Source organism: Orcinus orca, chromosome 3 (genome assembly GCF_937001465.1).
Source record: "Orcinus orca chromosome 3, mOrcOrc1.1, whole genome shotgun sequence".
Taxonomy (NCBI): domain Eukaryota; kingdom Metazoa; phylum Chordata; class Mammalia; order Artiodactyla; family Delphinidae; genus Orcinus; species Orcinus orca.
The window spans coordinates 17,129,989-17,706,704 of NC_064561.1; the positions used below are offsets into that span (position 1 = coordinate 17,129,989).

Sequence of the window (576,716 nt, forward strand, 5' to 3'; positions counted from 1 at the left end):
GCAAGTGGTGCTGAGAAAGTTGGACAGCTGCATGTAAATCAATGAAGTTAGAACACACCCTCACACCATGCACAAAAATAAACTCAAAATGGCTTAAAGACTTAAAGACAAGACACTGTAAAACTCCTAGAAGTGATCATAAGCAAAATATTCTCTGACATAAATCGTATCAATATTTTCTTAGGTCAGTTTCCCAAGGCAGTAAAAATAAAAACAAAAATAAACAAATGGGACATAATCAAACTTACAAGCTTTTGCACAACAAAGGAAACCATCAACAAAATGAAAAGACAACCTATGGAATGGGAAAAAATATTTGCAAATGATGCGACCAACAAGGGCTTAATTTCCAAAATATACAAACGGCTCATACAACTCAACAACAAAAAAACAAACAACCCAATCGAAAAATGGGCAGAAGACCTAAATAGACATTTCTCCAAAGCAGACATACAGATGGTCAATAGGCACATGAAAAGATGCTCAACATGGTTAATTATTAGAGAAATGCAAATCAAAACTATAATGGCGTACCCCCTCACACTGGTTAGAATGGCCATTATTAAAACGTCTACAAATAACAAATGCTGGAGAGGGTGTGGAGAAAAGGGAACCCTCCTACACTGTTGGCAGGGATGTCAGTTGGTGCAGCCACTGTGGAAAACAGTATGGAGGTTCCTCAGAAAACTAAAAATAGAATTGCCATATCATCCAGCAATTCCACTCCTGGGCATATATCTGGACAAAACTATAATTCAAAAAGGTACATGCACCCCTATATTCATAAAAACACTATTCACAATAGCCAAGACATGGAAACAATGTAAATGTCTACCAACAGATGAATGGATAAAGAAGATATGATACATACATAAAATGGAATATCACTCAGCCATAAAAAAAGAATAAAATAATGCCATTTGCAGCAACATGGATGCAACCAGAGATTATCATACTAAGTGAAGTAAGTCTGGAAGAGAAAGACAAATACCATATGACATGGTATCAAATACCATATGATACCACACTTATATGTGGAATCTAAAATATGGCACAAATGAACCTCTCTACAAAACAGAACCAGACTCACAGACATAGAGAACAGACTTGTGGTTACAAAAGGTGGGAGTTGAGGGCAGGATGGACTGGGAGGTTGGGGTTAGTAGTTGCAAACTATTACGTATAGAATGGATAAGCAGCAAGGTCCTACTGTATAGCACAGGGAGATATATTCAATATTCTGGGATAAACCATAATGGAAAAGAATATAAAAAATAATGTGTGTATGTGTATAACCGAGTCACTTTGCATACAGCAGAAATTAACACAACATTGTAAATCAACCATACTTCAATTTTAAAAATCAATTTAAAAAAAAGAGTTAAGTAGCTTGACGGTGATCCCCAGCCACAACTCTCCAAGGAAAAGGAGCATTCATTGAAGGTAGGGAGGACTGTTCAGAGGCTTTTCATTTGTTGGTTTGTTTTCAAATTCCATTTTGAGTTTTTCTGTCATCTTTTCCAATTAAAATAAAATCAAGACAGCTGTGAAAAGATTAGTACCTTCCACCTGGCTCTGAAATCCACCTCCTATTCCCCATGCCTGACACCCACTGCCCCGGTTCAGCCCTGGCCTCAGCCACATGCTCTTCATTCTGGAGTAGTCTTTCTTCTGCTTACCACCCTCCTGTTCATGTTTTTCATGGCCTTCAAAGAAAATCCAGGCACCACAGCCTATGTGCTCCAGCCCATGCCCACTGCTCTCGTTTTCTGCTACACCAGTGCCCCCAACTCACTGCCAGCTGCCATCATCACATCAAATGTTCCAAGTTCCCAAACACACCCATTTATAATGCCGTTCCCCAGCCCAGCATGCTCTTCTTACTGCTTAGTGAATTCTTTTTTTATTAACAATTTTACTGAGATACAATTAACATACCATGAAGTTCACCTTTTTAAAGTGTACAATTCAATGGTTTTTAGTGTGTCACAGAGTTATGAACCATCACCAAAATCAATTTTAGAACATTTTCATTACTCTCCCCCAAACCTCCATACCCATTAGCCTTCATCCCCTTTTCCCCTCCAGTCCTAAACAACCAGTAATCTACTTTCTGTCTCTGTAAATTTGCCTCTTCTGAACGTTTCATATAAATGGAATCATATAATTGGTCTTTTATGACTGATTTCTTTCACATAACATAATGTTTTCAAGGTTTATCCATGCTGTCACATATATCAGAACTTTATTCCTTTTTATTGCCAAATAATATTCTACTGTATGAGTATACCATATTTTGTTCCATTCATCAGTTGATGGATTTTGGAGTTGTTTCCACTTTGAGGCTATTATGAACAAAACTACTATGAATATTCCTGTACAGGCATACCTCATTTTATTGTACTTCACTTTATTGCCTTCAAGGATATTGAAATTTTTACAGATTGAAGGTTTATGGCAACCCTGTGTTGAGCAAGTCTATTGGTGCCATTTTTCCAACAGCATTTGCTCACTTTGTGTCTCTGTGTCACATTTTAGTAATTCTCCCAATATTTCAAAATTTTTCATTATTATGTTTGTTATGGCGACCTGTGATCAGTGATCTTTGACGTTACTACTGCAAAAAGATTACGACTCACTGAAGGCTCAGATTATGGTTAGCAATTTTTAGCAATAAAGTATTTTTCAATTAAGGTATATACATTGTTTTTTTAATGTAAGGCTATTACACACTTAATAGACTATAGTGTTAACATAACTTTTATATGCACTGGGAAACCAAAACATTCATGTGACTCTCTATATTATGGTATTCAGGAACCGAACCCACAATATCTCCAAGGTATGCCTGTACAAGTTTTTGTGTGAACATGTTTTTACTTTTGTTGGGTATATACTTAGGAGTGGAATTGTTGGGTCATATTGTAACTCCATGTTTCACCTTTCAAGGAATTGCCATATTGTCTTCCAAAATGACTGTACTGTTTTATGTTCCCACCATCAGTATATGAAGGTTCCAATTTCTCCACATTCTCACCAACACTTGTTGTTATGTGACTTTTTTATTCTAGCCAAGCCAAGTATGAAGTGGTTCTCATTGTGGTTTTTTTTTAATAGATCTTTATTGGAGTATAATTGCTTTACAATGTTGTGTTAGTTTCTGCTGTATAACAAAGTGAATCAGCTGTATGTATATATATATCCCCATATCCCCTCCCTCTTGAGCCTCCCTCCCACCCTCCCTATCCCACCCCTCTAGGTCATCGCAAAGCACCGAGCTGATCTCCCTGTGCTATGTTGCTGCTTCCCACTAGCTATCTATTTTACATTGGTAGAGTATATATGTCGATGTTACTCTCATTTCCATGATAGCTAATGATGTTGAACATCTTTTTATGTGTTTATTAGCCACTTGTATATCTTCTTTGAAGAAATGTATATTCTGATCATTTGTCCTTTTTTTTTTTTTTTTTTTTGGCCATGCAGCACAGCATGCAGGATCTTAGTTCCCCAACCAGGGATCAAACCTGTGCTCCTTGCAGTGGAAGCGTGGAGTCCTAACCACTGGACCATCAGGGAATTCCCCATTTGCCCATTTTAATTGGGTTATTTGTCTTTTCTTAGTAAAATGTAAGAGTTCTTCAATATTTTAAATACAGGGCCCTATTGTATATACAAATATTTTTACATGTTTGATGGTGTCCTTCACAACACAAAAGTTCTTGACAAAGTACAACTTATCTCTTTTTCCTTTTGCTGCCTGTTCTTTTGTTGTCAATCTGTTTATGTGCTATAGGTCTGTTCAGATTTTCGAGTTCCTCCTGAGTCAGCTTTTGCACTTCGTCTTCCTAGAATTTGTTCATTTCATCTGTCATCTAATTTATTGACAAATAGCTGTTCATAATATTCCTTTATAATCTTTTTATTTCTGTAATGTCGGTAGTAATATCCCCTCTTTTGCTTAGTAAAGTCTTATTCATCTTGTAAAATCCAGCTCTTACTTAGTGAGTTCACCACCTTCCCAACACACACACTCACACACCTTCCTCAGTTTTCTTCTGTGTTCACTGCCTACCTCAGTCACACTGTAGCCAGGGTACCTTGTCATTCAGTGTCACAGTCGGCTTGCTTACACATCAGGAGACTGTGAGTTCTTCAAAGCATAAGACATCCCCACTCATCTCTGAGTATCCAGCTACCAGGGCAGGGCTGGCTGGACGGTCACTGAACTGGATGAGTCTTTGCTGGCATCACAGAAGAGGATACCCTTGGCTTTCTCTGGCAGTGCTGAGGACTCAAAGAGTGGGAGTAGAGAAAGCAGGTGTGAGGGAAAATGAAGTAAGAACTAGTAACGGGGCTCCTTTCCAAATGTGAGTGGCTCCCCAAGCCCTCAAAGAACAAATTCTTTCTAGACCATATAAATTAACTGCTAAGGAAGCACAGTACATGGAAGACCCTAGGGGCAACACTACACTATTAGGTATTCATAGAGTGCCTTTATGCAGCCCTCTTTCTTTCTCCAGAGGTATTTGGCATAAGGGACTTGACAGATAAGGTTTGAAAGTTAAAACCGGTTCCCACTAACACAGTCCCGAGGTCCTTTGGATACTATCACCAGCCATCTGAGTATGTAATAAATACCGGGGCTGAACAAAGCCTGGCATGGCTGTTTCATCAGGGCTGGTGAGATTTTATGGGATCCCTTTGCTAATTAAAATTCACTCTTCCAGACAGCTGTGATCTTTGATGTCTTATGCACCTGAAAAATATATCTTGACATTTAAGCCACACTCTCTGGGATGGTTCTAGTGGCAATAATAAGCCCTAAATTCCAATCAGAATGAAAATGCTAAATTCTATGTTGGGGCTTGATTTAAAGGGCAAGGACACCCAGACTCCTAAGGTTTGTCATTAATCCATCACTACCCAGAGGAACAACCCCTCTCCCTGTCCTTGGAATGACAAGGCCAACAACCCAAGGCCACTGCCCACTCCAGAAATTTGAGGCTATTATCACAACATACCACCTTCTTGCTCCGGACAATTTGGGGTGCTTTTAATGGGAAGTTGGCCTATAGTTCAGAAACTCACTGAGCCACACAAGGTCAGGGGACTGGGTGAGCAGAGCCCCCAGTCCTGCTCCAGGCTCAGTACCAAGACCACGGTGACAACTAGCTGCCACCTCTGCCCAGGGTCCCAAACAGGATCCAAGTGACTGCGGGGAGGAGGCTCCTCGCTTTCTGCCAGATCTCTGTTCTCAGGCTCTCCTTATCCTGGGACCCTGGCCTTCCAGCCACCCACACAGGCCTCCTCCCCAGTCCCTCCCAGGTCCCCAGGAGGAAGCACACGTGGAAAGGAAACACTGTGAGTGCAGTAGTCCTCTTCTGTCTGTGCCAGCCAGGCAGTGCATTCCTGACCAGGAAGGCTTTGAACCCTGTCTGAAATGTGGGCCCCAAGCACATTTTGCCTTCATGCCTTTGCAGTGCTGCTGTTGGACCATAATGCCCCTCCCCATCTGCTCCTAAACCAGGACTACACCCCTCATGGTGGCTTCCCTCACCTGCACCCCAGCAACCAAAGAAGATCAACTACCTCCATTCTGAAGTCCCCCACATCTCTGGTGTAGACAACCCTGATGGGCTAGTCGTGCTCCCACGGTCGCCCATTGCCTGTCCCCCCATGTAGGGAAGGCAATAATGGCTCACGGGGTGGGACTGGGGTCAGGAACACAAGGAGAAATCTGCCCTGGAGGTTAGCTAGACCCATCACCTGCCTCTTGGTCACATCAGGCCCAGGGAACAGGAGGAGCTGGGCTGTCTTCTCAGGTGGAAGAGCAGTTTAAGGAAACGCTGTCTTTGTTCTTCCTTCCTCTAGGAGGTTGCCAGAGAATGCAATTTTTACAGGAGACAGAGTCAAAGGATAAAAGGAAGAGTGAGAGAATGAGGCAGAAGATAGCTACAAAGGAAAGGGATGCTGGGACAGCAGCCCTGAGACAGCCAGTGATGCTCACTCCAAATAAGCTGCTTCCTGCTCCAAGCTCTGTGTCCCATCTGTAACCCATCACCAAGGTTTTTTGGTTTGGTTTGGTTAACAATACAAATGTATTACCTATTCACAAAATTAAATTTATCTTAAAAATATGTATGGAAGCTTGAGGCTGGAACATACCAGGCCGGCCGCCAAAGCCCTTTGTTCCCCTTGGGCCCGGCAGGCACATCTGGTGAGGGTGAGTGGTCTAGGTGGGATTGGAGATGCCCCTGCTGGGTCAACGCCACCAGCTGCAACTAGGGGAAAGCAGGATGAAGTGGTCCAGCTTTTAGGATAGTCGCTGCTGGGCAGATTCCTACGTCCTCTATTTCAGGGATCCCCAACCCCCATACCGGTCCGCAGCCTGTTAGAAACCGGCTGCACAGCAGGAGGTGAGTGGTGGGCGAGTAAGCGAAGCTTCATCTGCCGCTCTCCATCACTCGCATTACCGCCTGAACCATCATATCCCCCCCGCCACCAGGTCCGTGGAAAAATTGTCTTCCACAAAACTGGCTCCTGGTGCCAAAAATGTTGGGGACCGCTGCTCTACTTAATATTCTCTTTAACTCAAGACATTCTGACTCTATCTTGGAGGCTGGTACCAGAAAATCCCACAGCAGAAGACTGTGCCTGAGGTGACAGCCCCAGACTCCACATTTTCTCTCCTCCATTGCCATGCCTGGGTTGGACCCAAGGCTGTTGGAACTGTGACATTTAAAAGTCCCTTGCAAAATATTTGTGACTTTATTGTTAACCACCCCATATTTTTGTTGCCTTAGTAGATTTATTTATTTTCATTGTTTTTTGGAGTATATACAAAGACAATTGATTTTTGTTTATTGATTATATATCCAGCAGCTTGCTAAACTACCTTATAAATTCCAGTCTTCTGTCTCTAAATGGAGGGAGGAGGTCTATTTATACAAGCATATCATCAGACAATAATTACTATTTGGTTTCCTTTTTCTAATCCTTTATGTTGAATTTCTTTTTCTTCTTTGTCTGCACTGTCTGGGACCTATAGGACAATACCAGATGGAAAGAGCACACTGGGTATCCAATCTTATTCCTGATTGGCTAAGAACTACCTCTAGCATTTCACCCTGGAGTGTAATGTTTGCCATATAGTATATAGCTTCTTCTATTTCTAATTTGCCAAAAGTTCATTAGGGTTTTTTTTTTTAATCTATTTATTTATTTTTGGCTGTGTTGGGTCTTCGCTGCTGTGCATGGGCTTCCTCTAGTTGCCGAGTGGGGGCTACCCCTCGCTGTGGTGCACGGGCCCCTCACCACCACGGCCTCTCCTGTTGCGGAGCACAGGCCCTAGGCACATGGGCTTCAGTAGTTGTGGCTCACGGGCTCTAGAGCTCAGGCTCAGTAGTTGTGGTACATGGGCTTAGTTGCTCTGTGTCATGTGGGATCTCCCTGGACCAGGGCTCAAACCTGTGTCCCCTGCATTGGCAGGTGGATTCTTAACCACTGCGCAACCAGGGAAGCCCAGGGTTTTGTTTCTTTTTAATCATGAGCAGCTTTTGAATTTTATCAAATTCTTTGTGTGCATGTATTGAGAATATCATTTGCTATTTTCTCCCTCAGCCTATTAATGTGTTGAATTCACTAGTAGACTTTCTAACTCAACATTGAGTTTCTGGAATATTACAACCTTGACATGCTTATATTAATATATATATTGCTTTGATTCAGTTTGCTGATATTTTACTTAGAAGGGTTTTGCACCCATGTTCAGGAGTAGATTGGCCTATGATTTACTTTTCTTCTAATTTTGTCTAGTTTTAGTATCTCGGTTATTTTAGTATTAAAATTTGAATTGGAGAGTATTTTTTTCCGGATTCTATATAACCCTGAAATGATCTTCTCCTTAAAAGTTTTATTAAACTTACCTCAGTCTGTTGTTTCATTTACAAAGTATTGTTTACTAATAATTTAGTTTCTTTAAATATTATTAGGGTTTTTTTCTTCCTCCTTGAGCCAGTGCTGTTTAATTGTATTTTCTAGATGTTTTTAGAAAGTTCTGGATTTAAGGGCATCAAATCTTCCATGTTATTTTCCTATTGTCTTTGCTTTATCTTGAGTCTATCTCCTCTTCATTTCTGAAATTTTTGGTGTGCATGTGTGCCCTTTTTTTCCAACTTTATCAGGATACATTTCATATACCATAAAATTCACCATTTAAAGTGTAGAGTTCTGTGGTTTTAGCATATTCACAGAGTTGTGCAACCATCTCCACCATCTAATTTTAGAACATTTTCAATATCATTAAGAGAAACCCCATTCACATCAATAGTCATTCCCCATTCCCACTCCCTCCCTACCACCTGAACTGGCTTTTAATATGTTGAATGTTTACATTGGTTCAAAAGTCAAAAGAACATTAAGTGGTATAAAATAAGTATAAAAATATACAGAGAATTCTAACTCCCACACCCTCTTTATAGGTAATCATTTCATTAGTTTTCTATATTTCTTTATGCAAACATAAGGAAATGCAAATATATTTATTCCTGTTTTCCATACTTTCCTTACAGAAAGATAACATAATTTACACACTATCTTGCACCTTGCTTTTTCACTTAGTAGCTAGAACTGCTGGTACTATGTTGAATAGCAGCAGTGAGAGCAGACATCTTTGCCTTGTTCCTGATCTTAAGGGGAAAGGATCTAATCTTTCACCACTAAGTACGATGTTAGCTACAGGTTTTTTGTAAATGTTCTCTTTCAAGTTGAAGAAGTTCTCCTCTATTCCTAGTTACCTAGGAGTTTTTATCATGAATAGATGTTGAAATGTGTCAAATGCTTTTCTATATCAATTGATACAATCTTGTGATTTTGTTGATATAGCAGATTACACTAATTGATTTTGGAATGTTGAAACAACCTTGCATCCTTAGAACAAACTTTATATGATCATGGTGTATAATTGTTTTTATAAATTGCTGAAATCTCTTTGCTAATATTTTGTTAAGAATTTTTGAAATATCTTACAATTCTATATGTCAGTTATACCTCAATAAAACTGAAATTGTAAAATAAAACTAAATTAGCAGAGAAAAAAGAATTTTTGCATCTATATGCATGAGGGATATATACATACTGTCTATATGCATGAAGGATATATACACTAGTCTGTAGGTTTTTCTTTTTCTTTTTTTTTTCTTTTCTATTTTTTTTTCGCATTGTCTTCGTTTTTGTTAGCAGGGTAATACTGACTTCATTAAATGAGTTGGGAAGTATTCTTTCCTCCTCTGTTTTCTGGAACAGATTGTGTAAAATCGGTGTTAATTCTTCTTTAAATGTTTGAAAGAATTCAGGAGTGAAATCATGGTCCTAGAGATTCCCTTTGGGGTAGTTTTTTAATTATGAACTAAATTTTGTTAATAGTGATAGAGCTAATTCAATTAACTATTTAATATTGGGTGAGTATGGAATTTGTGTTTTCAAGGAAGTGGTCCATTTCATGTAAATTGTCAAATGTATGTATTTACAGTTGTTCATAGTATTCCCCTTTCATTCTTTCAATGTCCACAGGGTCTGTTTTATTCCTGATATTAGTAATATGTGTCATCTCTCTTTTTTCTTTGTCAGCCTTGCCAGTGCTTTGTCAATTTTATTGATCATTTCAAAGAACTAGCTTTTTGTTAATTGATTTCCTCTGTTGTTTTTTTCTTTTCAGTTTCACTAATTTCAGATCTTATCTCTATTATTTCCTTCATTCTGCTTGCTTTGGGTTCTTTTTCTAAGTTCTTGAGTGAAAACTTAGACTATTGATCTGAGACTTTCCCTCTTTTCTTTTTTTTTTTTTTTTTTGGACGCGCAGGCTCAGCGGCCATGGCTCACGGGCCCAGCCGCTCCACGGCACGCGGGATCCCCCCGGACCAGGGCACGAACCCGTGTCCCCTGCATCGGCAGGCGGACTCCCAACCACTGCACCACCAGGGAAGCCCTCTGATGTTTTTGAATGTATCTTTTTGTAGAGCCCTTTGGTGGTTGTTGTTGTAAGTATTACATTATACATACATAATTTATCACAGTCTAATGGTATTGCTATTTTACCAGTTTGAGTGAAAGAAACCTTACCTCCTTTAAAGTCCCTTTACCCTCTACTATTTATAGTTGTCTTAAATGTTACCTCTATATATATTGAGACCCACATTAGACAGTGTTATAATTTTTACTTCAACCATCAAAACTAATTTGGAAAAATCAGGAAGGAAAGTCTATTGTATTTATCTATATTTTTGCTCTTTCCATTGTTCTTCTTTTTTGATGTTCCAAGATTCCACCATTTTTCATTTTCTTTCTGTTTGGGGAACTTCCTTAGCCATTCTTTTATGTTAGGTCTGCTGGCAACAAATTCTCCTTCGTCTGAGAATATCTTGATTATCCTTTATTCCTGAAGCATATTTTCATCGGGTTGACAGAATTCTGGGTTGACAGTCATTTTTTTTCAGCTCTTGAAAAATATTGTACCACTTTCTTCTAGTCTCCGTGGTTTCTGGTGAGAAATCTGCTGTAATTTGAATTGTTTTTCTCCACAGGTAATATATTGTTTCTCCCTAGCTGCTTTCAAGATTTTTTATTTGTCTTTATTTTTCAGATGTTTGACTCTGTTGCATATTGACATGGCTTTCTTCAGATTTATCTTATTTAGAGTTGTTTCTTACATCTAGATGTATGTTTTTTACCAAGTTTGGGGATTTTTCAGCCATTATTTCTTCAAATACTTTTCAGTCCCATGCCTTCTCCTGATGACATAAATGTTAGATCTTTGTTATAGACCCACATGTCCCTGAAGCTCTGTTCTTTTTTATCGCTCTGTATTTTCTCTCTGTTATTTCAATTGGGCAATATATATCATTCTATCTTTCTTTTTTAATATGGAGCACTTCATGAATTTGCACGTCATCCTTGCACAGGGGCCATGCTAATCTTCCCTGTATCATTCCAATTTTAGTATGTGTGTTGCTGAAGCGAGCACCATATCATTCTGTCTTTAAGTTAATTGATTTAATTGATTCTTTCCCCTATCATCTCCAATCTGCTATTAAACCCATCCATTGAGGTTTTTGTTGTTGCTGTTATTGTACATTTTAGTTATAAAATTTCGCATTTAGTTCTCCTTTATATCTTCTATTTCTCTGCTGAGGCTTCCTATTTTCTCATTTGTTTCAAGCATATTCATAATTTGCACACTGCAGCATTTTTATGAAGGCTGCTTTAAATTTCTTGTCAGATAATTCTAACATCCATGTCATCTTGGTGTTGGTGTCTGTTGATTGTCTTTTCTCACTCGTGTTGAGATCTTATTGTTTCTTGGTGTGATGAATGATTTTCTGTTGAAACTTGGATGTTTTGGTGATTATGCTATAGGGCTCTGGATCTTACTTAAATATTGTATTTTAGCCAATTGCCTCTGACACTACTCCAGTGGGGAAGGGAATGCTGCCTTATTAATACCAAGTGGGGTAAAAGTTCAGGTTCTCCACTCAGCCTCCATTGACACCCAGGTTGGAGAAGGGGCTCCTTGTTATTGTTGGGCAGGGATGGGAGTTCAAGCTCCTTACTAAGCCTCCAATGAACCACCCTGCCAGGAGGGCAAGGAATACCTTATTACCGCAACCCACATCTGATCCCCTTGAGGAGGCGGCCTCATTACTGCTGAGCAATTGTTAAATTCCTGACCCTCCCTCAGGCCTCCTCTGACAACACCCCAACAAGGAGGCAAAGGTGAAATGGAGGTGGAAGTCCAGGCTCCCCATGTGGTCTCCACTGACAAGCAGGGTGTTGGGGTGGTAATGCTTTGTTTTCACCCAACAAGGATACAAGTCCCGGCTCCTCACTTGGCCTTCTCTGCCACCAAGCTTCTGATGGGGGCATAGATTGAGCTATCTCATTACAGCTTGGCAAGAATGAAGTCTAGGCTTTCTTCACAGCCTTTAACGATGGAGATGGGGGTGAGGCCATCATTTTTTTTCTGTGGAGTTTGGCTGAAGTAAAGTGGTTATTATCTAAAAGTTTTCTGTCTTGCTAGGCTGTCTCTTTCTAGTCCTTTGGCCACAGAGAGCAGGCTTTGTTGAGTCTTTTAGTCAGTCTGCTTTTATCTCTCTACCTTTCAGAGTCTTCTTACATCTGTTTTATAAATAACTTCCAGGAGTTTTAGTTGCACTTAGCAGGAGGAATAGGGAAAATTATATCTACTCCATCTTTCCAGAAGCAGACTGGAAGACTGTTTTAATATCGCCAAATGTATTTTACATTCCGACCGGCAATGTACAAGGGTTGCATTTTCTCCATATCCATACTAACACTTATTTTCTGTTTTTTCGATCATAGCCATTCTAATAGGTGTAAAGTGATATCTCATTGTGATTTTAATTTGCATTTCCCTTATGATTACTGATATTAAGCATCTTTCCATGTGCTTACTGGTCATTTATATATCTTCTTTGGATAAATGTCTATTCAAGTCTTTTGCTTATTTTTGAATTGGGTTGTTTGGGGGGTTTGTTATTGAATTTTAGGAGTTCTCCATACGTTCTGGATATCAGTCTTTTATCAAACTGGTGCTTGCAAATATTTTTTCCCATCCCATTACTTTTTTACTTTGTTGGTGGTATCCTTTGATGCATAAAATTTTTAATTCTGATGAAATCTAATTTGTCTATTTTTTTCTTTTGTTGCCTGTCCCTTTGGTCTCATATCCAAGAAATCATTACCAAATACAATGTCATGAAAATTTCCCCTATGTTTTCATCTAAGAGTTTTATAGTTGGGAGTTCCCTGGTGGTCTAGTGGTTAGGATTCTGTGCTTTCACTGTTGTGACCCAGGTTCAATTCCTGGTTGGGGAACTGAGATCCCACAAACCACACAGCCAAAAAAATAAATAAGAGTTTTATAGTTTTAGTTCTTACATTTAGGTCTTTTATCCATTTTGACTTAAATTTTGCATATGTTAGATAAGGGTAGAGTCCATTCTTTTTCATGTTGATATCCAATTTTCCCAGCACCATTTCACAACACTGTTGAAAAGACTGCCCTTTCCCCAATTGAATGGTCTTGGCAACATTGTCAAAAATAAATTTTTTAAAAGACTGAAATCATGAATTCATAAAAATATAAAATAAATACATTAAAATATTTAATTTAACTCATTGATTAATGATAAAATCAGTAAGATGTTGCAACCAATTTAAAGGAGAATTCAAAGGACAGAGACATACATAAAGCCTGAAATGAATCTACAAATAGATATAAAATTGACCTTTTTAGGGGTGTATGTATTAGTTTCTTACTGCTGCTATCACAAATTGACTGGCTTAAACAACAAATTTATTATCTTACAATTCCAGAGGTCAAGAAGTCTAAAATGGGTGGACAGGTCTGTTTCCCTCTGGAGGCTCTAGGGGAGAATCTATTTCTGCCTTTTCCAGCTTAGGCAGGTTTCCTTCATTCTTTGGCTCAGGCCTGTAGCCTTCTCTAACACTTCTCCTTCTCTAACACTGACCAGTCAAAACGACCCTTATGATTACATTGGGCCCTCCTGGATAATTCAGGAGACTCTCCTCATCTCAAGATCATTAACTTATCACATCTGCAAAACCACTTAGGCCATGGAAAGTAACACATTCACAGGTTACAAGGATTAGGACATGAACATTTGGGGGGGGCATTATTCTGCCTACAAAAATGGGGGGTCAATTGTTCTTCCATCATAAAGAATTAATTTGCATATGTACAGATTAAAATCATTTGCATTGCTATTGGTTATCTTTAATTTACAAAATTATAAAATAGCACAAAGACAATGAAAGGCGCAGACACATGCGGGAATAATCCAGAAGGTAGTGCTTAGTTTTCTATCCCACTCCAAAGCATAGTTTTCCATTGAAGATGCCCAATAATTCTTTTGGCCCATTTCAAAGTCTTTCACAATTTGTACTGATTCTCTAATCTGTTTTATCACTTTATTTCTGTTTCAAGTTCTTTCCTCATTGATAACCTCTATATGTCTTATCATGCTTTCTGCTCTATTCTCCTTTGAGCTCCTTTAAATTTTGTGTTCATTTGTGATTTTGTATTTTCTTCTGCTTCTCTCCTAACTTCCACACGGCCCTAATGTCCACTGACTATCGGCCCATCTCCTCCTCTCGTTTGGCTTTTTCTTTCCTAAGTTCTTAAATTTCTGCTTTGCTGTCTTTCTTCAAAGCTGCAAATACTTCATTGAGGTATTGTTATTATTATTAATGTATGTTGTACGGTCAGGGTACAATTTTCCCCCTCCTTTAGCAGCATTTTTTCTGATGTATTTTCTTCATCTGCAGAATAATTCTGTTGTCCCTTTTCAGGATTTTTCTTACGGTATTCTTATGAATGTGCTGCAATACCTATTATGTTGCTGATATTTAGGTGAGTTCTATTTTCTTGGAGTAGCTATTATCAGGGGAGTCCTGGGTGTTAGTGGGATTGGGGGACATGGCTCCAGGGCTCCCTCCTCTGTGACTCCCAAGGACAGTTTCTTTCACCTATATCTCTGCAGAGCCAGGCCACCAGACTAGAAGGGCTCCCCCAAGCTCACAAATACAACTAAGCAACACACTCCCAGATAACCAGTGGGTCAAAGAAGGAATTGAAAGTAAAATCAGAAAGTACTTTGAGATGAATAAAAATGAAGACACAACATACCACAACTTATGGTATGCAGCTAAAGCGGGCCTAGAGGGAAATTTATAGCTATTACTGTCTGTATTAAGAAAGAAGAAAGATCTAAAATCAGTAACCTAATGGTTTACATTAAGACACTGGAAAAAGGAGAGCAAATCATCCTAAGGAAGGGTGCCTTCCCAGCCTCTGAGCTCCTTCAATTCTTTCACCAGCAGCTGCTGTTTCCAAGGGACACTGAGCCTGCCTTCCAGAGATCTACTCTTTTTCCAAAGCAGTTATCCCTAGGTTGGCCACATCTGGGCCTCCTCCAGGCCCATCCACATCTTCTCTCAACCTCCTCCAGCTGGTTTTCAATCTTTATCACGGCAGCTTCTTCTCAGGGTGAGGCCTTCTCTTTCTAGGACTGCTCATTAGACTCTTCCCCACTCCCCCTGCTTCTCTGCCAGTCCTAGTGCTCCACTGTGAGAGATTTTGGCCACAGTTAAATGCAATTTGAGGCTTGGAGCTTTCTTCTTGTTCTTGGAGGGACAGTAGTCTTGAAGAAGGATCTTACTTCCCTGTTCAGGGATTGAACCTAGCTGCCAGTCCACCAGGGGCTAGAGGCTAGAAGCAAAGTTCCCTGATTCTTACTCCATTTGAAAGCAAAAATGTTTCAAGGAGGCAAAAACTTCAAAACAGGTAAAAAGTTTATTGTTAGAGACAGAGCACAACATATGGGAGAGCACACAGAGAAACAGTTTATTTATTTAAAGCAGAAATACACACCCAGAGAGGAGTGCAAGCGTCCTGAATGAGGAGTGCATGAAGAGGTGATTTAAATCACTTATATAGGACAGTTCTTCTGGGTCTTTTTTTACATTTGGCCAATTATCTTGTTTCTTTTTTTCACACCTGACTAGTCTTAGGACCCTCCCCAAGATGCCTGCACAACTCTTTCCTAAGATGGATCCCACTGCAGAGGCCTATGGGTGTATGTCCATACATATTATGGGGTGGCGCCACCTCCCTTTCTGATCCCCAAGGAGCCTTCCTGCACATGTGCAGACAGGGAAGTTTTCCTTGACCTCAGGGGTGGGCACCTTATCTCTTTACTTTAGCAGAGCTCAGCTTCTGCCACTAGCTTTGTCCTTGAAGTGTCTGGGTGAGAACAAAGCTTCAGTTTTACTCCACCTGACAAACACCAGCTGTCTGGCCCAGGGGCACATCTATCTCCTACCTCACTCTGTCTCCTAGATTCACCAAAGGTGGAGCTTTGTTTTGTTATTGGGGGATGGGGGAAAGTTCAGGGTCTCCACTGTTCTGCCTGGTTTTTAGGACAAAAAGTGTGAAGGTCTGAACCCTCAGAATGGGAGAAAATATTCACAAACGAATGAACAGACAAAGGATTAGTCTCCAAAATATATAAACAGCTCAAGCAGCTCAATATTAAAGAAACAAACAACCCAATCCAAAAATGGGCAGAAGACCTAAGTAGACATTTCTCCAGAGAAGTTATACAGATTGCCAACAAACACATGAAAGAATGCTCAACATCACTAATCATGAGAGAAATGCAAATCAAAACTATAATGAGGTATCACCTCACACCAGTTAGAGTGGGCATCATCAGAAAATCTACAAACAACAAATGCTGGAGAGGGTGTGGAGAAAAGGGAACCCTCTTGCACTGTTGGTGGGAATGTAAATTGATACAGCCACTATGGAGAACAGTATGGAAATTCCTTAAAAAACTAAAAATAGAATTACCATATGATCCAGCAATCCCACTACTGGGCATATACCCAGAGAAAACCATAATTCAAAAAGACACATGCACCCCGATGTTCATTGCAGCACTATTTACAATAGCCAGGTTATGGAAGCAACCTAAATGCCCATAGACAGACGAATGGATAAAGAAGATGTGGTACATATATACAATGGAACATTACTCAGCCATAAAAAACAACGAAATTGAGTCATCTGTTGAGACGTGGATGGATCTAGAGACTGTCATACAGAGTGAAGTAAGTCAGAAAGAGAAAAACAAATATCGTATATTAACGCATGTTTGTGGAACCTAGAAAAATGGTACAGATGAACCAGTTTGCAGGGCAGAAGTTGAGACACAGATGTAGAGAACAAATGTATGGACACCAAGTGGGGAAAACCATGGTGGGGTGAGGATGGTCATGTGCTGAATTGAGCTATTGGGATTGACATGTATACACTGATGTGTATAAAATTGATGACTAATAAGAATCTGCAATATAAAAAAACAAAACAAAACAAAAAACCTGGGCCCCGCAGTGAAAGCGCCATGTCCTAATCTCTGGACCACCAGAGAATTCCCTATAACCTCTCATTTATTTATGGCAAATCAAGGTTTTTTCTTTTTTTTTTTTTAATTTTAAAAGTCCACTAAGTGTATACTCATAAAAGAAATCATTTCTGGAGTAATAAATGTTCTGAACAGCTCAAAATAAATAAATAAATCTAAAGTGAGCCCCCCCACAAAAAAGAAGTGTGAAGGTCTGGAATTACGCTGCTGCCAAACTCCTGCCTGAGCCCCTGCAGGTGTTCCAAGGAGTTTATCACCAAATAACTCAGTCTCGACCACAGCTCATGTGAGAGGGAACAGGGGGCTGTCCTAGCCCATGGTATTGGGGGTACCCTAGGTTACACTAACATGGCTCCCACACCAAGGAACAGAGGCTACTGTCCCCTTGCACGCTCAATGCCACATTTTTACTGGGATTATTGAGCCAGAGTACAATACTTCAGTTAGGTTCTGATGCTAACCACCAAGAGCTAGCATCAGATTCCACAAGCCTTTCCTTACTTCAGACACAAGCTGGATACAAATTTGGGGGTTCTCATGAGCCCCTCAGTTTCAGTCAATTACTAGAATGACTCAGATCTCAGGAAAGCACTAGACTTATAGTTTTATTATAAAGGATACAAATCAGGATCAGCCAGATGAAGAGACACATAAAACAAGGTCTGGGAGAGGCTCAAATGCAGAGCTTCCATAGCCTTCCCCCTGGAATCAGGACACATCACCCTCCTGTCACATCAAGGTGTTCACCAACCAGAAAGTTCACCTGAACCTCAGTGTCCAGAGTTTTTACTGGGGTTTCATTACATAGGGATGGTTGACTGAATCATTTGCCATGTGATTAACCTCAGCCTCCAGCCCCTCTTCCATCCCCAGAGGTTGGGAGTTTGGGCTAATATCCCATGGCTCAAAGCCCCAATCCCATGGTCTTCCTGGCCTGACCAGCCCATCCTGAGTCATCTTTTTTTTTTTTTAAGTTTTTGTTTGTTTGTTTGTTTTTTATTTTGGCTGCAGTGGGTCTTCGTTGCTGCATGTGGGCTTTCTCTAGTTGCGGCAAGCAGGGGCTACTCTTCATTGCAGTGCCCAGGCTTCTCATTGTGGTGGCTTCTCTTGTTGCAGAGCACAGGCCCTAGGTGCGCAGGCTTCAGTAGTTGCAGAGCGTGGGCTCAGTAGTGGTGGCACATGAGCTTAGTTGCTCCGTGGCATGTGGGATCTTCCCGGACCAAGGCTCAAACCCATGTCCCCTGCATTGGCAGGCAGATTCTTAACCACTGTGCCACCAGGGAAGTCCCCTGAGTCATCTTATTAGCCTAAACTCAGGTGTGGTTCAAGGGCCACCATTAATAACAAAGACTCTCCTGTCATTTGGAAAATTTCAAGAGCTTAGAAGCTTCATCCCAGAAACCCAAGACAAAAACCAGACAAATTCTTTATCATACAACATAAGGACTACAAGATAAGTGTGCCCAAGACAGTGAGAAGCTGAAACCTGTCTTCAGAGCAGTCAAGGGGACCAAGAAAGAAGGCCTGGGAAAGAGAGGATGGCATACCAGAGAGATGTGTCCATAAGAAGCTACAAGGGACTTATTCCTCTGGGCTCAGAAGAACAGGCAATTCCAGGCCCAGGAAACAGGCTGATCACTAGGAGAAAATGTCCTTCCTACTTGAACCCCTCTGAGACAACAATGGACCTGCATGTAAGCCAGTGGCTGCCATCTCTGGGCTCCCATGTGATGGGAGGTTAGAAAAGACCTTTCTTCAGGAAAGGAACCAGGTAACCGCTAAGGATCACTGAAACTCACAGGGGCCCAGCACAGTGCCCAGACCTCAATGCACACTCAGTAAACGTTTTGTTAGTCTGTGCTAACCTGCCCCTCCAGCTTTTGGAGTAATGGGGGAGGGTGGAGTAATGGGGGAGCCACTGTTGTATACAACAGGATGCAGCATCAAAATTGCATTGTCTGCAAAAGCCCCTCTGAGCAGAGCTCACTGGCCATCTATCCTCCTTACACCTCCTCTTGGCATGGTCTGGGTCTACTCTCTTCTTCTCCCGCAGTATCAGCCTCTTATCCTCAAATTCCCATACAAAACCCCAAATGAGGCTCCAGGACAACCTCTACTCAACTATGAACTCTCTAAGGGAACCTTAAGCAAAACACCAAGGACCCTTGGTCTCTGCCCTCAGCAGCACAGAAAGGAAGATTTGACCCCCTCCTCCTTCAACACACCTGGGTCTGTTCTTAGCAGGGCCCCCACTGCAAGGGTAGGCTAGGGTGAGGTGTTTCCTCCCACTTTACCAGCCAGACCAGAGACAAATAACACCATCCTCCCAGGGGGTCTTCTGTCTGTCCTTCTGCTGCTCACCCAGCCTGGTTTCTTGGGTACTTGCTCTGGACTTGCTCGCCATGCACAAGCTGATTGGAATTCTGCTGCATTATGCCCCCTCTCTTGGTCCCCTGCCTGTCAAGTCCCCACCTGTGGTATCCTCAGAGTCTGCCCTTCTCTTCCTGTGTCCATGACTTTCACACTCTCCTTAGGTGCTCCTACCCAGTCCTATGGCTTCACATCCTACCCAAATGCTTAAGACCTCTATTTTCTGCCCAGGTCCCTCTCCCATCTGTAGATGGACATACAGGAACTTTTAACTGTGGTTTCCTCTGGGGAGAAGGTCCAGGAGTTTGGGATGGGGGGAACACCCTTTTTACTTTACTCATTCCCTACTCCTTGAATATTTCACGATTCTGTGGTTGGCCATCTATGAAGGTTAGCGTTATGTATCAACTTGGCTAAGCTGTAGTATCCAGTTATTCAACCCAACACTAATTGAGATATTGCTGTGAAAATAGTTTGCAGTTATGATTCACTTCTACAGTCAAGTGACTTTAAGTAAAGGGGATTATCCTTGATAACCTGGATGGGCCTCATCCAATTGGATGAAAGTTTTTAGAGTAAAACTGAAGTTTCCCTGAGGAAGAAATTCTGCCTGTGGATGCAGTGTCAGCTCCTCCCTGATGGTTGCAGCCTGCCATTCCTCACAGCCTGCCCTACAGATTTCAGACTTGCCTAGGCAACTCTACATGTAAGCCTTGCAAAAAATCGACCTCTCTCTCTCTCTCTCTCTTTAATATCTTGCTGATTCTGTTTCTCTGGCAGAACCCTGAATGATACACTGTTTAATACCATTAATTAAACTCAAACTCATTATTCTCGCTCCCTCTGCCCCACCACTGCTCCCACCCAGGTGCCCTCCCACGGTCCTATCCTGATGGACTGCATGGCCTGCCTGGCAGCTCCCCAAGTCAGAAGCCCTGGGGTGTGACCTGACTCCTCCCTCCCATCCCTCATATACCCCGTCAGCCGGGCAGAGGGAGCAGGTGAGGGAGTGTGGTTCTCTCGAATTTGTGCCCACCCCTCCACCCCTACCCCAACCTCTTTTCCCTCTGGCTCTGGCAGTAGCCATCTCACTGGACTCCCTGCCCCCATGACAGCTTCACCCTCCCCATCCACCCACCAGCCAACAGTGGCCTCTGAGAAACCCACTTGCAAGGGAGACAAGGGAGACACCTCCCTTGCACAGCATGGAGTCCACACCCCTAAGCCAGTGAGCTCTGCCCATCTCTCACCACACCTCCTACTTCAGCCACTGCCCGCTTCAGTTCCGTGCCTGGAATGGGCCTCCCTCTCTCACCGCTGCACCTTTTCTTCAACTTTCCCACCTCCTCAACTGCTCCACGGGTCTAAGCCCAAGTTGTCAGGCCTTGGGCGATCACCTGGCTGGTTGCTTATTTCCCTGAATCCCCAGCAAACTCAGTCCCTGGTGGTGAGGGCTTGGGCTGGCTTCACTCAGTTCCTACTTCAGAGCCAAGAACCACAGTAAGTGCTCAAAAAATGTCTACCCAAGGAGTCATCAAATGGACTAATTTACTCGCTCTTCCCTTCTCTCATTTTCCTTTTACTGGTCATGATACAGAACCAAAGAAATGTGTTTAATTAGTTTAGGGGGTTACCAAAGGGAATTTCATTGTCTCTGTTCATGACCTAACTGCAGATGATTTAGGATGAAGAATATTTTGTCTTTGATGAAAACTAAATAAATTGCTTTGACTCATATATGGGCTTAAAATGAGTTTAATATTTTGTTTCCCAGTGGCACTTGATACTAAAATATGTTCCACTCTGTTCAGTGATTCTTCAGTATGTCCAAGGAGAATATGTGGCTTCAGGGCCACTTCTTTAGGGTCTTAAGCAGTTGAGAAGAGCTTTGCTCTGCTCCATGTCCTGGCGGCCCCTGCTGTTTGTGCCACCATGACTGTTTTGGATGGAACCCACTCCATCTTCATTTCCCAAGCCAAAGTCCTGTCCCTTACCTCAAGCCTTTGTCTCCATCCCCATCATGGAATCCTTTTAAGCGTTAACTCATCACATAAAGCCTGGTCCACCAGAACTTACCCCGAGGGCAGAGCCCTGAGCCTGGTGTCCTTGCTGGGCAGAGCCCACAGGGTCCCATGCCTGCAGAGCTGGCTGGTCCCAGACACCACAGGGCTGAAAACATAGCAACTGCAGCCTGCTGACATAGAAACCAGAAGCACTTGCTGAAAAAGCGTTAAGGAACTAGGGCCTGACTTGGACATCCTTCTCCATTTGAGATCCTTCATTTCCCTTCCATGACCCTGAGTTCCTAGTAATCCTGTGATAATGTGTCCTCACTGGAAAATTATGGACAATGATTGAACTGACATTTCTGTCAGCAAGTAACTGCAACACATACAGTCTTCTGAAGTTAATTTTTTTTTTTTTTTTTTTTGCCTTGCCTTGCCACAGGGCCTGCGGGATCCCAGTTCCCTGACCAGAGATCTAACCCAGGCCCCCTGAAGTGGAAGCACGGGGTCCTAACCACTGGACCGCCAGGGAATTCCCTGAAGTTAATTAAATGAAGAGATCCTATGAAACAAAGATGGCCAGACTCTTAATTCTAACCCACGTGCCAATGACATCTGTGAAGAGAATCCCGTGGCCCTTTGGGGGCGACCCTGTCTTTCCGCTGTGGAATGCGTCCTCCTGCCACCCTTTGTTGGAAGTTCAGCCCTCAGAACCGGCCTCACCTCGGAGTTTCAGCCTCCATTCAGAGAGACGTGCTATCTCCCGGTACTTTTCCACCTTCGCATTCTGAATTCCTCCCATTCAATCGCTTAAAGTCGCACTTTTTATAAGCTCAGAACTTTAAGGTTCTCTCACACAAAGACCAGACTTATAAAAGGAGTAACAAAAGAAATTCTAATGCTCCAGGAAATAAGAGGAGCGAAGAGGGCGGCTACCAACAGCAAAGCAGGTGAGCCAGCTCTGAGCGGAAGGAGCCAGCCACCTGGCTGGTCCCCGCGGGCCTCCGCAGCCCACTGCCATGGAAACCGCACACAGCATCGCGGCTTCTCGCACCCTCACGGAGCAGGCGACAGTGTTTGGCAAGGCCACTCAGTGGATAGAAAACAGCTGAGCGAAACCTTGGGAAGCTGGCCTTCTTTTCTCCGGTCTGACACCCTCTCTTCTTATGTCTGGAACGAGGGATTGCCCCATCAGGAGGACCGCCTCTCCCTGGAGGATGGGAAATAATATCAAAAGAATAGCGGATAAGAAATCCTGGTTCAAAGACGCCAGCTGCTCTGTGAGCTTAAAGGGACTCCGTGTTTCGATTATTATGCATTGAATGACAATGATGAGGCCAACCCTTGAGGGGCCAAGTGGGAAAGTGGCCCCTTGCCTCTTCCAGTCAGAAAGCATAATAGAGAAATTACCCCTCCTGACTAATGAATTCTCCCCCGAACCCCCTGCATGTGATGTAACAGACAACTGCTAAATAGCAATATTACACATTTCTTACCATAGCAAGCCACAGCAGGTACATGTAAGAATTAAGAATTGCGGTCTTTAGTCTCTTCCCCCATCCTGAGGCCACTGGAATTAAAATCTGCCTTGACATGGCTCTAACCATCTCCTCCCTCTTACTGTGAAACCTTCAGTGACTGCCTGTTGCCTGCAGGAAAAATCCAAAGCTTTTGGTGTCTGGCAGCCCAAGTTCTCCACAATCTGTCCCTGAGCTTCCTTCTCACTACTCAGCAGCTTGAACATGGACCCCAGCCACCCTGAATTCCACACCATCCCTTAAATATTCTGGGTTCAACAATTCCTCATCTGGCATACCACAAAGCAAATATAACACATTGTCTACTTATGAGCAGCTATAAGAAACTTGTGCTAAAAGAAACCTGGGCAATACTGGAGAACAAAGACAACACTGCAAAGAAAAGGGGAAAAGGTATTATTTGGTACTAGATGACAAGAAAGGATTAGAAATATTCTCATCCAGGAGAAAGAGGTGCTGTCAGACATTGCTGGGAGAGGGGAAGATGTAAAGGGACAGCTCTGAAGGGACAGCTGGCAAAATCTGCCGAAGTATAGGCACAAGTACGTTTTAATGCACCAATCCCACTTCTGGAAATCAATTCTGCAATTACCCCTGCACACATACAAATGACAGACACAAGATTATTCATTGGGGTGTTCACTGTAATTGCAAAAGATTGGAAACATCCCAAGTGGCCCTCAATAGGGGGCTGGCTAATGTACTATGATACATCCACCAAGGGGACTACTAAGAGCTGTGAAAGACAACAAGGGAGATCTCTGTGGACTGATATGAAAAGATCTGCAGGGTATTTTGGTAAGTATATTGCATGTCACCCTTGTTAGGAAGGGAAAATTAAAATACGTATCCATATATTATGCATAAAGAAACATTAGAAGTAGAAACAAGAATCTAATAAAAATGGTTAGCTAGAGGGGGTGGAACATGAGGAAAGAGTGGATGGGGATAACTTTTCATGTCATTTTGATTTTTGAACCCTGTAAGGTACCTCTCATTTGAAAATTAAACATTATTTTTAAAGGATTATACCTACACAAACAAAACATTTTTAAATTCAGGAACCACAAAAATGTGTCAAGTTGGGCTGCACTTGCTGATGATCTATGCAATCTACACATTTTGCATTTTCTTCCCTTGAGGGAAAGCATTTTGTCCTATTGATCTTTGTGTCTCTCAGTCCAAGCACATAGTAGGCATTCAACAAGTATTTATTGGTTAGATGGCAGTTGTTTTGTGGAAACTGACAGCCACAGATAAAATGCCAAATAAGGGCCAGTGCACATGATTAGGACTGTTCACTTTATTTAACGAGAATCTCCATAGTGATGAGAGACAAGTGAGAGAAATGGCTCTGTGGTTGCTAACAGCAGCAGCCTGAGGCCGGCAGGCCCTCTGAGGCAAAACCTGGTCAGCATTCGAATGAGGGGCTAATCGCTGGCTAGAACTTATGCTTTGGGGGGATTTTATTGTAAAGTTTTATTCATTTTAGCAGCAAATGCTGAAAATGTTTAAATATGTATTATCCCTTAAAATGTGTAGCTAAAATATAGGAGATTTGGTTTTCTTGCCATTTTTCCTTTGCTGATTAAAAAAAAAACAGGAAATGAAATCTGGTTTATATATAATTTGTCACACATGTAATATATCCAACTTTGTAAGCACTCCAAGTTTTCATTAACTCTGCTGAAATATATTTACATTAAGAAATCTCTCAGCCCTAGTGTCGTTTGTTTCAACCTTCCAAACTTAGTTGTTTTGCTAAAAATGCAGATCAGACCCAGATGGAGGACCAAGCACCCCCATTTGACCTCCTCCCTAATTAAAATCCCATAAATGACAGAAAAGACTTGTTTAATTAAAAGAAGCAAAAAAAGGGGGGGGAGAGAAAAGGAAAGGAAAAAGAATTACATAATGGTAACAAAGAATCTCCAAACATTTGAGAAAAATCAACACCATAATAAAAAGATATCAAACATAACATAGAAGAACTACAACCAGTCAACAGGGAAAGTAAAGACATTATAATAACTATAATTTCTATCTTCAGAAAGATAAGAGAGGATATTCTACCTGTAAAAATTAATTGCAAATAGTAAAAACTGAAGATTAAGTTCAAAAATAGGGTGTTGGGACTTCCCTGGTGGTGAAGTGGTTAAGAATCCGCCTGCCGATCCTTTTTGACCCACCTCATAGAGAAATGGAAATAAAAACAAAAATAAACAAATGGGACCTAATGAAGCTTAAAAGCTTTTGCACAGCAAAGGAAACCGTAAACAAAACCAAAAGACAACCCTCAGAATGGGAGAAAATATTTGCCAGTGAAGCAACTGACAAAGTATTAATCTCCAAAATTTACAAGCAGCTCATGCAGCTCAATATCAAAAAAACAAATAACCCAATCCAAAAATGGGCAGAAATAGAAATAGACATTTTTCCAAAGAAGATATACAGATTGCCAACAAACACATAAAAGGATGTTCAACATCACTAATCATTAGAGAAATGCAAATCAAAACTACAATGAGGTATCACCTCACACCGGTCAGAATGGCCATCATCAAAAAATCTACAAACAGGGCTTCCCTGGTGGCACAGTGGTTGAGAGTCTGCCTGCCGATGCAGGGGACACGGGTTCGTGCCCCGGTCCGGGAAGATCCCACATGCTGTGGAGCAGCTGGGCCCGTGAGCCATGGCCGCTGAGCCTGTGTGTCTGGAGCCTGTGCTCCGCAATGGGAAAGGCTACAACAGTGAGAGGCCCACATACCACAAAAAAAAAAAAAAAAAATCTAGAAACAATAAATGCTGGAGAGGGTGTGGAGAAAAGGGAACCCTCTTGCACTGTTGATGAGAAAGTAAATTGATGCAGCCACTATGGAGAACAGTATGGAGGTTCCTTAAAAAACTAAAAATAGAATTACCATACGACCCAGCAATCCCACTATTGGGCATATACCTTGAGAAAACCATAATTCAAAAAGAGTCATGTACCACAATGTTCATTGCAGCTCTATTTATAATAGCCAGGACATGGAAGCAACCTAAGTGTCCATCAACAGAAGAATGGATAAAGAAGATGTGGCACATATATACAATGGAATAGTATTCAGCCATAAAAAGAAGCAAAATTGAGTTATTTGTAGTGAGGTGGATGGACCTAGAGTCTGTCATACAGAGTGAAGTCAGAAAGAGAAAAATGAATACCGTATGCTAACACATATATATGGAATCTAAAAAAAAAAATGATTCTGAGGAACCTAGGGGCAGTACAGGAATAAAGACGCAGACATAGAGAATGGACTTGAGGACACAGGGAGGGGGAAGCGTAAGCTAGGACGAAGTGAGACAGTGGCATGGACATATACACTACCAAATGTAAAATCGATAGCTAGTGGGAAGCAGCCACATAGCACAGGGAGATCAGCTTGGTGCTTTGTGACCACCTAGAGGAGTGGGATAGGGAGGGTGGGAGGGAGACACAAGAGGGAGGATATATGCGGATATATGTATATGTATGGCTGATTCACTGTTATAAAGCAGAAACTAACACACCATTGTAGAGCAATTATACTCCAATAAAGGTGTTAAAAAAAAAGAAAAGAAAAGAATCCGCCTGCCAGTGCAGCGGACATGTGTTTGAGCCCTGATCCGGGAAGTTCCCACATGCCGCAGAGCAACTAAGCCCTGTGCGCACAACTACTGAGCTTGCACTCTAAAGCCCGCGAGCCGGGCTTCCCTGGTGGCGCAGTGGTTGAGAGTCCGCCTGCTGATGCAGGGGACATGGGTTCGTGCCCCGGTCCGGGAAGATCCTACATGCCGCGCAGCGGCTAGGCCCATGAGCCATGGCCCCTCAGCCTACATGTCCGGAGCCTGTGCTCCGCAACGGGAGAGGCCACAACAGTGAGAGGCCCGCGTACCGCAAAAAAAAAATTAAAGACCGCGAGCCACAACTACTGAGCCCGCATGCTACTACTACTGAAGCCTGCGTGCCTAAAGCCCGTGCTCTGCAACAAGAAAAGCCACCGCAATGAGAAGCCCATGCACCGCAACGAAGAGTAGCCCCTGCTCTCTGCAACTAGAGAAAGCCCGCGCACAGCAACGAAGATCCAATGCAGCCAAAAATAAATAAATAAAATAAATAAAATTTGAAAAATAGGCAAACTGAATTATACCTTTTAAAAAAAAATAGGGTGTTACCAGAATACCACAGCTCAGAAGAAACTAGTGACATGAATATCAAACCAATGAATTCTCCTAAAGCTAAGTTTGAAGGACAAAGAAATAGAAAATATGAGTTAAAAGTCATGAGATATGAACAGTAGACCCAGAAATTTCAGCATGTGTGTAACAGGAGTACCAAAAGGAAAGAACAGGTAAAATGGAAGTGAAGAAATACTCAAAGAAATAATGGGATGATGGGTGACAATTCAACAGCTGAAGAAAGACATCCATCTTCAGACTAACAGGGTTCATTGAGTGCTAAGCAGAGTGAATGAAAAGTAAAATAGAATTTCAAAAATCTAGACATATTGTGGTAAAATTTTGGAACACCAAGTGTGGAAGGAAAATCCTACTAGCTTCCAAAGAGAGAAAATAGGTTATCCCAATAGAATGAAAATCTGCTTGACATTAGACATCTCCATTATCAACCCTGAATGCTAGAAGATGGTAGGGCAATTTCTCTAATAATCTGAAGGAAAAATCATTTTTAACCTAGAATCTAATACCCAGCCAAACTAGCATTCAAGTGGGGATGCTAAATAAAGACATCTTCAAGCATGTGTCAGTTCATGCTATTTAAAGCTTGCCCCAAAGAATCAAAGAAAATGGAAGATATAGAATCCAATAAACAGTGGAGGGGGAAGTAAAGTAAAAACTTAGAGTTGGTGCACTAGGTTTAACAAAAAGTTAAATTTCAATCTGGAATTAAAATCTCAAATGAGCTCACTGTGGTAGGGAACTGGTTGCAGGGTTAATGGGAGCAGCTAGGAGGGAAAGAAGTGAAATCATTCTCAAAGTTCATATGATACTGGCCGACTGCAAGAACAAATCTTTTACAAAGCATCCAATTATAACTCTCATACTCTGTAAAAATAACTCAATTTTTGATTTTCAATAAATTGCTCTGATTTACTAAATAATTGGACTAGTAAACCAGGTTTGCTCTTTTAAGCTAATGAACGTGTTTATAAATTTTGTCTTTGAACTCACTCAAGGCCAGAAGTAAGGTGGGGAGTACCTCTAAGATATGCATTTAAATTATCACATATCCTTTTCAGTATATCAGATCATGCTAGGTGGAGAGCTGCCTGGGATAGAAGAGAGATCATATATGATCAGGAACTGCACAGGAAAAGTTGTATCCTGACAGGTTCTCTTAAAGAGAGTGTTGAATTGCTGAAGTATGAAAAACTTCTAAAATAACTAATATATATTATATATATTACTAATATATCAACATATTAAGCTTAAAAGAAATCTCTCCTTTGTCCTTTTAAATCCAATGAAGAAGTTCCTTTTAACTTACAACAACAGGAAGCAGGGAGTGGTAAATTGAACTACTGGCCCCAGTTCTTCATCCTCCCTGCATCCACACCCTTGCCACAGTCTCCTAGTGAGTGAGATCCACTTTCCCACCCCTTGACTTTGGGCTCAGCCAATGAGATATTAGCAGCTACGACACAAGCAAAAAATTGAAATGTGTTTGAGTGGTCAGGTGTGCCCTCTCTCAGGCGCCTGCGATGAGTATGTCCCTGTTAGTCCCAGGAGGATGGTGAGAGTCCCAGGAAGAATGAAACGGGGGCACACAAGCCAATTTGCAAACTAATTAGTAGGAAATACTTATTACTGTATGTTATTGACATGTGGGGATGTTTTGTTAAGCAGCATAACTGTGGCAATAGCTAACTGACACTGAACAGGTGTCAGGTGTCACTGCAGCAGATGTAGGGAGTAATTCCTGAGTCACTGCCTATTAACATGACTTCTCCCACTGTAGATAGAACATTCCACTATGGTAAAAAGTCATCACTTCTAGGAACGTTGTGGTGACGATGACACTCTCATATGCTGCTGGTGGGAGGATAAATGGGTTCCTTTTAGAGAGCAATTTGGGCATAGATATCAAGATTCTTAAAAATGCTCACATCTACTGACCCAGTAATTTCACTTTTGAATATTGATCCTAAAGGAGTAATCTTAAATAAGGAAAAAAGCTTTGTGCACAAGGGTAATGTGGTTTATAACAGAAAGAAGAATTTACTGCACATTACTCCACTAAGGTTTTCACATGCATTTTCTTATTCTATGCTCACAACATGCTCTCAGTTGAGACTCAGAGAGATTGAGTCACTTTCTCTTCAAACCCAGACTGCTGTTTCCAGGGCCCATTGTTCTAACCTCCATGCATACTGCCTAAAACAGCCAAAAGAAAGTATACTATTCACTCACATTCTGGATTATTATGCAACCATTTAAAAATGCACAATAATTTTCTTCTTTTCGATGCAATGGTAAATGGAATTGTTTTCTTAATTTCTCTTTCTGATAGTTCGTTGTTAGTGTATAGAAACGCAACAAATTTCTGTATATTAATTTTGTAACCTGCAACATTACCAAATTTATTGATGAGCTCTAGTAGTTTTCTGGTGGCACCTTTAGGATTTTCTATGTACAGTATCATGTCATCTGCAAAGAGTGACAGTTTTGCTTCTTCCTTTCCCACTTAGATTCCTTTTATTTCTTTTCCTTCTCTCATTGCTGTGGCTAGGGCTTCCAAATCTATGTTGAATAAAAGTGGTGAGAATAGGCATCGTTGTCCTATTCCTGATCTTAGAGGAAATGCTTTCAGCTTTTCACCACTGAGTATGATGTTAGCTGTGGGTTTGTTATCTGTGGCCTTTATTATGTTGAGGTATGTTTCCTCTATGCTCACTTTCTGGAGAGTTTTTATCATAAATGGACTTTGAATTTTGTCAAAATCAAAAGCTTTTTCTGCATCTATTGTGATGATCATATGGTTTTTATTCTTCAATTTGTTAATGTGGTGTATCACATTAATTGATTTGTGGATATTAAAAAATCCTTGCATCCCTGGGAATACTTAAGAATAGACCTACCTAAGGAGGTAAAGGACATGTACTCGGAAAAGTATAAGACACTGATTAAATAAATTGACACAAACAGATGGAAAGATAAACCATGTTCTTGGATTAGAAGAATTAATATTGTTAAAATGACCATACTACACAAGGCAATCTACAAATTCAATGCAATTCTTATCAAAATACCAATGGCATTTTTCACAAAACTAGAACAAATAATTTTAAAATTTGTATGGAAGCACAATAAACCCTGAACAGTCAAAACATCTTGAGAAAGAAGAACAGAGCTGGAGGAATCACACTCCCTGACTTCAGACTATACTACAACACTACAGTAAGCAAAACAAAATGGTACTGGCCCAAAAACAGACCCATAGATCAATGGAACAGAATAGAGACCCCAGAAATAAATCCACACACTTATGGTCAATTACTCTACAACAAAGAAGGCAAAAATATACAATGGAGAAAAGACAGTCTCTTCAATAAATGGTGCTCGGGACTTCCCTGGTGGTGCCATGGTTAAGAATCTGCCTGCCAATGCAGGGGACATGGGTTCAAGCCCTGGTCCGGGAAGATCCCGCATGCTGTGGAGCAACTAAGCCCGTGTGCCACAACTACTGAGTCTGTGCTCTAGAGACCGTGAGCCACAACTACTGAAGCCCGCGCACCTAGAGCCTGTGCTCCGCAACAAGAGAAGCCACCGCAATGAGAAGCTCACGCACCGCAACAAAGAGTAGCCCCCGCTTGCCAGAACTAGAAAAAGCCCGCACACAGCAACAAAGACCCAACGCAGCCAAAAATAAATAAATAAATTTATCAAAAAAAAAAAAATAGGGACTTCCCTGGTGGCACAGTGGTTAACAATCCACCTGCCAATGCAAGGGACATGGGTTTGAGCCCTGGTCTGGGAAGATCCCACATGCTGTGGAGCAACTAAGCCCGTGCGTCACAACTACTGAGCCTGCGCTCTAGAGCCTGCGAGACTCAACTACTGAGCCCGCATGCCACAACTACTGAAGCCCACGCGCCTAGAGCCCGTGCTCCGCAACAGGAGAAGCCACCACAATGAGAAGCCCGCACACTGCAAAGAAGAGTAGGCCCTGCTCACCACAACTAGAGGAAGCCTGCGTGCAGCAATAAAGACCCAACACAGACAAAAAAAAATAAAATATTAAATAAATCTTAAAAAAAAGAAGTGGTGCTGGAAAAACTGGACAGCCACATGTAAACGAATAAAATTAGAACATTCTCTAACACCATATAAAAAATGAACTCATAATGGATTAAAGACCTAAATATAAGGCCAAATACTATAAAATTCCTAGAAGAAAACATAGGCAGAACACTTTTTGACATAAATTGTCGGAATATTTTTTTGGATCTGTCTCCTAAAGCAAAGGAAATAAAAGCAAAAATAAACAAATGGGACCCAATTAAACTTAAAAGCTTTTGCACAGCAAAGGAAACCATCAACAAAATGAAAAGATAACCTAATGAATGGGAAAAAATATTTGCAAATGATATGACCGATATGGGGTTAATATCCAACATATTAACGCCTAATACAACAGCTCATAAAACTCAACATCAAAAAAAAACTGATTTTAAAATGGACAGAAGGACTGAATAGACATTTTTCCAAAGAGGAAATGCAGATGGCCAACAGGCACATGAAAAGATGCTCAACATTGCTAATCATCAGGGAAATGTAAATCAAAACCACAATGATATATCACCTCACACCTGTCAGAATGGCTATCAACAAAAAGACCAAAGATAACAAATGTCGACAAGGATGTGGAGAAAAGGGAACTCTGTACACTGTTGGCGGGAGTGTAAAGTGGTGCAGCCACTGTGAAAAACAGTATGGAGGTTTCTCAAGAAACTAAAAATAGAAATACCATATGACCCAGCAATTCTACTCCTGGGTATATATATGAAAAAAACACTAATTCACGAAGATACATGCACCACAATGTTCATGGCAGCATTATGTACAATTGCAAAGATATGGAAGCAACCTAAGTGTCCATCAACAGATGAATGGATCAAGAAGATGTGGTGTATATATACAATGGAATACTACTCAGCCGTTAAAAAGGAATGAAATTTTACCATTTGCAGCAAAATGGATGGACTTGGACGTTCTTATGCTAGGTGAAATAAGTCAGACAGAGAAAGACAAATACTGTATGGTATCACTTATATGTGGAATCTAAAAAATACAATAAACTAGTGAATATAACAAAAAAGAAGTAGACTCACAGATATAGAGAACAAACTAGTGGTTACCATTGGGAAGAGGGAAGCGGAGAGGAGCATTACAGGGGATTAAGAGGTACAAACTGTTCTAAAAAGTACACAATCATTTTTTAAATACTTTGAAAATACATTATGATATAAGGCAGTATATTATAGAAAAAATATAGAAAGCAAATTAACTGCCTTAAATCCTTCTTAGAATAAGGCAGAGTTTAAATACACTAATAAGTAAAATATATATATATGTAAAATTGAACATATGTGCAAATTAAAACTATAAGATATTACTACACACACACTAAGATGTTCACATTAAAAAGATGTATAAATTGATACAAGTATTGTGGAAAAGTTTGACAGCTTCTTATACTGTTAAACATTCTCTTACCTTATGACCCAGCAATTCCACCCCTAGGTATTGACCCAAGAGAAATGAAAACATGTGTCCACACAAATCCTGTACAAGAATGTTGATTGCAACTTTATTCATAATAGAAAAAATTGAAAACAACTCAAATGCTTATCAACAAGAAAATGGATAAACAAATTGTGGTATATTCATACCGTGGAATACTACTTGACAATTTTAAAAAGGAATGGTTTACTGATACAAGCAAAAACAAGGAAGAACCTTAAAAACAGTGTTTTGAGCTAAAGGAGCCAGATCCAAAAGAGTTCATACTTTATGATACATTAATATGAAGTTCAAACCAGGAGAAAAAAAAAAGTTAATCTTTTGGAATAGAAATCAGAATAGTGGTTGTTTGGGGAGCAGGATGGGGGCAGGGGGGAGATGCATACACTGGAAAGGGGCTGATGGGAATTTTTCTAGAGTGATGACAATGTTCTATACCTTGATTGGGGAGTTGGCTACACAGATATATAAATATTTGTCAAAAATCATCTATCTATACACTTAAGATCTGTGCATTTGACTGAACTATACCTCAATTTTAAAATGTATACGTGTGGAGTTGGATATGGTATCCGGCTGAAGCTGAGGGACAGATAGGCTCATCTGTGGAGCTGGACAGCCCCCAACACTCAGCGGGCTCTGGGCAGACAAAGCTCGGTGCTCTCATGAAGAGTCTGGAACACTTTTCGTGGGGTTCAGGGTCTGGGCACATCTCTAGATTTTTCTGAGGGCCCAGACGAATCATAGGAAAGAACTTCAACTGGGCTCACAATCACATTGAAACATGTCTGCTGCATGGTAGGGAAGGAGGCTGAAGAAGGCAGGTGAGCAGAGGGAACAACAGGGCATGTGCTGGTGAGCAGAAGTATCAATAGCAGGAGGTTGGCCCTGAACCCTCCTGGGCAGCCCTGCCTGGAGTCCCATGGGCCCTGGGGAGGCAGGGTGGAGTCCCCCTTCACTGGCTGCTCTGTTCAAGGAACCTCCTTCCCACCTTGGCTTGCCAAGAGTCTTATGTAACTCTGCAGTTCCAGCAATCTATACCCTCTGAGAGGTGAACGTGGGCCAGGCAGGCTTTTCTCAGCTCTGTCATAGGAGAGAGATGCATGGGAAGGTCCTGGGAGCTGGCCCTGCCACAGGTGCTAAAGAAGTGGACACCATGGGGCCCACAAAGAGCCTGAAAATAGCATCAGTGGAGCAGCAGGTCATGGCAGGGGCCCTGACCCGGGAGGGCAGAGTGAGCAGAGGTCAGAGGAGCAGGAACAGGGCACCACAAGACCATGGCCCCCTCACAGGATGGGAGACACCCTCCACACCCCACAAAGGCCAAGAGGGACAAAGGCAGGGGGCCCGAGGGCTGCTGCCTGCAGGTAAAATCACCTGGGGACACACCTTAGCCCGAATGCACAGGTGACAACCTAGAGGCAACTAGGGTTATTCAAGTAAGACCCATTGAAGGCCATTAAAATACTGAGGGGCATGGCCCGCCTAGGATCCTGGGCTGCAGCTTGAGCAGGTGAAGGCTCCGAGCCGCCACATGCACATGTCAACATCAACAAGACAGGACTTGGCTGATGCAACCTGGGACTCTGAGCTTATATCCAGAACACCTCAGCTGTGCAGAAATATGTGCAGAAACACTGGGTCAAAACATGGCAAAACATCAATAGCAATTCTCTCTCATCTCTTGGCCATACCCTAGAACCAGTCCACCCCTGTGTGTCTTCCCATGAACAGGAGACCTTCCCAAGTGGCCTCCAAATGGGTAGGCAAGTCACAGCTATCACAGCAAATAACTTATATTAATTTTGCATATGATCTTAATTTGTATATTTTTGTGATTTATTTTGTCATTGTTATGAGTTTGATTCTCAGGGAGTTTTGTTGTTACAACCCTTGTGTCTTTCATCACAAAACAATGATAATATTTGCTAGACAATATATGGAATTTATTTTTGATTGGTAATAAAAAATGAAATATGTATTTTTTAAAAGTGATTTTCCCTTTCTCTGTAATGTGTTGGTACTTTATAAATTTATAATAAAAGAAAAACCTTGAAATGTATCTATGGACGTGTGATTACATATAGAAGAGAGACTGTCAAATGTTTTTGCCTCAGGATACATTTATACTCTTAAAAAAATATATTGCAGACCCCCTAAGTAACTTTTGTTTATGTGAGTTATATCTATCGATTTTAACTGTATTAGTGAAACTGAGGAGATTTTGAAATATTTACTTATTTATTTTAAAATATCAATAATAAACCCGATACATGTTAATATAAATAACACTTTTATGAAAAATAACTACGTCTTCTAAAAATGTTGTGAGAAGGGTGGCATTATTTTACATTTACAAACCTCTTTAATGTCTGGCTTAGTAGAAGACAGCTGGATTCTCAGATCTGCCTCAGCCTTCAATCTGTTGCAATGTCACACAAAATGGAGTCTCTGGAAAATTCCACTATATACTCCTGGGAGAAACAGTGAAAAAAGGCAAATGACATCTTAGTGTTTTTAGGAAAACAGTTTTGGCAACATTTGAGAACTAATAGAGAGTATAATCACAACTATATAAAAACAGACAAGTAAAAATGCCTGATTAAAAGTGTCATGATGCCACTTGGTGGTATCTCTAATTATTGCAGTTGCTGGCTACCACACTTGTGTGTATGCATGGAAAGTATGGAGTGTATGTACGTGTGTGTGGTGGAGTATGTGCGTGTGTGTGTTCACATAGGTCATATGTGTGATGTGTATTGTGTGTGCATGTGATACAAGTGTGTGGGTGGGTGGTACGTGGTATATGTGAGGTTGTGGCATGTGTGCATGTGTTTCACCTGTATGGTGTGTGTGCATGTATTGTATGTCTAGGTGTCTGTGTGTGCATGCATGTATTTGTTGTCTGTGTATGTACATGCACCGTGTCTATAGTATGCATGTTTGTGGTATGTGTGCCTGCAGTGTGTACTGCTGGGGTGCACGTGTTGTGTGTATGTGGTGTGTGTGCATGTGGTGTGTGTGTTGTGTGTGTACATGGGAGAACAGAATTACTCTTTCACTGTCTTCTGCATATGTGCCTAGCCTTATGTTAGTTGCTCTACTGTTTAAAAAACTCCTATTAAATTGCCTAGCACAACTCCAGGTAGGTAGGTATAAGCCCTCAAGAGACATTCATTGCTGTCCACCAGCTTCGTGAATCAGGCATTATCTCCATTGACAAGGAAGCCTCTTGGAGATAAAGTACTTGCTCAAGGTTCCACACCTAGTGAGTGGTGAGCCCAGGATTCAGACCTAGGTCTTCTGATCAACTAAGAATTTAATCATCTGTACTAATGATTACCTCTAAGTTATAAAAATCATCTACATGGTATGATCCAAAATGTGCTAAAAGGCAAACAAATTTCTGAATGAAAATAGTATGACAGGGGCTTCCTGGTGGCACAGTGGTTAAGAATCTGCCTGCCAATGCAGGGGACAGGGGTTCGAGCCCTTGTCCAGGAAGATCCCACATGTCGTGGAACAACTAAGCCCGTGCGCCACAACTACTGAGCCTGTGCTCCAGAGCCCATGAGCCACAACTACTGAGCCTACGTGCCACAACTACTGAAGCCCACATGCCTAGAGCCCGTGCTCTGCAACAAGAGAAGCCATTGCAATGGGAAGCCCGCACACCACAACAAAGAGTGGCCCCAGCTCACTGCAACTAGAGAAAGCCTGTGCACAGCAACAAAAGACCCAACGCAGCCAAAATAATAAAATAAATAAATTTATTTTAAAAAAATAGTATGACAGCATCACCTGGACATTTTCTCTGCTCCATTATCCTTTCCATTGATGTGTGGGCACATATGTAGGCTCTGTGCATAAGTGAAAAGACATTAACTAGCACCTACTGGGCACCAACTGTATGCACGATATTTTCACATTCAAGTATAAAATAACAAGTACAGGGCTTCCCTGGTGGTGCAGTGGTTGAGAGTCCACCTGCCGATGCAGGGGACACAGGTTCGTGCCCCGGTCTGAGAAGATCCCACGTGCCGCGGAGCGGCTAGGCCCGTGAGCCATGGCCGCTGAGCCTGCGCGTCTGGAGCCTCTGCTCCGCAACGGGAGAGGCCACAACAGTGAGAGGTCCACGTACCGCAAAAATAAATAAATAAATAAATAACAAGTACAAATTCTCAGTCTCAAAGTTACATGTTCAAAACCTAACTCTCTATTTTTCATAACGCAATCTGAATTTCTGATTCCAGTTTCTGTACACCTCATCTAGTCCCCTGAAGGAAAACTCAGTCCCATCTAAGGTCACTCGGACATTTCAGGCAGATTCATCCCACCCTGTCCCCCTTTCCTCAGGTGGAGCCCCGGCTTCAAGGAAATGGATGCCTGGTCCCAGCTCCACCAGCATCCTCCAAGGCAGCACAAGATGGACTGGCATCTGTGCCCACTGCATCCACTGAAGCTCACCCCCAGCCACGGCCACCTGCTGGGGAAGCACTCTTCGTGTTTTGTCACCACTGAGAACGTCCCTGAGGTTCTCTCTCAAGAGACCCAGGCTGTTCAGCTCCTCTCCCTGTCCCCAGCCCTTGGGGTGCTGGAGTGCTGGGACCCTGCAGCCAGCAGGCTTTTCAGGCTCATGGCACTTCTTGCACACACTCACAGCCCACACACAGTCCCGCCAGGCTCCCAGGCAGTGGACTTATCTCTCAGCTCCTACATCAACCTGCCATCTTCCCCACTCAGTTCTTCACACATAAAAATGTTTAGACAAGAGTCCTTCAGGATTAGCTTAAGCAAATCAAAAAAAAACCTTGATTTTCAAATTAGTCTTTCCTCGGTTGTAAGTTCTTTTTTTTTAAAACTTATTTTAGTTTATCTATTTATTTTGGCTGCATTGGGTCTTCGTTGCTGCGCACAGGCTTTCTCTAGTTGTGGCGAGTGGGGGCTACTCTTCTTTGCGGTGTGGGGGCTTCTTATTGTGGTAGCTTCTCTTGTTGTGGAGCATGAGCTCTAGGCGCCTGGGCTTCAGTAGTTGTGGCAGGCGGCTCAGTAGTTGTGGCTCGTGAGCTCTAGAGAGTAGGCTCAGGAGCTGTGGCGCATGGGCTTAGTTGCTCTGCAGCATGTGGGATCTTCCCGGACCAGGGCTCGAACCCATGTCCCCTACATTGGCAGGCGGATTCTTAACCACTGCACCACCAGGGAAGCCCGTAAGCTCTTTAAATCCATTTCGAAACTCAGCTGATTTTGTGTTATATCTGGGTCTGAGACCTCAGTGTCCTACCTTTGTTGGGCCAGGAAGAGGCCTGAGAAAGCCCTCAAGGATCACAGTGAGAACAGTGAGGTAAGAACAGTAATTAACATGCACAGGGCTGGCTGGGTGCCAACTCAACCCAAAACATACACATGGAGAAGTGGAGAAATGTGGAGCCAGACCTTTGTTGGCCAGCTCACTCACCATTCTCTTGTCCCCACACCCCTAGAGAAGGAAGGACTTGCTTCCATGCCTCATGCCAGCTCCCTAGTGCAGCTGGCCAAGAGCCCCCGATCCTCACCAGTGCAGGTCTGGAGGGGCCCACATCCCTCACATGAGTAGGAGAGTAAAGGCCACAGGGATATAAGCAGCAGTTCTCAACAGAATCCCTGGGGAGCTAGTAAATATGCACATTCCTGGGCCCCACCGCCAGAGATTTGATTCAGGGGGTCTCCAGCGGAGCCTGAGCATCTGCATTCCCAACAAGCTCCCAAGTGATGCTAATGTCCTGGTCCAGGACCACAGTGAGAGCACTGATACAAAGGACTCAGTGGCTTGAGGGAAGGGGACAGAGGCCCACCATCAGAGCAGGTGGCTCCAGGAGAGGCAGACTTCAGAGAGGAAACAAAAAATAGCTTTGAGAGAAACACAAGAAACACTGTAATGAGAACGCTTAAGAAGACAGTTATGTCTATATAGGTAGATAGAGATAGAGACAGAAATTAGATATAGATTTGGAATAGATATATTCCAAAATCTTTGTTTTTTCTTATTGTTTCTTTGTGATATCTTCTTGACTCTCCTTAAGAGTTCTCATTACAATTATTTTTTAGATTTTTATTACAATTTTAACTTTATACATTTTTATATATTTGTATACTTTATTTTTAATACAGTTTTTGTTCTATATACATACATACATAACATATATACATACATTCAAATTATAAAATTCAGTAGAGGTAATGAAAAATAAAATGGATGCTGCTGGCAACATAATTCATGATCCAAAGGTCGAAAAGAAGAGCTAACATTATCATGATTATCACTCTCTTGCACACACCCCAAACTCCTGCCCCTCCTCACTTCCTTGAACTTTCTTGATGAAACCTTAACCATGTTAAATCCAACTCTCCAGCAGAAGATGACTGGGAAAATCACAAGCCACATGGACCTGATGGGCTTCACTCCAATTCCAGACCGTGAACCTCAAGAGGCAATTTGTCCTGCCCAGGTCACATTGCATTTCCCTGGTCTGTCCAATCCCCTGTCTCCAGAGGCTGTTTCACACTTACCCCTCTCTTCCTCAACCCCCAATATTCTGCCTTTGCCAGCCCCCTTCCACCAGAATCTGTCCACCTTTTCTACCTTCCACCCACTCCCTGAGATGGACTGTCCAGGCTGCCACCCACAGCCAGTCCCTCCTTACCTATTCAAGTGCCCTGTTCCAACAACATTGCTCTCGGTCTGCTACATCATCAGTTCTCATTCTTTCATTCTACTAGATCTTCTTCAACAGTATATAAAAATGCTGTTACCTCTCCCAGCTGAAAAGAACCAGCAAAAACACCCTAGTCTTTTTTGTTTGTTTTGTTTTGTTTTGGGGGGGGGGTTTTGGCCACACAGCACAGCATGAGGTATCTTAGTTCCCCGACCAGGGATCGAACTCACACCCACTGCAGTGGAAGCAAGGAGTCTTAACCACTGGACCACCAGGGAAGTCCCCAAAACACCCTAGTTTTGAACTTACTTCCACTGCCAACATCTGTCCCATTTCTTGTCTATACTTGTCTCAAACTCCTCCCTCCCCACCCACCATCTCTCTTTAACTCACTTCAACCAGGCTTTTGCACACGGCAGTAATAAATTTCTCTCCTCAAGGTTACAGATCATTTCCACCTAGATCCAATGGCCTGTCCTCATCTTACTGTCCCATCTTGGTCACCCCCTCCTCCTTGTAACATTTTCATCCTTGGGTTCCAGGATACCATCTCCTGGAACTCCTTCCACCCCCTGAACATTTCTTCTCCATCTCCTCTGCTGGCTCCTCTTCCTCTCCATGACCTTCTTTTCCTTCTATCTACTTGCCTTCCCTGGGGACATCCACATCTCCTCCCACACATTTCCAGCAACTAGAAGACCATATGGGACTGGTTCTGGCCAACAGACTGAGCAGAAGAGATGGGTCACTTCCCAGCAAAGCCTGGCATACAACTCTCTAGCTGTTTTTTCTCCTGCTGCAGCTATACAGAGAAATCCTCACGTTGATGTGTGGAACCAAAAAACCAAAGCAGCCTGATCACTGAGTCACTCTATAAGACAGATGTCCTGGAAATGAGCACAGACCTGCATCAAGCTTCATATCATTGAGCAATAAACATCTGTGTGTCAGCCACTGGGATTTGGGAGCTATTTGTTACCAAGGCAGAAGCCTAGCCTATCCTGACCAATAAAGTTACCTCATCCAGTTTTATAGCTTTAAATACTATCTCTATGCCAATAACTCCCAAATTTGTAGATTCAGCCAAATCTGTCTCCTGGATTCTAGACTCAAATATCCAACTACCTACTCAACATCTCCACTTGGGATGTTAGACTTCTCAAACTTAACATATTCAAAACCAAATTCTTGGGCTTCCCTGGTGGCGCAGTGGTTAAGAATCCACCTGCCAATGCAAGGAACATAGGTTCGAGCCCTGGTCCGGGACGATCCCACATGCCTTTGAACAACTAAACCCACGAGCCACAACTACTGAGCCCACGTGCCACAACTACTGAAGCCTGCGTGCCTAGAGCCCGTGCTCCACAACAAGAGAAGTCACCGCAATGAGAAGCACGCGCACCGCAGCGAAGAGTAACCCCCACACACTGCAACTAGAGAAAGCCCGCGCACAGCAACAAAGACCCAACACAGCCAAAAATAAAATAAATAAATTTATTTTCTTTTTAATTATTGATTTACTCTCATAGCATTCCTCATTTCAGCTTGTGGCAACTCTACTAACCATTAGAGTCCACTGCTACCAACCTCCACAGCTACCACCCTGATCCCAGCCACTATCACCTATCGTTAAAGAAGCACCTCCTATTAGGTCTCCTGCTTCTACCTTTACAATCTATTCCTATACAATCTATACCTGTACAGTCTATGCCTAATATGTTAGCCAGAGAGATCCTCTGATTTTTTATGAAACTATACTACAAAGTTTTTTTTACTGAAGTGTAGTTGATTTACAATGTTGTATTAATTTCTGCTGTACAGCAAAGTGACTCAGTTATACACATATATGCATTCTTTTTTTATATTCTTTTCCATTATGGTTTATCATAGGATATTGAATATAGTTCTCTGTGCTATACAGTAGGACCTTGTTGTTTATCCATTCTATATATAATAGCTTATATCTGCTAACCCCAACCTCCCACTCCATCCCACCCCTAATCTCCTCCCCCTTTTATAATAAGTCAGATCAAGTTATTCTTCTGTCTCAAAACACTACAATGGCTTCTCATTTTAGCCAGAGTAAATGCAAAGTCTTAACTGTGGCCTACAAGACCCTACAGGTTCTGTTACCCATCAGAACCCCCATACCCACTCTGTATCAGTCAAACAAGCATCCTTGCTCTTCATCCAACACACAAGGTACACTCCCTTCTTAGGGCCTTTGCACTAGCTGCCTTGTAGAATGTTCTTTCCCCAGGTCCTGCAAGGCTCACTCCCTCACCTTGTTTTATTAACTCTCACCTTCTCAAGAGGCCTACCCTGAGCACCCCATTTTAAATTGCAGATCATCCTTATATCACCACTCCCAACCCTCCTTACCCTACCCTACTTGTCTCCTTCTTCCTTAGTACTCATCATCTTCAAATATTGAATATATTATGGAATCTACTTCTTTACTTATCATCTGTCTCTTCCCACTAAAATGTAAGTTCCATGAAGGCAGGGTTCTCTGTATTGTTCATGATATAACCCAAGTGTCTGAATTTGGGCAAAGAGGAGGTGCTCAAAAATGTTTGTTAAGTAAATACATAAATGCCCAACCCACGCACATATGGTCACCTTATCTTTGATAAAGGAGGCAAGAATATCCAGTGGAGAAAAGACAGCCTCTTCAATAAGTGGTGCTGGGAAAACTGGACAGGTACATGTAAAAGTATGAAATTAGAACACTCCATAACACCATACACAAAAATAAGCTCAAAATGGATTAAAGACCTAAATGTAAGGCCAGAAACTATCAAACTCTTAAAGGAAAACATAGGCAGAACACTCTATGACATAAATCACAGCAAGATCCTTTTTGACCAACCTCCTAGAGAAATGGAAATAAAAACAAAAATAAACAAATGGGACCTAATGAAACTTAAAAGCTTTTGCACAGCAAAGGAAACCATAAACAAGACCAAAAGACAAGCCTCAGAATGAGAGAAAATATTTGCAAATGAAGCAACTGACAAAGGATTAATCTCCAAAATTTACAAGCAGCTCATGCAGCTCAATAACAAAAAAACAAAAAACCCAATCTAAGAATGGGCAGAAGACCTAAATAGACATTTCTCCAAAGAAGATATACAGATTGCCAACAAACACATGAAAGAATGCTCAACATCATTAATCATTAGAGAAATGCAAATCAAAACTACAATGAGATATCATCTCACACCAGTCAGAATGGCCATCATCAAAAAATCTAGAAACAATAAATGCTGGAGAGGGTGTGGAGAAAAGGGAACACTCTTGCACTGCTGGTGGGAATGTGAATTGGTACAGCCACTATGGAGAACAGTATGGAGGTTCCTTAAAAAACTAAAAATAGAACTACCATATGACTCAGCAGTCCCACTACTGGGCATATACCCTGAGAAAACGATAATTCAAAAAGAGTCATGTACCAAAATGTTCATTGCAGCTCTATTTACAATAGCCAGGACATGGAAGCAACCTAAATGTCCATCAACAGAAGAATGGATAAAGAAGATGTGGCACATATATACAATGGAATATTACCCAGCCATAAAAAGAAACGAAATTGAATTATTTGTAGTGAGGTGGATGGACTTAGAGTCTGTCATACAGAGTGAAGTAAGTCAGAAAGAGAAAGACAAATACCGTATGCTAACACATATATATGGAATCTAAGGGGAAAAAAATGTCATGAAGAACCTAGGGGTAAGATGGGAATAAAGACAGAGGCCTACTAGAGAATGGACTTGAGGATATGGGGAGGGGGAAGGGTAAGCTGTGACGAAGTGAGAGAGTGGCATGGACATATATACACTTCCAAATGTAAAACAGATAGCTAGTGGGAAGCAGCCGCATAGCACAGGGTAATCAGCTCAGTGCTTTGTGACCATCTAGAGGGGTGGGATAGGGAAGGTGGGAGGGAGGGAGACACAAGAGGGAAGAGATATGGGAACATATGTATATGTATAACTGATTCACTTTGTTATAAAGCAGAAACTAACACACCATTGTAAAGCAATTATACTCCAATAAAGATGTTAAAAAAAATACATGAAAACTTCCCTTATCTGAAAAAAAGGCTTGAATTTTTTGATTGAAAATGCCAAGCTAAGTACCAAGCAGAGTTAACTTTTAAAGTCATAAGTATAGACATTTCCTGTAAAATTTTTGAACTATGATTGTCAAAAGAAAATCTTAGGAGTTTCCAGGAAGAAAGAACAGGATACTTGCCAAAGACAATCACACACTTCCAACATATTTCTCATAAAGTCCACCATAAATATGCCCTTTCTGAGGAAATAACTCAAGAATAGTCTCATGAACATGAAAATTAAATCAGAACAATGACCTCAAGATAGGAGAAGACAAACAATACAAGAAATACCAGTGAATGATAAATCTAATTAAAAATATAACCTCTTTATGAAATAATTTTACCAAACTGCCCATTAGGAACTGGGTGCTATCTGACCCACCAAATCATAAAATTGGGTGTTCCCAGAAGCATTCCATTATAACATGGAAGTGGTACATGCTAGACAGTCTGAGTGGCTCCAGAAGGCCCAAATAAACTACCTATGGGTCACATCCCACAGGACCTGCCCCTACTGCTTTGCTGCCATGCCTGCAGCTATTCCATGATCTCGTGGGGACTCCCTGTGACCAGAAAATGAAGAGGAAAAAAGCACAATATGCCAGCACCAGCCTGAAGTGGACAGCCACTCAGGGAAAACCCTGAAAGACAGTAGGGAGGGGAGACCTTCCCAAAGGCAGAATTTCAGACAAGGCATCTGGTGGTCCATGTTGTATGGAAGGAAAGATGGCCTACGATATGGGTCTGCAGTGGTTCACGGGAAGTGGCTAACAGATTGGCCAGCTGGTCAGGAACTTGGAATGAAGCAGACTACCTAGAAGACGGCACCCATCCCCTGAAGAGAATGTTCTCATACCCCTTCTATGGATGTCATTCAGCCTCTTCCCCAGCCGCCCAGTGCTTGTCCATTAGGTCTAGGTACAAAGTGGCCATGGAAGCTCTTGTGTAGACTTTCCTTCATAGAGACTGCTCTGGCCACAGCCACTGCTGAGTGCCTACCCTGCCAAAGGCAGATGCAATGATGGCACCACTTCCCAGGGAGACCACTCAGCCCACTCCAGGTGATTACACTGGGCACTTCTATCATGGAGGGGACAGCGATTTGTCCTAACAGAGACAGACACATATTTGGGGTATAAATTTGCCTTCCCTGACCACAATATTCTTGGAGGCTGCCAAAATCATGACACCAAAACTAGACAAACAAGGATGTTTTTTAAAAGGAAGAAAGATGGACAGAGGGAAGAAAAGAAAGAGAAGAAGGAAGGAGGGAAGGAAGGAAGAAAGGGAAAAGAGGAAAAAAAATCTCCTTACAAACCAAATGCAAAATTTCTAAATAAAATATTAGTAAATAGAATCCAGCATTCTATTAAAAGAATAATAGTAATAACCAAGTGGAACTTATTTCAAGAATATAAGGATGGGGCTTCCCCAGTGATGCAGTGGTTAAGAATCCACCTGCCAATGCAGGGGACATGGGTTCAAGCCATGGTCCGGGAAGATCCCACATGCCGTGGATCAACTAAGCCCGTGTGCCACAACTACTGAGCCCGCATGCCACAACCACTGAAGCTTGCACGCCTAGAGCCCGTGCTCCGCAACAAGAGAAGCCACCACAATGAGAAGCCCGCGCACCACAATGAAGAGTGGTCCCCACTCGCCTCAAGTAGAGAAAGCCCGTGCACAGCAACAAAGATCCAAAGCAGCCAAAAATAAATAAATTTTTTTAAAAAAGAAATACAAGAATAGTTCAAGAGTAAAAAATCTCTTCTTACCACATTAACAGATCAGTGAGAGAAATTTCATTACTATCTCGATAAACACAGGTTTCTCCTACTCTCCAAAAGTAGAGCGTTCCTATGAAACCTTTCGTAAAACAAAAAAAGGGGGCAATAAAGCTAGGAAGCGATTACCTTAGGATACATCTTGCTAAAGCATGCACAGAATAAATCGAGATAAAGCACAGATGCTCACAGACATGGTTCACAGCTTCAGCAGCTCCATGCTGAGGTGCTGAGTATCTTTCCCAGGGAGGGAGCTTGGTGGGGCCGCTCTAATGCTCAGGGAAGTGGCTGCCTCTATACCAGCTCGTCTGGCTGCAAAACAAATGCTGAATGCTATTTTTGCTTCTTGACTGTTTTCTAAAAGCAAAAATCCTCTTCAGATTTCTTTCAGTTCAAAGCAAAAACAGGTCTTTGTAATGCAAGTCTTTGCAAAAGTGAAGTGGCGTAAAGCGGGGGATACCTGTGTCTATAAGGCATTTTATACTGGTTGATCCCATTCCTGATTTTATTTTAAAGTTGAAGAATAGAAAGAAGATTGTTTAACTTCATAAAATTAAAAAATGTCTCCCCACAAACCTATAGCAAGAAACAAATGCCATAGCCTGAAGTATTCAATCAGCAAAAGACAAAGATATAAATGTTGGAAAAGAAAAAAAAACTGACAATATTTTGCAAAAGATGTGATTGCCTGCCTAGAAAGTTCAGGAGAATCAATTGGTAAGTGAAGAATTAATAAAAGAATAAAATAGAGAGCTATAATCTCAACATACAAAATATCAATATTTTGCATTTCAAGTTAAGTGGAAGAAAGATGGACTTTTGAATAAATGTGTTTGAATAAATGGCTAACATTTGGGGAAGAAGTTTATATCTTGTATCATATCAGACACAAAAATAAATTCCAGACAGATCAATATATAGATACAAAGAATAAAACTATAATAGTACTAAATATAGGAGTGTTTAGAATCTTGAGATGGTGGGGCAGGGAGATGGATTTTAAGAAAACCCCAAAGACATAAAATAAAAGAATAATATAAGTTCCAGAAACAGAAATCCAAGAAAACTAAGCAGGCAGGATTATCAAAGATATAATCTGAAACCATTCCCAGAAAAGCAGGATACGAGTTTCCAGATTAAAAGTGTCCACTAGATGGAAGAAAGGCCTTCCAAACCATAATTCAAAATCCACTGGGGATGAAATATACAACATGATGACTATAGTTTACACTGCTGTATAGTCTATTTGAAAGCGGATAAGAGAGTAGATCCTAAAGTTTCCATCACAAGAAAAAAATTTTTTCCTCTTTTTTTCTTCTATCTATATGAGATGATGGATGTTAAGTAAACATTATTTTGCAATATATGTTAAGTCAATTTATCACACTGTATACCTTAAACTTATACAATGCAGTATGTCAATTATATCTCAATAAAACTGAAATTAAAAAAATTAAATAAAATTGGAATTTTAAAGATAAAGGAAAAATCCAGAGGCCACAATGGCCCTGCTTCCTGCCAACTTGGCAAACCAAAGCTACAGATTTGCTCCCAAGAATGGAGAAGGAAGCATGAATACCAGGAACTAACCATCCCCCTTCCCCAAAAAAATCTCTGAGAAAGCTCTGAAAAGACAAAAACTTAAGTAAAGCCAGAAGCTGCAGTGAGAAGGCAGGTTGAAGAGAGCTTTTTACTTCATCCCCCAGCCCCCAACCCACCCATTTCCTTGGGACACCACGTCCTCCCTAGAAACCTGTGGTAACTGCCTGGACCATGGGTGCTGCAGATCGTGAGGTGGTGTCAGGGCAGTGTAAAACTCTGCTGAGATAAAAGCTGATGGAGAAATACTATTCCACCATAAAATGGAATGAAAATTTTCCAGCAGTATTGAAACATTATTGATATATAACATTGTATTAGTTTAAGGTGTATAACAATGGCTTGAAATACGTATATATTGCAAAATGATTGCCACAATCAATTTAGTTAAATTTTGACATGGATGGATCTTGAAAACATGCTTAGTGAAATACACCAGACACAGAAGGACAAGTATTACCTGATTCCACTTATATCAGGTACCAAGTGGAATAGAGGTTATCAGCAGCTGTCGGGAGGGGGAAAGGGAAGCTAGTGTTTAATGGGTACAGAGTTTATGCTGGCGATGATGAAAAAATTTGTGGTATAGATACTGGTGCTGGATATACAACATTGTGAATGTATTTAATTATTTAAGGCCACTGACTTCTATGCTTACAAATGGTTAAAATGATAACTGTTATCACATTATAAAATATTGTGTATATTTTATCACAATAAGAAACATATTGCTAGGAAAAAAAGTTGATGAAGAGAGGTGTAGGCTCACAGGGCATCACTCCTCCACTTTTCCACTCCAGTCCCCATGGCTAGAGGATTACAACCTATAGAAACTGCCTCTTCTTGGTGCTGCCTTTAAACATGGGGATTCGAAGGTAAATTTCGGAGCTGAAGAGATGCCCGGTGGTGGCAGCAAACAAGGAGTGATCAGTGGTGGTTCTGTGGTATCTCAGAGTCCATCTTGGGGCCCATCCCCTTTCACTCCTTAATCACCAGTCTAGAACCTCACCTTCAGACAGCACTTCTTCAATCTCATGGCCAGTTTAAATGTCCGATACCCTCAAAATAGCTAGGCATGCAAGGAGTACAATCAGCTCAAAAGGCACCAACAGGTACTAGAGAGAGAGAGAGAGATGGATAACATACATCATCTGAAGCAAAAGTGTTAGAGAGGACAAACAGAGACTTTAAATAAGCTTAAGGAAACTTCAGGGGACTATATTAGCAACAGGAAATGAGAACAAAAAGTACTATAAAAAATAAGTGGAAAATTAGGCATCAAAAATGTAATAGTAGAAATCAAAATCACAATAGATGGTGTAAATAATACAAGAGGCAGTACTGAAAAGAGAATTGGTCATTTGGAATATCAGATGAAGGAGTTCTCCCAGAAGAAAGCTGGAAAGGGTAATGGGTTAGAAAATATTAAAAGGGACAGAAAGAGATTTAGAGGATAGAGGTAGAAATGTCAATATTTAGATGATAACAGACCCACAAAAGAAAGATAAGAAGGAATCAGAAGAAACTCCTGAAAACAAAAATGGATATAAATTTCCCAGAATCAAAGCAAGATGGAAGTTCTTGAATTGAAAAAGTCACAGGGTGACACAGAGGAGATGTAAGGAAAAAACACCATGCTAGATACAGTAATGACATTTAAGCAGATCAAAGACATTGAGAATATTTGCAAACTTCTAAACAGAAGAACAGTTCACCTACTACTGAATAAGAACCTGATTGACATCAGACTTTTCAGTAGAACACTGAATGACACAAAATGAGCAAGTCAAATTTTTCAAAGTAAAAGAAACTTGAACCTAGCCAAAAATCCAGGCAAATTTTACTCCAATACGAGAGAGTAATAAAAAAAAGAAATCATTTCAGGCAAAGGTCCTCAGAGGTTTTCTCACACAATGATTCTCATCTGAAACAAAATTCTGATTTCCTAAATATGACTCAAAATCCAAAACCAATAAGGACAAGACGTATATATTTGATTACATTAAAGTATGAATTGCATGGCAAAAACCACCACAAAGTGAAAAGATAAATGAGAAAAAAACTTGAAACTTATAATACAAGGGATTATTATGGTTAATATATGAGGATCTTCTAAATGTTGAAAAGAAAAAAAATCAACAACCCAATAGAGAAATGGACAAAAGAAATGAAGAGACAGATCACAGAAAAAGAAATGGAAATGCCATTCAAATCTATGAAAAAGACTCAACTTAGCTTATAATAAGAGGAGTGCAAGTTAAAACTACATTGAGATATAATTTCTCATCCATCACGGTAACAAAAATCTAAAAAGTTAACCATACACCCTATTGGCAAGGTTTTGGGGAAACTGTCACTCTCATATACTTTGGGTAGGAAGCCCACATTTTATAACCCTGTGAAGCAGAAATTGACAATATCTAGCAAAATTACATATACATTTACCCTAATAGAAAAAAATATATCCACACAGGCATATTTGGCCCAAAACTTAGAATCTTGAGTTATGGAAAGCCACAACTGGAAGAATTTTTAAGAGAAATAATAAGTCAATAATGCTAACATACATTCTCAGAAACTGAGAGAATGGTAGGAAGTAATAGAATCAATAATTTTAACACACCTCTCTCGGAAACCAATAAACCCAGCAGATAAAAAAAATAAGCAGAGATATGAAAGACCTGCACAATGCTTTTTAAATGTATATGTGTGTATGTGTCTATAGCCACAATAAACAGAATCTTATAATTTTCAAGCACATTCAGAACATTTATAAGAAGTAAACATATGATTGCACCGTAAAGGACACTTTAATAATTCCAAAAATTCAATATCATACCAACTGTGTTCTCCAACCTTAATGGAAATGGAAAGAAAGAAAGAGAGAGAAGGAAGGGAGAGAGGGAAGGAGGAGGAAGGGAGCTGGGAGGGAAAAAAGAAAAGGAAAAACAAAGAAAGAAAGTAAATAATGTATTAGTAAATAACTCTTAGCAGAAAGCAAACTAAGAAATATTTAAAACTCAACCATATGGGGCTTCCATGGTGGCACAGTGGTTGAGAGTCTACCTGCCGATGCAGGGGACACGGGTTCGTGACCCGGTCCGGGAAGATCCCACATGCTGCGGAGCGGCAGGGCCCGTGAGCCATGGCCGCTGACCCTGCGCGTCCGGAGCCTGTGCTCTGCAAAGGGAGAGGCCACAACAGTGAGAGGTCCTGAACTGAACCATGGAGATGTTAAAATTTGTGGGACTCAACTAACACAGTACTTGAAGGAAAATATATATCTCTAGATACATTTATTGTGAAACAAGTAATGTTAAAAATAAATGAGATGAGCATTCAACTCAAAAAGTTGGAAAAAGAACAATAGACCAAATCCAAAGAAATGAGAGGGGGAATACAATAGAGATAATTGTAGATTAAAAGATAATAGGAAAGATTAGTAAAGGAACAGATATTTATAACTTATAAAATGCTAATAATTTTTAAACGTAAACAAAATGGATAAATCCAGAGACAAAATTTAAGATACCAAAACTGCACAAGAGGAAAGATAATTGGAATAAATTGGTAATTATTTTTTAATTAAAATGGTCATCAAAGACCTCCTCCAACTCAAGACTAGACCAAACAAAAACCACCTATTTTATAAGTGAGTCCTTCCAAATTTGCAAGACAGAACTGGTTCTTCTCTTTATACTCATTGTTCTAGAACTGCATTTCTAATACAGTAGCCACTAGCCACTTGTGGTTATGGGCCCTTGAAATGTGGCTAGTATGACTGGGGAACTGAATCTTTTAGTTTTATTTCACTTTAACTAATTTTAAGTTCAAACTAAACAACTGATACTCAATTCCATTATCAGAAAACTTTTTTTAATGTTGTTAAGTTCAACATTTATTAAACTTATTCAGTTGTGGAGTCTTTTTTATTTTTTTTAATTTACATGAAGTTAATTAAAATTTACTGCTTTTGGTGTACAGTTCTGTGAGTTTTGTTACATGCACAGAGCAGTATAACCAACACCACAATTCTGACACAAAACAGTTCTCTTGCCCCAAAACTGTCCCTCATACATCTCCTTTTTAGTTAAACCCTTCCTGCACTCCTCACCTCCGGCAACCACTAATCTGTTTTGTCTTTTCCAGAATGTCCTGTAAGTGGAATAATAAGCATGTAACCTATGAATGTACCTATTAGAAAGCTTTTACAGACGTTTGAAATAACTCAGGTATGTGGATCTACTTTTTCAATTATAAATTTTGAAATCTAAATACAGATCATATATTTCTTATAAAAATATACAAATTAATTACATTTGTTCACACTAGCTTAAACCAACACAAAATTAATGTAAATAAGATATCACACACAATGGCAAAGATATATGTGGTTATAAAAATTATTTATAAATTAACCAAGTGGTACAAGTATGTACAAGACCACTATGAAGGAAATTTAAACACTCTTTTAAAAGACATAAAAGATCATCTGAAGAAGTGAAGAAACACACCAACGTCTCCTTCATATTAATCTATAAATTTAATGCAATTCCATTATAATTTCAGTTGAATTTAATGCAGAACTTAAACTTACTCTGAAATATTTTGATACTAGTAATGGCAGTTTATTCAAACAAAGCTTCCCACCAGGAAAAATTATGATGCAACTTCAAATGTTTCTTAAATCTTCATTAAAACAATTAAGAGATTCTGATTCCAAGTAAGATAGAGTCAGCACAGCCCTCTCTGTCTCTCCCACTGAATGAAGCTAAAAACTCTGGATACAATCTGTGGGGCGGCTCTCTGAGGGTCTGAAAAATAAGTGGTGATGGACAGATTGAAGAATCCAGAACTCAAGTACAAATGATCTGGGGTACAAATGATTGCCTGGGGTTCTTGGCCTCCATAGCTCCTGGTCTGAATTCAAAGGCAGCACAAATCCTGGAACTGGATACTGGGCACCAACAGAAATTGCTCCAAGAGAAGCCCTCCCTTTCTTGTCTGAGGAGCAGGAAGGGAAGCCCTAATGGAGAGAGAGAATGGAGAGTACGCCCAGGTTGGTTGGTTGGTTTTCTATCATGGCCCTGGCCCCAAGTGATTTCAGTCTTGAAGCTGCAGCCCTGTGCTTTTTTATTCCTCTCTCTCCTTCCACCACTTAACCATGAAGGCAGACTTCTTCACAGAAAGTGTGCAGAGAAGGGAGACTGCAGTCCTGGTATTCTAGCCAGAGGACAAGGAAGGGGGCTCCGAGGAGTGAGAGAGTATAGAGGAGATTGTGAATAAGGGTCCCCTAAAGTGGTATATGAACTCCTAGGCTCACCCCCCAAAGGTGCACATGCATGGATCTGACCCCAAACAGGATACCAAAGGCTTTGAGAACTGAATTACAAGTTAGGTCAGTGACCAGGGCTCAAGTCAGCTATGAAAACTGAACAGATATCAGAACCCACAGAGGGCAGGTCGGAACTTGTAATCTAAACCTAACCAAGTGAACTGCCTGCTAAGAAAAAAAAAATCTCCACAAGATTTAAATAATACTCAGAGTCTCATAAGATATTATACTCAAAATACCCAGGATACAATCCAAAATTGTTTAATATTCAAAGAACCAGCAAATTGTGATCAATTTTCAAAAAAAAAGGGCAATTAACACACCAATTCATGATGAACCAGGTGTTGGAATTATCAGATCTTAAAACAGTTATTATAACCAGGTTCCAAGATGTAAGGGCAAGCACTCTTGAAACAAATAGAAGGCAGACTATCTCAGCAGATAAACAGAAGCTTAAAGAAAAGAAGCCAAGTAAAATTTTTATAACGAAAAACTATAATCACTGAAGAAAATTTACTGGATGAGCTCAAGAGCAGACTGTAGAAGAAAGTGGAAAGAATCAGTGAACTTAACAACAGACCAATAGATATTACCCAATCTGAAGAGCAGAAAGTAAAAAAGATTGATATAAATGAACAGAGCCTCAGGGACCTGTGAGACAATAAGACAATACCTAATGGTCTAAAATCCATGTCATTGGAATTACAGGAGAGGCAAAAGGATGAACTGCTGAAAAAATATTTGAATAAATAATGATTGAAAAATTCCCAAATTTGGTGAAAGACCTAAATCTACAGATTCAGGAACCTCAGTGAACACCCAAGCTGGATAAACCCAAAGAAATCCATGCTCAGAAATATAATAATCAAACTGCTAAAAATAAAAGACAAAAAATTTTAAAGCAGCCATAAAAAAGACACACAATGTAAAAGGAAACAATTATCCAAATGACTGGAATTTCTCATAGCAGGTTTATTTGCAAAAACTGGAAATAATCCAAGTGTCCATCAACAGGGTGAATAGGTAAATTTTGGTGTATTCATACAATGGAAAACTGCTCAGCAATAATAAGGAAGGAACTGTTGATGCACACAACAACAAAGATAAATCTCAGAATAATTATGCCGAGTGAAAAAAGCCAGATATAAAAGTGTACATAATGCATGATTCCATTTATATAAAACTCTAGAAAATGCAAACTACCTATAGTGACAAAAAGCCAGGGCTGGGAGGATTATGCAGGAATGACTGGAGAAAGGGATTATAATGAGGCATGGGGAAAATATGGGGGGGGGGGGATGTTCATTATCTTGATCATGGTGATAGTATCAAAGGTATTTGCATTATGTCAAAATTTATATTGTACAATTTAAACATATATAGTTTATTGTATGTCAATTATACCTCAATAAAGCTGTTTTTTAAAGTAATTACTAATTCATTCATATGGATGAATCTCAAAAATATCATGCTGAGTGAAAGAAGCCACACATAAAAGAATACATGCTGTATGATTCAAATGTAAATGACATAACATTCTAGAATGGGAAAAACCGATCTATAGGACCTCCCTGGGGGTGCAGTGGTTAAGAATCTGCCTGCCAATGAAGGGGACACAGGTTCGATCCCTGGTTCAAGAAGATTGCCACTGCAATGAGAAGTTTGCGAACTGCAACTAAGAGTAGCCCCCATTCACTGCAACTAGAGAAAGCCTGCGCAGAGCAACGAAGACCCAACACAGCCAAAAAACAAAAACTGATCTATACTAATAAGAAGGAGGAGGAGAGAATGGTTGCCTGCCCCTGGAGTGTGGGGACAGAGATTGACCAGAAAGGGGCATGAAGGTGATGATAATGTTCTTGATACAGGTTTAGGTTACATGAGTCTATTCATTTGTCAAATCCTACAGAATGGAAACTCTAGATTGGTGCAATTCACTGTATGCTAAAGTGTTTACGAATTAAGTGTCCTGATATCAAAAACTTACTTTAAAATATACTTTTTAAAAAGAGATGAATTGATGGATGAATACGGGGAAATAAGGATAAATGGATCAACATGTGATAAAGCAATATAGCAAAATGTAAATTCTAGAATCTACGTGGTTTGAGGGTGTTGATACTATAATTCTTTCAACTTTTCTGTACATTCGAAATTTTTCATAATAAAATGTTGGGAGGAAACACCAAAAACAAAACTATTTGTGTATCTCAGTCTATACATATATAAGTAAATGCAAAGGAAACAGTCTATATGGACACCCAGAAAGCTTTTAAAAGTGGTTATTGCTGGAGAAGGGAAGGATGGGCGAGACAAAAAGTGGAACTTTTGCTTTTTCGTGTTTTGATTTTTTACAGTGAACATATAGACATGTAACCATGTGTAATTTTTTTAAGAAAAAAATCACCATGTGAGCTTCCCATAAACTCACATTGCAGGTATCATTCTGGCACAGAAGAGCAAATCTAGGGCTAGATGGATGTAGTGGTCCATGCAAGGTTCCCAGAGAGACTGGAGATCAGGAACGAGAACCCGGTCCTGTGATCCCGCAGGTAGAGACCTTGATGGAAAGGCCTCAAGTGGGTTCATCACATCTCCCACAGCCCCTCTCCTTCACAAGTAGCTGGAGTTAACATTTAACACCAGCATTCCTTCACTACTATTCACATGGCAGGAGACACACTCGGCCAGGCTCTCCTGAGCTCTGGGTCCACACGTCCTACGCCATTCTGGACTGTTCCACCTGGATGTCCACACTGAACATTTCTTCTCCCCCACTCCACCACACAGCCACTCACCTGGGTCAGAAAGCTGAGCATATCCTTCAATTCTCCCTCCCCCTCATCCCCATGTCTCACCAATATCCAAGTCCTCTAGACCCTCCTCAAACATCTCTGACGTTAGACCGCTTTTTGTAATCCCCACTGTTTCTGTCTCATTTCAGATCTCCTCATCTCTCACCTGGATGACCATGAATTGTCTTCCAACTAGCCTACCTGTCTTTGATCTCATATGCCCTCAAATCACGCTGCGTGACATCATACTTTAATTTCTAGAGCACAATTCTGAACAAGTCACTCCCCTGCTTTACAAGCATCACTGTCCCTGTTACTCACAGGATAACATCAGCATCCTCCAAGGTCTGCACTCAGGCATTTTTCCAGACCCACCGTTACCCATTCCATCAGTCAAAGCCCACATCCCATTCTTCACAAGTTGCAGGTCTTAGAGCTATTACAGGCCTCTGTGCTTTACTCTGACTGCTTCCTCTGCCTACCCCCAGCTCTGACGGAGGTGAGCAACTGCTCGTCTTTCAAAACTCAGGCCATATTAGCTCCCTGTGCATCCTTTTTGGCACTTCCCCACCACTGCCCAAGAGGGTGACCACTGGCTCCTCTGTGGATCAGGAGGTATTGTGCTCTGCTACCCGTTCTAGCAGAGCCCCTCATGGCACTTCTTGTTTGCCTGTCTCACTAAGGTGGAAATCATCAGTCTTGGTCACCTCCAGTTCTGGTTCTTCTAGGTGCATGATGGGATTGCATTTCCCACACCCCTGAATTTAGGCATGGCCATGCATCCACTCTCACAGATGAAATATGAGCAGGTCACATGAGAAGAGAGCATGGCTCACTTCTGTGAGGAAGCCTTTAGGAGCAGGTCACTTGGTCACTTTTCTCTCTGTTCCCTTCCTCCTGCGGAGGTAATAAAGGAAGTTCCAGAGTTAGGGGCTCTCAGCCAACTGGGAGAACTCTAAGTGAGAAGAACAGAGGACAACTCTGCCAATCGAGGTGGCTGTGTGATATAAGCATGAAATAACAATAACTTTTTGTTGTTTAAAATCACTAACATATGGGGGTAGTTTGTTCTGAGCACTGGGGATACAACAGTAAACAAGAGAAATAGGCTTCCCTTGGAGCTACATTCCAGTGAGGGGAGGAAACAATACCAAAAAAAAATATACCGAAAAAACAGGAAAATGTCTGAAAACGTCATAAGTATTAATATTATGAAGGAAGTAAAACTGTGTGAAGTGACAAAGAAGGACTGGAGGCTGGAAGGGGTATATATTTTAGGGTGATTAGGGAAGGTCTCTCTGAAAAGTTGAATTGAGCTTAGATACGAAGGATGATGATCAAAAGTCAGTAAGGCTAAGCCTGAGAGAAAAATCATTCCAAGCAGAGGGAGAAAAGCACATGCAAAGAATAAGCTTGATGTGTTTAAGCAACAAAAAAATCATGTATAACTTAACAAATCCACATATAATGATACAAAATGGGATCAGAAAGATTCTCAGGTATCAGATCACATAGGGCCTTGTAGACTGTGGTGGCTACATGGATGGAAAAATGGCTATGAATGGATTGAAGGTTGGATGGGAGGATGAATGGATGGATGGATGGGAGGATGGATATGGATGAATTGGAGGACGGATAAAGATAAGCGGGTGGGTAAGAATGGATGGATGGATGCAAACTGTCAAATCCTGGATTGTTAGAAACGCAAATCCATTTTAGACCTCTAGATGGAGCCAAACATTGATATTTGTTACATAGTCGTGTGTGTCTTTCTTTTGGCATAAATTTTAAAGTATTCATGATATTTCTCACTGGGAAGTAGAAAAGCCTTCACCTCTCCTTAGAGCAGAGCAGAGCTTCCAGACTGGTGAAGCTATTGGGCAATTAGCTGTTCAGAGATGCTGATGCTTTTGGTCCCGGGATGACCCAGTGAAGACTGGAGAAGCCAGACTCCCCAAGTGCTACTTCTGCAGCAAAAAGCCCTCCATCCATTTACAATGCTGTGTTGTACAACAAACATTATCATGTTCTAAGTGAGTCATGATATGAAAAAGATTAGGAGGCACAGCCTTAGAGAATGGGAATCTCTCATACTGATAAAGGAGTAAAAAGACCAAAGAGTTTGAGAATACTGGTTCAGGAAATGACCTGGAGGAGCCATCTACCCTAACAAGTAAATATCCATCCTGGACTCTCCATTTCTAAAATAATTTGCATATGGGGGACTTCCCTGGCGGTCCAGTAGTTAAGAATCTGCCTTCCAATGTAGGGGACAGGGGTTCAATCCCTGGTCGGGGAACTAAGATCCCACATGTTGCAGGGAAACTAAACCTGTGCACTGCAACTACTAAGCCCGCGTGCTCTAGAGCCCATGCATCACAACTAGAGAGCCTGAACACCACAACGAAAAATCCCACATGCCACAATGAAGATCCTGAATGCTGCAACTAAGACCCGATGCAGCCAAATAAATAAAAAATAATAATTTTTAAAAATAAAAATAGGGCTTCCCTGGTGGTGCAGTGGTTGAGAGTCTGCCTGCCGATGCAGGGGACACGGGTTCATGCCCCTGTCTGGGAAGATCCCACATGCCGCGGAGCGGCTGGGCCCATGAGCCATGGCCGCTGAGCCTGTGCGTCCAGAGCCAGTGCTCCGCAACGGGAAAGGCCACAACAGTGAGAGGCCTGCGTACCGCAAAAATAAATAAACAAATAAATAAATAAAAATAATTTGCATATGGAATTAAATGATATCATTCATTCCTTCAAGATACGCTTAATAAGCACTCAATCTGTGTCTGCTCTGCCATACAGAAGTGAGTGTTATTGTCAGGTGGTCCCTTTTCTCAAGGAGCTCCCACTATAGAGAGGAGCCAGACAGGCAAACCAAGGATTATCATACAGCAGTAAACAAACTGTGCAACTAGCACACAAAATGAAGTTCAGGTTCACTAGGTATACATCACTTAGAAATACTTGCAGCTGCAAGTAAGAGATTTACTGTGGCTTAAACAAATACAATTATTTACTTGACTATTCCCTCATGCTTGTCACATTATGATGCCAAAATAGCTGCCATAGCTCCAGGCATCATGTCTACATTCAAGGCAGGAAAGAAAGAGCAAGGAAGTGGATAATCAGCTGATGAATACATAGACAGACATGATAAATGTTATAGGTTTTCCCACTTATCAGGAAAAGCAAAAGACTTCCCAAAAGCCCCAATACATCAGTTACAGCTCATTGGTCAGAACTATGACGCATGGCACCCCTGGCTACCAGGGAGGTAATAAACATGAGTATCCCGTGTAGGGCTTAGTCTACTAACAAAATCAGCATTCAACTAGCAAAAAAGAAGAGGGAATTGATATTGGGCATGCAATTAACAGTGCATCTATACTTAATAATCAAAGAAATGCAACTTAAAATGAGACATCTTTCTCATTTATCAAATTGGCCCACTTTTCTAAAGGCTGATAAATATCTAGTGTTGGAAAGATGGAGGAAAGTGAACATTTTCATAACTTCTTGGTAGAAGTGTACAATCTTCATTTGACAATCTACTGCAAATCAAGATTTTTTTAAATGTTAATATTTTGACCCAAAATTCCATTCCCAGAAAATTATCTAGGAGATAAGTACACAAAGGTAGAGTGGTATTTAAATATTGAAAATTAGGAAACTATCCACATATCCAACAATAGGGAATTGATAAAATAAATGAAGATACCTCCATGTAACTGAGCTGGAACTTATGGGAACAGACCCCTCCCCCATATCCTCTGCTTTAGCTCCTCTCTGAAGTACCCAGATAATAGTATCTGATGCACGTGATGAATATTTCCTTAGTTTTTCAGATGTTAAAGTCACCAGGGAATGGAAGCAATTAATTACTTGATGATCATGAGCACATAGCAGCCCCCAGAACTTCAGGAGCCTAAGGATTGATAACATTAACCACCTTGTTACATCAACCAATCAGAGGATTGTACACTATCTGATCACATATCCTGGGATGCCCCTCCCACACCTTGCCTTTAAAAATGCTTTGCTGAGGACTTCCCTGGTGGCACAGTGGCTAAGAATCCGCCTGCCAATGCAGGGGGCACTGGCTCAAGCCCTGGTCAGTCAGGGAAGATCCCACATGCCACGGAGCAACTAAGACCATGTGCCACAACTACTAAGGCTGCGCTCTAGAGCCTGGGAGCCACAACTACTGAAGCCCGCACGCCTATGGCCCATGCTCTGCAACAAGAGAAGCCACTGCAATGAGAAGCCCGTGCACCGCAAGGAAGAGTAGCCCCCACTCACCGCAACTAGGAGAAGCCTGAGCTCAGCAACAAAGACCCAGCGCAGCCAAAAATAAATAAATAAAATAAAATTAATTAATTTTTAAAAAATACTTTGCTGAAACACTTTGAGGAGTTTAGGAGTAACCCATTCTCCTTGCTCAGCCCTGCAATAAACCTTTCTCTGCTCCAAACTCCAACATTTCAGTTTGTTTGGCCTCACTGTGCATCGGGCACACAAACTTTCATTCAATAACATCCATACAATGTTGTGTGATCAATTTTTTTAATTAATTAATTAATTTAGCTACATCACATTGCCGGTATGTGGGATCCTTTTTTGTTGCTGCACGCGGACTCTTCATTGCAGTGCAAGTGCTTAGTTGCCATGCAGCATGGGGGATCTTAGTTCCCCAACCAGGGATCGAACCCGCGCTCCCTGCATTGGAAGGTGGACTCTTAACCACTGGACCACCAGGGAAGTCCCTGTACAATCATTTTTTTTTAAGTTAGGAATTGATATAAATGTTCAGCGTTAAATATGGTAACTTTACCATGGTTATGTAAGAGAATATCCCAGTTCTTAAGAAATATATCCTGAAGGATTTAAGTGTAACAGGTCATAATGTATGTAATATACCCTCAAAAAAGTTCAGGGTAAAAATGTACATACATAAATACAGATAGAGAGACAGCACATGCAAATGATAACGCATATAGAGTGAAATGTTAAGCACTGGTGAATCTGGGTAAAGGGTATACAGTTGTACTCTGTGCTATCTTTATTCTCTGCAACCTTTCTTAAGATTGAAATTATTTCTAGATAAAAAGGTTTTTTAAGTATTAGGATCTGGAATCTCCTTTGAAGTACATCAAAAAATAAGCTGGATTAATGGATGGACACAGGGATAAATACATAGACATGGTGTTATACGTACTCTATGTTTAAATTTTTTCATAATAAAATGTGGGGCAGGGGAGAGTACTAGGTAAATTTATATGATGTTATGGAAAAATGTTAACAAAACAGAAAGCCCATTGTTTTTGAAGTCTCTGGCAGGGGCTTTAAAGCCCACCTTTCTGGCCCTTGGTATTTCCTCCGAAAGCATGAGCTGGGCTGCACTCAAGATTCTCTCCACTGTTCCATGGTGACTGCAAGGTGTCAAGCAGGGAAAGGACAGGTCACTCATTGACATAAGGAGGGCTCTCTCCCTTAGGGACACATTATGCAAATTCATTATGCAAATACTCTGGTTAACTTTTTTATAAGTGAGCTATCTATTTTTAATTAATACGATTATTTTCATAAATAACTGTGATACATAATAAGAAAGTTATATTTGATCTCTGCTCCTGGTTCCCAGCACAGAGCTCTTAAAACTCTTGTAATTTCCTGAATGAAAGAGAGATGGGAGCATCTTTTGTTATTCCTAATAAGCCCCTTTCAAACATACCTGAATTTATGCTAATGAGGTGACCCTTAGAGGATAAGGGCTGGTTGCCAGAAGAACCAACCCTGTGATTAGAGAGTTGGAACTTTCATGCCCACCCCACCCCCACCTCCTGGGAGGGGGAAGGAGCTAGAGATTGAGTTCAATCACCTATGGTCAATAATCAATCATGTAATTGAACCTACATTAAAACCCTAAACAATAGGGTTCACATCAAGGTGCTGACAGGGTAATGCACCCAGAGATGGCATGGAAGCTCCAAACCCCTTCCCACATACCTTGCCCTGTGCATCTCTTCCATTTGGCTGTTTCTGAGTTATATCTTTACCATAAACAGTAATAGTTAAGTGAGGCATTTTCCTCAGTTCCGTCATTCTAGCAAGTTATGAAACCTGAGGAGGGGGTTGTGGGAACTGCCTATTTATAGCTGGTCAGTCAGAAGTACCTGTGTCACTAAGCAAGGGCTCTTATGCCCACAGCACAGAAAGCCAAACTCTGACAGCAGGTGTTTGCAGCAAAGTTAGGGTTTATTTGCAGGGCATCAAGCAAGGGAGTGGGAGACAAGCCTCAGATCCACTCCAACCTGATCTTTGAGTTGGGGTGTTTTTGAAGGGGAAGAACAAAGAAGCTGGGATTAATCATCGTCTTGTGACATTTCTTAATCATAATTTCCGGGGTCAGGATGTCTCCAGTTTGAAATTCTCTAGCCAGGTGGTCCACGGCTTGGGGGTCTGTTAGCTCATCTTGCCCTGGAGAGACAACCTGAGCTTGTACATTAATGATGATATCAGTCTTAGGGGGACTCAGTTCACTGGAGGCCTAGATTGGCATCTGAATTGAGGGAACAGTCCTGTAGGACTGAGCCCTTACCCTGTGGGATCTGCACTAACTCTGGGCAGTTAGTGTCAGAAGTACTGAGAGTAGGAATACTGAGTTTTCCTTTCAGTTGGTTACCCCTTCAACTGCCATACTTTGATACCATCTCAGCAACAGCACCTACATCCCATTCAGTTACAACCAACCACCACAACAGGTTCTACAGTTCTAAACTCATCACCTGAGGATATTTTACCCAAGTCCCTGCAGTTACAAGGCCATTCAGAGAAGCAGAAGCCTTGATAATGTTAAAATATTCACTAATGAGTATATTAATATTATCATTTATAAAATATATTACCACTTATAAAATCCATCCCTACTCAAAGCTCATTTCCTGCTGAACCCCAAAGCATCACACCTCATGTACTGGGCCAATGGCTAGCCAGTCTCTAGCTGAGTGTCAGATGTCTACAATGCAAATCAATTGTACAGTGAAGCTGTAAATCTGCACACGATGCAAGATTTCACAGAGTAAACAAAAGTGATGCTCAAGTCCCACCCAATCCCACACAAAGCCACTGACACATAAGATCGGCAGAAAAGAAAACCAATGCTGCTGATCCAGCAGGAGCTTCAAAACAGAATGGTTGAAAAAAATAGTAAATTTAGAACATATTAAAAGGGAAGAGTGAGCTTAGATGGGCTCAAACATAGAGTAATAATATTGCAAAATAGCTTGTTTTTTCGTATGAGACATCCCACAAAAATATCTAGAAGGACGACAGCATGGTGAATGGGATAATTACTTTTCCACTTTGGGCCAACTAGCTTGAGTACTAGCTACATGAAAAGAGATACAAATAAAATGAAAAGGTAGCCAAAATAAGGTATGGTTTATCTATCGCAGGATTAAAGAGGCCTTGAGAAAAAATATGAGGCCTAAATATTTTTGGACCCTCTTTCTGACTCCACTGTGAGTCAGATGTGAAATGAATAAAGCTATATAATGTGATTTTCTTCAGAAAAATTGTGCAAAAAAAATTAGCACTTATTCATTCTTTACTCATTATAAAAATAGCACATGGTTGCAAACACATTCTAAATTTTGATAAATATATGATAAAGGTAACTTATTTTTGTTTTCATTATTCAAAATAAAATCTCAGTCAAGCCTTTTGTAAGGATTTTTCAGTCCTTTTGTTTTATGGCCACACTGTGCAGCTTGCGGGATCTTAGTTCCCCGACCAGGGATTGAACCCGGCTCCACGGCAGTGAAAGCGCTGAGTCCTAACCACTGGACCACCAGGAAACTCCCTAGGATTTTGCAGTCTGTATGAAACATTGGCTTCTATTTCATATGGATTCACTTTTTTATATATCTTTTTACTTTTTATTATGAAAAGTCAGACATTCAGAAAAGTAGAGAGAATACATAATAACTCTCCTACACTCATTACCTAGATTTCAAAACTGTCAGGATCTTGCCATGTTTGCACCAAATATTTTCTTGTGCTGAAGTATTTTAAAGTTAATTACAGACATCATAATGTGTTACCACTTGATACTCTAAATCAGTTCTAAAAAATAAAGGCGTTTTCGGGCATACCCACAACCCATTATCACATTGAACAAAATTAACAATAATTCCATAATATCTAATATGCAATCCGTATTCAAATGTTCCCAACTGACAAAAAGAAGTCTTTCCAGCAGGTAGTTCCAGTCTCATCAGGGTTGCCTGTTCCACCTGGTCCAGGGGATGCTTCCCCTTCTAGGAGTGTCTCACTGTTTACTACAGGTGCTGTCTCCCTTCTTCCTTTCTCCCCTAGGTTTCCTAAAACCCAGTCACACGAGCTTCATTGCAAGTGCTTAGTGGCCACCTGTGGCTCCTGGCCACCATACAGAACAGCACAGATCTAAAACATTTACATCCAAGGGTTCTATCAGACAGTGCTGTTCTAAAAGCTTGTTTTGTTTGTAGGTAAACACTTACGGCAGAAGACCATAGCCAATGGTGTGTGCTTCATATTGCATTGTTCAGAAAAATGATTTGACCTTAATTGGACATTCTTGGCTCCAGGGTACCAATTATGTCCAGATAGTGAAACTCTCCTAGATTATGAAATGCAAGTCAAAGTGTACAAAATATATACATATGAGACAAAATTAGTAAAGTGCTCCCTACTGATAGGCCAACTCACAATCCCAATGAAGCCACAAGGATCCATCTCTTTGGCTACCACTTTGGTCTCAATCAAGTCACACAAACCTCCTGGGATGCTGCAAAACTCAATCTCTAGTCCACACCAAGGAGAAAATGAGCAATCTGCAACTGCAGCACATAGACAAGACAAAGCCTCCTGCCACAGGGAAGCAAAGGGAGATTTGAAAGCAGGAAGGTGAAAGGATCAGCCCTGGGTCTTGGAAGTCCTTGGCTGAGGTGTCTAGAACAGATGGAGGAAGTAAAGCTGCAAGGCACAAGGAGGGGTGTCCTGGAGAGTGACTACAAACCAGGCAAGAATCCACTCAGGCAGTGGTACTGGGCATAGACGGGCAGGGCCTGATTTGAGAGATGGAGTCTGAGAATCCTCCAAAAGATTTTTTTTTAAGTGAGAGTGATGGCAATGGGCAGAGGAAGGAATCACACTCAGCAGGAGGCAGCAGACCAATGAAATCCAAGACACGAGAAACAAGTCTGAGAAGAGAGGAGAAAAGGACTAGGTCCAACCACACAGAAGGCATTTGTTAAAATGCTCTTCTGGGCATATATCCAGAACAGACAAAAACTCTAATTTGAAAAGATACGTGTATCCCATATTCATAGCAGGACTGTTTACAATAGCCAAGTCATGGAAGCAACCTAAGTGTCCATCAACAGATGAATGGGTAAAGAAGATGTGATATATATATATATATATATATATAAAAAATAGAATATTAGTCATAAAAATGAGTGAAATATTACCATTTGCAGCAACATGGATGGACCTAGAGATTATAATACTAAGTGAAGTAAGTCAGACAGAGAAAAACAAATATTATATGATACCACTTATATGTGGAATCTAAAAAATAGTACAAATATACTTATGTACAAACAAATACAGACTCACAGACATAGAAAACAAACTTATGGTTACCACAGGAGAAGCAGGAGGAGGGATAAATTAGGAGTATGGGATTAACAGATACACATTACATATATAAAACAGATAAATAACAATGATTTACTGTATAGCACAGCAAACTATATTCAATATCTCGATAAGAAAAAGATTTCTGTTATGTTAAACCACAAAGATTTGGGGGTTATTTGTTACTGCAGCATAACCTAGCCCGACAGAATATTAAAACTACTCCCCCCCAAAAGTTTACGTTTTTATGCAAAATGGAATTAGGTTCCAGCCTCTGATCATTATAAACAAGCTTTTCACCTACATGATTGTCCAGCGACACTGGAAAGTAATGAAGGATCCAGACAGTTCTTCCAGACTACCTAATACCCCGTCTACCCTATTCCAGTAAAGACTAGTAGCATCCCCTCAAACATTGTGAAAATTCAAACAGCAAGCCCACAAATTCCTCAGTCACTCCCCACCCCACTCTCCCCACAGAAAATAACTGGCCTCTAGGGACCAGACAGATCATAAAAACTAGTTAAAGGAGCTAGACCAAGACGCCAGAAGGACCTGGCTTCTAAAAGGGCAGCCATTTACAAACAATAAATGCTGGAGAGAGTGTGGAGAAAAGGGAACCCCCTTCTACACTGTTGGTGGGAATGTAAATTGGTACAGCCACTACGGAGAACAGTATGGAGGTTCCTTAAAAAACTAAAAATAGAGCTATTGAGTTGGTCAAAATGTTCTTTCAGTTTTTTCTGTAAGATGGCTCTAGTAGCACTTAGTTGTCTTTAACTTCATTCGAAACAATCGAACATGTCAAAAGTGGTTTGCGAAGTTTCATGATGGAGATTTCTCACTGGACGATGCTCCACGGTCAGGTAGACCAGTTGAAGTTGATAGCGATCAAATCGAGACATTAACTGAGATCAACATTATACCACGCGGGAGACAGCCTACCTACTCAAAATATCCAAATCAAGCATTGAAAATCATTTGCACCAGCTTGGTTATGTTAATCGCTTTGATGTTTGGGTTCCACAGAAGTTAAGCGAAAAAAACCTTCTTGACCATATTTCCGCATGCGATTCTCTACTTAAACATAATGGAAAAGTTCTGTTTTTTAAAACAAATTGTGAAGGGCGATGAAAAGTGGATACTGTACAATAATGTGGATTGGAAGAGATCATGGGACAAGTGAAATAAACGACCACCAACCACACCAAAGGCCGGTCTTCATCCAAAGAAGGTGATGTTTTGTATATGGTGGGATTGGAAGGGAGTCCTCTATTATAAGCTCCTTCTGGAAAACCAAACGATTAATTCCAACAAGTACTGCTCCCAATTAGACCAACTGAAAGCAGCACTCGACGAAAAGCAGCCAGGATTAGTCAACAGAAAACTCATAATCTTCCATCAGGATAATGGAAGACCACACGTTTCTTTGATGACCAGGCAAAAACTGTCACATCTTGGCTGGGAAGTTCTGATCCATCCGCTGTATTCACCAGACATTGCACCTTTGGATTTACATTTATTTCGGTCTTTACAAAATTCTCTTAATGGAAAAAATTTCAATTCCCTGGAAGACTGTAAACGGTACCTGGAACAGTTCTTTGCTCAAAAAGATAAAAGTTTTGGTAAGATGGAATTATGAAGTTGCCTGAAAAATGGCAGAGGGTAGTGGAACAAACGGGTGAATATGTTGTTCAATAAAGTTCTTGGTGAAAATGAAAAAAGTGTCTTTTTACTTAAAAACCGAAGGCACTTTTTGGCCAACCCAATACCATATTATCCAGCAATCCCACTCCTGGGCATATACCTGGAGAAAACCATACTTCAAAAAGATACATGTACCCCAATGTTCATTGCAGCACTATTTACAACAGCCAAGACATAGAAGCAACCTAAATGTCCATCAACAGATGAATGGATAAAGAAGATGTGATACATATATACAATGGAATATTACTCAGCCATAAAAATAAAATAATGCCATTTGCAGCAACATGGATGGACATAGAGATTATCATACTAATTGAAGTAAAACAAAGACAAATATCATATGATATCACTTACATGTGAAATCTAAAAAAGTGATACAAATGAACTTATTTACAAAATAGAAACAGACTCACAGAGTCAGAAAACAAACTTATGGGGACTTCCCTGGTGGCGCAATGGTTAAGACTCTGCCTGCCAATGCAGGGGACATGGATTCGACCCCTGGGCCAGGAAGATCCCATATGCCACGGAGCAACTAAGCCCATGAGCCACAACTACTGAGCCGGCGTGCTGTGACTACTGAAGCCCCGCGTGCCGAGAGGTGCTCCGCAACAAGAGAAGCCACCGCAATGCGAAGCCCACACACCACAATGAAGAGTATCCTCCACTCGCTGCAACTACAGAAAGCCCACATGCAGCAACAAAGACACAACGCAGCCAAAATAAATTTAAAAAAACAAACAAAAAAAACCGTATGGTTACCAAAGGGTAAGGGGGGGGGAATAAATTAGGAGGTTGGGATTAACATATATACACAATGCTATATATAATCAATAAGGACCTACTGTAGAGCACCAGAAGTCTACTCAATACTCTGTAATAACCTAAATTGTAAAAGAATCTGAAAAAGAATACATATATGTATAACTAAATCACTTTGTTGTACACTTGAAACTAACACAACATTGTAAATCAACTACACTGATAAAAAAATTTTTTTAATTAAAAAAAATTTTTAAAAAAGGGCAGCCAACATCCAATCCACCAGTTTGTTGCCATCAGAGAATATACGGAGTTGCGAAAGACTTCTTATGTCTCAAGAGAAGGCCAATATCCAAATTTTAATGTAAAAATTTTTTGATTTCTAAATATCTGCAACTTAATTTTTTTTTTAATTTATTTTTTTAAATTTTTGTTTGTGTTGGGTCCTCACTGCTGCGCACAGGCTTTCTCTAGTTGCTGCGAGCGTCTGGCCCAAGCCACATAGTTGAGTAACGGACAGTCATCACAATTATTCTCGTCTGCCATGTGCTCCTTACTTAATTGGTTTTATTATTTTTATTATTACCACCATTTAACTAATTAATAGCAGAGTCCGGATCTTCTGATTCCCAGTCCACCATAGTGTGCTCTTTCCTGCCAAGTTGTAGATTTTAGTTATTAAAAAAAAAAGTCCTGCTTTCCTGCCTCTCCTGTCCCACAGTTTCGTTACCCGCTCTTTTAGGGCTTGTTCTGAAAACTGCTGCAGAAAAATCACTAAGGAATAGTAAAGTATGAAATGAAAATGAAAAAGAGGAAATAGTGTCACAAAAAAAAAAACTACGGCCACGTGGGCTGTGCCCAAGCCAGGTTGGATGCACCACAACAAAAGGAGAAAGCCCAATAATAACTTCCACGAAAACAAGTCCTCCCAGGTGATGAGAACGTAGGTGCTCCTTATGATTTGCACTTTCCCGAGTTTTTTTAAAATGACACAAAAGAAAGGAGGGCGATAAAGAGGAAAGCCCGTCGCGAACACGAAAAACTAGCAGCAAGGGCAAAGCGCCCGCCCGCGCCGAGTCCGCTGCCTGCCGGGGCCACGTGACAAGACCAAGATGGCCGACGGGGAAGACCGGTCCCGGGCGGGGCAGGAGCCGGGGCCGGAGCCGGGAGAAGAGTTTGAGATCGTGGACCGCAGCCAGCTGCCGGGCCCAGGCGAACTGCGGAGGGTGGCGAAGCCGCGTGCGGCGGCGGAAGGCTGGTCGGCGCCCATCCTGACCCTGGCGCGGAGGGCCACTGGCAACCTGTCGGCGAGCTGTGGAAGCGCGCTGCGCGCGGCCGCTGGGCTGGGCGGCGCGGACGGCGGCGCGGGCGGCGCGGGCGGCGCGGACGGCGCGGCGCGCGCAGGTAGGCTTCGGCTGGGCGCGACCTACGAGCTTTCTGTGGGACGGGTGGTGCTTTTACTGTGGGAGCCAGGCTGGCAAGGGCGCTTAACCGACTCAGCCTGTTAGGTTGTTAAAAAAACATCCTGTTAACTCGCCTAACTACTCGTGGTTTTCTTTATACCGTGTATCCATGCCGAGATAAATACGTGGACGTGGGTGGACTGAGATCGGGGCGACTTCACTTCTAGTTGTGTTCCCCAGGCAGCATTCTTATTCTCACTGGTGAACTTTATACTTTAAAATGTACGAGTTTAAGCTTAGGTAGTCCTTATTAATTTTTAAAGAACTTACTTAAGAAATGAAACCGTACTGTTCTCTGCTTTAAATCTCAAAATGCCATCCTGGCTCACACCTCCAGTTGTTGACGGCGCATCCCGACTCAGCGGGGAGTCAAAGCACCAAGGCGGAATTAAGGGGGTGAGCGTTCCAGGTGAGCTCTACAACCAACTAGCTGTGTCATGCAGAAAAGTCATCACATTTCCCAGCCTGTTAAATAGGAATTTTGTGGTTCACCCAATGATCTCTTATAGTCCTTTTAAGCCTTTGTCATCTATAACAGAGTTTTAGCAAATGAGTGAGAATGGAAACATTAAATGATTATGATATTTAGAGTGTGACTTAGCCCTGTAAAGCCAGATATTTAGAGCTGTGCCAACCAATACAGTAGCCACTACCCACATGTGATGTTTAAATGTTAAAAATTCAGTTCCTCAGTCACAACAGCCACATTTGAAGTGCTCAGTAGTCTACACGTGGCTAGTGGCTACTGTATTGGATTGTGCAGTGAGAACATTTTCATCACACAAAGTGCTGTGGGGCAGAGTTCACTAAAGACTGTGGAGTGCTCTCTAAGAAGCATTATATTATAGTGTGCCTTTGAGGTTCCTTTTTTTTTAACAAGTACTCTTTTTTAATATTTATTTTACTTTATTTTTTTGGCTGCGTCAGGTCTTAGTTGCAGCACTTGAGATCTTCACTGAGGCGCACATGATTCTCTCTAGTTGTGGCGCGCAGGCTCCAGGGTGCCTGGGCTTTGTGGTTTGCAGCATGGGGGCTCTCTCATTGAGGCGTGCGGGCTTAGTTGCCCCGTAGCATGTGGGATCTTAGTTCCCCAGCCAGGGATCCAACCAGCGTCCCCTGCATTGGAAGGCAGATTCTTTACCACTGGACCACCAGGGAAGTCCCTGCCTTTGAGGTTTCTTGATTCCATCCTGTCCAATGTATATTTGATGTAGAAGTCAGCACTGGCACAAGGATAGTGGATTGTGACAGTTTCATTGGTTAAGGAAGATTACTGAGGAAAGTTTAAAATCTGACGAGATAGAAAACAATATTTCTTTGGCGATAGAAAGTAGACTAGAAGGTAACGAAGGAGCCTGTTTAACTCAGGAATCTAGTTGCCACTAGCTCGCTACCTTTACACGCATCAATGGGTGTTTGACTGTATGCCCACCATTGGTGGTCAGTCCTGAGAGTCAAGGCATGGGGTCTTCTGGAGCCTTCTTAGTAAGCAAATAATACATGTTAGCTGTTCGGTGATAAATAAAATGTGCCAGTGCCTAGAACTGTGCCTAGCACAGAATAATAAATATTTGTTGAACAAATGCATATTTGAAAAATACTTGTTTTCTATTTATGGTAATGCTATAAATAATACCCAGCATTTATATTGTGCTTCCTAGGTGCCAGATATTAGTCTTAGGTCTGTACATACATTAGTTCATTTAATCTTCACAATAATCCTAGGTGATCGCTGAACTGGCTTCATGATATGCAATCAATGCAGGCTTCAATCAGTGTGATTGTGCACGGCCAGGTACTCAGAAGTGCCCCATGATAGAAATTCTTACTAATTTTATCTTTGAATTTGTATTAAGTGAAGTCTGATGGGACAAAGGAGCATGTGTGGGGGCCTTGGAGCCGGCTTTTGTGTGGTCCCATCTTCCACTGTCTTCCTGGGACAGGTTCTTGGCCGCTCTGTTCCACTTGAACTGCCCTAGGGCTTCTCCCCACCCCTCCCTGACCACGCTGCATGACCAGTGCTGCCGCAGGGAGGGTTGGGGTTATGCTGTCTGACTCTCAGGGCAGGGCCAGGTATGCACTGGCCTGCCCCGGGCTGGCAGCGCCACAGCACGTTAGGCAGGCACTGGGCAGCAGCCTCTCACCCACCCAACCAGATAGGGACTGCATCCCTGCAGGAAATTGCTGTCACTTAGGGCCATGGGAGGGAGAGGTTGACTTCATGCCTCCGCCCACATAGCCTGCCCCAAGTGGTAGGTACCGTTGTTATCCCCTATTTATAAAGAGGGAAACTGCATTAAAGAGAAGTAATTTGACAAAGTTTACTTAGAAATGGCAGAGCCAGGACTTGAACCAAGCCAGGCTGCCTCTCAAGCCTGTGCTCTTAGTCACATCACCTCAATGCCTTGATGCCTTTAAATAATTTTATAAGTAAAATGCTGTAATATATACATATGGATTTTTAATTAGTCAATTTAAAGAAAATATTAAGTAAATAACTGCCACTCAAATCTGGTGAAAATTGTGAACATGGCTTACTGAGGGCAGAAGTGTGGGGAACAGCTGGGATGAGCTGTTACTCCGAGAGTAACCCAGATTTGAAGCCATCAGGTAGGACAGGAGTGGGGATGGGGAAAAGGAACTGAACCCTGGGTAGCATGCTCTGCAGAGGCCTCAGAAAAGCAGGTCAGGAGAAGATGGCAGCCACCACTCCAGTCAGGGCTGGCTCATTTCATCTCTTTTCCATTGATCTGCTTATCTGCTTACAAAAGCAGTGAGAACAGAGATTATTCAGAGGGAGTGGTGAAGGAGCGGAGACTGAATGTTAGCAGCACTCTTGCCAGATAAAATTTTTTTGGTGATACAGGTTTAAGGAAAAAGCTGTGGAATGTCATGGACTGTGGAATGCTTTGAATACTTGTTTTAAAATGTTATCCCACGTGGGGTCTGGTAGCACAACTTGCCACAATGATTGCATTCTTTGTAGTTATCTTGTTTGGTTTTTTGGTATTTTTTCTAAAGGTAATACACATGGTAAAACAAAAACAAAAATCAAACTGTACTAAAGGACACTCAGTGTAGAATAAGTCCTTCCCAGAAACTGTCCCCAATCCTACTGTGTTTCAGAGTGTCTGTGCATGTAACATGTGCTTTCATCTCTATACACACAGTTTTCACACAAACCACAGTATACACACACAGGGTTCTACATCGTGCTTTTTAAAGTAATGCCTCCTCCTAAAGCAGTGGTCCCCAAGCTTTTTGGCACCAGGGACCAGTTTCATGGAAGACAATTTTTCCACAGACTTGGTGGGGGGAATGGTTTCGAGATGATTCAAGCATGTTACATTTATTTGGCACTTTATTTCTATTATTATTACATTGTAATATACAATGAAATAATTATACAACTCACGATAATGCAGAATCAGTGGGAGCCCTGAGCTTGTCTTCACTTGCCAGTCACTGATAGGGTTTTGATATGAGTCTGCAAGCAATTGTTTATGGTCTCTGTGCAGTCAAACCTCTCTGCTAATGATAATCTGTATTTGCAGCCACTCCCCAGCGCTAGCATCACTGCCTCAGATCATCAGGCATTAGATTCTCATAAGGAGCATGCAACCTAAATCCCTCGCATACACAGTTCACAGTAGGGCTTGTGCTCCTATGACAATCCAGTGCCGCCGCTGATCTGACAGAAGGCAGGACTCAGGTGGTAATGCAAGTGATGGGGAGCAGCTGTAAATACAGGTGAAACTTCGCTCGCTCACCCGCCACTCACCTCCTGCTGTGTGGCCCACTTCCTGACAGGCCACAGACCAGTACTGGTCCGTGGCCCGGTGGATAGGGACCCCTGTCCTAAAGAATGAATAACAAAACTCACTGAAGAAGTCATTCTTTAATTTTTAAAGTATTTAGATATATATTTGTCATTAGGTAGGTGATATGTATTATGCCTTTCTCTGTTGTCTTCCATGGCAAATTTCTTTTCCATGTGTCAGAGCACTTCTTCACAAGTGATATTGCTCCTTCCAAAATGAAGTACAATGACTTTTTCATTTCACATTGCTGAACTCCTTAAGTTAGCCATTGAGATAAGTGAAAATTCCGGAAAATTAGGAAAGTGTAAAATGGTTTTGTCAGTACAGGGTAACACCATACTGTATTATAAGATCTTTCAAGACACCAAAGGGCTAATCAAAACTAAAACTCAAATTTATAAAGAATCTAGTTAATTCTCTATAATTCAGAACCCGATCAAAAAACAAAAAAAAATCTGTAGAATCCACTCCCTGAAGTGAATACTTATTCTCTACACCAAAGGTACAGAGCAGCCCTTTGAGATGTTTGTGGCTGGTAGTTGCATTTTTTTCTCTCCTGCATAGTTTATACTTAAATGCTTTTATAAGCATTTAAAATTTTTTTAGCCAATTACCAGGTTTTCCATAAAAATCCAGATCACCAGCTTCTCCTGAAAACTCCCATCTGGCACATATGATCAATCAGCATTCCTCCAGCAAGAGGGTGGCTGCACGTTCTCTCCAGCTTGTCCTCTCACTGGGTCACTCTTTTATGTTACAGGCCCAGCCCCTCTACAACAGTCAAGGTTGAGATCCCTGATCAGACCATTTACTTGGCAATTCAATAAGTGTGGAATTTTGTGACATTCTGTGTGTTGTGTTGAACTATTATTAACAAAGCTTAGAGATGTGAACAGCTTAGCCAAGGGCACAAAGCTAATAAAACTGAGAGATGAAACAGCTTAAAGATCCTTCCAGCTCCAATTTTCCATGACCCTAAATTGAGCTCAAATGGGAATAGGTGACTAACCCAACCAGGGGATGGATGAGATGGCTGCAGAACACTGCTGTGTTCCCAGGAACGATGGTAGGAGCCACTGCCTTAAGCACTAGTCTTCACATTTTTTGTTCACATGACCCCCCCCCCCAAAAAATCTTCAGCTTTTAAAGTTGATACATAAAATTCTTCATCATAATTTTAAAGTTTAGAATACATTTTCTGGTTTATTGTAAAATTGACTTTTTAAAATAAAACCATGATATCATTCTTTTAAGTGTATCAAGTGGTATATAAATACCTTAATGATTTGATAACACTACCATCCATCTTAAAAATAAATAACAAGTTAATTAATATTTGAAATTTTTACATTTTTCCCTTTTATTCCTTGGACTTGAATTTCCAATCCACTTACGTATGTTTTAAATTTTTTTATTGGTCATCCTATCATACATCTCAGAAAAAAATATGTAAATTAATTAAAATGTAATAAACTTTTCTTGTGACTAAAGCTGAGTATATAAAATATTTTTTCTTGGGCTTCCCTAGTGGTGCAGTGGTTAAGACTCTGCCTGCCAATGCAGGGGACATGGGCTCAAGCCCTGGTCCGGGAAGATCCCACGTGCCACGAGCAACTAAGCCCATGTACCACAACTACTGAGCCTGCACTCTAGAGCCCGCGAGCCACAACTACTGAAGCCCGCGGGCCTAGACCCCATGCTCTGCAACAAGAGAAGCCACCACAATGAGAAGCTCACACACCGCAACGAAGAGTAGCCCCCTCTCGCCACAACTAGAGAAAGCCTGTGCTCAGTAACAAAGACCCAATGCAGCCAAAAATAAATAAATAAAATAAATAAATTAAAAAAAAATTTTTTTCTTCTGGAACAAATTACCATTAGAATTATTAGTAATGCTAAGTTAATTAAAGGAATATAAATATAATTTTATAAGTAATTATGCATAAATTTTTCTTGGAATTACTTCTCTTCATGAGCTGGTGTTGGTTTTTTCATTAGCATGTACTTGTAGATGAGTATATATATTTACTGATAAAATGTGATAGGACTCAGAATCAATTTTATTCCTATTTTTTGATTTTTTATAGATGTGATCCTTGAGAAATCTGGCTCATATAAATAAGAAATAGGAATGGACAGGGTTTTTTTTCCCATTGGTAAATTCTACCAAATTTTTTTTTAAGTTTTATTGAAGTATAGTTGATTTACAATGTCATGTTAATTTCTGCTGTACAGCAAAGTGACTCAGGTATGAAATGGACAGTTTTGTTATAGTAATGTTGTTCAATTTTTGAACTCCTTCTAAGTTATATGCCCCAAATCACATTGATCTAATGTCAAAATTTTGTTCATTTTTGTTCAAATATTCATTTTGTTCAAATGAAAATCACCTTACTTGCAAAAGGATACAACCTAGTCACATTAAAGAAATTTCTCTACCTCTGGGAAGTTCCCAAAAAAAGGCTTTATCAAAACTTATCAGATGATAATTATGCCTTATAATTCTTTCATTCTGTTTAACTCAGAACACTCAAAATGGTTGGGGATATCTAAACATTGCTTATTTCATTACACCTTGCCAATACAATATTTTTTGACAAAAAGTGTTTAGGGAATTCCCTGGTCGTCCAGTGGTTGGGACTGCACACTTCCACTGCAGGGGACACGGGTTTGATCCCTAGTCAGGGAACTAAGTCCCATATGGCCAAAATTAATTAATTACTTAATTATTTAAAAGTTAGTTTACATGTACTTGAAATCCATTTTCATCAAAAACTTGGAGCTTCAGTTTGGCTCATTTAATTTATTGAACGTGTCCATCAAGTTAATGGCATATCCAAGGGATGAGTGTTGAGACTGACTGAAAACAATTATATATATTCATATTTGTGGGGGAAATTTTTTTTTAACTCTCCAAATTCAGGATACCCAGCAGAGGGCTGGAGACCAACCCTCTCTCCCAAGACCGAGTTTAACTAAGTTCAACAAAGCAATGAGAGACTGGAGGCTCTTCATGTTTTGGGTGACTTGATTAATCATCAAAGGAGGTTTCACCTCCATTTGGTGTGTGAGACTTTCTGCACCCCAGGTCAGTGCATCAAGAGGAAGATATGGGGGCTCCCCTGGTGGCGCAGTGGTTAAGAATCTGCCTGCCAATGCAGGGGACACGGGTTTGCGCCCTGGTCTGGGAAGATCCCACATGCCGTGGAGCAACTAAGCCCACGCGCCACAACTACTGAGCCTGCGCTCTAGAGCCCATGAGCCACAACTACTGAAGCCCGTGTGCCACAACTACTGAAGCCCGCGTGCCTAGAGCCCATGCTCCGCAACAAGAGAAGCCACTGCAATGAGAAGCCTGTGCACCGCAACAGAGTAGCCCCCACTCTCAGCAACTAGAGAAAACCCGCCTGCAGCAGTGAAGACCCAATGCAGCCAAAAATTAAATAAATGAATAAATAAGTTTATTTTTTTAAAAAAGAGGACAAGATATTGGACAAGGAATGAATTGTGGTTCTTCTGTAGAGTGGAAGAAGAAAGAGTGCCTGTGAAACTTGAGGATCTAGAAATCGACTTCCTTAAAATATCTGGGCCTGCCTAGCCCTCCACAGGACTTCCTGCATACGTATTCCCATTCGAACAACACTAGACTTCGTTTTAGACCGGGGATTGGTATCTTCTTTGAATAAATCTTTACAAATTGCTTCTGTGGTTATTGGTCTATTCAGGATTTCTCCCTCTTCTTGTTGGGGTTTTACAGTTTCTATTCCCTTTGCCTATCATCCATTTCATTAAACTTTTCAAATTTATAAATGTAATACATAGGATTCTCTCAAAATTTAAAAATAATTATACCACTCCCACCCAAATGCTTTACTTAAAGTCCACTTTTCTTTTTCCACACCATGATGAAAGGTTTAGGCCGATTTTTCTTTCCCAGCAGCTGTCCTCTTGGGTTTTGATGAGAATTTAGAATTTTCAGTCCCAGGCTGTCTCTAGTCTTAATACCTGTATTATAAATTCACAGTCATAGTATCATTCTTTTCGGTTTAGCTACACATATATATGCTCTTTTAACTATTTATATGTCCATATTATTTACTGCCCATGAAATAAAGGTAGACAGGTAGACAGGTAGACAAAGGATTAATATCCAGAATATACGGACCAATAAAACAAAGAAAGTTAAAAGATTTAACAGACAATTCATAGAAGGAATACTAGGAGACAAACATGAAAAGCTGCTTAACATCTGTAATGAACAACTGCAAACTAAAACAATAAGATCCCCACCCCACCCCACCCATTTAAATGACCGAACGATGGCGCAGGTGCGGAGAGAGGGGCGCGCTGGCCCGGGATATTTTTCCTGCCGGGAGTAGGTTATAGTTTGGGGTCTATATTATTAATTTCTCGAATGACAGTTTCCTGGGCTTGAGATGACACTTGGTAAGAATTTGTCATGGATATCTGATATTGACTACAAACTTTTACTCTCAAAGTGACAAGGTTAATGGAGTTGAAAAGCAGCTGAGTTCATTTTATTCTAACGGTTTTATTTACAAAAGAAGTGTAAAACTCGTAATTGTCCACTAATTGTGGACGAAAGATGGGTAACAACGAAAATTTGAGTCTATTACTGAGGAACTGATGCTTCCCCGAAGGCTCCGGCTGGCACTATCAGGCAAAACAACCGGCTCAGAAAGCCCTGTGGCCGGTGTGCGGACCAACCCAACCAATCCCGGAAGCCGCTACCTCCGTCCTGGCTGAAAAGTCAAAATGGCGCCCGTTAGCTCCATGGGCGTGGCCTCGAGCTGGACTCCTCCAATAGGAACGAGAGGGGGTGGAGCACTTTCCCAGCAAGCCTTCTAGCTTGGGGCAGGGCTTCCTGGAGTTTGCGCCCTTCCATTAGTCAAAAATGGAATGGAGGCGTGGGAGGAACCATTCGCGGAGACTCTTGGTAGGGTCGTCGCCGTAGCAACGCGCTGAGCTACCTGGGAGAGGCCTCTAGAGTCTGACCCAAGGCCCCCGCCGCCCACATGCGGCTGTGACCTCCCGGGGTCAGGGCCCGGCTGGCTGCGATCTCCAGTTTACCCGCACGTCCGCGCTCCGAGCAGACCGCCTCCATTGTTCCGCGTCCAGCCTCCTCACCCCGGGCTACACTCAGTCCACTAACGAAGCTGTCCCCGCTTCTGTCCTCCAGCTTCCAAGTGCCAGATGATGGAGGAGCGTGTCAACCTGATGCACATGATGAAACTCAGCATCAAGGTCTTGCTCCAGTCCGCCCTGAGCCTGGGCCGCAGCCTGGATGCAGACCATGCCCCCTTGCAGCAGTTCTTTGTAGTGATGGAGCACTGCCTCAAACATGGGCTGAAAGGTGAGCCTGAGGGCGGGGTCGGGGGCTTGAAAAATTCGGGCTAGCTGCTTCCCAGCATCATCAGTGCCAAACGTTGTTCTGGGTGCTGGTGTTGTTCTTGTGCACACAAGACAAACAGTGCACAAGACAAACAAGGTCCCTGCCCACAAGACGCGACATTCTAGAGCAGCGCTGTCCAATAGAAATGCCATGCAAGCCACATGTGTAATTTCTAATGTTCTAGTAGACACGTTTAAAAAAACGGAGAAGAAACAGATGAAATTACTTTTAGTAATTTATCCCAATATAGCCAAAATATTATCATTTTGACACATATAATCAGTATAAACCTTACTAATGAGATATTTTGCATTCTTTTCTACACTGAGGCTTAAAGATCCACCGTGTGTTTTATACTTACAGCACATCTCAGTTGCACTGGCTACATTTCAGTAGCACTTGTGGCTAGTGACTACCTTGGACAGCACAGTTCTAGAAGAGGAGACAGACAACAAACTCAGAAGCAAACATAATTACAAAATGCTACAAATTCAGGGACGCAAAATAGGTTAAATGATAGAGAATAAAGGGAAAAACCTTTCAACTAGGGTGAGAGGCGAAGGTCTTTCTGGGGAGGTAAAATGTGAGCTGAGACCTAAAAGAGAAGGAGTCAACCTTGCAAATGTTTGGGGCAAGAGCCTTCCTAGAAAGACAGAACAAAACAGGAGCGAAGTCCTGAGGGGGACCAACCTTGGTTTCAGGAAGACACCAGGTAACTGAGGCATGCTGAGAAGGAGTAGGTGAGGTCAGGGCAGTTGGGATGGGCTGGATCACGGTAGGCCTTTATAGGTCAGGTGAGGAGCTGGATTTTATTCTAAGAGTATTTAGAGGATTTTCAGCAAGGGAAAAACAAGATCTAACTTACATTTGTAAAAGAACTTCCAGCTATGTGGAGGACAGATTAGAAAGGTGGGGAGGTGACGGTATTAGGAGCAGGGAAACCCATTAGGAGATTATTGCAGCAGTTCAGATAAGGGATGGTGGTGATGATTTGAAATCAAGAATTGACTTTGGCATAGGAGGGAGAAAGGGCAAGGATTTCACAGGTGATCATTTGACCACTTGTTTTATTTCATGGTCAATAAATACTTGAAAGAAAGAGCCTAGTGGGTATATCAGAGAAACCCTTTCATTAGAGGAAGGGAGAGCTCATTTGGTACCTGGCCTTTCCCAGTCCCCAAGACTGAATCAGAAGGAGTAAGCAGTGCAGCTCCACAGCATTCATTTGGCTTTTGGGAGAGAGACTGTGGGACCCTGAAGACATTTTGCAACCTGTTCTTATGAATAACACTTCTGTTTTCCCTTTTAGTTAAGAAGAGTTTTATTGGCCAAAATAAATCTTTCTTTGGTCCTTTGGAGCTGGTGGAGAAACTTTGTCCAGAAGCATCAGATATAGCCACTAGTGTCAGAAATCTGCCAGAATTAAAGTGAGTGAGAAGTAGTTACATCAATTTGATGTTTTAAGAAAACTTCCTTGTATTTATCAATTTCTCTATTCCTTGCTGATAAAGCGTTTTCTAATTTAGAACAAATTGTAGCAAAAGCTACACTCTACTTAGACTTTAGTCCCAGCTCTGCTGCTCATTCTCCACATAAGCTTGAGAAAATTTGCCCTTCTTGAGCCACAGTTTCCTTTTCTTTAAAATGGGGACAGTGATTGCGTGTCGTACAAGGTCAAATAGTGAAAAGGTGTTGTCACCCAAAGAGCAGTTACAGGAGGAAAAAGAGTTGTTACACTCCTGGAATTGCTGCTTCAGATGCACCTGGGTGCTTTGTGACCACCTAGAGGGGTGGGATAGGGAGGGTGGGAGGGAGACGCAAGAGGGAGGAGATATGAGGATATATGTATATGTATAGCTGATTCACTTTGTTATAAAGCAGAAACTAACACACCATTAAAAAGCAATTATACTCCAATAAAGATGTTTAAAAAAAAAAAAAAAGATGCACCTGGGCAGTTTTCTGAATAATACAGTTTGGAACAGATTTTAGATTCCAGGATAAGAAACATTTGTGGAAAGGCTGGCACTAATGAATTTTGCCTTTTTGCCTTATCTCGGTTTGCCCTTGGGATCCCTATGTATAGGCTCAAAATAAAAAACTGAATGGAACACGAAAACGTGTATCGTGGAATCTGCATTGAGAAGGGGCCCTGGAGATCCTTAGGCCAATGCAAAAGTTCTCCCGGCAGAGTCTTTCACAGGGGACTCAACTGTCCAGCCTCTGTTTGACCTTCTCCTGCAGAGCCAGCTTATCCCATTTTTAGATAATAATAATAGCCACCACAATTAACTAAGGGCCTGCCATGTGCCAGGCATTGTGCTAAGGACATTTCATTATCTCGTTTTATCCTCCACAAATCCCTAGGAACTAAACTGTTGGTGTCCCCATCTACAAGTGCAGAAACTGAGACTCAGAGTAGTTAAGTAACTTGCTCAAGGTCCCTCGGCAAGGGAGAGGTGGAACCAGGAAGAAAGCACAGGTCTGCTGGTCTCTGAAGCCCTCTAAATCCCACTAAGCCCTCTAAATCCCACTAAACTCCATCTTTGCTGAGCCCTGTGCATTCATAGGACTTAAGCCTTCTGTCTCTGTCCCTGGTTCATCCCTCTGGGCCTATACCACCTAAGGTGAAAACCTTTAGCAGGCGACAACCTTTCATATATTTATTTGGTGACCCCCTCATGAGCCTCCTACGTCTTCTGCCTTGTTTCTTCAGGTTTTTTTTTTTTTGTTTTTTTTTTTGGTGGTATTGGGTCTTCATTGCAGTGTGCGGGCTTCTCACCGCAGTGGCTTCTCGTTGCAGAGCACAGGCTCTAGGCACCCAGGCTTCAGTAATTGTGGCTCGCGGGTTCTAGAGCGCAGGCTGAGCAGTTGTGGCACACAGGCTCCGTTGCTTCGTGGCATGTGGGATCTTCCCGGACCAGGGATCGAACCCATGTCCCCTGCATTCTTAACCACTGCGCCACCAGGGAAGTCCCTTCACTTGTTCTTTATGTGGTCCTATTGTCCATTCCCTTCCAGCAAGCTCACTCCCTCAAGCGTACAGCACTAGACTGTGTCTCTGGGTGGTCTGGTTGGATGGAGCAGGGCTCTCCCTCCTCCTGCACTCAGGCTATTTCCACTTAGGCACAGGAGGCATTTTTGAAGTCTTGCTGTGCTAACAAAGAGCTTATTGTCAGCTAAACTCACTGCTTCTGTTCCCTGTGGATGCTAAACAGGTAACTAGCTTAAGTACCAAAATCCTCCCTCTGTCTGCCAAAAAGGAAATACATAGTAGCTCCCTCCTCTTGACGCCTCTGGAGGAGTAGCCTTGTTGGGAGCCATGTGAGAAAAGGCTACTGCTTTGCTCTATAAAGAGCTGCAGTGTTTTTACTATTTCATTAAATAGTAACAAAAGTTCTAAAATTTCTGCAGTATTTTGGAAGTTATGACCAGAATTTTTTTTGAGGGTAGAGACTGTTTGCTCTAAGGTGGTTTGAAACTTGCGTGACGAACTTTGCATCCTGAGAGACATCTCTCTAGAGTTTAATGTCCTTGTCTAATTGAGATAAAAATATCTTTTACAGTATGGCCTATCACCCAAAATATTTCATTGTTTTCATGTCATGGTTTATTATTAAACAAACTGTTACACAGTGAATAAGTTACACTTAAGATTGGCACTTAAACCCAGATAACAGACAAAGCTTGTCTCTCTCTTTTTTGAAAATTAAAAACAACCTTTTTGGGGACTTCCCTGGTGGCACAGTGGTTAAGACTCCGCCTGCCAATGCAGGAAACATGGGTTCGATCCCTGGTCTGGGAAGATCCCACATGCCGCGGAGCAACGAAGTCTGTGTGCCACAACTACTGAGCCTGTGCTCTAGAGCCCATGCGCCACAACTACTGAAGCGCACATGCCTAGAGCCCAGGCTCTGCAACAAGAGAAGCCACCACAATGAGAAGCACGCGCACCGCAACGAAGATTAACCTCCCTTCACCACAACTCGAGAAAGTCCGCGCGCAGCAACAAGGACCCAACACAGCCAAAAATAAATAAATTCTAAAAAAAATAAAATAACCCAAAAAACAACCTTTTTTCTTATTACATAACTTTTTTTTTTTTTTTGCCGTACGCGGGCCTCTCACTGCTGTGGCCTTTCCCGTTGCGGAGCACAGGCTCCGGACGCGCAGGCTCAGCGGCCATGGCCCACGGACCTAGCCACTCCGCGGCATGCAGGATCCTCCCGGACCGGGGCACGAACCTGCGTCCCCTGCATTGGCAGGTGGACTCTCAACCACTGCGCCACCAGGGAAGCCCTACATAACTTTTAATTAAGAAACAAAAAAGGCGCTTCTGTTAGCTTACTACTCAGAAAAAAAACTACAATTAATATCGTGGTCAGTATCCTTTTAGATCCTTTCAGTGCATAGTCGGACAGACAAATAAATAAGATTCTATTTTTATTCCCCTCCACCTCCCCCAGTGGCTTCATTATTGCACTGCTTCTCATGGAAGACAGTTTGGCACTATCCACAAAAACCACCAATATATCTACCCTTTGACCCAGCAATTCCAATTCTAGGAGTTTTATCTCGTAAATCTAACACATGAAAATGACACATGTACAGAAATACCTGTTGCAGCATTATTTGTAACAGCGGAAGATTAGAAACAGCCTAGATAAAAACTAGCTAAATAAATTATAGGGCAGTCCAATACTGAAACACTCTAAAGCTATGAAAAAATGAACGAAAAATTCCCTGTGTCTGGAAAGAATTTCAAAATGACAGATATTCAGTGAAATAAGCAAGTTGCAGAACGGCATATATAGCGTACTAATTTTTTTGTAAACAGGAGAGAAAAATAGAATTTATATTTATTTTCATATGCATAAAAATGTTTTGGAAGTGAACCTAAACTAAGAGCAGTATATTGTACAGAGGTGGGGAACTGGGAAAAAAAAATCAAGTATTAAACTGTACGTACTGTTTTGTGGCTTTTTTTCCCATTTAATATTAGATTTTAAACCTTTTGCCATAATAGTCATCCACATCATTTTTGTATAGCTCCTCCCACTTTGCTCTTTGTGGTTGTCTTCAAATTCTCATTATCCAAACAGTGCAGTGGTGACCACCCCCAAACATACGTCTTTGTGTACCTCCTAAATTATTTCCTTATATTACTAGATGTAGAATTTTGATAACCTACTGTCATTAAATTGCCTGCTAGAAGAATTGTACCAGTTTGCACTCCCACCAAGCAGCACATGTCAGTGTCCATTTTTCCTATCATGCCGACATCAGATGTCTTTTTTTTTTCCTACTTTATTTCCTTTCTTTTTTACTCTGGCTTTACATCATTTATTGAAGGGAGAAGGGGGGAATACAGTCTTTTGTATTGATTAAGTTGGGTGCCCTCTGACCCTTTGAGGCTGATATTGATTACAGCAGTACCTCCAATACTCTCTTGGGTGTTACAAATGCAGTTACTCTGCTTAGAACAGGATCCTTTTTTCCTTAAATAATGTTAGGTCTACAATTGGGAGGACTTTTCTTTTCTTTTAATGTTTAAAACAGATCTTTTCAAAATCACACCTTTGAGATTGGTTGCACAACAACATGAATGTACCTAACAGTACTGAACAGTACAGTTAAAAATGGGTAAGGTGGTAAACTTTATGTTATGTGTATTTTACCACATCAGAAATAAAATTGTACCTTTGAGCTAATGCCCTAGAAATCTTGTGAGACTTCAACTCTTTAACAACTACGTTCTATATTCGTCTTTTGAAAGAAAATTTATCCATTATACAATCTAACCTGGTATTTCCTGACTCCCTGTGAAATTTTATGAATACATGCAAAGTTTTATCTAATTGTTCCAGAAATCAGATGTTTGTGGCTTAAATTTTTTTTCCTATTTTTTTTGGGGGGGGGGTGGTGCAGAATACATGCCCATGATACAGACTTCAAACAGTACCCAAAAGAATGCAGTGAGCCATTTCCTCAGCCTTCCCAGACAGTGCGCTCCTCCAGCCCCCAGGGCAGCTCTATTACAGCATTCTCTGCATTCACCAGCATATGTATGCGTGAACATGTGTTTCTCCTTGGCTAAGTTGGTTTTTTTCCCTTTGTTTTTTGTTGTTATTATTGTTATGCCATAATAGTTTGATTCTCTGTTTGAATTCCAGGACAGCTGTGGGAAGGGGCAGAGCTTGGCTTTATCTTGCACTCATGCAGAAGAAACTGGCAGATTATCTGAAAGTGCTTATAGACAATAAACATCTCTTAAGGTATTTCATCACCTATCTTTGCTTAGCTTTTGCTTCGTAATTAGAACACAGTTCTATATATCATTCAGAATTAAAACAAGAATGTATATTCAGTTTTTATTCAAATTATTATTAAGTGTAACTATTCTGTGGCTTAGTTTTAAAATAGCAGTATTTTATTTTTTGAGCACTGATGTCTGAAAGTCTTTATGAATGAAGATGTATATTTTCATTTTGAAAAGTCATTTTGAAGATAGTTCTTCAAAAATACCTAAGATTAGGCACCCTGACAGCGTACTCCATTAAGTTTCAACAAAATGGTATTTGATTGGGTGATAATAGGGGAAAAATGACTTGAACTAGATTCAGTGGGCAATTTTAAAGTATAAAACCCTGCTTTTTGTAAGGGAACATATCTAGATTACCTGTTTTAGGATTCCACATTCAGTTTGTAAACTTTTATATCTCTTGGCATCAGTAAAGACGAACTGTCTATCTCTGAAATTTATGACTGGGTTCATTTTTTATATTTATAACTCTATAAACAAAAGTAACCATTATAAGAGGAATTTTCTCCAGGATATGATCATTTACAAGGAACAAATCTCTCCAGAGATAATTCTCTTATCTAACTGAAATAAAAATGTCTTTTACAGTCACCCAAAATTTTCCATTGTTTTCAAGTCATGGCTTATTATTGAACATATCTTTTCATGATAAATACTGGTTTCAAATAGTTCATGTACTTTGTACTCTTCTTTGAGTACTGTTATACTGAGTAACTCTGAGGTACAGATTTTGTTCTAAACAATTAATTCTTAGGATAATAAGTTCTCATGTACTCATACACACAATGGTAAATTAGCTAATCGCTGGTGACCAGAGCAGTAATGGATGGAGCCTCACTGTAATGGCTGAGGTGACTTGGAGGTAAGGAAGTAAAAGCAGCCAGTGTTGTTCCATGGGACACAGGGAAGAGGGAAGAGTTTTATCCTTGGATGGGTGGTGGGGGAGGCTGTGGGATCCCACTTTATGTTGACATGAATGTAAGTGTAGAAGTAGTTCATAGCAACACAAAAGAAGGAGCCAGAGTGGACAGGAGGGGCAGAGTGATGTTCAGGAACACAGGAGCCAAGAGATGAGGAGGACTGGGCTCCAGGGTCCAAACAGAGGAGTTAATCCTAGACCAGAGGTAGGAGGAGTCCATTTTAAGCCACAGGAAGAGAGGAGAGGCCAGAGAAGAGATAGCAGCACTTAAAGTGGTAGAGGAAATAGAAGGAAGAAGGGAATTCACACAAGGGAGCCTCTGGCTCCTGATGAAGTTGGCAGCCAGGCCATGAGCTAAGAGGTGAAAAGGCAGAGTAGGTCCAAGAGAAGGGTGGTGAAGGTGTTCTTGTTGTATCAATCTCTTTCAGTGAGTTCTATGAGCCTGAGGCATTAATGATGGAGGAAGAAGGGATGGTGATTGTTGGTCTGCTGGTGGGACTCAATGTGCTTGATGCCAACCTCTGTTTAAAAGGAGAAGACTTGGATTCTCAGGTAAAATGGGAATTTTGACTCCAGATCGAATGCCTTGTCTGGGCCAGGGATTTTACATAGGATCTGCAGACATATGCTGAACCTAAGGAAGGGGCAGATGGCAGGGGGCATCTGGCACAGGGCTGTGCAAGGTGCTGTGCTGGACCAGAGTGGGGAGCAGCTGGCAAAGGTCTTGGGAAAGGGTGAAAAATAGCTTGGGCAAAGGCACAGAGACACACATAGAAAGCATGGCGTGTTTGGGAACGGGAAACAGTTCTCCATGGCTAGAACACAGGATGCTCGATGAGTGAAGTGAAGGTGGAGGCTGGCCCAGTTGTTAGGCCATCAGTGCCATGTTAGAGGCTTTAGTTTTTGTCCCTGGAACTTTGGAACTTAAAAACCTTTGGAGGTATTTAAGCAGTACACTGAAATGATCAGGCCTGGGATTGAGAAAGATCAAGCTAGCAACCATCCAGTTCATGAGTTAGAAGCAGCCAAGAATAGGGAAAGCAAAAACATTGAGCAGACAAGTCTGGAAGCCCCAGGTTGCACGAGGAATGGGAAAATAGACTCGGGAGAGATTTGGGAAGTCAGATGGTAAAATGGAGCACAAATGAAAGTAGGCAGTAAGATGCAGAGTGCCCCATGGGGTGGGACAGCCCTCTTGACCGGGGCTGAGGCCTAAACCTGTGGTGGCAGGGGCAGTAAGTCAGGACACCCTGCCCCACCCTCATCTCCACCTCTTCAGGGCATCTGTAACTGGGCAGTGGCCCAGGCTTCTTCCCACTACATGTTTGGACATGAATCTAAAGCTTCCCCAATCCCTCCGTGACCAGGTCAGCTTTTTTTATTGTAACCTTTCCTCTCTTTTTTTTTTTTCTAGTAGTTTTCTTGTTTTTGCCTGTTAAATATTTTTCAAAAAATACAAAGAAGTTTTTTTGAAAAGAAACAAAATATCACATATAATCCCATTGCACAGAAAGCGCTAATTCAGTGTTACATTTCAGGATACATCCTTGAAGCACATGAAGAAAGGTGTATGTGTGTATTTATATTTCAGAGACAGATGTTTGGAGTTCTCTTTTTTCATTAAACCAAAATATGATTATTCCAAGCACACCATTTTGCAATTTTTTTATTTAATAATATGTTCCACATAGCTCTTGATGTCAAGAGATATAAACCATTTTAAACAACTGATAGTAATCCATTTTATGGATGTACCATAATTTATTTAACCAATACTTATTAATGTAAGTTGTTTCCATGTTACAACAATAATGTTATAAACATCCTCATACTTCTTTTTACTCTTGTCTGTTTATTTTCTTAGGTTAAGTTTTGAGATTGCTGTGTCAGAGTGTACGCATTCTGCATGAGTGTTGTGATTACATGTGAGCATTCTTGGTCTTTTTTAATCTGAAAGAAAAACAACTCTTCATCTCAAATTTATATTTTTGAGAACTAGGAAGATAAACTATTTTTTTCATGTTTTATTTGCCATTGGTGGTTCACCTGTTCATATCCTTTGCCCATTTTTTTGAGTTTTCCACCTTTTTCCACTCCTTTATTATTGATTAAGGATATTTACCATTTGTCAGAATATTTGTTATAAATTTTTTTTCTGCTGTCTTGGGGCTTGTTTTCCCTGTAGACTTTTTTTTTTTTTTGGCGGTCATATTTAATGGACTTTTCCTTTATACCTTCTAAGGTATTGTGCTTAGAAGGTCCTTCCACGTCTAAAAATTAACCTAATTTTTTAAATCACATGTATATTTTTTACATTTAAATGATCTGCCTGTTATTCGTTTTGACATAGTGTGAAGTAGAAGTCTAGATTTCTTATATAAGTACAGTAGTAAACTATTACTACAGTAGTAGTAAAGTTTTCTCAATATCATGTATCAAATATTATTTCCTTACTAATTTGAAATTCCACCTTTATCATGTGTTGAAATATCCATTATGCTCTGAGGCTTATTTCTGGACTCTCTGTTTAGTCTCTGGATCTTTTTATTTCTATGCCAGTAACATAGTCTTTTAATTACCAAAGCTCTGGCAGTTCACCTCCTGCCTACTTTGTTGTACTTCTTTTTCAGATATAGTTGAGGCTGTCCATTCTGCCAGATGACCTTGAACATCATTTTGTCAGATTCCAAAATAAAAATTTAATTGGGATTTTTATTAAGTAATAGATGTGATTGAGCCCCCTGGCCTATTCTTATCTTTAATACCTCTTTTATGTCACCATAAAGTATGAGTATTTGCTATTGCACCCTGAGAGATCCTCTTTCTCATGTTTAGAAAGTACTGTTCTATTCTAGCTTACTTTATATTTTTATTTAAAAATGAACATTGAATGCTATCAAATAACTTTTTTGGCATCTATTGAGATGTCATATCCATTTTTAACCCATAATAATAATTGAATTAATTCTTAGGTTTCCTATTGTGATATCATAAAGTAAACCTTACTTGGCATCGTGTGTTATTCTTTTAGTATACTCCTAGATTTAATGTGTCTGTGGTTTATTTGGAAATTTTGTATTTCTCCTTAAAAGTGACACTGGTCTGAATTTTCCTTTTCTATACTGTCTTTGTCACTTTTCAGTGTCAGAATTGTATAACCTCATAAAATAAACTGGATGATATTCTTTTCTTTCTTGCTTTCTACAACAGTTTATTAGAGCAGGAAATATTTTTCTTTAAAGGTTTGTTAAAACTGGCTAGTATGACAGTTTCAGCTTTATGCAAAAGCTTTATGGTCCTCATGCTTTGACCACTTTAATTTTTTGCATAGCTTTGGTCAATTTATTGGTTTCCTAAGTCTTAGAAAAAGTTTTAGTCATTTATATTTTTCCAGAAATCATTTGTTTCATTCAGATCTATTAGTTGCATGAGAGTATTTTCTTACAGCTTTTTAAAATCTCACTTTTCTAAATTGTAATACTTGGTAGAGATTTGTCTACTGTGTTGAGCTCGAAGAACCAGGTCTTGCTTTTACACATCACTTCTTTGAGAGGAGAGCTTTGTTTCTTAGTCCATTAATTTCTACTTTGGGTATTTTTTCTCATTCCTTCTATTGTTGCTTTTTTTTCCAGTCAAATATATATTTCTTTTAAAATTATTTTTGTATTACAAAAGAAATAAATGCATGCTTGTTGAAAAGAAGTTAAGCAATTACAGAAGAATGTAAAGTGAAAAGTGAAATTCAAGCTCCCCTTCTCCTCTCCCCCTTCAGTCCCAGTCTTGTCCCCACAGATAATGGTAAAAATTTGAGGGACTGTTTCTACTTTTCCTATGCATTTATGTATACATAGGTTTTGTTTTTAATTAAATCTTTTCTGGTTTTCTGTTGCAGTGTAACAAATTAACAGTCACCTAAATGATTACAGTCCCTCATATTTGAGGGATGGCTGAGCTCAGCACGGTGACTCTTAAGCATGCCTGTGATCACAGGCAGTTGGTGGCTGGGGCTGGAGTGGCTGAAGGCATATGCACTCTCATTCTCTGTCCTCTGGGTTGAGAAGGCTCAGGGAGCTGAGGCTGGAGCAGCAGGGGCTTCTTGGGCATCTCTGTCTACACGTGGTCTCTCCACTTGATCTCCAGTGTGGTGCCTCAAGGTTAGCCAGACTTTTCCCATGGAAGCTCAGAACTTCAAAGGTATATGCCCAAGGGAAAGAGCCAGGAGGAAGCTTGTACTGCCTTTGTTAACCTAGCTGCAGAAGTCACAGCATCCTTTCTGCTGCTTTCTGCTCATAAAGACAGGCCTTACTGGCCACCCAGGTTCAAGGGTCAGGAATATAGATTGGTGGGGGGCGCAACAGAGGAGTTGCAGAAAACATCATGTATAGCTTTGGTTTTAACATAAGGGAGGTTACTATAAGGAGTTAATGCTGTACATAGTATTCTTTGAGTTAAAATTTTATCCTGGAGCTTTCTTCATTTCATTACATATTCATTCTCTGCATTCTTTGTTATGGTTGCATAGGGTTCTGCAATATGGCTATAACATGACTGATTTAAATATTTCTCTATTGATGGACCCAATTTTCCTATATTTCAAAGGAATGGCTGCACTTACACTAGAGTGGATGGTGGCAGACTAGGGCTCTCATTCACTCTCTCTGAAGTGCTTTATTTCTGGACAAAGCCCCTGACTTTGAGATTTTGAGGGGTCTTGGAGCCCCTAGTTCCCCACAGCAGCAGAGAATTTTCCCTGAAATACTGGACCTTTTCACCTCAGTTTGGGGGAAGAAGGAGTCAGAGTTATCAGTTAAGGTCACCACTTTAGAGATACAGGTCTCTTTTTTTTTTTATTACTTTGTACCCAAAGAACTTTGTTGATCTTTGTCAACAATTTGATTGTTGAATAAATAAATAAATAAATAAAACTTCAGAATATTCCCTTAAATTCTGATTTTTAGTAAGTTTAGAAGGTGATGGGGTTATTTTTCTTTTGGTTTGTTTGTTTGATTGATTGCTGCTTTAAGCTGGTTAACCTACTGATTGTCAGGTTATCCTAACAATCCTATTGTTTTATCCTGAGATAGGAAGGTAAATACCCTGAATTTTAAAGACTGTAAGGTTTGTGGAAAGTGCGAAAAGTTATTTTTCACTTAAACTGGTACATTTTATTTCGATCAGGTTGGAGTGATCGATTTTTCTCTCTACATTAAGGATGTGCAGGATCTTGATGGTGGCAAAGAGTAAGTTCTGTATTGTATGCTGTTCTTCACGTTTTTAATGAAATTCTGGCAAAGAATGCTCCTTTTTTAAAATTGAGGTATAATTGACATATAACATCATATTAGTTTCAAGTGTACAACATAATGATCTGTTATTTGTATATATTGCAAAATGATCACCACAATAAGTCTAGTTAACATCCATCACCATACGTAGTTACAAAAAATTTTTCTTGTGATAAGCATTTTTAGGATCCACTCTCTTAGCAACTTTCAAATATGCAATACAGTATTATTAACTATAGTCACCATGCTGTACATTACATCCCCAGGACTTACTCATTTTATAACTGGAAGTTTGTGCCTTATGGCCCCATTCACCCACTCCCCCACCCCCCCACCTCTGGCAACCACCAGTCCCTGTATCTGTGAGTTTGGTTTTGTGTTTATTTTAGATTCCACATATAAGTAAGATCATAAGATATTTGTCTTTCACTGTTTTACTTACTTCGCTTAGCATAATGCCCTCAAAGTCCACTCATGTTGTCAGTGGTAGGATTTCCTTTTTTTTAATGGATGAATAGTATTTTATTATATGAATATACCACATCCATTGATGGACAGTTAGGTTGTTTCCATATCTCGGCTGTTATAAATAATGCTGCAGTGAACATGGGGGTGCATATACATTTTCAAGTTAGTTTTCATTTTCTTTGGATAAATACCCAGAAGTGGAATTGCTGGGTCATTTATTAATTCTATTTTTTAATTTTTTGAAGAATTGCCATACTGTTTTCCATAGTGGCTGCACCAATTTACATTCCCACCAACAGTGCACAAGTGTTCCCTTTTCTCTGCATCCTGGCCTACACTTATTACTTCTTGTCTTTTCGGTGATAGCCATTCTAACGGGTATGGCGTGATAGCATACTGTGGTTTTTGATTTGCATTCCCCTGATGATTAGTGATGCTGCATCTTTTCATGTAACTGTTGGCAAAGAATGCTACTTTTGTTTTTGTGTTGTTTGAATTTGTTATTTAGCTATTTTTAATTACAGTGGTAATACATTCCTATTCCCATTGTTTAAGGAATTAGGCTCTGTGGAAGAATAGAGAGTACAAGGCAAATTTCCCCATTAACACTATCCCCTCTTCTCCATCTCAGTCCCACTCCCCCTGCTTCTTCAGAGGAAGCTACTCATGCATGACTCCTTCCAAGCCTTTCTTTACTGCCTTGCAGGTATATATTTTTTGGTAGTGTAATTTGCTTTATTGTTTGGATGTAAATGGAAAGGTACTATTATATATTTAAGTTGCCACTAGACTTATTCTTTGATCCTACTGTGTCTTGGGTGTCTTTTCATGCCACATTGTAGCTCTACCTCATCCTTGTTAACAAGAGCATTAAAAGAAGTTATCCTGGAAAAAAAAAAAAAGAAAAGAAAAAAAGCAAACAATGTATATAACATGCTACCATTTATGTTATAACAAAAAAGACATACACCCATATTTATATGTTGTACTTCCATATACATGGATCATTCTAGAGAGGCACATCGACCTGAAAACAAGGCCACCTGTGGGAAAGAGGTCAGGAGACAGGCATGGGAGGGAGTTTCACTGTAAACCCTTGCGCTGTGTTTGAATATTTTACCACGTACATCTGTTAACCTGTCTTTCACATGTCTTTGTAATGAGAACTCTTCCTTCTCAGTGCCTTGGCAGTCACCTTACCAAGGAAGGGACCAGCGGGAATCCCATTAATGCTTCATGCACCCACAGTACAAGGATTCACTCACTTGAAATTTAAAATACATTCTTAATGTCAAAAAGAACTGGAAATAAACTGATTATCCACTATTAAGGGAATACAGTAAGCCTTTCAACCTGCAGATGTGGAACCCACAGATATAGAGGGTCAGCTGTGCTATGCCATTTGTATAAGGGACTTGAGCATCTGCAGATTTGGGTATCCACAGAGGTTCTGGAACTAGTCCCCCGTGGATACCTAGGGACATCTGCAATTGAATGAATTGTAGAACATCTGAAGTATTCCACACTATGTATTATACAGACATGAAAGAAAAACAAATTTGACCTACTGTATAGTAGATTTAGAGGGATTTCCACAGGTATTATTGAGTGAGAAAAGTATAATACTGAGAAGTATATATATCCCATTTTTTTAAAACCCCCAAATTCTCTAATATATATTTTAATTGCATATACTATATGTAAAAATATAGATAGATATTATGATTATATACACATAGGATACTCAACAAGCTATCAGTATGTGTTACCTGGGAGAGCTATGTAAAGGGCAGAAAGGTAAAAGAAAAAAAATGACTGCACTGACCAGCAAATCCAGCACCTGTGGCATGAACCTGGGTCACATGATCCCATTTATGTACATATGTATGTAAAGAAATTGGTGGGAGGAGCCTAACTTTAAAATGATAAAGTCTTTTTTGCTTTTTTTATAAAGATGTATGAAGTTTTGTTGTGTTGTGTTTTTGCTTTTTGCTTTTTTTTTTTTTGGCCATGCTGCACAGCTTGTAGGATCTTAGTTCTCTGACCAGGGATTGAACCTACCCTCTTGGCAGTGAAAGTGCGGAGTCCTAACCACTGGACTGCTAAAGAGTTCCCAGAGTCTTTTTTTTTTAACCCAGACTAATCAGCTTTGTGTTTTGAAGAGTCTTGTGGTCTTCTTTTCTGAGGCAGCTTCTTTTCCTTCAGTATAACAAGGGCTGCTTCATCTCCTAACTGGAGAGCCATTTACATGTGGCTTTTGGTGTTTCTACCTTGCCTGCCAGTGGCTTTCTCAAATGCTAGGGGAGAGGTGGGAGGAGCGTCTGCAGGGAGGCTCCTCTCCAGGCAGCCTGTTTCCAGTGTGTCCCATGTCTTCCTAGCCCGCCTTGCTGGTTCACTTAGGACCGTGCAGACATTACTAAGCTCTGACCATCTCTTGGTTTCCTGATGACATTGGTACTCCTACAAGGTGACTGGAAGGTTGGGGGACAATTAAAAGTATTAACCCTGAGTAAAAAGAATTTCTCTCTTTTTATGTTCTTTTTAAAAGGCATGAAAGAATTACTGATGTCCTTGATCAAAAAAATTATGTGGAAGAACTTAACCGGCACTTAAGGTAGGACTCCCTCCTTTTTCCAGTGTTGCAGTTCATTCTCAGTGCCCGATAATTGCCTCATGGAACCTTTTTGAGTTGCCATATATTTATAACTAACTTTTTTCCAAACCAAGAAAAAAGGTTGTCGTTCAGTGCTCATGTGTACAGACTGTAGAAGTATGATTTCTTGATAAAGCGCTTTGGGGAATCCTTTGATCTTTTGTTCTGTCTAGTTATGCAAATTAGAGAGTAATAAATTAAACCTCTCCACCCCTTAGCCCACCGCAACTTAGTTGGAAATCACTGCATGGGAAGCATTATTGCTACTGGGAATCAACACACATCCCTCCAACGTTCTGGGCAGGAAAAAGGGGTTGAAAACCACTGGGCTAGACCTTTGAGAACAATTCAATAGTGATAGCAGGTATCTTTATCTTAAATTTTCATTTTAATTGGAAAGCTGCTCCTGTGTTTCATGAAACACTAGTTGTTGCAGGTTTTGATGGAGAATGGATGGAGATTCTCAGCCTAACGTGTTTGGGAAAAATAATTCTCTCTCTGAACCCTCTTTAGAGAGTACACTGTGCACATTAGCAGTTCTCTGCGGGAGCAGCCTCTCTGGCCCCCAAAGCCAATGAAGCAGGCAAAGGAGCTAGTGTGTTCTTCAGAACATACCTAGGGTATGCTGCTCTGAGCCTTCCTTAGGTGTGATGCTGGCTATTATTTTGAGAGTGAGATTCTTAATCCATGCTTAGTTTATTGAGAACTTTTATAAGGAATAGATGTTGAATTTTATCAAATGCCTTTTAGCATCCATTAAGTTAATCATGACTTTTATCCCTTAATCTATTGATGTAATATAGTTTATTAATGGATTTCTTCATAGGGATAAACTCTACTTGATCATAGCTTTAATAATTTAGTCATTCTCTTAACATGTAACTTAACATAGTTGTTCCATAGTTTCCCCTCTGGCATGGTATCAGGGTTATGCAGCTTCACAAAATGAATCAGGAAGCTTTGCCTTGTTTCTGTGCCTGGGAACACCTTCTATTTCGTGAGCATTATTTGCTCCTTGAAAATTTGAAGCTCAAAGCCTGTATGGAGGCAATACTTTGCCAGCTTTTCAGTTTTTCCTTAGCTGTTAATTCATCTAGCTTTTCTCCTCGTGAGGATATATCTTTTTTGGTAATTTATGTTTTCTAAGGAAAAATAGAAATTTTGTTGATATTTTCTAAGTTATGTAGTTGGTACAGAATTGAAAATGGCATACTCTTAAAACTTGTAATTCCTTCCATATGTTTTGTTTTGTTGACTTTTTCATTTTGTGTCAATTTGTATTTTTATTTTTCTCCCACCCAATTCTTGAACCTTGGTTCATTAGCCTTGTCAGGTTTGTTTCTTGGTACCCCCCCTCACCGGCAAAAAGCCCCAGTTTTTGGTAGTAGGGTCTGTTGCCTAAAAGTGCAGGCTCTGGAGCCAGACCACCTGGGTTCATAGGGGTATGAAGTTAAGTGAGTTTTTCAATATAAAGTTATGGTTTCCTCATCTGTAAAACAGATTAACAATAAGATTTGCCTCACAGAATTGTGGGGAGTTGACGCATTTAAAGTGCTTAGAACAAACAGGGCCTGACACATCGTCCAAAAAGAAAACTACTACTGTTATTGTTGTGGTTATTATTATTGTTGTTTGTCAAGTCTACATTAGCTTTTTACATATTTTTCAGTATGAAAGTAGTGCATATTACTTAAAGAATATGTGAAAAATGGGACAAAGTATAAAAAAGATTTAAAAATCACCTTTGATCCTACTACCCAAAAGTACCAATATCTTGTTATGAATATTACTTTAGATATATGACTGCCGGTGCGTTTTGGTTCCCATATATTGTGTTGTGGGAAATGCTGTTTTCTTTCCAGTTGGCTAAACAAGAAATGGGTAGCATATTTGGAGAAAACATTGAAAACTTTTCAGTAAAAAAAAATATATATGTATATACACACACACACACACACACACACACACACACACACTGCTTACATATATATTTAGAATTCTCATCTATGAGTTAATTGGAGACCCTTTGACTCTCCATTTCATATAGGAAATCTAGGAATCTCTATTCTCATTGTTTACAGATTGGGAAAACAGTCAGCTTTTATAAGTTCACATTTACTTAATATTTTCTTTTTTACAGCTGCACAGTTGGGGATCTTCAAACCAAGATAGAAGGGCTGGAAAAGACTAATTCAAAGCTTCAAGAAGAGGTTTGTAACTTATTGAAATTCTTAAAGCAGAATGACCCAAGAAGAGAAATGGTATGGTTGGTATATATGACCAGAGCTTCTCACTGGTAGGAATGGGAATTGCTAACCTTGGGTTGAGCTGCACACAGGACAGACATTCTCAGAATTTCACATCCTCAGAATGTCCGTGTTCTACCCTGGCCGGGGCTCCCATGAGCCAGTGCAACGGATCATGAGCCAGTTCTAAGTGACTTAGGTTTTATCACCTCACAGTGGTCCAGTAGAAGACAAGTCCTAGTTGGAAAAGCCCCACTCCTTTTGTGAACGTGCTATCCTCTTCCTCTTTTCCCACCTTTCCTATGATGTAGTGTGTCTCCCGGCTGCCCAGAAGGCACAGGCTCTTTTATGGGGTAAAAGTACCCTCGTCCCCCCTTCCGTGTCTCGGCCTCTCAGGAGCTTGGAACCAGTCTCCCCACAGTGTGGTCTTTCTCTGCTTTCTCACTAGGAAGAGAAAGAATGAAAGGACAGGAAGAAGGAGGGCTGAGGCTGAGGAAGAAAGCTTGCTGCCAGCTGCCCGGCAGTCTCCTTGGTGGACACATCTTGTCTCCTGTTAGCAGGAGGGGGGTTGCTCAGCCTTTCTGAGGCTTTCCACAGGTAGCGGTCCCTGGCTGCTCGACCCTCCCCACCAAGTCTCACTGGGAAGGAAGAGGGCTGTGAGGGGGGCCGGAGAGTGACCCCCCCCCCATGGTGTGGAGGCAGGTTACAGCCGAAAGGAGAGTCGCAGAGCGCACCTTTGTAACGGAGGACCCAGTTTAAAGCTCACTTTAAACTTCCTGCGCCCTCTTGAGGGGGCAGGCCCGAACAGCTTTCAGGAGAGGAGCTCAGATTTGTAACAGGAGAAAGAAACTCAAAAATGGGCCTCATGGGAGAGACTTCATCACACTTAGAGCTGAAGGACTCGAATTCACCTGGGGGGTGGAGTGGGCCTTTGGGCCTCACTTTGCTCATCTCTAAATTGGGTGATAATTCAACACACTTACAATAGTATTGTAAAGATTAAGTTAGGTTAATACCACATAAATGTGCCTTGTCCAACACTTAGCATGTGGAGGCACTCAAGGAGACCTTAGTTGATTTTATTTTATTTATTTTTAAAATTTTTTTATTTTATTTATTTATTTTTGGCTGCGTTGGGTCTTCATTGCTGCACACGGGCTTTCTCTAGTTGCAGCAAGCAGGGGCTAGTCTTCGTTGTGATGCAGGGGCTTCTCATTGCGGTGGCTTCTCTTGTTGTGGAGCACAGGCTCTAGGCGTGCAGGCTTCAATAGTTGTGGTGTGCGGGCTCAGTAGGTGTGGCTCGCGGGCTCTAGAGTGCAGGCTCAGTAGTTGTGGCACACGGGATTAGTTGCTCTGCGGTATGTGGGATCTTCCTGGACCAGGGCTCGAACCCGTGTCCCCTGCATTGACAGGCGGATTCTTAACCACTGCACCACCAGGGAAGTCCCCTTAGTTGATTTTAGAAAAGCAGATTCACTCTTTGTTCTCCCAGATGAGGTGGCATGCTTTTTTTTTTATTTATAATTTTTATTGGAGTATAGTTGATTTACAATGTTGTGTTAGTTTCAGGTGTACAACAAAGTGAATCAGCTATACATATACATATATCCACTCTTTTTTACATTCTTTTCCCATATAGGGCATTACATAGTAATGAGTAGAGTTCCCTGTGCTATACAGAAGGTCCTTACTAGTTATCTGTTTTATATATAGTAGTTTGTATATGTCAATCCCAATCTTCCAATTTATCCCTCCCCGCCCTTTACCCCCTGGTAACCGTAAGTTTGTTTTCTACACCTGTAACTCTATTTCTGTTTTGTAGATAAGTTCATTTATACCCTTTTTTAGATTCCACGTATAAGCAATATTGTATGATATTTGTCTTTCTCTGTCTGACTTACTTCACTCAGTCTGACAATCTCTAGGTCAATCCATGTTTCTGCAGATGGCATTATTTCGTTCTTTTTTATGGCTGAGTAATATTCCACTGTGTATATATACTACATCTTCTTTATGCATTCCTCTGTTGATGGACATTTAGGTTGCTTCCATGTCCTGGCTACTGTAAGTAATGCTGCAATGAACATTGGGGTACATATATCTTTTAGAATTATGGTTTTCTTCGGATATATGCCCAGGAGTGGGATTGCTGGATCATATGGTAGCTCTATTTTTAGTTTTTTAAGGAACCTCCATACTGTTCTCCATAGTGGCTGTACCAATTTACATTCCCACAAGCAGTATAGGAGGATTGCCTTTTCTCCACACCCTCTCCAGCAATTATTGTTTGTAGATTTTTTTTTTTTTTTTTTTTTTTTTTTTTGCGTTACACGGGCCTCTCTGTTGTGGCCTCTCCCGCTGTGGAGCACAGGCTCTGGACGCGCAGGCTCAGCGGCCATGGCTCACGGGCCCAGCTGCTCCGCAGCATGTGGGATCTCCCCGGACCGGGGCATGAACCCATGTCCCCTGCATCGGCAGGCGGACTCTCAACCACTGCGCCACCAGGGAAGCCCTGTTTGTAGATTTTTTCATGATGGCCATTCTGACCAGTGTAAGGTGATACCTCATTGTAGTTTTTATTTGCATTTCTCTAATAATTAGTGATGTTGACCATCTTTTCATGTGCTTTTTGGCCATCTGCATGTCTTCTTTGGAGAAATGTCTATTTAGATCTTCTGCCCATTTTTCGATTGGGTTGTTTTTTTGATATTGAGCTGCATGAGCTGTTTGTATATTTTGGAGATTAATCCCTGGTCAGTTGCTTCATCTGTAAATATTTTCTCCCATTCTGAGGGGAGGTGACATGCTTTGAGTGAAAGTCTAATTTAGCTTTTGAAACTGAACAACTGGCTTATTTTTCCTTCAAAGGCAAACAGATGTAATAGAAAATGTACTTCAGAGAAAAGTGTATCTCTAACTTCAGGGTGTGCTCTCTATGTCTTCAGAGAGTAGGATGGGAATTAGCTTATGGTTTTTGCCTGCTTTTTCCCTTGCAGCAACTAGCACCTCCTTTCAAGCCTTAAAGTTTCTTACGTGGGCACAGCAGTTATGTTTAGAAACCCCAGTCCTGGGTTCTGAGTCTGAGTGGACCTAGATGCTGTTGACCAAGAGGAGGTGAGGAGTTCAGTGCTTCAGGGCCCCCCGTTAGTGAATGACGCTAAGAGCACAGCCAAGTATCGAGGGCAAATGTCTGGCTTCTTTCTGCTTCTCCAGCCTCACCTTCTCTCACCAGGCTGTCTCAGAGGCTGGGAAAGGAGAGGTTGGTTGGGGTATTTACTCACCTCTCCTGCTAGCCTCTCCTCAGCAGGTACATGAAGGCACCTGCTCCTGTACACTTTAGCCTAAACTACGTTAACTTGTTCAGGGCAAGGAAGATGTTTTCCTCGGGCACATCTTTAATGGTTTGGTTGTGATTCCTCTCCCAGCTTCTTTAATTCTCTCTCTAGTGGTAAGATATCCTTTTGCTCATTGGCTAGAAAAACTAAAAAGAATGAAGAATCAGGGGGAAAAAAAGCCCGTAATCCCTTGGCTAAGTGACAGCTGTATATAGAGTCCCCATCTTTCCTTAAGCTTTTTTTGTTTGTTTGTTTTTGTTTTTCTTAATGATTTTTAACAGTTAAGTTTTTTTCTTTAAAATAGACGTGAGAACTTACTGTATAACCTGCTTTTTTATTTTTATTATATCATAAGTATGTTCTCAAGTCATTAAAAGCTTTTGTAAGTATTTTAATAACTACATATTTCTGTTTTATGCTTTTACTGTGATTTGTTAAACCATTTCTAGTATTGGACATTTAAGCTGTTTCTAATTTGTGTCCATAAATCTTTGCCCACGTGAAGTAGTATGCTATCATTTTTGTAAAACAAGAATATCTAGGGAGGACAGAGATGGCTAGGGGCAGGGGTAAGAGAGATTTTACTGTTTATATTTTTATATCTTTGGAATTTTGAACCATGTGAATGTATCACCTATTCAAAACAAGGATAAAAAATAAAATATCACATATGTGAAAATACATTGTCAATTGTGAAGATGCCAAATGTTAGCTTTTAATTTGAACAGTAAGATTCATTTTGATGTTAAGAAATCTAAAAATCTTTCTTAATCAGCTTTCAGCTGCAACAGACCGAATTTGTTCACTTCAAGAAGAACAGCAACAATTAAGAGAACAAAATGAATTAATTCGTGAGAAAAGCGAAAAAAGCGTAGAGGTGAGAAGTAGGCCTTGCAGCTGGGCGGCATGTTCCCCACTCAGACATGTCCATCAGACATCTCAAGCCCAGAACGTGCAAAGATGCCTTGTTTGACACCAGAAAATCCTGCCGCAGTGCCCTTCCGTGTCACTCTCAGGCCACCCGGACCACTTGGGGTTTCCCAAGTGCACTGCTCCCTTGCCTCTGGGCCTTTGCGAGTGAAAGTTCCTATTCCCTCTTCAGCTTCTCTCATGAGCCTGGTCCCCTGTGGTGCTGCCTCTGGCACCCATCAGTAGGCCTGGACCCTTCTCCCGTGTTTCCATAGCTCTTTGCACCTCCCTCCATTATAGAATCCGCTTACTGTTGTGTAGAATTGCTGGCTTGCAGCTGTCTCACCTGATGACTTGAGAGTAGAGACCATATCTGATTCATCTCAAAATTCACCCAGTGCTAAAAACGTGCTAGATAAATACTGAATGGGGACCTTTCCCACTCAGAACGACTATTCTATTTTAAAGAAAATTAAATTGTTTTCTGCACCTACCTTTTCAAAAATCTATTGGCTTGCTCTCATCCTTCATGTTCAAAGATATTTCAAAATACCTTTAAAATTTTAGCCTTTCTCTATTATGCTTAAAAAAATAGATATTATGCTACTGTTTAAAAATATATATGTTATATTTTTAAATACTTTGTAGTTAGCTTGCTTCTGTAAGCAAACCATCCCTCTGGTGCTCTTGTTTGATCACAGATAACAAAACAGGATACAAAAGTTGAGCTGGAGACTTACAAGCAGACTCGGCAAGGTCTGGATGAAATGTACAATGATGTGTGGAAGCAGCTGAAGGAGGAGAAGAAAGCCCGTTTGGTGAGTTTGCGAGCCTGAGTTACCAGAAAGATTCCTCAGTTTATTCCCTCTATGTTACTTCTGTCAGCACTTTGCACACACATGCTTCAACCTGCTTTTAAAAACAAGTGAGTTTTTATACAAATAAAGTTTTTAACATGTGAAAAAAAATACTCGTGGAGTATTCCTCATTGCCACCTACCTGCTTTCTGTTGACTTGATGCAGAGCCAGTGTTCATTGTAAAATGAGGAAAGGGAGAAACCTTAATCTAGTTACGCTCCAGACAGACTTGTCTGCATCTCCCTAACCTATTCTGACCTTCCGTTTGTATTTTCAGCACTGCCCAAGATACAACATCAGTTAAGTTCATTTCTGTGATGTGCTTTAATAATATTTTCCTTATTAATATCCTTTTAAGGAACTAGAAAAAGAACTGGAGCTACAAATTGGAATGAAAACCGAAATGGAAATCGCAATGAAGTTACTAGAAAAGGACACTCACGAGAAGCAGGACACTCTAGTTGCCCTGCGCCAGCAGCTGGAGGAAGTCAAAGCAATTAACTTACAGATGTTTCACAAAGTTCAGGTGGGACTTGGCTTTATGTCCGCATCACAACCCTGTTTCCTGCTGCTTGTCTACAGTGGTAGAGCTTGTCACGTGCTGCCTTTCCAGTCATTCTTTCCGCAGAAGGAGAGAATAGACACATCTGTGAGGGCCTAGTATTTGCAGACCTGGTCCTAGGCCATCTTACATGTTATTGCATTTATTTTATTTGAGTCTCCCGGCAGTCCCTGACAAAAGTTTATAAAATGGGGGGAAATGTAAGTGACAAGGTAAAATCAAATGGCTAAGTCACATGTCCCTGGTGGCACAGCTAATAAATAGAGCTGAAAACTGAACTGTGTCTCTTGAATCTAAATCTGAACTTTGCCTGTCATATGTTCACTGTCCCCCTGCTGTCTGTTTCTGTCTACTTCAGGTACTAATTGTTTGCCCCAAGAAATGGAGAAGTGGATTAAGGATATTAGTTAGTATTGCCTTTTCAAGCTTTGCCAATAAGTTAATCTTGATGAGTCTCCAAGATCACCTCCCTCGTCATTTCAGAGTGGTGAAGGGGAGCTAGCCCAGAAAGAACCGGTCACGCCAGAGTTTGAAAGACAGCATCTAAACACTGCAACACTTTCTTGCCCAGAAGCTACCCAGAAGGGTACCATTCTGTGTCCTCAAAGCTTTTCCTTTTTTGAAGTTCTCTTTCCTATTTTATTGCCGAAACAGTCCCGCTTCCTTTTCCATAGAGTGGTTTCAGTCTTACTAGTAGTAACATCTATGTCAAAGATAATGTGAGAGCAGACGGTACAAATAAACTGTGCTATTTTGTCCGTCTTTTTAAAAATTATTACGTAATTAATATTTTTGTAATTGCAACAGTGAAAATTGAAGCAAAAAGAGAAAAGGAAGAAAATAGTTTTACCCTCCCAACAAATTATCTATTTTAATTTTTTCATGTTTTCTTCTGGTTTTGGTCAGCATATAGACATACTGTTAATACATGTTAGGGGAAACTAAACTACTATAATAGCTTAAAGCATTGCAGACCAGCAGTTTTGCTCCCCACGGTCATTCAGGGATTCAGACTAATGGCAGCTCCAGCTCTCAAGGCCACTTGAGTTGTCACCATTCTTGCCAGCAGAAGTGGGGAGAAGAGCAAAAGTCCAGAGCCAGGGATTTGTTCTCAAACAGTGAGACAGCAGTTGCACCCACCATTTCTTCTGATCACATAGGAAAGGGCTAGTCAGCATGGCCAGGCTTGGCTGCAAGGGGAGCCTGGGGCTGTTGTTTCTGGGCTGCAGGCCAGGTGAAGGGGAAAGTAGGTGTGGGTAGATGTGGTTGTCACTACAACAGTCGACCCCACTGAGCTACTGGCAAGCCCTGCTTCCTCAGAGTCCACAACCCTGGGTGATGGGCAGCACTCTCCCTCAAGCCCATAGGGCCTGTGTTCCAACTAGAAGACTATCTGTCAGTCACGTTAGCCTGTCCTGCCCAGGATGAACTGGTAGAGCAGAAACAGGATAACCATGATGAAATGCCTATTGGGAAAGAGGAAACAAGGGACACACCTGGCAGTCCCTGGCCCTCGGTGGTCATTGTGTCCTCTGGGCAGGAACCGTGAAGGCTGCCTGGGGTACTGAGGACTCCATTTCTTAGCATGTCTGGCTACCGCTTCTGCCTTCTAGAGAGCATGTCTGCTGACCTCCGTGGCCCCTGAGACCACCATCTTCAATGGCTGATGGGAAGTGGGCTCCCGTGGAGTGGGCTACACAGCTTTGACGGCCAGCTTCTTGCCAGTGTCAGTCTACTGGCCTGGAGGTTGTATAAGGGATCCAACAGTCAGATATTTTTCAGACCAGACTGGTGGTTTCCTGGACAATCCGGTTCCCTCTGTCCCAGCCTCTGGTCTGCTTGCATCCACTTGATCCGTGTGTCAGTGACCGTAGTCTGTTATGAGTAAACACAGTTCCCACACCTGCTCCGTTTCTTTGCTCTGTCAGTCTTTCTCATGTCAGTGACCAGTCATCTGGAACAACAGCTTGAGGCATGAGGAAAGCAGCCTACTCCGATCTTCGCTGCAGGATGTCACAGGGCCATATAGCTCACTCTTCAGTCCTCTCTCTTCCTTCTGAGTCCAGAAGCAGTTGACTTTTCTAACCTTTGGCCTCCGTATCCCTGTCCATCTCTCCCTGCAAACCCCTTGCTTATAGCACCTGTTCACATGGCAAGCCCCACTGCACATCCTAGCATTCTGGAGCCCTGGCACAGTTGCGTGGATTCCATCTTCCAAGTTTGGGCAAGCGACAGTTTGACTAAATGTTTGCCATAACTAACAAGGGTCACAACATCTGCTTTGACAGCACCAAACCCCTGGCTGCTGGGTTCCCTGGGGAAGCACCACCCCCAAGTCCGTCTCTGGTGCTGCTGGAATTCTGGCTTCATACCCTTTTCTCCCTCTGGGCTTCAGATGCAGAAGGTTGAATCAGTCATATCCCTCTGTTTGGGGCACTATAATAAGACATCCTTCCTGTTTTCTTATTTCCTTTTATCCCCCACCCCGACTCCCATCCTCTTTCCTCTAGGCCAGCATTCTTAAGTGTTTATCTTTTTATTTATATTTGTCATTCTAAAACATGTATCATTTTGAGGACATGAATTTTAATTTACACAAGTGGTATCGTGCTGTGGATCACATTCTATTCCTTACTTTTTCTCCCTCAGTGCTACATTCATCCTCATGTATATCTGCTGTTGGCTTCTTAGTGCAGTTTAGCTTCCCAGCGTTTGTACCCACTGTATTTTCTTGCCCATTCCCCCGGTGACGGACAAACGGTTTTCCTCCACTGCGCTAGCACGAGCGACACCTTGGCAGCTAGTGTACCCATCTCCCTCTGAAATCTCTCCGGCAGACATAATTGTAGTGTCCTCCCAGCCAGACACTTCCTTTCCTCCTTTGTGTCCTTGGTTTGCATAAGCCCAGCCACACTGCTTCCTAGAAGGGCTGCGCCAACACACGCTCCCTCCAGCTGTGTCCTGTGGTGCCTGTATTGCGAGGGTACAGTTGACTTAATATTCATTTCTCAGTCTAGTGAGCTTGAGCATCCCTTCATGTTGGTTGCCATTTATGCTTCTTTGTGGCTTGCCTATTCATATTTTTTGTCCTTTTTTCTTTTGGGTTTCCTATGTTTTCCTTGTTGATTAGTAGTAATTCCATGTATGGTCTAAATTTTAGTCCTTTACTGGTTTACAGATTGTAAATATCTTCTCCTAGTGTCATCTACTGTCCTTAAGTCCCTATTTTTTTTTTTTTTTTTTTTTTTGCGGTACGCGGGCCTCTCACTGCTGTGGCCTCTCCCATCGCGGAGCACAGGCTCCGGACGCGCAGGCCCAGCGGCCATGGCCCACGGGCCCAGCCGCTCCGCGGCACGCGGGATCCTCCCGGACCGGGGCACGAACCCGCGCCCCCTGCATCGGCAGGCGGACCCCCAACCACTGCGCCACCAGGGAAGCCCAATCCCTATTTTTGATGTAGTCTAATGTGTTGATTTTTCACATATGGTTTGAAGTTTGGGGGTTTTGTTTTAGAACTCTTTCTCATGTCTAGGTGTCAAAGATATTCCACACTAGTTGTCTAAACCTTTCACATTTAGGTTTTTAATGTATCTAGAGTTAACCTTTGTATATGGCCTTACCTAGGGATCCAGTTTTCTTTTTCTCCATATAGTAAGCTGCTTAAAAGTACCACAAACTGAGTGGCTTTACAAAAATTTGCCATCTCACAGTACTGGAGGCCAGAAGTTTCAGAGTAAGGTGTTGGCAGGAATGGTTTCCTCTGAGGGCTGTGAGGAAGTCAGTCCCATCCGTCTCCTAGATTCTGGTGGTTGCTGGCAATATTTGGGTTTCCTTCACTTGGAGAAGTTATCACCTCCATCTCTGCCCTCAGCTTCACACAGTTTTCTCCCTGTGTGTGTATGCCTGTGCCCACATTTCCCCTTTGTAAAAGGACACCAGTCATATTGGATTAGGAGCCCACCCTACTCCAGTGTGACCTCATCTTAACTAATTATGTCTGCAGTGAGTGACCCGTTTTCCAAATAAGATCCTGAGTGGTACTGGGGTTAGGACTTCAACATAATGGATTTGGGATGGACACACTCGACCCATAACGTAGGTCAAGCCTGCCTACCTTTCCCCCTTTTTTCCCTCTTCTTTTTTTGATTGACTTATCTATTTGTAAATGTTTATCCTTTTTTTCTTTTTTTTAAATTGAACTATAATTAATTTACAGTATTGTGTTAGTTTCAGGTGTAAAGCAAAGTGATTCTTTTTCAGATTCTTTTCTATTTTAGGGTATTACAAAATACTGAATATAGTTCCCTATGCTATACAGTAGGTCCTTATTTATCTGTTTTATATATAGTGGTGTGTATCTGTTAATCCCAAATTTCTAATTTATCCCTCCTCACCCCTTTCCCCTTTGGTAACCATAAGTTTCTTTTCTAAGTCTGTGAGTCTGTTTCTGTGTTGTAAATAAGTTCATTTGTATCATTTTTTTCAGATTCTATGTGTGATACATGATATTTGTCTTTGTCTGTGTGACTTCACTTTAATATGATAATCTCTAGGTCCATCCATATTGCTGCAAATGGCATTATTTCCTTCTTTCTTATGGCTGAATAATATTCCAATGTATATAATACCATATCTTCTTTATCCTTCATCTATTTTTTTATATAAATTTATTTACTTTTTATTTTTATTTTTGGCCACGTTGGGTCTTTGTTGCCGTGCATGGGCTTTCTCTGGTTGCGGCGAGTGGGGGCTACTCTTCGTTGCGGTGCATGGGCTTCCCATTGCAGTGGCTTCTCTTGTTGTGGAGCATGGGCTGTAGGCACGTGGGCTTCAATAGTTGTGGCACGCGGGCTCAGTAGTTGTGGCACGCGAGCTCTAGAGCGCAGGCTCAGTAGTTGCGGCGAATGGGCTTAGTTGCTCCGCAGCATGTGGGATCTTCCCGGACCAGGGCTCAAACCCATGTCCTCTGCATTGGCAGGCGGATTCTTAACCACTGTGCCACCAGGGAAGCCCCTATCCATTCATCTGTTGATGGACATTTAGGTTGCTTCCATGTCTCGGTTACTGTAAATAGTATTGCTGTGAACATTGAGGTGCACGTATCTTTTTGAATTAGAGCTTTCATCTTTTCTGGATATATGCCCAGGAGTGGAACTGCTGGATCATATGGTAATTCCATTTTTAGTTTTTTAAGGAACCTCCATACTGTCTTCCACAGTGGCTGCACCAATTTACATTCCCACCAACAGTGTAGGATTTATTATTTGCAGACTTTTTGATGATTACCATTCTGACTGGTGTGAGGTGATACTTCATTGTAGTTTTTATTTGCATTTCTCTAATAATTAGGCAAGTTGAGCATCTTTTCATGTGCCTATTAGCCATCTGTATGTTTTCTTTGGAGAAATCTTGATGTAGGTCTTCTGCCCATTTTTTGATTGGTTGTTTGGTTTTTTTGATACTGAGCTGTATAAGCTGTTTGTATATTTTCAAAATTAATCCCTTGTCAGTCACATCGTTTGCAGATGTTTTCTCCCATTCCATAAGTTGTCTTTTCATTTTGTTTATGGTTTCCTTTGCTGTGCAAAAGCTTATAAGTTTAATTAGGTCCCATTTGTTTATTTTGCTTTTGTTTCCATTACTCTAGGAGACAGATCCAAAAAAATATTTCTCTGATTTATGTCAAAGAGTGCTCTGCCTATGTTTTCCTCTAGGAGTCTTATAGTATCCAGTATTACATTTAGGTCTTTAATCCATTTCAAGTTTATTTTTGTATATGGTGTTAGAAAATGTTCTAATTTCATTCTTTTACATGTAGCTGTACACTTTTCCCAGCACCACTTACTGAAGAGACTGTCTTTTCTCCATTGTATATTCTTGCCTCCTTTGCTGTAGATTAATTGACCATAAGTGCTTGGGTTTATTTCTGGGCTTTCTATCCTGTTCCATTGATCTATGTGCTGTTTCTGTGCCAGTATCATGCTGTTTTGGTTACTGTAGCTTTGTAGTATAGTCTGATTCTTGATAAAAATTTTAGAATAAGGTATAAATTTCCTTTTTAAAAAATCCAGCTGAATTTCTTACATGAGAATTGCATTGAATTTATAGTTTACTCTCTTTTTGTCCTTTTTCTTCTGTAAGAGTTGCATTTTTCTCTAGGTGAACTCCTCAATTCTGTCTAGTTCTTGTTGCTAGTGTGCTGGGTGCCTTATTTTGGCTGCATCCCCTAGTGAGGTCTTGCTGATGTAGAGAAGTGCTTTTGTGCTTTATAGGTTGATCTTGTGTTTGACAGCCTTGCTCACCACCTAGTTCTAATAGTTTGTCTATTAATCCTGTTGATTTTAGATGTAATTGATCATATCATAGGCAAATAAAGACAGTTTAATTTCTTCACTCTCAGGTTTTGTACACCTCATTCTTTTTTGTTTCTTTTAGCATTGGCCAGGACCTCCATGACTACATTAAACAGTAGTTGGAATAGTAAGCAGATTTGTGGTCCTGATCTTAAAAGTAATGCATGTAAAAATTTCTCCATCAAGAATAATGCTTACTAGATGGTTGATATATAAACTTTACTTAGTTAAGGAAGTTCTTTTCTATTTCTTGTTTGCTCAGAGTTTTCCTCATAAATAAATATTGAACCTTATTAAATGTTTTGGGCTTTTTTGCATTTTATCTGTTGTGATAGTCCTGTTCTTTTTCTCCCTTATTTATGTGGCAATTTATACATTTATGTTCCTGGATTCCTGCTTGATTATGATATATTTAAATATACTCTTGACTCAGTTAGCCAATATGTTATATATAATCTGTGTGTTTATGTACGAGACAGACCTCTTTCTTTCCTTTTACTAGCCTTATTTGGCTTCAGAATCATGGTTGGACTGGTACTATAAAATAAGGTTTCCTGTTCTCTTTCTCTGAAATAACGCTTATAAGATAGAAAGTGTCTATTCTCCAAAAGTTTTGAGAACCCACCCATGTTGTAGGATTCATCTGGGCTGGGCTTTTTGGGCAGAGAGACTATGACTACCATTTCTATTTATTGAATGTTTACTGGCTTATTCATATTTTCCATTTCTTCTCAGACCAATTTTGGTATATTTTTTTCCAAAATGTATCTTATTTTGTTTAGGTTTTCAAATGTTTTTGTTTATAACATTCTTTTGCAGAATTTTTAAATCTCTTTTATTCAGCATTTTCTTTCTGCATTTTTTGTCTTTCTTCCTTATTTGGTCTTGCCAGAGGTGTGTCTGTCCTCATAATCTTTTCAGAGAACCAGCTTTTTTTCTAATATTCTTTATTGTGTATTGTTATTATTTCTTTTTCATTGATTTCTACCCTGACTTTTATTATTTTCTTTCTTATTTCTTTGGGTTTGCTCTGTGGCTCATTTTCAACTTCTGAAATGCATGCTTAGCTCATCTGTTTTATCTTTTTTAATTTCATTAAACATTTTATTTAAAGTTAAAAATTGCCCACAAGTACTGCTTTAGCTATGGCCCTCAAATTTTGATGGAAGCATTTCACCTAAAAAGCATGTTTCTCACATTTGTCATCTCTGAAATCAAGATGCATCTTATTGTCAATGGCATGACATGTTTCAAGTAGCAGTTTTTTCCTTCATAGTGGTATATAAAATTAGGGTGCATCTTCAATATAGTAAAATATTGCAGAGTGTTTTCATTGTCTTTCAGCTCTAAGTATTTCATAATCTCTCTTCTGGTTTCTTTTTCTTTTTTTTTTTACCTCAATAGTTTTTAGTAATATGCTATTCCATTTCCAGATATGAGGTGTTTAGCTATTCTTTTGTTCCTTATGTCTAGTTTTATTACTTTAAAGCCAGACACTACAGTCTATATATTCTTAAGAATTTATCAGGACTTCTTTCTGTCTTCAGCCTTTCTGTATCCTTGTATTTTAAGAGTGTCTCTAGTAGGCACACAGAAACATGTTGCTCTTTTGCTGCCTCCTAGTCATTCAGCATCTGCCATGGTTAAAAGCCTGGACTCAGAAAGTCACATGGTTGTGAGTAAGAACCCAGCTGCACCATATTTGTGCTCAGACCTTTTCCCAGGTGCTTTCTATTTCTGAGCCTCCCTCTCTTGCTCAGAGAAGTGGGGGCTAACAATGCCCACCATGAGAACTCTGCAAGAGTCAGGTGAACTCATGGATGTGCCTGACACATGAGAAGACTCAGTAACATTGAGTCAGATCCGACTCTGAAATTCTTTTTCAAAAAGGGGCATGGACTATTCAAACAGAGGGCTTCAGTACTCCCTCTCTGCCTTTTTTTTTTTCTTTTTTTCTTTTTTTGGCCGGCTGGCTTGCAGAATCTTAATTCCCCAACCAGGGATTGAACCTGCACCACAGCAGTGAAAACACCAAGTTATAACCACTGGAACTCCAGGAAATTCCCCCTCTGCCTTTCTTTATGTTGATGACATGGGAGCCATGGCCTAGTTTGTCTTCCAGGGCTCTGGGGAAGAGCAGCAATTAATGAAACGCTCTTGAAAGTGTTATAAAAAAAGTACAAGAATAGTTGAACCCACTTGTAATCCAGAGCAGGCAGGGGGGTGAGGGAGAAGCAGAAAATAACCCTCTTTCCTTGCTTTTATAGAATGCGGAGAGCAGTTTACAACAGAAGAATGAAGCCATCACATCTTTTGAAGAAAAAACCAATCAAGTTATGTCCAGCATGAAACAAATGGAAGAAAGGTAAACACTTCCCCCAGCAGATATTCCCTAGAAGGTGCTGGGCATTATTTGGGCCTGGGGACTTACTCAGAGTATTTCAAAAGTATAGACAAGTTAGGATGACTGTCCTTCAGGTCCCCAGCAAGGGGACCGGATTCCCCAGCTTTGCCTAAGCATGTATTCATTTAATCAACCTTAGGGCTACATCACATTGTCCTCTCAGGGGGTTAGAACTATCCAGTGAGCTCAGATTTAAATATCAGGTTAGGACTTCCCTGGTGGCGCAGTGGTTACGAATCCGCCTGCCAATGCAGGGGACACAGGTTCGAGCCCTGGCCCAGGAAGATCCCACATGCCGTGGAGCAACTAAGCCCATGTGCCACAACTACTGAGCCTGCGCTCTAGAGCCCACGAGCCACAACTACTGAGCCTGCGCGCCTAGAGCCTGTGCTCCACAACATGAGTAGCCACAACAATGAGAAGCCCGCTGACTGCAACAGAGAGTAGCCCCTGCTCGCCACAACTAGAGAAAGCCTGCACACAGCAATGAAGACCAAACGCAGCCAAAAGAATAAATAAATAAATAATTTTTTTTAAATAAATAAATTTAAATAAATAAACAAATATCAGGTCAGAGACTTTGCTGGTGGTCCAGTGGTTAAGCCTGTGTGCTTCCACTGCAGTGGGCACGGGTTCAATCCCTGGTTGAGGAAGTAAGATCCCTCATGCCGCACCAAAAAATAAAAATTTTTAAAATAAGTAAATGTCAGGTCAGTAGGGGATCAGAATAGGGTCAAAAAATAGACTCGCACAGGGCTTCCCTGGTGGCGCAGTGGTTGAGAGTCTGCCTGCCAATGCAGGGAACACGGGTTCTTGCCCCAGTCCGGGAGGATCCCACATGCCACAGAGCGGCTGGGCCCATGGGCCATGGCTGCTGAGCCTGCACGTCCGAAGCCTGTGCTCTGCAACGGGAGAGGCCACAACAGTGAGAGGCCTCGTACTGCAAAAAAAAAAAAAAAAATAGACTCGCACAAATACAGGTGGCTGATTTTTTTACAAAGGTGCAAAGGTAGTTCAATGGAGAAAGGATAATCTTTTCAGTGAATGATATTGGAACAATTGGATATCCATACACCAAAAAATGAACCTCAATTTAGACCTCACACCTTTAAACAAAAGTTAACTCAAAATGGATCATAAATCTACATGTAAAACTTAAAACTGTAAACTTTTAGAAGAAAAAATAGGAGAAAATCTTTGTGGCCTTGGGTTAGACAGAGGGCTCTTAGACATGACATAAAAACATGATCCATAAGAGAAAACTTGATAAATTGGACTTTATCAAAATTTAAAACTTTGTTCTGTGGAAGACACACTTAAGAGAATAAAAAGACAAGTTATAGATTTGGAGAAAATTTGAAAATCACATATCTGACAAAGGACTTATATCCAAAATACATAAAGAACTCTCAGAACTCCACGAACAATCCAATCTAAAATGGACAGAGGACTTCCCTGGTGGTTCAGTGGGTGAGACTCCACGCTCCCAATGCAGGGGGCCTGGTTTCAATCCAGGGATTGAACTGGGGATCCAGGGATCGATTGGGCAACTAGATCCCACATGCATGCCGCAACTAAGAAGCCTGCATGCCACAACTATGAGCCCGCATTCCACAGCTACAAGATCCCACGTGGCACACTAAAATTCAGTGCAGCCTTAAATAAATAAATAAATAAAAATTTTAAATGGACAAAAGACTTAAACAGACCCTTCACCAAACAGGACATATGGATGGCAAATAAGCACATGAAAAGATTGTCAAGGTAGCAGGATACAAGATTAATATACAGAAATCTGTTGTATTTCTTTACCCTAACAATGAAATGTCAGAAAGAGAAAGTAAAAAAAAAAAAAAAAAAATGCTGTTGAAAATTGCATCAAAAAAAAAAAAAACCTAGGAATAAACCTAACCAAGGAGATGAAAGACTTATACGCAGAGAACTACAAAACATTGATAAAAGAAATTGAAAATTGAAGATGATTCGAAGAAATGTAAAGATATCCCATGCTCTAGGGTTGGAAGAATTAATATAGTTAAAATGACCGTACTACCCAAAGCAATCTACAGATTTAATGTGATCACTATCAAATTACCCATGACATTTTTCACAAAACTACAACATATAATCCTAAAATTTATGTGGAACCACAAAAGACCCTGAATTGCCAAAGCAATCCTGAGGAAAAAGAACAAAGCTGGAGGCATAACCCTTCCAGGCTTCAAACGATACTACAAAGCTATAGTAGTCAAAACAGCATGGTATTAGCACAAAAACAGACATATGGATCATTGGAATAGAGAGCCCAGAAATAAATCCACACACCTACATCAATTTATCTTTGACAGAGGCGGGAAGGATATACAATGGAGAAAACACAGTCTCTTCAGCAAGTGGTGTTGGGAAAGCTGGACAGCCTCATGTAAATCATTGAAGTTAGAACACTCCCTCACATCATACACAGAAATAACTCGAAATGGCTTAAAGACTTAAATATAAGATGTGACACCATAAAACTCTTAGAAGAGAACATAGGCAAAACATTCTCTGACATAAATTGTAGCAATGGTTTCTTAGGTCAGTCTCCCAAAGCAAAAGAAATAAAAGCAAAAATAAACAAATGGGACCTAATCAAACTTACAAACTTTTGCACAGCAAAGGAAACCATAAACAAAATGAAAAGACAACCTACAGACTGGGAGAAAATATTTGCAAAATGATGCAACTGACAAGGGCTTAATTTCCAAAACATACAAACACCTCAAATGACTCAATAACAGAGAAACAACACAATCAAAAAATGGGCAGAAGGGACTTCCCTGGTAGCATAGTGGTTAAGAATCTACCTGCCAATACAAGGGACAGGGATTCGATCCCTGGTCCGGGAAGATCCCACATGCTGCAGAGCAACTAAGCCTGTGCACCACAACTGCTGAGCCTGCGCTCTAGAGCCTGGGAGCCACAACTACTGAGCCCGTGTATCACAACTACTGAAGCCCACGCACCTAGAGCCCATGCTCCACAACAAGAGAAGCCACCATGATGAGAAGCCCGCACACCACAACAAAGAGTAGCCCCCACTCACCGCAACTAGAAAAAGCCCGTGCACAGCTACAAATACCCAACACAGCCGTAAATAAATAAATACAATACAATACAATACAAAAAATGGGCAGAACACCTAAGTAAGCATGTCTCCAAAGAAGACATACAGTAGGACAATAGGCACATGTAAAGATGCTCAACATGGCTAATTATTAGAGAAATGCAAACTGAAACTACAATGAAGTATTACCTCACACCTGTCAGAATGGCCATCATCAAAAGTCTACAAATAAATGCAGGAGCGGGTGTGAGGAAAAGGGAACCCTCGTACACTGTTGGTGGGAATATAAATTGGTGCAGCCACTATGGAAAACAATATGATGGTTCCTTAAAAAACTAAAAATAGAGTTGCCATATGATCCAGCAGTCCCACTTCTGGGCATATATCCAGAAAAGATGAAAGCTCTAATTTCAAAAGATATGTGCACCCCAATGTTGATAGCAATACTACTATTTACAGTAGCCGAGACATGGAAGCAACCTAAATGTCCATCAGTAAATGAATGGATAAAGAAGATGTGAGATACATATACACACACACACACACACACACACACACACACACAATGGAATATTACTCAGCAATAAAAAAGAATGAAATAATGCCACTTGCAGCAACATGGATGAACCTAGAGATTATCATACCAAGTGTAAGTGAGTCAGGCAGAGAGAGACAAATACATGATATCACTTACATGTGGAATCTAAAACTGATACAAATGAACTTATTTACAGCACAGAAAGAGACTCACAGACTTAGAAAACAAACTTATGGTTACCAAAAGGGAAGGGGAGGAGGGATAAATTGGGAGTATGGGATTAACAGATATACACCACCATATATAAACTAGATAAACAACAGGGATTTACTGTGTAGCACAGGGAACTATATTCAATATCTTATAATAACCTATGATGGAAAAGAATTGGAAAAAAAGAATATAGCTGTGTGTGTATATATATATATGTGTGTGTGTGTGTGTGTGTGTGTGTATTGTATAACCAAATTACTGTACACCTGAAACTAATACAATATTGTAAATCAACAATACTTGAGTTAAAAAATAAAAAAAGATGTTCAGCATCATTAGCCATTAGGGAAGTGCATGTTAAAATCAATGAGATGCCACTGCATACCTATTAGAACAGCTACATATTTTTATAATGACAGTACCAGGTGCTGGAGAGGCTACAAAGCAACTGGAACAGTCATACATTACCAGTGGGAATGCAGAATGGTACAACCACTTTGGAAAACAGTTCTTAAAAAGCCAAACATACTCTTACCATATGACCCAATAATCCCACTCCTGGCTGTTTGCCCAAAAGAAATGAAAACTCATGTTCATCCAAAAACCTGTACACAAATGCTTATAGCAGCTCTGTTCATAATTGCCAAAAACTAAAAGCAGCTCAGATATCTTTCATCAAATGAATGGATAAACTGGTACATCTATGCAATGAAATTCTACTCAGCCATAAAAAGGAATGACGACTGATACACACGAAAACTTGGATTGATCGCAAAGACATGCTAAAAGAAGCCAGTCTCAAAAGGTTATATGAAGTATAATTTCATGTATATGACATTAGGGGTGGAGAGAAGGTGTGACTCAGAGGGGCAGTGCCAAGGTGTTTTGTGGGGTGATGGAACTATTCTGTATCACCTGGTAGAATGGATTGTAGTAATGGCTACATGAACTTATGCCTGTGCTAAAACTCCAGGAACTATTCACAAAAAGGAGTCAATTTTACCATATATTAATTTTTAAATGTAAAAGAAAGCCAGCAAGAATATGCAAAAATTATATGGTAAATGTGAGGAATGATCCTTTCCTTACAAAGATTTGGTTCATTTGGTCTAGGTTACAGCACTCAGAGAGGGCGAGGCAGGGGGCCGAGGAGCGGAGCCACAAGCTGCAGCAGGAGCTCGGCGGGAGGAGCAGCGCTCTGCAGCAACAGCTCTCCCAGCTGCTCGAGCAGTGGTAGGAGCCCTGGCGGCAGCAGGTGGCTGAGCGGTGCGGGAAGGACTGGGAAGGCCATCTCCCAATTGGGGCAGCGTCCCAGTGTCCACTTCAGAGGTGGCCCCTGCAAAGCTAGGATTCAGATGAGAAAAGAGACGTCTATTCCCTGTTTCACGAATGAGAAAAACGATTGCAGGGGGTTCAGTATAGTCCCCAGGGCTACTCAGCTGGTGAGAAGGGCATCAGGATTTAGTTGCGGTTCACTTCCTACCCCTCTGTAGCTTTCTATTTGCCCCCAACCCCCCAATATCCTCCATTGTCAGCTGGCTCTGGGTTGGAAAAAGCAAGATAAATGTTGCAGAATAAACGTCTCTTTTCCTCAGGTGTCCATCTCAGTAGAGGGTTCTGTGTGTGTGACCCCAAGTGTTAGAGCCCTTTTCCTCCCTCTCCATTCGCATAACTGTCAAGTGTGTGCCTGTGCCTGCTTTCCATGACATGTTCCTGGTCTTTCCTATGGAGGTGCAGATGGCCCTGCGGGAAAGGGAACCTTATTTCCATGCTTGTTGAAAGGTCTAGATGCTCACGTGGCAGTTCAGATTCCTGTGAATCCCCCGTTTCTTGAGCGGTGACCTGGGTTGTGGATTGTGGACCTCCATGAAAATCTCTCATTGAGACTAACTCAAGTTCATTTTACGAAAACAGCTCAAGTCTAGAGAAAGAGTTGAAATCAGAAAAAGAGCAAAGACAGGCTCTTCAGCGAGAATTACAGCATGAGAAAGACACTTCCTCTCTACTCCGAGCAGAGCTACAGCAAGTAGAAGGATTAAAAAAGGTAAGGCAGACTGTCTTGGGGAGAAAAAGAGCTTCTAGCATCTGCAAAAACTCCTGCTCAAGAGCCTCCCAGTGGGCAAGTGAGCCACGTGCATGACTCGTGAATCCGCAGCTGCAGGGCCAGTCCCCGCTGTGTGCCAGCCGGCTCCAGGCCTGGGACAGGCCTGGGACACTGTTCCCACATCTGCTCTAGGAGGAAAAGGCAAAGACGCATCATAATCCAGTGAGCAAACCAGAGAGACTCGGTAATGAGAACAGTGAAGAGAGTAAAACAGTAAAATGTCCCCACACTGGCATGGCGGGTGGCCTGGGAAGAGAGTGACAGTTAAGCAGACAATTGAATGCTGAACAAGGGCCAGCCATGCAGAGCCACCAGGAAGTGTGAGGGTCTGTCGCAGCAAAGGAGCAGAGAGAAGGGCTGTGTGGCTGAGGTGTGATAGCAGAGGAAGGAGGGCTTGAGCAGAGCCTCAGGCAGCCCTCCTGCACCACACCTTCCCTGGAGGAGGATCCCTGCAGCGCGGGCAGTTCCCAGACCTAGATTTTGTCTCGTTGAGCACGGTAATGGGTACTGCTGCAATTTGAGAGAAAGGCCCTTTGATTTCCATTGGACAGTACCTAGAGCCCCTCATGAGAGAGCCTGCTAGGCCCAGTGTGGGGATTGCTTCCTCAAGAGCCACTCCGGCTCAGAGGTGGAGGAGAGGACTTCTAGAAAGTTCTGCCGCATGATGGAACATGCCCCCTTTACTTCAAAATACTTTGATCTAAGATTTGAATTACACACACCCCTGCAAAAGAAACAAAACAATGTGTCTAACATCACTGGGAAGCCTCAGCATGCCCTTGTGAGCCTGTGTTAATAGGCTCTGGAGCACAGGGCCCAGGAGCAGCTAAGGGGGAACTGCCACCACTCAGGCCTAAGCCCCGCTGCTGCCCCGGGGTCAGCCCTGAAAACCCAAGTTACTTTTCTGGGTCTTTGTCTCTGCCCTGGCTGCCAGCCTTTGTCCTCAAGGTGTGCTGGCCCCAGATTACAAAGTCATCAGCATCATCCCCAGCGAGCTTCACTCCATGGCTCGGGGCCTCCAGAAGGGCTTGCCACTCTCGGGGCCATGAAAGAGATCCCAGATCTTGGCCTTCATCAGCCTTGCTCATTCATTCTCCGGAAATTTTGACCAGCCCTTTCTGAAAAACAGTTTATTCCTAAACTAGCTTGCCCTGATACAAATCTGTCTTTTCATAGAAACTCAGATAGGCAAAGCCTTTTTTGCACTATGAGGGTCTGTTTTGAACATTTCTCGCCCCACGTCACTGTTTGCACTGCAGAGCCACTCCTGAAGTGCTCACCCTTCCAGTTGCCCATTCTGGTGAAACATGAGGGAACCTATGAAATAACCCTGTCTTGAAGAAGGTTAATATAACAAAACTGTTTCTTGCTCTTGAAAAACATTCCAGGGACTTCCCTAGCGGTCCAGTGATTAAGACTTGGCGCTTCCACTGCAGGGGACACAGGTTCGATCCCTGGTCAGGGAATGAAGATCTTGCATGCTTCGCAGAGTGGCCAAAAAAGAAAAAACACAACAGAAAAAAAAAAAGAAAAACATTCCAACCTGCTTGTCACTATGATTACTAAACCTTAAAAAAAAAAAGACTTTCAAGTCTTTGTCAAGCACCTGGTTTGTTCACTTTAGGAGCTGCGGGAGCTCCAGGATGAGAAGACAGAGTTACAGAAGGTTTGTGACGAGCAGGAACAAGCCCTCCAGGAAATGGGTCTGCACCTCAGCCAGTAAGAACCCCACTCCCCTTGTCTGCCGCCTCCATTAGGGCCACTAGGCCTCCCTCCCCCTGGAGAGTCACACCAGCCTACCCACTGCATCACTCAAGCCCCAAACCTGTGTCCTCTTGTCAGAGGAGGGAAGGCCAGTCGGGGAGGCCTGCCAGCTATTCAATGGTGATGCCCCCCCACACACTAAACCCAGGAAGTCAGGCTCCAGGGACACAGCACTGGTTTGGGTTAATTAATTCATCAAGAATATCCTTTGCTAGTGACTGGAACCCTCATGTTCACAAACTTAGTATCTGTGTCCCAAGGGAACAAGATAGGTGATGAGAGGGTTGTGTGTTTAGCTCCAGAGGGAGGACTATGGCTTGAGAATGTAAGCCTGCCACAGTGCAAGTATGGTGACCACTGAACCTCTCTTGAGACTGGATACTCACATCTAGCAGAGTCTGTCTGTCTCCAATGGGTGATGCTGAAGGAGTGCAGACCCTGCTGGTTCTGTCTCCCCTTCAACTTGACAGCTGTCCTCCCTGGTGTGCCAGTCCTGCCAGGTTGCTCTGGACAGTCTGATAGGTCACACTGCAGATTGTGGAACTTGCCCGTTTGTGTGATGATTGCATTTTTAAACCCAGTGTGTAGCTTTTTCTCTTTGAGTCAGGACTTTCGGTTGCCAGTGACAGATATCCAACTCACACTGGCTTGCTTAAGCAAAAAAGTCATCAGGAATCAGTCTCTACCTCCCAGCTCTGTCTGTCACTTACCTCACAGGTGGGTCTGGCCCCCACGGGGGCAGTGTGGCACCCAGCAGAGCTGTCCGTCAGAGAAACGAAAGTTCCTCTTTCCCTATCACTCACACAGAGACCCCAGGTTGACTCACTGCTCCCACCTGAGTCCTGATGCAGGCACAGTGAGCAGCACAGCCCGGGCTCAGGCCCAGTGCAGAAGACACTGTGACCAGAAAAGGACCAGAGATAGGAAATAACGTGAGGATAAACCAGAAACACACTAAAGTAGTCCACACATGTGCACAACCTTAGGATTTTTCTGTCTGGAAAGTTGGAAGGTTTCAAGCAGTGCTCTGGGCTGGCCCACAAAAGTATGAAGAAAAACAAGAAAGGAAAATGTTATGACTCTGGTGGGAATGTGGTCTTTTCAATAGTTTGACGTGAAGATGCTGCCCATTTGCCATCCTCTCCCACTCACCATATCTTTCTAGATCAGCCCAGGGCTGCTGGTCCCTTGTGACCTGAGGGCTGCCTGCCACCTCTCAGGCCGAGTGCCCTGTGCTGCTGCCCCCACCATGGGGAGAGCTCCTGGAGAGTGGGCAAGGCCAGGTGTCAACCCCACACTCAGAGCACAGGCCAGGTCTGAGGGCGTCCCTGAGACTAATGAGAACCAGATGTGGAGGCTGGCGTGGTGCTGGCTTCTTGGATTTGCAGTGGTGTTTAGACAGACAGAGAGGGAGGTGTCCTCGGGGTGCCCTCCCCCCTTCTCAGGTGGCTAGCCCCACTTTTTCTCCTGCCTGTCCTCTTCATGTTGGACAGACAGCAAACAGAGTCAGAGACACACTCCTAGTAGGCCACAGGCCTCAGAAAAGCGGACAGGCTCTGGTCTTGAAAACGCACCCCTGCACTTGGCAGCCTCCCAGCACTGCTGCCTGACCCAGCTTCAGAATGTCCTTCACAGCCGGTTTGTGTAGGTGTTGCCATGTCAGGGATACATACCACGGCAAGGCTAGTGCTTTCTCCCCTCCTCCCTTCTTTTTGCAAGCCAACACCAGATGACAGAGAAGCCTGTTCTCAGATGCCTCCACCAACTACAGGCACAGCTGCCCAGTTTATCTTGGGAACATCTGGATTCTTTTCAAATTGTATTTCCCAGGAAAGTTCTTATATGTTGAGGCTGCCATCTTGACCTTGTCCATCCCAGACAGCCTCTGGCCCTGTCAGCCCACTGGCCTATTTCTGCAGCCAGTCAGGGGACAGAAGGAGCACCTCCAAGCACTCCTGAAGGCCACAGTGGTTTTTCTTTTAAAGGCCTTGATGTTTGGTTTCCTAATCCTTTCCTAGAAGTCTAGCCTGTGTCTCAGAGGCCTGCCTCTCCGGCACTTAGATTAGGCTAATCCAGTGACAGTTTAGGCTAATCTCAGCTTTCAAAAAAAGGCTTTGACAAATACATATGTTTCGTTTTATCTGGTTTAATTCTTCCAGTTTAGACAATGTTCAGTCCTGTCTTTTATGTGGAGAACTAAGGAATTATTCTTGCACTAACAAGAATGGAACAAGGGGACTTCCCTGGTGGCGCAGTTGTTAGGATTCCCAATGCCGGGAGCCTGGGTTCGATACCTGGTCAGGGAACTAGATCCAGTATGCATGCTGCAAATAAGAGTTCGCATGCCACAACTAAGGACCCCGCGAGCTGCAACTAAGGAGCCCACATGCCGCAACTAAGATCCGGTGCAACCAAATAAATATTTTTAAAAAGAATGGAACAAGAACAAACAATCATGCCCCCTGAGCCTGGCCTTTCTAGACAGAGCAGGCAGGCAGCAGGAAAGGGGCTGGTGAGAGGCCTACAGATTCAGGTTCCTGCCATGGGGGAGCCCACGCCTGATACGGGAGCGCCCCCCTCCCCCACCCCGACTTAAAGCACATGTCACACTCAGGAATAGTTGCCCAGAGAAGCCAGAAACATGGGCTTTTATGAGATAATTCTCAATTTTTAAATGCTTGCAGCTATTTCAAAGTCTTTTTAAATCCTTGCCAATTCAAGTTTGTTCTTAGGCCAGATTCAGTCCACAGGCTCAGCCTCAGACTGCACCAGACATGAGCCAATAGTGAGATGACTCTGGGATTATAAAAAGGTGGAAAAAAATAATTTTACAAGAACTCGTGTTATCACACTCCTCTCTTACAAGTCTTGTTGACTTCACAAAGCCAAAAAGTTTTTGTGGGTTTACTTCGAGTTTGAAAGCCCCTCTAGTGAGGCTATGAATCTCTCTTTTTTTTTTAAGGTCAAAGCTGAAGATGGAAGACATCAAAGAAGTAAATAAGGCACTGAAGGTACTGGATTATTAATGTTATTAACATAAGAATCACTACTCGGTAGCTATTAGTCAGCTTGTGCTAATATCCTAGCATGCTCTTAGGTTTTCTCACAAAAATCAGGTGAGAATGTGTGGTTGATTGGTGGTTCTTGTCACTTATTTACAGATAAGAAAATGCTGCTCAGAGCCATGTAACTTGGCTGAGATGACGATGCTGCAAGTGGCAGGGCCCAAGCTGGAACCGAGGTCCTCTGGTTCTGGTTTCTCTGCTGTCAGCTGTAGTTTGACATTAGGCCTAGATCATAGGTACCCTAATGAAGGAAATGAAAAGTGGCAGAAAGAGATCCAGGTATTTTTTTTTTAATAGTGAGAGTAAGACCTTTCCCTCCAAGTGAGGGGCCAGAGGCCCACTAAAGGGCCCTGTGCCATTTCTGGGAACCACTTAAGCCCTGAGCTGGGCCAAGTTTCTGGACCATTTTGGGGAGGGCAGAGTGGCACACACAGCTTAAGGAGAGCAGGAACATGTGGTCCAGGTGACCCCATGCAGTACCAAGCTGGGGCTGAGAGAGTGGAGAGGAGGGTGCAGGAGCTCCTAGCCTTCAGCTTCAGCTCTGCTGTGGCAGCAGTGCACAAACACCCTCTTCACAAGGCACCCTCCAGCGTATGCTAGAGCAGAGATCCTAATGTCTCTGACTACCAGGGCACCTCAGGTCAGAAGCAAATTGTCACAGCAACTAACAGCAGCCTGGACTTGCGGTTCACATCAGTTTACTGTATCCTCCCTTGTATACCGAAAGCTCCTTGGATGTCATTGCTGTGAGCTGTGTATCTTTGTATCCCCTGCACTGCACAGAAGTGTGCACAAAACGTCAGCTGACAGTGCCAGAGGGAGGATAAAAATCATAAAATGGGACTCTAGAGCTGCGTGGAACTAGTGAACCCAAGGTTGAAAGCCCTGGGTGTGGTGCTGCAGCTCCCAATCATAAGATCTGTGTCATCAGGAAAGTGATGGCCAACAAAAGCCAAGGAGCCGTGAAAGTACACAGGGCCCTTGATCCCTGACCACCTCAGTCCCTGAGGCTGAATAAATCACATATCCTAGGTTTTCCCTTAGAAAGACCTCCAAAAGCATCTCTCTAAGCCTCAGTTGGCTCCTGGGCAGAATGGAGACATCTGCCTCCCACGATGCCCTGAGGACTGGGGGTCAGTGTGTATGGAGAAGGGCTTCCTGTCTCCACAGCATGTTGCCTTCTGTCTCACGGTGGGGACTGTTGTCACAGATTTTCTAGTCTGGCTGACAGGGTTGGCCCTTCTTCCTCCTGCCAGTTCAGGAGGCACTTTGGATAATGTCTCAGCCAGGGTTGGAGTTAACCAGATCCTGATTCTGGTTACCTCAGCCACAGGGCATTTATTGAAAGGGGGTGGGTGAGTCTCAGGTTAACGGAAGGCTGGAGAATCTGGCTTGAGGACTGGGGGCAACCTGTGGAGACCAGGAAGCCAGAGGGCGGGCAGGCTGCAGCACATGAGCTCCAGCTGTGGTCAGGGTGGGGACAGTCCCGTGAGGCCACTTCTAGTGGAGAAGAGGCAGTCCCGCAAAAGCAGACCAGGTGCTATTAGGAAGGGACAGCAGATGCTGGGTTGAAGGATGAACACAGCTAAAGGTTCATCAGGAACCAAGCTGTAAAGTGGGATTCTGTGTTGTTCTTTCCTCCTCAGGGCCATACTTGGCTGAAAGATGATGAAGCCACGCACTGTAAGCAGTGTGAAAAGGAGTTTTCCATTTCCCGGAGAAAGGTATGTGGGGTAGCCCTGCACTCGCTCGCCCAGGGGCTGAGTTCGTGCCCTGCCTGGGCTCTCCTTCCTCTGGTTCTGGAAAAGGCCTGTGGGGCTAGGCCCACTGCATTGTGTTCATGCTCACTGGTCTGCTGGCCCATGCAGACGACCTTCCAGCCTGCCCCCTTTCAGGGACCCCAGCCGGTAAGTTACAGGCCTTGTCTCCATCACAGTCCTCTCAATGATTTGGGAGTTGGGGCTGCTTGTTTGCAGAAATGGTCTAAGTGTGTATATCAACTGAAAATTCTTTGGAAGCAATAGGACCAAAATCTAAGTTAGGCAAAAACAGAATCTATGGGGAACCCATGGGCAATTTAAGTCTCAGGACAGGCATCCAGGTGGCACCAAAAGGTAACTGGCAATCTGGGCAGGGCACTTGCCCCCAGTGAATGCCTGTGTAGCCTGTCTTCAGGTTCCGGAAGAGAAGGTCTTGGGCCCAGCCTTTGGTCCAGGGTTGACAGGGCCTTTATTGACCAGTTGGGCAGGACAGGGGCAGGATATAGATCTCACACAAAATAGAGCCTTTACTAAGGCTCCCCACACTGAATGGCCCAGTTCAAGGTCCATTGTCTAGCCTGACTGGGGGAGTAGGGGGCAGTTGGCAGAAGTGATGTATAGAGGGACACACAGGTCCTTGTCTTGGCGTCTGCCATGTGCCCAAGGTTCAAACAGCAGCCCTGTTTACAAAAGCAAGATGCCCTTCTCATGAGGGGCTGGCTAAAGAAACCTTGGGTCACCACCATAGAATGTAGCGATTGCAGAGAATGAACCCAGGCTCTTTAAGTAGCACGGACTACCAACTCAGTGAGTTAAGAGCTGTCAAGTCCAATAAAACACAAAAAAAAGAACCTTAGCTCACCCCTCCAAAAGTCCATGGATTTTACAGGAACATAAATGTAGAAACAAGGTCTACAAGAACCCATTCCAAATTGGTACATGCCTCACTGATACATGAGGGAGGGATTTTAAAGCATTAAACTTTGAAAGGTCGATAAACTAGAGCAGGTGTGCAGACGCAGGCAGCTCAGCATGTTCTGAGCGTGAGTTCTTTTCCATCCTCTAGCACCACTGCCGAAACTGTGGCCACATCTTCTGCAACACGTGCTCCAGTAATGAGCTGGCCCTGCCCTCCTACCCCAAGCCAGTACGTGTGTGCGATAGCTGCCACACGCTGCTCCTTCAGCGCTGCTCCTCCTCCACCGGCTCCTAAGGTGGGGGCATCAGCAGGGCCTGCTTTCTGGACCAGTTGCCAGCCTGTCTTCATGGGCGTGGGCAGCCTCAGAGCAGTGCCCAACTCTTTGGGTCTCGAGGTGGCCAGGGACTTGGGAGGTTAGTTTCCCAAGAGAACAAGATCCTCGCCTGGGCTGCTGTCACTCTGGAACACAACATGTGGGAACCAGAAACTGCGCGCCTCTCCTTTCCAAATTGTATGGATTCAGCTCCTCTGGATTGAAATTCTCCCTTGACACCACTGGCTTTGGTTCAGATGTAACCTTCATGATTTTGCTATTGTCATTTTTCAGTTTCCAAAGAATTAACCTATTTTGCAGCAGACCCACTAGTGAATCAATTCCTTTCCCTCCCCGCTGCCCCAGCATGCTTTCCCTGCTTCAGAATCAAGAAATCTGCTATTTCACACCCTTGTGAATATCCATCATTAGCCCTGCAATAAAATCATTTATTTTTCATAGTCAAGAAATTTGCTGTTTCACACTCTTGTGAATTAATATCCATCATTATTAGCCCTGCAGTAAAATCATTTATTTTTCACCGACTCAAGAAATTTGCTGTTTCACACTCATGAATACCCATCATTAGCCCTGCAATAAAATCATTTATTTTTCATTCTGGTGCAGAAAATGAAGGAGCTGTGTCAGCTTCATAGGATGCCCAAAGCAACCCCCATTTCAGGACGAGGCCCTTGGTGAGGGCGACTGCCTTCGAGGTGAAGACCTGAGCCTGCTGTGTTCTGGGGTGCAGGCTGCTCTGCCCAGTTGAGCCAAGTTGGGCTGATAAGTCCAACAAGCACAGAGAAAGTACCTGTCACCAAAGCCCAAAAGTCGTTCCCTTATATATTTGGGTTGGCCAAAAAGTTCAGAGTTTTTCCTAACATCTTACAGAAAAACACGAATCTGTATGGCCAGCCTCCAAAACTGTGTGCCCAGCTCCAAAGCTGCATTCATTCCAAACTACAGATTTTCACAAGGTTCCAAAGAACCACAATGTTTCTAGAGTGCAAGTTTCTAATTCTAGTCCCTTTTCTTCCTCCAATAAGGCATGTTTTTCAACAAAGATGTTCCTTGTGAAAAACTAGAGGACCAGGGGAAGGAACCCTCCTTGTGTCCAATTCCCCAGACATGGAGTAACTCAGTAAAGATCTCAGGGGCAGCAGCTGAACACCAATGCTCAACAGTGCCTCCCCAGAAAATTATCAAGTACAACACTCCTGTATCCCCAACCCAACTGAAGGTATGCACCCAGCCTTCAGAGAGCATGTGGCAGGGCAGGCAGACTGCAGGGCCCTTCACGCATACCTTCACGCAATGCTGCCATCTACAGTCTGTAAATAATCATTCCACACAATTTTTCAGAGTACACTCACCATACCTCACCCAAGAGGAAACCTTCAGCAGTCACGGCAAGTAAAAATGTACACATGTGGCTTCAAACAGCACAAGCCTATATTCACAGCTCTTAATTCTAACCTCAATACAGCGAACTTTTTCTATTAGAGGGATGAATGAGTGGCAATTCCCAAACTAGTGTTAAGTATCTGAAGGGAATCCTAGAACTACACTTATAAGAACTGCTTACTACTTTCCTAAGCAAATGCCATTTTTATATACGATAATGGTTTCAATTACTGATTTAAACGAATCATTTGTTCTCCTAAAGTACAACTTGGTATTCTACTTCAGAAGCTTTGTAAATAAATGGAATAATGTCGCTCTTAAGTAGTTTTGATCTTGAGGAATGAGGTAAAAATAAAGGTTGAAACCTCAATGTGAAAGTTCTCTATGAGCTAGCTCCTTCTAGAAGATACCCCATATAAACAAAATTCAAAAGATGCCATCAGACTAGGAAAGGGTAGCTCTAGTCAGCCACCCCTTGCCTCTGGCACTTCCTCAGCCATGCTCAAAAGGCTTCCATGGACATGCATAGCATGCAGTGAGGAGACTTCTGCCTCCCCCTTGGCTTTGTGCAAGTGCTTAGCAAGTCAAAGGCAAAAATTCAGATCAGATCATGTGCAGCCAGGCCAGACATACAAGCCCTTCCACAGGGCCCCAGAGCTACGTTTACCTTCAGTTGCACTGGAGGGAAGAGAGGTCTGAAGACATCTACAAAACGGCCACAACTGCCGAGCCTGTCTGCCACAGCCAGAGACGTGGGCCACTGTTCACCTACGCCCCAGGCAGGAATAGATCACCAAGAAACAGTCCACATGACACTGAAGCACAGACAAGACAAAGTGCAGTTTTTAAAAGGAAGATTTATTCAACAAGTTTCACTTAGCGCAATACACCTAAAAGGAAAATCACAATACAATGAAAAGATTTAAATCAAGGCCTCAGAATTTCAAACAAACACCAAGACCAAAATCCTAAAGTATTGGTATTGCGTCTCAAATTTTCCCCATTAACTTAAAAAAAAAGCTTAAACTTACGTGCCATAGAGGTTATTAAATGAAACTAGAATTAACAAACATGCCAAATGTTTCACTTTTAATTGTAGACACAGCTCCTATATTGAGTTTCACAAAAAAGCATGTCTTTCAACAATGCATCCAAACAGTGTTCAATGTAATGTGGTGTAAGCAACATTTAACATAATTCAACTGCTTTAACCTAAATACACCTACTGCTTAAGTACATCCTACAATATAACTTGAGAAAAGCTGAAAATTATTTAACAGTAACAGATTACTCAACCTAGTTACATCCTAAATGAATGTTTGTGTTCAAAAATACTGAACCTTAAGTCTTTAAAACAATCCTGATTTCCACTTAGAGTAAGCATAAACCACAAGTTTGTATTGCAAAACTGTTAAAACTTAAGTTTTGTAAAAAATGTTGACCAAGAGTCAGTGATCAGGATCAATTACATTCCCCATCCACCACTCATACTGGACATGCTAGACATCCCTCCCATTCCGTTCACTCCCATAGATGCTCGGCTTCCACTACTGTAGTAGCTGCTGTTCACTGTTCCTTGGCTGCCTGCAAAGAGATCAATTTGACAAGTCAGGATGAGTATCAGATTATCAGTCAACTAAAATATAGCATTCCAAGAAAAAGTTTAAAAAGTATACGAGTACAAATGGCTGCTGTCCAAGTGGCGAGAAGCATGTTTGGGAAAAGGGACTCCCGACTCCAAACAAATCTCAATTAACCCCTTTTCTCTGCAGTACCAACTTGCCAGACTCTTGTGCTACCATTTAACTGGATGCTTCAGGATCAACGTGGAAAATTAAGTTTAAAGGAAAACTAGTGTTTTTCAAAAATTGCAAAATTACTTCATGTTGTTTTTAAAGCTAAACAAAGCATTTTAAAAAAAAATTTACCATAAACATTCACAATGTGTCCATCGAATGGCATATATGAATAGGGAGCACAGGGGCAATCTCTTGCTTTTCCTATTCATGGCGGGCAGGAAGTGAGACGACGAAGTTGGACTAAAGGCAACTCACTGTGCCCAAAATGGCAGCCTCCATGGAGTTAAATCAGAGCCATTGACTGCTATAGAAAGTGTTACTACAACATATCAGTATTTGCTATTGGGAATTTAAATTATACTTTTCGAGAAAATATTTACCTATGCAATGTTTGATTGAAAATCACTGGAGTTTTCCTGTAAAACTTGGTCTGCAAAAGGATTTTGTAGGGTAAGACTATAATACCAAAATCACCATTCTTTAGACCAATTGAAAAAATAATTAATAAAACCAATCCTAGGTTAACTGACTAGTAAATACGGCCCTAAACCCAACCACCATTCTATTATTTAAAATTCTCCCTCCATCTAAAATGGATTTATTGCTAACAAAAAGACAGAAAAAGTGAACAATTTTATTTAATGTTTTAACAAACGGAGGCAGATGTTTTCTGGCTCGACATTATTCAAAGTTGCAATAATGACTATTTTGAATTCATAGAATACTTCCCCCTCCCAATGATTGATTCTGAAAGTTAAAGCTATTTGAACAGTTATATTAGGATCAAGAGCATACATTTAATAACCCAACTTCACCAAAAAGGAGCCTGAATATTCCCAACTAAAGAAACCTGCCTGAAACTTACTCAAGTATATTAAAAAACACACTTACCATATCCACTCATGCTGCTCTGGCCACCATAGCCGCCTCCATAACCACCACTCAGCTGCTGGCTGGCTGGGCCGCCATAACTGGACTGGTTTGCTGTTAAGTTAAGAGAACATTAGAACCTTGTTCCTTATGTAATGTGGTACCTGGTGGTACCGGGCTTGTAATTCTAATCTATTATTTTCCAGTCTTGATCTTACATCACTATATATAACCCTCTGTGCCCTCCTTCTGCCTACTGTCTATGACCAGACTACCTTTCTATCCATCATTTGAGCTAGTCAAACACTTATAAACCACAAGACCAACAGCATACACATCAGCAGGACTGAATCCACGTTTCCGTAAGTAGAGGCATTTTGACAAGACCTTATGAAAATGTTTAACTGGTTTTAGTGGGATTTTCCCCCATAATTCGATATATTAAGGGTAGGTCAATACACAGGTATCACTAAACACCTGATTATGCCCCAAAATTTATTTTGATCCTATGCTTTTTGCTAAATATTACTTTTAGATTTATACTTCATACTTATAGACAATTCAACTAGTTTCTTTCTGTAGTCCCCTCCCCCCAAAGTACTTCAAACTAATTTGTTATCTAAGTTTTATGTAACAATGATTTAAGGCACACATACTATTCAAATCTAAACTTTTCTTTGCCTAAATTATGCTTAACTCCTTATATATAAATTAACTTATATAATTGACTTATACAGATATAAACGTTTTGGTTTTTAAAAAAACTAACGATATTTACACAAGCCCATGCCTCCCATCATTTGGCTACCATAAGCACCACCGCTTGCTCCTGCTGTAGAATTCAAGAAGAGTTCTACATATCTGTGTTCTGAAATGAGAGAAAAGGCATACAAGGTTAGCTTAAAAAAAGACACTAAAGTGATATTTACACAAACCCATGCCTCCTAGCATTTGGCTACCGTAAGCACCACCGCTTGCTCCTGCTGTAGAATTCAAGAAGAGTTCTACATATCTGTGTTCTGAAATGAGAAAAAAAAAGTTGAAAATGTTTGTTGGTGAAAGAAAAAGATAAGCACTTTTAGTTCTTTTAAGTAGATCTGTGAACTATAAATACTTTTAGTAAAAAAAAAAAATTCTAGCTGCTTCTCTCAGGTGATTTACTTTATGCAAGTTTCAAAAAGCAGTCTTAAACATTCACCTAAATTGCTTTGTCAGTTAAGCATATACCTTATTGTTCTTATCACAAATTTTTTAATCATACTAACTTTAAAAACCCACACCACACACTTTTTAAACATCCCGTAGAACCCTATCATTGGATTACAAATTTTTCTCATCCTTACTATTCCTTTATCGTAATCAGTCACACAACTACCTATAAGAGACCTGAAGATCCTTAAATCACACTTACGCATATTTGCTTTGTCTTTTGACATAGCTGCCACAGCATCTTCATGAGTTGCAAACTCGACATCTGCTTCACCGGTTACTCTGCCATCGGGACCAATTTCAATATGTACTCTCACAGGGTTGAGTGGTGAAAAAAACTAAATATAAGGTATTTCAGAGAATCAAGTCAAATATTGTTACAGGAAACAAAACTTTAACATGCTGCTTCACTTAAGTAGAATTAAGAACCATGTTTTTACTGTTATACTGAGATATACAACTTATGAATTTATCCTACACTTACATTATAAATGTCATTCTCAGTAGCTCTGTAAGGTAATCCCCGCATGTGTACACAGTGTCCTGTTGTGCTCTGGAAAGTAGAGCCACCATCCCCGTATCTGTGATCTGACATTCCTGAAAAACAATAATTGAGGTCTAAATGAACAAGAGTTAAGTATCCCTCAGATGAGAAATTCAATTCTTACCTTACCTCTTCCAAATCTATCTGACCCAAATCCATAGCCATCATTATAGCCATTATAATCATCATAGCCTCCATAACCTGAAAGGCAAGAAGTACAATCACTAAATAAGTCACATAAAGAACAGACCTCGTGACACCTGCGCAACACACATACCTCCACCGTACGCACCACGCCTCATCCTTTCAAAGCCAGCTCCTCTTCCAATGCTGTTATACCCTCTGCCAGCCCCAGGTCTGTCATAGGGACCTGGCCGCTGCATGGCCATAAGTTTTCGTGGTGGATCATAGTGAGTTCTAACTTCAGCTCGACTGCTCTTAAAGATTTCGATATACCTAAAGCATTGTTCAAGAGGAAAGGGAGTGGGGAAGGGAGAGAAAACATTAGTTCATTTCATACAGGTATTCAGTTACACAGAAAACAATGTAGTCATAGCCATGAAACTGACTAATATTTAAAGCCAGATTTCTTATATTTGTACAGGCAATGACCAGAAATTCACTCAATTTTAAGATTTAATGTAAACTTTATAGAAAAAAAATTCACTCCTCTGAGGCAGAGAGCCCAACCTTAGGGGTAGAGAGGAGTACTGTAAATAAATGTCTTAGGAGGGAAAGAATTCCACTCAACTTTCAACATTTCATGTCTTAAATCCATTGGCATTATGTATAGCAAGTGAGCTAAAAAGCCAGCCTCCACCAACAGTCTAGCCCACACTACACATTTCCTTCTGCCAATAAATACCCCAGCCTATGCTTTTAGTAGGAATCAGCATAGGTAAGCGCATGCTTCAATGAAAAATAGTCACAAGCAAAGAGAATAAAACCTTTTGTGACAATTTCTTGAAAGCTATGCTTATTAATACATATGCAGAAAACATTTATACAGCAAGAAAGTTTGTTGCATTTCAACTTTAAAAACAAGATCAGAAAGTATCACATTTTCTTATGGTAATATTAATTTACTAGGTGGAGTTATTACAGCTAAAGCCAGGTTTGCATTAACATTTTTAAAACCATAGTCTCTCAACTCCAGTGACTGGGGTTAATTAGGAATCCTACAAAATTGTAAAGTAGACCAAATTAACTGGGGACAATTTCAAAACCTATAATTTAATCTGAAAGCACTATGGAACTTTGACATAGAAGTTTGAAAATTGTGGCAAAACATCAAGTAATTGGGACTAGGAATCAGATTTTCTTCCTTGATTCTAAGCAGAGAGAATATGGATTTAATTGTTTACCATAAGAAAAGTGACAAATCCAACCAACCATCCATCCCCACCTGTGCCCTATTCTTTCCTTGTGTTTCTTTAGAGCCTTTTCAGCTATTTCCTGTGAAGCAAACTGCACGAAGGCCTCCCCCGTACTCCTCCCCTGGAAGTCCACCGGCAATGTTATCCCATTTGGCACGATTTCCAACCCTTCAACCCAAGGACAAATAACCCCAGTAGGGGGGCAATATTAACATCACAAGCCCAGAAATGATTCTTCTTATAGCTTTAAATACACCAGAATTTTAACTTTAGGTGAACGGTATGCTTTCAACAAGTACTCTTTAAAAAAATTCATTGCAGTAATATGAAGTTCCATTATAACAAACTATTAATTCTTAACACACCCCATGACATGGTATGTAAGAAAAAACTTGCTGAACACAGGATGCATTAAGAATTCAACAATTAAGAATACTTATTTATCTATGCAACTTAATGTTGAAAATTATACAAGAACTTAACAAATTTTCAAGCATTAAAGACAACAGTTTTACTAAATTCAAGATACACCTTTCACCTCATTTCATATTGCAATGTTTTAAAGTTAGTGGAACTTCAGTTTTAAGAAATTACATATTTAAACATTTAATATACAAATTGAAACATTGTTTAGTCATATAATTGACAAACATACAATCTAAGCTTTCAACAAACAACTGATCTAACACAGCACAATCATGCACTCTTATGCTCTAATAGTAGTAAGATTCACTTCTGGAAATTCCGTCTATGAAAAATCCTTTCCGTGGAAACATTCCCAAGCTTACAAAAAGGACTTAAAGCACTTTCCTAGAAGATATGAAATTATGTTCATATTTAACGATGTTGACAGATAGCATTCAATTCTCACCAATTTAGACAAAAACAATAAAAACAGACTTGATTGCAAAAATTCTGGCAAAATATTAGGACTTGATATGTATCTAGTTAAGTCAAGAATTTAACACATACTACACTAAACCATGAAAGGATTTCTTGTTCTTAATTCCAGTTTATCACAACATGAATATTAAGCAACAGTATTTAAAATATATGCTCTAACATTCTGCTAAACATTCAAATACTTTAGGCCCAAAACAATTTCAAAACACTTTCTGTACTTCAGATACAAAGACTACATTCAACCTACACTTATATTAGATTGACTTTCAGTAAGTTTAATTCCCTGGCTAAACCAATTGTTTCCATAAGTTTTTTTATAAACAGAATGAGATCATTAGAGAATTTCTGGTCCCATGACCCAGTGTCTCTTACGATATAGACACTTGCCATAAATTACAACAACCTAACATACTAATCTAATGTTAAGGGATCTTACCTTTAACTTGAAGTACTTAGCTGTACAGCAATGTGAGGAAAGTAGTTAAGTTGTTGAGGACAATCCTCAAAGATCTACTCTGAACTACAATACTAAATATAGGCAGTTAGCATTTTGGAAGTACTTAATTAATCCACCTTTAAGATGGGCTTAAATTATTTGAAGGTCTCCAGGAAAAAGAAAACATTAATTCATCTGCATATACTCACAACCTGTTTAAATACCTAAGCTACTCAACTTAAGGTCTATTCAATCACATGTTGCCAGAGGCTAGCCAGAACTCACTGCTCAGCAACAAACAGGACTACATACCTGAGAAGAACTGAACAATTTCTTCCTTGCTACATCCAAAGGGGAGTCCTCTAAGCCGTACAAAGCCATCATTGGCCGTGTCAGGACTATTTGGACCAGTATGCTTCAACACCCAATCCATTTCAACGTTGTTTGACTTGAATACTGAAAGAGGTGCTTAGAATTAGTCAACTTTGGAAAGTTAGAAAACCAAGTTCAGACTTCCTGGGTCTTTAGATAATCTAGGTAGAGCTGCCATAAACTCTTAGATGACCATTTCCATGCGGTCAAATACCTAAAATTCAGAAGGGATAAGATAGATTTCTATTTGTTTAATGTTTTATTTACTGTTACTAGGGCAATGTAAATCAAACCTTCAACATATCTGTGTCCCATAGTTTCTCTGTCTTTTTTCAGGGCCAATTTGACTTCATCTTCTGATTCAAGTTCAACAAAAGCCTCGCCACTCGGTCTGCCTTCTCTGGTGTAGATGAAACGAATACCTTGAGCCCCATTTTGAATTTTGCAGTCTGGAAAGAAAACAACTGTTAATACAGAATTTAAAACTAAAAACCACCTCTGGGTGATGAAATGCCTATACACACCCCCACTACAAAGCAGAGCATTTGCAAAGCCTAAAATGAGCAAGGTATTACTAACTCCTAGGGTGTCTCTCTCAGTAATTAAGCAGTTTTCCTCTTATGACCAAACTTTCTTATTCCCTAAATATATTCCCAATCCATCGAGAAAATCCAATACTCAAAGCACTTTCTTAATAAAGTTATCTCCAAGTCCTCACTATTCAAGTGTCTATTAAACATCCTTTTTATAACTCCTCAGTAAACTTTTACGTCTGGACCTTGTGATTTTATGGCATTTTCTGAATAAACGTGGTTTGGAGTTTTGATTTAGGGTATTTGACAGTTTTACCTTACTAGCAGCAACATTACAATTTCTTGCTCGTATCCGAATTGCAGGGCCAATACTCACCTGAAAGGGGATCAATGTTACCAAGCTAAAATGCTCCAAGTTGCACAGCTGAAGCCAAACCCAGTCTTGCCCACTGCAAGGTGGCTTCCAGTGTACTTGGTTCTTGTTTTACAGGTCGTTTTCCGTTACACACTAAATTCAGATAGTAAGTCAATACTACAATATCCTTCCAAAACCTGTAAATTTCTCCCAAATATATCTTTCAATCTCATCTTACGCTAATAATGAGAACAAGGACATTTGGCAGACGTTATTCAGGAAACCTACATACTGGGGAAAAAACTACATAGGCAAGAAAACTTTCCTGGGCTTCAGTGTCCTCAACTGTAAAGTGAGCCAGATCAAGAACTATGAGAAAGAGCTCTTCAGTTACAAAATCTTGATTAGGAAAATTGTCTGAAATTAAGAAACGACATTTTATCTTTCCAAAGCAGAATGCCCCTTTTCAAATAAACGCCAAAACTGGAAAGGTGTTATATTTGTTCAGCTGCTGGGCAAAGTTCTCAAGGTTGAAAGGGAAACCCCATCTATCCCCATTTATCCTTTCTAAAGGACATCCACAGAATGACTAATACTTAATAAAGAAAAAAAAAATCCGCCGGAGAGGCCGCATTCCCCCAAGAGGGCCGGGCGGGTGGGGCTTTCGCAATTTCCATTGCGTAACAGCGGCCGGCCGGGCGCGAGCAGGACAGCGGGAACCGCTGCCGCCCGCGCCCCACCAGGGGGCGCCCTGGGCTCTGCCCCCCCACCTCCCACCCCCCACCCCCCACCCCGCCGCCGCCGCCGCCTCCCCGCCCGCCCTGCAGCCCGGGCTGAACTCCCGCTTCCGCTTCAGACTCACCAGAAAAAAACCGCTGCACTTCGTCGGCCGAGCAAGACCAAGGCAAGCCCCGGACCTTCACCACGAATCCCTCGCCGCCTTCGGTGCCCAACATCATCGTCTCTTAGGGGGTCCTGGCGTCGAAACACCCTGCAAGATGAGGATGAGGGTCAGACCTGAAAAATGTTAAAATTAAACAGCCCTCTGATCTCGAAACGCCCTGCCGGCCCGCGACGCCTCCATAAAGGTCGAGCCCGTGCGGACGTTCCGACCCAGGCGACTCCAACACTGAACGCTCAGTTGGCCAGCGGCCGGGTCCCCGAGGCCGCTCTGCGCACCAGGTACCAGTGCCCCAAGCCGAGGGGGCACCCGGCCTAGCGCCAGCGTGGAGGCAAGGAAATGGCGGCGGTCGCTTCCGCTCCGCCTCCTCCGACATCTCACACAATAGAGTCGGCGCGGCCTGCAGGCCTCAGCGGCCCTGCCACGACTCGGCGAACCATTCCTGGTGTCTAACGGTAGCCCGCACCTTGCTAAAGCCCCCGCAGCCTCTACAGAGACCTTGGGACAAGAAATCCTCGCAAAACTGGCATCGTCGGGGGCCGCTAGGTGGTAAATACGGAACACCAAACACTCACCTGCACACACAACTTCGGCGCGGCTGAGACGAAATGGCTAGCGGGCGCCTGCGCAACCTAAATAAGGCCCTTTGAACAAGCTCTGCGCACGCGCAGCTAGGTTCCCGCACCGCCCCCTTGCGTCACACAGACCTCGGGCGCATGCGTAATACTATGAGCTGGCCCACCTCCCGCCAGTAAATTATTATACGCATGCGTATTTGGGTCAGCCCCGCCCACCTCCTTAAACCCGCCGGGCTTTTTTGCGCCTGCGCCTTATCGCGATTATTCGAGCCTTAGCGGTTTGAGTTTCACGCGCATGCGTCTTCCTTCAAACCGTTCGCTCGACTTACCCGCCAGAAGGGGGAGGGGTGTGGCGGCAGTTAGTTCCCTACAGGAACAGTACCGCGCTCTGGGTTGTGATGAGGTGTCCCTAGCCTATTATCCGCAGTCCTAGCAGACCTGAAAGTACAAGTGCTCCCCTCCCTCGCGCCGCCTATACTCCTTTTCTCCCTACAGCCATCCCGTGACAAACTGGGGGCTGCGGGACTGCATACTTCCTGCACCCGAAGCCACCCCCGCGGCGCCGGGAGCATGTCCAAGTCTTTCGTGCCGCCACTAACCTGCCGCCGTTGGGCCTAGGGCCCGGACCCCAGTCCCGTACCCCGCTTTTGCCCTAACGAACTCCCACCCTGCGACCCCAGCTGCCTCGCCCCGGGGTCGGCCGGCTGGGCGCTCGCACGAGAGGGGGGCGCCGGATGCGCGTCTCGTCGCGCCTCGTGAGCGTAGGGTAAGCCGCCGGTGCACGCCGGACTTCGCTCTCCCGAGCAGGTTCCCGCTTAATTCTCCCAAAGTTAAGTAGATACCGTTATGTCCATTCTCCAGGTGGAGGCCTTCAGTTCGGCAAGATTCCAGGGTCACCCCATGTGCGCATATGGCCCGAGACTTGTGATGTTCGTGATTTCCGGCAGCACTGCGGAAACTGGGACCATTCCCGTAGCCTTCCAGTCCTCCCCTTGTCTGATGCCGGCTGTCCTCCCCACCTCGGCCTGGTGGACACATGCAATAAACACAGGGGTACCACAGCGAAGGCCTCTCTGAGTGCCACCATGGGAAGATGCAAGTAAAGCACGTTTTCGCCCCTACAATGGTCTGGAAGTCGATCCGGTTTTAACAGGTTTGAGAAAACTGGAGAGGACATCAATGGAACAGGGAGAAAATGATCCAAGATAAGGTCCCACAGGTAGGTGAGGCCCGATCCTGAAAGGCCATTTAGGCCTTGGCAAGGGTGATAACTCCAAGCACACGAGAAGGCTTTGGCAGGTCTTCAGCAGGGCGCAATAGGACCTGTTTGAAAAGGAAAACTCTGTTGCTGGGTGTGAAGGGGACTCAGACGGGACAATCATGGTGAATGATGCTCCTTGCCCTCAATTGCAAAAAGAGCTAGAGGAAATAGAGGGCATTTTGGCTGAAGTCACCAAGATGTGGGATTCCCAAGTCTTCCAGATTGAAGGTCTATCTCTGAGTGATTCAAAAGCAAAAACAGTTTTTGCTCTTGGGTGCTATCTCTCCAGGACATCACAAAGATATCTCTCAAGGTTTCTTAATAGGTTACAGCATTTAAGAGCTCTGGTTTAATTAAATGACCTAAGAAGGGAGTTGCCTGGCGGTCCAGTGGTTGGGACTGGACCGAGGGCCTGGGTTCCATACCTGTTCAGGGAACTAGGATTCTGGAAACTGCAGGGCGAGGGCAAAAAAAAAATGACCTAAGAACACTAGTTTCTGATTAGATGAGGGAAAAACCCTGATCCCCCTGGTAGTGCATTATAAAGTCATGTTTTCGGGAATTCCCTTGTGAAAGGACTTAGCGCTTTCACTGCCGTGGCCTGGGTTGAATCCCTGGTCCTGGAACTAAGATCCCGCAAGCTGCATGGCCAAAAAAAACCCTAAAAATATACACAGTATATCATGTTTTCGCCCTTTAACAACACGGCTACACTTCTAAGATTTGTTTGTTTGTTTTTTGGCAGCCTGGCTTGCGGGATCTTAGTTCCCTGACCAGGGATCGAACCCGTGCCCTCAGCAGTGAAAGTGCGGAGTCCTAACTACCGGACCTCCAGTGAAGTCCCTAAGATGTTTATTTTTCCTAAAGTTTTCTAGGATTTTCTTCCATAATAAGTAGATGTAATGTATAATCATCATAGAATATTAGATCATTTCCTCAGGATAGATTTCTAGGAGTAAAATTATTCAATGAAAGAATCTGAATATTTTTAGGGCTACTTATAGTAAAAGGTTATCGCACTTGACAACACTCTTCAGCAGCAGGTGAGGGTTCCGTATCCCTTTGTTTTGCTGGCATTGAAATTTTCCTTTCCTCTAATCTTTGCTAATTTAATACTGAGAAAAACCGTATCTCTAATTTGCATGTTTGATTATTAGTAAAATAGAATAAATTATATACAATTAATGCTGATTCCCTCATATAAATTGTCAGTTCAGCTTCTTTCTCCAGTGCTCTTTTGGTCTTTATTAAGACTATTACCTTGGCCATAATTGCCCCAAACATTTTTCTGTTTGATTACCTTTTAATTGTTGTTGTTTTTAATGTTTAGACATACAGAGGTTTTTCATTTTGGTGAAGTCAAAGCCCTGGATACTTTGAGTTTGTCTTTAAGCTTAGCAAGCCCTTTCCTATACACAGAGATGAAGCACATTTATTCATTATCTTTTTCGCCAATTCTAAAGCACATTTTTATCAGTTTAACCTCTCAAAATAGGGATGTGCCTTAAGAACCAGTGGCGCGTCCTAGTTTAATTGGCGAAATTTTTTTATAAGTGGTACATAAAACATGGTGTGTCTTAAAATTGATGACCTCGGGACATCCCTGGTGGTCCAGTGGTAAAGAATCCACCTTCCAATGCAGGGGATGAGGGTTTGATCCCTGGTCAGGGAACTAAGATCCCCCAAGCCACGGGGCAGCTAAGCCTGCACACCACAACTAGGGAACAAAGATCCAACAAGCCACGTGGCTCTGACACAAAAAAGTAATGACCACTAAAAAGAGTCATGATAGAGCTGGAAAGAATGCAGGGAAGTGCCATGCCCATTGGACTGTAAATCGGTACACTAGAGGGCTACTGGCAATGTATATTCAAGGTCTTAAAAATACACATTACCTTGGACCCATACATTCCACATCTACTTTTGCACAGATTTAAATTTGTAAGAATGTTCATCACAGCGTGAAATAGGTAAATTTTAAAAGCAACTTAAATGTCTAATGGTGTATTGAATAAATTATAGTACAACTTTATCATGCATTGTCACCGGGGTCAATATAGCCTCCCAAGGGGGCAAAATTGGTTCTTGACTGTGGGGAGAAGAGTGAATACATCTAGGCTATTACAATGGTTTTTGGCCACGGTACCTAAAAAGATATACAGTATACCTGTGCTATTAACATTTCACATGGGGGAGAATTAGGGAAAAAATTGTCTAAAAAGGTTCCTTTGGGTGACAGTCATAGGAAAAAAAAGTTGAGAAAAACTGACCTATATAATGCAATACTTTGCAGTTTTTTTAAATGGTGACTAGAATTATATTTTTGGAAAGATGTTTACAATATTCATTGAGTAAAAAAAAACAGTGAAACAATAATTATTATGCATTATTATGAAGCAATAATACAGTATGGCTCAACTTCCTGGAAATATAATTACACACATGCATAAAGAAAAATTATACATATATGGAAAAGATATATGTATAATCTTATACATATATAAAAAAAATTTTTTTTCTTTGTATTTCCTCTTTCTTCTTTTTCTTTCTTTCTTTCTTTCTTTTTTTTTTTTTTTGGCCACACACCACTCGCAGGATCTTAGTTCCCCATCCAGGGATTGGGCCCCTGTGCCCTGCAGTGGAAGTGTGGGTTCTTAAGCCCTGTACTGCCAGGGAACTCACTCTCTTCTGTATTTTAAATTGTTTTAATGCTGAACACATTACTTGTAGCTATAAAACTTTAAAATTTTCTGAGTAGTAAGGATTGAGAACGTTTGAATGTGAGTTTCCTCCCATCCTTCTAGCACCACGGCATCAGCTGCCTCCGGATCGTGCTGAGGACCGGGGGACCCCACTTTGAAGCTGGAGACTGGAAGCATAGCGACGGTGGCTCAGTGGTTAGAACCTGGGTACAGAGTCCCAAGCCCATCCCAACCCGGTAAAACATGGCTCGGCCCTTTCAGCTGCATAATTATGGTTGTCTTGAATAAGAACTCCTCCGACGCCTGGTGAGGGCTCCGAAACCATTTAAACTGCTCAGTGTGAATTCTGATACGTACTTTTCCTAAGTGAGATAGAAAAACAAAGGCGTCCCCACAGCCAGCCCAGCATCGCCGCTGAGGGGAGGGGCTGGCGCTCCTGATGGAGTGAGGTCAGCTGCTGGGGTGACCTGGGAAGGGGATCCTAACCTCTTCGGTTCTCTCAGCGCATCTCCTTTAGGCAGAATGTGACAACCATTGGTTTTGAACCTTCAGGGTATTGGCCCTGATTTTCCAAGCTTCAGCTGGGACACTCACTGTGGTTGAATCCTTCGGCCATGTGTTCAAAATGTATTGATGACTAGTGTCATTACTTACCTTTTAAAATGTTTTATTTATTTAATTTTGGATCTGTTGGGTCTTCGTTGCTGCGCGTGGGCTTTCTCTAGTTGCGTCGAGCGGGGGCTACTCTTTGTTGAGGTGCGCCGGCTTCTCATTGCAGTGGCTTTTCTTGTTGAGGAGCATGGGCTCTAGGCGCATGGGCCTCAGTAGTTGTGGCATGTGGGTTCAGTAGTTGTGGCACGCGGGCTTAGTTACTCCACGGCATATGGGATCTTCCCGGAGCAGGGATCGAATCCGTGTCCCCTGCATTGGCAGGCAGATTCTTAACCACTGCGCCACCAGGGAAGCCCCATTTTAACCATTTTTAAGTGTACAGTTCAGTGGTATTAAGTACATTTACAGTGTTGCGCAAATATTTCCACTCTCCATCTCTAGAACTTTTTCATCCTCTCCAACTGAAACTCTGTACCATTTAAACACTTAACTCCCCAACCCTGCTCCTGCAGACCCTGGTAACCTCTATTCTACTATCTGTCTCTAGGAATTTGCCTATTCTAGTACCTGATATAAGTGGAATCATACAATAATTGTCCTTTTGTGTATGGTTTATTTAAGGTAACATAATGTTTTCAAGGTCTATCCATGTCCTCAGTTTCCTTCCTTTTAAAGCTGAATAACGTTCTGTTGTATGTATATAATACATTTTGCTTATCCATTAATTCATTAATGGGTTGGTTCCACCTTTTAGCTATTGTAAATAGTGCTGCTTTGAACTTTGGTGTGCAACTATGTTTGATTTCCTGCTTTCCATTGTTTCAGCCTGTATGGAAAACATTTTGGCAGTTCTTTAAAAAGTTAAACATAGAATTGCCATATGATTTAGCAATTCCATTCCTAGATATGTACCTTAACTATTTTACATACCTCCCAGCAATTCACACAGCTTCCAAGTCTTTCCTCATCCTCACCAACACTTGCTATTTTCTGGCTTTGTTTTTGTTTTTTGACAGTAGATGTCCTAAAAAGTGTGAAACAGTATCTCACTGTGGTTTTGAGAAAGTTTCTGGAAGGTGGCACTTAAACTGGGATTTGACAGGTGATAGGGCCTGGTTAGAAGAGAGTGATTTGGCAGAGGGGAGGCTTTGAGGCTGGGAGACTCCAAGGCAGGAGTGGCAGCCCCAAGGCCAAATGGGCAGGGAGGGGTTGCTTCTACCTGCAGAAGGAAACCACTGAAGGGTCAAGGTGCACAGTGGCACGATCCAATTTATATCCTTCAAAGATTATTCTTGCTTCTGTGCTGGGAATAGTTTCATAAGGAATCCTCCTTCCTCCCCCCACCCCATATGACATTCACCACACCCTGCCTTGTACCCATGGGCAGCACTCTGGCCCAGGTTCCTTCATCCCTCTGTCATCTGATGAATGCAGTTGATCTCCCTGGCTATACTCTTGGCATTTGTCTGGTCACCCTCACCACAGTCAGAATGATTTTTTTTCCTACCAACAGCTTTTCTGAGATATAATTCACATACCATACAATTTTTTTTAGTATATTCACAGAGTTGTCCAACCATCACATTCTAAGTTTAGAACATTTTCATCACCCCATAAAGAAACCCCATAACCATTATCCAGAGTCATCTTTCAAAACTGCAAATCATATCATGTAACTCCCCTGCTTTAAATCCTCAGTGGCTCTCACTGCACTTCAAGTTAAGTCCTTTCTTTGCTGTGGTCTTCAGGGTCCTGCATGATGTGATGCTGTGTACCTCTCCAGCACCTCATTACTTTTCCACCCCCTTTTTTACTCCCCAGCCACACTGACCTCCTTTCTGCTCTTTTCCACCTGTAGGCCTTTGCAGATGGTGTCTTCTCTGCCTGGAGCTCTCTCCCCAAATGCTCATCCTCACTAGCTCCTTCTTCAGGTCTTTCTCTATCAAATTCCTCTATTCATTTCCTTCACAGTGTTTCTGCACTGTGATTATCTTATTTATTTATTTATTTATTTATTTATTTTGCGGTACGCGGGCCTGTCACTGTTGTGGCCTCTCCCGTTGCGGAGCACAGGCTCCGGAAGCGCAGGCTCAGCGGCCATGGCTCACGGGCCCAGCCGCTCCGCGGCACGCGGGATCCTCTCGGACCGGGGCACGAACCCGCGTCCCCTGCACCGGCAGGCGGACTCCCAAACCACTGCGCCACCAGGGAAACCCTATGTAATTACTTTTTATTGCCTGTTCCCCACACTAGAATGTTGGTTATATTGCTAACACTGGATGGAGTGCCTGGCATGTAGTAGGCATGAACAAGTTAAGTGTTGGATGAGAGATGGATTAGGGAGAGGAGGCAGAAGGACATGTGAAGGTCAGTGCACTGGAGTGAGTGAAGATGGGGAGAGCTGCAGGCAGGCAGAAAGGAAGGGGCATGTCAGTAGATCCATTTTAAACATGTTAAATTTGAAATGCCTCCAAGATATCCAAGTGGAGATGTCATATAAGCAGCTCGCGTTTTATGAGTTTAAAGCTAAAAAGAGTAATCTAAGCCGGATGTAAAATCTGGATGTCACAGGATACAGATGATATTTAAAACCTTAGGAATGAATAAAGGGGCTGACCTTTGAGAAGAGGCTCTTAGAGATTCCAACACAAGGTATCACACACATTACAGATTGGGAGTTTGTAACAATGAAAGAATGAGTGAATGAATGGGAGAAAACAGCAAAGGAGGCTGAAAAGGAGTGGCCAGAAAGATGGGCAAACCTGGGAATCATTAGGGTAACAAAGGAAAAAAAAGGACAGGGTTTCAGGTGAAACAGTGTGGTCAACAGCATCAAATTATGGTGAGAGGACTCAGAAGATAGAGGAATGGAGGCCCCAGAATTTAGGTCTCTGGTGCCTTTAGCAAGAGCAGTTTAGGTTGAGCAGAAAGGGTGGAAGCAAGACTAGAAATGCAGAGAAGATTGAGGGCAAATGCAATACCAGCCTACACTTCTTAGAACCTAATATAATAAATGTGTGTTGATTTAAGCCACTAAATTTGTGGTAATTTTTTATAGCAATATCAGGAAACTAATACAGGGTTTAGTCCAGGAAATAAAAAGGATCGTTCATTTTCTTGCAAATTAAGAAGAAAAATCATATGATTACCAAAATCCATAAACACTCACTAGATAGAATTGATGGATAGATCTCTATCCCTAATAAAATCATAAGTTAAAAAGGAATAGAAGTAAAATACTTAAATATGAAAATACTATTTATCAAAACCCAAAAGTATAAAGCAAACTAAATGGAAATATCAAAGTCGTTTCCACTAAAATCCAGATCAAGACAAGGATGCCCACTACTTCTTAAGACTGTGTTAAGAGAGTCTAGCTATACCGTGCAATTAGAGCTGGTTTAAATGATTTTAAAGTTCAGTTGGAAGAACAAATGCCTGAGTAGATCCCAGAATACTGTGAATAGAAGAATGGTAGTGGAGTGGAACTGGCCAAGAAAAGGACAAGAATTCGGAAATAGCTGCAGATATATGTTGGATGGAAAAGGAGGTGATTAATTTGATGACTGGTGCTGACATTATTGGCCATGATTATGGGGAAAAGAAACACAAGCTGGACTCCAACCCAGTCTTTCTCAACTAGGGGGGATTTTACCCCCAACAGACATTTGGCAATGTCTGGTGACATTTTGGTTGTCACAACTGGGGGCTGCTATTGCATGTAGTGAGTAGAGGCCAGAGATGCTGCTAAGCATCCTACAATGCACAGGATAGTCCCCCACACCAAAGAATTATCTGACTCCAAATGTCAGTAGTGCCGTGGTTTAGAAACCTTGCTCTGAAATAACACAAAACACCAAAATACTTTTCTGATGTGTTAAAGATTTCATACTAAATATTTAAATATAAAACCAGATAGCAGAAGAAAAAAGCAAGCATATTTATAATACTTTGGGGTGGAAAATCCTCCCTAAGTCTGGAAACCAAAAAGCCAAAAAAACCACAAAAAAACATACATTTGACTGCACGCAAATTTTTAGTTTTCCTAGTAGAAGATAAAATATATAAACAAATGATAGGCTGAGAAAATATTTATAAAATATGTGAAAGACAAAAATTCAAAAGCCCTAAGTCAAAAGTACCTACAATTTCTAACACCAATAAGAAAACAGGATACGTAAATGGTCTAAAGCTTATGAATAGGGGTTCAACCTAACAAGTGGTCAGAGAAATGCAAAGTAAAGCAGCAGCAGGATTGGCTAAAATTAAAGAACTATTTGTGTCCACAATCCCTTATCCCCAATCCAAAATTCATAAAGTCCTGGAAACCAGAAAGATGGTAAGTTTGAGGCCAGTTCATTTAGCAGCAAGACTTAACCTGAGCTAATATGAGGCTCTTTGCAGCATTGACTCATCTTGCTTGGTGAGAATATTTCTTATATTCTGCTACAAAACCATTAATTAATGAGTTTGATTAGGAGATACTGATTCAGAGTCTGCTGGGAGTGTCATAGAATTTTCTAAAATCCAAAAAATTCTGCATTCTGAAGCATATGTGAGGATTTTGAATAAGAGCTTATAGATCTGTAATCTCCAGGGCTGGCAAGGATGCAGAGTGAGAGAAGCATGCACTGACTGATTTTCAAATATTAAAACAACCTTGCATCCCTGGGATAAATCCTACTTGGTCATAATGTGTTATATTTTTATATAATGTTGTATTTGATTTGCTAATATTTTATAAGGATATTTAAGTCTGTATTCATGAGGGCTATTGGTCTGCAATTTTCTTTTTGTAATGACTTCATAGGTTTCTGTCCTAGGTAATGATGGCCTCAGAAAAAGAGTTTCTTCAGTGTTCCTCACTACTCTGTTTTCTGCAAGTGTTTGTATGAGATTGGTGTTTATTTCTACTTTAATAAAATTGACCAGTGAAATCATCTGAGCCTGGATTTTTCTTTGGGAGAATATTTGGATAACAAAATCAGTTTCTTAACCTGTGTCTCTTTTTAAAAACAAGCCCCGGGCTTCCCTAGTGGCACAGTGGTTGGGAGTCCGCCTGCCAATGCAGGGGACACGGATTCGTGCCCCGGTCCGGGAGGATCCCACGTGCCGCGGAGCGGCTGGGCCCGTGAGCCATGGCCAATGAACCTGCGCGTCCGGAGCCTGTGCTCCGCAACGGGAGAGGCCACGGCAGTGAGAGGCCTGCATACCGCAAAAAAAAAAAAAAAAAAAAAAAACAAGCCCCAAGGCAGATACCTCCCCTGTCTCTCTCCATAGTCAGAACTTGGTCACATTCTCAGCCCCAACCAACCAAGGGCAGGAAGATGGCTCTGCCATAATTGGCTTAGACAAGTCAGGATTTATCCCTGAACCAGGATAAGGGGCACCTTCTCCAAGGGTGGAACCCAAACCGTCACAATTCTGTAGGCAAAGAAGCAGGGAATAGAGAGAATGCAGGCAACCCAGTGTCTGCTACAGAATGAGAAGGGGGAAAAGAAGAAAAATTGAAAGACTGAGGAATTACCCCAAAGACTAAATTAAATCCAGAGAGACTGTCACCATTAAAGAGCAAGTTTGCTCAGTTTCCCTTTAGTAGGAATGGGGCTCAGAAAAAGATGTGCTTGGATTTGAGGATACTTTGACCGGCCGTCCATTGTTCAAGAATGAATTCTGTATTCTCAGGGCTCACAGTCTCAAGGGAAATAGTCTGCTGGCTTTCTAGTTTGTACTGTTTTGTTTCAGAAAGGATTTAGAATGCATTAGTCAAGATGTGCTAGGTTATCCTGCAATAACAACCCAAAATATCAGTGGCTCAACACAGAAAAGTTGATTTCTCATTGGTCATACTACATGTCCATCTTAGATCAGGGGTTCTGCTCCATTTTGCCTCTTTCAAGGACTTAGGCTGAGGGAGCCTCCACCATCCAGAACCACCACTCTGGCCCTTAGAGGCTTCTGCCCAGAAATGACACATATACTTCTACAACAGTTCATTAACCAAATAAGTCACATGGACAAACCTTTCCTCTGGAAGCCAATACAAACATAAAAGAACGAAGAGTCTTGCCCAACATCCACTTATAAAAAAAAGAGTTAAGTCACAACCCACTGCAGTCGCCCACCAACAGTGTGCACTGAGGAGAATTCAGTATGGAGAAAAATAGGGTGAAGAATTCTGTGTCTTGGATATATGGCTCCTAGACAGTTAAGATGCATATCTAAGGAAGAATTTCAGTGATCCCGGATTCTTGCATCTTCCCATACATAGAAAAGCACTAAAATTTTTAACTTGAGAACTTCCCTGGTTGTCCAGTGGTTAAGACTCCCCCACTCCCAATGCAGGGGGCCCGGGTTCAATCCCTGGTCAAGGAACTAGATCCCACATGCATGCCGCAAATAAGAGTTCAAATGCCACAGCTAAGAGCCCACATGATGCAACTAAATACCCCGCATGCCACAACTAAGACCTGGTGCAGCCAAATAAGTTTTTTTTAAAAAGATGTATGCATGACTATATTTCCCAGTCAAAAATTTCATATATATACTAGTTCCTTCCCTACCTCTTCTGAGAAGTTCCTCAGAGCTGTCTGAGAGGCTATCTCCCAGGCTATAGTCCTCAGTAAGGGTACCTAAATAAAACTGAAACTCACTATTTTTGTATGGTGGGTTTTTTTTTTTCCCCAGTTGACACCAGGAATTAAATCTTATGAGCCTGGAAAGAGAAGAACCAGAAGTATCAGTGAACAATTAGTATGACCACCCTAGGTGGGATGTCTGTGTTTATAAACACCCATGGAAGAGGAAATGCCTCTTGCAGTAAAAACAGAGCATGTGCTTGGTGGCATTGCTAAGTTTCATTTAGCCTTTGAACCATTCACCTCAGTGAATACCCTGTCCCAATCAATCAATCAGTCAGGAGACAGGGCAGCATCCCCAGAGAGCATGGCCTTGTCAATAACAGCCACATTACACTAAAGCCCTTGTGTTTCTCACTTTCCATACCCTCCCCACTGGGTTTTCCCCATTCAGGGCTAAGTCTCTCAACTGATAAGACTCTAGTGTTCTGGCCTAGAATTTGATAAATCATTATTTTAGTGTTGAGTTACTTCTGAGTCACATGAGTCTGAGAAAAGTAAGACTTCCCTATGACCCTGGGCTACTATAAAAGAAAAGTGAAGCCCACGGTCAGGCCCAAGGGCTATGCAAAGTCACTTGGAGTGGTATGACAGGGAGTGGGTTGGGCGTTCCCAGTTGAGCAGAGGAACCAATGTTTGAGGTCTAGTCACAAACTTGGGGGGCCAGGGTTGGGAAAGACTAGAGGGAGGTTATGAAAGTTCAGGCCGTTGGGTTCAATGACTATTTCAGGGCCAGACCTCATTGCTGGGTACTTCACCATCTCTGTCTCACTGGGGCCTCTCAACAATCCCAAGTCTCCAAGAAACAGGCTCAGAGATGTGCATAGTCAGAGATCCAGCGAGTGGGCGGAGTGGAACTAGACTCCAGGACACATCCAAAGCCTGTGCCCCTTCCTCCACTCCAAGCAGTGGGAGAGCCAAGGGCACCTGGCCAAAAGGAACGCTTGAGGAGTTGCGAGCTCCTGTGAAGAAGGTGCGACTACACTCCAGGACTGCTGTGAGGGAGAAGTCTCAGGCCTCTGGTGGACCCCAGGAAGAGGAGTCGCCCAGAATCTCAAAGAAGTTTCAGGAGCAGCAACGTGCAAACCAATCCAGAGCCCTATCCAGAGCCAGAAAGATGCCGCCCCTCTAGGAGGCAGAAGCCACTCCAGTCTCCATGTAACCAGCAGGGGGTGCCCCATCCCCACGCTCTCACCCGAAGCCTGAAGCTATGCTGGGCCTGGGGACTTGATTCAGCCCAGGGAAGTCCTTTCCCTGTTAGTGCATTGAAAGTGGTTGGAAACTATTATCCCTGGTTACCATTGTGGAATTGCACTGGGTTAGAATAAGGACCCCTGCTCCTTAAATACTAAACATACTGTTTGACACATTTATAAGCTTGTATCATTTTGATAGAGTGTATGTTCTGTATCTGACTTGGCCTGGGTGCCCCTGAAAGCAGAGCCTACGGGGTATTGATTTAGCAGGTAAGGAATGTGAGCAGTAGAGGAGAGAGCACCAAAATAACCCCTCATTACCAAACTGGTCTCTGCACTCAGTCCCCCAGGACATTCTGGGGCACATCATGAAATGTCTCCAAACCATCCTGGTGGGAAGGAGAAAAGGAATTTATCCATTGGCTCCTAACCCCCTCTTCCAGCACAGGTCTAAAGGGAGCTTCTGTCCAGTTGTACCTGTGTAAAGCCTGCCCAGGAAGTTTTCCCAGTGGGGACTGGAATAAAGGTGAGCGAGGGTAAGAAAGTCTGAAGAGGTGCACATGCGCTCAGAACCCCACCTGAGAAAGGGACCTAAAGGAAGCAAGAAGACCCTAAGGGAACCACTCACAATAACTACCAAGCTCTTCATCTCAGGGCCCTTTATACTAGGGGGAAGTTGGTGTGAGTTTGGAATAGATTCCAGGAAGTGGGATTGCCTGGCTAAAGGGTAAAGGCACATGCAATCTTACTACATGTCAAATCTTCATACCCAGCAGGTTGTACCATTTTTGCATTTTCCCCAACAATTCATGTGAGTGCCAGCCTCCCCACAGCCTTGCCAACGAAATATGTTGGAAAAACTTGGGTTTTTGCTGATCTGACAGGTGAGAAATGACATCTTAGTACACTTTCATTTTGTATTTCTGTTATTATGAGCAAGATTGAGCACCCAGCTTATGCACAAGGATTTTCATGGCACTAGACTCTTCATTGCAATATTAATTACATTAGCTAATTACAGGAAATACAAAACCACAATGAGAGATCGCCTCACACCCATTAGGATAATGACCAGTAAAGCAAAAACAGAAAATAGGAAGTATTGGTGAGGATGTGGAGAAATTGGAGCCCTTGTACAGTGTTGGTGGGCATGTAAAATCATACAACCACTGAGGAAAACAGTATGGTGGTTCCTTTAAAAATTTAGCATGGGATTACCTATGATCCAGCAGTTCCACTGGATGTGCACCCTAAAGAATTAGAAGCAGAGTTTCAAAGAGATATTTGCACACCCATGTTCATAGCAGCATTATTCACAATAGCCGAAAGGTGGAAGCAACCCACATATCCACTGACAGATGAATGGATAAACAAAATGTCGTGCAGCCATACAATGGAATATTATTCAACCTTAAAAAGCAAGGAAATTCTTACGCATGCTACAACATAGATGAATCTTGAGGGTATCGTGCTGCGTGAAATCAGCCAGTCACGAAAGGACAAATACTATATATGAGGTACTTAGTCAAATTCATAGAAACAGAAAGTAGAAGGGGAGGGAGAAATGGAAAGTCATCTAATGGGTACAGAATTTCAGTTTTGCAAGATGAAAAGAGTTCTGGGAATGGATGGTGGGTACGGTTGCACAGGAAGGTGAATGTACTTCATGCCACTGAATTGTACACTTAAAATTGGTTAAGATGATAAATTTTACATGTATTTCATCACAATTTTAAAAGGGACAAGAAACAATCCAAACATTGAATACATAGTGAAATAGATTGTGCTACACTCACCCAGTGGGATACATTGCAACTATAAAAAGGAATAAGGAGTATCTCTATGTCCTGCTGAGGTGCGACCTGCAGGATATGTCACTCAGTGAAGAAAGTAAGGGTGTTGGACTGTAACCCACAGGACTCCAAGTCTTGTAATTGCCCAGCTGTAAGACTAAAGAAAGAGCCCAGAAACATCAACAATTTATTGGATAGGGAATCTTACAAGTCTGAAGCAGAGTCCTGGAGTGGCACCCCACTGTGGGTGGCAGATGGCAGGCAAGACAGGGCAGCAATCTTCACTCCTGGGTGGGGGGGGGGGGAGGATACCATTTATAAGGGGGAGTTGACGTTAGGTTGGCTCATCAGTTACCAGAGAAACCAGTGGATGGGGCAAGGGGCAAGCACTAGGAGGTTACTAATTAAGCCCTATGATTAAGAGGATTGGATAGTCATGTGAGTAGGATGTATGTGAAGCAGGGACTGGTCGAGAAGGGAATGTACAGAGAGCAAGAGAACAGCCATCTTGAGTGGCCTGACCATACAAAAGGGTTTACAGGTTTTACTGTATGCTGCAGTAACCAAGAAAGGTTACTGCACACAGTAACCTCTTAGGCTACACACAGGCCGCACCCCAAGCCATTGACTGGCCTTGTCAATGCAACTGGCCCTGAAATGCAAATATATGTGCTTTATATTTTTCAGTAGAAACAATTTAAATTAAAAAATTTAATATAGGGCTTCCCTGGTGGTGCAGTGGTTGAGGGTCTGCCTGCCGATGCAGGGGACACGGGCTCGTGCCCCGGTCCGGAAAGATCCCACATGCCGCGGAGCAGCTTGGCCCGTGGGCCACGGCCGCTGAGCCTGTGCATCCGGAGCCTGTGCTCTGCAACGGAAGAGGCCACAGCAGTGAGAGGCCCGCATACCACAAAAAAAAAAAAAAAAAAAAAATTAATTAAAAAAAATTTAATATAAACATTTACCTAGATGGGGAGGAATGATCAGGGTAGAGGTGTAGCTAGACATATCTGTATATACCTTGCTTCATGGTTTTTTCTCTGGAAACAAGTAAATGTGTGCACAATTTTTTTTTAATTTAATCAATATAGAGTTAGTTGAATTGATTTCTCTGCAGTCTTAGTAAGCATAGCGTGAGAGGGGTATGGATGGTAATTTTTGAGATTTCTTCCACTAGGGTGGGTATAAAAAAAAAACACAGAAAATAACAAGTATTGATGAGAATGTGGAGAAATTGGAACTCATACACTACTGGTGGGAATGTAAAATGACTGCTTTGGAAAATAACCTGACTTTGTCAAAAATGTAAACACAGAATTAGCATATCCAAGAGAAATGAAAACACACGTCCACACAAAGGCTTATACACAATGTTCATAGCAGCTTTATTTATAATAGCCCAAAACTAGGAACAACCCAAATTTCTACCAAAAGGCAAGTAGATAAACAAATTGTGGTGTTTCCATACAATGGAAATGATGTATACAACAACATAGATGAATCTCAAAGTAATAATGCAGAGCAAAAGAAACTAGGGTTTTGTTTTTGTTTTTTAGTACATACTGAATAATTCCATTTGCATAAATTTCTAAAAAATTAACTAAATTAAAAACTAAATTAAATTAAATTAATAAATTAAAAATTAAAACTAAATTAAATTAAAACTAATCTATAATGACAAAAAGTGTTGTCCTGGGGCAGGGGTAGGAGGGAAGAATTACTAAGGAACACAAGGAACTTTTGGGGGTGATGAATATGTTCATTACTTGATTGTGTTGTTGGTTTCATGGGTATATACATAAGTCAAAACTCATCCAATTATACACTTTAAATATGTGCAGTTAATTGTTTACAAAAAATGGATGAGGTAATAAACAATACTTAAAAACAATGGATGTTGTGTTTGGAGGACATCTATCTAATCAGAAATTTCTTTTTTTTAAATTTATTTATTTATTTTATTTATTTTTGGCTGCATTGGGTCTTCGTTGCTGTGCAACGGGCTTTCTCTAAGTTGTGGTGAGCGGGGGCTACTCTTCGTTGCGGTGCGCAGGCTTCTCATTGCAGTGGCTTCTCTTGTCTCGGAGCACAGGCTTTTAGGAGCGTGGGCTTCAGTAGCTGTGGCACACGGGCTTAGTTGTCCCGCGGCATGTGGGATCTTCCTGGACCAGGGCTCGAACCCGTGTCCTCTGCATTGGCAGGTGGATTCTTAACCACTGCACCACCAGGAAAGACCTGTTGTCGTTTTGTTTGTAGTTTGTTTGCTTGAAAATCAGGAGCCAAATAATTTCCATGCATTGTAACTAGCTGATATATCTCTTAAGTCTCTTTATAGGTCTGCTCACAGCTCGAGGGTTAGGCTCCACTCTCCCACCTGCCTTTTACTTCTTAGGCTACACACAGGCCACACCCCAAGCCATTGACTGGCCTTGTGCTTTCTCTCTGGAGAGCTGTGGGACCACTGGTATGACCCCAGGACATGGATCTCAAGAGTCCAAACCCATCCCCAGACCCTGTTGAATGCACAGAGGCCCCATGACCCTGCTTCCCTTACTTCATGTCAGCCCTGGCTGATTAGAGCTAGGTTGGACATAGACCAGTTGAAAACAGACTGAGTATTTGAAGATATTGATACTACAGTTTTATTAAACTTTTGTAGGTGCAATATATTAGGAGAGGACAGAAAGCAGCAGACACACCACTGGTGTTGGCTCCCAAGGGGGCAGGAGCCAAAGCTCCTGAACTGTGCTCCAGAGGCAGCTGGTGCTGGTCCAGCCCTAGGCCAGTCCTGCTCCCAGGATCCCATGCAAGGCCCCCTTCCTCCCCTGTCAGCACTGTTCTTGGTGACCAAGCAGGCTCTGTGGGCCTTTGGTCCTTGCCCATCCTCTCTGGTCGCCATGGACTTCTGTGGTAATCCCATCCCACACGTGTGCAGATGCACACGGAACACCATGGGCACAGGCTTCTGAGTGATCTGGTTCCTGTGCTAGACACATCTGAGAATCAAAGGCAGGCAAGGCCATGCACAGACAGCCTCCCAGACTGACCAGGTGAGGAGGTCGGTCCTGGTAGGAGTGGCCCCAGGAGTATCAGGGAGGAGACACACATGTGTTGGAACTGGCAGGTGAGGCAGGAGCAATGGTAAGAGCTAAGCTAGATGGGGACAGGAAAAGTAGAGAAATGGGGCGAGGCTGTGAACACTTTCCTCCTGGCCACACACAGGGGAAGCAGGTGATTTTCTGGGAGATACCCCAGATCAGCTACCACCAGACAGCTGGGTCCCCTACAAAAGGCAAGAGGGCAAAGCCCCAACCTAACCAACGCAAGGCCAATGCATTGGCTCTCCTGGACACGTGACCATTGTCTACACCCGCTCGGCAGTCACATCCTGTTCCTCTCCCCTTTTATCCTACATGTATTTTCGAAAGCACTTCTGTCCTGGGATTTGCAGGTTGTTTTGTGGACACATACTGTTTTTCAGATACAGTCTGTTTTTCCTCTTAAGAGCTATGCTGCTTCTTATGCTCCTCTGGCTAATATTCTATTCTAGACCCCAATCTCTACACAGTCACCACTAACCATTTTTTTCTTTTTTTTTATTATGGTAAAATATACATGACATAAAATTTACTATCTTAATCATTTTTCAGTGTACTGTTTAGTTCACATTGTTGTACAATTATCACCACCATCCATCCCCATAACTCTCTTCATCTTGCAAAAGTGAAACCACTGACCATTTTCACTGGCCCATGTTACTGTCCCTGCTGCCATTTATCACCTGGACTTGTGGGGTGAGTTAAGTGCAGAGCACTGTTGCTGCAGGTAGAGGTCCTGGTCTCCCTGCTGCCTGCTGAGCCTGATTCCAGTTCTGGGATTTGCCTCCTGTTATGGACTGAATGTGTCCATAACATATGTCAAAACCCTACCCTGCAACGTGATGGTATTAGGAGGTGGGGCCTTGGGAGATGATTAGGATTAGATGAGATCATGACGTGGAGACCTCATGATGGGATTAGTGCCTTTATAAGAGTCACAAGAGAGCTGGCTTCCCACCTCTGCTCTCTGCCATGTGAGGACACAAGAAGTTAGCCATCGGCAGGAGGGCCCTCACTTGACCATGCTGGCACCCTGACCTAAGATTTCCACCCTCTAAAACTGTGAGGAACTAATTTCGGTTGTTTATAAGTCCTCCAGTCAATGATGTTTTGTTACAGCAGCCTGAACTAAGACATCCACAAAAGGTCTGAATTTGGTTAGTCACTGTCACATTCATTTCTCTGCATGCCATACATCAGCATCTCACACTGCCTTGTCTCCTTGTTGGTATTTGTGGCTGGTACAGATCTTGCTCCATGTTCTTGGGTGTTCAAGAAACATGGTTTTTAACGGCTTTTCAATAACTCAGTTTGTATGTCAAACCTGCCACTCTGCTGCAGTGGTGGAAACTTAACTTCAGTCTATTTGGAGCATTCCTCACCTACCTTTCCTAGGATGTATCTAAATACTGACCTAATACTAAGGAAGGCATTTTAATAGCAAGACTGTCTTTGCTGGCATGTCTCTCATCCTTGTTCCCCAACCCTTTCTATCACTTATTCTCTGCCTCCATTGGCTGCCCATTTATTTTGCCCCTACGAACACTGTGGCCTATTATCATCATTACCACAGGTCTCTGAGAAGTGAGGCCCCCCAAGTTGCCATTCCACTCTTGCTGCAAAGTATGATAAGAATGCCCTCCTGGCTTCTGATCTGTAAATGTCACCATCCAGAATGGTTAAATGCCATTCCCAAATCCCATCATCCCCAATGACACTAGGGAGCCCAGTTCCCTAGCAGCATCTCCTGCTGTCAACCCTGGCATACTGGGGACAACCATCAACACCTTCTCAATGATGCAATTCCCCCCCTCACTGTCATATTCCCTACTGCTTTAGCCAAAGGGGCATCCTCTGGGCATCTCCCAGAGAACAGAGTCAAATGGTGAATCTTCTGGTCTCATGTAATAAACCCATTCTAATATTGTCACTTCCCTGTAGCCTTCAGACCCTTCTTTAAACTCAGCCAAGGCAATTCTGGTGTCTCCACCTCATTGACCCTAGGCCACCATCGTGTCCAATTTTCCAGAGTCATCTAGTAGAACATTAGGACAAGCTCTTGGCAGAACTCTAGTCTTGAGTTATGGGAAATGTTCCATTTCAATCAACTTCCTACCCAGTGTTATATACACCCCCACCCTCTAGATCCACTCCAATGTCTGTTCCCCCAGAGGTCCTGCGGTTAGACATGTCCTGCAACCTTTTGGACGATCAAACTATTTCCTTCTAGAGTAGGGACTGTGCTTCACTGCTTGGGCTATGCTGAGACTCGATCCTAGTTATTGGTCTAGAGGCAACGAGAGGTGGAGCTTCAGAAGGATTAGCATCATTTTATGACATCTACCTCAGGTGAGATCGCTGCATTGTCTCCAGGAAAAATAAAGCTGTTCTCCTCTATCAAGGGAAGGAGCAGCTGCTACTGGCCAGAAGGGTTCAGGGGCTCTGGGGGCTCAAGGTTCTTAGGTATATCCACCCAAACATCCCATGCCAGGCCTTAGGGTCCCATTCCTTCCCCTTAAAACGCTTGACTTTAGTACAGGAAAATTGTTAAGGATGCCCGGGTCTTCTCTGCAGCTCTACTGCCCTTGATTAAATCTTGAGCCTTATTTTCAGCACACTCTGCTTCCTGGCAGCAGAAGTGAGCAGTTCTTTACATGTTGCCTTGGGAGACTTTCCAGCTTTCATATCATGCCCTGAGTTGAGTGGGCTAAGAAGAGCCTTTCATTCTTTCTTCAAAGCTTCTAAGACAGTTTAGAAAAGTTAACCACTTCCATAATCCTTGTAATTACAGCTGCCTCCATATCTTTCGAGTGCCAAAGCTACTACATAAGCCAAACTTTCCCTTCAATTTCTATCTCATTCCAATCCATCAAAGGTAAGAGTCTTATGCTTTAGGACACTAGGGGTTACTACCATCCTTCTCACCAACAGTGGTGAGCGAGCCTTCTGAATGGGGGGTGATCTAGTTCTAGATTCCTTTCCCTATGGCCTGCCTTCTAGTGCTACTTCTTACTAACTGCCTTAGCTTGAATCCCCATAAAAGCAGAGTCTGAGCTTAGAACTTGGGTGCAGTTTATCTGGTAGATGATTCCATGAACTGAGAGAGGGGGAGTGAGGAAAATGGTAGAAGGAAAATTCAACAAAGTGTGTTTTGGTTTCTGTCCTCTACTGGAGGTTGCCCCCAGAAGGCGTTAACTCTCCTGCACTCCCAGGCTATGTCTGTGGGTTGAGAGAGCTCCTGAGGCTTAGGAGAAAGCCCTGAAGCAGAAAGGCCGAGAAACCCACAGTAGACACCTGAAATGAGGCACTGACAGTATACGCAGAGCCATCCACCATAGTTGTGGCTAAAATCAGAGGTGGGCTTATCAGATGCAACCAAAAGTTCCAAAAGCATCTGGTACACCTTCCCTGCCTCCTAGAGGATTAGATACCTATGACAATACCAAAGGCCAAACACCATCTGCTCCTGGGATTCAGGTGCCTGTCTCTTATAGACCTTTGTTCATTCTAGGAATATCTGGAGAGAGCCTAGTAAGTGTTAAGCACTTTTCTAACTAAGATACAGAAAAAAAAAAAAAAAAAAAAACAGAAAAAAACCCTATGGAGGGCTTCCCTGGTGGCGCAGTGGTTGAGAGTCCGCCTGCCGATGCAGGGGACATGGGTTCGTGCCCGGGTCCGGGAAGATCCCACATGCCGCGGAGAGGCTGGGCCCATGAGCCATGGCCGCTGAGCCTGCGCGTCTGGAGCCTGTGCTCCGCAACCGGAGAGGCCACAACAGTGAGAAGCCCGCGTACCACACACACACACACACAAAAAAACCCTATGGAACTTACACTCTAGTTGGGGCAGAGCGGGTGGAGGGAGACTGACAAAATACATAGGAGGTCAAATGGTGACAGATGCTAGAAAACAAAGCAGGAAAGGAGGATAAGTTGTGCTGGTTTGGTTGGGTGTGGGGAGAATGCATGCTCTTTTAAATAAAGTCATTAGGGAAAACTTCACTGAAAAGGTGACATTTAAGTAGACACCTGAAGGAAGTGAAATCAGCAAGACACTGAGAAGGAGCAACTGTGAGGCAGGAGAGAAATCAGAAGAGTGTAGTGTCCTAGATGACAAGTGAAGATGAGGAGGCGTCAACTGCATGAAATGCTGCTGATGGGCCAAGATGAGGATGGAGAATTAGCCAAAGGACTTAACAACACTGGAGGCAATGTCATTCTTGACAAGAGCAGGCTGGGGAGACTTGGAGGTGAGAAATCCAAAGCTGAGGGGAACTAAGAGCAAAGAGGGAGGGGAGGAATTGAAGACAGTGAATATAAGCAACTTTTTGGAGCTTAGTTATAAAGGGAAGCAGAGAAATGAGGCAGTACCTGGAAAGTAATGTAGGGTCAAGAAAGGACTTCTTTCCAAGATGGAAGGATCTCTACTTCCATTTCCCTTCATCTTTCCTCTTGCTGTAGACAAATCTACAGCCTTTTTGACCTCCCTCCTCAAGCCCAAAAAATAAGTTTTCAAAGCTCTGTTCCCCAGAGGGTTCTGAGCTGTAGAAGGTGAAAGCCACAAAGAGTTCTTTGTTCCTACTTTCTGCTCTGTCACACACATACAGCCCCACCCCCACCCCCGGGGCAATGAGCTTGCTGCCTCAGTCAGGGGGTGAAGTTCCAGAGCAGAAAGAACAAAGTCAGATATCTTAAAATATCATTCTGCCCCATTTGATCTGGGTCCTTTATCCACTTGGATACCCCTCCCTAAACATGGGGCTCCCCATCTGCTGCTGATCTGGCAAGGCAGATACTTTTCTCTGTTCTAGAAAATAAACTATTTGTTTGCAAGTGCTCTGGCCAAAGCGATATTCCTTAAACTTTAGGTACTCTTGGATCACCTTTATGATTTTTGCTATTTCCCCATACCACATAGTTTTTATCTCATGTTTTAATGTAAAGCACTTTCCTCCTTAAAAAAAATCTTTTTTTATTGTGGTAAAATTCACATAAAACTCACTGTTTTAAAGTGTGCAATTCAGTGGCTGTTAGAACATTCACAATGTTGTACGACCACTATAGCTCCAAAACATTTTTCATCAATCCAAAAGGAAACCCTGCTCCTGTTAAGTAGTCACTCCTTCCTCCCCACATCCCCCGGCTGTGGATTTGTCTATTCTGGATATTTTATAAAAACAAAAGCATACAATATGTGGTCCTTTGCATCTGGCTTCTTTCACTTAGTATAATTTCTCCATCAGTGCCTTATTTTGTGTTTTTTTCTAGGTATTGTTTTGATTCCCTTCTCATTTCCTTTTCTGTATATTTTTTATTTCTAAGTTATTCTAAAAGGAAATTATATTTTACAACTATTTAAAAATATTTTAATCTATGTTAATATAAAATTATTAAAATACAAAAGAGCACTGCTCAAAAGAAATGTTTTTAAGCATAGTGTCTAATGACATGTTTTGTGTTGTTTTGCTGATTTAATTAGGCCACATTTTTATACACAGTAGTGCTTTAGTAATCCCTAGTCTTTCTCCTGAAAGCAAGTTAGGCCGAAGAAGGACACCCACTTCTCTCAAAGTTTTCACATGACTCTAAGAAAATGTGTTGTAATCCTACCGGACTTAAGTTTCACTGGGTGCTGAAAGGGCCTGTCTACATTCCAAGGGAAGGTTGCAGATTGCAAGGACCAGTGCCATCACCTTTGTTGTGCAGCCACATCACTCACAACACCCTCACCAAAAGCACTTTATATGATACCTTGGGCACAGGGCTCCCTATGCTCCAGGAGAGAACATCGATCTAGAACGGATATAGAAGGAGATCCAAAATCAGACACCTATAGGAGGAAAGGAGTGAAGCTGAGCAGGAGCTGACAGCCACAATTCAGGCAACTGCTGCTGGGCAAAACCAAGGTCCAGCAATGGCTGAGTCTTCTGGGTTTTCAGGAGAACACGGGAAATCTGGATTTTTAATGTGAAATCTCCAAATTCTTAAATGTTGGCAACTCATGCAAAATTGTAAAATAAGGTGGGTCGAGCAAATCCTATCTGTGCGCTGGATTAGCTCTGGACAGTGCTTGTTTGTATCCCCGACCCATAATTCTAGAGAGAGGAAAAGGAAACCCACAACGAAAAGCGACTCGCCAAAAGCCACACAGCCAGAAGGGGGAGGCAGAGCTCAAAGTTTCGAGGGATTCTTTCGGGAAACAGTTTCCAGGTCGTAAAATACACTTTTATCCTGGACTCGGGCTGAAACCCCTCCCGGGATCGCCTCAGGGAGGGAAAGGCCAACTGTAAGGTCACCGACCCCGCCCGCCCAACCGCACCCTCCATCCCTGAGCCCAGGTTTCCCTGCCTCCCGGACTTTGCCCTCCGTCCCTCGGGCCAAGAAAGCCATTGCTACCACTACCTCTCATCGCCGGCCATCCCCGCCCCCTGCTGCACTGTTGCAAGCCTGGCTCCCACTCCGCGTTTCCAACGGGCTGCAAACATCTTCCTCCACCGCCCTATCGCACCCTCCCGAGACGGACTGCTGGCTGAGTCTCCCCTCCACACCAGGCCCGGAGTGATGGTCCCTGAAGGCGCGCAGCGGACCCCCGCGCACCCGGAGCCCAGTCCTGGCCGGGCCCTCTAAGGGCCACAGGAACGAGACCGGGCCTAAGGTGTGGAGCGAGGTGCGCATGCGCTGCACGGGTTTTATTGCGTCACCGCGACTCTGGAGTCAGCGGCTCGGTCAGGAGCGCGCTGCACGCGCCTTCGCGCTTGCGCATTTTCCTCTGCCAGGCGCGCGCCGCAGCGGCAGTGCTTGCCTCGTGGTCTATCTTTTTTTTCCAACAGGTGCATGCGTGCTGTGGTCTCCGTCAGCATGTCCATGAGCAGTTCCTGCTGTAGCTTCAGGTAGTTGTTCTCCTCCAGCAGCACCTGGCTCTTAATCCGCTGCACCTGCGCCTTCCAGCCCGAGGTGGTCGGCGAGGGCAGCTGCGGCCGCGACCGCACCGGCTGGCCCTCTGTGGTCCACCGGCCGCCGCGGAACACAAAGGCCTCGTCGCTGAGGCGCGTGCGCGGTGTGCCGTAGCTGAGGCCTAGCTCTGCCTGGCGCGTCTGGTGGTCCAGCAGGTAGAAGGTGGACATGGAGGAGATGCGGCGCAGCGGAGGGCGCCGCGGCGAGAAGCGCCGCGAGAAATGGTGGGCCCAGAACTGCCGCAGCTGTTCCCACAGGCGGCTCGCATGGCCCGAGGCCGAGTACCCGAAGGCCTCCAGGGCAAGGGCCGGGTGGGCCTCGTCAGGCGCACGGATACCCAGAGCAGAGCCTCGAGGACGCGGGCGACCCAGGCTGCTCCCTTGCCTCGCAAGCCTCGATGTCCAGAATGATAAAGGCGAGCCAGGGGCACTGCTGGAGAGCAAGAGTCTGGGTGAGCAGCCTGCTTGGACGTGCTGCCCCCTCAAACCGCGAGGCCTGGTGGGCAGGGCTCAGGCCCGCAGCTGGCGCTCAGGGTTAGCCAGCTGCTGGCCACTGAGGAGTCCATCCCTGCACACTCGTACTAGCAGAAGTCTCCCCGAAACCCCCTTCCCCAAAGACTACTCTGTCAGGCTTTGGGGATAGATGGGCAGGTGAAGGACCAGAACCCTGCTCTCTGAGTGCTGGGTGGCTGCTGGAAGGGGTTAATAGGCCCTTAAGGGAGGAAGGAATGATAGCAGAGACAAGCAGGTACTTAAAAGATGCACAGGAATTTGACAGGTAGATTGGGGGTGGGTAAGGGAGAGCCGCTAGGCAGAGTGAAGAGCTAGGCAAGGCTCGAATGTTGCACACGTGAGGAAGAGCTTGGGGTAGGATTGGTGTAGGGTATTGAGCTGGAAATAGCAGAAGAGGAAGCTGGAAAGGGGGACCAGGACACTATATGAGGGTGCTGTACAGGCAGGCTTAAAAGTTTAGACTTCCTTCCGTGGGTTAGAGGGCGCTGCTGAAGCATTGCGAAGCCAGGGCTGGATCTACATTCTGAAAAGTATCCGGTGGATGTCTAGCATACCCAACAGCATTACTGCCCTCGTCATTCAGTTATTTTACAACCTTGAACTGACTGGCATCTGCTTTGTGCCAGGCCTTGGTCTGGGTAGAGGGTGCCAGCACAGCCTATGCCTGCCCTGAAGATGCTCCTGGTCCAGCTGGGAAGCCAGATGTGTGCGTGTAGATCATAGTCTGGTGTGGTCAGTCCAGTAGGGGCATGTGCCATGGGCTAGGACCTATGCTTAGGGCTTGAGCCAAAAGGGGTTGCACAGACTGGATGTGACTTTTATCCAAAGCAGACTACATGCTCAAGGAAACTAAAGTCCAGATAACAGACATGTCCCATACTCCTTCTCCCCCCATTCCTGTACGTTCTGATTCTGTTGTGTGAGAAAGAAGACTATATGCTTTCTTTTGAATTCCTCTTCTCCCAATGGAGAGTGAAAAGAGAAGGAACCCTGGGGCAGGGTTACCTCTGTCATGCCTTCATTAATTCAACACACACTCCTCACACATAGCTGGGCAGTACTACCCCCTAGATCTGGCTCAGGGACATGTCTCTTGGAAGCCCAAGGCTAGAACCCGACCCACCCTTGAGGTTGCATCTTTCCAGAGGATCCTTCCCCAATAATCCTCACATGTTGTACCTCACCTGGAGGATGTGTTGGAGGTGCCAAACTGCTGTCCCAGGCCTGGCCCCATCTCTGAACCACTCAGTTGCTGTCTACCGGCTATGACTCACAATGCCTCTAGGCCAGATCAGCTAATCTATAAAACAGACCCCTGGGCTCTCCCCTGTATTCATTCAGCACACTTATTGAGTGCCTTCTCTGTTCCAGACAGTGTTCTTCCAACGTGAGGAAGATCTTCCGTCATCAAGCTATCATTCTTAAGGGGGAGAATGTCATAAGCAGAGCCTAAGATAGGAATTTGTTCTAGGGGATTGAACAAAATAGTCCCTCATGAAGCTAACCAAGGGTGTCATTGGTCAGGTTTCCTAGAAGCAGAGCCTCAGATGAGAATTATTGAGGGATTTACTGGGGAAGTGTTTTTGGGAGAAGGGAGTAAGGGAAGCAGGACAGGGCAGGGAAAAGAGCTAAAGCTAAGCAGGAATGTGGCCTCAAGTGGAGAAGAGCTCTAGCCAGATCTCACGGGGAACTGTAGAAATTGTGCCACAGAGTTAGGTCTCCTTACTGCAAGGGAGCCAATCTTTTGTGCCCTTCTCCCTCACCCAGCCCTCAGTCAGTCATTGTCAGGGGCAACTGTGAGTTTGTCAGCCAACACTTAAGGCACCTATGGGGTGGGTGCACCCCCAGTAAAGGGATTTGTAGGATGTCAACAGCATAAAAGAGGGAGGAAGAGGGCTTCCCTGGTGGCGCAGTGGTTGAGAGTCCGCCTGCCGATGCAGGGGACATGGGTTTGTGCCTCGGTCTGGGAAGATCCCACATGCCACGGAGCGGCTGGGCCCGTGAGCCGTGGCCGCTGGGCCTGCGTGTCCGGAGCCTGTGCTCTGCAACGGGAGAGGCCACAACAGTGAGAGGCCCGCGTACCGCAAAAAAAAAGAGGGAGGATGAGAATAGGTAATAAAAATGAAAGGAAATGGGGCTTCCCTGGTGGCACAGTGGTTAAGAATCCACCTGCCAATGCAGGGGACACGGGTTGGAGCCCTGGTCTGGGAAGATCCCACATGCCGCAGAGCAACTAAGCCCGTGTGCCACAACTACTGAGCCTGTGCTCTAGAGCCCGCGAGCCACAACTGGTGAGCCCGCGTGCCTAGAGCCTGTGCTCCGCAACGAGAAGCCACCACAATGAGAAGCCTGCGCACCACAACGAAGAGTAGCCCCGCTCACCGCAAATAGAGAAAGCCCGCACGCGGCAACGAAGACCCAAAGCAGCCAGAAGTAAAAATAAAATAAATAATTTTTTTTAATGAAAGGAAATAACTAAATGAATAAGAATTTCTGGTTGTGATACATGCCATGAAGAAAATATAGAAATACAGAAAGTGACTTTAGGACAAAATGAGGTGTAGGAACCAATTTAGACCTGGCACTCGATGAAGGCACTTGATATTCATACTAAAACCTGAATGATGAGAGACTCTAGCTACATGAAGACAGGGGCTAAAGGTACAAAGGAGTTGGGCTTGTTTGAAGGACAAGTGCTGTGTTGAGCTGTGGAAGGAAATGAAGTCAGCCCTACTCGCCAGCCACACCCAATCAATTGCCATCACGTTTACTTGGCTTTCCTGACCCCAAGGGTCTCTTGCAGGGGCCTCCTAGTTAATCCAGCATCCTGATGGCTCTAGAAGGGGTCACCCAGCTCCAGGGAGCTCACAACATAGGGCAGAGCCAAGTAGTAGTGCCACCTTCTGGGAAACCTTTTTCTGTAACAGTTTTATTGAGGTATAATTGACACAATAAACTACATATATTCAATATTTATAATGCACACTTTGATATGTTTGGATAATTTGATGTAAGAAATCATAACCAAAATCAAGATAATGAAGATACACATTACCTTCAGAAGTTTCCTCTGCTCCCATCACTATATAGATTAATTTGAATTTTCTAGAATTTTATATAAATAGAATTATTTAGTACGTACTTTTTTTTTGCACTGGCTTTTTTAAATAAATTTATTTATTTTTGGCTGCGTTGGGTCATCGTTGCTGCACGCAGGCTTTTCTCTAGTTGTGGTGAGTGGAGGCTACTCTTCGTTGCAGTGCGCGGGCTTCTCATTGCAGTGGCTTCTCGTTGCGGAGCACGGGCTCTAGGCACGTGGGCTTCGGTAATTGTGGCATGCGGGCTCAGTAGTTGTGGTTTGTGGCCTCTAGAGCACAGGCTCAGTAGTTGTGGCTCACGGGCTTAGTTGCTCTGCAGCATGTGGGATCTTCTTGGACCGAGGCTCGAACCCGTGTCCCCTACATTGGCAGGCAGATTCTTAACCACTGCACCACCAGGGAAGTCCCTGCACTGGCTTCTTGCAGCATAATTATTTTAAGTTGAAATTCATTCATGTTGTTGCATTTATTAACAATTCATTCCTTTTTTGGTGAGTAGTATTCCACTATATGGAAATACCACAATTTGTTTTTCCATCCACCTGTTGATGGAAATTTGGGTTGGTTCCATTTGGGGGGCTATTACAAATACAGCTGCTATAAACATCTGTGTACTACTCGTTGTGTGGCCACGTGCTTTAATTTCTCTTGAATAAATACCTAGGAGTAGAATGGCTGGGTTATATGGTAGGTGTATTTACCTTTTTATGAAGTTACCAAGGTTTTTCCAAAATGGTTGTACCATATCCCTACCATCATTGAAAGAGTTTCTGTTCCTTTTCCTCCACATACTTGCCAACACTTAGTATGTTAAACCCTTTTAATTTTAGTTATTCTATGGGCATCCCTGATGGTGCAGTGGTTAAGAATCCGCCTGCCAATGCAGGGGACACAGGTTCGAGCCCTGGTCCGGGAAGATCCCACATGCCGCGGAGCAACTAACCCCGTGCACCACAACTACTGAAGCCCGTGCGCCTAGAGCCCGTGCTCGGCAACAAACGAAGTCACCGCAACGAGAAGACTGCGCACACCGCAACGAAGAGTAGCCCCCACTCCCTGCAACTAGAGAAAGCCCGCGTGCAGCAACGAAGACCCAATGCACCCAATAAATAAATAAAATAAGTTTATTAAAAAAAATTTTAGTTATTCTAGTGGGTGTGTCTAAATTGTGATTTTGATTTCATTTCTCTGTTGGCTAATAATGTTGAGTGTCTTTTCATGTGCTTATTTGTTACCCTTGTTTTTGAAGTTGTTCTTGTCTTTTGACCTTTTTTTTTAAACTGGATTGTTTGTCTTGTTGAGTGTAAGTTCTTTAACGCTAGATAAAAGTCCTTTGCAGATATGTTTTGCAAATATTTTTTTCCCAGTCTATGGCTTGCCTATTAAAGCAAAAGTTTTTAATAAAGTCCAATTTATCAATTTTTACTTTGACCCTCAAAAGGTCATGCTTTTCATGTCATATTAAAGAACGCTTTGCCAAACTAAAAGTTTCACCATTTTAGCTTTACATTTTGTGTTCTATTTTGAGTTAATTTTTGTTGATAGTGTTCTTTTCATATGGTTGTCAAGTTGACCCAGCACCATTTATAAAGACTAGCCTTTCCTCACTATTTGCGGTTATGTCTTTATTGTTCGTCATGTGACTGTGTATGTATGACTGTTTCTGGGCTCTCTGTTCTCTTTATTGTTCTTTTTTTTTTTTTTGCAGTACGCGGGCCTCTCACTGTTGTGGCCTCGCCCGTCGCGGAGCACAGGCTCCGGACGCGCAGGCTCAACGGCCATGGCTCACGGGCCCAGCCACTCCACGGCATGTGGGATCTTCCTGGACCAGGGCACGAACCCTCGTCCCCTGCATTGGCAGGCGGACTCTCAACCACTGCGCCACCAGGGAAGCCCTTTATTATTCTTTTTATTCTTGTACCAATACCATATTTTCTTAATTATTGTAGCTTACAGTAAGTCTTTATCTGGTAATGTAAATCTTCAAACAGTTTTTTTTAAGACTGCTTTGGTTTTCTAGGTCCTTGGAATTTTCATATAATTTCAATTCCATGTAATTGAATTTCTATCCTAATTTTAGAATTAGAATGTCAGTTTCCACAAATAAACCTTTATGCTCACTGTTCAAAGCTCTCTCTTATCATCAGGATAAGCTTGAATCAGCCCCAGAAGGTTATCTAATGGACATGGAATCAGAGCCCAGGAATATATTAACCCAGCCAATCACACATTTGCCTTCTCTCCCTCACTCCCTCTTCCACCACCCCCCCAATTGTGTCTATGTTATTAAAGCTACTTTTCATTAACACTCATGACATTTCAGGAAGGTCCTGAGTGATCATCAGGAATGGTATTCAGCAACTTTCAATTTCCCTATTTCCATGGTCTACAAAAGAGGAAAAGCTACAAAACCCAAGGAAGTCTTTTTTGATGATTTGAAAAGGAAAAGTTTAGAGGAGGAATAATTCCCACTTAACATGTTAACTCCTTTCACAAACAGACCTTGATTTTGAGGAAATTTAATGAAAACTAGTTTTGTTTTGGTTTTTTTTCTTTGCTGCACGGTGCAGCATGCGGGATCCCAGTTCCCCTAACTGTGATCAAGCCCATGACCCCTGAAGTGGAAGCGCGGAGTCCCAACCACTGGACTGCCAGGGAAGTCCCGAAAACTGTAGAATTTAAAAATGCACAGTCAATAACAATGGTTCCTGGCTCCCTTGAGGCACTCCATCTAAATGTCACTGAAAAGACCAGATTTGGAGCCTGTGAGGAAAGGAGTACCAACAGGTCTGAGTTTAAGGACATAAAGCTCATTCTGATGGCACAGAGGAAAGGAGAGAGGACTTAAAAAAGAATTTTCATTTCTTCACAGCCATAGTGGCTGTAAATGTCAGTGGATCCCTTCTCTTGGCAACCAAGAGGAATAGTTCCAAAACCAAGGAAGCAAAATCTTGTTTACCCTCATGACCATTTCAATCCAGCTTCTATGATAATCTGTTAGTGATATTTAACCTTCTCTGAAACAATGAGGGGTTCTCTGTGCTAACATAGTTTTTTAAAAACTACAAATATTTGCATTTGTATAAGACCTGATAAAAACAGTAATTCAAGTAGTACGGAACACAAGAAGAACATAGTTATACAAAATGCACACGCTTCACCTGGTACTTCCATTTTCTGCACGGTGCCTTTTTAGGATGCATGAAAGGATGCCCATCTCCTATGTGGTTCATCCTTCCCTTGGGCTTTTTCTTCTTTAGCTTCTCCTTCAGCCTTCCTCATGGGGTTGGTGGTTTCAGCAGGGGTGGGATGCAGCATGAGGGGTAACCACAGTGGTGGTCTAAGTGTTGCTATTGCTTCCTCTCTCATACCCATGCTGCTCCCAAGCCATTTTGCCTTAAAATTAGTTACATGCATGTTCTCTGGAATCTTCAATACTCTATAGAAAATGTTTAAATTTTGTTTTAAAAAATAACTGAAAAAAAGTGTTGATGATGTTCTATTTGCTCTAGATAACCACCAGGAAGCACCCTGGAACCTGAGAGTCTGCACCTGGGTTTGAGTGGTAGTGGCTAACCAGAGGGGAAGGTAAGCAGACAGGCATGAGAGCACTGAGTCCCCCTGAGAATGGAAGATTTCAAAGTCTTCTGAAGAGTGAAAAGTGGACTTAGAATGTGCATCATGACACAGTACAGAGTGTGTGGCAGCAGAATTTGGAAACATCTGCCTCAGGGCACTGGGAGCAGATCACAGGACAAATAGCACTTATTTTCAGCAGAAAAACATTTTTTGTTGTCCTATTGAAATGTTAATTTAAATGCTTTATAGGTAATTTATAAATTTATTGTGGTTTTATATTTGTATAACAGCTGTAAATAGGTAGGCTTATGTTTATAGACATTTAAACAAGAATGTGTGGTGGGTTAATATTCTGATTAGCCCATATATAGTTGTCCTGAATATTCGTTTTTATACAGGTACCTGTTATCATTTAAATGAAAATCTGAGGCTTCCTGCAGAAAACAGAATTATTTGGGGGCTTCTAACTTCCAAAATAGGCTCTATAGGATCTGAACAACTCTGAACAATTGTCTTGAATTGTGAGAGCCTGACTTTATTTTTTTTTTTTTGCCACGCTCGCTGCGTGGCTTGCAGGATCTCAGTTCAGTTCCCCGACCAGGGATTGAACCCTGGCCACGGCAGTGAAAGCGCCGAATCCTAACTACTAGACCACCAGGAAAATCCCCTGGCTTTTTTATTTTTTTAAGTTGTAAATTTAAAAATTGTGCAAGGAAAAAAAATTTTTTTAATAAAAATTGTTCAAGGAACACCAGTATACCCTTTATCTAGATTCCCCTACACTCAGCATTTTACCCTATTTCCTTGATCATTTCTGAACCTTTTACATACATCATAGTCCTTTGCCCTAAATACTTCAATGTGTATTTTCTTACGTAACCACAGTACAGTTATCAACCTTATGAATTTACATTGATATAATACAACCATCCATATTTCAATTTTGTCAGTTTACTAAGAATGTCCTTTATAGCATTTTTTCCCTCTAGTACAGGATCCCATCTAGGGATAGGTATTGCATTTAAGTGTTGCAAAGGAACCTTCCCTACTGTGGGCAGACACTTTTAAGACCATTTAAATGTCCTGTTCCTCAAAATTCCCACTAAAGTTAGCATCCACTGGTGACTCTTGCCTGATCCAATCTTTATGACTGCCAAATTATGCTTTTCCAACACTAGCACATACTTATCAGTCGGCCCTCAGCATTCTACTGTAAGCAAGAGATCTTCTTTCTCCTCTGCTGGTATGGTGAGATAATAGAGAAAAAAAAATACATATATATATATACATATATATATATATCTCCGCCCCCAGGCACATCTTTTGTTCTAATATTTGGTCTTTGACTCCTGTTCCTGACAGTTTCTAAATCCCTCAGAATTTCCTGAGTTATAGCAGTGTCTTTTGGTCTAATGAAGTGACTCATGGTGGGCTCCTGGATAGGAGCTGTTCACCAGAAAGACAGAGCCATGATTGGACACTTGGGACTTTCAGCCCCTCCTCCCCTCCCCCATTCTCCAAAGGGGAGAGGGGTTGGAAATGGAGTTAATGATTGATCCTGCTTCCATAAAAATCCCCTAAGTCCTGGTTTCAAAAAGTTTCCAGATCGGTGAACACAGCCATGTACTGGGAGGGTAACACATCCAGCTCCACGGGGACAGAAGTTCGTGCTTGGGACCCTCCCGGACCTTGCCTTGTGTATCTCTTCATCTCGCTGCTCATCAGTATCCTTTATCATATCCTTTAATAAACTGATACATGTAAGTGTTTCTCTGAATTCTGTGAGCTGTTCTAGCAAATAATCGAAGCCAAGGGGGAGGAAGTCATGGAAACCTCTGATTTATAGCCAAGTCGGACAGAAATTGCGGGTAAGCTGAGGATCCAATTCTTGCGATTAGCATGTGAAGTGGGGTCAGTCTTACAGAACTAAGCCCTTAACCTGTGGGATCTGACACTAGCTATCTCCAGGTAGCTAGTGTCAGAATTAAGTTGTAGGACACCCAGCTGGTGTCACAGAATTGCTTGCAATGGGGAAAACTGCCACACATCTGGTGTAGGAAGTGATGTGAATGTGGTAGTAGTGTGACAGTAAAGAAGAAACACAGGAGGGGGACTTCCCTGGTGGTGCAGTGGTTAAGAATCCGCCTATCAATACAGGGCACACAGGTTCGAGCTCTGGTCCGGGAAGAGCCCACATGCCGCGGAGCAACTAAGCCCGTGCGCCACAACTACTGAGCCTGCGAGCCACAACCACTGAAGCCCACGTGCCTAGAGCCCGTGCTCTGCAACAAGAGAAGCCACCGCAATGAGAAGCCTGCGCACCGCAACCACGAGTAGCCCCCACTCGCTGCAACTAAAGAAAAGCCCATGCGCAGCAATGAAGACCCAACGCAGCCAAAAATAAATAAATAAAAAGTAAATAAATTTATTTTTAAAAAAAGCAACACAGGAGGAGTGTGAGTTTTTTCTTTACAGGTATAGACTTATTAATTCTATTTTTCTTTTCCTTTTTTTTTTTTTTTTTGGCGGTACGCGGGCCTCTCACTGTTGTGGCCTCTCGCATTGCGGAGCACAGGCTCCGGACGCGCAGGCTCAGCGGCCATGGCTCACGGGCCCAGCCGCTCTGCGGCATGTGGGATCTTCCCGGACCGGGGCACGAACCTGCGTCCCCTGCATCAGCAGGCGGACTCTCAACCACTGCGCCACCAGGGAAGCCCTTTTCTTTTCCTTTTTAAAATTTGTTTACAGTTCTCTTTTTCAGTGGTTTATAGTTCATTTAATTATTTTGATTCTCAGCTGGCTGGGCCTTCCCCCAGAGATTCTGATGTAATGTTCTGGGGGTACAGCTTGGGCACTAGGATTTTAAAAGCTTTCCAGGTAATTCCAATGTGCAGACAAGGCAAAAAACAAAAACAAAACAAAAATACCCTTGCAATGTAAAACATAGAGACCAAGGCAAGCAAACAGAAAACAACTGAAAGGAAACAGCGAAAACATACAGAGAAAAAAATTTTCAACCAAAAGTAGTCAGCAAATTTTCTCCCCAGAAAACAATTATGAAACTGGAAAAAAAGATTTTTTTAAAGATTTAGGGCTCTGGAAATTGACCATAAGTAAATGAGAAATTGAGAAGCATTTATCCATGAAAAACTTCTGAACTCTGGTTAGAACAGTGAGAGTCTGTGGCATTCTTGTCTGAGGCTGCTAACATTCCCCGAGCTTGGTCAGCAAGCTAGCTGTCCCAGAATTGGGGAGGCTGCACAAACCAACAGCTTCACTGCCAGAGGGGGGCTCACTGAATCCGAAGCAAACCACAGTGAGATACTACTCTATATCTACTAAAATGGCTATTGGCGATGATGTGGAGAAACAAATCCTCCTACATGGGAAATGTAAAATCAGCAGCCAATTTGGAAAACAATTTAGTAGTGTCAAACAGTTAAACATAAACTTAGCATACAAGTCAGCAATTCTATTCCTATGTACTACTCAAATGGAAACTTGTCCATATGAAGACTTGTATACAGGGAGTTCCCTGGTGGTCCGGTAGTTAGGATTCGGCGCTTTCACTGCCCTGGCCCGGGGTTCAATCCCTGGAAGCTGCACGGTGTGGCCATGGATAAACAAAATGTATATCTATGCAATGTAATATTATTCAATAATGGAAAAAGAATCAATTCTTGATACATGCTACAACATGAAGTGCAAAAACATTATGCTAAGTGAAAGAAGTCAGATAATGATTCCATTTATGTGAAATATCTAGAAAAGGGAGATCAATAGTGGGAGAAAGCAGTTCTATGGTTGCCTTGGGTTGGTTGGGAGTTGACTACAAATAGGCACAAAGGAACTTTTTGGTGGTGGAGTTATTCTTTTTTTTAAAAAAATTAATTAATTAGGCTGCATAGGGTATTAATTGCTGCACGCAGGCTTTCTCTAGTTGCAGCAAGCGGGGGCTACTTTTCGTTGTGGTGCACGGGCTTCTCATTGCAGTGGCTTCTCTTGTTGTGGATCACGGGCTCTAGGCGCGTGGGCTTCAGTAGTTGTGGCACACGGGCTCAGTAGTTGTGGCTCACGGGCTCTAGAGCACAGGCTCAGTAGTTGAGTTGCATGGGCTTAGTTGCTCCGCGGCATGTGGGATCTTCCCGGACCAGGGCTCCAACCTGTGTCCCCTGCATTGGCAGGCAGATTCTTAACCACTGCGCCACTAGGGAAGTCCGGTGGTGGAGTTATTCTAAAACTGGATTGTGGTAATGGTTGCACAATTCTATAAATTTACTAAAAATCAACGAATCATTCACTTACAGTGGGAAAACTTTATGGTATGTAAATTATATTTCAATAAAGTTAAATAAACTATGTGAGGGTAGAATAAAGATACTTTTACATGTGCAAGATTTCAAAAAAATTACTACACAGTCTTTCTTGGGATAGATGTAACTATTAATTGAGGTAGTAAACCAAGAATAAGTGAAAATGTTGGGTTTTAAGGGAAAAATAAAATATATGTCTATACAAAGAGTGGTACACCATGTCCATAGCAGTTGTATATCATATAGCCAAAAATTGAGAACAGCCCAGTTGTCTTATTACCTGGTTAATGGATAAACAAACTGTGGCATACTTGTACAATAGACTACTACTCAGCAATTAAAAGCAACAAATTACTGATACATTTTACAACACAGATGAGGATCTCAAAACAATATGAGTGAAATAAGCCAGATACAAAACACTATATACTATATAATTGCATTTATATTAAGCTCTAGAAATGACCAGTCTTTTCTATAGTAACAGAAAGCAGATCAATTTTTTGCCTGATGCTGGTGGTGGGAACGGAATGGGAATGGATATGAGGAAACTGTGGTATAATAAAAAATACATTTGGTCTTTATTCTGGGTTCCTGGCACAGAGCTTCTAAAACCCTTGGCATTTCCTGAGTGATGAGAGCCTTTTGTTATTCATATCATTGTGAATATCATATCATCATTCATATCATTATGATGATGTCCCCTTCCAACAACACCTGAGTTTATGCTAATCAGGTGATTATTGCTGGGCCCCTTGATCAATTCAGGATAAGGGTGCTAGAGAAACCAAACCAAGTGATTTAGAGGAGTAGGATTTTCAGCTCCACTTCTGACCTTTAGGAAGGGGAGAGGGACTGGAGATTGAGTACAATCACCAATGGTCAACGATTTATCAACTGTGCCTACTAATGGAACCTCCATAAAAACTCCTAAATAATGGTGTTCAGAGAGCTTGCAGCTTGGTCAACACATGCAGGTGCTGGGAGGTTGCATGCCCAGAGAGAGTACAGAAGCTCTGCACATTCACACACATACACATCCATACCTTGCCCTATGCATTTTTCCATTTGTTCCTGAGTTGTAGCTTTTTTAGTAAACCTGTGATAGCAAGTAAAGCACTTTCCTGAGTTCTGTGAGTTATTCTCTTGAATTACTGAACCTGAAGGGGGGGTGTCATGGAACCCCCAAATTTGTAGCTGGTCAAGCAGACATGTGGGTAGCCTGTGCACCTCATTTGCAGCTGGGCATCTGACGTGGGGGCAGTCTTAGCCTCTAAACCTGTGGTGTCTGAAACTAACCGGGTAGTTAGTGTCAAAATTGAACTGAACTGACAGAAGTGGTGTCAGAAGAGAACTCATATTTGGTGTCGGGGAACTTCAGAGGAAACTTATGGTGTAATGGAAATGTTCTATATCTTCATTATGTAGTGGTTACATGGTATGTGCTGTACATTACCAAAATTATGGAACTGTACAATAAAGTTGAATTTTTAAAATGTGGGGTCTAGGAGTTGAGGAAACAGGAGATCTGAACCCAGGAGGAGGTACAAGGAGGTCCAGTGACAGTGGCTGAAGAGCAGTCTGTTAACTGAAAAAATATAATTGCACAACCTAAAAGTTGAGAATTATGTTTTATTTGGTGGGCTTGCTGAGGACTTAAGCCCAGGGGATAGCCTCTCAGATAGCTCAGAGTGACTGCTCCAAAGAGGTAAGGTAGGAGTCAAGATATATAGGGGGTTTTGCCACAAAAACCAGGTAGTCGGAACATCAAAAGATTACTTTTTTAAAAAAATTTATTTTATTTATTTATTTTTGGCTGTGTTGGATCTTCATTGCTGCGCACGGGCTTTCTCTAGTCACAGTGAGTGGGGGCTACTCTTCATTGCAGTGCTCAGGCTTCTCACTGTGGTGGCTTCTCTTGTTGCGGAGAATGGGCTCTAGGCTTGTGGTGGAAGCCCTATGGTGGATTTTTAATATATATTCTATCTTTTTTGAAAATCTAAGCACAAAAGCAGAAATTTGATTACTTACTGAAAAAATAACATACGCATTATAAAAATATCTCCTTTCCATATCCAAAGTCTTAGCCACCTCTTGGGCATCAACCACTCTTAGCAGTTTCTCCTGCATCTTTCCAGAAAGCTTGTTTGTCCAAGCTTATATCCATGAGAATATAGCTCCCTTTGCAACATGAAAGGAAACATACTTTTCTCAGTGCTTTTTCACATAACACTAAATCTTGGCAATCATATCTATATACATATGTGTTCACCGAAAGTTTTCCAATGCAGAACCATTATATGGATGAGCTATATTTTATTTAACCAGTTCTCTATGATGGTGGTTAGGTTGTTTCTAGGATTTGGATACTACAAACAATGCTGCAATGCACATCATTGTGTGTGTGTGTATATATATATATATATATATATATTTTTTTTTTTTTTTTTTTTTTTTTTTGGCGGTACGCGGCCCTCTCACTGTTGTGGCCTCTCCCGTTGCGGAGCACAGGCTCGGGACGCGCAGGCTCAGTGGCCATGGTTCAGGGCCTAGCCTCTCCTTGGCATGTGGGATCTTCCCAGACCGGGGCATGAACCCGTGTCCCCTGCATCGGCAGGCGGACTCTCAACCACTGTGCCACCAGGGAAGCCCGTGTATATTTTTAAATACAAGTACATCATGTGAATATTCTATCAAACCTAGATATAGATACAGATATATTCCCAGGAGTAGAATTGCTGGGCCAAAGCATATGTGCATTTTTATTTTATTTTTATTTATTTTTTAAAGTTTTTTTAAAATTTATTCATTTTGGTTGCTCTGGGTCTTAGTTGCAGCACGCAGGATCTTCGTTGCAGCATGCAGGATCTTTAGTTGCAGCATGCAGGCTTCTTAGTTGCAGCATTTGAACTATTAGTTGCAACACACAAACTCTTAGTTGTGGCATGCATGCATGTGGGATCTAGTTCCCCGACCAGGGATCGAACCCAGGCCCCTTGCATTGGGAGCGCAGAGTCTTACTCACTGGACCACCAGGGAAGTTCCCATGTGTGCATTTTTAAATGAATATAAATAATTTATTTTGAAAATCATCTTGCAGATTATAAGGTCAAAATACATTCAACCCAATCTCCCATACGTTCGACATCTAATTATAAAATGATTATTTCTTTTAAAGAAATACTCCAATACCTCAAAGTAACTTTTGCATTATCAAGAAAAGATCTTATGCCTTTTTCCAACTGGAACCATGGTGGGTGTAGAAGAGAAGGAAAAGCCTTAAGAAACAAGTGGAGGGATTTTACAGAGCCTGAGATCGAGTGCCTGAGAAAGAAGTTTGCTCAGGGGCTTCCCTGCTGGCGCAGTGGTTGCGAGTCCGCCTGCCGATGCAAGGGACATGGGTTCGTGCCCCAAGGCCGGGAAGATCCCACATGCCGCCGAGAGGCTGGGCCCGTGAGCCATGGCCGCTGAGCCTGCGCGTCCGGAGCCTGTGCTCCGCAACGGGAGAGGCCACAGCAATGAGAGGCCCGCGTACCGCAAAAAAATAAATAAATAAAAGTTTTTTTTTTTAAAAAAAAAAGAAGTTTGCCCAAAAGATGCTTCAAAAGGCAAGGAAGAAGCTTATCTATGAAAAAGCTAATCACTGGCACAAGGAATATAGGCAGATAGAACTGAGATTCAGAAGGAAAGGATGACAAGAAAAGCGGGCAAGTTTGGTGTACCTGCTGGACCCAAATGGGCATTCCTCATCAGGATCACAGGTATCAGTGGTGTGAGCCCAGAGATCTGAAAGGTGTTACAGCTTCTTCGTTTTCGCTGCATCTTCCACGGCACCTTTGTTAAGCTCAGCAAGGCTTCAGTTAAGATTTGAGGAATGTGGAACCACATATTTCATGGGGGTACCTGAACCTGAAGTCAGAAAATGAATGCATCTACAATTATTGTTATGGCAAAATCAACAAGAAGAGAATTGCCCTGACAGATAACACTTTGCTCCATCCCTTGGTAAATATGGCATCATCTACATGGAGGATCTAATTTGAAGGGCTTCCTGTGGCCCTTCAAATTACCTTCTCCGGGAGCCCAGATCAACAGATCTAACAGGCTTATTAGATGGATGAACTGAGGTGTGTCTACCATGATTATTTTTGTAATCTGGTCAGTTAATAAACAGTGACTGATTTCAGAGTATAAAAAAATTAAAAACTCATTCTGCAGGGATTTGTCCTCAACTTCTTTTCAAGAACATTATGCTTTAGCAGAAAAACCCCTAGAATTCCAAGATTCTTGGCAGGACCTACAGTCCTGCTCTGTCTTGGGCCCAGACCCAGGATTCCCAGGATCAGCTAAACCTGAATTCCCTTTTTTTAAGGGGCTGTATACTTTACCACCAGTCACTCAGGCTCATACTCTCATCGTTGCCTTTGGTTCTTCTCTTTCCCTAGGCTCCTGAATCCAGTGGAGCATTCTTCAGCATCAACATTTAATGCTTTTGTTCCTATACACTCTGTCATTCCCTAATTCTGCCCTTTAATCAACTTCAAGAAGTGGCTTCCTAACCAGCCTCATAGTGGCGGCATGTGGGCTTCTCCATGCGGTGGCTCCTCTTGTTGCAGAGCACGCGCTGTAGGCACACGTGCTTCAGTAGTTGTGGTACGCAGGCTTAGTTGCTCCTTGGCATATGGGATCTTCCCGGACCAGGGATCAAACCTGTGTCCCCTGCATTGGCAGGCAGATTCTTATCCACTGCGCCCTGGAATAATATTAAAATAATGCTTCCCTAGGGAATTCCCTGGCGGTCCAGTGGTTAGGACTCGGCTTTTTCACTGCTGGGGCAGGTTTGATCCCTGGTTGGGGAACTAGGATCCTGCATACCACGTGGTGTGGCCAAAAAAAAAAAAAAGTTTCCCTAAATATCTAAATCATAACCCAAACCTAGAATTTAAACTATCTCTCTACAGACTCCTTGGCTAGGTCCTAACCCAACTCTGGAGCTGACCGATCTCCTATTACTTTCTTGAACACCTTTCTCCAGCCAAAATACTCTCATACATGGTGTCCCCAAACACAGTACCCATTTCCCTGCCTTTGCATATGCCATTCCCTCATCCAAAGAAGCCTTTCTCCAAGTCTCCACCTATAGAAATCCTGCATATCCTACCAGGCCCAGCTCAAGTCTTACCTATTTTCCTGTCCATTCTAGATGAAAGCAGTTCCTCCCAACTCAAGACCCCATTAAATTCTTTTCAGTACCACCATGTTTTAGCAGTTACCTTTGCTGCAGTAGCTCTTTTGATCACATACAGTTCCTGTAACTACATTTTAAGCTCATTGTTTGGAACCTGTGACATCCAGAACATCATTTTGCCTCGAATATCCACTTCCCCACGTAAAAAGGAAGCAAATGCTCTTAACACAAATTTGGGGGGTGAGAGTTGGAGAATACTAAACTCATGCAAACACCAAACTCTTGACTTCTCATTTTCCCTTCCAGATGGCAGGAGGGAATAAAGCTGGCTCCTGGGGTAGTTGATACACCTACTGAGTCTAGTTTTTCCCAGCCTAGCATTCAGTCTTTGGGTATCCAAACAAATGGAAGACAGAGACCAGGACCTATAAAGGTCTAGAAAAACGATAGACCACTTCCATTTTCTGAGGTTCTCAGTATACTGAAAACTGAAGATGTGTTAAAAGTGAGTTACAAAAATTGTGGTGTGTTTGAAATTTTTCCATTGCACCATCCTTTTCTTTCAATCCTGTTGTCAGTGTGTCTTTGTGCCCTCTTTGTCTAATGTTACTTAAGGAAACATCACAAATTGAAAGTTGAAATAACCTTGGAGGGTAGTGTTCTGGACTGTATTTGATGTTGGGTAACAGGGTGGCCTCAGGCTGCTGGGCCCAGAGCAGTGACTCTGCAGGAACGGTGGCGCCTGGTTACACAGCGTGATGCAGTCGACCTCAGGCCTGACTTAAGGAGCCGTGACGGGTTCCGTCAGCGCCGCGCACTCGCTGCATTGGGGACCAGGCCCTTCCCGGTATCTCACCGGACTTCCCACCCCTTCTTGCCAGCTGCCATTTGCCCCTCCAGAGAAGGAAACGGGATGCCAGACCCCGAGACCCAGGTCCAGGTCCAGGCCCAGGAGGGGTCGGAACCACAGAGACTGGGATGCAACGCCGGGCAGCAGGCCCAGCAAGGAACGAAGGCAACACGGCGCGGGAACGCCAGCCCGGCCGGCCCCGCCTCAGGGCGCGCGCCCTGGGCGGTACTCCATTCCGCCGCAGCCCGACCCCTTCTCTCCCGCCCAACCAACGGCCACTTCCTGCCTCACTTCCAGCCAATCCCCACTCTCCACGAAGAATAGCCCTAGGGGGCGTATGGGAAAGTGAAGAGAGCGATGGTCTCATCGACCAACCGAATCCCGGAGCTTGCGCGGGGGGGCGGGATTTAGCGCTGGCCGCAGCTACTCAGGAGCGAGGGGCGGACGCAGGGCCGGGCTTCGTGCAGTGGGGCTCGCTCGCGCGGCGGTCGCGGTAGTCAAGGCCTCTTGGTTCAGCAGCACGTGACGGTTGTGCTGCCTCAGCCGCTGTCTTTACTGCAGCGCGGGGCCGGGTGTGCGGGCGGGAGGAGACGCGGCGCCGCCGGCGGTCCCCCTGAGGCTCGAGGTGAGACGGGAGGCCTGCTCATGTTCTCGGGCCTGTGAGGACCCCTGGGGGCCTGGGTACGCGGCGCCGCGGCCGAGGGCCCGAGGAGCCGGGCGTGGCCGGGGCCGAGGGGTCCGGCTGGGTTTCGAGAGCTCAGGCCCAGGCGGACGCTCGGGCCATGAAGGGCGAGGCCCGAACCTGGGCCGCCTGAGTTGGGTAGCCAGGCCCAAGCCGCGCCGGCGGGGTCGGGAGGCGTGGCAGGTGCCCTAGAGCCTCTCTTGACCTCTGGGAAAGCTAACTTCTCCTTCTGGCTTTGCTTCTAGGGCTTTCTTAAGCCTGTTGTTGGCTGCTTGTGAAGCTGCGAGGTGTTCTGGTGTAACCGGGTAAAGGTCTGGAATAGGACCGGGCCTAGTCGGTATCCCTAGTAGTGGGGAAGGGTGATAGTGAGCCGAGAGAGAATGTTTAGGATTAGCATTACAGGTTCAGTATTTGAAAATTAAAACCACAAAGTGAAGACTGGACTCTGGTAGCCTGACGAGTATGGAGAATGTGCTAGAACACGCAGTGGTTGAAAAATTTCAGTCCTAACATTTACATCTATTCGGGGATGGGGAGTAAGTAAACTAGTAAATTCACAGGATTTTTAAAGCAGGAAAGCTCCCAAAAGCTCTCTGTGGGCAGGTTGTTTTATAGTGGAGGAAACTGAGGCCCAGAGCTCTGAATGATTGGCTCAAGGTCATGCGATTAATTTTATGATCACGTTGGAATTACTGTTGAGGCAGATTTGGTGTAGTTGTTAAGGCTAAGCCCTGATTCAAGTCCTTCATCAGCAGTTCGTTGCTATGTGAACTTGGACAGTTTACTTCCCCTTTGTGCCCCAGTTCTCTCCAAGTAATGGGTATAATACCTGGTGGAGTTGTTAGAATTAAATTGTGTATAAAAAAGGACTTTAACTGCTTGATAAACGATTGAAATAAATTGTTACGGTCTGAATGATGTTGGTCCACTACACCAGCATCCTACTTTTTGAGTTGGTTAAGCCCTGGGACCTAAAATCACATTTATGGAGATAGAGGAAGAAACTGACTTAGTGGATTAACTGCTGGGCATGACACAAGTGAATGCTGGCTGAAGGAAGTTAAACTGAGCTGAATATTAAAAGGTTGGGAGGACAAAGGTGAGCCACAGTTAGGCTCTTTACCTCTAATTTAGGAAATGGAACATTTTGCTTAATTTTTTAATAAGTAGAGTTGGTGGGTTGGGAGGATTTGATTTGTTTTGGTTTAGTTTCTTTTAAGGGAGGAACTGTATTGATCTTAAAATCATTCTGTATCTGTCTTTTGACAGTGCTGTTTAAGGGCCATGAATAAAATCACTGCTGAATTGTACATTTGCTATAGTTAGAGCAGAGGTAAAAGATGGTGTGGGGAGTTCTGTGCACCACCCAGGGTACACAAGCAAATAAGCGGGGGAACTGGATTATGAGATGGCCAGAATGAACTTTGTATTGGAGTAAATGTGTCGCACAACAAACAAATTTTCTGACCTATCTGATAATGGGTGTTAGCATCCCTCCCTACCTTACTATCTTAACTCAGCAGTTTCAACCAGCACATTATCTTTCAAGGACCTCGAGGGGTAAACGTTTTGACGGAAGTTGTTGCTGCAGTTTTGGCAATCATGCTCTTGCATCCTTTCAGTTACAGAGTTCACTTTGCCCTGAGAGATAGCTTAAGGGGATGAAGTGACAGTTGGTAAGCATAAATGCAGGCTCAAGAGACTTGAATTCCAGGCCCAGCATGGTAACTAGCTTAATGAACTACATTGGTTTCCACCTCTTTAAAATGGGAATGAAGAGTGCCCTGGATACCTTACCAGGAGGGACAAATAAGATGGTGAACATGAAATTACTTTGAATGGCATAGTGAACTGTGCAAATAGAAGAATTGGCAGCTCATAACAACTCCTAGGAAATAATAAAAGTGCCTGAACATAGTTATAACCTATATAGCTTACCGTAGAACTTTGTCAGTAAAGTGTATGTTGAATGCTTTGTTAACTAAAACAGATGTGCCTTTAAATTAAGCTTAACTGTGCGCTGTGAAAATTATTTGGAGAATTTTGTTTTTTAAATAATTTAGAATCTTCAGCAATGTTTTGCGTATCCACATCTTAAACCTACTTAGTTTATAGGAGAAAAGAAAGTGCTATGGAAAAATAGATTTTAATGTTCCTGTCAGTGAAAAGCAAAATTCAAAACTGTAAACTAGGCAGTAGTATATATCTGTTTTTAAGTGGATGATCATTTACAATAAAGACCACTTTGAATTTTATGTACTTTTTTCCCCCTTTAAGTGCTTCTATATTTTGACTAGATGCACATGTAGTAATATCAGAGGGACAGAAAGTAGTAGTATTAAAATGGTTATCTGCGACTGGAATCAAATTCCTTTTAAGTGGTTCCTTTTCAATCTAAGACTTCAAATTTCTTATTGCCTTAAAACTCAGCGTTTTAGAACCATCAAAACTTAAATGGTGTCACTGGGCAATACCTAGTAATAGTAGAAATCACTGCTAATGTTGCATTTACTGTAAGCCGAGTACTGACATAAACACTTAACATGTATTTTGTTTATATAACAATCCTAAGAAGTACATAGTGTTGTTATTCTCATTTTAGAGATGAAGAAACTGAGGCCCTGAAGTTATTAAGTAGCCGATTAGGGATTGTGACTTCTGAGTTCCTGCTCATAACACTATTCTATGTTCTATGCCTAACTGTGACCTTGGACAGCTTATGTAACTTCTCTTAGCCTTAGTTTTGTCATGTGTCACATGGGAATGATAGAACTTCCTGGGGTTCTTCTGAGGGTTAAATTAGACAACCTAAGGTAAGACTTAACATTTTTAAAGGGTATATTGGGACTTCCGTGGTGGTCCATTGATTAAGACTCTGTGCTCCCTATGCAGGGAGCCCGGGTTTGATCCCTGGTCAGGGAACTAGATCCCACATGCATGCCGCAACTAAAAGATCCCGCATGCCGCAGCGAAGATTCTGCGTGCTGCAACTAAGACCTGGCGCAGCCAAAATAAATAAATAAATAAATATATTTTAAAAATAAAAGGGTATATTAATAGATGAATGGATAGCCTACATGAAAGAAAGACTGCCTCATTTTTTATTACACACTGCCTTTTAAAAAAAAATCACTTTTGGGAATTCCCTGGCAGTCCAGTGGTTAGGACTTGGCCCTTCCACTGCAGGGGGCCGGGGTTCGATCCCTGGTTGGGGGACTAAGATCCCACAAGCCATGAGGCATGGCCAAAAAATAAAAATCTTTTTTTCCCCCCCCCAGAAACCTAGAACACCAGCTAGGCCACTTCTTCTGTTCATCTTTCTAATTTCTCGTGGATCAAAGGAATTAGAGGTGAAATTTCCTAACTACTTTTAAGAGGTAAAATTCCACAAAGGAAAGCCCCAAACCAAATGGTTTTAACACCAATCCTTCACAAACCCTTCTAAAAAATAGAAGAGGGAACACTTCCCAACTCATTCTATGAAGCCAATATTACCATGATACCAAAACCAGACAGACTTCACAGGAAAAGAAAAACATAGAACAGTATCCCTTAAGAAAATAGATGCAAAAAATCCTCAAAATGCTAGCAAATGGGATCCAGCAACATATAGAATTATAGGGCTTCCCTGGTGGCGCAGTGGTTAAGAATCTGCCTGCCAATGCAGGGGACACGGGTTCGAGCCCTGGTCTGGGAGGATCCCACATGCCGCGGAGCAACTAAGCCTGTGCGCCACAATTACTGAGCCTGAGTGCCACAGCTTCTGAAGCCCGAGCACCTAGAGCCTGTGCTCTGCAACGAGAAGCCACAGCAATGAGAAGCCTGCGCACTGCAACAGAGTAGCCTCCACTTGCCGCAGCTAGAGAAAGTCCGCGTGCAGCAACGAAGACCCAGTGCAGCCAAAAGTAAATAAATAAAATTTAAATATTAAAAAAAAAAAATTATACACCACAACCAAGTGGGATTTATCCCAGAAATGTAAGGTTGGTTCACCAAACTATAATAAAGAATGTAATATACTGCATTAATAAAGGACAAAAACCGCATGATCATTGCAGTCGATAAAGTGCAACACCCTTTCGTGATAGAAGCACTCAACAAACTAGGAATAGAAAGGAACTTCCTCAGCCCTCTTGAGACAAATAATCCCTTCTGTGGGATTCCTTCTGTTCCTCTTTCTAATTTCTCATGGATTAAAGGAATTAGAGGTGAAATTTCCTAACTACTTTTAAGAAACAAAGTCTTACAAAGAAAAGCCCAGAACCAAATGGCTTCACTGGTGAATTCTACCAAATACTTAGGGAAGAATTAACACTAGTCCTTCACAAACTCTTCCAAAAATACAAGAGAGAACACTTTCCAACTCATTCTATGAGGCCAATATTACCCTGATACCAAAACCAGACAAAGACTTCATAAGAAAACCGTAGACCGGTATCTTTTAAGAAAATAGATGCAAAACTAGACTAACTTGAAAATATTAAAGTTTAAATTTAATTTTAAAATAATTTGAGCCTCCCTTTGTTTTAAAGATTTTTTTTCTGAATGGACCCTTACTGAGCATAAAGATTCTGCCAATGAGAGGTGACAAATGTAATATTTTAGTGTTTGCCCATTCCTAAAGTTGATCAATTTTGGATTTGTTAAAATTTGTTTCCATTAAATAGAATATTTTGTGTTCAGTTGAAGTCTCATGTACATTATTAAATGTGTATAGTAAAATAATATGGACTTTTTTTAGAATGTGTGTTGAGAACAGAATTATCATTAACCAAAAATAAGTTAAATTTGGGAGAATTCATAAAGAAAATTGGTGGAAGAGCAGGAAAAAAGAAAATCACAGACAAATAGGGATATTTCCCTGTCCAAATGCTATAATTGTATATACACCGTTGCAAGGAAGAGTTAAAGACGAAATCATAGAGTATAATCAGAGGAAAGCTAATGTTTCTTGTTACATAAAATCATTCAGCTTTGTTGAAATATAGGAGGTGTACGGGCACAGTTACACCTTTTGGCCCATTCTGGGAATTGAAAATGTATTCACTGTGGTTGTACTAATTTTGTATCAAAGAATAAACCATTTGGGAACTCCTATGAAGTACTGGACTCTGATAGACTTTGTATTATCTTTTTATATTTTCACAGCAAGCCTTCGAGCCACTAATACTACTAGCTACATTATAAAATAGGGAAGAAAGACTCATGGAAATTCAGTAAGCTGACCAAGGCCACAAAGAGGATCAGGAAAGTCTAGAACCCAGCTTTCTCTGACTTGACAGTTTACACCATCACATATACCATACTGCCTTTTGTATAAGGAGTTCATTTTCTGAATCATCAGTTTTTAAAATAGAAAACTTCCATCTCTAGAATTCAAGATAAATTCACTCTTTGAAAAGTTAAAAGAGTGAACTGAAACATTAAAAGTGAGTAGATTAGTTTCTCTTGAAAAATCCTTCTGACTCAGATTTTGAGAACTGGGCTTTTTGCTCTGTCCTTGGGAAACTGAGAAGCAAGTCAGAAATCATTTATATTATTTATAAATATATATTACAAATGTGCATATGTTTAGCTCCTGTTTTCTTGGCTTTGTGTACGTTTGTCTATGTGATCCCAGAGGGTAGAGCTTCTCTGACTTGGATATAGGTTGATAATTATATTTTATTATTAAAAACAAAACACTTATTAACTGGAAGGAAGGGAGTAAGGGGTTCATATTTCTAATCCAACTCATTTCTGAGTCTTCCTCTGTACTTCTGTGCTTTAGAATTTAAAGCTGTTTTCTAGACAACTTTGATCAAGTCTAAAGAACCATCTATACTGATCCAGTAATAAATTTTTTAAAAGAAGATTTTAATTTTGAAATAATTATAGACCCACGGAAAGTTGCAAAATAGTACAGAGAGGTCTCTTGTACCCATCACCCAGCTTCCCCCAATAGTAGTATAGATAGATAACTATTGTAAAATATCAAAACTAGGAAAAAATTGCACTGGTACAGTCTAAAGACCTTATTCAGATTTCTCCAGGTTTTATATGCCCTTGTGTGTACATAGTTATGTGCAATTTTATCATGACACTAATTCATTTTTGAAATTTTTACTTGTTTGACTTTTTTTTTAATAGAAGGAAAATACTCAAGCTAGAGCGTTAAGTAGTACTAACATACCTATGCACATTTTTTTCCTAGTTAGATAAAAGGTTATGAGTTTATTTTGGTATTATCCCCCCAAAACCCCCAACATTTGATTAATAGAACTAATACTACAGAATATTCATAAACTCTGAAAACATGGGCAAATACTTTTTATGTTTCCAGACTTTAAGGACACCCTATATAGATTGATCCTGAAGGTCAGAGACTTTTTTTTTTTTAATCCTTAGTAACTAGTTGACACTCATGGAATTGACCACTATCAGCAAACATTCATTTAGTTTCTAACATGTGCTGGGTTTTCTGATGGGCATCATATATATTCTCCTTTAACCCTTTGTAACGCAGAATTCCGACAGTTCAGTCTTGTGACTGCCAGAAAACAGTCTTGAACTCTGCCACCCAGCATTTATTAAAAGTCCAGTTGAGAGAATTCACTGGTGGTCCAGTGGTTAGGACTCAGTGCTTTCACTGCTGGGGCCTGGGTTCGATCCCTGGTGGGGGAACAAAGGTCCTGCAAGCTGTGCAGTGCGGCCAAAAAAAAAAAAAAAAAAGATAAAGTCCAGTTGAGAGATTTATTGATGAGTATTTGAAGGAAGTGCAGTCTGTTCACTTCTCTAGAACCTAGAAATTGTAAGTTTTATTTGTAGATCAGTTCTGGATCAACAGAAATCAGAACTTGGACTATATAGTGTTGGCCCTCATAAGTATTGGTTTTATTGACTTAGGCTTTGCTCTAGTTAAAAACTCAAATTTACATATAACTTAAGGTATTTTAAAGAAAAGTTCACTTCAGTAGACTCATAAATATTAAAAGATTTTCTTGTTCGTGGTTTTGATTTTTAATTGCTGGCTCTTCTGGAGGTCTATGCCTGTAAGTAATTTGTAATTTGGCCAAGACAGGAATTTAAATGGGCCTACTGTGGGACAGTTTGTGGCATTAAGTAGCTTAGTCATGAGTTAGACATCCACCCAGCATTTGCACCCTAGCTCAAAGGGGCACTGCTGTAGAGTAACGGTCTTGCAGTGATAAAAAAATTAGAGCGAGAAAATGGCTCTTGGAAGAAAACCAGGAAATGAAGTGCTCCAAGAAAATGATGGCTTTCAAGCAGAAAGTAAAAGTATGGGAGAAACTGCTATAATGGCATTCAGGAATATGAGAAATCTTGTACTAGAAGAGCTAATGTAGCTTAGTGAGCATGAACTGTGAAGTAGAAGAGACTTAGAAAATGTAGTAAATGTTTATTTACTGCTGGAAAGTTACTCGGTTTAAAGGTACCTAATTTCTTTATTCACTTTTATTCCTGAGCATTCTGGATCTAGGAATCACTTGCTCTGTGGCTTTGGGCAAGTTGGGGGTGGGGGAGATGTGCTATTTGTTTTTTAAAAGCATTATTGCTTTGTTGCTGAGCTACTTGTTACGTATTTCCTATTGATAATCCTAGAAATAGTGGGTGACAACAGAGAAATACGCTCTCTGCTTAGGAGTCTGTAAATGTTAAGACAAATGAAGAGGGTTTTTTTTTTTTAATATTTATTTATTTTTATTTGGTTGTGCCCGGTCTTATGTGCAGCAGGTGGGCTCCTTAGTTGTGGCATGTGAACTCTTAGTTGTGGCATGCATGTGGGATCTAGTTCCCTGATCAGGGATTGAACCTGGGCCCCCTGCATTGGGAGCATGGAGTCTTAACCAGTGTGCTACCAAGGAAGTCCCCAAATGAAGGGTTTTAAAGGGAGAAAAAAGCTTCTGAAATCTTTTTAGACACTAAAATGTGAAAAATTATTTTGTGTTTCTAAGACAAAACCAGTATAGAATTACCAAGTAAGGTATTGGGAGACAGGAGACTTGGCCTCTGATCCTGATTCTGCCAATAACTGGTTTTTGGCAAATCAATCACATTTGGTGCATAATAAGGGAACATCTTTTTTAAAAAAAAATTTTTACAGAATAGTTTTGGATCTACAAAAAGATTATAAAGATAGTACAGAGTATTCCCATATAACCCATACCCAGTTTCTGCCATTATTAACAACATTAGTATAGTACGTTTATTATAATTAACGAACCAATATTGATAAATAATTACCAACTAAAGCCCATATTTAATTCAGATTTCCTTTGTTTTTACTTGCTGCCCTTTTTCTGTTCCATGATACCACACTACATTAGTCATCATGTCTCCTTAAGCTTCTCTTGGCTGTGACAGTTTTTTAGATTTTCTTTGTTTTTTGATGACCTTGACATATTTTGAGGACTACTGGTCAGATTATTTTGTAGCATGTCCCTCTGTTGGGATTTCTTTGATGTTTTTCTCATGACGAGAGGGAATATGGATTTTTGGGAAGAAGACCACAGAGGTTAAAGTACTGTTTTCATCATATTTTATCAAGGGTACATACTATCAACATGACCTATTACTTTGGATGTTGACCTTGATCAGCTGGCTGAGGTAGTGTTTGCTAGGTTTCTCCACTGTAAAGTTCTTGTTTTTCCCCCTTTCCATACTGTGCTCTTTGGAAGGATATCAATATCACTATGTGTAGCCCCCACGTAAGGAGTGGGGGGTTACGTTCCACCTCCTTGACAGTGGAGTATCTACATCTGTTACTTGGAATATTTCTTCATGGGAAATTTGTCTCTTCCTCATTTATTTATTTACTCAATAATATATTTGTATTGTGTAGATTCATGGGCATTTATTTTATAATTTGAGGTATAATCCAGTACCACTTATTTTGTTGCTTGTATTGTTCCAGCTTTGGCCATTGCTTTTTCTTGTGTTCTTTTGACATAGCCCCCATCACTGTGGGTGTTCTGTTTTTGTTTTGAACACTTCCCTTTCAGGCACCACAAGATGCTCCAGGCTCGTCTTGTATATTTCCTGCCCTAATCCTAGAGTCAGCCAAGGAACACTGTTTCCTTTTATTCGAGATGATATTGGAAACCAAGATCCTTGCTACTAGGTGTATTTATTGCTACTGGGGTGTAGCAGTTTCTTGTATGCCCTCTTAGCTGACAGAGCAAGGAAATATATGTGTGTATACTAACTGGTATATATGCACTGTGTAATCCTCTGTATATTAAGATAAACATGAATTCATACTATAGTCTCTCTCGCCCATTACCATGAGGATTATTTTAGCCTCTTTCCCTTGCTTATCTGTAAAATTCACACACCCAACACTGAAAGTGGCTCCCACAATCCATTTATTTAGTTGTTAAATTTTGATATACATATATAGCAGTATCCGAATTCTTAACCTGTATATTCATGTGAAACAACTTACTCAACTTGAGCAGTGCTTTTGTACAGTCTGGTTTTACAGACTCCACTCATTTCCAGAGTTACTTAGGTTAACATCTTTTCCCTCCACCCCATTCAGTGAGGTTGTTTTGTATGTTTGTAATACAGTTAGATTGTTTTGTCACATCCTGTGTGCCATCCTTGGATCACTCAACCTCTTCAATGATTTTTTAAAATTTTCATACATGGGGCTTCCCTGGTGGTGCAGTGGTTAAGGATCCACCTGCCAGTGCAGGGGACACAGGTTCACGCCCTGGTCCGGGAAGATCCCACATGCCACCGAGCAACTAAGCCAGTGTGCCACAACTGCTGTGCCTGTGCTCTAGAGCCCGCGAGCCACAACTACTGAGCCTGCGTGCGACAACTACTGAAGCCTGCACACCTAGGTCCCATGCTCCACACAAGAGAAGCCACCACAATGAGGAACCTGCGCACTGCAACAAAGAGTAACCTCCCTCACCGCAACTAGAGAAAGCCTGTGTGCAGCAACGAAGACCCAATGTAGCCAAAAATAAATAAATAAAATAAGTTTTTAAAAATATATTAAAAAAATTTTTTTCATACATGAAGATTCATTCTTTGTGCTATAAAGTTTTATGGGATTTGAAAGATGGATAGTGTCATGTATCCATAATTATAGCATCATAACAGAATGGTTTCACTGCCTAAGAAAGTCCCCTGTGCTTACCTATTCAACCTGACCCCCTCCCCTAAACCTCTGACTACCACTGACTTTTTTTTTTTTTTTGGTATCTAGAGTTTTGCCTTTTTCAGAATGTGATCTAATTGGAATTCTATAGCATGTCACCTTTTCAGACTGGCTTCTTTCACTTAGCAATAGGCATTAAAGATTCATCCAAGTCTTTTTTTGGCTTGATAGCTCTTTTTTTTTTAATTGAAGTATAGTTTATAGTTTATTTACAATGTTGTGTTAATTTCTGCTGTATGGCAAAGTGATTCATTTTAGATAGCTCATCTTTTAATTTCTGAACAATATTCCATCGTATGGGTGTACTACAGTTTGTTTATTCATTCCCCTACTGAAGAACATTTTGGTTTCTTCAAGTTTTGGGTGCTTATGGATAAAGCTGCTATAAACATTTGTGTGTGAGTTTCTGTGCATTTGTAAGCTTTCAGATCAGTTGGGCAAGTACCTGTGAGCATGATTGCTGAATCCTGTGGTAAGTCTATAGTTAGATTTGTAAGAAATTGCCAAACTGTGTTCCAGAGTGGCTGTACTATTTTGGATTTTCACCAGCAGTGAAATGAGAGTTCCCGTTACTTCACATCCTTGCCAGTTTTTTTAATCTTAGCCATGCGAATAGGTGTATAGTAGTATCTCATTGTTTTGTTTTATTTTATTTATATTTTAAAATTTATCTTTGGCTGTGTTGGGTCTTCATTGCTGCGTGCGGGCTTTCTCTAGTTGCGGCAAGTGGGGGTTATTCTTCGTTGTGGTGTGCGGGCTTCTCATTGCAGTGGCTTCTTTTGTTGCAGAGCATGGGCTCTAGGCTCGCGGGCTTCAGTAGTTGTGGCACGCAGGCTCAGTAGCTGTGGCTTCAGGGCTCTAGAGCACAGGCTCAGTAGTTGTGGCGCATGGGCTTAGTTGCTCTGCGGGATGTGGGATCTTCCTGGACCAGGGATTGAACCCGTGTCCCCTGCATGGGCAGGCAAACTCTTAACCACTGCACCACCAGGGAAGGCCCTCATTGTTGTTTTAATTTGCAGTTACTTAATGGCAAATGATGTTTTCATATGCCATCTGAATATCTTCTTTGGTGAGGTATCTGTTCAGATCTTTTGCCCATTTTATAATTGAGTGGTTTTCTTATTTTTAAAAAATATTTATTTTTTAATTTATTTGGTTGTGGGTATTAGTTGTGACATGCGGGATCTTTAGTTGCGGCATGCGGACTCCTAGTTGTGGTGTGTGGGATCTAGTCCCCTGACTAAGAATCGAACCTGGGCCCCCTGCGTTGGGAGCACGGGGTCTTTTTTTTTTTTAATTTATTTATTTTTGGCTGAGTTGGATATTTGTTGCTGCACGTGGGCTTTCTCTAGTTGCAGTGAGTAGGGGGCTACTCTTTGTTGTGGTGCACGGCCTTTGTAGTACCTTCTCTTGTTGAGGAGCACGGGCTCTAAGTGTGTGGGCTTCAGTAGTTGTGGCTTGCGGGCTCTAGAGCGCAGGCTCAGTAGTTGTGGCGCACTGGCTTAGTTGCTCCGCGGCATGTGGGATCTTCCCGGACCAGGGCTCAAACCCGTGTCCCCTGCATTGGCAGGCGGATCCTTAACCACTGTGCCACCAGGGAAGTCTGGGAGCACGGAGTCTTAACCTCTGGACCACCAGGGAAGTCCCTGTTTCCTTATTGTTGAGTTGTGTTCTTCGTACATTTTGGAAACCAGTTTATTATTAGATATGTATTTTGGAAATATTTCTCCTACCTTGTTTTGTTTTTTAATTCTCTTAAGTTTCTTTCATAGAGTTGAAGTTTTAAATTTTAATAAATTTCAGTTTAACCAATTTTTTCTTTCATGTATCTTGCTTTTTTTAATTTTTAAAAATTTATTAAAAAAACAAAACATAATGGTACAAAAAGGTTGAAAGTAAAAGAATTGGAAAAGATATACTGTGCAAATAATGTATCTTGCTTTTGATGTTGTATTGAAAACTCATTGTCAAACCCAAGATTACTTAAAATTTCTCCTGTGTTTTCATCTGGAAAGCGTAATAGTGCAACATCCTTTTTGGACTCCATTTGATATAAGGAGTGTGGGTAGGAGGATTGAAATGAGGGTGGATTTTGTTTCTTGGTAATATTGGATTTTCATTAATGAAGCAGAGAATTAATATCACCTTAAAATATATTGTCTTGAATTATTTGTAAGTGTGACCAGGTCTTTAACAAAACTTGAAATGTTTGGGCTGGCTTCATAGTGGCTCTTGGGACTAGACCTGTTTGCTGTAGCAATTTCTCGGGAATCTTGGCAAATTACAAATGTTGAAATAGCATATGTAAAACTAGCAGTGGCTTAGGATCATCAGTGCACAGCTATGAGAATCGGTTTACCATGGTTTGGCAGTAGTGGTTCCTCCACAGCTTTACAACCCTCTGGATAATGCGAAAGTTAACAGATATGTGCCTAAGACTTCTGAAAAACTGGGTCCTGCAACTCAGGGTGTAGGGGAAACGGTGGTGGAGCGAAGTGCATTTCCTGAAGTTTGCTGGAGACTCCCTATCCCTTTGTTGTTCTTGACAGGGATGGTAGCCTTCTACTACCTGAAAACTGTTTTCCTTTCATTGGGTCATTCTGCCTCCGCCACACAGATGCCTCCTTTCCCAGGATCTTTGGTCCACCAACCAGGGCTAGCTGTTCTGCAGTTGCACTTTCCCTCACTAAACCCTACCTGAATCCCCTATTCCAGACCACTCCCTTTAGTACCCTTACTGACTAGTCTTCCAGTCCTGTCTCTATCACACCTTCTCAGTATTCAACTACAATTTGTCTAGCATAATAGAAATATGGGATATGAATTCTTTGACTCTTATTGGTTGTGATAATGAGTAAATGATTGGGTTATTTTCATTTTACTAGTCTTAGTTATTAATATGTAAAGTAAAATTAGAGTAATACCTCAAGGGAGGTTTATGCGAAACAGTGTGCCTATGTGAAAGTGCTTTTATTAACTGGAAAACAAAGCACAAATTGATTATTCATAAACCCTAATCAGTGGTTCTCAAAGTGTGATTCCTGAGCTAGCAGCCTTTGCATCTCCTGGAACTTGTTAGAAATGTGAAGTCCTAGCCCACTGGGCCCAGCCCACATCTACTGAATCAGCAATTTTTTAAATTTATTTTTAATTTTTAAAATAAATTTATTTATTTTAGTTATTTTTGGTGGTGTTGGGTCTTTGTCACTGCGTGCAGCCTTTCTCTAGTTGTAGCGAGCGGGGGCTACTCTTTGTTGCGGTGCACGGGCTTCTCATTGCAGTGGCTTCTCTTGTGGAGCAAGGGCTCCAGGCACGCAAGCTTCAGTGGTTGTGGTATGCGGGCTCAGTAGTTGTGGCTCGTGGGCTCTAGAGCACAGGCTCAATAGTTGTGGCGCACGGGCTTAGTTGCTCCACGGCATGTAGGATCTTCCTGGACCAAGGCTCAAACCTGTGTCCCCTGCATTGGCAGGCGGATTTCTCTTTTTGAATTTTATTTAATTTATTTTTTTATGTAGCAGGTTCTTATTAGTTATCCATTTTATACATATTAGTGTATATATGTCGATCCCAATCTCCCAATTCATCTCACCACCACCACCACCACTACTACCCCACCCCCGGCAGGCGGTTTCTTAACCACTGCGCCACCAGGGAAGCCCGTGATTTGTTTTAAAAAGCCCCCTGATGCATGCTAAAGTTTGAGAAGCACTGCCTTATATAAAATTATGCTTAACCTAAGGACCGTTGTATTAGTCTGCTTGGACTGCCGTAACAGTACCACAGGCTGGGTGGCGTAAAAAACAGAAATTTATTTTCTCACGGTCTGGAGTCTGGAAGTCCATGATCAGGGTATTGGCAGAGTTGGTTTCTGGTGTGGACTTTCTCCTCGGCTTGCAGAGAGCCACCATCTTGTTGTGTCCTCTCACATGGACTTATGTGCACACGGACTTCTGGCTCTCTTCATCTTATATAGATTCCAGGCCTATCGGATTAGGCCTTATGACCTCTTTTAACCTTAATTACTTCCCTAAAGGTCCTATCTCCAAATATTACATTGGGAGTTAGGGCTTCAACATGTGAATGGGGGGAGGGGGGCACAGTTAAGCCCACAACAGCAATGTATCAACAAATTAAAAATTATTGGGAAAAAAAAATCAGGCTTACCTTTTTAAAAGGTAAGTAGTTAGCTCATCTCCCTGATTAGCTTTTCCTTGAGCAGCGATTTTCCAGCATCAGTACTTAGTCCGGATTAATCCACTGGTTTTGTGCTTCATTTAATTACTACTAGGCTTACCACATTTTGTCTTTTAAAAAGTTTTAACAATTGTATGCATATATTGTTTTAGCTATGTTTTGGGCTAATTTGGTTTTGTAGCTTATCCCTGGGAACCCAGCTACCATTTATAGCATTGTTTCTGTGAGGACTTGGGAGTTGTATAGAGTTGATTTAGATAAAAGTGTTGAATCAACCTGTTTAGTTTTAGAGAATCCCTTGTAGTTGTAAATGAAAGCAATGTTGCTGTGCCATTGTATATTATTTTGATAGTAGAGAATAGAGGCCTTTCCAGTGAATAAATGAAATTAGTGATATTCCTAGTATATTAGAAACTAGAGCAGAATGTTGACATTGAGAGTTTCTCCTAAAAACTAATACCAGTCCTAGGAAACATTATCAATGATTTTATTTAGCACTTTTTTTTTTAGCACTTTTATTTTCTGCACTGCCTAAATGCTAAGCATTTAGGAATCCAGTGAACTTTACCTTCTTTCATTTTGTGAAAACAGTACCCAAGATATGTAAATAAAAGAAATACCACCAAATGATATGTGAAAATCTAGTTCTACATACTGTTACTCACTTTAAAGGATTATAGAGTTTATAAGGAATTAGGCGTCAAATTCAGCATTGGAATAAGTTGATGTATAAGACACCAAAAAAAATTAAGCTATTTTCTTTTTTTAAATTTTTTAAAAAAATTTTTTATTTTATTTATTTATTTTTGGCTGTGTTGGGTCTTCGTTGCTGCACGCGGGCTTTCTCTAGTTGCGGCAAGCAGGGGCTACTCTTCGTTGTGGTGCATGGGCTTCTCATTGCAGTGGCTTCTCTTGTTGAAGAACACGGGCTCTAGGCGCGTGGGCTTCAGTAGTTGTGGCACACAGGCTCAGTAGTTGTGGCTCACGGGCTCTAGAGTGCAGGCTCAGTAGTTGTGGCACACAGGCTTAGTTGCTCCATGGCATGTGGGATCTTCCTGGACCAAGGCTCAAACCCGTGTCTCCTGCATTGGCAGGCGGATTCTTAACCACTGCACCACTAGGGAAGCCCCTAAAATCTTTTTTATTGTAGTAAAAACGCTTATCATAAGACTTAACCATATTAACCATTGTTAAATTCAGTGGCATTAAGTACATTCTCATTGTTGTGCAGCTTTCACCTCCATCCATCTCCAGAGAGAACTCTTTTCGTCTTGGAGAATTGAAACTCTATACTACCTACTACCAAATCTTTTTGTGCATCCATGTGGCTCAGTTTTTATATCTTTAGGTCTGCGGTTTTGGGAAAAGGACCAACTACCATCCATGACAGTCTAATACAATACATAAGGCACTTACAGGCTTAGAAAATAAGAGGTAAAGATAGCTGGTCTGTGGTTTAATATATTTTTTTGTTGAGTCTTAAAACACTAATTTAAAACCATATCTACACTTGATGGTCTTTGGACAAGAGCAGCAGCATCTAAATTAAGTGTTTAATGTGAGGCTAGTTAGCTCCTCTGTTACTTCATTGTAATGTTTTAACTCATTTAAACTAACCTGTAAAAGGGGCTTTGTCCATTGTAGAGCTCTTTACAAATGCAGGAATTTAGTTTGAAATTGTATCTGAACACCATAAATTTGTGTAGCCAACATGATATTCTATATGGGGACACCTATTTATGTTTGAGTTTTATTTTGAAATTTTTATTGAAATTGAATCTTTTAACTAACTGATTTTAGGAAAACCGCTTTATCATTCTGGATTCACTTTCTTTATCTGTAAAATGAACTACAATGAAGTTCTGATTTGAAAGCCTTAATTTTAAATAAGAGAGGGGTTAGGGCTTCCCTGGGGGCGCAGTGGTTGAGAGTCCGCCTGCCGATGCAGGGGACACAGGTTTGTGCCCCGGTCTGGGAAGATCCCACATGCCGCGGAGTGGCTGGGCCCATGAGCCATGGCTGCTGAGCCTGTGCGTCCGGAGCCTGTGCTCCGCAACGGGAGAGGCCACAACAGTGAGAGGCCCGCGTACCGCAAAGAAAAAAAAACAAATAAATGAGAGAGGGGTTAGTGATCTTACAAAATTTTTTTAAAAGGAGGTGATGCATTTAACTGTACCCTTTTTTATATTTAGATCATGGAAGGGAAGTGGTTGCTGTGTGTGTTACTGGTGCTTGGAACTGCTCTTGTTCAGGCTCATGATGGACATGAAGATGATGTGATTGACATTGAGGATGACCTTGATGATGTCATTGAAGAGGTAGAAGACTCAAAACCGAAAGCAGATACCAGCACTCCTCCATCTCCAAAGGTTTGAAGTGGTCTTTGAATCTATTCATTTTGCCTCTTGAGATAACCAAAGGATGAAGGTAAATTTTGGGTCCTTATCACAGGGAAAGCAAAATTTGCTAAAATTTTTATTGATCTCTCTGTCAGCCTTTGTTATATTGTCCCAAAGATAAGTTATATGGATTGAATTCGAGGGCCAGCTATGAAAGTTTGAAAGCAAATCAAGAGAATAGATCCTACTGAGAAAGGAGTGTTGCTGAATATTTCAATTCTTAATTCATTTTTATATTTAACACAGGTCACCTACAAAGCTCCAGTTCCAACAGGGGAAGTGTATTTTGCTGATAGTTTTGACAGAGGAACTCTGTCAGGGTAAGTGTTTCTTAGGGGGAAAAAATCTTAGAGGCAGACATCATATAAATAAGATGGGATAGTGTATTCCTTTTTGGATATTATTTTATATAGTGAAATGTCTAACTATTTTATATCTTTCATCCCTTTTAGGAAAATAGTGTTTTAGAACATGTGGTTCTTGCTTCCATATCTTTTCCCTTCACCCTGTATTTTGTTCTTTGAGAAAGTTGTTTTCTCTTGAGTCTTAAAAGGTGAAATTATTTCATGGGTTTGGTACTTTTTCTTACAGATTTTTGAGTTGAGTACAATATATTATCACTACTTGAATGACATTTAAAAGTTGAAAGTACAGTGGTTAGGTAGGCTAAGAAGAGCTGGATAGTTCCTATTTTTATTATTGTTTACATTGTTTCTTTTTACAGGCCAACTATAATTTGAATCTTAATTTAGGGGTATGTCTTAATTACAGGTGGATTTTATCCAAAGCCAAGAAAGATGACACTGATGACGAAATTGCCAAATATGATGGTGAGAGTTGCATTTGATTTAGATATAATAGCAGATTGAGGTTTGATGTATTTCCATAGTATCTCTCAAGACTAGTTTAAAAGGAGTATGTATAGGGCTTCCCTGGTGGCGTAGTGGTTGAGAGTCCGCCTGCCGATGCAGGCGACACGGGTTCGTGCCCCGGTCCGGGAAGATCCCACATGCCGCGGAGCGGCTGGGCCCGTGAGCCATGGCCGCTGAGCCTGCGCGTCCGGAGCCTGTGCTCCGCAACCGGAGAGGCCACAACAGTGAGAGGCCCATGTACCGGGAAAAAAAAAAAAAAAAGAGTATGTATACATTTTAAGATTTTTCACTGGAAGTTTGCTTTCTTTGTGTGTTCTATTATATTTTATAGGGTTAGACCTGTTTAATGTTTATTTTTACACCATAAAATGGAAGGAGATTTATTACCCATGGTGCTGTATTTTGGAAATGGAAGGTCTTTTCTAGGCATTGGTAGAATGAATGTGCTATAGGTTTTTAAAAACCATATCCTAATATTTGTCAATTATGTGTGTTTAATATTAATAGACCAGCTCTCAGAGGTAAATGGAACATGTTAAACATTTGTCAGTATGATTGATTTGCACAACTTGGAGTTTTGTTTGTTACGATTTCAGGATCTTCAGAGGTGTAATTAGGGAGTGGGACCTTTTTGTTGTCTTGCAGGAAAATGGGAGGTAGATGAAATGAAGGAAACAAAACTTCCAGGCGATAAAGGACTTGTATTGATGTCTCGAGCCAAGCATCATGCTATCTCTGCTAAACTGAACAAGCCTTTCATCTTTGATACCAAGCCTCTCATTATTCAGTGAGTGAAACAATTGCTTGATAAACCCTTTCTAGGAAGAGTGAAGACATTATATTATAAAACTATTACTCTATGTAAAAAAAAATTATGAGAATAATTACATGCTACAGTAGGAATTTTAGGATGTATTTAAGCATCCTGTAATGTAACATTTTTTTCATGCCCAGTAAATTATTTTGAAATAAATCAGCTATTTTTCCTACTGATAGCAAATGAACTTCTGGATTTTGCAAATAGTATTTACTGGGAATCTGCATTAAGATTTAATTTTCTTTTACTTATTTAATTTTGGGGGATTGGGTAAGTATAACAATAGAAGATGGAATCTTCACATATGACCTGTGATAAAACATGTGACCAAAGTGGGGGAAAGGGAAGTAAATTAAGAAATTTGATCTTTCAAAATGCCATATGGTCTCTGCCTTTCTCTCTGAAATTAGGTATGAGGTTAATTTCCAAAATGGAATAGAATGTGGTGGTGCCTATGTGAAACTACTTTCCAAAACCCCAGAGCTCAACCTGGTAGGTACTTCCTATTTCTTTATGTGGCCTCCCACAGTTACCTTTTAAGAATCTCAGAGAAAAGGAAAGAAAATTTTCTAAGACCAGTGAAAATAAGGCCGTTTCTCCTGCTGCTGTTGAAATATTTTGGAGGCTGGAAATACTGACCTTGACATTTCTGTGCTTTTTATTTGAAATGTAAATTTCAAAGCTGTTTTGTTTTATCCTTGGTTTCTGTCCTGTGTAATTTTTAGTTTTAGCAAACTTATTTCTTTGTTTTATGAAAGAAGCAGTAACTATCTAGGTATATGCATTATTTTGTGTTTTTAAGCACTTTCATATATTCTCATGTAAAATTTCCCGGTAATTTCTGGTTATTCCTTTTCACTGGTATCTGTACAAACCTCATAAATGAATAAACTTTTCCTGTAATAGGACACTATTTGGGATTTTATAAGAGGACATATCACACTTTTGAAAGGTTGCTTTTCAACACTTTGAGTTACTTAATCCATTTTTGTTTCTGAAGGATCACTTCCACGACAAGACCCCTTACACGATTATGTTTGGTCCAGATAAATGTGGAGAGGACTATAAATTGCACTTCATCTTTCGCCACAAAAACCCCAAAACGGGTGTATATGAAGAAAAGCATGCTAAGAGGCCAGATGCAGATCTGAAGACCTATTTTACTGATAAGAAAACACATCTTTATACATTAAGTAAGAAAAACTATTAATAAATTTTGGTTTTTATGGCACTACACATTTATCATCCATTTAATTTAAAGATTGTAAGCCTGCAAATAAGAATCTCTGTTGACTTAATATTAGTTGTGAGAAGAACTTAATTTCTCAGCACTAAAATGTCTCTTCCTTAGGTTGAATTGAGAGCTAGGGTTTGAAACAATTTTAAGAATAAGATTGTATGTCCCATAAAGAGCTTCTTTGCTTGATCCTCACCCTTCATTTCCTCCCTTTGTTTATTTTCTTGTTGATGGGATGTTAAGTTATAGGACATACAATAGAAATATGTGTACAGTTTTTTTCAAAGTATCTTCTAGTTGAACTTGTTTGGATGCTCCAACACCTAGACAGTTGAGTTTAATCATTTGGACATTGGAATGGGTCTTTTTATTTAATGAAGTTTTTCCTGCTGCTTTGAGATCACATATAGACATGCCTCTTTTCCTAAAGAATGCAATAACCTTTCTTCTTTATAACAAAAGTAATATATATTCAGCATAGGAATTTAAAAGGAAAAAGAAAGCAAAAAGAAAACAAAATTATCTGAAATATCAACACTGTGATATGTATTTGGCTATATGTGAATAAACATGTATATATGTATAGACACATGTAATTTTTATTAGAAGTTAAGTGTGCTATATTTCACTTTTTCTCTTCACAAAAGCATGAGAATCTTTCTGTGAGAGTAGATATCACTGATAACATTGATAACCTTCATTGTCATTGAGGATAGCAGCATAGTACTCTGTCATTTTCCATAGTACTCTGGATGTTCTGTGACCTAGTCAGTTGCCTATTAGGCTTTTAGATGTAGGATCCAGGCTTTAGCATAATTCACACTTAAGATACCTTTATGGATTTAAAATTATGTTTGCATTCTTCACTGGATTCCAAAAGTACAACCTGAGTAGACACGTGGTTTAATAAACCACATGTAATTGAAATTTTGTGTAATTTGAAATTTGGGCAACATAGTGGTAATACCAACTCAAAAAATGAGGAAATGGGCCTTTTCTGTTGGGGGACAGTTATAATAAGTAAACTTATTTGCCTGTTGACTGGTGTGTAACCATTTGTGTCAAACCAATATTGCATTAGTTTATGTACCTTTGTTTTTTTTGATGTTTTTAATGTTCATACATGGAATCTTTTGGTGTGTAAAAATTTTACCTGTCATTTGTTCTAATTCCTAAAAACCTGAAGAACTAACATTTACGACTTACAGATAAGGAAAAAGCGTGCTAACTTGCGTAAGGCTCCATGACCATGTTCTAACGCCCAAGGTCTTTACTCCATGCTTCTGCTTTCTGTTAGAAATATGATTGTTTGTGTTGTGGTAAAGAGAGCTTGGGAATGAGTGGCTAATTAACTTTTTAAAATTGCATTTAATTTTTTCAGTCTTGAATCCAGATAATAGTTTTGAAATATTAGTGGACCAGTCTGTTGTAAACAGTGGGAATCTGTTAAATGACATGACTCCTCCTGTAAATCCTTCACGTGAAATTGAGGACCCAGAAGACCGGAAGCCTGAAGATTGGGATGAAAGACCAAAAATACCAGATCCTGATGCTGTCAAGCCAGATGACTGGTGAGTCTTTGGGACCTGTCTTTGAATGCAGTGGAGCATTTCATACATTCCATTTGGCTTGAACAATTGAATGGTGGTTGAAATCTGATAATTTGGATAATCTGTGATGCAGTCTAAATGTTAGGAAAAATGTAGACTACTATAGCTGAAAATAGTAGTGACCACCTAGTGATTACTAGGGCCATCGTGATCATCTGGGCTGCCTCATACCATTTTACAAGCCACCAAATGCTGAAACTGATGATAGAGTTTGCCTGTGGTGACACGGTTGGTTTGTGGCAGAACCTCGGGTCTTTCGGCCTGGCCTTTCCAATGCTTCTATGAATTCACATTTAAAGCTGGAGTCCTAAAATTTTAAATTTTAATTTGAAAAATAACCTTTTTACTATTTAAACAATACTCAGGAGATCTCTGCTCCGTGGTGAGCACTGGAATACAAAACCACAAGCACACCAGCTGCCTACACAACTCCCAGTCTAGTTGTGAGACAGGCACTTGAAGTTGGCATGCATGGGATGAATGGTCTAATATGTGTTACTTGTGACCAGAGCACCAGGTATACCTAACTTCAGTAGTTTCTTGGAGTTGGGCAAATCAAATTGAGAACTGAAAGTGGGCAAGAGTTAACTTAACTGGTGAAGATGGAAAATGGTATTCCCTGGTTGAAGGAGAATATCAGGTGCAAAAGTAGAGGAATAGGAGTGAGCTTAACACGTGTGAGGGAAATTGAGTAGCCTTTTACATAAAGTGCAAATTGGAGAGTGGTAAGAAAAGAAAACAGGTGGGTTGTACTCTTGTATGTGACCATCTTTGAACTCTGGTATGGTGACTTTTGGAAATGTCAGGAAGTGAACAAAGAGAAGTGATAAAACTGATCTTCCACTTGTAAGTATCCTCTTAGGCTTCACAGTTAAATTCTAGTTGATACTTTTATGCTGCACTGGTGTAGTGGGTGAGTTTATTTGTATATTTGGTGAACATTAGATTTCGACTCAGCCTTGTTCAGTATTGTATTCCTTAACTAGCTGTTTTATTTTGGGGGTGGAGAAGTGAATGTTCAGCTTGAAAGATCAGCTGAATGATATACAAGTTTAAGTTCTTACACAATTTTAAACTAGCAAATTTCAAAACCAAGCATAATCCTGACCAAGAATAGAAGATGTCTCTGCTTACCAGCTAAAGTGGCTCTAACAATAACTGCATAAAGCTTTGAAATTAGGTACTTCTTGATGAACTTTTAAGGGTAACTGAGTCATAATTCACATGCTAAAATCCACCCTTTAAAGTGTACAGTTCAGTGGTTTTACAGTATGTTTGCAGTGTTGTGCAACCATCACCACTGTCTAATTCCAGAACATTTTTATCACCCAAAAAGAAGCCCATACCCATGAAGCAGTTACTCCGTATTTCTCCCTTCCACCAGCCCCTGGCAACCACTAATCTGCCTTCTGTCTCTGTGGATTTGCCCATTCTGGATATAGAATAATATAATATGTGGTCCTTTGTGTCTAGCTTCTTTTGCTCAGCATAATGTTTTTAAGACTCATCCATGTTGAAGCATGGATTAGTACTTCATTCCTTTTTATGACTGAAGACTGTTCCATTGTGTGGATAATACCACATTTTATTTATCCATTCCTTATTTGATTGACATTTAGGGTGTTTCCCTTTTTTGGCTGTGGTTATGAATAATGCTGCTATGAACATTCATGTATAGGTTTTTGGGTGAATATACATTTTCATTTCTCTTGGGTATATTCCTAGGAGTGGAATTGTTGGGTCATATGGTAATGACGTTTAACTTTTTGAGGGACTGCCAAACTGTTTTCCAAAGTGGCTGTACCATTTTACTTGCTCACAATCAATGTATGAGGGTTTCATTTTCTCCACATCCTTGCCAATACTTAGTTTTATCAGTTTTTTTATTATAGCCATCCTACTGGGTATGAAGTGGTATCTTATTGTGGTTTTGATTTGCATTTCTCTGATGGCTAATGATGTTGAACATATTTTCATGTGCTTATTGGGCATTTCTATGTCTGAAGAAATGTCTATTCAATCCTTTGCTGGTTTTTAAACTGAGTTGTCTTTTTATTAGTAGGTTGTAAGAGTTCTTTATAAATTCTGCATACTAGGCCCTTGTATATGATTTTAGATATTTATAGGAGGAACTATTTTAAGTTTTTTGATTAAGTAAGGCCTACATATTTTTAGATTGCCCTGTTTCAGATTCACAAAGTGGGACCACATTGTGATTCTCTGGCCAATGTTGTCAGTAATTGGCTTTTTCTTTTGTGTTTAAGGGATGAAGATGCCCCTGCTAAGATTCCAGATGAAGAAGCCACAAAGCCTGAAGGCTGGTTAGATGATGAACCTGAATATGTACCTGACCCAGATGCAGAGAAGCCAGAGGATTGGTATGAGCTTTAGTTAACTTTTGAAATTGCCTGCTTTTTTATTGAAGTAAAAGTTAATACTTAAATACAGCTAACTGCTCAAATTTAAGTGTAGAGCTCAACAAACTAAATTGATTACATTTTCATCTCTTTTTTTAAATGCATCTGTCATGAAAAACCCTTATTACTGGAAATGTGGAAACAAGATGATGCTCTGTAGTACGACATTGTGAAAGTATTTCTGCAGGATTTCAGGGAAGCCCTGGGGCAGCTTTTCACAGTCCTGCATCACAGAACCCATTTGTAGTTTGTTTGTATCTCCACAGGGATGAAGATATGGATGGAGAATGGGAGGCTCCTCAGATTGCCAACCCTAAGTGTGAGTCGGCTCCTGGGTGTGGTGTCTGGCAGCGACCTATGATTGACAACCCTAATTATAAGGGCAAATGGAAGCCGCCCATGATTGACAATCCTAACTACCAGGTTTGTACCTCTCTGTGGTTTCATAGATCTCTTTGTGTTCAGATAGAAGTTTTGTCTATAGTGAGGCTGCCAGGTTGATCCCCTGTATTCAAACTATTGAATTGAAAACAAAGTAAACTTCAAAATTGAGAGAAAACTTATGTGTTAAGTGTTGAAAAGGTAAACCTAGAAACTAGAAAGAACTTTCATAATTGCTTTGTAACTTGTGTTTAAAAGCAAACAAAAAATAGAAAACTTGTGGTTTGGGCACCCTGCTGCCATGTGGATCCAACTTGGCAATCTCTGTGGTAGGGTGGATAGAGGATTATGATGGGAGTTGGTTCCCTGACCACAAGTCAGGGAACACAAGTCAGCTCATTGCTTGACCTCAGTATCTTCAACTATAAAAAGACTGTGAGGCTCAAATGAGATGGTAATACAGGTGGTGATATTTCAAAGCTTTAAGTTTACTATGGAAATGTAACAACTCAGACCCTGGTCTCACTTCTGTTTCTGTTCTAGTCAAATTATTTAAAATCATTAATTTCTACTCTGTCACACTTCAAAATGTAAAGTGTAGGTCTGTATCTCTATGTATCTACTATGTATATACTTTTCTGTTTTTAAATGTACTTGTGCAATCAATAAGATAAGTTAAAAATTGCACTTTAGCTGTTTTGTTGATGGCCATTTAGGTGAATTGCCATTTTTTGCTTTTAGAGTCCTTGCTGCAGTAATTTTCCTTGTAAATGTCTGAGTATATGTGGTAACTATTTCTCTAGGTAGTTATCTGAGGTGAAATATCTGGTTGAAGATTGTGTACATTTTAAATCACCACTGAAGGAGTCTGTACTGATTTATGCTCCCACTCCTACCAGCAGTTAGTTGATAAGAGTGGAGGCTGTTGGAATGTGCCAGGTAGAGCAAGGTGTTTGGATCAAGGTCATGGATGAAATTGAAAGTAGCTGGAGTCCAGATGTCTTAGAGGTATCAGTAGCATTTATTGTTTTCTTCCTGTTACTTAAGTTTTACAAAGTCAGCACTTAACTCGCAGGTAATGCAGAATTCATCTTAATTCTTATTTAGGTTCACCATAAATTTGTGGTGATCATTATCTGAAATGATTTTTTTAAATATTTTTCTCTAGGGAATCTGGAAACCCCGGAAAATACCAAATCCAGATTTCTTTGAAGATCTGGAGCCTTTCAAGATGACTCCTTTTAGTGCTATTGGTTTAGAACTGTGGTCTATGACCTCAGACATTTTTTTTGACAACTTTATTGTTTCTGGTGATAGAAGAGTAGTTGATGATTGGGCCAATGATGGATGGGGTCTGAAGAAAGCTGCGGATGGGGCTGCTGAGGTTTGTGCTTGCTTGTTTATTGTGCATTTATGTCTTTTATTACAGGTAACTAATTGCTTCTGTTGTGAAAAGCTATCTTCTAAGATTTGTCTTTTTCCTTTTTGGGGGATGTTGGCATAGAAAGTGTGACCTTTGTCTGCTAAAGACAAAACACTGGGGCTTTGGACATGATTTCATTAGGCCAATATAATGGCTTTAGAGTCTGTATTTGTAGGGTGTTTTTTTTTTAATTGTGTTAAGATACATTTAACAGGGATTGACATATACACACTACTATGTATAAAATAGATATCTAAAAAGAACCTACTGTATTGCACAGGGAACTCTATTCAATTCTATTCTGTAATGACCTATATGGGAATAGACTCTAAAAAGAGTGGATATATGTATAATTAACTCACTTTGCTGTACAGCAGAAACTAACACAACATTATAAATCAACTATACTCCAATTAAAAAAAATTTTTTTAAGATATTTAACAAAATTTGCCATTTAGGGTATATGCTAATGCACTCTTAAATACTGAATCTTGGTTTACCCAATAAGTGGAATTTTCACATAATTGGTCATAAGGCCAAGATGGGAATTGGAGAGACATTGAGATCAAGAAATTCTTCATTCACTGGTCCCTGAGGTTAAGGAAACCTTTGTAGGTGATTAAGAAGCCAGCTTTCACACCTAGGAAGGAGAAATCCCCTTGATGATAAAGAGAGCAGGAAAATCAAAATTTTTCTCTTATTTCCTTTTTACATTGTGTGAACATCTAGGCTTGAATCCTCTGAAAAAGGTGCCTGAGTAATGCCATGCGGTAATTGAACAGTGGGACAGTACAGCCTGTATTTAGTGTCAAAAGCCAAAACTTGAAATGAGTCCTGTCTTGTTTTTCAGCCAGGTGTAGTGGGGCAGATGATTGAGGCAGCCGAGGAGCGCCCATGGCTCTGGGTGGTCTACATTTTGACTGTAGCTCTGCCCGTATTTCTTGTCATCCTCTTCTGCTGTTCTGGAAAGGTATGAGTTGTTGCTCGTTTGTTTTTGCTTTGTTTTTTTATTTTGATTCACTCTTATATTGTTAAAAATAACTAAGATACGTTGCCTGAGGTTTTTCTTTGTAGCAGCTCAGTAGTGACTGGGCCACATTTGGTGTTGACTTCTGAAACCCTGTTCACTACTTTCAGTGGCCATTTATTGTGCCCAGATGGAAGTAGGATTGTTAGCCCCTCGGTTTCTAATAGTATTAGCCTACTATATTACTCTCCTTCACATTTGGCAGAAGCTTTCTGAAAGAAAAGAGAAAACAACTTAGAGATATAAAACTGAGCCATCTGGGCACAAACTAGCTTTTCCTTCTGGCATAGCTGTTTCTATTCATATACTTTATAATTCAGTCTTTGATTTCTCATTATCCATTTCTCCCTCAGCATCCCTACCCTCCCTTCCCCCCGCAAAACACATGTAGGGCTGATACAGCCTTATTCTTTAGCCTTTGTTATATGCAATCAAAAAAAAAGAAAATTTTGTTTAGACCCTCTACTTCTACTAAATGAGGATTATGCTTCACCTTGCATTCAAGATGTTTTGTAACCTGATCCCCAATCTTCCTTTCCAGCCTTATCCCCCCACCACTATTCTGCATATCTGTACCTCAGTCACCTTTGACTAGTTAGACTTGCACATTCCTGCCTGACCCCTTTGCTTCTACTGTTCCTTCTACCTTGAACCATACACATGCTCAGTGAAGAGGAAGCTCTCAAGCAGGAATTCCATCTTACTCATTTCTTTGTATCTACCCCAGCATATAGCCTTTGTACAGAACTTTGCTCATAGGCCTTCGGTAATTATATGGTAACGTAATACATAAAATGTGAACAAAACTGTCATGCTTTGGGGGAATATTTCAGAAACAGCCCAGTCCTGTGGAGTACAAGAAGACTGATGCTCCTCAACCAGATGTGAAGGAGGACGAAGAAGAAAAGGAAGAGGAAAAGGAAAAGGGAGATGAGGAGGAGGAAGGTGAAGAGAAACTTGGTAAGAAGTAGACCCCAAAATATCTGCTTTAAACCAACATCCTAAGAAGATGTTTCAAACCCTTATAAGCAAGTTACTGTCAAGATTGTTTCAGACTCTAGAGGTGTGTTCTAATGCTGATTTTCTAGTTACCAAAAACAAGTATAAGATTTTGCTCAGTTGTTTTGCTTTGTTTTCTGTCTTAGAAGAGAAGCAAAAAAGTGACGTTGAAGAAGATGGTGGCACTGTCAGTCAAGAGGAGGAAGATAGGAAACCTAAAGCAGAGGTAATAGAAAGGGGGAGAGTATATCTTAATGTTTCAAGCAACTCAGTGAAGGTACATTTAAGTAGAGAGTATTTTCATAGGGTAATTTTCAATGGCTGTGGCAGTAAAAATTCCATTACAGCCAATTTTGTAAAAGTGGAATTCTTAGCACTAAAAAATTAAATTTCAAATTACATCTGAATCTCAAAAGTATTTTCTGTGCTGAAAATGGTTTTCTGTAATAAATAGAAGGTAAGGAAAGACTAACAAAATGCTTTCTAAGATGGCAGCTTCAGGTTATTATTTTACAGTTCTGTGTCATCATCTACCTCTCCTCACTGTGCCCTTAAAAATATTTATTGGACAAATCACTGCATTCTAAAATTTTTATCCCTCTTGCTGATGGAGTCATTCTTTCGTTCATTCAATAAATATTTGTGGAGTACCCATTGTGTACCAGGTATTGTTAGTGAACAAGACAGACAAAGATACGCTACATCTGGGGAACTTAAATTCTAGTGGAAGGAAACAGACAGTAAGCAGTAGACGTTATAAGGAAGTAAATGAGAACAGTATGTTAAAAAGCAATGGGCTATGAAAAATAAAAGTTGTACAGGAAAAGGTATTGGAAATGCTGGAGGCGGGGTGTGTTGTACGTAATGTTAAAAGATGGTAGGTAGGCCTCAGTGGAGAGGTGACATTTGAGCAAAGACTTGAAAGAGATAAAGGACTTTGCCATGGAGATGTCCATGGGAAGAGCATTCCTGAGAGAACAGCCGGTACAAGGGCCTGAAGTGGTAGTCTAGATGGCCAGTACGGTCAGTAGATTAAGAGGGTGGAGCAAAGGAACATGGGGAAGGCTCCAGATTAGGTGAGGCCTCCTAGGCTGTTGTAGGGGCTTGGCTTTTCCTCCTAGTGAAATGGGCAGCCATTGTAGGCTTTGGGGCAAAGGAGTGATCAGACCTGATTACTCTGGCTGCTATGTTTTTCACAGACCAGGGAGAATCAAGGAGCCTAGTTAGGAGATTACTGTAATAATCCAGGCAAGATATGGTGGCCCAGAGCAGGGTGATAGGAGAGAAGGATGTGAGCTTCTGATCTGGATTTTCTGGTGGATTGGATATGAGGTATGAGGGAAAGAGAACAGTCCACACCTTTCTTACCAAGGTCCCTTTTCTAAGCACTGCTGTTTCATTCTGATCCTTTCTGGAAACTACCCAGTTTCCATTTACAGCTACCACAACTCTGCCCTTCTATTGATAAAGGTCAATGTTGTTTATATTTTCAGTGGACGTATTCTGTCTCAACTAGAATGCATAGTTCTTTCAGGTAGGGACCAGTCTGTTTTTATATTCCCCAAACTTCCTCACACAATAAGTGTGTGTAGAGTAGAAGGAGCACTGGGTTTGTAGTCTTGAGTTTTATGTGGGACTCAGCTTTGATAGCCTTTAGTCCTCATGAATCTTTGAGGCTTTCTCAGCCTCAAAGTGGGACTAATGTGTCCACAGGCCAGTAGTTATTCAGGATTAAGCAGGATAACATGTGAAAGCCTGGTGTCTGGTCCTTTTTAAAGAAAATGCTTATAGGTTAGATTTAGAAAACAAAGACTGAATTAGAACACATACAATCCCACCACCTTTGAGCCAACATTGTTTTTGATGCATTTTCTTCCAATCATTTTTCTTTTCCTGTTTTTCCTCAGATGGGTTATACTCAGCCTGGCTCATTTGAAAACTTGGTGAACTTTTACTTTTTTAAAAAATATGCTAATTATAGTGAATTTCTTGTTTTTTCAACCAACAGGAGGATGAAATTTTGAACAGATCACCAAGAAACAGAAAGCCACGAAGAGAGTGAAACAATCTTAAGAACTTGATCTGTGATTTCCTCTCCCTGCCCTTCCCCTGCAAAGTGTGGGTCCTAGGAGAGGACCTGGCACATCTTAGGTTGAAACTCAGAAAACCTTCAGAGTCACCATCAACAGGTTCCAGCTGAACACTAGCCCGTGTAATTTTAAACATCTAGCAGTAAATAATTGCAGTTGTGACATAAAGGACCCTGTTTCTGTAGAAAGAAAGCATTTAACATAATGGTTGTGAAATGTAACATGAAGCAACTAACTTGTATTTTTTTTGTTTTTAAACATCTTTGTTTTTTAAAATAGAGTGATAGAACTTTGTCAGTCTTTAAAAATCTTGGCTTAATTTAATATATTAATCTGTCCATGCAGAAATAACACCAACCTTTAAAAATGCTAGGGGGCTGAATTTGAAGTAACTGATTTTGTTTTTTAAGTTTGGTATTACAAAACATTCACGTGTCTTTGTCCCTTAAAATTGATAATCATGTTTAAAGTGCAGTCATTTGTGGTTATAATCTTGTTTTGCTTGCTTCCATTATTCAATTCCTCCTAAGGAAATTGAGGAGAGTGATTGGATGGAAGCCCAAATTTATATAAAGGTTCTGTTAAAATTGTATTAAAAATAGACATACAAAAAGAAAAAAACTTTTCACTTGATGTTGGTTAGGCCATGAAGTATGTGTGTTCTTTTGCCTTTGGAACAGCTCAGTTCCCAGACAGCTTTGCAGTTAGTGGAGGAGGTGGCATAATGTGGCGCTCGGGCATTCATTCTTCACACCCTGGGAGTGTCTGGGCTTCAGCCTTCTCAAGCAGGTGGCTTCTTAAGGAACGCTACCAGAGTAGAGGCAGATGTTTTCATCACATCTTCCACTGTGTTGACACTGTTTTACCTTCTCAATTTCCCCAAATTCCCAGCTTTCTTCTCTGCTATGCATTGTCTTCACAGCACAGCTTGCAGTCCGTTGCTGAAAATGCTTATGAGCTCTGCATAGTGTTAAGCTTTACTGTGATTATGTGTATGTTTCTTCCTTTATTAAGCAGACCCACACCTTTCCAGGGTCAAAGTACACGATAGAATAGTGTCCTTCATCTTTACCATTTCTTTTACTCCGTGTAAAGACTTTAGAAGTGTAATCCAGAGGCGAGCCAATTCAGAATTGACTGTAATTGAACACAGGCTAAAAGTATTTATGGAGAAGTGACTTTTAGCATGAGTTTTCTGATTTTTGTAGCTGCTAAATCTTTTAAGTCTTTATTTGCAGTTCATGTAACAGTTCTGTCTTAAATTACATGATAAAGCAGTCCTGTTCAAAACTTTTTTTAAGTATGTGGCTTGTATAATTTTTAAGAAATGATCTTAGGTTTGTTTTTTCATGTGGAATGCAGATGGGTGCTATCAGAGCCTCTCCCCCATCACTATAGTGTAATAACATCATTATTACACCACACTGAAATGTATTCAGAATTAGATTTTTTTTTAGCTTTATTGTTTTTTCAGAGGTGTTTCAAATGTACCGATGATACTGTTCCTTGCACTGAATATATAAACACTCCAGAGTGTTTATATTGGGGAGATATTGGGGAGGAAGTATATTCATAAAAGATGAAGGCTGTATCTGTTTATTTTGTTTATCTTCAGTTTTTTTACTGGTTCACTTAAATTCTTATGAGGGTGGGATGCATTTTTCTTACTGTTCAGTGCTTTATCCTTTTCATCTGTTGTTCTGTGGTCACAGTGACCTTAGCTATGTAGCAGACTTTCCCAAATGTATTGAGTGCAAATAAACAGTTACTTAGCAAGACCTGAAAATATGTCTGCAGGTTTCTCCTTGAAGCAAGTGTGTGGGATCATTGCATTTCCAGAAATCTGCCTTCTTTACCCTCCATTGACATTATGGTTTCTTCCAGCTGAGCTGTGGAATAACAAGTATAAATCAGTAGACTGTTCATTTGCCTTTCCAAGGGTAATTTAGCAACGTTTGTCCAAAAAAAGAAAGACAAAACAAAAAGTCATTTCTTGGTTTTCTTTTCACTCTTTGTTGAAGGTGCAGCCTTCTAGGTGCACCTAGAAGTCTGACACATTAATGAATGACCAGCAGCAGTATTCAGCTCTTTAAAAGGCACTTACATTATGATTTTACATGCTGGTTATTTGTCCCATTGTTGTAAAATGCCCACTCCATCAGATGTGTTCCTCAGTTTCTCTCATCCATAAAATACTCTTCATTTTTCTCCAATTGTTGCGTTACTAAATGGTATTACATTAAAGCCCTGTGTTAAGCATCTGCTTTTGACTGACCTTCTTTCATAATAACCTTCAATTTGTGTGTTTTACTGGTTCAATAGTGGGTTGATCTTCCTTTAATTGACTACTACATGAAATTTTCTAATATTGCAGAAACTATTATGGACGATGAAATAATTACTACATCTCACCACGTGGATTTGAATATAATTCAGAGTAGGCTTTGCATCCTTTTCCTGCTGGATTGGGGTTCAGTATTTCAGTTCTATAATAGGTATAGCAGCTCAGAAAGGGAATGGTAATTTGTAGATTATTCTTTGAGATTTATGGGAACCATTCGACTTTTAAACATTTATTAGAAAATAAATCTTTGTTCAGGATCAGACTCCATCTTTTATATATTCCTACATATTTCAGGGATATTTTTGAACATTAGGCCATAACTTTTTTATGCAGTATTATTAGGCTTTTGAATTGCTTACTGAAGAGTACCCAAAATGTACTGCTCCTAGTTACGATTATCTTTCCCATTAGAAAAGAAATTTATTTAATTCTGGTGTAAAATTTATGTTTGAAGAATGGTAAAAGCAAGACTATGTTATGGCGTTCATGAGCCCTAAGCACTATTGCCTTGGTGGGCCACTTGTATTTTTTACTGCATTTGTATAAAAACAAGTACTATGTGAATAAGGACTCAATTTTTTCTTCTGATTTTAAAGTAAAACATTTTCATTGGCCTAGTAATAAGTTACTGTACCAAAGTTTGAGCTGTTTATGGTGTCTCTCATTGTGCAGCCTTTTGGCACCTCCTGTTTAACTTTTTAGCAGTTAGGGTGCCAATACCTGTCTCTAGTTTGTCTTGGCCCAACAGAGACGGTCTGTAGTTTCATTGCTCCTGTTTTTTCCCCTACAGTCTCCCACTCCCTTTGCCTACTAAGTATAATACTAGAGTGTAATTGTCTTTAGTTGTATTTTGTTGAGATTCAGTTTTACCTAACAGACCATCTTTTAAAGGTAAAGCTTGCAGGCCAGGCTCCCTGTTTTTTTACTGAAGCATCATCCTTTGCAGTTCTACCCCCACACACCAGAAAAGGAGCTAGACTCCTTACATCCTCTTCTTCCTGTCTGCTAGGGCTTTTGTTTTTGTAGTAATTGAACTTCTGAAATTTGTTCAAAATTTATGTAAGGGAAGATTATATAGTCTCGATGATTCAGAACAGCGTGAGAAGAAACGTCTTCACCTCACCCGTGTACAATTCTTACCAGTTGTGAGGCTGAATGTGAGCCGTGAGGTCGAACGAAAACAGCTGACACTGAAAAACCCTGGATACTTTTTAACTTATCAAAGCCCCATTTAAGAAGCTACAGGAGGAATAAAATGATGAAGCGCTATGGTGCCGGGAGCGTCTGGATCTGGCGGGTTACGCCGCGCCGACTGCCCGTCTTTCCGCGGCGGACCCGGAAGGGCCTGTCCGCGTGAGGCGGCGTTTAGAGCCGGCTCTGGTCGGTCACTTACATGGGTGAGGAGGACTGAAGCCCGCCCACCTGCTTCCCTCCGCCTCACTTGAGAGTTCCTTTTAAACTGCGCACGGGAGCAGCCCCAGCGCGCCTCTTGCGTGCTAGGCCCCGCCCCTCGGGCGGCCCGTTCTTCCTTCTCTGTTTGGCCGCAGTCCCTGTTCATCAGCTGTGACGCCGCTTTCGCCTGCCGGAGCCCCGCCCTTTTCCGAGAGCCCTGAAAACAATTTTAAGATGGCGGCGGCGGCGGCGGCGCGGAAAACAATGGGGCCGGGGCGGCGGGGACAGGCCGAGGCCTGAGGTGGGCAGCGAGCGACTGCCTGGGTTGGGCCGAGCGGGGCCAGAGGAAGACCCCCGCCGCGCGCGAGCCCGCTCCGCAGCTTGCGGGGCCATGGCGTGGCCGTGAGGCAGCCGGGCAGCCGGCGGGGAGCGGAGCCTGCCGTGCCAGCCGGCCCCGAGAGGCCCGCCTCGGGCCCGGCCCGTGCAGCCCGCGGCCCATGGTGCTGCCCACCTGCCCCATGGCGGAGTTCGCGCTGCCGCGACACAGCGCGGTCATGGAGCGCCTCCGCCGGCGCATCGAGCTGTGCCGGCGCCACCACAGCACCTGCGAGGCCCGCTATGAGGCCGTATCGCCCGAGCGCCTGGAGCTCGAGCGCCAGCACACCTTCGCCCTCCACCAGCGCTGCATCCAGGCCAAGGCCAAGCGCGCCGGCAAGCACCGGCAGCCGCCCGCCCCGGCCCCAGCTCAGGCCCCGGCCCCGGCGCCCGCCCCGGCCCCCCGCCTCGACGCCGCCGATGGCCCAGAGCACGGCCTCCCGGTCGCGGTGAGTAGGGCTCGGGGAGCAGCCCCTTCCTGGGAGATGCTGCCCCTGACGCCGCCCAGGGCCCTTTGAGACTTCCCCAGTGCCCGCAACTTCTCTGGTCTGACTCGGGGGAGGCTAACATGGCAGGGACTGAGTGGTTGTCATCTGCGGGAAATGGCACTGTGGCGTTACTTTGGGAAAACATGACCCTAAGGACCTTACATTAAGGTCCCGGGTGGGAAGGCTGGCGACCTGTCGGTGAAAGGTTTTTCTTCCAGATTGGATTCCGAAATTTTGAGAACTTTATTTTGGAAGAGACTGGCATTTAAGTTGCCTGTGATAGTGGCTTCATTTATTCTGCAAATGTTCATTGGGTCCTTGCTCTTTGCAGGGTCAGGGCTTAAATATGGAAATAAAACGGCCTTTAGTTGACCAAACTGTTCTGCATGGAAAATCAAGAATCTTTGGAAATCTTAGTAAAGACATAGTACTGCTCATTGAGGTGTACAAAGGTATTCTTTATTTAGGCAACCCTGAAATTTGTGAATTTGTGATTCCAGCAATACTGTTGACAAAGCCAGTTTTCATTATAAGCCTGTTTAAAACCTCTGATGATATTAGAGTTTGTTGGTAAATTATTATGCCCTTTGGGTTCTCAGTAGATATTCGGGAAATTTGTTGGTTAGAGGTTTTCCTTCCTGAGACTGATTATAAGGTTCCTTGCTGTTGTTTTCTTGGTAATTTAAAGTTTAGAACAAATGTTACCAATTTAATTTGTGTGTTTTTAAATTCATGCCTCTGTTAAGGTCTCACCTGGGCTGTTGCAGTACTCTTCCCTAATTAGTCTTAAGGTGTTCGGTCTCTTTCACCCTTTAAATGCTAGGTGTGTCACAGCCCCTATGCTCTGTTTGAATTATTTTCCTTATTCTCTCCCACACTAGCTTGGGCTACTGGACATCTCATTGCTTATTGTTATCAAGTCTTACATAGTCAAGTCTTCTCATCCTCACTTTTCTTGTCTGTAAACTGAGGATGTGTTTGGTTTCCTCTAGGATTTTTATAAGACTCAAAAGAAATGAGTGTCGATATGAAAAATATTTCATAAATGGAAAGGCTGCCTGCAGGACCCTCCCCCATCACCTTTCAGAATCCTGACATCCTTCAGGGCCATCTCATCTTCCTCTTTAAAACCAGTTTCCACCCTACCCCACAGCAGTTAGAATCTCCTTTGTCAAAACATTTAGGAAATGTATTGTCTATGCTATTTATTTTAAGCACAACGTCACATAGTACTTTAGGACATGTCTTGCAAACAGACTGTAAGCCCTGGGAGACAGGGAGGGGTGCAGCTCACAGTCAAAGGAAAGACTTTTAAGAGTTGTGGGGGGTGGGCTTCCCTGGTGGTGCAGTGGTTAAGAATCCGCCTGCCAATGCAGGGGACACGGGTTGGAGCCCTGGTCCGGGAAGATCCCACATGCCGCGGAGCAACTAAGCCCGTGTGCCACAACTACTGAGCCTGCGCTCTAGAGCCCGCGAGCCACAACTACTGAGCCCACGTGCCACAGCTACTGAAGCCTGTGCGCCTAGAGCCAGTGCTCTGCAGCAAGAGAAGCCACCACAATGAGAAGGCCGCACACCACAGCTAGAGAAAGTCCACGCGAAGCAATAAGACCCAACACAGCCAAAAATTAATTAATTAATTAATTTTTAAAAAGAGTTGTGGGTGGTAATTCCGTGTAAGTAAATAGTGAAAGCTCATAAAAATCTCAATTTTACACTCACATAGTTACCTTGAACCACCCCCTAGAATGTATATTAGTAGTGATTCAGTTTGTTTAAAGAGACTAAGAATTTAGATCCCCTATGATATTTTTAGTCCTAAACTACTAGAGAGAAATTGGACATGCTGTTTGAAGAGAAATTAATTCTGAGTGTGTTAGAACTTGAGTCTGGTCTGTCAGTCATTCTTTTGGGTGATTAGGTATGCCATGTTATGTTGATGTCTTATCGCATTAAACCTTGACCCATGGATTTCATGAGTTAAACTTTAGAATGGAATTGCTCTTCAACCTCCTTACTAGGAAGAAGGACCTTTTTCACTTCAGTCTCCAAGTGATTCTAGGTGAGCTCTTTGGCCTTGGAGTGGGCTTTTAGGAATGGAAGATCAGTGTCACTAAGAACACAGTGGCTTGTTCCGTTTCAGTGGCTCCTTCAGTTCAGAGAGGGGGAGAGTCCTTGCCTTGGTAGGATTTTGGCTTGGAGAGAGAGCACAGCTTTGCCAGAGAAATGGAGGGGAGAAAGTGCCTCTCAGTCATTGTTATTTTTGACAATTCTGTGTATGTTTTTGATCTAATTAATATTCCTTACATAAGGAATAGTATTCTTATTTTTTTTCCAAATGTCCTGTAGTACTCTTAGGCAGTCGTTTCATAGCAAAGTTACCATTGGTAAACCATTTGTACAAGTGAAAAGGGATCAAGTCAAATTACTAGTAGAGTACACCTTCTGCTTATGTTTTTCCCCTTCTTAGGATATTCCACCACAACAAAACCTTGACCACTATCTTCCTACTGTAGATACTGTTAGAGATGGATCAGAAACAGTGCTTCAGACTTTTTTCTACTCTAATTGTCAAGGAATTACCTCATTAGGTTTTCTTCATACTGTGTGTGCTCATTAAAAACCAAATAGTAGTTTTCTAATGATAGGATTGACTTTTTTAAAATTTATTTATTTTATTTATTTATTTTTGGCTGCGTTGGGTCGTCATTGCTGCACGGGGGCTTTCTCTAGTTGCAGCGAGTGGGGGCTACTCTTTATTGCGGTGCACGGGCTTCTCATTGCGGTGGCTTCTCTTGTTGCGGAGCACGGGTTCTAGGCATGTGGGCTTCAGTAGTTGTGGCACGTGGGCTCAGTAGTTGTGGCGCACAGGCTCAGTAGTTATGACACAAGGCTTAGTTGCTCCGCGACATGTGGGATCTTCCTGGACCAGGGATCTAACCCGTGTCCCCTGCATTGGCAGGCGGATTCTTAACCACTGCGCCACCAGGGAAGTCCAGATTGACTTCTTTGTATTAGGGATGCCAGATAATAGAGAATTATCCACTCACTTTATACATTCATTCTGTCATGAAAATAGTCTTCTACAATAGCTTGAACATTTCCTTTTAGTAAAAATTTTTTTTAATATTTATTTATTTTGGCTGCACCTGGTCTTAGTGGCAGCACACGGGATCCTTGCCGTGGCACGTGGACTTCTTAGTTGCAGCATGCATGTGGGATCTAGTTCCCTGACCAGGGCTTGAACCCGGGCCCCCCTGAATTGGGAGTGCAGAGCTTCAGCCACTGGACCACCAGGGAAATCCCTCTTTTAGTAAAATGTTATAAAGGTTTATGCCACATCCCCTTATCCACCATTGTCACACTTTTGCTGCTTACTCCTTAAGTCGTTGTGATAGTCTACCAAGAAATTTGACGGTTGCATGCCAACCATTCATGGAAGTTGCCTTTCCTGCTTAGTTTAGGCATGCAGTATTTCTCTCTCTCTTTTTTTTTTTCTTTTTCTTTTTATTCTTTTAGTAAGATCTTTCACAGGACAGAAAAATTTAATTTTGATAAAATCCAGTTTATAATCATTTATTTTATGAATTGTGTTTTGGTGTTATGTTTAAGAACTCTTTTTATACATCTCTAGATTCAAAATGTTCATATTTTGTCGAGGATTTTTTGCATTTAAGTTCATGTAAAATGTTAATCTGTAATTTACTTCCTTTCTCTCTTCTTTCCTCTTTTTCTTTCTTCTCTCTTTTTAACTTTTATCTGTACATAACTACACAAATAGTACAAAGAACATCTGCATACCCTCCTCTTAGATTCTACCCATTGTCATCATCATGCCCCATTTGCTTTATCGTTTGCATACATACCTCTTTCTGTCTTCTCTTTCTCCCTAAAACTTTTGTTCTCTGAACCACCTGCGAGAACACTGCACATATGGCTCTCTACCCCAAACACCCAGTGTGTACCTTCTAAGAGTTAAGATAAGATGTGTGAAATCTTAATAATGATTTTGTAGACCGAACTTGTGTAGGAATTATGTAAATAACAAATTATTTTTAGGGAGTAGATATTTCTAAACATAAAACAGACATTGTTCTATAATCATATGGGATAATTTTAGAGAAAAGATGACTAATGTGGTTTTAGAATTCCATTTCTTCCTGTAACATTTGCGACCTTGTCATAGTACCATCTTTCCTTTTTTATCTTCAGTATCCCCTTTCCCACTGGGTCCTTCCCTTTAGCTTGAAACAGGAGCACATATTCTCCTTTCTTTTGTCTTTTCTCACCCTCAAAATAGTATTCTATCTCCTTCCTTCCCTTTGTGCTTTCCACTGCACTTCCCATTTACTCATTGCCCCATTGTAATCTGCCTTCTACCTCTTTTACTTTTCCAAAGCTGCCCCCTTAAAGGACAACAAAGATGGAATTACCAAATTCAGTGGCTTCTTAGTCATCATTCTTTTTGACTTCCTCCTTCCTAAGACTCTTCTCTTAGCTTCTACTCTCTTCTGATTTTCTTTCCAGCTTTCTGACTTTTTTTGTCTCCTTCCTGCTTTCCCTTATTAATTCATGCAACAAATATTTGAGTGCCTACTGTGGGCCAGAGCATATTTTAGTTGCTAGGGATACAGCAGTGAACAAGACAGATTGAAACTCTGCTCTTACGGAGACAGATCAATAATTTTTAAAATTAATTTTAAGTTATAATAAATGCTAAGAAAAAATTTAAAGAGTTATGTGATACTGAGTGATTTGTAGCAGCAGCTTTAGATATGGTAGTAGCAGCTTTGTCTTAATTTGGCCTGAATGACAGGAGTTTATGAATCAGCTGAAAGTTTCAGAAAAGAACATTCCAGTTAGAACCACCAGCACAAAGTCTTGGAGGCAGGAACCTTCTGAGCTTGCATGAAGACAGAAAGGAGGTCAGTATGGCCAGAGCAGCAGGTATGCAGCTGGTATGAGTAAGCAAGGATCAGATCAGGTGCAGTGAGAAGCAATAGCAGGATTTTAAGCAAAAACATCACATGATCTAACATTTTTTAAGGGCCATTCTGTTGCTAGATGGAGGATGTCTGGGATTGGTCTGGGTGAGAGTGGATGCAGTTAAAGCTTTTGCAATGTCTAGGCTGGGGCTGGTGGTAGTAGTGCAGATGGAGAGGAGGAGATGGATTCTGGACAGCTTCTTAAGGCAGAGGTGACAGAGGTTGCTGATGGACTAGATGGATTGGATGGGGGCAAATGGGAGGCGTTGAAGGGAATTCCAATTTTTTTGGCTTGAGAAACTTTCTTTGCACACTTTTTAAACATTCATGGTCCCCAACCAACTAAATTCTCTACTTTTTTCACTCAGTTTTCTTTTCCTGGGTTAATGTCATTGATTTTTTTTTTTTAATATTTATTTATTTGGCTGCGTCGGGTCTTAGTTGTGGCATGTGGGATATTTGTTGCAGCATGTGGGATCTTAAGATTGTGGCGCTCGGGTTCTTCGTTGCAGTGCACAGGCTTCTCTCTAGTTGTGGTGTGCGGGACTTCAGGGCGCCCAGGCTCAGTAGTTGTGGCACGTGGGCTCTCTAGTTGTGGCTTGCGGGCTTAGTTGCCCTGCGACATATGGGATCTTAGTTCCCCGACCAGTGATCGAACCCGCATCCCCTGCATTGGAAGGCGGATTCTTAACCACTGGACCACCAGGGAAGTTCCTGTCATTGATTCTTTCATGGCTTCATCTATCACCTGTAATAATGAGATTCTCCAGATATCTCTACCAAGGTTCAGATCCAGCTGTCTATTGGACATTTCCACTTTGATTTCCCACATGTCCAAAAGGGACTCTCCCTTTTTCTTGCCAGTCTTATGTTTCTTCAGAGTATTTTCTCTAGTCCAGTCATCCAAAGTAGAAACTTGGGAATTATCCACTCCTTTTCTTCATTTCCTGTTTTTTTGAGTTTTGTGTTTTGGGGTTTTTTTTTGTTTTGGTTTGGTTTTTTTGGGGCACGCTCTGCAGCATGCGGAATCTTAGTTCCCCGACCAGGTATTGAACCAGTGCCCCCTGCATTGGGAGAGCAGAGTCTTAACCACTTGGCCCGCCAAGGAAGTCTCTATTTCCGTCTTTAAGTTGGTTATTTGTTCAACCAACATTGAGCTCCTGCTGGGAGCCAGAAATTGTGGTGGTGCCAGACCTGTGTGTCATGCAGTCTCTTGGGGAGTAGGTGGTAAACAGTTCATTGCAAAGCCCTGTTGAGGGCTGAAAAGCCTGTGGGAATACTAGGAAAGGGATGCCCCTTGGGTGAAGTTGGGTAAGTTTTAAAGACTTGACTTTTAAAATGGGTCTTAATATTTTGCCAGATGTTTTCCCAAAGGGCGTTATATGAAACGCTAATTTCATAGGCTGTTAAAAGAGTTCTAGAGTTGAGCAAATTTGGGTGACACTGGGATAAACAAATTTAAAGTTTCCTTTATTTAGGATATTTCCAAACATTTAATAGGCTAATATGCATGCGGACTTGAGCTCTTATCAGGGGGCATCTAATAGGATTTTGATTTCTGTGGGAAACTAAGCAAAAGCACAAAATTATGACAGTGAGTAAATCTTTGAATTTAAGGCTTAAAGTGCCAGAGAGGCTGGAAGATAAAACTGGAAAGGTAGGAGTCATATCACGAAAAGCTTTGTCTTTGATACTGGGTGTTTGGACTGAATAATTTTGAAACATTGTGAATCCTGCCTCACACATTTTATGTTGACATTTTGAACTTTTCATCCTAAGTTTTTAAGCTTATGAAAAATTATAATGCATTGGATGTGTTAATCAATTGTATATTAAATTACTGTAACAATTTATTAAGTGAAATATATGAAATAAGAAATTTATGTAACACATAAGTGCTACATATGTTTAATGTGAATCAACTATTTTAAAAAGAGAAAAGAAAAAGGGTAAAAATGCTGTTTATAGTTGCAGAGGATATAACTTCCAGAGAATTATAAATACTAACATTTAAAAATAAAATGGTTATATCATTTATTAAAATGTTGCCAGTGGAACCTGAATACCTTAGTGATATGCTTTCATCAACCATTTAAAGAATGCTTTTCTTTAACAGAAATTTTGTTTATTTTAAGAAGGTTTATTCATTATTTTTTTAAAATTAATTTATTTATTTTACTGCGTGTGGGCTTTTCTCTAGTTGCGGCAAGCCAGGGGCTACTCTTTGTTGCGGTGCGTGGGCTTCTCATTGCGGTGGCTTCTCTTGTTGCGGAGCACTGGCTCTAGGCGCGTGGGCTCAGTAGTTGTGGCACGCGGGCTCTAGAGCAAGGCTCAGTAGTTGTGGCGCAAGGGCTTAGTTGCTCCGCGGCATGTGGGATCTTCCCGGACCAGGGCTCAAACCCGTGTTCCCTGCATTGGCAGGAGGTTTCTTAACCACTGTGCCACCAGGGAAGTCCCTGTTTTTTTAATTTATTATTTTTGGCTGCGTTGGGTCTTCGTTGCTGCGTGCGCAGGCTTTCTCTAGTTGCAGTGAGCGGGGGCTACTCTTTGTTGTGGTGCGCAGGCTTCTCATTGCAGTGGCTTCTCTTGTTGTGGAGCACGGGCCCTAGGCGTGCAGGCTTCACTGGTTGTGGCACGCAGGCTCAGTAGTTGTGGCGCACAGGCTTAGTTGCTCCGTGGCATGTGGGATCTTCCCAGACCAGGGCTCGAATTCACTTCCCCTGCATTGGCAGGCAGATTCTTAACCATTGTGCCACCAGGGAAGTTCTAACAGAAATGTTAAATCATTCCTTTTTCTTGGAACTTGCATTTCTTTTTCCTTTTCTTTCTTTCTTTCTTTTTTTTTTTTAATTGGAGTATAGTTGATTTACAGTGCTGTGCTAGTTTCAGGCACACAGCAAAGTGATTCAGCCCTACACACATATATATCCGTTTTCATATTCTTGTCTCTTATAGGTTATTACTATACAGTAAATTCCCTTTTTGCTCTTTTTAAAGTTGATTTATAGGGAATTCCCTGGCAGTCCAGTGGTTGGGACTCCACGCTTTCACTGCTGAGGGCCCGGGTTTGATCCCTGGTCATGGAACTAGGATCCCACAAGCCACATAGCGTGGCCAAAAAAAAAGTCGATTTATACAAAAGAATATATGTAGCATTTATAGGTTCTGTGTGTTATATATATTTCTTATTTCAGTAAGTGGAATTACAGTAAATTAGTATACAACAAATAACAAGCACATTATAAATTTTTATAAATAATTAAGCAAAAAAAGTACAGGTTTATTATACATGCCTCCCTTAATGAGATGGATGAGGCTTTTCCCATCTCAATTTGTTCACATAACTGTGGATGAATATTACTTGCTGACAAAATGATAGTTCTTAATTCTTTTCCTATTTTTTGTTTGTTTTTATACATTTAAGTTCCAGTAATCCTTGTTCATATAAGTATAAAAGGAAGAAATTTAATTATACAATGTTAATCAAGTTTTTGAAATTTGAGTTGGTATGCCAAAAATCACACAGTGATATGTATCATCAAAATTAATTTACCAATTAGACGACAGCTTGGTTTGGTGCACTTTCAACTTTAATGAAAGCAGAGAATTAGAAACCATCTCACTTACAAAAGGATAATCTAGTCGTCAGTCATTCACTTTCTCAGTTATGGAGAAATGAAACACAAAGGCTTTACATTTATCAATTGATTGTTGATTATACCTGTTATTCTTTCACTTAGAAGGACCTTGTTTAACCTAATATACTCAAAATTGGTTGGGAAAATCAAAATACTGTTCATTTCAATACACCTTTGCCAATACAGTATTTTTTGATAAAACATTTTTATTTGCTTTAGATATATTTTCATCAAAACCTTAGAGCTGTGACTGTAGCTTGTTTAATGTATGAAAAATGTCTACCTAATTGGCAAAATGAGTCTCCATTTTCAAGTTAATCAGCTTTCTGTCAGAAAAAGTTTGCTTCATTTTTCAAATACAAATAATACTATACAACCCTGTGAGTACCATCTCACTTTTCTAAGGGAGAGTTCAAGAGCATGGAGCCTTGTCGTGAGTTTTGTTGCCTGCATAAAATACTGTGCATTGCCTGCATGTATTTTATTCATATTAAGCATTCATTTGAAGAGCTCTATGTTATTTGGTTAGTTGAGGATGGAAGAATGATGTCTTTAAATGAAAAATATCACCACTCCTGCTGCCCACTCTATGGCAGTCTTAATTCAAAGCATCCCAACTTGCAGGCCAAACTTTGGCAATTTAAGTGCTCAAGGCCCTTAAGTCAGTGAAGAACTATTGTGCCTAGCAGAGCAACAGAAGAGACTGGTATACGGTGAACATTTGGAGCAGCATGTCATTGGGGTGGCATCTGGCACCATGGGAATGAAACCCATGTGCAACACTCCAAGGTCCCTAAAATACTTTGAATGCAGTTCTTTGAAAATGGCCTGATTTCTCTAGGTGTCTTTACGCGTATGCCCTTCCCTAGTCTCATAATGCCTGACACCTGCTCACCATTCAGAACTCTGCTCATGTGCCATCTCCTCTAGGACCTCTTTCCTAAGTCCCTCCTCTAGCCAGGCTAGGTACTTAAACCTATGCCAGAACAACCACACTGAGCTTTAATTAGCGTGTTTGCCGCTCTCCATTAGACTATGAGCAATCTGAGAGCAAGACCAGTAGTTTAGCACCAGACCTCACACATATTTGGCAGTCAGCAAGCATCTGTTGAATGAATGTTAATGATATTGTGGAAGGAGCTCTGAACTGAGAGTCAGAAGCTGTATGTTTTTAGGCTGGGATCATTTCAGAGGTGGAGTTGACAGAGCTAAGACAGTAGGCCCTGATTTGTACCGCCATGTTCATTGCAGCCTTGTTCATAGTAGCCAAGAGGTGGAAGCAATCTGAGTTTCCATCAACAGATATGAATGGATGAAGAAAATGTGCTGTATACATACAGTGGACTATTATTAAGCCTTAAAATGGAAGGAAATCTTGTCGTATGTTGAAACATGGATGAACCTTGAGGACATCATGCTAAATGAAATAAGCCAATTGCAGGAAGAGGAATACTGCATGATTCCACTTATCTGAGATATCTAAAATAGTGAAACTCTTAGAAACACAAAGTAGAATGGTAGTTGCCAAGGGCTGGAGGGAAGGGGAGAGTGGGAGTTGTTCAGTGGACGTAGAGTTTCAGTTTTGCTAGATGAAAAGTTCTAGAGATTTGTTGCACAGCAGTGTGCATATAGTTAACGCTACTGTACTGTACATATAAAAAAGATGGTAACTTTTATGATATGGTTTTTGACCACAAATTATTTTTGAAGTATAGTTGAATTAGTGTTGTGTTACTTATTGCTGTACAGCAGTGACTCAGTTGTACATAGATACATACATTCTTTTTCATATTCTTCTCCATTATGGTTTATCACAGGATACTGAATACAGTTCCCAGTATATATACCAGTTTGCATCTGCTAATCCCAAACTCCCCATCCAACCCTCTCCCCCCAACCCCATGGCAACCACCAATCTATTCCCTATGTTCCTGATTCTACTTCTGTTTCATAGATAGGTTCATTTGTGACCACAATTTTTAAAAAATTAATTACAAGACAAAAACTATGATTTTCCAAACGATATGCTTGGAAAATTTTTAGCAATTATAAGGGCTTTAGTTATTTATTTATTGGCCACACCTTGCTGGCATGTGGGATCTTAGTTCCACGACCAGGGATCGAACCAGTGCCCCCTGCATTGGAAGCACAGAGTCTTAACCACTCGACCACCAGGGAAGTCCCTAATAAGGGCTTCTTAATAAAGGCATATCAAGACATCCCTGGAGATGCAGTGGTTAAGAATCCGCCTGCCAGTGCAGGGGACACGGGTTTGAGCCCTGGTCCGGGAAGAACCCACATGGCGTGGAGCAACTAAGCCCATGCACCACAACTACTGAGCCTGAGCTCAAGAGCCCGTAAGCCACAACTACTGAGCACATGTGCTACAACTACTGAAGCCTGTGCGCCTGGAGCCCGTGCTCCACAGCAAGAGAAGCCACCACAATGAGAAGCCTGTGCACCACAACAAAGAGTAGCACCCACTGGCCACAACTAGAGAAAGCCCGTGCGCAGCAATGAAGACCCAACACAGCCAAAAATAAACAAACAAATAAATTTATTTAAAAAAGGATACTCTGTGGCAGAGTGTCATGTATATCAGAATTAGAGCGGTCCCCACTTATCTGCAGTTTTGCTTTCCACTGTTCCAGTTACCTGAGGTCAACCATTGTCTGAAAATATTAAGTAGAAAATTTTAGAAATAATTCATAAGTTTTAAATTAGGTGCCATTCTGAGTAGTGTGAAGAAATCTTGTGCTCTGTCCCCCTGGGGACATGAATCATCCCTTTGTCTAGCATATTTACGCTGTATACCCTATACACCCTTTAGTCACTTAGTAGCCATCTGGGTTATCAGATTGATAGTCACGGTATTTAAGTGCATCTAACCCTCATTTTACTTAATAATGGCCCCAAAACACAAGAGTGGTGATGCCAGAATTTCAGAGATGCCAAAGAGAAAGTGTAAAGTGCTTCCTTTAAGTGAAATGTATAGATTTCAGTACTATCCCTGGTTTCAGTCATCCACTGGGGGTGCAACCCCCTGGATAAGGGGGAACTACTGTACTTGGGGCACTTTTTAACTATATATCTTCTTGCCTACTGATGCCCTCCCTTTTCCACCTCTCCCCTGACTTTCATCCCTTATCACTGCTAAAATGAGTCACTGTTATTCATGGGAATATGTCATATCCCTTAGTTGTGTGGAGGTTTGGTTTCAATTCTTCACTCTTTGGGTCATATTATACACCTACACCCTTGTAGGTGTATAATATACGTATATTATACGTATAATATACGTATAATATACGTATATTATATAATAATATAATATAGTATACTATATTATACTATATTATAATATAATATAATATTATAATATATATAATATAATATTATTAATTATAGTTATATTATAATATTATAATTAATATTATATTAATTAATTATTAATATAATATATTATAATATTATAATTAAAGTATATTAATATACTATATATATAATATAATATTATACTATAATATAATATATACTATATTATATAGTATACTATAATATGCTATATTATAGTATACTATATTATACTATATACTATATAATATAGGTGTATAATATAGTATACGTCCCCATTCCTTGATTTGGAGCTTGGATATATGACTTGCTTTGGCCAATGAGACGTTAATGAGAGGGATAAGAGGATATATTGTATTTATGAAACAATAATTTTTTAATTCAGAAAACAAAATCTTGGAAATATTATAAAAATATGAAATATGTGCGTGAACTATACATATGAAATATGAGTAATTTTCCCAAAACGTAAAGAAAAAGAAGACAAAGCCGAAAATAGAGAAGAAAATTAGAGGACCAGTGTAGGAGGTTGAACACCTGAAAAATAGAAGTTACTAGAAGAAAGAAATGATTTTAAAAATAATTTGAGGGACTTCCCTGGTTGTCCAGTGGTAAAGAATCCACCTTCCAATGCAGGGGACGTGGGTTCCATCCCTGGTTGGGGAACTAAGGTCCCACATGCTGTGGGGCAACAAAGCCCGCACGCCACAATATTGAGCTCGTGTGCCTCAACGAGAGAGCCTGAATGCTGCAAACTACAGAGCCCACGTGCTCTGGAGCCTGCGCACCACAACTACAGAGTCCATGCTCCCAGGAGCCTGCACGTCACAACTAGAGTGAGAAAACCTGCACACCATAGCTAGAAAGTAACCTGAGCGCCGCAACTAGAGAGAAGCCCGAGCGCTGCAACGAAGAGCCTGCGCACTGTAACAAAAGATCCCACGTGCCTCAACGAAGATCTCGTATGCCGCAACTAAGACCTGACGCAGCCAAAAAAATAAGGAAAATAAATAAATAAAATAAATATTTTAAAAATAATAATAATTTGAGAATTTAAGGGCATGAGTTGCCAGATTAAAAGGGCGCACTGTGCCCAGCACTGGGGAAGAAAATAGACCCACGCCAGTTATAAATTCTGAACATTCAGTTTAAAGAAGAGATACAAACTTCCAGCATGGGGAGGCTAGGGTACTAGGTCATATATCAAGAATCAGAGTATCTTTGGACTTCTTGGCGGCACCATAGGAATCAAGAGGACAACAGTACAATGCTGAAATTCTGAAGTAAAATGATTACCAACCTAGAATTCTATACCTAGGCAAAGTATACAACAAGAATGAGTATAGAATAAAGTCATTTTCAGAAATTAAGGATTTAAAAAATTTTACCTGTCACCCTTTTTAAGAAGCTACTGCAAGAAATACTCCATCAATATTGAAAGAATAAATCAAGAAAGAGTAAGACATTAGATACAGAAAACAGGAGACCCAACAAAAAAAAAAATGACAGGGGTTCACTTGGAGGAGGATGATAAATGATACCAGGATGGCCTGTATTGATCATGTCTCTCCTTTCATGCTTTGCCAAGGACACTCATGGAAGTTTTCAGCTTTTCCCTGAGAGTGGGAGGTAGGCCACGTTGGGCTTAGAAGCAGAAGTACAGAGCAGCCCACTCTCACTGACCAGACTTCTGCTGCATGTCCAGCGCCTGGTCTACATGCTGCATGTCTTGCCATGTGCCCAACTGTGGAGAAACCTGTGTTTCCCAAGACTCACTCATGACCTCGCTTGCAACTTCCTCAGAGGGGACCTTGTCAACTTCCATAGAAGCAGAAGTCAGACCATGACCCAAGACTGCTCTGCTCACCTCCTTCTGGAGCCTCTGTCCAGTGAGATCAGTGCAGCTTGCTTCTTGCATGGCTGGTGTTTGCTTGCCCTCCCTTTTCAAGACTAGGTGGTATGTTGTTTGGGGATAGATTAAATGAGGGTGGTAGAACTATTATTAAAAGCAATTAACACAAAATCAGGATATTAGATATGTGTCAGGGGTTGAAGAGAAGGGATACAGGGGCTTCTAAGGAGAGCTCCTCAGACTTAATGTGCGTGTGAATCACTTGGAGACCCTGTTAAAATGCAGATTCTAAGCCAGAGCAGGGGGAGGCTGAGATTCAGCAGTTTTTAAACCTTCCAGGTGATGCTAGTTCTGTCCTGGGACCATGCTTTGAGTGCCAGTGTTCTAAAGTGCCATTACTGTTGTTTCTTAATTTGAGCAGTTGATGCACAGTGTTCATTTTATTGTTAACTCTTGATGTATGCATGTATGTGTGATAGCTTTCACAACAAAAAGGTTTTAATTGCAAAGGAAAATATGAGAAGGATGTATTGAGCAAAAATCCTGGAGATAAACATGTCAAATCATAAAAGCCTTGCGTACTTTATTGTATTAGTCAGTGTTCTCCAGAGAAACAGAACCATTAGGAGACATATATATATGGAGGGGAGGGGAGTATTGATTGGTTTTATTGTAATGAATTGGCTCACACAGTGACAGAGGCTGACAAGTCCCAAGATCTGCAGTCGGCAAGCTGGAGACCCAGGAGAACCAATAGTCGGAATGTTGGCATGCTCCAGACCCCATGAAGAGCCAGTGTTACAGTTTGAGTTCACAGGCAGGAAAAAAAAAAACGATGTCTCAGCTCAAGGCAATCAGGCAGGAGGAGTTCCTTCTTGCTTAGCCTTTTTATTCTGTTCAGGATCCCACTTGATTGGATCCATCCAAATCAGGAGGGCAATCTGCTTTACTCCGTCTACTGATGCAAGTATTAATTTCATCCAGAAGCACCTTCATAGCCACACCCACAATAATGTTTGACCAAATATCTGGGCACCCCATGGCCCAGTCAGGTTGATGAATAAATGTTAAGAAATTGAATGACTTAGAATTTCTCAGCAGCAACACAGGGAGCTAAAAGACAATGGTGCAGTTCCTTCCAAATTCTGAAGAATGATCTCCATACTGGGCTTATCTATCCAGACAAAATATGAGTCAAGGGCATGTGTAGAAGGAAGACATTTTCAGACATGTGAAAAATTAATCTACATGCTTTTTCTTAGGAAACTATGGGAGAGTGTGTTTCATAAAACAAAGAAATGAACCAAGAAGGAGGAAGATATGAGATAAGAGGGACCTTAGGATGACAGTAGCCAGTCCACACAAGAGTTTGTCAGAGGACTCCTGGACAGACTGTGCCAGAAGATGAAGAGACAATGTCTTATGTGAATGCACATCCCGAGAGACATCTAGAACACTGGCATAGAATCAGGGGTTGACAAATGTATGGAAAACCAAAAAATAAGCAAAAAGAATATAACCTTTTTACACCTTTGTCCTAAACAATTTTTTTTTTTTTTTTTTGCGGTACGCAGTCCTCTCACTGTTGTGGCCTCTCCCGTTGCAGAGCACAGGCTCCGGAGGCGCAGGCTCAGCGGCCATGGCTCACGGGCCCAGCCGCTCCAGGGCATGTGGGATCTTCCTGGACTAGGGCACGAACCCGCGTCCCCTGCATCGGCAGGCGGACTCTCAACCACTGCACCATTTATTTAAATAAAATTAAATAAATAAATAAATAAAAGAATCCGCCTGCCAATGCAGGGGACAGGGGTTTGAGCCCTGGTCGGGGAAGATCCCACATGCTGCGGAACAGCTAAGCCCGTGCGCTACAGCTACTGAACCTGCGCTCTACAGCCAGCGAGCCACAACTACTGAGCCCGCCTGCCACAACTACTGAAGACCGCACACCTAGAGCCCATGCTCTGCAACAAGAGAAGCCACCACGATGAGAAGCCTGCGCACCACAACGAAGAGTAGCCCCCGCTTGCCGCAACTAGAGGAAGCCTGCACACAGCAATGAAGACCCAATGCAGCCAAAAACAAACTAATTAATTTTTTTCAAAAAAGATGTGAGCAGCTATCACTCCCATGTTCACTCCACACACACACTCTGATACTGCTTCTGAGCTACAGTTACTGCCGATCTTCTTCCTCTTTGCTCTCTTTACCCTCTCCAAGCCTTAGTTCCCTTCCCTGTGAAATGGTGATAATACCTGCTTTGCAGAGTTGCTCTGCCTAGCACAGAATAGGTGCCTAATAAATGGTACTCTTACTGGTTTAGGAGATTTCTTTTTAAATGTTTGTTTTTATTTTGTTGTTTTTGATCTCCTGCCTACCTCTTTTCATCAAATCAGGTATGAGCTGGTTGGCAAACTAGCCAATCCCAACGAACAAAATTTAGGGGTCTGTTTACTGAGCGGTATTAATGAGTCAGGTCCCGTTCTGGTGCTGAAAAGACCAGAGGTGAATGAGGGAGTGACCCTGCCTTTGGAGCTGACAGAGACAGATGCGGGATTGGACTGGACATCACTGTGCTGTGTTACATGTGCCACATTAGAGGGTGGCACAAAAAGCCAGTGGCAAACTCTGCAGTTGCCTCTGGGAATTGAGGAAGACTTTAAGGTGGGCACTAGGTGCTCTTTACTGTTGAGTGCAGGGGGATGCCCACACAGCTCCCTGTGCCCCTGGCACATCCACTTTTCTGCTTGCTCACCTCCATCCTTATTGCCACACACCCATGGCCTCTCCCCACTGCCAGCCTGAGAGTCCATCAGAATAGCACCAGTGAACCTGACCTCTCTGCCGCCACCTGTCATCACTCACTGTGCTCTAGCCACACATGAGCCTGCCAGGGACACTCTTTTCCCAGAGACCCTTGGGCAAAACCCTATCAGCAAACCTCAACAGTTCCACCTTCAGCATACATTCAGAATTGGCCACATCTCACCACCTCTGCTGCTACCACCCCAGTCTAAGCCATTGTTTCTTTTACCTGGATTATTGCCTCCTAATCAGTCTTCCTGTTTGCCCTAATCTTCCTATGATCTGGTCTCTGCCCCGCAGCCAGAGTGATCTTGTTCCCCTGCTGGACCCTGCCATAGGTTTTCCATCTCACCTGAGGATAAAACCAACCCTTAACCAGGGCCCACAGACGCTGTGCAGTCTGGTACTCCTGTCCTTCCTGCCTTCTCTCACTCGGTCTCCTCCCCCTGGATCCCCTCTGGCATCATCACTTCAGGCTCCCCATCACCACCACCACTAGGCACGCTCCCACTCGGCCTCTGTATCACTGTACCCTAGGCCTGGACCCTCTTCCAGAGATGGCACCTCTTACTCATCTCTCAGATTTTGGCTCAAACTTCTCACACTCAGTGAGGCCTTTACTGAGCACATTTTAAAAATCATAAGCCCCCACAAACTTCCTTTCTGTGCTTTATTTCCTTGGGAGCACAAGTTGATAGGAATGTACGCTCCAGGAGAGCAAGGGATTTGTCTGTTTCCTTCCCTGCTATATCCCCAAGGCCCAGACAGTTGCTGGCTTGATGAGCTCTAAGTAGATTTTGGTTGAATACCCTGAATGAGATAATGAGAAGCAGTTTGGGAGAAAGTGAGAAGGGGCAACGTAGAGGCTTCCCAGCCAGGAAGCCGCCCATGCAGAGGCACAAAGGGTCCTGGTATGTTGAAGTTCAGCTTTCCTGACACAGGAGGGTAGGCTGTGACGAGGAGCCTTGTGTGCAGTGAGGAGCGTGCTGCCAGAAACAGACAGCAGGTTTAGGGGCGCTCCCTTTCGTCTTAGTGCTGTCCTGAACACTGAGGTTCAAAGCTGATTGCTAGAGCTGCGTTGTACAGTACTGTAGTCACCAGCCACGGAGGGCTGTTAAGTGCTTGAAGTGTGTCTAGTCCAAATTGAATTGTGCCAAAAGTGTAAAATATGTACTGGATTTTGAAACTGAGTACCAAAAAAGAATGCAAAATCTTTTTTAAATATTACATTTGAAGTGGAATATATTGGGTTAAATAAATTATTAAAATTAGCTTCACCTGTTTATTTTTGATGTGACTACGCCTGGAGGGCTTTTTAAAACTGTTTCCTTGGCCCAACCCCAAGTTTCTCACTTAGTGGGTCTCATTAACCCAAGTTGATGCCTGAGAATTTGCATTTCTAATAGGTTCCCAGGTGATGCTGATGCTACTGGTCTGGGACTACACTTTGAGAACCACTGCTCTAGAACAAAACAGGTTGAAGTTATTTTTTGAGGTGGGCAGGGGAAGAATTTGAAGGGGAAAAGTCTCAGATGAGGCAGGTCCAGAGGGAATAAGAAGGTGCAGCTGAAGGGAGTTAATCTTTGCAAGGAGAGATGTTTCCCTCTCAGAGAAGAGGGAAAGAAGAGAGTTGATAAGTAAAGACATTAAGTTTTGAGGTGAAAAAGAGGTACATTTGAAGGAATCACAGAAGCTGAACTTTGGGAAATGACTTTGAATCAAATAGATCTGTGTTCAAATCCTGGTTCAGCACTCACTTTCCATTCACTGTAAGGCCACCCCATAGGTAGTTGTGGAGATTAGGTGAACCAGTACTGCCTCCATTATTGGGCAGAGATCCCACAAAACTGAAGGACAAATATCCATGGGGCTAAAGAACAATAGAGTGACTTTGAAAGGGAGTGATGGCGAAGGTGGGAGGGTTAATTCTAGAAATGTTCATTGGGTGCTTGTAACTTGCTGAGCATTGGGTGCTTGTAACTTGCTGAGTACTGGGGGTGAAAAGGGCAGGGCTCTTGCCCTCTACGGATGGAGGGAGATGTAGAGAAATAGATCAGTGAGTATTTGCAGTATGACTTGTCATGGAATACAAGTACAAAGGTTTGTTAGAGCACTAAGGGATGGAATAAGGAACTTGACCAGGTTTGGGGTAAGTGGCCAGGGAAAAAATGCTCTAGAGGAGTTGAGGTTTGAGCTAAATCTTAAAAGATTAGTAGGAGGTCGCCAGGCCAGAGATATATTCTCAGTCCTGAAAGGAGTTCATTTAAGTCTAGGCTTCAAGGGAACAGCAGAGGATTGAACAGAGTTTATTGAGATCAGATCAAACAGGCCTGCACATGCCAGGTTAAGGAATTGGAACTTCATGTGTAAGTGATGGGGAAGTAAGGAATTTTAAATGGTTCAAATGTGTGTTTTTTAGAGATCACGTTGAAAGCATCATAAAGAGTGGGTTAGAACAGAGTGAGAATAGATCAGCATGAAGTTACTTCAGTAATCTAGGTTAAAAAAATAATGAGTAGTTGAACTAAGATGGAGGTGGTGTGGAGGGATCTTACTGGAGAGCGATTAAAAAGGTAGAATCAGCAGAAATCAATGCCTGATCATCCAAGAGTTCAAGGATTGAGCCATGCACCGAGTCAGGGAGTAAGGGGAAGGAACGGATTTGGGGAGGAAGGCAAAGAGCTGAGTTTGGAGGATATCCTGTCTGATATCCACTTGGAGATAACCAGTTTACAGTTGTCTAGAGCACAGGACAGAGGGCTGGGCCCAAAGGTGATGATTTGGGAAATGTTCACTTAGTAAATATTTGAGTGCGTGCCTGTGCCAGGTTGTCAGGCCGTGGACGGGGTTGCCTGGTGAGGTGACAGCAGTGAAGAGGGACAAATGCCTTGCAGGTGTCATCACTGAAGGAGCAGGCATGAGAAGGAGCAGCCTGCAAACAGTGGCCTTGGAAGCAGGAGCAGGTCCAGTGTGGTTGCGTGGGCCTTAAGGGAGGAAGACGTTTGGAGAAGGTCAGAGCTCAGTGCTCTGGTCAGGTAGATACAGTTTGAAACGAGTTCCTTGGATTTAAGAACCAGGAGATCACCTTGGTGAGTATGACAAAGTAGAGACTGCTCCTTGAAGAAGCTCTGAAGCGAAGGAAGAGGATTAGCTGAACAGTAAGAACGTTAGCTGCTCAATAACTGGTAGTGCCGCGCCTCACAGCCCCTCCTCCCCACCCCCTGGAAGTGGTTCTTCTTACTACCGCCACACCTTATTTTTTAGATGAGGAGCCAGAGCTTCTGTAGATGTTTAGCAATTTCTCTGTGAGCACACAGCAGTTAAGCAACTGAACCAGGATTCAAACCCAGCCTAGCTAGCTGTGCTCTTAACACTGTGCTAAATGGTATGGAGAGTAGGATGGAAGTTAAAAGATGGGAGGTACTGAGCATGTGTCAGTGCTCAGGGGAGGAAGGAACTGGTAAAGAGGGAGATGAATGGGAAATAGAGAAAAAGGTGGTAATTGAATGAGCAAGAACCTTGAGGAGGCCAAATGGGGTAGAGAACCCAAGTGGAGGAGGGCTTGGCTTCGGAAGGGCATAGCCTTGCTTTTATATACACAGTCCCTAATTAAGTCAGAATTTCCCCATAAACAGGAAGATCATGGTGTTTATGCTTTAGGTAGTTGTTATGATACATTTTTCATATTCATATTCCTGTGCCTGATTGCATTCATAGAATAACAGAATTCCAGAGAATTTCAGAGAGATCTAGTCTAATCGATAAGTAATTATCTGCTGTTCTTTAAGTGAGCTCATGTATCATTCCAAAATAACCCTCCTTTAACCCTTTCACTAATTGCGGCGAGTGGGGGCTACTCTTTGTTGTGGTGTGCGGACTTTTCACTGTGGTGGCTTCTCTTGTTGCGGAGCACGGGCTCTAGGCGCGGTGGCTTCAGTAGTTGCAGCACGTGGGCTCAGTAGTTGTGGCTCGCGGGCTTAGTTGCTCCGCAGCATGTGGGATCTTCCCGGACCAGGGCTCGAACCTGTGTCCCCTGCATTGGCAGGCGGATTCTCAACCACTGTGCCACCAGGGAAGTCCTCTATATCTCCCTTTTTAAACTAGGAAGAGAACAATCCGTATTCTCTCTACTTACTCACGTCTCAAGTCAAGGGTTTTTACTGCAGTCATTCTTCTGGAACTGTTCTGGGCAACAACATCGGTGATCGTTTAGTGACCAGACCCAGTGTACTTTTCGGATGCATTTAACCCATCACTCTCCCTTGTGCTCTGTCTTCAGTATGGGCTCTTTATCTGCCCCTTGGCTGGCTTCTCACTCTTTCTGAGTAAATGGATCTGCTCTTGGTTTTAGCTGCATGTGTTGCTGATGACCGTCTTTCCATGGAACTCATAGTCAGTATTATTCACTGCCTCGTGGACGTTACCTGGATGGTCCAGTCATTTCTTTGTGGCTAAAACTGAAGGAACCCTCCCCCCACCCCAAAAAAACCCTGCTTTTCCTTTGTTCTCTATCTTACCCATGTATGCAAACTAGATAGAAACTCCTTTCTCCCTCACCCTCAATTTGAAATCGGTTTCCAGTATCTGCTGACTTTTCTTCCTCCCTAAATCTGAAATCATCTTTTTCCCATACCCATGTCAGATCCTCATCTCTTTCATGAACTATTTCTGCAATTACCTACTTGTTTACTCTGGCTTGTAGCCTCCCTCCCTGAAATCCATTCACCACACAGTCATTATAGAGAGCTTATAAAAAGACAAATCTGACCTCATCTGCTTAGGTCCCATTAAAATGACATGCAACACATCACCTGTAAGTATTTATGCCCCACCCACCCCCCAATCTGAATCTGATCGAGCTTCTAACTGCCAGTTTATAGAAAATACAGAGGATAGAACTTGTAAAGGACACCATGGGGCCACAGTCAGCCAACTGTGGAAGTGGAAAATTTTACAGGACAAGTGACTAAGCGTCTTGGACAAATAAATGACAAAGGGAAGAAAGGGAGAAAGAACTGTTAACATATTGAAAGTCTTAAGAGCATGTCAACCAAATGCAGTGTGTTGGATACTGATTTGAATAAACCAACTGTAGCAACAATTTTTTTTTTTAACATTCAGTAATGGTGTTATGGTTATCTTTTTTTTTGTCTCTAACTTTTCATTGGAGAGTTTAATGCATTTACATTTATATAATCACTGACATATTTGAAATTATTTCTGTTCTTTTAGTACTTGTTGGTTTATTGTCTCCCTTCTTTGATTCTTCCTTTTTTCTTTCCTACTTTTGGATAGATTGATAGTGTTTTCTGTGATCCCTTTTGTTCTATTGTTGGTTCTAAAGCTAAAAACCATATTTCTATCTTTTTGGTAGTTTGCCATAAATTTTAAGGTAAGTACTTAACCATAATTTTTTTCTAACATACTTTATTTTTCACAAGTCTGTGGAATGGATATTATTAGTCCCTGCATATAAATGAAAGAAATGAGTTTCAAAAGGTAAAGCATATTGCCCAAGATCATATAGCTTGTTAGCGACCGAGGTGGATTTTAAATGAGGTCTATATTATTTGAAAGCGTGTATTTTTAAAAAATCTAACACCATGCTGCTTACAAGTGATTAAGGTTCAGTTAACTAGAATCATCCTTGTGTAGACCATATTTTTTTGAAACATCATCAGGCAGTCCAGATCTTCCATTAATTTTGCTATGCAACCTTCAGCAACATACATTCTCTCTCCAAGTCTTGATATCCCCATCTGTAAAGTGGCTTGATTATCCCTAATAACGTTTTTATTTTTATTATTTTTTTAAGATTTTTCTTATTTATTTTACTTATTTTTGGCTGCGTTGCGTCTTAGTTGTGGCACACGGGATCTTTCATCGTGGTGTGTGGGCCTCTCTCTAGTTGTGGTGTGTGGGTTTTTTTTCCTCTTTTCTAGGTGTGGCGCACAGGCTCCACGGCACGTGGGCTCTGTAGTTGTGGCACGCGGGTTCCAGAGTGTGTGGGCTCTGTAGTTGGCAGCACGGGGGCTCTAGTTGAGGCGCGGGAGCTCAGTAGTTGCGGCGCGCAGGCTTAGTTTCCCCAAGACATGTGGGATTTTAGTTCTCTGACCAGGGATCGAACCCATGTCCCCTGCATTGGAAGGCGGATTCTTTACCACTGAACCACCAGGGAAGTCCCAACATTTTTTAGATCATATTTTTAAAGTGCTTGGAGAGTTCTTTGGTGATTGTTTTTTAAAAAGCTTTTATATTTTAGCAATACATGCTGAAGTATTTAAGGAGAAATGGTGTGATTCCTAGGTTAGTCCAGGGAGCATGGGTAGGGTGTGAATAAGACAAGATGGGCTGTGTTGTTTCAGCTGGACAATGGGTACATGGGGGTCATTGTACTTTCTTTCTACTGTATTGTATGTTTGAAATTTTCCATAATTTATTATGCTTAATTTTGTTTTATTTGTTTTGTTTGCAAAAGATATTGATGAGACAGGGAAATGTAAGCACTGATGGGATATAGGATAATAATAAAGAATTAAAAATTTTAAATTGTGGTAAAATACATATAACATAAAAATCTACCATCTTAACCATTTTTAAGTGTACAGTTCAGTGGCATGAGGTATGTTCACATTGTCTGCAACCACACCGCCATCCATCCTCTTCAGAACTCTTTTATCTTGCAAAACTGAAAACACTATACCCATTAAACAATAACTCCCCATTTTCTCCTCTCTCCAGCCTCTGGTAACCACCATTCTACTTTCTGTCTTTAATGAATTTGCTTCAGGTGTCTTATATGAGTAGAATCATATAGTATTTGTCCTTTTGTGGCTGGCTTATTTCACTTAACAATGTCCTCAGGTTTCATCCATGTTACAGCATGTGTCCAAGTTTCCTTCCTTTTTAAGGCTTCTGTGGGTATACCACATTTTGTTTATCCATTCATCCATTGGTGGACCCTTGGGCTGCTTCTACCTTTTGGCTATTGTGGATAATGCTACTATGAACATGGATGTACAAATCCTTGGCTTCAGTTCTTTTGGAAATGGAATTCTTTTAGAAATTAAATTGACGGCTAATACAGTAAGTCTTTTTTTTTTTTTTTTTTTTTTTGAGGAACCACCATACTGTTTTCATAGTGGCTGCACCATTTTACATTCCCACCAGTAGTGCACAAGGGTTCCAGTTTCTCTGTACACTTGTTACTTTCTGGCTTTTTGATGGTAGCCATCCTAATGGGTTTGAGGTGGTGATGATAAAGAATTATTAATGTTGTAGGTGTGATAATGACATTGTGTTGTTACATGCATATATGTTTAAGAGTTCTTACTTTTTAGAGATACATAGTGAAGTATTTGTGGATTAAATGATGTTATGCCTAGGATTTGTTTTTTAAATTATCCAGGTTTTTTGGGGGGGGGGGAGGATAAGGAGATGGAAATGAAACAAAATGCCCAAATACTAATGGTTGTTTAAGTTGAGTGATGGGCATATTAGGATTCATTATACTGTTCTCTCTAGTTTTGTGTATTTTTAAACATTTTTCATTAAATCACATTTGGGACAGTCATAGTCCATTCCAGCCTTTCCCTTTCAGTACTCCCTGTTGTGCCCTTTATGCTTCATCAGCATTAAACAACTCATTTTTTTCTGCTTACCTCCCTCCATCTACTGCCATTCAGTGCTCATTTGTATATCCTTGCCTTTGCCTCTCAGCCAAAGTGCCTTCCGCCTCTTCTGGATGACTTCTCTGCATCCCCTTCTCCGGAAAGTCTAGCATGCCATCCCCACACTGTTCTGTTCTCTTTCCTCCCATAACACTCGGGCCTGCCTTCATTGATTCTCCATCAGATTCTGGGGGTGGAGCCGGAACTAGGTCTTGTCCTTTTTTTTTTTTAAGTGAAAGTATTTTTATTTTTTAATCTTTTGGCTGCACCTTGCTGCATGTGGGATCTTAGTTCCCCAACCAGGGATGGAACCTGTGCCCCCTGCAGTGGAAGCACGGAGTCTTAACCACTGGACCGCCAGGGAAGTCCCATGTGTTCTTTATCTTTTTATCCCCAGTAACTAGTGCTCTGCCTAGCATATAGTGAAAACCTAGTGAATATCTGAATTCACCATTATTTTGTGCACAGCCTGTATAGGGCATTATCTGTCAAATAGTAGGATCTTGGTGAATGAGCACTGCATGAACCCGTGAGGGTATCTCCCTCTACAGGACATTGATCGATATTAACAGGACAGCAGTGTGGACCTTTAAAGCTGAGTGGAACTTTAGGTCATTTTACCCAGGATCTTAATTTTATAGGGCATGAAAGCAGGTCCTAGAAGAATTGCATCTTAACTAAGATCACACAGCCAGTTAGCAGGAGCCTGCTTTGTTTTCATATATACCATGCAACCTTCTGAGCCTCACGTGGCTTCCCAAATAGGTTTTTCTATAGCAAAGAGAATGTGCGGACTGCTTGCCAAGCATGAGAACCAATCTGTTTATCAATTTTGATTCTCAGTATACAGTGAATTTTAACTTTCTGCTTTATAACCACTGCAGGAAGAGATTACATTGTGTTAAATACATAGTCCTGCTTTCTTAAATAGCTTTTTATAAAAGAGCTTTTTAAAAGTTTTCTTATCAAAAAAGGTGATAGTCTAACCGGGAAAAGAATTTTAAAAAGAATAGATACATGTATATGTATAACGGAATCACTTTGCTGTACACCTGAAACTAGCACAACATTGTTAATCAGCTATGCTTCAATATAAAATAAAAATTTTTTTTTAAAGGTGATAGTCATTTGCTAAAATGACATAGAACTGTACACCCACATTCTACCCATATCTTCTTCCTGGTTGATATTTTGCTATAATTAGGTAAAATACAACTGTTGAGGGAAACTGGGTGAAGGGTACACAGGACCCTCTGTACTCTTTGCAACTTCCTATGAATCTATAATTCTTTCAAAATAAAAAAATTTTTTAAGGTGATGATAAAAATGTCTAGGCACAAAACTATAAAGTTTTCTGGAAAATACATTTCTCAAAACTTGGCATTTTCAGTATGTCCTTGTAGGCAGATTTAGTGGCAAGGAGTGGTGCTTACAGATCTTAGTACTCAGTGTGCTTCTAATCAGTGATGATACCAAACTATTAAGACATAATGTCTTAAGAGTGGGAATCTTTAGTAGCAAATTATAGAAGGTTCTGTAACATTTTTTTCTTTAAATATTTTACAAAGAATCTTTTGTAGCCTTGGTGTGTGAGATATTTTTCAGCACAGCCCATTTTTCTGGTAACGTCTTAACAGGGCTCTTTGTGCTTGGTCTCAGGGAGGTTCTCCTTACAGTTTGAAACTCTTGACTCACTCCCTGCTGCTTGTTTTTTACCAAACTCTTTTAGCTTCACAGGTGGAGTTGGGATTAATTTGGGCCCGATCTCAGACTGACCAGGGGAGGGGCAGGGCTGTGGGGATCTGCTGCAGATCCTTCCCAAGACCTCTGAATGCTCAAACTTTAGGAAACCTCATGTAATCTGACTTCAATCTGCCGTAAAACAGAAACAGTGATACTCATCTTCAGGGTACCTTTGAAGATTGAGTGAGATTCTGAATCAGTGGGGAATAGTAAGTGCAGGTGCTGAGTGGTCCTCGAGGCACACTAAGGAAGTAATGACTTGTCCTTGTAGCATTTGGCTCAGATTAGTGCCTTATCAGAGTTGCTACTTTGGACCTCACTGATTTTTCCTCAAATCATTGAAACCTTTAATGTTGCATGAAAATAGATCCACTTTACCTTTAGAGGATCTTTTCCAACAACAGTCGGGGTTCCTGAGTGTCCTCACTGTATATACAGGGTACTAGAAGAGCTCATGGGGGAAAGAAAGGTGAGCATGGTATTAGGTTGAAATTACCAATATTACCTTAAAAAGTTAAATGATTTTATATGTTTCAACCTATACTCTGTTCTTTTGAGGTTTAGTTGATTTACAATGTTGTGTTAATTTCTGCTTTACAGCAGTGATTCAGTTATACATATATATTACATTTTTTTATAAAATCCTTTTTGGACTTCCCTGGTGGTCCAGTGATTAAGACTCCATACTTCCAATGCAGGGGCACAGGTTCAATCCCTGGTTGGAGAAGTTCTGCATGCCGTGCGCTGTGGCAAAAAAAAAAAAAAAAAAATTCTTTTCCACTATGGTTTATCATAGGATATTGAATGTAGTTCCCTGTGCTATACAGTAGGGCCTTGTTGTTTATCCATTCTATATATAATAGTTTGCATCTGCTAACCCCAAACTTCCAATCCATCCCTTCCCGACCCCCCACCCACCTTGGCAACCACAAGTCTGTTCTCTATGTCTGTGAATCTGTTTCTGTTTTGTAGATAGGTTCATTTGTGTCATATTTTAGATTCCACATATAAGTGATATCATATGGTATTTGTCTTTCTCTTTCTGAAGTACTTTACTTAGTATGATAATCTCTAGTTGCATCCATGTTGCTGCAAATGGCATTATTTCCTTTTTTTTTTTTTTAGAAATTTATTTTTTATTTATTTTTGGCTGCGTTGGGTCTTCGTTGCTGTGCGCAGGCTTTCTTTAGTTGCGGTAAGCGGGGGCTACTCTTTGTTGCGGTACGTGGGCTTCTCATTGCAGTGGCTTCTCTTGTTGCAGAGCATGGGCTCTAGGGCACATGGACTTCAGTAGTTGTGGCTCACGGGCTCTAGAGCACCGGCTCAGTAGTTGTGGCTCATGGGCTTAATTGCTCTGTGGCATGTGGGATCTTCCTGGACCAGGGCTCGAACCTGTGTCCCCTGCATTGGCAGGCGGATTCTTAACCACTGCACCACCAGGGAAGTCTCTGTCTTTTTGAATTATATTATTGTCTGGATATATGCCCAGGAGTGGGATTGCTGGAACATATGACAACTCTATTTTTAGTTTTTTGAGGAACCTCTATATTGTCAACCTATACTTTTTTTTTTCCCTTCTTCTTTTGGCCGTGCCACAAAGCATGCGGGATCTTAGTTCCCTGACCAGGGATTGAACCTGCGCCCCCTTGCAGTGGAAACGCAGAGTCCCAACAACTGGACCGCCAGGGAAGTCCCTGTCAACCTATACTTTCATCTACATGTCAGTGCATAAGGAACATTGATGAGAGAGCCACCCCTGTCTTAAACAGCCACATCTGTTTGTTAATTCAGAGTGGGAGAACTCTCATTTGGGGAAGTTTTACCACAAAGCACACTGGAATTTCATTGGTGGGTGGTGGAAGTAGAGACTAGGTGAGGGACTCTCCTCACTAAGTGAGATCTAGTGGGTGTGTGGGTACAGTATACTGATTTGGTGTCCATAAGGTGTGGCAACTCCAGCTTGACTCACCGTTGATATCCTGGGGCCCCTCTCGCAGAGTAGAAGATGATGGGTTAGGAGGCTAGGGTAGGAGTCAGGACTGACTGGGTGAACATGCAAGGCCTCCAGTTTACCATCAAGCATGAAGTATTCTTCAACAAAACCTCCTTGTGGAGGAAATGAGCACCAGATCACATTATCCCAGAACTGAATCCTCCTGAAACCCTGTGCATCAGGAGACCATTAGGTAGTTACAACAGAAACCTCTGAGCTGAGTACCCAGAAGTACCAGATACACCGAGGGCAAGCACAAGGACAGCCAGTCTTGTATGCTTTATAGCTCTTACTGTGCTTGTTCTTAAATAATTTATAATCAGTTCAGACCATTTTCCCATCTGTTATAAATTCCTGGAGATCAGGTTCCATGGTTTACTCATCTTTGTCTTCCTCTGCAGTGCCCTGCACATATCAGGCACTCCGGCAAATGCTCAAGACTCAAAAATCTGCCAGAGCCACCGTATTCCACACTTCCCAAGCCCACCTACATCATTCCAGTTAAATTTTGTGCACAGTTGAGAAAATGACCTGGCGTTTCCTTTGGCTAAAAGCAATCGGTATTGCAAAATTAAGTTGTTACTTTGGAACTTGTCTGCAGCTGTTTGCATGTGGATATTGAAAGAGGACGTGGTAGCTTTTATAACTGTTATGGCAAAGAAGGATTCTGTTTCTAATCTGTGAAAATCAGCTGACTCATCAGGTGCGTTGACCTCTTAGGTGTTCATCTTCCCCCTTAGGAAAGTAGAAAACTGAGCTCCCAGGTTTACAGAGAGCCCAAACCTGACACTGAGGAACAAATGATTTTCAAAAAAACAAAAAGAAATAATAGAAAGAATAACCCCCCCTAAAATTAGCAACTCATTTTTATTTCCTTCTGACGGACTAAATGGGTATGAATTTACCTTCCCAGAAGGAAACTTTTAAAACAAAAGATCTTATAAACGGTCCATTTTAGGATTATGGTTCCTTTCCCCCTCTCACCCCTAGGTGGCAGCAGGAAGCAGAAAAACCTACATGAAAGTAAAGCACACATGTCCTTGTGTTGTAGGGGCTGTGTTCTTTGTTTTGTTTTAATATTTATTTATTTATTTGGCTGTGCCAGGTCTTAGTTGCAGCACACGGGATCTTTGTTGCGGCAAGCGGGATCTTTAGTTGTGGCACGTGAACTCTTAGTTGTGGCATGTGGGATCTAGTTCCCTGACCAGGAATCCATCCTGGGCCCCCTGCATTGGGAGCATGGTGTCTTAGCCATTGGACCACCGGGGAAGTCCCAGTATTTTTTTTTTAATTGAGGTGTAGTTGATTTACAATGTTGTGTTAATTACTGCTGTACAGCAAAGTGATTCAGTTATACATATATATATATACATTCTTTTTTTATATTTTCCATTATGGTTTATCATAAGATAGTAAATATAGTTCTCTGCGCTATACAGTAGGAACTTGCTTATCCGTTCTGTATATAAAAACTTACATCTGCTAACCCCAACCTCCCACTCCAGCCCCTCTCCGCTGGCAACCACCAGTCTGTTCTCTATGTCCGTGATTCTGTTTATTTCATAGATAAGTTCATTTGTGTCGTATTTTAGATTCCACATATAAGTGATATATCATGGTATTTGTCTTTCTCTTTCTGGCTTACGTTACTTAGTATGATAATCTCTAGTTGCATCCATGTTGCTGCTAATGGCATTATTTCCTTCTTTTCTATGGCTGAGTAGTATTCCACTGTATATATGTACCACATCTTCTTTATCCATTCATCTGTCAGTGGACATTTAGGTTGTTTGCAGGTCTTGGCTGTTGTGAATAGTGCTGCTGTGAACATAGTGGTGCATGTATCTTTTTGAATTATAGTTTTGTCTGGGTATATACCCAGGAGTGGGATTGCTGGATCATATGGTAATTCTATTTTTAGTTTCTTGAGGAACCTCCATACTGTTTTCTACAGTGGCTGCACTGACATCCCCACCAACAGTATAGGCGGGTTCCCTTTTCTCCACACCCTCTCCAACATTTATTTTATTTTTTAAAGGGTGTTGTGTTTTTTTTGATAAATTTATTTTATTTTTGGCTGCGTTGGGTCTAAGTTGCTGCACGCGGGCTTTCTCTAGTTGAGGCGAGTGGGGGCTGCTCTTCATTGCGGTGCATGAGCCTCTTATTGCGGTGGCCTCTCTTTGTTTCGGAGCATGGGCTCTAGGCACAGGGGCTTCAGTAGTTGTGGCATGTGGGCTCAGTAGTTGTGGTTCGCGGGCTCTAGAGTGCAGGCTCAGTAGTTGTGCACAGGCTTAATTGCTCCACAGCATGTGGGATCTTCCCGGACCAGGGCTCGAACCCGTGTCCCCTGCATTGGCAGGTGGATTCCCAGCCACTGCACCACCAGGGAAGCCCTCCAGCATTTATTATTTGTAGATTTTTTGATGATGGCCATTCTGACCGGTGTAAGGTGATAGATACCTCATTGTAGTTTTGATTTGCATTTGTCTGATAATTAGCCATGTTGAGCATCTTTTCATATGCCTGTTGGCCATCTGTATGTCTTCTTTGGAGAAATGTCTATTTAGGTCTTCTGCCCTTTTTTTTTTTTTTTTGCGGTACGTGGGCCTCTCACTGTTGTGGCCTCTCCCGTTGCGGAGCACAGGCTCCGGACGCGCAGGCTCAGTGGCCACGGCCCACGGGCCCAGCCACTCCACGGCATGCGGGATCCTCCTGGACCGGGGCATGAACCCGCATCCCCCGCATGGGCAGGCGGACTCCCAACCACACTGCCCCACCAGGGAAGCCCTTCTGCCCATTTTTTGTCAAGTTGTATGAGCTGTCTGTATATTTTGGAAATTAAGCCCTTGTCAGTCTCATCGTTTGCAAATATTTTCTCCGATTCCTTAGGTTGTCTTTTCATTTTGTCGATTGTTTCCTTTGTTGTGCAAAAGCTTGTAAGTTTCATTAGGTCCTGTTTGGGTTTTTTGTTTGGTTTGGTTTATGTTTCTGTTACCTTGGGAGACTGACCTAAGAAAACATTGGTATGATTCATGTCAGAGAATGTTTTGCCTATGATCTCTTCTAGGATTTTTATGATGTCATGTCTTACATTTAAGTCTTTAAGCCATTTTGAGTTTACTTTTGTGTATGGTGAGAGGGTGTGTTCTAACTTCATTGATATACATGCAGCTGTCCAACTTTCCCCACATCAGTTGCTGAAGAGGCTGTCTTTTTCCCATTGTATATTCTTACCTCCTTTGTTGAAGATTAATTGATTGTAGGTGTGTAGGTTTATTTCTGGACCCTCTGTTCCATTGATCCGTATGTCTGTTTTTGTGCCAATACCACACTGTTTTGATTACTATAGCTTTGTAGTATTGTCTGAAGTCTGGAAGGGTTATGCCTCCAGCTTTGTTCTTTTTTCTCAGGGTTGCTTTGACAATTCTGGGTCTTTTATGGTTCCATATGAATTTTAAGATTATCTGTTCTAGGGACTTCCCTGGTGGTCCAGTGGTAAAGCATCTGCCTTACAATGCAGGGGACGTGGGTTTGATGCTGTGGGGCAACTAAGCCCATGTGCCACAACTACTGAGCTCACATGCCTCAACTAGAGAGCCTGCGTGCTGCAAACTACAGAGCCCACACGCCCTGGAACCCGCGTGCCACAACTAGAGAAGAGAAAACCCACATGCCACAACTAGATAGAAGCCCACATGCTGCAACGAAGAGTCCATGTGCTGCAATGAAGATCCCACGTGCCGCAACCAAGACCCAACTCAAGCCAAAAATAAATTAAATAAATAAATAAATCTTTTAAAAAATGTTTTAAAAAAGATTATTCTAGTTCTGTGGAAAATGTCATGGGTAATTTGATAGGGATTGCATTAAATCTGTCGATTGCTTTGGGTAGTATGGCCATTTTAACGTATTAAGTCTTCCAATCCAAGAGCATGGGATATCTTTCCATTTCTTTGAATCATCTTCAGTTTCCTTTATTAATGTTTTATAGTTCTCAGTGTATGTCTTTCACCTCCTTGGTCAGGTTTATTCCTAAGTATTTTATTGTTGGGGGTGCAATTTTAAAAGGTATTGTTTTGTTTTTTTTTTTACATTACTTTTCTGATATTTCATTGTTGATGTAAAGAAATGCAACTGATTGCTGTATGTTAATCTTGTATCCTGCTACCTTGCTGAATTCGTTTATCAGTTGTAGTAGTTTTTGTGTGGAGCATTTAGGGTTTTCTATGTATGGTATCATATCATCTGCATATAATGACAATTTTACCTTTTCTCTTGCAATTTGAATACCTTTTATTTCTTTTTCTTGTCTGATTTCTGTGGCTAGGACTTCCAGTACTGTGTTGAATAGAAGAGGTGAGAGTGAGCATCCTTGTCTTGTTCCAGAATTTAGCAGGAAGGCTTTCAGCTTTTCACCACAGAATATTATATTGGCTGTGGGTTTGTCATAAATTTATTATCTTGAGATATGTTCTCTCTATACGTAGGGGCTGTGTTCTTGAGTTGAGTCCTAGGATCATGTTTTGCTTATACTTTTGCCCTACAGTTCCATTTATTGAGCATTCCTAACCTTTTCTGAGCTAACTTAAGTACCCAGATATGCATTTAAAGAAATACTTAGCCAGGATTTATAGAACACTGTGCAGTCAGCTTTAACAGTTAAGAAATAAGAAAATCTTGAAGGAGAGGGAATGGAACATTAAAATTGGAACTCAGGGACTGATAAAATTGCCCTCCTTGTTTTCTTGCTCATTACACATTTGTGTCTACAGGTAGTTTGCTGCTGAGAGCTGGTGCCCTTGGCCCCCTCCTTCCCTCCACCCCCCGCCCAGGGGGTCAGGTACTTCTGTGCTCAGCCTCCTGGGGTGGATGTGGTGGGTCATTGTGGCCCTTCTCTGCAGCAGAAGAAAGCAGCACAGAGTGTCCTGTGCTACTGTCTGATTCCTCTGAAATCTGCTTATCTTTAATACTGAAAGGTGTTAATTGGAATGTTGTAAATAGCACAGTATAAAGGCTTAGGGCCAGTGGTTGGTGGGGAGGTTGGAATTGAGAGTGGGGGATAAAGGACAAAAATGTAACAGAAGTAAACATAGGAAAGGAGCAGACATGTATAGAGGCTGAGTGCAGGTGCCTCTGTTAGTGGAAGAGTTGTGTCCTGGTAGCTGAAAACAAGGCTGGGAAATAACGGAAAGATACCACCTCTTCTCTTCCCTGTCATGTTCTCTCCATGAAACTCCTGCCCTTGAACTCTCAGGGTGCTTATTGCTCTACGGCTTGCATATGGTGTTTGTCTTATTCTGTAGCCATGTCCATGTATGTCCCATATCCTAGAAGATTGGAAGCCCATGAAGAGCAGGGACCACCTCATTTGTCTTGATATCCCCACAGCACTTGTCCCTTAATAAGGTTAGTTGAACAAATCCAGTTGAGGAGAACATGGGGAAGTAAGTAACTGCCAGACAGACATGACTGTGTTCAAATTAATGGTCTTGTTAAGAAGTGGCAGGGTTTGGGAGGGCTGGTGACTGGGTGCAGGGGATTAGAAGATGCTCACGGTTGGTGGGGAGCAGATTGGGACAGAAGCCAAAAGGCAGAGGCCTGTAAGGCATATGAGGAAGCAGCCTAGCCTGGAGACAAGGGGTGGAGCCGGGCAAGGGCACCTAGAAAGATGAGGAAGGGCATGAAAATGCCTGTGCACCAAGATGGAGGCCTGGAGCTTGTGATCAGCCCCCAACAAGGCCTGAAAAAGAGCCTATACTAGCCCAGTCTCCTTTAGCTGAAGGCAACAGAAATCCAAGTTAAACCAGCTTAAACACAAGGAGGAATTTATTGGTTCCCGTAAGTGAAAAGTCCAGGGGGATGGCTGGTCTCGTGTATAACCTAGATCCGGGATGCAAATGATGTCCTCAAGAATGTATATGTATCCTTTGGCTCTTTCTCATTAGCTCCATTCTCAGTCACACCCTCAGATTAGACGACTGTGGGCTGCATCAGGCTTGTGTCCTGCAAAAAGAGCTGCAAGAGTCCAGGGACTGACACATTGACTGCAGCCGGATTACTTTCCCACAGCTGAGCTAGTCTTCACTCAGGCAAGGCCACAAGAGAGGAAGAGGCAGAGACAACCCTGGAGGGGGAATGGGGGTGTGTTCCCAGAAGTGAGGGTTGTAAACTGGGCAAGCAAAATCGGCAGGAGAGCACTGCAGGGATACAGGCCCCTGGTTTAAGTCACCATGAGAAGCAGATGGGACTCATACGTGGTGTATATATAAGTCACTCTTTTTCTTGTTTTTCAGCATCTCCATGATACAGTGAAGAGGAATCTCGATAGTGCCACATCCCCTCAGAATGGTGATCAACAGAATGGCTATGGAGACTTCTTTCCTGGGCATAAGAAGACCCGCCGGGAGGCCCCTCTGGGAGTTGCCGTCTCTTCCAATGGCCTGCCTCCAGCCTCCCCCCTTGGTCAGCCTGACAAGCCTGGCACAGAGGCCCTACAGGCCAGCGGGAAGCATTCACTGGGGCTGGACTCCATCAACAAGAAGTGTCTGGCAGACTCGAGCCTCCACTTGAATGGAGGCAGCAACCCCAGTGAGTCATTTCCCCTGAGCCTGAATAAAGAACTGAAGCAGGAGCCCGTGGACGACCTGCCTTGCATGATCACAGGGGCTGGAGGCTCCATATCTCAAAGCAACCTCATGCCTGACCTCAACCTTAATGAGCAGGAGTGGAAGGAGCTCATCGAGGAGCTGAACAGGTCAGTGCCTGATGAAGACATGAAGGATCTATTTAATGAGGACTTTGAAGAGAAGAAGGATCCAGAGTCTTCTGGTTCTGCCACACAGACCCCCTTGGCACAGGACATTAATATTAAAACAGAATTCTCTCCAGCAGCCTTTGAACAAGAACAGTTAGGCTCTCCACAAGTGAGGGCTGGGTCTGCAGGACAGACCTTTATGGGGCCTTCATCTGGCCCTGTGAGCACAGATTCACCCAGCCTAGGGGGCTCTCAGCCCCTGTTCCACACCTCTGGTCAGCCTGGGGTGGACAATCCCAGTCCCAACCTGATGTCAGCATCAGCCCAAGCCCAGAATGCACAAAGAGCCCTCTCCAGTGTGGTGTTGCCTAGCCAGGGCCCAGGCGGGAGCTCAGAGCTGTCCTCTGCCCACCAACTCCAGCAGATCGCTGCCAAGCAGAAGCGTGAGCAGATGCTCCAGAACCCACAGCAGGCTGCCCCAGCACCAGCTCCAGGCCAGATGTCCACGTGGCAGCAGACAGGCCCCTCCCACAGTCCCTTAAATGTCCCTTATTCCATGGAAAAACCTGCCAGCCCTCCCGGTTACAAGCAAGACTTCACTAGCTCCAAACTGCTCATGATACCCAGTGTGAACAAGAGCTCCCCTCGGCCAGGAGGCCCCTACCTCCAGCCCAGCCATGTGAACCTGCTGAGTCACCAGCCACCAAGTAACTTGAATCAGAATCCCGTGGCTAACCAAGGATCCGTGCTGGACTACGGCAACACCAAACCCCTTTCTCACTACAAAGCAGACTGTGGGCAAGGCGGCCCTGGGGCTGGCCAGAGCAAGCCGGCCCTGATGGCTTATCTTCCCCAGCAGCTGTCTCATCTGAACAACGAGCAGAACTCCTTATTTCTAATGAAACCAAAGCCAGGAAATTTGCCCTTCCGATCACTGGTTCCACCTAGCCAGGTGAGCACGGGGCTTTACTCTGTTACTCTGCATCCACATCCATCCTAGTGTGGTTACCAGGTCCCAGGTAGTTGTGGAACAAAGGGAGGGAGGGAGCTGGTACTTTCGTCCTTTGACTCCCTTGGGAGTGAAAATTGACCAAGCAAACGAGGATTGATTCTTAATAAACAAAAATAGGGTAAAATTCCCTAGTGTAACTTGGTTTTAACTGTATACTCATTTGAGGAATCCCCTGCACTTGGTCTAGTGTCTCTTTCATGCCATACAACTTAAGTTATTTGTGGCAAGATCACATTTAATGTCCTTAGAGGCTCTGCTTTTTTTTTTATACCACTTTTCAAACGTGTGTTCAAAATACCATAAGTTTTAGTAAGCTTATAACATTTAGGTGAGTGCTGCTTCCTAACAGGTTATTTAGTCAAGACACTCAAGCCTGGCAGAATCACATGGCTTTGTAGGGTGGAGAATGGTCAAGTACCATTCTATGATGATCATTATTTGCATTTCTACTCACATTCAAATATGTTCTAAAATGTGTCCCCACTGGAAGCCTTCTCATGGCTAGGGCTTGTACAGTAAACAAACACGGAGTGTTCCCGGACTTCCTCAAAGTTAGCACTTGCTTTTCTTACTACACAGTGTGTCCTGGATTGTCTTCTATATCTATAAAAGACATATATATATAGATCCATTGATACTTTTTAACACTTGTGTGACAATAGTTGTGTCACATGCAGTTGGGTGTATTGCATTGCCTCCTTTCTTTCACTACTGTAAGCCTGCAGTCTATTTGTAGCACACTCTAAAATTTTAAAAATTAAAAAAAATGCTAGTAATACCATGAGGAAATTGACATGTTCAGATAGTAGTGAGGGTATGTAAATGGGCACAATGCTTTTGGAAAGTAATTTGACTTTTCGTATTTTTCATAAGCCATAAAAATGTTCGTAAGCATTGACATATTATATACCCCCGCAAGAAATAATCCAAAAAAAGGAAGAAAGTTACATACAAGATACTAATTGCATGATTATTTCTAATAGCCAAAAACTGGAAGCAGTCTAAGCATCCGTCAGCAGAAGAATGCATGTGTAAACATTCATACTTCTAATTATTTCAGCCACTGAGAGCATCCTAAAGAAAGAGCGGCACATTGATGTCTGCCATTTCAATAGTACTTTGCACCTCACAAGGCACTCTTGTAGTCCATAAGCTTCTGGTGATTGGAGTGAGGAGATTATTTCAGAATCTGTCTACTCTAAGATTAGAATCTTGTAAAAAGATTAAATATACAAATGAGGGACTTCCCTGGTGGTCCAGTGGTTAAGACTCCACACTCCCAATGCAGGGGGCCCAGGTTCGATCTCTGGTCAGGGAACTAGATCCCGCATGCCCCAACTAAGACCCAGTGCAGCCAAATACATACATACATACATACATACATACATACATACATACATACATACATACATACAAACAAATAAATAAGGACTGGGTAAAAGCTCAAAAAGTTGAATTTGTTCAAATGATAATTGCTTTTTGCCTTTTTCCTGTATGAGTTAAAATTTTTCCTTTTCTTTTAAAAGTAAGTAATGATGTTGGGGTAATATTGTGGTAACCTTTGACATGACTCTCACTTTAGGTCCAGGTATTAATAGAGACTATCCATTAAAATTCTCATTGGTACTCAGTATTTTTTGAGCATGAGTATCTGACAAAAGTCAAGCAGTCTCTTCCCAGGAAAATGCTGTACACATGTGGACAAACCATATAATTTCAGGATGTTCAGGGACAGCCCAGCCACCAGGGGCCCAAGGTTTGCACACTCAGAATGTAGCATCTCCATCGACCAGAGCCCCTCAGAAGTTCCTCCTCTGGGGGCCTGTCCACACCCATGCATTCCAGTAAGGGAGCATTTATAAGCTACAGTTGCCACTGGAACTATGTATACAAATATACGAGCTTAAATGTAAAATCACACCTTTGCCACTGGTGAATCATAGGAAACAAACCTAACATGCAGCTAGTGACTGTTCATTGCCATGCCTGGATACTCAGGTGTTAGTGCTATTGGTCTCCAGCCCCGCCCTGGAGGGTGGTTTCACTGGAGTCGCCTGCAGGGAAGAAGAGGCTTCAAGAGAGAGCCTTGAGCCAGGTTTTCACTGGATGCAGCTCATCTTCTCTGATCAGGGCTTATAGTCTTCAGTGTGTCCCACCTGACTTGAGACCCCCTTTTCTGTGTTGACAGGACCAGAACCCTCCCAGCGTCCCTGTACCAACCCAGGCTGCCAGTGTGGGGACTCAGCCACCTGCCGTGTCCGTAGCCAGCACTCACAGTAGCACCTCCTTTCTCAGTAACCAGCAGCAGGCAGCTGTAATGAAGCAGCATCAGTTGCTTTTGGACCAACAGAAACAGAGGGAGCAGCAACAAAAGCATTTGCAACAACAGCAGTTTTTGCAAAGGCAACAGCACCTTCTGGCAGAACAGGTAAAGGGAAAGGTGGAAGAAAACCCCACCATCCCTGCCCATGTTTTCCTGCCTCCCAAGTCACTGCAGTGGCTACAAGCTCCAGTGTGTATGTATGTGGATTTGTGATTGTTTATATGCCCGGTATTAGAGTATCCTTGAAACAGGAGTGTGACGTTTCTCAGACAGTGGTAGCCTGTGTCAGAGCAGCTTTATGTCACTTAGTGGGGATTAATGAAGGCCGAATCTGTGGCTAAAACTGTATGTGTTAGGAACATTTTTCCATGTCCCTTGTCAGCAGCTACCAAAGCACTGAGCTCACTTGGTCCACCAGTTTGCTGTGGGCTCCAGCTTTTTTGTAAAAGTAGAGATTGCTATAAGGGAGAACATAAAGCGGGGAAATGAAGACATCCCTGAGGTCCTGGGGTTCAAGAATCAGGACTGACAAGCCCGCTCCCAGTCCTGCAGTTCACCCACTTGGTCACCAAATGTAGTGTTCAGGTACCAAGGTTACAGGAGTTCTCAGGACTTTAAATTACATCCTTAAGACATAAGAGAACTAGCTACCCAGAGAATAAAGTTGATTGAGGATGACTTTAAAGCCCACATTACTGCCTCAATTCTGCCATTTTTTAAATAACAGCTTTATTGGGATGTAATTCACATGACATACAATCCACCCATTTAAAGTGTATTATTCAAATAGTTTTTAGTTTATTCATAGAGTTATACAAACCATCACCACAGCCACTTTTAGAACATTACCTAAAAGAAACAGGTTATTTAGTCAAGACACTCAAGCCTGGCAGAATCACATGGCTTTGTAGGGTGGAGAATGGTCAAGTACCATTCTATGATGATCATTATTTGCATTTCTACTCACATTCAAATATGTTCTAAAATGTCTCCCCACTGGAAGCCTTCTCATGGCTAGGGCTTGTATAGTAAACAAACACAGTGTTCCCGGACTTCCTCAAAGTTAGCACTTGCTTTTCTTACTACACAGTGTGTCCTGGATTGTATTCTATATCTATAGAAGACATATATATATAGATCCATTGATACTTTTTAACACTTGTGTGACAATAGTTGTGTCACATGCAGTTGGGTGTGCAGTTGGGTTAACTTTCTTAAGAAAGTTCTTTGCTTCTAGCATTATGTGTCCGTTCAAAAAATGACCCTCTCCTATTTTAATTACCCATTAAAAGTTGTTCCCCCATCTTCCCAAGCCTAGGGCACCACTAATCTACTTTTTATCTCTATAGATTTACCTATTCTGGACATTTCATATAAAATGCATTCAAGATTCAACCATATTGTAGGATGTATCCGTACTTCACTCCTTTCTGTGGCTGAATATATTCCATTATATGAATATGCTGCATTTTATTTATCTGTTCATCAGTTTATAGACGTTTGGGTTGTTTCCCCTTTCTGTGGACATAGGTTTTCAGTCCTCTTGAGTATACACCCAGGGATGGAATTGTTGGGTCATATGGTAACTCTTTAGTTTAACCTTTTGAGAAACTGCCAAACTGTTTTCCAAAGCAGCTGCACCGTTTTACGTTCCCACAGCAGTGTGTGAGGGGGCCAGTTTCTCCACATCCTTGACACACTTATCTATCTTTTTGATTCTAGCCATCCTAGTAGGTGTGAAGTGGTATCTATCTTATTGTGGCTTTGATTTGCATTTCCCTGGTCTGCCATTCTTTTTTCTTTTAACTGATACATCACCTTTTTTTTTTTTTTAAATCATTGCCCCATCCTTCTGTCTCATACTACAGTTTATTAAGAGCCCCCCAAATGAGATTACGAGCATTATCTCCATAGGAGTCCCTCTGAGTAACAAACTTGGACAGTTTACTTTTCTCTAATCGCTTTGTTGTTTTATGTGGGTCTTGTAATTTTCTGTTGTTCTTGGCATTTTCTAGGAGAAGCAACAGTTTCAGCGCCATCTGACCCGCCCGCCACCCCAGTACCAAGACCCAACACAGAGCACCTTCCCACAACAGGTTGGACAGTTCACAGGTGAGGAGTGTCTGAGGCAGTGGAGTGGGGCAAGGGAAGGCAGGCACTGGACAGAGCAGGTAGTCTGTCCCACTCATGCTGAGTTCCTGCTGTCTGCCCAGTTTTATGCTATAGATGCTAAATGGATGTATATGCTCCTGTAACTCCATTCTGCATAAGGAGCCTAGCGTTCTGGTTACTCTACAGGTCAGGAGAAGAAAGTCACAGAGGCAGACTACTTTGGCTAAGTGCTTTGGCTGGGTCCCTGGCAGTATAATCTTTTGAGGCAAAATCATCTGTAGTTGGAAGATGTCTTATCAGTAAGAAGTGGCTTCTGTAATTCTTAAGAGAGTTCTTTGCTTCTAGCATTATGTGTCTGTTCAAAAAATGACCCTCTCCTATTTTCCAGATAAGGAGAGACTTAGTGCACTTGTATGGCCTTTTGCTTCTTTTCTTTCTTCTTGTCTGCTCATATTGGTGTCACGGGTGGCAGTATCAGCAGCAGACAGTTGGCCAGAAAGGGGCAGGAAGCATTCTGAGGTCTCAGCTGTCTTGTCTCAGATATGTGAGGGAACCTGACCGCCATTGCTCAGGCTGTTGCTCCAGAAATAGAGATTTCAGTTGACAAATGCAGTAAAATCTAGGCCATACCTGCCTTCCTAGCTCTTGGAATATCTTCGAAACCTGTGCTTCTCTTGGTCAGTGATTCTCGTTATAAAGTGTCCCAGAGAAGTTGACCACAGCTGTGCATTCCAGAGGAGACTTAAGTGGGTTTTTTTGTTGTTGTTGTTGTTTTTGCGGTACGCAGGCCTCTCACTGTTGTGGCCTCTCCCATTGTGGAGCACAGGCTCCGGACACGCAGGCTCAGCAGCCATGGCTCACGGGCCCAGCCGCTCCGTGGCATGTGGGATCCTCCTGGACCGGGGCACGAACCTGTGTCCCCTGCATCGGCAGACGGACTCTCAACCACTGCGCCACCAGGAAAGCCCTTAAGTGGGGTTTTATGCTTGTGCTAACAGGGACCAGGGGTTGAAGTCTGTGGGCATCTCAGAAGCCTGGGTCTTGGCCAGCTTTCCTGCCTTCATCCCATCTGATGTTGTTGTGGGCTATCAGTGGTAGAGAAGTGGACTGTTTCAGCATTTCCCTTTTGTCTTCAACTCAGTTTTTAGTTTAGGTGCTGATGGAGAGAGGAAGAGGAGAAACAAAGTGTACTCAGTTATGGCCAACCCCTGAACAATCGCTCACCTACCAACAAAAAAAAATCTCAGTCAGGGCTGTCACCATGCATCCACTGCTTAAGACAGAGTCCCAAATAGCAAGTTCCCTGAGGACAGGACCTCTCTGTCCCATTCCGTGCTGTCTCCCCAGCACAGAACCTACCACAGAGCAGGTGCTCAGTAAATATCTTCTGATTTCAGTCCAGACTCCTTCCTCCCTTCACCGCCCTGCAGTGCCACACTGTGTGGGCCTCATCTAAGTGATCCTGACAGTCCCTGCCGAGCTAGGTCTAAACCAGAGTCACAGTCCAGTTACCCTTTGGCTTTGCAACCCTGTCCCCTCCTATGGTGGCTGCAGCTCTTCTGAATCTGGCCGGGACCATCTCTTCCTTTTATCTCTAGATACTCTCCCCACATTCTAGCCATAGAGTTTGCCCCTTCCTCTGTGCCTGTCTTAATCTCCTTTTTGCTCCAGACCGGCCTCCATTCCACCCTGTGGGAAACCTTTGCCCCCAGGGTTCTCTTTGAGGTTCCACTGATCATGAGGTATCTGGTGTTCTGATTTTGCCTTTCAGGCCTGTGGGATAGCAGCTGCAGCATGGGTCTTGGAGGTATCTCCATAGTGGTGGTGAAGAAATGCTAGCTTAGTTGACAGAATTTTCTCTGTCTTCTAGGGTCCTCTTCTGCCATGCCTGGCATGAACAACTTGGGTCCATCTAACTCCAGCTGTCCTCGAGTGTTCCCTCAGGCTGGGAATCTGATACCAATGGGTCCTGGACACACTTCGGTTTCCTCTCTCCCTTCAAGCTCAGGCCAGCAGGACCGGGGTGTGGCTCAGTTCACTGGCTCACAAAGCATGCCACAGGGCAGCCTCTATGGCATGGCTTCTGGTATGACCCAGAGAGTTGCCCAGCCCCCGCCACAGGCCACCAATGGACATGCCCACATTCCACGGCAGACCGGTGTGGGCCCGAACACCTCGGTTTCAGCTGCCTATGGGCAGAACTCTCTGGGGAACTCGGGTATCTCCCAACAGCACAATAAGGGGACCCTGAACTCTGGTTTAACTAAGCCACAGGTCCCAAGGGTATCGGCAACCATGGGAGGCCAGAATTCCACATGGCAACATCAGGGAATGCCGAACCTGAGTGGCCAAACCCCAGGGAACAACTCCGTAAGTCCCTTCACTGCAGCTTCCAGTTTCCACATGCAGCAGGCCCACCTGAAAATGTCCAGCCCACAGTTCTCCCAGGCGATGCCCAGCAGACCTATGGCCCCCATGAGCTCAGCAGCTGCAGCAGGGTCCATGCTGCCCCCTGTGAGCACACAGCAGAGGACCAGTGCCCCTGCCCCAGCACCTCCCCAGGGAGCCCCACAGCAGGCCTTGCCGGGCCTGAGCCCAGCTGGGCCTGAGCTGGGGGCCTTCAGCCAGAGCCCCGCCCCAACAGTGGGCGGCCGGGCAGGGCTACACTGCACCCAAGCCTACCCTGTGCGGACCGCAGGCCAAGAACTGCCCTTTGCCTACAGTGGGCAGCCAGGTAGCAGCGGGCTGGCCAGCATGGCCGGAGATGCCGACCTGATCGACTCCCTGCTGAAGAACAGGACTTCGGAGGAGTGGATGAATGATTTGGACGACCTTCTAGGGCCTCAGTAACAGGAGGATTTGTGGTGTTTTCAGTGTTCATACAGCCTATATTTTTCTTCTCAAATTCAAGAAAGAGCAACTACTTTGGACCAAAAGCCCACAGCCCAGGGAGCTGGGCAGGTAGAGCTAGAGCCATGGGGCTGAGGCCTGGTCCTCCCAGGCTCTGTGGGGCCCAGGGCTCCCAGCCAGCAGTTGTGGTATGTTGGGCTGGCCCCACCCCATCTGCTGGCGTTGTTATCTGGTTTTGGGACAGCAGGACAGGGTTCTGCAGGTGGTTTTCTATCCAAATGACCAAAAAACCAACAGTGAAACCCCACGATGTCAGGCTTATAAAAATCTATGCTATCATGTTGACTTAATCCAAGATTTCTCCACTTGCCCCAATTTTGGGACAAATTTTTGTTGAAACTTTATAGCAGAACTATTTGCAATTTGTAGCATAGAAAAGATTTTAAATTTTTTTAAGGTTTTAAAACAGATTAGGGTAGGTGGTGGTTTAAATTGATAAGTGGCATTGGAAACTTAGGGTTTCCTTTTGATTAAGAGCCTTTTTTATTCCTGCTCTTTGTCAGCTTTCAGGGCAAAGGGAGGCTCACTGGAAAATCATTTCCGTAAGTGCAGGCTGTGACTGCATGTGCCAAAAAGGAACAGGATGCCATGAGAAAGCAGAGTTAGTGACACAGATCTGGTCTTTCCAGCAGCTCCTCCTTCTCCCAGAATGCTGTTCTTCCAGGCTGGCATTTAGGAGGATGTGGGCTGAGGAATCCCTTCCTCCCATGTGTTGGTAGCAAGACCCCAGGCGGCCCCCAGGCCAAATGCTGAAATGAAACAATTGGGATTCCTGTGTCCTCTTTTGTTGTTTCTCCTTTTGCAGTTTCTCCGAAAACTCATCTTTAATGTGTTAGGAAGGTGATCATTGTCGAGTTATGAACAGATAACTCTTTCCTGCACCCTGTCTTCATTTCCCATAACCTTTCTTTCTGCCTCCCCTTCTTTTTCTCTCCAGCCCAAATGGAAAAACTCCTTAAGCCACTGATTTACTGGATTGGAGAGAAAAAGAAAGAGTCATTAGAATTCCCTAGGGAAGCCTAGCATAGTAAGGAGCTGGGTATCCCTTCCCCAGAAAGCAAAGGTTTGTGGGAAGGAGAAAAATAGGTGTGCCCCGTTTGGCAGGGAGGACGCAGGCTGGGCCAGAGGAAGGAATTCCACTTTGTTTTACTACTTCTGCCACTCCCTTGTCAGATGACTTGCACTTTTTAAAGAGAATTGCTTTGTAACACTAATACATCCTTTCTAAAGATTCAAATGGATTTCTCTCTTAAGGTCTATGACTTTTTAGGTCTTGACTAAGCTAAGAGTCCACAACAACCTGTGGGCTGTTTGTGGGAAATGAAGACAGAGCACTTCGATGTAACGAAAGCAACATGGTAAGCACAAGGTGAGACCCTTTTAAATGGGGTGTCGGAGAGAAAATAGGACACTGAAAAGAGTGGCGTATATACAGAGTGGTCTCTGGCGAAACCACAACCCCATTTTTATTTCCCTGGAGCCTCAGAATGGATAATTCAAGGAGTATCATATGTAAAGAATTGAGCCAAGGAAAATATTCACACAACCAGCTTGAGTGGCTTTGAGGGGACAAAGGGTTGTACACACATTGGTAATTATTTTGCACCAGCAGTGCCTTTCATGGGGGTACTTGGACCCTCAGATCTTCTTCTCTAATAGCCATTTGCCACCATGGGTGGTGTTTGGGCCATTTCCCCTTTAAACACCCTCCCTGCCTTCCCCAGTCACTGAATATAACTCTCAAAGAAGGGAATGAATCATAAAGCCAGTGAAGACTCCACCCTCTGAGTGAGTTCCCCAATCTGAAGGGGAAGAGGGTGACTTCAGCGGGTTTTCTACCAAAAATAGCGGGCGGAAGGCTGGTGGTGGGTCCTTGCTCCTCTCCTGGTCTCCCTCTGGCTGCTGCTCACCTCTATCCCTGGGCGCTCGCGCCTCTGCCTCCCCCGTGTGAGGAGGGCTGCCCCTGCCTTAGTCCTGGGGCCACCTAGACAGACAGCAGGCTTCTCACTTGCTGCAGTGTCAGAGCAATAAAATGTGATGCTTGGAGTCCCCCCAGGGAGCTGCCTGTGGCTTTATTTATGAATCTGGTTTTTGGGTAGTCAGGGAAGGAGACAACTCCACTTCAGTGCAAATCCCCATCTTCCAGGAGCCATGACTCAAAAGAAAAGGGTGCTTGGACTTTTGTTATACACACTTGCTTTGTGTAAATAAATGTTTACAATTTTATATTAAAGATGGAATAAGCGTTAGAGCTTCTGACTGTATATTTTTTACTTTTATAGATTTTAAAACTATGATCCTTTATATATGTGTTTTGGGGGCTATAAGTTTTATGTCAAACAGTTGGTATTGTTAACTTTTTACTGTCATCAAAGTACATAAAAGTCCTATTAATTCCCTTATTCTTCTACTTCCCTTAACTCTGGTATACACCAAAAAGAAATCTTTACTTTCCTGTTTTATCATTATAAAATAATAAAAGTATTTTGCTAGTATGGAAACTGCCCATGTATTTCAATTCACATGGCTGTGCCACAGGCAGGAGGTGGACCAGTACACAGCTGCTTTGTTTGGTAGTTGATTTCCTTTGTGATTTAGCTGCTTTCTTAATGCACATTGGTGGTGGGGGTGTTTGGTTTGTTTTTTGGTGATACATAGGAAATTAGCACTGACATTGCCCAGGGCCACCGGTCTCTCCCCTCTCTAGACCTCATCCATGCCCTTACGTCTAATGTGAGGGAAGTTGGACTTAAGGGATACTTTAGATCCTTAGCAGTTCAGATGTTTTACTTAAACCCTTAGATTTACTGTCAGTGCAGTTCTCTAGGTCTTGTTTCGTTTTCTTTTTTATTGTAAGAAAGTGTGTGCTCTGGCATGTTCACCCACTCACTCTTGTCAGTGTCACACTGTGAAGGGGCATCAAATGATGACAGAAGCCACACCGGGAACCTGGAAGGCAAGTCTTCTCAGTGACCTCTCACCTCAGCCATAGGCTGGAAGCGGGTCAGACCTAGAGAAGCTGGAGCTCTTAGAAGGGCAGGAAAGAGGACCCTTCAGGGAGGAAGCCTGTCATGTGATGGAATTGAAAGGTTTAATTACTCTAATGAAGCCTAACATAGCCATGTATATAAGGCACAGTAAAGGGAAGAACACAAGACTCATGAAGTCTTGGCTGAGAATGCACAGAATGTGTGTGTTGTTTGGCGTGGGGTGGGGGACACGCTCTCATGAGTGGTGAAGGAAGTACAAAACAGAACCAAAGGGAGATGATTCTGCTTGTCAGATTACCTCAGTCATCCTCAGTGCTGACTGCAGTGTGATGAGGCAGGCTGCTGTACAACTTTTTTGTGGGAAGAAATTTTGAAAAAGGTAGCAAGCGCCTTAAAATATTTGTGCCGTCTGTCCACCCCAGAAATTCCAATTCTGAGAAGCCATCCTTGAAAATAATTCTAAGTGCAGAAAATGGTTATATAGCACAGTGGTGTTCCTAGTAGCACTATTTATAACTGCAGAAAACTAGGAGAATCTAAAGAGCTGTCAGAGGGGATTGGTTAAGTAAATTGCAGTACTTCCTCTTGATGAGATACAATATAGTTACTTTAAATATTTAGGAAGGTTTTGAACATTGCAACTTGGAATGCAGGTTTTGTTGGGCTTCTGTTGGGAGCCAACAGAAAAACTGGCTAATAAAACCCTGAACATTCCCTGCCCCCAGTCTGTATTTTAGGTTACCAGCTAATTCCCAGAATCAGAGGAGGTGTTTAACAAGCCAGGCCTCAGGAGTGCCAAGGGTCAGGCAGTTCCAGTCTCTGCTGCCCGGCCACCTTCCCGAGTCTGTCGAGAGTTACAAGCCAGACTCATGTGGTGACCAAGGCAGGCTTCTTGAGGCACAGCTCCCTCAGCTCATGTTTATAGAGCACCCACTATGTCCAGGCATTGTATTAGGAGCAGGGCAAGTAGCAGCAGTATAGGAGAGCTCTGTGGTCCCTGCTCTGTGGACCTTCAGTCTCATGTGAAGGGGATGTCATAACGTGACGGATGATTTCAAAATGGTGTCAGGAAGAAACTAAAGCAGTGCATAAGGTAGAGGCTGCTGTGGGGGAGGGGAGGCCTGAGAGACTTTAGATGTGGTGGGCAGAATAGGCCCCTCTAAGGAGACACCTAACTGAGGCTGAGTACTGGAAGGGAGCCAGCCAGAGCTCTGGGGAAGAGCAGTTCACAGCCACATGGAACAGGAAAGGAAATTCCCCAAAGGAAGAGGGTGCTGTTAACAGGAAGGGAGGAACGCTGAGAAAGTAAAATCAGCAGATGCCCAACACATGTTCAATTAAAAGCACAAAGGACATATGTTGCATATAGTAGGAGAGTGAGCCCTTGCCCCTCTGCCAGGTGACCCCAGCACTGCAGCATCCGCAGTGCAAGCCTGTGCTACTCTGGGGCCTCTGCCAGCCCAGCCCAAGGAGATGCTGAAGGTAAGATGGGGTCCCACGTTCATCCCTGGGGTTGGACTGCTCCTGCCATCACTAGCAGCTTTATCAATTAGACAACCTTAAGGCCAGTCAGCTGATGAAGGTGTGGAAGTGGCAACGTGGAAGTGGTAAAGGTGTTGAAAGATGCAAAATGGTGGTTGCCTGTGAACTTGGTCCAAGGCTAGTCAACTAAAAGTTCCAGGTACTCCGGGACCAGCACAAAGAATGGTAGGTGATGTCTTGGAAACAGGTCAGCTCTTCTGCACATGGGATCAGTTGCCTTACTGGAAAGCTGGTGATGCACTTGCCACTTTTCATAGGCTTTGCTTATGTGGCAAAGATAATTTGCCTTCTGAATGGTTGCAGTTAGCTGGGCTGCAGACCCTAGTCAGTACCTGCAGACCATTTCATGGAAGTTGGAAAAAATAGCTTCAGACCCTCACTCAAAGTGAAATCCAGCATGGCAAGGACAGAACACACGGCTCCACCTCGATATCAATGTTCTGGAATGCAAACTCTGAGAGAGGTAACCTGTGCAAGAAAAAGATAGGAAGGTGTCCGAGGAAAAGATATCTGCTGCAAAAACAGATATGGCAACAAATACAACAGCTGCCCGAGGGTGGGGTGAGGGGGTTCAGGATTCCCTCTCCTGTCTAATGAGGCCGGGTGGGAAGAGTCCTCTGCTGCAAGTGACATGGCGGGTCCTGGCCAGACAGGCACACCATGCATTCCGGGGCTGTTAGGTGGTCGGCGCCGGGAGTCCAAGTAGAAGGCTCCATTTGTCTTTGTATCTGGAAAGCAGAATTTTTCAAGGTTACAGAGAAAAAAAGCTGGAGATACATATTCTTAATAAGTTGTGAAGGATCTAGCTCCAGTTGACGCAGCTGAGGTGAGTACTTGCTGCCCTACCTTTGGATTTATCACTACTGATACCTCCACTATCTCTCATCTTGAGTTTTAAGGCTCTAAGATAGGTTGTATACTTTAAGTACCCACTTCTTTAACGCAGGGCGAAGCCCAACCACATACAGTCATCTTCAAAGTCAAGAGCTGCAAATGTTGCCGTCCTTCCTACTATGTCATGTTACCCTTGGAGTTGGAGGCCCAAGAAAATCCTTCACCCAAGTAGTAAAAAAAAAAATTCAAATCTGCTCTATTAGTTATATCTCCCCCCATGCCATTTCTTCTTTTTGATACTTGCTTGTGCAGTAAAAGATGCTTAAACTCTGCTGCTGCCTCTCGTTCCTTCTGTTGAACCTATCCAGCCTTCTCTGTTGGCTCCTCTCTCCATCCATCCAACTTTTTAGCCCTGCCATAGTGTTATAGGAAGACTAGAACAAGAGAACAGGCTTGTCTGAGCCCAATCCTGCCACTACAGACAAGGTGTGAGCCCAGCTGCCTCTTCAGGACCGAGGGGCTCCTTCCACCAAATGCCAGGAATGTTGGCTGCTGCCAGCTCTCAGCTGAGTCTGGGAATTGCCTTCAGTGGAAAGGAGCTGCCTTGCCTGTGGCTATGCCCCCTACTCAGGGGCAGCCCACATCTGGAGCCTGGCCAATATGGGGGTACAAAGGCCCAGCCCCTTTCCTCAATTTGGGGCATGAAAGGGCCACCCAGATCCACGGTGCCAGTGGGACCATCTGAGGCCTCTGTTGCGACTGCCTTTCGGTTCAACAGCCCTCTGCCCAGTCCAGCTGCCCTTGCCTACTCACCAAAATCTGCTTCTGGGGAAGCCAACCTGAGACAGTAGGAGTGGGGAGTGCTCTCAGAGCTGGCTGGAGCTGGCTTACTGCCAGCTGCCCGGCCATGAGAGCCCCATCACTGGTAACCATGGGGCAGGAAAAGCCACTAGCATGCTGAAGTTAACAGGCTTTCAGCATGGTGATACCGGGATAGGATACTGGAGAAGGGAATGCAATATCCTACGCTTCCGAGAAGTTTAAGGGAAGGAGTAATTATAAGAACTGTGGAACAAAAGCCAAAAAAAGTGTTAGGATGTGGAGAAGGTGGGAATGCAAAATAGTGCAGCAGCTATGGAAAACAGTATGAGTGTTCCTCAAAACATTAGAACTACCACGTGATGAGGCAATACCAGTTCTGGCCATTTATTTATCCAAAAGTACAGAAATCAGCAGATATTAGCACAACCATGTTCATTGCAGCACTATTCACAGTAGCCAAGATGTGGAAACAATCTAATTGTCCACCCATAGGTGAATGGATAAAGAAAGTGCGGTACCTGCATACAATGGAATATGCTCAGCCTTTAACAAAAGAAATTCCGCCATGTGCAACAACAGGGATGAATTTTGAGGACATTTTGCTAAGTGAAAAAAGCCACAGAAAGGCAAATACTGTATGATTCCATTTACATGAGATGAGGTATTGAAAATAGTCAAATTCACAGAATCAGAGTGGAATGGTGGCTGCCAGGGGCTGTTGGAGGGGAAATGTAGAGATGCTAATCAATAGGCGAAATGTTTTAGTGAAGCAAGACTAAGAAGCTCTAGAGATCTGCTCTATAACAACAGTCAAGAATACTGTATTGGGCTTCCCTGGTGGCGCAGTAGTTGAGAGTCCGCCTGCCGATGCAGGGGACATGGGTTCGTGTCCCGATCTGGGAGGATCCCACATGCCGCGGAGCGGCTGGGCCCATGAGCCGTGGCCACTGAGCCTGCACGTCCGGAGCCTGTGCTCCGCAACGGGAGAGGCCACAACAGTGAGAGGGCCGCGTACCGCAAAAAAAAAAAAAAAAAAATATTATACACTTAAAACTTTAAGAAGGCAGATCTCATGTTAAGTCTTCTTACCACAAATTTTTAAAAGAACTGTGGTGTCAGGGGACTATTCCTAGGGCCCGTCACCAATGTATTGAAGAAAGACAATGAAAAGCTGGTGGTGCAGTGGTTGAGAGTCCGCCTGCCGATGCAGGGGACACGGGTTTGTGCCCCGGTCCGGGAAGATTCCACATGCCATGGAGCGGCTGAAAAAAAAAAAAGACTGAGTGTGAAATCAGAGGGCCTCTTTGGCAGGCTCTGAGAAGGGCAGACAAAGCTGAGGGGAATCAAGCCAAGCCTTAGGTGTTAAGAGGGCAGATTGAACTTTCAACCCACCAAATCTCCTACACAAAAGTCACTGTCCTCATTAGGAAGGAGAGGGACCCTGACACTTGGGATGGGAACATCTGATTGATGCCTTAGAAAGCCTTGGAAGCCCAGGTCCCCCTGCAACCCCTGGGCCTGCAAACACAGCCTGCTTCCTCTTAAGGATTGGTGCCTTCATCTTGCTTAAAAATCATGCACAGACCTCTTCCCCACCTCCCCTTCTGGCCACTGGATCAATAATGAGGGTGATGTAATAACAACCTGTCTCGGCAAGTGTTGGGCCTGTTGAGAGAGGAAAGGGACAATATGCCGAAGGCACTGAAGGACCTTGCCAAGATGGATGGGCAGGAGCCAGGAGTGTGTGGGACTGAAAGGGCTGGGGTGGGGGGAAGGCAGTGCTAACAGGAAATGGGTCCAGGGAGGGCTTTATCCATATGGGAGTGCCCTGCTGTAACACAGGACTTATTACCCTGAACGCTACAGTCCCAGGAAACATAGATAATATGCCCCTAGCTTGGCTCTTGGAAGCTTTGAGAAAGCCATAGCCTGTGCTCAGGGAAGTAGAAATGCAGGAGCTGCTGCAGCAGGCAGTAGAGGCAGGGCTCCACACGCTCAGTGAAGGGCATGCAAGAGTGGACAGACTATATTTGTGATGGGCCACAAAACCTACCAGCCAATTATGTTCTGCAAGAGGACCCAGAGGACATCCCATTTACCCAAAAGAGAAGGCACACTGGAGAGGGGCACCACATCACTGAGAAGCTGGGTGGCCATTCCTCCGAGGCCCAGACTGACAGTAGAAGGCATAACAGAACCAGCCTCCCTGATAGCAGTGGGGTTGTGGGGAATCCTAAAGCAATAGGGCCAGGTGGCAGCATGGACATTTCAGAAGCCAGATGTGAACAGTTATCATAATGAGCGGCCAGGTTGGAGGACCTAACCCACAGAGAACTAGGGAGCTATTAATGGATCACAGTGTAGTGCAGGGACAACAGTGTAGTGCAGGGCAGCTGACAAGAGGTTGGCTTCCTTTATACAAGCAGAAGGAATCAACAGTGGGTCATTGATTGGTTGGCTGAGGGAAGCTGTCCCAAAACAAAAGTTACAAAACACTGCCCAGTTTCCAGAAAGGCAGCCATCACTGCGAGTGACACAGTAATGATTCTCCCTGTCCTCCCCAAAGGGACCCATAGTCATTTACTCAGAGAACCATACCCCAGGGAGGAGGAATACCTAGATTTTGCTAGGTTACTTGGATATGAAGTCTGAGTTGACATTGACAACTGGGGGTGCCAGGAGTCTTCGTGGCTCCCAAGTTAGGTTAGGGGTGTAAGAGCAATACATGAAATGGAGCCCTGGCCCAGGTCTAGCTCACGATGGGACCACTGGATCCACAGCTGCACCTGACTACTTCCCTAGCCCTGATGTTTAATCAGAGTGGACACACCTTATCATTACAGAACCCTCCCACTGGCCAAGTGGAAGCCTTGGAAACTGCTCCTCCCAGCCAAGAGAGTACATGAAAAACAATGTTGCATTCCAGAGGGAAAAGCAGAGATTAGTGCCACCCTAAAAGCCTTATAGGATGCAGAGGTGGTGGTCTCCCTCCCATATGCTCATTTAATCCACCAGCCACTACAAATAGCAGATAGTCCCTGGCAGAGAACTTGGACTGCTGCAAACTCAGCCTAGTTGAGTCCAAACTGCAGCTGCGATGAACATCAGCCAACTTCTGCCATCAACCACCCTGGTGCTGAAAAAAGGGGCTTATGAATGGACTAGCTATGATGGCAGTGGTGGAGGCTCCACATGATCCCAGCAGTATTGCCCCAACTCTAGAGTAGCCCTAAGGCTACTCTAGCTCTGTCACTGCTGAATGTCCATCCTGCCAGTGACAGAGACCAATGCCAAGCCTCTGAGTCGATCTATCCCTCGAGGAGACCAACTAGCTACTTGGTGGCACATTGGTCCCTTCCATGCCGAAAAGGGGAAGACATTCATCTTTTTTTTCTTTCCTTTCCTTCTTTTTTCCCTCCCTGCAGCTTTCCATTTTTAAATAATTTCAAACTTACAAAAAGAGTTGTGAAAGTAATACAAAGACCTCAAAAACATTATGTGAAGTTGTGGCAGACATGAAAGACCACATATTGTATATTCCCTTTATATGAAACGTCCAGAAAACAGATCAGTGGTGGCCTGGGACTGGGATCTTATGGGGGAGATGAAAATGTTCTAAAATCAGATTATCATGATGCTTGCACAACTGGGTAAATTTACTAAAAGTCATTGAACTGTACTTTTTTTTTTTTCGGTACGCGGGCCTCTCACTGTTGTGGCCTCTCCCCTTGCGGAGCACAGGCTCCGGACGCGCAGGCTCAGCGTCCATGGCTCAGGGGCCCAGCCGCTCCGCGGCACGTGGGATCCTCCCGGACCGGGGCACGAACCCACGTCCCCTGCATCGGCAGGCGGACTCTCAACCACTGCGCCACCAGGGAAGCCCTGAACTGTACATTTTAATTGGCTGAATGTTATAGTATATAAATTATATACCTCAATAAAGTTTTTTTTTTAATAGTACAAAGAGGGACTTTCCTGGTGGCACAGTGGTTAAGACTCCACACTCTCAATGCAGGGGGCCCAGGTTTGATCCCTGGTCCGGGAACTAGATCCCACATGCCACAACTAAGAGTTCACTTGCCACAACTAAGGAGCCCACGAGCCACAACTAAGGAGCCTGCCTGCTGCAACTAAGACCCAATGCAACCAAATAAATAAATATTTTTTAAGTTAAAAAATAAAATAGTACAAAGAATGCTTATATACCTTCACCCGGCTTCCCCATATGTTAACATCTTTTATAGCAACAGTACAATTATTTAAAAAAAGGAAATTAATATTGAAACAAAGACTGTTAACTAATGGACAAATGTGTTTTTTTTAATTAATTTATTTTTGTGTTGGGTCTTCGTTGCTGCACACGGGCTTTCTCTAGTTGCGGTGAACGGAGGCTACTCTTCGTTGTGGTGCGCGGGCTTCTCATTGCAGTGGCTTCTGTCATTGCAGAGCACAGGCTCTAGGCGCACGGGCTTCAGTAGTTGTGGCTTGTAGGCTCAGGGAAGTCCCAAATGGAGAGATCTTATCCAAATTTCACCAAATGTCTCATATGCCCATTTTCTGGTCCAGGATCCTATCCAGAATCACACTGCAGTGAGTTGTCAAGTCTCCTTAGTATCCCCGGTCTGTGACAGTTCCTATGTCTTTGTTGTTTATGTTCTTGGCACCAGCTATTCACATCTCCTGGAATGGGCACAAAGTCCGGGTGTGGCTTTGCCTGTCCTGCAGGTGAGTGGGGACCAGCACTGCTATCCAAGGGATCAGAGTGTTTGACCTGCCAGTACAGAATACATCTTATGTTGCTTTGGACCAAGGGACCCTCTCCACAGCAGTGCTACCATGGGTACATGGCAGCAGGATCCCTTCCCTGGGAATCACCTTGGCAAGGGAGCTGTCTGGCCCCAGTTTACAACTCCGACCCAGGGCCACCCGCGTACAATGACTGGTCCCTGTGTGGGGGATGCACAGGCCCAACCTGCTTGCCCCAATTTGGGGCCACTCTGAAGGACTTTCCAGCTCCAGGGCCCTCTCTGGGGCAAGCTGAAGCTTGGCTGCAACCACATCACAGCTCAACACTCCCTGTGACCTGCCCTACTCTCCTCCTGTCTTTTACAGCTGATGTTTCCAGGCCCAATTCCCAAGAAACTCCTCGCACACAAATCCTCTCTTTCTGAGGAACTCAATCCATAAAAATGGAAGGTTTTACATTTAAGTATGTTTTTGTTGAGGGTAGATTTATCAGCGTTTCAAAGGCTTTTGCGGCCCAAAACAGGTCAATTGAAAGCCCACCCTCCTCAGCCTCTAGAATAGCCTACAGGAATGAGAACAGCTATTTCCCAGCACTGTGGCCTCCCAGCATGTACGTGGGGCTTCTGCAAAATGAACATTTTCAGTGTTGTGGAATGTTTCCTTCTGATTTTAAACTCTCTTAAAACTGTCAGGTAGGGACTTCCTTGGCAGTCCAGTGGTTAAGACTCTGCTTCGGACGTCCCTGACGGCGCAGTGGTTAAGAATCCTCCTGCCAATGCAGGGGACATGGGTTCGAGCCCTGGTCTGGGAAGATCCCACATGCCACGGAGCAACTAAGCCCGTTGCACAACTATTGAGCCTGCACCCTAGAGCCCGCGAGCCACAAATACTGAGCCCATACGTCACAGCTACTGAAACCCATGCACCTAGAGCCTGTGCTCTACAACAAGAGAAGCCACCGCAATGAGAAGTCCACGCACCGCAGCGAAGAGTAGCCCCGGCTCGCCACAACTGGAGAAAGCCCACGCTCAGCAACGAAGACCCAACACAGCCAAAAAATAAATTAAAAAAAAAAAAAAGACTGAGCTTCTGATGCAGGGGGCGCGGGTTCAATCCTTGGTCGGGGAACTAGGATCCCACATGCAGCGTGGCCAAAAAAAAAAAAGAAAACTGCCAGGTAGAGAATTTTGGTGAACGTCATCAAAAAGTCTTACTGCCTATGATGTTTAAATCAGTATCAGTATAATTTCATTTTATAAAGATAGCTGGTTTTTGTATTTTTATATTTTATTCAAGTGAATGTATTAGCTATTCATAAAAATTAAAATTTCTAAAATCATTATATTAAAAAAAATACAACTAAGTATTCACTGAAGCTTCATCTGTAATTGTGAAATATTGGAATCACCCTAACTGCCCATGCAGCAGGATCTTTGGATAAACTCCAGGATCTCCCCACAATGGGGTTGCCTGCAGCCATAAGAAAGAATTAAGAAGATCTCTTCCGTTAGGAAAGAAAGCAAAGTGCAGAAGAGCATAACTAGTACGTTACCTTTTGTATAAGAAAAAAGAGGAAATAAGAAAATTTGCATGTGTCTGCTCATTTGTGCAAAAAGAAAAAAAGGGAAGATAAGCCAGAAACTGAAGGGATAGTTACTAGGAGTGCGGGTGGGGATGGAATGGAAAGACTGAAGAAATGGGATGGAAGCAGAGATGTATCTCTGAGCCGATTTTTGGAAACTTGTGAATGTTTTACATTCACAAATAAAAGAGAATAAATAAAGTCAACAAGGATGACAAACACATGAACCAGTTTTTCAAATGTATAACATTTGGACTACATACCCTCAGGCTGAAGACAAAGGGAAAGCTAAACAAATACACAACTCTAGCTTGTAGGTTTCTGGAGGCATAAGTTACCAATTCTGGAACTCTTGCCTGTGCAAGTAAGTAAATAACATTGTGGATAATGGGAGCCAGATTTTTCACTAGTAGAGAAAGATAGAGTTATAAATATGGAAAGGAGGAGGGATAGAATGCACCCTGTGGTTTTAGATTTAAAACTAAAACTTAGTGTAAACTCATGGTTTTTAATGTACATAGAGATATATGTAAATATATGTATCTCTCTATATATCTGTGTGTATATACATATGCACACTATATATATTTATATATATACATACGTACACACAACCTGTATGTATGTGTGTATGTGTATACATACATCTCTTTCCCAGTTTTTTCTCCTGAGAAGGCATAGAAGCAATGAGATCAGAGTAGCAGTGAGCACACCTGGGCCCAGATCTTGGTTTCTAAATACCATTGTTCACTAAAAAGAACAGGTCTTCTTGTCCTTGGAGGAATGACTGATTCCAGAGCTGGAATAAGGAAAGTACTTAGATGCACTCTGAGAATCCTGTTGTGATAGAAAATAAGGAAATGCTCAAAGGAAGATGGAGACATGTAAAAAGGATACAGAAGCCAGTTCAAAGGTGTACCCGTGTACCCACTAGCCAAATCTGGGACAATATGTACATCAAAATAAGTAATGGCAATAAAGAATTATAACCCATTAAGTAAAATAAGAATATATTTTTAATTTAAGAACTTATGAATCCACAATGATTCAGTTAAGTAAGTGGAGAAGAAGGGAAAGTTCTTTCTTAGTAATAAAGGTAAAAAGAATGATGGAATTAGAAAATCACCATTTGGCAATCATCTAATAATAAATAATAAGTGATTCAGGCATGAATCACCAATACTTGTTAAAATTGGGGGGTGAATGTTTGAGAAGAAACAGAATTTTTTACACAATCTCAAACTGTGCCCCTACAAAGATACTTATTTCAATGTGGGAAAAAAGTTACTTTTGTCAAAGATAAACAAAGTCAGACATTAGGTAAGGGAGGTAACAGAGTGGGGACTCCAGGAGAGTACAGGAAGTGAAAGATTACAAAAAGCCGGTAAGAGGGTTGGCCAGTGTCAAAGTGATTAGGCCATCCTTGTCTGCTAACTGGCACTGCTGAAGTTAGATTTCTCTCCTCCCTCAGAGATTGGAAGACAGAGGCCCCAGCCTAACTCATGATGACTTTTCAAGGGGATGACTTTCAGCTCCTTGAGAAGGACACTCCTGGGTTGTAGGAGATACAAATACATCTTAAAGGGAAAGAAGAAGTTCTTAACAATTGTAGGGTTTTTAAATAAATGCTCTAAGAACAGGGAGGTCAAGAGCCTAGCTTCAGGTGTTGGTTGGGACAAATGGTAAATTCTTGTGTCAGCCTTGAGTTTTCCTGGCACTCAAGGGGGCTGGGTCATCTCAGGGACATGTGCAGCCTTAGGCTGAGATTGGGCAAAACCTCTTAGTGTGAGGGGTTTGTCCAGGGAGGGTGGGCTGAGAGTTCTTGCAGTTCTCACTTTACGGTATAGAAACCAGCAGACACCATGTTAACAGCACAGGTTTATCACCAGGTATGGGACAGACTGACATTACGGATGGTGCTCTAAAGACACCACTTCTCTGACATTCCTGCCCAAAGAGTATCATCAATTATAATCTGTGGAAACTTTGGATAAACCCCAATAGGTAGATTTCTACAAAATAACTGACCTATGATCATGAAAGACCAAGAAAGATCCATGAACTCATGAACTCTTCCAGACTAAAGAAGACTGAAGACTCTTGACAGCTGAACAAACATGTAATCCTGGAGTCCATAAAAACAGTATTGGGGACTTCTCTGATGGCGCAGTGGTTAAGAATCCACCTACCAATGCAGGGGACACAGGTTCGAGCCCTGGTCCGGGAAGATCCCACATGCCGTGGAGCAACTAAGCCCACATGCCACAACTACTGAAGCCCACGTGCCTGGAGCTCATGCTCCACAGCAAGAGAAGCCACCACAATGTGAAGCCTGCACACCGCAACAAGAAGTAGCCCCTGCTCGCCACAACTAGAGAAAGCCAGTGCGCAGCAAAAAAGACCCAGTGCAGCCAAAAAATAAAATATAAATAAATTAATTAAAAACAAACAGTATTGGGACAATTGGCAATATCTGGCTAAGGTCTATTGATTAGATAATGGTATTATCTTTTAAAAATTGAGACATAACTGACATATAACATTATATTAGTTTCAGGTGTAACAACATAATGATTCAATATTTGTGTATATTGATAATAGTATTGTCTTAATATTAATTTCCTGATTTTGCTAATTGTACTGTAGCTATATAAGAGAATGTTCATACACACTGGAGTACTGATGAGCAAAGGTGTATTTTGTCTGCAAATTACCCTCAAATGGCTCAGAAAGATAATGTGTGTGTGTGTGTGTCTGTGTGTGTCTGTGTGTATGGAGAAAAAGAGAGAGACGAGACAGATCAAATACAGTGTTAAAACAATAGAAACTTGGGTTAAGGCTATATTGCAATTCTTCGTATTCTTTTTTTTTCTTTTTTATGTATTTATATATTTATTTATTTATTTTTGGCTGTGTTGGGTATTCGTTGCTGCGTGAGGGCTTTTCTCTAGTTGCAGCAAGCAGGGACTACTCTTCGTTGCGGTGCATGGGCTTTTCATTGCGGTGGCTTCTCTTGTTGCAGAGCATGGGCTCTAGGTATGCAGGCTTCAGTAGTTGTGGCTCGCGGGCTTAGTTGCTCGGCAGCATGTGGGATCTCCCCAGACCAGGACTCAAACCCGTGTCCCCTGCATTGGCAGGCGGATTCTTAACCACTGTGCCACCAGGGAAGTCCCCTTTGTATTCTTCTTGCAAACTTTCTTTAAGTATGAAATTATGTTTTAAAAAAATTGGGGGGGAAAAATGCAAGCCCAATCTGACATCATAAGCAAATTAATTCCAAGTGGATTAAAGATGTCAGTGTGAAAGTTATCAAGCTTTTACAATAAGGTAATGTAGGAGAATATCTTGATGACCTGAGGGTAGGAAAGGATTTCTTAAACAAGAGGGGAAAAGAGTTAACCATAATGTAAAACATGGATTAATGTCTTATAGTAAAATTAAGAGCTCCTGTACCAAAAGCCACCATGTGGACCCTGCGGACACTAGCCTCCGGTCAGAGGGAGCCCCTCCCCAAGCTGGCTTTGGACAGTGGCCAAGGGAGAAGTGCTGCAGCCACAGTGGTGGGTGACTCTTACTTGTGCCACAAACCCAGCCATTCAATGGTGTGATGGGCCACTGCTGTGAATGTTTGGTCCCACAGAACCAGCTCATGTGACAGGCTGCTCTGGCCACATAGTCACTTGGTGCCCCAATGTCCCAAGGTCCCATGGTCAAGTTTAGCTTCATTTTTGGAACAGTGTTCAGTCACTGAGTAAGGCACAGCTTTGCTCCAGGGCCCTGAGGGTGTGCACTAGGACTCCTACTGGGACTTGCCAGAAACACCTCACATCTCTGTCTACTTCTAGTACCAGGGGACCTGCTGGACCTTGTGGACTGAGCAGGAGTTTGCTTGCCCTGCAGCTTGGCCCTGCTGCAAAGCCCTTTACTTCCTCTGGGTCCTATTCACAGCTGACAGCCTTCTGTGCCACCTGATAAATGTGTCTTGGCAGTGTCCCCAAGTGTGGAATATGCTGCATCCAAGACCCAAGGCTTGTCTTCCTTTTATCGTGGTGGGAGGTGCAAAGTGCAATAGCCTGTATTTAATTCCGAGGGATGTCTGACATGCCGCTGCCTAGTGACCTCACTGAGGAGACAAGCCCGTGACCCTCCAGAGGGCCTGTGTCTTAACAAAGCCTCGATGTGCTCAACACTTCCTGCTCATCAGGCCAATTCACACCACATCATCAATATGATAACTCAAGACTCAAGCTTCCAAGAATCCCTTGTCAGAGGAGTCACACAGGATTCGCTTAATTCCCCCAGCAATGAGTTGTGACAATACGTGTGAAATGTTGTCATCCGGGGAAGCTCATAAGAGACTCAGCACCCAGGGTTCTTACTGGCAGCTGGTCACCTAAGTACCCTCTGCTGGCATGAACTAAAATTCCAGGGTCCCAAAAGGAAAGCAGTTGTTCAACATAAACCCAAACAGGTTTGGCACAGTGAGCCATTTTTATCAGTTAGTAGTGGGAACGCTCCCAAAATCGAAGTTCCCAGACACCGGCCAAGAGCCAGCCTTGCAAGCAGGTTGCAAGGACATTAGTCTCAGGACTGTTGTGTTTGCTGTGTTTTGTACACTGCCAACTGCCTCATATGACCGTTCTAACGATACATCCAGAAACCAGGGAAATGACCCAGGGGTCTTGGGCCCAGTGGGTTCATGTGAAATGGACCTGGGCTAGGACTCTATTTGGAGGGCCTGGAACAGGCTTGGATTGTCACCTGACCCTCACAGTACACCCCTGCACTAAGAATGGAGCCAGTGATGGTGCTTTGGGTCCCTAGGTGTCAGTGTTAAATCAATTCTCTATCCCACAGTCCTCAAAGACCCGAGAGTATGTATTGCTCTTTCCCTAGAGAATGCCATTTACCAAGGCAACAAGGGATGCACTGGTGAGGGGGCAGGAACATTGCTCAAAAGCCCATAGTGGCCATCCTCTGCAGTCTGGGATGGATGATAGGAAATGCCATTATAGAACTGGGTCCCATGGGAAAGATGGAAATGATAACAATCAGAAATAATAGAGGCTAGATGGCAGTACAGAACTGTCAGAAACCAAGTGTCAGTGATGACCATGATGGTCACAGCAAGATCAGGATGCTGGGATATGGAGGGACGGCTCACAGAACGATGTTCCTAGGGATGGGAGAGATGGGCAGTCGACAGGGTGGACTGTTAAACAGCTGCAGCCAAGAGAGATGGATAAGCAGAAAGCCAAGTTAGCCGCCCCGGGAAAATTCATGATCCGTTGTCCCACTTCCAGACCTGAATCACTTCTCAGACCCAGAACCTACTGACTGAAGTCAAGGCCAGGGCCCTCGTAAAAACTTTGCAATGCATGGCCTCCTGGAGGAGGCCTCCATGGAGTGTTTCCTCCATCCGCCCCTAAAGGGATCTGCCTGATTTACCCAGGTCAGTGTTCTTGCTAACAAGGTAGGAGAGTTTTAGTTTTTTTAGTTTTTTTTGAGGTATAAATGACTTAATATATTATATCAGTTTCAGGTGTCCAACATAGTGATTCAATATCTTTAAACATTACAAGTGATCACCACGCGAGAGTTCTTTATATATTCTGGATACAGGTGCTTTATCAAACATATGTTTGCAAATATTTTCTCTAAGTCTATGGCTTATCTTTTTATTCTAGTGTCAACTACAAATTGGCACTTGCCATGGACACTTGCCATCTACTTCTACAAATCAGTTAAATCAGTTGCCACTGCAGCTGCTGACCTTCAACACCCCCTGAAAGAATTCAGGGTGGAGGGACGTCCCTGGTGGCCCAGTGGTTAAGAATCTGCCTGCCAATGCTGAGGACAGAGGTTCGAGCCCTGGTCCGGGAAGATCCCACATGTCATGGAGCAACTAAGCCCGTGCACCACAACTACTGAGCCTGAGCTCTAGAGCCCATGAGCCACAACTACTGAAGCCTGCGTGCCTAGAGTCTGTGCTCTGCGACAAGAAAAGCCACCGCAATGAGAAGCCCATGCGCCGCAACGAAGAGTAGCCCCCCGCTCGCCACAACTAGAGAAAGCCTGTGCTCAGCAACGAAGACCCAACGCAGCCAAAAATAAATAAATAAAAGAATTCAGGGTGGAGATCAGGAATGAGGCACTCTCTGCTCTGGAAAAACTGGCAGATCAGGTCTTCAGATATAGTTGGATAGTTTCAGGACCTGATTTTATGAGCCCAATTCTTGCATCCCCTCATATCTAGAAAAGCACTAAATTCCTTCATGGTGACGTCTGCTCCTCATGACTAGCAGTAACCCTCACAAGACCTTCTGCAAAAAAAAAGTGCTTGATTGCATGTACTCCCCCTTCACCAAAATCACATATATATTGAGCTTCCTCCCCTACCTACATTTTTTTAATATATTATTTTTAAAATTAATTTATTTTATTTTATTTATTTTTGGCTCTGTTGCTATGCGTGGGCTTTCCTTAGTTGCGGTGAGTGGAGGCTACTTTTCGTTGTGGTGTGCGGGCTTCTCATTGCTGTGGCTTCTCTTGTTGTGGAGCACAGGCTCTAGGCGTGTGGGCTCAGTGGTTGTGGCACGCGGGCTCTAGAGCCCAGGCTCCGTGGCATGTGGGATCTTCCCGGACCAGGGCTTGAACCCGTGTCCCCTGCATTGGCAGGTAGATTCGTAACCACTGTGCCACCAGGGAAAACCCCTCCCCTACCTCTCTGGAGCAGTTTCTCAGAGCTATCCAAAATGCTGTCTCCAGGGCTATAGTCCTCATTTTGCCCCAAATAAAACTTAACTTGCAACTCTCACATTGTGCATTTTTAAAAACTATTTATTTATTTGGTTGTGCCAGGTCTTAGTTGCAGCAGGCTGGCTCCTTAGTTGCAGTACGTGGCTCCTTAGTTGCGGCAGGTAGTCTCCTTAGTTGTGGCATGCAAACTCTTAGTTGCAGCGTGTGTGTGGGATCTAGTTCCCTGACCAGGGATCGAACCCAGGCTCCCTGCATTGGGAGCATGGAATCTTACCCACTGCGCCACCAGGGAAGTCCCTGTGCATTTTTTTTTAAGTCAGCACTAGTAGTATGTTTGGATGAGCAAAAGTTTTAAATTTTGATGAAGTCCAATTTACTTTTTCTTTTATGGATCACTGGAGCCAAGGTCACAAAGACTTTCTCCCGTGTTTTCTTCCAGAAGCTTTTATAGTTTTATGTTTTACACTTAAGTCTATGATCCATTTTGAGGTACTTTTCAGATATGTGTGAGGTATGGATGCAATTTCATTTTTGCACATTTGTATGTCCCTGTGTCCCAGTGAAACCATGTAACCATTCGAGATTGGGACTCGAACCCAGCCAAAGCCCATACTGGGACTTGAACCCACAGTCTTTTAACTGAGATCACACCTGGTCTCAAGACTTAATGAAGCTCAGGTTCTTGATGTCTCGTCACAGAAAGAGCTCAGTTAGAGACAAAGTGATAGGTTAGAAGTGGATTTATTTAGAGAGAAACACTCTCCACAGACAGAGCGTGGGCCATCTCAGAAGGTGAGAGAGGCACCAGGGTATGAGGTTGTCAGTTTTTATGGGCTGGGTAATTTCACAGGCTAATTAGTGGGAGGAGTATTCCAGCTATTTTGGGGAAGAGGTGAGGATTTCCAGGAACTGGGCCACTGCCCACTTTTTTTTTTCTTAAATTTATTTGTTTTATTTATTATTTTTGGCTGTGTTGGGTCTTTGTTGCTGTGCGCGGGCTTTAGTTGGGGAGAGTGGGGGCTACTCTTTGTTGCAATGCGCAGGCTTCTCATTGCAGTGGCTTCTCTTGTTGCGGAGCACGGGCTCTAGGCACGCGGGCTTCAGTAGTTGTGGCACATGGTCTTAGTTGCTCCGCGGCATGGGGGAATCTTCCCGGAGCAGGGCTACGAACCTGTGTCCCCTGCATTGGCAGGTAGATTCCTAACCACTGCGCAACCAGGGAAGCCCCTCACTGCCCACTTTTTGACCCTTATGGTCTGCCTCAGAACTGTCATGGCACCTGTTGGTGTGTCATTTAGCTTGCTGATGTGTTGCAATGAATGTATACTGAGGCTCAAGGTCTAGTGGAAGTTGATTCGTCCTCCATCTTGGACCTATTCGGTTCTAACCAGTGTATGTTGTGTCCTCGGGCTATGTCATTCTTTTAAACGTTGTGCCCTACCCTCTTCCTTCCTGTTTCACTAGCAGCGCTTGTAGAAAAGTCTAGACATCTTGCATTACATTGTCTTTCAGTTTTGTCACAAATTTTCCCTAGATGTGTGAGCTTATTTCTAGACTCTGTTAGATTCCACTAGTTTGTCTAATTTTTTGTCATAGTAAAATTGAACGGGGCCCTGTGGGCTTCCAGGCACATAGGACTTTTTGTCCTGTTTCTTGTAGGCAAGACTCCAGCCTCCATGATCTTCCCTAAGTTCCAGGGGCAGATTTGAACAGTTGCTACTCAAGGGAGGAGCAGCCAATAAACCACCTGAAGCAAGATTAAAGGGACCGAAGAAGCTCAACAAGATTAGGAGACCTGGACCACCTGAGACCCTGCACACACCCTAATCTTGTCAGCAACCCCACCCTTAGGGAGTATGGTTATAAAACTCCTCATCAGGGCTTCCCTGGTGGAGCAGTGATTAAGAATCTGCCTGCCAGAAAACCTAAATAGACATTTCTCCAAAGAAGATATACAGATAGCCAACAAACACATGAAAGAATGCTCAGCATCACTAATCATTAGAGAAATGCAAATCAAAACTACAAAGAGGTATCACTTCACACCAGTCAGAATGGCCCTCATCAAAAAATCTACAGACAATAAATGCTGGAGAGGGTGTGGAGAAAAGGGAACACTCTTGCACTGCTGGTGGGAATGTAAATTGATACAGCCACTATGGAGAACAGTATGGAGGTTCCTTAAAAACTATAAATAGAACTACCATGCGGCCCAGCAATCCCGCTACTGAGCATATACCCTGAGAAAACCATAATTCAAAAAGAGTCATGTACCACAGTGTTCATTGCAGCTCTATTTACAATAGTCAGGACATGGAAGCAACCTAAGTGTCCATCGACAGACGAATGGATAAAGAAGATGTGGCACATATATACAATGGAATATTACTCAGCCATAAAAAGAAATGAAATTGAGTTATTTGTAGTGAGGTGGATGGACCTAGAGTCTGTCATACAGAGTGAAGTAAGTCAGAAAGAGAAAGACAAATACCGTATGCTAACACATATATATGGAATCTAAAAAAAAGTGATTCTGATGAACCTAGGGGCAGGACAGGAATAAAGATGCAGACGTAGAGAATGGACTTGAGGACACAGGGAGGGGGAAGGGTAAGCTGGGACGAAGTGAGAGACTGGCATGGACATATATACACTACCAAATGTAAAATAGACAGCTAGTGGGAAGCAGCCAAATAGCACAGGGAGATCCGCTGGGTGCTTTGTGACCACCTAGAGGGGTGGGATAGGGAGGGTGGGAGGGAGACGCAAGAGGGAGGAGATATGGGGATATATGTATATGTATAGCTGATTCACTTTGTTATAACACACCATTGTAAAGAAATTATACTCCAATAAAGATGTTAAAAAGAAAAGGATCTGCCTGCCAGTGTAGGGGACACGGGTTCGAGCCCTGCTCCGGGAGGATCCCACCTGCCGTGGAGCAACTAAGCCCGTGCGCCACAACTACCGAGCCTGCGCTCTAGAGCGCGCAAGCCACAACAACTGAGCCCGTGTGCCACAACTACTGAAGCCTGCGCACCTAGAGCCCGTGCTCTGCAACAAGAGAAGCCACTGCAATGAGAACCCCGCGCACCACAACGAAGAGTAGCCCCCATTCTCCGCAACTAGAGAAAGCCTGCGCACAGCAACGAGGACCCAACGCAGCCAAAAATAAATAAATTAATTAATTAAAAAAAAAAAACCCCAACAACTCCTCATCAAATCTTCCTGGGTGGGGACACATAGTTTTTGGAGGCAGGAGCCTGCTTTGTCCTCCTTTGCCTGGCAAAGTAATAAAGCTATCCTTTTCTACTTCACCCAAAACTGTGTCTCTGAGATTCGGTTCGGCACCGGTGTACAGAGAAGTTTTCGGCATCGATACCGTTCTGATTACTGTAGCTTTATACTAAAGTCTTGTTGTGCTAAGTGTTGCTGTGCTGAGGGGTCTCATTCACTAAGTCTTTTTATGTTTCCTTGCTGGGTGCACATCAGGGATGCTGCTTTGTCCAAGGAGTAGCTAATGCTCAGAGGAGGGGGAGATGAAGAGGAAGATAGGAGAGGCAGGAAGAGGAGGAAGAGCAGAAGGAAGAGGAAATTTCCAGTTGATGAGTCAGGGTGAGGAGGAGAGTTAGGAGACTGCAGAGTGGGATCCCTCAGGCTCCTTAGCACCCAGCATGGAGCCTGGGACCTATGGCTGCAAAGAGCAGAGATTTGCTGGTCAGTCAGAAGCAGCTCTCTGTGGAAGATGTCTGTGTCTACTGTTGTCACCCTGTACAAGTTATTGTCGTAGTTAAGAGTATGAGCCATGGCAGTCACTGGATCTCAACTCATCCATCAAGAACCAGGCACCTACTAAGTGCCTGAAGCCGAACCCAGCCTCTGTACCCCAACACCAAATTAAATCTTGGAGACAGAGTTTTGGATGAAGTAGAAAAGAATAGCTTTATTGTTTTGCCAGACAAATGGTGCCACAGCAGGCTAATGCCCTCAAAACTGTATGTCCCAACTTGGAGAGGGTAGTGAGAAGTTTAATAGTAATGGTTCAAAGAGGGCGTGGTGTGATCTTCTCATGGATATTCTTCTGACTGGTGGGTGGTGAGGTAAGTAGGAGTCAGCATCATCAACCTTCACGTCCAACTGGTCTGGGGTCTCTGTGCTTGTGGACAGCAAACCATCATTTTAATTGATAACTTCTCCCACCTGGAGGGGGTTTCGGATTCTGCAAAACAGCTCAAAGTTATTGTTGCATGTAGCCGTTGATGGGGAGCCAGGACCTTGCCCCAAGGCTGCACTATTTTTTCTCTTGACTGTTTTCTCCCTGGTCTTGCATCCCCTCCCTTCCCTAATTAACAACTGCTTGAATCTGCCCATTGGAACTCAGGGAAGGTCATGGAGGTTGAATGAAGGCTATTTCCTGATATCAAAGAAATGGGGGACACAGAAAGGCTTTGTGCCCAGGAGCCCCACAGGTCCCTGCTTGGTATCATGCTGAGGGCACCCAGTGCTGAGCAGGACAGACATAGCCCCCCACCCCAAACTGCCAAGTTGTGGAAGTCCCTGGCTTGCCCCTGGCTTCTCTGGTCCCTGTGACCTTGGGCACAAACTTCTCACCTCTGAGCCTCAGCTATTCCTTCTGCAAAGCAAGGTCCCTGGTGTGTACCCCGCAGGAAGTGTAACATGACCCCTCAGCACAAAACACTTAGCAGGGAACTTCTTTTTGTCTCCAAATCTCCTCTATAATGGACCCACATTCTGGGTTTGTCTGGGCTTCTTGTGGTGCCCTCTATCCTGCCTACTTCCAGCACACAGGCAGTTTGATCCAAAAGACCTCAGAGGGGAGGAAGAGAGCTTTCTGTTGCAACACGTCTGGAGGCAATGTGATCACTGGTTATTCCACTATCAGCAAAGCTACGTTTGATGAGGGATTCAGATGATGACAGCCTGTCTCCTCCCTTATAAAGGTCCCTTTCAACCTGCCACCTATTGGTTTCAGGAGCTGTTAATGATCTAGATCTATGATGTCATCACAGGCTCACTCCTACTTCATATAGTATCTAGAATTCATCTGTAAAGAAAGAATTTTCTCTCATCTATTCTTTAGTTACCCCGATACTCAGTTTGACAAGCAAAGCAAGATAAATGCTCTATTGCGTGTGTATATCTATATGTATGTATTAAAAATTTTTTTGTTTATTATAATGTTTTGACATCTTAAAATCCCTTTCTGGCAGGTGACAGACTGCCCCTTGGGGTAGCCAATTCTTGGAGATAGTGAAATATCAGGGAAGGGGGCAGGGCACAACCTTTAGAAGAATGACACAGCCAAAGGACACAACATACGCTGATTAGAACCGAATAGGTCCAAGATGGAGGATGAATCAACTTTCACTAGACCTTGAGCCTCAGTATTCACTAGACCTTGAGCCTCATTGTAACACATCAGCAAGCTCAATGACACACCCCCAGGCACCATGACAGTTGCAAGGCTGACCATAAAGGTAAAAAAGTAGGCGATGGCCCAACTTCTGGAAATCCACACCCTTTCCCCAAAATAGCTGGAATACTCCTCACACTCATTAGCCTATGAAATTACCCACCCCTATAAAAGCTGACAACTCCATATCCTGGTGTCTCTCTTGCCTTCTGAGATATCCCACACTCTGTCTGTGGAATGTGTTTCTCTCTAAATAAATCCGCTTCTTACCTATCACTTTGTCTCTCACTGAATTCTTTCTGTGATGAGACATCAAGAACCTGAGCTTCATTAAGTCCTGAGACCAGGCGTGTGATCTCAGTTAAAAGACCATGAGTTCAAGTCCCAATCTGAGTTACAAGGTTTCAATAGCAAGTTCAGCTGGGTTCTTACCTTTGATATGCAAACTAACCAATCCAGAGAAATAGCTCCTCTATCTGGGCCCCACACCTCAGGAGGCACTATTCTTCTGCCTTAATCATCCCAGGGCCAGGCATCAGGCAGCTAGAGACCACCCCTATAGTTTAGAGCCTGCTAACACTATCCCAACTAGGCAGTTATAAGCTGTTTACCCTGCCCTGCCTTGCCTTTCCTGTGGGAACCCCAGGGCCTAGACTTTTCTCCCTCACTGCTATCTTCTGCCTCCTAACCACTCTGCTGCTTTCCCATGTGGCCCTGTGTGGGGTGCCCTGCCTCCTGTCTCTAGGACCTGCGAGTATAATGAACTTTGTTCTCCTGAGCCTCTCCTGTGGCCACACCTGACTGACCCTCACATAAGTGTACACAAGACAAATGCTTACTTCTTTCTTTGTATTTGTCAATTGTCAGAAGAATAAGTTAGTCCTTTAGCAAGCAACTATCATTACACATTCATGAATGTTTAAATATTCATATATTTGATATCTCAATAAATCAGTCTTTTTTTTTAATCGATGCATGTATGCATTGTCCCCTCTATTCTGTTTTTAACAACAACGACAAAGCATGGGCTTTAAGCCCAGGACAAACAATAATATCTAGCCAGAATTTGATCACATTGTTTTGTTTTCTATTTATGAAAAATAATACTGATTTTATTCTAAAGGTGATGATATAAAGTTTATTTCAAAGATTTAAAGAAAAGTATTAATAATCCTCAACAAATACTAACAAACCAAATCCAGCAGCATACAAAAAGGATTATATATCATGACCAAGTGGGAATTATACCAGGAATGCAAGGTTAGTTTAACATTCAAAAATCAATTGATGTAATACATCACTTTAATACGATAAAGAAAAAAAACATATGATCATCCCAAAAGATGTAAAATAAGCACTTAACAAAATCCAACACGGTTTTTATGATAAAAACAGACAGTGAACTAGGACTACCTGATAAAAGACATCTACAAAAACCCACAGGTAACATCATACTTAATGGTGCAAAACTGAATCCTTTCCCCCTAAGATCAAGAACAAGATAAGGCTTTTGCAACTTCAGGGTTTTCTAGTTAGGGCAAGTAGGCAAGAAAATGAAAACATGCAAAAGGAGGAAGTAAAACTATCTCTATTTGTAGATGACATGATCTTGTATATAGAAAATACTAAGAAATTCATTTAAAAAGCTAATAGAGGGACTTCCTTGGTGGCACAGTGGTTAGGAATATGCCTGCTAATGCAGGGGGCATGGGTTTGAGCCCTGGTCCAGGAAGGTCCCACATCCCACAGAGCAGCTAGGCCCATGTGCCACAACTACCGAAGCCCACGTGCCTAGAGCCCGTGCTCCACAGCAAGAGAAGCCACCGTGATGAGAAGCCTGTGCACCACAATGAAGAGTAGCCCCCACTTGCTGCAACTAGAGAAAGCCCGCCTGCAGCAGCGAAGACTGAATGCAGTCAAAAATTAATCAATTTTTTTAAAAAAGCTGATAGAACTAATAAATAAGCTCCTGAAGAATATAAGAGCAACTCACAAAAATTAGTTGTATTTCCATACATTTTGTTGAATAATCTAAAGATGAAATTAAGAAAACCATTTCATTTACAGTAGTATCAAAAAGAATAAAATATTTAGAAACAAATGTAACAAAAGAAATTCAAATCTTATACTCTGAAAACTATGAAACATTGTTGAAAGAAATTAAAGACAATCTGAATAAATGGAAATACATTTCATGTGCACAGATCAGAATATTTAATATGTTGAGATGACAATACTCTCCAAATTAATATACAGATTTAACACAATTCCAATTAAAATCCCAGCTGGCTTCTCTGTAGAAATTGATAAGGTGATCCTAACATTCATAGAGAAATTCAATGACTCCAGAATGGCCCAATGTTGAAAATGAAGATCACATTTGGAGGACTCACACTTCCTGGTTTCAAAACTTGCTAAAAAGCTACACTCAAAACTCTGATGAAAGAAATCCAAGAAGAATTAAATAAATGGAGAGATATTCCATGTCCATGGACAGGAATATTCAATATTGTCAAGATGCCAGTTCTTCCCAACTTGATCAATGGACTCAAAGCAATTCCAGTAAAAACTGCTGCAAATTATTTTGTGGACATCAACAATCTGGTTCTAAATTTTACATAGAGAGGCAAAAGGCCCAGATAGCCAACTCAATATTGAAGGAGAGCAGAGTTGGAGGGCTGACACTACCTGACTTCAAGAATCACTATAGGACTTCCCTGGTAATGCAGTGGTTAAGGATCCACCTGCCAATGCAGGGGACACAGGTTCGAGCCCTGCTCCGGGAAGATCCCACATGTCACAGAGGAATTAAGCCCGTGTGCCACAACTACTGAGCCTGCACTCAAGAGCCCGCGAGCCACAACTACTAAGCCCATGTGTCACAACTACTGAGACCCGCGTGCCTAGAGCCCGTGCTCTGCAACAAGAGAAGCCACTGCAATGAGAAACCCGCGCACGACAACAAAGAGTAGCCCCTGCTTGCCGCAACTAGAGAAAGCCTGCGCACAGCAACGAAGACCCAATGCAACAAAAAATAAATAAATAAAAATAAAATTTAAAAAAATCACTATAAAGCTATAGTAATCAAGACAGTGTAGTATTGGTGAAAGAACAAACTATTTGTCTATCAATGGGACAGAATAGAAAGCTCAGAAATAGACCCACATAAATATAGTCAACTGATCTTTGGACTTGAGGACACGGGGAGTGGGAAGGGTAAGCTGGGATGAAGTGAGAGAGTAGCATTGACATATATACACTACCAAATGTAAAGTAGATAGCTAGTGGGAAGCAGCTGCATAGCACAGGGAGATCAGCTTGGTGCTTTGTGACCACCTAGAGGGGTGGGATAGTGAGGGTGGGAGGGAGACGCAATAGGGAGGGGATTTGGGGATACATGTATACATATAGCTCATTCACTTTGTTATACAGTAGAAACTAACACAACACTGTAAAGCAAATATACTCCAGGGCTTCTCTGGTGGCGCAGTGGTTGAGAGTCCGCCTGCCGATGCAGGGGACACGGGTTCAAGCCCTGGTCCGGGAAGATCCCACATGCCGCAGAGCTGGACCTGTGAGCCATGGCCGCTGAGCCTGCGCGTCCGGAGCCTGTGCTCCGCAACGGGAGAGGCCACAACAGTGAGAGGCCTGCGTACCGCAAAAAAAAAAAAAAAAAAAAAAAAATATATATATATATATTAACATCTTTATCGGAATTATACTCCAATAAAGATGTTTATATATATATAAACATATATAACATATATAAATATATATATTTAAATATATATATTATTAATATATATTTATACATATTATATATATAAACATATATATAATATATATATGTTTATATATATTTATATATATATTTATATATATATTATTAATATATATTAATATAATATATATATTTATGTATATAAACATATATATATAACATATATAAATATATATATATTTAAATATATATAAATATATATATTTATATATATATAAACATATATATATATATATATGTAGTCAACTGATCTTTGGCAAAGAGCAAAGGCAATATAATGGAAAAAATATAGTCTTTTCAACAAATGGTGCTGGAACAAATGGACATCCACATGCAAAAAAATTAATCTAGACACAGACTTTATTTACCTTCTTCACGAATATTAACTCAAAATGAATCATAGATTTAAATGTAAAATGCAAAATTATAAAATTCCTAGAAGATACCTTGGGTATGGTGATGAGTTTTTAGATACAACACCAAAGGCACAATCCATGAAAGAAATAATTGATAATACAGATTTAAAATTTATCTTCATTAAAATTTGTCCTTGACAGAGCAGAAACTCTGTCAAAGACACTGTCAAGAGAATGAGAAGACAAGCCACAAATTGGGAGAAAATATTTGCAAAAGACACATCTGATAAAGGACTATTATCCAAAGTGTACAAATAACTCTTAAAACTCAACAATAAGAAAACAAACAACTCAATTTAAAAAAACAGTCATATGACCTTAACACACACCTCACCAAAGAAGATATACAGATGGCAAATAAGCATATGAAAAGATGTTCCACATCATATGTCATTAGGGAAATGCAAATTAAAAGAAGATACCACGTACATCTACTGGAATGGCAAAATCCAGAATGCTGACACCACCAAATACTGGCAAAGATGTGGAGCAACAGGAGGTCTCATTTATTGCTGGTGGGAATGCAAAATGGTACAGCTACCTTGCAAAACAGCTTGCTAGTTTCTTACAAAACTAAACATGCTCTTACCATACAATCCAGCAATCGTAGTCCTTGGTATTTACCCAAATGAGTTGAGAACTTACATCTAGGCAAAAACCTCCACATAGATGTTTATAGCAGCTTTACTCATAATTGCTAAAACTTGAAAGCAACCAAGATGTCCTTTAGTAGTGAATGGATAAATTGTGATACACCCAGATAACGGAATATAATTCAGCACTGAAAAGAAATGAGCTATTAAGTCATGAAAAGACATGGAGGAGCTTTAAATGCATATTACTAAGTGAGAGAAGCCAATATGAAAAGGCTACATACTGTATGATTCCAATCATATGACATTTTGGAAAAGATAAAGCTGTAGAGCTGGTGAAAAGGGAGAGAATAGAGGGAAGGCAGCCAGGCCAACTTGATAGTCATTTGCTCATTCATTGGTATGTTTCTTTGAGCATCAACAACATGCGGGACTTGGGGACCAGGCAGAGAGCAGTCATCTCCTCCCAGGTACTCTTGGAAGGGTGGGGAGATAGAAATCCAACAAGGAAAACAGAAAGGGACAGGGCTGCCCGGGAAAGGTGCTCAGGGATCCTGGGGGTGCATAAGGGACCCCAGGTGCCCAAACAGAATCAGGCTGAGGAGGGCTAAGGTCAGAGCCATGAATCTGCAAGGTGATTCTACAGGGTGGAGCATGAGCTGGGAACAAGTGGGTTAGGTCAAGAGCAAGACGTGCCATCATAACAAATGTTATTTCCTTGTGCAGAAAGCTTAGGGTTGTGAGAAGAAGCATGGACACACATCACTTCAGTGGCATTCTTGCCCAAATGAATAACCTCAGTCTAATCATGTAAAGAGGGCTTCCCTGGTGGCACAGTGGTTAAGAATCCAGCTGCCAATGCAGAGGACATGGGTTCAAGCCCTGGTCCGGGAAGATCCCACTGTGGAGCAACTGAACCCATGCGCCACAACTACTGAAGCCCACGCGCATATAGCCTGTGCTTCGCAACGAGAAGACACCGCAATGAGAAGCCCACATACCGCAACAAACAGTAGCCCCCTCTCAGCACAACTAGAGAAAGCTTGCACGCAGCAATGAAGACCCAACACAGCCACAAATAAAATAAATAAAATCTTTTTAAAAAGTATAATCATGTAAAGACATCAGAAAATCCAAATTGAGAGTCATCTACAAAATAACTCACATTCTTCATCAGCGTTGAGATTATGACAGATCACTGAAAGCACACTGAAGACCCATCCAATTGTCTCAGATTGGAGGAGACCAAGGACACATGATCCTGGACCAGAAAAAGGATGTTATGGGACAACATACTGAAATTTGGTTAAGGTCTGTAGATTAATAGTCTTGGATCAATGTTAGTCTCCTGGTTTTAATCACAGTACTGTTTTTATGTAACATGTTAACTTTTTTTTTAACATCTTTATTGGAGTATAATCGCTTTACAATGGTGTGTTAGCTTCTGCTTTATAACAAAGTGAATCAGCTATACATATACATATGTCCCCATATCTCCTCCCTCTTGCATCTCCCTCCCACCCTCCCTATCCCACCCCTCTAGGTGGTCACAAAGCACCCAGCGGATCTCCCTGTGCTATGCGGCTGCTTTCCACTAGCTATCTGTTTTACATTTGGTAGTGTATATATGTCCATGCCACTCTCTCACTTCGTCCCAGCTTACCCTTCCCCCTCCCTATGTCCTCAAGTCCATTCTCTTTAGTTAAGACCTGTGGGATCTAGTTTCCCGACCAGGGATGGAACCCAGACCCTCTGCACTGGAAACACGGAGGCTTAACCACTGGACCAACAGGGAAGTCCCAGTCAATATTTTTTCTATGTGCCCCCTCCTCCTGCACCCTACGCCGCCTTCCCTAGCGAGGGAGCGCTTCGCGCGCTGAGCAGGCCCCCGGAGTGGGTGCGGTGGGAAGGCCATTGATCGCTTCCCTCACCCGCAGACCGAGAGGCCAAGTCAAAGTCAGCGGGGGCCTGGGGTGGTGGTGAAACCGAGCCCTCCAAGTCCGCGGGGTACGAGGGGTCGAGGGGTCGGCTGGGTAGGAGGCGCTGCCAGAGCCCCTGCCTCCGCCCTTTCCGGCCGGCTCCAGCGACTGCAGTGGGGCCTGGTGGAGTGTGCTGTGGCTGCCTCCTGGGGTCCCCAGGGGACTGCGCGGCGCCTCGTCCCCTGCCGCTCTCGTTACCGCTGACACGGCCAAGAGGCGGCGCACCGTACCCGCCGTCAAGGCGGCGGTGCGGTAACATTGGAGGGCTCCGGCTGCCTGGCTTTTGTACTATTTTTTAAAAACAACTTTATTGAGGTATAATTTACATACCATAACATATGCCCATCTTAAGTATAAAATTCAACGATTTTTGGTGAATTTACAGAGTTGTGCGAAGTTCACCACAATTCAGTTTTAGTACATTTTCATCATCCCAGTAATGCTCCCGGCCCCTGGCCACCAGTGATCTGTTTTCTGTCTCTATGGATTTGTCTTTTCTGGACATTTCATATAAAGGGAATCGAACGATATGTGTTTTGTGTCTGCCACAACTCTGAGTAATGTTTTAGAGGTCTTTGTACTATTTTAGTGGCACAATTGGTGAAACTTCAATAAGATCTGTAAAATGGCTGATAGTATTGTATCAATGTTAATTTCTGAGTTTACATAATTGAATCATAATTATATAAGATGTTAACATTAGAGGAAGCTGGGTGATGGGAAATGTGTGCTATTTGTGCAAAATTTTTTGTAAGTAAAACAATTTCAAAATAAACCTTTTTTTTTAAATTTAAGCTTAGGGTGTGAGTTGTGTACTGCTTATGATTGTCTATGGTACTGAGATTGTGGTTTCTTTTCTTTTTAAAAAATTTTTCTTAATTTTTAAAAATTAAAAAACTTTTTTATACCGCAGGTTCTTATTAGTCATCCATTTTATACACATCAGTGTATACATGTCAATCCCAATCGCACAATTCATCACACCCCCACCCCCACCCCCTCGCCACTTTCCCCCCTTGGTGTCCATACGTTTGTTCTCTACATCTGTGTCTCAATTTCTGCCCTGCAAACCGGTTCATCTGTACCATTTTTCTAGGTTCCACATATATGCGTTAATATACGATATGTTTTTCTCTTTCTGACTTACTTCACTCTGTATGACAGTCTCTAGATCCATCCACATCTCAAAAAATGACCCAATTTCGTTCCTTTTTATGGCTGAGTAATATACCATTGTATATATGTACCACATCTTCTTTATCCATTCGTCTGTTGATGGGCATTTAGGTTGCTTCCATGACCTGGCTATTGTAAATAGTGCTGCAATGAACATTGGGGTGCATGTGTCTTTTTGAATTATGGTTTTCTCCTGGTATATGCCCAGTAGTGGGATTGCTGGATCATATGGTAATTCTATTTTTAGTTTTTTAAGGAACCTCCATACTGTTCTCCATAGTGGCTGTATCAATTTACATTCCCACCAACAGTGCAAGAGGGTTCCCTTTTTTCCGCACCCTCTCCAGCATTTGTTGTTTGTAGATTTTGTGATGATGCCCATTCTAACTGGTGTGAGGTGATATCTCATTGTAGTTTTGATTTGCATTTCTCAATAATTAGTGATGTTGAGCAGCTTTTCACGTGCTTCTTGGCCATCTGTATCTCTTCTTTGGAGAGAGCTCTATTTAGGTCTTCTGCCCATTTTTGGATTGGGTTGTTTGTTTCTTTAATATTGAGCTGCATGAGCTGTTTATATATTTTGGAGATTAATCCTTTGTCCATTGATTCATTTGCAAATATTTTCTCCCATTCTGAGGGTTGTCTTTTCGTCTTATGGGTTCCTTTGTTGTGCAAAAGCTTTGAAGTTTCATTAGGTCCCATTTGTTTATTTTTATTTCCATTACTCTAGGAGGTGGGTCAAAAAAGATCTTGCTGTGATTTATGTCAAAGAGTGTTCTTCCTATGTTTTCCTCTAAGAGTTTTATAGTGTCTGGTCTTACATTTAGGTTTCTAATCCATTTTGAATTTATTTTTGTGTATGGTGTTAAGGAGTGTTCTAATTTCATTCTTTTACATGTAGCTGTCCAGTTTTCCCAGCACCACTTCTTGAAGAGACTGTCTTTTCTGCATTGTATATCTTTGCCTCCTTTGTCATAGATTAGTTGACCATAGGTGCATGGGTTTATCTCTGGGCTTTCTATCTTGCTCCATTGATCTATGTTTCTGTTTTTGTGCCAGTACTGTATTGCCTTGATTACTGTAGCTTTGTAGTATAGTCTGAAGTCGGGGATTCTGATTCCTCCAGCTCCACTTTTTTCCCTCAAGACTGCTTTGGCTATTCAGGGTCTTTTTTGTCTCCATACAAATTTTAAGATTTTTTTTTGTTCTAGTTCTGTAAAAAAAATGCCATTGGTAATTTGATAGGGATTGCATTGAATCTGTAGATTGCTTTGGGTAATATAGTCATTTTCACAATATTGATTCTTCCAATCCAAGAACATGGTATATCTCCCCATCTGCTGGTATCACCTTTAATTTCTTTCATCAGTGTCTTATAGTTTTCTGCATACAGGTCTTTTGTCTCCCTAGGTAGGTTTATTCCTAGGTATTTTATTCTTTTTGTTGCAATGGTAAATGGGAGTGTTTCCTTAATTTCTCTTTCAGATATTTCATCATTAGTATATAAGAATGAAAGAGATTTCTGTGCATTAATTTTATATCCTGCAACTTTACCAAATTCATTGATTAGCCCTAGTAGTTTTCTGGCGGCATCTTTAGGATCCTCTATGTATAGTATCATGTTATCTGCAAACAGTGGTAGTTTTAATTCTTCTTTTCCAATTTGTATTCCTTTTATTTATTTTCCTTCTCTGATTGCTGTGGCTAGGACTCCAAAACTATGTTGAATAATAGTAGTGAGAGCGGACATCCTTGTCTTGTTCCTGATCTTAGAGGAAATGCTTTCAGTTGAATGAGATCCTTGATGGGTAGAGTAATCTTGGTTGCAGGTTTTTCTCCTTCCTCACTTTTTTTTTTTTTTTTTTTTTTGCGATACGCGGGCGTCTCACTGCTGTGGCCTCTCCCGTTGCGGAGCACAGGCTCCAGACGCGCAGGCTCAGCGGCCATGGCTCACGGGCCCAGCCACTTCGCGGCATGTGGGATCTTCCCGGACCGGTGCACGAACCCGTGTCCCCTGCATCGGCAGGCGGACTGTCAACCACTGCGCCACCAGGGAAGCCCCTTCCTCACTTTAAATATGTCCTGCCAGTCCCTTCTGGCTTGCAGAGTTTCTGCTGAAAGATCAGCTGTTAACCTTATGGGGATTCCCTTGTGTGTTTTTTGTTGGTTTTCCCTTGCTGCTTTTAATATGTTTTCTTTGTATTTAATTTTTGACAGTTTGATTAATATGTGTCTTGGCGTATTTCTCCTTGGATTTATCCTGTATGGGACTCTCTGTGCTTCCTGGACTTGATTAACTATTTCCTTTCCCATATTAGGGAAGTTTTCAACTATAATCTCTTCAAATATTTTCTCAGTCCCTTTCTTTTTCTCTTCTTCTTCTGAAACCCATATAATTCGAATGTTGGTGCGTTTAATGTTGTCCCAGAGGTCTCTGAGACTGTCCTCAGTTCTTTTCATTCTTTTTTCTTTATTCTGTTCTGCAGTAGTTATTTCCACTACTTTATCTTCCAGGACACTTATCCGTTCTTCTGCCTCAGTTATTCTGCTATTGATCCCATCTAGAGTATTTTTAATTTCATTTATTGTGTTGTTCATCGTTGCTTGTTTCATCTTTAGTTCTTCTAGATCCTTGTTAAATGTTTCTTGCATTTTGTCCATTCTATTTCCAAGATTTTGGATCATCTTAACTATCATTATTCTGAATTCTTTTTCAGGTAGACTGCCTATTTCCTCCTCATTTGTTAGGTCTGGTGGGTTTTTATCTTGCTCCTTCATCTGCTGTGTATTTCTCTGTATTCTCATTTTACTTAACTTACTGTGTTTGGGGTCTCCTTTTTGCAGGCTGCAGGTTCGCAGTTCCTGTTGTTTTTGGTGTCTGTCCCCAGTGGCTAAAGTTGGTTCAGACAGTTGTGTAGGCTTCCTGGTGGAGGGGACTAGTGCCTGTGTTCTGGTGCATGAGGCTGGATCTTGTCTTTCTGGTGGGCAGGTCCACGTCTGGTGGTGTGTTTTGGGGTGTCTGTGGACTTATTATGATTTTAGGCAGCCTCTCTGCTAATGGATGGGGCTGTGTTCCTTTCTTGCTAGTTGTTTGGCATAGGGTGTCCAGCACTGTAGCTTGCTGGTTGTTGAGTGAAGCTGGGTGCTGGTGTTGAGATGGAGATCTCTGGGAGATTTTTGCCGTTTGATATTATGTGGAGCTGGGAGGTCTCTTGTGGACCAGTGTCCTGAAGTTGGCTCTCCCACCTCAGAGGCACAGCACTGACTCCTGGCTGCAGCACTAAGAGGCTTTCATCCACATGGCTCAGAATAAAAGGGAGAAAAAGTAGAAAGAAAGAAAGAAAGAAAAAAAGAAAGAAAGAAAGAAAGAAAGAAAGAAAGAAAGAAAGAAAGAAGAAAGAAAGAAAGAAAGAAAGAAAGAAAGAAAGAAAGAAAGAGAAAGAAAGAAAGAAAGGAAGGAAGGAAGGAAGGAAGGAAGGAAGAAAGAAAGAAAGAAAGAAAGGAAGAAAGAGAAAGAAAGAAAGAAAGGAAGGAAGGAAGGAAGGAAGGAAGGAAGAAAGAAAGAAAGAAAGAAAGGAAGAAAGAAAGAAAGGAGGAAGGGAGGGAGGGAGGGAGAAAGGAAGGAAGGAGGGAAGGAAGGAAAGAAAGAAAGAAGATAAAATAAAGTTATTAAAATAAAAAATAATTATTAAGAAAAAAAAATTTTTAAAGAAAAAAAAAAGAGGATGTATAGAACCCTACGACAAATGGTGGAAGCAAAGCTATACAGACAAAATCTCACACAGAAGCATACACATACACACAAAAAGAGGAAAAGGGGAAAAATCATAAATCTTGCTCTCAAAGTCCACCTCCTCAATTTGGGATGATTCGTTGTCTATTCATGTATTCCACAGATGCAGGGTACATCAAGTTGATTGTGGAGCTTTAATCCGCTGCTTCTGAGGCTGCTGGGAGAGATTTCCCTTTCTCTTTGTTCTCACAGCTCCAGGGGCTCAGTTTTGGATTTGGCCCCGCCTCTGCGTGTAGGTCGCCAGAGGGCGTCTGTTCTTCGCTCAGACAGGACAGGGTTAAAGGAGCAGCTGCTTCGGGGACTCTGGCTCACTCAGGCCGGGGGGAGGGAGGGGTACGGAGTGCGGGGCGAGCCTGCGGCGGCAGAGGCCAGCGTGACGTTGTACCAGCCTGAGGCGCGCCGTGCGTTCTCCCGGGGGAGTTGTCCCTGGATCCCGGGACCCTAGCAGTGGCGGGCTTCACAGGCTCCCCGGAACGGGGGTGTGGATAGTGACCTGTGCTCGCACACATGCTTCTTGGTGGCGGCAGCAGCAGCCTTAGCGTCTCATGCCCGTCTCTGGGGTCCGCGCTGTTAGCCGCGGGTCTCTGGAGCTCCTTTAAGGAGCGCTCTTAATCCCCTCTCCTCGCGCACCAGGAAACAAAGAGGGAAGAAAAAGTCTCTTGCCTCTTCGGCAGGTCCAGACTTTTCCCAGGACTCCCTCCCGGCTAGCCCTAGCCGTGGTGCACTAACCCCCTGCAGGCTGTGTTCACGGATTCTTAACACTGCGCCACCAGGGAAGCTCTGGCCCTGGTTTCCACTTGCTCAGCCTGACCAGGCTCCCCAGGTCTCTCAGGCAATGGTCACGCCCCCTTCCCCAACCCCCTCCACTGAGAAGGGGCGGGGAGAGCGCGCCACTCTTCCTCTTCTGGGCCAGCCTCTGAGCAGCAGACAAGGGTGATAAGAGCCCCACAGCTAGCCCTCTCAGAGTCCAGCCTGGCCCGACAGAGCCACCGCCACCATGAAGGACGAAGTGGCTCTTCTGGCCTCTGTCACCCTCCTGGGAGTCTTGCAGCAAGGTGGGCTGGCTTCTGCTCTGGCAGTGGGTGGGCTTCGGACCCCTGCAGTCTGCCTTCTGCCCTCTAGGCACTGGGGAGGTGCTGGGGTCCAGGCCCAGGTGAGGGACAGCCCAGACTCCTGGTATGAAAGCTCTTCTGGCCCCCACCAGAGGGCAGAGGGGCTTGCATTTTCCCCAAGTGGGGAGGGGGAAGCCCTGGAGGGGTGTCTGCAGGGCAAACTGTGAAACCCTGAGCAGGGACCAAGGCTGAGAGGTACGCAACCTAGGGGATGGGCAGCGAAATGGAAAATGGCCCCTGAGTAACAACTGAGGTAGGCATGTGGGCTGCCTGGCTTGGGGTTGGAGGGTGGCACCTCAGCCAGCATAAAGAACCCTGGAGGAGGGCAGGGGCTTTCAGGGAGCAGGTGGGGCATCCAGCTATGTTGGGCTCTAGGGCCTGAGCAGGGGGGCAGGGTGCCAGGATGAATGGGTGTTCTGATGGTGAGTACAGAAGTGGGACAGCCATGGGCTTGATGCAGCCCTACTCCAGCTGATCCCTGCCCTCCCCAGCAGTCCCCTCTCTGGGTGTCCCAGTGGGAGGGCCCCATCCCCTGGGCCTGCCTTCAAAGTCACCCTCTCCATGCTGGAACCATGTGGAGCTAGACAGGGTTGAAACCTGCTTTTTGGCCCCCAAAGGTGCCTGCTTGGTGCCCTTCTCAGACCAGCCCTAGAGACACATTCCTGGGATAGATATTCTGGCTTTGGAGGACACCATTGCCTCACACTGTATGGGCTAGGACAAGACACAGCCTGGGGCAGGGGCCCTGGAGTGGCTGAGCAGACAGGCTGACTTGATCTCCAGCCATACCAGTAAGCTTGGCCCTCAGCCCTTCTTCACATACACTGTGCTGGCAAGGCTACCCTTGGTATCCACAGTGCGCTAAGGTTGGGATATGTCTGCAGAGGGCCTGGCACCAAGGGCACCAGGGCCATGGGACTTGCAGGAAGATAGTTGGAGACACCCAGTACTGGGACTGTTTGTGTGGTGGGCACCTGGCCTCAGGCAAAGAGAAGGGCTCCTGTGCACTCAGACCCTCAAGGGCCAGCCCACCTTCTGTACCCACCCATGTTGGAAGGGAGAGGGGCAGAGCCCTGGTGGCTTGGGGTTGGACTAGAATAGTCCCAGCCGTAACCACCTGGGGGCAGAGGAGAGGGTGTCTGTCAGATTGAGGCAGAGCCTGAACAGAGAAACTGAGGCAGGAACCCACACCACAGTTTGGAGGCACAGCGACCCAGGCTTGGCCGGGAGGTCCCTCCTGGTGAGCTCTGTGGGTGGTGGAGCAGGGACAGTTGGCCACAGGGTGTGTGATCCTTTGTACCTGGAAGGATGCAGCCAACTCTGCCCTCAGGTGGCACTCCCATTCCAGGGACCTGGGCCAAAGTCCAGGCCTAGAGGGTGGGAGTTGGACATTTGCCTGTGTTTTGCAAGTGAAATAATTCAGGAGCAAAGTCCTGCGGGCAGGTGTCCTGTGACGTGTCATCCCTTCCCTTACACTCACTGGGCTGGACAGGGCCTCTCAGAGCCCCAGGCCGGCACCCTGCTCTCCCCACTGAGTGTCGTGGACACAGGGCAAGCTCGAAGAGCAGGGGCTGGCGGTCCCCTTGGTCGGGCTTTTAAAGGGGAGTCGTGACGAGCAGGGTGTGGAGCTGGGAAAAGAAAAGATGCGCGGCCAGACTGGAGGCGGGGCCGGGAGTCTGGGTGCCAGATCTGACTCCGGCAACACCTCCTCCCCCAGCCTACTTCTCGCTGCAGGTGATCTCGGCGCGCAGGGCCTTCCACGTGTCTCCGCCGCTCACCACCGGCCCGCCGGAGTTCCAGCGCATCTACCGAGCCCAGTGAGGCGCGGTGGGAGGGCGCGGGGCAGGGAGCTAGGCAGCCCCGGGCGGTCAGGCTCGGAGGCCCCAGGCCGGCGCCCTTATGCCGCTCCTCCCCCACCGCAGAGTGAACTGCAGCGAGTACTTCCCGCTGTTCCTCGCCACGCTCTGGGTCGCCGGCATCTTCTTTCACGAAGGTCTGAGAGCGGGCCAGGGGCGCACGCACTAGAGCCACGGGGGTCCCCGCATCAGCGGGCTCACCCCACCCCGCCCTCCCCTTTCCCAGGGGCGGCAGCACTGTGTGGCCTGGTATACCTGTTCGCGCGCCTCCGCTACTTTCAGGGCTACGCGAGATCTGCGCAGCAAAGGTGAGAACCGGGGCGGGGCTCCCGGGAGGTCCACCGGGGCGGGGAAAGGTGGCTTGGCTTGTGGGCAGGGTCTTGACCGCAGAGGCCGCAAGCGGATGCCGGGCGGGACCAGGAGACTGGTTGGAGGCGGTTCCCTTTTGGGGGCAGGTGGGCGGGCCCTGGTGGAGGCGGGCCGTAGGGTTGGGGTGGGGCCATTGCCCCCGCCCCGCCCCCGCTGAGCACTGCCCGCAGGCTGGCCCCGCTGTACGCGAGCGCGTACGCGCTCTGGCTTCTCGTGGCCTTGGCGGCGCTTGGCCTCCTCGCCCACTTCCTCCCAGCCGCGCTCCTCGGACAGTTCCAGAAACTGCTGCAGAAGGCCTGAGACGGAGGACGCCGGGTGGGCGGAGCCTCCTGGAGGACGGGGGAGGGTGCTCGCCCCCATCCCAGTCTCTCATTAAAGCGTGATCTCGAGTGCACTGTCTGGGTTGGAGTGGGTTGCGCCCTGCGGGTTGTAGAGCTTGGAGGGGCCTAGCTTCAGGCCACAGCAGTCTGTCGGGCTGCGGAAGGAAAGAGGCCTCTCTCGGGCACGGGCTCGATCGGGCCCTGGGTCCGGTCCTCTCCCGCCCTGCTCCCCCACGCTGCTAGTCACACATCCTTTCCCGCCGGGGCTCACCCCACGGCTCCTCCTCCCTGCGGTCAGCTCTCTCCTCGCCTGTCCCCCTCCTATGAGGCCTGCCTCTCCACTGACCCTCAGCCGCCCTATTCCTCATACCCTGGACTTCACAGCCGATACGAGGGGATTTTTTTGGGTCGGTACTCGGTTACCGGCATCTAGAACAATGCAGTGTTCAGGGCAACCTGTTGCGGCCCGCGGAGAACGACGATGAACTTAATCAATGTAGTTTTAAGAGGCGCTCTCCAGTAAACGTCCTAGTGTCTCGGGGGACCAGATCTGAGGAAGGCCTGCTGGCCGGGAAGAGTCCCTAAAAAGGTGACTTTTAGCTGAGCAGGCAGAGGAGCTTTCAAAGCAGGGCAAAAACAAAGGCCCTGAGATGGATGGGAGGACCTAAAATGAGTCACAGACTGGGGACAGGAGCAGGGCCTTGGAGACGGCGGAAAAGGTGGGACTGAGACCCAGGAAGGAGTGGGAGGAGGAGGTGGGGGGATGCCTTTGGTGAGAGGCGGCTGCAGGCACTTGGGGAGGTATGATGGGCGCTAGGGGCCGCGCTCCGAGGAGGGTTATCACGGAAGTGGGGGCGGTTTGGGGGCGTGGACCCAGATTCCGCACCAGCTCCATCAGCGAGTTACCGACCGGGCTGCCGGGACCCTCCCAGAGAATGCGAGCGAGGTCCTGCGGAACTGCGCGGAGGGCGGGGTCGCCGGGTGGTATCGCTGGGCGGCTAGGCGCCAGGCTGTGAGCTCGGAGCAGGCACACACTTCATTAACCCTTTATTACAAGGAGCGCTCTTATAGAAGTATATGTGGACTTAACGTGAAAAAAATCAAATGTATCCAAGAATAAAAAACACAGCACATAAAGTAGTATATGCATTCCAGTGTTCGCGCGGAGACAGTGGGCGCCCAGGAAAAGGCTCTTCTATAAAGGTCTGGCTCAAGGGGGCCAGGATGCGAACGGTTCCGGGCGGCGCGGACCGGCCTCAGGCACAGTGTGGGGGCCTCCTGCCTCTTCCCCGCGGCCGGCGGGCGGGGCAGCACCAGTTCCTGGGGCCTCCGGGCCAGCGGCCACCCCAGGCCAATGGAGTGGGGTGCCAGGCAGAACCCCTCAGACTGGGGTGGCCGCGCCTGGCCCTCCGGGGGCAGCGGCGACGACATCCCAGGTCTCGTGGGCTTCAGGGCCAGCCAAAACGCACCCTCAGAAGCCCTTGGCTTAGTCAGCCTTTTTCAGGAAGATCTGGAAGAGCAGGGCTCAGTGTCAGCTGGGGTCTCAGAGAGCAGCCCTGGTCTAGCTATTTGGTACAGCTCCCCATTCCCTGTACCCAGCCCTGCCCTGTATCACCTCACTCAGAATGACCCACACCGGCGAGTCTGTCTGGATGGAGAGGCGCAGTGCTTCCAGGGGGCCAAAGGCTGGGTCCACTTCTCCCTGTGCCACACCCTTGTAGAAAGAGCCTGGGGGAGTGCAGCAATGAGAGGTTGTCCCAAGACTCCTGCCTCTCCCCTCACCTCCACTTGACTGCCCCTCACTCACCGATCTGGAGGTAGCCATCAGAGCTCCGAGGGTACTGGAGGGTGGCTGAACGGCCCTCCTGCAGGGCCTCCTTGTCTGACTGGAGGTTCTGGGGACAAAATCAAGGGGCTGAAGCCAGTGGCTGTGGAAGGGGCAGGCCTCAGTACACACCCACCTGCTACTACACTCACATCAAAGGGCAGCACCTCCACAGATGTGTTGAAGAGCTTGTCCTCTGGGTGCTCAATGTTCCCACTTCGGAAGAAGAACCTGTGGCCAGACAGGCCTGTGAGCTGCTGCAGGGGTGGGGCACTGCCCAGGCACACTACCCAGCAGAGAAAGGCCAGGCCTGGGCTAGGAGTGCAGTAGGTGGGCCCTGAGGTACTGGGTGAGGCTGGGCACCACCCGGGGCAGCCGTTGGACTGTGCAAGGCAACCAGGGCCTTACTTGTAAGGACAATGGTGATGGGCAATGTCACTGAGCTCCTGTGGGCACTGCTGGACTTAGTCTTTACAAAGTGACTACCGTTCTGAGCCCCACTTTTCAGATAAGAAAACTTAATAAGGTTAAGTAATTTGCAGGGGAGGGTCACAGAGGGAAATCTGCAGGTTCAGAAATTTGTGGTAGGCCTCTACCCTGGTAGCCACCCTGCCCCTCCCCCAAGGTGGACCTGTGGGCGCTGGCACTGACCGCTCCAGTCGCAGTGGCTGGAAGAAGCGGAAGCGGATGAAGTCCCCTGCAGCGGGCGTGAAGGCCCAGAAGAAATCCTCGCGCAGGTAGGCCTTCTCCAGGGTGAAGTGCTGGTATGTCTTGAGGCTCGTGCTCACTTCCGCTGGCGGGTTCACATGCTCCTTCCGCAGTGCCTGCTTCCCAAAGTCCTTGTCCTACAGTGGAGGAGGGACAATGGTGTTAGGGTGGGCCCTGGACTTGCCCTGCTACCTCCTTGTCCAACCTCAGCCCAGGCTCTGCTGTACTCAACTAGGCTTGAGTGTGGCACTGCCCACCTTCAGTTTCTGGATCTTGCCCGCCAGTGAGGAGTGAGTGCCCACGTGCTGGAAGAGGGATGGCTTAAAGCGGATCCGCAGGTTGGCCTTCTGCCGGTCACAGTGCTTCTGTGGAGGGAGGGTGACACACGCTAGGGCTCAACTCAACTCTACCTCTGAAGACAGAAACTCCTCCAGCCAGCAGCGCAGTCTCCTCCTGTCAGGTGCATGGTCACCGACACAGTCCCTACTGGAGGCTGCTTGCTCCACCGCCCCCTCCCGCCTCTGTGCAGGCTCTGCTCACCGCATCCTTCTCAGGATTGCAGACCTTCACCCACAGAATATGGTCTAGGAGCCAGTCGATGGGCTTGTCCCGGTAGAACATGAGGATGAACTCCACAATGACGCTCAAGTCCAGTGACTTGAACATCTTCCCTGGGGGTGGGATTGGAGGGAAAGGGGTGCTGAGTAGGCAGCTCTGCCCTGCCCTACTTCCTCTTAGTCCCTGTGGGGGACTCTGGGAAGGGTCCCACAGCAAAACCTCTGGCTGGCTGCAGGCAGGTGCAGGTAACAAGAAAGCAGACGGGATGGTGAGCTCAAACATCCCGATGCAGAGGGCAGGCAGGAACAGGCCAGGTGGGGCTGCAGCGGGCACTCCAGGCAAAGGCTCAGAGCACGACACTGCATGGTACTAGGGCTCGGAACAGGGCGTGGGGCTGAGAGATGATGACAGAGGCAGAAGTGGGCTGGATGGAGATATTTTGGTTAGGTCAGCGGGGCAGGGAGGGGGGTGGCACACCAATGAAGCCCAGCTGGGAGAACTCCAGGATCATCCAGTCCTCCGAGGGCTGCTGGAGTGCGAAGTTCTTCATGGTGCTCAGGTAGTTGGGCTTGGCTATGATGTCATCCTCCAGCTGCACAGTGGTGGGTAGGTAGAAGGGGGCCGGGACTCAGGATGGGCACAGGGGCAGGGCAGGGCTTGCCACCCAGGCCCATCCAGGGTCCAGGGGGAAAAGGGACAGAACAGGGTCTCAGTGCTCACCTGCACGTAGTAAATGCCTTTGGACTGCGCATACATCATGAGGAAGCAGTAATCAAGGTTCTGTTTGGTCCTCCACCTGTGGGCCAGGGGCAGGGGCCTCAAGAGCTCAGACCCCCTCCACCTCCAATGTGGCTACCACAGAGGCCACTGAGTGGGTAGGAGACCCCCACACCCCCATGCAGGGGTCCTCCAATGGAACAATGGAGGCACTGCAGGGAAGTGCCCAGGACTCATACACCCACAGACTAGGTTCTTAGCACAGGTGGGCAGGTGCTGGGGGCACAGGGAGGTGGGTAGTGCTAGTACCTGACTCTCTCCTTGGGGTCCCCAAAGGACTCTCGGAGGCGGGAGAAGTCAGGGTAGAAGTGGGGAGAAGGGGAGATGACCTCTAGGAGCCCAGAATGGATCTCTGTAGGGAACCTGGGGGACAGGAAGGCCCAGTGAGTGTGCAGCCTCCAGGGACTGGAGCAGGGACAGAGCTGAGCTAGCTAGACCCCGTCCTTTTCTTAAGGCCCACCAGGCAGACATCCCCTGACACCACACCCATCCTACTGAGGCACTGAGGCTCCAGAGGGGTTGGGTCATCTCTACATGCCCACCCCCTTTCATCAAGAGGGGAAGCACCCTTTCCCACAGAGGGATGGCGCATCTTGCTGGGGGGGGGGGCACAGCCGGCACCTATCTGCCCAACACCCCGCAAAGGGTCCTCCCTCCACCAGCCTTGTCGGGCTGTCTGTACTCACAAGGCCTTGATATTCTCCGTCACCAGCGAGGTATACTGTGGGTCAGTCTGTGGGGAGACCAAGTGCCCTCCATGAGCCAGGCTGCCAGCCCAAATGGCCTGGAAGAAAGCGCTGAGGGAAGGACATAGCCTTCTCTCCCACATGGAGGGAGTGAGCCCACCATCCCGAAGGCTAAGTAAGGCTGGGCCTGGGGGTCACAGGTGCCTCAGAAAAAGCCCTTTTAGATACCTCGGTCCAAGGGGTGGGACAGACTATAACTGGCATCTCCACGAGGGGGCGCTAAAATGTCTTTCCTTTTAACTTTTTATCTTGTTAAGTTTGTGAGTGAAACTGATGATTGAACTTCTGAGAGTTTTTTCCTCCGAAATGTTGCTGTTTTCATTCTCCTTGTTATTTTGTGCCGTGTGTCCTCCTCTGAATGTCCCCTCGACCCGTGCCCCAGCCCACTTGCCTCAGCGATCAGCACCACGATGACCGAGTCCTCTTTCTCCTGTGGGCTTAGCTCTGAGATGAGCGAGTGCAGCGTGTCAGTCAGGTACGAGTGCACCTCGCGCCGCACGCTGGGGATGCCCATCACCACTGACACTGCAGGGACGCGGAGGGTTGGTACTGGGCACTGCGTGGGGGTCGTCCCACCACCCGCCACTCCCGGGCCCCAACCCCTACCTCCGGTGCGGCCCTGGCCCACGCGCACGGCGGGCTGCAGGCTGCTTTCCTTGGCTAGCAGGTGTGGCAGGTGGTGGAAGACAGTGGGTAGGTGCAGCACGTGCTTGTGCGAGACGTTCCACGGCTTCAGGCGTGGATCCTCTGGGTGGGTCGGGAAGGGACAGGTCAGACAATGCGGTCTGCCATCAGCCTCGCATCCCCTGCCACTTCCCGCTCCTGCGCTCACCGGTTAGGCGGCCCCAGGTGCGATTGCTGTCTCCGTCTCGCAGCGCTTGTCTCTCCGACACGGCCCTCTTGATCTCGTCCAGCACCAGGTTGAGCTCCTTGGAGCGCTTGAGGCTCTCCTGCTCAGCTGCATGCAACCGGTCACGCAGCGCCAGAAACTCCCGCTGGTACACGTCCACCACATCGCCTGTGGGTGGTACACAGGCTGTCACCAGGGGGCAGCATACAGCTGAGGTACTGCTCCTTGAGTGTTAGCCTACACATCTGTTCATATGCCTGCCACATGTGAGCCACATGGGGTTACATAAGGGTCACTCTGAAGTCACAGTGACACTCACACTTGGGGAAGAAAAGCCTCCACTGGGGGAATTAGCCCTCTCCAGTGCTCTCCCTTTATTTTCTGCATTGAGGAGACATCTGAAGTGGGAGGGCTACAGGACCACTTCCAGCCCCAGGTGAGACAAACCTAAGCTGAGGCTGAAAAGGCTCAGACTGAATCCTCTCCATCCCCTCCCCTCTCCTCCCAAAGCCCCCTCTTGCTTCTCCTTGCAGCATCTCCTCCTTCCAGGAAGTAGAGCACCCAAGGTCCCACCCAGGGCACAAGGACCCAGACCTTCCTCAAGGAGCCCTTGGCATTGAGGCCAACCTTGCCCTGTTCCTTCTTTCAGTCTCTGCACTTTGCTTCCCATCCCCGTTCACAGAGATCACAGGCAGCCCCATCCCCAAGACCCCATGGGGACAGAAAACCTCCCTTGACTCTCCCCCATATCCTGCAAGTAGTACTGAGCCCAATGCACCCATTTGTCACTGTCCTCATGGTTGTCATTCTACACTAGGCACCAGCTCTGGATTTGCAATCTCACACAGTCCAGCGGGGGTGGGTGGGTCGGGACTGTTGCAGTTACAGCCCCCAATGCTCAGAGGAGCAAATGAAGTTGAGAAACTAGTCAGGGGTCCCTCAGCAAGTCAGCAGCAGAAAGGGGACAAGAGCTGTAAGTGCGCTGAGGCCTGCTTCTCTGGAGATGTGTCCTAGGCCTAGACCATGCCACCCCAGGGGGGCCTGTGTCAGAACCTCCAACTGGGCACCATGTGCAGGCACTAGGGGTGCACATGGGCCAGAAGCAGCACAGAGGTAGGGCTGCTACGTGACAGTGGAGAGGGATCTCCAGGGTGCCAAGTACCTGGCTCCACTGGTCTGGCAGGGCCCAGCGAGCAAGAATGAGACAAATAACATCAACAACAACGTCGTTATCTGCCGCTGAGGCAGCCAGGTCCTGCCAGGCTGTGCACTCTCAAGGCCTTTTCTAATCGGCTTTTGCCCTCTTCATTTGCCATCACACACACCTCCTCTTCCTTGTCTGATGTCTATGCTTTCACACATGCTGTCTCTTCTGACTGGAATCCCCTTTTCTCTTCTGGGCCTGATGAAAACCCATGTAGCCTTCAAGGCCTAGTTGCCTTCCAGATCTCCCCTCTCACCCTCAGGCAGCTCTTATGTTCCTTGATCCCTTGAGGAGGGGTGGTCACAGCCACTAGAATGCCCTGGGATGGTGTCACCTCCCCACAATCGGGTATACCAAAGGTCACGACCAAGGCAAAGTTCGGTCATCTCAGGACACCCCCTCTCTGCAGCTGGGGCAGAGGCTGAAGTGGTAAGTCCTGGGGAAGAGGGAGGGGTAGCCCCTACGCAGGACGGAGAGGCTGTGGGGGGAGGGGCAGGGGAGCCAAGCAGATCCTTGATGAGGCACTCCAGAGTTAGCAGCTTGCCCAATCTCCCTTCCCACACCCTGCCCATGGGGCCAAAGGCCAGGCCACTTCAAGCTTCTGTGCTCAGGGACAGCCCTGCTGGGGGAGGGAGTCAGGAGTCAGGTTACCAGATCTTTGAGGCTCTGCTCTGGGTTCTGAGGCCAGGTTACCCTGGAAACCTGACCCCTTGAACAGGGAGCTGGCCACCCCCAGCACTCACCTGCCCAGCTGCCAGTAGGGAGGAGGGACTGGAGGTGCTGAGGCCCAGCAGGAGGGAGTTCAGAGCTGCCTACACAGGCAGGTGGCCTCCCTCCTGCCTGGGTCCCTACCCACCCACCTATTGTCCCTGATGCCCTCCCCAATGCCACCCCAGTGTTGTGGAGCTGCTGAGTCTTGCAGGGGCAGCCCTTGTGCTACGGGCTACACCCAAGGCAGCTCCCTGCAGTGGGGACCTCTGTGAAGTGGAGGGAGGGTAAGGAGACCTCATCCCCCTCTGACTGCTGTTGCTGCCCCTGTCGTCCCCCCCCACCCCCCCGCAAACCCGTGGCCTTCTCTGATCTTTAAGTAGGCTGAGCTCTGTCCAACCTTAGCCTGCCCCAGGGGGACAGGCCAGTGGCAGCGGTGGGCCCTGCTGACCTGAATCACCCTGACCACCAAGGCCTGGGCACAGCCTGCTCCCTACCCTGGCCTCCCTTCCTAGGAGCCTTCTTCTGCCCAAGTCCTGGGGGCAGCTGTGGTCACACTACTGGAGGCATTCCCGCCCCTTCCTCCACCAGAAGGCAGAGTAATCAGGATACCTGAAGCCCATGATACCACAGTCCTCCCTTTGGTTCCCTCTTTGTTAAAGAAACAGATTCAAGAGCCAGGCTGGGGCACAGACCTTGTGCTCTGTACTTAGGGAAGGGGAAACAGGCTCAGAGGGGCACAGGCTGGTTCCAGGCCCAGCAAAGGTCTGCTGTTAACCTGCGGTGAGGGGACTTCCCTTGCGGTCCAGTGGCTAGGACTCTGAGCTCCCAATGCAGGGGGCCCAGGTTCAATCCCTGGTCAGGGAACTAGATCCCATATGCCGCAACTAAGACTTCGCAAGTCTCAACTAAAAGATCCTGCACATGGCAAGGAAGATCACACATGTGGCAACGAAGATCCCGCGGGTGGCAACGAAGATCCCGCGGGTGGCAACTAAGACCTGGAGCAGCCAAATAAATAAATAAATATATTTTTTAAAAAGTCCTGCAGTAGGGCAGGGGCATGGAGAGGGTGCAGGTGTTCACCTCCTCTCCAGGACTTGCACCCACCCTCCCAGTGGTCAAGACAGGCATCCATCATTGCTGAAATCCAAGAGAGGGGACAGCCCAGACATTGGGGAGGGCTGTGTGGCTGAGGCCACCCCCCTGGAGGGTTTGCTGTTTCCCCTGGAGACCTTCAGCAGGTGCTTGGCTGAGGGCTACAGTTTGAGCATTAGTGGAGCTGCTGCATAAATTTGGTCAAGGCTGGATATGAAAGTGGGCCTGAAACCCCGTATCTAGGGTCCGTCTTGCTAAGGCCTATGTGTCCTTCCTGGCCCTTGGCTTCCAGGATGCCACCTGTTCCTGCTTTCCCTTCCTCTCTGGCTTCTTGCCCACCTCTTCCCTTCCCTACAGATATGGCTTCCTCTGCCTTTCCTCTAAGCATCGGTGCCTGGGCCAGCCCTCTCCTGAGCCTCCTACTCACTGCAAGCTGGAAGCCAAGGTCCAGTCTGGCCTTAGACTTAGTCTGGTTTCCCCATGGGCTTAATGCAGTCATCTGAATGTAAGAATGAGAAAGGTTCATATAAGAGCCCAGACTCAGTCTTCTCTTCAAGCTTCCAAAGACCAGACCCTACTGGGACTCCCAAAACAGTAACAGCCCTTGATGGGGAAAGCCCAGGTGACCCTCTTGTCACATGTCACACAGGCTTCTGGACTGCCACACCCAAGGGACAAGGACCCCTGCATCTGAGCCCCACATTTCTTTGAGTAGGGGTGCTCTCCTGCTCCACAGGCCCTCCTCGATGCCCTGCTTAGGGAGCGTAGGCTCTAAATGGAGCCATGGGTATCCCCCTCACTCCTGGACACTGTGGCCAGCCAGACTCACAGAAAAGGTGTCCTGGTGGGAGGCTGGTGCTGCAGTTCCTGACACCTGGCTGAGGGCCAGTGGCTGCCATAGGAGGCACACAGGAACTGCGGCCTAGCCCAGGACAAGGTGCAAGGGGTCATCGCTCCACTCACAGCTGAACAAATGTGCCCCAGCCCATCAGATATGGCCCCACCTTGGCCTCCATGCCAGGCTGCTTACATGGCCACTCTCTCAAGGGTCCAAAATGCCCTCCCCCAGGTGACACACCCCACCTACGGAGAACTCCGCCCCAGCCATGCCCTCCATGTACCAAGTCCTAGAGGGTCTCCCCTCAGGCGCTCTGGAGCCCCTAGGGCAGCCCAGGCCTTCACCCAAACAGGGCTGGGCTGAGCTGGGCGGGCAGGAGCCAGGCGGGCAGGAGCCAGGCGGGGACACTGGGACTTGGAGGGTGAGAAAGGCTCCAGCTTCTCCCGCAGCCTCTGTTGGGGAACAGGGAAGCAGGAGGTGGGAGGGAGGCAGAGGGTCAGTTGGCCTCAGCCTGATCCTGCTTAGGCCTCCTGCAGGAAAGCCAGACGGCAGGAAGGAAGCAGCTTTTCCCGGTGCCTCCTGTGCTAAAGGCTGGGTAGACAAGGGCCTGCGAGCGCCTCCTCAGCCTTCAACCCTCAGCCAAGGCCCCACTCAGCCCCAGCCATCCCAACCAACACAGAGCAACTCCAGCCAGTGCTGGGGCCTGCCCCCTCAGTCCTAAGTGTGCTGGCCAGATGCAGAGGGGCCATGACGGTGGACTGGCCAGCTTAACCAAACTTCAGGTGAGACCACACAAAATAAGTTAACCGGTAGCCAGGACTGGGTGGGGCGCTCATGAGGCCCTCCATGCATCCCCCCGGGCCAGTAGCCACAGGAAGCATTCCGCAGCACCCACATCCCTGTGGAGGAGTCCTGGGGCCAGATGTCCTGGAGGAGGGCTGTGGAGGCCCCAGGGAGCCGCACCCACAGTGGGCTGGGGTGGAGAGGTGGTGTGAAGTGATGGTACTGCCTAGATGTCTGGCTGCCTCCTCACTCGTGTCTCAGGATCGGTGTACCCAGGTGCCTGGAGCGGTACCCTGGGGACCCTCTGGCACAGCCACCTCTGTGACCTTGTGTCCCTGTCCCTCTCTGAGAACTCTGAGGTCCCCAGCTCACCCGAGGGAGCGACCCGCCCTAACACGGGCAGAACTGTACTCACGAAGGCCGGTCCTGAGCGCGCACGGGGCACCCGACTCCCGCTCACCGGCGCGGCCCAGCCCAGGCCAGAGGAGAATTTCGTTATTCCAGCAGCAAACAAGTGGGAGCGAGGATGGGAGGGGCGTCCTCTCGCACCGCCCGGGCGGCGAAGGGGCGCCCGCGTCGGCTTCCGGCCGCTTTCCGCGGCAGCTGCCCGGACCCCGCTCCGGCCGCCGGCGCCCAGGTGTGGGAGGGGGCGCGAGGCGGGCGACGGCGGGGGAGGGGCTCACCTTTCTGGCCGCTGAGCGCTGCGTACCAGGAGAGCGAGAGGAAGGCGCACAGGCAGAAGAGCAGCAGCGTCAGGAAGGCGCCATTGCGGAGCCTCATCTCCTCAGGTGCGCGGTGGGCGCCGGCGGGGCCGAGGCCGCATGGCCCGGGGGGGCCGGGGCCGGGGCGCGGGGACCTGGAGGCTGCAGGGGCCCCGGCCCCGGGGCGGGGAGGGGCTGGGAGCCCGGGGCCGGGCAGGGATGCGGGCGGGCCTGCCGGGTTGGGGACTGGGTCGGGCACCGCGCTGACGGCTCCTCTGGGGCGCGGGGAGTGGACCTCCTAGGCTCGGCGCTTGGGCCGGGCCAGGCTGGGCTAGGCTGGGCGGTGAGAGCCGCGGCCCGGCCTGGATCCCGGGCCGCCGCGGAGTCGGCTGCGAAGGGCGGGGCGGCCGGGATTTAAAGGGGCCGCATCATCCGCTGCTGCCACCAGCACCACGAGGGGGCGGGGTGGGGGACCAACGCCCGGGATCCCGCCCTCCTGTCTCCGGACAGCGGCCCCCACGTGGGCTCATGCGTCCCAGACTTCACGGCCCTGGGCACCGGCCTCAGGTAGGTCAAAGCTGGGGCCTTCGCGAGTTCGCGTCTTCTGTGGTGGAGGCCATGTGAGGGGGTCCCCCAGCCCCTTCTCAGTAACATTTTCGTTGTGAACTCTCGAAACCCAGATCTGGACTTCAATCACATTAACTTGAGGCCCCTCAGGTCCCTTCGCCAGGTCTGAGAAGTCTAGGCAAATAAAGGTGAGACAAGCTGGGACCTGGGACCTGGAACCCTTTGCTGCAGTGCTTGCTCCTGGACAAACATCTCCTCCAGAAACAAAATACGAAGAAACTACAAGGGACTAAAAAGTACTGTGTGCATGGGCAGTTGGGGCAAATTATGAACAGCAAGATAGAAAAAGACCAAAAACCTGACTGCCACTTCTGAAGAGCCGGGAGCAAAAACAGGGTACCGCACATGCCCCCTGTGCACCATCAAAGGGGTGGGCAGACCACCTAAGCCACCCCTCCTGCCCAACCCCCGGACACACCCCTAACCTCACCCCATGTAAGGGACCAGCGAGCCCCACCCAGGAGCGAGCAAGGGAACCTGTTACTTGTTTTCACTGCCCCCTGCTGCAGCAGGGCCCCCAGTAAAGCCTTGCCCAAATTTCTTGTCTGGCTTCTTACCAATTTCCATTGATTAAGGAAGGCCAAGAACCCTGACCAGTAACAGATTTCTGGCACCCAACATGGGACCTCTCCCTCTTCACGGGAGAGGATCTGGTCACCTCTGGGACCACTGAAAGCAGCTTCCCCGTGGGTGACAAGAGATCGCCTGAACCTCACCTCGTCACCACATTTGGTAAGTCTGCCTTTCTGGCCCCTAGGGGCCTCAGTACCCTCATTCATGCAATGCTTTTCCCCTCCTGTTTGTCCCTTTCCCTCTGCTTATATCTCTCTACTTCTTTCTCTGTCTTTTCCTACTCCTCTGCCTTATCCTTTGGAGAGAGTGGACATTGGGCAGCTACAGTATCACTCCTCTCAGCACGTGAGACCATGCTGCCTCTGGCCGTCAATGGGTGACAAGCAGAGGTGGGAGAGGCTTGCCTCACACCATGCAGACCTTGGTCCAGTGGGCTCTCCCTGATGGGAGATTTATGACAGTGATAGAATTCAAACCTCATATCATGTAGTGGCTGGAAGTTCTATTGTCCCAGTATTCTCACCTTTATTTTCCTGCTGTCTCTTTTTTTTTAGTCTTTCTCTCCTCCCTTCACCTCTCCCTTGATCCTTACACCTGCACTCCCATCCCCTTTATCCTGAAAAGTTCTTGTTTGTGTCAAGTTTTTGTCGGTGGTACATGTCGAGTAAAAGGATCTTTGTCTTATGTAGTTTTGTCTGTCCAACCGCTCCTGCAAGTCTCTGCTGAAATTGTGGGCCCTGTGGAGCACTTAAGCCTTGAAATACAAACACAGCTCACATTGCCTGAGACTCCAGCCTTGGGTTACTTAGTGGGATTTTAAAAAGAATAAAAAAGAGAGGAGCTTGCATTTCTCTCCTCTGCCTTTGCAATGTAACTGTTCTGCCTGGGCTCTAGGAACTATCTGATCCATCTGTAGTCCCCCAGACTGAGGAAAAAAAAGAGACCTTTTTAAATTCAAGTGGGAAAACTATGAGATCTCTGGTTCTGTTTCTCTTTATGTAAACATTAACTTGTAAATGAGCTGTATTTAATTAGCTTAAAGGAAACTGAGCATGTATATACATTCTCAGAAATATAAAACTCGCCAGAATACATTCCACCTTCATGTGATCTGGGAAATATTCAATATTAAATTAATATCTGGTATTAGAGCTAGTTTAAGGTTGTGGACTTAATACAGACCTGTCTTTAGAGTCATCAACATTAAGAATAATATAATATTTTCATTGTTCCTAGGGTTACTGGAAGTCAATAAATGCATATTGTTTCTGTTATATAATCTGTCAACAGGGAAAATAACCTGATATGATTACATTTTTAAGTAAATGTTACTGAGGTAAGAGCTTTTTGGTAAACTCTATAGGAATAATTATGTTTTGGAAATATCCATCTAAAATAGTCTCTCCACATTTTGGTAACTTGAAGCAATATTAAGTTAAATGATAGGAATTCATTGAGTATCTAGGCCATTTCAAATAAGATGAAATATTGGCACATTAATTGCTAAACAGATCTAAATTTACGACTTTACAACTTTTGTCTTTTTATGAGGGGGAAACTAAAGATGTTTGGCTTTATTAAACACATGTCTTGTACCACATACCCCACTGAGCAAAGAAATAGTGCTTTGGGAAGTTGCATGTTTCTAGAGGTTATGGGATATTCCAATCAGGGAATGCTAATGTAAAGACAGTTCATGGTTGCTTGAGGAAAGTAGGATGTGCGTTTTCAGTAAAAGAAGGTATGAGGAGTGGAAATATATTTTGTTAAAAGAGGGCTTCCCTGGTGGCGCAGTGGTTGAGAGTCCGCCTGCCGATGCAGGGGACGTGGGTTCGTGCCCCGGTCCGGGAGGATCCCACATGCCACGGAGTGGCTAGGCCCGTGAGCCATGGCCGCTGAACCTGCGCGTCTGGAGCCTGTGCTCCGCAACTGGAAAGGCCACAGCCGTGAGAGGCCTGCGTACCGGAAAAAAAAAAAAAAAAAAGAAAAGGGTGATTTTGTCCTAGAGCTGGTTGTTTCTGAATGGGAAAAGAATAAGGGACAAAATAATATGACTACAGGAAGTTGCAAAAGGTTTGTGGAAAAGGAACATTGGGAAAAGAGTTCTGTGTATGGTCAAGATTTTCTAAGGTTGGATTAAATTTGACTAGGTAAATGGATTTTATTAAGAGTAGGCTGATGCAGGGCTGGATTTATTTTCTCTCTCTCATAAGAGAACAGTTTTCCTGGAATGCTACTTTTGATAAAAGATTGTGTGAGTTTCAGTGCCTTTAAGTGGTCTGTATTTACTTTTTAAAAAAAATACATTTATTTATTTATTTATTTTTGGCTGTGTTGGGTCTTCATTGCTGCACACAGGTTATCTCTAGTTGTGGTGAGCGGGGGGCTACTCTTCATTGCTGTGTGCAGGCTTCTCATTGCGGTGGCTTCTTTTGTTGCGGAGCACGGTCTCTAGGTGCATGGACTCAGTAGTTGTGGCTCGTGGGCTCTAGATCCCAGGCTCAGTAGTTGTGGTGCACAGGCTTAGTTGCTCCACAGCATGTGGGATCTTCCCGGACCAGGGCTCGAACCCATGTCCCCTGCATTGGCAGGAGGATTCTCAACCACTGCGCCACCAATGGTGAAATAAGCCCCTGTATTTACTTTTGAAATCCTTTTTCACCTTAGCTCAAGGAATAAATATTGTTTCACAATGACCTATGATCCTATCTGACCAGGTGTTTTAAAGCTTTTTGAGGGAATTCCTTGATTGTCCAGTGGTTAGGGCTCCATGCTTCCACTGCAGGGGGCATGGGTTCAATCCCTGGTTGGGGAAGTAAGATCCCACAAGCTGTGCAGCATAGCCAAAAAAAAACTTTTTGAAATTTTTGACAGACTTCCCAAATACCAAATTCTAATTAAAGTTCTTTTGACCTCCAGCTAACTTTGGGGTACTTCAAAGGGCCCTGGGAGCATCCCAAAGACAGATCCTAAGCTAACTGGGTTCATTGGTATGTTAAATTACACGGGAAACACTGTCTAGACTTACTGTTGCCTGTGTCAGATGGAATCATCAGGCTCTTCCCAATTTTATCATAGCTGCCAAGCAGATAGGGGAGAGGGTTTTCGGTTCTTCTGCTGTCTGGTCTCTCACCTTACTCTATGTCCAAAAATCCCCTATGGGAATACTCCCACCTCTAGACCCTGAGGTCCTGACCCCTGTGGCTTTTTCTACTGCGCCCAACTTCAATTCCTCCAGGAGTTCCTTTTTTGCACCTCTAGGACCCCCTTCACTTCAGGCCTTGGCAGCCCATACACTGCTACAGATAGCCTTTTGGACTGGCTCCTGCTGAGAAGCCCTCACTATAAACTTTGTAGACGCTCAATCTTGAGGAATACACCCTCGCATAAGGAAACGTATTATAAGGCATAAGCTTTATAGATAACAGATCCCCTCAAGGAGAGTCCTGGCAGTGCACTGAAACAAATGTCCTGCCCACCCCCCCCCACCCCTTGTGCAAGGGACTGGGTTGACCAGAAACATCGGGTTAGGTGATGGGAGAGTAGAGGATGCTCAAAATCCCATTAGGTAAGAAGGGAATTTGGAGGACACTCTGACCCCCTTCTGACAAAAGCCTCCTGGTAAGTGTCTCTGGGATGCCGGACTTCATTTCTAGGAATGCTTTCTCAGTTGCAGCTTACTTACTCATCATGGGTGGATCCTCTTCTAAGCCAGGAGCCCTGTTGGGAATATAATTCCCCAGAGGGAACAGAAGCCAGGAACCACATCATCCAATGTGTATTAGAAGGGATGAGAAAGTGTATCAAAAAGCCAGTTAACTGGGCTTCCCTTGTGGTGCAGTGGTTAAGAATCCGCCTGCCAATGCAGGGGACATGGGTTCGAGCCCTGGTCCCGGAAGATCCCACATGCCGCAGAGCAGCTGGGCCCGTGCGTCACGGCTGCTGGGCCTGCGTTCTGGAGCCAGCGAGGCACAACTACTGAAGCCCGAGCACCTAGAGCCCGTGCTCCGCAACGGGAGAAACCACCGCAATAAGAGGCCAGCGCACCACAACGAGGAGGGGCCCCTGCCCGCCACAACTGGAGAGGGGCTGCGCACATCAGTGAAGACCCAGTGCAGCCAAAAATAAATAATAAATAAATTTATTTAAAAAAAAAAAGCCAGTTAACTATGAAAAGGTTAAAGGAGTGACCCAAGAAGAAAAAGAAAATCCAGTCCTCTTTCGGGTATGAAGGTTTTTAGAAAATTTACTAACATTGATCCCTCCACTCCTGTGTGTCAATCCCTGCTGGGACAACATTTTATCAGCCAGTCTGCCACTGATATTATGCCCACAAACCCCTATGCCCCAACTCCTAGAGCTGGCCTTTGGGGTATTTAATAATCGAGATCAAGCTGAAGAGGAAGAGAGAACCAATGTGAAAACAGGCAGGCTAGTGCTCATACTAAACTGATGGCCGTTGCTGTCAGCCATGCCTTGCAACCTCAGGACAACCCAAGGGAGCCAAGGAAGTCTAACCATTCATCTGGAGGTAAAACTAGCAAGGGGGAATGCTTCAAATGCAAGTCAACTGGCCACTGGGCCCACAGATATCAGAAAGAGTCCCCTGGTCCATGTCCAGTCTAAAAACGAACAGGTCATAGGAAGTGGGACCTTCCCTATTCCCAAAGGGGTGGGGGACTCCCGCTCCTGAGGTGGCCATGCTACGTGACTGAGGCAGCCCAGGGATTCTGGCGGTTCCCCCCATGTGAGATGTCCATCTCCATCAAGGAGCCCTAGGTGGTCTTTGATGTGGCAGGTAAGAAAATCCATTTTTTTAACTGATACAGGAGCCACTTACTCTGTCCTGATCTCTCACACTGGGCCTCTCTTCTCTGAAAGCTGTACAGTGATCGGTGTCGATGGAAAGCCTTATACCCATTACTTAACTGGGCCTCTCACTTGCCAATCTGAATAGTGTTTGATCTCACATGGCTTTTTAGTTGTGCCTGAGTGTCCTACCCCACTACTGGGGAGAGACCTTCTGGGCTCACTTGGAGCCATGTTATAATTAGGAGACCCCGAGCAGCCCCTTTTCTTGACTCTGGCTAAGACAAATCAGCTGGAAGAACAACGGCTTATTCCCAGCCATATTCTACACACAGTAAACCCTGCAGTTTCCTTTGAGACAAAGGAATCTCTGGGAAGGCTATAAATGCCAAACCTGTAAAAATTAGCCTTAAGCCAGAAGTCGCTTATCCTAACAAGAGACATTACCCCATAAAGTTGGAAGCAAAAAAGAGTTTGCAACCCCTCATAGATAAATTCTTAAACCATGGCCTCTTAGTGCCCTGTTAGTCTCCATGCAATGCCCCTATTCTGCCAGTTGTTAAGTTAATTGAGGAATAATGAATGGTACAAGGCCTTAGAGCAGTAAATGATGCAGTGGTCCCTATACATCCCCCGTGGCCAATCCTTATATTAGTCCAGGTTCTGGGGGATGCAAAATCGTTTACTGTGCTTGACCTCAAGGATGTCTTTTTTTTCATCCCAGTTCATTCCTCATCACAGTATCTGTTGGCCTTCAAGTGGACTAACCCCCAGTTGGGCCAAATGCAACAGTATACCTGGACAGTGTTGCCTCAGGGGTTTCGGGACAGCCCACACTTGTTCTCCCAGGCCCTAAGAAAAGAACTAAGGGAGCTGTTCTAAAAGGACTAAAAGGATCTGTTCTACAGTGTGTGGATGATATATTAATATGTAGCCCTACCATGGAGGCCTCAGATCGGAATACCGTTGAAGTCCTTAATTTCCTTGGGGCCCAGGGCTGCAGGGTCTCCCACAAAAAGGCACAAATCTCAAAGCAACAATTTAAATATCTGGGATATATTATAAACCCTGGAAGTAGACAGTTATCTCCAGATAGAAAACAAACTATATTGAGCCAAAGTGCCCCAGAGACAAAGAAACATCTTCGTACGCTCTTAGGCATGGCAGGATTTTGCAGAATTTGGATTCCAGGATTTGGGATAATGGCTAAGCCTCTATGTGAAGCCACTGAAGGCCCAGATACAGAACCATTACTTTGGACTGGGGAACAAGAAAAGTCTTAATAATACCAAACAGGGCCTCACCAGAGCTCTTGCTCTGGGTCTCCATTATTTATTTATTTATTTATTTAACTTTTCATTTTATATTGGAGTATAGTTGTTTAACAGTGTTGTGTTAGTTTCAGGTGTACAGCAAAGTGATTCAGTTATACATATACATGTATCTATCCTTTTCAAATTCTTTCCCATTTAGGTTGTTACATAATATTGAGCAGAGTTCAGTGTGCTGTACAGTAAGTCCTTGTTGGTTATCCATTTTAAATATAGCAGTGTGTACATGTCAATCCCAGACTTCCTAACTATCTCTTCCCGCCACCCTCCCCCGCCAACCATAAGTTTGTTCTCTAAGTCTGTGAGTCTGTTTCTGTTTTGTAAATAAGTTCATTTGTATCATTTTTTTTAAGATTCTGTATATAAGCAATATCATATGATATATATTTTTTATTTATTTTATTTTTATTTTTGGCTGCATTGGGTCTTTGTTGCTGTGCATGGGCCCTCCCTGGCTGCGGCGAGTGGGGGCTACCCTTCATTGCAGTGTGGTGGCTTCTCTTGCTGCGGAGCATAGGCTCTAGGCGCACGGGCCTCAGCAGCCGTGGCACGCGGGCTCAGCAGCTGTGGCATGAGAGCTCTAGAGCGCAGGCTCAGCAGCTGTGCCGCACAGGACCAGTTGCTCTGTGGCACGTGGGATCCTCCCGGGCCAGGGCTCAAACCTGTGTCCCCTGCATTGGCAGGCAGACTCCCAACCACTGTGCCACCAGGGAAGCCCTCATATGATATTTCACTTTGTCTGTCTGACTTCACCCTGTAGACAGTCTCTAGGTCCATCCATATTGCTGCAAATGACATTATTTCATTCTTTTTAATGGCTGAGTAATATTCCATTGTATATATATACCACATCTTCTTTATCCATTCCTCTGTCAATGGACAGTAGGTTGCTTCCGTGTCTTGACTATTGTGAACAGTGCTGCAATGAACATTGGGGAGCATGTATCCTTTCGGACCATGTTCTTCTCCAGATATATGCCCAGGAGTGGGATTGCAGGATCATATGGCAGCTCTATTTTTAGTTTTTTAGGGTACCTCCATACTGTTCTCTATAGTGGCTGTACCAATTTATATTCCCACCAACAGTGTAGGAGGGTTCCCTTCTCTCCACACCCTCTCCAGCATTTATTGTTTGTGGATTTTTTGATGATGGTGATTCTGACTAGTGTGAGGTGATATCTCGATGTAGTTTTTGTTTGTTTGTTTTGTTTTTTTTGCAGTACGCGGGCCTCTCACTGTTGTGGCCTCTCCCATTGCGGAGCACAGGCTCCGGATGCGCAGGCTCAGCGGCCATGGCTCACGGGCCTAGCTGCTCCACGGCATGTGGGATCCTCCCGGACCGGGGCACAAACCTGTGTCCCCTGCATCGGCAGGCGGACTCTCAACCACTGTGCCACCAGAGAAGCCCCTCTCAATGTAGTTTTGATTTGCATTTCTCTAATAAATAGCCATGTTGAACATCTTTTCATGTGCCTCTTGGCCATCTGTACGTCTTCTCTGGAGAAATGTCTATTTAGGTCTTCTGCCCATATTTTGATTGGGTTGTTTGTTTTGATGCAATTGAGCTGCATGAGCTGTTTGTAAATTTTGGAGACTAATCCCTTGTCAGTCACATCATTTGCCAATATTTTCTCCCATTCTGTGGTTTGTCTTTTCGTTTAGTTTATGGTTTCCTTTGCTGTGCAAAAACTTTTGAGTTTAATTATGTCCCATTTGTTTACTGTTGTTTTATTTCAATTGCTCTGGGAGACGGATGGAAAAAGATACTGCTGCAATTTATGTCAGAGAGTGTTCTGCCTGTTTTCCTCTAAGAATTTTATAGTGTCTGGTCTCACATTTAGGTCTTTAATCCATTTTGAGCTTATTTTTTTGTATGGTGTTAAGAGTGTTCTAATTTTGGGACTTCCCTGGTGGCTCAGTGGTTAAGAATCCGCCTGCCAGGGTCTTCCCTGGTGGTGCAGTGGGTAAGAATCCGCCTGCCAAGGCAGGAGACATGGGTTTGAGCCCTGGTCCGGGAAGATCCCACATGCCACGGAGCAACTAAGCCTGTGCACCACAACTACTGAGCCTGCGCTCTGGAGCCCGCAAACCGCAACAACTGAGCCCACTTTCCACAACTACTGAAGCCCCCGCGCCTAGAGCCCGTGCTCCCAACAAGAGAAGCCACCACAATGAGAAGCCTGCCCACCACAATGAAGAAGAGCCCTCACTCGCCTCAACTAGAGAAAGTCCACGCACAGCAATGAAGATCCAAAGCAGCCACAAATAAATAAAATAAAATTTAAAAAAAGTTTTAATTTCTTTTTTTTCTTTTTACATGTAGCTGTCCAGTTTTCCCAGCACTATTTATTGAAGAGACTATTTTTCCACCATTGTATAGTCTTGCCTTCTTTGTCGTAGATTAATTGACCATACTTGTGTGGGTTTATTTATGGGCTTTCTATCCTGTTCCATTGATCTATATTTCTGTTTCTGTGCCAGTACCATACTGTTTTGATGACTATAGCTTTGTAGTAGAGTCTGAAGTCAGGGAGCCTGACTCCTCCAGCTCCATTTTTCTTTCTCAGAATTGCTTTGGCTATTCGGGGTCTTTTGTGTCTCCATACAGATTTTAAGATATTTTTGTTTTAGTTCTGTGAAAAATGCCATTGGTAATTTGATAGGGATTGCATTGAATCCATAGATTGCCTTGGGTAGTATAGTCATTTTGACAATATTGATTCTTCCAATCCAAGAACACGGTATATCTTTCCATCTGTTTGTGTCGTCTTCAATTTCTTTCATCAGTGTCTTACAGTTTTTGGAATACAGGTCTATTGCCTCCCTAGGTAGGTTTATTCCTAGGTATTTTATTCTTTTTGATGTGATGTTAAATGGGATTGTTTCTTGAATTTCTCTTTCTGATCTTTTGTTGCTAGTGTATAGAAATGCAGCAGATTTCTGTGTATTAATTTTTTAACCTGCAACTTTACCAAATTCATTGATGAACTCTAGTAGTTTTCTGGTAGTGACTTTAGGATTTTCTATGTATAGTGTTATGTCATCTGCAAACAGTGACAGTTTAACTTCTTCGTTTCCAATTTGGATTCCTTTTATTTCTTTTTCTTCTCTGATTGCCATAGCTAGGACTCCAAAACTATGTTGAATAAAAGTGGTGAAAGTGGACATCCTTGTCTTGCTCCTGATCTTAGAGGAAATGATTTCAGCTTTTCACCGTTGAGTATGATGTTAGCTGCAGGTTTGTTGTATGTGGCCTTTATTATGTTGAGGTATGTTCCCTCTTTGCCCACTTTCTGTAGAGCTTTTGTCATAAATAGGTGTTGAATTTTGTCAAAAGCTTTTTCTGTATCTATTGAGATGATCATATGTTTTTTTTATTCTTCAATTTGTTAATGTCATGTATCACACAGATTGATTTGCAGATATTGGAAAATTCTTGCATTCCTGGGATAAATCCCACTTGATCATGGGGTATGATCCTTTTAACGTGTTGTTGGATTCGGATTGCTAGTATTTTGTTGAGGATTTTTAAAAAATATTTATTTATTTATTTATCTATTTATTTATTTTTGGGCACGTTGGGTCTTAGTTGTGGCACGCAGGATCTTTTGTTGCACCGCACGGGCTCTTCATTGTGGCACGTGGGCCCAGTAGTTGCAGCGTGGGCTCTCTAGTTGTGGCGCACAGGCTCAGTAGTTGTGGTGTGCAGGCTTAGTTGCCCGGTGGCATGTGGGATCTTATTTCCCTGACCAGGGATTGAACCTGTGTCCCTATATTGGAAGGCGGACTCTTAACCACTGGACCACCAGGGAAGTCCCTTTGTTGAGGATTTTTGCATCTGTGTTCATCAATGATATTGGCCTGTAATTTTCGTTTTTGTGGTATCTTTGTCCGGTTTTGGTATCAGGGTGATGGTGGCCTCATAGAATGAGTTTGGGAGTTTTCCTTCCTCTGCAATTTTCTGGAACTGTTTCAGAAGGATAGGTGTTAGGTCTTCCCTAAATGTTTGATAGAATTCGCCTGTGAAGCCATCAGGTCCTGGGCTTCTGTTTGTTGGGAGTTCTTTAATCACAGTTTCAATTTCAGAGCTTGTGATTGGTCTGTTCATATTTTCTATTTCTTCCTGGTTCAGTCTTGGGAGATTGTACCTTTCTAAGAATTTGTCCATTTCTTCCAGGTTGTCCATTTTATTGGCCTACAGTTGCTTGTAGTAGTCTCCTATGATCCTTTGTATTTCCTTTTTTTCCTAAAGAAAGCCAAATGGCATTTATTTTTTAAATTATTTATTTATTTATTTATTTGGCCGTACCAGGTCTTAGTTGCAGCACGCGGGATCTTCATTGCCACATGCGGGATCTTTGTTGTGGCACGTTGGATCTTTAGTTGTGGCATGAGGGGTCTTTAGTTGTGGCATGTGAACTCTTTTTTTTTTAAATTAATTTTTGGCTGCATTGGGTCTTTGTTGCTGTGCACGGGCTTTCTCTAGTTGCGGAGAGCGGGGGCTACTGTTCTTTGTGGTGTGTGGGCTTCTCATTGAGGTGGCTTCTCTTGTGGAGCATGGGCTCTAGGCACGTGGACTTTAGTAGTTGTGGCATTCGGGCTCAGTAGTTGTGGCTTGTGGGCTCTAGAGTGCAGGCTCAGTAATTGTAGTGCACGAGCTTAGTGGCTCTGCGGCATGTGGGATCTTCCCGGACCAGGGATCAAACCCGTGTCTCTTGCATTGGCAGGGGGATTCTTAACCACTACACCACCAGGAAAGCCCTGGCATGTGAACTGTTAGTTGCAGCATGTGGGATCTAGTTCCCTGACCAAGGATCGAACCCAGGCCTCCTACACTGGGAGCACAGAGTCTTAGCCAGTGGACCACCAGGGAAGTCCCCGTCCTTTGTATTTCTGTGGAGTCAGTTTTAACTTCTCCTTTTTCATTTCTAATTTTATTGATTTGAGTCCTCTCCCTTTTTTTCTTGATGAGTCTGGCTAAAAGGTTTATCAGTTTTGTTTATCTTTTCAAAGAACCAGCTTTTAGTTTCATTGATCTTTGCTATTGTTTTCTTCATCTCTATTTCATTTATTTCTTCTCTGATCTTTATGATTTCTTTCCTTCTACTAACTTTAGGTTATGTTTGTTCTTCTTTCTCTAGTTGCTTCAGGTGTACGGTTAGGTTGTTTATTTGATATTTTTCTTGTTTCTTGAGGTAGGATATAAACTTCCCTCTTAGAACTGCTTTTGCTGTATCTTATGGGTTTTGTTTGTTTGTTTGTTTTTGTTTTATTCTGTTTTGTTTTTTGGCCACGCTGTGCAGGATCTTAGTTCCCCAACCAGGGATTGAACCTGTGACCCCTGCATTGGGAGTGCAGAGTCTTAACCACTGGACCACCTTGCTTTTCCTTTTGTGTGTGTGTATCTATTGTAGTTTTTAGGTTTGCTGTTCCCATGAGGTTTTGATATAGAAGTCTATATATGTACAAGGTTATTTTAAGTTTCTGGTCTCTTTCCCACCTGGAGAAGTTCCTTTAGCATCTGTTACAAAGCTGGTCTGGTGATGCTGAATTCTCTTATGTCTTGCTTGTCTGTAAAGCTTTTGATTTCTCCATCAAATTTGAATGAGAGCCTTGCTGGGTAGAGTATTCTTTTTTTTTTTTTTTTTTTGCGGTACGCAGGCCTCTCACTGTTGTGGCCTCTTCCGTTGTGGAGCACAGGCTCCGGACACGCAGGCTCAGCGGCCATGGCTCACAGGCCCAGCTGCTCCACAGCATGTGGGATCTTCCCGGACCGGGGCACGAACCCGTGTCCGCTGCATCGGCAGGCGGACTCTCAACCACTGTGCCACCAGGGAAGCCCAAGGGTAGAGTATTCTTAGTTGTAGGTTCTTCCCTTTTATTACTTTAAATATATCATGCCACTCCCTTCTGGCCTGTAGAGTTTCTGCTGAAAAATCAGCTGATAACCTTATGGAAGTTCCCTTGTATGTTGTTTGTCGTTTATCCCTTGTTGCTTGCGGTACGCGGGCCTCTCACTGCTGTGGCCTCTCCCGTTGTGGAGCACAGGCTCCAGACGCACAGGCTCAGTGGCCATGGCTCACAGGCCTAGCTGCTCCATGGCACGTGGGATCTTCCTGGACCAGAGCACGAACCCGTGTCCCGTGCATCGGCAGGCAGACTCTCAACCACTGCGCCACCAGGGAAGCCCCCCCTTGTTGCTTTTAATATTTTTTTCTTTGTCTTTAATTTTTGTCAATATGATTACTATGTGTCTCAGCATGTTCCTTCTTGGGTTTATCCTGCCTGGAGCTCTCTGCACTTCTTGGACTTGGGTGACTGTTTCCTTTCCCATGTTAGGGACGTTTTCAGCTGTTATCTCTTCAAATATTTTCTCAGGTCCTTTCTCTCTATCTTCTCCTTCTGGGACCCCTATAATGTGAATGTTGGTGTGTTTAATGTTGTCCCAGAGCTCTCTTAGGCTGTCTTCATTTCTTTTCATTCTTTTTTCCTTATTCTGTTCTGTGGCAGTGATTTCCACCATTCTGTTTTCCAGGTCATTTATCCGTTTTTTGCCTCAGTTATCCTGCTATTGATTCCTTCTAGTGTATTTTTCATTTCACTTATTATATTGTTCATCTCTGTTTGTTCTTTAGTTCTTCTAGGTCTTTGTTAAACATTTCTTGCATCTTCTTGATCCTTGCCTCCATTCTTTTTCCGAGATCCTGGATCATCTTCACTATAATTATTCTGAATTCTTTTTCTGGAAGGTTACCTGTCTCCACTTCACTTAGTTGTTTTTCTGGGGTTTTATCTTGTTCCTTCATCTGGGACATATTCCTCTGCCATTTCATTTTGTCTAACTTCCTGTGATTATAGTTTCCATTCCACAGGCTGCAGGATTGTAGTTCTTCTTGCTTCTGCTGTCTGCCCTCTGTGGATGAGGCCATCTAAGAGCCTTGTGCAAGCTTCCTGATGGGAGGGACTGGTGGTGGGTGGAGCTGGGTCTTGTCCCTCTGGTTGGCAGGGTTGTACTCAGTAAAACTTTAATCTGCTTGTCTGCTGATGGGTGGGGCTGTGTTGGTTGTTTGGCCTGACACAACCTAGCACTGGAGCCTACAGGCTGTTTGGTCAGGCTGATGGTGGCCTCCAGGAGGGCTCACGCCAATGAGTACTTCCCAGAACTGCTGCTGCCAGTGTTTTTGTTCCTGCAGCGAGCCACAGTCACCCCCTGCCTCTTCAGGAGACTCTCCAATACTAGCAGGTAGGTCTGGCCCAGTCTTTTATGCAGTCACTGCTTTTCCCCCTGGGTCCTGATGCACCTGAGACTTTGTGTGTGCCCTCCAAGAGTGGAGTTTCTGTTTCTCCCAGTCCTTTGGAAGTCCTGCAGTCAAATCCCACTGCCCTCCAAAACCAGATTCTCTGGGGACTCCTCTTCCCGTTGCTGGACCTCCATGCTGGGAAGCCTGATGTGGGGCTCAGAACTTTCACTCCAGTGGGAGAACTTCTGTGGTATAATTGTTTTCCAGATGTGGGTCAGTCTCCTGGAAGGTATGGGATTTGATTTTATCATGATTGTGCCCCTCGTACCATCTCGTTGTGGCTTCTTCTTTGTCTTGGACGTAGGGTATCTTTTTGGTAGGTTCCAGCGGGTTTTTTTGTCAATGGTTGTTCAGCAGTTAGTTGTGATTATGGTGTTCTTGTAAGAAGGGATGAGCACACCTCCCCAATTTAAAAAAGCCATTCATTTTGTAGGTGGCTGAAAAGCAAGGGATAGCTCTGGGGGTCCTTATACAGAAGCTAGGAGAAGTTCCTCAGCCTATAGGCTATTTTTCCAAACAACTAGATTCCACGGCCTGAGGTTAGCCTGGTTGCCTCCAGGCAGTAGTCACCACTGCTTTATTAGTGGAAGAAACTAACAAGCTCACCTTTGGACAGCCCCTGGAAGTCCAGACCCCTCATCAAGTACAAGGGATTCTGGAGATTAAAGGCTACCATTGGCTAACTGGAGGCTGCCTTACTAAATACCAGGCTTTACTCCTTGACTCCTTAGAGGTAACCCTCAAAACTTGCCGTACCCTCAACTCGGCTACACTGATGCCTGATGAAAGCCCAAAACTAACATATTCCTGCCTCGAAACCCTCAACCAGATTTATGCCTGTAGGCCTGATCTAACAGAGCAGGCCATAGAAAACCCTGAGGAAGAATGGTTTACTGATGGCAGTAGTTTCATTAAAGATGGAGCCAGGAGAGCAGAGTATGCTATTGTGAGCACCCCTAGTGTTATAGAAGCAAAACCTTTGCTACCCAACACTTTGGCCCGGAGAGCTGAACTGATAGCCCTAACCTGAACCGTAACTTTAGGGGAAGGAAAAATTGTAAATATATACACAGGCTTCCTTGTTTTACATGCCCATGCAGCTATCTGAAAAAAAAAAAAGGACTTTCAAATGCAAAAAAATCCCCTGTAAAATATGGGGCTGAGATTTTACATATCATAGAAGCAGTTCAAAACCCAAAAGTAGTACAATTAACCAACAATCCTCACTATTCAGTATGGGCAGGGAAATTGAAAACTGGTTCTCTAGTTTGTTCTCTTGGATCCCACAAGGTATAAAAACTTTCTGGTGGGAGGTTTTCATTTTCTCATAACCCTTCTCTTTTCAGTCATACTAATTTATGCTATATTTCATCTAGTGTTTTGTTGTCTTCCCTACTGTTGTAAATCTGTGACTAAGACTTTTTGGTCCAAAAAGGAGACCTGGGACCAACAGGTCCAGACCTTCCATTCTAAAAATAGAGAAACATGTCAAACTTTAACCCTGAGATTAACAAAAATATACACCCAAGCAGAATGGCTTCATAATTTTGGCAAAGACGATATCACTTCCCCTGTCTAGTCAACAGTTAAGGAAGCCCTCCCAATGTTAACCTGGTTTCTTCCCTTTCTAGGCTATTGTTGTTGTTCTCCTTTTTAGCCCTTGTTTGTTTAATTAACCTTTTGGTTAAGTTTGTATCTTCTAGGCTCCAACAACTTCATGTAAGCCTCATGTCTCAAGGAATTTAAACCATTTCAGCGGAGAGTGGCCCAGGTCCCTACAGATCCTTGGTACAGTCAGCGAGGGACTTCTATACCTCTGCGGTAGGGTAGGATCTGTGGCTCCTGTCCAGCAGGAAGAAGTTTCAGAAGAAGAGACCTTTAGCCCCTTACCCCTTAAGAATAAGGGTGTAGAGTCTCTCAAGGGTGAATGAGGCAGGCTGGGACCTGGGACCTGGGACCCTTTGCTGCAGTGCTACAATGCTTGCACCTGGACAAACGTCTCCTCCAGCAACAAAATACAACGAAACTATAAGGGACTAAAAATAACTGCCTGTATGTGCAGTTGGGGCAAATTATGGACAACAAGATACAAAAGGCCAAAAACCCAGCTGCCACTTCTGAAGAGCTTGGGCAAAAACAGTGTGTGGGGAGCAAAAGCAGGGTACTGTGCATGCCCCCTGCACACACCACCACCAAGGGGGTGGGCAGATCACCTAACCCACCCCTTCTGCCCGACCCCCTGGACACACCCCTACCATCACACCATATAAGGAACTAGCTTGCCCTGCCTTGGGGAGTGAGCAAGGAAACCTGTTACTTGTTTTCACTCTTCCCAGCTCCAGCAGGGGCCCCAATAGAGCCTTGCCTGACTTTCTTCTCTGGCCTCTTATCAACTTCTGTTGATTAAGGAAAGCCAAAAGCCCTGATCGGTAACAGTGGGAGTGATCTCAGGTGGCTGTGGGGTGGCCGTGGCCTGCGGTGGCTTGAAGTAGGATATCAGTTCCCCAACCATGGACTGAACCTGGGCTGTGATGGTGAAAGCACTGAATCCTAGCCACTAGACCACCAGCGATTAGTAGCTAGGGGTAGGGCCCTGGCTTTTTATCTGCTCTGGAGAAGAAATCCAGCAAAGAGACGGAAAGTAGCGAAACAAGTAAAGTGTTTATTAAGACAAAAATTACATTGGATAGACACACAGGCGGGCTCAGAGAAAGAGTCGTACGCTCTTGGGGTAGTTTAAGTCACTTACATGGGGGCAGTTCTTCTGGGTTTCCTCTGGCCAATCATCTTGCTTTGTCTGGCTCTGAGTCCATATTTGGTCTGGCTCAGGGTCCTCCCCTGTGTGTGCACACATCTTTTAGCTAAGATGGATTCCAGTGCAAGGGTCTCTGAGAAGTTGACAGGGCATATTATGGTCTGGTGCCCCCTCCCTTCTCTGACCCCTGAGGAACTGTTCTGCACATGTGTAGTCGGGGAGGTCTCCTTGACCTCAAGAATGAGAAATATGTGGTCTCCTTATCTTTTTTCCCCGGCATCTGTCCACAGGGGACAGATTCCAGCTGCTCAGCCTGGGGTCCATCTATCTCCTTCCTCAGGATGGAGAGAGATGTGGCTGGAGCTGGCATTGCCTCCAGCTGGGAGAAGGCAGAGTGGTGGCTTCCTGCACTGATGCCTATGGGCACTTCACTCCCCCTCCCTTTGGGGGTTACTTTCTCTACTCTACTGGATAAAGGCATGCTGAGGACCAGGAGCCATTCCTGCTCTGCGAAATGGGGCAAGTGGGCTGTTTTCAGGAGTAAAAGGGCCAGTGTATGTGGGTGTTGGCTCAGTCACCAGCCCAGGGTGGGGCTGGCCTCCCGGGTGCCAGGAGAGGGAGGGCTGGAGGCAGAGGAGCTGCCAGGTGATGGGGGCTGGGCCAAGCACCTCCTCTCCCTGACCACAGGACGCTTACACCTTCATACCTGTACTAATTGCAGGCTTTTCCCAGTGCTCTGTGGAACCAGGAGGGGTGCAAGCAAGAAAGGGATTCGTCTAACTCAGGCTCTGGGCAAGCACTTGGGGGAGTGCCCTTGCCATTTCCCTGCTTGGGCACTATTCCTAAGAGTCCTGGTTCCCAGCATTGGCTGTAAGGCCTTGGTTGGGGGTTGGGGGGGCTAGTGGGAGAGGCCTCTTGGGTGGGTTCAGACCGGGAGATGCTGGGGATTTATCTTCCTCATCCAGCCCAGGCCGGCAGGATGGAAGCCTGGGAGTGTGGTAGGTTCTGGGCATTCACCTCTGCAGAGGTATTTATGCCAGGAGCATGTGAGGCAGGGCCAGTGGCTGAGAGGGCTTGACTCTGGGGCCTGATTAAATGAGTGGCCTCAGTTTTCCTGCAGACCAGATTCCAACACTGACACAGTGGTACTGCTCTCTACTTGCTAATGGACTTTGTTAACAGACTGGGCTGTCTGAGCTTTCTGGAGTAAACTGTCTTGTTTTGTGTTCTTATGTTTTCACGGACATCTTTTATTTGTGGCAGGGATAATGATTTTTCATTTGGACTATGATACAAAGGGTTTAAATTTTTTTCTAAATGCATATTTAAGTTTAAAAGTAAATTGATTTAAGAAAAATTATTAAACAGTAAAAGTTAAGGAGGTGGTCTGTCAGTGCTGTAAATTTGGGAAGTTCATCTGTGTCCCCTCCCCCTCCACACTCTGGCTTTGGGGAGGAGCAGGAAAGGGGAGGCCTGGGAAGGGGACAGAATTCTGCCCTGACATCTGGTGAATATAGGGCCTCTGTCAGAAATGGGACTGTCCAGGGCCAGGGTGAGGGAGAAGGGTGGTGATTGACTTTGGAAAGTGTGAGGTCTGGAGTGATGAAGAGTGGGAGATGGGGCAAGGGGGCCACGCACCAAAACTGATGGCTGGAGTTGGGCAGCTATAGGGGTGCAGGCAGTGGAGACTCAGGGTAGTCTTTCCAGATCCCACCACCCTGCCAACTGCCAGGCTGCCTTTCTGTACCTTCTCCCCAGTGCCCCTTCGGAATTCCAGGAGAGAGTTCTCTGTGCCACACATCCACTCAGAGACACACACCCACCACTTGGCTGAGAATGGGTCAGCACCATGCCTGACTGATCTGCCAGGGTTGTATGCTGAGGGAGGGAAGGGACATCCCAAATGAAAGCCGATGCTCCCACCAGAAGGGGCTAAAGGTGAGGCAGTCATGGAAAGAGAGAAGCCTAAGGGGGTGACGTCACCCTGGGCCTGCGGAAGTGACATCACAGTGAGGGAAGGCCTACTGTCCCTTGATTCATTAATTCTGGCATGCATGCATGGATGCATTCATTCTGTCCACTGCTGGGAGGGGTGGGTGCACCTATAGGCCCTGCTGACCCAGAACTGGCAGGCCTTTAGCTTGCCCCTCACTGTAGCCTCTGGACTCCCAGCTTTTCCCTTTGAAACTGGGGTTGCCTGGCTCTGGGCCAGTTTTCCACTGCTCTTTGTGCCCCTGCAGTTATGAATTCCTTGGGGCCTGCCTGCAACCCAGACTCCCTCTGGGCACTTCCAAGCAGGTGAGTTCTGCCTCTTACCCTGCTAATGGTTCAGCTGCTTGTGCCTGGAGACAGCAACTCTGGCCCCCAGCTAGGAAGGATGGAGCCCAGTGGGCACAGAAAAGTTCTGCTTTCTCGCCAGACCTCAGGCTGTGGGCCCTTCCTCCTCTGTTCTTGCTTCCCACGGAGTGAAAATGCCCTTTTGTGTTGGGATTACATGCCAGCTCTCAGCTCATTTTGCCTTCCTCTAGAGTTGCTGGGATAGCACTTGGAGGTGGCCAGTTGCTGGGATAGCACTGGGATAGCACTTGGAGGTGCCCATCCATCTTCACGGAGCTTCTTAACCTGTGGTCCAAGGATCCAGAATTGGTGCCATCCAAGAGCTGAGAAAAAAAATCATTTTTCACTAACCTCTAACTGAAATTTAGAGGTTATGGAATTTCCTTCAATTATGGATGGAGGCAGCAAAGTCCATCAGAATTAGCAGTGTTTGCGACTGTCAAACAGAAATCACAGGTATTTTCATACTCACTACAGGTGTTGCAGACACTTCAAAATAGCAGTTATATACTCACTACTGCCTCATGTTTCTGGTATTTATTAATCCAGAGGCATTACTTATAATGTCTGTTCTATAATTTAATGAGTAAAGAGTCACAGGTATTTCTATATCACAAATTTGTATGTTTTTATATTTTGATATTTGTGTTTCAATGTTAGTAGTCTTTTTGTAATGCAACATACTTTATTTATGCATTTCAAAACATGGTTCTAAGCAGGAGTCCTTCTCCAGATGCTGATGGGTGTCTCTGGCACAGTGAGAGTTTGGCAGCCCTAAAGGCTCACCTCATTCCTCCACTGGTCTTTCCTTAGAGACCTTGTTACCAACCAGGTTTCCTGGACCCCTTAATCAACAGAAATTGGTAAGAGGCCAGGCAAGAAATTCAGGCAAGGCTTTATTGGGACTCAGTGTTGCAGCAGGAGGGAACAAAAACAAGTAACAAGTTCCCTTGCTCGCTCTTTGAGGTAGGGGTGAGCTGGTTCCTTGTATGGGCTGAGGGTGGGGGGGTCTCTTTTTTTTTTAAATATACATTATTTATTTATTTTTGGCTGTGTTGGGTCTTCACTGCTGCGCGCGGGCTCCCTCCAGTTGTGGCGAGCGGGGGCCACTCTTGGTTGCAGCACGCGGGCTTCTCATTGCAGTGGCCTCTCCCGTGTGCAGCACAGGCTCTAGGTGCACGGGCCTCAGCAGCTGTGGCTCACGGGTTCCAGAGTGCAGGCTTAGCAGCCGTGGTGCACAGGCTCAGCTGCTCCACGGCATGTGGGATCCTCCCGGACCAGGGCTCGAACCCGTGTCCCCTGCATTGGCAGGTGGATTCCCAACCACTGCACCACCAGGGAAGTCCGGGGTGTCTTAGGTGGTCTGCCCACCCGCTTGGTGGTGCTGTGTGCAGGGTGCATGTGCAGCACCCTGCTTTTGCTCCTGGTTCCTCAAAAGTGGCAGTTGGGTTCTTGTTATTAGTTATTCATAATTTGCCCCAGCTGTCCATGCACACGCAGTTATTTATAGTCCCTTATACTTTCTTTGTATTTTGTTGCTTGAGGGGGTTTGTCCAGGTGCAAACACTGCAGCAAAGGGTCCCAGGTCCCAAGTTTTAGGTCCCAGCCTGTCTCATTCCCCCCTGAGGGATTCTACCCCCCTTATTCATAAGGGTTAAAGTGATCTTGGGGTGACAGCAGTGTGTGGTGGCTTGAAGTGAGATCTTAGTTCCCTACCGGAGACTCAAACCTGGGCCACCTGGGTGAAAACCAGGAATCCTAACTGCAAGACCACCAGGGACTAGTGGCTAGAAGCAGAGCCCTGGCTCTTGTCTTCTTTGAAAAAATTATTTTACAAAGCGACTGAGGTTGTAAAATAGGCACGGAGTTCATCAGAAGCACAGTATGGGTGGGAGAGCACACAAAGAAGCAGTTTATTTAGGACAGAAGCAAAGTGGAGCTACACACTCAGAGAAGAGTGTGGGTGTCCTTGCTAATGAGGAGTGCACTAAAGGGGTGGCTTAATCATTTATGTAGGGGCAGTCTTCTTTGTTCCCTTTGGCCAATCACCTTGCTTGCTGCCCATATCTGAACTGACTCAAGGCTCTCCCCGATGTGCACACGCATCTTTTAGCCAAGATGGATTCCAGTGGGAGGGCCTCTGGGAGGTTGATGAGACATATTATGGGCTAGTGCCCCCTCTCTTTTTGACCCCTGAGGAAACTTTTCTGCGCATGTGCAGTTGGGGAGCATTCTAGGCCTCAAGAATGAAAGATGTGGTCATCTTATTTTTCTACTCCAGCAGAGCTTAGTTCCTCTCTGCTCCTGCTGTTAACTTTTTCTTGATATATCAGGGGGAGCACTAATTGCTCAGCCTGACAAGCTCCAACTGCTCAGCCTGGGGCCCATCTACCTCCTATGTTAAAGGAGCCAAAGGTCTCTTCTTCTGAAATTTCTTCCTGCTGGACAGGGGGCACAGACCCTACCCTAACCTAGAGGTGTAGAAGTCCCCTCGCTGACTGTTCCAAGGACCTAGGATTTAGGCTGCCCTCTGCTGGAATAGGTTGAATTCCTTGAGCCATCATGAGCCTTACTTGAAATTGTTGGAGCCTAGAAGACACAAACTTAACCACAAGATTAAACAAACAAGGGCCAAAAAAGAGAACAACAATAGCCACTAAAGGGCCTAGGAAGGGAAGGGACCAGATTAACTTTGGGAGGGCTTCCTTAACTGTTGACCAGACAGTAGAGGCAATATCGCCCCTGCCAAAACTGTGAAGCCATTCTGCTTGGGTGTATATTTCCTTAATATTAACTTCTACCTGTCGTGTTGCATTGATCCAGGTGCAGCAGAAGTATTAGTTATTGTACAAACTCCACCTTGTTCTGCCAGAAGATAGTCAAGAGTTAGATGACTGTCAAGAACTACATTAGCCAAAGAAAGAAGAGAGGTTTTATGTCCTGTTAAGGCTTGACCTGTCTGTTCCATCATATAACCAAGCTGTCTGGTGAGATTACTTGGTGTTGTTTCATGATAGGTAAAGCCTCCCCATAGAGCTGCCAGTCCTATGGCCAGCCCTGCCCCTGCTAAGATCATTCCTAGTGCTCTCTGGGTTCAGTGGTGAGCTGGAGTGGTCCTGTTATAGATTTAAAAAATCCCTCATATTCCTATAGTCCCTAGAGTGTACTCTCCTAGGAAGTGGACATTATCAATGCATTTATAGGCCATAGCTTGGTTGGAAAAAGGACAGGGCCTGGCCATAATGCCATAACACATATTGGTTTGGGTGTCTGCAGAGGAAAACAAACCCTTCAGGGATGTAGACCTGGATGTCTGTCTCACAGTTGTTAAAAGCGGACAGTCCTTGAAGGACATAACTGTTGTTAGTACTTGAATAATTAGGGGACAGCAGACCATTATGTTGATAATTAAGTGTATAAAGCTCTATGATATTTTTAACAAGATGGTCATGCGTGATCCTGCTGGTGCCGTCAGAGGGTTGCACTCGACAGCAAAGAATCCCACAGCTGGGTTGAATTGGATTGACCAGGTGGATACGACATTTCCTTTCCACCACTCACATTCCCCTTCTGTGTTGTTTAGGGGTATGGGGCCATAATTTGAAACAGGGCACCAGTGAGTAAGGTTGTAGATACAATTTATCTCTATAGAAGAGGCAGGATACCTGGTGTAACTATATCTTGGGGGGTTCTTGGGACATGTGAAACAAATGTCATTTGTGCAATTTAACATAGCAAGCCCCACCCCTCACGTCCAGTTGTATGGAGGAGTCAGGTTAAAGCATTGGAATAGCCCCCTGGAAGGTGCAAGTGTGACCAGCAGAGGTTGTGGGGGTGGTAATTGTCCCTGATTTAGATGGTTAATTACCATTGGAACCAGCAGGTTCAGGGGAAATGCAAGAGGAGGGCCAGTAGCCAGCTGGGGGTGTTGATGGCACATCCAGCATTCTTTGAAATGCTCTCCTTAGGATGTGATTCTGGAAATGTTGGTAAGTGAGTTTTCTTGCCATTATCCCCTAGTTACAGGGACTGGTGAGGTAGACAGAGTCAATAGGAGGAGCATTTCTGTAGTGGACTGTTTCCCTTAAACCCAGGGCAGACAAAGGAGCTGCTTCCCTGGTGGGGGTAGCTGAGCAAAGTGGTAGAAGGCAAGCCAGAGTTACAATAGCAAGGATGGCACATAGGAGTCCAAACCACCACATCATTTTACTTATCTGTCGATGGTGCCTGTCTTCTGAATAGGTATCTCAGATTTTCCACTGCTCACAGGTGTAGTGTCCTTCTGTTGTGACCTTTGGGGTTTCTGGAGGTAAGCTTTAGTCTGGACAAATGTACCCAACTAGCTATCCCTTGAAGTCTGACAGCAGTGGGCGTGGCTAAAATTACTTTATAGAGGCCCTTCCATTTTAGCCATAGTTGGTCTTCGGGGACGCTTCTTTCCAGGTTTTAAGAAGAACTTGGTCCCCGGGGTTTACTTTTGAAGGAACTGCCCCTTCCACTGTATTTTTAGTGGGAGCTGGCAGTGCCTGTTGGCATAGTCCTCGACTGCTTTCTGAACTTGTCCTAGATTAATAATATATCTTGGGACTTCCCTGGTGGCACAGTGGTTAAGAATCCACCTGCCAGTGCAGGGGACACGGGTTCGAGCCCTGGTCCGGGAAGATCCCACATGCCGCAGAGCAGCTAAGCCTGTGTACCACAACTACTGAGCCTGCACGCTACAACTACTGAAGCCTGCGTGCCTAGAGCCTGTGCTCTGCAACAAGAAGCCACCGCAATGAGAAGCCCACGCACTGCAACCGAGAGTAGCCCCTGCTCGCTGCAACTAGAGAGAGCCCACGCAGCAACAAAGACCCAATGCAGCCAAAAATAAATAAATTTATTAAAAAAAAATTACAGTAGCCAGGACATGGAAGCAACGTAAATGTCCATCAACAGATGCATGGATAAAGAAGATGTGGTACACATATACAATGGAATATTAGCCATAAAAAGGAATGAAATTGGGTCATTTGTAGAGACGTGGATGGATCTAGAGACTGTCATACAGAGTGAAGTAAGTCAGAAAGAAAAGCAAATATCGTATATTAACACATATGTGGAATCTAGAAAAATGGTACAGATGAACCTATTTGCAAAGCAAAAATAGAGACACAGATGTAGAGAACAATTGTATGAACACCAAGGGGTGAAAGGGAGGGTGGGATGAATTGGGAGATTGGGATTGACATATGTACACTACTATATATAAAATAGATAACTAATGAGAACCTGCTATATAGCACAGGGAACTCTACTCAATGCTTTGTGGTGACCTAAGTGGGAAGGAAATCCAAAAATGAGGGGATATATGTATACATATAGCTGATTCACTTCGCTGTACGGCAGAAACTAACACAACATTGTAAAGCAACTATAACCCAATTTTAAAAATAATAGTTCAATTAAACCTTACAATTATGTAGCATGACAACAAAGAACTATCTGGGAAGTAGTCTTAGTAAATACAGACCTCAAAACAGAATCGGAATTTGATGTCCACTGAAACACAATATTTTTCTCTCTAAAATTACCCTTGTTTTTCCCAAATACAGCCAAATTACAATTTATTTGATTGCAAATTAAGTCTGATTTCAATAAACTTGATTACTTATGTAAGTGTAATTGATCATATAGGTTATTTTAAATTAATTGTGCTGGAACTTTTCACAAGGAATCTCAGACTAAACCTTTAAAAGGCCGCTCAGTGCCAGGAAAGCAATGCCAAGCACTTATCACAGATTTTGCCTTACAGATTTGGATGAATTCCTCCCTTTTTGAGGTCTCCCCAAAATACTTTGAGATTCTTGCACCTGTTAGGAGCTGGCCTTTCTTATTTACCTGATAAAGCTGCTGGGAACCTCTGAGTTTCCCATTTCTGGAGGGATCAGGTAGAGGGAAAGATAAATGTTTCAATTCTACTTTGGGGTGTAAATTACCAAACTGCTGTAAATTATAATTAGCTTGAGGGGAAGCATTTCCTTATATCTGGAAAACACAGAATAAAAGCCAGTAATATCTTAGACAAAACTGAAAAATTGTAACCATATTCATCAGTTCACTCAAACCCATTTAGCAGTTTTATAAGGCCATCACATTTACCCAATTTAGTGGTATGATATGAAAGTTATGAGAAACCTGAACTTGTCAAAAAGCTCTTTCTGTGAATCTTCTTGAAGATGAAGCATTTTTGCAAACCATCGGCTTAACTGTCTATGAATGGCAAAAGACTTAAAATTAAGGCACAGGTGAACACCTGATCACAATGCAATTGACAAAGAAACTTGGTCATAACAACTAGAATTATGACTGATAACACTTTATCAGAACATACCAGATTTTTAGGAAGTCCATCTTTGGGATGCTCCAGGGGCCCTTGAAGCAACCCAAAGTTAGCTGGAGGTCAAAAGAACTTTAATTAGAATTTGCTATTTGGAAAGTCTGTCAAAAATATCAAAAAGTTTTAAAACACTTGGTCAGATAGGATCACAGGTCACTTTAATACTCATTTAACCAAAGTGACAATAAAAGATTTCAAAGGGCAAACAGGGAACAAATTATTTAAAGGCAAAGAAATTCTCACAGTCTGTTATCAAAAGCAGGGTTCCAAGAAAATTTTGTTCTCTTAAGAGAGAGGGAAACCAAATCCTGTACCAGTCTACTCTTAAAATCCATTTACCTAATTAAATTGAATCCAATCTTAGAAAATCCTGACCACATACAAAATTCTTTTCCCAATGTTCCTTTTCCAGCAAACCTTTTCCAACTTTATGTATCATATATTATTCTGTCCCTCATTTTCTTTTTCATTTAGAAACAACCAGCTCTAGGACAAAATCACTTTTTTTTTCCTTTTAACAAAATGCATTTCCATTCCTCATACCTTCATTTACTGAAAACATGTTTCCCATTTTCCTTGCATACTGAAATGTTTTCCTTATAATTCTTAACCTTAAAGTCTTTCTTTTTTATTTAAATTTATTTAATTTCTTTATTTTTGGCTGCGTTGGGTCTTTGTTGTTGTGCGCGCAGGCTTTCTCTAGTTGTGGTGAGCGGGGGCTACTCTTAGTTGTGGTGCACAGGCTTCTCATTGCGGTGGCTTCTCTTGTTGCGGAGCACGGGCTCTAGGCACATGGGCTTCAGTAGTTGTGGCACGTGGGCTCAGTAGTTGTGGCTTGCATGCTCTAGAGCACAGGCTCAGTAGTTGCAGCACACAAGCTTAGTTGCTCCACGGTATGTGGGATCTTCCCAGACCAGGGCTCAAACTGTGTCCCCCTGCATTGGCAGGCGGATTCTTAACCACTGTGCCACCAGGGAAGCCCTAAAGTCTTAATCTCTAGAAAAAACTAAGAAGCAAGTAATTGTAAACTGTTTGTCATACCAGCATTTTCTCATTGGAATATCCCGTAACCTCTAGAAACATGCATCTTCCCAAAGCACTATTTCTTTCCTCAGTGTGGTACAAGACATGTGTCTAATAAACCCAAACATTTAATTTCCCTCTTGGAAGAGAAAAGTAGGTAAATTTAGACCTGTATAGCAATTAATGTTCCAATATTTTATCTTATTTGAAATGGCCTGGATATTCAATGAATTCCTATCATTTAACTTAATTTAGTTTCAAGTTATCAAAATTTGGAGAAACTATTTTAGATGCACATTTCCAAAATATAATTATTTCTATGGAGTTTACCAAAAAGCTCTTATCTCAGTTACATTTACTTAAAAGTTTAATCATATCTGGTTATCTTCCTTGTTGACAAATTTTATAACAGAAACAATATGTACTTATTGACTTTCAGTAACCCTAGGTACAATAAAATATTATACTTAATGTTGATGACTCTAAAGACAGGTCTATATTAATTAAACCTACAAGTTTAAGCTAACTTTAATCCAGATAATAATTCAATACTGAGTATTTCCCAGATCACACGAACCTGAACCTGAAATGTATTCTGGTGAGTTTCTTTTATATTTCTGAGAATTTATATAAGTTCTTATTTCCTTTAAGTCAATTAAATATAGCTCATTTACAGGTTGATTTTTACATAAAGACAGCACCAGAGACCACAGTTTTCCTGCTTGAGTTTAAAAAGGCCTCTTTTTTTTTTTTCCTCCTCAGTCTTGGGGACTACAGATGGATCAGATAGTTCCTGAGAGCTCAGGCAGAACAGTTACATTTTAAAAGCAGGGGAGAGAAATGCAAGCTCCCTTCTCCCCCTCTCCCTTCTTTAAAGTCCTACTAAGTAATCCAAGGCTGGAGTCTCAGGCAACGTGAGCTGTGTTTGTATTTCAAGGCTTAAGTGCTCGACCCATGCCCACAATGAGGCAGAGACTTGCAGGAGTGGTTGCACAGACAAAACTACATAAGACAAAGATCCTTTTACATTCACTGACTGAGACTCAACATGTACCAATGACAGAAACTTAAAGACACAAACAAGAAACAAAGACATGGTGTTATGGTGAGGTGGCCTCTGGAGGACTTTGTCCAGCCCAACTCCTCTCTCAACTGGCCCTTCTGCCAGCCAGAGTTAGGAACACAAAACAGAAAAGTATGGGGGGGTCATGAAAAAGGTGAGCCAACAGGGAGTCTCCAAGATGGAAGGGATGGGAGTATAGGTATGAGGACCAAGGGAGAGGTAAAGGGAGGAGGGACAGAAAAGACTGAAAAAAAGAGAGGGATTGCCATTTCAACCTGCCCCCTGTGGGTGTCTGTTCAGGCACCAGACTGTGCTTCCAGAAAGGACCAGTGAAGGAGGGAGCACCCTGTCCATTGCCCACCAGGGTGATCAAGCCTGGAAACCAGTCAGTTGTAAGTCGTCTGTGGGACTCCAACCCACAGGTGAGACTCTCACCCACACATACACCAGTATATAGAAATCTGCTGCTTCAGCCTGTTTCCTCCCAACAGGACTTCTCTTGGCAGCAGGAAAATAAAGGTGAGCATATTGCGACGATAAGACTTCTAGCCACTACAGGATATGATTTGAACGTCTATCACTCTCATAAATCTCCCATTCAGGGAGAGCCTGCTGGACCAAGATCTGCATGGTGTGAGGGGAGCCTCTCCCACCTCTGTCACCAGTCAAGGTGAACCATTGCCAGCCAGAGGGAGCAGGTCTCACGAGCTGAGAGGAGTGATGCTGTAGCTGTGCAACATCCACTCTCAGAAGGATAGGCCAGAAGTAGGAGAGGACAGAGAGAGGAGAAGACGGAGAGAGAAGTAGATATCAGGAGAGGAAAAGGACAAAGGGGAGGGGGAAAGCAGTGAGGGTAAAAGGACAAAGGGGAGGGGCAAAACGTTGCTTGAGTGAGGGTCCTGAGGTCCTCAGGGACCAGGAAGGGAGACTTACCAGGTGTGGTGACAGCTGCATTCAGTGGTCCTGGAGGTGCCCACATCCTCTCCCAGGAGGGAGACAATGTCCCTTTGTGGAGTCTCCACAAAGTCTGTTATTGACCAGGGTTCTTAGACTCCTTAATTAATAGAAACTGATAAGAGGCCAGACAAGAAATCCAGGCAAGGATTTACTGGGACCTGTGTTGCAGCAGGAGGGAGTGAAAACAAGTTAACAGTTTCTGTTGCTTGCTTCTGAGGCTGGGGCAAGCTGGTTCCTTATATGGGGTGAGGGTAGGAGCGGGTCCAGGGGTCAGGCCTGAGGGTTGGCTTAGGTGGTCTGCCACCCCCTGGGTGGTGCTGTGTGCAGGGGTCATGTGTGGTACCCTGCTTTTGCTCCTGGCTCCTCAGAAGTGGCAGCTGGGTTTTTGTATCTTGTTATTCATAACTTGCCCCAACTTGCATGCACAGGCAGTTATTTTTAGTCCCTTACAGTTTCTTTGTATTTTGTTGCTGGAGGAGATGTCTGTCCAGATGCAGGCACTGCAGCAAAGGATCCCAGGTTTCAGGTCCCAGCCTGTCTCAACGGTATTTCCTTATTCATTCATAACAAATGTTCTGAGCATCCACCTGTGCCAGATCATGCTTGAGTCACTGGTGACATAGAAGCACTGTGCACGGACATCGACCTAGTCCCTACCCTGCCAGAGTCCCATCTGCAGCCACTGTGCCCAGTGCTGGGAAGGTAAGGTCCATGGGGCTCAGAAAGCTTATAATGTGGGGAATTACCACACAAGGACAGAGGGCCTCCCTGGGAAAGTGAGGTTAGCTGTATGACCCAGGGGAGAAAAGGAGTTGCCTCAGTACAGGATTGATTAGCATAAGCAGTCAGTGCCAGCCTGGGTAGAGCTCAGTGAGAGAGGAGGTCTGGAACCAGCAGGGGCAGAGCAGAGCACTAGCATCTAGCACACCTCATCAGGGATTTGGGTTTTTACCCTTGGAACTGTGGGATCCATCCAAAGCAGGGAGAGGAGTGGGGGCTGTGGTGGGAGTGAGTCATATTTGCATTCTGAAATGATTGCTTTGGCAGGCATGGAGAAGGAACTGGAGAAAGTAAGAGGAAGCAGGACGACCAGCCAGAGCTGTGGTAGAGAAGAAGGGGGTCCAGGATGTGCCACTGTGACATAAAAATTATTTTGAGCTGAAGGCATTCGAGAATAGTTTTTGTTTTTGTTTTTTTTTCTCCTGGAACTCCCTTATCTGCCTAAAAGCAGAGCCTCCCCAAAGAATTCCAGTGTCCTAAATCCCCTCCCTGGGAGCAACTAGGTAGGGAAAGATTTGTAATAGGGAAGAACAAATCTGACTCTATATTAGATGTTTCTTTTACTTTAACGTTTGAGTGAAGAATGATGCCTATAGCCTGAAATATACAAGATAGCCCATTCTCAAGGCTCTGACCTTTAAGGGTATAACACTTTTCCATTCATATAGAGATAAAAAGTTGCAGAACAGAGAATAACATTTGTCTTGCTGGAGCTTTACAGGAACGTTGTGACCTGACCTATGTGGACAGGTACAAGAACAAAGGATTCCTGCACCAAGAAGTTTGCAACAACCAACCACACCCCTCCCTCACCTTGCCTTTAAAAATGCTTTGCTGAAACCCTTTGGGGAGTTCCGGGTTTTTTCGGCAGGAGCCATGTGTTCTCCTTGTGTGGCCCTGCAATAAACCTTTCTCTGCTCTGGACCCCAACGTTTTGGTTTGTTTGGCTTCACTGTGCATCAGGCACACAAACTTGCATTCAGCAACAGATTGACTCTTTTCACCTGATAACCCAAATAGACGTTGTCACAAAACTCCCAGATATTCTCCTAAGGACCCATTTATCCTTCCTAAAAGTCATGTGTTTTCCACATAAGTACCTTTCTCCCCCTCTTCCCTCTCTGCTACCCCATTAAATTGGTATATAAGCCCCAAATTATAACTTTCTAGTACATGAATAAAAACATTTTCTTGCTCATCTGTCTTTTGTTGGTTTAATTCACAGCCCCCAAGTACTGAATCTAAGAGGGTAGAGGAAAAGGTTTTCTGCCCTGACATAGGCAGCTAGGAGAGACATTGTCTGGAATGGGGGACAGGGATTGGAAATGAAAAGTAAATGGGGGGCTTCCCTGGTGGCGCAGTGGTTGAGAGTCTGCCTGCCGATGCAGGGGGCGCGGGTTCGTGCCCCGGTCCGGGAGGATCCCGCGTGCCGCGGAGCGGCTGGGCCCGTGGGCCATGGCTGCTGGGCCTGCGCGTCCAGAGCCAGTGCTCCGCAACGGGAGAGGCCACAGTGGTGAGAGGCCCGCATACCGCAAAAAAATAAATAAATAAATAAATAATAGATGGGTTCAGGACATTCTTTAGAAGATTTTTAATCATTGAGGTCAAGAGCGTGGACTAGAAAGACAGCCTGCCTGGGTTCATAATACTGGCTCCACTTGACACAAGCTGTGTGACCTTGGGCAAGTTACTTTATCCTTTCTGTGCACATTTCATCGACATGTAAACTGGGGATAATAATCAGTCTGGATGGGTTTGATTATGCTGCTGCAAAAACCCCAAGTCTCTATGACTTAATAAAGGTATATTTTTCAAATCCTGAGGGTCTGGTAGTTCCTGCCCAGGCTCCAGGAGTAACCACCTGAACACTGAAGGCTTCCCTGGAAAAGGGAAAGAGAGTTTTAGAAGCTCTGGCTTTGGCAAATAAATAAATGCTTTGGCAAATAAATGGCTCTTCTGTCTCAGGTGCTTGGCCAGAGCTAATCACATGGTCTCACCTCAAGGGAGAAGGTGAGTTAACATATATAAAAAATTGAGAATGCTCCCTAGCATAAGAGGAGCACTACAAGAGTGTTATTACTTTTATTTTTGGGGACGCACAATCAACAGGAACTGCTGGTGGTTTGAGGGCATGGCATGGCCACAGCTGACTCCCCTATTTCTGGTCTGCATTGTGGTGACCATCACCGCCGTTGGGAACCCTGTGGCAGGCATGGCATGTGGGGAGGTGGTGGTTCAGTACTCTTGGATACAACTGACCAAGACCAAAATCAACTGGTTTAAGCCATTTCATGATCCAGCACTGAGCCTGCAGGGACCCAGAAGCTTACAGGCAAGCTCCTGCTTTCAGGTGGCCCCAGTGGGCATTTCCATGACCATCCCTGACCCAGGGGGCTACAAATGCTCTGTCTGGCCAAGCCTGGGTCATGTGCATACCCCACCCTACCCACAATGGCAGGGGAGAAATGACTCCCCAAAGGAAAATTTCCATCTAGAAAAGGGATGGAAATTGAGCAGGGTGAGGGTGAGATAGGCTGGGACTTGGGAACTGGGACCCTTTACAGCAGTGCTTGCACCTGGACAAATATCTTCTCTAGCAACAAAATACAAACTATAAGGGATTAAAAGAAACTGCATGCTTGCACAATTGGGGCAAATTATGAACAATAAGATACAAAAAGGCCAAAACCCAACGGCCACTTCTGAGGTGCCTGGAGCAAAAACAGGGTACCAGGCATGATCCCTGCACACAGCACCACCAAGGGAATGGGCAGACACCTAAGCCACCCCTCCAGAGTGACACACCAATCTGCCCCTACTGTCACCCCATTTAAGGAACCAGTTTGCACCCCCCTCCCCCCTCCCCTGAGAGAGGGAGCAAGAGAACCTGTTACTTGTTTTCGCTCCTTTCTGCTGCAGCAGGAGTCCCAATAAAGCCTTGCCTGAATTTCTGGCCTAGCCTCTTATCAATTTCTATTGATTAAAGAGTCCATAAGCCCAGGGGTTAACAAGGGGACTAGGGAATGCAAAATCCAGGGGTGGGGAGGGGCTTTAGCCTCCTTCTCTCTCCAGAAGTCTTGTCTAAGGGAACCTCAGCTCCTCCTCTAGAACTGCAGTCTGAGGGTGGAAGAGTGTGGGTCCCTGGGGGTGAGGGGGCTGTGCCCTTCTCAGCAGCTGTGACCCATGCCCTGCGGACTTCTCCCTACCTGACATGCTTTTAACCAGGTCGCAGTGGCTGCCATCCTGCCAACTTTAGCACGTCCCCGAGAAGCTCAGGCTCTGTGGGCTCTCCAGTCCTCTACTCTCTCCTCCGCTCAGGGCCTGCCAGACAGTAACTACTGGGCGCCAGGCAGAGCGGCTGCTGAGGACCCTGCCTCAGCCTCCAGGGCCAGGGCACGCCTTCCCCTTGCCCAGTCGCTTCCGCGAAGCCCGGGCACAACCTTTTTTTTTTTTTTTTTTTGGTACGCGGGCCTCTCACTGTTGTGGCCTCTCCCGTTGTGGAGCACAGGCTCCGGACGCGCAGGCCCAGCGGCCATGGCTCACGGGCCCAGCCGCTCCGCGGCATGTGGGATCCTCCTGGACCGGGGTACGAACCCGTGTCCCTTGCATCGGCAGGCGGACTCCCAACCACTGCGCCACCAGGGAAGCCCTGGGACACACTCTTTTGCCACCACGACAGGGCGACTGGAACAATGCAGCCCCACACCGCGGCCCCCGCAGAGCCCGTGCTCGTGGCCCCTTCTTTTCGTGGGCAGGTCTGGTGGCTCCTGCGCGACGCAGCCGTCATGGGAAGGGGGCACCCGGGATACGGTTTTACAAGAGGTCCGAGGGGGACCGCGCCGCCGCCTCTCCAGAGAGTCAGGGTTACACGATAAGGAACACACGCTACGTCCAACACTCGCATGACCCCCACGCACCCCGCAAACGCTACCTGAGCTCCCTCAAATGCCAGGCGCGGGCACCCAGGCTGAGCAAAGGGGGTGCCCAGAGCCCGCGCCATTAGCAGAGGGCGCGCAGGGCCGTGGCGAGAGTCAGCCGCGGCCATGAGGCCGAGCGGCAAGAGAGAAGAGAGTGCTCGGGGCGTGTAGGGCCGGGGGCGGTGGCGACCGTTTAAGTACCCCTCCCAGAGAAGCACTGGTGGGTGCCAGGAGCCTGGCCGTAGGGGCCGTGCGCCAGGACTTCGGAGCACGAGAGAACGCCAGATAACTTTCCATAAAGTTTTCGATGGAGAAAGGAGGGAAAGGGCCCTGTGCCTGACCGGCAGCGGCCGCCCGTTCCATGTGATCCTAAACTCCCAACCAGGTCGGGAAAGCGGCTCCCGCCCCCCGGGCACCCTCTCACTGCTGGGCCTGGGTGTGACGCTCCTGGGAGACTGCTACGCTGACCTCTGCTGCCCCGAGCCCAGCTGGGAGCCCCCGCACCTTCTCCCGCGCCTCCTCCTCCCCCTCTGCCTTGAGCTGTTGTCCACCTGTCCTGAAGGACCAGGCACCTCCGCGGGTCTCCGGCCTGGACACGCCGGGGGCACCAGTTCCCGGCAGGGGTCGCCGCGTGGTTTCCTCACAGCTCCTCTTCCCCTCACACCTCATGGCTCCTCCCTTGATTTTTCCAGAACCTTGCGCAGTCAGGCTGGTCCTCTGCTTTGGGGGCCCCGGGCCCTGTGCGCCCAGGGGTAGGTCTCCACCGACCGGAGAGGCCGGCAAGGGCCGGGGCTTTCGGATCCCAGTCGTGACCCTCGTCCGAGCCCCGCTACACCCCCCACCCCAGGCAGGGGCAGGCAGGTTCTACTTAACTTCGTTAAGTGTCTTAGGGGGCCTGCGACCCGACGGCCTGGCCAGACCACTTCTGACCAGCGGATCTGACGCATAGAGCGAGGTGTGCGTTCCCTATCGTGCGGGAAAACCGAAGCCCCTGCCGGCTTTTCAGTCAGGCAAGGACCCCGCCCGGCGCCGGGAGCCCAAGGACACATGTTGGAGGGGAAGGCGCTGGCTGGCGGACACTGCCGGGGTCGGATCAGCCTTCCCCCAGGCAGCCCGCGGCGCCCCTCGCCCCCACCTTGGCCCGAACCCCGGCCGCTTCCGCTCCGGGTCGCAGGTTCCTTCCGGGCAGGCGCGCAGGGCAGGGGTCTCAACGGGAGAGGTCCCTGGCGCCGCCCGTCTGATCTCATGATTATTATTATTATTTTTTAAGATGTTGGGGGTAGGAGTTTTATTAATTAATTTATTTATTTTTGCTGTGTTGGGTCTTCGTTTCTGTGCGAGGGCTTTCTCTAGTTGTGTCAAGCGGGGGCCACTCTTCATCACGGTGCGCGGGCCTCTCTTGTTGCCGAGCACAGGCTCCAGACGCGCAGGCTCAGTAGTTGTGGCCCACGGGCCCAGTTGCTCCGTGGCATGTGGGATCCTCCCAGACCAGGGCTCGAACTCGTGTCCCCTGCATTAGCAGGCAGACTCAACCACTGCGCCACCAGGGAAGCCCTCATGCTTCTTTTGATCTTGGGCGCCGAGCTTTCGGATACGTATTTACAAACGTGGCCCGGCATTGGGCCTCCCTTGGCCTCCCTTTCCCCGCTCAGCTTAGGTGAGAGCCGTCTCCACGGTCCCCTGCGCACAGCGTGGTAACGTCCAACTCAGCCCGCGCCCCCTCGATGACCCCTGCAGGGCCTGTCGTGTCCCCCCTCCCCCTTCTAGTGCGAGCAGCCCAGCCCAGAAAGGCCAATCGTGCCCTCCAGCAGCCATGCAGGAGGGCCCCGGGGCTCCCAGGTAGCCCACAACTTGGCATTACGTAACTCTCCAACCATGTCTCCTCCGTAGCTTTATTTCCCCAGGACCACTGACTCTTTGAGCTCCTTTTCTTTCAGAAGCCCCCCTTTCAGAAGGCCCTCAGCCTTCTGGGCTGGGCTGTGGGCTTTTGCAGGAAGGGCTAAAATGAGGTGATGTCCAGTGCCTGGGGATTTTCCTGAGGGGGTGCTCAGGGAAGGCCCCACTGAGAAGATGGCATTTAGGGTGGGAGGTTGCCACTGGAAGCAGCGACTGGAGGCAGTGGGGAAAGTGGTCCAGGCAAGGGGAGGAGCCAGGAAAAATTCACCAGGTGGAACGATTTGACTGGTTAGGAACCAAGGAGAGGGTGTGTGCCTTCTTCCTTAGGGAGAGGAAGAGAATAGCAGACAGGTCCCTGGGCAGTGTGTCCTGAAGGCACCCTACCCATGACACTGTTCCCCCATGGAGAAACAAACTCAAACCTTGGGCCTGGGTTTGGGGTGGGGAGAGGCTTGATCCCCTGTGATCTTCAATCTAAATGGTGGCCCAGAGCAGCTCAGCCTGTGACCTGTGGTGGCCTTGTCTCTGGCTGCCCCACCACCTACCTCTAGGCTTGGCTCCACACCCCAAAGAAAATAAACTAAAGGGAACTTCAGGAAACCATTGCCAAGGGATGGGATTGAGACAGGCTGGGACCTGTGACTCTGCTGCAGTGCTTGCACCTGGACAAACTTCTTCAGCAAGGAAACACAAAGAAACTATAAGGGACTAAAAATAACTGCTCACATATGCATTTGGGGCAAATTATGGACAACAAGATACAAAAAGACCAAAAAAACGCAACTGCCACTTCTGAAGAGCCGGGAGCAAAAACAGGGTGTTGGCAGCAAAAGCAGGGTACTGCACGTGCCCCGTACACGCACCACCACCAGAGGGGTGGGCACACCACCTAAGCCACCCCTCTGGCCTGGCCCCTGGACACGCCCCTACCCTCACCCCATATAAGAAACAAGCTCACTGTCCCCCACCCCCCAGACAGAGAGTGAGTAAGGAAACCTGTTATGTGTTTTTGCTACCCCCTGCTGCAGCAGGCGTCCTAAGAAAGGCTTGCCTGAATTTCTTGTCTGGCCTCTAGTCAATTTCTGTTGATTGGGGAAGGCCCAGAACCCTGGTGGGTATCAGGATTATTTTTGGAAGGGAGAACTGAGGAGGTGGTTACAACACACCAGAGAGCAATAAAAGCAGAAGGCTTTCCAGGCACCCCTGCTCCTCTCATCTTCCAGAACCTTTTGACTCAAGGTCTCTTCTGTGCTCCCCACTCTTTCACCTCAATCTTGGCTGTAGTCTCCTGCTTGACACCCCCCCTCCCAGCTGACACCCCCAAAGGCAATCAAACAACAACTAACACACCTAGGGGGCACCACCAGGGAACGGTGACTCAGATTGTCCCACTCCAGTTCCATTTCAAAGGTGAGGAAACTGAGAGGCTGGTCATTTGCCCAACAGTGGCAGGGCTGGTGGATAGTGGGTCTCCTGATTCAGGCACCAAGCTTTCCCATTGGCGGAGTATGCATGCTATGTCCTGGAGGGTAGGGAGGGGTGTCAGTGGGCAGGGAGCTCCCTGCAGCCCTGGGAGGGTAAGGAAATCAGATGTGGGTAGGAGGTCTTGGATCATAGGGACAGGGTCTGGTGGCCAGCTCCCTGCCACCCTGGCCTCTACTTGCTCTTTTGGCCCCTGCGTCCTGAAGAGACCCATGCAACAGCTCCTCATCTCGGCTGTCTGGCTGCCTGATGTCATTGAGATGGGTGTCAGCAAGGGAGCCGGGGATCCCCTGGTTATGACAGCTGGTCATGGGACGCTGACTCACTGCCGGCCAGACCACCTGACCACAAGCGCAGGCGGAGAGGGCCCTGCAAGGGAGTTCCCCAGCTGCAGCCTTGTTTACCTCTAGCAAGCCTTGGGGGAGGGCAGGAGGAGGGCAAGGCTCAGCAGTGGGGCATGCTGGGAAGGCCAGAACCTGGGCTCTCCAGGGGCAGGGGTCTCCCTGCTTCCCAGGGCCCCATTTCCTTCCAACCCCTTTCTCCCTGAGCTTTCCATCCCTCCCTGCAAACCCACCACGGTCCCAAACAGAGCCAAAAGGCAAGAAACCAAATGTGTTCCTAGGGTCGGCCTCCGTCTCAGCTGCCTGTTTAGACAGAGGCTGTGCCTGGAGTCCTTCCTGAAACCTGAGGTTCCCTAGAGCCACAGGGCTTTCCTTGTGCACACCCCACGCTCTCAGATGGGGATGATGTAGTTCTGGGGTCAGGAAGCTGGGCTCTTGGCCTGGCCTGCCCAGGGCTGAGCGGCTCCCAAGCTGCTGAGTCACACTGGGGCACCTGTGGGCCACTGCAGCCTCTGCCCAGTGGAGGCTGTTCCCTCTTTGTCCCCTGACCCTGTCTGTAGGGCAGCAGGCAGATAGGGTCACTTTCCCAGGCTTACAGCAGGGATGCAGAGAGAAGCCTGAGAGGGGACTGTCCTCTCTACAGGGCTGCTCTGGAGCTCTCTGCGAAGGACAAGCCACACCTGTGGACAGGTCCCTGCTGTGCTTCTACAACCAAGTCCCCCTTGCACCTGACTAACCAAATCCAACCTACTTTCCTGTGGTCTACAGGTTTCCCATCCCTTGAAGTTTTACCTGCTTCCACAAACCCTACCGTGAAAAAGCATGAATTTGACTCAGTAGGTTTGACTTTCTACTCACAGAACCGTATCTGGGAGGATTCATAGGGTGACATAACCTTCCTGCCTACCTTCTTCTAAGACACCCACCCGCAACAACTCCCTTCCCCCAGGCCATTTGAACAGGTCACTTTTGTCACATAAAGCCGGAGATGTCCAGCGCAGGAGGGAGGTGGGCAACAGAGGCCCAAAGCCTCTGTTTCTTGGTCCCTAGCTGGGGGCTGTTGAGCTAAGTACTGGGCTGCCCATGAGGCCAACATACCTGAGACCCCTCAGGCCCTTGGGCACCACCGGCTGACTAGTGGGTGTCCAGGCACCAATGGGGAGTCTCTTGGGCTGCAGTGAACACTTGGTGGCCACTGAGACTCCAGGAAGCCTTAGCAGGCCCTCCGGTCAGGTGGGGATGGGAAGATCCTGCGCCCTTCTGGCACCTCTCAACCCTACCCCCTATCAAACTGGGAGCTCCTCTGGTGCTCAGGCTTCAGTTGGGGGTCTGTCCCTCAACTCAGTAAGGGACAGTCATGGAGGATGCTGGGGATGGCGGAGTGGGCTGCCACCTGAAAAGCCGATGGCTTCGAATGGGGTCGGCTGCCAAGAGTGACAAGGTCAGGACAGCACCTCGGGAGCCAATTTGTTCTAGCTGGCGGTGCTCGCTGAGCGCCTAGGAACTTCCTGGGTTCCGGCCTCTGTTGTCCACCTCCCTCCTGCACTGGCCATCTCCGGGCGGCCTGGGCTCTGCTCTGCTGAGTCACGGTCAGGACCAGACCTGCGAGGGATCTGGGGCGGGACCCTGGCCGGTCCCTTTCCCTAGGTGCAGAGGCGAGCGCCAGACCGAGATGTCGGACTGCGGGGCCGGCCTCTTGGGGGTCCCTGATGCATTAGGGGCAATGAGGAAAGGGGGCGGCAATGAGGGGGCCCAGCGGCGAGGAGGCTGTAGTGAGTCTGGGGCTCCAGCAGGGTGGCTCGCGCGCGACGGCCTGGCGACAAGAACTGGACCGGGCGCGCTCAGACCCCGCCCCCAGGAAGTGGGGAGGGCGGAGCTCCCAGAGTGCCCTACAAAAGCCGCACGCCCGAGCGGTTCCCCAACGGCTCCACTCCTGCTTCCCAACCGGCGGCGATGGCGTCGCTCACCGTGAAGGCCTACCTTCTAGGCAAGGAGGACGCAGCCCGCGAGATCCGCCGCTTCAGCTTCTGTTTTAGCGCGGAGCCCGAAGCGGAAGCTGAGTCCACAGCTGGCCCGCGGCCCTGCGAGCGGCTGCTGAGCCGGGTGGCCGCCCTGTTCCCCGTACTACGGCCCGGCGGCTTCCAGGCTCACTACCGCGGTGAGCGGCCGGGCGCCCTAAGGCAGCGGCGCGGGGTCGTGACGCAGTCCTGCCCTGCTGGCGGGGTGGCTGTCTCTTCTTTCTCGTCGGGCCTAGTGGCGTCTGCGGGGGTTTGCTCTGGCTGCTCGCTGGGTGGACGGCGGCCCGCGTGGGTCCCTAGTTAGGCTTCGGGTGCCATCCTGGTGACGAGGAGTGGTGACTACAGCCGGCCCTAGTAGGGTCAGGCGCTGCCAGGCTCTCCGGGCGGATCTCAGGCCTGGCGGCGTAAGAGACCTCCTCCCCCACCCCCACCCCCGCCCGCCATGATGTTGCAGATCTTGGCGAAGGCGCACCGGGGCGTCCTCACCGGCTCGCGAGCAGGCACAGGGTGGTCAGAGGGGCACTCAGGTTACAGTGACATCTTGTAGCTGCCGAGTCTGGGCCTGCTGGTGCCAGGGGGGGTTGTGATAATAACCCGGAAGAGCCTGGGCCGGCAGACTAGGAGGAAGGGCTGGCTGGGGAGGAGGACTCAGCTATGCGGCCTGGCCCGCGAGTTCCGGGCCGGCGGCTGGGAGGGGAGATCGGGGACAGACCACAGAACGCCCAAGACCAGGCGGAGTCCAGACGTTATCCCATTGGCAGTGGATAGAGGGACCAGATGAAAACGTTCTTGAGAAGTGTTGGTGTAGGGACAGAGCCCAGGAGCCAGCTCAGTTTCTAGCTGCGCTGGCAAGACTGGTGGCTGCTGGGGGTGGGGTTGGGGGAGGTTGTTGTGACTGGGACGGAGGCGGGCCTGCCGGTAGGTGGGTCCGTGCTAGGACCTTCCTCAGGACTGCTGCCATCTTGCCAGGGCCCCAAATTTTAAAATTTATTTTCAGAGTAGATCGTTGTTTATTTATTTTTAAAACTTTTACTGGAGTGTAGTTGCTTTACAATGTTGTGTTAGTTTCTGCTGTACAGCAAAGTAAACCAGGCATACATACACATATATCCCCTCTTTTTTGGATTTCTTCCACCTTTTTTTAAAATAACAGTTTTATTGAGCTACAGTTCACATACTATAGAATTCATCCATTTAAAGTGTACAGTTTTTGGCATATTTACAGATTTGTGCAGCCGTTATCACAGTCATCTTGGAACCTTTCCATCACCTTATAAAGAAACTCTGCACTTTAGCTATCCTCCCATCCCCCATCATCCCATACCCCCAGCCCTAAACTACCACTAATCTACTTGTTTATGGATTTCCCTATTCTGAACATTTCCTGTAAAAATATGTAGTCTATTGTAACTGGCTTCTTTTACTTAGCATAATGTTTTCAAGGTTCACCTATGTTGTAGTATGTATCAGTATTTCATTCCTTTTTGGGGCTGGGAAAGTTTCAATTTTATGAACACAGCACATTTTGTTGAGCTGTGTATTAGTTGATGGACATTTGGGTTGTTTCTACCTTTTGACACAGCCCCTGTTTTTATGGTAGATGTTGCATCGGGTGACCCATAGACCTGAACCAGCCTGCAGATGTATGGTGTGGTTTGTCTTGCATGGTGATCCTTTAAACCATTTGAGCCAACATCTAAAAAGTAGAGACTACATATAAATACGTAATTTTAGCTTTGTTGGGGGAGGAAGCAGGCAGATGCATTCTACTTTACTCTCCTAAGACACAAGAGATCCAAGGCCTTTGGAGGTGCTGGACCCCTGACGAGCAGGTCACAGATGGGGATCTCCCACAGTTGATGGGGGGCTGGGTCTGGTTGGATGTGGATGGAGACAGCACCTTTCTGACGGGGCAGCTAGTGCAGAGGCAGAGTGGCAGGTGGCCACGTGCTACCATTGCTGCGTCTGCACACACGTACTCTGCCTCTCATTTGCGCCCCGGGTCCAGGTTGGAGTACTTACTCTCCAGGCAGTGGCAGAGTGAATGGGCAGTTTGGCCTCAGCCCTACTTTCCCCTGGCTCAGACAAGTGGGCTTCAGTTTATAGCCCTGTAAGTGCCCCTTTTGCACTGGCCTCAGCCCTTTTCAGCAGCTTGTGTCCAACTGAGAAGCCCTGGGTGCTCACTTGCTGTCTTTTAAACAATCTAGATGAGGACGGGGACTTGGTTGCCTTTTCCAGTGACGAGGAACTGAAGATGGCGATGTCATATGTGAAGGATGACATCTTCCGTATTTACATTAAAGGTAAGGGGCAGCCTGAAGCCAGGTGTTCCTGCTGAGTACAACTGGCTTGAGGTTATGGAGACGTTCCCCTAAAGAAGGGGAGAGGAGACTGAAGGCTGTTTAAGACAGGGCCATAGTCATCGCCGTGCTTGGCCTGAAAAAGGAGTATATGCCCACCACAGGGGGTGAGGTCGGAGGGTCTCTGGGTTCACTTTAAAAAAATATATATATATAATAAATTTAAAAAAATAATTTATTTTTCATTTTGGTTGCATTGGGTCTTCGTTGCTGTGCGCAGGCTTTCTCTTGTTGCAGCGACAGGGGCTGCTCTTTGTTGCGGTGCGTTGGCTTCTCTTGTTGCAGAGCACTGGCTCTAGACATGCGGGCTTCAGTCGTTGTGGCTCGCGGGCTCTAGAGCGCAGGCTCAGTAGTTGTGGCACACGGGCTTAGTTGCTCCATGGCATGTGGGATCTTCCCGGACCAGGGCTTGAACCCGTGTCCCCTGCATTGGCAAGTGGATTCTTAACCACTGCGCCACCAGGGAAGTCCCTGGGTTCACTCTTGATTGTGCCCACGAGCTGAGGGTTTATTTTAGTGCGGGGCAAGGCCAAAGCCATGCAGACACAACTCTCTGTTGCTTTGCTCTTGCCAGGGTCACTCATCCCCAGGTCACAGGCGCAGGGATTGAGAACCTCCTAGCAGGCTCTGAGGTTGTGTTGTTGTTGTCACTTGAGTAAGTGAATTCGCCTGGATTCGGTGTCTGAAGGGTGGCATGAGGGACCTGCTGACTGTGATGGCCCCATAGTGCTGACAAGCAGGAGTCTTCCGTGGCTCACAAAGAGGGTCATGGCTTTCTGCCCTGCCTGCAGAGAAGAAGGAGTGCCGGCGGGACCACCGACCCCCGTGTGCTCAGGAGGTGCCCCGAAACATGGTGCACCCCAACGTTATCTGTGATGGTTGCAACGGGCCAGTGGTGGGGACCCGCTACAAGTGCAGCGTCTGTCCTGACTACGATCTATGCTCTGTCTGCGAGGGGAAGGGCATGCACAGGGAGCACAGCAAGCTTGCCTTCCCCAGCCCCTTCGGGCGCCCTTCTGAGGTGAGTGGGGACTCCCTGTGGGCTCGGGGTGGGTGCAGGGTGGTAGGAGCCCCCTGACCTGGCACCACCCTGCCCCTCTGTCTACCCCTCCCCAGGGCTTCTCTCACAGCCGCTGGCTGCGGAAGCTGAAACACGGGCACTTTGGGTGGCCTGGCTGGGAGATGGGCCCACCGGGGAACTGGAGCCCACGTCCTCCTCGAGTGGGGGATGCCCACCCTGGCCCCGCTGCAGAATCAGGTGAGGCTTGTGTCTGCTGGCCTCTGAAGGGCGAGATGTGAGGGCTGGCAGAGCTGGAGGGCCTTCCCTGTGTCCTGAAATCCTGTGTGCCTATGGCTGGGCTGGGCACTTCATGGCCATTCCTGGCATTTAATCCTCACAAAACCCAGCAAAGTGTGGAGCATTATCTCCATTGTACAGGTGGGAAAACTGAGGCGCCTAAGTGCCCAAGGCCACTAATGCATCTGCCCTTGCCCACCTCCTCATGCTGCCCTCTGAGGTGGTCCTCACATATAGACAGGAGGCCCCCTCCAGCACCTGTATCTCTGCAGGTACTCCCTTCTCTTTTATGCTAGCTGTCAGGAAAGTCAGAGCCAAATTTGCACGAGTCTTTTAAAACAGTCCCCAAGTCAAAAACTTACATATAGCTTGCATTCTGAACTTTTGGATTCTGGTTTTATTCTGATGTTATTAATCTTACTGTGTCCTTTGATTCACTTTATCTTTAGAGACAAAGATGGGGACGTTTGATTCGAGTAAATAATATTTTATATTGTATGTACTGAGCCCCCTGCGGAGTACCCAGGCACCAGGAACACAGATGAAGGGGGAGCAGAAGGGGAAGTGGTTTGAAGGACGAAGGGGCCCAGGAGGTGGCCTAGAGAGGGAGGGAGAGAGGGAAGCACTGGAGTGTAGGCTGCTGGGACAAGGCCCCGGGGGGAGGGCTCCTGGGATGAAGGTGACAGGACTGCAACAGGTATCAGTCATTGAGAGACATGCTTTGAATTAAGTGTATCTTTGTTTTTGTTTTTTAAAATCAAAGCTTCTGGTCCATCGGAGGATCCCAGTGTGAATTTCCTCAAGAATGTAGGGGAGAGTGTGGCAGCTGCCCTCAGCCCTCTGGGTAAGTGGTTGCCTTGTCCGTCCTTTGATATCAGCAGAGCATTTTGGTAACCAGTGTGTAGGTGGCTGTTTTGTGGCTTTCACTTGGGATACTGCAGAGGAGCGGCAGTTGATGTGTGCTTGAGACCAGTAAAGATTTGTTGCCACATATCAAACTTTGCCAAGTGCTGCACCACAGGCCACTTGAAGTTGCATTCCCTGACAGATTCTTGAGCTTTCCACATGGAGTGTGGAATCAGCCAACGTTGGTTGGAGTAATCCCACTAGGGAGGGTGACCAGGCTCAGTTGCAGGGCTGGCCTGTCATCTTCTGCCTGTTTGTCCTTTGGGAGAAGACCAGTCTGTATTTCTCCTAGTGTGAGTCTTGGGGTTTCTTCAAGGACTTGGGTGAGTAGTTAGTTGAGACGCCATATTGCCTTTCCTCCCTTTTTGCAACCCCCAACCTTTCCTGGCGCTTCCTGAGTGCTGGTCTTGTGCCGGTGCCGGAGAGAAAGGAGTAAGGGAGGAAGGTTCTCTGTGTGCTGCCAGGTTCCCAGTGCGCAGGCCCAGAGTAGGTGTCTGGGTGGATGAGCCTCCATAGTGTGCCCGGCCTGAGGCCAAAAGCTCCAAGAATTTAGAAAGCACTTGCTGTGTTTTGGCAGCAAGAATCAGTTGATGAAGGTGATTATGATGAATCCATGATCTTGGACTAGAAGAGAGCTCATCCTTGTGACTGCAGCGGCAGAAAGTGCCCACCTGGTCTGTCCAAAAGTTGTGTCCATGTCTGAAAGAATGCTGTAGGAGGGTGCCCAACCCCACCCGCCATCCACCTTGTGGCTCACAGAGCATGACTGCCATTGCTTCCAAACTGAGACCATTTCTGTTCACACTCATTGAAGTAGCTTTGAAGCAACAGTGACATCTTGGTATTGCTGCTACATGAAATAGCTCAATTCACACATGGTTTCTGTACTGGAGTTAAAGGTTCTTGAGAAAGTGAGGAAAAAGAATTGCTATATTTAATGCTTTCTAAGGAGGGTAACAGTGGAGTAGTGATGAAATAATTGGGAGATAGGTTATCCCTAAACCCTGCCACTCACTTAAGACATAAGTGAAAGACATAGTAGAATTTTAAGAAATTCCAACTAATGGGTTGCTACTTAGGGGCCATGGGAAGTTTTTCTCTGGAAGATAGTAAATGGACAGTGGTTCTGGCTGAGTATCAGAATCACCAACAAAGGGTTGGGTTTTTTTTTTTGGTTTTTTGGTATATAATTTGGTGTATGGAAACTATTAAAACTATTCTGAAGAACAAAGTTTTTCACTAAAAGAATGAATGAGATGACCTGGGAAGTCACAATACCAAGTCTAGGTTCAGGCAGGGGACTTTAAAAGAGTGCGGAGTCCCAGGTCCCTTGATTCGGTAAGTGGGTCTTGGGTAGGGCCTGGAGTCTGTGTGTTCTGAAGGCTTCCCAGGAGACTCTGCGTTATGCTTGCTCTCCATCCCGAGACCCATCTGAGCTTGTGAAGTGTTTCAGAACTTGACCTGGATTCCCCACTCAGGACACAAGTGCTCAGAGGTCTTTTGGGATAAGGATTAAGGCCTTTTCAGATCTTTCGAAGTGGATGGAGTTGGTTTCTACTAACTAGGGAGGAGCCTGGAACCCTACAATACAAGAAAAGTTTCAGTAAAATATGCTTTTGAGTAATTTCCATTGACAAGAGCCATTCGAGGAATGGGTTAAACTCTTGTTGGAGTTATGGGCATTTTCCTTTCTTATGAGGAACTAACAGGATGACTTACTCTGCTAACTGCCCACAAGGGACCATTTGTTCCCAGAGCATGGGCCCAGAGGGGATGCAACCATTGACGCCTCCCAGAGGGCAATGTGTGCAGAGAGTCGGTGGCTTTAAAGTGCAAACCTGAGGCCTTTTTTTGGTAGGTGCTGTGAGAGCCAGCTGAGCAACACTGTGAGGCCCAGGGTGGAGGTCGCAGTCACCGACACCTAGGATGTAAAATAGCAGGGCCTTCCTCGTCATGGGGTCTTCCATAAATGCCCCCACACAGAGGCTTTGGGGACAGCATGGCAGAGACTGGTACAGTCTTGTAAGCCCTGAAGTCTCAGATTATCATTAAGTTGGCGAAACCCTAGTTCAAAAATTTCAATGATCCATTTACAGAAGCGTCACATCATTCACCCATTTAGAAAAGTGAGAAAGTATATGGGTATTCATTGTACTGTTCTTCCAGCTTTTCTGACTGCTTGAACCTTTTCCTAATGAAAAGCTGTGGGGGAAATGGAAGAAGAAGAACAATTTAAATTTTGCAGATGGGGCACCAGTAGCTAAGCCTGCTTTCATCTCTGCTTGCTCCTCAAACTCCACTAAAATAATAGTGAAGGGATTAAACAAAAAAATATAAAGCATCATAGATAAAGAACAAGAGAAAAAAGTAATAGAGGACAAAATAAAATGAAGTTATCAAACTTTGGAAGATGGGAAGTGGATGGAGGACAGTAACCAACAGAGTGGAGGCATCAGAAACCTATGCACCTGCATAGAGATGCCACTGAGAAGCAAGACTGGCTGTGCAGGGACCAGAGAAGGCCAGGGAACCAGGGGAGGGGTTGAAGACGCCTATTAAGGATCATGTAGAGACTTCAAAGTCCCAGTCAGCCAGATGCTGGCCCTTGCCAACCCTTGCAGGAGACCTGGTGTTTAATTTAATTGCTGGAGCACTTGACCCAGGGAAGCTTCAGAGGTGGGGACACTAGGGACACAGGGCAGGGTGAGGCACCAGCCTGAAACTGGGCATCATGAATGAGAGAGTCCAGCAGAAGCTGGGGAGTCCCTGCTCAGGAGAGGCTGAATGCACCAGAGGAGCATCTGACAGCTCTGCCACCTAGGATCCCATTACCTGGCTGGGCACCCTGTCAGCCTGCAGTTGGAAGATAATGACGGCCCTGGCCCCATGGAGAGTGCTTCCCATCATCTTTTCCTTAGTGCCTCGTTAGGATCAGACAGCTATGGATCACCAACAGTTTGGGGAAAACCTCCATGCACGGGAAAGAAGGAACTTGAGGAAGGACTTAATAGGGAAGAGAATGGTAACATCCTCAGTGAGATACAAAAAAGTTTGTATCCATGAAAAACAGGATACCATAAAAATGATAACATAAAGGAACAGAATAAGAATGCTCTTGGAAATTTAAAAAAAATAGAAAAAAGACAACTTCAAAAGAAGTCTCAGATTTTAAGATCATCTCAAGGAAATATTCTAGAAGCAAAACAAATAGAGGCAGAAGGAGAGAAAAGATGGGATAATTTGAGGATTAATCCTGGAGGTCCAATATAGGATGAAGGAATTCCAGAAAGAGAACAGAGTATACTGTAGGGAGGAAATGAACAAAGAATACAAGACAGTCTCTTGCCACTAAGGACATTAACCTCTGGATCGAAAGGGACGCCAAATGCCTTGGACAATGACTAAAAAAAGACCCCACACCAAAGGTTATTGTCAAGTGTCAGAACCCTTGGGATAGAGACTCTGGAAACTCTCCAGGTTGCTATAAAAGCTTGGGAATTCAAGGAGCACAGCAAGAGCTGGCAGACAAGTGACTTCAAAAGGCTCATCTAAAGTGGTTTTTTCAACCTCGAATTCTGTACCCAACTAAAATGATCGTGTGGGAGCAGAACAAAGTTGTCAGGAATGCAAGGGTCTTAATCATCTTACCTGGGCTTGAACTCCCTTTCTCTGGCCAAAATGAAGAAATAAGCCCAGAATGAAGAAAGAGGTGCTTGAAAATGGTACCCAACACATGAAAGAGTGACAAGAGGAGTCGCCAGGATGGAAGGAAAGGTGTAGCTGTGCCTCTGGCCCCGAGAGTTGCCTGTCCAGGCTGGAGCTGGAAGCTCCATGCCCGCCAGGGGTGGTCTCCAGGGAAAAAAACAGAACGGATGCGGCATCTGATACACTTAACCTGTGTTGTAGAAAACACTATAGAGAAGCTGTGGGAGAATAAGGGGGAAGTTAGCAAGTGAAAAGGAGGACATCGTTACTGCTACAGAAACAGACTGTAGAGTAAATAAGGCCAGTACTTGGCCCAGCAAACAACAGTATTTATGTAGTGGCACTAATGTAAACACTGAATGCTGTTTTTACCAAAACTTGAGTTTGTGAAAGGATAGGGGAAGGGGTGGTAAAGTGTTGATCTTCCAGAGTAAGAAATAAGCAGTAAACTTGAGCAGTCAAGAAAGAAAGAGCATTTGTGGGTTGACAGCTGTCTCTGGGGAGTGGGCCAGGCTGTGTGGCGGGGGGCAGGGAATCTTCTATAGAAGACTGTAGTCTTTTTTTAAAATTTTATTGAAGTGTAGTTGATTTACAATGTTGTGTTAATTTCTGCTGTATAGCAAAGTGACTCAGTAATACATATATATATTCTTTTTCATATTCTTTTCTATTATGGTTTATCACAGGATATTGAATATGGTTCCATGTGTTATACAGTAGGACCTTGTTGTTTATCCATTCTATAGTCTTTTAAAATTGTTTGACTCTAAGCTATGGGCATGCCCTTTGAGAAATTAAAAATAATTAAAAACATAGCCCTGGTGATTGTCCCCTCCCTTCCCCTCAGTGAGCATGTGCCCCAGAGTGTGAGAGACTGGAGGTAGACACGCCAGCCAGTGCTTGCAGCCTCATGGGCCTTGCACAGACCTTGCACGGGCTGTCTGCCTGCCTGCCTAAACAAAATCCGTGTGTTCAGTGTGCATGTTTTTCACATCGCTAGGCCCCTGCACACAAGTGCGATGCTTTATGTGGTCCTCACCACTGTGGCACAGGTGGTACTGGCCACACGTGGTATTTGGCTCTCACCCTGTTCCAAGGGCCTGGCCCTGCCTGCTGTGCAGCCGCTGTCCTACATGGTTAGGGGAAAACGAGGTCTGTTTATGGACTTTCTGGCTCTGAAGCTCACCTGGGATGCTAGCTATTAATCAAGTTTTTGTTTTCTCCTTGGCTTCCAGGCATTGAAGTCGATATTGACGTGGAACATGGAGGAAAGAGAAGCCGCCTGACACCCACCTCCCCAGGCAGCTCCACCCCAGAGGAGAAGTGTAGCTCTCAGACAAGCAGCTGCTGTTCCAACCCCAGCAAGCCAGACGGGGACGTGGAAGGCATGGCACAGTCTCTGGTGGAGCAAGTGAACAAGATCGCCCTGGAGTCAGGGGGTCAGCCTGAGGCAAGCACCCTCCCACGCCATCCCCAGGTTGTGGCCACCCAGAGCTTATCCCAGCACCCCAGGCACAGCCCTTCCCTGGCACTCACACAGCCAGAGGGACCCATTTCCGTTGCAGAGTGTCGGTGGCATTTAAGTTGTTCTGTGAACCCTCCGCTAGAACTTTGTAAAGCAAAAGCCTCTTGCTAGTCCTCCATGCCCTGACTCTCCCAGGCTGTGGTCAGGTGGCCTGTTGTCCTTGTCCTTGTGCTCATGGGGGGTTTTGTTCCAGGAACAGATGGAGTCTGATAACTGTTCAGGAGGAGATGATGACTGGACTCATTTGTCTTCAAAAGAGGTGGACCCGTCTACAGGTGAACTCCAGTCTTTACAGATGCCTGAATCTGAAGGGCCAAGCTCTCTGGACCCTTCCCAGGAAGGACCCACAGGGCTGAAGGAAGCTGCATTGTACCCACATCTGCCACCAGGCAAGAGATTTCAAGTATTTTGTATTTCTGTCTTTTCTGTTCAGAGCATCCTATCACTTGCTTTTTGCAACACAGAAAGACATCATGTTCTGTACTGCATGGCTTGTCTGTTGACGTAAGAGAAAATTGGGAGTTGGTTTTGTCCTCTGTGTCTATACTGAGCCTTAGTAAGCTCAGCTTTCTAAAACTTAACATCCAGACCCAGAATTACGAAGGCAGATGTGATGTGGTGGCAGCGCTGGCTTTGGCACTACTAAAAGTGGACTCGGGGTCCATCTTCACTGTTTCCTCATGGAAAGTGCTGACCTTGGAGCAGGGGTCCTAGCCAAGGCTCCGGTAGGAGCCAGGCAGGAAGCCACCGTGTAAAGTAGGTGGCGTGGAAGCAGCATGATCGGGTGGAGAGTGTGCCAGCCTGGAGAACTCACACTGAATAAAAGAGGCCACTCACACCCTGCTCTGGTTCATCACTGTCACATGGCAATGACTTTTAAAACAGTATTCAAGTGGAAATCCATTCTATGGGCCAAATTTAGCCCTTGGGCTACCAGTATTTATCTTCTCTGCCTTAAAGCAGGGAGTGGCAAACTATGCCCTATGTGCCAAGAATGATTTTTTCATTTTTATAATGGTTGGAAAAAAGTCAAGATGGGAAAATTAGATGAAATTTAAATTTGTGTTCATAAATGTAAGTTTTACTGGAACACAGCCATGATCATTTGTTTACATTTTGTTTGGCTGCTTTTATGCTTGTAACAGCAGAGTTGAGTAGTTGTGACAGGGACAAATAGCCTGCAAAGCAGCTTAAAATATTTATTCTCTGACCTTGTATAGAAAAAGGTTGCCAGTTCCTGCCTTGGAGGGTCCCTGTGAGGGTTAAGACCTTGTAAAAGGGCCAGGCCCTGCAGGCCCTGGGTACTTGCTGGCTGGACAGGATGCTGCCACATAACAGGTCACATTTGGGGCCCAGTGACTCTTCCTTATGGCTGTCATTACTCTCTCTGGCAGAAGCTGACCCCCGGCTGATTGAGTCCCTCTCCCAGATGCTATCCATGGGGTTCTCTGATGAAGGCGGCTGGCTCACCAGGCTCCTACAGACCAAGGATTATGACATCGGGGCTGCCCTAGACACCATCCAGTATTCAAAACACCCACCGCCGTTGTGACAAAGTCTGCTCACCCATTCTGTGTCCCCTTTCTTCTCTCATAGTTGTGTTAAGCTAGTATAGAACCCCAGTGCCTCTGTAAGGGCCAGTTTCTCTGCATTCTTCTTCCAGAATCTGGGGGGTGGGGACGCACAAAGCCATTTAGGGCAGTAGAACAAGTGACATGGGGTAATTCCAACCAGCTTCCTGTGGGCGCCTGCCTCCTTGCAGCCAGGGGTGCCCCCCTGGGGCAGAGTGAGAGACTCCTTGCTGGGGAGGACGCGGAGGCCACACTGCATCATATTCCCACTCTCTCTCTGCAGGATTACACCAGCAGTCCAGAATAGATCTTGCCTAATGGCCTTCTGCTTTTTTGCTTTTTTTAAAATGACTATAGTATACTGACGTGTAACTGATTTTCTGCTAGAAATCTGATATACTCTGAATTTGGCTAGAGTATAGCCAACATTCTGTTGGGGCAGATGAGGCTGTGCTGTAGTGATTACTAGAGGGTAGGACAGCTCAGGACTTTGGCTAAACATCTGGGAATAAAGAAGGGCTGACAGGGGAACTGATGTTGTTCACTGAGTACTGCCTGTTTCACAACTACTGTAATTCTCTCATTTCCCAATGTGTCAACTGCTTTTAAAGTAAGAAAATCGCTTTGTAGCCATTCTATTTGTAAACAATCTTAATTAAATGGTATAAGCACTTTAATCAGAGATGGTGAGATGAGAGGTGATCTGTTTGATAGTCATGTTTATTGTTGGTTCTTGGTAGTTCCCATAAGTCATCCTTAGTCCTACTATTTAAAAGAAACTTGGGGAGCCCTGTTTCCAGTGGCACAGAGATCAACTGGAGAAGGGCTCACTTAACAAATATGTCTACATTAGTAACACATTAGTTTCAATTCACAGATGGTCATCAAAGTCCTCTCCGGTTTTAAAGAGGTCATATAGTCGCAGGAGTGAAGAAGGCTCCTGCATCCCTTTGACCAAGGCCCCACCCTCTGCCCAAGGGCCTGTGCCCCCTGACTGCTCGGGGGTCTTTCCGCAGAGCCTCTTGGGCCCAGGCGTGGGAGTGTGTGTAGCCTGAGGAAGCTGGAGTGCACCAAGGGTCCTGCAGAGGCCTTCCCTTGGGGTCTGGGTCCTGGGGGTCCCCTGCTCAGTCCGTGCTGCTCGAGCTGGCCTGGGGCCTCTTTGCAGGGGGGTCAGGGGCTCCGTGTCCAAATGTGAGCTGTTTCCAAGTGGCGGAAGAAATTGTTCCCACTTAGGAGACACGGTCCTGACCTGCTGGGCAGGACACGGTGGTTCCCCCGGAGGAACGACGAGCTCCCTGGTGTCCCAGTCCTCACGACTGCTTCCTTCTTTGACCTTCCCTGTCAGGCCAGTGTGGTCCTGAGGTGGAAACACAAGATGATGGCCATGTTCTCCATTCAGAAGAATGCCCAGCAGGCTCAAGGGACAAGGAGAGGAGGTCCTGTGCCTGTACTAGTCCTTGACTGTACCTCTGGGTGCTGACACTTTCTGCTCTGTGCTGTCTACTATTCTGTAGCCTGGCAGGCTAGGGACATGTCTTGATTTTGAGGTTTAGCAAAGCACAGCAAATAAATGCCCTCTCCGTCACTCCAAATCCTCTGCCAAATTCCATGACCAGGCTTCCCAAAAAAGGAAGATGTTCTCCTATAATCAGGGTATGTCATGGGGACCTTAGCATCAGGTGAGGGAGTGCCTGAGGGGTGCAAGCAGGAAGGGCCCTAGAGACCACCTGGAAAGACCATGTGCTTATTGCCAGGCAGCTGGGAAGGTCTCTCTAGAACGATGTTCAGGGTTTTGAAGCTGTACAAGTGGCTGCACAGAATACCCCAGGGGACATGACAGTGACAGAGGCCTGGCTTCTCCCTTCTACCTCAGAAAACGAGGATGCATTGAAAATTGGGTTTCACTCCTAGAAAAATGGTACAGATGAACCGGTTTGCAGGGCAGAAACAGAGACACAGATGTAGAGAACAAATGTATAGACACCAAGTGGGGAAAGTAGCGGGGGGTGGGGTGGTGGTGTGATGAATTGGGCGATTGGGATTGACATTTATACACTGATGTGTATAAAATGGATGACTAATAAGAACCTGATGTATAAAAAAATTCTAAAATTCAAAAAAAGAGAAAAAATTGGATTTCACTGCCTACAAAGGAATTTGCAAGCAATGACAGGAGGGACCCTGCATCACCACCCCCAGGCAGTATGGAAGAGGCTCTGTGGGCAGTTGTTAGTGATTCGAGACTGCCAGCTCTGCCACTGATTTGCTGTGACCTCAACTGAACCTTCACCAGTCTTAGTTCCTCACCTTCAAAACAAAACAGGCTTGTGGTAAGAATTAGTGCATAAAAAATGTTTAGCCCTGGGACTGGTACATCAGTTAACTGTCACACTCATTATAATTTAGAGATTCAGGGCCACATCCTTACCTGGGGGTCACATAGCTAGTTAGTAGCAACACCAGAGTTTGATCACTGCCTCTTGGCTTTGGACGGGCACTCTCCACTACTGTCTGAAGCTGGCCAGGACGACCCTGGCCTATGTTGGGGCATGGCAGTGACAAATGCCTGGCAGAGTTCCTCTGCCTGGGTGCCTGTGGCATAAAGCAAAACCTGCATTCTGCGGCCTGGAAGGTCTAGGTTTGAAGCATCAGGAACAAGAGCAGGTCCTAGGTGAAGAGAGTGCCTCAAATGCACAAGAACTCACCTGGATAAATGAAGGTGACAGTTCCTCAGAAACCCAGGGCAGGTCCCAAGCTGAACAGTCTGACAAAGACCCGGTACTCCATGCAGAATGAAGGGAACGGTCCTGATGCAGAAAAGCCCTACTGGTCAACCTTGATTGCCTCCAAGGCATCAAGCTGCCCTTTTGACCCCGAGTTAACATCAGTGACAGGAGGAGCATGGCAGGGAAACAGTGCAGGCCAGAGAAAGGAGTTGGCTTAAGACACAGAAAACAAGACACCCATGTGGGAAGTTGGGCTTTTACGGGATGTAAGTGTGATACTTTAATTGTCCACAAAACAATTTAAAAATCCTGTGTCTGCTCAATGGCCACTGGGACACTGTCCTCAATCACTGACCTTCAGGGACTTCAAGGTGACCTCACAGTTTCTGGAGTCCTGGATATTAGGGCTGCATGGAGGCTGGACTGTGCTCTGGCTCCATTTCCTGGCAGAGGAAAAGTGCTGTCAAGAATCCAGTCTTTCTTGTAATTACAATGGAAAAGAATCTCTCTCTCTCTCTCTCTCTCTCTCTCTATATATATATATATATATAAACGGAATCACTTTGCTGTACACCTGAAACTAACACAACATTGTAAATCAACTATATTTCAATAAAAATTAAAAAAAAAAAGAACCCAGTTCTACCATTGAACAGTGACCCTTAGTCTGACTTGGTGGTCACCTGGTCTGACACCTAGCACAGGTAGGGACCTTGCCATCCCTTATAGCTTCCCAACTGGCTGCTCAGTTTCTGTCCCACTGCCAACAACAGGTTGTCTAATGACATCTAAGGCAGTCCATTTCTCTGCTCTATACCTTGTAGTTGCTAGAAAGTTCTTATTCTGAACTGGAATCTACCTCCCAATAGCATCTGCCCTAGAAGAGCCATCCTAATCTAGATGAGGCAGTCTCTCAGAAAACTCAGTGAGGGACTTCCCTGGTGGTCCAGTGGTAAAGAATCCGCCTTCCAATGCAGGGGACACGGGAATTAGGACCCCATGTGCCATGGGGCAAGTAGGCCCGCACGCCACAAGTACTGAGCTCACACGCCGCAAACTACAGAGCCCATGCACTCTGGAACCCGCACGCCACAACTACAGAGACCACACACCCTGGAGCCTGCGCGCCACAACTACAGAGAGAAAACCTGCATGCTGCAAATAAAGAAGAGAAAACCCACATGCCACAACTAGAGAGAAGCCTGTGCACCACAATGAAGGGCCCGGGTGCCACAATGAAAGATCCTGCATGCCTCAGTGAAGATCCCAAGTGCTGCAACCAAGACCCGATGCAGCCAAAAATAAATAAATAAATCTTTTAAAAAAAAAAAAAAAAAAGAAAGCTCACTGAAATGCAGATTAAGACTGGAGAAGAGACCCATGAAAGTCAGGTCTTTCCTGCTCTTAGCTAAAGGTTCCCAGGCCTGTCGGCTTCTCTGGCCCCACTTCACTTTCTCAACCTTGCCCTTAAGTTCTTCCCTGAGGTCAGTGCAGTCTAAAAGTTCAGAATTAAGTGAGCATCATAAAAGGCACCCCCACTGGAATCCTGCCTAGCCCTCACCTCTGCACTGGCTGCACCTGGTACCTGGCCACGCCAGAGGGCCTGCGGTGATGGCGCCTGCTGGCTCACATCCCTCAGGCTTCCTGCTGACCACAGGAAGCTGCTCGTCAGTACCCCCAACCGTAGGTCAGCAAGGTGGGCATGGGTGAGGGCTGGATTAGCTACTAGCTTGGCACCTTTTTCTAGGCAGGCCTGTACTGAAGGGAGGGTCTGGCTTCTCTCTCTTGGATGAGGGCTGTCTGATGAAACACACTCCTCCTTCTTCCAGCTGTTCTTTGGAGTCCCTTTCCAGATACTTCAGCCAGCGGTTCTTTGAGGGCTGGAGTTTTTCCTACAGGATTGGGAAGTAAGTTTATTCTCAGAGTTGGAAAGCAGACACCTTTACTGAAAATCTCCAGTGCAACTCTGAGGCCTAAGGGCCTCAGGACCCATGTCTACACCGTCACCAGCAAAGGAATTTGATTGGAAGGTAATGGGAGACAGATATCTTGACTGGAGCACACTGGCACACACTTTGGGAAAGCTGCAGGTCACAAGAACTTTACCAAGAACTTTGCAAATGTCCACACTCCCTGGCCCAGTAGTTACAAATGAAGACAAAGGCATAAAGATGTTCAAAGTGTTACAAATAATAGCAAATATTTACAGTAGCAAAAGTTTGCGAACATCCTAAATGCCCAATAAGAAGGGAATAAATATTGCCATATCCACTGTATTCTGTAGGTACTTTTTAGAAATGAAAAGAATTGAAAGCTATATAGCAACATAGAAGATATGATGTAAGTGAAAATTCCAGGATGCAAACAAGTGTTTCTTACAGAAGGAATGATGAAAGATTAAGTCTGTAAGTAAAGAAACTGGAAGTATAGACCCAAATATGCAAGAGCTGATGTGTTAGTGTGCTTACAAGCATCTCCCCTATTTATTGATACAATAAAAATATGAAGAGCACCTGGAAAGCGGGCGTTGCCAGTGTGATTCTGTGAGCAGAGGTGGGCCTCTGCCAGGGAGCCTGTCAGTTGTTCCCACTCCCCCCGTCCCTGGCAGGACACAAGTGTTCCACGTACCCATGGCATCTTGGATGTACCAATGGCGTCACCTACCCAGTCACTCAAGCTCTTACATGCACTGCCCATCCAAACACTGTTTGAGTACCTACTTTAACCAGGCCCTGGGAATGAACAACTGGATGTGAGCCCTGCTGTGGGGCTCAGTCTGGAGAAAGGGAACATGGAAACCCAGGCACTTTACAACAGCATGCCTTCCCTACCACAGGTGTGCTGAGAGTGCTGTGGGACAAGGGGAGAAGCACAAGGAGGTGAAGTTCAAGCTAAGTTCAGAAGAATTCACCAAGCAGCCAGAAGAAAAAGCTCTTTTCACAGTATTGTAATTATTTTACACTGCTGCCTCCACACATATGAAAGGGACAGGTTTATTCATTTTTGAGTTCCCTGTAGCTTTAAGCCAAGTGCTCATCATTCGGTAACATCAACAAGCGTCTGCTGAAGAAATGAGGAATGAATGAATAAATGGAACCCCCCTCTGTGACAGAGCCGGCTCAGGCATCTGGGCCGAGATGGTGCTGCTGGCTTACCTGCAGGATTGCAGGCACAGCCTGCCGAGGACGTGCATTTTCCTCCTCATCGGCATTTATGGATTCTTCCAGAGACCTTAGGGAAAGATTGTACAGTTGTCTTTTGTAAAATGACCAGGAAGATGAAGGACAATGAAGATGGGAACAGCAAGATGCACGAACTTGATGTTGATATCAAAGCCTGTTTAGGGGAACTTAGAACTTATCTCTGTTGTTTTGATGTGATTTGGTAATCTTCCAGCAGTTCAGCAGGCAGAGGGACCATCTGTTACTTGGAGCAAGAGGAAAAGTGACACAGGGCAGAAGTGGCACTCTTAACCCAGAGGACCAGAGTTTGCATCATGGCTTTGCCAATGACTGGCTGTCACTGACTGTGATTCTGGGTATATCACTGTATCCCAGTTTCCTTATTTACAAATGGGGATAATATTGCAAGGGTCACTGTGAAGATAAATAAGACAATACGTGTGCATGTGCCCTGCTCAGTGCCTGAACACAGAGACTAATGTCAGCTGAACTCTGATAGCACAGAGTCCCTCCCATTAGCAATGGAGATGTCCCCATTGCATAGGGTCATATGAGTGTCTTTACAGTTGTATTATATCTCAACCACTACAAAAGGCGGCATTTTACTGAGCTTGATGTGTCATAGTGACTTCATCCAGCCTCCCAGGGACAGCAGGGCTCTTTTACCACATAAAGCAGAGTGAGCAGCTGGAACCTTTGCAGCCTCGAGTAGGGCTGGATGGCCAGTGAAAACATTCATAGTGCAAGGACTGAAGGTTAGCGCCAAAGCCACATCCACCCATGTCAGACAGGGTTGTTACATCACACGATCAGATTGGAGCTCTCTCTAGAGAACTACAATGAGAACCCCAACTCTACCAAATGTGGGCACCTCTACTTCAGTTTCTTCCTCTGTAAACAGAAGCCAATTATCCTCACAGGGTGATGAGGAAGATGAAATAAGATCACGCATATGAACTGCCTACTGTGCCACATGGTCAATACTCCAATGTCCAGTTGAGCAGTGTCCTACCAGCTACTAGCCAGAACTCTGCTCACCGTACTATGATTCAGGAACTCAACTCCATCAACTCCAGAACATCTCTAAGCAATATGAAGGTTAATGGTCTGTCTTCTCGCTTCTATGTTACCCCTGAGAAGCTGGGTGTCTACTGTTCTTGTGTAGGGGATCTCTCTTCTCTCCAGCTACTTTTCAACTCTTCCCTTTATCTTCCATGTTCTGCAATTTCATTATGTTGTTGTGTCTAAGGGCAGATTTTTTTTGTCTTTTAAAATTAACTTATTGAGGTATAATTTATAATTAATATACACTAAAATGTAACAATTTAAGTGTACAATTAGATGAGTTTGGTAAATTTTATCTTTGAATCTATTACTCCCATCAAGATATAGAAAAATAATTTACTGAGATATAATTAGCAAGATATAGAAAATTGTCATCACCCCAAGGTTCCCTTATATGCCTTTGTAGGTGATTCCCCCTCCCCAGAATACCACTCATCCCTATAGTATGTGGTCTTTTGTGTCTGATTTCTTTCACTTAGCAATGTTTTTGAGGTTTGCCCATGTTGTTTTTGTTGCTGAGTAGTATTCTATTGTATGGAAATACCACTATTTGTTTATTCACTTGCCTTTTTTTTCATCCTTCATTGAATCTATTTATTTATTTTTGGCTGTGTCGGGTCTCAGTTGTGGCACGTGGGCTTCTCTCTAGTTGTGGTGTGCGTGTTTTCTCTTCTCTAGCTGTGGTGTGCGGGTTCAAGGGCATGTGGGTTCTGTAGTTTGCAGCACACAGGCTCTCTAGTTGAGACGTGTGAGCTCAGTAGTTGTGGTGCACAGGCTCAGCTGTCCCACGGCATGTGGGATCTTAGTTCCCTGACCAGGGATCGAACCCATGTCCCCTGCATAAGGCGGATTCTTTACCACTGGACCACCAGGGAAGTCCCTTCATTTGCCTTCTGATGTTATCTATATATCTAGTCTTTCACCAAAATCACACTATCATCTTGATTGCTATAGTGTTATAGTGAATCTTGAAATCAGGCTGTAGAAGTCCTCCAGTTTTGTTCTTTATCAGCATTGTTTTGGCAATTGCATTTCTATATAAATCTTAGGATCAGTTTGTCAATTTCTTAAAAAAAAAACAAAACTGCTGGAATTTTGATTGGAACCTAATGGCAGACTCTACAGATCAATTTAGGATGAACTGACATCTTAACAATATTGAGTTTTCCAATCCATGAACGTGTCATATTTTTTCATTTAGATCTTCTTTAATTTCTCTCAGCAATGTTTTATCGTTTTTACTGAAAATTTCTTGCACATTTTTGGGTTATGTTTATCCCTATGTATTTTATTTCATTTTATTATTTTTTTATTTTTTATTTCTTTTGCGGTATGCGGGCCTCTCACTGTTGTGGCCTCTCCCATTGCGGAGCACAGGCTCCGGACGTGCAGGCTCAGCGGCCATGGCTCACGGGCCCAGCCGCTCCGCGGCATGTGGGATCTTCCTGGACCGGGGCACGAACCTGTGTCCCCTGCATTGGCAGGTGGACTCTCAACCACTGCGCCACCAGGGAAGCCCCTTTATTTTTTGATGGTATTATAAATGGTATTTGATTTTTAAAATTATTTTCCAACTGTTCACTGCATTTATATAAAAATAAAATTTAGTTTTGTATGTTGACCATGTATCCTTGTGATCTTACTAAATTAACTTATTAGTTCTAGTAGCTTTTGTATAGATAGGCTCATTAGGATTTCCTACATACACAATGTTTTCATCTAGTTTGGGATTTACTGTGTTTCCTTAATCTAAGAATGTAAGCCCTTTGATTCTGGAAAATGTTCTGTTCATTTCCCTGCAAATATTGCCTTTGTCCCGTCCCCTTCTCTTTATTATCTCCTGCTGGAACTCTTCTCTGTATCCTTCATGTCTCTGAACTTATATTTTCCACCTTTTTGTCTTTCTCTGCTGCACTGTTGATTAATTTCTTCAGATTGGTCTTCCATTTCACTAATTCTCTCTTCAGTTGCACTTGATCTGTTTAATGGTCCACTAAACTTTTAATTTCAATGACTATACTTTTCATTTCTACAAACTTTTTGGTTTTTTTTAAAAAACTAGTTATTTTTTAAAGTCTCTTGCTCCTCATATTAGCAACCCCCCTCTTTTAATTTCATTAAATATATTAAACATGAAATATTATGTATTCTGAACTCTTTTTGGGTCTGACTTTTCTGTCATTTCTGCTGTCTTTTGCTCATGGTGACATACTTCCTTAAGTTAAATGATTTTTAACTTTGGGTATATGCTCCTTGGAACTTTATATGTAGGAATTCTTTGATACCTGGGTTGAAGATGTATTGCTCCAAAAAGGAGCTGCATTTACCTCTGTTCCTGGGACAATTTAAAAATAAGTTATCAGCTTGAGACTTTTCACACAGCATGTGTAAAAGGCTTAAAGGCCATGTGACAGATTCCTTGTGCTTATAAAATCCTGGAGCAGTATTTCCCTTCTTCAGTCAGTGCCAAGGTCAACACAGGCTGGGTTCCTGCTATGGAGGGGGTGCATTTCTAGTTCATTTGAATGCTGAGGGTGTAGTCCTTTGGGGACTCAGCTTTATGTGGTGGTCTCCTATGGACCTTCCCACAGTAAACAGACCCTCGGCTTTGTCTTTGTCTCCTGCTTCCCTCCCAGATGCATGGAAGCTGAAGGGCAACAGGTTTCAATCGCCTCAGCAGCCCAGCTGCTTATTCTCTGGATTTTGGCTTTTGCTTTATTTTTGGCCTCTGATGGTTACTTACCTTCTTGTCATCTCTTCAGTGCACTTAAAATATTGTGGCTGGGGGCTTCCCTGGTGGCGCAGTGGCTGAGAGTCCGCCTGCTGATGCAGGGGACACAGGTTTGTGCCCCGGTCTGGGAGGATCCCACATGCTGCGGAGCGGCTGGGCCCGTGAGCCATGGCCGCTGAGCCTGCGCGTCTGGAGCCTGTGCTCCGCAACGGGAGAGGCCACAAGAGTGAGAGGCCTGCGTACCGCAAAAAAAACAAAAAACAAAAAAACCCAAAAAAAACTGTGGCTGGCATTTTAAATTAATTTCAGTGGGAAGACTGTTCAATATCTAATTGCCATATTGTAAGACATGGAACTCTAAGGGATTTCTCCGTCATAGACTTCCACCATCCACTCAAGATAAAAACAGAGCAAGATAACCATGCCTCCCTCAAACTACTATACCTGAGTGACATCTCTGAAATCTGTCCCTGCAGCAGATTTAATTTTTGGACATGGTGTCTACAGTCAGCACCAGAGCCCTCACCGTAAGCCTGAGAAACAAACAAACAAACAAAAATATCAAGTTTAAAAAGTGTTGATAGAATGCTGAGAAATAGATCCATTAGAGCTGCAACCCAGGGAGGATAAAACTGTACTTCGCAAGGCCCAAAGCACCATGCAGGAACCCAAACAATGATTGCTGTTTCTGCAGTGATTTACAAACTAACAGTCTCAGGGACTAATAGTTTCAGTCTATCTGGCTGCCCACCATCACCCTGAACTTTATATATCAAAGCTAAACTCAACCCAAAATCCCACACAAATTGGTTAATGAACATAAGAAATTCAGAAGAGAAGTAATGCAAATTGCCAATAAACATATGAAATGATACACCTCACTCACTCATAATCAAAAGAATATAAAATAGATGAGATACATTTTTTCACTTAGCAGTCACTCATTTGTTCAATAAATATTTATTAAGCACCTATTATGTGCCAGGCCCTGAACTAGGTAAGGACAACACAATACAGGAATGGACAAACACTACTGTCATTACGGAGCTCACACTGTAGTGAGAATAGACAGATAATAAGCACATAAGTCACCTATATGGCCATCAGATGGTGAGAAGTGCTTCTGAGGAAAGTAAGGCAATGAAGCGGGGTGGGGCAGAGTGTGGACACAGTAGACAATTTTATATGTGTGTTCAAGAAGTCAAGGAGTGGATCACTGAGAGGGTGACATCTGAGCACAAAATAGGAAGATAGGCAGAAACAAGCCATGTAGATATATAGGGGAAGAACATTCAGCAGAAGCAATGAAACGGAAAGGAGTGCAAAGACCCTGAGCCTGGCATTTTGGAGGAACGGTGAGGAGGCCAAGTGGCTGGAGCTGAATGGCCTAGGGAGAAGATGGTAGGAGATGAGGTTTGAGAGTGTAGGCCCCGTTACAGGCAGAGTCAGCCTTATAGGCATGAGATCTGCTCTGCTGTCTCCATCTTGAAATTCTTAATAACCATTGAACTTGTATTGTGTAAGTAAAGTCTGATGATATAATGAAGCATGTTTGTGAGTCGTGGACACCAAATGTGTCCACTGTTTCTCGTCACTGCTTTTACATACAGCATGCCTGATGACTGAGGAGCACAGAATTGCAGTGAACTCACAAGGTGTGGGAGTTCAGTGAGACTCCAAGTTCAGACGGTGTGTACAAGTCTTTTTTTTTCCCCAAAAAGAGAACATTTATTACTTATTTTTTCCTCATTAGAACTTTCTTTACAGCAACACAAAGTAAAGTACAACAAAAGTACGTGGGGGGCAACCTCAGCCTGAGAGGCCAGGCTTCCCACTGGAATCAGAACTTGCTTCAGTTGCAGAAAGGAGGCAAGGGTATTCGAAAAAACATGAACAACCAAGGAAACGTGTCATATCTTTTCTTACTCCTGTTACCTCCCTGGAATAGCCTATGCTGAAAATAATAACACAGAAAAAAAAGTGAAAGATAGGGCAATCTTTCCCAGTTCCTTTTCCTCTCAGTATTCCTTACTCATCAGTGAGCTAAAGGTTGAGAGTATGGGTAGAATGTGCGTGTATCAAGCAGTGAAGTAAAAATAGTTAATTTTGTGCAACATCTCCACTGTTCTGGTAGGAATGAAATATGTAGGCATGTATGAGCTACAAAATACAAATTGTGCAATTCTGATGATTCTACGTATACACCAAATGCTCTTATATTATTCTGCATATGTTCCACATATGTACTAAATGCTCTTTGCATTTATAACTGGTGTTGCACAATATAAATGGTGTTGCACAATTTTAAATGTTAGTTTTTCTTGACACAGGAAGATATTAAATAGTAAATTTTAAAACCAGTAAATAAAAGACATCAGGAAAAGTCAGGAGACCATGAAAGAAAGGAAAAGCTTAATATTCTAGTACCTTTAATAGCATTTTTTTTTCCTGCTTTTGAAAAGGGGCCCCCTGCCCCAACCTGGCCCTGTCTGTAGAAGCATGAATGTTGCTCTAACCTGGAAGGTCTGACATGATCTTACATATGTTTCAGTAGGACCCTGCAGCTGTGGTGCTAAGACTGTATGGCAGAAGCAGGTGACCAGTCAGGAGGTTGCAGCAAATACTGAGGCAACTCAGACCACTGTGGTAGCAAGTGGGCACATTCTGGGTATATCCTGAAGGTAGGGCTGACAAAATTTGCTGATGGATCAGATGAAGAGTGTAAAAGAAAAAGAGAAGTCAGGGATGAGTTCAAGGTTTTTAGCCCAAACAACTAGAAAGAGGGACTTGGCACTTAAGAGTTGGGGATGACTGTGGGAAGAGCAGGTTGGTGAGGGTAAGGTGAGGGCTTCGTTTTGGGATACAGGTTTGGGATGCCTCTTAGATATCCAGGAGAGCGGTTGGTTGGAAGCATACACAAGTTCAGGGGCAGGTCTGGGGTCTGAGATGGACATTTGAGAATTGTCAGATTGTCTCATCTCAGACGACCAAGGGAATGAGTGTAGCTAGACAAGAGGTCCAAAAACTGAGTGCCAGAGCACTCTAAGGTTTAGAAGATGAGGAGATGGGAAAAAACTAGCAAAGAGGATTGAAACCAGCTAGGAAGACAGGAGGAAAACCAGGAGCAGGATGACTAGAAGTCCAAGTGAAGACAATGCTTCAAGGAGGAGGAAGTGACAAACTCTGACAAATGCCACCAATAAGTCAAGTCACTTGAGGACTGAGAACCAACCATTATTTTTAGCAACATAGAGACCACTGCTGACTTTGACATGAGCAATTTTAGCGGACTGGTGGGGAGTGAAATCCCGTCTGGGGAAAGTTCAAGTGAGAATGGGAGGAAAGGAACTGTAGAGGGGAAAGGCAAAGTTTAAAAAGACTGATAACTGACTTATGGTTGCCAAGAGGGAGTGGGCTGGGGGAGGGATGGATTGGGAGTTTGGGATTAGCGATGCAAACTATTATATATAGAATGGATAAACAACAAGGCCCTACTGTATAGCATAGGGAACTACATTCAATATTCTGTGATAAACCATAATGGAAAAAAATATGAAAAAGGATGTGTGTGTGTGTGTGTGTGTGTGTATATATATATATATATATACACACACACATATATGTAAATAAAAAACTGAATCACTTTGCTGTGCAACAGAAATTAGCACAACATTGTAACTCAACTATACGTCCACACAATAAATTGAAAAACAAAATTCTAAAATGACTGACAACTTATATCTGGCATAACTGGTAGGGTGCATGCTCTCCTGCATAGCAGAGACTGCTGCCTGAATACTGAAATGCATTCTCCCCTCATCTGGGAGCAGACTAGACTACATTTTCCAGTCTTCCTTGCAGTCAGGTGTGGCCATGAGACTAGGTTCTTCCCAGTGGAATGTAAGCCACTTCCAGATCCTTCCTGGGTAGCTCCTCCCTGATCTTGCTCCTTTGCGGGGCAAGAGGCAGTGGGAGACAAGCCTCAGGGAATAACAGAACCTCAAGATTACAGGTGCCTCGGTCCCCGGATGACCATACCAAGGACAGCTGTCCTGCTGATCTCAATCTCTCCCAGGAGTGTTACAAGAGCAAGAGAAACAACTTCTATTGCGTTAAGCCACCACAATTTTGGTGTCTGTTCATTACTGTGGCCTAGTCAGTCATAAGCCATATACCACTGCACAAGCATGGGGGTGCTGAGAGGAAGGCAAAGCTTCCTCAGGAATTCAGAAATACATGCTGACATCTAAAACAAGCAGAAGTCACTAGCTATGAGCCAGCCCCTGCCTTCTGAGACCCAATCTCAAGGTAGGCCTCAGCAGCTACACTTACTGACAGATGACCAAATTGTCCCCACTCCCACCCATCCCAACTGACTGGACCAGTGATGGACATCTGAATCAACAGGTCAACCAGATTGTTTCTCCCAGGAGTTTATAATTGGGACTCAGCTATTCCAGTTGGTTTGAAATGAGATTCTGTGGTCTGTGAGTGGAGTATGTTACTTTGAACTGGGAACAGAGAGGAAGGGAAGGAGAGGAGATAGGGAGAGAGGGAGGAAGGTATAGGGAGAAACTGGGTGAAGGGAGGAGAAGGGAGGGAAAAGATGATGCTTGTGTTGTTGGCAGCTTTTCAGTTCTTGGGGTTGGTTCTTCAAGGGGTCAAGAATGAAGCTTCTTCCTTGGATCCCCCCAAGATACCCCATTACCTTGCCAGTACATTTTAAATTTTACTGAAGTGTTTTTTTCCTATTATTTGCAACTAAAAGAACCTTGGTCAAAAGAATTCCTCTGATTTAACTTCTAGGAATTCGTCCTAAGGAAATAATTGGTCAAGTGAAGAAAGAGGTATTTGTAAGAAGCTTCATTGCAGAGTTGTTCATAACAATGAAAACTAAAATCAACCTAAATGCCCATCAGTGTGGGGTTTGTCACTTAACTCATTCAACAAACATTACTTGAGCACTGTGCTAGGTGCCAAAAGTACATCAGCAAAACATACAAAAAAGGGTATATAAGTGTCCATCAACAGATGAGTGGATAAAGAAGATATGGGGTGTATGTATGTGTGTGTATACACACACACACACACACACACACACACATATATATAATGGAATATTAGTCATAAAAAAGAATGAAATAATTGCCATTTGCAACAACAAGGATGGACCCAAAGTGTATCGTATTAAGTGAAGCAAGTCAGACAAAGACAAATATTATATGATATCACTTATATGTGGAATCTAAAAAAATAATACAAGTGAATTTATTTACAAAACAGAAAGAAACACACAGACATAGAAAATAAACTTATGGTTACCAAAAGGGGAAGAGGGAGAGAGGAATAAATTAGGAGTATGGAATTAACAGATACACACTATATAAAATAGATTAACAACAAGGATTTACTGTATAGCACAGGGAACTATATTCAATTTCTTATAATAAACTATAATGGAAAATAAGAAAAAAAATATGTATAACTGAATCACTTTGCTATACACCTGATACTAACATAATATTGTAAATCAACTATACTTCAATTTTTTTAAAAAGGATATATAAGTAAAATAGGCAAACCCTCTCTTCCCATAGAATTTACAGTCTCAGATGGACAATACTCACATAAACACACTTGCCTATATTTCTGATCAGGGTAATGAGATTAACTAGGGGAAGCCCCAACAATGAGCACAAAGGCCCTAAGAGGGAAGCAGATTTGGATTGTTTCAAGGTCAGAAGGAAAAGCCCCTATGGCTGAAGGAGGAGAATGATGAGATGAGGCTGGAGAGGTGGCATCAAGGGCTGGAGCAGGTGAACAAGGGGCTCAATGAGGACCCTGTGATATTAGAGATCAAGTGGGTCGGTAAGTATGGACTTGAAAAGAACTGTGATGCTGGGTGAAAAAACTGGGCTAATAAGAGCATTTACAACATGCTCCCCTCAGTCCACATGCTCTTTCATCTCCTGACTACCTTCACAACCTGCCTGCCCCCTCTCACACCCCTGCATCTACCAACAGCTGTCTGCCCATCCCCAGTTAGGTCTGATTACTCAGTTATCTTCTTACAGACCCCTGTACTTTCCTCTCATTTTGCTCAGTCTAGTTTTAAATTACATGTGTGTGTTTTAGTTTCTCATCCTGTTCCGCAACAGCAGATCGGTGAAGGCAATTAACAACATGGTCTTACCTTCCATTGTGTCCCATGCCTGCATACAGAAGTTACTCAGTAAATACTTACTGACTGAATAAAAAAAGGAAGGTAACTTTCCAGGCACTGCTCCATTCATTTTGCTTCCTGAAGGAAGATGATCTTAGGGAGCAGGAGCGCTATATCCAATGAACTTGAGCCAATAATGGAACACTGGGTTCCATGAGAAATATGTTTCTGCAGGGCTGGGTCCCACCTGCTTCCTGGTATGGGTATTAGACACTTTGCTGCTTGGGACTCACCCGCAAAAATGACTGCTTCTCTCCACAAGCTTTGCATGTCCATTTGAGACTCTTTTTCACCTACAATGAAATTTCAGAATTATAGCTAAAGTAATTATTTGAAACAGGTGGAACTAGATCAGAAATAATAAAGAGATCAGTGGAAAAGAATAAAGAGTCCAGAAACAAACCAACACATGTATGAAAATTTAGTATATTATAAAGGTGAAAAAAGAAGAGACTATTTAATAAGCGCTTCTGGAAAACTGGCTATCCACATGAAACGAAATCAAATTAGATCTCTACTATATGTGATTCTCAAAAAAAATTCCATGACATTTCAATTCTTGATAAATCTGACTAGATGGATTCTCTCTTAACATAATAAAATGCCTTACATCTAGCTCTAAAGCTGCAGAATCACCACCAGCATTCCCATGAAAGTCAAGAACCAAGTCAAGGATCTGCACTATTATTTACCATTTTTTTCTGGATGTACTAACTGATGGAATTGGAAAAGAGAACATAGCAAGAGGTATGAAAATGGAAAGGAAAAAAAAAACTATCCTTATTTATGGATGATATGATTTATTTCTTTAAAACTCAAGATAACTAAATGAAAAACTGCTAAAACCAGTAAGACAATCTAATATAGGGGCTAGGAAGAAAATTAATATATCTTCAAAAATTAATATACCTTATAAGCAAACATCTACTTAGAAGAGATAATTAAAGAAATAAATCCATTTGTAAAGGCAACAAAGAAAATGTTATCAAGGGGCACCAAAACTGTTTTAAGAGATGGAATGAAATGCCATGCTTAACATCACAAAGATGTCTCGGTTGATTCATAAAAATTAACATGATTAATATGATCCTAATACAAAAACCATCAGGGCTTTTGGGGAAGTACCTAAAAGGATTCTAAGGAGGACAAGCAGCATCTACTACAAATATAAGTGGGTATATCCTAAGATTCTACTTCTCAGCATCTTCCTTCAAACACCATAAAAATACTGTGTCTCTTCTACAGGTACATATGCAAGTAAGAAACGCATTAAAAAAATAATAAAAGCTCTGGAAGGACACACAGTAACTGGCTAGCTCTGGGGAATGAAGATACAGAATTCAGAAGCTGTTGAAATTAAATGAGATGTGTGAAACTGCCTGATACACAGCCGACTTGGAATTAAACTGTTAACCCTCTTTTCCCACTTGGCTTCAAATCACTTTTCAGAGTTGAAAATGACCATGAGAACACGAACTACATTATATATATAATAATTTAAAAGTGGAAATGATTCCCATTTATTCTCAACTCCTAGAACCAAAAAAATGAAGTAAGTAAAAAGTTTCTAAGCCCCTAAAATGACCCTTACAAAGTCACAGCGAACTTACAGGTGCATACCCAGCCTCTTACTGGCTTTTAAACATACATTTTGTATGCAATTTGATGCTACCCTTCTTCAGGGCACAGCAGATTAGCAGGGGACTACCAGAAGCGGATACAATGACAACCTTGACGGCATCAAGCAGGGAGACAGAACGTGATTCAGGAAAGAACAGGTTAAGTGACATACCCTATTTTACGTTTTGAGTCAGGGAAGCATTACGTTTTAGAAACTTCTATTATCCTGTTTAAAGGCGCGAGATTATTTACACTCTGAATAGGCGTCGAGGCCCTCACTACGGGCAGAGCCAAAGAGTGCCAGCAGGGGTGCCCAGTCGTGCCTCAGTTTTTAAAACTATCATTTCCCTTGCACTTAAATGAAGAAGGAGCCATTTTGGGGGCTAGGCTCTGCATAAAGGAGGCTATCCTCTACCCTCAACCTGGTGTGCCCGACCACCGGCCAGATAGAATTCACGAGGCCGCCTCGGCAGAAACCATTGGCTGGTTTCTGCGAATCTTACAACCACCAAGCAAAAAACGAAAAAAGCCCAGAACAACGTTATCGAGAAGCGACATCAATAAAACCTAGTTCTCAGGACAGACATCGTCATTTGTCCGGGACCCAGACACACCCCGCAACCGCACGAGACGGCGCCCAGCCTGGGGGAGGAGGTCTGGCCCCCCCAGCGACCCCACCTCGTCCTGCCCGCCATCCCCGTGCTCTGAGGAGGAGGAGGCCCCACCTGGTGCGCCTGGAAGAGGCGGCAGCAGGAGCACCGCAACACCCGAACCTGCTGCGGAGGCGCCATTGCGACGGCTGTCGCCGCCGCGCGTGCGCCGCGTTACCCTGTCCGCCCTGGCTCCGCCCACTTCACGCGCTTGGGACCCTCTGGCCTCAGGCACCGCCCCTGGAGAGCGTGCGCCCTGCACTCCCGCCCACTCGAGCTTCGCCCCTAAAGCGCACTTGGGCCATCGGAAAGCTCAGCGTTAGTCGGCTGTCAGCTGGGACCCCGGGCGACCTCAGGACTCGGGCCGTATCACTGCTGCCGAGTCGGGCGTTGTTTGGGCTTTGCGTCCGTCAGGTCACTGGTTGTCTGTCTCAGCCCGAAGCAGTTCCCGCCTCTATCTAAACCAGCGTTTCTGCCTGCGCTCCCTGGGAAGATTGAAGTTGCAAGGGCTGGGTCTCCAGCCACCGCTGGGGGTCCGGCCTTTGCTGGCACAGTTTCTTCTGCTTCTTCAAGTCGGGGAGAGGGAGCCGGAGGGCGCCTCCCTGCTCGGGCCCACTCCCTGGGGTCCACGGTAGGCATTTTCAGGACCTCTGGTCAGAGGTGGTTAGTTAACGTTTGAGCCGGAGCACCGAGAATCCTGGGAAAATAGGCAGTTCACCAACCCTACGCTTCTCAGAGAGGGAAACGGAGACGCCTGGCGGTTGAAAATGAAATCAGTCCTTACTGCAGTCCCGAGGAAGACCCACTCTAAAAGGTGGAGCCCAAGTCCCAGTCTGGGCATAGAGGAAAAATATTGCACCCCTCATGTCCCAACCTCACCTTAACGCCAGCCCGCCAAGACATTCCCACGTGCCTGACAACATAAATAATCTTGTTAAAAGAAAATTTAAAACGCCCAATCCTGACAAGGATGCTGACAGAACGGTAAAAGGAAAAAACAATCTGGCAGTTATCGCTATCTTAATAATCTGAATCACGCAGATTTATTGTTTATGCAGTAGTGTTAACTGAAGTATAACAGGAAAAAATGGAAATAAGTATTCTAAAGAATGGACCATTATGCAGGTCCATTACAAAGAGTTTGGAGTGAAAATGCTGGCATGTGTATTGTTGGGAAGCAAGGAGGTTACAAAGTGTACATGAGATCAGTTAGGTAAAACCAGGCATTATTTATTTCCAGATGTGCACGGGCAAGGGTTATAAATGGTTTAAAATTTTTAATATTTTCCAAATTTTGCACAATAGCATATATTAGAAAAAACCAAATTAATTTAAAAAATTATGTTTGAGACTGAATATGCAGAGAGTGACCAGACTCCCTCATCACCCCCCAAACCACAACTTCTGCAGCAGTCAGGACTTGGGCAATGACTGCCAGTTGCCCTCCTTTTTGCACCTCCCCACTTCATCTCAGGACCAACCAAGAGAATGCCAATTATGCTCCCCAAACCAATTACAGAAAACATCCTGCTTCAGGTTAGCCAGCCTGTTTCCCCACTAGCAGCCTCTAATCAGAGCACACCTGAAGCCTTCCCTTGCTTTCACCATAAGGCCTTCCCACTCTTCTGACTACATTTTAGTCTCTGCCAAACGCAAGTAATGGTGGCTGACTTCTTTTCTATAGCAAGCTCTGGATAAATGGTCCCTGTTCTCATTTGGGTGGTTTTTGTTTATCTCTACGTGTCTCATTGTGGCTGAGCTTCTGACAACTACAAAGAATGTTTTGTGGTTAATGAAAAGAGAAGAATAAAAATTTCACACGTGGTATGAGTTCAACTTTGAAAAAGACAAATATAGGGGAAAAACACCAAAATAATTAGTAGTCTTAAATACAAGGAAAAATTGTTTTTCTACTTTTCTGTTTTTTCCTCCTTTCTGTAATCCTTTAAAAATTCATATACGTATTTTTTTTCTTGGAAATTATAAGAATGACTTGAATGGTTTGGTACAACATATCACTTGGTAAGGAGTTTTAAAATATACAATTATGTTTACTTACAGAACACAAATATATTTAAAACTTTATTATCCATTTATTATTTAGTGTTACTGCTCTTGTTAAACATTTTATCATGCGAGGTTAAATAATTAATGGATGAAAGTACTATTTTATTGTACATTTTTGTACCTTCTTTTATCACGTAAAAAGGATAGTGTCCTCTTTTATGTTGTTTACTTTCTTTGGTATATTCTCAAATTTATACTTCTACATGGCATATAAAACATTTATTTAAATTCCAGGACTTCCCTGGTGGTGGTCCAGTGGTTAAGAATCTGCCTTCCAATGCAGGGGACAAGGGTTTGATCCCTGGTCGGGGAACTAAGATCGCACATGCCACAGGGCAACTAAGTCTGCATGCTGCAATTACTGAGCCCGTGCGCCGCGACGAACAGCCCGCGCTCTGTAACAAAAGATCCCGCATGTCCCAAAGAAGATCCCACGTGCCACAACTAAAACCCGATGCAGCCAAATAAATATTTTAAAATTCCAAGTCATTTAAATCTAATTGATTACAATCAATTTGACTCTGCCAATTTTGTGTAATTCTTACGTGTATCTTTACTTAATTTTATTATGACCAAGAACATAGTCTTTTTTTCCGGCTGCATCAGGTCTTAGTTGTGGAGCACAGGATCTTCGTTGAGGTATGCGGGATCTCTCGTTGCGGCGCGTTGGCATCTCTCTAGTATGGCCTGCGGGTTTTCTCTTCTCTTGTTGTGGCCTGCAGGCTCCAGGATGCGCGGGCTTCAGACCACGTGGGCTCTGTAGTTTGCAGCACACAGGCTCTCTAGTTGAGGTATGCAAGCTCAGTAGTTGTGGTGGCAGGCTTAGTCGCCCCGCAGCATGTGGGATCTTAGCTCCCTGACTGGGGATCAAACCCACATCTCTTGCATTGTAAGGCGGATTCTTTACCACTGGACCACCAGGGAAGTCCCAAGAATGTAGGCTTTCTAGCAATAAATTCTTTGAAATTAATTTATGACAAAGCATGTAGTCAGTTTGTGTAAATACTAGAAAGGAAATTACTTTTTGTTGTTGTTGTCATTAAGAAAGAAAACAGCTGTTCCGTTTCCTTGATGTTGTTTTGCTGCATTTATCGAGAAGTGACTCAGCAGTTGTAAAGGTAAAATCACGGAGATTATTTTAAAACCATCCATAAAATCTAAAGAGATAGAAAATAGATTGGTGGTTCCCTGGAGCTGGGGGAGGGTACACAGATTGGCAGCACATGGGCAGGAGGGATCTTTCTGGGGTGATGGAAATACTCTAAAGTTCAATTGTGGTGATGTTTGCACAACTCTAAGTTTACTAAAAAATCATTGAATAATAACTTAAAACAAGTGAATTTTATGGTATGTAAGTTTTGCCTCAATAAAGCTATTAAGTTTAAAACCAAACAACAGCCACAGAGATGTTATCTTTTAGTACAAATAAGAGTGGTCCTGTGTTGGGGGCAAACGCTGGACATGATGATCAGCTCCTGCTGCAAAGCTAAGGGGTCCTCATGGCTCAGCCTGTTGCCCATGTCCCCACAGTCTGCTTTCTGAACCCAAAGGCTTGCTGCAGCCCAGGCCTGAGCACACATGTCCTGCATCTGGACCCAGGCTGTTTATACCTGCGGAGCAGGTTTCCTCTGCTGGTGCAGGTCTTCACAGGCCCTGCCCAGCCTGCATCAGCAGCTTCCATGTCCCCATCCTCCCTAGGGGTCTTGAACCCCCACCTCCTGTGAGAGACTAAGTGTTGGGAACCTCTGGAATATGGCCTGGGCCCCATACCTGCCTGGGGAGAAGCCAGGAGGCCAAAGCAGTGGTTGAGGGTCACATTAATTCTCTATACACAGTGTAGTTTTTAGTTCTTTCAGGGATTTATTAAGGCATTGAGCATAATGTGATTTTTAGCCAACTGAAATGAATACAAGGAAATATATCAGGACCTGAGGGATATGCTTTTAAGGTTAATGGTGAGGATGACGAGCTGAAAGAGAATTGAGAGTAACGCCTGTGCAGGCGGCACCCACCCTGGTGCAGCAGATGCTTTCTGCCCATGTCCCCCAGCCAGAAGCTCAGGCTCAGGGGCTTCTGGAGAGCATCTCGAAGTTCTCACCACTTTGGTGCCCAATAGGCACTCGACCCCCCTACCTGGCGCCAAGTGGCAGGAAAGCCCCCGGAGCACGCAGCTGCAGAAGAGGAGGTGGAGGACAGGGTGTGGCCTGGCCACAGTGCAGGGCAAGCAAGGGCAGATCAGAGAGCCCCTGACACTATGCAGGGGCCAGGAGGTCCAAGGCAGAACGAGGGGGTGGGGAGTCCCTGCCTAGGTCCCAACTGCGACTGTTCAGCCTTCTTTCCATTTACAACTCACTGCTTCTGGGGAGAACTGGAGGGGTGTGTCCTTCAAGAGAAAACAGAACGGGAGGGAGGGAGGAGAGAGAGGCCAGCCCCCAGGCCTTGGAGCCCTCAGCCCAAAACTGCAGACTGCTCATGGTCACTGGAGGTGCTAAACTGTCTCTCCACCTTCCTCTGGTCCTTGATCTTGAGTCCAATGTCTACCCTCTTCTCAAAGAAGTTCACCAGCACGGACTCCGTCAGGATGGAGGCCAGGATCTGCTCGAAGGAGATGCACCAGTCTGTATCAACGGCACCCCCACTGTGAGTGGTGGCCACGGGGCTGTGGGCCTCCCCACCCACCAGCACTGTGTCATCAGCCAGGTCCTCACACTGCAGGGAGCCCGTGCTGACCACTGAGTACGAGGACATGGACATGTCATCTTTGGTTTCATCGTCAGACAGAGGCTGGGGGGGGGAGCCCCGCCCCTCGCCGCCGCCCCCTTCGCCCACCACCTGGCTCTCCTGCGGTGCTTTCCCAAGGTGGGTGTCTCCACCCGCTTTGGCCTGGGGGTCCCCTGCAGCTGGCGGCTGAAGCTCCTGGGCCACGTCTTGAGGGGTGTGTGGGGCTGGCGGCTCGCCCTCCTCAGGGGCACTGTCCCTGGACTCTCCTCTGCCCGACCATGCAGAGAACCTCCTCCCCACTTCCCCAATGCGGAGCAGCAGGCTGGCCACCGTGGCGATAGCGTGGTACAAGTCCTGCTCCATGGGGTCTTCGCTGAACATGTTGTAAAGCGTCTTGCACAGCTCTATGAACTGCTCCTTTTAAGGGGAAAAACAGAAAAAGGGCAGGGAGATGGTAAAGAATGGGTCAGATTGCCCTCAGATCATCCAGACTCACAGTGCTGGCCATTATGATTGGTGTGAGGGTGTTGTCCCATTAGTTGTCTCCGTACACCTGTGTCTTGATATGTCCATTTCACAGATTAGGACACTGAGGTGCAGAGAGGGAAAGGGCTTTCTTTTCCAGCTGCCATTCTTTCAGCACATATAGGAACATTTGGAGTCTCTCCCTGTCTCTATGTCCATTCTGTTAGCAGAGACAGACCTATTTCTATCACACCTTTCTAAACCCAGTGACTACAAGTACTTCTTCACTGTTTTAGAATCACATTGAGTTTTTTATATCTTTAATCAGAAGCGCCTCCAACTCTCCTTTATGAAGCTCTTTAGAGAGTGATGACAAGGTAAGGTAACTTGGGTTGGTTGAGAAGGGTGAAGAGGTCAGGTTCCAGGTCCTGAAACCATATTTAGGCTTCCTGGCCTGAGAATGGGATGAAACCTCCCTCCACGGGCACCCCATTCTTCAGGCTGTGGATGAGAGAGCACCCAGATTGCAAGGTTCCCCTTCGGGCACAGCAGACCGTGGTCAGGCTGCAGCTCAACAGCTGCCTTTGGTTAGATGTCTGTGGTCCTGGCTGTAAGACCCTTGGCAAGACGCCACGGTCCTGACGCAGAGACCAGCAAACAAACATTGGGTGGTGGGTTGAGTGGGCCTGTGTGTGCACAGCTCCGAGCGGGGCATGGGAGGGAGCAGAAGTGCTGTGATGTTGTCTCATAAATGGTGGTGTAAGTCTCTGCCTTTTGAGGCTAACCTTCCCCAGTGCTCCTCTGGTTCACGGATACCAATTAAACCAAAGCAAGTCATCACCAGCAGAGTGTTCTGGACAAGGCCCTGAAGCAACTGACCCCTTGTCCTACTAGAATAGTCCCTGACTGCTGCCTGACTAGAGGTTCTAAAGGTAGGCAGGAGAATCCCTACATTCCAGGGGGTGCTGGGACGGTGGTGAGGTGCCGGGTGGGAGGGCTCAGCCTTGGTCAGAATTTTCCAGAAACATCTGTTGCGTGTTCTGACTGGGCCTACCTGGTTCATCTTGGGAAGATCCTTAATCGTCTCCTTCTGAACCTCTTTCTCCTTGGCCCACATTCGAAGGTAGTGCCGATAGTCAGGAGGGCTGGTTCCCTTCTCCTCTGCGAGTTGGGAGAAAAAAATTAATCTCCATCTGTCAAATGAGAGAAAGAGGGCTGGGGGCTGGTAGCAGGGGGTAAGTGGGTTTAAGTATTGTCTGGCATGGAGTTACCTGGGCCCTATTACAAAACACCCCGGCATTTGGGGAGGTGGTGATGGAAAAAATACCCTAGAACACTCATGGGTCTCCCAAGTTATGCTGAAGTAGGTCTGAGCTAAGCTGATGAGGATAGCCCCAATCTGTCTTCCCCAAGATGGTGACAGAACCATGTGGAGGCTGAAGAGAGGGTGGCATGAGAAGGAGAGGCCAGCTGGGCACCTAGAGGAGTCCTGGCAGGAAGCAGGCACCCCCAGAGGGAGGCGGTGATGGCTGGGGGTGTTCACAGCTACAGGAGATTCAGGCCTGGGGCTGATGACAGCTGCACAGCTGATGGGCTGGGCATTCACCTCAAGGAGAGCTGTGGTGTCAGGCATGCATCTGCCATCTCCCCAGGGTACGGGGCTCTTCTGCAGTGACAGGGCAACCAGACCCCACCCACCCTGAGACCTCTACCAGCATCAGCAGATGTTGGCCTATATATACACCTCTTCTTTTTTCTTGGATGCCATTTCCAGCTCCCTCTTGCTCTTCCTGCTGTAGTGCTTCTGGACAATGGGATGAATAAAAAGAACAAGAACATTCTTCTGTTATGACTCCAAACCACTAAGGTCCTTGAGTGGTCGGTCTAGTCTGTGCTCTCCTGCGGAAGCGGACCTGGCCCTGGATGCTGCTTCTTCTCTGCCTTCTCTGAGAAGGGCTGTCTCACTCCACCCGAACCACAGAGCCACTGAACCCTCACATCCTCTTTTCAAAAGAATACAAGTCATACCACAGTTCTTAAGTGAAAGATGGCGCACGTTATGGGCAAGAAGTCTGAGACCAATGATTTCTATAGTTTCTGCTGATAAAGGTCAAACTCAGGGGAGTCCTAATTACCAATTCAACCTGCAACTGCCACACTAGCTGATGAGGAATTTTATGTACGTGAATCCTGCACTCAGCACTGTATTTCTTAAAGTGACATGTTTGCTGGAGTCTGCATACACCGTGCTCCTTATGGTGACCATAAACTTGGGGTGAGCAGGCTGCCCAGCTTTTGCAGACCTGTTCCCTGAGAGAATGTGGCCGGTGGGGGGACCTCAGGTGGAACGGCAGCGTCCCAGCTCTGAATGGCCCTTGGCAGCTATGTGGTGGCAGGGAAGGGCGCAGCGCTCCAGGCTCAGGCTTCTCACCAGGGAACGGACTGCTGCCTGGAGGCTATGTGAGGTCTGAGGACAGGGATCTGTACCCCGAGTCCCTGGCATCTCCTGGAAGTGCCTGGGACAAGCCTAAAGCATCCTTGATTTGCTCGAGTATAACAGAAGATACATCTGTTTCTTTAGTTTGTATACTTGAAATCAAGGTCCTCAAGCTTCATAGTCAAGTTAAGTAAGACTTTGGCACTGTCAACAGGATTGCTTTGGGTGTCTTGATAATATCTTTTTTTTTTTTTTGCAGTACATGGGCCTCTCACTGCTGTGGCCTCTCCCGTTGCGGAGCACAGGCTCCGGACGCGCAGGCCCAGCAGCCACGGCCCACGGGCCCAGCTGCTTCGCGGCACGTGGGATCCTCCCGGACCGGGGCATGAACCTGTGTCCCCTGCATCAGCAGGCGGACTCCCAACCACTGCGCCACCAGGAAAGCCCGATAATATCTTGATAGTACCTTTTACTTTCACTTTTGAGTGTGTATTATCCTTGGTGTGTTATTACCTATCCCCCATGAGAAATTATAGGGCGGTGTTTTGGTTGGTTTTCTAGGTGTATTACATACCACCAGCTTGATTGCCAAATCCCAGGCCCAGAATGCCCCATCACCCTGTACCCAGTACTCCCAATAGGTTTTAAGTGTAGCACAGGGATGACTTCTAATAGGCACTCAACATACGTATTTTTCCCCAACAAAAAAGTTGTGTGGAACATGAAAATGTTTCCAAAGAAAGCATCTACCACTCTCCTCCACCTCTGCTCATCTGTGCTTTGTCTGTTTCACAATGACAGCTTTGCAATGATAGCATTTTGTGTTTTTCCTATGACCATGATGACAGAATACTTTCTGCACGTGCCTGGGGAGGTGACACCCTAGTGCCTGTGCAACACCCACTATACTGTGTGTCCTCATTTACTGCCCTCACGCAAGCACAGCAGCTGCCCCTCTCCACCCCAGTCCACGGCTGGCTCTGGGTCCTCCTCGGAACTTAGCCACACAGGAGGCGTCTCTGGAACTAAGAGCTTCCAGGCCTCCTGACCATGCAGGGGAGCGTTCAGGAGATAAAACCCAAGGCCCTGGGGAAGCCAAGTGCAAAGGGGGCGCCCCTGCCCCCCAGGCACTGACCTTGAGCCTCCCAGGGCAGGAAAAGGTCCAGGTCGGAGGCCAGAGGAGATGCTGGAAGGGACAGCAGAGGAGGAGCAGAGGCAGAGGGAGGGAGAAGCCCGGGTCCGGGAAGGCAGAGACAAGAGAAACAGGAGTGAGAACACCACCGGGGGGCCTGGCCCTAGAGAGTGAGGCAGCTTCCCCTGGCTCTCACTCTGCACCTCCCCACGCAGCACACTCCCCGAGCCCATGGAGGGCCGTAGGCCACCTGCATGCGCCCCACAGCAGTGTTGCTTGGCACAGGGTCCGAGGCCAGTGGTATACAGAGTGCTCACCTTCTGAGGAGCTGTTCTCAGTGAAATAATGGGTCGCTTCCAGGGCTGACTCAGCCTCCTCTGGGCTCAGGGCTGTGCTCGGAGCAAAAGAAGAGTGAGGGCAGGAGGGAACAACATGATTCTCACCAAAGGAAATCTCCCTGAGTCCTGGACAAAGGCCCTCCCTGCAACTGCCACTGTGTGCTCCACAGCTCCCAGCCCCACCAATATGGTGGATGGTCACAGTGGTAACAGCTGACGACTGATTCTGGTTGACTCGTGCATTGTGTTTGAAAATGTAATATATACATATCCCAGATAAAAATCCATTCAGTGCAGCTGGGAGTTGGTTGAGCGGCCATCCTTTCTCCTACCCCACGATGATGCGGCCCAGAGGATTCTTTTGGGATGTTTTATGCTCCTGCAGGTACATATGCAGGGACGGGCCAGGCACAAGTGACTTGTTCTCACTTTATACACTTGGGCATTGTTCCACACCAGCACATACTGGCCTGCCTCGTTTTGCGATAAAGTAGTCTCTGGGGTGTCGGATCCACTTGGTTCTGTGCAGGGGGCTTATTCTCCCCATTGTACAGAGGGGGAGGAAGTGAGCGAGTTTTAACAGTGTGTGGCACAAGGGGAGGTGGCAGGTGTGGGTCGCCACTAGAGCCCTAGATGAAGCAAGGCGGGCAGGGGTGGCTTGGAAGTGGCAGCGCTGGCCGCATGTGCCCTCATGGACAGGCTCTCGGCACAGTGGGGCCTGCCCAGCCCAGGCCTCTCTCTCAGCAGAATGAGAGGTGGCCTATACCAGTCTTTCCATGGAAGTGTTCCTTGTTGCGTTACAGGGAACAACCAGCCAAAGGTGAGAATATCTGTGTCAGGAGCAGTTGTCTCTCCAACTCTGGATGCAGAGAACAACCCTGGGGGAAGCTTTAAAACTACAGTCTGGACCCCGCCCCAGGCCAATCAAGTGAGAGCCTCTGGGATGAAAAATCACTCAGGCTAACTCTGAGGCAGCTGCTGACTCCCAGGGGCAGGTCATGAACAACAGCAGGAACCCAGGACAGCTCCACCCCAGAGCAGAACCCCTGGGGCCAAATTTTCACCAGCCCGTCTCAATTCCCTCCTGTGAAAATGGGGAAGGCCTCCCCCACTGCACTTGGACAACTCTGAGTGGCCACCCCTGCTGAGCCAGGTGAGCTAGGCTCATGAAGCAGCAAGAGCCCCTGCTTTGGGACCAGCTACTGCAGACGACCCACTGTCAGTGTCCCAGCAGGCCCGGCACTGCTAGAGAAGCCAGAGGAGAGCAGCCATACAACAGGGCTCCCTGGCCTTGGCACCCCCACGCCGCTCCTCTGGTGAGAAACAGGAACCCTTGAGAGACTTAAGGATAAGCTAATGAACACAAGAGATTCAAACCTGAATATCCACTCCTGTGAGTCCCCCTCATGAGGGGGTGTTCTAGTTGAGTGGCATAGTGCTCCATCTGGGCCTTTGCCTGTGGGCAGACTCCTCCCTGAGACTCCCACACATTCCCTCCCAGGTCACTCAGGTCATGGCCCTGCTCTCAGACCAAGATTGGGCTGGGCCTCAGCCCCCATGCTCTGGCTCCTCCACTCTCTGTCAGGACGGGCGAGCCTCCACTATGTTGGGACCCTAGCTGCTGCAAGGCCCAGAACTCCACAGAGGCCTGTGCCATGGAATGCTGCACCTCCAGCTCTGGACACATGAGAAGCCCCTGCTGGGGAGTGGGACAGAAGGCTCTCACCTGGAGGCAAGTGCAGCTTGTAGAGCACCTTGAGCTTCTCTGTCAGGTCCCCATGGTACATCCTACCTGTGGAGGAAGGCCAGCAAGGAGGCACGCTGGCAAAAGGGCACAAGAGTCCCACAGCCAGTCCACATTCGAATACCTCCCCTTCCAATGGGTTCTGGTGGGACCCTCCTCACCACCTGACTCTCTCCTGGAGAGGACCCTGGGGGTGAGCACCAGGCCTCTGGCTTGCCCCTTCTCTGGGACCTGCAGACCCGGCCTCCAGCAGTGGACTGAGGGAGGGGAGGGGAGGGAGGGCTCCCATTGGATCTCCATGTATCTCCAGTGGGAAAACTGCACTTCCTTTATCAAGGGTCAAGGGCTCCAGGCTGCCCTCAGCTCGCTGCAGTGGGAAGACTGGCCAGGGCTGGCATCTGGAGGCTTCCTCAGAAAGGGCGTGGGCACGGAAAGGCCCCTGCAGGCCCTGGAGCCACTCACTTATCCCTGTCACGAACTCCTTGAAGTTGATCAGCGAGTCCTTATTTTCATCCAGGAGCCGAAACATGCGCCCCGCCAGCACGGATGTGTGGGAGCCACAGGCCCAGGGTGTCAGGCTGGCAAAGAGTTCCTGGAACTGGTTCGTGTCGATGCGGTACTGCTCCAGGTAGGGCAGGCTGGGGTCCCGACGCACAGCTGCAGGGCGGCTGCTCCCCCAGTACTGACTCGCCAGCTGCTTGGCCTGCAGGGAGCATAGCCTGGTGAGATGGCCTGGCCTCCTGGCCCCTGGGTGCTTAGGATTACCAGGCTGGTTGGTGTGTTCACCCTCCTCCTCCATCCAAGTCTGCAGAGTCCTGGATAGTGAGCACTGGGCTACACAGAGCATCTCGCAGAACCTCCTGCGTTGGTACCATCAGTCCCTAGTTTATAGCCGTGTGAGTCAAGACAGGGCCCTAGGACTGCCAGCCACGGCGGCCACAGCGAGTGAGAGGCAGCACTGGCTGGACTGGTCTGACCTTAAGGCCATAGCAGGGTGGTTATCTTGGGGGTTGAACCAGAGGCAGCTGGAGGGGCAGATGGGACCCGACAATGAGATCAGAAAGGCATTGTAGACATGGCTGTTTCTGCCTGCTCTTCACACCCTTTCCCCTTCTTCTGTTAACAGCACCTGAACTTTTCCTGGAAAGCCCCTCTTGTCCCACCCTCAGGCCATGGGGTGGGCATGTGGCCCAGTTTTGGGTCAGCAGCAAACACCCTCCTGTAGCCACAGCACCTAACTTGAGTCATTCCAACAATTAACCCTAGGCTTTTTTTTTTTTTTTTTTTTGTGGTACACGGGCCTCTCACTGTTGTGGCCTCTCCCGTTGCGGAGCACAGGCTCCGGACGCACAGGCTCAGCGGCCATGGCTCATGGGCCCAGCCGCTCCGCTGCATGTGGGATCTTCCCAGACCGGGGCACGAACCCGTGTCCCCTGCATTGGCAGGCGGACTCTCAACCACTGCGCCACCAGGGAAGCCCAACCCTAGGCTTTTTGCTAAAACCACTTGGAAAGAAAAATTTTCTTTTCACTGGGGTTACTGAGCGGACAGGATGACCTTGGAGATGCTGACAACAGTCCTGCCACTCTGTAGGAAGAGCAGTCCAGGTGATATCTGAGGTAGGGGAGCTTGCCAGGATGTTGGAACACCTAGATCCAGTCATGCCTGAAGCTGTACATTCCTAGACTTTTTCAGTTTCATGAGCCAATGCATTCCCTTTTATATAAGCTGACTTGAGTGGATTTTCTTCCACTTAAAAGAGTGTCCTGCCTAAACTCCAAGAAGGATTAAATTCTACCATGTGAACTTTGTAGTAACTGCATCTGAGGATGCTTTTAAACCTATTTCTCTCCTGGCAGGAGGCTGCTACCCTGAGGATGAATTTAGGGGACTAGGATGGGATAGTGGTCCTCCCTTGCTCTTGGCTGTCACCTTAAACACCATGTAAAGGTCCTCCAGCTCTTCAATTGAGAAACCAATGTCCCCAGGTATAGCTCGAACCTAGAAGGAAAGAGAAACAGGATGTATTAATGAATTCTCAAGTTCCTGCTCTTTGAGAGAATCCCCATGTGGATGAGGGCGAAGACACGAACTGCCCTCTTGGTGTTGCCAGCTGGCCGAGCACATGAGGGTAGTCCATTCAGGAAAGAAAGCGTGGTCTACACTCCTACCCTTCATCACCCATACTGTCACTCAATTCACACTCCCTGAGCTCCTTCCTGGTGGGCACTGGGGGTGCCTTTCTGTTCTGAACACCCAGTCAGGGACACAGGGTGAGGGGCGGTGATCAAGACACTGCTATCTGGATCCCTTGAAAGGCCCTGGCACTGGCACTTTGGAAGGTGACCTAGAACTTCGCAGTTACTTCTCCCTCCAGAGACAGGAGGACAAAGGCTTGCAGCAGAGGTCAGCGGGCTGAGTGGATGGAGGGCTGGGTGGCTGAGTGTTGCTACCCAGGGGCAGGGGTTAAAGCCAGGCCTGAGGGCTCAGTCCAGAGTGGGATCATGCTTAGCCTTTAGGCATTGAGGCATCAGAGAAGCTTCCCTGTGACCAATCCACAAGCAGAAAATTGTGGCCAGCCCTCTCCCCACTTCCCTAAATTTGCCCCTTCACTCCTGGATTCCAGTCCCACACAAGACAGTGCTAGGGGACCCTGCACCCTGCTCCTCAGGGAAGTCTGGAGATGGCTCGGCAGGAGCAGCCCACTTGGTCACCATCCCCACCCTAGCTCCCAGCCTGCACCCTGGGGCCATGGGAGCCCGGGCCCATCCGTACCACACTCCTCTTGGCCGTATCCTCCAAGGACTGGATCACTTTCAGCCTCTGTTTAAACCGCATCTGTTCAATGTCCTCGGCCCTCAGGCTGCTGAATTTCTACCAGTCAGAGGTGATTCAGTGAGATAAGGTGGAACCACAGAGCAGAGGACAGCCACCCACCATGGCCAACTGCACCCACACAGCCCAAGGGAGTGGTCTGGCCAAGAAGCCCGCAGTGAGTGCTGACCTCATATGACACTTTCAGGAGGTCGAAGATGTCCACCTCTTCAGGAGGGTCATCTCCACTCGTCAGCAGGGCATGGAGGTGTGGGATAGGAGGAGAGACACTCTGCTTATTGACCACATTATCCAGGTATCTGTAAGGATTAAAGGACAGAAATCTAGATCACCCACAGGTGACAGGGGTGTCTTACCCATGGCTAAGTGATGTGGAGAGACCTAATTTGCCCAGACTCCCAATCAATGAGTGAGTGTGCTGAGGGCCGGGCATCCTCCAGGAGAGAGAAAGATGAGCCACTGCAGGGAGGAGGGGGAGAGGCAAATCAGGGATGGGTACCCTGGCAAATCAGGGATGCCCCCTGGAGGCAGCTGAGAGGCTTGAGCACTAACTCTGAGAAAGCTAGGCTGTCCACTGGGGTCTCACGGCGGGGGGCACCTTTACAAGTCCAGACCCTACCAAACCAGGAGAGAGGTTTGTCCCAGCTGGAGGGATGACACGCTTCCTCCATCTGGCGTGTCACTGGGCCAGATGTGAGGACTCCCTGCCTGGCCAGGAAGAATCAGGGACCAAAGGAGTGTCCCAGGAGGAAGGCGAGGGAGGAGCCCTGCTGTGGGGGTGTCCGAGGAACACAGCCTCGGGACAGGGCCTGACTTTGGCTGGACTAGGCCAACCAGGACCTCACACTCTCCCAGGCTCTCTGGCTGGGCCTGACACTCAGGTGGGACACACCCACTGGCTCCGGCACCATTCCTGGTCAGGCCCTGCTGCTAAGGAGGGGCCCCATCTGTCTGGTGTGGGAGATGGGCATGAAAACCACTTGCCGACTCTGGCCATGGGCTGAGTATCTTGTCATCACTGAGGACAAAGAGCTAGCATGGCCCATAGCAGAGAAGCAACAACTCTGCCAGCCTGGGACCCTTACAGGTTCCCAGTCAGCACTGGGCTGGCTCGGCAGGCAGGTGGCAGCGTCCCTGGCTGTCCCGGGTGGCCAGGAGCATTCCAGGCTGGGCAAATACATGCACGTGGGCTGGCAAGGCTGTATAGAGCTCAGGGCCTGGGCCACAGTAAGCACCCCCTAGGAAGGCACCTGGTTATAAAGGTCTTGAAGGCCAGGCTAGGGGACTTAGATCCTTTGTCCAGAAAACCACCAGTGGCACAGGGAGTTCCCATATCCCAAGGGAGGAACAGGGTCAGATTCTGATCAGGAAGAGCCCTGTGGGATGCTGGTGGATGAGACTGGAACAAGGAAAACTGTGACGATGCAGACACAGGGCCCTTGGCAGGGGTGTCATGGGTCTGCCCTGAGGCTGTAGGGGTTGAGGGGAGGGGCTCGACCCCAGAGAGAGTCCATGAGGATGGGATGCGGGGACTGAGGGAGGACAAGGCAGCCAGGATGACCCTGGGCCTTAGGCGTGCCTGGTGGATATCAGCTCATTCAGCAGCTACAGTAGGCCCAACATGGGCCCTTGTCTAGGTGACGGGGTGACAGTGATGCTACTGAGCTGGGAAAGGCACGACCAGGAGTGCTTTGTGGGAATAACAGACACCCAACCTTCGCTAGAGGAGGGAGGCCCTGCTGTTCCAGCTGCCTCCTGCCCACCAAGCCCTCCAGTCCAGTGTGCTCTGGCCCACTACCTGTTTTACCTTCTCCCAGCACTTATTACTACTCCAGTACTGTTCTGTCTCCTTCCAGAAAGGAGGCTCTCTCTGCCCCCCTGGAGTATCCCCAGGTCTAGCCCTGTCTGGGCACATGGTAGGTACAGTCCCAGGATGCTGACCAAGAAGCACATAGGGCTGGGGAGGGGTGGGGTGCTGCAGTCAGTGCTGGCCAGCTCCCCAGCAGGAGGAGGGAGGCCAGCTCAGTCACCTGCCCAGGACGGTCATGGCCTCGCCCTCGTCGCTGCAGCCCAGTAGCTGCTCCATGTTGGCATCCAGGATGGCCAAGGCCACCTGCAGGATCACCTTGATGCCCTCGTAGAAGAAGCAGTCAACAATGACCGCAGCGCTCTCAAAGGGCATGACGCTGAGAAAGAGGGTCAGGAACCAGGAGAGCGAGATGCTGGGAATCACCCCCAGGTCCTGCATCTTCTCGGAGAGCTGGGGCAGGAAGTCTCTCGTGAGCTCTTCGAAGATGCCTTGGTCCACCAGGGCCCCTAGGGAGAGAACGAAGGAGTCTGAATGGTGAGCTCACACCCCTGACTCAGGCAGGCCCTCATGTGGGACCCCAGGGTCTGAGTTGCAAGAAGCTCACCTGGTCCCCAGCCAGCTCTGCTTACAACTGAGGGCTGGAGGGGGGCAGGTGGGGTGGAGAAAACAAGAACGGAAAAAATTATGTAAGTTTCCTTTCTACTACTTCCAAATCGCTGTGTGAAAAAACGATTTCTTCCACTATACTTGGATTTTATTTTTGGGAAATACTAATTTCTCCCTAGGGCGTCAAAAGTAAACAGTGAGCAGCTGCATAGCACAGGGAGATCAGCTCGGTGCTTTGTGACCACCTAGAGGGGTGGGATAGGGAGGGTGGGAGGGAGGGAGACGCAAGAGGGAAGAGATATGGGGATACATGTATATGTATAACCGATTCACTTTGTTATAAAGCGGAAACTAACACATGATTGTAAACCAATTATACTCCAATAAAGATGTTAAAAATAAATAAATAAAATAATAAGAAAAATTAAAAAAAAAAACAAAAACAAACAAAAAAACCAAACCAAAAAAAGAAGTAAACAGTGATCTCAGTAGCTTGTGTGTGTACTGACCTGAAGCTTGTGAACAGATGCAATTCTAAAGGACCCCAAGAGTGGAAATCCCCAAAAGCAAACAGTAAGGGAAGGACATTTTAGAATAACAGACTTAATTATATATGTAATTAAATATATTTGCAAGTGCACTTCCATTTAATAACACAGATTCTACTGGCTGTGAGTTCCTAACAGTTGACATGGGGGTATACTATATGCTCTAGCTGTGATACTGGAAATTTTCCACAATAAAAATGTTTAAGAAGAGTTAGATGGATGTGAATTTAGGCCCCAAGCTAACTTCTTCTCTCACTGCCGGCAACTCCTAGGGAATCGCATAGTCTGGGAGAGACGGTTGGGGTCTGTGTTTGGCTCTCTACTTTTCAGCTGTGTGAAGATTTAGCAGCTTCCTAATCTATGGAGCGGAACCTGTGACTGTCTGCAGCCTGGGGCAAGGCTGTGAGGCCTCCAAGAGCTCACCTGTGGGATGTGCTGAATGTAGACCTGGCCCAGGGAGGCCTGCCACCCCCACAGGGAGCTGCCAGTCTCAGGCACTCACCAACCACCCTGGTGTTGTAGTAGTCGGGCAGCATGCGTTCACAGAGGGCCACCAGCAGCCAGAATGCCTCCTCCTCGCTGCCATAGAGCAGGAGCACTGAGGTGACGATGTTCATGGCCTATGGGCACAGAGACAGGTAGGGGGTGTCATGGAGCTGTCCCCCCCCCCCCCCACCAAGTGGCCTATGCATCCTCCTCTACCAGCAGGCCTGGTAACAACAAACTCTTCCACCCAACTCTGGGCAATGTGCCAAAAGACAATTTGCAGGAAATCAATTTGACCAAAATGGTCAATCAAGTTCCTCAAATTGGGCCTGCAGGCATTCGGACACCCGAGAAGGCGAGGCCTTCTTCGGGGTGGTGTCTGGTGTCACAGGTGCAGCACGGGGCCAGAAGGATGTGTGAGTGAGCTGCATGCAATGGCCACATGGCTGCAGGGAGGCCATGGCAAAGTAGTGACCATGCACAGCCTGAGCTGATACCAAGGCTTGTAAGAAAAAGCATCAATGGCGGCAAATTATCTTAAAAATGATTTAGAGCCAGCATACTGGTTTTCCATGCACTGGCAATATGTCCTGCAGAACACTGGTCCTACAGAAAAGTGATTTCTCTGAAATCCAGAGGCAGTCATAGGGAAACAGAAAGCCATCTGACCTGGTCATGAAAATGCCCACTAGATTTAAAATCAAATGCCTCTGGAAATGCAAATCAAAACTGCAGTGAGGGGCTTTCCTGGTGGGGCAGTGGTTGAGAGTCCACCTGCTGATGCAGGGGACACGGGTTCGTGCCCCGGTCCAGGAAGATCCCACATGCCGCGGAGCGGCTGGGCCCGTGAGCCATGGCTGCTGAGCCTGCGCATCTGAAGCCTGTGCTCCGCAACGGGAGAGGCCACAACAGTGAGAGGCCCGCGTACCGCAAAAAAAAAACTAAAAAAAAAACAACTGCAGTGAGATGCCACCTCATACCATTACGATGGCTACTATCAAAAAACCAGAAAATAACCAGTGTTGGTGAGGGTGGCGAGAAACTATAGCCTTTGTGTATTGTGGGTAGGAATGAAGAATGGTGCAGCTCGTGTGGAAAATGCTATGACAACTCTCATAATTCAAAAAATTAAATATATGATCCAGCAATTCCACTTCTGGGTATAATGCCCAAAAGAACTGGGTTTGGATATTGTACACCTATGCTCATAGCAGCACTATTCACAACAGCCAAAATGTGGAAGCAACCCAAGTGGCCATGGATGATGAATGGATAAACAAAACACGCTGTATACATACAACGGAATATTCTTCAGCCTTAAAAAGGAAGGAAATTTTGACACATGCTACAACATAGATGAAACTTGAGAACATTATGCAAATGAAATAAGCTAGTCACAAAAAGACAATACTGTATGATGCTTATATGAGGTACTTAGTCAAAATCATAGAGACAGAAAAGATAATGGTGGGCCAGGGGTAAGCAGGGGAGTTGTTTAATGGGTACAGTTTCCATTTTGCAAGATGAGGAAGAGTTCTGGAGATGGATAGTGGTGATGGTTGTACAATGATATACCTAATGCCACTGAACTGCAAACTTAAAATGATTAAGATGGCAAGTTTTATGTTATGTGTATTTTACCACACACACAAAACAATCAAACGCCTCAGGACCCAGACCAGAAGCACATACGTGGCAAGGGGATAAGGTGAGCGATGAACACTGCTTCTAATTTCATCTTTTTCTGTGATTAGGATCTTCCTGGGGGGGGGGGAACAGGGCACAGTCACAGGTGTGTGGGGCCATCACTTAGGCCCAGAGCCATGCGGAGGTGCTCCTGTGAGCTTCTGGTGGGAGATGCTGTCTCTGGACCCTGCTAAGCCCCTGTACCTGGCAGTAGCCAATGGTGGGGTTTCGGAAAGCGTAGGCAGTCAGCACCCGGCGGAGTGCAGCGATCCCGAGCTCATTCTGGAAGGCAGGGTGCTCGGGCATGGAGCGGTGGAGGTCTCGCTCGATCTCCTCCGTGGCCAGGCTGTACTTCCCTGTGGACTTCTCCACCAGCTCAGCATAGTAGCCAGGGTGAGTCACCATCTCATTCCAGGCCCCTGTGGAGACACAGCTGGTAGCTGTCTCCCTCTTCCTCCCCTCCCGGGACTTCGAGGGCAACAGGGCAGGGTGGAGACGTCAATGCACTGCAGAAGAGTAGTGGCACTTTGGGGCCAACTAAGAGGTGCCAGGCAGAGTTTCCCTCATGATTGCTTCTGAGAGGAGTCACCCCACCCAAGTTCAAATGGCTGACTTGCCCTCCTGAAACCATCCAAGTGGCCAAGGGTGTGAATGTTGTCAGAGCCTGACCCAAGGAAAGAAGGCCTCAGGAGCCCTGTTTGCCTTCCACTGCTGGTGGGAAGGCACCGCCTCACTGGTTTCTGCTCCCCGGAATGCCCCTCCTGGCACACATGAGCTTCATTACAGCTGAGAGACATGTTCTCGCCCTCTAAAGGCTGGTGGTTCCTGCCTGGCCGACTCAGGAGGCCAACTGGGGGTCATGGAGGCTGAGGCTGTGGGGCCGTGAGGCCAGGGCAGCTCACCAGAGAAGAGGAGCCACAGCTCCCCCCGGAGGCTCTCGGGGATGCCCTTCAGCACCAGCTCCCGCGTCCTGGCGGTGCGGTACATGCACATGCCGCGCCCGTACTCAAAAAAGTGGATGTGCCACGACTCCTCTTTCATCTTCTCCTTGGCCTGGGGGAACAGCAGACAGGGGGGCTGTGAATGCGACCTGAGTGCTGAGGCAGGTGTCAGGCCCTCCACCTCTCCTCCAAGGGCTTGTGGCGAAAATGCCACGAGCCCAGGCTGGGCTGTGCACGGCATCACCCTCGGGCGTCAGGGACACGGGACCCCCTGCAGAGGCCTGAAGCCCATGACCAGCACTTCTGAACAGGTCACTCAGGGTGTCCCTGGGCACTGCACATCGTCACCCAAGGGCCGCAGACTGGCCCTGCCCTTCCCCCTATCTGGCCTGCACGGTGGTGGAGCCCCGAGTCTGGGCTTACCCCCTTGGCTCCCAGGTCCTCCATGGGCGTGTTTCTCTGGAAGAGTTTGAGCAGGCCCTGGGAAGCGGTTGGAGCCTCCTGTGCATGGGACCCCTGGAGGCCACCGAGGGGTGAGGTCGGGCTGGCAGGCTGTTCTGACACCTCCTGAGGAGCTGGGGAAGACTGGGAAATACAACATGGGAAGGAAAGCACTGAGCGAGTGAACTGCCCCACTGCCTGCGGGGTGGCCGTGTGCGAAAGAGCAGGAGGCCATGCTGTGGCTCAGCCCTACATCCTCTCTGGCCAGACACACACCTGTGTTGTCCTCCTTCCAGGGACAGGTTCTGGTGCTCATCCTGTCAGGCCCTCTCTGTGAGGTCAGGGCCAGGAGAGAAGAAACCGCAAGGAGACAGCTCCACGTGCCCCTTCCTGAACTCTGTGTCCCCTACAAGGGCTTGACTGGCAGCACTCATGGGTGCTCCCTGTGATGCCTTTCTTGCTCCAGCCTCTGGGGTGCAGACCCTGCCGAGCCCTGTAGGGACAGCTGCTGGTGGCGTCTGCCCGGACTGTTCTTGGGTCCCACCATTGTAGCGCTGCCCCATGGGGCCCCTGGACACAGTGATTGGCTCAAGTGGGGAGTGCTGGGAAAGAGCACTGGGGCCCCCACTGGAGCCCAAGCATGGAGGGGAAAGTGGAGCAGAGGCAGGGTGACATCAGGCCTGCTCACCCAGTACGTCCCGAGGCTGATAGCTTGCCTCACCCTTTTCAGACTGACAGAGTCCTAATTGAGGACATGCCTCCTGGGGGTGCCCTCAGTGACAGCTGAGTGAGAGAAGGAGTCCTCTTTCCTCTCCTCCCTCCCTCAGGCTACCTGTCCACTGTACCCTCAAGGGCCCCTCAAAGAAGAAGGGGCCCCCAGGCACTCTGAGGGCTGGTGGCTGTCTGCAAGGCTCCCTCTCTCTGGGCCACTTGCCTGGTGTGTGGTGTGGTCTACAGTGGCCACACATCTCTTGGGCCACACCACCTCTTCCCGGACACTTGTGCAGCTCAAAACCGGGTTCTCCTTAGCAGTCCGCCACACTTGCAACAAGGCTGTGGGGCTTTGGGAGGTGAAAATAAAGACATATGCCTAGAACTAGGTGTGTGGGGAGGGGGTCCCCACCTGTGGGCCATCTCTAACCATAAACAGGGCTCTGGTAGGGCTGTAGGCCATTCTCCAGTGTAGGAACCTGGGAATCTGCTTTCCCGTTGCACGGACGGCCAAACAGCAAGAGAAATGGATCCTGGGTGGTTCTGGGAACATACTTGGGGGCAATATGGGGCTGGGAGAAGAAAAGGGGGGCATCAAGGACAAAGGTCTAAAAGGAAGCCCTAACATTCAGGGTTCTTCCCCTGGCTTTCTGGAACCTTAGTACCCTTCAGGTACAGTGTGGGTGACACCAGGCAACTGCCCCTGCTTGTGGATTGTGTTCTACCTGCAGGCACCTGACTTCAAGGTGAGCTCACTGCCGTGGGCAATGGCCTGGGCAGGGAGTTTGTTCCCTAGCCCGGGGGTCAGGTGGAACAGAGTCAGTGCCCACTCTGTCTGTCCTCCTCTCAGCTCGCTCCCCAAGTGCCCACCAGTAGGAACAACACCGCTCTTGGGTGGACACTGGTCACTGGCTCCCTTGAATCCACTTCTCCTTCTGCCAGCAGTGGCTTCCAATTTTTTTTGGGCGCAACACATCTCTCTCCACTCTTGGACCCACACTTTGTGGAATCCACTGAGGTTTGCGGTGGTGGCCACAAGCTAATTAGCATTTCCCATGCCTGCGGGGACTTCGGGTACTGTGTCGGCCACTCTGCAGGGAATGTCAGGATGAGCCACGGAGGGTGCAGGGGCTGCACCACCATGCTGGTGCCACACACGCCCCAGGGATGACACTCATCCAGTGGAGACAGCCCAGCTCTGATGATAGGCGGCCAACTGTGTGGACTTCTTGGCTTCGTGGGCCAGTGAGCTCCCCTTCTGCGTGCTCCGGTCTGAGCTGAGTTTCTGCCCTTGTGCCTGTCAGCTCTGATCCCACTGGCTGTGGTCAAGCAGGGGTGCTGGACGCCTCCCCCGAGACTTTCACCCTCTCTGTGTTCCACATGAGAACCTGTACCACAGCTGTGATGGCTTCACAGGGAACACATGCTAAACTCATCAAGCTGTGCTATTTCAATATGTACAGCATATTGTATATCAAATTTACCTCAGTAGAACTGTTTTTAATAAAAAGGAAAAAAAAAAAGAGAACTCTGCTAAGTTCATATCCACAGCCTGCCCCTCTGCCCCTGGCTGGTGTTTTCAAAATGGATTTTAGATCAACTAAAATACATTTTCATGACAAACTGCCCGAATCCAGGGACATGACCCCAGTCCAGACCCCAAGCATCCTGATGCAGAGAGTCTGCTTCTGGCTCGAGGTTCCCTGCAGGAACAAGGACACAGATGGACTTGCAGGCCACAGAGCACTGCAGAGAATCAAAAACCTCAGTGCCGGAAAGGAGATTGACTCGAGGATGTGACCTCAGCAATAACCATCCTTCGTGACAGACAAGTTCCTGGGGTGATGGTGAGCTCACAGACCCATACTGCCTGGGAATCCAGTCTCCCTCTCCTTCCTCTTGGTAACTGTCTCACACATTTTTCCAGTGCAAACCTCCCAAACCATCCATCTTCCTCACTTCCTACTGCCAACTACTGAACTGAGCAAGCAGAAGCAGGAGCAATCTGACAGCCATCCACGGTCACCCCCACCGGCCCACCTTCCCACAACTGTGGCCACGCATGCCAGGCCCAACTCTCCCCCGACTCGAGCCCAAGATCCTACCGCTCTCGCCTCCAGGACCTTCTTCTGTCAACTGGCCCCTCTCCACTGGATTAATTACCATCAGCATAGAATCATGCTGTTGTCCCTACAAGCCCTCCCCGTTCTTCAACTGGGTGGTGCTCACATGTTATGTCCACTTTTGCGAAAGTGCATCAAGTTGTGCACTTAGGATCCATGCACTTTAGAGTATATACGTCACACTCCAATTACAAAGTCACACCCTGAAGGGACCCCTGTGATTCTCAGCTGGCCTTTCTACAAAGTTTCTGGAAAGAGTTGCCTAAACTCACTGTATCCTTTCCCTCTCTTTCCAATTTTTTCTTGAGAAAGTGTCAGAAAATGTATGTTTATGTTCTAACAGTTACCTTTATACTAATGTCTTTATATAGTACCCTGGGTCCCCTCTTTTTAATACACTGGACTCCCTCCTAGGGGCAATACTAAAATTAGCGAGTAGCCCTGATCTTCCCCCTCCACTCCTTTCCCTGCCGACATATAATTGAAAGTGATATACCTTGCTCTTACTTAATAAGGCAGTCAGTGAGCTTATTCTAGTTTCCATACCTTCTTTTCTCATGTTTTCATTGTACTCTATGTATTCAGAGCATATAAAATTACACATGACTTGTCACCTTTATCCTTGTTATCTAGTCCTATTTCTACAGCTAGATACATTCAATGCTCCCACCAGACCTTCTGCCAAAGCCTCTTCCGTCATTTCTTGGTTGTCTGAGGTTGTTCACTATTAGATGCCTCAAAAGCTGATAGCTTCTGTGAATTCCTGCATGCTCCTGACGGTCTGTGGTTTTGATACCTGAACATCAGTTTGCCAGACAGAAAATCCTAGGGTCACAGCTTTTTTACTGTATATCTTACAAAATGTTACTCTATTTGTATAAAATTTTGCTATCAAAATGTCTGATGCCTGGGCTTCCCTGGTGGCGCAGTGGTTGAGAGTCTGCCTGCCGATGCAGGGGACACAGGTTCGTGCCCCGGTCTGGGAAGATCCCACATGCCGCGGAGCGGCTGGGCCCGTGAGCCATGGCCACTGAGCTTGCGCGTCCGGAGCCTGTGCTCTGCAACGGGAGAGGCCACAACAGTGAGAGGCCTGTGTACCGCAAAAAAAAAAAAAAAAAAAAAAAAGCCTGATGCCTCTCTGATTTTCATTCCTTCATAAATGACTTGGTCCTTCTTGACTGGTTGCCCCCCCCAATTTTTTTTTTTTTTCTGTACTTACAGGAGGATGTTGTATGTATGGGGTAGCTGTTTGCACTGTACGGTTGGGGGTCTGTCTTCTGGTGCAGTCTCTCTATGGAGCCCCCCTCCAGAACTTCCTGATCTGTCTCCTCTAGTGTCAGAAGCTTCTCTCTCTTTACTCCTCAGTATTCCTGCCCTGCTCAGTTCCAGCTCTTTTTTCCTCAGGGAGGGCTCTTTCCTTTTGGAAGGGAGTTTTTGTTGGGTGTTTCAGATTTGTCCTAGCATTCTCTGATCTTCCCTTAGCTCGTCAGTGGATTCCCATGTTTTGTGTTGTTGGTTAACTCATCTGTGAGCTGGAGCCTGAGAAATATGCCTGCAGTTTCACCGGTGGTTTCTCTTAGTCACTTGCTGAGGTTTCTGTTCAGTGGGTAGTCTCTTTTGAGGAGGGTGTGTGTGGGGAAGTATTTTTGGTGATTTCTGGATTCCTTGGCTCTTGGGACTGTCAGAACCCTTTTTCTCTTCCCTCCACTACCACAGCACAGCTGCTGATTCTGTATCTGTAGAATAATGCTGCAGTTGGTGGTCTGGCCTCACCTACTTGTAGTCTGGGGTTTGTAAGATACCCTTTCACCTGGCTTTGTTAAAGCTGTTGTCTGTGGGCTTTTATTTTTACTCTTAAAGTTGCTTTGTGCATTTTAATGGAAAATTTGGTAAGGTTTAAAAAGCTACCCCAATAACCAACAGCTTATCCCCATTGAAGGCCACTCCACCGGGCTTTTCTTCCTGTTCTTCCACTGAACAACTCTTGAAAAGGCCACCGTGACCTCTACTTGCCATCTCCAGTAGTCAATTCTTAGTTCTTATGATACTTGACCTCAGATCCAAACTGAACTCTTGACTGCTCCTTCCAAAACTGCTGTTCCTCATGTCATTAAATGGTGATTCTATTCTCTAAGCTGCTCAGGCCAAAAACTATAGGGTCATCTTTTTGTAAACCCTTCTTTATCCCATACCCTCCATCTAATTCGTCAGTTCTCTCAGATCTACCTTCGAATTATATCCTGTACACTAACACTGAACAATCTGAAAAGGAAATTACGAAAATGATTTTATTTACAATAGCATCAAAAAGAATAAAATACTTAGGGATAAACTTAGCCAAGTAGGTGAAAGACCAGATGCTGTATGCTGGAAACTAGAAAATGTTGATGAAAGAAATTAAAGATGCAAACAAATGGAAAGACATTTTGTGTTCATGGATTGGAAAACTTCATATTGTTAAGATGTTAATATTACCCAAAGTGATCTATAGATTCAGGGCAATTGCTATTAAAATCCCAATGACATTTTTGCAGAAATAAAAAAATCTATCCTAAAATTCAGATGGAATTTCAAGGGACCCCAAATAGCCAAAACAAGCTTGGAAAAAGAACAAAGTTGGAGGTCTCAAATTTCCTGATTTAAAAATTTACTATAAAGCTAGAGTAGTTAAAACAGTATAGTACTGGCGTAAGGATACAGACCAATGGAATAGAATTGAGAGCCCAGAAATAAATCTTGCAATACATACGTTCAACTGATTTTTGACAAGGGTGCCAAGACCATTCAACGGGGAACAGATAGTTTTTTGTACAACAAATGGCATTGGAAAACTGGATATCCACATGTAAAATGATAAGTTTGGACACCTATCTCATACCATTTACAAAATTAACTCAAAATGGATCAAAGACCTAAATGTAAGAGCTAAAACTACAAAATTCTTAGAACGAAACATAGAAGAAAAGCGTATGGCAACTATTTCTTTGATATGACATCAAAAGCACAATAAAAGAAAAATAAATTGGACTACATAAAAATTTAAAACTTATGTACATCAAAGGACACAATCATCCTCAATCAGAATGAGAAGGCAATCCATGGAATGGGGGAAAATATTTACAAATCATGTATCTGATAAGAGGTTAATATCCAGAAGTTCTACAACATGACAACAAAAACAAACAACCCGATTAAAAGAAATAGGCAAAGGACTTGAATAGACATTTCTCCAAAGAAGATATACAAATGGCCAATAAGATGTGAAAAGATGCCCAATGTCACTAATCACTGGGGAAATGCAAATCAAAACCACAATGAGATACCACTTCATATCCATTAGAATGGTTATTGTAAAAAATAACAGAAAATAACAGTGTTGGAATGGATGGGGAAAAACTGGAACCCTTATGCATTGCTGATAGGAGTGTACAATGGTCTAGCCACTGTGGAAGATGTTATGGCAATTCCTCAAAATATTAAACACTGATTTACCATATGACGCAGCAATTCCACTTCTGGGCACATACCCCAAATAACTGAAAGTAGGGTCTGAAGAGATATTTGAACACCCATGTTCATAGCAGCATTATTCACAACAGCCAAAAGGTGACAGTAACTGAAACGTCCATTAAAAGATGAATGGATTGCCCTGAATCTATAGATCACTTTGGGTAATACTAACATCTTAACAATATGAAGTTTTCCAATCCATGAACACAAAATGTGGCATATGTATACACATACACACACACACACACACACACACACACACACACTAGTATGTATTCAGCCTTAAAAAGGAAGGAAATTCTGACAGATTCTATAATGAAGACGAACCTTGAGGACATTATGCTAAGTGAAATAAGCCGATCACAAAAGCCGATCACATTACTGCATGACTCCCCTTATATGAGGTACCTGGAGTAGTCAAATTCATAGAGACAGAAAGTAGAATGGTGATTGCTGGGGCCTGGGGGTAGGGGCTTGAGGGTGGGAAATGAGGAGTTAGTACTTAATGAGTACAGAGTTTCAGTTTCCAAGATGAAAAAAGCTTTGGAGATGGATGGTGGTAATGGCTGCATAACAGTGTGAATATACTTGATACTACTGAACTGTATACTTACAAATGGTTAAGATGGTAAATTTTATGTTATATGTATTTTACCACACACACACACACACACACACATAAGCACACAAATATATATATGTATCCTGAATTTAACCACTTCTCACCAACTCCACTGCTACCACCCTTGACCAAGGCTCTATCATCTTGTGTCCTGAAAACTGTTAGAGCCTTCCAACTCATCTCTGCTTCTATTCTCGTCACTCTCTAGTCCAGCTCTGTTCTAGAGAAATATAATGAGAGCCACACACATAATTTAAAATTTTCTAGTAGCCACATTAAAAAACATAAAAGAAATTGTGAGGTTAACTTTAATAATATATTTTATTTAATATAGTAAAAGTATTATCATTTCAACATGGAATCAATATTAAAAAAATCAAGATATTTTACATTCTCTTTTTCACACTGAATCTTCCACCTCTGGTGTGTAGTTTATGCTTACAGCACATTTCAGTGTGGTTGCCTTTCAAGTGCTCAATAGTCACGTGTGGCTACTGTACTGGGCAGCTACACCTCTATTCCATTCTCAATATGACAGCCATAGCAATTCTACTAAAACATAAACAGACTGTGTCCCTACTCTGGTCAAACTCTCCACTGGCTCCCATCTCACTCAGAGTCAAAGCTAAGTACTCCCAAGGGCCTACGGGCACTACATGACCTGGCTTCCCACTCCCTCTCTAATTTCATTACCTGCACCCTGTCTCCACTCATCTCAGCAGCCTGTGCCAAGCTCAATCCTGCCTCCAGGCCTTAGCACCTGCCATTCCCTCTGCCTCGAATACCCTTTCCCCAGATACCTTAGGGCTGTTCCCTTACTTCCTTCAAGTACCACTTGATCAGAGCCCCCGCTTCCCCTAGCAATCCTGATCCTTTCACCCTGTTTTATTTTTATCCTTGGCCCTTATTGCCACCTGACATATTGTATGTTTATTTGCTTATGGACAGTCTCTCTCACTAGAATATAAGCTCTAAGAGGGCATGAATTTTGTCTAATCTGCTCTATTCCTAGTGCCTAGAAGAGTTCCTGGCACCTACTGGGAATGCAACAAAATGTGTTGGGTGAACGAAGGGCAGGTGCTTGGAAGGGGCCACTGGGCCAAGCTTACACTGGCTGGTCAGGCCCTGTCATTTGTTGCACTGTGCCTTGAGAAGGCAGCTCAACATTCCTGCTCACATCTCTTTTCATCCAATCCAACCTCACTGTTTCTTGAAATCCCAGATCAAGCCCAACCTCCTCTAAGAAACCTTTCTTAATGTCTCCACTGCACACTGATTCTGCCCACTCCCTTCCCTTCCATTCCTTATCTATTTAATAGTTGACTGAGCATCGATTACAGGGGTGAAAAATTTAAAGGCTTTCATGGGCCAGACCAGGTGGGGTTCTGGGGAGCTGAAGTGTACATGCCACCACTCAGCTCCAATGCCACTCAGTGGGAATGTGGGCCCTGTAATGTCAGGGCCCCTGATTTTTCCAGAGCAGCCAGATATGTGGATTTTTATATGGACTCTTCTAATCATGAAGTGTTTTCACAAATCCAGATTGTTAATAGCACACACATCTTGTCCAAGATACCAAGAAGCAAGGGAGTGATCAAACATGGCCAGGGTGATGTCAAAAGGACTCAGATGTCACCTGAATAAGCTTCCTCTGGTCACAGATGGAATGAGGATAATAACTGTCATGGACTGAAACACATCAAGTTGCTTAAATCTGTAAGTTCATAATTATACTAAAAAGTAAACATAAAGAACTGAATTGGTCATATTTTGAGGATATTTGAAAACCAAATTCATCATTTTAACAACTGGTAAATAAAAAAAAGATTTATTCTGCCTTTTCTATATGAACTGTGCCTCATGGTAACCAAATAGTTGTTGAGGGTAAATTTCTCTATATGGAAATATTCCAGCTAATGAACAGAAGGAATGATAGAATTAGAGTGCCCCCATTTGCAATCCTAATGAGTTACCTAATGAATTATCTAGGCAATGCTTGTCAATGACTGGTAACAGCACATAATCAGGTATTGCATACCTGTTGGTGGAAGTACACAGCACCTCAATCCTGCCTACAAGTGGACCTGCCCCCCACTCCCCAACACAAACAATTGAATCCAAATCTAAGCTGGATCTCATTACTAAACCACCAACTTACAAGAACCAGGGCACAAAAGAATCCGTTAAGCGTTTCCAAGAGATGCAATCAGCAAACACCAGACTGCGAGAAACTCTATAGCACAAATGACCCAATTCCTTCAACAAAATACTGCAAGAAAAGAAAAGAAAAGAAAAGAAAGAGAGAGAAAGAGAGAAAGAGAGAGAGAGAGAGAGGGAGGAGTAGAAACCTATAGATAAAAAGGGATTATACCAACCCACTGTAACATGTGTATGACCTATGTGTACCTCAATCCAAATGACTAAATTGTAAAAAGAACATGTGCATCTGGGGAAATGTAAATACAAGTTTTTGATGTTAAAGAATTATTGTTAATATTGTTGGTATAGTAAAAAGATTGCAGTAAAAGGTAACCCTGTAAGAAAGATTGATGGGAGAAATCAATCTCCCAACAGGTAAATAAACACAAGCTGGACAGGCCTAAACAGAGGGCTCTCAGTGCAGCAGAGTTCATAAGGGACAGAGATGAGGGTGGCTGGGCCAGGCAGAGAAGGCTTCTTATGTGGAATAGGACTTGAGGCAGGCAGGGGTGACGCTCAGGAGGACTGGGGCACGTCTCGGCGTACAGAGAGGGCTGTGACCCTAGGCATCGCGTGTGTGGCCAGGACACCTGAGACTGGGGCTGGGTTAGGTTTTCCACCCTGCACCAAGCGGGGACCCTCCCCACCCAAGGCCCAAGGCAGGTACCACAGGGCTGCCTGGGCTCTTCTCCTGGCCCGGACCCCCACCCCACTGCTCTGAAGGGCCCTCTCACCTCTGGGGCTGAGTCCACAATGCTGGCTTTCCTCCCCGCTCTGCTGTTGCCTGGCGGCTTGGATGGCATTTTCTGGAGGAAGTCAGAGATCCTCTGAACCAAGAAATCGCGGTCTTTCAGGTTGGCAAACAGGAAGGTCATTTTGCTCTTAGTGCTAATGGACAGAGGGCTGGGCAGGACACTGGAGCTATCAGCTTTTTCCACAATGGTCACCTGAGAAGACAAAAACACCATTTGGGGGTCTGTATCTTGGGATGTAAAGCCAGATGGTTTTGTGAAGCTGAGAGCATGGTGGGCTTAGGTCGTCTTCTCTCAGGCATGGGGCAGGGAGTGGACGAGGGGCTCTCCAGGCCTGGCCGATTCATATTCTGACTCTACCGCTTGCTGCTGTGTGAGTTACATGCATGTCTGAGCCTCATTTTTTCAGCTGTTGATGGGTGTGAACATATCAGCCTTGCAGGACCATCATCAGGATGGTGACACAGAATGTAAAGCCTGAGCCCAGCGGCTGGCCCTGATCAGCTTCCCCAAGATGGACAGTCATGTCCCTGCCCTAAAGCACAGTGAGCAGCCCTGCCTGCAAGCCCTCCTGAGCACTCATTCCCTCAGCACTTCCTGATGTGTGTCCTGGGCCCAGTTCTGACTGTGAGGTGTGTGAACAGAGCAGTACAAGTGTGCAGGGCATAGGATAGGCTTTTAGGGGGCAGGGCCTGCAGCCTGGGGTGGGTACAAACAATGGACATGCAGGCTAATGAACACGGTCACCAGGGCTGGTGGGGGCCACAGGGCAAGCTGGGAGGCCGCTGGGCTGCTTCCTGTTGAAGGCACCTCTGGGGAGGCAGTAACTGAGCTGAGACCCGGTGCAGCCAGACGAAGAGCTAGGGGAGAGGCCAGCAACCACCCTGAGGAGGGGGCTGGACTGGCGTGATGGACAAAGAAAGACCGGAGAAGCTGGGGCAGAGTGAGAAGGGGTGGGCTGTGTGTGTGTGTGTGTGTGTGTGTGTGTGTGTGTGTGTCTGTGTGTGTGTCTGTGTGTGTCTGTGTGTGTGTGTGTCTGTGTCTGTGTGTGTGTGTGTGCCTGTGTGTGTGTGTCTCTGTGTGTGTGTGTGTGTGTGCGCCTGCATGTCTGTGTGTGGCAACTGGAGATTCTTCTAATCACAGAAGATACCGGAGGATTCTACCCAGGGTGAGCAGATTTTTAAATTATGTTGGCTGCTGTGGAAGGATGGGATCTAAAGGATAGGTCCTCAAGCCTTAGGTGGAGACAAGGTACTGCTGAGGTGAGCCAAGGAGACAGCTTGTCTTAGATGGTGGCTGTAGAGAGGAAGGGACATGCTCTGGAGAGCAAGCTGACAGGACATGGGATGTGGGAATGAGGCCAGGTCAGAATCAAGGATGGCTCCCGCTTTCCACCTCAGCAAACGGATGGAAGGGGTGTCACTTCCAGAGGCGAGGATGAGATTTGGGAGTGCAAATTCAAGAGCCCAGTGGACACATGAGTGTGGCTGGCATGAGTGAGGAGCCCCTGTGAAGCCCCCTGGCTAGGATACTGAGGTCAGTGCTAGGCAGGGGCCTCCATCAGGACCAGCTGCAGAGCCCCATCCCAAGAGCTTCCTGGCTCAGCCAGAGCTCTCTGCCATCAGGAATGTCAGGACTCATCAGGAGAAATGGAGCTGGGCCTAACATGACCCTGTAGCCAGCCCCCAGGGCTCAGGGTCAGATCAGTACAGCACCCAGGACAAATCCACAGACCTAGTGCCAAAGGAGAGCGAGGGGTCAGGGGCCAGCTCTGAGTCCCTGAGCCTGGAGCTGTGGCTCCTTTAAGTCCTTTGCCTCTGACTTCCCTTGGGGAAACTGAGGCAGCACACTACCTCACACCTGTTTGCAACAATACCTGCAACTTCAGGGATTTGTACAAAGGCCAGGGAGGTCCCACTGCTCTACATTTTAAATAGAAACAAAATACTGTGTTTTAGCTTATAGCTTAAGAACCTCACTTAAACCTCAATTAAACAGTCAGTATGCCCTGTTGGGCCATGAGGAAAAGGAGGCCTTGGAGGGGTGGATGGCTCTCCCTCACTGTCTACACCTTCACGGCAGCACAGGACAAATGGCCTTGTTTCTACCAGAGTCACTGTGGAAGCCCAAGAAACTGGAGAAAAAATAACTCTGATAGGTGAGAGCTAACCCCACCCTTGACAGGTGACAGTTGACCCCACTCCTGAAAGGGCTGACTTCCGATGACTCTGCTAGAGCCTGAGCCACAGCCAAGGCAGGTGTTAGGAGAGGAACAGTGAGGTGGCCCCTGAGAGTAACATGGGGCTGGGGTGGGATCAGAGTCCTCCAAGCCCAGCCAAAGCAGGGCTTTGCCAAAGTCTAACTGCAAGGCCCAAGGAGGCAGGACTAGGGGACACTCACCTGCAGGAGGCCACTGGGCTCTGACCAGGGAGGTGTGGGTCCTTGTTGAGGTTTTCGTATGTCCCACTGTGAGCTGTGCTGGCAGGCCAAAGCCCACCGTATCTCCTCACCAGGTGAGGTTGATCCCTGAGGGGGCATCCAGTGCACCCACTCCCACCAGGGCCTGGTACAGGACAGGTGCTCGGGGAGCACATGAACCACCATGTGCCCTCTGTACTTACATCACTAAATCCTGAGGGGCTTCCTGGGCTGGGGACCTGGCCACGTGCCCTGGTAAGAGAGGGAAGAGCTGGCAAGGACCTAGGGCTCACCTCCCGCAGGGGTATGATGAGGTGGCAAGCATCCTCTTCCTTGCTGGCAAAGCAGATGTAGTTGCTGGAGATAAACATCTGGCCAGGGATGTGCAGCTTGTTGAATGGGGTCCACAGGGTGCAGCCTGTGTGGCCGTCCAGGCGCTCGTCCCCGGGCAGCCGGAACGTGGCACAGTAGCACTCGTTCTTGGCTCGAGCGTCCAGGTCTCTGGTGAAACCAAGGTGGGGGAGATAGAAAAGCAGACAAGAGTTGGGGCTAGCACACTCACAAGGCGGCCTCATGCCCTCGGTTTCCACGTTGGACTCAGGCTCGTGGGGGTCCTCCTGTGAGCAAGTTGTGCCCAGGGATCTCAGAGTTCAATAACACATGCACACTGAATGGTCAAGTAGTAAAATGTGGACATCCGTATGACCAGCAGAGGAGTGGTCAACAAACAGCATGCTCGGTACTAAGGGTGGGTGGTGCCCAGAGGGTGCCTGCACCCGCCCTGCCGCTTCTCACTAGGAAGACCAGCCCCACCTAGAAACTCAGACAAGGCCTCCCGACAGGCAGGTGTGGAGTCAAGACTAAAACACAGGGTGCTGGGATTTCCCCAGCGGTCCAGTGGTTAAGACTCCATGCTTCCACTGCAGGGGGCATGGGTTCGATCCCTGGTAGGGGAACTAAGATTCCACATGTCACGTGGTGCAGCCAAAAGAAAAAAACACAGGCTGCTGTTGCTTAACGGAAATGCACACTCGCCAGTCCGATGGCTGTGTGAGGCAGGGGCCCGGTAGCCTGTTCCTCGCCCCCGCGGTGGCCCTGTCCTCGTAAACATCTCTCTCTTCCCAGCCCCATGGGGGCTGCTAGCAGCCTGAGCTCGGCCTGGCAGGCACACCTCGATGGACAATGCCAGAGACTATCAAGTCCGGCCCTACTCATTTTCTTTCTGGAAGGTTCTGAAAGCCACCGTGTCACTCGCATCAGGAAAGTAATATCCTTGGACAGCATTCTGGTCCTGAAGGTGCACCCAAGAGTCTGGGCCTAGGCCACAGTCTCTGCACACACAGGTGTGAATCTGGCTGTGGGCCCCAGGGGCTCAGGGAATATCTGAGCTCCTGGCTGGCCTACAGGTTTCCCCTAAGCTGCAACGGAAGAGCGAGAACAGAGTGCTCTGGAGGGGCCAGCCCTAGTGAATCGTTCCTCTGTCTACCAATTCCCACAGACAGGGTGGCAGAGACCTCAGACCTGTGCAGGGCTGTCTCCTGGGGCCTGGGGTCAGGGCCCAGGGGTCCTGAGAAGAGCTGTCAATCATGGCGGGATGGAGGCGGTGTACCCTGAGCTGGGATTCTGAAGCCTTCCTGAAGAGGCCTCTGGGGATGCCCTGGCTGACGTGGTGGGGCGCCTGTGCTGGGCTCCACTGCTCACTTAGAGCTAAGGCACTGGGGTCTGGGGCAAGCTGCTCTACCTCCCTGTGCCTCAGCTTCCTGTCTGAGACCAAGGAGCCTGTGAGAGCCTCCCCACCCCAGGGCTTTGAGAAGTAATACATGAAGAACTCCCTCCACGTCAGCGTCAGCGGTAGGTTTTTCAGGACGACGCCTCTGTGAATCTCCTGGTGCCCTCCCCACTATCGAAAACCACCCCTTCACCTGGCCCCCTTTACACGCAGGGAGCCTGTGAAGGGTGAGGAGGGCAGGTCCCTGCTGGGGGGGGGGAGGCACAACGCACCGCTTCAGAGCCGAGATGTTGCTGTGCGGCCGGGGGGGCCTGGGCAGTGCTTTGTCTTCCAGGAAGCCCTCGCTGTCCAGTAGCTGCCGCATGGCAAGGTTGGCCAGCTGCTCCATGAGCTTGAAGGTCTCGCTGATGTTGAGGAACATGGAGAAGAAGAGCTCCTGGTCCCGGGTGTCCACACGGATGCTCTCAGGGAAGAGCAGCGTGGCATTCTTCTCCAGCCGTGTGACGTCCACCCACTGCACCACCAGGCTCACTGGACACCAGAGGGGACAGACACACCATCAGGTCAAACCAGCTGGAGGGCTGGGCAGGCAGGCTCCTGACTCCTGCCTGGCCCTGGAACCCATGTGGGGGAGCGGGCAGCATCTACTGCCTGCCCGTTCCCCACCCCCAGGCCCCATGCCTGAGCCTAGCTATGCTGGGACACCAGCTCCACGAGGAGGGACTGGGCCATCCTGGGCCAACCCAGTGCCCAGCCCCGAGAATCTCCTGGGTTTGCCCACCAAATGGCTAAAGGATGAGATGAATGAACAAACAGAGGTGAGCTAGCTGAGACCCTGGACTTGAGAAGCCCCACCTAGTGGGAGTGCACTGATGTGGGAACAAGTCACAACATGGTGTGACCAGCACAGAGAGGATGCTGGCCCCTGCCTGATGAGAAGATGCAAAGGTGGGAGAAAGGCAGGGGAGGTTGTGACAGGTGTGTGTGCATGGCTGGGAGCCGGCCTTGCTGGGCCCAGGAAAGGCCACACTGAGAGCAGCTAAAGCCCTCGGGGCTCTTTCTGGGGGCGACATGCAGCAGAGTTCACTGGCTGGGAGTCTGCCTTTTGTCCTGAGGCCAGGGCTTCCTGTGGGGAGGGACCTGCAGCAGGTGGCTGCAGGGGCACACGTCCAAGGCACCATGTAACCTGGAGCCGCTCAGGGATGATGGGTGCCCGGCACTCTACTTGAAAGAGGGGAGGCCCTGTGCAGAAAGTCACTACGTGAAGAACTGTGCTAGTTGATGTATACATGACAGGAGCCCCCAAGAGCCCGGTGATGCCTGGTTCAAGTCTGGAGTTCTGGTCATGGGCCACTAGGTTCTGGGGAGACTCTCTGGTGGGTATGTGGGGACAGAATATCCGGGGGCCGAGGAGGGACAGCCCTCAGGAACTTCGACAGTCTGGGGAGGCGGTACACTTTATAGAGGCGAGGTCGAGGGTGAGGGCAGAGGAGGATGCCCTGAGGATGACAGGGCCAGCTGGGGGACTGGGGCTAGGGGGGACACAGGGGGCACTCCTGCTGCCTGCACTCACCCTCCTTGCCCAGCAGGAAGGAGTAGAAGCACAGGTGGTTGACGGTCAGGTAGAGCCAGCCCTGCCGGGGCACGCGGCCCTTCCAGTAGCTGCAGGAGTAGTAGTTGACCAGCTTCTCTCCCTCGGGCATCCCAAACTGCTTCCGCATTTTCAGCTCGGCCTCCTTGAATTTCCCAGGGTCCTCATCTCCCTGGGGCTGCAGGTTCTTGTTCTCTTCTGCGATGATGCCCTGTAGGAGGACAGGGGACTGGTTCCCGCAGGGAACTCAAGTGGTGGGACCCAGGACTCTTGGTCGCTGGCCCAAGGGCCACAAGCAGGTAGGCCTGTCGTCTGCTCTGGCCAGACAGATGCTGGGCAATTTCCCCTAACTCCCTGAGCTATTATCTCTACTGGATCAGAGAAGGGAATTTTTAAATTTACATTTTAGCTATTTTAATGTAAATATCTGAAAAATATAATATATAAACATGGTAAAAAAATGCAAGTAGTAAAAAAGTGTGTTCAGTGAGAAGGGAGTCTCCATCTCCTCTGCTGTTGTAGCCACTTTGTTGGTTTCCTCCCAGACAGGCTGGCACTGATGCACCTTTAAGCAAATACATGCAATCTGCTCTTTCCCCTCTTTCTTTGCCCAAATGGGAACTTGCTGTGGCACTGTTCTGTGACGTGCATTTCTTGTGACAATGTCTTGGAGGATCTTCTGTACTTGATACTCCCCCCGCACATACCAGGGGGCTTCTGCCTCTTGCCCCTGCTCAAGGCCCACAGACCAGCTGCAGGACCCACCCAGCTCAGGACCTACCCAGTTCAGGGTCCAGAGATCAGCCACAGGGCCAACCAACTCAGGGCATATCTATGCTGTATCCCACCAGCATCTTCACTGGGCTCAGGGTGCCCAGAGACATCACCCTGGGCCACAAAGCCAACCCCAAACCTCCTGGGGTAAAACAGGTTCTTAGTGCATTTGGCTCAAAATGTACATGCAGATTTTCCAGGAGGATGATGACTTGATAAGCTAAAGTAATTCAAGGCAACTGCTGTGGGCCAGATTGCTGCTTCTGCTGAGCCTCCTGGCAGCCTCGAATTCCTGTAACCATGAGCAGGGAGAACAGCCAGGAGTTTGGGTGAAGACCCAAAGGTAAGATGTAACTCCATCTCAGTATAGCCAGTACCACTGTAGCTGCAACTCCAACCTCTTCTCTCTCTCAAGCTGCCTCTGGTGCCTCCCCAGAACACTACTGCAGGAACTAGCTCTATGTCTGGGAAAGAGGCTCTGGCAAAGCACCCTTCTTGTTACTAAGGCCCTGCCCTTGTCTTCTGCTTCCCTCAAATGCACCTACTGGGAGGTTGGGAAAGGGGCCCCACCAGTGGAAAGGTGGGCCCCAGACAGCCTGTGGGCCATCACGGCACCCTGTCCCTCAGGCCACCTTCCTGGGTCTCAGTTGGCAGTCCCCTTTCCCCACTCCTTCAGCTGCACCTGGGAGACCCCCAAGCAGGGAGCAGAGGGGCTGACACTCTGCTTTGCATTTTCCTCTGCATTGTCCGCTGGCCTCTACTCAGGAGTAATGGTCCTCGCCAATGGGAATGAACGGCCTGGCCCACAGGACTGGGATTTTGTTTGTTTGCTGATACAAGTGGACTGTAAAAATCACTGGGCAGATTTTAAATTACTGATTCAATTTCTTTAATAGTTTTAAGCATATTCAAGTTTGCTATTTCTTTGTGAGTCTCAGTTTAAGTTCTATTATGTGGCAGACCAAATAATAGCCCCCCCCAAAGATGTTTACATCCCAATCCCCAGAAGGGTTGAGAGACTGACTGGTTGACTAAAGAGGCCATGCTGCTGGCATTCAAGAGAAAGGTAAGGGCCAAGAATCACGGATACGAAGCTCCTGAAAGCTGGAAAAGGCAAGGAAACAGATTCTCCCCTTAGAGCCTCCAGGAGTCAGCCTTGCCAATTCCTTGATTTTAGCCTGTGAGATTCATTTCAGACTTCCGACCTCCAGAACTGTAAGAAAAGGAACTTGTGTTGTTTTAAACCACTAAGTTTATGGTAACTTGTTACAGTAGCAACTGGAAACTAAAACATATTATTTTAAGAGTGTCCATCTTGTCTCACTTCTTACTATTTATGGGCTTAAAGCTGTTTATGGCATTCTCTTTCTCTCTCTTTTTTTTAAGATTTTTTTGATGTGGACCATTTTTAAAGTCTTTATTGAATTTGTTACAATATTGCTTCTGTTTTATGTTTTGGTTTTGTGGCCACGAGGCATGTGGGATCTTAGCTCCTGGACCAGGGATCGAACCCACACCCACTGCATTGGAAGGTGAAGTCTTAACCACTGGACCACCAGGGAAGTCCCCTTACTCTCTTTTTTCTTAACCCTGATTTATTTATTTATTTTTTTAATTTTTATTTTAAAATTTTACTTATTTTTGGCTGCATTGGGTCTTCGTTGCTGCACGTGGGCTTTCTCTAGTCGTGGCAAGCGGGGGCTACTCTCTTTGTTGTGGTGCGCAGGCTTCTCATTGCAGTGGCTTCTCTTGTTGCAGAGCATGGGCTCTAGGCGCACGGGCTTCAGTATTGTGGCATGTGGGCTCAGTAGTTGTGGCTCATGTGCTCTAGAGCACAGGCTCAGTAGTTGTGGCACACAGGCTTAGCTGCTCCGCAGCATGTGGGATCATTCCGGACCAGGGCTTGAACCCGTGTCCCCTGCACTGTCAGGTGGATTCTTAACCACTGTGCCACCAGGGAAGCCCCTAACTTTGCATTTTAAATAGATGCTATCATATTTCATTCCCAACATTACTTATTTGAGGTTTCTCTCTTTTGTCCTGGATCACTTTTGCCACAGGTTTGTTTATATTTTACATCTGTTTTTGGACCTGTTGCTCTTCTGTATCATTCCTTTATTTTCTAAGGAATTAACTTCTTCCCTTTGTTACAGGCATACCCTGAAGATATTGCAGGTTTGGTTCTGAACCATAGCAATAAAGCAAATGTCACACTAAAGCAAGTCACACACATTTTTTGGTTTCCCAGTGCATATAGAACTTAAGTCTACACTATACTGTGGTATATTAAATACGCAATAGCGTTATGTCTAAAAAAATAAGGTACCTATCTTAATTAAAAAATACTTTATTGCTAAAAAAATGCTAACTATAATCTGAGTCTTCAGCGAATAGTAATTTTTTTGTGATAACTATATTTCCTTCTTTCTAATTTCCTGGTTTCTCTGGCGTTCTAACTTACTGAATTGGACACCTGGCTCATTAATTACCACCCTTTCTTCTTTTCCTCACATTATAAAACAGAAAATGTAAGGCTTTAAATTTCCTCCTGTGTCCTGCTTTTGCTACATCTCACAAATTCTGATAAACAGTAGTATTTCCATAATTTCCCAGTTCTCAGTTTTTTTTTTTTTTTTTTGGTGGCCTCGCATCTTACAGGATCTTAGTTCCCTGACCAGGGATTGAACCTGGGCCCCAGCAGTGAAAGTGCCAAGTCCTAACCACTGGATGGCCTGGGGATTCCCTCAATATTTTCTAATTTCCATTTTTTCCTTTGACTCATCTAGAACTTTATTCTGTTCTGTTGGTTAGTTTGTTTGGGCCTGGCATAAAGGAAACATTCCATAATGTTGCTGTTATTATTATTATTGCCCAGCTGGCTCATTAGGAGAGTGAAGACTTGCCTCTGCTCTCTTTGTCTATTTTCCTGGAACTAGAAAGGCAACACAGGTCCCACCCTGAACCCCAAGGTACACAGAGAACTGCTGAGGAACTCTTGGTGCCATCTGCCCAGGTCTAGGAGGTTCTGGTATAATGAAGTCACAAGGGCTTGCCCAAAGTAAGTTTGCATCATGAAACTTTGACCTGGTAACACCTCTCTGAGGAATCTAATCCAAGGCAATAATCCAACAGAAAGAAAAAGACACACACACACACACACACACACACACAGATAACTCAGATAAATGCTCATTATGTAATTATTCACTAAAGAGGAAACAATCTAAACATCACTGTGATGTTTTCACACATTGCTACAATCTTCATAATTATTTTGCTAGCTGTAAAATATTCTACTAAGAATACCACATATGACTGACCAAGTCCCCTGAATATACAGTGCTCAGCACAGTACTCATAAAGAAAATACTCAATAAATGCTATGTTAGCAAGTATGAGCCCTCTCAATTTGCAGAGGAAAGAACAGCTGCTTCCCCTCTTACCATGGGACTGGGAGGCATTGTTTCCAGCCTTTTTGCTAACAGTGTTGCAGGGAACATCCTGATACATACATCATTCTGGACATATGAATACACTGTAGGGTAAATTCCAAGGAATGGACTTGCTGGGTCAAAGTGTCTGTGCATTTTGAAGTAATGTTAGTTTTATAATAGAAATATACCTAAAATTATCCTGTCATTTCCAACTTCTTCCTCTGTTGGCCAAGGAACTGGCTATCAGAGTTGTGTATCTGCATATTTGCTCTGAGGCCCTTTGCAGGGAATGGAAACTCCCAGCTAAGCTTAAACTCCGGTGGCTGGCCAGTAGATGGGGCCTGCATACAATGAGTTCAACTGCCCCTTTCAACACTAAAAGAAGATCAAACCCTTCGTTTCCATCTCTGTTTAATGGGGGAAAGAACTACACGGTGTTCTCTGAAAGTTATAGAAGATGACAAAGGTGAACACTGGTAGCCCAGAGAAGAGAGTGAGAACCAGTAGTGGAAAGTGAATCTTACGTGTATCTTGCCCTTGACGAAGGTGGTGATGTCTTCCTCAGTGTCAAAGATGGACAGTGTCTGGAGTAAGTTATTTTCCAGCCATTCCCAGTGTTTTGTGATCTCTTTGCGGGAAGAACCTAGGAGAGGTTTGGTGGCATAAAGAAAAGGAAAATCATAAAATCACCAGGCCTTAAATATAAACTCAAGAGAGATTAAAATGGCTGACCTAATTTGCTATACCAAAGTGACTACAACCTTTGAGCTGCTTACTCTTTCCTTCTTCATGTATATGACAAAAGTCATAAATGGTCCTGATAAAAACACAAAATAAAAAAATTCCAATAGAATTACAGAGTCATGAGGAAAATAAAGCCTCAACTTCCCTCTAATGCCCAGAGTAAGAGTGACTGCTAGTTTCCTCTGTGCCCTACCAGAAATAGTCTATACATTTGCAGGTTTGCTTACTTACTTTTCTTCGAGATAAAAGGACTTAATGTGGTCTTCCATGTGCAGCTGATTAGCCAGACACAGTCAGACTTGGTATAGGTGACTGTGGCTCTCCTGAGAATGTAGGCATCCACAGATGGCAGCTGGAGCTTCCTGTAGGACTCCAGGCCCCTGGCTGGCTGGTCTCCTGCTGGGCCAGAGGTGCTCATCCCTCTCTCTGAAGCCAGATGCCCCACCCAGGTCTTTGCCTCCTCCTCCTCATCCCAGTTCACATCCCAGCCTGGATCCCGTCTCTTCCAGGAACCCCCGTCTGACCTTTCAGTGTCTGGCTGGCCCCCACTGTCTGCCCCACCTAGGAGGGGGTCCCTGCCCTCCTCAGGGAGGGGTTCTTGTGGGCACTGTAGGCCCAGTGGAAATGGGAGAACTCAGGGAGGCGGCCCATTGCCACTCCCAAAGAGTGAGGCAGCTGTTTTCTCTGCCTCCATCAGGGAATTGGGAAAAGGGGCCCCAGGAGGAAAATTGAAGGGATGAGGGAAGTCCCTTCCAGGCCTGGCTTCCCCTGCCCCTCTGGCACCCCACTTTTTGGGGTTTTTCATGTGTCTGGCATGGGGTTTTTGCACTTAAGAACTCTTCTCTGAATGAATTAACACAAGAATAAGAAAAGGAGTGAAAGCTCTGCTTCCTTTTCAGCAGCCTAGTGTGGGACAGTCTGTGGACTGTAAGCACCCAGAAGGCCCAGTTGCTTCTGTGACCACGGCAGGCCCACACACTCGGCATGGAGGGAGCGTTAGCAAAGAGGTGAGTCCGACATGACTGTGGACCACAGATGTTTTTTGCTGGGCGCCCGATCCCTGGCCACCCCATCCTTCACTACCTGGCTACAACTTTTCCATCAGCTGAAGACTCAGCTCTGATCCCGCCCTGGCCAGGCTGAGTTGGTCCCTGTCATCTCCTCTGGCCCAGGCATCTGCTCATTGCTCTGTCACATGTCACAGTCCAGCCTGACTTGGTTAGGGTTGATTTGTTTGTTTCTTTACATTTACCCAAGAGGCTCACCACCCTAACAAGCGATTCCACAGAAAGACCCTCTCCCATGGTCTGTGGGAGGATGCCCATGTGAAAATGATTAAACCCAGAATCATACAACAGTGATAATCATAACAATAGGTAACTATAAATAGAAATTACCTCTGGAAGTTCCTAAATCATCCATAAATTATTTTTTTTTCATTTTTCTTTGTATATCTATTATGGCCTCCTTTCCCTAGTGCACAGAGGCCAAGGTCTAGTTGTTAGGTGAAGTGAGTTCTTTCTTTCTTGCTCTTTTTGCTAAGAACCCACATTTGAATTTGGAAGTTGAGTTTGCATGTGATGCAACCCTCTTACACACATGTTCCCGGCAGGCTAAAACAGAGGAATTTTGTCCACAATGCCTGTGTGGATCTGTCTGCACTTTAATTATAAATATTTACATATATTCACTTAAAATAATTATTAGTTAAAAGCAACTCAATCTTCATTTAGCACTAAGTAAACACTGAAACTATGCCATCTCTATGCTAGGTACTGGGAATAAAAAATATAATAGCTAATTAAATTATTAAGTGCTATTTCTGTTTTCCAAAACTTTTTATGGATTATCTTATTTGATTCTTAGAGCACCTTGGAGACAGGTACAGTTATTTTCATTTTATAGGATGAAGCTGAGGCACAGAGAGGTTGAGTATGTTGCCCAAGGTCACCTAGCTGGGAAGTGACCACACCATAACGCTAATCCAGGCTGCCCAGCTGCAGAACCTGCCCACACCCTCAAGGAATTGCTGGCCTAGTGGGAGAGCCAGTGAGCCTTCAATGCAAAAGTGCTGGTGGAGACACGGCAAGTCTAGAGGAGGGAGAAGGGTAGGTACATGAGTCCGGGGAATCTGGGAAGGTTTTCCATTGGATGTGACATCTGCGTTGGTACTCAACAGAGCAGGAGGAAGTAAAGTAGACATGGGGCGACGCTGTAGGTACACCAGCCAGGACAGGTACAGTTAAGAACTTCAGGCCCTGCAAGTGTCTTGTCTGGCCGAAGGCCAGGTGTGAGCTGGTGGGGGGAGGAAGACAGAAATGGAAGCAGGCAGACCCTGAGAAGTCCTTTAATGGCAGTCTAAGGAGTGGAGATTCAGTGGCAGGTGTCAGTAGGTGTCTGCTTTTGGAGAGCTGAAGAGAGGTGGTGGGTAAAAACAGAGAGGCACGAGCAGATGAGCACAGGGGTCTGACCAGGGCAGGGGCTCCACAGTGCATCTGGGTCCCTCCCCAGCAGCAGGCCCTGATGCCACCAATGGGGTTCCCACAAGGCCCCACGGAGTAGCCATACTCCTCTCTCCCCACAGAGAGGCTGCTCTCACTACCACTGCCTTTCTCCTGAGAAGGAACACCTTGAGACAAAGATGAACATCTCAAGGGCCCATTTTAGAGTGAAGCGTCTCATCTTAGCCCAGGCACACACCAACTGCCCTGGGCCCTACCACATAGGAAGCCTCTCTCCTGCCAGTGCCCCACTCTGGGCACCCTGGTGCCTTCACCCCTTGACCTCTCCCCCCACCTCCCCAAGCTGGAGTCCAGCTGTGAACACTCCCATCACTTCTCAGGTCTCAAGGAAAACCACTATCCTGGGGGACAGTGACACTGTGGCTTCTAGCAGAGAGAGATATTCAGCACAGTGGACACGAACAGGTGCTCTGGGTCTGATCTGTGGTTCTGTGTGACTTTGGGAGGGTTACTTAACCCCTCTGGGCCCAGTTTCCTCATCTTCAAAATGGGGAAAATCAAAGTTCCACCTTCTGGAGTTGTTGGGAGGTTCACATGTCTGGCATGCAGGAAGTGCTGTCTGAGTGCCAGCTATGACTGCTGTTTTATCCCAGGGACCTCAGCCAGGCTGAAAGGGGACTTCCTCCTGGACTCTTGGGAGGGTGGGTGTGTCCTCCGAGAAGGACAACTACCAGCGATTCTCGTTATTCACAGTGGTTATGTTCTACAAAGTCTTCTGGAACACTGAATTTGCCAGTACTGCTCCCAGGGGAGCTACAGGGCTAAGTTCGTGCGAGCCTCTGGTCACAACATTTTCACCAACCGATAAATACACTACTTTGTCTTATATGTCTTTCTGCTTAAAGACACCTCATTTAATATATATTTTTAATACCCTAGCATTGAACTGACAGCCAGAAGCACTGCAACTCATGCCTGAAGGAAGCTCATCTAACTTGTATTTTCTCCATAAGGCACATCACAGCTTCCCGCGCTTAAAAACACCACACAGCACTTCAGCATTATACCTGGGGCCATTTTAAACAGCAAAGTCACCAACAGATAACACAAAACGTGAGAAGCATGGTGCTTAAACTTCTAAAAGGAGACATGTTTATGGTTTGAGAGCTGAAACAAGAAGGCAGAAGGATGCCTTGTTCCACCTCAGCTGGGAACCTGTGTGTCTGGTGACTCAAATTTTTCATTGCTCTGCAGACACACATTTCCACAGATGTCCACAAATGACCCCAAAAGTACCACAAGTACTGATTTTGGGGTTTATAGATAACTTTTAGTGAGTAGGTGAATTAAAAAAATATGTAGTCCATGAATACTGATAAGCTGTATCCGCCTTGAGAAAAGGTTAGCAGGAGAACATGGACACTGCCCAAGGCCAAGCCCTCAGAGAGGCACGCAGGGCTTCATGGGGCCCATGTCCTCTTGCCCTGCATCTGTGCACAGCTGAGCTGCCTTCCTAAGCTGGATGCTGGCCTGGGCTGTGCTGTCTGAACAAGGGGCAGCATCAGGTTCTCAGTGGGCCATGTCCAATGCAGGAATGCAGCCTGCGTCCCCTCCCTCTCTGGGGCAGGCCCTGCCCAGCACCCCTTGTGATTCAGGGCACCTACCGCACGCCACTGTCCAGTAGACCTGCGAGTCCTGGGTCTGGTGCAGGATGCGGTAAGGGGCCACCCGGGCACTGGAGTCCAGCACCACATCCAGGGTGCCCACGAGAAGACCTGGCAACAGGGCAGAGAGAGGGGAGGGTGAGGGAGGGCTGGGCTGAGAGCTGGGCCTGGCTGGAGGCAGCCATGAGGGTAGCAGTGCCCCCAAAGCCCCAGCCAAGAGGGTGAAACACCTTACATTACCCTGGTCCGTTAAATTACTTCTTTTTCCTCAAAGGCCTTCAGCCAGTGTCTGACCCCTATCAAAAACTCCCCTCCCACTTCTTCCTGGAAGCTTCTGCTTGTCCTCCTGACTCAGAAAATACTTGCAGGCAGGGGCAGATTCAGGCTTTATGGGGCCCAAAGCTTAGATGATCTGGGAGGCCCTCTTCAAGAAAAATACAAAATCAGGTTTGAAAACAAGTATTTCTTCAGAATAAGAAACAACAATACTACAAATATCACAAAATCCAAAAAAATAATACAGTATGTTTTATTAACTGCCAGACACATCTCTTAAGACATGTTTCTCTGACATGTGCGGCCTTTTTGGCTGTGTACTCTGATGCCTTCTTCATAAGACAACGATTTTGTAACATCATTTTCCACATCAACAACAGGAAGATAATGTAGCCTCAAAAGTCATGAATAAAAAGAACATGCAAATTTTTAGAATTGTCCAATTTAGGAAAACACCGATTCTGTTTTTTTTTTTTTTTTCCACCCCTGAACTGAAGCATTTTAGGGCATTTCAAGTTTTCCTTCTCATCACAATGTCATTGACATTTGTCAGTGTCACTATTTCCCCAATAAATTAGAGAAAATGTCTACCTTTTACCACTATCCGATTCATTCTTCTTCATTTATTGAATTATCCAGCTACATAAAAGCCTGTCCATTGTTCCTATTTGAAACTTATTTTTTCCTTTTCATGAAGAGCTACTTTTGGTATGATCTGAAAATATTTTGTTACCATTTTCCTGTTGATATCAGAATAATTTCTATTGATTTTATTGCTCGATTTTAACATTTCTGTTTCATATTCCATTTTTAATTTGATTTTTCCCCCCTCCAGTCTCTAATAAATAAAATAACCAGTTACAAAAGAAGGTACTCTTCACATACATCCAAGTCAGGAGTCTGTAATCTCTCACCTGTTTTACTGAAATGTTCTAAAATGCCTCTCTAAATTGCAGTTAAAGCGGCATATTCAAGCCTTATCAGTGTTTGGAATAAACTGCTTTTTACTGTTTGTGTTGAGGTTTCTCTTCTGGTCTCAGAAATTTTATTTTAATTCCTATACTGTTGGCATATCCATACTGCAAGACTTGAAAACTTTTTAATGGGCAGGCCATCTCATCACATTCTTCAATGAAGAATCTAGGTTGGTATCTGTTTTTAAAAGACAGCTTGAATAAAACCACATCACTAACTGTTCCTCCCCCAGGGAGACAGTGGTCAGGAAGCCATTATGTCCATGATGGCACAGGGAAGGCCATGCCAGAGGCCATGCCAGGACTCACCAAACCTAGCTGGAGCAGAGAGTTCAAGGTGTGGTTATTAGGGGGGACCTGGGGAGCTCTGCCTTGGGGGACATGGAGAGATGAGTATGGTAGAAAGGGCCTTCTCTGTACAGGAAAGCAGAGCACAGAGGGACCCACCCACCTGCTGAGATGATCTGTGGAGAAACAGAGCACAGAACAAGCCCTGAAATCTGACACAACGGTATGCTGCTGCAACCAAAGATACTGGTCGCCCAAGCATTGCTTTTCTACTTGGGCTTCAAGGTTGACCACTGGTCAGTCTCTCCAGAGGGGCTGCTGTCTAACCTCCACTGAACAGTCTAGTCCAGGAGGCAGGTCCAGCACTGGCTCCTGTGATTCTAGAGGCCTTTGGGAAAGAGCTCAAGGCACCAAAGGGAACAGGTTTCTTGGGAATGGTACAGTCTCTTCCACATCAGGAGGTGTGGCCCAGGAAAGACTGATGGAAGAGGTCTCCTATGGGAAGCTTCTATCTGCATCTGGTAGGACTGCATTAGCTGCTAATGTTTAAAATTAGAACATTTCACAGAAAATCTCTTGATAACTGGAAGACCTGTCAACATTGGGCCTGAGGTCCTAAATGGCAACAATGGGCCACCCGAGGAGCGCAGGCACTGGTCTGGCCCTAAGACTGACCCAGGTCTGCTTGGGAGTGCCTGGGGCAGGTCCTGGAGCATGAGGGACCTTGGACAACCCCTGTAGAGGGAATGCCCAGTAGGCATCCCCTGGATCCCAAATGCCACACACTCCAGGAGGTGCCGGTCTAGTCTAGTCCTGTGTAGTACCCAGACGGGCAAAGAGGCACCTTGGCTGGTTCACCGGAACACATATACTGGTGATTCGGCTAAGCCTCGGTCTGCAGCTCCAACGCACCAAGAAGCAGGAAAGGTGGGTGAGGAGAAGCTGGAGGGATGGGGGCTGAGGCCAGCAGCAGCTGGGAGAACTCTGATCTTGCTGAAAAGGCAATTCTTTGGTGAGTTGGGAATGAAGGAGGCAAAAGAAAACGAATGCTTGTATCACTTGACCCCTCCTTGGAGGCACTTGGAGAAACTGAAGCAGAAGACCAGAAGATCTCGTGGACTTTCAGCTGTGAAATCCCCTTCCAGGAAGCGGCACACGCCTCCGCTAAGCACCGGGAAGCTCACGGGCAGCGAGTCCGGGCAGAGGCCGCCTCCAGCCTTCTCCTGGCTGCCCTGGTTGACCGAAGTCTCCCCATCCGCCTCCTAACGCGAGCACATCTGTCTTCCTCGAGTCCCTGGCCCCGTACTCACCTCGCACCACCCCACCCCGTCCCTGCCTCCCACGCGCGGTTCGCGTTCCTACCTCCCACCCCCCACTCAGTGCCGGCCTCGCGCCCCCAGGCCCCCGCCGCACGCGCTGACGTGCGCGTCCGCAGTGACGCGCCGAGGCTGGGCCTGTCCTGGGCCGCTAGTCCTGGGCCGCTAGTCCTGGGCCGCTAGTCCTGGGCCGCTAGTCCTGGGCCCCGCCGCCCGGCGCCCCCTCCTCGCCCGCCCCGCGGCGACGCCCACAGGCCCGGTCGCCGCGCGCCTCTCACCCGTAAGGCCGCCGCCCTTGCCGTGGCCCCGGCGCCGCTGCAGCACGAAGAAGGGGTTGGCCCGCTCCGTCACCCACAGCGCGTTGGCTACCAGCACCTCCTCCGGGCCCAGCCACATCGCGGCGCCGTTCACACCGGGCCGTGGCCGGCCAGGCGGAAGCGCCGCGGTAGTCGCCGCGCGGAGCCGAGCGGGCGGGGCGGGGCGAGGCGAGCGGGCGGCGCCCCCTTGCGGCCGCCGGGACCAGCGGGCCCTTCGCTCTCCCCACCCGGCCCCGCCCACCCGCCCAGTCCTCGGGCCACAGGCCGGCTTAGCCCGGCCGTGTCCGCTTCACTTTCGCCCTTCTCGCTGCAGGCCCCTGCGCTGCAGCCTCATCTAGGAGGAGCGGCCAGGTGCCGGGGCCACGCGCCTCTGGCCGGAATGGTTGAGTCCATGGTCCACAGATAGCAGGGCTTCTGGCCTTTTGTAAAAACCCATCCAGGGTTTGCGGGGAAAATGTAGAGAAACAGCATTTGGAGATACAGTTTTGGCTGATTGTGCAGGGCAAGCCAGTGCGTGTTAACATTGGAAAGGGTGGTTGGAAAAGGGTTAGTCGATTTTGGTAACTCAATTTTGGCACTTGGGCCTAAGACAAAGAGAACCTCCGGGAGTCCAGGACAGGTTGTCAGGAAGCTCTGAGGCTGGCAGGGTCTTCAGAAACCAGTGCAGTCCCTCACTTTATAGATGGGATCACTGAGGCTGAGTGGTCTTGGGGTCGGGGGCAGGGCCTGCCCTGGGGCCAGCAGGGGCTTCTGAACGGGTATGGGGCGGGCAGCAAAGGGAGGCTGGGGATGTGGATCCCTGCTCTCCCAGTGCTGGCCTGTAGGGGTCGACCGCCTCACAGTCCAAACATTGACCCTTTTGAGTGAACGAGAGAGCAGTTAAATGCCGTCTGGGGCAATAGGCATGAATCCAGAATATCCAGGGCTAATTGGGATGCAGGATCTGGCCTGAGGCCGCCAGAATCCGGAAGGAGGCCAGAGGGAAGGGGGCACTTTAGAATCATCCCTGGAGGCTTAAGGTGTTTTTTTTTTAAATAAATTTATTTATTTTTGGCTGGTTGGGTCTTTGTTGCTGCATGGGCTTATCTCTAATTGCGTTGAGTGGGGGCTACTCCGCTGCAGTGCGCGGGCTTCTCATTGTGGTGGCTTCTCTGGTTGCGGAGCACGGGCTCTAGGCGAGCGGGCTTCAGTAGTTGTGGCACGTGGGCTCAGTAGTTGTGGCTCGCGGGCTCAGTAGTTGTGGCTCGCGGGCTCTAGAGCACAGGCTCAGTAGTTGTGGCACACGGGCTTAGTTGCTCTGCTGCATGTGGATCTTCCTGGACCAGGGCTCAGAACCCGTGTTCCCTGTATTGGCAGGCAGATTCTTAACCACTGAGCCACCAAGGAAACCCCGGTTGTCGTTTTGATTGTTGAACTGTAAGAGTTATTTATATATTCCAGATACTAGACTGTTATTGGATATATGATATTAAGCCTACTTTCATTATTTTAAATCCAATCCCCACTCATTTACCCTACGAGGTAGATATTTTAAGATCCATATTAAAGAGATAAAACTGAAATCCAGACAGGTGAAGTGATTTGCCAATTTCATACTAATAAGTGGCAGAGGTAATATTAATGTCCAGACCTTTAAGGTTCCAACTCTATTCTACATGTATTGGACATTGGCTGTTTTTGCCCCAACATCCTTTTCTTCCTGTGCAGCATCATGATTTTGCTGTGGCAACCACACCTTACAACTCTCAGCTCCTATCTTTCAGGTGAAGCTGAATGCACTCCTGGGCTGCAGAAGTAGAGCCCACGTTGGCCTTAGCTAATGGCACATTCTACCTCTGTGACCATAGTGGTTCGGTGATGTCCACGTGCTTCCAACCAAGCCAATCAGGGTCAAGGAGATGCCATTCTGGTCTCCTGGGGAAGTAAACCAGCTCTTGTGCTGATGGGGCTATGACCTCTCTGAGCCTGAGAATGCAGTTTACTTGGAGGAAGCAAGGCTAGCAAATGTGTCCTGGTGTCAGTGTCTGAGGGCCAAACCATGCTATAAGTGACGTAAGCATACCCATGGCATTTAAGCTTTTGTGAGACACCATACTTCTCTTTGGCTTAAGCCAGTTTGGGTTGGGGTTTCTGACATTTGCAACCAAGAGTCTTCACTGATACAGGTTACCACCAACAGTACTCCATGTGGCCAATGCATCTTTTTCAATAGGTTTTTATTGAAATGGTTATATTAGCAAATCCCACACATACAGGTATACACTATTGGAATATAGGTATATACCATACAAGTTTACTACTTAATTATACTTACATCAACCATACATTTCAAAGGGCTAAGATCCGATTGCCAAGAAGTCAGCTCACATTCTACTTGCAGGTGCCTGTGTTCTAGACAAAGTAACCCCCCTATAGTGAGCTCCCAAATTAAGCTAATGATCAATTTTGCTTCTTGGATATTTGATGTGTGTTCTTTACAGCACGAGCTATCCAATGGTGAATTAAATTTAAGTGCAGTTTCCCTTTCATCCCTCAAGGTGGACAATGTCATTAGCTACATTTAGGTATATCCCAAGCCTCCCCCACCCCAAATTACCTTTGCTACAGTTAGAAAAATAGTTTTGTAGCTCACCCTCTGAGATGTTGTGCATAGTTAGCAGGAACCCAGAGTAAGAGGAACTCTTTGAGTGACCTAAATATGAAAGCAGTAACTTTGATATGAGTATAAAAGCTACTGAAGGTAAAAAAACAATTGTGACATATGTGGCCTAGGACTTGGACCAACTCCTTCTCTTGTACAGGAACAGGATTGTTCTATTAGGTGATGGTGTTCCCCATATTCCAAATAGCATGTCCTAGCTTGGAGTCTTTTCCTGTTTCTGTAATCACACTGGTCAAGTTTCCTTAGCCAGAGCCATTGCTGCTCAGAAGTAGACCCTGCTTTCCATTCTCAGCTTAAGACACCAGATTCTGGCCCCAAGCATGGTCCGAGGGTACCCCTCATCCAGCTGGGTCAGCAAGACAGGCCTGGGCTTCTAGGGGATGAACAGACATAGTGCCCTCTCCACTTCTCTCTAGGATGGCACATGTCATCTCAGGCTGGGCACCCAGCAAAGGAGCTAGGACTCTGGCACGGGCCGCACCTACTGACCTGGTCCACGTGGGATGCAGTGGCAGTAAGCAGTAGGCAGTTAGCCTTTCTGCTTAGGAACAGCTTACTCACCTGGGAAAGATATGGCCTGAGGTGTGATAGTTTACCTATCCCACATCTTTTGTATTCCACAAACATCTTGGCTCAGTACCTCCGAGTCACTAGAAAACTCCTTTAATATCACATAGTGTAAATATCCTTGGACCAAATTATGGATGAAGGATAATTCTAAGAGCAAATTAGAGTTCACTTTGTGTTGGGTTAAATTTGTAAAAAATAGCTCAGAACATTCATCTGTAACTAATAGCTGTAAAGAGAGCTGGAGAGAGAGGGTGATAATCAGCTGAGGGATAAGGAGCTGATGAAGGCCAGTCAGACTTGCCAGATGACCGGCATGACCCTTCCTTACACACACACCTGCCCAAATGGACTGGTGACAAATAAGCCGTTTCAGCCCAGCATTAAACGAGGGGGGGACCCTAGAAGCTGTGTCCCAGGGGATCAAGGGCCCACTGCAGCTGAGAAAAATGTGCTAATGACATCCTCCAGCTCTTGGCTTTTCCACAGAAGAATGTGTGTGGTTTGTAAAGGTGTTTACAGCTGAGCTGGACGCCAGCCTTGGCTTGAGCATGCATGCTCTGGCAGCTGCCTCAGAGCCACCAGCAATGCTTCCCCAGGCCTGTTGTTTCTGAGAAAGTCACTCCTTTCAGGCTGCCAAACTGGGTCTGTGTCACTTCAAACCTCCATTTTTTTGTGTATGTGTATGTGGAAGAGTCAGTGGGAGGGACCAGGAAAGCCTGGGACAGGTCTGAGTGACTCCAACTGCACTGAATCCTTATGAAACTTTAATTCTCAAGTTTGTATGAAGTTCAACGTTTCTCTGTTTTTTGTTTGTCATAAATTATCTTCCCTCTTCCCCAAGTCAGAGTGAAGAAAAAAATGGCTTGAGCTATGGTGGAACTGCAAGAGGCAAAACCCCAGATAAGTCCCAGGTTACGGACTGGGCCCCCCCACCAGGGCCTTGTGAGACCATTAGAACCAAGTCTTGGGCAGACGTGTCCTTTTAGCAGTCGAGACCGTTGGCATTGCCTCCCCTCTGTGGTCACTGAAGGCTGGTGGGACGCAGCTCTGGAGAACACAGGTGACTGCTTTTACCCTATGTCTGGTGAGGACCCACTGGACTCTCTTCTTCAAGGCTCAGTCTTTTGGGATCTTTCAGGGCACCCCTAAGAAAGAGGGCAAACCTCCTGACTTGACTCCCAGAGGAGTGATAGAACCTGGCCAGCTGGGGACACGGCCCCTGTGGGAGAAACCCTTCTCCCTGGTTGTGGGAACTGGCATGCTTTGCTTTTCCTGCTGCTTTGCAGGACAGTAAAAAAAAAAGCACAGTTCCACGAAGGAAACACAGGCACCTTACTTCTGTATCCTTCTTTCTGAATTTTCTCTGATGTTATGAAGCAAAATCTTTAAGGCATTTTCCAGTCCTGCTGAAAGGATCTTAACCATCTACAGATGTCAAATGAACCTGTATACTCGACATTCATTTCATCCTTTTCCAAATGGACTTTGGAATGATTTACCAACAAAGCCAAAAGAAAAGGCAACACTAGATGCATCCCACTTGTAACAATTGCCTTTAACAGGGAAGAGACACTTATTTTAAGCTGTGGGTGTCGACTCCCGTATGTGGAGTTGGGAGTGAATGCTGAGTTTAATAACTCCAAACCCCATCTCTGGGCATGAGTGAGGCTGCTCCTGGCATGGCAGTGAGGTGAACACCACTTTTCTTGAATAGGGAAGTTACACTCAGTGGTTTTTCTAAATCAGTTGCTGTCTATAGCCCCTTCTGTCCTTAAATATCAGTGTACCCAGGGCTTTATCCCAAGCCTGTTTCTCAAATCACTGGGCAGTTTTCACCACATTCTGATTTCCATCATCATCTGAACTTAGCTTAGGAACCCCAGGCCTGGCTGGACACCCACTCTGGGAGATTCTAACTCCAGTGAGTGTGTGTGGGAGGGGGGAGAGGGAGAGATTTGGGGCACCTGAGGGACTGGATTACATGGAGACTACTTTGGTAGGTGTAGGTGACATGTACATTTAAAACACAGCTTCCCAGGATTCTGAGGCACAGAGGGGCCTCACCAAACCACTGCCTGAGATCCAAGGTTACATCTCTGTGCCTCCCCTAGAGGTCCTGCCAGCCCCCAGATCTAAAGTGTCCCCACAAGGGCTCTCTCTCCCTGTGTCCCACCAACAACCACTGGGTCACCAAGACTGGCGCCTGGGCTTCCTCTTCAATCTCATGGCTCCCTCCTTTCCCACTGTCAGACCCCAGCACTCAGGCATTGCAGGGCCAACCAGCTCACCCTGACCCCATCTCCCTCTCTTTCCAAAACAGAGGTTTGGGCCCTCCGCATAGCAAAGCCGTCCCTGCCCAGGAGGTGAAACCCACGGCCTTGCTGGTCTCAGCTTCTCTTGGCCTGTCTTCACTGGGGGTGTAGCATCCTCGGCAACCACAGGTCCTGTTGGTGGGGTCCCTGTGCTGCACCGTGCCCTTCCATCTATGCCCTGAAACCCCCTCTTCACCATTCACCATCATTTCATTTGGGCTTATATCCCAGTTGGTTGTTAATGTGCCAGTTCCCATAACAGCTAAAATTTTAATAATCACTGGATTCAACTTAACTCCCTGTATGTGTGTTTGGTACATAGTGAGAACTTACTACCGTTTTCCTTCTAAATGCTGCTTCCTGGAAATAGTGCTTTTGTTTCATGACATTTATGAGCAGCAACCATTGTCAAGGTGACCTGACATTAACACCATCTCCTTGTTTTCCTACAGCAGAACCACTGCCTAGATAATAAAGGTGAACAGCAAGCAAGATAACATTTTGATTTTTCTTCAATTAAAACCAGTTTCATTTAACATGTAGATCAAGGAAAGAACTGGATGTGAGGGATAATAAAAATAGGAGAAGAGCTTATGAAGTCCACAGGAAATATCAAGTTAGTCAAATTTAGTAATCCTATTTTGCTTAAACCCTTTGCGGCCGCATCTTTCGGAAGCTAGGCTGTTGCATGCATCAGTTCAAACCGGTGTTCAGGGAAGTGCTTCATGATGTTCCTCTGAGACAGGGCTGAGGAGGGACCAGGAGATGGAGCCTTTCTTCAAAAGTGGGACTCACCAGACTTTGTCAGGGGGTATTAACCACCTGGTGGTGGAACGTGTCTTCCCCTGAGGGGGTAGAGGCAGGCAGCCCTGGACAGACATGCTGCCCACTCACACCACCAAGCCCGACCCTTGTACTGCGGACAGTTTGGCTGTTATCTGGCCAGCCGCCTCTCTGCTCTCCTGAAAATAACAGGAAAGGGGGGCTATGGGCAGTTCTTCCCTTAGGAAGTTAAAAATCACCAAATTGTAAGCGTTTGCATTTTAACTGTCACAACCGAATTCCTCGCAGATCAGCTGACGGTTCTGGCTGCTCCGGACCCTGCTCCACCCTCGTCCTGTGGTGCCTGCTGGTTCTGTACCCAGCTCAGCTTGGAGACAAGGTAGAGGCCTTGCCAGGAGGAAGAGGCTGGAGTCAGGCCCAGCTCAGAGCAGTCCACTGGAGGGACAGAGGGTTTATGGTGTAAGAAGCTCACTCCTCTGCCCCTTCCACTCTTCAAATAGTACTCCCCACCCCCTTCCCCCCAAAGCCTACAAAAAACAATCAGAGGTTATCATATTATTCCTGGCTAATGATCACTGCAGCCGGAAGACTTGCAACAACTGAGATACTCATACAGGGCAGAAGCACCTCTCCACACCCCAACTTTGCCACATGGCCAAGGCACTCGGCTCCCCGCACCGCAAGCTTCTCACGGGCAGGACTGCCCACGGTGAGAAGTGCCTTCTCACAAAGCTCACAGGACAAGCAGCCCTTGTGCCCTATCCCCTGCCAGGGTCCTGGGGGCGGCTGGGCCGAGGCTTTCCCCTCGGCTCAGCAGACAGCAAAGCTCTGTTGTTTGGGATGAAAAATGCTACCCTCGCTATTCCTGGAGTATATGACCTCCCCAGAGAAGTTACTGCCTCTCCTGACAAAGGCAGGACATTCTCTAGCTGAGCAGGAAAGTGGCCCCAATTTTTAGGAAAAGGGTGTTGAGCTGGGATCTAAAGCACTATGCTGAGAGAATTCCCCTGTCAGAAATGCCTCCTTGGTTATTTGACAGTGAATGTGTGCCTAGATTTACCAGAAATTCAAATATTATATTAATAGGTGGACTTTTAGGCACCTGAATATTTAATTTCATCTCAAGTAATTTCATTTCTTTTCAGTAATATCTGGAGTGAAATTTAATGTATATGCTTTTTTTTTTTAAATATATATGAAATGTAGTATTTGTTTTATTTATTTATTTATGGCTGCCTTGGGTCTTCGTTGCTGCGCCTGGGCTTTCTCTAGTTGCGGCGAGCGGGGGCTACTCTTCATTGTGGTGTGCAGGCTTCTCATTGCAGTGGCTTCTCTTGTTGTGGAGCACGGGCTCTAGGCACGCGGGCTTCAGTAGTTGTGGCAAGCGGGCTCAGTAGTTGTGGCTCGCGGGCTCTAGGTGCGTGGGCTCAGTAGTTGTGGCGCACGGGCTTAGTTGCTCTGTGGCATGTGGGATCTTCCCAGCCCAGGGCTCAAACCCGTGCCCCCTGCATTGGCGGGTGCATTCTTAACCACTGCGCCACCAGGGAAGCCCCTGTATATGCTTTTATAAGATTTTACTAATCAGAAGAAAACACTCCATTCGGATCTGAGTTCTGGTTCAGGAAAACAAGGTCATGGTAGGGTCGACATAGTCAGAACTAAGCCATTTTCTCTGTCAGGTGAGCCAAACCAAAGATAAACGCAGGTGAGTGTCTGGAACCTCTGGCAGACTGAGTTCTAATCTCCTTGAGACATATTCTCTCACTGTAAAGCCAGTGGGACAAACCTGTCTTTCTGAATAGTGTTCTCTTGGAACTGTTTATCAAAAATATTTTTACAGTACAAAGACTATAGTACAAAGGAAAACCAAACAAAAGCCCTTGGTTAAAGGTAAAAAGAAAAAGCTGCTACAACCTTAAAACTCTGCACTGTTCCAGCCTCAAATGATAATAACATGCTGCTGGTCACTCGGAGGTGACGTCACTCCCTGGTTCTCTGAGGGGTTTTGTTCCAGGCACAACTGTGTCTGAGGCATCTTAGCAACACATCACAAGAGGAGAAGCCAGCTGCACACGAAAAATGGCAAGTGTTCACTTCAAACTCTGTCCTACAGAGTCAATACAAATCACAGGGCAACTCTGCATGGCTTGCTGCTGGATCTAGGCATATGGAACTGAAGTTTCCACTCTCATACAAGGATGTGAGGATTTACATTTACATCTCTCCATAGCTTATATCGATGGGAGAAACAGGCTGAACTATGATGTGTCCTTAAGCAAAAAGGATGCGTAATTTTTATAAATTTACTCACTGTGGTTCTGTGTTGGGATTACTCTTAAGATACATGTTTCTTGCGATGTTAACTTGACGTCATCCCAGGCATGTGGGAAGAGCATGTGTGTCCCTCATGTCTGCCACGCTGGCTACCAAGGCTTTCCTGTAAGCTCCTGTGCCTGCTTCATGCTGAAGCTGAGGCTGGTGGGAGGGGACTGGGCTGGATGTGTGAAGACTGAAGACGGGTGCTTATATGGTATCTAACAGCAAGGAGGTGGTTTGGTTTTCTCAAGAAAGCACTCAGAACATTCTGATTTTGACAACCACTGGCCGTCACCTGGGGATCACCATGCCCAGCTGGCCTCCTGGGCACTATCTCCCCATACACCTCAGCAGTTGCCAAGAAGACAAGTCCACTGGCCTCAGGGACAGGGCCTTCAGTGTTTCAGTGGTCACATAAACACTTGTCACCTTATGTCATGCTCTATGAGGGACGCTGGCAACAACACAGACAACTGCCCATCCTGCACAGCCTGCAGCTCCACTGCAGTGCGCTGGGTCAGTCTCAGAGGAGGGACAAAAGGCAAGGCTTTCTCTTAGGAACCTTTAGAAAGAGGTCCTTTAACAGGAAGTAAAGTAAGAGACAGGAAAATACAGAGGGGGCCAAGGAGCAGCAACTTGTGCCCTACATCAGTAAGAAGCAGTGCCTGCAGGCTTTAGTATGCATTATAAGTGGGGGGCACGAAAGGTATTTAAAAACCCCCAGCGGCACCCCAACACAGAATAGCATGTGATTATTCAGAGACACGTTGGCAATGCAACATTAACCCCTGGGCCCCGCCTCTTCTCTGGAAACAGCCAGGCTTGCTGGGGCCCATACTCAGTGGCTAGCTTTGGGTAGGTTTTCGGTGCCATGAGGCTACCTGGGCAATAACGTTGTCCTCAAAGCCTCACCTTGGGGGAACTTGGCAATTTAACCCTAAGCCCCAACCTGTGCTTGGAAAGCACTGCCATTCTTCCAAAATGGACACTGACAGAAGAATACAAAATAAGAAAGGTGATCATAAATCAAATCACAAAAGAGGTGACAGCCCATTTTTAAAAATCAGGTTTTGTTCTCATCATACATGTCCAAAGAAGGTTCGATTGTGGAGAATTCACTTTCATACACCAGGCTCCGAGGGGACAGAGAGTTCCGATGAAAGAAGTGACCGCCTAAAAAAGGAACAAGAAAAACAGACTTAATAGGTCGTCAGGCCTATACTCCCCACATGGCTTGAAGGAAAGAACACAGACTACTTCAAACGATCACATTTTCTCAAATATCTCCATTTTGGGCTCTTATCATGAAAAGAATACAGGCATCCCTCAGTGTAAGCACACTTTAAACACATAAATTCCAGTGCTTGGATCCCCAAGAGATTAACCACTGGAGTTCTTCAAGCAAAAGCTGCCTGTCTTTTTCTTAAGAGAAAAAGATTCCACTTATACATTTGAAGACTTCTGTCTGGGGACACACGGTCACGTGGAGAACTGTCAAACCTCCTGTTTGAGCACCTGTTCTGGGCTGAGCCCGATGGTGGGGGTAGGGTGGGCACAGAGTCATCAGCTGAGCAGACTGACAGATGTGACTTTGAAGCTCTGACAATGCATTAAGAAGTTTTTATTTATATCAAAGTTCATTTACATTGTTAATTCTACACATGTTAAGACCAGTAATCTCCAGTCCTCCTTTCTCAGACAGCCACTTTGCGCTGATCCATGTCCCTAAATAATATGCCTGTGTTGATCCTTCCTAATTGTTTCAGTCTTAGACTTTATCTACTACACTCCTCCTATGGAAAATGAGGATTTTTCCCCTCCCCTCTACCACATCCACACATATTTTCCATTGCCCCAATATAACTATATTTTGATTAAAAAATTCAGTGTTAACAACAAGGTCCTACTGTATAGCACAAGGAACTATATTCAATATCTTATAATAATAAACTATAATGGAAAAGAATATAAAAAAGTATATATATAGATACATACCTATATATCCATATATATATCTGAATCATACCAGAAACTAACACAACATTGAAAATCAACTATACTTCAATTTAAAGAAAGATTTAGGGCTTCCCTTGTGGCGCAGTGGTTAAGAATCTGCCTGCCAATGCAGGGGACACGGGTTTGAGCCCTGGTCCAGGAAGATCCCACATGCTGTGGAGCAACTAAGCCCGTGCACCACAACTACTGAGCCTGTGCTCTAGAGCCGGCAAGCCACAACTACTGAGCCCACGTGCCACAACTATTGAAGCCTGCGCACCTAGAGCCCGTGCTCCGCAACCAGAGAAGCCACCACAATGAGAAGCCCTTGCACTGCAACGAAGAGTAGCCCCTGCTTGCTGCAACTAGAGGAAGCCCGCAGGCAGCAACGAAGACCCAACACAGCCAAATAAATAAATTAATTAATTAAAAAAAAGATTTAAAAGATTGTGTCTACATTATTTGACTATTTGTGCTATTCAGAGCTGAGCCATGCTTACTCTGGTCCTTCCTTTTCTGAACAACTGTTTGTTTTTACAGCCTTATTGAAGTATATGTGAAATACAACAAAATACAACAAAATGCACATATTTAAGGTGTACAGTTTGACAAGTTTGGACATATGTATGCACCCCTGAAGCCATCACCTGAATCAAGATAGTGGACACCTCCATCACCTTCAAAAGTTTCCTGGTGTCTCTGATAATTCTTGCACTTCTCCAACTCTACTCCTATCTCTCCAGGTAGACCACAGATTAATTTGCATCTTTCTAGAATTTGATTTAAGTGGAATCATATGGTAATTTATTGGCTTTTACAAATAAAAAGCTGCTATGAACATCTGTGTACAAGTCTGAGTGTGGACATGTGCCTTCCTTTCCCTCTGGTAGGTACCTAGGAGTGGAATCACTGGAAAAGTATGTTTACTTTTCAAAAATGGTTGTACCCCACCAGCAGTGAATGAGAATTCCAGTTCCTTGGCTCCTCGTCGGCATTTACATGGTCAATTTTTTACATTTCAGTCATTCTAGTAGGAGTGTAGTAGTATCTCATTGTGGTTTTAGTTTGCATTTCTCTGATATTTGGCATCTTTTCCTGTGCTTATTAGCCTTCTTTTGTGAAGGCTTTTGTTCAAATCTTTTGCCCACTAAAAAAATTGAGTTGTCTTCCTATTATTGACTTGTAAGATTTTTTAAAAAAAAATTCTAGAAACAAGTCCTTTGTCAGATATATGTTTTGCAAATATTTTCTCCTGGTCTGTAGCTTGCCTTTTAATTTTTATAACAATGCCCTTTGAAAAGGAAAAAGTTTTGAATTTTGATAAAATCCAATTTATTGATTTTTCCTTTTATAGTTTGTGCTTTTTGTGTCTGAATAAAAAAATATTAGCCAAATCCAAGGTCATTAAAATTTTCTCCTATGTGTTCATGTTTTATATTTTTAGCTCTTACATTTAGATGATCCACTTCAAATACATTTTTGTATATGGTGAGAAATAAAGGTTGAAGTTCAGCTTTTGCCTATGGATATTTAATTGTTCCAGCATCATTTGTTTATAAGATTATCCTTTCCCAATAGAATTGCCTTGGCACTTTGGTTGAAAATCCATTGATCAATGTGTATGGTCTTTTTCTGGGCATTATTCCAGCAATTCGTTTGTCTATCTTTACACTAATATAACACTGTCTTGATTACTACAGCTTTTTAAATCTTGAAATCAGGTATTATAAGTTCTGTAACTTTGTTCTTATTGTTCAAATGATATGATGGGCAGGGAGGAGAGGAAGGCTGTTATAAGGAGTATAGACAAGTATTAAATGAAAGCATTTCATGCACTAGTATGAGTAGTAGGACCATTTCTATTTTCTTGTTTAACTTTCCTATATTAGAAACTTCTGCATTTAAAAAACTGGGATGAATTCAAAGATGCTTACCATCTGTATAAGCAGACCTCTTAGAGGAGTCCCAAGTAAAAGATGGGATCTTTGATCTCTGACAGCTGAGTCTCAACCCTCAGAGGAATCTGCATAGTCCAATAGGGCTAAAGGGTTAAAGATTTTTTTTTAAATTTGGTTGCACAGGGTCTTAGTTGCAGCAGGCAGGCCCCTTAGTTGTGGCTCCAGGGCTCCTTAGTTGTGGCTCACAAGCTCCTTAGTTGTGGCATGTGGGCTCCTTAGTTGTGGCATGTGAACTCTTAGTTGCGGCACGCATGTGGGATCTAGTTCCCTGACCAGGGATCCAACCTGGGCCCCCTGAATTGGGCAGAGTCTTATCTACTGTGCCATTAGGGAAGTCCCAGGGTTAAAGATTTAAAAACCAAACCAAACAAACAAAAGAAACCCAGCAAAAGAAGAGGCTTCCTGCTCTGCAGGAAGAACTAAAGCTGCCAGAAGTGGAAATGACCTAAGTTTTTGTGTTAGTGTACTGATCAGCTGACACTAAATCTTTGGTAATAAATAATGGGTCAGAATTTACTCAGTAATCTACCCAGCTATTAACCAGTTTACTTGAGAAAAATATAATATCAAGAGAGGAACACACAAGCAGCTGAATTTCAGAGAAAGGCATGATGCTGGCTTTGCCAAGAAAGCACAGCATATTTTTCAACACCTGGAAACATCCTATTTACTGATTAACTGATTATTATTATTTTTGTTATTGGCTATGTAATGTTATTAAGTGAACTCTTGAGGTATAACCTATATACAGATGTGCACAAAGTATAAGTATACAGCTCAGTGAATTTTTACAAAGAGAACACACCCATGAAATCACTGGATCAAGAACTAGAACCCTACAAGCACCCCACAAGGACCTCTATTGATCCCAGTCACTAGGCCCTCTCTTCTCCTCCAAAGGAAACCACAATCCAGACTTTTCAGACCATGGTTTAGTTTTGCCTATTTTCAATTTTACATAAATAGAAACAGAGTATATCTTCTTTTGTGTCTGGATTCTTTCAGACAATATTATGTTGTGACATTCATCCATGTCATTGAATATAGCAGTAGTTTGTTCATTTTCACTGCTGCATGATATTCCATTGTATGACTACCCCACAATTTATTTATCCAATCTTCTATTGATGGACGTTTTCTTTGTTTCCATTTTGGAGCTATTATGAATATCGCTGTTAGGAATATTCTTGTGTTTCTTTTTTGTACATGTGTATGCAATTCTCTTAGGTAAACTAGGGGTGAAATTGTTGGGTCTTAGGGTATGCATATACTGGCAGTTTTGGCAGATACTGGCAGTCTTCCAAAGTGGCTGTAACAATTTATACCCCCACCAGTGGATAAGAATTCCAGTTGTTCTATATCTACACTAATTGTTGATATTTTCTGACTTTTAAATTTTTGCACTTCTGGTGGGTATATAATGGTATTTCATTGTGGTTTTAACTTACATCCCCTGATGTCTAAAAAGGATGAGCACTTTTTAATATGTTTTTAGGCTGTTTATACATCTTGCTCATCCTGAAACATGTATTTATTTCTTTTGCTCATTTTTCTATCAGGTTGTCAGTCTTTTCCTTCTTTATTCTGAGTATGAGTCCTTTGTCGTAAGTATTACTTATGACATTATGTAAGTAATATATGTATTAGTTATTACTTTGCTATAAGTATTATAGGTTTTCTTCTAAAATAGTATATTGTGATGAACAGAATTTCTTAATTTTAGTGTGGACCAATTTATCTATCTTTTATTTTATGGTTAGTGCTCTTCTGAGTCCTGTTTAAGAAACTGCCTATCCCAAGGTTTTGAAGATATTCTACTTTATCTTTCAGAAGCTTCATTGTTCTACCATTCATATTTAGGTCTATGCTCCACTTCAAATTCATTTTTGAGTCTGGTGTGAAGTAGGAATCAAGATTCATTCTTTCTTTACAGATATTCAGTTGATGCAGCACCACTTATTGAAAAGACCATCCTTATACTCACTATGGTACAGTGATACCTTTGTATGATTCAAGTGTTCATAAATGCATGGTCGTTTTAGGACCATATTCTGTTCTATTCAGCTATTTGTCTATCCTTGTATCAATACCTCACAATCTTAATTACTGTACCTTTATAAAAAGTCTTAATATCGAGTTCAGTAATTCCTCCACTTCATCATTCTTCAAGATTGTCTTGTTATTTTTGGCCTTTTAAATTTCCATGTAAATTTTACAATCAGCTTGTCAAATTTTACACACACACACACACTCACCCCTACTGGGGTCTGTTTGAACCTGCAGTGGTCAATTTGGGGAGAATTAACATCTTTATAATATTGAGTCTTATAACCTATCAACCTGGTATATTCATTTATTTCAGTCATCTTTAATTTCTCTCAATGCTTTATAGTTCTCTGTGTAGAAATCTTGCACATATTCTTTTAGATTTATTCCTCAGTATTTGATGTATATTTGATGCTTTTGTAAATGGTATCTTTTAAAAAATTTCATTTTTAATTGCTTATTGTTGGCATATAGAAAGAAAATTGACCTTGCTAAATTTACTTATTCATTTTAAGAGCTGATTTGTGGAGTCTTTTGGAGTTTTTACATATACTACTATGTTGTTTGTAAATAGTGACAGTTTTATTTCTTCCTTTCCAATCCTTACATCTATTTCTTTTTCTTGCCTTTTCATATTGGCTAAGACTGCCAATAAAATGTTGGAGAAATCACAGGAGGTATCTTGATTTCCAATCTTAGGGAAAAGTTTTAAATATTTCATTATTTAGTATGATGTTTGCTGTAGTTTTGAAAATACTCACTATTAGATAAGGAAGAATGGGTGCTGAATTACAGCAAATGTCTTTTCTGTATCTATTAAGATAAAAATACGACTTTTCACTTTCATTCTGTTAATGTGTTGAATCGCACTGATTTTCAACCTTGCATTTTTTAACAAATCTAACTTGGCTGTAATTTTTCCTACTTATATATTGTCAGATTCATTTAGCTAATATTTTATTTAGAATATTTGTATCTATATTCATATAGTAAATTAACTTGTAATTTTCCTTTTTGTAATGTCTTTGTCATGATTTGGTGTTAGTGTTATGCTGCTCTCAGTGAAGGACTTGGAAGTATTCCTCTTTTTCTCTTCTCTGGACAAATTTGTGTAAGACTGTTTTATTTCTTCCTTAGATGTTATAAACAATTCATCAGTGAAACCACCTAGGCCTAGAGTTTAAAATTTTTTTTTAAATTAATTAATTATTTAAAAAATTATAGTTGATGTTATAACATTAATAATATAATATCTATAATGTTACATTAGTTTCAGGTATACAGCATAGTGATTCAATATTTTTATAGATTATACTCCATTTAAAATTATTATAAAATTTGGCTATATTCCCTGTGCTGTACACTATATCCTTGTATCTTGCTTATTTTATACATAGTAGTTTGTACCTGTTAATCTCCTACCCCTAGAGTTTTTCTTTGAGGGAAGATTTTAAAATATGACTTTAATTTATTACTTAGATGTAGGAGAATTCAGATTTCCTGTTTCTTCTGTGTCAATTTTGGTTAGTATTTTTCAAGGAATTTGTCCATTTTCATGTAAATTTCAGAGATTCTTAACACAAAGTTGTCATAATACTCTTATTATTAATTTTTTTATTATAGTAAAAAACATAACATAAAATTTGCCATCTTAACCATTTTTAAGTGTATAGTTGAGTAGTGTTAAGTATATTCACATTGTTGTGAAACATCTGAAGAACTTTTTCACCTTGCAAATCTGAAATCTATACCCATTAAACAACAATTTCCATTTCCCCCCCTCCTTCTGATCCCTGGTGACTACCATTTTACTTTCTGCTTTTATGAACTTTATTATTCTTATTTTTAATGTATGTAAGCTCTGTACTGATGTCCTCTTTTTTGTTCTTCTTATGGGTCATTTGGGTCTTTTTTCTTGATCAGCAGAGGTCAATTTTATTAGTCTTTTCAAAGAAACAACTTTTACTTGGTTAATTTTTTTTCTACTGTATATTTGTTTTCTAGTAAATTAATTTATGATCTTTATTATTTCCTTTGATTCAGTTTGCTGTTCTTTAACCGAGAGGAATGCTTACAAAACTGATTTTTAGCCTTTCTTCTGTTCTAATATATGCATTTAAAACCACAGATTTCCCTCTAACATGGCTTTAGCTGCATCACACAAGTTTTTTTTTTTTTTGCGGTACGCGGGCCTCTCACCGCTGCGGCCCGTCCCGTTGCGGAGCACAGGCTCCGGCCGCTCTGCGGCATGTGGGATCCTCCCGGACCGCGGCACGAACCCGCGTCCCCTGCATCGGCAGGCGGACTCTCAACCACTGCGCCACAAGGGAAGCCCCATCACACAAGTTTTGATATGCTGTGATTTTATTGGCATTCAATTAAAAATTTTTTTTATAATTACAGCTGCAATTTCTTGACTCATAAGGTTTTTTTTTAGAAGTTTATTACTTGATTCCTATCATTCCAATATCTTTTTGTTATTGATTTCTAACTTAATTCCAGTGGTCAGAAAACATACTCTGTATGACATCAATCCTTATATATTTGTTGACATTTGCTTTATCACCAAGAATATGGTCTATTCTAGTAAATGATCTATGTACACTTGAAAATAATATATATCCTGTAGTTGACGAGTGCCATATATATGTCAATTACATTTTGTCTATTAATTATGTTGTTCAAATCTAGATCCTTAATGAGTATTTCTCTGCTTGTTACCAAGAGGTGTGTTTAAAATTCCCACTGGGACTTCCCTGGTGGTGGCACAGTGGTTAAGAATCTGCCTGCCAATGCAGGGGACACGGGTTCAATCCCTGGCCTGGGAAGATCCCACATGCCGCGGAGCAACTAAGCCTGTATGCCACAACAACTGAGCCTGCGCTCTAGAGCCCGTGAGCCACAACTACTGAGCCCGTGTGCCACAACTACTGAAGCCCAGGTAACTACAGCCTGTGCTCAACAAGAGAACAAGAGGCGCCACTGCAATGAGAAGCCCGTGCACCGCAATGAAGAGTAGCCCCCGCTCGCCACAACTAGAGAAAGCCTGAGTGCAGCAGCAAAGACACAACACAGCCAAAAATAAATAAATAAAATTAATTAATTAAAAAAATAAAATTCCCACTGTGATAGTGGAACTGTCTTATTTTAGATCTGTCAATTTTTCCTTCATATATTTTGAAGATATATTAGGTGCAGAAATTTAGAACTGTTTTCTTCATGATGGATTAACTCCTTCATCATTATGAAGTGTCTCTCTTTACCTTAAAGCATATTTTGTTATATTTATATAAGAATTTTCTTTTGGTTAATATTTACATGGTATATATTTTTCTATCATTTTACTTTCAACATTTGTCTCATATTAAAGAACTATTACACATTCATTGATGTATATGTATATAAATTTTAAATCTAGTCTATATTTATCTTTGAGTATTTAAGCATCCATTTACATTCATTACTGACATATTGGGATTTAAATTTATCATTATATTGTTTTGTATTTATCCGACCTGTTCCATATTATTTTCCTCCTTTTTATTTTTAACTCTTCTTAAAGATGACTTTATTATTCCATTCTCCCTCATAAGTTTATTATATATTATTTATTATTCTTTTAGTGGTTTTGCTAACCTAGAGACCATTATTTTTTTAGTTGTTACCCTGGATCACAACATGTATCTTTGATTTATTAACATCTAATATAAATTGGTGTTTTTAATTATTCCTGTAAATACAAGTGTCTTAAGAATACTTTTATTCCATTTATCCTCTCCCATCTTTTTGTGCAATTAATGTCAACTAATTTCCACAAGACATTATTATTAGTGTTTTATATTACATCAATTGTCATTTTACCTGAATATTTACCCTTGATGTTGCTGTTGAATTTTCCTGCATCTCAATGTTTTTATCTGGAATAATTTTCTTCTGCCTGAAGAACTCCCTTTCAGTGTTTCTGTTTGTTGGAAAATGTCTTGTTTCATCTTTATTTTTATAAGTTTATCTTTATTTTTAAAAAAACTTTTAAGAGTATCATAATTAAAAAAAATATTTATTTATTTATGTATTGGCTGTATTGGGTCTTAGTTGCAGCCCGTGGGCTCTTTGTTGTGGTGTGAGGGATTCTCTCTAGTTGTGGTGTGCAGGCTCCAGAGTGGGCTCTGTAGTTATGGCATGAGGGTTTAGTTGCCCCGCGGCATGTGGGATCTTAGTTCCCTGACCAGGGATTGAACCGGTGTCCCCTGCATTGCACTATGGATTCTTAACCACTGGACCACCAGGGAAGTCCCCTCATCTTTATTTTTGATGAATTTTTTTCCCTAGGTTTTTAGGTTGGCATGTTTTTCCCGTAACACTTCATTCCACTGTTTTCTGGTTTCCATTGTTTCTGTCAAGACACCAACTGTCAGTCCTCTGTTGCTACTTTAAAAGTAATATATTTCATATAAGATAGATAACCAGCAAGGCCCAACTGTACAGCACAGGGAACTGTACTCAATGTTCTAGGATAACCTATAAGAGAAAAGAATCTAAAGAATAATGAATATATTATATGTATAACTGAATCACTTTGCTGTACACCTGAAACTAACACAACATTGTAAATCAATGATACTCCAATAAAATTAAAATTAAGAAAGTAATATATTTCATATTGAAGGAGGAAAAACAGAGTTGGAAGACTCACACTTCCCAATTTCAAAGTTACTACAAAGCAACAGTAATCAATACCATGTGATCCTGGCACAAGGACAGACATAGAGTCAATAAAATAGAATTGAGAGTCCATGAATAAACTCATATATTATGCTCAACTGAATTTTGACAAGGGTACCAAGACTATTCAACAGGGAAAAATGAATAATCTCTTCAACAAATGGTACTGGGACAAATGGATATCTACATGCAAAAGAATTTGTATCTCTACCTCACATCACATACATATGTTGACTCAAAATGGATGAAGATCTAAACATAAGAGCTAAAACTACAAAACTCTGGAAGTTTTTGTGACTTTGAATTAGGCAATGGTCTCTCAGATATGACACCTAAAAACACAAACAATGAAAGAAAAAAAAGACTCCTTCAAAATTAAAAATTTGTGCTTGAAAGACATTATCAAGAAAGTGAATAGACAAAGAATGAAAGAAACTCTTTGAAAATCATATATCTGATAAGGGTGTAGTATCTGAAATATATAAGGAACTCTTACAACTCAGTAACAAAAAGACAAACAATCCAATTTAAAAATGGGCAGGGCTTTCCTGGTGGGAGAGTGGTTAGGAATCTGCTTGCCAATGCAGGGGACACGGGTTTGAGCCCTGGTCTGGGAAGATGCCACATGCTGCAGAGCAACTAAGCCTGTTCGCCACGACTACTGAGCCTGTACTCTAGAGCCTACAAGTCACAACTACTGAGCCCGCACACCACAAATACTGAAGCCCGCGCACCTAGAGCCTGTGCTCTGCAACAAGAGAAGCCACCACAATGAGAAGCCCACCACCACAATGAGAAGCCCGTGCACTGCCACAAAGCGGAGCCCCCCACTCGCTGTAACTAGAGAAAGCCCACATGCAGCAATGAAGACCCAATGCAGTCAAAAATAAATAAATAAAATAAATCAATTTATAAAAAATGGGCAAAGGACTTGAATATACATTTCTCTAAAGAACATATAAGTGGTCAACAAGCACAAGAAAAGATGCTCAATGTCATTAGTCATTAGGAAAATCAAATCAAAACCATGATGAGGTGCTACTTCACACCCACTAGAATTGGCTATAATTTAAAAAAAAAAGGAAAATAATAAGTCCCGATGAGAATGTAGAGAAATTTGAATCCTTGTACATTGCTGGTGGGAATATAAAATGGTTCAGCCACTGTGGAAAACAGTTTGGAGGTTCCTCAGAAAGTTAAACATAGAATTAATTATCATATGACTCAGCTATTCCACTCCTAGGTATATACCTAAAAGAATTAAAAAGAGGGATGCAGGGGCTTCCCTGGTGGCGCAGTGGTTGAGTCTGCCTGCCGATGCAGGGGACACGGGTTCATGCCCCGGTCTGGGAAGATCCCACATGCTGTGGAGTGGCTAGGCCCGTGAGCCATGGCCGCTGAACCTGCAAGTCCGGAGCCTGTGCTCCGCAATGGGAGAGGCCACAACAGTGAGAGGCCCATGTACTACGAAAAAAAAAAAAAAGAGGGATGCAAACAAATTCTTGTACACCAATTCATAGCAGTATTATTTACAGCAGCCAAAAGGTGGAAGTAGACCAAATGTTCATCAATAGATGAATGGATGAACAAATTGTGGCATATATATAGATACAACAAACTATTATACTATTATTCAACCATAAAAGGGCATGAAGCACAGATACATGCATACTATGATGTGGATGATCCTTGAAACATGCTAAGTGAAAGAAGGTAGACAAAAAAGGTCACGTATTCCATATGATTCAATTATTAGAAATATCCAGAACAGGCATACCCATGGAGACAGAACACAGATGAGGTGGTTACCAGGGGCTGGGGAGAGTGGAATAGGGAGCAATGACTTAATGGGTAGGGGGTTTCCTTTTGGGATGTTGAAAACTTTAAAAAACTAGATAGAAGTGGTGGTTACACAATATTGTGAATATACTAAATGCCATTGTTCACTTTAAAATGGTTAATTTTTTGTTATGTGAATTTCTTCTCAGTTAAGGAAGTATCTTTTATTCCTCTAACTGCTTTTAAATTTTTCTTTGCCCTTTATTTTTTCACTTTTACTATTGGTGTGGTTTCCTTGAATCAGTGGTTTGATGTCTTTTGTTAGTTCTGGAAAATTCCCAGCCATTATCTATCCAAATATTGCTCTGCCTCAATTTATCTCCTTGCCTTCTATGACTTGAATTACATGTAAATTAGATTTTTTTCATCACAATCTAAACTCTCTTATGCCTTTTTCTGTATTTTTCTCCTCTTTTTCTTTTTGTGTTTCAGGTTGCATATTTTCTCCTTTCCAGGTCATAAATCCTTTCTTCAGTGATGTTTAAGTTGATGTTAAACCTTCTATTGAGTTATTACTTTCAACTAGTATATTTTTCAGTCCTCACATTCCATATAATTCTTTGTTGTTTCTATTTAGTTGCTGAAATTATCCATCTTGTCATTGGTTTCCTAAAAATACTTAAAGTTATTTTAAATTCTATGTCTTATATTTCCAATATTTGTATTTCTTGTGGATCTAGTTCTATTCTTTGCTTTTTCTCTTTTTTGGTCACTTGGTCATCTGGTATGCGTGGTACTTTTGATGGATTGCTAGACATTATATATGAAAAGTGTGATAATCTGAGGCTGCTGATGGTGGTACCTTCCTCCAGAGGATTTCCTATTGCCTTGGGTGGAAACATACCACTTTTAGGGTATGGGTATGTCACGTTAATCCAATCAGAAATTAAGCAAATTCAGAGTTGCACTTCAGTTTTTGAGAAGGCTAGTCAAATTCTAGTTCATCCTCTAGTTGCAGAGTAAGCCCTCTGGGGATTCCAATGGAAAGCCTAGGGTGTTTATCAGGGTTTGTTCTCCTTGGTGGGCCCTGAACTCTAAGTTTTGTCTCACAAGCCCAACAGGACTGCCTGAGCTCTCCTCATCTCCGTCTGTCAGCCACCACATTTTGGTCACTTCACAGCTATTGTTTATGAATTAGCAAATGCCTCAAATGCTCATTGTTGAACTTCCCTTTTCTCTGGGCTTGTGGCTCCTGAAGTCCTCACTGCATTGATAGCTCTTCAATGTCTTAAGATAGAATGTTTGAAAAAATGCTTTTTCCATATTTGCTGGTTGTGCTTGGTATGATGGTTGAACTGCAACAAGTTAGTAATGACATAACCACATTTCCAATAGTGGAAACCTGATCAATTTATTATCAATTGGCTTAGAGTTCTCTTAGTGTGGCTTAAAGTCCCTTCTAGACCTTCAAATCCTGAAATTGATGAATGCAATTTAAAAAGATAAAAGAGAAGATTTTGCAATTCTCTGCAAAATATAAGTACCTGATTATGTGTGTTGTCCTACTTGTTGTTGTTTTTTTTTTTTAATCTTCCTTCCCCAATTAGACCAAAAACTACTCATGGATACAACTCAGATATATTTTATTTCAGTGTCTTCACATTGGGCCAATAAATACTCCATAAAATTGAGCTGACTGGGATGTATACTATCCCAATTAGCAACCACTAATTAGTGTTTAAATAGTTTTAACTTGGAACTCTCTCAGCATGAAATAAAAAGGGCTTTCACAGTAAGATACAATCAAAAAGCCAGTAATTAACCACCACTTGCTACTTCTGTATATCATTGATTTTTGGCAGCTATATGACTTTCATAAAGATTATGAAGATTTTAAGTAACTGAAATGTCCATCAATTGAGAACTGATTCAATACACAATGCATTTGTTAATATTAAAGAAAATGAGGCAGACAGATATGTATGCACTGATGTGGGAAAATCTCCAAATATTGGGGGAGAAGAATATAATGGTCTGCATATTATTTTCTGGATAACCTATTGTTTCCTAAATTCTTGGTCTCAAATTTTAAGTATATGTTTTCTGACTCAGTTCTAGCAAAGAGAAAATGGAAGCCTGTCTATGCCTTGACATTGCAAGCTTTTGTAAAAAGGAATTTAGACAGTTAAGGGGATAGTTGATGCAGATGTAAAAACGAAAGAGAATCCTGTAGAGCCATTTAGGGGACACTTGTAAGGTTAACATGAAGACAGGAAACATTCACAAAAGCATAAGTCCTAATTGTTTACAAATATAACCATTAGAGCATCTTGTGACAGTATTTGTGAGTCTCTCTCTGAGATTTCTTTACTTCAAAGGTGTAAAGTTTTCTTCAGGGATGTTAACATTTAATTCTTGAAACACCCTAGGCTAACTTGTCATCTAACTGTTTTCTGTCTTTGGTTTGGCAGAAAGCCTCAGAAATGTCTTTCTTTTTTTTCCTTTGGGGATAAAGGAAAATTAATAGATCAGTGACCAATAGATAATATGTTTAAAACTATGTATAGGAGAGATTTTGTGGGGGGGAAGCATCATATATGATGCTAGTAACTGTTTTAAAAAGGTGCGTGTGAAAGAATATGCTTCTCTCTGCATGAAATCTCTCTGGAACTGTACATGTAGGCAACAGAGACTGCTGGATGAGGCCTGGGGCACTGGGTCAGGGTGACAGGGAGATGTACTTTTCACCTTACACTCTTCTGTACTATTTTGACTTTTTAAAAAATCATGTACATACATTATTTATTCAGAAAAATAATTTAAAATGATTTCTAAGTACAAGAAAAAGGTGATAAAAGGGAAAAACTTAACATTTATTTTTAAAATATTTATTTATTTATTTATTTGGCTGCATCGGGTTTTAGTTGCAGCATGCGGGATCTTCGTCACCGAGTGCAGGATCTTCGTTGTGGCATGCGGGTTTTTAGCTGTGGCATGCACACTCTTAGTTGCAGCATGTGGGATCTAGTTCCCTGACCAGGTATTGAACCTGGGTCCCCTGCATTGGGAGCACAGAGTCTTAGCCACTGGACTACCAGGTAAGTCCCAGGAAAACTTAACATTTATATACAATTTCACAACAATCCCATAAGATAGAAAAGTTATTCTTATTTCACAGAGAGGAAACTAAGGCTCAGAGAGATTAAAAAACTTGTTCAAGATCATAAAGCTAGAAGTTGAATCCTGGTAAATCTGAATCCAAAACTTAAGTTATCTTTCAGTTTGGTACTCTTAAAACATAAGTAACTTGGATTACAGTTATGATCAAACTGCAAAAAACGTTTAACGATAATTTAAAACACCCTAGTTGCAACACCATTAACTGATTTGTTTCTTATGCTGCATAAGAAATGGCAATAGTAAATAAGAAGGTATACCTTTTCTAAGGCAATCAAAATTTAATTAAACTTCAAAAACTTCCCAAGGACTTTACAAAAGTCCTGGTAACAACTTGGATTTAAAAAATACAATGTTGGGCTTCCCTGGTGGTGCAGTGGTTAAGAATCCGCCTGCCAATGCAGGGGACACGGGTTCGAGCCCTGGTCCAGGAAGATCCCACATGCCGCGGAGCAACTAAGCCCGTGCGCCACAACTACTGAGCCTGTGCTCTAGAGCCTGCGAGCCACAACTACTGAGCATGTGTGCCACAACTACTGAAGCCTGCGTGCCTAGAGCCCGTGCTCCACAACAAGAGAAGCCACCGCAATGAGAAGCCCACACACCGCAACGAAGAGTAGCCCCTGCTCGCCGCAAACAGAGAAAGCCCGCGCACAGCAACGAAAACCCAACGCAGCCAAAAAAAAAAAAAAAAAAAAAAAATACAATGTTGCTACTACTTCTCTTTCTTTTCAAGAAATTAAAAAAATAGAACATAAGTGAAGACACAAGTTTTCAGCAAATTTTAAGAATTACTTTCACTATGGAAACCTTGCATTCCTATAATTAATGTAACAATGTAATCTACAAATCTTTATCTTGTGTCTTCTTAAAGAAATTAGACAATGCTCAAGTCTTCTTTACCCTGAGGAATCAAGAGTTCACTTGGAGTGAGGCTCCAGGGGTGACGGTGCTTAGCTCTGTGAATGGGGGCTACTACACCCCCCTTCCTAGTCCCCTTTCCTCCTATTTTCTTTGCGTCATTTCTAGCCTGTGGGCCCCATTTCTAGATCAGATGCAAATATTTGCTCACAAGCAGCAAAGCTTTAGGTTTAATGGTGGTTGCACCTGTTGAAAAGTGATAAATGACCAGAATTTTCCCATAAGCTTTCCTCATGTAAAACAGGGATCGTGGTTGGAGGTGAGACAGCTTTTCCAAGACACCTTTCAAAGGGCTTCATGAGTTCTCACCTGGACCCAGGACCCCTGTTCCTTGATGAAGATGAGCATGGGTAGACATGAGGGAGAGGTAGTGGTGCCCAATGGACCCAAGCATGGAATAGAAGATCAGTTGTAAAACCTCAGCAGTGTGGAGCCTTTCCTGGTCCGAAGGATGCCTGAGCAAGGCTTTCCTATTATCAACACTAGGAAGGACTTTTATAGGTCAGTCCATCTTTCCATACAAGGAAGGAACAAACATTATTGGGTAACACTATATGCCAGGCACCTTCACAAATCATCTATTTCTCACAGCCCTGTGTGGCTATTATTGTAACTTTCATTCCACTGCTGAGAAACTGAGGTTGTGAGAGGGTAAGTGACTGACCCAGTCAGGAAGGGGCTGGTCTGGGACTCATACCTCTGTCGCCTGACTACACGTTCGAATGTGTGGATCACATCGGTCTACAGCACCAAAGAGATGCTGCTTTGTTGTTTCAGTTAACTTAGCTGGCTGTGTAGGTTAAGTACTCCGAGGGTCAATAAAAATTCAATTTGCTTCTCCCAAAGCTTAGCAGTGCTGGCCTTGACAGGAACCTAAATACTATGCTCTGCTGCTGTGAACTTTTATGTCTGTCTTAGGCTGCACATGAATACTTCTGTTGAAGAGGATTCCATCCCGGTTTAGAGAGTGGGAGCCTGAGTTTCAATGTACATTTATATACCCACTCAACAATAAATGCCAGGAGAGAAAGGTGGAAGAGGAGGGTGAGAGAGAGAACATTTAAATAGTGGGGGTGAGTCTGCCTGTCACCCCATACCAGGAGTATCTGCCCTGCTAGAAGAGTGACAGGAGTACATGACTCTGACGTTTCTTCAGTAAGTTGCAGTCTCCTGTATACCCCGTCAGCATTTCACTGGGATTTGAGGGATTTTTCAAATGTAATTTGGGCTACACTTTGTCTTTTGCCTTTATAAACTACCCCTACCTGCTAAGACACAACTTCCCTACACTATAGTTATGATATGCCTGTGACCAAAAGCAAAATGCTGGAGAACTCCCTTTTCTGGGACAGAAATTAAGTCATTTGTGCCTTGAATTCTCAACATTCTTCGTTGCCCACGTGTGTAGGCTGTTCTTGTTTTAGTCACGTGTGGTAGCGTGTGTGTATGGAAGTCATGAGGCAAGAAGCCTCCCAGAGGAAGGGTCAGGTCAGGTCCACCTCTGGCCAAGTGCCCAACTTCGCCCTGAGCTTTGGGGCAGCCTGAGCAGGAAGAGGCACCCCCTTAAGGCAGAGGGCAATGGTGCCTCAGCTTCCTCACCCAGGGTGAGAAAAGCCCTTTTCCCTTGATTAGGAAAGACTGACTGACACTTTCCTCAAAAGGAACTTTCATGAAAAAGGAACTGGATAATTTTAAGATTTACTAGATTTCTTCTCAGTTTTTTGAAGCCTCATCAAAGAATGGCCAGGCTGTTGCCACCAATATAGCCCACCCATCTTGGGCATCTTTTCATCACCTGGGTTTGCCATTACCCTTTCTTATGCTCAGGTCAAACTCAGGTTTAGCTGCTACCCTAGCTCCTGTTATTTATACCTGCTTTTTGACTCCTCAGTAAAGAAAGTATTTCCCCAAGACAATTTCAAAACTCCTCTCTGAGCTGTACTCTGAGTCAGCATAAATGCACTCATAAAGCTCTGCTGCACGGAGTGAATTCTTCCTAGAGGTCTCCTTACTTACGGGTTTCTAGAATCTTCCCCTTGTCACTGACCCAACTGTTTTCATCCCATTTCTTACCTGCTGGCTTGTTTAAGGTAGCTTCTAAGCTGTAATGTTCTAAACCAGCACCTCTACCTGCTTTCTTCAGTGACCCCAGTATTTTAATTTCAGGAGCCAGTCTGCCTCTAATTCATACCTGCTAAAATGCACGAGCCTCTTCATGGCTCCCCACTGGAAAGCCCATGCTCTGTGCAGAGCATCGCCATCTCTAGCTCTAGAAAAACTCTTCTCACCAGCCCTGCTTGTGTCCTAAATCCAAGCCCATCACACTTCTCAGACTTTCCTACTATTATGCTTTGCACACATGGGTCCTGTGGTCAGCATGCCCTGTAACCTACCTTCCACTTGGTGAGCTTCTCTAAGAGACAAAGCAGAAAGGGGGTTAGAACAGACACCGGAGCCAGGCTATATGCACTGGAGTCTAGCTGCAGCTACTTACTAGCACTTTAACCTTGGCAAGTTATTGGATTTCTCTAAACTTGTTTCCTCATCTGTAAAATGGGGTTAATAATAGGATTGTTGCAAGGATTAAATGAGTTAATATATGCAAAATGTTTAGAAGAGTGCCTATCACATAGTAAGCACTATAGGTTAGCTATTATTATTGTGGTTATTCATTAACTTTAAAAACATAGTGTGTGTATATATACTCTGTCCATTTTTCTGTGATACACACACACTATATATAAAACAAATAAATACATACACTATATATTGGTGTGTGTATATATATATATAATATGTGTGCATATATAAAGCTTTCCCTTCAGTTCCCTCTGTTTATTTTCCTGTTTTTCTCCTGAGACTCTGAATTCCTCAAGTACAAGAACTGTGCACAGGGCTTCCCTGGTGGCGCAGTGGTTAAGAGTCCGCCTGCCGACTCTCCTGCCCCGGTCCGGGAGGATCCCGCATGCCGCGGAGCGGCTGGGCCCGTGAGCCGTGGCCGCTGAGCCTGCGCGTCCGGAGCCTGTGCTCCGCAACGCGAGAGGCCACAGCAGTGAGAGGCCCGCGTACTGCAAAACAACAACAACAACAACAACAACAACAAAAAAACTGTGCACAACCTAACAAATACTGGCCCAATTGTCTCATGGATGAAGGGTGGCCAGCAGTTAGGAACAATAACCCTGGGCTGCCAGGGTCTCATTTCTGACTTTGCCACTTAATAGGTGAGTCATTTTGGCCAAGTTACTTGACCTTCTCTAAGCCTCAATTTCTTAATTTGTAAGAGAAGAGCTATAACTTCTCTCATTGGGATGCTGCCAAGATGAAAATTATAATGTATATAAAACACTCAGCATGGTGTCTGGCACATCCTGTGATCTGAACTGCTAGCTATAGTTAAGTTTTCTCCTGCCCAGCTTCACAGCAGAGATCTAGAATGGCAGTTTCTATTTCAACTGGATTCTTTGTATTATCTGTTGCCATTAAGTTCTATTCTTAAACTGTCTTGATAAGGAATTTAGCATAACCAAATAATTTGGTAGATAAAAAGTCAAGGAACCTTCAGGATCTTTTCTCAACTATTAAAAAGCCTAAAGTTACAACCCAGCTGGCCAAAGAGAAGTCAGATTTAATTTCTTCAGGTCTGAAGTTGCCAGGCAGGATCAGGTAAGCTGCATTCCTGTTGGAGGCTCTTTGGACTAAATTCTTACCAACTTCTGGTCTATTGTAAACACTGAGGCTTCCTTGAAATAAAATACTCTTGAATAATACTATATGTGTGTGTGTAAAAAACAAAACAAAACAACCTATGCCTCATGCATTACAAAAGTCTGTCCAAGAAGGGTTTAAAAACTCTGAAATATCACATCTGTTCCAGACTAATTTCTGATCACTCAATAATTTTTAAAATAGTAAACAAGAAATTATTCAATTTCATACATTGCTTCAATTCATAAAGCTGATTTCTTAGTTGATAGCACCATGCCCATGAAGAAATAAGCAACTGTATTTTGATGCTAATTCTAACTTTGGTTCTAAGGAACAAATCCCACACTTTAAAGAGCACTGAGACCATGAAATAATTGAGATGTAAAAACTTGACAATGTCAGTTCAATCTCAAAGCCACAAAACAGAAGGTTCAAATTTCAATGGATGACGCAAATCTTCCCTAAGATTAATGGAAAGCCCTATCCTAGTAATTCACTCATTTTATTTCTTAGCTTTTGTAAAAAGTCTGTATTTGGTCTGAACAGCACCTACTTTTCTTAGTCTTACTCTCTGCTAGGACTTGAAATAATGTGAAAAGGGTGAAAGTAACAGTAATAGAAACAGTAACATTGCCATTAAATAGTCCTACATCTCCTGACTGTTGATGAAGGAAAATAACAATTCATCATAAATGGGAAATAGAGGAGCGGGAACAACTAATTTGATTTTCACTGGATAAAGGTAGGCGGGGAGGAACTATACTATTAATTGATGAAAATACTAATAAGTGAAAAACATTTTGTAGGTATTAAGGAGAATGTCAAGGCAACAGAACCCATTCTAGAGGGTAAGATCAAACACACTGAGCTTAACTCTCTAGCATTTAGAGTTGGCTGGAAATATCAGGAGGACGACTGAACCAGTGAATTTCAATGAATAATGATGTAATGAATAACCTGTGCAGCTTTTAAAAATCCTTTAACCCCATATGCACTTAACAAGAGCGCCTCCAAACACATGAAGCAAAAGCAGACATAATCAAAGGGAGAAATAGACAATTCAACAACAGTCATTGGAGGCTTCAATACTTTACTTTCAATAATGGATAGAACACTAGATAGAAGATAAAGAAGGAAAGAGAAGATTTAAATAACACTATTAACCAACTAGACCTATAGAGCACTCCACCCAGCAACAACAATCTATATATTCTTCTCAACTGCACATGGAACATTCTCCAGGATAGACCATATGTTAGGTTATAAAACAAGCCTCACTATAAGTAAAATGACTGAAATCATACGAAGTATGTTCTCCAACCACAATGGAAAGAAGTTAGAACTCTATAACAGAAGGAAATTTGGGAAATTCACAAATAGGTGGGATTTAAACAAGCAATGGATCAAAAGGAAAATCATAGCAGAAACTAGAAAGTACTCTTAAGATGAATGATATAAAAACCAAAACATACTAAAATTATGGATGGGTGAAATTGTGCTTACAGAGAAATTTATAGCTGTAAATGCTTATATTAAAAAAGAAAGATCTGAAATCTGTAACATAATCTTCCACCTTAAGAGAAGAAGAAAAAAAATGAGACCCAAAGCAAGAAGAAGGGAGAAAATAATAAAGATGTGAGTGAAAATTAATAAAGTAGAGAATAGAAAAATAGACAAAGCAATAAAACCAAAAGTTCATTCCTTGAAAAGATCAAAATTTACAAACCTTTAGCAAGGCATAACTAGCTAAACCATGGATAAGTGTTAGGTGCATATATCTTTGACCAGGCAAAAAAGAACTCAAATTACTAAAATCAGGAATGAAAGGGGACATTACTACTGACACTGAAGAAACAAAAAGGATTATAAGGGAATCTTATGGACAATTGTATGCCAACAAATGTGATAACCTAGATGAAATGGACAAATTCCTAGAGAGACACAAATTACTGAAATTGACTTAACTAGAAATAGAAAACCTGAATAGGCCTATAAGAAGTAAGAGAGTAAATCAGTAATCAAAAAACTTCCCACAAAGAAAAGACCACGACCGGATGGCTTTACTGGTGGATTCCACCAATTAAGAATTAACACCAATTCCTCTCAAACGCTTTCAAAAAACAGAAGAGAAGGAAACACTTCATAATTCATTATATGAGGCTAGCATTACACTAATACCAAGTCAGACAAAGACATCACAAGAAAATTACAGACCAATATTCCTCACTGAATATAGATATAATAATCCTCAGCAAAATACTAGGAAACTGAATCCTGAAACATAGAAAAACATAATCCTATTATGACCAATTGGGATTTATCTCAGGAATGTAAGGTTGGTTCAACATATGAAAATCAATTAATATAATATACCATATTAATAAAATAAGACAAAAACCACACGATCATCTCAACAGGTACAGAAAAAGCATTTGACAGAACCCAAACTCGTTTATGATAAAAACACTCAAGAAGCTAGAAGCAAAAGGGAACTTTTCAACCTGATAAAAGGACATCAGTGAAAATCCCACAGCTAACATCGTACTGAACAGTGATAAGACTAAACGCTTTTCCCTCAAGATCAGGAACAAGACATAGATGTCTGCTTTTACCACTTCTATTCAACATTCTACTAATGAAGGCTCTAGCCAGGGGCAATTAAGAAAATGGGGCTTCCCTGGTGGCGCAGTGGTTGAGAGTCCGCCTGCCGATTCAGGGCACACGGGTTCGTGTCCCGGTCTGGGAAGATCCCACATGCCGCGGAGCGGCTGGGTCCGTGAGCCATTGCCGCTGAGTCTGCACGTCCGGAGCCTGTGCTCCGCAACGGGAGAGGCCACAACAGTGAGAGGCCCGCGTACCGCAAAAAAAAAAAAAAAAAAGAAAATGAAATAAAAGGCAGCCTGACTGGAAAGGAAGAAGTAAAACTATCTCTATTTGCAGATGACATGATCTCGTATATAGAAAATTCTAAGGCATCCACTAAAAAACTATTAGCGCTAGTAAATGAGTGCAGCAGGGTTGCAAGGATAAAAGATCAATGTACAAAAATCAATCACATTTCTGCAGAAATTAAATAAATAAATAGGAAGGCATCTCCTGTTCATGGATTGGAAGACTTAATATTGTTAAGATGACTCTACTACCTAAAATGACTTGCAAATTCAAGGTAATTCCTATCAAAATCCCAGGGGGCTTTTTTTGCAGAGATAAAAACTGATCCTAAAATTCATATGGAAATGCAAGGGGCCTTGAATAGCCAAAACAATCGTGAAAAAGCTGGAGGACCCACACTTCCCAATTTCAAACTTACTACAAAGTAATAGTAATCAATACCATGGGATACTGGCACAAGGACAGAATAGGGACCAATAAAATAGAACTGAGAGTCTAGAAATAAATTCATATATTATGCCTAACTAACTTTTGACAAGAGTGCCAAGACCATTCATCTGGGGAAGAGAGAATAATCTCTTTAACAAATGGTACTGATACAAATAAATATCCAACATGCAAAAAAAAAAAAAAAAATGAAGTTGGACCTCTACCTCACATCATATACATATATTAACTCAAAATGGATGAGAGAACTAAATATAAGAGCTAAAACTATAAAACTCTTGAAAGTTTTTGTGACCTTGAATTAGGCAATGGTTTCTTAGATATGACTCCTAAAACACAAACCAAAGAAAAGATAGACAAATTGGACTCCCCCCAAAAAACCCCCAAAACAAAAAAACTTGTACTTCAAAAGATTCTATCAAGAAAGTGAATAGAGAACTTATAGGAGAAAATATTCGCAAATCATATATTTGATAAGGGCCTAGTATCTGGAATGTATAAAGAACTCTTACAACTCAGTAACAAAAAGACAAATAATCCAATTAAAAATGGGCAAAGGACTTAAATAGACATTTCTCCAAAGAAGATATTCAAGTAGCCAACAAGCACATGAAAAGATGTGAAATGTCATTAGTCACTAGGAAAATGCAAATCAAAACTACAGTGAGGTGCCACTTCACACTCACTAGACATGGCTATAAGTTTTTAGAAAAAGGAAAATAATACGCACTGGTGAGGATGCAGAGAAACTGGAACCCGTACATTGCTGGTAGGAATGTGAAATTGTACAGATGCTTGGCAAACAGTTTGGTAGTTTTTCAACAAGTTAAACTTAGAGTTAACATATACCCCAGCAATTCTACTCCTAGGGATATACCCAAGAGAATTAAAAAGATATGTTCACACAAAAATTTGTATACAAATGTTCATAGAAGCATTATTCATAAAAGCCAAAATGTGGAAACGACCCAAATGTCCATCAATGGATGGATGAAAAAAATGCAGCATATATCCATACAATGGAATATTATTCAGCTACAAAAAAGAACAAAGTACTGATACATGCTACAACTGGATGAATTTTGAAAACAGTATACTAAGTGAAAGAAGCCAAACACAAAAGGCCACATATTGTATGATTCTATTTATACAAAATGTCCTGGACAGGGCTTCCCTGGTGGCGCACTGGTTGAGAGTCCGCCTGCCGATGCAGGGGACATGGGCTCGTGCCCCGGTCCAGGAAGATCCCACATGCCGCGGACCGGCTAGGCCCGTGAGCCATGGCCGCTGAGCCTGCGCGTCCGGAGCCTGTGCTCCCCAACGGAAAAGGCCACAACAGTGAGAGGCCCGCATACCACAAAGACAAAAAACAAACAAACAAAATGTCCTGAACAGGCAAATCCATAGACACATAGAGTAGATTAGTGGTTTTTGGGCTGGCAGGGGTGAGAGGTTACTGTTAATGGGTATGAGGCTTCTTTCTGGGATGACAAAAACGTTCTGGAATTAGATAGTTGTGATGGTTGTACGACCTTGTGAACATACTAAAAACCACTGCAGTGGCTTTACCCTTTAAAAGGGTAAATTTCATGGTATGTGAATAACATCTCAATAAAAAAAAGAAAAGAATCTTCAACCCCTACTGATTTGAGTATTGACTGCTGTAGTGGACCTATTACTACTAGTGGGAATATTCTCAACTCTCAGGTATGCTGAGGTGGAAGGTTGGGCACATTTACACATACTGATAATCCCTTCAAGCATAAGATTCATATAACATAAAATATTTCAACATCTTCCTCACAAGTAATGCAAAAAAACTTCATTTATACATGTAAAATTGCTCTCATCCAACTTCAGAATTCACTGTTTTTAAAAGAATACAGTACAAACTACATAAAAAAAAAATCTCGGACAGATATAATTTATTACTAATCAGTTATGTATTTTGGAAAATTTTTTGTACACCCACGCTTTCATCCCACCAAATATTTATTGAGCACTTACTATGTGCAAAGTACTCTACTAGGTACCAGAGATACAGTGGCAAGTGACACAGTTAAATGTCCCTGTGGCTGTGGAGCTGACGTTCTAGAGGAGTCAGATCAACCACCGACAAAGGAACAAGAAATTATCAGAGAGTGAATGGCGACCTTGAAGAAAACAAAATGGAGCAACTCAGTTCAGGGCCTGAGGGAGCATCACCACACAGGATGTCCCCACACTTGGGTCCTACCTGGGCACAACAGGAGCCAATGTGAAAAGACCAAAAGAAACAGCATCACTGTTCCTCCCCTGGGGAGTACGAGCATGTTCTGTCTCTGAAACACACACAAATGAACTTTGGGTATGTGATCTCCAAATCAGCCTTCCAAACACAAGTGGGTGAATAACACGCAACAACACAGTCTTTTAATTTTATTATTTATTTATTTTAATACAAAGCTTTGGCATTAGCAATTTTATGAAAAAATAAAATGTACTAAAAATAAATGCTTGTGTGGCATGATTGGTAAATGATGCACAAAAATAGGTTCTTTTTTCCCTCAAGGCAATCAGTCAGAAAGCATTCTTTTCCTTCTTCAAAACCATTCTACCCTATGGAATAAAAGGAAAAAAGAGAGGTCAAGAATTAGTTAACGGGTAGTTGTCAATGTTTTAAAATAACAGAGAAAGTAATCCTAACTGAATGGTGGCCTGGGGTTGTCCCCAAGTATTTCCCAGACCAACTGGGTAAAGCCAGTAAGTCACTAGCATTTTCCTGAACTCAGCAGCTATAGATCTGAGGTCAAGTGGCTCAGTCACTTAAAAGTGTGTTAGTACTTCCAAAAGGAAGGCAGGGAAAAGTACAGGTTAACAGCACTTTGTTTAAAAATGCAGGGACAACTGTGGTACAATTTACAACTTTTCCTGGTTTGAACACATGTTCTAAATGCTGAGTGCCCTGAAATCTGTAGCTGCTGTCTTTACAATATGCTCCTGCTTTATACCTCAAACAAATATGTCATTATTTATTTTGAAGTAAGATTTGAGGAGTACAGACTCCCAGGGATGTAAGGCTTTCTTACAGGAATTCCCCAGATTTTACGTGCGTGCGTGCGTGCGTGTGTGTGTGTGTGTGTGTGTGTCCCTAAATCAGGTGCCTGAAGGTACCTGACATCTTTGGAAGTTTCCTGCATTACCCTCAGGCTAATGCTGCCCCCTCTGCAGCCTGGCACTTGGGACTGCCCTAGTTCCTGAACCCTTACAGAATCTGGTTCATTTCTATGGTTCCCACATCATATCTTCAATTCTGCTCTCTTTTTTCCCGGCAGAATTCCAGACCCATACTTCAAACCTCTTAATCTTTGGTCAACATACAACTCTCCAGCATCTCCTGTTTTATCTCCTCCCCATCATCCTGACTTTCTCCTTCAGCTCTGTATTTTCACCTAACCTACCTTCTTGCTTCCAGTCTCTACCATGAAAGCAACTTCTCAGCCATCAGCAATTTTCTTTTTGCTGAAAAGCCTTAGCTATCACCTGCTAGTTACAAAAAAACAGTCCAAATTCTGTAGTCTGCCTACTGTCGCCACCACCTACAGCAGACACGTCAAACCACACAACTCCCTAAACCTGCTCTGCTTTTTCCCACCTTGTGCTTTAATTATGCCTGGCCTGATTTCTAAGTCACTCCCTCCAGGAAGCCTTTTTCAACTCCCTCAGGGCAAAAGTAGCAGTTCCCCTGTGTCTGTGTGATACTCCTGTCATCTTGTGCTGGGTCCGCAGGTACTCCCTGGCTCTTCCGTCACTTCAACCAGCACCGCAGTGCAGAGCACTGAGCAGTGCAGCCCCCTTCCCTTTCCCCAGGGCTCCTGCAGGGCAAGGCCTGGTGCCTCAAACACTGGGGAGATGGTGCCTAATGAATGAAAGGCTGGGTATGAAGGCCATTCACAGAAACTGCAAACAGGGCTCTACACTTGTTTATTGTAGGTCATATTTAAGACAACACATTGTTTTTATAACATTTCCTCTGAAAAACTGGATATAGGACTTTTAATGGGCAAATAAAGATTTTTAAGCTTACTTTTTTTTTTCTGCCTAAGAAATTATAAACAACTATGCAGCCAAACATTAAAGGCACTTCTGAAAAGTGAAAGATTGACCACTGTCAAAGACAGAAGTCCAGTCAAGGCTTCTGCTGCTGTAATCTTCTTTTTGTCACCATGTTTTTAGAAAACCAAATTTATCTTTTTCATCCGCATTATTTGGAGCCCTTAAATGGCTCTCTGGAGTAGTCAAAGACAAGCAGTGTAAAGGAAAGAGCTGGAACCAGAAATACTGGGCTTGAATCCCATGCCCTTCTTCCTATGGCATTTCTTGGGGGTCACTCAGCCCCTCTGGGCCTCAGGGTACTCCTCTGTGTATATATCTTAGGCTCAGAGTGGCTAAAAGAACTAAATACTAAGACAAAGAAGAGTATTCATGATCAAACTGGGGGCAAATCTTTGCTGGTATTGCTACAAAAAAGGCTGTCTCAGGAAAATAAACAATCAGAGATGTGTGCTAGTGTGAGCAAAAGTTTTTAGGTTGAAAACTAAAAATTCAAAAATCTTTAGATCAGTGTTTCTCAAACTGCAGGCTGTAACCTATTAATGGATCATAAAATCAATGCAGGAGTTCATGACCAACATTAACAACAACACAACAAAAAAGCACAGAGAAGAATAGATCAGAGAATACTGATGTAGTAAGGAAAATGTCTGTGGAACTTCTGTTTCAGTTATACATGTGGGGGCACAGTCAAAGTATAAAATGTATTTCTTACAGTAGGAGATGGTTAAAAAAAGAGTTTTAAAAACATTGCTTTTGGACTTCCCTGGTGGCACAGTGGTTAAGAATCCACCTGCCAATGCAGGGGACATGGGTTCGAGCCCTGGTCTGGGAAGATCCCACATGCAGTGGAGCAACTAAGCCCGAGTGCTACAACTGCTGAGCATGCATGTGCTCTAGAGCCTGCGAGCCACAACTACTGAAGCCCACACACCTAGAGCCTGTGCTCCACAACAAGAGAAGCCACTGCAGTGAGAAGCCCGCACACTGCAACGAAGAGTAGCCCCCACTCACCACAACTAGAGAAAGCTGGCACGCAGCAACAAAGACCCAACTCAGCCAAAAATAAATAAGTTAAAAACAAACAAACAAACAAAACATTGCTTTTGACCCTGAAGGTTCTAAGAGGCAGCCAGCAGAGACCCCTACCCCTCTCCTTGGGCTCTGATCTCTCCTAGGAAGGGACCATTTAGGACAGACAATTCAAGAGGAACTCTGAGAACTAGAAGGAGTCTTAGAACTTCTACCTGACTCAGGATCTGCCTCCAAACAGCTCAGCCTTGTAACTTCTGTCTGAATACGCAGGTCCCAGCAAGCTCATTAGCTTTCAACACAGCCCATGTCAGGGATGGACAATTCTGACTGGCAGGAAGTTCTTTCTTACATGAAATGGAAATCTACCTCCCTGTAGATATCTCCAGAGCTACACAGTAAGTATCACCCTCTGTATGCACTGGCTAGTCACCACAGGACCATTATGAGTATTAAATGGGGCAATGTGGGTAGTAACAGAGCCCAAAACAAGAGTAATTTCTTGGTAGGCATACAATAAACAGTAGCTGTTCTCATCTTTGGCGGTCCTCCAAATACCTGGGGACACCTCTTACATCACCCCAGTCTCCTCTAAGGTAAGCATCCCTAAGATAAAAATGATTACGTTTTCAGACTCTTTCATACTGAAATATGTCAACGTTCCTATTAAAGAGTCCGAGCAAAACAATTCAGAAATATTGAGTAGAGAGTAAAATAGAAACATCAGTTCCTTTGACCTGGCTTAAAAATTTCTACCACTAACCTCAGAGGAGGACAGCTCAAGGGGAACACTGGTGTGGACAACTGAAGCCCAATGACCTGCCGCAGAGCTAGGGCTTCTTGGTCTTCAGTTATGCTACAGGATTTCATATTTGTTCCAGTTATTTCATCAAGTTAACCACATCAGATTCATTTCCTCCTCCTGCGACTGTTCTGAATCTTGAATGCCTGGGCTACAATCCTCTGCAAATCTCAGAACATGATTTCTATGCATCAGAATCCAGGAACTAAGAAAGGGCTGTAGAGAATACCTAGCTGAACCTCCCATTGGACTCAAAATCTCTCCTACATCATCCACATATCTTATAACTTGTTCCTCAAATAAAAACAAATATTATTTTTCAAATAAACATTTACTTTTTTATGTTGAGGGAAAAATGGATTTATATAAATGTAAGCTGGTAAATGTTGGGATTTAACAAGGTTTACTTGAATAATGAAGTAGAGCAGAAAACCTCCTCTGGGAACTGAAATTCAATAATGTTGCTTACTTAGGTACAACAAGTGTTAGGGAAGCTAATATGTATAAATATATTTAACTTACATTTATTTGCCTCTTTGACTACTATCCTGTTTAAACTTGCAAAGTCTCAAAATTCAGTAGATTTGTTTGTAGTCATGGTTGAGTACTTACATAAATAGTATTTCATCACGATAGAAGGGGGTGACCCCAGATACATGGACTTTTCATTGATCTCTGAGTTAGGCCCTGAGTGAACACGCAGAGCGTAATGAGGGAGGCGGAGTGCTTTCACCCCTAGTGGAGCAGCAACCCATGGAGGCCTGGACCTGCCTGGGTTCCGCAGCCCTGCCTTTATATATGGCCAGTACTGCTTCATCTTGCCCACAGGGTTTCACCAGTGACTAGACTGGGTCAAGGTCTTATTGACATCACAATACAATCAGTGTAACACTGTCAGAAAAGTAAACTATAACAGTAGATAGAAAGCATAAGGTGGAATTTACTACTAATTTCCAGACAAATCATTAAAATGTGAAAAGATAGAATCTATTTATACAGAAGACTATCTTACAAATGGATGAGGTTACCCAGAAAATTGAAACAGAGCAATTAAATTGAAAAGGCAATCTCACTTTGATTGTAATTTTTTGGTAAAAGTTAAAAGGTAAGATAGATTTCAAAGACTTCATTAATGAAGAATAATTATAAATTTATCTGCTAAAATAAACTTTTCTCCGGAATTAAACCACACAGGAATTTTTCATCAACATTTTTGGGAAAGAGACATTGAGTAAGAGTGGCTATTTTTTTTTTTTGGCTGCACTGCACGGCTTGTGGGATCTTAGTTCCCAGACCAAGGATCGAACCCAAGACCCTGGCAGTGGAAGTGCAGAGTGCTAACCATTGGACCACCAGGGAGTTCCTGGCTATTATTTTTTTTATCCCCTACAATTAAAAGCGTCTTTAAAAAAATTAAGTAATTACAGTTACAAAAAAAATCAACACATAAAAGCACAACAGGAGAGCAAAACATCACCCAAAATTGTACTAAATTAAGATAATCACCATTAATATTTTGGTGACCATCCTTTCATGCATCCATATGTGTGTGTATACACACACACACACACACACACTCTCTCTCTCTCTCTCTCTGTTTCTCTCTCTCTCTCCCTCTCCCTCTCTCTCTCTCAATTTCTCTCTCTAAATGGAATCATGGAAATTGTCCTTCAGAGTGGTTTTGACTGAAGGCACAGAAATAATAGTCAAATGAACAATTGTAGTATCAACCCCCTACAAAGGCTAATGGGAGAAGGGATGGACTAAGACATGGATCTAAGATCTATGACTTAGATTCTGAGTCATGCAGGCATTTATGAGCGGAACTCTAACTTACAATACGTAACATGTCTATTGAGCATTCTCTAAAATATCTGATACATGGACTGAGCACCTGGCTGATTCTGAGTGGCAGTAAGGTGACTACTAAATTACTTAATAATTCTCTAAAAGTGCCCAGTGTGCAGCTACTTGCTGTGATTTGTTTTCACTCTTTTGTGAAATTTTAAAGAAGTGGGCTTACATTATCATCTAGTTTGATGGGTTGGTATGGGAGTAAACAAAAGAGGTGACTGCAGGTGAAATAAATATTTCTCTCCAAACTGAGGTTTGCATTACAGGTACTCATGAGCTCTTATGATTCGGTATTCTACTTCATGGAAGAAAATTAAATTCATTTGCCAAAGGATAAAGGCAGATGGCCATCTTATTCATAGAACTCTGAAAGAATTGCAGAGGAATTGTTTTGGCTAACATTTATTGAGCACTTATTATGTACGAGGCACTGTGCTAAGCACTTTATATGCTAATTCTCACAACAACCCTATGATGTACTCCTAACTTCTTGTTTTATGGATGACTAAAATAAGCTTCAGATAAATATAACTGCCTAGGTCTCACAAGAAAAATATGGAGGAGCAGGGAGTCAAGTCCAGGTATGCCTGACTCCAGAATCTAGGCAATTAACATTGTGCTATGTTGAAGTAAAACTGCATCAGGTGGGCCCAACAGAAGCAGCTAGCTGTTGACCTGCTGGATGAGGCTGAGGCTATTTATCTGCAGGTTGAAGAATGCCAACTGACATGACATCCTCCCAATATATAATATGTCAAGGATGCCAAAGGGTACTTCTTACAAGTATCTAGCCAAAAGATCAGGTTAGAGGTAATAAAATCATGTCACTGGAAGTGGAGGTTACTTGCCCATTGTTTCTACAGTTGGACTATGAGTATTTAATTAAATCAATTAAATGAGCTTGGTTGGTTGTTATCAATCAATTAAAATGCCAGGACATAACTGAATATAGAGAGCACAGGAATTCTACCAATTCAGGTTCAAATTTGGGCAGTGTCCCAGGGATGCTTTCATCTTGAATTAGTTTTCATGAATACTCCTTAAAAGAAAGGACTGAATAGTATCCTACAGTAAATGCCAAAAATTTAAAGCAAAATAAATAAAGCCAATAAAACCTTTTCTTTATCTTACCCCCATGGAAAGCTACTCTTGGAAAACCACTGGATCAAAATGGACCTCAACTGTTACCCAGCCCAATTTTCCATCCTCTGAAAAACGTTTTACCGACAATAGCCTTGACAACACCCAGCTTCCTTCCGCCTGCATTCTTAGTCCTGAGCACTCCCTACCCCAACGGCAAACCATCTCACTGGTAAACAGCCTTGCTGACAGATGTTCTTCTTTTTACCAAGGCAAAATTTTGCCTTCCTGTAACTTACCCTTTGGTCCTCATTTTGTCCTATGGAAATATAGTTTATGCTTATTTTCTTTTTCTCCTGACAGTCTTTCTAATATTTGGAAGTCACAGGTCTTTCTGACTGCTTCTTTCTTGCAGGTTAAACATCCATGTTCCTTTGACCATAGGCCAGGGTGCCAGTACTCCACCAAAAGCTAAGTAGATAAGACTCCAGGTAAAGTCTGATAAGCACACAGCGAAGTGGGGCTAATCCTGTCTATGATTAGGACACGGGCATTCTCCAAATACTACGACTGTATTGGTTCCCTTGGCATTTGTTCCATTGTTGATTTATTCTAAGCTTGTGGCTAATGAAAGCCCTGAGATCTTTTCTAAAGTGAGCAGTTGTTGCTGAGCAAGGTGAACTCCCAATCAGTGTTACTGTTCATGAAATAAACTATTTTCCTAGGTATGATCCCATCAGGATCAGTATGAAATTGGTAGAAGACAATTCTCATGATCTTTATGAAAATTACATATTCTCTTGGGATCATCTGGCACATGCAATCCAAGAAACAATTGGTTACTTACTCATTAGCATTCAAGCTAGCTGTGGCTCTGATGATCATGTAGCAGAGTGTGAGAGCACTGAGGAGGCCAAAACTGGCAATAATAAACCATTCTTCTGTTGACAAAGGAAAGGGAGGAAATCACTCTGGGGAGAAGGCTTATGTCAAATCGATGTCAACATTTCCCTCAAATGCAACGAAGCAGACGTCAACGGAGGTGTAAGCCAAGACTGGCCCAAGGAAGTGAAGCAGGAGGAGGTTTGCCAGAGAGCTACTACGTGGAGAAGGTTAGTGGAAGTAGTGGTGAAAGCTGCAAGGAAAGCATGGCCCAAACATTTCTTCCAGTTAAAAGTCCTGAGGTTTGTGAGAAGTGTGGCCACCAAAAAGTATGTAGTAAAAAGATGTATATAAAATCGCACATGGACATAGGTTTTAAAAATTGTTAATTTAAATGACAGTAAAGTGGACTAGCCATACTTATAACCTTTCTTTCTTCATTTTGTCACTTCTGCATGGCTGTGTCCCTCATTCTTAAAGAAAGGCTTAGAAATATGGAGCAGTGGTTCCCAAAGATCTCGTGGGTACTCCAAGCAGTCTGTGGGCTGGCCTTCCATGGCATTCACATCTATATTCTTTTCGCTTATGAGTGGGTTTACTTATAGTCTTTATTTAAAAAGGACATCTTATTGGTGTCTCCTGCAAAGAAAAGAACTACCCTTCACAACCCCACTGCTGGGAAGCGGCACTGGCTGTTCTGGCTTTATTAAACAGAAGTAGAAAGGGTAGGTTATTCCAACTCTTGGCTCATCAAAGAGTTGAAAACCTCTGGTACACAGAACTCTAAAGGTTTTTATCTAGTTTCTCTCTAGATCCAGGAAATAGGTTAATATTTTCCCTTAAGTTTTCAAACTCTATCATCAAGGTAACATTCCAAAAACTGTACTTACTGAGAACCACAAAAATAACCTGAGAACCAATCTGACTTCCTAAAAAGTCTTAACTATATTTCCTAAAATATAAACAAACTAGGGCTGGTTTAACAAAGTGTTACACAGTAAAGTTCCCTATACATCTGCAATAATGCAGAGAAGAAATTTATACTTGGAATGCCAAATGTTTATATGCGAAAGCTTTGTATAACATGGGCGTTTCTTAATCTGGTTTTCATGAATCCTACATCTATGCAAAACTGTGTGTGCCTAGGAATTTTTCTAGAAAAAGGTTATTATACTTTCACTGAATTTTAAAGGTTGTGATCTTCAAAAGGTTAAGAAGAACTGTTCTTCAGGATTCCAGGATGCTGAGTTGTTCTATGCGCATTTCTCTGCCCACCTTGGTTTACATTATTAAAATGCACAGCAAACTCTTTCATTTTAGATAACAGTGCAGCCACTGCTTCTTGGAATACAAATTCCTCACCAATAGAGTGAATTTACAAGGTTTTTATTTAAGTCAAAATAAACATTGAAGAACCCATGCAAAATCCACCATTTTTACCCACATATATTTTAAGTTAGAAAAAATATATACTGGCATTTAAAAAAAATTAAGAGATGGCTGATAATCAATTTCAAGAAGCTTAACATAGCATTCTTTATTTTTTTCTTCTTAGACTTTTATACATGATAAGCAGACTAACTTTTAGAACTTCAATTATGTCTATGTTTCCAATTTGAATATAGCATCCATACATGCATGGCATTTCAGTTATAAAAATTAGTAACCAAAAAGAAGTAAACACTGTCGTAATAATACCCGATGGGCCCAGAGGTATTTTAGCACCAACCTACTGCAGCTGGGATCTCGGTCACCTCTGTTCTCCTCAGTGTGTAGTTAGCACAGTGCCTTGCAAACAGTGGATGCTGGTTGAACGCACTGTGGTTACTATGGCACTACAGAGCTTTGATGTTAAAGTAGAGGTAGCTTTGGTCTAATTTAACCGCATGAGTTTTATTTATTAACATGTACAAATTCTGCTGAAGGTGATTAATTTGATACATGAAGTAATATTTTTATCATCAAAACATAAGATTTTGAAAGGATATTTCTATATAAAATATAATGGGATCAGTACTTTATGTAGTAGTAGGTGCTCAATAAATGTCGATCAATGAAGGACTTACCAAAAACTCATTAGTAAACAGACAACCTTTGTCTCCTTTATTACTACTAGATCAATTTTTAAAAATCTAGCCCATAAAACCTAAATGTCAAAGCAGGACAACATGAAATGCTGTTAAAACAAACCATTGGTAAATGGTAAGAAATCAGTCAAATTGTATCAAAGAATAGTTTTACTTATTTTATAACTGAATGAAGTCTCCTTGAGTTTAGAAAATGAGAAAATAAAACTTGGGAAATCATTTTCTAACAATAATTTTTGGTTAGTTAAGATCACGTATACTTCAATTGAATAGACCACACAAGTCTTACTATTTAAGGGAAAACTCTTTTTAACAGCTTTATCCATTTTACTGACTCCCAGAGTTGAGAGGAGTCCCATTAGGGTTAGGGCTCGAAGCTATAGGTAAGCAACAGATATACTGAAAAAGGCAGCACCAGGGTGATGACGAGGAAGATAGGGTGAAAGGTTGTTAGATGAAAATAACACATAAAGAATGGATTGAAAACAGCTGGCTTGTTATGGGGTGAATGTCCACGAGGCCCACTCGCACGCCTGCCAGCCCACTCATACTTTGGCAAGGCCATCAAAACACTCAGAGCATTTTTTTTTTTCTTCTCGTCAACAGTTCAACAATCATGACGTTCATAATTAGCTCAGAGCATATTTTAAAAGTAGATTACCTTTTGGGTCTTCTCACACTTCTTGTACAATTATACCAAAGAGGTAAGTGCTAAGACACCAAATTTCATAAAAGTGTAAAATAAAGTGAGCAGCAGCTGGCCATCTCAACTGAATTTTTAGGTTCAAATTCTGCATTACTTTTTACTAGGTTGCCTGCAGCCTAGGTACTAGAGACCACTGGTGCTCACAGTGCTCACTGAGATGCTGCTGACGTCCTACCTTACATCCCTGTCTGCAATGCAATCGTTTCAAATCAGGCTTATAAACAGCTATTAAGACAAACCTCTGATCAACTAGTCATCAAATGGCAACTATTCCTATTAACTACACACAAGTACACAAGCTTCTTACTATAAAGGAAGTTTTGTTATTCCAAATATCTGTTTTAACAAAAGTAACCATTACTTTCTCAGTTACAGACTAAGTCACTGTCCCTGGTGATTGCCTCAACTCTCCACCACATGTCAAATACCAGCAGCAAATCTGTCCTGTGCCCTGGGCACAGGGCCCACTTACTTGTTACTGCGATGTTGATCTCTCCTGTTCTAGGAGTGAGATCCCCATCCTGAGGAAGAGGCGAGATCCCCGAAGTTCGAAGTGGCTCGAGGCCAAGGGAGTTGTCACTGGCGAGGTCACCTAGGGCTGATCTTCGGTTAACTGCTTGGGTTCTGGTGAGCCTTTCCATATCAAATGCTACGTTATCAGTACATGGCAAATTTGGCTGCAAAATATTTCCAGATTAAAAGTACTTGTAAGATTAACAAATCATTTTATACAATTCTAAATGTTTGACATCCTGTTGCAAAGACTTTACCAAGTTTTTTCCAGGTGATTTCCTCTCATTTCTCTCCCCATCTACACCTTCCACTCTAATTCCAAGAATTTTTATTTAAAAGAAACAGATGATTTCTTCCCCAAAATGGTACTAAGGAAAGCCAAAATCCATTGCAGAACTGAGAAAATTGAATACTTCATCTTTATAAAGTGACAACCTTTTGTGGACATGGCTCACAGGCAGAGGGATTATTATAAAGCTGACAAACAGTGCAGTGTATCACTGGCTCGTATGTTAATACAGGTAACATAAAATATCCTTTCACCCTATTAACTTCTCTGTAATACCCCCATCTATCTGCTAGTCAGTTTTTAAATATCTTCTATCTTTAAACATAAGTAAAGCATACAACCAAGAGCAGATCAACATTGAAAAGACTTTTGAACTCTAAGAAAACTATGTTTCAAAACCTAAGCATTGGGACTTCCCTGGGGGCACCGTGGTTAAGACTCTGCGCTTCCAATGCAGGGGGCCTGGGTTCGATTCCTGGTCCGGGAACTAGATCCCACATGCATGTCGCAACTAAGAGTTCGCATGCCACAACTAAGGAGCCCGCCTGTCACAACTAAGACCCAGCGCAACAACAACAAAAAAACCTAAGCATTTAATGCTGAAGAAGAGGTACAGAGCTGCTGTGGGGTCAAAGCCTACCAACTAAAAAGTGGATATGAAAGGCCAGGGATGCTGCTAGACAGTCTCAAGGACGGCCCTCACCAGAAGGAATTACCTAGGCCAGTGTCAGTGGTGAAGAGGTGAAGAAACTACAACATCACTGATGTGATCTCTGGAGATGGAGGATAAATGGGGCATCACTATCTAACTAGATTACATCTAAACTGTCATCTGATAACATATTTCAAATAGGACTACTTAGATCTGTAAAGCTAAAACAAGGAATTCATCTGTTGGGTCAAAATAAACTTTCCTCTCTATATGGAGATTATTCATTCACTCTTTTATGAGACCAGAAAGTATTTCACTTTCCTCTAAAAAGCAATAATCCTGGACATACACTTCTCTTAAGGAAGGAACTGCAGGAAGTCTCCAAGGTCCTCAGTTAGTCAGTGCTGACTCTCCTGGCCAGGGCTGAAGTGCCCTATGTGGCCAGCACCCAACCAAAACCCCTGCCCAGCTGTCAAAGGTCTGCCCAGGGCTGGCACTGCCCACCTTCACTGACTGCAATTACCATCGCCCAGGAGAGCAAAGCCAAATTTAAGAGGAAGGAACATAAGTGATGACATAGTTTTATACCATGCTGAATGCAGAAAAAATTACTATTGGACCAGAGTTAAAAGTCTACATTCTATTCCTTAAAAAAAAAAATATTGGAATAGAGGAAAATCACGTCCTTCTCTCTACCTCAGTTCTTCATCACACATCCACCACCCAACAGAAGCAGGCTGTAAAGCGGACTAGCACAGTTCTTTATCTGCTCTTCCAGAAGTTCCCTGAGGTGGGCTGGACTTTAAGTAATGTGGGAAAAAAGGCAGTGTTGGACTAACAGGATTATCTGGCAGAGAAAGCCAGTGTTTTCTTGTGAGACTTTTAACCATCCACTTGTGCTATGTTATGTTATGCTTAGAGATAACACTACACAAATGTATTAACAAAATAGGAAACATACCACAATTCCCAGGGCCTTCAAAATATTAAGTTTGCACATAGGACAGGTACAATGTTCACTAAGCCAGGGATCCACGCAGGATTTGTGGAAAACATGCCTATAAAAAAAATGGAGAATTATATCACAAATTATATACTAAAAAACTCCTAGGCCAAAATGTAAAGAAATGGAATTTTTAGTTAGTCTGTTTGGTACCAAGAGACAAATATTGGGGATGTATTAAAATTGAGCTGGCATTTGTGGAAATTGAGCTGTATTTGTGGAAAACATGCCTATAAAAAAATGGAGAATTATATCACAAATTATATACTAAAAAACTCCTAGGCCAAAATGTAAAGAAATGGAATTTTTAGTTAGTCTGTTTGGTACCAAGAGACAGATATTGGGGATGTATTAAAATTGAGCTGGCAATCTGAATCCAATCTTGTATGTTGATAGCTGAATGAGCTGGCAAGCTGAATCCAATCTTGTATGTTGATAGCACTGTATAATGAGTACTGATACGTAGTATTTGGCTGTTTGGTGTTTTTACTCCACCAATTTCCAAAAAAGATTTGAGGAAAAGTAGGAAATTTATTAACAATGAAGATAATGAATTATACGTTATAAATCAGTTGTTTTCAATAATATCTAAAGTAGAAATAGAATTTCAAGAAAATATTAACCAGAAGTTAAAATGAAGAGTTCTCTATATAATTAGTTTCATGGACCTCTGTTTAAATGTCATTTAAAATATTATTTAAAAAGACTTCTAAGCAACCCAGGTTAAATGTTTGTAAAGTTATAAACATTGGGTGGTTGGAAATATTTTTAGGGATGCTCTGTGCTTAAGGATCAGATAACATTTAGTAGCAATTTCCAGTTGAAATGTTGAAGGGAGAGAGAGGATGGGTGATTTTCTCTCTTATTCCAGAAAGCAGAAAGTCACATCCTTGTGACTGGAAATAAATCATGGACGGTTTTGCATTCTTGAAAAAGATGCCTGTGTCCTTTGGAAAGGAGAAAAGATTGTGAAGGAGCTGTTGACATCATTTCTCAAGCTCAAGTACCTCTCCATGGTAGCTCTGAGAACCTGAAATGAGGCCACACGGAAGCCCCAGAGTCCTGGCCAAGCAGAGGCAGGGGCAGGTGCCAGGACAGATGTTCCGGGCACCTTTGGAAGCACTATAATCAGAGTGTTCAGATAAGCCAGAATAAATTTTGAGAAAGATATCAAATTGAACCATGGTTTGCCTTTTAAACTTTGTTAATGTATAATTTATATATAACTTATAAGCAGTTATATACACCTGTTTTAAAATGAAGTTTTGATTTTAAAAAGTAGGAGATCTAGAAAACTCACTTTTAAAATTGGGATTTGGAAGAAACATTCATGCTTACAGCTTCAACCCAAACAACCTAACATCACTTGGTAGCCTTGTACCCATTTCTTTGGGGTAAGAATAAAAATCTTGACAATTAAATATATTCATCTAGTCTGAAATTTACAGATAATGCAATGAACCAGAACCTCATCAGCCTTGGAGGCTTTTATTTAAAACTGAGGGTTTTTACTTAAGAGGTGAAAGTCATCAAACCATAGGCAAGACCTAAATTCATTCAGTATACACAATGCACTGTCACGTCTGTTTCCTGTTCCTTGCATCCAAGTATGAGTGTACTCCAAAAGGGAGATGAAGGCTCCTTACCACAGGGTTCCACCGAGGGCGTGTTCTCAGATGTGGGGTTTACTCCCCAGCAGCTGTGAACTGTGCCAGTGCTGGCTGTGGCCTAACAAAGACTAGAACAAGACCTCTAGTCCTTTTTGAAGATACATACCCTTTAGGTCTGACATAAATGACAGATTCTCCCCCTTGCAAGGGTGCATCTGCCTAATATCTGGCATACTTTTTGAAAGGCCTATGGACCACTGAGGGTTTGGTTAGTGTTGGGTGGCCGGGAAGGTTCTCTAAGCCAGTTCTATGTAGTGTGGACAATAGACTTTGGCCAGCTGGCAGGTGACAGAAGAGATAAGGTTTTGTGATCTCTGATGCAGCTGCTTTGGTGTGGGGCAGCTGACTTGAGCCGGCTGTTTGTGGGGACCTTGGTTTAAGCCAGCAGCGGTGGCCTGGCTTTCACCTTCCCACTCTTACCAGCGTTTTTGCTTTCCCCTTTTCTTATTGTCTGGTCTTTTCTATTACTGGTTATTCAGAAAGGAACAAAATGGTATAATCCTATATTTAATTTTTAAAGCTGCATAAGTTGAGTGTTCTCTATTTATCTGTTCCTTTAACCTTAGTTATAAATGGATTTCTCTTATGTTGGGGTTCTTAATTGTTTCCTTGTAGGTTTGCTGATCTAAAAGAAAGTATCTGGTCCCCTGCTGTGGGGCACCGTAATGAAGGAAAACAAAGACTAACTGGTTTTCTAGGGACAAGCTGAGAAAGAAAGCCTCCCCTCCTTAGCTAACTCAAAATCACAAAGAAATATTTTCTTTCATAAAAAAATAACTTTTCCTTTTGACTATCTGTTTACCCCATGGCTTTCCTACCCCCTGTCCCCAGCCCAGCCAGTGATCCGTCCCTCCCTCCCTCCCACACTCCCTCCTCCATCTGTGCTGTCTTTCCAGGTTCCCAACAGTCCAGCTCCTGCACCTGGCCCAGAGACCATCAGTCCGATTCCCACAGCACATCTCCCTCTTCTGAAAACAAAACCCGACAATGTCTGTCTTCACCTACTGGCCCTTCTGACACATGCCTATCACTCTGCTTCAGGTCACTGACAGAACTGTGGTGAAGAGCTGCCCTGTACTCATTGCTTCTTTGTCACCCATCCTTTTTACCTCTTGCTTCTATCTTCTCAGGTCTACTGTTTTACCAAACTCCACATGGCCTTCCCTTCCTCCTAGGGAAAGTTCTGCTACTACAACACTCTGAGCCTTGACAAACTGCCCTTTCTGACTCCCAGCTGTCTCATCTGAACACTGCGGGTATGGGTCGCAGTGGGGAAGGTTGCCTGCCATCTATCTTGTGAAGCTGTTTGGAGCAGTAAGTGAAAAACTTAGAAAAGGCACCAAGGACATGCAGATGAAAGGTGTCATTAAACATACATTCAGGCAAAGTAATGTCAACATTTCACATGATATCCTGATACGTGGTCAGAACACTTGAGTGTGCCTCAGGTCCCAGCATGGCCAGCACCAGAGTGACCTCTTACAAGCTTGCAGACATACCACAAGCATGCACAGACACCTCAGAGGGCGGCAGCTGGGGCCAGCCAGACCTTGAAAAGAAGCCCCCTTCTCATTTTTATAGAAGACTTGAATAATAAAAATGCACATAAAAGCAGAAAAGGGCCCAACATATTTAGGGCTGAGTGGTGTACGGGAATGGAAAGCAGGTGATGTGCTGAGGAACAGTGAAACGTGAAAAGGATAAGTGTATCAGAGCTTCAACAAAAGTCCTTTATTCCTATTAGAAATACTTTGGGATACAGAATGTGAAGTGTATAGAACATAAAAGGAACCAAACCAATAATACTGAAATACGATGCTTTCCCACTCTCCCACTTCCCACGTACACCATAAGCTAGAGTGATCAGAACAACGGCTGGGGGTGGGGTGAGGAGTCTACACTGAGGGTGAGTTGTTTTCACAGTTCTGCAGCCTCTTGGTGCCATGCAAGAACCTGGCAAATATAAAAGGATCCAGGATTATTAAAGGTCAGAGGAAAGAACTCTTTTCCCTGAACTGGGACTGGCAGCAGACAATGTTGAAACAGGCCCTCCCTCTGAGGAGGGGGCATCACGGTAATGCCTCTGCCAGCAGCCAGATGACTGACCCATCTTAGCTCCCGAAGTGGCATCTTAGACATACGGTTATCTAAGCTGCAGAACTCTACTTCTGAAAAGTATTTTTAACCACTAAACATTTTGTGGCTGACCTTTAAATAAAAGAGGCCTAAATAAAGTGCCAGCTTTCCAGTTTCTAAGATGTGTTGGCTAACATCCAAAGGATGATCAACTGTAATCAACTGCCACAAGTATGAGGTCCCAAAGCAATGCCAACTGCCATCTGTCCACAGTAAATTAACATGACAGAAGGTAAAAAGTAAAGGTCATGCAACAAAAAGCCAGCAATCCATGAGAGGTTTGCTATCTACAGAAAGTCTTAGTTCAGTCTCGAGATAGGCTTGTTAAAAGGAAGGACAGACAAAGGCATCTGAGCTTTTCTTCTCCCCTTACTCAGGGGAAGAAGGGACAGTGAGTGCAGATGCTTTCCAGAGTCTGGCTGTAAAGGGGAGAAGCTGTAGAGTGGTACAGCTTTGGAGATGGGTTTGAAAGAGAATTATAAAAACTGGATAGAAAATGCTTGAGCATGATGAAATGCTGGTGGGTAGAGACAGAAACAACAAAAACTGGAGGGAGCAGATAGTCAATACAGCAAGGTCCCCAAGGAAGGGAAGGTGTTGGCACACAGAGGCCTAGGTTGAAAGAGCACATTAGAACCAAGGAGGCTGTCCTCTCCATCCTAATGGGAGGGAAGGCTGCAAGGGTGGGTGTGGAGGCAGGTACGCATGAAGGCTTGGGGACAGCAGGCTGGGAGAATTTCGGCTGTCTAACAGCCATTATTTTCTGTGAGATTTATGGTGAAGTTACCTGATGAGAGTGAGGAATAAAGGGATGAGTTAGGGTGTTTAAGGAGAATGAATACACCTGGATGTGCTGCTTGAGGAGTAGGGAGAAATGACCAGGGAAAGAGAGGGGCTCCGGGCAGTGCCCCCGGCCCAGCTGGAGGGCTGGTTGGAGCCCCACGAGAGGCAGGGAGGTAGCAGAGCTGTCTGGCAACCAGAGCTAAAGGAAGACATAGCAGAGTCACACCTCGGCTCAGTTTTAAAGACCTATAGACAAAAGAGGAAGGGCAGGGTATCTCAGGCAGAGGGAAAAAAGCAAGTAGCGGCACTAGAGTTAATTCAAAGGTACTTGAGAGGAATCCACTGGAAAACAGAGGCTTGGAGAAGATAAAGATGAGTAAAGTAAAGATGAATATTTGTGTTGAGCCATCCTCTAGGTCAGTGGTTCTCAACCGGAGACATCTGTGGTTGTCAGAACTGTGTGCAGGGGGTGCTATTGGCGCCTAGTGAGTGGAGCCAAAGATACGGCTAAATAACCCACAATGCACAGGCAGCACCCCAACCTGCCCAACAAAGAATTATCTGGTACCAAATGTCCACAGTGCCCAGGTGGAGAGACCCTGCTCTAGGTCAAAAGTTGTCAACTTGGGTCATACAAAATGTTGCTTGATGTGCAAAGTTAGTCTTTACTGCACCTGAGAATCATGCTGTTGTCACCATTTCAGTTAGGTGAAATGTTTTGCTGAGGAGGCTGTGCAACACAGAGAAAGCTACAACCTGCTTCAAAGCAAAAGGGGAAGTCGGGGCAGTGGGCATGTATAGTCTAGACAAGGATCAAAGGACAACCAAGTGAGCAATGACCTGATTACAGGTGCATAGAAATGCTGTTAAGTTTGCCAAATTCTCATACTGGAAAGCAGACCACAAACACAAAGGTTGAGAGACCCCTCCTCTGGTGGAAGGTGCAGCCATAGAAATGGCTGATATCAAGCAAAGCTCTAGACTTCAATAGATGGTATGGAGAGATTGGGAAGATGGCGGAAGAGTAAGACGGGGAGATCACCTTCCTCCCCACAAATACACCAGAAATACATCTACACGTGGAACAACTCCTACAGAACACCTACTGAACACTGGCAGAAGACCTCAGACCTCCCAAAAGGCAAGAAACTCCCCACGTACCTGGGTAGGGCAAAAAAAAAATAATAAACAGAGACAAAAGAATAGGGACGGGACCTGCACCAGTGGGAGGGAGCTGTGAAGGAGGAAAAGTTTCCATACACTAGGAAGCCCCTTTGCGGGCGGAGACTGTGGGTGGCGGAGGCGGGGAGCTTCGGTGCCGCGGAAGAGAGCACAGCAACAGGGGTGCGGAGGGCAAAGCGGTGAGATTCCCTCACAGAGGATCGGTGCCGACCAGCACTCACCAGCCCGAGAGGCTTGTCTGCTCACCCGCCGGGGCGGGCGGGGCTGGGAGCTGAGGCTGGGCTTTGGTCGGAGCGCAGGGAGAGCGTGAACACAGCCCGCAGGGGGTTAGTGCACCATGGTTAGCCGGGAAGGAGTCCGGGGAAAAGTCTGCACCTGCCGAAGAGGCAAGAGACTTTTTCTTCCCTCTTTGTTTCCTGGTGCGCGAGGAGAGGGGATTAAGAGCGCTGCTTAAAGGAGCTCCAGAGACGGGCACGAGCCGCGGCTAACAGCGCGGACCCCAGAGACGGGCATGAGACGCTAAGACTGCTGCTGCCGCCACCAAGAAGCCTGTGTGCGAGCACAGGTCACTATCCACACCTCCCTTCTGGGGAGCCTGTGCAGCCCGCCACTGCCAGGGTCCCGGGATCCAGGGACAACTTCCCCGGGATAATGCACGGCGTGCCTCAGGCTGGTGCAACGTTCCGGCGGCCTCTGCCGCCGCAGGCTCGCCCCGCATCCGCACTCCTCCCTCCCCCTGGCCTGAGTGAGCCAGAGCCCCCGAAGCAGCTGCTCCTTTAACCCCGTCCTGTCTGAGCGGAGAACAGATGCCCTCCGGCGACCTACACGCAGAGGCAGGGCCAAATCCAAAGCTGAGCCCCAGGAGCTGTGAGAACAAAGAAGAGAAAGGGAAATCTCTCCCAGCAGCCTCAGAAGCAGCGGATTAAAGCTCCACAATCAACTTGATGTACACTGCATCTGTGGAATACATGAATAGACAACGAATCATCCCAAATTGAGGAGGTGGACTTTGAGAGCAAGATTTACTATTTTTTCCCCTTTTCCTCTTTTTGTGAGTGTGTATGTGTATGCTTCTATGTGAGAATTTGTCTGTATAGCTTTGCTGTCACCATTTGTCCTAGGGTTCTATCTGTCCGCTTTTTTCTTAAAAAAATTTTTTTCTTAATAATTATTTTTTATTTTAATAAGGTTATTTTATTTTATTGTACTTGATTTTATTTTATCCTCTTTCCTCTTTCTTTTCCTTCTTTCTTCCTTCCTTCCCTGCTTCCTTCCTTCCCTGCTTCCTTTCTTTCCTCTTTCTTTCTTCCTTTCTTCTTTTCTCTCTCCCTCCCTCTCTCCCTCTCTCTCTCTCTTTCTACTTTTTCTCCCTTTTATTCTGAGCCGTGTGGATGAAAGGCTCTTGGTGCTGCAGCCAGGAGTCAGTGCTGTGCCTCTGAGGTGGGAGAGCCAACTTCAGGACACTGGTCCACAAGAGACCTCCCAGCTCCACATAATATCAAACGGCAAAAATCTCCCAGAGATCTCCATCTCAACACCAGCACCCAGCTTCACTCAACGACCAGCAAGCTACAGTGCTGGACACTCTATGCCAAGCAACTAGCAAGACAGGAACACAACACCACCCATTAGCAGAGAGGCTGCCTAAAATCATAATAAGTTCACAGACACCCCAAAACACACCACCAGACGTGGACCTGCCCACCAGAAAGACAAGATCCAGCCTCATCCACCAGAACACAGGCACTAGTCCCCTCCACCAGGAAGCCTATACAACCGTCTGAAACAACTTTAGCCACTGGGGACAGACACCAAAAACAACGGGAACTACGAACCTGCAGCCTGCAAAAAGGAGACCCCAAACACAGTACGATAAGCAAATTGAGAAGACAGAAAAACACACAGCAGATGAAGGAGCAAGATAAAAACCCACCAGACCTAACAAATGAAGAGGAAATAGGCAGTCTACCTGAAAAAGAATTCAGAATGATGATAGTAAAGATGATCCAAAATTGTGGAAATAGAATAGAGAAAATGCAAGAAACATTTAACAAGGACCTAGAAGAACTAAAGGTGAAACAAGCAACGATGAACAACACAATAAATGAAATTAAAAGTACTCTAGATGGGATCAATAGCAGAATAACTGAGGCAGAAGAAAGGATAAGTGACCTGGAAGATAAAATAGTGGAAATAACTACTGCAGAGCAGAATAAAGAAAAAAGAATGAAAAGAACTGAGGACAGTCTCAGAGACCTCTGGGACAACATTAAACGCACCAACATTCGAATTATAGGGGTTCCAGAAGAAGAAGAGAAAAAGAAAGGGACTGAGAAAATATTTGAAGAGATTATAGTTGAAAACTTCCCTAATATGGGAGAGGAAATAGTTAATCAAGTCCAGGAAGCACAGAGAGTCCCATACAGGATAAATCCAAGGAGAAACATGCCAAGACACATATTAATCAAACTGTCAAAAATTAAATACAAAGAAAACATATTAAAAGCAGCAAGGGTAAAACAACAAATAACACACAAGGGAATCCCCATAAGGTTAACAGCTGATCTTTCAGCAGAAACTCTGCAAGCCAGATGGGACTGGCAGGACATATTTAAAGTGATGAAGGAGAAAAACTTACAACCAAGATTACTCTACCCCGCAAGGATCTCATTCAGATTCGATGGAGAAATTAAAATCTTTACAGACAAGCAAAAGCTGAGAGAGTTCAGCACCACCAACCAGCTTTACAACAAATGCAAAAGGACTATCTCTAGGCAAGAAACACAAGAGAAGGAAAAGACCTACAATAACAAACCCAAAACAATTAAGAAGATGGGAATAGGAAAATACATATTGATAATTACCTTAAATGTAAATGGATTAAATGCTCCCACCAAAAGACACAGACTGGCTGAATGGATACAAAAGCAAGACCCATATATATGCTGTCTACAAGAGACCCACTTCAGACTCAGAGACACACACAGACTGAAAGTGAGGGGATGGAAAAAGATATTCCATGCAAATGGAAACCAAAAGAAAGCTGGAGTAGCAATTCTCATATCAGACAAAATAGACTTTGAAATAAAGACTATCAGAAGAGACAAAGAAGGACACTACATAATGATCAAGGGATCAATCCAAGAAGATGATATAACAATTGTAAATATTTATGCACCCAACATAGGAGCACCTCATTACATAAGGCAAATACTAACAGCCAGAAAAAGGGAAATCGAGAGTAACACATTCATAGTAGGGGACTCTAACACCCCACTTTCACCAATGGACAGTTCATCCAAAATGAAAATAAATAAGGAAACACAAGCTTTAAACGATACATTAAACAAAATGGACTTAATTGATATTTATAGGACATTCCATCCAAAAACAACAGAATACACATTTTTCTCAAGTGCTCATGGAACATTCTCCAGGATAGATCGTATCTTGGGTCACAAATCAAGCCTTGGTAAATTTAAGAAAATTGAAATTGTATCAAGTATCTTTTCCGACCACAACGCTATGAGACTAGATATCAATTACAGGAAAAGATCTGTAAAAAATACAAACACATGGAGGCTAAACAATACATGACTTAATAACGAAGTGATCACTGAAGAAATCAAAGAGGAAATCAAAAAATACCTAGAAACAAATGACAATGGAGACACGACGACCCAAAACCTATGGGATGCAGCAAAAGCAGTTCTAAGAGGGAAGTTTATAGCAATACAATCCTACCTTAAGAACAGGAAACATCTCAAATAAACAAGCTAACCTTGCACCTAAACCAATTAGAGAAAGAAGAACCAAAAAAACCCCAAAGTTAGCAGAAGGAAAGAAATCATAAAGATCAGATCAGAAATAAATGAAAAAGAAATGAAGGAAACGACAGCAAAGATCAATAAAACTAAAAGCTGGTTCTTTGAGAAGATAAACAAAATTGATAAACCATTAGCCAGACTCATCAAAAAAAAAAAGGGAGTAGACTCAAATCAACAGAATTAGAAATGAAAAAGGAGAAGTAACAACTGACACTGCAGAAATACAAAAGATCATGAGAGATTACTACAAGCAACTCTATGCCAATAAAATGGACAACCTGGAAGAAATGGACAAACGCTTAGAAAAGCACAACCTGCCAAGACTGAATCAAGAAGAAATAGAAAATATGAACAGACCAATCACAAGCACTGAAATTGAAACTGTGATTAAAAATCTTCCAACAAACAAAAGCCCAGGACCAGATGGCTTCACAGGCGAATTCTATCAAACATTTAGAGAAGAGCTAACACCTATCCTTCTCAAACTCTTCCAAAATATAGCAGAGGGAGGAACACTCCCAAACTCATTCTATGAGGCCACCATCACCCTGATACCAAAAGCAGACAAGGATGTCACAAAGAAAGAAAACTACAGGCACATATCACTGATGAACATAGATGCAAAATTCCTCAATAAAATACTAGCCAACAGAATCCAGTAGCACATTAAAAGGATCATACACCGTGATCAAGTGGGGTTTATTCTAGGAATGCAAGGATTCTTCAATATACGCAAATTAATCAACGTGATACACCATATTAACAAACTGAAGGAGAAAAACCATATGGTCATCTCAATAGATGCAGAGAAAGCTTTTGACAAAATTCAACACCCATTTATGATAAAAATCCTGCAGAAAGTAGGCATAGAGGGAACTTTCCTCAACATAATAAAGGACATATATGACAAACCCACAGCCAACATCTTCCTCAATGGTGAAAAACTGAAAGCATTTCCACTAAGATCAGGAACAAGACAAGGTTGCCCACTCTCACCACTCTTATTCAACATAGTTTTGGAAGTTTTAGCCACAGCAATCAGAGAAGAAAAGGAAATAAAAGGAATCCAAATCGGAAAAGAAGAAGTAAAGCTGTCACTGTTTGCAGATGACATGATACTTTACATAGAGAATCCTAAAGATGCCACCAGAAAACTACTAGAGCTAATCAATGAATTTGGTAAAGTAGCAGGATACAAAATTAATGCACAGAAATCTCTAGCATTCCTATACACTAATGATGAAAAATCTGAAAGTGAAATCAAGAAAACACTCCCATTTACCGTTGCAACAAAAAGAATAAAATATCTAGGAATAAACCTACCTAAGGAGACAAAAGACCTGTATGCAGAAAACTATAAGACACTGATGAAAGAAATTAAAGATGATACAAATAGATGGAGAGATATACCATGTTCTTGGATTGGAAGAATCAACATTGTGAAAATGACTCTACTACCCAAAGCAATCTACAGATTCAATGCAATCCCTATCAAACTACCACTGGCATTTTTCACAAAACTAGAACAAAAAATTTCACAATTTGTATAGAAACACAAAAGACCCCGAATAGCCAAAGCAATCTTGAGAACGAAAAATGGAGCTGGAGGAATCAGGCTTCCTGACTTCAGACTATACTACAAAGCTACAGTATGGTGCTGGCACAAAAACAGAAATATAGATCAATGGAACAGGATAGAAAGCCCAGAGATAAACCCACGCACATATGGTCACCTTATCTTTGATAAAGGAGGCAGGAATGTACAGTGGAGAAAGGACAGCCTCTTCAATAAGTGGTGCTGGGAAAACTGGACAGGTACATGTAAAAGTATGAGATTAGATCACTCCTTAACACCATACACAAAAATAAGCTCAAAATGGATTAAAGACCTAAATGTAAGGCCAGACACTATCAAACTCTTAGAGGAAAACATAGGCAGAACACTCTATGACATAAATCACAGCAAGATCCTTTTTGACCCACCTCCCAGAGAAATGGAAATAAAAACAAAAATAAACAAATGGGACCTAATGAAACTTCAAAGCTTTTGCACAGCAAAGAAAACCATAAACAAGACCAAAAGACAACCCTCAGAATGGGAGAAAATATTTGCAAATGAAGCAACTGACAAAGGGTTAATCTCCAAAATTTACAAGCAGCTCATGCAGCTCAATAACAAAAAAACAAACAACCCAATCCAAAAATGGGCAGAAGACCTAAATAGATGTTTCTCCAAAGAAGATATACAGACTGCCAACAAACACATGAAAGAATGCTCAACAACATTAATCATTAGAGAAATGCAAATCAAAACTTCAATGAGATATCATCTCACACCAGTCAGAATGGCCATCATCAAAAAATCTAGAAACAATAAATGCTGGAGAGGGTGTGGAGAAAAGGGAACACTCTTGCACTGTGGTGGGAATGTGAATTGGTACAGCCACTATGGAGAACAGTATGGAGGTTCCTTAAAAATCTACAAATGGAACTACCATATGACCCAGCAATCCCACTACTGGGCATATACCCTGAGAAAACCATAATTCAAAAAGAGTCATGTACCAAAATGTTCATTGCAGCTCTACTTACAATAGCCCAGAGATGGAAACAACCTAAATGTCCATCATCGGATGAATGGATAAAGAAGATGTGGCACATATATACAATGGAATATTACTCAGCCATAAAAAGAAACGAAATTGAGCTATTTGCAATGAGGTGGATGGACTTAGAGTCTGTCATACAGAGTGAAGTAAGTTCGAAAGAGAAAGACAAATACCGTATGCTAACACATATATATGGAATATAAGAAAAAGAAATGTCATGAAGAACCTAGGCGTAAGACAGGAATAAAGACACAGACCTACTAGAGAATGGACTTGAGGATATGGGGAGGGGGAAGGGTAAGCTGTGACAAAGCGAGAGAGAGGCATGGACATATATACACTACCAAACGTAAAATAGCTAGCTAGTGGGAAGCAGCCGCATAGCACAGGGAGATCAGCTCGGTGCTTTGTGACCACCTAGAGGGGTGGCATAGGGAGGGTGGGAGGGAGGGAGACGCAAGAGGGAAGAGAGATGGGAACATATGTATATGTATAACTGATTCACTTTGTTATAAAGCAGAAACTAGCACAACACTGTAAAGCAATTATACTACAATAAAGATGTAAAAAAAAAATAGATGGTATGGTCTTGCAGCATCAGAGTCACCCAGGTACTTAATAAAAACAAACATGCCCGGGTCTCCCCTCAGGATTTGTTTCTGAAAGCTCCCCACTGATTCTGATTTTTGGAAGAAAAAAAGAGAAATAAGAATGAAACTCTTGAAAAAGCCAATGCTTGAGGGACAGAGAGAAAATGGAGCAAACTTCCCAGCATAATCTATTTTCAGCTGAGGCTCCCCTGAGGAAAACAGTGTCACCTTATTAATAACCATCAGTGGTTTTGGAAGCTTTCGTTCTTAGGTCTCAGATGGTCCCAAGGGCCCCTGGACTGAGATACGAAGCCAGAGAATTTTGAAAGACTCGGCTTCTTCCTGGCTACTCCAGTGTCAAAAGAAATCTGTGCAGGTAAAAACAATTTTTAAAAGCAAGTAAGAGCTGATTATGCTTTATAATGTATCATACTAATCTTTCCCCTGATCTGCATAGTTGACCTTTGAACAACCTAGGGGTGGGGTGGGGTTAGAGGTGTTGATGCCCCCATGCAGCTGATAATCCACATATAACTTTACAGTCAGCCCTCCGTATCCGCAGTTCTGCACATTCAACCAACTGCTGATCATGTAGTACTGCAGTATTTACTACTGAAATAGGTGGACCGGTGCAGTTCACACCCGAGTTGTACAGGGTCAACTGTATTTGTATGTGTATTTCCTTTAGCCTCATGTTTTTATACTGGAAAAACTGTAATTACACAGTTTAATTTTCTATAGCACAGGTTAAATTTAGTTTTACAGATTTCCCTTTATATGTAAACTAAATTATTTGACTTCCTGAATCTTCGTTTTCTGTTTCAGTATATGGAATTATTCTTAAGTTTTGATTAAAAAAACCCAGATCTTTCTAGGCTCAAAATATATAACTTTGTGAATAAGTAAACTAACACCAGTAGCCTCATGGAGACAACTACTACTAATTATTCTATTCATTCACATGTTCCATATAATTAGAAGGTAGGAGTTATGTGGATGTCTTTTAAAAGAGAAGGGAGAAGGAAAAGTCTTTTGATTTTAGGCTCCTCAGTAGGTGACCTCATATTTTTCCAGTCAATGCTCAGAATTGTGTATCTTAGTGTCTCATACTCCCTAGCTTGGCATAGCACCATGGTAGAAATCCACACACTCTTTTTAGGGCACCAGAGTATAGGTGAACATCCTCCTTTTGGAGGGAGGCATGTGGCCCTACATAAAGAGCAGAAATAATACAGAGGCACACCTTTATATTGGCTCTGCCATTTCTGACTTGTGTGACCCTGGCAGCTCTACTATTGACTTTGCCATCCCTTACTGGACAATGGGGAGAGAGTAGATGTAAACTGCACAGAGCAGAGTACCTGACGTGGGGCAGGCACACAGCACATACCAGTCCTCCCCACTTTACACAGCCAAGGCTCAAAAAAAGATTTAATCCAAGTCCTAGAGTTCTGGTACCCAGCACCAAGTGAACACTGCTGAGGCTTTATCAGAGAGCCTAGTGATGTACTCTGATTTAAGAAGGAGAGGAACAGTGGCTAGTTCTGAAAACCACAGAAGTTACAGAAATAAAAATTCTTGACCTTAATGTTTTTAGGCTACTAATGTGCCTCCACACAACCTGTGGAGGTTGTGCCCCTGTGTTTCTCATAACTAGAAAAGGCTTTGCAATCAGTTCTTGCTGAGGCACATGGCTCACCACTATGTGCAGTGTGCAGCTGGGCCTCTGCCTACCAGAAAAGCCGTGGGTAAGGTGGCTCTCAAAAGCAAGTGGATACCCACTCTGAAAGGGAGATGTACAAATCACATTAGTATCATTCTATTCTTTTTTTAATTTTTTTGTGGTACGTGGGCCTCTCACCGCCGCGGCCTCTCCCGTTGCGGAGCACAGGCTCCGGACACACAGGCCCAGTGGCCATGGCCCACGGGCCCAGCCACTCTGCGGCATGTGGGATCCTCCCAGACCGGGGCACGAACCCGTGTCCCCTCCATCGCAGGCTGACTCTCAACCACTGCGCCACCAGGGAAGCCCAGTATCATTCTATTTTAAACGAAGAAATTTGACATACTTGCAGGGGAGAATCCGGACAACATCATTCTGTTTATAGCTTTCTATGCAGACTGCACAATGATCAAAGTCTGGGTCTGTTTCCTGAAATGAAAAGCACAGCAATGAAAGTTATACGCTAAAGCTATAAGTACCTAAATGGAGGAGATACGATCCAGCTAAGATTTTTCCTGTGGCAACTGTGGTAAACAGGTGATTATAAAGTGAAAGGTTATAAAAAAAAAAATGTAACGTTTCCATTTGCTTAACTGTATTGACCCAAATTGTAACTAAGCCAGTCTATTTTGTTTTTAAACTATGGTGTAACAATTAATACTAATTCTTTTCGTGAAACGTCTTAGAAATCAGAATACTAATTTTTTTTTAAGATTCAAATCAGCTATCACCTTGGACCATCTAGTGCTGCATCACTATACTGGTCTGAGTAGGTTTTCCTCATCAGGACGCTCATCTGACCACACAGTTAAGTACAGGCAGAAAAGATGGTTGAGCCCCCTAAAGACTCACCCCAAGGATAGGAGCTGTGCATCTGGTCATAGATTTGGGGTAGAGAACAGTCATGGACTCAACTCTATACTAGGTCTTTATCAAGGGTCAGGAAGAGTCAGCCAGGTTTTTGGTCACCCAGGGTAATTGATCTCCTTCCTCCTCTGGATTGGGGAAGGGTTCCCCTGCCTTGTCATTAAACAGAGCACTACCAGGAAAGGCAACACTATTTGCTGTGTCACTGCCGCTTGGACTGAAACTCAGTAGGGTAACTCTTGACAGGTCTAGGAGGTACAAACTTTAAAAAAGTGTTGGTTTTAATAAGGAAAGATGGTTTTGTATTAGCATGGGGGGACAAAGTAGGATGGGTAGGTTGGGTGAGCTCCAGGGAAGTTCAAATTAATGTGGCAGCTGAAGGCTACCAGGTCAAAAAAGCATTTATATTGGTGACCACTCCTCTGGGGTTAAAGTACAGCTGTTGTGATGCTGCTTATATTTTCTGCAAGTGTTTTTACTTTTTTCTTTCTTTAGTATACCATGAAGTTCATTGAAAATGTTTCTATCTTCTGGAGCTGTGTCAAGGAAAACTAGATGTGGGGTGTCAAGGCAGTGGGAATAAAAATGAGTAAAGTCAAGAAAGTGGTAAAACTTAAGAGGATGGAGAATCACCTGTAATTATCCTTCCAGAGCTCTCTGGTAAAAAATTAGTTGGTTTTGGGGCAGAAGACAGGTTTGGTTTTATAACTTCAGAGATGCAATTTCTTCATTCTAGATAACCTTAAATATATTGAACACAGGGTCTCACATTAAGTTGCTGTTTTGTCCATAGAGAGCAGAAACAGGGCTCTACCTAATTTTGAGATCTGACTGAAGAATTAGGGTCAGGAATCTCAGCCATAGATGGCCTCTATCACTACCTCTCTGAGTCATTTCCCCTAAGCCACTAGATCCAACCCTAACAAACTGTGCCCTTCTTTCAAACTGCTTAGCCCACTGTACAGAAAGCACCTTGTTAACCAACACTCCCTTGAATGTGGGTCTCTAGTTCTCCAGCTAACTGGTGAAGAACCAAAACACAGAAGAGAGACGCAAAGTCGCATGAAGCACAGGAAGAGAATGCACATTCCTGGCTACTTAGAGTTCTTCCCCCAAATATACTAGGTTTTAGCAGAAGAAAACCGTTGAACACCACAGCTAGGGAAACTGTAAGTAGTCCGGTGATGCTAATTATGACAGGGGCATTTAAAATCCAGGAAAATTAGAGAACTGTATGGAGGGTCTCTGAATGACAGGCATACTAAAAATAAGATTTCAAAGAGAAGCTACTTTAGATAGTATGCTTGGAGAAAAAGAATAACCTAACAAAGGAGACACAAATGGTTAGGGTATACTCCCGCCCACCAAATCAAAAGCAAAATACTTTACTGTTTTTATAGTGTTAAAGTGATTTCATTACTGTACCTTATCACCCTTTTTCACTGTTCTGGTTGTTAATTTGCTGATGGCTTTCTTGGCTGCATCTCCAAGACGACGCTATGAAAATTGCAAAGAAAAACAGACATTAAGTGCAAGATCTCTGGATGTTCTTTTTTTTTTTTCTGATATTTCAGCTAACTTTATTTTATTAAAATTTTTAATTGAGGTATAATTGAGATACACATTATATTAGTTTCAGGTGTACAACATGATTTGATAGTTGTATGTTTTGAAATGATCACAATAAGTCTAGTTAACATCTATCACCATACAGAATGTTTTTCTTCTTGTGATGAGAACTTTTAAGATGCACTCTAGATGATGTTCTTTATTTTAAAATAATTAAATGTATAAAGTCCCTATTATCCTACATTACTTTCCATGTCATATCGTATGAGAGGATTCTAAAAAAATAATTTAAAAAAGAGAAAAACTGGCAGTTTTCCCCACAGATTTAGCATTCTGGTAAATAAGTGTATATAGTAAAAAAGCCAGGTGTCATAATCACCATTGCATTTTGTATCTAACAAATGTGAAATATTACAGCATTATCAACATCTAGTTCTTGTACATGTCAGAGCTACTGCCACTGTTCTAATAGCTTTCCTGTTCTGCTCCAAGGATGACCCTTATTAGATATATAAGCTCTGTCTTTGTGAAAAGACACCTCTAAAGCTCCTTAAAATTGCTTATCATATCACTGTGGGAGAAGGGATACAATCATGAGCTCTACTTCTGACTCTGCCACTGCTATGCTCCGTGATCTTAGGAAGGTGCATTTACCTTTCCAAGCTTGAGTTTTTCTCATTTATCTAAGAAGGTTAAGTCAGAAAATCTCTAAGGCTGAATTTATCCAGCATTTTGCAGACATTGCCAACACTGTTAGACACCAAGTACCCAAAGATGAAAAGACAGTGTACCCCTAACCTTGAAAAGCTAACTGAATTGGAAAGCAGACCAGTAAACACATTTTCATCAAGTGCTGTATGACGGAGCATGCCCAGGTGGTGTGGCAGCACAAAGAAGGCAAAATAATGCAGGTGGGGTGGGATAGGGCAGCAGAGGACTGCCAGGGAAGGCTTTGAGAAAATGATGCCTGAGCTAACACTTGGAAAAGTGAGTAGGAAGGAGTTAGATAAGGAGAGCATTGTGATAGGAAGGGGGATTCTGGACAAAGGAATAGTCTAGTAAAGAAAAACAGGTGTGAAGCACAGGTATGTGAAGGAAATTACAGTTCGATATAACTATAACTAGGGTAAGCATATATTACTCAAATTAGAATATTTTGAGAGTCAGAGGGCCCTGTTAATAATTACACTGGGACAACGGGCGCAAACCAAGACTGTTCCAGGCACACTGGGACAGATTGTCACCCTGCATATAACCAGATCCTAAACTGTGGTGCGAGGCAGATGGTGAGGCTGAAGGGGTATGGTGGGAGCTAAAACAAAGGAGACCTTGGATTCTACACTGAGGATAAGACAAAAACAACATAAAATTTTAGGAGGAATTTTAAAGTACACAAAAGAAACCGGAATTTAATGGACCTTTAATGTATTTATCATTGACTTTCAATTATCAGTATTTACCTATATTCTTCATCTATTCCCCCCCCTTTATTATGCTAGAGGATTTCAAAGCACATCACAAGCACTGTAGGCTTTCACCCATAAAGTCACCCCAAGTGAACTATGTCTAACAGATATGGGCTTTTGTTTGGTGCCTCTGTCTTATCTAACAAAACTAACAATAATTAATCAACATAATCTAACACTCAGACTATTTCCCCAGCTGCCTCCAGAATGCTTGAATCAAGATACAAAGTCCAAACATTGCATTTGGTTGCTATGTGTCTCAAGTCTCTTTTAATCTGAGTCCCCTCTAACACATACATGCATATATACATATACATGCATACATACATAAATATTTTTAAAATAGCCTTATGGAGATATAACTGACTTAAACTGCATAAAGTGTACAATTTGATGTTTTAACTTGACTATGAAACCATCACAACAATCAACATAGTCTATCATCCTCCCCAAATTTCCTTGTGCCTCTTCTTAATCCCTTCTTCCTGCCACCTTTTCACTTCATCCTCCATGAACTACTTTCTGCTACTATAGTTTGTATTTTTGAGAGTCTTATATAAATGGAATGACAGTATGTTCTATTTTGTGCACGCTTTCTTTCACTCAGCATAATTATCTTGAGATTAATCCATGTTGTTGCATGCATCAATAGTTCATTTCTTATGCTATGTAGTATCCCATTGTATAGACATAACACAACTTATTTATCCTTTTCCCTGTTGATGGGACATTTGTATTGTTTTCCAGTTCTGGCTGCAATGAATAAAGCTAAAAACAGCAGTCTTTACTTTTCAAACAGCGTACATGTCTTTGTAAGGATTTATACTTTCCTTGTGCTGGGGTAAATAGCTATGAAGTAGGGAAGACTGGCTAATATGGTAGGCGTGTGTGACTTTTTAAGAGACTGCCAAAGTGTTTGCTAAAGTGAGTGTACCATTTTACATTTCCACCAGCAGTGTATGAAAATCCCAGTTCCTCCAAATCCTCACCAACACTTGGTATGCCCAGTCTTTTTCATTTGATTGTAACCATTCTAATACGTGTGCAGTGGTATCTCATTGTGGTTTTAATTTGTATTTCTATAATGACTGATGATGTTAAGCATCTTTTCATGTACTCATTTGCCATCTGCATCTTCTCTGGGGAAGTGTCTGCTAGAATCTTTGGCCCATTTTTCTAGAGTTGTTATTATTGACTTGAGAGTATTTTACATATTCTAGAAGTCCAGTGTGCTATCCATTGTGCTACAGAGCCACCTAGAGAGTAGTTTACATACTCGAGATATAATTCATTTTGCATATATTTTCTCTCATTCTGGCAGAAGTTTTTAATTTTGATGAAGTCAGTTTATCAATGTTTCATTTGTTGATTGTGCTCTGGTATTGTATCTAAGTAATCTTTGCCTTATCTCAAGGTTACAAGAGTTCTCCCTATTTTCTTTTCTAGAAGTTATATGTAGGCCTTTATATGTAGGCCTCTGATCCATTTGAGTTACTTTTGCATATGGTTCAAGGTATGGATCAAAGTTTTTTTTTTCATATGACACACAATTGTCCCAGCACCATTTGTTGAAAAGGCTGTCCTTCCTCCACTGAATTGCCTTTGTACGTTTGGCAAAAATCTGTTGCCCATATATGTGTTGATCTATGGCTGAACACTATTTTGTACCATGTATCTATTTGTCTATCATTAAGCAAATACCACACTGTCATGATTTCTGTTGCTTCGTAACAAATCTGAAATCAACTCCAATTTTTTTCTCCTTTTCCAATGTCTTTTTGGTTGTTCTTGATCCTCTGCATTCCCATATTAATTTTAGGTCCATCTTGTCAATTTCTATTAAAAACAAAAGCCTCCTGGGATCTACACTGGGATTGCACTGAATATATAGAACAATTGGGAGACAAATGACATCTTAACAATATTGAGTGGTTCCCCGAACACTGTATATCTCTCCATTTATTTAGTTTTTATTTTTCTCAACAATATTTTATAGATTTCACTGTATAGATCTTATATATCTTTTGTGAGATCTCTAGAATTTCCTGTTTATGTTATTTCCTGTTTGATGCTAATGAAAATGGTATTTAAAATATTCAATTCCCATTCATTTCTTGTATAGAAATAAAATTCATTAATGTATAATGATCTTGGGACTTCCCTGGTGGCACAGTGGTTAAGACTCTGAGCTCCCAATGCAGGGGGCCCAGGTTTGATCCCTGGTCAGGGAACTAGATCCCACATGCATGCTGCAACTAAGAGTTCACATGCCACAACTAAGGAGCCCACATGCCACAACTAAGGAGCCAGCAAGCTGCAACTAAGGAATCCGTGAGCCACAGCTAAGGAGCCCACCAGCCGCAACTAAGACCTGGTGCAACCAAATAAATAAATAAAAAAAATATTAAAAAAAGTTATAAAAATGTATAATGATCTTATATCTTGCAACCTTGTTAAACCCATTTGTTACTTCTAGTAGCTTTTTAATAAATGCCGTCAAATTTTCTTCATAGACAATAATGTCATCTGCAAATGACAGTTTTACTTCTTCATTTCTAATATGGGTACCTTTTATTTTTCTTTTTCCTTATTGTGCTGGCTAGAACCTCCAGTATAATGTGGAAACAAAAGTCATAAGAGCACACATCAGTCTCGTTTCTAATCTTAGGAAAAACCATTTAGTCTTCCCCTTTAAGTATGATGGTAGCTGTCAGTTTTTCATAGATGCCCCTCTTCAGTTTAAGGAAGTTACATTTTATGCCTACTTTGCTAAGAGATTTCTAAAATGTAATTCAACCCTTACTGTAAAAAAAAAAAACAGAAAAAAATAAAAACAATGGAAATAATGCACAAGATGATCATAAAAACACATTAGTGAGCCACAAGTACTAGAAAGAAGCGGAAAAGGCAGCAGGATGGTTCTTTTGCAGCCTCTGTCACCAAAGGACAGAGTCACACAACATCCATACTAGTCTTCAAAAAATGAGAGAAAGCCTCATATGATGAAAGAGGGGTTTTAACAGTACCTCTTTAAGAAGTCAAGTTCTTGTAATCCAAATGGGTTTGGACCCAATGGCCTACTGACCTTTGACGTTTACCAACAAAGTTTGTGTACGGCCAGATCTGACACCTTTCACTTGATTTTTTTTTTTTTTTTTTGCGGTACGCGGGCCTCTCACTGTTGTGGCCTCTCCCGTTGCGGAGCACAGGCTCCGGACGTGCAGGCTCAGCGGCCATGGCTCACGGGCCCAGCCGCTCCGTGGCATGTGGGATCTTCCCAGACCGGGGCACGAACCCATGTCCCCTGCATCGGCAGGCGGACTCTCAACCACTGCGCCACCAGGGAAGCCCTTTCACTTGATTTTAATGGCAAATCTGTGCCTGTGGTCTTGGCCTCACTGTTCACCAAGGTACTGGCTGTACCTACAAGAGCTCATGAAATACCATAGGTGCTCAAAAATCCGTGAAGTGAACAGCTGTCTGCTCAAAACCATTTTTTAAAAAGTTTGTTGGGAGACTAAAAAGGATAAAGGATGGTAGGTCATGTGTAAAAAGGATGGAGGCTTCCCAAATTCCACGGGGATGGAAATGGGGGTAATCAAGGATTAGAAATCATTCCCTTGGTGGAGATGCAATGAATGGACCCTGAGGTCAGTTCTGGGAGAAAAAAAAAAAACTCACCTAAATTTCGAAGAGACACACAAAGCATGTTCCCTGATTCTCTTTACTGTCTGGCCATGGAGGGAAGGTTGTAATACTGATCTCTAATTCTGCTTTACGGTCTAATGTGGACCTCTTACATCGGTTGAGGGAACTTGCTGGTGCTATCCTCATCCCTGTCCCTGAGTACAGGGGAGGAGACAACTGTGAGAAGGTATCATGGGCAATGAAGTAGGGGAGGCAAATGGGATTGGTGGGTTTTCAGGAGGTTCGTGGGAGATGGCTTGGAAGGGCTTCTCAGTTTTGAGATGGGCTCACAATGCTGCCCCATTGCTTCTTAGTTGGGCATATCCTCCTCCTTCTGCTCCTTCTATCCAAGTCAAAGTCCTCAAGCTCCTGCAAAACCTCATCCATGAAGTGTACAGGGTGTTCTAAGACACAGCCAACTGAACTGCATCATTGGAAAGCTTTTCACCGTTGGTACCATCAGCGGTTGAGACAAAGTATGGGAGCAGGGAGAACTGGGCAAAACTGAAGATTTTGGGGGTCACCTTTATGTCTGCAACAATTTTTTTGGCCACCAGATGCACAGGATCTCTGGCCTGAACTCCCAAAGCCCCATTTCCCAAGGTGCTCAGGTTCTTGTAGGTGACTTTCCTCTGACATCAAACAGCACGATGTAGGTGTGGGCCTTGCAGTAGGAGGCATGTGTGCTCTGGAACTGCTCCTGGCTTGCTGTGTCCAAAAAGTCCACAAAGATGAGACCAGTAAGATACTGTCCACCATGGCCATGTGCTTATACAGGGTCAGGGTGTATGTGGACAGCTGCTGTGGCTGAAATCCATCTATGATAAATCTCTCCATAAATTTGGGCTTGCCCATGGTGCTGTCCCACTGGCAGATGAGCTTCATGTTGTCATCAGCATTGTATTTTTCTTGGTTCAGCTCACAGGGTTTGGCTCTGTCCTGGGCCATTGGCTCCTGGCTATAGAGGGGCCCAGCCCAGGGGAAGGGACTCTTGTCACTGTCAGCCTGTCATTCCAGGAACCAGGCCCTCCGTCTGGCTCAGGGCCCAAGGAAGGCCTCAGAGAGGTGGTTCCCACATGCTGAGCCTGCCATTGGGGAGGCTTTGTCCTCTTGGATAGTCTTGGGTGAGGGCTGGAGACCAGGGATACTGCAGGTTGGCCAACCCTTGGCCAGCTGACCCCTAGGCCCTGTACACTGCCGTCCCTGGACCCTATATCATCCCAGACACCCTGCTAAAAGTTTTTAATCAGGAATATATGCTGGATTTTGGTAAATGTTTTTTTCCTGCATCTGTTGAGATCATATGGTTTTCCTTTTTTTGGTCTGTTAATATAGAAAATTATATTAATTTTTTTTTTTTTTTTTTTTTTTTTGTGGTAAGCGGGCCTCTCACTGTTGTGGCCTCTCCCATCGCGGAGCACAGACTCCTGACGCGCAGGTTCAGCATCCATGGCTCATGGGCCCAGCTGCTCCGCGGCATGTGGGATCTTCCCGGACCGGGGCACGGACCCGTGTCCCCTGCATCGGCAGGCGGACTCTCAACCACTGCACCACCAGGGAAGCCCTGATTAATTTTTTGAATGTTAAATCAACCTGCATTCTTGGGATAAATGCCACCTGGTCATGATGAACTATCTTTTTTATATATTGTTAGATATGATTTGGTAAAATTTGTTTAGAATTTTAAAATCTATGTTCAAGAGAGATTCTGTAGTTTTCTGTTTTGTAATGTTTTTGTCTGGTTTTGGTACCAGGATGATGCTGGCTTCATAGAATGAAATGGGAAGTATTCCTATCTTTTCAGTTTTCTGGAGTTGGCATAGAATTGTTATTATTTCTTCCTTAAGTTTTTGTAGAACTCACCAGAAACCATCTGTACCTGGAGTTTTCTTTTTTCGGATAGTTTTAAATGCAATTTCCTTAATAGATATAGGGCTATTTAATTTATCTATTCACCTTGAGTGAGCTTTGGTCATTAGTATGGAATGACCACACTAATGGAATTCATCCATTTCATAGAAGTTGTCAAAGTTATTGGCATAAACTTGTTCACAAGATTTCCTTACTATCTCTATAATCTGTAGCGATGTCATCCCATTTTTGATATTGCTAATTTGTGCCTTCTCTTTTTCTCCTGATCAGTTTGGCCAGAGGCTTATCAATTTTATTGACTTTCTCAAGGAACTAATTCTTTGAGTAATTTTCTCTGTTTTTCTGTTTTCTAGTTCACCAACTGCTGCTCTGATCTTTCTTATTACCTTTCTTCTGTCTACTTTTGGTTTAATTTGCTCTTCTTTCTCCAATTTCTTAAGGTGTAAGCTGAGAGTATTAATTCCAGACATTCTTCTCTAATATAGAAATTGCTTTAGTGGCACATTCAAAATTTTGATATATTGTTTTCATTTTCATTCAGTTCAAATGATCTTCTAATTTCCCTTTTGATTTCTTCTTTACCTCATGGGTTATTTAGAAGTTCGTTTCCACATATTAGGGGGTTTTCCAGAGATTTTTCTGTTACTGATTTCTAATTTAACTCCAGGAGGTCAGAGAACATATTTTGTGTGACTTGAATCCTCTTAAAATTTTGAGACTTGTTTTATGGCCCAGAGAGCATTTCCAAAGAAGGTATGTTCTGCTTTTGTTAGAGGGAGTGTTCTGTAAACATCAATCAGGTAAAGTTAGTTGATTATGCTGTTCAAGTCTTTTACGTACTCAATGATTTTCTGTCTCTTATTCTTTCAATTGAGAGAGGGGTAATGAAATCAGACTATAATTGCAGGTTTGTCTATTTCTCACTGCAGGTCTATCAGTTTTCACTTCATTTTTTTTTTAGCTTTGTTATTACCTGCATAAGTGTTTAAGTGTATCCCTGGCAACAGGTTTGCTCTGAAATCTCCTGATATTAATTAGCCTCTTCAACTTTATTTTGATTTGTGTTGGTTTTGTGTAGCCTTCTTCACCCTTTTAACCTATTTATATTTTTATATTTAAAGTAGGTTTCTTACAAGCAGCATATGGTTGGGTCTTCCTTTTTTAATCCAATCTGCTAACCTCTGCTTTTAACTGCGTGTTTAGAGGGTATACTTTAATGTGGCTATGATATGATTATGTTTATGTATATCATTTTGGTATTTGTTATCTATTTGTCCCATCTGTTCTTTATTCCCTTTTCCTGCTTTTTTCTGTTTTGTTTAGGATTGAGTTTTTTGTTTTGTTTTGTCTTGTCTTTTTACAATTTCATTTGTCTCCGTTGGATTTAGCTATAACTCTTTGTAGTGTTACTTTAGTGGTTACTTTAGGTTTTAAGTATGCATCTTTAACTTATCACAGTCTAATTTCAGGTGATTATACTACTTTACATATAATGTAAGAGCCTTACGACAGTATTCTTTCATTTCATCCCTCTCAGCTTTTGTGCTGTTGTCACCCATTTTACTTATATAACTCCACTATATATTATCACATTTCTTTATACAAATATCTTACAAATTAAAAAATCTTTTAATTGTGGTAAAAACATGTAACATAAAATTTACTATCTTACCCATCTCTAAGTGTACACTTTGGTAATGTTATGTACATTCACATTTTTATGCATCAAATCTCCCAAACTCTTTTGTCTTGCAAAACTGAAACTCTATATATCCATTAAACATTCCCTCCTTCCACCCCCACCCCGAGTCTCTGGCAACCACCATTTTACTTTCTGTCTTTGAATTTGATTACTCTAGGTACCTCATGTAAGAGGAATCATACAGTATTTGTCTTTTTATGACTGGTTTGTTTCACTTGCCATAGTGTCCTCAAGGTTCCTCCACAATGTAGCATGTGTCAGAATTTTCTTCCTTTTTAAGGCTGAATAATAATGAGGCTTAATAATATTTAAGGCTGAGTGATATTGTATGTATACACTACATTTCCTTTATACATTCATCTATTGATGTACACCCAAGTTGCTTCCACTTTTGGCTATTGTGAATAATGCTGCTATTGAACATGGGTATAAAATAATCTCATTGAGATCCTGCTTTCAATTCTTTTGGTATATACCCAGAAGTGAAATTGCCAGGTCGTATGGTATTTCTATGTTTAATATTTTGAGGAATTGCTATACTGTCTTCCACAGTGGCCTCACCATTTTGCAATGCCTAAGGGTTCTAGTTTCTCCTCGTCCAAGAAATATTTATTTTGTTTTTTAAAAAATATTAGCTCTAATGATTGTGAAGTGATATTTAATTGTGGTTTTGATTTGCATTTCCCTAATGATTAGTATGTTGAACATCTTTTCATGTGGTTATTGGCCATTTGTATATCTCTCTTTTTTGGGTTGCTTTGGGTCTTAGTTGTGGCACGTGGGATCCTCGAAGCGGCATGTGGGATCTTTTGTTGAGGCACACGGACTTCTCTAGTTGTGGTGCGCGGGCTTAGGTGCCCAGCGGCATGTGGGATCTTAGTTCCCCGACCAGGGATTGAACACACATCCCCTGCATTGGAAGGCAATTCTTAACCACTGGACCACCAGGAAGTCCCTGTATATCTCTTTTTGAGAAATGTCTTTTTAAGTCTTTTGCATATTTAAAAAACCAGGTTTGCCTGTTTTGTTGAATTGTGGGAGTTCTTTATATATTCTGGATATTAACCCTTGCCAGATACACAATTTGCCAATATTGTCTCCTATTCTGTGGGTTGCCTCTTCATTCTAATTTACTGTGTCCTTTGCTACACAGACATTTAAAATTTTGATACAGTCCAATTTATCTATAATTTTTATTACTTGTACGTTTAGTGTCATATCTAAGAAGTCACTGCTAAATCCAATGTTATGAAGCATTTCCCTTATATTGTTGTACAGTTTTAGCTCTTATGCTAAGGTCTCTGACCCATTTCAAGTTAATTTTTGTACCTAGTGTAAGGTAATGGTCCAACTTCATTTTTTTGCATGTGGATATCCAGTTTTCCCAGCATCATTTGTTGAAAAGACTGTCTGTTCCTCACTGAATGGTCCAGGCACCTTATCAAAAATCATTTGAACATATATGTGAGGGTTTATTTCTGGGCTCTCAATTCTATTCCACTGGTCTGTCTGTATGCCAGAACCACACTGTTTTGATTACTGTAGCTTTGTACTAAGTTCTGAAATCCAGAAGTTTGAGACCTCCAACTTTGTTCTTCTTTTTCAAGGTTGTTTTGACTATTTGGACCCCTTGAGATTCAATATGAATTTTAGGATACGATTTTCTATCTTTGCAAAAAAGCAATTGGGATTTTGATAGGGATTGCACTGAATCTGGGTACTATTGTCATCTTTACGATATTAAGTCTTCTAATCCATGAACATAGTATGACTTTCCAATTATTTGCATCTTTAATTTCTTTCAGCAACGTTTTGTAGTTTTCAGTGTATAAGTCTTTTACCTCCTTGGTTAAGTTTATTGTTAAATATTTTACTCTTTTTGATGCTATTGTAAATGCATATTGTTTCCTTAATTTCCTTTTTGTTCAGTGTTAGTATACAGGATATATTTTGAAGGTAGATCTGAGAGGACTGATAGATTAAGTGTGGAATATGGGAGAAAGAAAGGGTGCTGATGCTGAGCAGCTTAGAGACATAAGGAAGATTCAGGAAGAGCAGATTTGGAAGGGGAAATCAAAAGTTCAGTTTTGGGTGTATGAAGTTTGAGGAAGTATCCCGAGAACTAAGAAGTGACTACTGGAGATGGCAAGTAGAGGTCACGGTGGCCTCGACAATAATCGTTCAGTGGAAGGACAGGAAGAAAAGCCTGATGCAATGGCCTTCAACTGGCACAAGGTGGTGGTGTCAGTGTACCTTTTAAAATCTTACCAAATTTCCTCATAAAAATGCACAGAGAAACTTCGAGAGTAAAAGTAAAAGCCCACAAACATCTTTAACAAAACCAGGTGAAAGGGTATCTCACAAACCCCAGACTACAAGTAGGTGGGGTCAAACCACAAACTACAGCATTATTCTACAGATACACAATCAGCAGCTGTGCTGAAGTAGTGGAGGGAAGAGAAAACGGGTTCTGACAGTCCTAAGTGCTTGATCCATCCATTATGAAGCTCCCATCAGTCTTTCATCTGATTTTAGCATCCACAGATGAGCACTACAAATCCATCATTTCATTGAGGGTAATGAAATGGTGATTTTCTAATTCTATAATTCATTTGTTAGTTGGAATTCTTCTATAAAGAAGTTTCCCTCATCAACTAGCTGGTTACTATGCAATACAATTTGTACAGAAAAAATAGATGAGTCAGTTTTTAAAAACTGATTTTCAGAATAACAAGTTGGTTCTCTAACAACCTGCAGTTTCAATCAACTGCAATATTTATTCCCTGAATGCTCAGTCTCATATTTGACTGATATAGGGAGCTCCTTTAAGATGGCACCCAGGTCATTTTGATACCACCACAGTAGTCTTCAATAGCTTCCTTGCTAATTGGTACAATATTCATCTTATAAATTTGCTTCCCTAAACCTAAAAAAAGCCTTTTCTCCAAGGATGCCTGGGTGGTTTTTTTTTGAGTGGGAAATGGTATTTGAAAATAACCCTAGAGCAGTCTGAGGGTGGAATGGGGTGGGAATGGAGATTCATTATTTTATTAAGAATATAAAATAATTTTCTAATTCTGTCATTCCTTCTGCATTTATTTGGCTGCATTGGGTCTTTGTTGCTGCACACAGGCTTTCTCTAGTTGCGGCGAGCAGGGGCTACTCTTTGTTGCAGTGCGTGGGCTTCTCATTGCAGTGGCTTCTCTTGTGGCAGAGCATGAGCTCTAGGCACGTGGGCTTCAGTAATTGAAGCATGCGGGCTCAGTAGTTGTGGCTTGCGGGTTCTAGGGCACGCAGGCTTTGGTAGTTTTGATACGTGGGCTCAGTAGTTGTGGCTCACGGGCTCTAGAGCACAGGCTCAGTAGTTGTGGTGCACAGGCTTAGCTGCTCCGCGGCATGTGGGATCTTCCCGGACCAGGGATAGAACACCCCCTGCACTGGCAGGTGGATCCTTAATCACTGTGCCACCAGGGAAGTCCCCTTCTACATTTATTAGTTGGAATTCTTCTATAAAGAGAGGTATTCATTGTTACTGGGTTGTCATTGCCATGGACAGAGGAGCTCTGTATTCTTTAGTAAAAGGAAAATAAACCAGGAGTCCATACTGACATTTTCAATTCAATAAGATTAAAGGATTATTATAATATTTCTGTATTTTAAATATTTATTCTCTTACTCTGATTCTTGCCTTCTAATATCATCAACATAATTACTTATTTGCTTTATTCTACAATCTACATATAATAGTTTCAAAATAACAATACTACCAACAATAAGGCTATTAAATGCAGCTTAGACTTTTTTCTTTTTGCCAATAGAGTAATTTTTTTAATACAGTCTCGCATGACATCATATTTGAATTTTATTGCCCTTTTACCAGAAATATAAAGAAAAAATTATGTGGAAGAAAAAAATGTAATCAGAAACAATAAGTTAACCAAAAGAAATACCCAAGTAAGGAACAGTAAAATTGCATTTAAGAAAATTCAATAGATATCCATTAAGATTTTTCTATCACTGACACAAAATATGAATTTGATTTTTTAACACCATTTAAACCATTTCTTCACCAAAAATACAAATATAAAACAAAAAGGCCAGTTTAACATTCTAGCTCTCAAAAATGAAATCTTAGTTGGTGTTGCACTCCCATTTAGCTCACATACTCTGTACATCACTATTTAGTGATGGTTCTGTTTTCAAAAGAAAAATTAGACAAAATAACTATTTTTCAAAAGAGGTCAGTTGTCAATATTCTTTTTAATGATAAAATATATACTCTTTAAAATAAAATAAGCTTAGAGACAAAGAAATGAATTTCAGTGACTATCAGTATATTCCTAAGAAACAAAAGCTGATGTTTTATTCCAATTCCTATGGTAAACTGAGTTATTATGATAATATATAATATCAAGAAAAGAAAAGCTTTTGATACCTCAGAACTGCAACATAAAAAGAATTTAATTTGGGAAGTTAAATTCAGGATTAAAGGATAATAAACTTCTTTTTGGAACTTTTCATCTTAGTCATCTGATCTTTAATACAGATCCTCACACAAGAGATGATTCAGTCTTATACTGTGGGTTGCTTTATTTTTTTGCCCACAATACCAAACTTTTTTTAATCCAAGGAAACGTACCATTATTTTAAGACATATTATTATTTTTATATATTTTAGAAAGATAAAGACACTGCTAATTAATATTTGATTATATACTTTCTTATTCTTTATAATTTCTATTTTACACACAGAGAAAAAAATTTAGACTTAATTGATCATATATTTTTTATCATGCATCAGTCTTCTGCAAACATAAAAGGAAAATGTGGACCAACCAAACCAGTAAACCTTTTCCTAAATAAAGCTTGTTTGTATTCTTCTTTTTTCTTTTTTATCTCTCTTAATTCTTTTAAAAATTTTTTTATACAGCAGGTTCTTATCAGTCATCAATTTTATACACATCAGTGTACACATGTCAATCCCAATCGCCCAATTTATCACACCTCCACCCCCACCCCCCTGCCGCTTTCCCCCCTTGGTGTCCATACGTTTGTTCTCTACATCTGTGTCTCAATTTCTGCTGTGAAAACTGGTTCATCTGTTCCATTTTTTAGGTTCCACATATATGTGTTAATATACGATATTTGTTTTTCTCCTTCTGACTTACTTCACTCTGTATGACAGTCTCTAGATCCATCCACATCTCAACAAATCACCCAATTTTGTTCCCTTTTACATATGTACCACATCTTTATCCATTCGTCTGTCGATGGGCATTTAGGTTGCTTCCATGACCTGGCTATTGTAAAGAGTGCTGCAATGAACATTGGGGTGCATGGATCTTTTTGAATTATGGTTTTCTCTGGGTATATGCCCAGTAGTGGGATTGCTGGATCATATGGTAATTCTATTTTTAGTTTTTTAAGGAACCTCCTTACTGTTCTCCATAGTGGCTGTATCAATTTACATTCCCACCAACAGTGCAAGAGGGTTCCCTTTTCTCCGCACCCTGTCCCAGCATTTGTTGTTTGTAGATTTTCTGATGATGCTCATTCTAACTGATGTGAGGTGATACCTCATTGTAGTTTTGATTTGCATTTCTCTAATAATTAGTGATGTTGAGAAGCTTTTCATGTGCTTCTTGGCCATCTGTATGTCTTCTTTGGAGAAATGTCTATTTAGGTCTTCTGCCCATTTTTGGATTGGGTTGTTTGCTTTTTAATATTGAGCTGCATGAGCTGTTTATATATTTTGAAGATTAATCCTTTGTTGATTCATTTGCAAATATTTTCTCCCATTCTGAGAGTTATCTTTTTGTCTTGTTTATGGTTTCCTTTGCTGTGGAAAAGCTTTGAAGTTTCACTAGGTCCCATTTGTTTATTTTTGTTTTTATTTCCATTACTCTAGGAGGTGGATCAAACAAGATCTTCCTGGGCTTCCCTGGTGGTGCAGTGGTTGGGAGTCTGCCTGCCGATGCAGGGGACACGGGTTCGTGCCCCGGTCCGGGAAGATCCCACATGCCGTGGAGCGGCTAGGCCCGTGAGTCATGGCTGCTGAGCCTGCAGGTCCAAAGCCTGTGCTCCGCAACGGGAGAGGCCACAACAGTGAGAGGCCCGCATACCGCAAAAAAAAGATCTTGCTGTGATTTACGTCAAAGAGTGTTTGTTCTTCCTATGTTCTCCTCTAAGAGGTTTTTTTTTTTTTTTTTTTTTTTTTTGTGGTATGCGGGCTTCTCACTGTTGTGGCCTCTCCCATTGCGGAGCACAGGCTCCAGACGCGCAGGCTCAGTGGCCATGGCTCACGGGCCCAGCCACTCCGCGGCATGTGGGATCTTCCTGGACCAGGGCACAAACCCGTGTCCCCTGCATCGGCAGGCGGACTCTCAACCACTGCGCCACCAGGGAAGCCCTCTAAGAGTTTTATAGTGTCCGGTTTTACATGTAGGTCTTGAATCCACTTTGAGTTTATTTTTGTGTATGGTGTTAGGGAGTGTTCTAATTTCATTCTTTTACATGTAGCTGTCCAGTTTCCCCAGCACCACTTACTGAGGAGACTGTCTTTTCTCCATTGTATATCCTTGCCTCCTTTGTCATAGATTAGTTGACCATAGGTGTGTGGGTTTATCTTTGGGCTTTCTATCTTGTTCCATTGATTTATGTTTCTGTTATTGTGCCAGTACCATATTGTCTTGATTACTGTAGCTTTGTAGTATAGTCTGAAGTCAGGGAGTCTGATTCCTCCAGCTCCGTTTTTTTCCCTCAAGAATGCTTGGCTATTCGTGGTCTTTTGTGTCTCCAAACAAATTTTAAGATTTTTTGTTCTAGTTCAGTAAAAAATGCCATTGGTAATTTGATAGGGATTGCATTGAAACTGTAGATTGCTTTGAGTAGTATAGTCATTTTCACAATATTGATTCTTCCAATCCAAGAACATGGTATATCTCTCCATCTGCTGGTATCATCTTTAATTTCTCTCATCAGTGTCTTATAGTTTTCTGCATACAGGTCTTTTGTCTCCCTAGATAGGTTGATTCCTAGGTATTTTATTCTTTTTGCTGCAATGGTAAATGGGAGTGTTTTTTTAATTTCTCTTTCAGATTTTTCATCATTAGTGTATAAGAATGCAAGAGATTTCTGTGCATTAATTTTGTATCCTGCAACTTTACCAAATTCACTGATTAACTCTAGTAGTTTTCTGGTGGTATCTTTAGGATTCTCTATGTATAGTATCATGTCATCTGCAAACAGTGACAGTTTTGCTTCTTCTTTTCCGATTTGGATTCCTTTTATTTCCTTTTCTTCTCTGATTGCCGTGGCTAGGACTTCCAAAACTATATTGATTAATAGTGGTGAGAGTGGACATCCTCGTCTTGTTCCTGATCTTAGAGGAAATGCTTTCAGCTTTTCACCATTGAGAATGATGTTTGCTGTGGGTTTGTCGTATATGGCCTTTATTATGTTGAGGTAGGTTCCCTCTATGCCCACCTTATGGAGAGTTTTTATCATAAATGGGTGTTGAATTTTGTCAAAAGCTTTTTCTGCATCTATTGAGATGATCATATGGTTTTTCTTCTTCGATTTGTTAATATGGCATATCACATTGATTGATTTGTGTATATTGAAGAATCCTTGCATCCCTGGGATAAATCCCACTTGACCATGGTGTATGACCCTTTTAATGTGTTGTTGGATTCTGTTCGCTAGTATTTTGTTGAGGATTTTTGCATCTATATTCATGAGTGATATTGGTAATTTTCTTTTTTTGTAGTATCTTTGTCAGGTTTTGGTTATCAGGGTGATGGTGGCCTCATAGAATGAGTTTGGGAGTGTTCCTTCCTCTGCAAATTTTTGCAAGAGTTTGAGAAGGATCAGTGTTAGTTCTTCTCTAAATGTTTGATAGAATTCACCTGTGAAGCCATCTGGTCCTGGACTTTTGTTTGTTGGAAGATTTTTACTCAGTTTCAATTTCATTACTTGTGATTGGTCTGTTCATAATTTCTGCTTCTTCCTGGTTCAGTTTTGGAAGGTTATACCTTTCTAAGAATTTAAGAAGAATTTCTTAAATTTAAGAATTTCTAAGAATTTAGAAGAAATTCTAAGAATTTCTTCCAGGTTGTCCATTTTATTGGCATAGAGTTGCTTGTAGTAGTCTCTTAGGATGCTTTGTATTTTTGCGGTGTCTGTTGTACTTCTCCTTTTTCATTTCTAATTTTATTGATTCCAGTCCTCTCCCTTTCTTGATGAGTCTGGCTAATGGTTTATCAATTTTGTTTATCTTTTCAAAGAACCAGCTTTTACTTTTATTGATCTTTGCTATTGTTTTCTTTGCTTCTGTTTCATTTATTTCTGGTCTGATATTGATGATTTCTTTCCTTCTGCTAACTTTGGGTTTTGTTTGTTCTTCTTTCTCTAGTTCCTTTAGGTGTAACATTAGGTTGTTTGAGATTTTTCTTGTTTCTTGAGGTAGGCTTGTATAGCTGTAAGCTTCCCTCTTAGAACTGCTTTTGCTGCATCTCATAGGTTTTGGATTGACATTTGTCTCCAGGTATTTTTTGACTTCCTCTTTGATTTCTTCAGTGATCTCTTGGTTATTTAGTAATGTGTTGTTTAGCCTCCATGTGTTAGTATTTTTTATGTTTTTTTCCCCTGTAATTCATTTCTAATCTCATAGCGTTGTGGTCAGAAAAGATGCTTGATATGATTTCAATTTTCTTAACCTTACTAAGGCTTGATTTGTGACCCAAGATGTGATCTATCCTGGAGAATATTCTGTGCACACTTGAGAAGAAAGTGTAATCTGCTGTTTTTGGATGGGATGTCCTATAAATATCAATTAAATCTCTCTGGTCTATTGTGTCATTTAAAGCTTGTGTTTCCTTATTTTCTGTTTGGATGATCTGTCCATTGGTGTAAGTGAGGTGTTAAAGTCCCCCACTATTATTGTGTTACTGTCGATTTCCTGTTTTATAGCTGTTAGCCTTATGTATTGAGGTGCTCCTATGTTGGGTGCATATATATTTATAATTGTTATATCTTCTTCTTGGATTGATCCCTTTATCATATTATGTAGTGTCCTTCCTTGTCTCTTGTAAGATTCTTTATTTTAAAGTCTATTTTATCTGATATGAGTATTGCTACTCCAATTTTCTTTTGATTTCCATTTACATGGAATATCTTTTTCCATCCCCTCACTTTCAGTCTGTATGTGTCCCTAGGTCTGAAGTGGATCTCTTGTAGACAGCATATACATGGGTCTTGTTTTTGTATCCATTCAGCAAGCCTGTGTCTTTTGGTTGGAGCATTTAATCCATTCACGTTTAAGGTAATTATCGATATGTGTGTTCCTATGACCATTTTCTTAATTGTTTTGGGTTTGTTTTTGTAGGTCCTTTTCTCCTCTTGTGCTTCTCACTTAGAGAAGTTCCTTTAGCATCTGTTGTAGAGTTGGTTTGGTGGTGCTGAATTCTCTTAGCTTTTGCTTATCTGTAAAGCTTTTGATTTCTCCATCGAATCTGAATGAGATCCTTGCTGGGTAGGGTAATCTTGGTTGTAGGTTCTTCCCTTCATCACTTTAAGTATATCATGCCACCCCCTTCTGGCTTGTACAGTTTCTGCTAAGAAATCAGCTGTTAACCTTATGGGAGTTCCCTTGTATGTTATTTGTCATTTTTCCCTTGCTGCTTTCAATAATTTTCCCTTGTATGTTATTTGTCGTTTTTTCCTTGTTGCTTTTAATAAATTTTTCTTTGTCTTTAATTTTTGCCCATTTGATTACTATGTGTCTTGGCATGTTTCTCCTTGGGTTTATCCTGTATGGGACTCTCTGTGCTTACTGGACTTGGGTGGGTATTTCCTTTCCCATGTTAGGGAAGTTTTCTACTATAATCCCTTCAAATATTTTTTCAGGTCCTTTCTCTCTCTCTTCTCCTTCTGGGACCTCTATAATGCAAATGTTGTTGTGTTTATTGTTGTCCCAGAGGTCTCTTAGGCTGTTTTCATTTCTTTTCATTCTTTCTTCTTTATTCTGTTCTGCAGCAGTGAATTCCACCATTCCGTTTTCCAGGTCACTTATCTATTCTTCTGCCTCAGTTTTTCTGCTATTGATTCCTTGTAGTGTAGTTTTCATTTCAGTTATTGTATTGTTCATCTCTGTTTGTTTGTTCTTTAATTCTTCTAGGTTTTTGTTAAACATTTCGTGCATCATCTTGATCTTTGCCTCCATTGTTTTACCGAGGTCCTGGATCATCTTCACTATCATTATTCTGAATTCTTTCTCTGGAAGTTTGCCTACTTCCGCTTCATTTAGTTGTTTTTCTGGGGTTTTATCTTGTCCCTTCATCTGGTACATAGCCCTCTGCCTTTTCATCTCGTCTATCTTTCTGTGAATGTTGTTTTTGTTCCACTGGCTGCAGGACTGTAGTTCTTGCTTCTGCTGTCTGCCCTCTGGTAGATGATGCTATCTTAGAAGCTTGAGCAAGTTTCCTGATGGGAGAGACTGGTGGTGGGTAGAGATGGGTGTTGCTCTGGTGGGCAGAGCTCAGTAAAACTATAATCTGCTTGTCTGCTGATGGGTGGGGCTGGGTTCCCTCCCTGTTGGTTTTTTGGCTTGAGGCAACCCAACACTGGAGCCTACCCAGCTCTTTGGTGGGGCTAATGGCAGACTCTAGGAGGGCTCACGCCAAGGAGTATTTCCCAGAACTTCTGCTGCCAGTGTCCTTGTCCTCACGGTGAGCCACAGCCACCCCCTGCCTCTGCAGGAGACCCTCCAACACTAGCAGGTAGGTCTGGTTCAGTCTCCTCTGGGGTCACTGCTCCTTCCCCTGGGTCCCGATGCACACACTTCTTTGTGTGTGCCCTCCAAGAGTGGAGTCTCTGTTTCCCTCAGTCCTGTCAGAGTCCTGCAGTCAAATCCCGCTAGCCTTCAAAGTCTGATTCTCTAGGAATTCCTCCTCCTGTTGCCGGAGCCCCAGGTTGGGAAGCCTGACGTGGGGCTCAGAACCTTCACTCCAGTGGGTGGACTTCTATTGTATAAGGGTTCTCCAGTTTGTGAGTCACCCACCCAGCAGTTATGGGATTTGATTTTATTGTGATTGCACCCCTCCTACCGTCTCATTGTGGCTTCTCCTTTGTCTTTGGATGTGGGCTATCTGTTTTGGTGAGTTCCAGTGTCTTCCTGTCGATGATTGTTCAGCAGTTAGTTGTGATTCTGGTGTTCTTGCAAGAGGGAGTGAGAGCACGTCCTTATACTCTGCCATCTTGGTTCTATCCTGTGGCCTGCTTTTTAAAAATTCCATATACTCGGTATACTTGATGAGTCCTTTCCTCATCATTGTTTGAAAACATTTTCTTATCAATGGCCCAGAGTTTCACATTTACAGGAGCTTGTTCTCAAGTACCTCCTTGCTGCTGAAAGCTCCAGCTTAGACTTTTTTTTTATCCTTTGAATGTATCCCAATAGAAATGTACTGTTAAAGAAAAGTCCCCTAAAACAATTCATTTCTCTATGTGCTTATATCATCATCTTGAAATATATTTAGGTTCCATTTATTTTCAATTTTGATGATTTCTTTTGTTTTTTAAAAATAAGATCTAAAACATTTAGATGGTTCCAAAGTCAAAACTATAAAACCAGTACGGGGAAGTCTCATCAATCTCTATCTCCTCCATCCTGTTCCCTTCCCCCCAAATAATAACTCTTTATGTTAATTTTTGCTTTATCCTTACATTGTTTCCTTTTGAAAATAAATGCACATTATGTACATGTGCATATATGTATATATGTGATATGTATCTCTCTCTCTATATATCAATGTTTTCATGGTCCCCTCCCCCCGTTTCTTACAATAAATTGGTATGCTAAAACTGTTCTGCACTAAGAGGTCACCCCATAGCAGCATCCAGAGAGCTTTAGAAACCAGTCTCTGTTACAGCTATACACTACTCCATTGCATTTAGAGTATTTCATGTGTAGAGTACTAGTTTATTCAAGCAAACTCCCATTGATGGACATTTGAATGTTTCAAGTCTTTTGTTATTATAAATAATATCACAATGAATTGTATAACAAATATGTCATTTTTTACTTTTGCAAGTTCATTATCAGGCTAATTTCCTACTAGTGAGGTTACTAAGACAAAGGATAAGTGCATATGCATTTTGCAAGATATTACAAATTCCCACTTCCCCACCACAGGAACTGTACCATTTTGCATTCTCATCATCAATGTATGAGTATGCTTGTTTTCCCTATAACCTCGTCAAGAAAGTATGTTGTCATACCTTAGAATATTTTTTCCCCTGCACTGATTAATAAGAAATCTTAGTTTGGTTTTAAGTCATATTTAACTTATGAGTGTGTATCTCAGTTTGGTTTTAAGTCATATTTAACTTATGAATGTGGTTGAACATCTTTTAACATTTTAAGAACTATTTGCATTTCTTTCTGGTGAACTATTTCGTTTTTTTGCCCATTTTTTTCTATCAGGTTTTCTGTCTTTTTTTGGGGGGGGAGGTCTTCTTTATGTATCAGTGTCGTTAACCCTTTGTCTATAATGTAAATTGCAAATATCTTTTTTGTCACTCATTTTTTCGATTTTTCCTTTAAAAAATAGTCAAATTTATCAATCATCTTTATTACTCTACTGGAATTTTGAGCCGTAATTCAAAGTTTTCCCAATTCTCCATCAAAAAGGAAAATTTAGCCTTCATTTTCTCCTAATATGTGTAGTTTTATTGCTTATAATCAGATCTCTGCTTCATTTGAAATTTATCCTGGTGTACAACTGAGGAATGGATCTAATTTTGTCTTCTTCCAATTGTCCCATACCATTTATTAAAAAGTTCATATTTCTCCACTGATTTGAGATTATGCTTTGTATTAAATTTCAACACTCAGTTGTGTCTATTTTTGGATTTTGCATTTTGTTCTATTGCTCTGTTTATTCATGGATTAACTCTTAACACTCTTTTAAATAAGAGGCTTTATTAGGTATTATAAAACTTGGTGTGGCTAGCCACCTGTTCACTGCTCCTCTTTTTCAGGATTTTTTTCTTCATTACTTATTCTTCTAAATAAATTTTATAATTACCTTATCTAACCCCAGAAAAATATCTGAAAATAGTTTTATTGGGCTTAAGTTAAACTTATGAGTGAATTTAGGAAGAACTGATATATTCATTGTATTGAATGATTATATTCAATAGGAAGAAGGTGTCTTTTCCATTTGTTTAAGTATATATTGTATATATACAGTATATATATTTGTTTAAGTATATACGTCTTTCAGGAGTATTTTGTACTTCTTCTCATATAGATTTTATACAGTTTTAAAGTTTTTACCTAGATTGATCCATCCATCCATCCATCCATCTATCCATCCAGGCTGAGTGTGTATGCTCATGTGTGTTACTGACTGCCTCAAGGACTGAGGCTGCCCCACCACCCTGTGTTCCCTAAAGTTCCTTAATGGGTTTCCAAGGTCTTTTTTTCAATTGTTTACAAATTAGAGTCTGTGGTGCTATAGCTATTTTACCAGTTGTTCTCAGATTTATTTGCTGAGGTTTCCCCTCTGAGTCAAGCCCTTTCCTTCTGATTTCTGGTTCTTAGGACCACCCTTTTCTTCTTTTGACTCCTTTTCTTGGAGCTACAGTGCAGGTCTTGTTGCTGCTAGTTGTCTGGCGTGACCACTCCTTTTCCAGAAGTTCTTGGAGGTACCCTGCTCCTTGGCATCACTAAAGATGCTGTCTGTGGGTTTTTCCTTTTGCTATCCTAGTTGTTCTTTGTATTTTTAAAAGGGATTTGGGAAGATTAAACAAAATACCCACTGCTTCCATCCTGCTCAGATCAGAATTCTACTGAAGAATTTTAAACAAAAGAGTTCCATGATAAGATCTGAATTCTGGAGAATTCAGATCTGACTTCCAGAGAAGAATGTATGTGACACAGAAAAGACTGGAGACAGAGAGACCAGGTAGAGTCTAGTACTTCAGAGAGATAAGTAGGGCTTGAATTAGGCAAGTAGTAGTGGGGCAAGAGGAGAGGACAAAGTAAGAAAGATTTAGGAGGTAAGACTGACAGAACCTAATGACTGACTGATGCGGGGGAATGAGAAGAGAGGGAAGTCAAGAATGGCCATCCCAGCTTTCTAGTTAGTGACTGGCTATGTGGGAGAGGAATCATGGTAGATGAAAGATTGGCAGAGAGAGGAGAGCAGGCACTGATGGGAGGAGTTCAGCTTCAGCAAGTTGATCTGAATGTATGTAGGGCACCTAATTAGAGATCTCCCATAAATATTTAGATATATCATCACTTCCACTTCTGAACTTTCAAAATGTCCTGTAGCAAAAGTAAAAAACATCTTTTCCTTGTGTTTGATAATAATGTCAAATATCTTCATTGTAATATTTTTCTTGGAACTTGGCTTCTGTGTTACTACCTTCTTTTGGACCATCCCTTGAATTTTAAATACCTGCCTCAACATTTCCCATCACTTTGTGACAGGTATACCTCAGCTATGATTTTGTTCTCTTACTTGAATCTGTCTAAAAGCCATTTTTCCCCCACCTCTTGATTTTGATACTATTTGCGTCATGCTGACTCAAATATCTAAGATGAAGCACAAATTCCTTTTGTGAAGATCATTTTTTTTTTTTAAGATCCCTTACCGTCACCTACCATGCCAGGTACTTAATAATAATGTGAAATAATTATGATATTTATAGTAACTAAGATTTATTCAGTACATACCATGTGCTAGGTACTGTGGTAAGTCCTTCACATGTACTGACTCATGACACCTTCACAATCATTTTATGAGAAAGAATTACAGTATTCCCATTTTACAGAAGAGGAAATTGAGGCACAGAGAGATTAAGTAATTTGCTCAGATTGAGAGTTGTAAATATGTCTTATCCAGACTTCCTGAAAAGACTGGAGGGAGGAGGTGTCTTGGGAATCTGCAGTTTTTGAAAGTAAAGGAGGAGGAGGAGGAGGAGGAGAAGAAAAAGAGGAGGGGAAGGAGGGGGAAAAAGTGCCCCCACATGATTCTTTTGCATACTAAAATTTGAGACTCACTATACTAAGTATAAACTACCAACCCTAGCTTCCAAAGCATTTCCCATAACCCTCTACCCACTCATATTCTCCATACTTCTGACTTTAGTTAATAAAGTTACTCAAGTTTCCACCTCACCACACACAGAACATTACAGAATGGGACAAAACCACAGGGATGCATCATTTTATTATACAAAGGAGAAAACCCAAATCCAGAGAGAACTAAGGTGATCTACCTAAAGTTAGTAAAAGTGCTGGGACCAGAAACTTTGGTCTCCTGACCTTCTAGTCCAGTTCTTTTTCCATTATAAATGCCTAAAAGACTTCCCATATTATAAAATATGAAGGGATATTGACCATCAGGGGCTAGATTAATTTATTTCACTTGGTTAAAGACATCAAGAATACCAATGTGAACACTATTCTATATTTGGGTGCAGAGTATCCAAAAGTTTTAAATTGGTAGAAAACAATTTAAAACAGCTTATACTGCTTAATTTAACAGGAATGATCTGTTCAAAGCCAGATGGTTCACAATATGTTGATGGCAGGTCACTTTAATGAGACTCATCTCTGGTTTCTGTTCAGTCATCAGAACTCTCCCATAAATACAGAATTAGGTCTATATCAGCAGATAATAGGGCTTTCTTCTTTTAGACACTGGTGAAATTCAGGTGCTGTAAATATAATTTTTCCCTGACTGAGATAACTGTCTTGTAGTCAGCACCTTCTTTCATTCACTCTCTCATCACTACCACCTTTTTCTCTTTTGCCTGAAAAGAAGTATCCCCAACAGTTTTCCAAGGTAACCATTTGTCTGTGCCCCTATCCTTCCCCCAGCTCTCTACATAACCTTGCTTTATTAATATTATTTTCCTTTGCTCTTCAATATTTTCCTCTTTAAGAACTCTTTCCCCCAAGCCTCTCCTAATGGAAAAGAATCTTTTATCACTCCACTGCTAAAAAACCTTTGCTGACTCCTTACTGCTTAGAGAGTAAAGTCTAAATTTTTCAGCATGAGAGTCAAGCCCTTCATCTTCTAGTGTCAATATGCTCATCCAGTATCAGTTCAGTCTCAGGTCTCCTCCCTACTATTTCTGATGCCATTCAACTCTTCTGTCTCTCCTTTTATCTCCCCACAGCTCTGTGGAAAATGATCCCTTTGCCTGAATTTCCACCCAGTTCCTGTCTGATGAAGTCTTATTCATCCTTTAAAATTCAGCTCAAATGTCACTATCTCCTCTGGATAACACTCTAATAATATCACTCTGCTCCAAAAGAATAACTCTTACACTACATGGTATTTTGATTACACCTGTCTGCCTTCCCAATAGAATGTAATCTCATTCTTTAATTCATTTAAGCATTTATTGAGATACTGTGACATGCCAGGCCCTGTGCTAAACCCCAAGGATGTAGAACTGAATATCTTAGAAACACTCTGATCTCAAGAAAAAAAAATATATATATATATATTTTTGCGGTACGTGGGCCTCTCACTGTTGTGGCCTCTCCTGCCGCACAGGCTCCAGACGCACAGGCCCAGCGGCCATGGCCCACGGGCCCAGCTGCTCCACGGCACGTGGGATCCTCCCGGACCGGGGCACGAACCCATGTCCCCTGCATCGGCAGGTGGACTCCCAACCACTGCGCTACCACGGAAGCCCTCAAGAAAATATTTTGTGCTAGAAAAACAAAGTCTTAAGCTTTGATATAATGTTTAGAAGGCATATAGTCTCTGAATATAGAAAGTGGTATTTATTTATGTAAATTGATCATAATAGCAAGACATAAAAAGAAAGAACACTTGCAATATACTTAAAAAGTGGTAAAATAATACATTCTCAGTTCAAAGATCTAGTTTCCTTTTCTAGTTCTTCTGGAATTGTCAATCCCTAAAAAACATAATAAAATTCAATCTACCATCCAACTATGAAGAAATCTGTCCCTTTTTGACTACCTAATCTTTTCCTAGGGGAAAAACCTTGACAGTATGCACAATAACTTCCCCCCTTCCAATCTGGAAGGAAAAGACTTTTGAACCCACCATTTTTGAAGATTATACATGCAAAGTACTAGCCTTCCTCTGAAGAACATTCAGTGTTCTTCCATGCTCGCACGTGCAAGTGCATTCTTCAGTTAGCTATCTTCTGAGATAAAAATGGGCAGCAAAAGCGTATTTCATTTCAGTAACCTTGAGATATGTATAAAGTCTAAGAATACTGCATATACATTTTGGCAAGAAGCTATAACGAGTTTTAAATACCTAAAACCATATGCATTTTCAGGGGATTTCCTAAGAAGACCTTCTAAACTCAGTAGTCCTAGGTTATGGAATTTTTTTATACCTGCCTTATTCCTCAACAGTAAAATAAAAGTTTTATTGTTCTGGTTTGTCAAACTTGACCACTTTGGGATTAAGGGTACAATATTAACTATGTAATTGTGAACAAGTTTACATTTCTCAGAAAAACCTTAAGTACCCTTTCAATAAAACACACCAAACATCTATCCTCTTGTGTGGAATAACTATCACTGTCTTATTAGAAGGTGACATTTAAGTTTACTGTCAGCCATCATCTGACCTATTTGTATTCAGATGTATTCTAACAAGTTTTCAAGAAGAGCAACCACAGATACCTGGCAGTACACTAAAAAGCCAAAGCATTTGATTCTTATTTCCAGTATAAAATGGTGTCAATTGTGTACATTACACTGTGCTTAGAAAGTTATTCACAACACATGGCTCTCTTTGGTAGCATATTCTGTAGAAAGAACTGCTTCACGATGACAGTTTGTGGGAGAAAATGAGTCTCTCCTTAAACTCACTTATTTTTCTTCACTAATAGTTCTGGTTTCTCTTTTAAAATAGCCAAAGGTTTCAACCAGTTGAGTTGCTGCCACCTTCGTATTAAACTTTAATAAGCTAAGCTTTTTAAGCCACATAAAAATTTCATCAAGTGCTTCTCAACCTTAGGAAAAACGGAAGGAGGAACAAAGGTCAGAATACCACTCTGCTACAGCAGCGTCTGGAGAAGAATGCTTAGGAAGTCTGCGCGCAGTCAGCCGCAAAACCAGTTCCCGTTTGTGGCCTGCGCCAGATGGTGACTATGCTGAGTCCTTCATCACACACAGGCCCCATGGTGGGTGCTAATTAAAGCAGTACCGTCAAAGAGCAGGCTCCTGGGACAAACCATTTGCTTTTTTCAAAAGTCCTTGAGATGCACTACATTCAAACCAATATTTTAGGGTTTTCTTGTCAAGAACACCCTTTTAGAGCTACTCTTGATCATTTTACTTTCACTCTTTCATGATGGCAATATATTTAAAAAACACCTTTAATTTATTTTAAAAAGGAGTATAGCATGCTACTTAGTTATATGAAGTTAATAACAGAAGGAACAGATGAAAGAGTTGAAAGAGGTGACTTGTTGCTGGGAAACAAGAATTAGAAGGAGGAAAAGACTGGGCAAAGAATCAAGCTTTGTGGTTTAGACAAAGGTGCAATACTGGACAGACATAAGCAAAAAAAGGAACCTCAACCTAAACCTCACACTTTACACAAAAATTAATTCAAAATGGATCATGGACTTAAATGTAAAACTTTTTGAAAAAAATTAGAAAATCTTTGGTATCTAGGGGTAGTCAAAGAGTTTTTTTTTAGACTTGCCAGCAAAAGCACAATTTATAAAAGGAAAAACTGATAAATTAAGCTTCATCAAAATTAAAAATTTTGCTCTTCAAAAGACCCTGGGAGAAACTGGGAGAAAGTATTTGCAAACCACAGTTCTGACAAAAGGCCTGTATTTTGAATGTATGAAGAACTCTCAAAACTCAACAGTAAAAAACAAACAACCCAGTAGAAAATGGGTAAAAGACACGAATAAACATTTCACTGAAGAGGATATACAGGTGGCATTTAGCACATGAAAGATGTTCAACATCAGTAGTCATTGGAGAAATGCAAATTAAAATCACAAAAGAGATATTACTATACACCTATCAGAATGGCTAAAATAAAAAATAGTGACAATACCAAATGCTGTCAAGGATGCAGATGAACTGTATCAGGGATACATTTCTACTGGGAATGTAAAATAGTACAGCTGCTTGGGAAAAGAGTATGGCAGTTTCTTACAAAATTAAATATGTGCTTATCATAATAACTCAAAAAATTGCACTCTTGAACATTTATGCCAAGGAAATGAAAACTCATGTTCACATAAAAACCTGTATATGAATGTTCATAGTCACTTTATTTATAATAGCCAAAACTGGAAACAATTTTGTTAACCAAGTTATAGTACATCCAAGCCATAGAATACTACTCAGCAATAAAAAGGAATAAACTATTGACATATAACAATTTGGAAGGATCTCAAGGGAATTAGGTTAGATGAAGAAATCCAAACTCTAGAAGTTAAATACTATGTGATTCCATTTATATAGCATTCTTGAAGTGACAAAATTACAGAGTGGGGAACAGACTAGTGTAGTCAGGGGTTATGCAGGGGTGTAGGAGAGAGGTGGCTGTGGCTATAAAAGAATTTGCACAAGAGATCCCTGTGATAATGGGTCTGTATCTTGACTTGGTCACCTGAAACTGCACAGAACTATACACACACCAGCACAAGTTTAACTGGAGAAATCTGAATAAGATCAGTGGATTTTATCAATGTTGATATCCTGGTTGTGATATTTACTGTAGTTATGCAAGATTTTACCACTGGGAGAAAATGGGTGAAGGGTATTTGGGATCTCTCTGTATTATTTCTCATAAACGTATGTGAAATGACACCTATCTCAAAATAAAAAACTAACAAATGTAAAGGACTGGTATTCCTGACAAAAATGCATATAACCTGGATCTAATCATGAAGGAACATCAGACATCAGACAAGCTCAAATCCAAAACAACTGGCCTGTACTCTTCAATAATGTCAATGTCATGAAACAGATTAAAAGAGACGTGACAACTGAACACAACATACAATTTGACTGGATCAATCCAGGGTTTTCTTTGCTATAAAGGACATTATTAAGATAATTTCACAAAACTTAGAAAAGGTCTATAGATCAGATAATGATATTAATGTTAATTTCACTATTTTGATAATCATACACTGTGGTTATATAAGAGAATGTTCTTGCTTTTAGAAAGTACACAATGAAGTATTTAAGGGTAAAGGGGCATCTTATCTCAAACTTACTCTCAAATGGTTAAAAAGGAAATATGGTAAAATGTTAACAGTTGGAGAATTTGGGCAAGGAAATACTTTATATTACTCTTGCAACTTTCTGTAAGCCTGAAATTATAAATAATAAAAATTATCATGATAAAAATTTTAAAGATGTACAGGATGCTGCACAGAGCCTGGCACACAAATGTTCAATAAATTATAGTTTTCAGATATTTTATACATATTTTCAGATGCAGAAACAAGTTGAGAAGCTTAAAAAACTGTGCAAGAGGGACAAGGGCAAACTGGTGGTAAGGTTAGGATTTGAACTCCACACCAAAGTCTGTGCTCTTTTCACTAGAATGAGGAAGGATGAAAATTTCACACCCCTCCATGGGGACTTAGATGTACTCTGAGGAGAGGATGGTGTTATATAAAAATTGTCTTCAAACCACTCTCCAAGCAATTTACTTCTTAGTGTCCTAGAAAAGCATAGGACTGGTAATGGGACCTAATACCTCAAACCTGGCTCCAGGGTAGATATTCTATATATAGCACATCAAACAAACTAAGTAATAAACTCACAGAAAACCATCTGCAAGCCCTTTACTACAGGGCAGTATATTGTCTTTTCTGTTTTTGTTCATTCATCTGAAATCCACTGTGCTGGTCAGTGGAATTTCTAGGATGACTATCTAGATATATCTCTTCTATTGGTCCTTCCCCACCTCATCACTGCCCCATGGCTAAGCTTAAATAGGACAGATAATTTATTTTTAATTTATTTTTTCTGAATAGATAATACATAGTTCAAAATTCACATAGGAAAAAAATTTCACATGGAACAAAAATATATATAGTGAAAAGTCTCCCTCCCCCACCCTTCCAACTCCCCTGCCACTGACAACAGATGTTACCAGCTTAAAAATGCAACTTTGTAATATTTCTTCAAATTACCAGAATTAGCTAGATCACACTATGATATTAAGCTAACCATTTACCTGGAATATTCCAAGTGATCACTGTAAATTTAATAATTTCTCCATTTAGGTATTTCAAATATCCTTAAAATACTTGTATAGATATGTTTTCAACATATTAAAATGATTGAGGGTTACCACTTTTTTTAATGAAAAAATATTCATATTATGTATGATTACAACAGATGTCAATGAATTATGGCCAGTAAGCATCAATCAATATAGAGTACTGGTAGCTCACCTGGTTCCTGTCCCGGGCATTTGTGTACCTGATCTTCTGAATGAAGTAGAATATAAGCCATGCTGAAGAAATAATCATCAAAACAATAAAGGATATTGACACGAAGACTAGAGAGCCACGGCTGAAGTTCTTTGGCGGCATTCGAGTTCCAACTGCTATTGTCATTTGTACAGAGATGTTTTTCTCCAGGTAACTCAAAATATCCTTACCCCTCAATTCTGTAATCATGACAGCAATAATATCTCCAGTGCCTGTAATGTAAAATAAATATATATACTCAAGTGACATTTAAAATTTATAGAACATCAAATATATAAAAATGCTACTTAGCAAAACTACTGTAATTTTTGCTAATGGCAAGGGTTTTCAGATTCAACTTTTCAAATGAAATGAAGTTGCAGTTGGGTATGCTGGCACCAAGTGGGAACAGAAACTTGTTGTGTACTACTTAAGACTTAAACGCACTTAAAGCATAAAATGATTGCAGTGTTAAGAACCATATTAACTTATCTCACAACTATATTTAAAAAACAGATTATTAAATCAGCCAAATGTAACAAAAGATGGTACACAGCATTGTATTATACACCAATAGAAATGTGATAAAATCATGGCAGGTTTTCACTGTAAAACTTTCTCCATCTTAAAATGTTCTTTCGAGAGTCCCAACTCCTTATAAAAAGGTGGAAAAGCATTTATAGTATAAAAATTGGTACTTTTTACATTAATTTTTCTTACAAATGTTTATGGAGCACCTATTGTGTGTAGAACTAGCACAAGGAATAGAAAGAAGCAGAAGTACAGGATATACAGTTTTATAATTTCACTGACTTAGGACACAAATCTGATAATAGAGTTCCAACAGCAAAATGCCAAATGGTGGTATCTTTGATCAATAACAGTTGAAACTAACTTTGATCCTATGTGTAGGTCAGACTGGAGGAAGGTTCCTTTTTCATTTACCCCAGAAATCTTGTGGAAATCAAACCCTTCCTGAGAAATGCCCAAACTTTAAAACTCTGGACTAGTCTGGCATCAAAATATTTGCTGCTTCTAACAGCTGTCCAGAGGTTCCGCTACAGCCACTATCTAAGTTACTTATAAGGATGTTTGTAAGTTGCTCTCCTAGTCGTCCAGTTCTTTCAATTACATAAGCAGTAATACAGTAAAGGCAAGTGACTCTCTCTCCTATGCACAGCATGAAATTTCTATCCCTTTCCTTCTCCAGAAAGGGAATAATTTACCACTTTCTTTTAAGCAAAAAGAGAAGCCTTTCTATCACCAATCCAGCTGTCAGTGATCATCCTTTCATAAGTGAAGCTGCCTGTGGCAACATGCAACTTTTACAATAGGCCTTCTTCAAAGAGCCCCGAGACTGTGGGGGTCAAAGGAAGGAGAACAGACATTTTATTTTGGGAAAGAGAAAATTATAACCATTTACTTAAATGTGAATAAAGTTTGTGCATATAAATGTAAACCACCAAAACAAAATCAAAACCCCCCAAACTTGCCCTTTCGAAGGCTTCAATGACTACTACTATTAAATATTTAGTTTATATGTTTCATTTATCATATTTAACTAAAAGGACTATCCTTGTACAATGTGCAGTCAAAAGACCATATACAACTGAAAAGAAATTTAATAATAAAAAGTTTTAAGAAAAGTTTAACCCAATGGAACATACACCTTTGTATAACCTTATTCAAAGTTGTGCCAGTCATTTCATCAGAATTTATCAGCAGTTTATCAGAATACTGATTAAAAATCCAAAAACAGAAAGAAAACTGCAAAATTAAAGCAAGCAACAAAGTTAACTCTAATTATCTTTCTGAAGTAAGAGTTCTGATAAGTCAGAAAAAAATCATAAAACGATGCTAAACCATTTAAAATTTCCATTTAGAAACCTTAAGTGCTTTTAAAATGTTGTTCAACAGGCAATGATCTGCAGTATAAGATACCAGGTATGGCTATAAAGTAACTGAGACGGATCCCACAAACAACACATGACAATCAGTCTCATTGCTTTATAATCACACCAGGTACAAATGGTTTTAGAAATCAGTTCTGAGGCTCCCTCTTGAAGACTCAAGCTGGAAAAGGAGGTGGGAAAGCTGCACAGGTAGCCAAGGGAACCAATCCATGTAATGTCATTATTCAAACAACACTAAATGAGCACCACCTAATTTCAATTGGAAAGCTGTTTGGGAGAAGAAGCATTTAATTATTTCAACCATCCCTTCAACAGTATTTATTGAGCATATCCTATCATCAAGGCTCCTTAATGTTCACTTTGCAAAGAGAGTGGAAAATTATCTGCTGTGAAATAGTAGAAAAGATACATATTGGTCTCTGTCCCTGGTTCCTGGGACAAAGCTCCTAAAACCCTTGCAACTTCCTAAGTGACAGCACTAGGAGTATCTTTTGTTCTATTAGGTCTCTGACCTTGGTTCCTGACACAGAGCTCCTAAAAGCCTTGGAATTCCCTGGGTGATGGGAGTGTCTTTTGTTCTAATGGGGTGAATCTTGGCGGGCTCCTGGATAGCTGCAGGATGCGGGCAGGTCACCGGAGAGACCAAGCCATGAGGAGAAGCTTGGACCTTTCAGCCCCACTCCTCAATCCTCTGGGGAGGGAGAGGGACTACAGATGTGAAGCCTGCATAAAAATGCCAAAGTATGGAGGTCAGAGGGCGTCCACATTGGTGAACACATGGAGGTGGTGAGAGGATGGCATGCCAGAGAGCCCCTTCTCACACACCTTGCCCTATGTACGTTTTCACCTGTATTCTTTATTATATCCTTTATAATGAATCAGTAAATATAAGTTTTCCCCTGAGTTCTGTGAGCCATTCTAACAAATTTTTGGACCGGAGGACGGGGTTGTGGGAACCTCAACTTACTGCTAGTGGGTCAGAAGTACTGGTGACAACGTGGGACTTGCAACTGGCTTCTGAAGCGGTGGTGTGGGGGGTGGGATGTCTTGTGGGACTGAGCCCTTAACTTGTGGGATCTGATGCTAACCCCAGGCAGACAGTGTCAGAATCAAATTGAATTACAGGACACCCAGCTAGTGTTGCTGAAAATTGCTTGGTATGGGGAAAACCCCACAAACATTTGGTGACCAGAAGCGTCGGAAGTGAAGTTTTCCGTGTGAGTAGTAAAAGAGACACACAAGAGTGCTTTTTCCTTTACACCTGCTCTTGATTACATGAAAACTGCATCTGCTCTCAAAGAGCAAAGGACAATTTTAAAGGGACTAGAGAGAGGAGCCAAACACAGGTAGTCTCATGATGCTACTACAATGGAGGAGACTGGGAAGAGTGACAGGAAAGGAGACTAAAACACTGCTGGTCAAACAAAGTGAAAAATAATTACAGCAGATCATCAGAATACCAGCAAAGGCATTAGTCTCAACCATTTTAGGTCGTAAATCCCTTAGGGAATCTGATGGTAGGGCACCCCCTTCTAATTTCAGAAGAGGTTCACAGACTTCCTCATTCCCCACCCATAAAAGGTGATCTGGGCTCAAAGAACTTAATTTAAGGATTGGCTCAGACACTTCACTTTTAAAGACTGTGAAGCCTTGGCCCAGCTTCTGGGGTGGGGTGGGGTGGGGGGAGGATATTAATGCCAGAGAATATGTAAGCTCAGGATAAAATTAGGGTTAGATCAAGTAGTGACTGATAAAGAGTTAAGAACTAGTTAGACTGTAATGATGTGAACATTCAAGGAAAGATGACAAATATTTGGAACATTCATCACCACTCTCACATCTGAAGCCCTTGACAAACAATACTAATAAATCATGAATATGGCCTCAGAATCCCATGCATTTCAACATGCCCAGCAGCCAGGATTAATTTGCCAGAGATGCCGATTAAGTAAAAACCTAGTTGCGATACCTGATTTCACCTATTTTATTGAAAACTTTCTCCATTGTTATTCTTTAATGTGAATCTGTTTCCTCTGCTTGAGTATGGCTACTTTAATAAACAATTCTATTCTTCTTTTGAGAATTTTCAAGCCTACAGTATAATTTCAATACTATATGAACACTCATGCACTTTATATTAGATCTGTCAACTGGTAACACTTCACCTTTTCTGTGTGTATTTATTTTTGCTGAACCAATTGAGAATAAGTTGCAAACGTCATGACATTTCCTTCTTAAATACTTCAGTATTATCTCCTAAGAACAAGGACACAGTTCATTTATCATACTCAAGAAACCGAACTCTGATATGACGTTGTTCTGCAACATACTGTCCACATTCAAAATACTTGATTCTAATAATGACTCTGAGAACTGTTTAGGTTAGTTGAGTACCCAGTACCTAATCAGGATGTGGGTACTGTGCATAGTTGTCTCTTCTTGTTAGTCTCTTCTGATCTAAAACAGGTTCCTCAGTCCCTTTTGGTCATTCACGACATTAACTTTTTTGATGAGTCCAGGCAATATGTTTTAAAAATGTCCCTCAACCTGGATCTGTCTGATTGTTCCCTCATGATTAGATCTCCAAAGTAAACATTTTTGGTAGGAATGCTACACAGGTGACGTTATGTCCTTCTAGTATGCTACATCAGGAAGCATATGTCGGGTTTTACCTTTATTGATGAAGGTGAATTTTATCACTTGGCTAATAATAATCTTTCATTCAATGCTCTGAGCACCCACTAATGCCCACCTGAATCAGTTACTATAATAGTGTTTGCAAAATGGTGATTTTTCTAACACTATGATTTCTTCTACATTTTGTAAAGTGGTTCTGTACTCAGTATTTTTCTACTTATCTTTTTTTCCTACTAAATAAACAGAACTTCTGGGCTGGCATTTTTTCTGTAAAAAAGAGTCCCCCTCCCCGCAACACTTAGCACTTCTATTTTTTAATGGGAAAAAAGGTAAGTGGAAAAATATGGTAATGCTGCTATAATCCTGACTACAAAATCCATTTTCAGGGGCCAAAAAATGAACCTCAGAATTAACCTCCTTTGGGCTCTGAAGTCAGGATGTCTAAGTTCAAATTCCAGCATGATACTTAACCTCTCTGAACTTCAGTTTCTTCTTTCAAAAAATGATATTACCTGCAGGCTTCATGGCCGATGCTCAATAAATGCTACAGCTTACTGAACTTATTCTACTTGTATTATTATTACTCATGGAAAGCAGAGGAAGGCATTCTTTGGAGGAAACCACAAAGCCCCCACCACAATATTTTGGAACTCCTATTCTAATTTCTCCCACCACCTTGGGAAACACTCAGGTATCTGCTGACCAACACAATCCTCCTGGCTTCCAAGAGGATTTGAGCTTCACCTCAGGGAGTCCCCGCAGTTGGGAAGTATCAGAAATCACCATCCTCTCCCCTCAACTGTCTTCGTCACCCCGCTCCTGAGAATGACTCTCAGGGCAAGCCCAATTCAGTCGGGCAGCTGATACTTTAACTCTAGAAAGGCAGATACAGGAAAAGAGCAAATGAACTGTTTGAGGCACTAGGCCACAAGTGGAGAAAGTGCTTTTACTATAAGCTCTTTCACTTTTGTACTATAAGCTTACCTGCAAAATCCCATTTAGCAGAGGTTTTATGCCTTAATAGATGAACTTGTTTGTTAAGTTCAAATCAGCTGCCAATGTTTTAAGGAATTTTAAAGCTCTTAAATAATTTTAGGAAATTTCCCATAAAAAATAGCTCAGGGGAATGCTGCATTCCCACATTAAGTGTCTGCAATGATACTTTTATAACTTCTGATAGTGGCATCAGTTATTCCTACAGAATTCAATGACCTCTTTATATGTAAAGTAGAACACCATATATTGTAAGTGAAAGAGATTAAAATTTCTTTAAAGGTCTAGAATGGCTGCTGCTGAAGGAAAAGGTAGGTGTAGGTCAGGGATTTTCTGTACTAACCTACCAGTCACATTGCACAGACTGGCTGAGCCCTGTGTGCTTGTGCCTCAATGAATCTGCTCACTTATGATCTGAGGGCTTCTCTTAACTCTCACTTCCACTGACTTAAGTCCTTCTCAGATGTTAATCTACAATACTTTCACTTATTCAAACGTAGTATATTCACTTGTGTCTTCACTGACCCCTTAAAGAATTCAAGGGAGAAAAAAAGATGTTACATTCTATTATGAAATGAATACAGCAGTAATTCTGATCAATGTGGATGACAGGTTGTATCAATTATATATCTCCTACTGAGATTTGTCAGTGGTTTTTCTAAAACATATCTGTCATGTCATTCCTCTGTTCAAAGACTTTCATGTGTCCCTTCCATCAACTAAATAAAATTCAAACTCCTTGACACTCAGGGCATTTTGGGAGGCAAATGGACCTAAAGGTAACTGATAGTCATGTGATGGTAGACACTTCTTAACCAAATGAAGCTGTCAAAGTGACTGAAATAGTGGCTTGTGATCTAAGTAGAATGTAAGTGTGAAGTGTGGAGGAGGATAAGTGGGAGAAAACAGAGAGAGAGCCCAAGGAACAGGAAGCTTCAACAAACCCAAATGACAGGAGAGGGAGAGAAAAAGAAGCAACAGTCGGAGAATAGGACACTGGAGTTGAGACTCCAGAATATAAAAATTCCAGGAAATAATGAGGCCTAGGTTCTTGGTGAGGTGGAATGGTCAAAGGATCTGAGGAAAGAATTTTAGGTTTGGGTGTTCACTCTCCACAAGGTCTGAAGTTGGCCAGGATGATTGCAGGACCATGTGTGGGTAAGTCTGTCAGGAGTCAAGGCCTCTGAGAAGTGACAGGCAGGGAAGTGAATGACTGTGATAAAGGAGGGACACAGGGTATGGAGCAAGAGAATGAAAGGTGAAGTTTTGTCATTGTGGAAGTGCACTGGTTTGAGAGCAGCTGTACTGATTCAAGAAAATGCCAGCACCATGGGTATACAGCTGATGCCCACAAGGTTCACAACACTGACTAACTTGAAATTGTGCTGAAGTTTGAACCTAAACCTCCTGCCCCGAGGCTGACATACAGGAGTTCCATGTGTGAGCCACTGAGCGATTCCAGAGTTGCTTGATAATTCCTGATGATCCTCAACTGTAGTTTGTCCTCAAAAAGAACAAGGGTCTACTGAATCCTTGTTCTTTTATTCCTTGAGTAGGAAGTTCTTCAACCTCACACAAGTGGAGCAAAGGCTCAATGCCCAGCACTCAAATGTCAGTTTCTTTTCTTATACTATCTCCTGCCTATATGCGTTCATCAGGTAATCTCTACATCGTAAAAAAGAAAAGATCTCAGGAGCAAAGACCAGCATGGAAAAGAAAGCCACTTTCTTCCTTCAATGTAGAGAGGCAGAAAGGTAGGAAAGTAATTAGGAAGACATCACCAGACACTAAGAGAGTCATCAAATCTTTTAGATAGAAGAGCTCTTAGGGGTCATCTTCAACATAATACAGTAACACCCTATAAATCACTGACTCTTTGTAGGTAACTGGTTCTATCCATGGGTAGTTTTAAATATTAGAAAGGTCTTTTTTATAACTAAAATCTTGATTCCTAAGTGCCCATTCATGGCTCTTGGAAGCACCACTGAATAAACTGTATTTCATTTACTGATGGTGTAAAATACCATCAACTGTAAGGTGCATCATCACTGTATCCTGTCAATAAACTGTAAGATGCCATCAAATATAAGAAACACCTTCTAGAATCAATGAAAATTCCTCTTCTACACAACAGTCCTTCTGATAGTCAAAGACATCATCTTCCCTGGGGCTCTACCTCAATCTTTTCTCCATACTAATTATTCACAAAGTCCCAAATTATTCTTTTTTAAAAGATTTTTTAAAGAATCTAACATTTACAAGTTAGAAATATCATACAAAAACCTTTCCCCCAAACCATTCAAGAGTAAGTTACCAGCATGCCGCCACATTACCCCCAAGTATTTAGTGTGTATTCTACAAACAAAAAACCATTTATAAACAGAGTACAACCATCAAAATCAAGAAATTAACACTGATACATTACTAATCTAAGAGTCCATTCAATTTACTCAATTTCCCAATAATGTCCTTTATAGCGGCCCAGATGAGAGCCATGTATTGCATTTAACTGTCATGTCTCATTAGTCTCCATCAGTCTGGAATAGTCTCTCAGACTTTGCTTGATGTTCACGACCTTGACACTTTTGAAGTCTACAGCCCAGTTATTTTGTATAATGTCCCTCATTCTGGATTTATCTGGTGTTTCCTTGTGGCTAGACTCAGGTCATATACCTCTGGCAGTAACATCACAGAAGTGATGCTGTGCTCTTTTCAGTGAATACTCCCAGGTGGCGCAGTTTTGATATATCCCATTACTGGTGACATTCACTTTGATCATTTTGTAAAAGAGATGTCCTCCAGGCATTTCCACTGTGAAGTTACTCTTTTTCCCCTAGTAATTATTAAATATTCTGTAGGGAGGTATTTCGAGACCAGGTAAGTATTCCATTCCTCATCAAACTTTCAATTTATTTTACTTTTTAGATCAGTATGAAGTCATAGTTACTATTTTTTTTTTTTTTACTTAATGGTCTAAAATACTATCATTATTCATTTTGATGCTCAAATTCCAAACTGTGTTTGATAAAACACGTTTATAGACTTTTTCCATCCTGTTCTTTTTTTGGACATCATTTTTCAATGTCTTTTTCAATTCTTTCAACAAAGAATGAATACTTCCAATATCAAGAGCAGTATGAGACTAATGTCTTCCTTCATCTGAATATTATGTTCACAAGGATACAGGCCAAGCCTTCAATATATTTTTTAGCAGCCATGGCACATGTTAGCATATGCTGAGCTTACATGATTGAAGGTTCCCAGCTGTCCTCCACTTGAACTGTTAACTTAAGCCACGCCTCCACAAAACCTTGTTACTAACTTTTTTTAAACCCATTTGCAGGCTGACCTAATGAATACTTCCTTTTTGTTGTTATATGTTCCAAGATCCACCTAGTTTTGTGTCATTTTCAAGTTAAGATACTTATATTTATGTTTTCTTATAAGTTTTTTTCAATTTAAAAAAATTTTATTGAAGTATAGTTGATTTAAAATGTTGTGTTAATTTCTGCTGTATAGCAAAGTGATTCAGCTATATGTACACATATTCTTTTTCATATTCTTTTCCATTATGGTTTATCACAGGATACTGAATGTAGTTCCCGGTGCTATACAGTAGTAGGACCTTGTTGTTTATCCATCCTGTATATAGCAGTTTGCATCTACTAATCCCAAACTCCCAATCCTTCCCTCCTCCATACCCCCTCCCCCTTGGCAACCACAAGTCTGTTCTCTGTCTCTGTTTCATAGATATGTTCATTTGTGGCACATTTTAGATTACACATGTAAGTGATATCATATGGTATTTGTCTTTCTCTTTCTGACTTACTTCCCTTAGTATATTAATCTCTAGATCCATCAGTGTTGCTACAAATGGCATTATTTCATTCTTTTTTATGGCCAAGTAATATTCCATTGTATATATATATACCACATCTTCTTTATCCATTCATCTATTGATGGAAATTTAGGTTGTTTCCATGTCTTGGCTATTGTGAATAGTGCTGCTATGAACATAGGGGTGCATGTATCTTTTTGAATTATAGTTTTGTCTTTATATATGCTCAGGAGTGGGGTTTGCTGGATCATATGGCAACTCTATTTTTAGTTTTTTGAGGAACCTCCATACTGTTTTCCATAGTGGCTGCACCAATTTACATTCCCACCAACAGTGTAAGAGGTTCCCTTTTCTCCACACCCTCTCCAGCATTTATTATTTGTAAACTTTTTAATGATGGCCATCTGACCAGTGTGAAGTGGTACCTCATTGTAGTTTTGATTTGCATTTCTCTAATAATTAGTGATGATGAGCAACTTCTCATGTGCCTAGTGGCCATCTGTATGTCTTTTCTGGAGAAATGTCTCTTTAGGTCTTCTGCCCATTTTTCGATTGGGTTGTTTGTTTTTTGATATTGAGCTATATGAGCTGTTTGTATATTTTGGAAATTAAGCCCTTGTCAGTTGAACCACTTGCAAATATTTTCTCCCAGTCTATAGGTTGTCTTTTCATTTTGTTTATGGTTTCCTTTGCTGTATAAAAGCTTATAAGTTTGATTAGGTACAAGTTCTTGATAAAAAATTTTTAATGAGTGGAGAAAGAAAAGTTAAGTACACAGTTAGGCATTCCAGCCAGGGAAGATTTAAGTTGAGAAGAAAGTAATTTACATTAGCTTTCACACCAAGCACCAGCACTCCAAAGGCCTTACAATATGTTACTTATGTTTAAGAACTTCTAAGTCTGAGAGCTCTGTGAACTGAACAATTAAGAAAATGGATGGTGGTTGGTGTCAGCCAGGTTTCTCGCTTTTGGAGTGGGAGTTTACAGGTAAGCAAAGAGAGAAAATTAGAATGATCTATGTAATGTAATGGATTAGAATGTAATGGATTAGAGTTGGAGACCTAAGTATGAACTTATTCTTAGCTTAATATAGATGCAAATGGTTATATGTAGAAATATTTATAGATATGTGCATATACAGGTATTAGTATACACACATATATTTCCTTGCTCTGTCAACTGGGAAGGCCCAGAAGCAACAGAACCTTAGTAGTAACAAGTACACTTAATACCCAGAGCCTGGTTTCTAATATCATTCTCCAATAAATGGAAACTAGGGTTCCTCAGAGAAATGGCTGATTCTAGGACTGGGACAGGAAATATACACAAGATGATCCTGGAGCATCTTACAGAACCAGAAAAGAAGGAAGTCCTCAAAAAAGCAAAACAAACAAAAAACCGACACCCATGGTAATGGCAACATGTCAAAGGACACAGGAGTCAACTGAAAGAACTCTCAATGGCCGAAGCTGAAATAATTTGATCAAAAAAATAAGTAACACTGTATTACAATACAAAGTATAAAATAAATATCCATGAGTCCATACTGATACATATAAATGACAGAATAAATTATAGAGAAGAGATGAATCATCCAGATGAAATAATTCCAAGTAAATATGTAATACTTTACCCTAAGGAGGGGAAGTCTAACTCCCCACTCCTTAAGTGTGGGCTGTGCACAATGACCTCCTGAAGAGTGTTGCATGGAAGAGAGAAAAGAGAAACTTTATTTATTTATTTATTTTATTATTATAATTTGTTTTGGCTGCATCAGGTCTTAGTTGTAGCACACAGGATCTTTTCGTTGTGGCATGCAGGCTTTTCTCTAGTTGTGGCATGCAGCCTCCAGAGCCCGTGGGCTCTGTAGTTGCAGCACAGAGGCTCTCTAGTTGGGGCGTGTGGGCTCAGTAGTTGCGGCGTGTGGGCTTAGTTGCCCCACGGCATGTGGGATCTTAGCTTCCCGACCAGGGATTGAATCTGCATCCCCTGCACTGGAAGGCGGATTCTTAACCACTGGACCACTAAAGAAGTCCTAAAAGAGAAACTTTATAGTGGAGAAGCCTGACAAACAGCCAGGTGGTCAAGGTCAACATCAACAGTGATCACTCATATTGGTAGTACATGATATGATATGATGAGAATGACACTTTACCTCTGTGGTCTTCCTCCCCAAACCCATATCCTCAGTCTAATCATAAGAAAAACAAACAAATCCCACTGAAGGACATTCTACAAAATGCCTGAACAGTAGTCCTCAAAAAACTGTCATAACCAAGAGGAGCCTAAGGAGACATAATGACCAAATGTAATGTGATATCCTGGATGGGATCCTGGAACTAAAAAAGGACATTAGATAAAAACTAAAGAAATCTCAATAAAGTATGGCCTTTAGTTAATAATAATGTACCAATATTGGTTCATTAAGTATAACAAATGTACCATACTAAAGTAAGATGTTAATTATAAGAGAAACTGGGTGCAGGGTCTATGTGAATTATTTGTACTATCTTTGCAATTTTTCTGTAAATGTAAATCTGTTCTAAAAGGTTTATTTTTAGAAAGAGTCATTCTATAAAAGGGAACAACTCATCAGAAAAAAAGGAGGCTAGAAAACAAACAACACTTTTAAAGTGCTGAAATCCAGAATTCTGTATCTGAAGTCCTTGAAAAATGATGGCAAAAAAAGACACTTTCAGGTAAATGAATGATGAGAGAATTCATCACGGCAGATCTGCACTGCAAGAAATGATTAAAAAAAATTATCTATATTGAAAGGGAAATGACACCAGATGGAACTTGTAACTGTAGAAAGAAAAAAAGAACACCAGAAATGCTTATATGTGAGTAAATATAAAAGCCTATCACTTTTCCCTTCATCAGTTTTTCTGTTGCCATTACCCTCACCAACAAAGGATCTCTTTTCATTCCTCCTCTAAAGGCTCTGCAGACTTAGAATTTGACAGTAGGTAGAAAAGCCCTGCTAGGGAGAGACTGTCTAGAAACTCTGGGGGATTTTATACTGTTACAAACATGGAGGGGTGCCTCTGGCATTTAGTAGGAATGGGCCTGGGAGGCTAAACATTCTGTAAATACAAAGGACAGTTCTGCAGAGCAAAGAATTATCCTGCCCCGATATGACTCACATCCCACCCCCTGAAAAACCTGAATTGAGGAGCACTGTAAGGCATCAATTAAGGGGTAAGTAGCCTCACCAGACCTCTGACACATGCAGCCAGGCTGCATCATCCTCCTTAGCAGCTGTGCCTGTGGGACTAATTCTGAGCTTGCAACTGTAAATCCAGGTCATCATCATACGAAAAGCAACCAAGTAAAAAATGTCTTTTGTCCTGTAACCTATGGACCTGATTTCTAAGCCAGTATTCTAAACCCCACGCAGATCCTTTACATTATTTTAGCTTCTTCCTCTTCTGTTGCTGGAGAGGAAAGGATAAGCACAGGCAAGATAAAAAGGCAAATCAAGGGGCTTCCCTGGTGGCGCAGTGGTTAAGAATCTGCCTGCCAATGCAGGGGACCACAGGTTCGAGCCCTGGTCCAGGAAGATCCCACATGCCGCGGAGCAACTAAGCCCGTGAGCCACAACTACTGAAGCCCGCAAGCCTAGAGCCTGTGCTCCACAGCAAGAGAAGCCACTACAATGAGAAGTCCATGCACCACAACGAAGAATAGCCCCCACTCGCCGCAACTAGAGAAAGCCCACGCAGCAACAAAGACCAAACTCAGCCAATAAATAAATTAATTAATTTAAAAAAGGCAAATTAAGTGATGAGTCCAAACAATTTACTCAGGATGCTGAGCCTGTAATGTCCGTGTTAGACAGGAAGGCTAGAAGATAAGTTGTCTTAAGTATCTGGCAGAGGGAGGGGCGCTCCATTTCCAGAGAAATAAAGGACAAATTTAGAGCTTATAAGAAATGTTTTTAAACAGAATCATCAGCAGTCATTTTTTTAAAAAGCTGTTATTTTTATTTATTTATTTTTTGGGGGGTACACGGGCCTCTCACTGTTGTGGCCTCTCCCGCTGCGGAGCACAGGCTCCGGACGTGCAGGCTCAGCAGCCATGGCTCATGGGCCCAGCCGCTCCACGGCATGTGGGATCTTCCCAGACCGGGGAACGAACCCGTGTCCCCTGCATCGGCAGGAGGACTCTCAACCACTGCGCCACCAGGGAAGCCCAAAAAGCTGTTATTTTTTAAAAGCTACTGCCTATATGTTTCAGTGTCAGATTTTTCTTGATAATTATGAATTTTTGAAAAAGTAGATGGATCATATGGAAGATACAGAAGAGATATATGCAAACTCAGGCCAAAAGATACAATTAAGACTCTGTCTCCTGCTATAGCAGTACATTTAATGCAAGCTCAACCTTTTCTGAGGTAATTAAATCCATATTCAATTAGAACCTAAAAACTTTAAACAGTTAAAACAATAGTATGACTATTATATTGATATTATAATGTATTATTATATATTAATAATATATATTATTAAAAGCCCATTTTCTTGATGGGCTTTAGAATAAAATAACAGATTGACACTAAGTGGCCCCAAATTATGGATATTTAAAGATATTTTGCAATATGTTTGTGATTTATCTTTATTTGTTTTCATAAAGTGTGAATTTTTACTATTCACAAAGTGATTTATTCTATATTTTACAAAGTGTTTTTTTTCTATTCATTGCTAGATAATAAATATAGAGCTATATACTTTTTTTTTTAAAAGAGAATATGATGGGAAAAAGGTGAAGAGCTATTTAACTAATTCTATTCAACCAGCCAAAGAAACACTAAGCAGCATTTGATACTGCTAACTGACATAAAGATAGAAAAGCAACATTATTGTTTGGTTACATGTTTATCTAAATTACTTCATCTTCCCATTAACAATGAAAAAAATGTCCACAGATTCTTACAGACATACAAATAAAACTATAAAAGAGATCTCCAATTTGACAATGATCTGACACAATTTATGACTGTTAAACAGTAAAGTCTATATCAATTTTTAAAAACCAGGAAAATAAATCCTTAACTTTCAGACAAATGTGTATTATTTTAATGTGCATTATTTTAAACTATCCAAGAGCCCATAACTTCCCCCTTTACACTGCCACATATCTGTTCACTACAAAGAACTTATCCTGCCAACTAGAGGTAACAAATAAAACCACAAATTGAGCGGTCTTTCCTGTCAGTGATGTCATGGACACTACGCCAGAAAAGATGTCCTTCAGTCACCAGATGGAGGGCATTCATTAGAACAAACATGAACAAGCTCCTGAAACATCATCAACAAGGCAAGAAAATGAAATACCTATACTTAACAATGTGAAATTTAAAAATTAGTTATAAAATATATCCTTAAATGGAAAGAAACCTTAACAAAGCTAAATGTCTTCATGAAATCATTTCAATGTAGCACATACTTATTTTGTTCAAGGTATTCTGCTGCCCACTGCAGAGAATAGAAAGATAAGACACAAACTTTAACTTAAAGAAACCCGCAGTCTTCTCTCTACTGCCAGTCTAGTATGCAAATGATGACAACATAAAAGCAAAAGGACAGTACTGTCAAGAGGTACAAAAAGACACCGTGAAGACTGCAGGGGCCTTGGATAGTAAACTCACTGAGGGTGTGACCAGGGGTCTTTTTTTCAACTCTTACCATTTCGTATTAGTTCATGTCACAACGCATAGCACAAAGGTTTCTTTTCTTAAATGAAGGGTGGATAGAATTGACATGAGAGCAAGGGAGGACTAAAGCATGGATCTTTGGGTCTACCCCTTGAGATGTGGAGTTATAGGTCACTGGGGGAATCTAGTGACTCTGATGGAAGGGTCTTTGAACCTCATGTAGAAACAGGAAAAGAAGGGGCTCTATGGAGGGAGAGAGAAGCAGTGACACATTAATGAGCCAGGAAAACAAGTGGTTCTCAGAGCATAAAGATTTTCTATGTTGTCATCCTACATAATAGGGATTCATGGCCTTCCAGAGAAATAGATTTAGAGACGAAAAAGGTCTTCCCACACAGTAGGCAACGTGGCCTACATCACAGAGGAGGTCAGTGAAAAATCTGAGACTAAAACCTAGTTTTCTTGTCTTTACCTATTTCTCAAAGCAAGATCTGTGGGCCAGTGGCATTAGCCTCACCTGGAAACTTATTAAAAATACAGAATCTCAGGCTATACCCCAGACCTACTGAATCAGAATCTGTATTTTAACAAAATTTCCAGGGGATCCACACGCACATCAAACTTTGAAGAGTATTCCAGAGCACGTATCTAGATGTGAAATTACTGGATCACAATGTGTGAGTTCTTTAACGTATCAGATGGTGCTAAATTTCTCTCCAAAGTATTGTTATCAAGTCACCGTCTCATATTATTCTTTCTAATTTTCTGTGTATCTAATTACAACATAAAGCCATTTCCTATTGCTCTTACATTCCATTTGCCTTACAAAAGTTCCATTTCCTAAGAATATATCCTCAAACTCTATCCCTAAATTTCCTTATTTTTGTTGTTGTATACTAAAATGTGATAAAAGTTACATGGTCAAATAAATTTAGGAAACCATAGGTTCATCAATTAAAACAAGTCTTTAAGACTTCTCAGAGACCTCATTATGTTTATCAGGATAATAGTGGAATACTTTTCAAGCATTTTCCAGAACTTATTTTATCATTTACCTTTTTCCTCCATGGGTCATCTATGGAACATATCTGGATACACTAACATTTCAAGGAACACAGATGGGAAATCCATGTTAATTTATAGAGAATTCCCTCCTTTTTTAAACAAAAATCATTAAAAAAAATTCAATTCCCTCTCTAATAATCCCCAGATCTTCTTATACTTAAAAGACTCTCATTCTCGCTACTTCTCTGTGGTTCTGTGTATGTAAAATAACATCACAGAGGAAGAAAAACACAATCTGCTCAGCTGAATTTCTCCCTATTCATTTTTCATGTTTTCAGTAAGAAGAAATCGATAAGGTCCAAAATTTCAAAGTTTTTCTTACCTCTAAGGCAGCTGAGGAGAGCAAACTGTCACCTGCTCTGAGACCTAAGCAGAAAAACCAGTCTTTTTTTAAAAAAACTTTTATTGGAGTATAGTTGATTTACAATGTTGTGTTAGTTTCAGGTGTACAGCAAAGTGAATCAGTTATACATATACATATATCCACTCTTTTTTAGATTCTTTTCCCATATAGGCCATTACAGAGTATTAAGTAGAGTTCCCTGTGCCACACAGTAAGTCCTTATTAGTTATCTATTTTATATATAGTAGTGTGTATATGTCAATCCCAATCTTCCAATTTATCCCCCCACCTTACCCCTGGTAACTGAAAGTTTGAAAAACCAGTCTTGAATTCAGTGTTCCCACACACGATGTCCTGCAAAATCAGACTGACCCTTAATTTCCTTTTGGTTTCCCTGAAGAAATGAAAAGTGATCTCTGGATAGTGAAAATCACACGTTCTTTCTATTTTATTCTTTATAACTTTTCTTTAGTTTCAGTTTTTCTACAATGAACATGTGTTACTTTTGCAATTACAAAAAAAAATTTTTAGTTCTTAATTTGAAGGGAAGAAAACAAGTCAGAGCAATAAAATTTAAATCTGTCTGCATTATCCTATCAAGATACACACAAAAGTATCAATGACCCTCAATTAGGGTGAGATCTTTGCAAGATAACTGTCTGAAATCGATTATGTGAATATTAACTACATGATTAAAATGTTAATTCTTGGGCTTCCTGGGTGGCACAGTGGTTAAGAATCCTCCTGCAGGGGGACACGCGTTCGAGCCCTGGTCCGGGAAGATCCCACATGCCGTGGAGCAACTAAGCCCATGTGCTACAACTGAGCCTGTGCTCTAGAGCCTGTGAACCACAGCTACTGAAGCTCGTGCGCCTAGAGCCCGTGCTCCACAACAAGAGAAGCCACCACAATGAGAAGCCCGCAAACCGCAATAAGGAGCAGCCCCCGCTCGCTGCAACTAGAGAAAGCCCGCACGCAGCAACGAAGACCCAACGTAGCCAAAAAAAAAAAAAGTTAATTCTTTAAATAAGTCATTAATCTTTAAAATTTTTATGAATGCAGAATGAAAGTTTATCTAGGTTTCAATTTTAAGAGAGTGAACTGGTGAACTGAAAGACCATCAAAAAACCTTTGTCTAAGCCTCTCTTCTGCTGGCCCTTGCCTGCTTCAGTCTCCTGGTCTGTAAGTGGGAGAGTACCTGTACCATACATGGTTATGGTGAGGATTGGCTATGAAAATATATAAAAAGGGGGCTCCTCTACATCATATGTCATCAGAGAAACAAATTAAAACAACCTATTACAACGGCCAAGATACAAAAACTGATAACACTAAATGCTGGTGAGGATGTGGAGCAACAGGAACTCTCATTCACTGCTGGTGGGAATACAAAATGGTACAGCCACTCTGGAAGACAGTTTGACTGTTTGTTACAAAACTAAACATCCTCTTACCATACAACTCAGCAATCATGCTCCTTGGTATTTATCCAGGGGAGCTGGAAACTTATGACCACATAAAAACCTGCACACAAATGTTTATAGTGGCTTTATTCATAATTGCCAAAACCTGGTAGCAACCAAGATGTCCTTCAGTAGGTGACTCGATAAACTGTGGTATATCCAGACAATGGAATATTATTCAGCACTCAAAAGAAATGAGCTATTAAGTCATGAAAAGACACGGAGGAAACCTAAATGCATATTACTAAATGAAAAAACCCAGTCTGAAAAAAGCCCAGGTTTTGCTGGGAACATAAAATTGCTCTAAAAAATAAATTCTATTAAAACCCAAAAAAGCTCATAGCCATATAGTGCCTGCCATATACACAGCAGTGCTCAATAAACTGCAACTATTGTTATTAAAACAGGTACATTAGAAATATCCTAAATGCTTCCACAAGAAATGAAGAAATATTACTACTGTAATTATAATACTTACTAAGTCAGTTTCAACATTTATCCTGATAAGATAAAAAGCATCCTTCTCAAACAGGTAATCCTTAAGAATCCATGACATAACTTGGATGAATGATTCTAAATCTAATATATTATTTTTCAAAGTTATCAAGTAAAATGTAAAATGACTAAGGATTCAGTCACAGCCAGTTACTTAATAAGTGCAAGTTTTACAGGCTTTTATGGTCATTATTTAAGAAAAAAGTTCAACTAAAGGAAAAAAAGACATGCATCTCAACAAAGAAATGGCAATACCAAAAATAAATATAATCATTGAATTATGTTGGAAATGATATGGTTTGAGCAAGAGGTAGAATTCCTACCTATAAAGCAATCATTTCTCAGAAGAAAAACAAAGTCTACAGTTTCCTTTTTTTGTTTACCTGGATGAGTCATGGTGACTGGCTCCTCTTTGGATTTATTATTGTAGATGACTACAGCAACTGCATTGTGGAAAGCAGCCCGTGATATTTTCTCTTTAAAGGTGCAATTTCCCCTCTGCAGCAAGGCAATCCACTGTTTGATGTTAGGAGGGACAAAGAACCGTGTTTGAGGATCACAGCCCAGATGATCAGCAACTAAATAGATGAGAAAAGAAAAAGAAAACAGACATTAATTTTTTCCTCAAGTAAATAAAATCAATCAAGTCTTCATCAAAGTGCTCAACTATTCTCTGGATACCATACAGCTCTACAGCACTTCAAGCAGCTCACTGCCAGCAGAGCTATAAATACATCCACAAAGGACAATGCAATGAATCTGAATCTATATCTGCACAGGGAGAGAGATGCTTCATTAAAATGTTACCTGTAATGCAAATTAAAACCGTGAAAAATTCTGTTTAACTTTATAGATTGACAAAAATATAAAAGACTGATAATATCCAACGTAGGCTGGTGAAGAGAGGAGGGAAAAAACGCAAATACAGAGAACCCCCCAGAAACCCAAGTGACTGAGCTACCCTGACTTTTGCTCATTCATCTGCAGTTACTCATCTCTTGATCCCCATCTCCCACCATCACCACAAGGAGACTGATTTTGCTTGGGGTAAATGAGGAAGCCAAACTAAACTTTGGTTCAGTTACCCAGCAGTCTTGTTGAAATTCAAGCATGCTTGAACCAATTTCTCAGTAAGTGTCAAAGGAAATTAGAAAAGTTCAGGCCTGTATTTGAAAGTTTAAATTAGCTAAAATAACATGAAACTAGAATTAAGATGTTATTCCTCTAATTTATATTTACTGGTAAATATTACCCTACAGTTTCACATTAGCATACATATATTAACTTACTATATCCACTTGTCTAACAAGATACATAGAGACACCAAAACTATCCCTTGGGACAATAAATTACATGGTCATTGTCCTAGATTTGGAGGGACAGTTTTTTCAAGTACATTTAAATTTGTACTTGAAGCTCATCAATTTCTGATCCTGCAAATACGGTAATCATAGCTCAGGCACTCTTCGCAAATCTTAAAAAGCTGTCCCGGTTGCTCTTTCCACTCCTCATCCTCGCATTTATAACAGGTTAAAATGAAAAGGGAAGGGCAGTTCAGAAGGAGGAAAAAAGTCACAAATGTTATTTTGAAGACTGCAGGTATGTATGCAGTGCTAGAGGACAATGGGCCCAAGCCCTTCCTGGAGCCGGTCACCAGTACTTCGAGGGCTGAGAGGGAGGGAGGGAGAGGAACATAGCACAAAAAGGTAACACTAGAAGCAAATAAATAATGAAAATATTAAATAAATATTAATCAATAATAAAGTGTATAAAAAGACAACACCAGTGGGGAAATGTTTGCTTTCTACACCCCAGAAGCACATTGCTTAGCAAAAGAAATTCTCTTATTATCATGGTGATGGATGGCAATGAGAGCATATTTGCTACCAGGGGTCTCCTAATACACAGTAAGTGGGAGATAAATGATTTCACAATTCGCCATGGTTGATATTGTCGACGACTATGACTCATCCTTTTCCTTAAACAGTTTCTGCACTCTGAAACTAGTCCTTTCTCAGTCAAATTAAACAGACAGAAAAAAGCTTATGTCATGATTTTAGTAGTCAACTATTGAAAGACACAGTCAAGGCATCATGAAACCTCGAAATCCTGAAACAGACTTTACTTTCAGTAATATCTGTTTCACAGATAATTATGCTGTTTAAAAATATAAGCGTTTAGCCAATGTGTTATGATAACCTCACTGTCTTGGGAAAATTTTCAAGAATATCTGAAGAGATCTGTATGCTTGTCTTCTGTGAAACATTCACTATTTTTCCTGTGACTTATCCTGTCCTCCCTATGATTTCTTACTCATTCACAGTGCAGTAAAGAGAAAACAACACAGTTATGGAAGCAGCAAGACCTGGGGTCCAAATTCTAGATCAACGATTTCTTAGTCGAGCACTGTCACAGGTTCAATTTTCTGATCTTCTATTTCTACTAATTTATAAAGACTGTATGTGTCAATCCCAATCTTCCAATTTGGGACTGACACATACACACTACTGTATATAAGACAGATAACTAATAAGGACCTACTGTACAGCACAAAAAACTCTACTCAATACTCTGTAATGGCCTATATGGGAAAAGAATCTAAAAAAGAGTGGATACATGTATTTCTATTACAGATTCACTTTGCTGTACACCTGAAACTAACACAACACTGTCAATCAATTATACTCCAATTAAAAAAAAAAAGATTGAAATACAATTCTTACCTTACCAGAGTTACGTATGTGAAAAAGTCTATAATAATTCTTCTACACTTGAGTGCTGAAAAAATTAACTTCCCTTCCCTTAGTTTTCTGGGTGCCATCCTATCTTGTCCTAGTGATCCAGCTTGGTGCCATGGGGATGTTCTACACAAATGTGTGTGAAGTCTACCCACAGCCCGGCAGCACACCTCCACTCCATACCCTTTGCTCCTAATAACTACCACTCTGTTTCATTCTTTCTCCCTGATGCTCTGACAGTATCATTGTCAACTTAGAAGAACAGCAGTTCACTAATTGTCACAATGTCTAACACTGAAAAGACACCGAGGGGAGCAACAACAGAGCAAAATCAAATACACTGAAGGAAAACTTTAAAATTCTCTTAAGGAATGCCCACCCACTAAGAACAGATTCTATGAACAACTGCATTATCAAAACAAATGCCAACAACAGACTGTATGAGCAAAAGAATGTTCCTGCTCCCCCAAATTTATCCAAATCATCATTCACAAAAGGTCTTTGAAAACATTTGTATCAGTAAGAATATAATATGCAATAATAAGAAATTCCAGTTCTTGTTCAAGGAAGTAGTTATTCAGAAAAAGAAAATAAGGGGTTTTCATAATCAGTACCATGGTACGTTTATTTTATCTATCTATTCTTTTCTGTAATCAAAAAATAACTTGAACAATGAAAATAATGTCAACAGCTCTAAAACAAATTCCCAAGAGGACTGATGACTGATTGTGATTAAGTAGCACTACTGCAAAATTTAATACCAGTTGTTTATACTTGAAGCAATTTATTAAGTGAAGACATGGTAGTATGGCATAAAAGATCTATGAACCAATAAATTTTTTTCATTAAAAGTCATAATGAATATGTGAAATTATAGGTGATATAAAATATTAAAGTATTTTACAATTTTATTTGTCAATTATACCTCAGTAAATCTGGAAAAAAATTTTACATCACTGAAAAACTTCATTTTTTTTCTGTATGGCCTTTCCTGTTGAGTCCAGAAATAGTTACGAGACTTTTATTTATTCCTTGACAAGAACCAAACAATTCTGGACAGGAACAATTATGGAATCCTCACCTCAACGAATACTAACTTAAATGCTCAGCATCGTACTAAATACCAAAGAGAAATACAATAGAACCAAACATCTTGGTCTTAAGTGTTAAAGAACCACTAAATGTATTGAGGAGGCATGCCTGTCACAGAAATTAAATACCAGCTAGGTAGTTTAAAGTGCCAACACAGAGAGTGCTTAGAAATTTAGGAAAGGAAAAGAGCAACATAATGGTTCAAGGTTTAGTGGAAGTTGGAGGCTAAAACACTTGAAAACTGCTCAAGCAGAAAGGAGGCGGGTGTACAAGTGACTAGCACAAGAACACAGAACAAAGATTAAGAGCCTCTCTCAAACTCTTGTGAAAATCAAATAAGATGATATATTGAAAGGCTGATATTAAATATATGAATATTTAAAGGGCTCTCTGAGTGGATAATAAATAAAATCTCTCTTCCCTACCCCAGAGCAGCCGGAAGTTCTCCACTTTGATTAATTTCACTTAATAATTTCACACCATTTCTTAAAAATGCAAACACTCCATCTGCTAAGTAGTGATGTCCACATTGTTGTGTGGGTGATGTTTCCTTCTGCGCCCTGAGAACTTGCAAGAGCCTTGTGGGGCTAGGGCACTGATGCATGGTTGCTGGATTCCTTAGGCACGCAGCACAGGTACCCCAATGTGACTCTTGCTCTCAGAGGCTGCGTGTCTTGTTTCCTCCACCTTAAATGCCAGTCCCACCACTCCTTTGCTGACCACCTCCTAAGCCTCAGGATTGTGCTAAAATATCTTCTCTGGAACGCCTTCCCAGTCTCCTAAGGCTGAGTTGGGTGTTTTATTCATGTTTCCATGGTACCCTGAGATTCCATTTATTTTAGCATTTATCACACTTTATTAGTAACTGGCTGTTTATTCTAAGTCTCTCCTAAAGCATGAGATCTAGCATCTCTGCCAGTATCTCTGGCATACAGCAGACACTTAACTTACCTGATGACGGGAGCAAGAGAAGAATGACAGAGGGAGATTAAGCAAGACCTGATATAAAGAAAAAGCTGTGCGAAAGACCTCTCTGTTTCATGTGGTAATGTTCTGACAGGGGTAATGTTCTATCAGTTGTTTCCTACAAAAGAAGTAAAAATAAAAATGAGCCTAACTAGTTACCCTAAATTTAGATGTTTCCATTATCAGTATGTTCTGATTATTTGCTTTTCTGTTTTCACATTAATTATAATCTCTTTAATCTTTAGATTTCTTACTTCTACCTTGTCTTTATTTTCCGTTTGTTAAATTTTAATTTTATGATTCAAAGGAAAAAATACAATTCTTTATTTTTGTTCCCAACTTTTTTTTTAATTGAAGTATAACTGATTTACAATATTGTACTAGTTTCAGGTGTACAGCAAAGTGATTCAGTTTTATATATGTGTGTGTGTGTGTACGTGTATGTATGTGTGTATATGTATACATATATATATCCTTTTTCAGATTGTTTTCCATTATAGGTTATTAAATGATGCTGAATATAGTTCCCTGTGCTATACAGTAGGTCCTTGTTGTTTATTTTATATATAGTAATGTGTATCTGTTAATCCCAAATTTCTCCCTCCTGCCCTTTCCCCTTTGGTAACCACAAGTTTGTTTTTCACCCAATTTTCTTAATTTTATACATTCAGCTACTGGACTTAAGTATCTAGCTTTCATCCCTTCACACTTCCATGGATAAATTTACTTTCTTACTATTTCTACACTTTCACTGAAATCTAACATCTTATTTCTTTTTATTACTTATCTTTATCAGTTGTTTAGTCTAGTTGAAAATGTTTACTCTTCCTTTTGTTTTAACTTTCTGCTAACTTATTTGCAAGTTTCACATTTTTTCTCTTAACCTTGTATATACTTTTTAAAATCCCCCTACCCCATACTTCTGTTATATTTTTTTTCTGTTAGGATCTGTTATCATAATGGCCTGCAAAAGTGATCTGGACCCTAGCCCTTCTTGATTTCTCAGGAACCTTGTATTAATGATCATTCCCTCTTTTTCTTTTTCCTCTCATTTAAACCTGCTTGTCTCTTCCATCTTAAAAATAAAGGAGAAGAAGGAAAGATATCTCAAAAGACTCCATTTTACTGCCACTGTTCTCAAGAGCTGCCTGTACCTGTGATTCTCATCTCCTCAGTATCCACCCCATTCCTCATCACATTTTAATCTCTGCATCCAGCCACTCCACTAAAAGTGCTCTAATTAAAAGGCACCAATAACCTCGGTGTTGCTAAATCCCAGGACATGCCTAATCCTCTTCCAAACTGACCTCGCAGTAACATCTGTCCCAGCTGAGCACTCTTCTCTCGTGGCTTTCAGGGCTCTCATCTTCCTGGCTTTCCTCTTCCTCCTCTTCCTTCACAGCCCTCCTTCCTAGTCTTCTTGACTGACTCCATTCCCTCCACATGAACACTCAAACCACTTGGACATAGGTCTAAGACTCTCCAGAGCTAGAATTCTCTCTACGTTGATGGCAGACTTTTTTTTACTGGAATAACGATGCTCACTAACATTTCATGCCAATCAGCCCTTTTCTGAGAAACTATTTTTCAAATTTTACTTCTATAAATCCATAGTTTCCAATATATACAACTAAATCAGAATGCTAAGAATCAGGAGAGGAATACAGATAATTAAATGCAGGGAAGAGATGGTCTTGCTTTGATGAGCTAACAGACATTCTTGAATGTCTTTACTGGTTCACACAGAAGGAGGCATAGGAGAGCACCTGTAGGCAGGTGTATGGACAGTCACTTTCTAATTTATTTGTTTCCTGGCAGCTTTGCCCCACTTCCAGGCAAGGCCATGGGATCACCTTGAGGTTTCAAATGGATTCTATCAATTGCCAAAAAAACCCACCCCAAACCAAAACCAGAAACAGAAACCTAATTTAATTTGGGCATCACCTCTACACAGTCATGCTTTAAGTGACACCTACTTGAGAGCAAGCTTTAGCGGGGAGGGAGGTAGACAGACGATCTAAGATGAGGCACACAGAAGTTAAATTACATATGAAGGAGAGGCCTTTTCTCTGTTTTCCACAGGATGTGAATAGGAAACATGTGACTCCAGTTGTTGCTCGCAGTCATTTTGTGATAAAGAGGGGAACAATCTTAGGATAAAGTTAAAGCTATGATGACAAAGGGACACTGAAAGGGACAAGATCCTTGGTAACACTGCTGAGTGCTGAATCTCTGAACCCTGAAAGCTGCCCTACCTTGGAGTTTCCAGTTCTGACACAGGATTAATGTCCTCCTTATCTGTAATCAATCTAAGCAGGAATTTGTTACTTGGAGCACTCACACTTCTCATGTGAGTCAAGTGGCAAAGGTCAAGACTGGGGCTTTATCCCTGCTGAGGGGCTCTCTTAATCCATCAGGATCCTTGGCAACTCAAACCCACCAAGAAGATCAAATCATAAGAAGAAAGCTTCTTGGAAAAGTCCTTTGACACAGGGAGGCAGCTGTGATGCCAATTCTTTGCCTCCCTCCTTCGAGGGGAGTGGTAGCTATTCAGGAGTGGAGAGCTTCACTTGAAGACAAACATTTTTTTTTTAATATCTTTATTGGAGTATAATTGCTTTACAATGGTGTGTTAGTTTCTGCTTTATAACAAAGTGAATCAGTTATACATATACATATGTTCCCATATCTCTTCCCTCTTGTGTCTCCCTCCCTCCCACCCTCCCTATCCCACCCCTCCAGGCGGTCACAAAGCACCGAGCTGATCTCCCTGTGCTATGCGGCTGCTTCCCACTAGCTATCTACCTTACGTTTGGTAGTATATGAAGACTAACATTTAAAGCAAGGGTTCTTGACAAGGATACATGGGTAGAATCCAGGAGGCCAGGGAAATCGTCTTTACTTTCACTAAACGCTAACTGACATTTAGCATTTTCTTCATCTGTAATTCTGTAACCAATAGCAACTACATTAATTTTTGTTATCTCAAAATACTGGTAATTAAAGTTATTAAACCCACACCAAGAGCTTGTTACTTGATATGTTAATAATCACATCTATTACGATGTCACAAATATTTTAAATACGTTGATACTGTGTTTCAGTATACTTGGTTTCCTTTAATCCTATTTACTTTTGTACTGATCACTATCCTGAGAAGAAGTCCACAGTTTTCTTTTTCACTATACTGCAAAAGGAGTCTCAACTGCCAGGTTTAGTTTGTTTAAGTTATATGACATATTTGTATCTGTTTCTATTACTTTACTTTGTTCTTATTATCCCTAAGCTTCTTTATACTACCCCCACCCCCACTTCTGAATGAATAAAAAAAATTTTCTTTATTACCCTCTTTATTACCCTCTTTTCTTATTACCCTCTTTTCATACTCAAGTTCTATTTTTTAGAAGTTACCTTTAAAAAATTAACATGCATACCTGATAAAAAGTTTACATTTAATCAATGCCTCTATCTTCTTCCTTAATAACACAAGGCTCTTAAAAGGGCTGCCATAACAAAGTACTATAAACTTCGTGGTTTAAACAACAGAAACTTATTCTCTCACAGTTCTGAAGGCCAGAAGTCTTAAATCAAGGTTGTTGGCAGGGCCATCTTCCCTCTGAAGGTCCTAGTGGAGAATCCTTGCTTGCCTCTTTTGGCTTCTGGAGCTCCAGGTGACCTTGGCTTGTGGCTGCATCACTCCAACCTCTGCTTCTGTCTTCACATGGCCTTCTCCTCTGTGTCTGTCTCTTCACTTCTGTCTCTTATAAAGACACTCATCATTGGATTTAGGACACACCTACGCAATCAAGGATGATCTCATCTAAAGATCTTTAATTTAATTACATCTGCAAAGACCTTTTTTCCAAATAACGTTTCCACATTCGCAGGTTCCAAGGATTAGGACGTGAATGTACTCCGGGGAGACGACCATTCACCCCCGCTTCAGAATGAGACTCCAACCACCACCTTTCATCGTATGTGTAACTGCCCACTATGCAGTTCCACCTTACTTTAATTATCCCCTCAATGTTTCATACAGTCAATGTTTGTTAAACTTTACCTACAGATGCTTGTCAGTCCTTACATTAGTCAGGGTTCTCCAGAGAAACAGACCAGTAAGATATTTCTGTGTGTATAAAGAGATTTATTTTGTAAGGAACTGGCTCATGCAATTACAGAGGCTGACAAGTCCCAAGATCTGCAGGGTAAGTCAGCAAGCTGGAGAATTGATGGTGGAGTTCCAGTCCGAAGGCTGGCAGGCACGAGACCCAGGGCGCGATAATGTTTCAGTTTAACTCCGAAGGCAGGAAAAAGCCAATGTCCAGTTTGAAGGCAGTCAGGCAAGACGAATTCTCTCTTATTTGGAGGATAATCAGCCCTTCTGTTTCATCCAGGCCTTCAAGTGACTGGATGAGGTCCACCCACAACAGGGAGGGCAACCTGCTTTAATCTGCTTTATTCAATCTATCAATTTATGTGTTAATGTCATCGAAAAATACCCTCACAGAAACACCCAGAATGATGTTTGACCAAATACCTGGGAACCCTGTGGCCCCGTGAAGGTGACACATAAAATTAACCATCACAGTACTCCTCACATCTCAATTTTCCCTTCTGTGTTTCCTCCTTCTCACTTATTCTACATCTTTTAGAACTTCTTTCAATGAAGATCTTTAAGGGTAAACTTGCTTTTTCAGGTAAACTTGTCTTTACACATCTGAAAACTTCTTTCACTTTCCCTCATTCTTGAATGATAAATTAGGGTAAAAAGTCTAGATTGTTATTGTTCTGTTAGCACACTAAAGATAATATTCCATTGTCTTCTGCTTCTCATGTTGAGAAGAGGCTGAACATTTTAATTATCTAGGCTCTCAAATGTTACCTACTTTTTACTTTTGCATCTAATATTTTTAAGAAGTAAAATAAATATGATCTATTAATCACCAATTTTAACCTCTTCGGATATATTCTGAAGAAACAAACTTTTCACTACCTTTTCATATAGAATTTTAAAGGAAAAGGCAACAATATAATATCTTCTGTACACCTAGAGTGCTGGATATATCAATCAACATTGCAAGAAGGGTCATACGTAGCTGAACTGTCAGCAAGTTTAATTGCCAATAGCTATCCATTATCGTTTGTCTTCTATACTTAGTTACTGTAGATCTCAAATGGATTTTGATTATTTTTTACATCCTTAGAACTTATATATATCTGTTGGATGTTCTCCATGACATAATAAAAAGCATCTTAACAGTAATTTTAAATGATGGCTAACTCAAATCACTTAACTTGAAAAGTCATTGTTCAGAAATAATTTCTATTAAAACTGATGTAACAAATACTTCATGCATAAGAGATGCTATAAATCAAAATAACTAAAAATCACTGCTAGGTCCTTGTACAATCATGGTATCATAGTACACATACACAAGTGCTAATTATTTTATCCACAGCACTCCCCATTCCACAAAAGCATCATAACACTGAATACAACTATTTCTGAGGCTCTCTTTTCTGCTGGCTCCTATCCATCATGTATTCCTCCCACCACAAGGATGGTTCAACATCCACAAATCAATGTGATACACCACATCAACAAAAAGAAGGATAAAAGTCATATGATCATCGCCATAGATGCAGAAAAAGCATATGATAAAATTCAGCATCCATTTATGATAAAAACTCTCAACAAAGTAAAATGGGTAGAGAGGGAATGTACCTCAACATAATGATAAGCCCACAGCTAACATCATACTCAACAGTGATAAGCCCACAGCTAACATCATACTCAACAGTGAAAACCTAAAAGCTTTTCCTCTAAGATCAGGAAAAAGACAAGGATACCCACTCTTGCCACTTTTATGCAACACAGTACTCGAAGTCCTAGCCAGTGCAATTAGACAAGAAAAAGAAATAAAAGGCATCCAAATCTGAAAAGAAGAAGTAAGACTGTCTCTATTTGTAGATGACATGATATTGTACATAGAAAACTCCAAAGACTCCACCAAAAAACTGTTAGAACTAATAAACAAATTCCATAAAGTTGCAGGATACAAGATCAATATATGTAAATCAGCTGTGTTTCTATATACTGGTAACAGACTATCAGAAAGATAAATTAAGAAAACAATTGCATTTACAATCACATCAAAACGAATGAAATAGGGTCTTCCCCCGTGGTGCAGTGGTTAAGAGTCCACTGGCCAATGCAGGGGACATGGGTTCGAGCCCTGATCCAGGAAGATCCCACATGCCGCAGAGCAACTAAGCCCATGCACCACAACTACTGAGCCTGTGCTCTAGAGCATGCAAGTCACAAATACTGAAGCCCGCGTGCCACAACTACTGAAGCCTGTGAGCCTAGAGCCTGTGCTCTGCAACAAGAGAAGCCACGGCAGTGAGAAGCCCTCGCACTGCAATGCCCCCGCTCGCTGCAACTAAAGAAAGCCTGCGTGCAGCAACGAAGACCCAACGCAGCCAATAAAAAATAAATACATCAAATCTAAAAAGAATGAAATACCTAGGAATAAACTTAACCAAGGAGGTGAAAGACCCGTACAATGAAAACTATAAGACACTGACAAAAGAAACTGAAAAAGACACAAATAAATGGAAAAATAATCTGTGCTCACAGACTGGAAGAATTAATATTGTTAAAATGTCCATTCTACCCAAAGCAATCTACAGATTCAGTGTAACCCCTACAAAAAGTCCAATGACATTTTTCACAGAAACTGAATAAACAATCCTACAATTTGTATGGAAGCACAAAATACCCCAAATAGCCAAAGCAATCTTGAGAAAGAAGAACAAAGCTAGAGGCATCATGCTTCCAGATTTCAAACTATATTACAGGACTACAGTAATCAAAATAGTATGATATTGGCATAAAAACAGACACATAGATCAATGGAACAGAATAGTCTCCAGAAACAAACCCACACATATATGGTCAATCAATTTCCTACAAAGGGGCCAAGAACATGCAATGGGGAAAGGACAGTCTCTTCAATAAACAGTGATGGGAAAACTGGACAGCCACATGCAAAAGAATGAAACTGGACCACTATCTTACACCATACACAAAAACAATGGTCCTTGTTTCATGCAAATTTCTATTGACACAGTTCCCCACTATTTCTTACATTTCACAGGTGCTAGCTAAGTGTGTGATATTGCTGTTATCCCTTGAATTAATGATGTTAGTTAAAAGAGATGACTCATTCTCATGAAAAAAAAATTACGGGCTAGGAACAATGTCACTCACACTAACAGGAGAAGTATTTGTCCAGAGGCTAACTAACCACTGACTGAAGGAAGGACTTTAAGTGAAACTGCTGAGGAAGGAGGTAAGAGAACATGAAAAAAAAATCATGAAATCAGTCCCTATTGAGGACAATTAGAAAAAAAATAACACGGTGAGAGACTATTCATATAAGAAAACAAATGAGAACAGGAAGTTTAAAGTTTTCATAATCTGAGATGTTTGTAAACCAATAAATGTAAGTAATGAGAAAAATATTTAAAGTTTATCCTAAATATACAAAATAACCAATGAGATTTGTTGAAGTGGGTCTCAAGATTGGCCGATAATAATAGAAAAGAATACTTTACCTAAGAACCTACTATTCGGAGGAAAAAAGGAAAAGCAGTTATTTTACATCAAGACAATGTTCATCCTTCAAGAAAATTTAAGTGAAAAGAAGAATTCAGAATATGTCTGAGAGATAGAAATGAGACTTTGACGGGGGCAATATACCAAGGTCAACTGGCCAAATGGAGTAAATACAAAAGTTCTTTACAGATCACAAAACTGGCAGACAAGATAGAGTACTGATAGGGGTTCCAGTCATCTACAAAACTGCAGAAATCTCATTTAGCTAAAAGCAGGATGTCTAACAAGTTCCTGATCTGCTTTACTGTTCATTTTGTCTCCCAAAGGATAATTGCTAGGGGTAACCAGAGGAAAATGCTACCCAGAACATAACATATACCCAGACTGTGAAGTGACTAGTAACTTGGAAGAAAGCAACCTATCATTTTACAGTACGCAAAACCCAGGGCAAAAAAGCTGGGTAATTACAAATCATCTTGATGAGAAAGGAAATGAAGAAGCCAGCAAGAATGCACAAGATAAATTCAACTTTAAGGAAGACTCGTACAAAGTAAAGGCCAATGCAGGATGACAATATAGACTTATAAAAATTCTCCCCAAAACTAAAAAGCCCAGAAAGAGTTGAAAGTTGCCGATAATGACAGGAACAAGCAAAGGGGCTTCTCTCAATCCCTTCCCAAAATATTTAAGTTTTTTCTGAGCAAGAAGAATAGGAAAGAAATATGTCCACCGCTCAGGGCCAACAAAACAATGGATGAAAACATTTCTCAAAAACTTTTTTGCTTGTTTCCCTGTAAAGGAGAACAACCTGAGAACTAAGACGACCAGAGCAAGGCTAAAGCACCCTGGAAATGGGTTGAGTTCATAAGAAAGCAAATATATTCTTAGGATAGGTCTCCCAGTTCAGTAAAACTGCTGTTCATAGCTTGTGCATTCATGCTGGTTTCTTCAAGTAATCTCTCATTCCATTAAAATAATTTATAATTACCCAGCTTTCTTTGCCCTGGTGTTTGCAAACTTAAAAATGTTATAGTTGCTTTCTTCCAAATTTCTAGTCACTTTGCTTTACATCATCAAATGCAAAGACTACTTCCCAGTCCTCAGCATGCCATCCTCCTCAGCAGTGTCAGAGGTAGCAAACCACTTAACTTTTAAGACAATATATATTTCTTTGGTCTCTTCCTTCTCCTTCTCAGTCTTCTTGGCTATCCAGTTGTCCCAGCACCCTCTGTTGAAAAGACTGTTCTTTTCCTCACTCAATTGTGTTGGCACCTTTGTCAAAAATCAATTGATCATAAATTAAGGGTTTATTTCTGGTTCTCAGTTCTATGCCATTGATCTATATGTCTATGCCAGTCCACAGTGACTTGTAAGTTTTGAAATCAGGAAATGTAGCCCTCTAATTTTGTTTTTCTTTTGCAAGATTGTTTTGACAATTCTACGTCCACATACATTTTGCTGGCCAATTTCTGCAAAAAGCCAGCTGGTATTTTCTTAGGGTTATTGAATCTGTAGGTCAGTTTGGGGGAGTGCTGTCACTATAACAGTATTAAGTCTTTAGATTCATGAACATGGGATGTCTTTCCATTTACTTAGGTCTTCTGGAATTTCTTGTGACAGTATTTTGTAGTTTTCAAGGCCAATGACATTTTAAATGATATTAAAAATATATTTTCTAATTGTTTGTTCTGGCATACAGAAGTACAATTGACTGTGTGTGTGTTTGTATTGATCTTGTAATTAGTGACCTTTCTAAATTTACTCAACTTTAAAAAAAATCACTCTGTAATAATAAATGAGAAACAAAGGTTTAATGACATTTAATTATGGATTAACACAGGCTGCCTTTCTCAATCCATGGCAGATGGTTGTGTATCTCATATGGTATCTGAGGTATCCTGAATGAAGAGTGATCCCACAAATGTAAAGCGGATGTCAGTGACTCCCTCACACATGTGTTTTTTCAGTTTATTGCAAAATAGCATATATACTCAGTTACATGGATTTATACATGATACCATCTACTTTTAACTAAATGTCCCTCATTAAATGGACAATGCCTTAAAAACATCCCTACAAAATAAAGCAAAAATAAATTGGAAGAGCTGACATTTCTACTCTTGTACAACCTCTTTTTAGTTACCATAAAAGGTTTTAAAAAACCCAACTAATCAGATTTGTAAAAGAAAGCCCCCAAATTAGAAATGATCATGAAACACTATTAGAAATACACTTATTACAGCTGTTATTAGCTATTAACCTAAGTGTTAGGCTTTAAGGTACTATGTCAAAGAAGACCAATAGTGTGGTTTAACATTTCTAAGTATAATACATATATTGGGGATAAATGTACACGCACAACCAAAAAAGTCTGTGCCCCAGTACTACAGGGAATGGGTTAGAGAGGGCACCAGTAGACACAGGGAAGCCAGTTAGGAGGCCACAGTCTAGGTAAGAGATTAGAGAAGGTTGCAATGGATGTGGAGAGAAATAGATACATTTTAGAGATATTCAGGAATTTGGATCAACAGGACTTGGTAATTAATTAGATATGAGGGGGTTGGGGTCTAAAGATGATGTCCTAGTTTCTGGCATAACACACTGGGTAGAAGGTGGTGTTGACTGAAACAGCAAACGTTGGAGGAGAAACAGATTTTTGGAGGAAAGATGATGAACTGTTGTGGACATACCAGGCTTGAAAGAAAATTGAGAGGGAGAGAATAATTCCACTCCCTAAGCATACCTCCAATAAAATGTTATATATTTTATGTAACAGAAGACATGTACACCATGTTTATGACAGCATTACTTGTAACAGTCAAAAAACAGGCAACCCACATGTCCTTCAACAGCAGAATAGGTAAAATGTGATATATTCATGCACTGGATCACTGACAAAACTATTGCTATATGCAATGACATGAATTTATTTCACCAGTATGATGTGAGCAAAAGAAACTAATCACAAGATGAAAAAGAATACATACCATGATTCTATGTATATAAGTTAAAAAGCAGGCATAATCTCTAGTGTTCAAAGTCAGGACAGTATTTACTTTTGGGGAGGGAGCAAGGGAGAAGTAGTGATTGAAAGGGGACTCCCAGGGAGCTCTGTGGAGCTCATAATGCTCTATTTCTTGACAAGGTTCAGAGTGACGTCAATGTGGTCGCTGTAGTAATTCATCAAGCTGTGGACTTATGATGGTGTATTTTTCTGTGTATGTTATAGCAGACAAATACTGTATGACTCCATTTATATGAGGTTTCTAGAGTAGTCAAATTCATAGAGACAGAAAGTAGAAGGGTGGCTGCCAGGGGCTGGGGGGAGAAGGAAAGGCATAGCTTAATGGGTATAGGGTTTCAGTTTTGCAAGATGAAAAGACTTCTGGAGATTGGTTCCACAACAACGTGAATCTAGTCAACACTACTGAACTGTACATCTAAAATGGTTAAGATGGTAAACTTCATGTTACATGTATTTTACCATAATTAAAAATTAAACGAACAAACGAACCAATCAACCCTTCAGTAATTTTCTACTCCTCTTGGGATAAAGTTCAAAATCCTAACACAGCCTAGAAAGTACTGACCCACCTTTTCACCTCTGCTGTATACCACTCTTCCCCTTACTCTCAACTCCTTTCAGTTCCTCAAGCACACCAAGGGTTTCTTTGTACCTTTGGTCTTCATATATTTTCCTGGCCTGAAATGGTCTTCCTTTCTGTGCCCCTTTTAGTTTAATATCTGCTCCTGCTTTAGCCTCAGCTTAAACATCGTTTCTTCCGAGAAGCCTGCCCTGAGCATCCTAGACTGGGTTAGTTCTCTCATTTATGCTCTCTCAGCATCCTGATACTTTCCCCAAGAATTATTATTAAATTATTACTTGTGTTATTATCTGTTTAATGTTTGTTTTCACCACTAGACAATACACAGGGGCTGACTCACCTTGCTTCTTCCACTAGACAGCCACCAGACAGCATGAAGGAACTTCTTGTCCTGCCTGCCGTACACGTGTTTAATAATTATTTGCTGAATGAGTATTTGAAGAGCTGTCCCACATGAGTTTAGGATTTCTGATCCAGATGAATTATAGTCTGGTGACAACATGCAAATGAGAAACTGCATCATTGACAATGATCTTTGAGCAATCATAAAAGAGAGACATTAGAAAACTAACCTGTGTAAATAGCACTCCAATATTTATAAACTGATAAAGATGGACTGTGTAGATTATGGGCTAGTTAGGGTACTATTAATCCCTAGAAAAATTTCAGAAATAATTATTCAAGGAATAATTTGTAGACACTTAGAAGAGGAAGCTATAATCATGGGGTGCTTGCACAGGTTCACAATGTGTGGGAGACAGAATAATGCCCTCCTCCCAATCCTCCCAATGTCTCCATCCTAATCCCTGGGACCTGTGAATATGTTAGGTAACATGACAAGAGGGAATTAAGGTTGGTAATCAGTTGACTTTAAAATAAAGAGATTACCTTGGACTATGTGGGTGGGCCCAATGTAATCACAGGGTCTTAAATGTGGAAGAGAGGTAGGAAATCAGAGTCACAGAAAGCTCTGAAGATGCCTCACTGCTGATTTTGAAGATAGAGGAAGGGGCCATGAGCCAATGAATACAGGCAGTCTCTAGAAGCTGGAAAAAACAAGGAAATGGATTCTCCCTCAGACCATCCAGAAGGAATACAGTCTTGCCCAACACCTTGATTTTAGCCCAGTGAAACCCATTTAGGACTTCTCACTTCCAAAACTGTAGGATAATAAATTTGTGTTCTTTTAATCCACCTGGTTTGAGGTAATTGATTACAGTGGCAATAGGAAAATAACATACTATTAAGCCATAAAAATGCACTTCTTCTCCTTCCTAGCAAATCAGAAACAAAGTAAATACAATATATTTGTTTTTTTCCATCAAAGAACTTGATTATGTCTTTTATGATATCATAAGACAAAGAAATATGTACTACATGCAAAGTCAATAAAGTAAATTAGAAAATGGTTAAATGCCCTCCCCACTCCCCCAGAAGTGCTGATTAATGGAATAATGTCAACCATCTTAGAAGGTTTTTAGAAACACACTACAAGGGTCTGTTCATTCACACTCTTCCGATACTTTTATCAATAACTTAGAGCGGCGTTCTTAACTTTGGGTCCGTGGACCACTTGAGGCCTCAACAGGCATCTGAACCTCTTAAACTTTATTGAAAACTCTGTGTACATATACACAAATAAGTATTTTTCATCAGAAAGGTCCACAGCTTTCATTAAAGTCTTAATAGGAATCCATAATCCCAGAAGGTTAAGAACCACTGACCTACATGAAGACACAGGAAGTATGCTCATCACCTTCACGGGTGACACAAAGCTGCTAAAAAGAGTAAAGACTGGATGAAAAATCAGGATTCAAAAAGTATCCTGAAAGGCTGAATGAACAGGCTGAACCCCGTAAAGGTAAAATCACTTGGCTTAGGGCAGCCTCCATGAAAAAGACCTAGAAGGTCTAATCAGCAGTAATCTCAGTATGAGTCAGTGATCAGGGCTACCAAAAGAAACTACATGACTCTAGGCAGGTGTTCAGAATGATGGAAAAAAAGCATTCTACTCTTTTCTGCATTGGTGAAACCAAGTTGCAATACTGTTCAATTATGCTTTTCTCTTTGGGCCGCCATAACAAATGACTACAAACCTGGTGGCTTAAAACAACATAAATTTATTGTCTCACAGTTCAGGCCAGAAGTCGAAGTGAAGGTGTTGGCAGGGCTGGCTCCTTCTGGAGGCTCCAAGGGAGAAATAGTCCCATGTCTCTCTCCGAAGCCTCTGGTGGTTGCCAGCAATCCTTGGCACTCCCTGGCGATGGCAGCGTAACTCCTATCTCTGTCTACCTCTATCTTCCCATTGTCTCTCTGTATCCTCTCTTCTCCTTATAAGTACACCAGTCACTGGATTTAGGCTCCACCCTAAACTAGTATGATCTTATCTTGATCCTTAACTACTTACATCTGCAAAGATCCTATTTCCAAATAAGATCACATTCTGAGCTTCCAGGTGGACATGAAGTTTTGTAGGACACTATTCAACTCACTGCATCCTTTAAGTGGAATATTGCTTTCTATGGTTTACAATACCATATTCTTAAGAATGGTCAATAGAAATAGGAATATGAAGTCTAAGGGTTAGAGGACTTGAGTCAGACAAGGAAATTAACTACTGTCTACAAATTTTTGAACTGCCTTTTTTTCCTCCAAAAGAAAAAAAGACTTTCTAACATTCTGTTTTCCAGAGATGAATGTGGTAGATTTCTGTCACTCATTTGTTCAAGCTTGAGCTGTAAAACCATTGGATAGTAATGCTGAGGCCTCAGATGGGTGGTTAGACTTGATGATCACTGATGACTGTTAAGTTCTTAGATTCTAAAATTCCTTCCCCATGTCTCCATCTCCATGGCCCTTTTAACTGGCCATTATACAGTATCAAAGAACCATAAAGCTCTACTAATACAGCAAACACTGTGTGGGAGAGTAGGAGGTAGAGGTGAGTGGGATGCCAGCAAGAAGGTACACATTGTAAAGAAAACTCAGAAGCCCTAGGAACGAAAGAATATCAGAATACAGGTAGCTTCAGCATGGTGAGCAAGGGTGAGATGAATGGCCTGAGGGAAGGAAAGGCTGGAGCCAGACCAAGCAGCAAGTGCCTTGTATACCACAGTAAGGAGTTCAGATTTCCATTCTAAGGACAATAAGAAACCACTGAAGGGTAGTTTAAGCAAGGAGTGACATGACTGGGTGAAGCTTCAAGATCACTGTGGCTACCAGGGAGAAAAGACTGATGGAAGTTAAGAGAAAAAGCAGAAAGACCAAAAAAGGGTAAGAGATGGTAGCTGCCTGTACTAAGATGGCAGGAGTGAAAATGGCAAGCAACAGATAGATATGATACACCCTGAAGGTAAACTGTGGAGGATGGATCAGATGTGGAATGTGAGGAAAAGAAGCCAGGATGAAATTTGTTTAAATAACAAGAGCGGACAGCGATGTCATTTACTGAGATGGAGAAGACTGGGGAACAGTGGTAGCAGACTGGAAGGCAAAAAATAGATATATATCAAAAGCTCCATTTGAAGCTTATCAATCTGGAGGTGTCTCTGAGAAATTTAAGTTAAAGATACCAAGTAGGCAGTTGAATATACGAATCCAGAGCTCAGAGGAGAAGATTAGGCTAAAAGTAAAGATACAGGAAGCTGTTGCAGGAGGCATGTGGAGAGAGGAAAAAATTGTCGTCACAAAGAGTTCTCTTATTTCTTTACAAGAAAATATTTTTGGATTACTGGATATTGTTAAGTGCCCATTTATTTTTGCTTAAGTTTTATGATCTCAAACCTCAGTCAGTTGGGTTCTAAGATTTTTCTCCAGCAACATTCAGCTGCTTGGGTGACAGAAAGCATGGAGAAGATGAATGGAGAAGATGAATGGAGAGGAGCTCAGATGTTGGGAAAACAGGGAGCTTCTTCAAAGAAAAAAAAATAGGGGGCAGAATTCATTTGCAGTGCACACAGGGGAAAGAGTGGGAATCATACTGTGTACATGGATTAAAAAAAGACAAATTCACCCAATGGCATACAGCAAAGTGCACCAGCCCCATTCACCCCATCACCCCCAGTCGCCAGAGGCAACCACTTTTAACTAGCTCTTTTTTAGTTCTTCCGGTGGTCACCTTCCACTAGTTCTAAAAAGGCTTACAGCCATTATTTCCTGGTTTCTCAACTTTAGACATTGTCTGTGGATTTACGATGTCACAAATTAGGATTCTGCTCACTTAACACTTCTCCATCTTCCCTCTCTTCTGATTTTATTATTTCATTATTTTCCACTGCAGTTAAACCTTTCTAGTTTCTGCAATTACAGACTATCTCTTGAATCCTCACCTGTGAGATGAGATGAAGATACTGGCCCTCACCTGTCCCTAATATCTCCTTTCTCTCTTCTATTTCTCCAGCTTTGTCATCTATTTATAATTGTATACTCTTAAGGTTGATAACATTTCCTTTCTGGTCTGCAATTATACAGGTTTCTCTGCTACACAAAAGTCGAGCATTCCTGTGAAACCTTTTGTAAGCCAAAATGGCAAAAAGAGAAGAAGCAATTACTGCAGGACACATCTTGCTAACGGACCCACAAAATAAATCAAGATAGAGCACAGATGCTCACAGACACGGTTCACAGCTACGGCAGCTCAATGTTAAGACGCTGAGTGTCGTTCCGGGGCAGGAGCTTGGCAGGGCCGCTCTCACTGCTCTGGGTGCAGCTGCCTCTACACTGGCTTGTCAGGCTACAAAACAAATGCTGAATGCTATTTTCGCTTCTTGCCTTTTTTCCATTAAAAGCGAAAATCCTCTTCAGATTTCTGAAAAGGAAATCAAAAATAGGTACTAGGGCTTCCCTGGTGGCACAGTGGTTGAGAGTCCGCCTGCCGATGCAGGGGACACGGGTTCGTGACCCGGTCCGGGAAGATCCCACATGCCATGGAGCGGCTAGGCCCGTGAGCCATGGCCGCTGAACCTGCACGTCCGGAGCCTGTGCTCCGCAATGGGAGAGGCCACAACAGTGAGAGGCCCGCATACCACAAAAAAAAAAAAAAAAAAAAAGGTACTAATGTAGGTCTTTTGTAAAAGCAAAGTGTAAAGCGAACTTTCAAAAAGTGGAGATTACCCATAGTTAAGTCTTCATGCTTTAACTACAGATTGATCTTAAACAGTGAAAGTCAACAAAACCAATAAAAGCATTAATATCATCATGATAAAAATATCATACAAAAGCCAAGTCCTGTCCCTTTCTAGGATTTACTAACTGCTCAAAACGATGACACATTTTAGCTTGATTCCTGTTAAGACAAGAACACTTGGTCTTAGAGTTCCTCTTTTCTTATTGGTGAAAAACATGAGAGTTCCTCTTTTCTTATTGGTGAAAAACATGCCCTCTTCAGTTATTTCTAGTGTCTTCCAGTTTTCTACTCATTCTAACCACTGCTTGGAATTCATTCAGTTCTTCTTGAAGCTAGGGAATAAACTTAAAAAAAATACCAACCTTAGACACATACTTGTTCACTTTAGAGAGTATGACTTTCCCCCTATGGAGAAGGTTTTATATTAAAAATAATTTCAAAAAAATGAGAGAGAAAAGAAAATGAGAAATGTCACCCACAATCCAATCAACATAACACAACCATTTTAATCTTTGCATATTACTTTGAGTCCCTGTCCACTGTAAGCATATTTAACACAGTCACAGTTCAATCACTATGCATTTACTTTTGTAGGATATAGCCAGCTTTCACAATGATCCCCTTTAATGGCTATGTAACATTCCACTAAATAGATATATCATAATTTATTAAACCCACTTGGGAAGCGATACAAGATGTGGTTAAAGTATAAGCTCTGCAGTCAGACAGACCTACATCAAGTCCAAACTCTACTGAATCACCACAGGATTCAGCTGGTGGATTACCTCACTCGCTTTAATTCGTCCAACACTAATTACCAGTGCCACCCTCCTATGTTCCAGGCTCAACACTAAGCACTGAGTATGCAAGAGTGGACACTGAGACAGGATCTCTGCCTTCAGAAACAAACAAGATAGATATATAATTTCCAACCATGTTAAGTGCTATAAAGAAAAAAACCCACTAAGTGCGAGACTGGAGTGCCTTAAATTCCGACCCACAGAATGAGGATATAGTACTACCGAGAGCTGTTACAAGTATTAAATGATAATCCATGTACAGTATTTGGCACCATTCTTGGTACACAGTAGTTACCCAATATATATTAACTATGTCACTGCCTGGGATAAAGAGAGAACACCAAAGCAGGAAATACCATCCTCTCAGTATACTCCTTCCTCTGTCAATATAAATCCTGTACTTTTTCAGGTTTGAGTTTACTGCTAGAAGTTTGATGTGGGTCTTTTTTAGATCCATTTCTCTCCTTATTATGTTCAAGTTTTCTTTTACCTCCCTGAACAAACTGAGTATATTTGTTATAGCTGTTTTAACATCCTTATCTGCAATTCCATCATTTGCCCCATTTCTGGGACTGTTTCTACTGCCTGTTTCCTGTCTGGTTATGGGTCATGTTTTTCTATTTCTTAGCTTGTCTGCTAATTTTTGATTGGATGCTAGTCTTGGATTTCATGTTTTGGGGAGCTGGATTTTACTGTATTCCTTTAAATATTATTGGGGTTTGTTCAGGATTAGTTACTTCGAATAAATCTGATCCTTTTAAGGTCTGCTTCTAAGCTTTGGTAGGTGGGTCCAGAACAGGCTTTCTCCAGGGCTAATTTGGCCTCACTCCATGCCTTGTGCATCAGGTCTTTCTACTCTGATTAGTGAGAATATGAACTATTCCCAGCCTCGTGCGAACTCCAACAATTCTTCCACCTGCTAAGTTTTAACAGTTCTCCATAAAACGTGCAGATCAGTACTCAACCAAAGGCTTGAGGGTACCCCTTGCAGCTTTCCAGAGCTTGCTCTCTGTGCAGCTCCCTCCTCTCCTATACTTGACCTCCTCACACATTCAAGCTGCCTTTGCCTCCCTGAGCTCTGAACTCTGTCTCATCAACTCGGGGAGACCACCAGATTCTTTCTGGGTCCCCCCCTCCCTGTGCTGCAGCTTGGAAACTCTCCAGGAGGTAAACTGAGGCGGTCACAGAGCTCTGTTGTTTATTTCCTTTCTCTCAGGGATCACTGTCTTGTGCTGTTTTTTGACCTATTTCTAAAACAACTTTGTCAGGTTTCCCAGTCACTTGAGGTGGCAAGATAAACCTGGTGTCTGTTACTCCATTATGGCTGGAAGCAGAACTAATCAAGTTTGACTTCAACTTCCACATTTTCAATGGAACTTCTTTAGACTACAAGTCCAAATAATTTTTCATTTCTCTGATCTTTGTACCATTTACGATCTAGCATAATAACAGAGGCCCTACAGTATATTCTGTCCATCAACACCCCACCATCCCCCATCCCACCATACAGCTTCCAGCAATGCCTGCTATCAGTTTCACTACCAGACCAAGCACCACAGGATTAAATGCAATCACATATTACAGTGGCTTGTGCCAGGCACAGTCCTAGGTGTTTGGCTGAAACAAAGAAGACACTGTCCCTAATTTCCAAGAGCTCACAGTTTGGGACAACTGAGTAATCAAATTCTCACCCATAAATCCATAAAATAGTTTTAATGGGAAAAACTAAGGTATAAATGAACCTTTAGAACAGGGATTGTGGGTTGTCAAAAGTTTTCTTAAAGGGCCAGAGAATAAGTAGTTTAGGCTTGGAAGCCATACAGGCTCCTGTAATAACTGCTCAACTCTGCCGGTGTACCTTGAAAGTAACCACAGACATGTGAGTGAATGGGCATGGCTGTGTTCCAATAAGCTCTGTTTACAATAACAGGTGGCTGGCCCCCTGGCTGGAGTTTGCAGACAGCTTGCACCACCTTCTACAATGGCATGTCCTGTTTGTGCCATCCAGACAAGACTGATCTCAACAAGAAACCCAAGTTCTCTCAGGTAGAATTACATACTATGTCTTTTGCACACACCACAGAACCTGTATAACACAAGCACAGTGTAGGTGCTTATCAAGGACTTTTTAATTTACTTCATTTGACATTTGAAGGGTTCCCTTTATTTCACTCAAAATTGCTTCCAGCAGTAAAGAAATCTACACTTACTATGATCTACGGAAAAAATGAATGCCTAGTGCATAAAATACTCTAAGATGATAAAACAAACAAATGTTGATGATCCTGACAACTTAATTTCATTTTGTAAATAAGTCAAGGTTGCTATACTTAAAAGAACCAGCTGTGAGGACTATCCATGCATCCCAGTGATGTGGACATGGTCCAAAACACTACCAGACTTCTTTGAGAATTATCTAAAGAAAGAGTTCACAAGCACGTTAAAAGACTGCATCAAAAGTAATTTTCAATTGTCAAAATTAAAATCTATCCAGAAAAGACAAAGATTTGGTATATTGCATGTATTTTTCAAATTGTTCAATCAAAAAGATAATCTCACAAAACAAATTCTAAATGTTTAAATTTGTTTTCATTGTTGTACAGTATGTATGTATATATATGCACACATACACACCCATGTGACTGGTGTGAAAAAAACAGTATCCTTAATGGGTTTATTCCGGCAGGTTTGTTTAACAAGATTTGTCTTATTACTTTACAGTCACACTTTGTTCAAGATGGAGGGAATCTTGGAAGCCATCTAATCGAACGTTCCTTCAAATGAAGGATTTCCCTTTTGTAATATTCAAAACAATGCTCTGTAGTTTGTTCATCTCTTAAAACTCATAGTCAGAATTGAACATGCACTAAAGGTGTGCTTGGCCTATAACGAAGTGCGACCAGTGCTACCCAGGATCCAGATGCTCAAATGCATGCAAGATTAGAATGAGCTCGTCAGTGAGCAGGCTTTGTCCTGTAACATGCAGCTCTAAGCCTCATCTCCCCTCAACTCCCTTCCCTGCAGCTAATTTTTTTTTACCCAAATCAAGACTACATATTCATTCCTATTAACTTTTTTCTTAGTTTCAGCCCACCATTCCATATACTGAGATCCTACGGATCCTGTAGTCCAATATTTCAGTTAAATATGTCATGTCTTTATCAAAATCACTGGCACAACAATCAAAGAACTTCACAATGTGAAGAATAACAGGAGGAAAAATTGAAGGCAACAAGTATAGACAACACTTTGCCATAAAGAGAAACAGAGAAATGGGATGGCAGCAGGATGGATATTTGGTGGGGAGGTCAAATGTTTAAATATATATATTCAAATATTTATATGCTAATGAATCATCCAAAAGCAAAGGAAAAATACAGTATGTAAAAACATTTTCTAAATTGTTAAATTCTAAATTATTAAATTTCAACACAAATATAATTTATCATATATTGCTTGGTCATCTAATTTATATCAAAATCTGGTTTTTAGAGCCTCCAGCTCCTGAATTCTCCTTCCTTTCAGGATCTCTGCTTCTAGGATCACACTTACTTTTTCTCTGAATATTCTGAAATCTCTAACTATATCCAGTAGCCCCTGCCTTTGCCATTATGAAACTGAACATCACATGGCCCTTTTCATCCAAGATCTTGTTTCCACATTAATCGCCTTTACTCTCAGAATTTTAAAAATCAAATTCAGGCTTAATGGATTCTTCCAACAGAATCACATAAAACTTAAGAATCTAAGATTTTTAAAAAAATGTTATTGTATCCCTACAGTCAGCAAGATGGCCAAAAAAAGTTTATTATTTGGTAAAATTGCTCTCCAAGGCTGTAACATCCAATCCTGAACATTTCTAGGCTAAGTGGCCATTACCAAATTCTTCCCACCAGCACATCTGCATACAAAATGACATCATCAACAACAGGGCCTTCTCCTCTCCCAACCCCCACGCTAGGGTCAAACAAAAAGTTAGTGTGCACACACATAAAGCACATTTACAATGTCCACTGCACAGTAAATGCTAGCTAGTTTACATTTGTTTCTAGATCTAAACTCACCCTTTGAGTAAGTAGTAAGAAAGCAACCATGAACCACGATCTGTACATAAATATAAGGTGTGTTCTTTCAAAAGTCCATTTCTAAAAATGAATTCTTTATCAGTTAAAATATGAAATTTGTTGTCACCAAACAAATGAATCTCCATTTACATCTATTTAATGATAAAGAATATATTTTCAAAGTACAACACTTGTTTATGAAATATTTTATAAAGTTTAAAGTTTCCAAAATGTACTTTTAAAATACTAAAGCATCTAAGGAAAAAATAGCCAATTTGCCCTTTAAAGATATAGGACAAATAAATCTTGCTCAGTAATTCATACATGCCTAACCAATAGAAACAATGCAAAATAACAAGAAAGGTTTTTACTTTCACAAACCAAGTCATAGATTTAAAATGAGTCATCATGTTAAGCTCTAGGAAAACTGTAAAGTGATTTTGTCTTTATGTTCATTTCTACCAAACATTTGTCCTCAAAATGAATTTTCATTAATTTCCCATCTATTGACCACAGCTGTTTTTTTTGCCAGGAATTCTGTCTCATAACTGTTTTTTGTAATTTGAACATCACTTTGTTCAGTGTCAACACACAGTAAATCTTCAATAAACTTGTTAAGAATCAAATTATAAGAGCTTAAGAGTCAGAAGGAATGCATAATTTTTTCTAAAAATACAAAAATTTGAGACTCACTAAATCAAGAATATCATAATGTGAAATACCCAAATATTACTCAAATTTTAAACCGTTTTCTTTCTTGTTTTATTTGCGGTATAATTGACATAAGCCATTTTCTTAAACAGGAAAAGTTTTCAGAGATTTCTACCACAATTCTTGTTTTTCAAATACATTCCTGGGACTTCCCTGGCAGTCCAGTGGTTGGGACTCTGCAAATCCCTGGTCAGGGAACTAAAGATCCTGCAAGTGCATGGTGCAGCCAAAAAAACCATGAAACAAAAAAAAACAAAAATAAAATACATCCTAAATTCCTGCTGCAAAAGCACAAAAATGTCTTAGATTTCATGTTAATCCATCGGTTTAGAAACAATTTACAGGTAAACTGACATAAAAACCGCCACTAGACTGTGAGATTCAGGAAGAGGAGAGAGATTTGTTTTGTTCATTGCTGTGGCCCCTCCCTCTGCCCCAGTGCCTTGGATGGTGGCTGGTACCAGTAGGTTTTCAATTAGTATTTGCTGGATTGAAAGAACCTATGTGTGCAGACCCCTTAGTACAAAGCCAGACCCAAACCTGCAGGATCCCACCAACACCATGAGAAAACATGGAGCAATCTCATGCTGTGCAGATACAAATTGAGCCTCTAGAGAACAGAGGACAGGAAGAGAAGACAGACACTCAGGGGAACTGACTGCAGACTCAGTTTCCACACACTGCTCCAATGTATTCACATTGATGCCGTGTTTAAACTCCACCAATTTAGAGATTAATTTAGGTTAACAAATCTCCTCTTGTAAGAATGCAGGAATCATTTAAACTTCTCAATAACCTTATGGTGTAAACATTTCACCATTCCACTTTGCAGATGAAACTGAGGCTAAAAGGCCGAATTACTTTCTTAGAGTCACAAAGTACTTTCCCAGTGTCACACAGTTTATGTACAGCACGACTCAGAACCTTTAATCCTTTAATGCTACCACCTCGTTGACAGGGGACTAGGACTAACCTTTACCCACACATCAGTGCCCAATACCTTTCTATCCAAACACCTAAAACAAGTTTTCTTAAAGGTGGAGCTTTTGTTTGGGGTGACAGGCAAGCAACAAGTAGTTTCAGAACATGGATCACTTATGAGGTAAGTATCTAAAATGAGGATCATGTATTTGGGGTGCCTGGGGGAATCAAGCCCCAAAGCAAACCACAGATTTCAAAATACTGCACAGGGCCAGCTCTTGCTCTAGAACAGTTTGCCTCTCTCTCTTCCTCTTCCTCCCCTTCCACGTGACCCTCACAGATCTCAGTACCAGAAAATAGACTACCATTGTCAGTGCCATAGTTTGGCAACATTATGTGTCCCAACCACAGTGACTGGCACAGAACAAGCAGGCAAATATTTACTGAATGAACCAAAGGCCAAAGTTGTTTCTGTGGGGAAGGTGGGACCCTAACTGCCTTTTTTAACAAAGTGGAGATGAGAAGTGTACCCTAACACTTGATTACTGGTGTAAAAATGAACTTTTAAAAGGCAGGTGTAAACTGGGGACAGGCTACAGTCAAAGCCTTACCTGGTTCTTCTTCCTCAGCTAGATTGCCTCAAAGAAGAAAACAGCTTAGCACGTTAGCATTCAAATACAGATCTCAGAAGGCGCATGATGTTTTAATATTTTAGAGTATAAAACCAAACACCATTACCTTATTTAGGTTGCCTAGTTTAGGTCATGTTAACATGAACAGCAGCTTAAAAGAGTCCCCTCTCAGCATTCTCGGGGTGAGAGTGGGTGGAGGTTGAGAAGAATAGTAGGCATTTTTCCAAAAAGTTTGCTGTGGGCCAAAAAACAAAATCATACTCCACAGTGTGGGAAAAGTTTCCTTTAAAACATGGCCAGAAATTTATACAAATATATGCTTTATACCAAATAATTAAACAGAGCCTATGATAATAGGAAGACGTAAGGTTAAGCCAAACGCTTCAGAGACAACTCTCGAAAATTTTACCTATTTCCCCTTTGGTAGACTCCCGTGACCTGAAGACTTGGCTACAGGTTCCAATTGGTATTGGATTCTTCATAACGTGTGATTTTCAGGCGTCAAATTACAGTAAAGCTGGTGGGGCAGAGTAACAGCCAAAAGCAACAGGGAAGATGCCCATTTTTCTCCTCCACCCTCCTCTCACTTGCCACTTAAGAAAAACGGCACGCCTCTACATTAGAAAAGGGCCTCATCCTTTGAGATTCAATGCAGCGCTAAGTCTGTGATTTCGGGAACGAACCTGCGGATTCCAAAATACAGGTTAAGACCTCATCCATCATGAACTAGTTTTGCGCTCTTCCACCACCTCCTTTGTCTGAGCCGTCCCTGCAAACTCGCAGTTCAATGCCTTCCTGTAAACAAGCTAACTAAACCAAAAAGGAACGTTCTAAGTCTTTCTCAAAAGAAGAACCCAACAACGCGTCTGAAGCCTCATCCCAGGAGTGAGCAGGCGGGGGTGCACACGACGGGAACCTCGACCCTGGGGCCGCCCGCCGAGCTGCGCGACAATCCGGGCCGGGGTGGGGGCGCCGCGCCCGCCGCCCCCGCGCCCAGGCTGCGGCTCCCGCGGGGCCAGGGACCGGGGACCATCGCCCGCCGCTTCGCCACGGCTTCTCTCTCCGCTGCCAGGCACTCACCTCCGTGGATGGGCAGCGGCGCCAGCACCTGACCGCGGACCTCGGCCTTGGGCGAGTCGAGCCCGTAGCGCCCGCGGTCGATGCGGAATGTGAGCGGGGCGCCGCGGCCGGGCTCCTGCACCGTCACGTTGATGAGCGCCGTGTAGTACTCCTGGCTCGCGTTGTCTGCCCTCGCCGGCCACAGGCTGCAGGTCAGCAGCGCGAGCGCGGCGAGCCGGGCCGGGCCCGCCCGCGCCGCACCGCTCATCGTCCCTCCGGCTGCCGCCGCCGCCGCTGCTCTCGGACCGGGCTCCCGGGCCGGCGCCGAGAGGCGGCGCGGGCGCGGCCGCCGCGGCTGCGGGAGCGCACGCGCGCGGCCGGTGCAGGGCCGGGCACGAGCACGGCCCTCCTCGGTGCCGCGGCCCTGCTGCTCGCCGCCCTCACGTCCGCGGCTCGCCCGCGGGGACGCGCCCATGGGCCCCTTCGGCGAGGACGACGGGTCAGCCCGCGCGCGATAGTCTCCTCCGGGTCCCTCCAGGGCCATGGGGGCGGGCCCTCTCCATTCCCCGGGGCCGGTCCCGCCGAGTGGGGGCGCCTCGCAAGGACACGACAGAGGTGGGAGATGCGCCCGAAGAAGGGTCTCTAGAGCACAAAGTCCCGGTCGCCGAGCTGCTGCCTCAGGCGCGCGCTCGCCACCGCCCCGCCCACTGTCAGCCGGGTGGCACGGCGCAGGCTTGGGGCTCAGCCCCGCCTCCACGCGCATGCGTGCGAGGGCCTGTCCGCTCCCGCCCGCCTGCACGAGGGCCCTAGGAGGCCCCGGCGCTTTCTTAACCCGCGCCCGGACGTGTTTATACGTCAGGCGTGATGCGCCTAGGATCTAGAGCCCGGGTGCTTTCCAAGGGCCTCTGGAAGAGTTTGAGATGAGGTTGCAAAAGAAAAAGAGCTAAAACTTTAAAATTAATTTAAAGATTAAATGTCAATGGGATTACACATTTCAACTGGTCAACTCCAAGTCATATAATTGGCATCACAGGAGGGAGAATGCATCTGTGCAAATAAGAGTACAAGGCCTCACTAGGCCCGGATCTTTAAGGACATCTGAGTCATTAGGAAGGACCCCTACAGACTAGATGAAACCTCCAGAGTCCCTTGGACAAGGTGGAGACTGTGGTGAGACTTTCCCCCCACCCCAGACCCCCCCAGCACACACACTACCCTATACACACGCACACACACACACACACACACACACACACACCATATCAGTTAAGCTGTGCACCCTTCTAAAGCATAAGTGAAAGGGAAGGGTGAGTCTAGATTTGGGTGTAGCTGAATTCAGGAGCTTATATGATTTTGGGCAGCACACTCATCATTGCCATGAAGCAGGGAGGAAGGATGGCATCTTCTGACTAGCCAGGCCTGGATCTCCTGCCTCCTATAGTGGAAAGGGGGTGGAAGTCATCCTTGCTCAACCAACTGTACTGCGAATCCCAGAGAGAGGCAGCATTCCGAAGGAAAGCTGAGGCGCAGTTTCCAGGGAAAGGGTATGGATGTAGTGCAGGCCAACACATCAGATGTCCACTGGTGCCTTCTTATCGACATTCTTAACGATTTCTCCCTCCAATTCCTTCCCTTCCATCCCCACTACCTTTGTTTGTCTAGTCCATGTCCTGTCCTGAGACTGCGTTTTATTTACTTGCATACAGGAAGTAACCAGGCCACCATCCTAGGCCCTGTACTGAAAGAGGGATCTGCTCTGGCCCTCTCACAGCTGGACCCCTCTCACAGGGCAAGGAGTCCTTGGAACCAAGGTACCTCTGCTCAGGCACCTGAGACCTAGGAATTCCCTTTCCAAACAGTCCTGGGCCTCTTCGGGCCTACGTGGTAGGGCTCTTTGTGGTGGGGTCTTCTTACTCTGCTCCTATTACTTAACATGTTGTGGCCTGCCCCTGCTTGAAAAGCTCATGCCCCCTACTACCTTGTCCTTACAAGGGTGTTTCACAGTGTGGGGTGCTCCTGCCCCCTGGCATAAGAAACAATTACAGAGACGCACAGACGCCACCCTGTTAAGTCAGTTGGGGAGAAAGCAGGTCCTTTCAAGCTCTCTTTTGGCCCTTCTGAATTTGTCAAGGAGAAAGTTGGATCTAAAGTGCTTTTAACATGATCCCCCTTCAAACAAAGTGGGATGAGGTCTTCGTACACAGCTTCAGCAGGCACCAGCATCTAGAGCAATGTTAACAACAACCTGCGTTTGGAGTGTAATAGTCTTTAATTTTATGGAGGCCTTTCCATTAGGTCAAGAGATTTTTCATTTATAAGTAGTGATACAAAGCTACCTTTAAAAAAAATTGTGGTAAAATACACCTAACATAAAATTTATCGTCATAACCATTTTAAGTGCACTGTTCAGTGATATCAAATACACTGACATTATTATTATTATTTGTTTTTTTGCGGTACGCGGGCCTCTCACTGTTGTGGCCGCCTCTCCCATTGCAGAGCACAGGCTCCAGACGCGCAGGCTCAGCGGCCATGGCTCACGGGCCCAGCCGCTCCGCGGCATGTGGGATCTTCCCAGACCGGGGCACGAACCTGTGTCCCCTGCATCGGCAGGCGGACTCTCAACCACTGCGCCACCAGGGAAGCCCTCAAATACACTGACATTATTATGCAACTGTCATCACCATGCGCCTCCAGTCTCTTCTCATCTTGTAAAACTGATAGCTCTGTACCCATTAAACAATAACTTTTCCCTCCCCCCAGCCCCTGGGACCACCATTCTATTTTCTGTTTCTACCAATTTCACTATTCCACTCATATAAGTGGAATCATACAGTATACGTCCTTTTGTCACTAGCTTATTTCACTTAGCATAATGTCCTTCAGGCTCAGTCATGTTGTAGCATGTGTCTGAATCTTTCCTTTTTAAGGATGAATAATATTCCATTGTATGTATATACCATACTTTGTTTATCAGTCTGTCAATGGACACTTGGATTGCTTCAACCTTTCGACTATTGTGAGTGGTGTACCAGAATGCCACTGGTTCAAATCCCTGCTTGGCTACATGTCAACTGTGTGACCTCTGCAAGCTCATGTTCCCTCTGAGGTCAATTTCCCTCTGTGAAGTGACACTAATGACCTCTCTCTCTATAGTCCTGAGAGCTACAAATCAGATGATGGGTGCCTGGAAGCTATAGCTGCTGCAGTCACCCCATTTCCCTCTGACTTGCTACTGGAGGCACAGGGACTTGTGAGGGTTTGAGTGGCTGCCTGGGTGAGGACTGCAGTACTGCCCTCCCACAGCCATTACCCAGAACAGACTGTCCCGAACGGATAGACCCTCAGGCTGGTCAGTGTCCTGTACACGCAGGCACCGGGAGCCCCACTGCAAGCAGGGGCACAAGGTAACAGCATTTTATTTAGAAAAATGTAAAATACATTTGTATTGGTAATCCAAAACTCTTAATCTTTCCTAACTAAAAACTTCAAGTATAAGAAAAAGTTGGAGGATGGCACAGTGAAGCCCTGTACCTCATCACTTGGGTTCAGCCAGTGTTAACATTTGGTTGCTTTACCTATCGCTTTTATTTTAAAATTGTTTTCCTGAACCATTTTATGACCCTTTGGGCTGTTCTTCTATATGACCATGACCAAAACAATGAATAGCAATTCTGTAAAATAATCCATATCTTACCCTATTCAAAGGTTCCTAAACGTCTAAAAATCCCCCCGGCCCCCATGTTTTCTTTGAATGGGATCAAATGAAGTTTCTGCATTGGGTTTGGTTATGTCTTTTTCTAGAAATTCAGACTTTGAGGTCACAGGCCCAGCTCCAGCATATCATAAGAAGTAGATGGCCGTCCTGCAAATTTGAGCTTGTGTCCTATCCCAGATATACTGCTTAGAGTTCACCAGAAAATATACTGCATTTTCTGCCATTGTCTTGTCAATAATATGAATACTATTTTTTCATACTTTTTTGTGTGGACACTTAAGTTATACCACAGTTACTGTAAATTTCCTCATTTTTAATATACCAAGAACCTCAAAAAATGGAAGTGACCCAGGGTCTTCTCACCTCCAAAAGGGCCACTAGACGAAGGAAGTGGCAGCCTTCCCTCCCTTTCCTGGTGGGGTGGCGTCAGGGAAGTAATGGCGGGACGTGGGGAGTGAGGACCTGCCACACTGGCGGTCCTCTGAGCCCAGGGCTCATAGGCCACCTCCATGAGAGTGGGCCTGGCGTTGGATTGGGTGATGCTATGAAAATCCCTGTAGACAGAGGAGTGAAGAGAGACAAAACGGCTCAGATCTGGAAGCTGTAAAGGTCCTGAGTCCAGAATTTAATTCTCCTGAGGACTCTCAAACATAGGGATTGTATGCCCATTCTTCAGATGAGGAGACTGAAGCTCAGAGAAGTGAGATTTTTGCCCAGTGAACTTGTCCCAGCTAATGAGGTGGTGTCCCTGGGGTGGAGACCAGTCTTGGCCAGCTCTAGGACCCTCACTCATTTCAGTCCTGCAGGTTGGTGCCAGGCTCAGGATTCAGAAGATGCCTGGATTTCCTGGTACTTGGCGCAGGCCAGGAAGCCAGAGGCTCCTCCAGGAATTCGGGTGGGGCCTGGGGCTGATGCTGAGTGGGCACAGGCTGCTGGGGTGGGAAACTTTTAGCAGGATTGAAGGCATCACCTCGTCCTTTGTCAAGATTTATTTGGTCAGAGTGACGAATGACTGAGAGAGGAGACGCCAGCTGGGCTGAGCTAGCCTGGGCAGACCAGCCCTCATGTCTGACTGCTGGTCCTCAGGCTGACCTAGGGTGGTGGCCCCTGGGATCCCTAGGGCCCCTTGCCAGGGGTCCTGGCTGTATCTGGAAGGACCCTCTGTTCACAGGCTGGAGAGATGTGTACAGAAAGAGACTCTTTTGGAAAGCTGTCTGGTGAAGGCAAGGTAGCATGGCCAGTCTCAGAAAGGACAACACCCAGCCGACTCTGGGAGTCTGAGCAGTGGGAACAGAGGGGTGGCTTCATCAGGGCACAGCTGTTGGGCTAAGTCAGCGTTGCATCCCTTCAGGAAGAAAGCATCTGACTGGTCTAGTTTGAGTCAGGTGCCTACACCTTGATCCTAGTAACTCAGGGCACCTTGACTGTCAGCCTGCCAAGGGAACATCAGTGGAGGAGAAATAGCCCCCAGAGCTGACATAGCCCGGTGGCACAGGAGACAAGGGCAGCTCTGTCTGCTGCAGGAAAACCACACAGGCTGCTTGATCCTACTTCCTGCCAGGTGAATGCCGCTGGTTTCTTCCAGAAGTAGAAGTGGGGTTTCGAATCTTTCTCTTCAGACCTGTCATCCAGCTGGGAGGCTGTGCTGCTTCCATTTATTTGTGATCTGCTTCAAGACTAATATTAGAGTCCCAGCAGCTTTTCTCTCACCTGGGGATTACTGCAAAGCAAACTGCCAGTCCAGAGCTGACACCAGGCTTCATGCTGCTTTTAAAACAACGTGCAACACAAGAAAAATAAAACTATGTGCACAAAGATGTTTATTGCAGCGTTAGCTATATGGGCAAAACGTTGGAAATAAGCTCATTTACTTGTTAAGCAAATTATGGTACAACAAATTTGAGGATGATTATGCAGCTATTAATATATTGAACAAGTTGTAGCAATGTGAAGAATGCTTATGATGTACTGTTGAGCGTAGACACAGAATACAAAATAAATCTCTGGTTATCACTCTGTAAAATAAGTTCACATGTGTGAATAAGGCCAAGAAGGTAATTGTTTTTACTTTACATTTTTTTTCTATTTTCAAAATGTTGTGTTCCTTTTGCAATTATAAAAAAGCTATCTCTGATGACCCATCAAGAGACCACTGAAGAACCTATTAGAACCTATTAGAAGTAGTGGGATTGTGGAGCCAAAGGTAGGGAGATTGTACAGTGTTGGGCTGGCAGAATTGGGGGGGCGGTGGCTCCCAGTGACCCTCAGTCAAATTCTCCTTCACAGGCCTAATACACTCCATACATTGAATGATTCTGTCCCCAGCCCTTGGAGCAAAAATAGACATAAATTTGGTCTATTGACTGTGTGCATCTTCGCTGAAGATAAATCTCACATTATTGCAGCACATCAGGTATGAATGCAGGCAATATTTCTATTAGTCCTTACTCAAAAATTGTGCCAGTTTGGTTTAATGTTGTTACTGAAGGCAGGGGGGAGCAGCTTGTTACCCAGGCTGCAGTCACAGTTGGGTCTCCTTCCTGCCAATCATTTTTGCCCTAGGAGATGTTACCAAAACGTGGAGAACACATCTCCCAGTGAAGCATATGCCCCCTGGTGGGTGAGAATCTCCTAAGAAAGTTTGGGGTGGGGGTATCCAGACCTGCTCAGATGTATGAAAAGAGATCCTACCTGTGGAGGATGAAGGGCCATTGGGAGAGCCAGGAGACCGCATGCCAACTTGGGGAATGGGTGGCAGGTGCTGTGAGGTATCATTCAGTGGCCATTCCAGCCCCTCCTCTCTTGCCTGACTCCACTGTAGAGGCTATAGGAGGTAAAAAACTCAGTTTTCCTGTACGGCATCCATCCATCCATTCATCTATTCACTCCTTCATTAAGCTCATTTTGACTGAGCAGCAGTTCTAAGAACTTGGAATACATAAGCAAATAAAGATCCCCTCCCTCAGGGCACATTCCAACCAAGATGCATTTCTGGCTAGTGTCTTGGGAGGGAAGGTCTGCTGCTGCCACATCTTACCCTTTCTCCTGCCCACATGGGATCATGAGGATGGAAACCACACACTAAGAGTGGTGGAGAAGGGAGGGTGAAGGAGCCTGGGTCCTTCTGTATTCTTTTGTGCTTCTTTTTTAAACCACTGTGTGGAAGATTTCCCATTATTTGTATCTGAAAGCAGCCCTCACTAATATAGAGAAAGTGGGAGTGCAGAAAAACTCTATGCCTGGCCTCTGGATGTCTTGACATCCTGAAGGCAAATGTCACCTGTCCCGCTCATTTTAGAAGATTCTTAAATTAGGCCTCCTGACTGAGGGGACCCAACTCTAAGAATGAAGAAGGAGTGAGGATTTGGGGGTATGAGTGAAGAGGGCAGTTGGGGCAGACCCCACAACAGCCTGGTGGCCCTGTAGGCATGGGGTGGTATGTACTAATTGGGGCCATTTTAGTTGCAGATACCAGAAATCCAGCTCATTATTGAGGAAATTTTATTTGGTCACTTATGAAAAGTCTGGGCATGATCTAAGCTCAGGCACAAGTGAATCTAAGAGGTCAAATGATATCATCAGAGCTGGGCTTCCTCTGACCCACTCTCAGCCTTGCTCTCTTTTTGGTTGCCTTCATTCATTCTCAGGTGGGCTCTCCCCATATGGGTACAAGATGACCTCCAGCAGGTCCAGGGGGAACATTATGTTCTTTCAGAATCCCAGAAGGGCATAGCAGGACAGAAAATTCTTTTCTTTCTCAATGGATTTTCCATTCTATATCCTGAGTCTCATTGGTTTGTCTTATTTCATGAGTTCACCACTGAGACAGCCATTGTGACCAAGTGGATAAATGCTCTGACTGGCCAAACCTTACCACATGGGCACTCCTGGAGGCAGACATGGAGTCCCTTCAACACAACCCCATGGACTGAGAATGGAGCCTGTGGTACAGTAAAAAATAAGTATTTGATATTTGCCCCTGGTTCCTGTCATGCAGCCCCTAAAACCATGGCATCTACAGAGTGATAGAGTATCTTCTGTACGCTAAGGGGATGAGGTGGCTGGGAGCCCCTAGATAGCTTCAGGCATAGGGGCTCGTTACCAGAAAGACCAAGGCATGATTAGAGGGTTGGAACACTTAGCCCCACCCCACAATCTCCAGTGAGGAGACTGAGTTAATCACCAATGGCCAACCATTTCATCAATCATGCCTATGTATTAGAGGCTCCATAAAACTACTAAACAACAGAGTTTGAAGAGTTCTCAGGTTGGTGAACACATTTGAGGTGCTGGAAGGGTGGCATGCCCAGAGAGGGCATGGAAACTCCACACACCCTCCTTCCCCATATCTTGTCCCCATTTCTTCCATTTGGCTTTTCCTGAGTTGTATCCTTTCATTTATTTATTTTATTTATTTATTTTTGGCTGCATTGGGTCTTCGTTGCCGCACGTGGGCTTTCTCCAGTTGCGTTGAGTGGGGGCTACTCTTTGGTGCAGTGCACAGGCTTCTCATTGTGGTGATTTCTCTTGTGGCGGAGCATGGGCTCTAGGCACGTGGGCTTCAGTAGTTGTAGCACGTGGGCTCAGTAGTTATGGCTTGCAGGCTCTAGAGCGCAGGCTCAGTAGTTGTGGCACACAGGCTTAGTTGCTCTGCAGCATGTGGGATCTTCCCGGACCAGGGCTCAAACCCGTGTCCTCTGCATTGGCAGGTGGATTCTTAACCACTGTGCCACCAGGGAAGCCCATGAGTTGTATCCTTTATAATGAACTGGTAATAATTAATATTTTACTGAATCCTATGAGTCATTCTATCAAATATGGAACATGTGTGTGTGTGTGTGGGGGAAACACCTGGGGAGCTGGACAGAAGTGAGGATTACCTGGGGATCTGATACTTGCAACTGGCATCTGAAGTGGGGACAGTCTTGTGGGACTGAGCCCTTAACCTGTGGAGTCTGATGTTAACTCCAAGTAGTTAGTGTCAGGATTGAATTAGATTATAGGACACCCAGTTGTTGTCAGAATTGGCTGGTGTCTGGAGAGTTGAGGAATTGGTTATTGGTGTGGAAAAAAAACACAGTGGTTTCCCAAGGATGCACTCACAAGCATATGGGACATAGATCTAGGTAGGGACAATAACAGATGCACTTGGAGTCCCAACCTGTGACCAGAGGCAGGCTTGCTGTTGTCCTGGGCTCAGAGTCAGAAGGTTCTCCAGCACCAACTTGGGATCAGGTGGCTCCTGGAACATGTCTAAGAGTGGCTCAGGCTGGGAGGGGTCCATTTGGACGTTTCAGGCTGCAAGTAACAGAAACACTGACCTAAACTGACTCACTTGAGAAGGAAATCTAGCGGAAAAGGAGGTTCCAGGCAGGTTATCTTGCATGGGCTTTGTCCAAGCCTGTCTTTTCTCACAGCTGCAGATGGATGCCAGCAGTAAGTAGAACAACATATTTCCTTGTTCCTGTTGGGTGGGAAGAGAGAAAGCCTTCTCTCATCTGTAGAATAAAAACCTCATATTCAGCCAATTGTGGTGACCTGCCCAGGTGCCCCTGGACAAATGTGGTCAACAAGGAAATGCCAAGGCTGATTGGGTTAAGCCTGGGCCCTGACTGGAAAAGGGAATAGGATTACATCATTGCTTAGACTGGCCTGTTAGCTCACAAGAAATCCATGGAGGTGCATGTAAAGGGGGTGAGTTCTGGGTAAGTACCCTCAATGCAGAGCAACTGTTGCCTGATACAGCCCTGACCCATCAGGAAGAGACCTACTCGCCTTCCCTACTCTCTCCCCTTCCTGTCCCTTTTCACCATTGATCTCCCCACCACTCTGTTCTAACAGAGTGTTTCTTTTTTGCCCCCTCCTGCTTTCTGACTCCACTCAACAGCTTGTTTCATGAGCTAATTTTAATTGTATATATATTTTCACCTTAGCATTGGCTATATGGGTTTGGGCAGGAGACTATACCTCATTAAACCTCAAGTTATTTATCTTTAAAATAGGAGAGGTAATATTGATCTCACATGGTAACTGGAAAGATTAAACATTACATTTAAGGATTCTGAGGCTAGCCAAGATGAAGACCACTAAATTCTATCTCATTGATTACAACTAAAAACTCTGGACAAAGTAAACAAGTAAACATGTTAGCAATGACAGGCAGATTGGAGAGAAGATCCAAAACTTGAAGAATAACCCATAATGGACACAAGATTCCCAGATTCTTTTCTTCTGTTATCTCCCAGTTTTTTTAAAATAAATTTATTTATTTATTTTTGGCTGTGTTGGGTCTTGGCTGCTGCGCAAAAGCTTTCTCTAGTTGCGGCGAGTAGGGGCTACTCTTCGTTGGAGTGGATCTTCCCAGACCAGGGCTTGAACCTGTAGTCCCCTGCACTGGCAGGTGGATTCCCAACCACTGCGCCACCAGGGAAGCCCCCATCTCCCAGTTTTGAATTGAGGTCAGTCCCAGTATAAAACTGTGCAGAGAAACCATCTCTCTATCCAGAGGACTAGGAAAGGGGCCTCTGCAAGATGAAGTATGTGTGGGAAAATCCTTGGGCTCATTTTATTTTTCCTTTCTTTTTTCTACCCTCTCCCTGCCCTGAGGACAGCCTTAGTTGCAAACCTGCAATACTGTACCGACAGTGTGAATACCTAAAGTTCCAATAGGAAACTCATATGAGCCAGAGAGTGTGGGGCAATTCCCAGAGAGGAGATAGCTAGAGGAGGGATCCCGAAGTCTGTGGATGAGCAGATATATATCCCAGGCTCACCTCCAACCTGCACAGAGCAGACCCAAAGCAAAGTGGCAAAGTCTTTTAAAAAGCATTTTATTTTGAAATAATTATAGATTCATAGGAAGTTAAAAATCCTGTGTAACCTTCACCCACCTCCCCCAGTGGAGACATCTTATATAACTTACACATGTAATATCAAAACCAGGAAGTTGACATTGGTGTAATACTATTAACTAGATACAGACCTTATTCAGATTTCACCAGCTTTTACATGCACTTGTGTGTGTGTGTGTGTGTGTGTGTGTAGTTTTATGCAGTTTTATCCCATGTATGGATTTGTGTAACCACCACCACAATCAAGACACAACATTGCTCCATCCCCACAAATAGACCCCCTCCTGTTGCCCCTTTATAGTTGTACCCACCCCCATCCCTGTCCTCTGTCAACCACTAACCTGGTATCCATTTACGTAGTTTTGTCATTTTGAGAACATCATATAAATGAAATCATACAGTATGTAACCTTCTAAGACTGGCTTTTTCCACTAACATAATTCCTATGAGATCCAGCCAAGTTGTGATATGTATCAATAGTCTGTTTCTTTTTATCGTTGAGCAATATTCCTTTGTATGGTTGTACCAGAGTTCATTTGACCATGCACCTGATGAAGGACATTTGGGTTGTTTCCAGCTTGGGGCTATTATTAATAAAACCACTATTGCTATGAACA

The 576,716-nt window shown here is 43.4% G+C and overlaps 11 protein-coding genes, 2 long non-coding RNA genes, 1 other non-coding gene and 2 pseudogenes across 65 annotated transcripts; 8 read left to right on the forward strand and 8 right to left on the reverse strand.

The window, feature by feature from the left end:
• Positions 1-10,916: 10,916 nt before the first annotated feature.
• Positions 10,917-11,023, reverse strand: LOC117198199 (U6 spliceosomal RNA). The gene has a single exon (XR_004479229.1). It is a non-coding gene; the product is annotated as a U6 spliceosomal RNA (small nuclear RNA).
• A 57,117-nt stretch (positions 11,024-68,140) lies between these two features.
• Positions 68,141-124,476, forward strand: RUFY1 (RUN and FYVE domain containing 1). 4 transcript variants are annotated; one of them, XM_004284043.3, is made up of 18 exons: positions 68,147-68,617; positions 77,698-77,871; positions 79,220-79,337; positions 84,084-84,185; positions 85,580-85,703; positions 90,330-90,391; positions 93,453-93,518; positions 95,698-95,767; positions 99,914-100,015; positions 100,749-100,865; positions 101,264-101,431; positions 110,088-110,185; positions 115,195-115,314; positions 115,996-116,125; positions 117,810-117,904; positions 120,912-120,960; positions 122,661-122,738; positions 123,841-124,476. In XM_004284043.3, the coding sequence occupies exons 1-18, from the start codon at positions 68,326-68,328 to the stop codon at positions 123,985-123,987; spliced, it is 2,112 nt and encodes a 703-aa protein (XP_004284091.1). In that variant the 5' UTR covers positions 68,147-68,325; the 3' UTR covers positions 123,988-124,476. The 4 variants fall into 4 exon arrangements, with proteins under 4 accessions (XP_049562998.1, XP_049562997.1, XP_033269366.1 ...); XM_049707040.1 differs by having other exon boundaries at positions 68,143-68,617; positions 122,661-123,974; XM_049707041.1 differs by lacking the exon at positions 99,914-100,015 and having other exon boundaries at positions 68,141-68,617; positions 122,661-123,974.
• A 1,771-nt stretch (positions 124,477-126,247) lies between these two features.
• On the reverse strand, positions 126,248-135,410 carry HNRNPH1 (heterogeneous nuclear ribonucleoprotein H1). 21 transcript variants are annotated; one of them, XM_049707053.1, is made up of 14 exons: positions 135,284-135,344; positions 134,670-134,824; positions 133,213-133,368; positions 132,860-133,003; positions 131,238-131,376; positions 130,110-130,288; positions 129,962-130,033; positions 129,773-129,885; positions 129,491-129,626; positions 129,039-129,098; positions 128,858-128,947; positions 128,101-128,193; positions 127,590-127,639; positions 126,930-126,994 (listed from the first exon to the last, which is right to left on the reverse strand). In XM_049707053.1, exons 2-13 carry the CDS (start codon positions 134,764-134,766, stop codon positions 127,590-127,592), a joined length of 1,329 nt encoding a protein of 442 aa, XP_049563010.1. In that variant the 5' UTR covers positions 134,767-134,824; positions 135,284-135,344; the 3' UTR covers positions 126,930-126,994. The 21 variants fall into 21 exon arrangements, with proteins under 21 accessions (XP_049563000.1, XP_049563004.1, XP_049563001.1 ...); XM_049707056.1 differs by having other exon boundaries at positions 128,888-128,947; positions 129,773-129,906; positions 135,284-135,343; XM_049707050.1 differs by having other exon boundaries at positions 129,773-129,906; positions 135,284-135,342.
• Positions 135,411-135,544: 134 nt separating this feature from the next.
• On the forward strand, positions 135,545-144,801 carry LOC117198194 (uncharacterized). Its single transcript, XR_004479224.2, has 3 exons — positions 135,545-136,052; positions 136,148-136,505; positions 139,352-144,801. It is a non-coding gene; the product is annotated as an uncharacterized LOC117198194 (long non-coding RNA).
• Positions 144,802-159,282: 14,481 nt separating this feature from the next.
• On the reverse strand, positions 159,283-161,285 carry CBY3 (chibby family member 3). The gene is given in 3 exon segments (XM_049707452.1): positions 159,283-159,405; positions 159,407-159,968; positions 161,236-161,285. Coding segments are annotated over 3 exon segments (735 nt in total).
• An 8,802-nt stretch (positions 161,286-170,087) lies between these two features.
• LOC101272152 (60S ribosomal protein L7-like) lies at positions 170,088-175,084 on the forward strand (annotated as a pseudogene).
• Positions 175,085-177,527: 2,443 nt separating this feature from the next.
• CANX (calnexin) lies at positions 177,528-209,659 on the forward strand. 2 transcript variants are annotated; one of them, XM_049708234.1, is made up of 15 exons: positions 177,528-177,704; positions 194,319-194,495; positions 194,772-194,845; positions 195,297-195,355; positions 196,043-196,184; positions 196,625-196,706; positions 197,215-197,407; positions 198,833-199,022; positions 201,326-201,439; positions 201,745-201,901; positions 203,028-203,243; positions 204,133-204,252; positions 205,143-205,269; positions 205,455-205,534; positions 207,317-209,659. In XM_049708234.1, exons 2-15 carry the CDS (start codon positions 194,322-194,324, stop codon positions 207,368-207,370), a joined length of 1,782 nt encoding a protein of 593 aa, XP_049564191.1. In that variant the 5' UTR covers positions 177,528-177,704; positions 194,319-194,321; the 3' UTR covers positions 207,371-209,659. The 2 variants fall into 2 exon arrangements, with proteins under 2 accessions (XP_049564191.1, XP_049564192.1); XM_049708235.1 differs by lacking the exons at positions 177,528-177,704; positions 194,319-194,495 and adding an exon at positions 194,517-194,553.
• A 1,678-nt stretch (positions 209,660-211,337) lies between these two features.
• On the forward strand, positions 211,338-275,388 carry MAML1 (mastermind like transcriptional coactivator 1). 2 transcript variants are annotated; one of them, XM_033413485.2, is made up of 5 exons: positions 211,338-211,958; positions 246,328-247,740; positions 249,989-250,228; positions 252,139-252,235; positions 273,349-275,388. In XM_033413485.2, exons 1-5 carry the CDS (start codon positions 211,632-211,634, stop codon positions 273,492-273,494), a joined length of 2,223 nt encoding a protein of 740 aa, XP_033269376.1. In that variant the 5' UTR covers positions 211,338-211,631; the 3' UTR covers positions 273,495-275,388. The 2 variants fall into 2 exon arrangements, with proteins under 2 accessions (XP_033269376.1, XP_004284116.1); XM_004284068.4 differs by lacking the exon at positions 273,349-275,388 and adding an exon at positions 254,106-257,640 and having other exon boundaries at positions 211,342-211,958.
• Positions 275,389-292,373: 16,985 nt separating this feature from the next.
• LTC4S (leukotriene C4 synthase) lies at positions 292,374-295,323 on the forward strand. Its single transcript, XM_004284046.4, has 5 exons — positions 292,374-292,647; positions 294,422-294,521; positions 294,627-294,697; positions 294,787-294,868; positions 295,100-295,323. Exons 1-5 carry the CDS (start codon positions 292,590-292,592, stop codon positions 295,227-295,229), a joined length of 441 nt encoding a protein of 146 aa, XP_004284094.1. The 5' UTR covers positions 292,374-292,589; the 3' UTR covers positions 295,230-295,323.
• A 956-nt stretch (positions 295,324-296,279) lies between these two features.
• On the reverse strand, positions 296,280-306,162 carry MGAT4B (alpha-1,3-mannosyl-glycoprotein 4-beta-N-acetylglucosaminyltransferase B). Of its 5 annotated transcripts, none has more exons than XM_033413437.2 (15): positions 306,028-306,162; positions 300,696-300,881; positions 300,470-300,610; positions 300,255-300,307; positions 299,804-299,850; positions 299,367-299,480; positions 299,061-299,136; positions 298,818-298,932; positions 298,323-298,453; positions 298,040-298,147; positions 297,726-297,919; positions 297,227-297,305; positions 297,057-297,144; positions 296,865-296,977; positions 296,280-296,759 (listed from the first exon to the last, which is right to left on the reverse strand). In XM_033413437.2, exons 1-15 carry the CDS (start codon positions 306,122-306,124, stop codon positions 296,736-296,738), a joined length of 1,566 nt encoding a protein of 521 aa, XP_033269328.1. In that variant the 5' UTR covers positions 306,125-306,162; the 3' UTR covers positions 296,280-296,735. The 5 variants fall into 5 exon arrangements, 4 of the variants coding, with proteins under 4 accessions (XP_033269328.1, XP_004284095.1, XP_049564193.1 ...); XM_004284047.4 differs by having other exon boundaries at positions 300,255-300,388; XM_049708236.1 differs by lacking the exon at positions 299,367-299,480.
• Positions 306,002-307,209, forward strand: LOC117198192 (uncharacterized). 3 transcript variants are annotated; one of them, XR_004479221.2, is made up of 2 exons: positions 306,002-306,132; positions 306,763-307,209. It is a non-coding gene; the product is annotated as an uncharacterized LOC117198192 (long non-coding RNA). The 3 variants fall into 3 exon arrangements; XR_004479222.2 differs by having other exon boundaries at positions 306,009-306,132; positions 306,726-307,209; XR_007476576.1 differs by lacking the exon at positions 306,002-306,132 and adding an exon at positions 306,476-306,612 and having other exon boundaries at positions 306,726-307,209.
• A 38,310-nt stretch (positions 307,210-345,519) lies between these two features.
• On the forward strand, positions 345,520-357,680 carry SQSTM1 (sequestosome 1). The gene is made up of 8 exons (XM_004284048.4): positions 345,520-345,774; positions 347,842-347,937; positions 348,786-349,015; positions 349,111-349,252; positions 350,055-350,135; positions 355,138-355,352; positions 355,621-355,816; positions 356,822-357,680. The coding sequence occupies exons 1-8, from the start codon at positions 345,570-345,572 to the stop codon at positions 356,977-356,979; spliced, it is 1,323 nt and encodes a 440-aa protein (XP_004284096.1). The 5' UTR covers positions 345,520-345,569; the 3' UTR covers positions 356,980-357,680.
• Positions 357,681-357,700: 20 nt separating this feature from the next.
• On the reverse strand, positions 357,701-375,829 carry MRNIP (MRN complex interacting protein). Of its 6 annotated transcripts, XM_049708237.1 has the most exons (9): positions 375,271-375,452; positions 373,159-373,218; positions 367,147-367,235; positions 362,880-362,955; positions 361,462-361,616; positions 360,080-360,167; positions 359,704-359,805; positions 359,427-359,590; positions 358,203-358,355 (listed from the first exon to the last, which is right to left on the reverse strand). In XM_049708237.1, exons 1-9 carry the CDS (start codon positions 375,334-375,336, stop codon positions 358,340-358,342), a joined length of 816 nt encoding a protein of 271 aa, XP_049564194.1. In that variant the 5' UTR covers positions 375,337-375,452; the 3' UTR covers positions 358,203-358,339. The 6 variants fall into 6 exon arrangements, with proteins under 6 accessions (XP_033269380.1, XP_004284097.1, XP_033269382.1 ...); XM_033413489.2 differs by lacking the exons at positions 359,427-359,590; positions 375,271-375,452 and adding an exon at positions 375,492-375,829 and having other exon boundaries at positions 357,701-358,355; XM_004284049.3 differs by lacking the exon at positions 359,427-359,590 and having other exon boundaries at positions 357,701-358,355; positions 375,271-375,436.
• Positions 375,830-379,099: 3,270 nt separating this feature from the next.
• TBC1D9B (TBC1 domain family member 9B) lies at positions 379,100-423,525 on the reverse strand. 12 transcript variants are annotated; one of them, XM_033413499.2, is made up of 22 exons: positions 423,318-423,525; positions 420,186-420,296; positions 415,840-415,958; positions 411,090-411,318; positions 409,789-410,047; positions 408,081-408,288; positions 405,352-405,564; positions 395,435-395,596; positions 394,973-395,123; positions 394,275-394,489; positions 392,401-392,518; positions 390,965-391,250; positions 389,104-389,233; positions 388,875-388,973; positions 388,032-388,100; positions 386,562-386,802; positions 386,082-386,147; positions 384,335-384,406; positions 384,021-384,071; positions 382,193-382,252; positions 381,503-381,609; positions 379,100-380,400 (listed from the first exon to the last, which is right to left on the reverse strand). In XM_033413499.2, exons 1-22 carry the CDS (start codon positions 423,433-423,435, stop codon positions 379,711-379,713), a joined length of 3,774 nt encoding a protein of 1,257 aa, XP_033269390.1. In that variant the 5' UTR covers positions 423,436-423,525; the 3' UTR covers positions 379,100-379,710. The 12 variants fall into 12 exon arrangements, 10 of the variants coding, with proteins under 10 accessions (XP_033269390.1, XP_033269393.1, XP_033269391.1 ...); XR_007476574.1 differs by having other exon boundaries at positions 380,262-380,400; positions 382,147-382,252; XM_033413505.2 differs by having other exon boundaries at positions 380,262-380,400; positions 382,161-382,252.
• A 2,030-nt stretch (positions 423,526-425,555) lies between these two features.
• Positions 425,556-566,229, reverse strand: RNF130 (ring finger protein 130). Of its 5 annotated transcripts, XM_033413514.2 has the most exons (9): positions 565,552-566,222; positions 536,580-536,774; positions 517,776-518,026; positions 487,449-487,520; positions 485,503-485,585; positions 470,595-470,691; positions 468,652-468,856; positions 465,352-465,445; positions 458,055-458,242 (listed from the first exon to the last, which is right to left on the reverse strand). In XM_033413514.2, exons 1-9 carry the CDS (start codon positions 566,072-566,074, stop codon positions 458,227-458,229), a joined length of 1,536 nt encoding a protein of 511 aa, XP_033269405.2. In that variant the 5' UTR covers positions 566,075-566,222; the 3' UTR covers positions 458,055-458,226. The 5 variants fall into 5 exon arrangements, with proteins under 5 accessions (XP_049563339.1, XP_033269405.2, XP_033269406.2 ...); XM_049707382.1 differs by lacking the exons at positions 458,055-458,242; positions 465,352-465,445 and adding an exon at positions 425,556-433,172 and having other exon boundaries at positions 565,552-566,225; XM_033413515.2 differs by lacking the exon at positions 465,352-465,445 and having other exon boundaries at positions 565,552-566,224.
• LOC105748797 (rab-like protein 2A) lies at positions 492,279-493,693 on the reverse strand (annotated as a pseudogene).
• Positions 566,230-576,716: the final 10,487 nt, after the last annotated feature.

What these genes read in the sequence shown, in the direction of transcription:
- RUFY1 (XM_049707040.1), top strand. Translation starts at nt 68,326, where the DNA reads ATGGCCGACGGGGAAGACCGGTCCCGGGCGGGGCAGGAGCCGGGGCCG. An exon ending in GAACTTAACCGGCACTTAAG is followed by an intron (nt 93,519 to 95,697) that starts GTAGGACTCCCT and finishes TCTTTTTTACAG; the next exon opens with CTGCACAGTTGGGGATCTTC. An exon ending in AAGTAAATAAGGCACTGAAG is followed by an intron (nt 120,961 to 122,660) that starts GTACTGGATTAT and finishes TTTCCTCCTCAG; the next exon opens with GGCCATACTTGGCTGAAAGA.
- HNRNPH1 (XM_049707043.1), bottom strand. Translation starts at nt 134,766, where the DNA reads ATGATGTTGGGCACCGAAGGCGGCGAGGGATTCGTGGTGAAGGTCCGG. An exon ending in AATTGTTCAGTTCTTCTCAG is followed by an intron (nt 131,377 to 132,859) that starts GTATGTAGTCCT and finishes CTTGGGTTGAAG; the next exon opens with GGTTGGAAATCGTGCCAAAT. An exon ending in GTCAGATAGATTTGGAAGAG is followed by an intron (nt 129,907 to 129,961) that starts GTAAGGTAAGAA and finishes TTGTTCATTTAG; the next exon opens with ACCTCAATTATTGTTTTTCA.
- CANX (XM_049708234.1), top strand. Translation starts at nt 194,322, where the DNA reads ATGGAAGGGAAGTGGTTGCTGTGTGTGTTACTGGTGCTTGGAACTGCT. An exon ending in GCAGAGAAGCCAGAGGATTG is followed by an intron (nt 201,440 to 201,744) that starts GTATGAGCTTTA and finishes GTATCTCCACAG; the next exon opens with GGATGAAGATATGGATGGAG. An exon ending in TTGACAATCCTAACTACCAG is followed by an intron (nt 201,902 to 203,027) that starts GTTTGTACCTCT and finishes ATTTTTCTCTAG; the next exon opens with GGAATCTGGAAACCCCGGAA.
- MAML1 (XM_004284068.4), top strand. Translation starts at nt 211,632, where the DNA reads ATGGTGCTGCCCACCTGCCCCATGGCGGAGTTCGCGCTGCCGCGACAC. An exon ending in CACTGGTTCCACCTAGCCAG is followed by an intron (nt 247,741 to 249,988) that starts GTGAGCACGGGG and finishes CTGTGTTGACAG; the next exon opens with GACCAGAACCCTCCCAGCGT. An exon ending in ACAGGTTGGACAGTTCACAG is followed by an intron (nt 252,236 to 254,105) that starts GTGAGGAGTGTC and finishes TCTGTCTTCTAG; the next exon opens with GGTCCTCTTCTGCCATGCCT.
- LTC4S (XM_004284046.4), top strand. Translation starts at nt 292,590, where the DNA reads ATGAAGGACGAAGTGGCTCTTCTGGCCTCTGTCACCCTCCTGGGAGTC. An exon ending in CAGCGCATCTACCGAGCCCA is followed by an intron (nt 294,522 to 294,626) that starts GTGAGGCGCGGT and finishes CCCCCACCGCAG; the next exon opens with AGTGAACTGCAGCGAGTACT. An exon ending in GCGAGATCTGCGCAGCAAAG is followed by an intron (nt 294,869 to 295,099) that starts GTGAGAACCGGG and finishes CACTGCCCGCAG; the next exon opens with GCTGGCCCCGCTGTACGCGA.
- MGAT4B (XM_004284047.4), bottom strand. Translation starts at nt 306,124, where the DNA reads ATGAGGCTCCGCAATGGCGCCTTCCTGACGCTGCTGCTCTTCTGCCTG. An exon ending in GCAATCCTGAGAAGGATGCG is followed by an intron (nt 298,148 to 298,322) that starts GTGAGCAGAGCC and finishes CTCCCTCCACAG; the next exon opens with AAGCACTGTGACCGGCAGAA. An exon ending in GCAAGATCCAGAAACTGAAG is followed by an intron (nt 297,920 to 298,039) that starts GTGGGCAGTGCC and finishes CCTCCACTGTAG; the next exon opens with GACAAGGACTTTGGGAAGCA.
- SQSTM1 (XM_004284048.4), top strand. Translation starts at nt 345,570, where the DNA reads ATGGCGTCGCTCACCGTGAAGGCCTACCTTCTAGGCAAGGAGGACGCA. An exon ending in CCTTCGGGCGCCCTTCTGAG is followed by an intron (nt 349,016 to 349,110) that starts GTGAGTGGGGAC and finishes ACCCCTCCCCAG; the next exon opens with GGCTTCTCTCACAGCCGCTG. An exon ending in AGTCAGGGGGTCAGCCTGAG is followed by an intron (nt 355,353 to 355,620) that starts GCAAGCACCCTC and finishes GTTTTGTTCCAG; the next exon opens with GAACAGATGGAGTCTGATAA.
- MRNIP (XM_004284049.3), bottom strand. Translation starts at nt 375,336, where the DNA reads ATGGCGCCTCCGCAGCAGGTTCGGGTGTTGCGGTGCTCCTGCTGCCGC. An exon ending in GCCTCTTCCAGGCGCACCAG is followed by an intron (nt 373,219 to 375,270) that starts GTGGGGCCTCCT and finishes ATTTCATTGTAG; the next exon opens with GTGAAAAAGAGTCTCAAATG. An exon ending in ACAGGCCTGCCTAGAAAAAG is followed by an intron (nt 360,168 to 361,461) that starts GTGCCAAGCTAG and finishes TTCCTCTGCCAG; the next exon opens with GAAATGGAGCCAGAGCACAG.
- TBC1D9B (XM_033413499.2), bottom strand. Translation starts at nt 423,435, where the DNA reads ATGTGGCTGGGCCCGGAGGAGGTGCTGGTAGCCAACGCGCTGTGGGTG. An exon ending in CAAGGGCGGCGGCCTTACGG is followed by an intron (nt 420,297 to 423,317) that starts GTGAGAGGCGCG and finishes CCCTGTTGCCAG; the next exon opens with GTCTTCTCGTGGGCACCCTG. An exon ending in ATCTTCCCAAGATGAACCAG is followed by an intron (nt 380,401 to 381,502) that starts GTAGGCCCAGTC and finishes TCCCCTTAAAAG; the next exon opens with GAGCAGTTCATAGAGCTGTG.
- RNF130 (XM_049707382.1), bottom strand. Translation starts at nt 566,074, where the DNA reads ATGGCCCTGGAGGGACCCGGAGGAGACTATCGCGCGCGGGCTGACCCG. An exon ending in GCCGCTGCCCATCCACGGAG is followed by an intron (nt 536,775 to 565,551) that starts GTGAGTGCCTGG and finishes TCATCTATTTAG; the next exon opens with TTGCTGATCATCTGGGCTGT. An exon ending in CAGTGAAAAAGGGTGATAAG is followed by an intron (nt 485,586 to 487,448) that starts GTACAGTAATGA and finishes TTTTCATTTCAG; the next exon opens with GAAACAGACCCAGACTTTGA.